The sequence below is a fragment of the Rhinolophus sinicus genome, chromosome 1 (assembly GCF_057876585.1).
Source record: "Rhinolophus sinicus isolate RSI-liver-muscle chromosome 1, RSI-T2T, whole genome shotgun sequence".
In the NCBI taxonomy this organism is placed as follows: domain Eukaryota; kingdom Metazoa; phylum Chordata; class Mammalia; order Chiroptera; family Rhinolophidae; genus Rhinolophus; species Rhinolophus sinicus.
Genome location: NC_142501.1, coordinates 159,507,329 through 159,999,866, shown reverse-complemented (window position 1 = coordinate 159,999,866; position 492,538 = coordinate 159,507,329). Strand labels below are relative to the sequence as shown.

The 492,538-nt window shown below is 38.4% G+C and overlaps 12 protein-coding genes, 2 non-coding genes and 6 pseudogenes across 25 annotated transcripts in view; 14 read left to right on the top strand and 6 right to left on the bottom strand.

Annotated features, from left to right (window-relative positions):
* Positions 1 to 500, bottom strand: part of FAM47E (family with sequence similarity 47 member E) — a 24,056-nt gene extending 23,556 nt beyond the window's left edge. The window contains 1 exon segment of the mRNA XM_019719995.3: positions 225 to 500. Within this exon segment, the coding sequence (XP_019575554.3) occupies positions 225 to 241 (17 nt within the window). The 5' untranslated portion in view covers positions 242 to 500.
* Positions 501 to 27,417: 26,917 nt separating this feature from the next.
* On the top strand, positions 27,418 to 81,629 carry SCARB2 (scavenger receptor class B member 2). Its single transcript, XM_019720445.3, has 12 exons — positions 27,418 to 28,210; positions 47,461 to 47,618; positions 59,435 to 59,582; positions 60,832 to 61,020; positions 63,582 to 63,673; positions 66,574 to 66,693; positions 69,959 to 70,128; positions 73,617 to 73,735; positions 75,307 to 75,380; positions 76,945 to 76,996; positions 79,651 to 79,809; positions 81,330 to 81,629. Exons 1-12 carry the CDS (start codon positions 28,094 to 28,096, stop codon positions 81,366 to 81,368), a joined length of 1,437 nt encoding a protein of 478 aa, XP_019576004.3. The 5' UTR covers positions 27,418 to 28,093; the 3' UTR covers positions 81,369 to 81,629.
* LOC141570232 (U6 spliceosomal RNA) lies at positions 45,301 to 45,402 on the bottom strand. The gene has a single exon (XR_012494243.1). It is a non-coding gene; the product is annotated as a U6 spliceosomal RNA (small nuclear RNA).
* A 7,032-nt stretch (positions 81,630 to 88,661) lies between the features above and the next one.
* On the top strand, positions 88,662 to 116,397 carry NUP54 (nucleoporin 54). 2 transcript variants are annotated; one of them, XM_019720455.3, is made up of 13 exons: positions 88,667 to 88,828; positions 89,516 to 89,677; positions 92,563 to 92,646; positions 92,742 to 92,891; positions 98,691 to 98,917; positions 100,461 to 100,648; positions 101,431 to 101,627; positions 102,911 to 102,965; positions 103,401 to 103,494; positions 109,202 to 109,309; positions 113,160 to 113,279; positions 113,584 to 113,694; positions 115,804 to 116,397. In XM_019720455.3, exons 1-13 carry the CDS (start codon positions 88,762 to 88,764, stop codon positions 115,930 to 115,932), a joined length of 1,692 nt encoding a protein of 563 aa, XP_019576014.2. In that variant the 5' UTR covers positions 88,667 to 88,761; the 3' UTR covers positions 115,933 to 116,397. The 2 variants fall into 2 exon arrangements, with proteins under 2 accessions (XP_019576022.2, XP_019576014.2); XM_019720463.3 differs by lacking the exon at positions 89,516 to 89,677 and having other exon boundaries at positions 88,662 to 88,828.
* A 1,934-nt stretch (positions 116,398 to 118,331) lies between these two features.
* On the bottom strand, positions 118,332 to 225,803 carry ART3 (ADP-ribosyltransferase 3 (inactive)). 4 transcript variants are annotated; one of them, XM_074324442.2, is made up of 9 exons: positions 225,743 to 225,803; positions 139,963 to 140,040; positions 135,000 to 135,711; positions 126,504 to 126,536; positions 125,555 to 125,581; positions 124,558 to 124,587; positions 122,780 to 122,812; positions 122,198 to 122,230; positions 118,332 to 118,722 (listed from the first exon to the last, which is right to left on the bottom strand). In XM_074324442.2, the coding sequence occupies exons 2-9, from the start codon at positions 140,029 to 140,031 to the stop codon at positions 118,583 to 118,585; spliced, it is 1,077 nt and encodes a 358-aa protein (XP_074180543.2). In that variant the 5' UTR covers positions 140,032 to 140,040; positions 225,743 to 225,803; the 3' UTR covers positions 118,332 to 118,582. The 4 variants fall into 4 exon arrangements, with proteins under 4 accessions (XP_074180543.2, XP_074180541.2, XP_019576033.3 ...); XM_074324440.2 differs by lacking the exon at positions 225,743 to 225,803 and adding an exon at positions 167,638 to 167,856; XM_019720474.3 differs by lacking the exon at positions 225,743 to 225,803 and adding an exon at positions 141,180 to 141,317.
* LOC109439573 (stabilizer of axonemal microtubules 2-like) lies at positions 159,345 to 160,382 on the top strand (annotated as a pseudogene).
* Positions 174,434 to 176,689, top strand: CXCL11 (C-X-C motif chemokine ligand 11). Its single transcript, XM_088801817.1, has 4 exons — positions 174,434 to 174,508; positions 175,093 to 175,220; positions 175,337 to 175,409; positions 175,633 to 176,689. Exons 1-4 carry the CDS (start codon positions 174,449 to 174,451, stop codon positions 175,672 to 175,674), a joined length of 303 nt encoding a protein of 100 aa, XP_088657943.1. The 5' UTR covers positions 174,434 to 174,448; the 3' UTR covers positions 175,675 to 176,689.
* On the top strand, positions 189,309 to 191,400 carry CXCL10 (C-X-C motif chemokine ligand 10). Its single transcript, XM_019720492.3, has 4 exons — positions 189,309 to 189,457; positions 189,995 to 190,121; positions 190,345 to 190,434; positions 190,884 to 191,400. Exons 1-4 carry the CDS (start codon positions 189,397 to 189,399, stop codon positions 190,918 to 190,920), a joined length of 315 nt encoding a protein of 104 aa, XP_019576051.1. The 5' UTR covers positions 189,309 to 189,396; the 3' UTR covers positions 190,921 to 191,400.
* Positions 207,341 to 215,789, top strand: CXCL9 (C-X-C motif chemokine ligand 9). The gene is given in 4 exon segments (XM_019719886.3): positions 207,341 to 207,504; positions 208,587 to 208,687; positions 208,689 to 208,714; positions 215,566 to 215,789. Coding segments are annotated over 4 exon segments (321 nt in total). The 5' UTR covers positions 207,341 to 207,440; the 3' UTR covers positions 215,696 to 215,789.
* Positions 225,804 to 225,939: 136 nt separating the features above from the next.
* On the top strand, positions 225,940 to 255,444 carry SDAD1 (SDA1 domain containing 1). 2 transcript variants are annotated; one of them, XM_074324443.2, is made up of 23 exons: positions 225,983 to 226,150; positions 228,050 to 228,093; positions 228,712 to 228,816; positions 229,455 to 229,553; positions 232,069 to 232,179; positions 234,084 to 234,155; positions 234,235 to 234,335; positions 235,437 to 235,494; positions 237,107 to 237,181; positions 238,506 to 238,607; positions 239,193 to 239,262; positions 240,240 to 240,343; positions 242,129 to 242,186; positions 243,876 to 243,934; positions 244,662 to 244,738; positions 245,552 to 245,649; positions 245,756 to 245,832; positions 246,456 to 246,585; positions 248,058 to 248,152; positions 248,290 to 248,480; positions 248,590 to 248,674; positions 249,482 to 249,643; positions 252,145 to 255,444. In XM_074324443.2, the coding sequence occupies exons 3-23, from the start codon at positions 228,802 to 228,804 to the stop codon at positions 252,190 to 252,192; spliced, it is 1,887 nt and encodes a 628-aa protein (XP_074180544.1). In that variant the 5' UTR covers positions 225,983 to 226,150; positions 228,050 to 228,093; positions 228,712 to 228,801; the 3' UTR covers positions 252,193 to 255,444. The 2 variants fall into 2 exon arrangements, with proteins under 2 accessions (XP_019576080.3, XP_074180544.1); XM_019720521.3 differs by lacking the exon at positions 228,050 to 228,093 and having other exon boundaries at positions 225,940 to 226,150.
* Positions 235,056 to 235,156, top strand: LOC141570328 (U4 spliceosomal RNA; annotated as a pseudogene).
* Positions 238,037 to 238,132, bottom strand: LOC141570240 (U6 spliceosomal RNA; annotated as a pseudogene).
* Positions 255,445 to 260,791: 5,347 nt separating the features above from the next.
* On the top strand, positions 260,792 to 262,150 carry LOC109439748 (homeobox protein NANOG-like; annotated as a pseudogene). The gene is made up of 2 exons (XR_016018709.1): positions 260,792 to 261,434; positions 261,575 to 262,150. The product of XR_016018709.1 is annotated as a homeobox protein NANOG-like (transcript).
* Positions 262,151 to 263,808: 1,658 nt separating this feature from the next.
* NAAA (N-acylethanolamine acid amidase) lies at positions 263,809 to 285,254 on the top strand. Of its 4 annotated transcripts, none has more exons than XM_074324444.2 (11): positions 263,809 to 264,092; positions 264,659 to 264,823; positions 267,325 to 267,451; positions 270,691 to 270,781; positions 275,005 to 275,081; positions 277,013 to 277,185; positions 277,329 to 277,391; positions 278,146 to 278,212; positions 278,590 to 278,618; positions 280,839 to 280,916; positions 282,473 to 282,766. In XM_074324444.2, the coding sequence occupies exons 1-11, from the start codon at positions 263,887 to 263,889 to the stop codon at positions 282,555 to 282,557; spliced, it is 1,161 nt and encodes a 386-aa protein (XP_074180545.2). In that variant the 5' UTR covers positions 263,809 to 263,886; the 3' UTR covers positions 282,558 to 282,766. The 4 variants fall into 4 exon arrangements, with proteins under 4 accessions (XP_074180545.2, XP_074180547.2, XP_088647580.1 ...); XM_074324446.2 differs by having other exon boundaries at positions 281,557 to 282,766; XM_074324445.2 differs by lacking the exon at positions 282,473 to 282,766 and adding an exon at positions 284,987 to 285,254 and having other exon boundaries at positions 263,810 to 264,092.
* A 9,263-nt stretch (positions 285,255 to 294,517) lies between these two features.
* On the bottom strand, positions 294,518 to 306,587 carry LOC141566981 (calcium-binding tyrosine phosphorylation-regulated protein-like; annotated as a pseudogene). Its single transcript, XR_016018704.1, has 5 exons — positions 306,421 to 306,587; positions 306,274 to 306,327; positions 297,661 to 298,318; positions 297,358 to 297,619; positions 294,518 to 294,641 (listed from the first exon to the last, which is right to left on the bottom strand). The product of XR_016018704.1 is annotated as a calcium-binding tyrosine phosphorylation-regulated protein-like (transcript).
* A 2,349-nt stretch (positions 306,588 to 308,936) lies between these two features.
* Positions 308,937 to 342,519, top strand: LOC141569998 (patched domain-containing protein 3-like; annotated as a pseudogene).
* Positions 342,520 to 344,149: 1,630 nt separating this feature from the next.
* On the top strand, positions 344,150 to 355,331 carry LOC148759289 (uncharacterized). The gene is made up of 4 exons (XM_088801782.1): positions 344,150 to 344,209; positions 349,543 to 349,608; positions 353,419 to 353,499; positions 354,900 to 355,331. The coding sequence occupies exons 1-4, from the start codon at positions 344,150 to 344,152 to the stop codon at positions 355,329 to 355,331; spliced, it is 639 nt and encodes a 212-aa protein (XP_088657908.1).
* Positions 355,332 to 376,093: 20,762 nt separating this feature from the next.
* Positions 376,094 to 448,918, bottom strand: USO1 (USO1 vesicle transport factor). Of its 2 annotated transcripts, XM_019720566.3 has the most exons (25): positions 448,573 to 448,817; positions 434,597 to 434,683; positions 434,458 to 434,522; positions 428,825 to 428,901; positions 418,781 to 418,881; positions 418,305 to 418,407; positions 418,093 to 418,148; positions 413,458 to 413,578; positions 405,190 to 405,368; positions 400,874 to 401,014; positions 399,265 to 399,353; positions 398,692 to 398,846; positions 398,052 to 398,263; positions 396,617 to 396,637; positions 391,157 to 391,267; positions 390,609 to 390,727; positions 390,287 to 390,468; positions 389,886 to 390,007; positions 386,807 to 386,945; positions 385,707 to 385,870; positions 385,044 to 385,124; positions 380,840 to 380,938; positions 379,286 to 379,384; positions 377,645 to 377,860; positions 376,094 to 377,100 (listed from the first exon to the last, which is right to left on the bottom strand). In XM_019720566.3, the coding sequence occupies exons 1-25, from the start codon at positions 448,636 to 448,638 to the stop codon at positions 377,011 to 377,013; spliced, it is 2,895 nt and encodes a 964-aa protein (XP_019576125.1). In that variant the 5' UTR covers positions 448,639 to 448,817; the 3' UTR covers positions 376,094 to 377,010. The 2 variants fall into 2 exon arrangements, with proteins under 2 accessions (XP_019576125.1, XP_019576140.1); XM_019720581.3 differs by lacking the exon at positions 396,617 to 396,637 and having other exon boundaries at positions 448,573 to 448,918.
* Positions 445,625 to 445,698, top strand: TRNAI-AAU (transfer RNA isoleucine (anticodon AAU)). Its single transcript has one exon. It is a non-coding gene; the product is annotated as a tRNA-Ile (tRNA).
* Positions 448,919 to 449,084: 166 nt separating the features above from the next.
* On the top strand, positions 449,085 to 450,234 carry LOC109440425 (galectin-10-like). The gene is given in 2 exon segments (XM_074324447.2): positions 449,085 to 449,224; positions 449,626 to 450,234. A coding segment is annotated over 1 exon segment (429 nt). The 5' UTR covers positions 449,085 to 449,224; positions 449,626 to 449,662; the 3' UTR covers positions 450,092 to 450,234.
* Positions 450,235 to 492,538: the final 42,304 nt, after the last annotated feature.

The window sequence follows — 492,538 nt, the reverse complement described above, 5'->3', positions numbered from 1 at the left end:
GTGTCATTTGCGATGAGGAGTGTCGAGTGCTCGTTATTTTATATTATAACCATTTCGATGCAGGGATCTTGAGAAGGAATGGCAGGAGGACCTCCAGCCGAGCCGTCTGTGACCACTGGCCATCCTCCTTCCCCTCCTCCCCCCTCCCAGGACAGCAAGAATGCGGTCCAGGCGCCCCCACGCGGTATCCGCGGAATATGTCTCGCCCCGCGTGGCGCGCTTACCAAGGCCTGTGGTTCATGCCTGCCCGCCCCCGGGTTAGCGCCCCCGGGCCGGAACAGCCGCCTGTGGTCCGCTAAGGTGGCCCTGGCTCCCTGGGGACCGCTGGGGCTTCGGTGGCGGGGTTCCGGTCTCTTGAGTCGCTAGGAGACCGCGTAACTGTGCTCTGCCCAGACTCGCCGGGGCGCTGGCAGCTCAGGCTCCCGCCTGCGCAACCCTGCTTTTCCCGGGAACTCGTCCCTGCGCAGCCCCGACTGCACCCCAGGCTTCTCCGATGCCCGGGGGCGGGGACCGTGGCGAGGGAAAGGGGAAGGACCAGGTCCGTGGTTTAATTATGTTTTAATCTTGTTGGAAAGGCGTCTTCATCTTTTGCCTACTGAAATTCACCATAAGCTGGGCCTCGTCTGTTTTGCTCACCACTGTTTCAAAAAAAAAGTTTGTTGAAGGAAAGAAAGCAAGATGGCATCCGGAAAGATAGCAAGAGAAAGAGAGTGGAAAGAGGGAAAGAACTAGACTGATTTCTAATGGTGGGAAGGCCTTTTAGCAAAGAATGTTTTCCTGGAGGTCTTGGAACTGCCTGGCCATCACCGCCTCCCTATGTCGTGGGCTTCACACTGGTGTCTAGTCACCAGCTGATTTCTAGTCGCTAGCTGATTTCCAGAGTCCATTCCAGCCCTTGTGTTATTTGATTCTCTTGCCTTGACCCACTTCCAGCAGTGAAGGTACCATCCAGTTGGCCCTAGTAGGCAGATGCCCATGTAAATATGGATTGCATGAGGATAGTTTTGGTTTTGCTAAGTTTTCTTGCTACTTGAGTGTTTCTGATTTAAATATTAAGCATTGCTTCCAGAGGACATAGTAGCAAAGCATTCTCCTGTCCCAAAATTATTTTAATAGTTAAATTGTATATTTTAGAGGAGTGGATAATTTTCATAGTCATTTAGAGATGTCTTCTCATTTTCAGACTCTCTGGGAATAAATTAGCTCCACCTTTGGGAAGCTGTTAAATGTCTGGATAGTATTAAAAGTGCCCTGAGTGGTACTACCGTGTTTCCCCGAAAATAAGACCAGGTCTTATATTAATTTTTGCTCCAAAAGGCACATTAGGGTGTATTTTCAGGGGATGTCTTATTTTTTCATGTACAACAATCTACATTCAAATACAGTCATGTCATCTTCTTCTGGAACATCTTCATAACGTACTAAATGCGTCCGTCTGGCTGATGATCTTAACTGGGGCTTATTTTTAGGGAAACGCGGTAGTCCCAGCGACCAGCATCTTCACGTGGGTGTGTTCAGCTGTCTTCTCTGCAAACAGTGGAGAGCCCTGGAGTCCCACCACCTGAGATGAATCTTTGCTCTGCCACTTAATGATTATGCACCCCTGGACCCAGTTACTTAAACGTTTTTAAATTTCATTGATTTCCTAGTCTGAAATTGGGGGAAACAATAGTATCTGCCTATATAGTTATTGAGGGATTCAATGAGATAATAAATGTAAAGCCCTTAACACAGTGCTGGCAACACAGAATCCTTCAACTACTGCCGAGTAGTATTATTATCTCAGCTGTGAACTGAGGATAGTGTATTTACCCTGCCTACTTCACAGAGTTGTTATAGGAGTCAATTAATGGAGAAAAGTACAAATATAATCACTATAAGGAGCCCAATTAGTTATTTTTATTATCTTTGATGTTAGTGTGTTTGATTGCAAATTCAAGCTTAATTACTTTGAAGAAGTAGGATTTCTCCATAAGACTGAGGGTAAGGGTCATGTGATCTTGCTCCTAGTGCTCTGCCTGGCACACAGTAGGTACTCATTCAACAACTATTGTCCGTTATGGCCATGCTAGGCACTGGGGATGCAATGGAGAATAAAGCAGACTTGGTCCTCGTAATCTTGGTACATAGTTTCTAGTGTTTGTTGCATGAATTAAGAAGAAAGCACCTGTTTTCATGACTTCTGCATCCTCTCAAGTTGATATTTGCTCCATGTAGTAATGTTGTCTCCATATCTTGTAGGATACAATTAACATTCTTTTTATTCCATCATATTCCATACTTTATAGTCATTACTCAGGGAATCTCTTATTTTCTCTCTCTCTCTCTCTCTCTCTCAACACAAAGGTAAAATGTGTTTGCATATAGTAATCTAATGAGTAGATATTACTTAAGACTGAAAATGATGATATTCAAGGTGTTTTTCTAAGCTTATTGCCAGGTAGCATGACCATTTCATTTCCAAATAATATTACCCGTAACAGGTTTGCCAAACACTATTACTACATCTTTCCCACTCAAGGACTAATTACTGTCCCTGTAGCATTTTACTACATAATCAGCAATTCTTAGTTCATGGTACTTTCCAGAAAAAAGTATCTTAACAACAAAAACAACAAAATTTTAAGCTGAGAAAGTATAAAGTGGTCCTGGACTGGTAGAACCCTTTGGCATCTGGATGAAGTGTTACAAATCATCCCTGCGGGACTACATTGAGCCTAGACAATTGTACCCTCAGCCCAGTTCTCACAAAATTTCTACAGGTAAATTCAAAGCAGACATAAGCTCGCCAACAAAAATAACAAAATCCATGACGAAACAAGGCACAATGACTAAGAGTCAGTAGGAACAACAAAGAACAAAATCAGATTATAAAAACTTTAGTATTGGAATGTTCATATGCAGAATATAAATAAGTGATTAGTTATGTATAAATATATATGTTTACATACATAACATAAGCGTGTTTAATATGTTTAGGAAATAATAGATGGGATTGGAAATATGAGCAAATTATTAGGTTGGTGCAAAAGTAATTGCATTTTTTGCAATTTTCAACCTTTTAAACCGCAATTACTTTTGCACAAACCTAACACAAAAAACTTTTTTAAAGATATATTTGAAAAGGAACCAAATAGAAGTTATAGAAATTAAAAATATAATCATTGCAATTAAAAACTCTGTGGACTGGTTTAACACTAGATTAGAACAGCTCAAGAGAGAATTAGTAAACCACAGATAGCTCTGAATAAATACCCAGAGAACAGCAAGAAAAGTAAAGAAATACAAAATATGGAAAAGAAGAGATATTAAGATATGGAGAGAAGAGTGAGAAGGTCTAATATACTTTAAATCAGATTTCCATAAGAAGACAGTAGAGAGAATGGGAAAGAGGCAATATTTTAAAAGACAGTGGCTGAGAATTTTTCAGACTTGATTAAATATACAAATCCTCAGTTTCAGCAAGAACAATTGACCCTGAATAAGATAAATAAGTAAATTCTCACTTACGATTTCACCATGAATACAAAAGACAAATAGCTGACATTAAAATTAGCCAAAAAGAAAAGATAGATTACTTACAAAGGAACAAATAGACTAAAAGCTAACAACTTCCAAAGCAATTATAGAAGCCAAAGTGGTAAAATAATCAAGGTTTGAGTGATTATTCATCAGTTTAGAAGGTAAACTTAGCAAAACTGTAAGTCTCAAAAACATTTTTAGACAAACCAAAGAATGGCAGAATTTGTCATCAACAGAACAACTAGAGAAAATTCTAAAGGTTGCATTTCAAATAAAGGGGATAAAATGAACATTAAGAAGTAAGATAGAATGTTGAAAAAAATTGTAAATATATAGGCATTGTTTTAAAGGTGAAGTGTATAAAGTAAAAATAAATCTAATTAGTGGAGATTAACAAAGGATTTTTTTCAAATACTGATTTTTTAAAAAATTTAATTGAGATGAAGATAAATATATAGACGAAAGAAGTATAAAGAAAGATGTACCAAGCAGATATTAACCAAAATAAACTTGATGTAACTATATTAATACCAGACAGAATAGAATTTAAAGCAAAAAAAGACCATTAGAAATATATAAACATTACTAAATATTATTCTGCATAATGATAAGAGGTTCGATTCACACACACATGCATACACATTAGATAGACAGAGACATACAATTATCACCGTATATGTACCTAATGACATAGGTTAAACTATAAAAATAAAAATTGATAGACTTACATAGAGAAATTGATTAACACACTATTCTAAAAGGAAGATTTTTTTTATAACTCTCAGTAATAAATCAAATAGACCAAAAAAAATCAGCAAGGACAAAGCATTTAGGTTGATCTAATAGATATATGTAGGACTTTGCATCCAACAATTACAGAAAACATTGTTTTAAGAACATATGGAAAATTATATTTGCAAGTTCATAAAGCAAGTTTCAACACATCTCTAAACTGGTACCTTTTAACTCATATACACTGATCATAAGGCAATTAAATTAAATGCCAATAATAAACTTATATTTTAAACCATTTATTTCAAAATAAAACAACACACATAATTCATGGATCAGGAAGATATCAAAATGGAAATTTAATATAAATGCAAAATTGTCAAAAATTGTGAGATGCTGCTAAAATGATACTTAGAATGAAATGACCTTAAACTAAAAAAGACGAAAGGTTAAGACCTAAATAAATGCAAAGACATCCCATGTTCATGGATTAGAAGACTTAATATTAAGATGACAACACTACCCAAAGTGATATACTGATTCAGCCAGTCAGTATATCAGATATACTGAAACAACCCAGTTAAAACATAGACAAAGGACTTGAATAGACATTTCTCCAAAGAAGATACATAAATGTCCAGTAAGCACATTAAAAAGCTACTCAACATCAGGGTGGCCAGATAGTTCAGTTGGTTAGAGCATGAGCTCTGAACGGCAGGGTTGCCAGTTCGATTTCCACATGGGGTGGTGGGCTGCGCCGCCTGCAACTAAAGATTGAAAAAGGCGACTGGACTTGGAGCTGAGCTGTGCCCTTTATAAATAGACTGAAGGACAACAACTTGGAGCTGACAGACCCTGGAGAAACACACTGTTCCCCAATATTCCCCAACAAAAAATTGGAAAAAAAAACTGGAAAAGAAAATAAAGGTGACACAAGATTCAAAAAAAACTAAAACAAACAAACAAAAAAGCTACTCAACATCATTAGTCATTAGGGAAATGCAAATCAAAACCACAATGAGATGCTACTTCATACCAACTAGGATCAATAAATTAATTAATTAATTAATTAATTAATTAAGAAAGAAAGGAAGAGAGAAAGAGAGAAAGAGAGAAAGAGAGAAAGAGAGAAAGAGAGAAAGAAAGAGAGAAAGAAAGAAAGAAAGAAAGAAAGAAAGAAAGAAAGAAAGAAAGAAAGAAAGAAAGAAAGAAAATAACAAGTGTTGGTGATGATATGGAGAAATTGGAACACTTGTGCATAGCTGGTGGGAATGTAAAATGGTACTATGGGAAAAAGTTTGGCAGGCCTCAAAAAATGAAACAAAGACTTAACATATGACTCAGCATCTCCACTCCTAGGTATATACCAAAAGTATTAAAAACAGAGACTCAGATATTTGTTCATCAATGTTAATATCAGCATTATTCGCAATAACCAAAAGGTGAAAACAACATGAGTGTCCATCAACAGATAAATAGATAAACAAACATATATACATACACACACACACACACACACACACACACACACACACATATATATATATATATATATATTTTTTTTTTCATTCATTTTATGGCTGAATAATGTTCCATTTTATATATATATATATAAATAATAATGTTCCATTTTATATAAATGGAACATAAAATGAATGAAAATCTGATACATGCTACAACATGAATGACTTTGAAAACATTATGTTAAGTGAAATAAGCCAAATGCAAACGGACAAATATTGTATGACTCCACTTATATGAAATATCTAGAATAGTCAAATTTATTGAGATAGAAAGTAAGTTAGAGGTTACTAGGGACTGGGGGAGGAGGAATAGGGAGATATTGCTTAATGGGCACAGATTTTACCTTTAGGATGATGAAAAATTTGGAAATAATGGTGATAGTTGCACAACATTATAAATGTATTAATGCCACTTAATTGGACACTTACAAATGGTTAAAACTTCCCATTTGGGGGGGTGGCCGGATGGCTCAGTTGGTTAGAGCATGAGCTCTTACCAACAAGGTTGCCAGTTCGATTCCCACATGGGCCAGTGAGAGACAGCGGCTTGAGCTTGGAGCTAGGCTGCCGGTGGGCAGCCCGTTGGCCCAGTGGTTAGAGTGAGGTGCTCATAGCACCAAGGTCACCAGGTCGAGTCCCACACGGGCCAGTGAGCTGCGACCTCCACAACTAGATTGAAAACAACAACTTGACTTGGAGCTGAGCTGTGCCTCCCACAACTAGATTGAAAAAAAACTGACTTGACATCCTGGAAAAACACACTGTTCCCCAATATTCCCCAAATAAATTTTTAAAAATTGCAAATTTTATGTTAGATGTATTTTCCCACAATTTTTAAAAGTTGTAAAAAATGCAAGAAGAAGGAGAAGGAGGAGGAGGAGGAGGAGGAGGAGGAGGAGGAGGAGGAGGAGGAGGAGAAGGAGAAGGAGAAGGAGAAGGAGAAGGAGAAGGAGAAGGAGAAGGAGAAGGAGAAGGAGAAGGAGAAGGAGAAGGAGAAGGAGAAGAAGAAGAAGAAGAAGAAGAAGAAGAAGAAGAAGAAGAAGAAGAAGAAGAAGAAGAAGAAGAAGAAGAAGAAGAAGAAGAAGAAGAAGAAGAAAGGCTGAAAATTAATGAGCTAAGAATCAAACTTAAAAAATTGGAAAAAGAGCCAAATAACCGAAAGGAAAGCCCTGGCACCTGCAGGCTGCATTTGGGGGTGTGTTCAGCTTGCAGAAGGCACTGATAGGAAACTGGCGGTGGGGAAAAAGAATAGTTAGGGTATTTCTCTTTCTCCAAGGGGGTATCTATATTTTTTCCTTTTCTTTCAGCTCCCATCAGGCAGCCCGGATACAATTCCAGCTTCCATTAGACTCAGGCTCCTGTTACAAGGAATTCCTGCAGTTTTGATGTGGTAGGGACTCTCCTGCTATTGTTTATTTCATATCCCCCGTTTGGCTTTCAGCTGTTCCGTCGCCTCTGGAACCTATTTCCTGCATTAAAGTCCCTCAGCTTTACACACTTAGAGTGGCTTTTGTTTTCCTGGTAGGACTCTTACTGATATATATGCTACGTAAGACTGAACATTTCCACTGCCGGGGATAGGAATCCAGAGGAATTCTCACCCATAACGGAAGATGCATGGGGATGTTTGTGGCAGCATTGTTAGTAGTACTGGTGAGTTGAAGGCAGTGTGCACGTCCATTTCTGTGATGTGCACGGGTAAAAATGGATGGATAACTAGGCATCAGTTAGAACAAGTTTAGATATATATACTCAGAAACATGGTTAGACTTTTTAAAATGTAGTGCTGAGTGAAGAAAGACACAGAATGAGATTTTGCTACAATGTGACTTACATAAAAACACATGCATACAAACAAAAATATACATTTTACAAGCACTCATACAGAGAGGAGGCTATACTTCAAACAGTTAAGAATGATGCCCTATGGAGAGGGCAGAGGAATACAAGTAAAGAAGGAAGATGAAAGGATTGCATAAATAAATGAATAAGCAAGGGTTTTGCACATTCAATTGATAATGTAGTGCCATAAATTAAAGAATACTCGTAATATTAACCAGTATGCTGTACCTGAAGTTGGGAAAAAAAAGATGACCAGAAAAATAGTTACTGCAGGGCATTGTGCAGTAATTTCAAAGAACACATTGTGGATTGTGGAATGCTGAAATACTAATGTGCTCCAGAGCCAAGTTAGTTTGCAGTACTAAGAACAAAAACATGGGAAAGATGGTGAAGCAAGGAGCCAGAGCTAGTGACAGGTACGGGCAAAGTTCTGTGGCAATTTTATGTGAACCTAGTTGAAGAGGATTCTAGGTCTCATGATTTTCTTATCAGTTGCACTCAGACATGAGCAAAGACTTTGACTTGAAGTTTCACAAGTAAATATAAGTGATACCATTAAACCCTGCTTCATGCTTTCAAGGGTCAACTATGGTCTTAAAGAGTGAGCTGCTTTCTCACGGGGCTCAAATTATGATCAACATATACACTAAAAAATAAGAAACGAGAAGCATTTGGAGTGTCTTGTGGAGGACTTGAATTCTCATCATCGTAATTACATTGAAAGATGACAATAATAGAAAAAAAAATGCTTACCCATGGCACCAGGTTTTATTTTCCCTTGCTTTTATATTTAGAGTTGTTATGAATTTCTTGGTCCAAAATCACTCAAATTCTGTAAGATTTTTTGTGTATGAGGTTGAAAGAATACACGAAAAATAATCATATGTAGAGCCCCCAATGTAATAAATATCAATTGGAAACTATATTGTATCTGTTATCCATTAAGCTTAAAGTGAGCATTGCTCTTGTCATTTTCCAAATGGAGAAGTTAAAGCGTGTTTTGTTCATTAATTCTGGTGTTATTCCAAACATAATTAACTCCCTCTCAAGAATTAACATATTTTGTTGTGTTTATTTGGGTTTTTCATCATTATACATAGTGATGCTAAAGAAACATCCATTAAGTTGAACTGAATCTTTGTTTCCATAGATTGTGAAGTCAAAGAAAGGATTCAAATAAAACAATAATGCACTATTGACTTATTAGATTTATTAGGCTCATGTCTAATGACATGAGGAGATGAAGATAGTCACTCAAGTTCATGCAAACAATTAGTGGGGGAATCACATTCTAACCCAGAGTTCTACACTTGAGTTACCCAGAAAAATGTTGACTCAGAAACCAACCTGAACAGGCAATATAATATAGTGGCTAAGACCAACCTGGATTGAATCACAACCCCACCACTGAATAATGCTGGGCGAGTCACTTGTAGTCTCGATACTCAGCAGTTTCTTCTTTAATAAAATGGAACTAAAAATAGTCTATATTATAAGGTTGTTATTAGAGTATGGAGTATTCTAAAGCTGTGGAGTACTCTAAAGTATGGAGATAATCTAAAGCTGTGCTCATCAATAGAAACATAATGCAAGCCGCAAATGTGAGCCATATATGTAATTTAAAATTTACAGTAGTCATACTTTAAAAAGTAAAAATAAACAGATAAAATTAATTTAATAACATATCATTCAACCAAATGTATCAAAAATATTATAATTTTTGACATGCAATCAACATAAAAACATTGATGAGATATTTTACATTTTTTTCATACTAAGTCTTTGAAATTTAAGCAGATCTCAATTTGGACTGGCCACATTTCAAGTGTTCATTAGCCACATGTGGCTGGTGGCTACTGTATTGGGAAGACAAATACTAAATACAAGTATGTAGCCAAGGGAGAGATCCAAGATCATGGAGTAGATAAACACCATGCCTGCTTCCTTCCATGAACACATTAAAATTACAACTAAATTATAAAACAATCAACCTGGAAAACCATCTTAAGTCTGGCTGAACAGAAGTTATATAACTAAGGATATAAAAAAGAAGCCACGTTGAGACTGGTAGTAGGGGCAGATGTGTGAACTGGGCTGGTCCCAAACCTCCATGCGGCAGTTTAAAATAGGGAGGGATACCTCAGCCATGAAGGTTCCCCCTGGAGGAACAAAGGAATGCAGCCCCACTCCAGGGGGAACCTGGGTCTCACTCCAGGCTCCCCAGCCCAGAGTTCAGGTGCCAACAAGAAGAGCCGCCACAACATCTAGCTGTGAAAAACAGTGAGGATTCCAACCATCCGGGTGGGATGAAAGGCTGCGGGGAAACCCAGACGTCCTCTTAAAGGGCCCACACACAGACTCACTCACTCGCAGGCACTCACCTTGGGCTCCAGCAGAGGGAGAGTGACTCGGGGGTGTCAGAGGCATAAGGTGAGTAGACTGCGGTGTGTGCCCTCCAGGCCAGGGCTGGAGAACAGTTGCCGTTTTCCCTATATGGTTTCCTGGTCCCGTGCAGCCAGGCAGGAGGGCGCCATCTTTAATGTGTTGAGCCCATCCCCTATGCTTACGGCCAAATCTGAATCTGATTGGTCTGGTGAGCTCCAGGACTCAGCCCTGCTAACTCACTGGGCCCCCACCCCATGAAACTCCCCCAATGCTGGAGACACCTACTCTGCAATGCCAGCCCCGCCCACATTGCTCATTTTCTTGGAAAACTATTGGAGACCATGGGCTCCAGGTGGGCAGTGACTGGCTTTGATGTACTCAAAGACTTTTGCTGAGTAGCTCCAGGCTCAACACTGGCACCAAACCAGAATCTACATTAACCTGTTGACCACAACTCTTCTCACTCTAGTGAATCCCTGAGACCCTGCCTCACCCAACTCACATACCACATGAGACTTTATCAGTGGCTGAACATTAAGGGAGCTGGCAAGTGAAGCAGTTCTTGGGGTGTCCTGGCTTTTTGCAGAGCTACCCCAGGCCTGATACTGGTGGCAGCTATCCTCTGTTCACAGCATGGCCTCTCCCACGTGCCTCTAGGTTTAGCACAGGCAGCGAAAACCCGTGGGTCACTTTGTATCTCCTACCAAATAGTCCTCAGCTGGTCACAGGCAGTGGTTGACCTGGGCCTGCACTGAAGCCCCTCCCAAGAGGCTCCAGAACCAAGACCTGAAGTTTGGCTTCAGACCACAAAGGAGCACTGCCCAATTAGCCCCACAAGCAGCATACACAAGGGGCAGTCTCTACAGGCACCAGAGCCACTGGGGTGAATCCTAATCAGTGGGGTAACCCTCTGGCACAGCATCACGTAAGCTGTGGATGTGGCCAAATCCCACTGCCAATCTGCCTGAGGGTCAGTCCCACCCACTGACATGACCATAGCAATCAAGGCTCAACTACAACAGGATGGAACACACAACCCACACAAGGGACACTCCTGGAGCACCTGGCTCAAGTCAACATGGAGATTGTGCCAGGGCATCTACTACATAAGGCCACCCGGCCAAGATTGGGAAATATAGCAGATCTACCTTATACATAGAAACAAACACAGGGAGGCAGCAAAAATGAGAAAACAAAGAAATACATCCCAAATAAAAGAATAAGAGAAAACTCCAGAAAAAGACCTAAATGAAATGGAGGCAAGCAACCTATCAGAGACAGAGTTCAAAACAATGGTTATAAGGATGCTCAAGAGACTCAGTGAGAACTTCAACAGAGAGATAGCAAGCATAAAAAAGGACACAGAAACCATTAAAAAGAGCCAGTTAGAAGTGAAGAATACAGTAACTGAAATGAAGAATGCACTAGAAGGAATCAGCAGCAGACTAGATGAAGCAGAGCATAAAATCAGTGATTTGAAAGACAAGGTAGCAGAATACACCCAATTGGAACAGCAAAAACAAAAAACAAAAAAAAAATCCCCCCAAATTAGGATAGTTTAAGAGACCTCTGGGACAACATCAAGCATAAGAATATTCGCATCTTGGGGTACCAGAAGAAGAGAGAAAACAAGGGATTGAAAATCTATTTGAAGAAATGACTGAAAACATTCCTAACTTGGCAAAGGAAATAGACATACAAGCCCAGGAAGTGCAGAGTCCCAAACAAGATGAACCCAAAGAAGCCCACACAAAGACACATTATAATTATTAATAAAATGGCAAAGGTTAAAAACAAAGAGAGAATCCTAAAAAGCAGCAAGAGAAAAACAACTAGTAATTTATGAGAGAGCCCCCAAAAGATTGTCAGCTGATTTCTCAACAGAAAATTTGCAGGCCAGAAGAGATTGGCAAGAAATACTCAAAGTGATGAAAAGCAAGGATCTACAACCAAGACTACTCTACCCAGCAAGGCTACCATTTAAAATCAAAGGACAGATAAAGAGCTTCCCAGACAAGAAAAAGCTAAAGGAGTTCATCACCACCAAACTAATATTATAAGGCATGTTAGAGGGACTTCTTTAAGACAGGGGAAAAAATTATCTAGATTATGAATAGTAAAATGGCAATAGCTACATACCTATCAACAATTACTTTCAATGTAAATGGATTAAATGCTCCAATCAAAAGACAGAAGGGCTGAATGGCTAAGAAAACAAAACCCTTACATATGCTGCCTACAACAGAATCATTTCAGATTGAAACACACACACACACACACACACACACACACACACACACAGACATAAAAAGATGGAAAAAGATATTTCATGAAAATGGAAACAAATGAAAAAGCTGGGCTATTCATACTTATAACAGACAAAATAGACTTTAAAACAAAGGCTATAAGAAGGGACAAAGAAGGACCCAGTAATCCCACTTTTGGGTATTTATCCAAAGAACCCCAAACGCTACTTTAAAGACATACTTACATCCATGTGTTCATTGCAGCATTGTCTACAATGGCTAAGATGTGGAGGCAGTCTGGGTGTCCATCAGTGGAAGAATAAAGCGGAGGTGTTACATATATACAATGGAATATTGGCCAGGGAAGGGGATGTGTTCTTGCCATCTGAGGTGGCATGGATGGACCTGGAGTGTATTATGCCGAGTGAGGCGTCAGAAAAAGACAGATGCAATGTGGTTTTGCTTATATGCGGAATAAAAAAAAAAAATCAACAAACAAATCAAAAACAAACTCATAGATAAAGAAAACATTTTGATTGTTGCCAGATGCGAGGGGGTTAGGGGTGTGGGTGAAAGAAGGGGAAGTGATTAAGAAGTACAAATTGATAGTTACAAAGTAGTCATGGGGATGTAGGGTATAGCATAAGGAATATTGTCAATAATATTGTAATAACTATGTATGGTGTCAGATGAGTACTATATTTGTTGGGGTGATAGATGGGAGCAGTTGGGGGCAGGGTGAGAAAGGTGAAGGGACTAAGAAGTACAAATTGGTAGTTAAAAAATAGTCATGGGATGTAAAGTACAGCATTTAAAATATAGTCAATAATGTGGTAATAGCTATGTATAGTGCCAGGTGGGTACTAGACTAGTTAAGGGGATCACTTCTTAAGTTATGTAAATGTCTAACCACTATGCTGTACCCCTGAAATTAATATAAAATAATATTGAACGTCAACTGTAATTGAAAAATTAAAAAGGGGGGAAAGGTGAAGGGAAATAAGAGGTCCAAATTTCCAGGTATAAAACAAATAATTCGTAGGGATATAACATACAGCATAGGGAATATAGGCAATAATATTGTGATAGCATATGGTGTCAGATGGTTGCTGAACTTTTCATGGTGATCACTCCTTTACATATATAAATGTTGAACAACTATGGTGCACCCCTGAAATGCATATAATATTGTATGTTCCATATATTTTTAAGAAAAACCTTTACAAATAATAAATAAATAAATAAATAAATAAATAGCCAAATGCTTGAACAAAGGAAGCCCTCAAGGAATATTGTTTCCAAAACATTCTCTGGGTTTATCCATTCCCTACTCTGTTGACAAGCACAGAAAATATTTGCTAGCAACACAAGCTTGAAGTCAAATATAGGTCACATACTTCCTCTATTTCAGTTATTCTTGCCCTGTGTACTCCAGGAAATAAGGTGTTGCCCTTAGTTGGAAGGATGTTGGAAATACCGCACTCAGAGTTTTTAGAATGGTAGAAACAGGTGTCCTGAGCTAGATCAAAATCTGACAGGGAAGTGCAAGTAAAGGAAACTCTGTCCTTAGTCCCTGATGGCTGAACCAGGCAGAGAAACACTAGCCTATGCTGTGTGCTGCCATGGGCTACCGTGTGCTGCCATGAGCGGCCGATGGCCAGCGTGAGTGGTCGGCAGCCATCGTGAGCAGCCAGCAGCCAGCGAGAGCTGCCTTGAGCTGCTGTGAGTTGCTGACCGACAGCTGGTGACCGACTGCCTCAGCCGAGGGGTGGGGGTGGAGGGGTGGGGGGTGGGGGAGCGCAAGGCTCATAATACCAGCATGGGCCAGGGAGCCGTGTCTTACACAACTAGACTGAGAAACAATGGCTTGAGCCAGAGTGGGGGGAGAAGGGAAGCAGAAGACGGAAAAAAAAAAAAAGAAAAAGAAACACTAGCCTACACCCAAGGTAACCTGGAAGCATTCAGCCTGACCTGAGTGAACCCTGATGCAGAAGAATCTTTAGTCTTGGCAAGCACAGACATAATAATGCCATAATCTTCCTTAAAACCTTCCGCAACTCACTCCTAGTTATTGAATATATTCAGACTCCTCTGGCTGGCATTCAAAGCCTCCAAAATCTGGCCAGTTCACATACTTGCCTTATTTCCCCCTCCTTTTCCTCTCCAGTTAAATTATTCTGCTTTCTATTCATCTCTTCCACACTCTTTCTTTATTAATGTTGTTCATGTTGTGCCCTTTGCCTAATAATCCTTTAGTAGTAGGTCTCCACTATCTTTGAAGTCCCAACTCTATCCCCACATCTTCCCCTTCCCTTTTTATCTCCAATAGAGCTCCCTTCAGAGTCTTTCTTCTATTAAGTGTCAAGGATTTAATATTTTCAGTGGACATTATAGATGTCTCTTCAGTAATTATCCTACCTCTTCCCCATTGTGTAGCAGTCATTCATTTGGAGAGAATGGCCACACCCAACTCTAATGATTGACTCAGATGAGCATAAACCACTATAATTGCATTCCACTCATGACTGGCTCAAGTACGGACAAGTAATCCAAGTCAATCAATTCATGGGATTCCCTAGGGATCTGGTTCAGATTGGCCCAGTGTTCAATGCAAGTTCAATAACTGGGGGAAAAGAAGAATTTTCTTATGCTCTCAATGGTACTTATCATTATAATTTATAATTAATTTTTTATTCACCAAAAATACTCAAGGTGGTGGACTCTATCACTGAATTTGAGCCATTGTGGGTCAAGAAATCATTTTGCATCCTTTCTACCTCCTAGCATGGTAGCTTACAAAGGGCTCTACAAATGTTAGTTGAATTTATGTTATGTCTCTGTGGACCTGGAGGACATACACCAAACTCATACATGGACCAAATTCAGAGTGGTTGGATTTTACTTTCTGTGATACTGACAATATATGGAATAGAACTGGGACAGACGGACATTGAAAGGACTAAAATTAACTGAATCACACCCACTTTTACTGTTTTCATACAGTCAAGCCAACTTTTACAGAAAATGTGTTTTTCACACATCATCTTTGATCATCTCATTACATGAAATAAATATAACATGAAAAGTTCCAGACGTGGTAAAGGTCATAAGACATCTCGGTTATTACAGAAACAAAGGAACCGCGATAATTTTGCATATCCTGGGGTGAATCATTTAATGTCTGTGTGCTTTCATTATTTTCCTTTAAATTTTTGTGATAACTTATAGAGTGACTTAAACCTGAAAAGCCAGCCTGACAGGTTTCTGTTGGTTTGGGGCAATTAATTAAAATATTCTTTAATGTCTCCAAACCACTTCATATATGTACAAAATTCAAACTGATTATTCCACTTTGTTTTGGCGTCAGAGCTTATAGAAGAGGGTAAGAGCATAAACATCGGATCTAGACAGCCTAGATTTGCATCCTGGTTCTATGACATACAAGCTGTATCACCTCAGGAAAGTCACCTGACCTCTCTGTGCCTCCGTCTCCTCATCTATAGAAATGAGAATGATAATAGCATTCACCTCATTGGATTTTGTTAGGATTAAATGAGTTATCACATATAAAGTGCTTGCAGTAGTGCTCGGCGTGTAGTTAAGCTGCCAGTAAATATTAGGGCTATAATTCAGAGAATTTCTGAAATGAGGATTCTAATTAGAATATGTCAATGAATTTCAGTGATCGGTGCATCTGGAAATTCTCAAAGCAGCTTTGTAAAACAGCAGAATATAGTGATCAACTGGTAATATGAAAATAAAAACCACTTTCTTTTCCCTCAACAGCTGACAATTTGAGTCCCTAATTGGGAATCTATATCTGTGTTAATTACTAGCTTCATGATCTTTGGCAAACTATTTAATCTCCCTGAGACCCAATTTTTTTTTCAAATGTAAAATGGGGATAATAGTCCTTCCCTCACAGGATTCCTGCAAAGGAAAAAAAAAACATGGGGCGTGCCTAACACTGCCCCCGGCGTACAACAGACGCTTCCCTCCCCAATGAGCATCTTAATTTTATCTAGGATAAGTAGCTTGAAATTATATTTTGAAAACCATTTCTCTAAAATAAAATTTACCTTTATTTAATTTTACTGTTTAAATCAGCCACAAGACAATTTTAAAGAAAGACTGACATTCCCCAAAATAAAATAGTGATGGGGCATCATCTTAAGCTGTTTATTTAAACAAATTCCAGTGGTCCATTGTATATAAATGAAAATTATTTACACATACACACACAAGAAGGTTTTAAGTATTGTTCACTGACTTTATAATTCAGCTTTTGAAAAAGAAACTTTGTAAGTTATTTCATTTTGTACATATTCAGCATTTCTTTAAATCAACATTTTAGAGAGCCATAAAAACAATTTGTCTTATCTGAGTGAGGCTTCTTGCCTTTTGTAAAGTTTGATATAAGAGCACCAGGAAGTTTTGTCCCTCCTTGTGGACCTAATTTCTGTCTATTCAGAATACTGAAGAACGGTAATATTTGTTGAACACTTATACAGTGCCAGGCACTTTATAGCCTTCATCTGATTTAATCCTAAAAATATCCCCATGTGGTAAGTACCATGTTTCCCCGAAAATAAGACCTAGCCATACCATCAGCTATAATTCATCTTTTGGAGCAAAAATTACAATATAATATAATACTGGGACTTATGTTAATTTTTGCTCCAAAAGACACATTAGAGATTATGGTCTGGTTAGGTCTTATTTTCGGGGAAACAAGGTACTATTATTATTCCCATTTCTTAGATGAAGAAATGAAGACACAGAGAGGTTAAGTAATTTGCCTAAGGTCACACAGCTACTAAGTGATGGAAGCAGGACTCAAACACAAAGGGGCTCCAGAGTCCACTGACAATGTTGAGCTTTTTATCTGAGCCCTGTGCTCCCAGAGAGCAAATGAGAAATCTCCAACCTTCTGGTGTTCCAGCTAGCCACAAAGGAGCACCCTGCCTATCAGAGATAAGACCTGTCTTCACCCTTTCTCAAGACTATTGGTTACCTGCTTCTACAAAACCCCAGACCCTCCTTATTTCTGTGTGACTTTCGGTCCTCCTTAGTGAGTGTTTTTTCCATTGCAATTACCTGAATGAAAGCATCTACTTAATTGTCTGGTGTATTTTGTGTTTACCCTACAGACTTACCTACTGAGGCAATATCTTAGAAAATATTATCCAATTCGGATTTTATTGGATTATGATTGTCAGGTTGTCTTTTTTGGTAGAGTGACCCACATGCATTTCATCCATCCTCTTATAATCATTTCAGAAATTTTTACCAACAGGGAGAGAAGGCAGATCCCTAAGAAGATGTGAAATAAGGTCAGTTCAGAGAAAACGAAGACTACTAAGCCAATGGCTGTTGCTAGAGAGAATTACAACAGACTTGAAGTTGTGTTTTTTTTAATTGGGGAATATTGGGAAACTGTGTTTTTCCAGGACCCATCAGTCGTTGTCCTTCAATGTAGTTGTGGAGGGCGCAGCTCAGCTCCATGTCCAGTTGCCGTTTTTAATCTTAGTTGCAGGGGGCCATCCGGCCACCATCCCTATGGGAATTGACTGGCAACCTAGTTGTTAAGAGCTCTGCACTCTAACCAACTGAGCCATCCGGCTGCCCCACAGACTTGCAGTTTTGAAAACACAACTTCTTTCCAAAAATCAATCAATCAATCTCTCTCTCTCCCACACCCTCCTTCCCTCCATCCCACCTTCCTTCCCGCTATCTTTCAAAATTTCAGCAAACGCAAAGGTTCTCAATAGAAAGCTTTATCAAAATTCCTAGCCAGCATTTGTGAGTATCTTCTGTGTTCCACTGTACTACTTCCTGGGGTACAGAAATAAGTAAAATCCATGTCTTGCTCTCATCGAGTTCACGCAAAAGTTGTATTCCACTGTAAAGTGCTCTGTATAGAACTGCTTACCAAAAACACACTGGACGAGGACAGGTACATATGGAGTACACTAGAACAATGAGTAATACCAAGTACAGAGGTGACCATGTCAAAAAAAGTGTCATCCCCCTGAACTAGAACCCCTAAATTCCTCTCACCTTAAGTCAAACCATTTCCAGGATGCAAATTACCTAAAACTCACTACAAATGTACCAAGAAGGAAAGACTTTCGTTACTGAAGACTTTCTCAGGCAAAGCACTGTCTGTGTTTAGGGGGACACTTGGATAAGCCATTTGTAGGTTGGGTATGAGACCCCCGAAGAGCAGCCTTCAGTTAAAATAAAGTGCTTCCAAGGAGGATAAGTTTCCTGAACAACTATAGGACCTTTTGTAACTGAATGAGTGTGCAAATATGGTCCCAGAGCTGAACTTGAAAAGAAGCTGACCTCTGCCACCAACCCCCACAAAACTTTACCTTTGATGTTTAACAAATCTATAAAAATATGGTGTTGAAGGGGTGCAAAATTACCTTTAGTCTGAAGCACCACTTGTCTAAGTCTGATCCTGCCAGAAAGTTCTTGTACGCTGACAGTCCATTTCCTGGCATCAGCCTGGACCTCTCCCCACCTGCCTTACTTCTGAGCTTGACTAAGAACTAAACCAGCTGCTTAGCTGAGGCTTTCTAGTCCTCCATGGTGGAAATATCCATGAGCCGATGGGGTTTCTTCCCTTGCTCAGTCCTTTGGAAAAGTATTAATATCCATAAAGTCCTTAGAACAGGCCCTGATATATAGCAGGTAATATTTCACTTTTGATAAGAAAGAATAGAGATAGAGAATTTGAGAGGCTTTCAACATGAACAAGGAAAAGATGGGTTTGTGCTATAGACTCTAGAGAATCTGGTGATGACACAATATTTGAGACACCCCTCCAGGACAGAGCTGGGGTGGGGGGCGGGGGAAAGGAAAAAAACTAAACAGATGATCAGAGAGACAATCCCCCGAAGTCCACAAGGTGGATGGTGTTTGGAAGAGCTGGAGTCTCAATTTGAAAAGTAATGCTTTGTACCATCTAATATTTATATTTTTTTCAAGTGAAAGATTGTGCCTGCTCAGCCTCTCAAAGTTCTATGTCAAACTTTGACAGTGTGTTTGGCTAGGACCCTCATTCTTTTTGTTTTTTTTGAAGTACTCTATTGAGGTATGATAGACATACAAAAAGCTGTGCATGTTTAATATATACAACTTGATGAGTTTGGAGATAAGTACAGCCATGATCACCATGATCTGTGCCATAAACATATCCATCTTCACAAGTTTCTTCCACCCTTTTTATTATTTTGTGTGTGTGTGTGTGTGTGTGTGTGACAAGAACACTTAACATAAGCTCTACCTTCTTAGCAAATTTTTAAGTGTACAATACAGTATTGTTACCTGTAAGCTCTATGCTGTTCAGTAGATCTCTAGGACTTACTCATCTTGTGTAATTGAAACTTTGTATCCTTTGACTAATACCTCCCTGTTTTTTCTTCCCTACAGCTCCTGGCAACCACCATTCTATTCTCTGCTTCTATGAGTTTGACAGTTTTAGACGCCTCATGTAAGTGGTACCGTGTAATATTTGTCTTTCTGTGACTGGCATATTTCACTTAGCGTAACGGCCTTCAGGCCTACCTAACTATATTTCAAATGTCAGACTTTCCTTCTTTTGCTAAGGCCGAGTAATATTATGTCCATTGTGTATATACCACAATTTCTTTGTTCATTCAGCCATCGATGGATATTTAGATTTCTTCCATGTCTTGGCTATTGTGCACAATGCTGCAATGAACATGGGAGTGCAGATGTCTCTTCTAGATCCTGGTTTCAATTCTTTTGGATAATTACCCAGAAAGCGGAATTGCTGGGTCATAAGGTAGTTCTATTTTTAATTTTTTGAGGAACCTCCATCCTGTTTTCCATAATGGCTCTAGGAATTTGCATTCTCACAAACAAGGCATAAGTGTCCCCTTTTCTCCATAGTCTTGCCAACTTTTGCTATTTTTTGTTTTTTTTGATAATAGCTCAGGACCCTTATTTTTAAATGTGCAGTTTCTTTTTTAGGTTTCACCCTTAGCTATTTGTACACCGGGTAGATCCCTTCAGGGCTGTCACCTATTGTTAAAGAGTTTGGGGCTAATTCCACAGTATCACCCAGCCTAGGTTAAGGAGTAGGCTTTACTGGTGTAAAGCGAAGCTCACAACACCAGGGTCAAGCTGCTGGACAGTGTATGGATTCTGTTTCTAGAGTAAAAAGCTTCTCCCTGCACCCTGCTCCCCAGATCTCCATTCCTGTCTGGCAAGTGTGAGAAAGTGGCCCTGGCCTTGTTTGTAAGTGAATACACAGATTGCCCAATGCCAGGCAGTTTGAATTTAGAGTGCTGACTCTTTATAGAAGTTGACAAAGAATGCCAGCTGCCCTACACCTGGGGACACTGGAGACTGTGAGATACAGTCCTCCATGGGGAGGTAAGGAATGCTGAGAGGAAGTCACCAGACCCACAGGAAGCTGAGTGTGGGTGCTGTCTCTGCTGAGAGAATGCGAGACCTCCTGGGGTCCCAGCTGATCCCAGCAAATGCCCAGAGCCATTCTTGGACAATCCTGTTTTTCATATAACAGAGAATGTACTTATGACTGATTATCTGCTTTATTTTCTCCCTGGGGCAAAAGGTGCTAGAACTTTCTAGAATTCTCTTACCATTACTGAATTTTCAAAAGATCATATTCTAAGAGTGATTATCATTCAAGTCAGAAACCGTATATGAGACACAAACAGTGCTGCTCAAGATAGCTTGCAATGCAGTTGAAGCAATCATTAGTCATGAATATTCTGAAACATTCTTCATTAAGGCTAAAAAGAAATAGCGTTTGCTATTTTTCAAAACATTCTAATAGTTGTAAAGTTAACTGACTAACAATACTCTTTGACGTTGGATGCGTACAGGACTTCCGGGTAATAATTTCAAAGAGTTTTCAGGAATGAGGTCTGAGCGGTGGCCAGGGGTCTTATGGGCACTAAGTTAGAGGTGAGATACAGATCTTATTTTTAACCTTTCCATCGTCTAATACCTTAACCCCACCCGTAACCCTCACGTCACCCTGTCCCCAGCTAAATACTTGCTCCCCACCACTCAGGGCTGATGGGACTGCCCTGACCCTCAGGCTGTCCCCTCTTAACCCCCATTGCTCCTTTCTCCCCACCAGAGGTAGGTACCGAGTAAACTTGACTTTCTCATTTAAAACAACTTCTACCCACAGAACAAATCATTGAAGAATGATTTAACTGTAAACTCTCCTGTTGTTTATTTAGCCCTGATTTCACAATGTGCAGGAATCAGACTGCCCTGATATTTCATAATATGCTGGCTTTGCCCTACTGAGTGGAACGGCTATCTGAACAAAGAACTCAAGCTTCATTGGCTTCTAGAAGGTACCACCAAACTACCTCAAGCAAGAACAGATTAGAATGCCTTTTACATCAGAGCTTATATTGGAAACTATTTTTTCTGCTACCTCAAGGCTGAGGGGAACCTGCACCTCATTCCTGGCTCGCCATGCTAGTCCCACATCAAGTCCAGGCACGCAGAAGTATTCTCTGTCTCAAACAACTGATGCCAATCCCACTGCCCTTCCTGGTTGCCCACAGCACCAAGAATGTTGGTACTGCACAGCTTTTTCATCAGTGTTCATTCCTTTTTTTCCTTTTGCTCTCAGAAAACACAAGGTCAGAAGTCCCAAGCCGTGGTTCAGAGGCTAAGAGCCTGACTTACGTGTCTGATGGGCTTGGGTTTTGGTACTAGCTTTGCTTCTTACTGGTCATGTGACTTTGGATTACTTTGTCAACGTCTCTGTGCCTCAGTTTCCTCGTCCTTAAAGTAGAGATAGAGTATGTACTTCATGGGGGCATTGTGAGGGTTAAATGAAGTAATGCAAGTCCAGTGTCCAGCACTGAGCTTGGCACACGTGCAAGCAGCAGATTATATTGCTGACATATTTTTGCCCGTTATTTCTTTTCTCCTCCTTGCCTCTCTGCCTCCCCTCACCCCCGCCCCTTATCCTGTCAGAAGAGACTATACTCGTGACTTCAGGGGAGTGAAGGGGAGGGAACCAGGAAAACAGGTTGTTTCTTCCTAGTGGTTGTGTTTCAAAATCTCTGCATCCTTAGAGGAATGAAAGAGAGAAGGATTTGCTGAGGGGGATTCTCACCTTTCTACAACCCCGAGCAGGATACAACCAAAACCAAACAAACTAGAAAAGATATATTTAGCTTGAGGTACGAAGATAATAAAGGGAAAGCCATAGGGTTTCCTGGATGCAGGAGACAGCAGACAGGGTCATGGACAATTTCACAGATTCCTTCTGCTCTGGCATGCTGTGAGTGTTATCATATACATGGCACAGAAGCTCTAATCCAGAGAGCTGGAACTGTCTCACAAAAAAGTTCTGTAAATACCATAAGTTTGGGCTGATTGGTAAGATCAGAAGGGAGGAGACAGAGATTTTTCTTATGGATCCTGCATGGCTCAGGGTTAAGGATGCTTCACAAACATTTAGAAATAACAGGCATCAAATCACTGAGGTGCGATGTTACAGTCTATCACATCACACCTTAGTGACTTGATACTTATTTGTTACATTCTATTTGTTACATGATACTTGATACTTGTTACATTCTACTACTAGTTGATGTTACCTTCAAAGAGTAGTAAGAAAGCCAAGAGTTTCAGAAACCTCCTAGAACCAGCCCGATCACAAAATAAGCAAGGCCTAGGCTCACCGCCATTCATGTTTAGGCTCCTAGAATATGAAAATAATTACTAAGTAACAAAACATGGTGTTTCAGTTCTCTATCATGGCATAACAAACCACCTTAAAACTTAGTAGTTAATACACATTCTCTCATTTTGTCACAGTTCTGCAATTTGGGCAGGGCTCAGCAGGGACAGTTCCTCATCTCTGCTCCTTGTACATATGACAGCATTCATCTGGGAATTAGATGGGCTGTGACATCCCTGATGGCCTGTCATTCTCCAGGGTCCCTCTTCATGTGGCCTCTACTCATCTGGTGGTAGAAGCCAACCTTCTAACATGGCAATTGGATCCCAAGAACATAAAGGAAGGAGCTGCCAGGTCCCTTAAGGCCTAGACCTGGCATTGGCCACTATCATGAGTTCCATCACATTCTGTCAGTCAAAGCAGGGCACAGGGCCAACCCAGGGTTAAGGGGAAAGGAATACATTCCACCTTTGATTGGAAGAGCAGCAAAAGCCTACAAAGAAAGGAAGATTTGTTGACCATCATATTTGGAGATTGTTCGCCATACGGAGTGGTAAAAATTGTGGTATATTTTAAATGTTTACATTTAGCACATTTACACTTGTAACATAAAAGTACACAATGACTATATGACTAACCTCCTTTGAGTATAATAGCAATATTCTAAATTTAAGGTGGGGCCCAAAGAGCCCTTCCAGTTTCCCTCGCATCTGAGAGTGTGTTGTCCTGGAGCCTCTCTTAGAGTCTGAGAAGGAAGCTCTTTCTGACTCCTGAGTGATTGTGTAACTCGTAACAGGCACCAACAGTCATTCATTCCTAAGGGCACTTGTCCTTCTCAAAGTTCTTGTGTTTCAGATTTTAGGTGTAAAGGCAGCAAGGTCACCAGGAAAACTCCTGCTTGTCTCCCTGCCAGGATGTCAGCCTCCCCATCATCTAACCAGTAGGAGCAGGAATCTCTTCCCCAGCATCTGACCCTCCAGAGAGCGATAGGGTGTGATTAGTCTGTATACTTGCCACGCAGCTGTCCCTCCCTGTATGGGGAGGTGGAGTCTCACTTGTAGAGTGAAATGATTCTATGGCCCAAAAAAAAAAAGACTTACTGGTGCTAATTAGCAGTGGAGGTGACATGTCCAGGAGATGAGAAATGAGGAGGGGGTACTCAGGGCCTTTGGGGAACTTGCATGAGAATTTGGGAGCTTTGGGGTAAATTCCATCGGGAGTGGAGAAGAAGATGAAACTGAACACAATGACAGCCAAGCCAGGTGCTAAAAAGTTGTGTCAGCTCCTTACAATAAGAAAGAAATTACTGTGGGATCACAGAAACTGCTATTTTGGGAACATGAGTTGTTTTTTAAAGCTGTTTGTATTTTCCATTATTAGGCCCTATTTGTTCTCTGTTAGTGTTTAGTACATTTTTAAAATGCTGGTCTGGTTAGCTGTACTAAGAGGAACCAAGAAAGAGGTTTTTGTCCAGTTTGGACCAGACTTTTAAAGGAGAAGCAGCTTACCAACCATCTGACAGTGGGAACAACAGAGTGGTGTTGCCCAAGTGAGAAAGCCTCAAAGGGAAGGGAAACCGAGGACAACTGAGTTGGAACCCCTGTTCAGAAACTCTCCCCACACAGAGATGTGTTTATCAAATCCGGGTCCCTCCCTCTAACTCCAGAGTCTGTTACTCCCTAGTGGTCCAGACAAGAGGCAAGAAGAAACCTCAGGGAACACTGAGAAGGAAGACTGAAGTAGGATGGTGGCCCAGGGCTGGAGTAGGTGGGTAACTACGGAGTTTGCTCTTTAGAATGGAGCTAACACACAGAAAATCTGGTCTTAGTTGGGACATGGGGGAGGGAGGGTTCACTATTAGGGTGAACCGCCAGGGGTAGAATAATCAGGCAGGCACGTTACCAAGCCTTTTTTCTAGTTAATGAAGGAGAGAACACACAAAGACTGCAGAAGGTCCAGCCAAGGCCTAGGAAGGGGACGGGTGGAGGTGAGTGAGCTAGCACAGCCTCTTAAGCAAAGTGGGGCACAGGGAAGAGCTTAGGTAGACAGCTGGAATCTAAAGCAGAGCTGGGACAGGACTGGGGGTCGGGAAAGGCTGCTGATCATGGTGCATGAGGACTGGAGACCACCCAGGCACCGTGGCCATGAGGCTTGGAAGACTTGAATTATTTCAGATATCACCCAGACCTGGTTCTCTGCGGCTGAACACCTTTAGTAGCTGCAGCTGGGTAGAGCTGGGAGTGGGCAGTCACTGTCACCACCAATGTCCCAGGCTCAGCCCTGCCCTCACAATCTGCTCCAGTTATCTAAAACTGAGTAACACACTAAGCCAAAACTTAGTGGTTTAATACAACAACCCATAACGTTGCACTTCAGGCAGGATAAGGAGGGACAACTTTGCACCATGTCTGGGGCCCATGACTGAAATGGCTGGGGACAGTGGGGGACCAACAGGGTATCTCTCTTCCTGTAGGCTCAAGGCATCTCTCTGCAGTCTCTCCCATGTTCTTTCCGGCATGGAAGACTCAGGGTAGCTGACTTAACAGAGGCTCAGGGCTCCAAGAGCAATGATTTCCAGAGGCCCAGGCAGAAGTTGCAAGGCGCATATCACCTAGCTTCAGGGGCTCCAGGATATGGTTATTTCCACTGTGTTCTTTGATTTAATTAATCACTAAATCCAGCCCAAATTCAAAGGGAGAAAGTTTAGACCCCACTTCTCAATGGGTATCAAAGAGTTTGCCACCATTTTTAGTGCATCATAGCATCTCACCAAGTGCTTAGCAAAGTCTCCCAGCTGAACTCCCTGTCCCCAGATTCTCATTGACAGTAGCTGGGAGGCAGCAATGCACAAGGTAGAAAAAGCAAGGGCTTGGAGGCCACTAGCCTGGCATTCTGGTCAAGGTGGGATCCACCACTTAGCACCTGGCTGAGCTTGTTAGGTTACTTAACTCTTAGGACCATGGTTTCCGTGTGTGTAAAATGGGAATACTACTGCTATAGTGGTCAAGCAAATGTATTTCTCAGATCTTCCAGTGCAGAACATAATTAACCAATGGCCCTGCCCCAGAGGCTGAGCTCTGAAATCTGTCCTCCGATATTCATCTCCAAGTTGGTGCCGAGGACAGTTTCCTAGGGCTGCTCCCAGCCCATGACTAAGCACAAGAGACCTATGCCTGGCAGTTGCTGGACCCTGGGGATAGGCCAATTTGGCTCCAGGACCCTCCAGGGCCTTGCTGAACTTCCTTAGAGTTGTGCTGTAGTACAAGAGGCTTCCTTCCACCCAACCTTCCTTGCTTGCCTCTTTCCTTCACAAGGGTCACAGAAGCATCCCAGGTCCAGCTCTCCGCCCATTTCCCTCATCAATCTTTTGCACAGCGCTCCTGTTTGGCACTGCTTTGGGGGAACGGGGGCAAACAGCCTCATCCTCACCCGGCTGCAGTGAGTATTAGATAAGTGGGTGTATGCGAGCACCTAGGCAAGGCCTGGCATATAGTTGACATTCATTCCACTAACATATATTGAGTCCCTGCTGTGTCCAGGCTTTAGCCTGGGTGCTCGGGACATAATGGTGAGCAAAGCTGATGCGAACGTCAGGGCCACCTGCTTGAAGTTTCTTGACAACTCCCATTGCTGAGAGATAAAGTCCCAACTCTTCTGTGGGACACAAAGAGCCTTTCAAAATCTGACCCCAAGAAGCTCAACACCTCCCACTCCATACTCTGCACACCTGAGCCTATAATCAAAAGGAACATCCTTCTTTCCTTCTACAATCTTGCTCTTTCAGCCCCTGTCATGCAGGGGTTTCTCAGCTCCCGCTCCCCACATAAGAATGCAGGATATGGTGAGGCCAAAAAGGAACACCCACGGAGCCATAGATAGGGAAGTCGTACCACTGTATTCTCCATGGCAGCTGGTCTAGACGCAAAAGCAAACATCTGCCAGTACCCCAACGAGGGGTCCTCCTGCAGCCCAGTCTTGCTGGCAGCCAGGGAGACACAGGAAGTATGAGCCACATGATCTGCAGTCCGCCATCGGTACTTGTTAACCCCACTTGCTAGCCGCAACCCGCCATCCGCTTCTCTGCCAACCAACCAACCCACCTTGCTAACTGCAATCCGCGCTTGGTAGCTCAGTCACCGCAGTTATATCAGTGGCCAATGGCTAACTGGTTAAGGCTGATGGCCAACTAGACCCTACCCGACCCAGCACCTTTCCACGTGAGGCTTAGAGCCTGGAAACTGCTCTCTGGGATTCTGTCCCCACATCCCCAATGTCTTAGCACACCTTTTTCTTCTCCTTGGAATGCTTCTTCCCTCCCTTGTACACACACCTCACGTGACAAACTCTTACACATCCTCCCAAACCCAGTGCAATCGTGGGATCCTAGGCCAAGGGGCTGGACGTGCTTGTTGTCATAGGTCTCAGCACGCACCTCGTGAAAGCACTTGTTACACTGTGCTATACCTGCTGTAGCAGTGTCCCTGCTAACTTGTGAGCTTGTCTAGAACAGGGGAAATATCCTATCCATCCCGAATGCTTGGCACTTTGTAGGCCCTCAGTGCGTATCTGCGGAGTGGCTGAAGGGAATGAGCCAAAGAGGACCAGCGATTTTCCGGGACAATCGCGGGGCCCACGGCGAATAGGCGGGGGCGTAGCGGGGCTTGGCCCTGGTCAGGAAGCCGCAGGCACCGTGGGGCCACCCGGGATAGGAGCAGCTAGCGCCGGCCGAATCGCGGCCTCCGCCGCGGGGCACATGACTGCGGGCTCAGCCTCCGCCCCGCCCGCCTCCCCACGCAGCTGCTGGCTGTCGCCTCCCGGGGTTGCGGCGAGACGGCCGGTGAGCGACACGGCCTGCGCGCTCCCTCTCCTGCTCCAGAGCTGCGCCAGGCGGGCGCCGCGGATGCCCTAGCGAGAGAAACCGAAACCAAAGCGGCTCGTTCCCCTCCCGGGCCGGCCGGGTGCCCAGCGGCTCGCCCGCCCCGCCGCGGAGCCCGGCGCCTTGCGCACCGCGCGCCCGGCCTGCCGGCGCCGGACGGTCTCGGGTCTTCCCTCGGCTCCTGCGGCCCCCTCCCTCCTTCCAGTGGGGACGATCGCCCGCGCCGCCCGGCCGCTGAGCCGCGCGCAGAATGGGGAGGTGCTGCTTCTACGCGGCGGGGACGCTGTCCCTGCTCCTGCTTGTGACCAGCGTCACGCTACTGGTGGCCCGGGTCTTCCAGAAGGCCGTGGACCAGACGATCGAGAAGGTAAGGCGGGGCTGTGAGGGGTGTGTGTGCGTGTGTGTGTGTGTGTGTGTGCGCGCGCGCGCGCGCGTGCGGCCCTGTGTTCGCGTTTTGGGCGGGGGGCGCTTCCAGCCCACCGCTGAACCTTGTGGCAGGAAGCTCTGCACCGCGGCAAACCCCCCGAACTACAGCCTTCCTTTCTTCCTTGTCTTCTTGGGGTTGGTAAGGGTTAAAGACGGATGGAGAGGAATGCAAAACTATGCTCCCTTTATAATCATCAATAAGACTGTGGATCTAGACTTTTACAAAGTCTTTCACTTATATTCTATCATTAGCATCTCCCCCACTTCCACCCCCGCCCCCCCCGCCCCCCCCCCCCCCCCCCCCCCGCCTTCCCTACACCCCAATCTCAGTTGGGCCCAAACTCATTTCCCTCCCACTTCGTGAAGAAACAAAACGAAATGAAAGACACCACAGAAGAGGCAGGTTTGTTTGCTGCTTGCTGTGGCCTTTGAAGTGGTGTGGAGTTCGGGGTGAGAAGCGGGTGTGTGGTCTATTGTGTTATTGCTTTTCTGGGCTGAGCAGAGCAGTTGGTAGCCAGGCCAGGCCTCGGGGGGGTGGGGGGCTCGGGGTGGGGGTAGACGACATTTCAGTCTATTAAAGTCTGTACCTACCTGCCTACCTAGCAGCTTGATATATTGTACCAACAGTCTGTTGCTTTGTGTTACCATCGATTCTTGCCCTTCTCAGACAGCCATAAGCTTCAGGCAAAGATGTATTTATTGATTCTTCAAAGAATCTGTACCTGTCTCTTCTACCTAGATAAGTGGACTAAAGGGCTAGTCATTTCAGAGGACTTCTCCATCATTTGACTTCACCGGTGGTCATTTCTTCTGCCCTTTCATCTATACCCACCAATCTGTGTGGAAAGAGGAACAAGAGAGAGTTACTGAAGTCACTTTTTCCTTTGAAAAGAAAAAGAAAGAACGAAAATCATCAGAGCAGCCTTTCTTATTAGCATCCATAACACATGCTTACTTTCTCCCATTGGTTTGCACTCACTGCTGGCTGGATAAAGTATCCCAGGCCGGTTCCAGTTTGATTAGTGCACTCTGTTAGTAAAGTTGTCTAATTCCAGGTGGCAACAGGCATATTCCTTTAATAGAGGTTTCCAAAAGTGATCAATTATTGAAGTAAAGGCAACTTAAAAACAACAACAACAACAAAAAACACCATGGGAAAGTATAATTTAATTTTTTTAAGTTTGCATTGCCAAGGGAATATGAAGCCCATTGTCTGAGCTTCTCAAAGACCATTGTTTTCCCTGAGCACCAATGTTCAAGGAAAAAAACTGAACTGAATTTTCTCCACTCCTGTCCACCTGCAAATCCATAGCAAGATTGTTTAAGGATGTAAACTTTTGTTGGGTGATTAGAGTTAAGCAATCCAATTATAGTCAGTATATGAATTTTCTTGTGTGGCTTTGAAAGGCTGTTTCAGGAGAGCCCAAGATGAGTGATCGCCCAGTGCCTCCGATATTACCAGCCCTCAGATGCTCTGTGGTCTCTACTTCATGGGGCGTAGCGGGTGGTTGTAAGGCAGCGTGGCTGGGACTTGAGGGTGGTAGCATGGGACAGTGGGAAGGAGTTAGGACTCTGCAGGTCAGCACTCCTGGGCATGAATCCTGGCTGCACCGTGTACTAGCTGGGTAGCCTTGGGCTATGCTAGGTAGGTGCTTAACCCTTATTGATTCTTGGTTACCCCATGTATAAATGGGGATAATAAAGACTCCTGTAAATAGACTATAAGAATTGTTACGGAAAATGGGTGTAATTTTCAGGGGATATAGTTAAGGCTTTGTAAATCATAACAGTTTTATTTTTATTAGTAGCCACATAAGTCAAGAAAAAAATACATGAGATTTGAAGTCAGACACCCTGTGTTCAAATCCTAGCCTGAGCATTTACAAGCTTTTTGACTTGGGGCAGTTGACTTAACTTCTCTGAGCTTCAGTTTCATTCCTTGAAAAAGCAAGGACAGTAGCTATCTTGGGCACAATGCTGCATTTATCATGAAACTCACAAAGCTTAAGTTTCTGGCCTCTCACTTGCACAGGCCCTTCCAAGGCCCTGCACCCAATTCTGTATCCAAAATTTTCTTTTTCTCAGGAAGGGCCTCCTCACGTTGTGCAAACTACACACAAACCCTCTGTGTATGTGTGGTTGGGAGACGGAGTGAGGTGATCTGTGTAAAGCACTTAGCACGGCTGTCAGGCGTGGAACAGGTGATCAGTTATGGCTGCCGCAATTATTTCCAGTTGTATTATTATGGAACAATTCATTCATAACTTGACTTTAATAAAGTTGTAATATAATCCACTCTGATACTCCCGGTTCTTAGTTGTTTTATTTGAAGATTGTCCATGCGCTGGCTTGTCTACATCAAAAAGGGAAGAGAGAAAAGGGATGAAATTCAAATAAGTAGGTTTGGCTAATTGAGAGAAGCTTAGTAACATAATTCCTACCAGGAGACTTTGCCTCAAGTGATAATTGTCCTTGAGTCCTGCAGTGACCAGAGGCGACTGAAAGGAGATTTTAATTTTGACCAGTGAATGGAGTGGAAAGAACCAAGACAAGTGGTTCCATTCTTAGCCTCACTGGTTACTGCCTTGTATTGGGCAAACCCTGTAGCTGTATCTGCTTCAGTTTTCTCAATTGCAAACGAGGCATAGTAATGCCTCCCTCCTTGTGTGTCGGTACTCACTTCCCATGGGGTGTTCTGAACGCTAAGCAGGCTTCTCTGTCCAGCATTTTGACTTCCCTGAAGCCGAGCTTTGCAGAGACCCAGCAATCTCTTTTTCTCTGTAGAGCCTAGAAGGGGAGGATTTTCTGTTACATTTCATTTCATTTGGTAACCCCACTAATTGTCCTGGCACCTAGCACAGTGCCTGGCACATGGCAGGTACATAATGAATGCCTGTTGCCTCACTATTGATCGGTTAGTTGAAAGGCAGTGTCCTGAGAATCCGTAGAACATGGTTAAAATTCCTTTTTCTATCAAATACAAATACTTGGATTAAGTTGAAGAAGTTGAGTAGCAAATTATTGAACCTCTCAAAATACCTACTTTAGGGTTGTTGCAAGAATGACATAAAATGATTAATGTAAAGCATCTGGGACAGTCCCTTCCATAATGCCTGAATATTAATGATTATTATCGTTTCTGGCTGCTCTTTTCTCCTCTAGGAACTGAAGCTTATAGAGTAGATATGGTTCCTTCTAGCTCCAAACTTCTGAGAGTCTATGACATGGGCATGTGACCTTTGCTTGAGAGCAACTCTGCAGCTCAGAATATTAAATTTGGCCTTAGCCTTGCTGACAGTTTGAACATCTCCCAGAAGTGGGGATGCAGAGCTGGCCAGAGTTGGGGCTGGCTAATAACAGATGGGCTGATGAGGGAACCAGTGAGAAGGAAAGAGACGGTTCATGTTTTGCTTCCTATTCACAGGCCAAGGACGGAGAATAGCATTAGGTCTCAGGGATGAAATGAACAGGACAAATACTTATCCTTTGCCAGAACCTGAGACTGGGCAAGTGAGTACCAGCTAGTCTCTTTTGTGGAGCTGTTCTACTGATGCCTCGAGAAATATAATAATTGATAATTTAACAAAATAACATTGATCGGTGAATATGTGCAGGTCTTCTTTTTTTAAAGTCAAATTAGTAAAATATCTTCATTGCTGTTTTTGTAAAGACTATATATATAATATATATATATATATATATATAATCTTAAAGGGCTCCCTCTTGCATATCTACCTCATCTCCCGAGTTGCCTTTTTTCAAAGTTATGAAGATGTAGAATAAGAAAAAACCTTAGGCATCACTTAATCTATTATTTTATTGTTAAGGAGACTGAGATTATGTCCATATTTAAATGGATGATGGTAGGTATCAAATTGCCTTTATATTTATATGACACTAGAAAGATTTATGGAAGTCTAAATGAAAAGGAAGGGGGCAGGGTTAGGTGTGTAAGCTGGGTCTCCTAATTCACATTTCCCTTCCCAAGGATGACCATACCTCCCATTGCCTGTGACACCTGTTGTCCTGGCGTAATTACTCGTATCCTCTTTCCTTTCCAGAGATTCCTGGTTGGGACAATAAATTCTATCCTTACACACCACACTGCTCTCCACTTCTTGGCATGAAAGAGGAGCAATGTTCTCTGAAGAGCTGAAGCCCACTAAGGCTAGCTCAAGAAAGACAGGATTTTTTCTTTTTCTAAAGCTGCATGAGGAAGCTCATAGAAATCTAAGCATGAGAACCACAGCATGATAAAGCCTCCGGAGAGTACACTAGAAACTGGCAAGTCAGCAGGGCCCAGGCATTCTCTGGTTTTCCTCTCCTGCCTCTGCTTTCCCCACCAACCAGCTTCCTCTGTTTACTTGTTGGGCCCAGGCTGTTTAGTCATCTGGGGCTTTCTCAGCCCCAGCCCTGTGTGACCCTCCAGCTGCTGAGCCTCCCATAAATATGCTTCATTGCTTAGTTTCTTTTTCCTAAATTTGTGTTGGACTAATGTGATTGGCTCAGCACAAGCAGAAATAGATGTATACACAGAGGCAGTATCCTTGCAAGATTCTTTGACTCCTAAAGCAGCAGGATCCAACGCCTCCCTGGCTTTTAGAAATCTGATCTTGTGATATCAAAATTGCGTTGTGTTTCTTTCAACATCTTACTAATTCAGAGTGACCATGAGTGCATTCATTATTAATGATTCAGACCAGGGAGTAAACCAGCAGTTCTCAATGTAGTCCTTAGGCTCTAAGAACTGCATCTAAATCATTTATGGAGATTTGAAAAGACAGACCCCGCCAGCCCTATGGATTCAGACTCCTTAGAAACAGCACTCAGGCTAAAGAGCTACCTGTGACGTCCATGATTAGTGTGGACGGGGATTGTGTTAGCCCATGTCATCACTCCTTGAGATGGCAATTCTTTTTTTGAAGACTTTGTAGTTTATTCTTTATTTTTGTTTACTTTTTTGAGAAAAGAAATGCATGCCATTATAAAAAGTCAGCTACAACAAAAATTAATAAAGCAAAGATAACTACTCTTAACATATCATTGATTATTCCACAATTTTATTTATGCACATATAATAACACATATCCTTTACAGCAATGGGGAGCTTCTATTCCCACTCTATATTTATAATTTCAGCTTGGTTGAGGTATAATTGACATAAAAGAGATGGCAATTCTAGTTGAGGATATTACTACTATTCCGCAAGTTTGCATTAAAGGTAAGATTTAGGGTGTAGGGAGGAACAGGTTCTTGCCTGTGGAAACTGTTTTTGCTTTCTTGTTCAATAAAGTGCAAGATTTCATTCTGGCAGGCCATAGCAACAGGGCCATCTGTTCTGCCAGACATTTGCTTGTTCCCAGAGAAGAATCAGCAGGTGGGATTATAAGATCATTAATGAAAACACAGGATGTTGGCCAAGTGACTAGGCATTTATGGCCTATATCATCAAGATATGTAATATATATAAATATATTTTATACACACACACACAAACACAATATGCTAATATACTAATGAAGGGACCACTTTTAATCAAAGCTAGTAACTAGTTAGAAGCAACTGAGGAAAATAAAGGCGACTTTCGGTTTTTGCTGTCTGTATCTAAAAGCACTTGTAGGGGGCCGGCCCGGTGCCTGAGGCAGTTGGAGCTCCATGCTCCTAATGCCGAAGGCACATGGGCCAGTGGGCTCTCAACCACAAGGTTGCCAGTTCAACTCCTCCACTCCTGAAACGGATGGTGGGCTCCGCCCCCTAGAACTAAGATTGAACATGGCACCTTGAGCTGTGCTGCCGCTGATCTCCCGGATGGCTCAGTTGGTTGGAACGCATCCTCTCAACCACAAGGTTGCCAGTTCAATTCCTCGAGTCCCGCAAGGGATGGTGGGCTGCGCCCCCTGCAACTAGAAATGGCAACTGGACCTGGAGCTGAGCTGCGCCCTCCACAACTAAGACTGAAAGAACAACAACTTGAAGCTGAACGGCACCCTCCACAACTAAGATTGAAAGGACAACAACTTGACAGGAAAAAAGGCCTGGAAGTACACACTGTTCCCTAATAAAGTCCTGTTCCCCTTCCCCAATAAAATCTTAAAAAACAAAAAAAATTAAAAAGTTTATAAAATAAAAGCACTTGTAGGTATATACTTGGGCAGTCATTCATTTATTTAGCAAATATTTACTGAGTGTGGACCATCTGCGTGCGGGGCAGTGTGCTACAAGCTGTGACTATAACACTACACAAGACACTGTCCCTCCTCTTACAGAACTTACAATCTAATTCAGACTTTTTGGCCTCAGGCCTCTTTACACTCTTAAAAATTATTGAGGACCCCAAAGAACTTACATTTTCTCTGGGTTATATCTATCAATGTTTACAATATTAGAAATTAAAACTGATAAATTTTTAAGACACAAGACTAGACAAGTGCATAGCCCATCAGCTGTCAGAGCAATGACATCATTACAGGTCATGTAGCCTCTAGAAAACTCTTATCTACACTCATGAAAGAAAGAGAGTGAAAAAGTCAAATGATGTCTTAGTACTATTATGAAAATAGTTTTGACCTTGTGGGCCCCCTGAGACGGTCTTGGGGATCCCCAGGGGTTCTCAGACCACACTTTGAGAACTGCCGATCTAGTTTTCATTTCATTAATTGTCATTTTTAGAATAATAAAAAAATAACGTAATTTGCCTGTTATATTTTTGTAAGACCAATTTGGACACTATTATTAATGTTTTTAAATCACCAGGATTTTGGTTAGTATGTTATAAATTTTCATGTCCTTTTAGTTTTCCCGTGAGTCCAGTGGTAAAGATAGTAGTTTGGGCCCTCAGTAACATAGGTTCAGTGAATCTTCTGCCTTTTCCTGTGTGCTAATCAAACTAGACTATAATATTCGCATCTCCATAATTGAATTACTGAATAATTCCCCTCTACCCTCAGCCCTGCCAGGGATTTTTAATCCACATGACGTAATTTAGTACTTAAGCTAGCCTGAAATCTCCCTGTGAAGGTAAGGGTCCTGCAATACTAACTTTGTATCATCTTTTACTGCAATGTCATACAAATGCAGTGTCATACAAATTTCAATGTCATATCATGTCATAGATGGTCAATAAGTGTTGCTTGGATGAATGGAAGGATGAATAGATGAAAACTTACGTCTTCAGGAATGATACTGTTGTTCTTGTTTGGCTTCACATTTTTGTTCCACTCTCTGGCCACTGGTCACATGTTTGCCTCACTAGTAGTTTATAGCTTTAGAATCTGGAAACTTCATCCCATAATCTAGATTTCCAGCTTCTCATGAAACATGTGGGTGCTCTGCAGTGCTGGCCCCACACAGTCCTGACAGGACTTCCCTCCCTGTTCCCACCATCCTGTTTCCACCCTCCTGTTGGCTTCCTGACTCTGAGGCCCAGTGAAGGTGTCCTGTGTCATGTTGCTTGCTCAGTGGCCTTTCTTAGAGTAGAGAAGTATCTGTTTGTGTCTGACCCTCTTTACCAAAAGAAGGAAAATGAAAGCCTGTGAGGGTCGGGTGTTTAATAACAATGGGCAAGGGCATATTTCTATATAGAAGTAAATACAATTGCAGTGGTTTGACACGCCAACAAATGTACAAGCTCATGCCCAATTCACTCATTTACCTTGTTCACCTGGCCCTGCCAGCATCTGAGCTTTATAGCCTGTCTAGAGAGAGAGAGAGAGAGAGACAGAATGCCATTGTTAGAGTAATGTAATCATTCTTACAAGTCCCATTTTCAGGATATTTGCTTTTATCACTGTACTTCTAATAATCAAGAGTAATGGAAGGAATGGGAGACAGATATAATGAGCAATGGAAACATCACTTATTTCATCTCTAAGAGATATAATCACAACCAAACAGGTTGTAAAATAATAAGACTGGCTCCGCAAGTTACACAGACAACCAGGCATTGTTTTGTCCATACTTCTTATTTATTCACACCTTAAAATCCTCTTTCCCATTCACTCCTTCAACCACTCCCCCCACATACACATATATTTCCCCGATTTTCACCTGGACCTTACGATTAAGGGTCCATCTGGTGACTGCTATTTCTCTCTTTAGGCCAGCAGTTCTCAACCTTGGTTTCACATTTGTAATTACCTGGAAGTTTTTCTAATGGGTGCTTTGTAGCAGAAGCTTTTTTCGGGATAGCTATTCCACCCTGTTGTTCTGTGCGTAATTTATAGACAGAGTAGCAGCTTACACGTGAACTAACATTTGAACCTCAGCTGTCAGATCACAGTAGCTGAAATTATTACAGTTGCAATAAAGCAAAATGAGTCAAACAGTAGTAACATTTAAAAAAAGTGCCAGTGCATTTGTTCCTGAGTTAAAATAAGGTCAGAGAATAAGGGTAGAATGTTAATGGCAGCTTTTTCCTTTTATCTTAACAGAAAATAAAAAAGGTAAGCCGTGCAAATTACTTACATTACTACAAGAGTTTAGTTTGGGTTTGCTTAATTTTGTGAAGAAATTTTAAAAAACAAAGGAAAACCAGCTGGTGTTTTGATATTTGGTGAGTTTTATTAATCGAGAGTCCAATAAAAATCCTCTACATGCTGTTAGGCCAGGCTCTCAAAGAGGTCTGCATTGTCTCTGGGTGAATTTAGACAGTGTAGATGGCAGCATGGATACTGAAGTCATGTTTAATTATTAAGTAGCACTCTGTTGAACTAAAAGAACAACCAGCAGTACTCTTGAGTCCTGACAGTTTTCTTAAAGAAAAGTATTACTTATTCCCATCAAAGCCTAATGCAAGTCCCTGAGTGCTTATTTTTATCATTTGGAAGTGGTTTATACCAGGACAGCTGGTTCAACAACCCTCCTACTGTTGCCTTCCGAACGAGCTCTACCAGGTTGACTTGGATGTAATGTGCCTTGTGGCTGTATCAAGTCATGTCAACTCTTGGCAGAAGCAGCTCATCCAGCCTGTACCTGGGGAACAATGGGCAGTTGAGTGTTGCTCGTGTATAAAGTACCTGTCAGGGAATGACAGATGATGACAGGTATCGGGCTGTGTCAAATCATGGCAGGGCTTAGCACAGCAGGTCAGGGACCTTGGACTTTATCCTGTGAGCAATGGGGAGTGTCTGCTCAGATAGTCACTTTAGATAGAACTCTCTGGAGGCTGAGGTAGGAAATAGATTTGAGAGGAACAAGACTGGAGAAAGGAGACCAGTTAGGACACTATCTGTAGTATTGCCACAGTCCAACCTGGGGAAGCAGTGGCCACAGGAATAGAAATGGAGAAGAAGAGGTAAAATCAGTAGGATTTAGTGATTGATTGGAGAAAATAATTTTTGGTCCATTTTTGGTCCCGTTAGCTATGAGATGTACAGATGGGGATTTTAGGAAGGATCCATACAAATGGAATGATCCAGATAATTTCAGGCATAAACCCTTCTTTTGGGCTGAATTACTGGTCCTTGCAATTAATTGTTCACTAACTGTTACATGCATGTCCATTTTGTGTCCTTAGCTGAATTTCTTCTTGAGAACACAGCCTATGCCTGTTAGGCATATAGAAAGCTCAATATATACATATTGGCGAATTAACTGAAAAGTAAGTTTTTCAGTCCAAATGATTGTTTGGGGCTGTTGGCACTGCAGATTCACCACATAACTTGATCATCTTCCAATATTTCTTTTGGTGGTAGTGCCACCATATTGCACCTGGAAAAATTCATCGCGTTCTGCTTGGCTAAAAGTAATAAGCAGTCTCCAAAATCACATTATAAAACTGATTTAGGACCTTACGTTGATTTTTAATTTAGTATAACTAGAAACCCCTGCTGACTACATGGTCTGTCTGGTGGCTGTCACCACCACAGAAGAATCCTTAGTGAGGAGGATTAGTTGTTTTCAAGCCATGGCTTTACATGTACACTGAGCAAAGGGTTCCTTGTGTACCAGGGAAACTGGCTCCTTGTATCGGGTGGAATGAATGACTTCCTGTGCCCAGCAGTCTCCAGGCTCGAGGTTAGCATTATTACTAGTTAGTCTTTCCTTGGCAAAGCAAGCCCCAGGGTGTGTATAGTTGAATGCCCTGAGGATCTGGAGCAGAAATGAGAAGTTTAAGGTCAAAATGGAGCCCCTCTTCTGGACCATCTAGTGGCAGGAGGTTGAGGTGCTGTCTGGACACATTAGCATAACCTGGGCGGAGCAGCCACCTGGAAACTCTAGAGCTCAGGTCTTCCTGTCTCAGTTCCTTGTGTGTCAGTTCCAGCCTGGGAGTTCACCATGACCTCATAGAGCTGCCCTAGTTTGTTTTCCTTCAGATGGAGGGGCTGACTCCCTAGGAAGGTCTCAGAACCCAAGTTATGGTTTCTCCACAGTTTCACAGTTTCTCTGGGGTAGGGTTGCCAGATAAAATACAGGATGCCTAGTTAAATTTGAATTTCAGATAAACAACGAATAATATCTTAGTATGTCTCATGCAGTATTTTGATTCATGCAGTATTTATCAGTTGTTAACATCCTGGCATATTTACTTCTCTCTCTGATACATGCTTTTTCTTGAATTGTTTGAATGCAAGTGGCAGACATTACAATACTCTGCCCCTGAATTCTTCAGCATGCATCTCCTAAGAATTAAAGCATTTTTGACGTAGCCCATGCAATATTTGGGACGTACTTGGGCATTCCATGTTTTTATTAGCTAAATCTGGCAGCTCTGCCCTGGGGGTAGCAGCTTCTGGAGTGGCCACGAATGGGCTTTGCAAATCCGCAGACCTGGACTTGGTCAGATTTGACATGATGTACTAACTCTGTGAGCTTGGGAAAGCCAGTGCCACAGTTTCTTATCTGTAAAATGCGATCTTGCGGGGTCGATGTAATGCTTAGAGATCACATACATAAAGCCCTCACACAGCACCTGACTCCTGGACTTGAAATGAGTAGCAGCTGGCCATGGCAGTAATGGCAGTTGTCTTTCTCTGAGCTGAATGGCAGGGGAGGGAGATAAAAATAAGGAGCAACTGTTTTAGAAATGTTGGCAGCTGTATGTATGAACTTCACCTTCACTCTGTTCTCTCCTTCCTCACTTAGTGTGTGTATACACACACACACACACACACACACACACACACACACACACCACTCTGTCTGAGATTTTCAGTGGGTTTCTTGGCAAATATCCAGCCATGGGGGGGTGGAGGAAAAGAACACATTAAAGGTGCAGGAAAAGCCAACACTCTTGAGGGCAATATTCGAATAGAATAAGAGGTGGCGTGAGACTTGCGTGGGCATTAACTCAGGTGAGGGTGGCCAGGATAAAGACTATCTATGATGGGGGTGGAGGCAGATAGTGAGAACCCCAGGTTGTAAATAGCATCTGCGATCAGTATGACTGGCAAGCTGTCAAGATTGTTTTTTACTGTTAGGTTTTTCATTTGCTTTTTTTTATTTTTTATTTTTCAGTTAAGGACTCGAGCCTACTAAGTGTTTGTGTCTATCCTGAAATTTTCCTGAGTCCATTTGAAGCTTGGAGGAACAGATTTAAGTCAGACTGTTGTGAGGACAGCCAGTTTTGCCTTCCTTTCTGGAAAGGATTTTCCCCTCCTTTCTGAAAACTCTTCCACTTGTCTGTGGATTTCTGGTTGCCTAAAAGCTGGATACAAATAAGGGAAGACAAACGTAGGCAGTTAACCATCTGTTCATTCACATTTACTGGCTCTTTCAGGGTTCATCATCCTGAGGTGATTTTCTTTATTTTCATAAATAAATGAGATTGCAAATCCTTTCTCACTCTAAAGTTCTCCACACACTGTGATGCTTGTCAGGAAAAGCGAGTGAGGAATGCAGAATGCTAAATCAACCATCCTGACAGTAATAGGAAAAGAAATACTTTAAAGCCCTGTTTGTGTGTGGTGGGGGAGGGTTGCTCTTGTGGGAGAACTGACCACAGCTGATGAGGCATCAGCCTCTCCTTTGTTGTGTAAGAACAGAAGAAAGACCTAGATGAAGTTGGTTCTCTTTGTATCTATTCCTCCTTTCTCTTAGGGTCTATTAATAACATTGTCTAGAATCTGAATTGCTTTCTTAGATTTTTACTTAAAAAAAATATTACAGGAACATTTTTTTTTTCTGCTTCCGGAAATCATTCATTTCTGTTGAAAAAAATTCAAACTACAGCAAAACATAGCAGAGAGAATGGAGGAACTCTTGCAATCCTATTCCACAGAGATAAGTGCTATTAGATGTTTAGTGTGGAGGCTTAGAGATTTTGAGGGTGACTAAAAGACTGACACTTTAAAATTTTCTATACTTCACCCCCCTAATGTTTTTATGTTTGTAATTTATCTGTTGGCTTTGTCCCCACATTCACGTATTTTGCATTGTCTGCGTTTTCCATTTAACATAGATCGTGAGCATGTTTCTTATTTCAGTGTAGTTTTTGTAATTTTAATGGTTGCTTTCTACTCCAACCTGTGAATTATCACAATTTACTAAGTCATTTTTTTCCTGTACAACATTTTGGTTATTTCCGATTTTATGCTAAATCCTTGTTGTTTCAACCTAAACTGAATAATATGTAGGGCTAGAAGAGAGGTTCATGACAAAAGCCTTTCTGTTTGTTTTTCATTTTTCTCTTTTATTGTTTAACATTTGCTTGGTTGTCTATATTTGCACAGACTAATGAGAGTGACATGATTCCTTTTTAAATTCGAACCAAGTCCTAGAACCCTCTCTCCCCCAACTTGAAGATGGCAATCACCAAAATCACAGTCACTGATTATTGAGCATTTTGAGTGTGAACTGAGATTAGCACTCTGCTGAGACCTCATTTAATCCTGACAATAATCCTAGCCAAGCCCTCCGTCCCACTTGTGTCAGTGTAACCTTTTAAAGTGCTTCTTGCCTGTGTCATTTCAAAATAGGTGGCATGGCACAATAGGAGTCGCCAATAAAAAACAAATCTGACTTAGGTAAGGAGAGACTACTTCAAAGGATTACTGCAAATTGGAAAGGACTATTGCAATAAGTGGAGAGGGACTTGCAAAAAGAACTTCTGACTATGGTATGTGGGAACCTCAAGGGTTAGCCAGAAGGGTTTTTGTTTTGCAGGAAGGAGTAAACAGGTCTGGGAAGGAGAAAAACTTAACCGATATTTGGCAAACAAGCATTTCCCCCTCCTAGCTTTATTTAAGCATGATTGACAAATAAAAAATTATATGTATTTAAGGTGTACAACATGATGTTTGACATACATATGCATTGTGACATGATTACCACAATCAAGTTAATTAACACATCCGTCACGTCACAGAGTTGCCTTTTTGTGTCTGCATGTGGTGACATCCTCTATAACAACTTTCAAATGTACAACGCAGTATTAACTATAGGCACCACACTGTACGTTAATAAACATTTTGTTCCCGTTGATTGGTGGGAACAAGCAGTTCAGGTGATCAATTATGAGGCAAAGAATGAGAGTCTGGCGGTGCCTGGCCTTGTCTTAGGTAAGACAGGAGGACTTCTGTGAATCTTATCTAAGGCATATGGGGAACGGTGTTTCTTTGCAGTAAGCCATTTCCTGGAACACAAAAGGAGGGGCTTCTGAACCATTGCTGTTTTCCGGGAACTTTGGGTTCTTGCTAGGAGCACAGGTTTGTAATGATTTCTGGGGTGGGAGGCTGGCTCCACATGCTACAGGCAAACCTCAGACATACTCCTAACCTTCTTTGAGCTTTGGTCTCCTGAAATGTAAAATTGGAAAGATGATTTTCACCTTGTAGGCTATTAAGCAAAGTAGATGAGATAAAGCGACAACATACTGCCCGGCTCTTGATAATATTCTGAAGCTCAGAAACCTTCCTTGAATCCCCATTGTGTATCAGATAAAATCTAGACTCCTGTGACCCCCCCAACCTACCTCTCGAAATAAATCTCCCTACTCCCTATAAAACTCACAGTCAGTCACACCTAACACTGTCCCACTTCTGTATCTTTTATTGTCTCATTCTCCACAGCCACTATCTTTCTGATTAAGCAGAGGGCTCCAGGAAAGATGGACATGGAGCAAGCAGGAAGGAAGGGCTTATTCTGTCCAGCCAGACAGGACAGTTCATTTGACCCTGGCTGTCCATCAGGCGCCCACCCCGTGACCTCCCTCTACTTGCCAGATTTTTGTTCATTCTTCCTGTCTCACTTTAAGCATCACCTTTCTCTATGTCAGTTCATAAAATCCATTGTCTGAACTCTATAGAGATCATTGTCTGGTATACACACATACTCCTTGGCCATTTTATCACATGCTATTTGGTTGTTGATGATCTTACATGTGTGTATTAATATTCCCCTAGAGGGTAAGCTCCTAGTGTTAAGGGAGTCTCGGTTTTTCTTGCAGATGCAGAGATAAATCAAAGGTCAGCAAGCCGATTAATATGCAAGCAGGGTTTATTAGTGATACGTTCTCAGGGAAGAGAACAGTAGGAGAGAGGGGGAGAGGGAGAGGGAGAGAAAGAGAGAGAGAGACAGAGACAGAGAGAGAGAGAGAGAGAGAGAGAGAGAGAGAGAGAGAGAGAGAGAGCCCTTGTCCCAAGGACTTACAGTTTGCTGGGTGGGGTGAGGGAGTTACATACTGATTGGCGGGAAAAGTGGTGCATGCTCTTCCACCAGAGGGTGTGACCTCCTAAGATGGGTGGAGGTCTGTTGACTCTGATCCTGATCTTGCTCCAGACCACCTCCTGCCTGTCTGGAGTCAGTTAATCAAAGATAGTTATGAGCTTTTTCTGTACGCACTATGGACCCCCTGCTACCACCCCTCCTCCTTCTCCTATATTTTCTAACTTCTACCTGACACTAGAACACAGAAACCATATCTGTGTTGCTGGGTATCTCCAACAATGCTAGCATATACATAGTGTTTCATGATTTACATGCATAGTTCTGTATTTTGCAAGAAAACCATGTATATAGCACTGCTTTAAATACAGAGAGTGCCCAAAAAATGTATACACATTTTAAGAAAGGAAAAAACTGTATTAATATATACCGATAACAAAAGAGTCACATTTGACTTCTGCAATTACTAGAGGTGCTCAAAGTGGTTCCCATCAACATCCAGACACTTCTGATGATGGCGAAGTACTGCTTGAGCAACACTGACCAAAGTGTTAACATTTCTTAAAATGTGTATACATATTTTTGGCACCCCCGGTATTTATTAGTAAAAGGGGTCATGGAAGGACACAGATTTTTCTTTACACCCACAAAAGGTACTGGCCGCACTTTGCCATTGAGGGTGCTGGATTACCGATAAAATGTACAAACTGATAGGTGTTAGATCTACGTGTTTCTGTGATTCAAATGAGCTATTGCTCTCTCCGTATCTGAAGGTAACTAAAATGGTCATTGAACAGCCACTTCCTCTGGGAACACTTTAAAAGCTACTTGGATTTGTTGCTATCAAGCTGCTGTTACAAAACCTGGCCCTGTGGCTTTGGGTTTGACCATTCGTGGCTTTCTTCTTCTTCTCTCAAAGCCTCATATCGAACTATCTCCTAACATCTTCTAAGCAAAGTCAATGGAAGCTAGTGAGTAAGTTTTCTAGTACTATATTCTGTTGCTTGAGTAGCTATACTCCAGGCACTGCATTAACCTAGACACTGTGGGGAGGACTAAAGGGAAAAAAAAACCAACTCTACTCCATTTTTGAGAAGGAAGCAGTTATCCTAATGTTACCATATTGAGTAGCTGCACTGTCCTTTTTATTTTCAGTTGCTAATATCACCTGCTTCACGTTGATGACTGCTAAATTTGTAGAAAATGTTTTCTGTCCTGACCACTTTTTTCCCCTAAGAAATTCCTACATAATGTGTTGCAGGGTAGAAAGGAAGGGATGACCCATTCATTAGAAGGGGGCTACTCAAGGAATTCATGGAGGAGGGAACATTATTGCTCTGCCCTTTTCTGGAAATTTATGGACAAGAAAAAGAGGTCCTTATTTTAATGAAATCAGACATCTTTTAAAACATCAATGGGCCTTGAGAATCCTCCAGAAGACAAATTATTATTTATATGTTGTCTTTCTCATAGTTAACATAGTTTTGGGTAGATGAACTTCATGCTACTGAGTTATTTCTGGTGCTGTAAGCATACTTTATGGTGGAGGAACTCTACCATATAATTTGTATAACTAAAATGTGTGGTATATTTATATTCGTTTATTAAACTGTTGTGAGGTAGGGCGGGAGAATGGAGAAAAGCTGCATGGGGTTCCTGACCCAGCTGTGACATTAAGTAGCTATGTGACCTTTAGCACAGTACCTCATCCTTCCTGGGCCTCTGAGTTATATCTGTTCTACCCGAGGGCCTTCACAGTGGTGTTTTCTCATTCGCTGGGCCTGACTCTCTCCCTTGCTCCTCAGATAGCTAAGACTCCAGTTTAGCAGATAAGATAAAAAAAACAGAAAGTTCTTAAAACTGCCGAAAATGACTCGTTAGGTTTAGGTGGCTCGGTGAGTGGGGCAGGGAGAGATCGAGTGCTGGGACAGGGAGGGGAGAGCTTCACCAAGGACAAAGTCTGAGCTGGATCCAGAATTGGAGGAAAGGGCTTTCATGGTTTGTCTTTAATTTTTTCCTTCTCGTCAATCTGATCTTACCTCAGTAAATCAGTTCTGATAGTCAAGTCCAAGAATATTTCAGTAACGTGTGGTTTGGATAGAAATCTGATGAATAGACATTCTGAACCGATGCCAAACCACAAGCAATGCCCAGTTCTCAGATATGGCCAAGTAGTGGACATGAATTTCCTCCCAACCCTCCAGATGATCAGCTTTGCTTTCAGAAGCTTAGGTTTTCTGCATGCATTTATTCCACAGCCTCTTTGTTTTTCCCTGCAAAGATTCTTGAGATATTTTCCATTTAATAATAGAGCAATAGCACTAAGCTCCCTTGCAACATTACTTCTGTTAAATTGGAGGTCTGGGCTACTAAAACTTGACATCCTGTTTGTGTGCTGTGTCCAGGTACGTTTTATTTATTTTTTATTTTATTTTTATGGCACACTTCACAGATTTGTGTGTCATCCTTGTGCAGGGGCCTTGCTAATCTCTGTATCATTCCAATTTTAGCTTATTGCTGCTGAAGTGAGCACTCAAGGTACATTTTAGCATGTGGTATTTAACATGCTTTGAAGCCAGTCCCTTTGTTTGTTGTCACTCAGATCCTCACTGCCAGAGGAAGGACAGCTGACGTCAGGGGATGCTTCTCTTGGAATCTAGTTATTATTTCACTAGTGCCTTATATTCTATCAGTAGATTCCATTTTCCTCTTTTGATTTTCTTTTTAAAAATGTACTGTGTTAATTTTTGTGTTCATTATAAAAATTTGGAAAATACAAAATCCCATTAAGGAGAAAACAACAAATTTCCAACATGCAGAGTTAATCACTATTCACATTTTTTTTTATTTTCAGTCTATGCTTTCTTTTATTTTTCTTGTGTACTTCAATAATTTTTACTGTAAGAATGTAATTTTTCTCTATTAACAAGTTGAGGACGGTTAGGTCTCACTATTAGATATTACTAGGTTTCTGTCAATTCACCTTGGGCGTGATATTATTCAGGCTGCCTTAGCAATGCTGGATAACAAACTCCCAGATCTCAGCGGCTTGTAACAGTAACATTTATTTCGTAGTCTGGTGTGCAGGCTGGCTGTTGTTTTAGCTTGGCTGGTTCAGCTGAACGGGGCTGAAGTTCAGGCTTCATGTCCGGTCCACACATCACCATTTTAGGGCGCTGGCTGAAGGATCAACAGCCACCTGGGGCATGTTTTTCTCTCAGCCGAGAGTGGCTGGTAGAAACTTGCTGTGCCTCTTAAGACTTTAGCTTAAAATTGGGGCATTTGCATTCCACCCACATTCTGTTGACCAAATCAAGTCACTTGGCCACGCCTGAAGTCAGTACAGTGGGGCTCTTCTTGTAGGGGGGGACCATGGCGTGTTAGTTTGGGTTTGCTGGGGCTGCCATAACAAATACCACAGACTGGGTGACTTGAACAATAGAAACTTATTGTGTCATAGTTCTGGTTACTAGAAGTCTGATGTCAAGGTGTCAGCAAGGTTGATGTCTTCTGAGGCCTCTCTCTTTGGCTTGCAGATGGCTGTCTTCTCCCTGTGTCTTTACATGTTCTTTCCTGTGTGTGTCCTAATATCCTCTTTTCATAAGGACATTAGTCATATTGGATTACAGTCCACCCTAATGATCTCATTTAACCTTTCATTTCTCTTTAAAGACTATTTCCCAATACAGTCACATGCTGAGGTACTAGGGGTTAGGACTTTAAGATACAAATTTTGGGGGGACACAGTTCAGCTTATAACACATGGTAAGGGTGGAAAACGAAGGAAGGATTGTAGACAAAGAATATCCTAAAGCACTTAACCTCAAGTGAGGCTCAGCTTCCTCATCGTTAAAACAGGGGTAAGTGTCCTGTTATAGGTTTGTTGGGGATTGAGTGAGAAAACGCTTGTAGAGCCTGGTGGTGGATGTATAGGGATGGGTGTGGTTATATCTCAAGTGAAAGGCACAAAGCTAGCCTTGGTGGGCCTGTCTCCCTGTTCTCTCATGTGGGCCAGCTGGGAATGCACCGTGCCTCTGGGAATAGCCTAACTTCTACAGCAGCTCTACTATCAGTGGAATCTTCGTAACAAAGCCAACAGGACCTTTTGGATACTTTCTTTAACAAAGTTTAAGCTAGTGTTAATTAAAAAGAGAAAGTGTTTGTCCACTTCAGCTTTGTTTTATGCTCATTTCATATTGTTGTCTGTGTTGTAATTTTGATACAATTTCTGATGTGTAAAATTGGTTGTCTTGTAAATATCTTAATGAAGAGTTAATTGTAAATGAACTGTTGTGGCTGTTAAAAAAAGACCTATGCCCTTAGTCACACCATGTTTCTACCCAGGTACTATAGCTCTAGCATCCTTCCTTTACTAGAATATTTTTGAAGACCTTTTATGGTTAAGTAGGGCCATGGGCTTCATGTTGACATAAGGCATGGCCCTGCTCTTAAGGGACTTCAGTTGAATGCCTGTGAAAAAAATAACTGAGTCAGGAGGAGGTCAGAAAAGGGAGTGTCCCTCTCTCTGCCTCTGTGTTCAAAGCCAGCTGCCTCACACTTTGTAAATCTCCTTTTGATTTTCTTCCCTAGAATATTGTGCTAAGAAATGGTTCCGAGACCTTTGACTCCTGGAAGCAGCCGCCTCTGCCAGTGTACACCCAGTTTTATTTTTTCAATGTCACCAATCCAGAGGAGATCCTCAGAGGGGAGATCCCTCGGTTAGAAGAAGTGGGGCCATACACCTACAGGTGAGTCCTGACTGCCTCCCTGCATACTGGAAATATGGAGCGACCCCACGGTGGCCTGAGTCCCTCATCTTTTCCCATGAGCATCCCCTGCGTGTTGCGTAGGGAGCGCAGGTTTTGATTACATCTGCCTGAGAATGGCTTTGTAGCCTGGAGTTGAGTCTCAGCCTGTTAATGTTAGAAACGCAGCTGCTGCTTCCTGAGTTGGCAGAATGTGGTTATTGAGCCATGGAGAGCTACTCTTCACCCCCAATCCTTTTATTCCCCCAATCCTTTTATTTTCTTTGGTGGCTTCTAGTGCTGTCCCCTAGTTCCCTCCCCCACTAGTTTTAGACCAGTTCCTAAAATTTGTTGTTGATCTGCAGACAGGCTTTTCAGCCTCTTATTCACTCCTTTCCCCCACCTTTTCTGGGCACAAAAGCAGCAGCATGGGTTAGTCTTAGGCAGTGACCACCAATTCCAAACGCTGGGGAGTTAGGAGAGTTGTTTTAATGATTTTTAAAAAGATGAGTAGAGGGAGGCACTTGGGGACCTTATGGTTAGAGCACTTTCCCTGTTGTTTAGTATTCCTCCTCCCACTGTGACAATAGCCCCTCCCTCTCCCCCACCCCACAATAATTTTTCTTATAAAGTTTCTCCTTACCAACTTTTTTTAAAAAAAGGAAGCAGAGAGGAAGATCTTTCTTCATCAGAACTACTAAATGATATAAATTCCTCACAATTCTGTCATAATCGATTGCTCAATAAATGGTTGCTGACTGATGCACTTAGTGTGTATGAGTCAGTAAGAATCTCAGCACTGGAATTCAGAGATACAAATCTTAGTCTCTGCCTCCACCACTCAGGGTCTGGGTCTGGAGTCAAAAAGCCTGTTTTGAATCCCGCCCCTCCACTTACTACTTCTCTGTGCCTGGGTTTCTTTATCTATAAAGTGGAGATAAAAATAGGACCTCCACCTTTTGATTGTTAGGAGGACTAAATGAGTCAGTGAGTATTTATAAAATGCTTAGACTAGCGCCAGCACATAATTAGTGCTAATTGTTTGTGATTATTAGTGTGGGTGGACTGTCCTGGTCTGTATAAATCAATATCCAGAACAATAAAGATGATCTCTATTGTTATATAAAAGAAAGAACTGTGAAAAAACATTCGGGTCTTCATTATAAAAAGCACCTTTTTTTTTTTTAATGCCCAAAGACACTGTACTGGATAGAGCAGGTCTGTCCTGCTCAGGGACAATAGAAGTTGAATTAGGATCTGAGTGTCCTGTTTGTTTTACTATTTGAACCATTTTTCATTGTGATAAAAACCAAAATGATATAAAACATACCATCTTAACCATGTTTAAGTGTACAGTTTAGTGTTAGGTATATTCACATTGTTGTGAAACAGAGCCCCGGAACCTTTACATCTTGCAGATCTGAAATTCTATACCCATTAAATAACTCCCCCTCTCTCTCCCCCAGCCCCCAGTAACTAGCATTCTACTTTGTTTCTATGAATTTGACTGCCAAAGCTGCCTCATATAAGTGCCACCATACAGTATTTGTCTTTTTGCTGTTTCTGTTTTTTAACTAAATTCCTTTGGGTGGGGGTGGAGACTCTGCCTCTATGCAAGAATGAACTCACCTGAGAACTAAAGAACAAACAGTTTTCCTTCTGGGTCCCCTGTGGTCATGATCTTCATCTCTTGAGAAAAAGACATGGGCTCTAGTCATAACCCAAAGAAAGCGATTAGTCTCCCATTAAAACATCTGCTGAGCCATTGTGGCCGCTGGCTTATCAATGTGCTGTTGTAGATGTGGTAATGGAAGCAAATAAACCCTAAAAGTACCATGGTGTCTCACTGTTAGGCTATGCCCTCCAGGGTCCCATTTTAGAGGGACCTACACTCACTTGTGAGGAAAGCCTAGGAACATCTTACAGGGGTTCCTAACCCAGGATCCATGGATCCCTGAGGGGCCCATGGGTAGAATTTAAGGTGGTCTGTGACTTGGGTGGGAAAAAAATTACATTCTGTTATCACTAACTACTCACTAAAATTTAGCATTTTCTTTGAGTGTAAATGTAGGAAACAAACCACAGCAGTGTTTGCAGTCCCCTTGTCTTCACCACTAATGGAGCATAAATACTCATGATATTTGTGTCTCATGATAGCGGCTGCTCGAAATATCATGCATGTTCATAAATATTTCATAATTACAGTAATTGTTAGACCTGCTGCTACATCTTATTTAAAGTGTCGATAAGGAAGCACATATATTGCCGTATCACAGATTTTAAAATGGTACCTGTATTTCAATCACTGGTTTCTTGTGTAATCCTGGGTGTTTTATTTTCTGTACGTAAAACACGGATCTGAGAAAGGCTCGTAGGCTTCATGAGACTGCCACAGGCACCTGTGGCACAGGGACGGTTACGGACCCCTGAGAGCAGATCCAAGAGCTTGGAAGGCAGATTGGTCATTACTGACTTTCATTTTTGCCGACGTGAGTTTTCCTGTCTCTGATTTTTCTCCCTTCCCTGGTCTCTCCTCCACTCCACTGCCAGAGTGATTTTTCCAAAGGGCACATCTGACACCTTCTTCCCTGCCTGCTTGGGTCCTCATGACTCCCCTGTGTGATGTCCAAGGCTTGAGCAATTTAGTTCCTTCTATATGTCTAGGCCCTTTATTTTATTTTGTTATTTAATTTTCTTTTTTTTTCTTTTTGGCATTCCTAACCTAGAATTTTATACTCTAACCAGAGCTAATTTTATATTTTAACCAGAGCTATCCAATTTAACATGAGCCACATATGTTATTTAAAATTTTTTAGGAATCACATTTTAAAAGTAAAAAGAAAGAGAAGTTAATTTTAATATTTTGTTTACCCCAATGCCATCTAAAATAGTATCATGTCCAACATGTAATCAATATTCAGAATTATTCATACACTTTACATTCTTTTTTACGTACTAAGTCTATGAAATCCTGTGTATGTGTATTTCACATGTACAACACATCCGCTTTCAGACTGGCCACATGGCGAGTGTGTACGAGCCACATGTGGCTAGCAGCTGCCGTGTTGATCTGACTGCGATCCAATTTTGTGTAAGTCACCGCGCACCACTGTGCCAGTGTGTGTGCTGTTCTCTCTGAGGATGAACTTGTCACCACTACTTGTCTCAGCTCAGATGCTGCCTCCTCATGAGACCTTGGTTGGTGTGTCTATTACGACACTGACTAGATGCATTGTAACCACTGGTATATATATATATACCACTGATATATATATATATATATATATATATATATATATATATATATATATATATATATATATATATGTAACCACTGGTATATATATATCCGTCATTCTTCCCAATGTGCTAGAAGCTATGTGAGGAGTAGGAACCAAGGCCTTTCATCTCTGAACATACAGTGTTTGATGAATATTTGTGGAATAGTGAATAAAACATTGTCAGCCATGGTTTAAATCCATAGGACACATGAGGAGAAATTGTTTAAATCCACAGGAGACAAGAAATTCAGCTAGAAGCACAGGACTGCGTCAGGGGAACCCAGAAGCCAAGAGGAGGTTCAGGAAAGAGGGAATAGGATCCTGAAAATGAATGACCTTGTTTAGGAATGGACGCTCACATGTGTAGTGCAAACTTCTGAGCATTCCTAGTGGGGTTGAGTGGGTTGTGAACTCTGGGATTTGTAGAAAAACGTGGCTTTTTAGGGAGACTTAGAGCCCCTCTAGCGAGATTTTGCAGTTATTTAGTGGATCTGATTTCTGTCAGTCATGACTAAATTATGCTATTGTTTAGCTGCATAACAAACAGAACATTCCAGTAGCTCCTGCCCCACTGTTTGATAGTTCCATGGCTTCCCTCCCAACTGCATCAGTTGACTCTGTCCATTGTGTGTAAAGAGTCCTGGGGCAAAGGAAGGGCAGCGCATGCTGGCCCCTAACTGGGTAGTGCATATTGGCCTGGATAGGAAATCTCTCAGAGGGGGAAAGGCCACACTGGGCTGTGGAGGGCCTGATTAATTTGACACACAATTTACAGGAGCATGCTTCCCGAAACTTTCACATATTGATGAATTCAGAATATTAATGTTTTTGGAAAAAGATGGTGGTACTTCCACATGTACCATGTTTCCCCAAAAATAAGACCTAGCCAGGCAATCAGCTCTAATGCGTCTTTTGGAGCAAAAATTAATATTAGACCCAGTTTTATATAATATAATATAGTATAATATAATATAATATAATATAATATAATATAATATAATATAATATAATAATACCAGGTCTTATATTAATTTTTGCTCCAAAAGACGCATTAGAGCTGATTTTCCAGCTAGGTCGTATTTTCGGGGAAACACAGTAGAGAAAAACCAGTCAATCTGGTTTAAGCAATATGTTATAACTTAAAAAATTTTTTTTAATTGAAGTATAGTTGGCATACAATATTAATTAGTTTCAGGTGTACAACATAGTGATTCGACATTTATGTACCTTACAATAGGATCATCATACTAAGTCTAGTAACCATCTATCGCTGTACTAAGTTATTACAATGTTATTGACTACATCCCCATGACTTATTTATTTTATAACTGGAAGCTTGTACCTCTTATTCCCCTTCACCTTTTTCTCCCATCCCTAAACCCCCTCCCCTCTGGCAACCATCAGTTTCTCTGCTTCTATGAGTCTGTTTTTGTTTTGTTTATTTGTCTTTTTTTTTTAATACCACATATAAGTGAAATCATACTGTATTTGTCCTTCTCTGTCTGACTTATTTCACTTAGCGTAACACCCTCTAGGTCCATCCGTGTTGTCTCCAATGGCAAAATTTCTTTTTTTTTTTTTATTGTAGAGTAATATTCCATTATATATCTGTACCACATCTTTATCCATCAGTGGACACTTAGGTTGCTTCCATATTTTGGCTATTGTACATAATGCTGCAGTGAACATAAGGGTAAATATATCTGTTTAAATTAGTGTTTTCGTTTTCTTTGGATAAATACCCAAAGGTGGAATTGCTGGGTCGAGCGAATTGTTGTGGATTGATGAGCCCTGGAATAGACCTTTGTTCACGCAAAGCCAATTTGCCTCATGATCCTGTTGCTTAGTGACATATTTGCCCAAAAATGTGTATCTAATATATGGTAATCCATGGCTTTGTAGCCTTTTTGAGATTTATTTTTCATTTTGTCAGGTTTCTTTTTTTATTTTGCCTACTATTTAACATTTCAAGAATTCTTTAAAAATAAATTTGTCTAAGGGCTCTTTCAACTAACTTTCATATTTCTAAGACGTGTTTGATAAATGTACAGTATCCCTTTAAACATCCTTTTTTGATTTTCTTAGATTTGCTGTTTGGATTGTTCATTTCTCTTTCATATTACTGCTTTGACAAAAAGGAAGAAGATGCAAGGGATAAATATTTAATTTTTTAAATTATTCATTGTGCATTAAGTAATACTGGAATATGAAATAATCAACATATATAATATCATATGTAACATTACATACCTTTAAAAGTGTAGGCTATATTTTATATTATAAATATATAAGTAGTAAAGATAAACTTGAAAATTCAGTAAAGTTAAATAAGAGCAACTACTACTATGTATGATTTCACTGTCTCAAAGATAATCGATAATATTTTAGTGGATATCTTCTCAGCCATTTTCCACAGGTGAGTTTTACTTTTTCATAGTTACCATACTATCTGTACATATTATATGTACGCATATGTACATGACATGTATATTCTAGTCCCTTAATATTACATCCTAGATATCTTCCCATGTATATCCTGATTTTATACTAATAGATTTTAGTGCTGATAATCAAGAGATAGAGGGAATATATTACTACACTTAACCATTCCCTTCTTGGGCATGTAGACCAGTTCTCCTTTTGTCCTTTGATGACCACATGGATTGAATATTCTCTTCGTGTTTGTCAACCAATTGTCTTTCCACACTCTTAGTTCTTGTCCTTTGCCCATTTGTCTGGGTTCTGGCGTGCTCATGCCATTGTGTAAACTTGTATATAATGATGTTAACCCTTTGTCACATTTGTGGCAACTGTTTTTCTATTATTTGCCTTTTTTATTTTCAAAATTTACATGCAGTCAAATCTATTCTTTTATGAACTTTCTATCATTTTTGAGCTTAGGATGTTCTATTCCCTTCACAGATTTGATATTCAAGTCTATTTTTTTGTAGTCCTGTTTTTTCACATTTAATTTCTTAAGGATCTAATTGTCTCCTTGCAATTTATAATAGTAAAGGTAGGAACTTTATTTAAACGTTCCAATTCTGTTCTTTTAGTCCTTTGGTCCTTTACTCATCTCTGAGCCGAGCTGAGTAATTTTTTTTAATATCAAAGAGATGATAGAAAATTTAGACATGTCATGGTTATTGTTTTCGTTATTATAAGAGAATGCTTGTCTCTTTTTCTAAACCTGACTCACTCTTGTCTGATACCACTTTTTTCTCATGCTAGAAAATAAAGTGTCTTCAGATAAATTTGTTTTTTAAAAAATCCTTGAACTGCTCACAAGTGAGAAAAATAGCAAAGATTCCCCTCCCTTCTCATCCTGTACAAAAGGTGGTGACTTGGGTGTCAAATGCGCATGGAGGCCCTGGGTGACTTGCCTGTGTTAGCCAGGGGGATCAGGGTAATGCTTTGAGGACGGGGGACCATGTCCATCTTCAGGAGTAGAGAGGTTTTTTGCACACCCCCAACAAATGTGGGCCTCATCCTCCCCACCCCACCCCGTGCCTTTTCTCAGGATCCTGCTTCGGGCTCTCCACGTTCAGTCTTTCACTTAGTGGACAAGGCAGGTGTACTGGAAAGTTAAGTTAGGTGTGGCTCAGCACCCTGCCTGTGGCCTGCTTCCCTTGTGCTGCCCTCTCTCCCTGGTCTGCTCATCCACCCTGTGACTTCACTTCTCCACTGACCTGTGTGCTCAGCCCAGCCTTGTCCTGAGCTGCAGGCTGTGTGCAGCTTCTGCACCACTTCTGCAGTGTGCCATCCCCTGCCATGACCAGTTTCCTCACCCCGCCACTCCACTAACACATCCTGTGCTTTCATGCTGTGCGGCCTGCCCTGGCTCAGGCCCTGTCTGGAAGCGCCTCCCCACTCCTGCTCCGGGGAAGCCTACTCCTAGCAGAACCAACACAGATGTGTTCCTGTACGACGCCTTCCTCACGACTCCCAGTAGCCACCCCGCCTCCTCTGGGTGTCTTGCCAGCACCTGGAGGTCAGCTTAGGAGCACTTTCCCGTGCAAGGTAGCCGTTCAGAAGGCTGTCTCCTGTGCTGTACCATGGATTCTTTGAGAACAGGAACCAGGTCTTAACATCTCTCCGTCGAGAGCTCAGCAGAAGCCCTCACACATCTTAGTAGGTAATGTTTCCTAAGCACTTAGTATCGGGCAAGGTAGTATCCTAACTGGATCACAAGTGTATGCGGATTTATTTCTTACAACAACCCTATAAGAAAGGTACATTATTATCTCCATATCACAGATGAGGAAACTGAGGCACAGAAGCAACAAATAACTTGTCCTTAATCACAGAGCTAGTAACGGATGAAGCCAGAATTAAATGCAAAGCTTAGCTGTCAGATCTCAACCCACACTCTGCCCAATGTGTTCAGTCACATCCAATCCTCAGCCAAGAGTATTGGATGAATGAAGAACCAAAATGATTAAAAGTTAAGGATTATATGATAGTATTATGATAGTATTAAAATCTATTGCACCGATAGATGTTAATTTTCCAACTAGTTTAAATTATTCCTTTTGTTTTGTTTTATTCAGGCTTTTGTTTGCCTTCTGTGATGGTTAAGATTTTGTTTAAACATTCAGGAGTTTAAAAAAATTTTTTTTGTTTCAAAAAGTAAGAACTTTAAAAAATAATTTAAAATGAATATCTCTAAAATCAATCATGTGTTTTCCTGCCTGATTAAATAGTTCCTGGAGCATAACCAAACCTTTTCTTAAAGACTAGGGCCATTATTATGATTAACTCATATTTACTATAATCTGAGTCCATGATGTCCCACAGCCTTCAACATCAGTAGGATTTATTAGCACCTACCAAGTATCAGGGGCCATACCAGGCACTTTCAAGTACAGTTCCTTAATTAATTGTCTACACCTAAGATTTGCTTTGCCTTTAAAACAAACAAACAAACTTTTGTCTCTCTTTCTAGAAGCTTCTTTGGTTTTCTCAGATACTGTAAAGCAATAATTGATCACTTCTTGCTCTCAGTTCTGCTGTTCACCAGGAGATCACCCTGCTTCCAGTTGACTATTGTTCATCAGCTGTGGGGGACATTTGGGTAACTAGACTTGTTGGTATTGTTACCAGAAGCCCTCTTCTTGCAGTGTGGCTTCCTCAGGGTTGCCAGAGTGACAGGAGTGCTTGGAAGGAGAAACATTTTGGGTTTCCTCTGAGTGTATGTTCCTCTGGCTGTATGACTGTATGTCGTTCTGAGAGGGAGGCCACTAGCCACCTCTCCCTTGGTTTCCTTGACCTCTGCAGAGCGGGAGGCCACTTCTGACAGCCCAGTGGCACTGTCTTCCTTCAGTTAGACCACTCTGAAAAGGCCACATGTCATGACGTAGGGTGGCTGGTAGTTGAGGGAAGTTGTGGTTAGCTGTGGGTGACCTGTCATGGTCCCTTGGCTTCTGCCAAGTGAATTTAAATTTGTTTCGTGGTTTGGGAAACCAGGGCTTTGACTTTTTGAAGTTTATTGAGAAACTAAGTCAAGTTACAGGCTTAAAGTGATTGGATCTTCCATGCTCAATTTTCCTTTTAAATATCAGATTTTTACAGGGTAAGCCATAATGAAAACATTTTAAAAGTCATCTCCAGAGTCAGTACACGTAAATAAACATAAATGATGTAGGCTCTAGGCTTGGAATTATTCAGGCCTCTAGGTTCATGACCTAGGGCTCAGTGAAAAAACAGAAAAAGGCCTTAGCAAGGTCATGGATTTTCGTCATTAGTCAGAAAAGTTGGCGCAGTTGATCCCTGGGCTTCTGGACCTACGTTGAATCATAGCTCTTTGCTTCCTGGCCCAGGTTTCTCTGAGTGCAAACTGGTGTTCACTCTGGAATCACTTTTTCTACTTCTGCTTCCTGAGTGGTCAGCGAGGTCAACTTGGGGTCCTGGGCCCTGATTATAAATAGATTCACCTAGAGAAGTCTTTCCCTCCTCACCTTGGCTGCAAGAAGGCTCTGGGACAAGAAGTCACGGGGAAGGAATGCCCCTCTGCAGGCACCAGTCCAGGTGGAAGAAGGGATTTGCCTTTGAAAATTACTCTTCTCCTCTAGTTTCTACGAAATTCTTTTGCATTAACTTCTGTGTATTGTCAAGGAAAACCTTGAATGTGAAGTCAGGGAATGGATTCTAAACGTTGTTCTGCCACCTCCTGGTTAGTCCTGGGCTCGTTACTTTATCTGAATCTCCATTTTCTCATCTCTTAAAAGACTGGGTTATGATTTCTATATGAGGGATCTTTGGTTGCAAGCGAGAGAAACCTCTGGACAATGTAAATAAAAAGAATTTGAAGACTATAAAGTGGGTTACCGAGTCCAAGGAGCCGCTGGGAAGAAAGAAGCAGGGCCCAGAGCAGCTTTAAAGGCCCCAGTCTCAGGAGCAGAAGGAGCCTGGCATCTTGTGCGTCCCCTGGAGGAAGCCATGTGTCTACCATGTTTTCCATCTTGAGGCTCTGTGCTGAGGAGTCAGAGACCCTAGGAAAGGGATTAGGTGAGCTCTGCTCCCACAGCACTGCCAGGTGCAGGAGAGGAAAAGAAATCAGGACTCTGATCAGAAGAAAGGGGAGTAAATGTCTAACAACCAAAAGTCCACTGCAAATGCCCCCTAACTGCATATGGCACAAGTGTTTTAACACGACCACACTATCAGATTTTGTACATTTTCCTGTGAACTGGAAGGGCATGTAATTTTTTTCTCTCTCATAATTATTTAGATTTCGCATTTCCTAGAGGCATTCATTAGTTTCATTCTATAAGCACCTATTAAGAGAGGCCACAGATCCAGTGGAAAGTGTACTGTATGTGAATTGGAAGACTTGGTCTCAAATTCTGATTCTTCTAATGCCCATCTGTGTCCTGTGTCCCCATTTGTAAAAGTGGGACAAAAATACTGGCTCTGTCTGTGCCACACTCAGGCTTGTTGGAAGGATTAGATGAAATCTAATGGACAGTGTGGTTATACCCTTTGAAGAGCTATGCAAGTGTCAGATATTTATATCATTGTGTATAGGTTGGTGCTTCATGCTAGAGAAGAACAAAGACTCATCTTTTCAAACAATCTGTATGTATGTATTTGCTTATCTATTTTTATTTTAAAATCTGGAAAAGATTTCATAGGTATACAAGTTTCTTAAGCTTGTTTGCAGTCTACCTGAGGCTTCAAGACAATTCCTTCACAATCTAAATGGTGCCACTAAGCAGTTTGTAATGGAGTACCAAAGACATGGTACAGAACAGCAAGCTCCACAGGTCTTCAGGAGGGAGGAAACCCCATGTGTGGCTACGGACAGGAAAAACCTCTGGAGGAGGTGGTCGGTAGCCCAGTTGCCTAATGCCTTCCTGCCTGTGTCTGAATGATAAACTCTTTGATTAGCCCCATCCAATTGAAATATAATGTGACTCACATAAGTAATTTAAGATTTTTCTAGTAGCCACATTAAAAAAAAGTAAAAAGAAACAGTTGCAGTTAGTTTTAATAATGCATTTTTATTTTGTCCATGGTATCTAAAACAGTTTCATTTCAACATGTAATCAATATTAAAAAGTTAGGAGATATTTTACTTTTTTTTTTGGTACTGTTTTTGAAATCTGGCATGTATTTTATGCTTTTAATACATCTCAATTCCAATTAGCCACAGTTCAAGGGCTCAGTAAACACGTGGCTACCAAGTGAGACAGCACAGCCCTAGATGGAACAGGGAGAAGAGAAGCAGCAGAGGGAGAGAAGGAATAGACATTGGAATTTAGTGAACATCTGCTGTGGACCAGACAGGGCCAGGATGAGTGTGTGGTTTTTAATGAACAATGTATCAGTCCTGTTCTTATTTAAAATTTTTATGTTTTGTTGTTCATCGTGATTTTATTTTTGCAGTAATTTTGGCTTTTAAAATTGCATTACAATATTTTGTATCTCGATTACTGAGTCTTTTGTCTCCTCTGACATTTTGTGCCCAAGGTGAGTGCCTCATTTCCCCACCCTAGTCCCAGGCCTGCCACGGGGCACTCTACAGACTCTCCTGATACCTCACTTGGGGGCACTAACCTGAAGCAAAATGAACTGTATACCAAACACAGGAGTGAACTCCTCTCATTTACTAAGCATTTTGTTAAATGAATTTGCTGAATTCAAGTTAGAAATAAAAAGTCACTGGTAAACAAATTGAAATTCAAACTGAAACTATGAGCTAAAAAATTTGAAAATATTTCAGAACCAAACCATAACCCAGAGTTCATTGGCTTTGATTCCCTGGTCAAAATGACCTTTGACCATTGCATTTTCCAAATTGTTGGGGGAAAGAATGAAAATGACAGTTTTTTGAGAAGACTTTATCCTAGGCCTCAATTCCTTCCACATTATAACTTTAATCTCTAGTTTGTAAGGGATCACTGTCTACAGTCTCTTCTTTATAATGGTTATATTGGGAATGTTACTTTGAAAATAACTTTGAGGTTGAAAGAAAGGGAAAATATTGTTTTTTAAAGTAGTGACTATTTTCAAACAAAATCCTCTTCTTTCTTTTAGGGAAATCAGAAACAAAGGAGATATTCAATTTGGAGATAATGGAACAACAATATCTGCTGTTAGCAACAAGGCCTACGTTTTTGTACGAAACCTATCTGTTGGAGACCCTAAAATTGACTTAATTAGAACATTAAATATTCCTGCAGTGGTAAGTAAGCACTTTAAGTATTAATACTATTATTGTGAATTTTAGCAGAAAGGAAAAAGCTAACTTAAGGCTCTTATGGCTTAACATTTAGGAACTATTAAGCTATGTTAAAGAATATACATATATAAAAAGAAAAAAAATATTTTTTCCCTTCCTTTCTTTAAAGTTCATCTTAGACACTTTTTGTTTTTTAAACTTTTATTTACTTTCAGTGTGTTTTTCCAGGACCGATCAGCTCCAAGTCAAGTAGTTGTTTCAATCTAGTTGTGCAGGGCGCAGCTCACACTGGCCCATGTGGGGATCAAACCGGCAACTTTGTTGTTAAGAGCACCCCGCTCTAACCAACTGAGCTAACCTAACCGGCCACCCCAACACTTTTTTAAAGTCTTTCAAACAAAGTCTTTTCAAATGGTGACAAAATGCAAACTTTAGGATTTCTTTCCCCCAACTTCTTGCCGTGTGTTCAGGATCAGCACATGTGCAAATAAATATGTCTCTAGGATTTTGGGGGCGTAGCTAATAATTTTAAAAATATTTATTTGCCCCTTGTTTTGGTTCAGAAACTCCAGCAATCGAATTTTCATACCACTTCTTAGTTTAGATTTATATCTTGGATTTTTGCATTCTCAAAATATGTATTGACTGTTTTTCCCCATTCCAAATAATAGAGCCTGGTCTGTTGATTACAGCCTAGAGTGATTTCACTGGGCTCTGTTTATAATGACAATATTCCATTTAATAATAACACATTTGACAACCAGAAAACTTTACTATTCACCTACCCCAAACCTTTCTGAGGCTCCCACTCTCGTAGTGACCACTGTATATGCAGCAGGACACTCATGGTGGATCCAGGTCTTAGAATTACATCCCAGATCTGGCCCTGCCCGGTTGCCTAGTGGTGTAAGGTTTATTGGGCCCAGCCTCTGGCCCCGGATCAGGAGGAAGATAGCGCCACCTTGTGGCCAAAGATGCCAACGTACTCACAAGAGCTTTTCCCTTTCTTCCAGCATTGAGATAAAAGGCTGCGTGGGGATGCTAAGCTCACACTTACAAAATGTAATACTGAGAAATGACAGTAACTGAAGAGTCTTATTCTTGCACATGCAGCCTGAGAGGAGCTCGCTGGTTGATTTTTTCAGCTACTGAATCTCAACATTTACATTTAAGTTTCCAGCCCCCTTTGCTGAAGGCTCAGTAGGAGAGTGGGGTGGGGATGCTGCTATCTGAATTTGCCTGTGCTTCTCAGACCGCCATGGAATGGACCCATCAACGCTTCCTCCGGGAGATCATCGAAGCCCTGTTAAAGACCTATCAGCAGAAGGTCTTTGTGACGCACACGGTGGACCATTTGCTCTGGGGCTACAAAGATGAGATCTTGTCCCTCATCCACACTTTCAAACCTGAGATCTCACCCTATTTTGGCTTGTACTATGGGGTAAGTGAATTTTTTCTTTGCAGAGCCTCTTTGTTCAGCTGAGGGGACCAAGCCAGATTTCATCTTCACTTTGGGTCTCTTCTAGGAGAAGACCAAAGTTGCCTGGAATTCTAGATGTCTTGTAGAATATGTGAAATATAAGAGAGTGTTTTAGTAGAGGAAGAAAAGAACTTCTCCCACAATTGCAACGTGCTACCAGCACTGACCGTGAATGAGGGAAGCTATGAAAATACATAAGGTGTGGCTGTGCCATTGATCTGTGCAACCTTTCCAAGTATCATGAATTTCAGTGTTCAATTCCAAGTCTCATTTTGATGATTTGGGGACTAAATCCATGGATCAGCCTGACAGAGACAAATAAGAAAATAAATAGGGACATGATAGTCTGTTAGAGATGGCGCTACTTGTTAGATTTTCAAACATGTCATCTGTGAAAGATGCTGGATCATCGGAAACTTTATGTCTCCCTCATCCATGAGTCCTTATGCTTATAAGTGGAATTTTATGTCATTACTTGCAGATTTTACTTGCTTTGGTTCGTAACCAAAAATATCAGCATTCAAGTAATTATGATTTAAAGCATATGTTATTGCTGCCTATTTCAAATGAATTAAAATTAAAAGCAATATAAATACTACATTACACCTTCAGAAAAAAACTTGAGTAAAATGGCTGGCTGGGAGGTTGATAAATGACAAGCTTAAACTCGAGAAGAAAGTGTTAGATTGAAGGTGAGATCTGGGATTGTGATGAATTTCCTCATCTTTAAATTTGTAGTTATTCTCTGGCTCTAATGATACAAGAATCTCACCCTCATCATGTAATCTCTTAGCATTTTAGTTCCTCTATGGCAAGTAGTGATAATACAGCCCCTGTGCTTTCAAGGCTATGCAAAACTTAGAAATTGTTCAAGCAAAATAGGAAACAAGTTTTGGCATCTGTGTAAGAGGTAGAGATGAAAGGAGTAGGGTTCTGCCAACTCTAAATCCTTCACTCTGGATTAGGAGATAGATAGATGTTCCCTAGAAGGTTCTGTCTTGTAGGAACCCAGCTTCCACAGGAGCCAAGGAAGCACTGAGTTTTTATTAAGCTGTGACTAAACCTTTCTTCTAGAATAATTCAGGAGAACGTCCTATAGAAATACAAAGTTTTCCTCAAGGCCCCTTTGGTCCCACTGGCTTCTGTCCATCTGCCAAGTAGATCCTACTCCTAATACCTCAGTATTTATCAGATAATTTTCTATTTGTTTATTTATTTTTCAAGTATAGTTGACATTCAACTTTTCTATAAGCTTTATATATGCTTCTTTATTTCCTTAGTTATAGGAATTCTGTTCAGCTAGTCTTCCAGTGGTTCCCAAAGGTGGTTGTTCTATAATTTAGTTGTAATTGTGATGTGGTTGTGGGGGGAGGTGAGCACAGCATTTGCCTACTTTGCCATCTTGACTGGACATTCCAGATAATTTTCATTGTATAGTGAGCTTTTTGTTTTTACTTTGTCATACTTATAAATAATATCCTGATACATCTTTTTAAAATGTAACCCACATTTACAGATTGATTAAGAAATTGGCATTCTTGCTTTCCCGTGGCAAGGATGTACTGTTTTATTGTAACTATTTTTCCTTTCCGTGCCCTTGCCCTTTGCAGTTCCTTGCAAGCACCACTGTATCCCCACAAAGGCCCGATTAGGGAAAAGCCCTGTACCATCACTCAGTTAGATTTGTACCTTCAGTGCATTTCCCACATCCAGGAAAAAAGCATGAGACTTAGAATCAGAGGGCCTAGATTTCCATTCTGATATCTTCATTGAATAACCATGGAACTGTTCTGAACCTCAATTTTATCATTTGTAACTAGAGACTAAAAGTACTCACACTTCAAAGGTAGTTTTGAAAAGGCTAAGTGAGAAGCCTGTAAAAGTGTTTCGCAAACTATGAACTGCAACACACATTATTCTTACTCCCCTCCATGACTTGCTTTAAAAATGACACTGAATTAATATGAATGACTGGCATATGTTTCCATTTTGGAATAAAAAAACTGTCTATAGTGCTGTTGATTAAAAAAGAATGTTTCTGGGTTTTCATCTGCTCTGGCCAAATACTAACTCTTTAGCCAGTAGCACAAATGCTCACACTTGAGCCGTCATTCATTTATTGACAGGGATACATCTCTATCTATCTATCTTTAGGGAGATTTATGTTAAGGAATTGGCATATGCCCTTGTGGGGGCTGGCAAGTGGCAAGTCTGAAATCTGTAGGATAGGCTGGCAGGCAGGAAACTCAGGCAGGATTTCTATGTTGCAGTCTTGAGAATTCTTTTTTCCTCCAGGAAACCTCAGATTTTGTTTTAAAGCCTTCGACTGATTGTATGAGTCTACCCCCATTATCGATGGTAATCTTTTTTACTTACAGTCGACTGATTGTAAATGTTAATCACATCTACAAAGTACAGTAGACTAGTGTTTAACCAAACAACCAGGCACCATTGCCCAACCAAGTTGACACATAAAATTAAGCATCACCTTACTTTAAATGATCATATTCACTTATTTTCAGAAAAATGGGACTAATGATGGAGACTATGTTTTTCTAACTGGAGAAGACAATTACCTTAACTTTTCAAAGATTGTAGAATGGAATGGAAAAACGTAAGTCTAATGATTTATCAATGTCATTATTTTTTCAATTTTCATTTAAACTAAATGTCCACTTATACATTATTTCAAAAAAAAAATTTAGCACTATCATTTTCTGGATGTGAAATCTATAAATATGTAAAATACCTTTATAATTATTATTTTATAAGTCAAGATTGGGGTCATGCACTTTCCAAGTTGAATACTAATTATTCATAGATTTGTCTGAATTATAAGCCAGTGAAAAGTTTCACTCTTTCACTTAGTCATTGCTTGATGTGTAGCTGCAACACAAATACTTTTCACACCACTACATTTTTTGAGGGGAGCGAAGAGATTCTCTTCTTAATTTAATTTGGTCAGTGTGGATGGTTCATGTGTTTTTCTCTAAAGATGATATACATTTGGGTTCAGTATTATAGTATTTCAAAAATATTTTTTATTTCAATATTTATAACATAAACAAACTACTTCCAAAAAGGAGCAGAGGCAGCTTGTGATAAACCTACATACAAAACGATATAATTTTTTAAAGTTAGAGAAATTAGAAAACTTTGAGAGAAAAGGAGGCTCAGTTTTCAGGAACTGAAGCAAGAGGAGTTCTTTTCTTGAACGTTAAATTTACTTCTAAGATTCCCGGAAATAACAGGCCAAAAACTGGTGTGGCGTACATTACAGGGAGCTCTCTGTATTGTCCTCACGACTTTTCTGTACATTTCAGACTATTTTTAAATTAAAAGTTTGTGTAAATTTTATGTTATCACTCATATTCATAAATACCTATTTGTGTACACACACACACACACACCCCTGAAAGAACATATAAGAAACTGGCAACAGTGTGACTTCTGGACAGGGGAACTGGATGACTGGGGTACTAGACTGGCAGGTAAATTTACTTGTAAACAGGGCATAGCTGGATTTTATTTTAAACCCAATCCGTTTTCTTTCCAGTCTTTTAATAGGAGAGTTTAACCCTTTTATTATAAATGTTATAATTACTGATACATTTATGATATAATGATACATTATTTAATATATTTGGACTTATTTTCTGGTTTATGTCTATTCTATCCTTAAAGTTTTGTCATTTATATTTAACAATATTTTCTTAACAAAATCTAAAGCTATCTATTGTCTCTCTTCTAAACAGGACAATAACTTTACTCATTTCTTAACACAGACACAGAGCTTCTGGGTTATTCTTGTCTACAACTTGTCTACAACCTTTTTAGGAAGCCAAATATAAGTAAAAAGTTCATTTTTAATGGTAAATATGTAATTAAGTACCAACATATTTTATTATTTCTTTTTTTTCCCCTCTCACATCTTCCCCTTGGGTTTAATCTTCTTTGCTGAAGATTATCCATTTATATAGTGGCTCTCAACCAGAGGCAGTTTTGTGCCCCCAGGAGGCATTTATTGATGTCTGGACACATTTTTGGTTCTCGCAGCTGTGGTGGGGGGGTGCTGCAACTGGCATCTACTGGGTAGAGACCGGGCATACTGCTAAACATCCTACAGTGTACCAGGCAATCCCTCCACAAAGAATGATCAGGCTCGAAACGTTAATAGGTTGAGAAACCCTGCATCAGTAGTGCTTTCAGTAGGGATTCTGTGGGTGGTAAACTTTCTTAGACTTTGCATATTTTAAAATGTCTATATTTCACTCTCAGTTTTGAATGACTTTAGTTAGGTATAGAATTCTAGGTTGACGGTTCAAAAAGATGACGACTATTACTCTGTTGACTTTTGATGTCTTAGCTTTTTCCTTGGTTTTTTGCAGTTTTGCTACAACATATCCACGTTTGAATTTATTTGTATTTATCCTGTTTGGCCCTTGGGACATACTTTAAATCCAAAGCCTCATATCTTTCTTAAATTTTGAAAAACTTCCAGAAATTATCTTTTAACTTATTGCTTTTCTGTTGTTTGCTCTATTCTTACCCCCAACTAAGAAAAAACTATTGAACATTTATTGGACCCTCTCTATTTTCTGTATCTTAAGCCTTCATTTTTTATTTTTCTGGGCTTATATTTATATAAATGCTTTAGAATCAATGGTCTCTCCAGTTATGTACAGTTAAAAGTTTTGTATATATTGAGTTTTTCTCCCAGACACTATTTTTAGTCCCATGATTTCTATTTTTTTCTTTTTTGGATCTTTCTACCCTTGTTTCATTCTTTCCTTTTAATAATTTGTCATTCATTTCTAAGGATGTTATTCTTTCCTTTATCTCTTTGAGGATACTAAACAGCATATTTATTTACGTTATTAGCCAAGTTGTTCAATTATTTTAATGTCTTCTAAAATGAATTCATCTTCTCATTGTTGATTTTGTTGCTTGTCTTTCAGTGTAAGGTTCTTTTTTTAAAAAAATGTTGATTTATAGAATTATTTTAGTTGGGAAGCCCACTGGCTAAACTATAATGTTAGTGATTGTGAAGTCAACTCAGTATTAAGCTTTCTTGACACCTACGAGAAGACCCCCATTAATTTTGGAACAGGGAACTGTTCTGAGGAGAGACAGAGTTAATGCTCTGTCATGAACACTAAAGAGATGAACATACCTATCCAGAGCTTGTCTACCAGTGGGCTGGCTTTGAACAAGGCTATTGTTACTGCCAAATTGGATCACTGTTTTAAGTAAATGGATAGTTCTAAACTTCTATGGAGGATACTCTTTTTCAAGGAAGGAAAGAGGGATTTTTGGCTATTGCCTGTATCAAAATGGATTCAGGGGTAAGGGACCTATTTCCCCCCATCTTGATCCAATCCCTAACTAATATCACCCGTGAGATTCGATGGGTAGCCAGCTCCCAGTGGAGTCTTAAAAAGTCCTGACCATTTGGAAAAAAATCTGAAGTCACATTTGATCCTGTTGACTCTTGCTTGTGCTTATCAATTACAGGACACTTGACTGGTGGACAACAGACAGGTGCAATATGATTAATGGAACAGACGGAGATACTTTTCACCCATTAATAACCAAAGATGAAGTACTTTATGTCTTTCCATCTGATTTTTGCAGGTAAGAACTTTAAAAACAAGTACTTTGATTGCCAGGCCACTAAAAGTGTGAGGAATATATGGAGCTACACGTATTAGGCATGCATATGCATGTTTAATCAATGGTAAATGCTGATGGCATATTGAGAGACAATGTAGAGTAGTGGTTCACAGCACGGACCACAGAACCTGACTGCATTGGTTTGAATACTGGCTCTGCCACTTATGGCTGTGTGACCTTGAGAAAGTTATTTAACCACTCTGTGCCTTACGTTCCTCATTTATAAAATAAGGATAAAAATAGTTGCCTACCGTGGGAATTGTTAAAAGGGCAAATGAGTTACTGTTAGTAAAATACTTAGCCCAGGGCCTGTCACACTAAATAATATTAAGTGTTGGCTCTTAGTTACTATAAAATTCTCTGTCAAGCACTAAATTTTTCTTGGTCTTTTTCCAGTGAATAGGTAATCTCTATATAGAAGATAAATAAATCATACTGTTGTTCATAGTTGAGTTTATAGGTATTTGCTTAACTATAACCTTGCCTTTGATCATATCTATTCTCACTTGCCCTGTAATCTCTCCCTCTCTCCTGTCTACTCTTTCTCTACAAACGAACATGATATACTCTTTGTGGGAAGAAGGCAGCATGCTCTACACCCTGTTTCCCATCTCGCCATCATCCACTGTGCCTTCTCTCACTCAGCACCCTTGAACTGCTTGAATGACTGGCTGACTCATGAAGCCTCCACTTCCCCTCTCACTCACTCCTGTAAGGCTTTTTATGAAACTTCTCAAAATCAGAAATGGCTCAGTCTCATTTGATACTGTTGATTAGATATTCTCAAGAATTGCTATTCTTCTGGTGTTTCATATCTCACATAATTGCTCTACCTACCCAGTCAGCCCTGCCAGAAACACTGGTGACACTGTAAATCTTCCTCCCCTTTTGCATGTAATCAGGCACCAAATCCTATCGATTCCTCCTCAGAAATAACTCTTGCATTCACTTATCCCTCCCTGACCCCACTATCTGTGCCATGGTTTAGACCCTTTCCATCTTGCATACAGAATAGCACAGTCACCTTCTAGCTGGCTGCTCCATTCAAAAAATATTTGTGAAAGGACTGAAGGAAGAGAAAATGCATTTGAGTGCAATTGAGTGAGACAAGGGAACTTAGAAGGACAGTAGGAGGTTTTTTTGTTTTGTTTTGTTTTCTAAAAATTTGGCACAGAGGAAACACATTCCTATCTGGTACAACCACTTTGAAGAACCTTTTAGAATGTTTAGTAAAACCAAAGACGTGCAAACTCCGTAATTCTGCACTTCTGTCCTATGTAGATTCCCCGACCTGAAGAACTCTTGTGGATACATGCAAGGAAACATAGAAATGTTCATTGCTACACTGTTTGTAGTAGTGAAAAACTGGAAGCAATCTAAGTGCTTATAAAAAGGAGGACATAAATAAATTCTGGTGTATTCATAAGATGGAACATCATATAGGATTTAAAGTATAAGAACCAGAGCTATGTACATTAATGTAAAAATGTCTTTAAAATATAATGTTGAATGAAGAAGCAAGTTACAGAAAGAGAATGTGGTATACTATTTATTAACATTTAAAAATAGCACACAGTGCCACATATTGTTTATGAATATGCATATATGTAAAAGAAAAAAAAAAAACCTGCTTGGGAAATATAAACCCCAAATTCAGGATCGTGGTTCCTTCTGGGACGCAGAGAGGGACCAGAATCGGGAGTGTTATACAGAGAGCTTCAGTTGTATCTATAATATATTTTTTTGTTTATCTGAGTGTATGTGTTACAAAAGGTATTTATTATATTTTCTCTATTTTTCTGTTTGCCTGAAATAGTTTGTTTAAAAAAATGCTGCAGTGGTGGGATGTGCATTGCCAGGCAATCCCGTGTTATTCACAGTCCTGTGAGACGTATCCCCCCTCTGGTTCAAAGACGAAAAAATGAGGCGCAGAAAACAATTTCTCTCGGCCTTTACATGAAGGGCTTAAGGATTAGTTAAAACAACGCACCTGTGTATGTGAAAGTGCTCTGTCGGTTACAGGTCCCCACCCCCCACTACCTGAAAGCAGAGCGTTCCCATGACACCTTTCGTAAGCCGATTTGCCATAAAGCGAAGAAGCAATTACTACCACTAATTTATATGGAAAAAATTTTGAGTATTGCCAGACACAAAAAAGAACCTACCAAATCATACCAAATACACTTAATTACGTCCAGTTTTCTACATGAAGTCTAACAGCTTACGAGCTCTCAGGCTTTTCTGATACCTTAGGACACATCTAGCTAATAGATCGAGTGAAAGCACAGATACTCACAGACATAGTTCACAGCTCTGGGCTTGAGGCTGAGATGCTGGGAGGAGTTCCCGGGGAAGGAGCTTGGCGGGGCCACTTTCCTTGCTTGGGGTGCGCACTGCCTCTAAATGGCTGGCTGCAAAACAAATGCTGAATATTATTTTCACTTTTTGCCTTCTTTCATAATAGCGAAAATCCTCTTTGGATTTCTTTTCGGTTATAAAAAAACAGGTGCTAATGTAGGTTTTTTGTAAAAGCAAGGTGGTGTAATGTGAGCTTTTGAAAAGCGGGGGATACCTGTACTCAAGGGCTACGCAAACATGGGTGGTTAGTATTTTATGCGATCACTGTTTGAAACTCCCTAATGACTGAAAGCAGAATTATGTTGACCATTGAAATAAATGACTGGGGAAAAATATGGAAACTATTTTTATTTGGGGAAAATGGGTATCACGGTATATGGTATTCTAACCAAATATCTGTCTAACAGGGCACTTTTCCAGGCCTTGGGAATCTCCAGGCCAAGCCCTTCACCACCTCTTCTGCTTCGGCTTTGCGTCTGCTTTACCCTTGCCTCCTTTTCTTTGCTTCTGCCTCATCCATGCTGACACGTGTCCCTGCTGGTCTAAACCACTCTTAATTTCTTTCAAGCTCAGTCTCCATTCTATATGTCACCCGGATGTTCTACCACACATTATGGTTTTTTCTTGGCATTGTTTGGATATTATCATACTTGCTACCTCTTAAACATCTTTCATTACAGTTCATCTTCTACTGTACTACGTATTAAATGGGCTGAGCTCCTTTCCAACTTTCTTCTGCATCTTCATTGTCCACTTACCCCCTAAGCTTTTAGCCCTGTTGTACCTGAGAACTGTTGCTAACTTCCTGATCAGGCCAGGTGGTGCTGCCGGGAGCCCACACTGACTTTTTGTTCTAACTTCCTAACAGGTCAGTATATATAACTTTCAGTGACTTTGAGAGCGTAGAGGGACTGCCTGCCTTTCGGTATACGGTGCCTGAAGAAATATTAGCCAATACCTCAGACAATGCCGGCTTCTGTATACCTGCAGGAAACTGCCTGGGCTCAGGAGTTCTGAATGTCAGCGTCTGCAAGAATGGTAAGCGACGATAGGATTAGGAGTGTTTGGAATGCAGGATTGGTGTTCTTCAACAGTGTTGTCAGCCCAACAGAAAAACGGTTCTGACCTTTCAACACCATGTTTTATAACATGGCTATTGTCACGCAGGGTGTCATGCGGGGTCTCTGCTCCCACTCCCTACATAAGAACGCAGGTCATGATGAGGCCATAAAGGAACACCCACGGAGCCATAGGTTGGGGAGTCATATCACTCTATTCTCGCTGGAGGCTGGGTTAGAGACACAGGAAGCAGGAGCCACACTGTTTGCAACCCTCACTTCTCCGCTTGCTAGCTCAGCCACCATCTTCTTGTTAGCCCCCATTTTCTGCTATCGTAGCCACGGCAGTTATATTAGTGGCCAATGGCTCACTGGTTACAGCTGACAGCCAACTAGCCACAGCCGATGGCCATCCAATCACAGTTGATGGCCATTTAGTACCTGAGCCAGCACCTCTCCATATGAGGATGAGAGGCTGGAAACTGCACTCCTGGCTCTGTCCCCACAGCTATAGAATGGTAAAAAAAGAAAAAAAAAAGAAAGAAAAGAAAATTACTGGCTTTCCTGTAATGTTTTTTATTGCTAGAATGCCATGTTGTGTTTTTTCTGGGCAGTAGTTTGAAAGTCCTAATAGTAATAATAGCTCATGTTTACCAGGACTTCCTAGTTAGAACCAATCACTGTTTTAAGGGCTTTACATATTTACATATAGTTAACACATGTAATGCATTAACTGGCTTCATATGCAAAACCATGCTAAAAAGAAAAAGCGGAGAAGTTGGTAATGAGAAAGTACAGTATCTTGGTAAAGAGTCTCAGTGATTTCGAAGCAGAGTTCGTTTTAAACCCTGATAGCACATTTCCCAGTGTTTCTTAAGGTCTGAACTACTCCGCTCCTTTGCATGAATGAGGCGGAATTACTGGTGGTACAGCCAACGTAAGCATTTTCATCTTGAGGACTAGTTTCAACAATCACGTTGCATAATTATTCACAGTAGCTTTGCTAGAGAGACATCCAGTGGCCTCTTTTTATAGTGGTGGAACCAGGGATCAGAGAGGCAACATGATTTTTATAAAATTGTGGAGACAGCCAGGAATGCAATTTCCAGGCTCTCAGCCTCACATAGAAAGGTGCTCACTCGGGTAGTAAATGGCCATCAATTGTGATTGCATGGCCATCAGCTGTGGCTAGTTGGCCATCAGTTGTAACCAGTGAGCCATTGGCCACTAATATAACTGCCATGGCTTCGCTAGCAGAAAATGGTGGCTAGCAAGAAGATGGTGACTGAGCTGGCAAGCGTGGATTGCAGCTAGCAAGTGGGGTTGGTTGGCTGGTAGAAAAGGAGACAGCAGGTTGCAGATCGTGTGGCTCCTGCTTCCTGTGTCTCCAACCCAGCCACCAGCAAGAATATACTAGTATGACTCCCCTATCCATGGCTCCGTGGGTGTTCCTTTTTGGCCTCACCATACCCTGCGTTCTTATGTGGGGAGCTGGACTAGAGACTCTGCAGGCCGCCCCACATGACAAAAATCCTAATCTTTCAGAAAGTCCCTGCTGAAACTAGCGTCTCTTCATATTCATACTGTGATTCTTTTTAGGATACAATTCCTCTTTACAGTTTCTCTTGAGAAACTTTGTAACCCCTTTCTCCTGAATAAACTTGTCCTTTTCTCCTGAATAAAGCAATGTGCTAACTTTTGCCCTCTTGTGTAATTGGTTTGAAAATCTCCCTTTGCGATAAATCTGAGGTCAGCAGTATCCGCCCTATCCAATGGAGCATTGCCTCCCAAACCCTGCCTTGCATCAGGCTTATCTAGAGACTCATTAAAAATATTTGTTCCAGGGCCCAAACTCTAGGGCCCCAGAATCTGTCTTTTTCACATGAACTCCAGGTGATTCTCATGAAGATAGTGCCTACGTATTTGGGAAGCACTGTGCCGGGGAGCATAGCACCCCTTACCTGGAGATAAGACCAAAGGTAAAGGGAAACAGGTTCCTGCTTCTGACCTCTCCTGCTGTCTTCCTGGGTGAATAGTCCTAATAGAGCCCTGCCCACCCAGCCCAGGTACCTCTGTCTCCGGACACAAATGTAGATATATTTTTCTTGTTTTGTGAACAGTTTGCTTCCTCAAGAAGTTGATGTCAGAATCAATAGAAAGATTCTACTTTGCAAGAGTCAAACCTCTTGCTACAATTTTTTTCCTCTTGCCTCTTTATGTATTCCCAAATGTGGACTGAAAGGTTAAACTCTCCAGGGTTATCCTCAAGTGTTTTAAATTCTCTAGGGGAACATTTTGGGTAGTGGGATGAATGAGTGTTCTGGAGTCAGGCAGATCTGAGTTTGAGTCCTATTCTAATTGTTAGTACATTGGTCAAGTTGATTAAGGAGGGTTCCAAACATCAGTTTTCTCATCCATAAGATGGGGCAATTCTAACTTTCTTGGAAGTTGTGTGAAGATTAGAGATCGTGGATGTATAATACTCAGAACAGTGTCTGGCCCTTATTAAACCCTCAATAGATTTTTAAACATACATTTTAGAGGTGACTGTAGGTCACAAAGAAGGAAATTATGGCTTTGTGAAACCGTTTTAGGAGTAAAGAGCAAAACCCTTGTGTATGTGACAGATGATATGTATCTTGAACCATGGGCTAGTAGATATGTAAGTTGATTTAAATTACTTGCTAATAAGCTAATTTCTCTAAAAATATATTTTCCCAGCAGCAATTATTGGGTACCTCTCTCCTCTTCAATAACAAAATCTAGACTAGATATCCTTTAATAGCTTGTTTCCCTATTTGTTTCTTAAAATGAATAGGAGAAAAAAAACCAGAATCTTCATGTGGGCAGACCTTGATCTAGTCAGAGGCTGGGCAGATATCAGGACCAGGCTAAATCTTAAAAAATTCTGCAGGAGAACAAAGCCTATTTTAGGTAAAACAAAAACAGAAAGCAAGCAACAAAAAGTCCACTTACTGGTAGAGAATGATAGTTGAAACAAGTGCTTTCAAATGAAACAGGCTTAATTCAATTAGAATTCTGCCTCCGTTACCTGATCATTGGATGTCTCTGTGGCTGAATCTTTTAACTTCTCTGAACCTCAGTTTCCTCAAACGCAAAATGAAGATAATAGTTCTAACTTAATAGGGCTGTTGGGAACATTCATTAAAATAATGTGTATCGAGCATTTACATTTTATACATTCAGTAAATGTTTGTTGAAGAATAGACAATTTAGCCAGGACTTCAGTATATATTGTGGAATAAAATAACGAGATGTCAGAAAGTGAAGTATGAATCCTGAACTAAGAGGTGTGGAATGGAACTTGAGCCTGCCCCCTCCCACCCAAGTTTACTTAATGGATGACTCCCCCACTACCTTAGGAACCAGGTTTGCAGTCAGCAACTTTACAATCATCTTAGCCTTTTTAGAACCCCATCATTCATTTCTGTTTTCCTTAAAACGCAGGTGCACCTATTATTTTGTCTTTCCCACACTTCTACCAAGCAGATGAGAAGTTTGTTTCTGCCATAGAAGGCATGCATCCAAATAAGGACAATCATGAGACGTTTGTGGACATCAATCCTGTGAGTACACGCCTCTTCCTGCACAGAGCACGTGTTTCCTTCTGTCTGTGCAGTGTTCACTGGTTTAGACCTTAGCAGTCTCAAGAAATACACTTTTTTTTATTGGGCAATATTGAGGAACAGTGTGTTTTTCCAGGACCCATCAGCTCCAAGTCAAGTCGTTGTTTTCAATCTAGTTGTGGAGGGTGCAGCTCACTGGCCCATGTAGGAATCGAACCGGTGATCTGTTATGAACACTGCGCTCTAACCAACTGAGCCAACTGGCTGCCCTAAGAAATACACTTTTTCCTTTCATATGTGATCAAGTGGAGGAAACTCAGCTCCATGCAATGTGATGCATAGTCTCATAGTCCTGTAATTAGAAGGCTGAATTCTGTGGATCTAATATACGAAACACCAGCACACCTGCTTTTACAAAAAAGCAACAGTGAAAGTTCCATCACTGAAAACAACTAAGATTGGACCCAGGTAACCTGCTCAATCTCTGTCACCAGCTTTGGACCTGAACATGCATACATGTCTCTCATTGGGGCACAAGTCAACAAAGTGGAAGACATTTCTCTGCCCGTTGCCAAAAATGTTTTGATTGAAATTTAAATACTCGTATATAGATTAGCTTCAGTCACTTTTGGCAAACCCCTTCCTACAGGTACTTTTGAAGAGTTTATTATATATTATTAGTTTAAAAGGCACCAGATATACATACACTTAAATCCTATATTCATGGAGGAGAAAAACAAAAACCATGTTAAAAAGATGTGTGTATTATTTCATAATGTGACAGTAGGAACTCTCACTGTAGGAACTGAATTTAAGGTCAGATATCTTCATTCTTGGGCTGTTGAACACATGACATAATAAAAGAAAAGCGAAAACATTCTTTTAGCACAGCAGTGTCTGGAGACTTCACGCTTAGCTACACTCACTGCATTTGTATCTGAGAAATTGTGGTCTTATTTTTTTGTGGATGAGATCAGGTGCGGTTTTTTTCCCTTTTCTCTCTTAGCCATCAGTAAGTTCTTTTTCATCAACCGGACTATTAATAGGTGCTTGTTGCCAAGGCTAAGGCCTCAGTCCTATAACCTTCGTGCAGAGGTGGAGCTGCCATGGGGAAGATGACAGTAACTGCTTTTCCTGCTGGGTGGGCTGTGACCATACTTGGGTACCATTCTCTGGCAGTGACCACTGTCCTCCTGACAGAGTATCTGTTGGATCTCCCATCAGCCCGGGTCATCTAGGGCTTTGTTTTTCAAAGTGGCAGCATCCTGGGAGTTTGTTAGAAATACCCAATCTCAGGCCCCACCCCAGACCTACTGAATCAGAATTTGCATTTTAACAAAACCTCACATGCACATTAAAGTTTGAGAAATATTGACCTACCAGGCACCTAAAATAACCCACAGTTCTCATTCTGTTCTGGGGTCAGTTTTCCTTTGTCCCGCTGTGCGTATCAAACATGGTAGCGGTCACTCTGTTTATCAAAACCACACAGAAATGAATCGTGCTCTATTGAAAAGAAAAGTGTGTTTGTGGTTTTAATAATGTTTTCTTTCCACTTCTCTGATTTGCAGTTGACTGGTGTTATCCTAAGAGCAGCCAAGAGGTTCCAAATCAACGTTTATGTCGAAAAACTAGATGACTTCATGTAAGTTTTGCTTCTTTCTTCCAAGGCAAAGGGCAGTTTTGCTACATTAACTTTCAGGGATTGGCATGACCAGCATTTTCTCAGGTTACTTTGGTCTTGGAATTTATCTGTTTTACCTTACCAAATATAGAGATAGCGCTTTCCATGGATCAGGCATTGTTCTAAGTACTTGACATACATTAACTCATTTGTTCCTTACAATGACCCTGTATTATCCTCATTTTACAAATGAGCCAAATTGAGACCCAGAGAGGTTAAATAACTTTTCACAAAGCTAGTGAGGCTACAGGATCTGCTCTTACTCACTCCACTTAGCTTTTCCCTCATCTTAAGTCTGGTTGCCTCCCTTTCTTTCTTTCCCACTGCCCAGCCACAAGCTCCACTTGGATAGTTAAAATGGTCTCTTGAGTCCCGCCTTTCCTCCCCACACACTCCATCTAAAAACCACTATTTAATTAGGATTCCTAAATACAGTCTACTGCTCAAACTTTTCAATGGGAATTGTTGGGATATGAGAAAATGCTTATGATTTAATGTTGAATGAAAAACAGGATGTAAAACTATACAGCATATGTATCTATTTTTTCTATCTATGTACGTATGTATGTATATATCTATCATCTATCCATCTATAAAACTTGGTTGATTCCCCCATTGAACTTGCCAGATTGAACCCCACATGTCATGGATCTTTCTAGGAAGCAAATGCGTTTGGCAAGAATGCATTTTGTCACTTGTGTGGCAGTATAATTTAGTAGTTAAGGTCTAGAGCTGTGGAATCAAAATGGAATTACTGTCTTGGCTCCATCACTTGCTCATGTTGGTCTTGGGCATATTATGTGAACCATAAATTCCTCGTCTTAAACCTGGGACAGTAATAACTACTGCATGGGACTACTATAGGAATTAAATGAGACGATGTCACCAAAACACCAGACCGAGCTGGTGCATGGTAAATGCTCAGTAAGTGATTGCTCTGGGCTCTTGTGAAGAGAATATTTAGCGGCCTGGTTACAAAACCTTCTGAGGACGGACAGCATTGTTCTGCCCTCCATAGCAGGGGTGTCCAAACTTTTTTCAATGGTTTTCACCAAGGGCCATATGCAGTAAAATACACAAACAGCCGGGGCCCTCACTCGAGGTGAAGTGCATATTGCCTCACCTGGTTTATTTAAGTAAACTAAATATATTTTTGGAATTTGCTGCGGGCCAATTAACAATGGATTGTGGACCGCGGGCCACAGTTTGGACACCCCTGCTCCATAGCCTCCCCGTTGATAACTCTTGGGAGGATAGTAATCACCCGGGTGAATTTGTTTTCAGCATCTTGTGTTTTGATAAAAACATTTTACATAAATGTGCAACACTTGGAATTTCTAGACTGACAGATTGGAATCTATCTTCTGATTGATATGTTTGCAAAGATAACTAAGAAGTCTGCATGAGTTTCGAGTAATTCAATGAAATAAGTGTGTTGGAATTTTCATATAAACTTGTCTCTCCAGACCAGTGTGCCATCACAATGAGGATGTCTATAAAATGATCTCATCTTTTGTCTTTGTAGCGAAACGGGAAACATTAGAACCATGGTTTTCCCGGTGATGCATGTCAATGAGGTGAGTCCTGGGAGAGAGCCACCAGTATGTTTTACTTGTGGAAGCTTGGGAATCTTTCATTATGAGATCTGCTGTTGTAGCTATGTGTCATTTAAGATGTGAGAAAGGGGGAAAGGTGATTTGCAAAAACCTGTTTATCCTCAGAAAATTTATGTGTTTGCGTGAAGCCACCTATGACTGAGATTTGAAAATGTCAGAAAGAGATTCCCTTTCCCACAAACATGTTTGGGTGAAACTCCCTTCTGGGAAGCCAGTTATGTAAGGCACAAAATGCAAAGGTCAGCGAAGCAATGTGAGACACTGCTGAAACAGAATAAATAGCCAACTCTCAGAGAGATGTCCAATTAAACCTTTCTTTGTGTCTCCTCCTTTTTGAAACCCTGCCAGTTTGTAAAATGTCATCATTTTACTGTTCCTTAGTTGAGGAGGAAAAGAGTAAAATTAAAATAACTGGCAACATTAATAAAAATTTGTTTGAGGTGGTTAAAGAAATGGTTTAAAAAAAATGTGATACATGCCCATTAATTTCAGGGATACATGGTTGCTTCAGCCTTCATAGCATAGAGTTTTTTCTACTTACTGGTAAACACACATATATCATGAATTACAGGAAACAGATCCTGTCTTACTTCAAATAAAAGGAGTTTCCCTGAAGAAATATCTCTTTCACTGTGTGCCCACAGAAATTTTATGTCTAAATATTAGGTGTAAATTGAAATTTCTTAAATAAAAGTGTATTTTGAAAGTTCAGAAAACATTCACTTTTTAAAACACCTGCGATAAGTTATTTTCTGAATCACATATCACATTTACTGTAGTTCTGTCTCCTTAGTTTCCCTGTCTCTTCCAGCCAATTTTGAGGGGAAAATTGCTGGGGTTTTCTCCCTCAATAAATTCTCAATTGGCTGGCTTTTGTTTTTAATAGCAGCATTTTTTAAAGTTTATATTATTTTTCTCTTTTCCCTAAAAATACATGTTCTTTGTATAAAATTTAGTAACAAAGATTAGCAAGAAGAAGGAACATTAAAGTCATTTTTCACAAAACCAGAGCCAGACTGACATGTTTTTAACTTGTTTTATTTTCCTCAACGTGTTGTAAAATTTTTTCTAATAGCAACTTTGTAAAAAAAAAAAAATGTCAATTTAATGGTTTACAGTTTGTAAAACTAACATGTGTTCTTTATAAAACTCTTAGGAAACTAAAAAAAATATTTAAAAAGTGAACCACTGATGAGCTTATCACTTAGAGAGAAATGCAATTGACATCTGCTTATGTTGCCTCAGTATTTTTCTGGTTTTAATATTACATAGTTGAGACCATACTGTAGACACAGCTTTATATCTTTCTCTGTTTATTTAGCATTTTATTGGTAGCCACATTTATAAACTTTTGAGGAGTTTATGATTACATTGCTAAGAGAAGGCGCTCATTGTTTCATAGGAAAAATTCAGGCAATGTTTACCAATTTACAAGACCTATATTGTAGTTGATCCTGGGTCGTCATTATTATTTGCAGGGAGGAGAATGAAAGCAGGGCTTTTTGAAAATGAGGAATGGCCCTGCTCTGCCAGCTTATGTTCATAGTTGCGGCATATTTGAAGTCCCTTTCACTCGAACTTTTGCTTTGATTTTTTTTTGTTAAAGACCCTATTGATTCCAGGGAGACCTGAAACTGGCTTTGGAGGTTGCACTCCCACTCCTTTCTTCCAGAGGAGGAGACTCTGACCTTGATGGGCTTTGGCCAGTTATTGGAAAAACCAACCCTAGGTCCCCGAGCTCTACCTCAATCCAATGCAAATTGAGCCTGAATTAAGCGCAAAGTCCCATTTGTTGCTAATAATTTTTATGTAATTAAGCTTTTTAGATACCTCACCCATGACAGTTTAAGGTGATAATACCTTTGCCCTTCATACAGAAAGTGTTATTCTAGAACATTTCCTTAGTTAGAATACCCTCTGGAACTCTGGTTAGCCTCAAGTCTTCCCCTGAACACTTTCTGTTGAGACCTCTGATTAGTATAGATGTAACCAAGAGAGAAATTGTACTTTCCCCATACCATTGTTACAGTGTTTCATTCATTAAATCTACCTACATTAATTGAGCACCCACTGTGCAGGGTGCTATACCCAGTGTTGAGGTGACTGAAATAAAATGATTGCCTTCGAAACCCTCACAGTCACAAGGAGACCAACATGTAAAGAGAGAGTTACAATGCAGAGTGAGAAGACAGTGATGGAGGATTTCGGAGAGTGAGCTGGAAGCACAGAAAAAGGGCCTTTAACCAGGCCAGAGGTGACCAGAGAAAACCGGAAGGAGGTTAGGCTGAGCTGGAGTTTGAAGAACGAATTGAAGTTGTCTGATACAAAACACAAGATGATATTATCTCAGTATTTCTGAATACTTTTTCTGTCCTCCTTCCAACCTATTTTGAGAGTAAAACTTGTCTTCAGGAGAAAAGGGGAGCTGTTAATGAATAAATGCCCCCTCTAGTTATTCTAATTTATAAATGGGTTTTCAGTATCTCTGGCTTGCTAACAGAAGAACATACCCAAATTGGGTTTAATGATTTGGAAGAAAGATACAGAAGAAAAAAAAAACTTTACACACCGGATATTTAGTAATCAAGGCAATACTATTTTCTTGCCCCTTCTAGAGTGTTCTCATTGATAAAGAGACTGCAAGTCGACTGAAGTCTGTGATTAACACTACTTTGATCGTCACCAACATACCGTACATTGTCATGGCGCTGGGTGTGTTCTTCGGTTTGGTCTTCACCTGGCTTGCATGCCGAGGACAGAGATCCGGGGATGAGGTGAGCAGTGACTGAAGGAATTTCTTTCTTAGTGGGTAACTTTGTCTGAAAAATTCAACTGGTCTTCATTGAGGGGCTGTCAGCTGGCTCATTAGGGTGGGTTCTGCGGTTTTATGCTGGGCACAGTGATTTCATGGTTAAATGACTGCTGGACCAAATGAGAAGCAAGGGAAGTTTGTCAAAGAAGGAGTGATAGAATGGTAGTGTCCAATGTTTGGGGCTCTCTTGATGAAAATGGGTCTCTGGGAGTAAGCTTAATATCTTTGAAAATAATCTGAAAGAAGAGGAAAAATGTATAACAGCCAAGCACCTGGGCTTTGGTGTCAGACTGCCTGTGTTCAAATCCAGGTTCTGTCACTTACTAGCTGTACAACCCTGGAAACTGCACCTCAGTTTCTTCATCTGTAAAATGGGATAATACTCCCCTCCCATTCCCCCCCCCCCCCAGGAGTTTTTCATGAAGATTAGATGATACAGTAAGTATAAAGCACTTGGCCCAGCGTTAGCAGTTAGCACAAACTCAAACATTAGTTACATGATAAAACAGCCATAAGATTATAGCGCAAGGCAACCAGAAACCTGCTTGGAAAGAGTCCCTGATATAGTATTGGAAGATACCTACCACTGAGTGATCATTACATAATAAATGATTAACGCAGAGTTATAGTTACTTTCCTAGAGGGATAGGAACAACCCCAAATAGATGGAATAAACAGAGTTAGCGGGACCTCCCTAAGTGACCAGCAGGCCAACCCAGGGGTCTAACTACTTTTAATGAGCCTTTTCTATAAGAGCCTTTCTTAAATTTTCAGCAGCTTCCCTTTTTGCAACAAAGATTGTTTTTGTGTTTTTGTTTGTTTTGTTTTTTTTGCTCCTAGCTGTCTCAACTAAGTATCTTCGACACATAGAAATATGAAATGAAATAGGTTAAAACCATCTGAATCATATTAGCCTAGATTTCCCTATCTTCCATTTTCTTCTGTTATGTGTCTTAACCCATGCCCATCACGTTAGCACGAATTAGATGTAAGGAAACTGCTTTGCCATTTCTACCTGTGGATCTTACCTCCAGTCTGACATTGGACAGTCACTGAGATTTTCATAAGCACAGATGAAAGCCCATGTAAATGTTGTCACTACTCCTACAATTAACCATCTTCACGTAGTCAGCAAGCAAACAATTACTGAGCACCCACCACCATTTCAAAGACATTGTTCTCTGGTGGTGTCAAGCCAAGAAGAAGCGAATTCAATAGAGTGTGATGAGGGTTATCATCTGGGTGAATATAAGGAAGGGGACTGCCCAGGATCCAGGTGGGGTGGTCAGAGCAGGCCTCCTTGAGAGGGTTAGGGCTGAATGTTAAAGGAAGAGCAAGAAGAAACAGGCCAAGGGAACACAGAGGTGAGTGGGACTTCCTATCAGCTTCTCCCTCCACCACCCCGTCCCTCCACTTTTCACATGGGCAGAAGTTTCTGACATGAACACCTAAATTCACTGTCCGCTTTCTTCTGAGTCACAGGCAACTGCAGATGAAAGAGCACCTCTCATACGAACCTAACCATGGCCTGAGTCTAATGAAGGAACCGTGTTGTGTCGTCTTGACCTGAACCACAATGTGGGGAAACCGTCCGTGTCCTCACAGGCTTGTTGTCTGTTAGGAGAGGAGGGAGAAGACCCAGAGCTGGCAAGTGATGAGAACATTCTGGCTGGAGGTGAAAGGATATGTTGGCCCTTAGGCTTTATAAAATCCTGTGGTCCCTGACCAATTGTTTTGTTTTTCATGTCTAGCAAGTATTTAAATAAACTCTTGTACAGTACATTTTTTTGGTTGTTGGATGCTGGTAGCTCCAGAATTCTGTGACCACTGTTGTGGTTATAATATCTCTGCATCACTTGTTACTGCTGCTTTGTCTAACCTTATTCAATGTGCTTCATTCACCAAACTTGGTACTCAAAATACATAAAAACCATTTTTTGTTGTATTCCTCCATTCATTTCACCCAAAACCAGGAGTAAATAAGAGTTCGGAACCCAGGGTACAATGGTAACCTCATTCGGTACATCATTCAAATACATCTAGTTTCCTCTTAAAAAGTTACATATTGCATTTCATGCTAATCGTCAGTTCATAATTCCTCCAGGAAAATAAGTCGGCCTTCCGACTACTTTCATACTGGATAGGAATCAAGTAAGGAAGGGGTTGGGTGGGGTGAGGTACCTATGGGTTAATAGTGATAAGCACTTGAGGATTTTTTACTTGTACTTTTGAGTCGAAAGAATGCATAGATAATGTTGGTGAGCACAAGTACAGATATTTCATATAGAGTAGAACTAAATGCTAGTTCTGAGATAGTTTGTTACTTTTTTAGTCGAAATGATCTTGATGTGGAAAGGTGCTCCTGGGAGAGTGTTATCAGTAACTGATATTCCCCCCAATCACCCTTGTCAAATATGATACTGTATTAATTACAATACTATTGTGATTATTTGTAAAGTTGTTTATGAATATAGGAAATCCATCCACAACCTAAGTTGCACATACATTTCAGGAAGTCTGACTACACTAAAGAGACATTTTTTTCTGAGGCAGTCTTTTTGGTAACTTTGAAATTGTTTTTATAAATTGTTCTTTCCTCAAATTCCGTTCGTTTCAATGTTTTGTGCCTCACTATCACTTATCGACTAGAGAAAAATGTATCCTTTACTTTCTGGGACTGTTATCTTGCTGACAGAATGAGTGTTTTAAAATATTGCACAGAACATGCTTTTAAGAAAGGTCCATTGGGACAAAAGTCGGGCCACCGCTCTTCAGAAGACCTCTTGGCTTTCAGTGTAAGCTAAGGTGGAGGTCTGGGAACCATCATATGTCATAGAACGCAAACATATTTAAGGGCATTTTTTTTTATTCTCAAAATTCAATACTCATTTTTGATTGAGAAACGTATCTGGCAAAGTGCACATAGAATTTCTTAACAACTGAATCATTCTACAGGACTTTTTGTTTAAAACTGGATTTCAATGTAAACTAATGAAGAAAAAAAGCCATGGATTTTCCAGATATTCCTGTGTGGGGGTAATAAATTGCTTTAGTTTACTTGCCCCAATTTTCCTTCTGTCTACTTAAGCAATATGTGATATGTTTCTCTTCTTGAAGGGGCAATTCTTTAAACTCTCAACATCTCTATAAATTAAGGTAGAACATATAGATACCCCAAATAAGCAAAATGTGAAAAGCTAAATTGAAAATATTTTGTCTTCAATAATACCAAATAGCTAGATTTTTTAAATTTATCAATATTTAACTAGGTAATTGGCATATATATCCACTTTTCCACACTGATAAAACTTATAAGCCAGAGGGTACTCATTGGTTCATCCTGTTATTGGGATATAATCATCTGTGAGGAGGAAATTTTTAATTGAATTATGACAGGTAATGATGTATACCTTTAGACTGAAGCCCACACAGGCAGGGAGACCAAAAGCATATTACTAGCATATGAATCTTAATAGTTACTTGGCTTAACATCACATTTAATATTTTCCTTCTGAGAAGCCTGTGGCAAACCCATAAACTGCAGTCAAGATTATAGATTCGTTAAGAAAAATAGTTTTAGATTGGAAATAACAAACTATTCCTCCTGTTCGCTCTCTGGGAGCCATTATCCTGGAAATGCCCCTAAAGTCTTTTGTCACAATCACAGAACACTGACATCCAGTACTGTGGTGCTCAACTTAGGGGCAAACCAGAGAGAGGTTACTTAACTTCTCTCAGGGAGTTGAAAATTGGGAGTTGAACACAGGGCAGGGCTTTGCCACTTTTAGCTCCAGGCTTTTCCCACTAGGTTTTATTTCCTCACTAATGATCAAGTGGAACAAGTACTATACAACTCACCCCTATTGGGGTTTTTACTTTAGGGAAGCTAATTTTTTATTTAAATTGCTGGAGATATGAGTTCTGCAAAAGGTGACCTTTATACTTGGCCCTCTGAGCATTATTACTGTAGTTACTTGCTTGTGGCTATTAAAATACTGACCAAAATGCTCTTCATGTAGCTTGTACAATTGGTTCATTTCATGTGATCGTTGATATGTTTATTTCTACCCTTAAAGCAATGCAGTATTTCACTAATAAAAAACACCTGTTTATATGAAATTGCACTGGCAATTGTATGTTATGTCATCGGATGCCCAGTTGTCTATGGAGTTTCATTTGAAAGATGCTCTTTACCCTCTTGTCTGACACTGGCCTGAGTCACACCCTTTGGACAACCTCTGATTTCAGCTCAGCTGTGATGGACAGTGATAGGCAGCTGGACAAGTCCCAACTCGAGCATGTCACAGGCTGTGCTTTTCTGCCTCAGGGCTTTCTCCAGAGCCCTGGAAGCCCCTCAGGAGCAAAGGGGAGTTAATACCCCCAGGTCAAGAATCAGCTGATAAATGTTCCAGTCTTTAGATGGACAGTCTTAGGCTCATTCTACAAGGTTCCTCTTTAGGATTGCCCACAGTGAAAATTGCTTTCTATTTTCATTTCTTCATTTCCTGTCTCACTCTCCACCCCCTCACTGCTGTTTCCTCCCAGACAGTCTACCTGCACTAACATCCTTATTCAGGTCTGCTTCCAGGTAAACACAAACAGAAATAGAGACAAGTCCATTGGGAAGGACTCAGCAAGATCAGAGAGCTAGTGATTGGACAGGTACTAAACTTTTGTTTCTGGGGATATTTGGACTAAAGTTATTAGTCAAAACATTTAGATCAGCTTTAAAACCTCGCCCATCCCAACAGCATTGCATTTTACTTCTGAAATCAGAGCAAATCTAGATTAGTCATGAAATATCTAGCTCAGTGTTACAAATATCCTTCTGTATGAAGGACACTTGATCCCTAGCCTATGTGCTTCCGAGGCATCCCCGATCTGATTTTAGCGGGCATGTGTCATACCGGAACTTCCTTGTACTTATTTCTGCTTACTCAAAGGTACATAGAGACACCTGGAACTTTGTAACATACCAACCCTAATTATTTCAAATCAAGAAATAAGAAAAATCCAGGAAATATGTTTAAAAGAATACTAATACGGGCTGACATGTACTGCCAGGTATTAAAACATGCCCATGAACAATATACAGCATGAGTGATATTAAAATACAAAGTCCAGAAACAAGGACACACATTTAATACAAGATGCAGGTCTCATTTCCAAGAATAACTAGTTTTTCATTTATTCAACTAATATATTTTTTTATTTTTAAAACTTTATTGAGGTGTAATTTACATACCATAAAATTTACCCATTTCAAATGTACAATACAATGATTTTTAGTAAATTTACTGAGTGTAATTTTAGAACATTACCACTGCAATAAGATCAAGCCAGTTTGCAGTCAAGCCCCCTTCTCACCCCAGCTCCAAGCAACCACTAACCTATGTTCTATCTCTACAGATTTGCCTGTTCTGGACATTTCATACACAAGTAAATATAATCATACAATATGTGTCTTTGGGGCCTGGCTCCTTTCTACATTATACTTAAAAATAATGTGTTCAACCAATTTCGTTGAGTAGCCTCTTTATGCCAGGCACTATAAACTAGGCAACTAATGACCAAAAAGAGACATATGGATCTTATGGTCTCGTGGGGAACAGACAGTAACCAAATCATCATAAATGTAAAATTTCAACTAAATTTCAAGATGCTCTTAGAACAGCACCGAAGTTACATTTGACTGAGACTGAAGAATAGGTGTTAGTTAGACAAAGCAAAGCATTTGAGAGGGAACAGGAAGTGTCCAGGAGCAGGAAAGAACAAGTTTCAAGGGACTGGGGAAATGTTTGGCTGGAGTTCATGGAGGAAAGAAGAGTGGCAGATAAGACTGGAGAGAAAGGCAGGGGCCCGAATTGGGAATTACTAAGCCATGTTAAAGATTTTGTTCCATTTTAAGACCAACGGGAAGCCATTAAAGTGTTGTAAGTTGGGTTGTATGGGGGACGGTGGGGAATGGGAGACAAGAAAGGTTTGTTTAGAAAGACCCACTCTGGCTGCAGGGTGAATAAATTGGAAGAGAATCAATGTGGATTCAGGGAGGTCAGTTAGGAGGCTGTTGAGTTACGGTGTGTCTCTTTGGGGTCCTCATTGGCATGTAAGATGGAGCCAGTCTGAGTGTCACCAGCCTCCTGTGTGAATTCCACAAAGCCACGTTGCATGGGTTAAGTAATGGGCTTTATTTTGGAAAATAAAAATGTATAGGGCCAGGACAGCTAAAAAAGGAAAGGCACAGACCCTTCATTCGCCTGTCATCCCATGGAGAGGCAAGCTGAGGGCCAGAGCAGTGTTTGGTCTCCATAAGAACATATATTCACCGTCTAGTCCCCCTTTTTATCAGGCAAGGGTGAAGAGGCAGTCTTGTCAATGGAGGAATACACAAGCTGCTGAGCAATAGACAGTTTGAATTTGGGATGCCACTAGTTTATAGGAATCTGGGAATGCCAGTTGTCCATGTCCATGGAATGTTATAATCTCCACTGTTGGGGTGACGGAGGTATCAGTTCAATGAGACTGAGCTTGGGTGCAGCCCCTTCCTCTAGGAGAAGGGGGAAAACCCAGCCACAGCTAGCTCATTCTCCAAGCAAGCCAGAATGAACTGCCAGGTCACAGTTCTGCTCATTGCACTGCAAGGGCTACTAGCATCTACTAGGTAGGGGTTGGCAAACTTTTCTGTAAAGGGCCACATAGAAAATTGTTTTGGCTTTGCGACTTTCTGTCACAGTGACTCAGCTCCGTTCTTTTAGTAGCATGAAAACAGTCATAGACAGCAGGTAAACGAATTGATGTGTCTGTGTTCCAATAAAACTGTATTTACCAAAATAGGCAGCAGCCCGTATTTGGCTCGTGGGCCGTCATTTGCTGATCCCTGGTGTAGGCAAGAGATTATGATCATTTGAATCAGGGAGATGGCAGTGGAAAGGAAGTCTTTTAGAAATGCTTAAAAGATAAAATATGTAGGACTTGGAGATGGATATGGGAAAGGCAAGGAAGAGAGACCTGTCAGAGAACGCATTCATTCATTCCACAATGTTGAATAACGGCCTATCATGGGGGCAGGCACTAGGGATACAACCAGTAAATAAAACAAAGTTCCCTGCCCTCATGGAGCTTACATTAGATTAGGGAAGCAGGGGGATAAATAAATAAAAAGTGGTGGTAAGTGCTAAGAATACTAAAGTAGCCAGTGACAGGAGTGGAATGTGCTATTTTAGAAAGGGTGGCCAGGGAAGCCTTCCTACCAAAAAAATATTCACCCATTCTTTTTCTTTCCTCCCTCCCTCCCTCCCTCCCTCCCTCCCTCCCTCCCTCCCTCCCTCCCTCCCTCCCTCCCTCCCTTTTTTATTCCCCCGTCTCCCCTTCCACCGATAACTTCTGAGATTCTGCTCTGCTGGGTCTTCTCCTATCTCTCTGGCTACTTAATACTGGTGCTCAACTGCCACCTCTTCTCACTTGATCCTCCCTCTCTGGCAATCCTTTTGACTTCCTGACTTCAGTTACAACCTAAACATGGGCCGCTGTTCAACCTCAGTCTCACATACTCGAATGACCTGCTCTATATCCTCAAATACAACAAGTAAAGAAAGGAACTCACTTTTTCTTGTCTTCTCCCCAAATTCCCATTACTGGGGAATGGCATCACAAGCTACCCAACTGCACAAGCCAGAAACCAGGGACTCTTGCCTGACTCCTCCTGTCCCTTCCCTCCACAGCCCATCAATCAAGTCATATGCTTCTCAGTCGGCTCCTGCTTCCTCACCCACGTACCAGAGCCCTCACTGGGACTCCTGCAATCACCACCAGAAGCATTACTTTTTTGAATAGGTAATTAATTTACATTTTCAAAAAGCATAAAAGGGGTTTATAGTAAAATGTCTTCCTACACCCATCTCCTAGCCATTCAATTCATCTTTCTAGAAGCAACTGTTATTCATTTGTTAAAATTTTTAATCTTTCCAGGAATATTTTATACCAGTATGTATATTTATATATTCTAGCCCTCTTTTTTCCACCCCAATTTTTTTCCCACCCATACAGTGTTCTAAATTTTTTCCTGTAATTTATCTTTGAGATTTCTTTTCAGTACATAAAGAACTTTACGGTTCCCATTTCATGTCTGAAGAGTATTCCTTTGTATAAATGTACCTATTTGAACAACCGAGTTGTTTCCAATCATTTATTTTTATAAACAATGTAATGAATAACCTTGTATTCCGTAATTTTGCCAAGTCATTTATAAGATAGCATTGCTGGGTCCAAGGACATTTGTAATTTTGACACATACAATGGCTTTTTGTTATTTGTTTTTCTTTTTATTAGTTATACAAGCACATAGATTTAAGAATCAAATAATTCTACAAGGTCTGTGATATAAAAAAAACTAAAAGAGAGACATCATTCTCAGAGGCACCAGTTTTAGCCTTTAAAAAAAAAATGTACTCCCACGACATGACACCATTCTTGGTGACTTTTCAGTTTCAGCAGTATCCATGGCTCTATTATTCATATCCTCACAATGCAAGATGAGGATTTGGCCTTCTTTCCTCCCTGTCTTCATTATAAACACGTATTCAGCCTTCTGCACACCTTTTCAAAGGGACCTCACTAAGGTAGCTTTTAAGGGCTCTCAGGTAGCACGTCACCGCAAGCCTCCCAGCATGTCCCCTCGGTTGTGACGCTCTACGCCGCAAGAAGCCACAGAGCCCCGGAAGCTAACCGGGCCCGGGCGTTCCCTCGCCATCCTCCACCCGCCCCGTTTTTCGTGAGTTTCGGCCTCATAGGCTAGGCCAGAAAAGAGGCGGGACTTCGCGATCCGGGGGCGGTGTCCCCGCCGGATCAAAAATCGGAGGGCACCCGGTATCGCGGGAGCAGCGCCTTGTGGTCCCCTGGTTCCTGCTCCTTCGCTATGGCCTTCAACTTTGGGGCTCCCTCGGGCACCTCGGGCACCGCTGCAGCCACCGCGGCCCCTGCGGGTGAGTGATCCCTTCCGGGCCTTCTTCCGGGGACGAGGGGAGGCCTCTAGTCCCGACGCTCGGTCCGAGACTCTCTGGCTCGGGGATCCTGGGGTCTCCTGTCGCCGCGGAGACTGGGGCTTCGGCAAAGGGCCGGCGGCGGCAGAGTGGGCCGAGGCGGCTCCTGAGGAGGCCGCGGGGGACTCGAGGCCCAATCGGGAGCTCGCACACTGCGCGTGGGCCCCCGCAGGGCCCTGCCCTCCTGAGGTTCGCTTCCCGCCGCGGGGGAGTCGGACTCCGGGAGACGGGGGGCTGTACCTCCGTTGCCTTGCGGGAAACCTGCCTTCCGTCCCCACCTTAGCCTCCGCGATCCGCGGCGACGCGCACGTGGCTCCCGCTGCCGGGCCAGGCGACGATAAAGCTGGGGGACCCCCGGGTGCTGCCCTGCGGCCCCTTAGGTCCCAGCCCCTGAGACGCGGGAGCGCTCGCGCGGCTCCTTGGGTCCTCGCTAAGGGACTTCACGCCCCTGCTCCTTCCTCCTGTTCCCGCCTCCTCCGCTTTCTTAACTCGTTTGGAGCAGACAAGGTTTGTCTTTGTTCACTTCTGTGAAACTTCCTGCAGACTCTTCTAATCCTTATCTCGCTTTTTCTTTTTCTTCTTCCCCTCTCTCCTTTAAAATTTTTGTTTCTTTGCCTACACGCCTAGCAGGATTTGGTGGGCTTGAGACTGCCAACTCCACCGCCGGTGGGTTTAATTTTGGGGGTTTCGGATTAACTGCTAATCCTGCAGTGAACTTTAATATTGGGAATTTCGGTGTTTCTACTACCTCGGCGACTCCGTTCAATTTTGGTAACAGTCTGGCAAGTGCAGGTAGATACTGCGGGTCGTTTGTGTAACGAATGTTGGGAGCTGGAGTCCAAGAATATATTTTGTGGTTTCTAGAGTTTGGGAAAGAACAGCGACTTGTCTAATAAGGAAAGGAAATTTATCTCCTAATGTCGAAAAGAAACATTTGTTATCAAGTTTTGACTCTTAAAATATTTAGTTTGGGAAGTCTTGCAAGTTATGTTCATTTGTTGGCATTTAACTGAACAAAATATACCAAGTGATAAGAATTTGGAATGTATTATTATTATTTTGAGTAGACTATATCTTCCAAATTATTAGCTATCTCTTCCAAAGTATAAACTTAGCAGTCAGGCCCATTTTCCTGGGATTCTTGGACTCCTGCAGTCATTTTTCATTTTTCCTGCATCTTTCATTGGAATTTCATTTTATTGTCCTTGTGTTTCCCAAGGGAACAAGTCTTATACGAACAGCAGTAACCTGTCTTGTTTTTTAACCTGTATAACAATAATAATAATGTATTTCTTTGTTCAACTCAGCCGATTAATTAGTATACCTTCTATAAGATATGTAATTATAGAAAGAATCCCCAATTCTTTGAGGGATAATTAGAGAAATGATCCGAGAGAGCAATTTAATTTATTGTCATCATTGAGTTTTAAAAGGTAGGCTAGACATCTTTGCATTCGAAAAAATAATTATGAAGATTTTACTACGTAGATGGATTGTTTGAAACTCATTGGAAATTTTGCAAAACACAACCTATAATGTGTGTATATGTATAAACTTAAAATAGGTCTACGTGTACTTTACATACAATGACACAGAAAAGTCTTGTTTCTCAGCTGCTCGTATATGAATTTATTGTCCATATTCTCTTACATTATGCCACGTATGCCCATGCCAATTCTATGCAACTGGTAAACATTATTCCCTAAAACTTATTTGGGAAGTCTGGTATTTTATGCAGTTACTTGTTACTGTAGTGTGAATATCACCTTGGCATCTGATTTGAAAATGTTTTGAAGAATACGTGAAAATTCCAAAGATAAAATAATCCATTATCATTAAGATATATTTAAAGTGATCATATATCATTGTCATTTGGTATGTTTGCTTTTCCCTATTTGCTTAAAATTGGCACTGGGTAAATCAGAAACATTATTTTGAAATTTGTGTTTCTGAACAAAGCCACCCAGCTGTACTGTAATTCACCAACAATAAGTAAACGTGTTGGTTATTTGCTTGATTTCATGTTCATATGGCGTTATCACTGTTAAGTTTTGAGTTGTGATACTATTAACTGTTTTTTAACTGCTTTAATATATGTTCAACAACAACCTTCAGCAAAGGGCTGTTAGAAATTCTTGTTTACTTTTTTATTTTATATCCTTGCAGATCCACTATTACTAATAAACATTTTTGGTATTATGGAGCATAAGATCCTGACTGATATTTTTATTATGTAGCCAATTCGGAATATATCTTAGTTTTTCTATGGAAGTGAGGAATAATGAAACATTTAAGAACCACGTTCAGTACTTTACATGATTTGTTATCAAAAATGTTCAGTTTTGTACTAGTGCAAAGAACCTACAGTAAAAAGAGTGTTTGGTTGTGCCTGCGTGCAACATGCAATCTGTCTTGAGTAATTTTCCATATCAGAATTAATGATGACTATCAGACGGCTGGGTTTTTTCCTTCTTATATCTTTTATGTTGAAATATTGATGAATCTCTGTCTCTTAGACCAGAAATATATGAGAGTAAAAGTTAGAATCCCAGAAAACTTGCGGCAGAGCTCAGAGAACACAAATGATTCGAACATTTGTCTTAAAAGTCTTTTTGGCACCACATTGGTAATCAGGTAAAGACTAACAATGAGGAGAACACATGAAACAATTTTAGATTGGCTAGTATTCCCTTCCATTCACATGTCAAGTTAGATATAGTTAAGATTAATTTTGTCTCTATACTTAACCCCAAAATGAAATTTGTGTATCTGTCAGAGTTGTCCAGCTGGTTCAGAGACCTATGATAGCTCTGCCCACCTTCCCTGCCACAGCCTTTTTCACTTGTGGTTTTTTTCCCTCATCTCCTCCTTCAAGAAACACATTCTTGTTGTACAGAGATCAGTATATTGGTATGTTTTCTTTGAAAAGTTGCTTAGTCTCAGCGGAGACTAAGTAGAAATGCAAGCTAAAGTAAAATATAAATTAACCAAAGCCAAGGTTGCAAACTAGCAACACACTCTGCCATCACGATCTGTTGGGCACACTGTTTTAGAAACATTTGAATTAGCTGCAAAAACACAATTGAATTAGGGTTTAAGATTCTGTACATTTCACGTAGAAAACCTAGCTCTATTTCTCTTGGGGGAAATGGGAATATATAACACTGCTAAATTACCATTCTCCTGCAGCAATAATCTGCTGGAATTCAGGAACTGCTGCCATTTTTAAAAACAGTTCACATGGAACAGTTCCACCAGTCAGTAAATACCAAGTCTCCTCCACTCATTAATGTTACCAGCCTAAATCTTGTAGGCATTTGAATTTGCAACCCCTACTCTAAAAGTACATACATAGTCATTTTAGAGTTTGTTAAACATAATGGCAATAGGCTTAACAGGTTTTCTCAGCTGTAACTGTTAATAATTCCTTTAGTTGAAGGGTATATATTACATTGTGGTATTTCTACTTAAAATATTTAGTCGCTTATTTCTTACAACATATTGACTTCTTGATTAGTGGTTTTTTTAAAAAAATGATGTTGAAAGTAGAGAAAGGAAAATTAGATAATATATTTTGTCTTTATATGTAATAATTACTTATAAAATAATTTGAAAGAGAAATTACCTCTTAGGTATAAAAAAGATTCTATTTTATTTATCCCCTTATAATTAATTAGGTGGGTTCGGAGGATTTGGGACAACATCTACAACAGCAGGTTCTGCATTCAGCTTTTCTGCTCCAGCTAACACAGGCACTACTGGTAAGAGGACAATTTTAAGTCATTTGTAGAAGTAAATGAGCTAGAGGTCCGATTTTTTTAAAAAACTTAACTCAATTTCAATTTTTCCTTCAAAGGACTTTTTGGTGGTACTCAGAACAAAGGTTTTGGATTTGGTACTGGTTTTGGCACAACTGGAACTAGTACTGGTTTAGGTACTGGTTTGGGAACTGGACTGGGATTTGGAGGATTTAATACACAGCAGCAGCAGCAGCAACAACCAGCTAGTAAGTATGAGATTTTCATCTTCCAACATAAAACCATAATAATATAGCTAACATTGAGTGCACTGATCAAAACCCTTTAGTGGATACCTTTTTTTTGATGAATTATATGTTATTTTACAGGATCCAAAAGCTGCTTTTCATGTTTATATATGGTGATAACAAGTGGGGAGAAGACTGATTGGCATGACTAGGATTATAAGACTTCTGTGTTTTGTATCATTTCATTTAAATTTTTTGTTGTTGCTAAATAAAAATAACACAAATATAGAGAACTGCACAGAAGTCCAGCTTAATTATATATAAGGTGAACAGCCTTGTAACCACTGCCTAAGTCAGGAGAGAGACCCTGGCCAGCCGCTTTAGCAGCCCTCCACGTTCCCCTTCCAATCCCTCCCCATCAGAGGAATTACATGTCCTGTCTTTTATGGTAACCACTTCTTTACTTTTATAGTTTTGTCATTCAAGTGTGAAAGTAAAAGGTATTGCGCTATTTGTCTTAAATCTCTGTAAGCTCCCCTTTAGCTCTCTTTCTTCTTTATTTTTCAACTTGTTGAAGAAATCAGCTCATTTGTCTTATAGAGCTTTTCAGTGAGGACTTTACTGATTGTAGTTTTGTGGTATAATATAACGTATTCCTTTGTCCTCTGTATTTCTTGTAAGTTGCGTTGGATCTAGAGATTTATTTATGTTGATAGTTCAGGTATTTGTTTGCAAGACTATAGGTAGTTGTGTTGTATTTATCAAGAGGCATATAATGTCTGGATTGTCTACTATTTACGATGTTAGCAGTAGCTGTTGGTGATCATTGCGTAGATCCATTAATTCTTTAGGGGTTGCAAAATGGCTTTGTTTCAACCCTATGATTCCTTTTTTATATATTTGTGGGAATACTTCTATAAAGAGAAACTTCACCTCATTTCTATTTGGATGATTCTTTCCCTTTATTACCAGTTTTCAAAATAAAGTATTGGTTCCCTATCATTCTCCAAAGTTGACCAGTTAATTGTTTTTTAATGTCAGGAACTCAGGTATTTAAACTATTTGATACTTTTTAATCCATTGCAGTTATTAATTACCTTTCTTCATGCTTAAATGGTTCCATCTTTGTTCCGTGCAAGCCTCTTCAGCCTCTTCTACACAGTTGTACAATTGGTTTGGTAGCTTCCTTACTAGCTGGTGTGGCTGTATGTTCCAGGGTTATCTTGTATGGAATAATTTATTTACTTCTCATAACCCTATGAAATAGTATTCTTGTTATCTCCATTGTATAGGTAAAGAGAGGAAACTGAAAGATCGTGACTTCCATATACTTCCCAAGAAGTGGTATAGGAACATAAATTCACATTCCATGACTTTCAGTGTAATACTCGTTTCACTTCTCCACAGAGAAATTTGAGATTTTAAGAGAATAAAGATTTAAAATAACTATTATATATATGTCTTAAAATCACTTTTGTTTTCATTTTTCTTAGGTAACTTGATTGGCTAAAATTCATCCCACTCAGGCATTGAAGATTAGTTTATTAAACATGAATTTCAAAAATTGTTTAATCAAAAATACTAAAATAATAGTAGTCTCAGAATTATTCTTTCTGGTGTTCCAATCATTCATCTTTTCTACTATCCTGTAAAAATACAAAGTTTAATGGAAATCCAAGTAGTTAAGGAGAAGAAAGGAAAAGTGAAGTTTTTTTCTTTATTTCTTGAAATAAAACCTCCTTATAAGTTATTGTAGTTGCACTTTTGTTAGGAAAAATGGGAATTTAAATAGAGTGTTACTCATTTTCAGAATGAAAGGGGCATTCAGTTATATAGCAGCCATTTATTGAGTGTATGTTGTATGTCAGGCGTAGGGTATATATAATATATATATATACACACACACACACACACACACACATATGTATATATGTGGTTGAAAATCACTATCCCTGCTCATAGTCTAGAAGGAGATAGAATAACAAAAACATCCAATTAGATTGAATAATAAACATCCCATTATAAAAAAATAAATGCATGAAAGCACTGAAATAGACCCATAGAGGGTGCTTTGGAATGCAGAGGAAGAACTGAATCTTCACGGAATTAGCCAGTTGAATTAAAGTCGGAAAAGCATATTCCAGGCAGAGGAAATAACATTGACAAAGGCCTGAATGTGGGGCACAGCATACTGAATTTGGGACCTACTGTTGGGAAGGAGTTTGAGTTTAATCTGCAAAGGTGATGGAGCTGTTGTGTTATTTTTAAAACCCTTGCTGTATGAAGCACGTGCAAGTCTGGCTGTGCCACCTCTGATACATCTAATCTCAGTATCTGCTGACGTCCTGGACAGTATCTCTTACTCATTGAAAACTTTGATAACTGGCTCTTAGTCTTGCTTTTCTTTCCAACGTGTGCTATGAATCTGGGTTATTTTAGCGTCCACATGACTGTGTACTCAAATAGCCATGCCATCCACTTTTCATTCCAAAGACCTTCTCTGTTTCACTTTAGCCACAATTTTTACCCTGGACTTTGGCAACATCTGAAACTGTTCTCATTCCAAAATCACTAATGTGAACATCGCACCATCTATTGCTCTTTCAGCCTGCCTTTTCAGCTAGTACTTCCAATATCGCTGTTCTTTAGACCACTGACATTTTCTGCTCTTCCATCAGCTCTTTCCTGTCTTCACTATCCTCTCCAATTAGCTTAGATTCCATGTCCTTCCGTTTCAGCCCCTCTTACCAATATGCTGAACTTCCTTGTCCTTGTATCATGTCTGAAAAAACCCAAAACCTATGTAAGCCCAATTGTCTATCCAAATACTGCTTGAGAATAATCACACAATACAAAAGACTGAACAGTACCTCTAAATTCTTAATCACCAACCTCGGTTGGGTCCTCAGCATTGCCTGGGAATCCTACACATTTCTGTCTTCAACTTATTCTCTCATTTTCTATAACAGTTATTTTAAATCTTTATTCCCTTCAAACCTCAAATTTCTCTGTTCTCACTTTTAGGAGATGGCCTTGACCTCTACTTCTGAGAGAAAACAGAATCCCTCAGTGTAATTCCTTCAGCTTCCCACTGCCAGATCTATTTACCCCCGTGCCCATCCTTTTCTCACCTGTGCTCTGGGTCTCACATCCTCCTACCTTCAGGGGACACTTGAGCTATTGAGTATTCTTTCCAGCAAACCCTCCCCCCAACCCCCCCAAAAAAAGTCTTCAACTTTCCTCTAAGGAGCTTTCTCATCCAGATTTAAACAATCTGAAGTTTCTTTCTTTTTTTTTTTTTTCCTTAAAATGGAGTAACAACAAAACAGAACTACTTTAATCTCACATCTCACTTCAGCTACCATTCTCTTCTCCCTTTCTCATAAGTTACTTGAAATAGTGATGGGAGAGTGGGATTTCCCTGCTGCTGTCTTCTGTTACCTCTTAGCCCACACTAATCTAGTTTCTGTTTTCTTTGCTCAAATAGATAAGGTCATTAATCATCCCAAATCCAATGAACACTTACTGTTCTTTAATTATGAAAAATTCTAGCACACAAAAATAGCATAGTAAAGTGATCTCATATTCTACCAAATAGATTCAACAAAAGTTAGAATTTGCCACAGAGATAAAACAAATCTATTACCTCCCCCCTCACCTGCTTTTTTTTTTTTGATTGCTGAATTACTTTAAAGCAAACAAATCCCTACCATGTCATTTCACCCTTACTTTACTATACTTCTCTCTATAAACATGGACATCATTCCAACTCACAAATATAATAATTCTTTGGTACCATCTAACATCCAGTCATTCATCAAATTTCTCCATATGTCTCAAAGGTTTCTTCACTTGGTTTGTTTGAATCATTATCCAAACAAGGTCCACACATTTTCTTATGTCTCCTAAGGTTTTTTTTCATATAGAGAATTCTCCACTTTCTTTTTCCCCCCTTATGAATTGTTGCAGAAACTGTGCCAGTTGTCGTGTCAAATGCCCCCCCATTCTAGACTTGTTTCCTGTATCATTTAATTTTATCCCCTATATTTCTGGTAAAGGAAGTTAGCTTCAGGTACGTTATTAGATTCAAGTTTGACTTTTTGGCATAAGTACTTTGCAGGTGGTGCTATGTGCTTCCTACAGCATCACATTAAGAGGCTGTTCCTCTTTTAGTGACGCTGAGATTGACCAGTGGGTGCAGGTCGTGAGAGCCAGCCTGTCTTGTAAAGTTCCCCATCAGTTTCTAATGGTTTCATTCATTGATGAACGTTGCCTCACTCAGTTATTTTATTAGGAGTTGCAAAACGGTGATTTTTCTAATTCTGCCCTCCCTTCCACATTGAAATTCTGTAAAAGGATATTTTTCTTCATTCCCATAAGACTGCTTGGTCACCGTGAAATGCAATTTATATAGGAAAGGCAGGATAAATTCATTTAACTGACAATTTTTATAAGAAGTTATTGGTGGCCTGATTATTTCCAGTGGTGTCTGAGGAATTGAGATTTTTTTAAAAATTTTTTTCAAATATTTTGTAAAATGAAATTTATTAGGGTGACATTGGTTAATGACATATATAATTTTCAGGTACACAAGGTTATGATACAATATCTGTGTACTTGTTGCATGCGCCCTATCCGAAGTCTAATTTCCTTCCATTTACCATATATTTGACCCCCTTTATCTACATTGCCCTCTCCCCACATGAGTGAAATATAAGGTTTATACTTTTCAATCTGACTTATTTCACTTAGTATAATACTCTTAGGATCCATCCATGTTGTCACAAATGGCAGTATTTCATCTATTTTCTGACTGTGAGTTGGATTCCATTTGTGTGTGCGTCCGTCCCACATCTTTACCCAGTCATCTGTCAGTGGACATTTAGGTTGTTTCCATGTCTTGGCTGTTGTGAATAATGCTGCTATGAATGACGGGCTGCATATATCTTTACAAACAAACGTCTTCATGTTTTTCGAGTAAATACCCAGAAGAGGAATTGCTGGTAGTTCTATTCTTAATTTTTTGAGAAACCTCCATACTGTCTTCCTTGGTGGCCGTACTCATTTACATTTCCACCAATGTCCTCTCCAACATTTGTTATTTCTTTTCAATAATAACCATTCTACCAGGTGTGAGGTGGCATCTCATTGTGATTTTGATTTGCATTTCCCTAATAACTAGTGATGTTGAATATCTTTTCATATGTCTGTTGGCCATCTGTTTATCTTTCTTGGGAAAGTGTCTATTCAGGTCTTCTGCCCATTTTTTAATCAGATTTTTGTTGTTGAGTTCTCTATATATTTTGGATATTAGCCCTTATTGGAGGTGTTGTTTGCAAATATTTTCTCCCATTCAGTTGGTTGCCTTTTTGTTTTGTTGCTAGTTTCTTTTGCTGTGCAGGAGCTTTTTAGTTTGTAGTCCCGTTCATTTATTTTTGCTTTTAGTTCCCTTGCCTTTGGTTAGGCTCCAGTTCACAAAAATCCTTTACCTTGCCCAGCTTCTAGAGTCTCTGTATTGCTTGTCTTGTAGCGCCTTCTCCCATTTTCAAAGGCAGCCACATAACATCTTCAAATCTCATTCTGACTCTGACCTCCCTTTTCGCTTTTAAGGACACCATTGAGCCCACTGTGATCATCCAGGATAATCTCAGCTTTATTTCTTAATCACATCTGCAAAGTCCCTTTTGCTGTAAACATATTTACAAGTTCTGGGAATTGGGATGTGGATATCTTTGTGGGGGAACTATTCTGCATACCATACCTAGGATCTCAATGGATCCTTTTTTTTTTTTAAATACTAATTTGGGGATATATTTTTAGCATTAGGTGGTCTCTTCAGTCAGCCTACACAAGCTCCTGCCCAGTCGAACCAACTGATAAATACCGCAAGTGCTCTTTCTGCTCCAACGCTGTTAGGAGATGAGAGAGATGCTATTTTAGCAAAATGGAATCAACTGCAGGCCTTTTGGGGAACAGGGAAAGGATATTTCAACAATAACATTCCACCAGTGGATTTCACGCAAGAAAATCCCTTTTGCCGATTTAAGGTACTAATACTGCTTTTCATCTTCACTTGAAGAGTGTATGTAAGAGAGAATATGGTGTTTGGATTAAAATAATACCAAGAAAGCAATTGCTTGTCTTTTTGGTGTTTTTTTTTTTTTTTGGTTTTTTTTTTTTAGTACTCTTTGAATGTGGTACAATTATACTTTTGTTTTAAAAATACAGAAATTACAATATTGAAGTCATTTCTTACATAATATGTATTATTGAAAAGGACCAGAATATAACTGAGGGAAGGTGTGACTAGAATGTAGTTTATAACTGGGGTAAAAAGTATTAACAGAAGGGGAATGGTCTGCTTGGCATCTATAGAGGGGAGACGTAAAACTAGAATTGAGTGGTATTCATCTAACATTGTCCGGGAAAGCACACCCTAACCAGCAGACAGGAGTATCTGTTCTGGGTGGCATGTATAATCCAACTGTCACTATTATAGCTGGATGCCAAAGCCATTAAAACAATGTAGTCGGATTTCTTTGTTCTGATTCCATGCCTGCCAAACAACCTTCTCATTTGAATTTGACTTCTCAGAGTCTGTTCATCAGCCAGTGAGAATATTTAAGTCAATTTGTGTATTTTTCATAAGAAATCAATGTATTGCAATCCAGTTTATACTTCAGCCTCTTTTGAGGCTGTTAGTTTTGTTGGCCTATGTCAGTCTCATAACCCTAATCAGTGTGTACCTGTGTTTGGAACTGCAAAACTGAGAATCAGACCCTTGAACATGGTTAAACAAGAAGTGACCTCCTGATCTTGTTAGAAAACATCTCTTTATCTCATCACTCTGACAAAAAGAAAGCATATTTGAAATTTTAATACTTTTGTATAGTGACTAAAAGGTATATAGTAGACATAGGTTGAATATAACAATTTAATTTTTTTAAGTTGGTAAATAACATACATAGGGTATAAATTTACTAGAGTGAATTTAAAAAAATCGTGCGTTGTAAATGGTGACAAAAGAGGAGACTTCTAAGAGTAATTCTCTAGAAAGATAGTTTTTCATATTCAATATTATGTAAAAAACTGACCTGTTTCATGATGGTTTGTATTACATAAAACCCTAAAATGATGAACATTCTTTATAGTATTTGTAAGTTGTCAGTGTTATTATTTTACTTCAAAAGTATTTAATAAATCATTTCTTTATATATCTGAAACTTGAGATTCCGTGAATCTGATAGTAAAACAACTTACATTTTGGTCCATGACTTTTGCAGTCATTTTTATATAACATTCAGAGTTGTTACAACAGTGTTCAGAAACACCTAACAGTCAAATTTTTTGGAGGAAAAAGCTACTTAGTTACTCTATTGAAAAGGAAATTTTAATTTCATTTTGTAAGTTTGTTATTCTTGGGTAAAATAATTTCTTTTTATAATTGTGTGACCTCCAGGGGCACAAGGAGTTAAGAATCATTTCCTTCACTACCAGACATTAAGCTTCCCCTGTTTTAGCTGTTAATATTAAGTATCTGATTTAAGGTCTGTACATATATTTGATACCGTTTATTTTGTCATTCCACAGGCAGTAGGTTATAGTTGTATGCCCAATAACAAAGATGAAGATGGGCTAGTGGTTTTAGTTTTCAACAAAAAAGAAACAGATATTCGAAGTCAGCAACAGCAGTTGGTAGAATCATTGCATAAAGTTTTGGGAGGACACCAGACCCTTACTGTAAATGTGGAGGGTATTAAAACATTGCCAGATGATCAGTAAGTAGACGTTAAATATACTATTTATTTCTGTGTGTCTTGGTCCAAATAGAGTGATCAAGAGTGTTTTGTTGCTAAAGCACCAATTAAATCTCAGGATGTTATTTCTCAGCTAGTGATTTTTAGTATTTATATAGAAATGTTTAAAGGCTTTTTTCTTAATCTTGGTCTTTGTAACTTATTAGACGCTAATAATTTCTTAGATTTTTTCATTTAGAAACAGGAAGAAACATTAATGGCTGTGTGCAAATCAAGGGCCACAAAGACATTAATGGAAAGTTTTAACTGATTACTATTCACGTATAACTTTGTTTAACTTCCCTTGTCCTATAATTTTCATATTTAGTGGCAAGGCATTTACTTGGTGATATTTTTAGGTTAGAAGAATTATTGTTACATTAGTGAGATATAACTGAAATCAGGTTTTACTTCTTGGTCTTGCAGTAAAGCAACCCATAAACTTCAACAGAATCTCTAAAACACTTCTCGAATCTAGAAAAAATAATAACATTTACATAGGACTTTGCAACTAAGCCTTTTACAAATATTATCTTATTTGCCTCTCTCATTTTAATTTTATCATTTAAATTGATTTGCAAGTGAATATAACATTAAGTAAGGATTCCTTATTTTCTGAGATTTAAGAAAAAATATTTTAATTCCCTTTTAAAACAACCATTTCTGAATTCAGCTAGTGCCCTTTTAAAATCACCTGCTGCGTTGATATTTGTGGCTATGAGTTATGTGCTTCATATTTTATAACTTGGTTATTTTTTTCCCAGGACAGAAGTTGTCATTTATGTTGTTGAGCGTTCTCCAAATGGTACTTCAAGAAGAGTTCCAGCTACAACACTATATGCCCATCTTGAGCAAACCAATATAAAAACACAACTGCAGCAACTTGGTGTAACCCTTTCTATGATGAGAACAGAACTTTCTCCTGCACAGGTCAAACAGCTTTTACAGAATCCTCCTGCCGGTATGTTTCTAGACTCACAGCTGAGGAAATGAAAGGCTTATAAATGTATGCTTCCTCTATTTTGGGAGGTATTGGTTGGTTATTAATGTTAATGAAACCAGTTTCAGCTTATCATGTCTGCTTATTAGGGACATAGTTTTGAATTTTTTTTATTGTATTCTTCACTCATCTAGTTTTTTTATTATATAGCTAATGTTTGTTAGAAATTTTGGGACATCATGATCTAAAGAAAAATAGTCCATAGTTCATCTACCCAAAGGTAATTTACTCTTAATATGTTAGTTTATTTTTTTCTAGCTTCTCTCTTATTTTAACTGAGTCTTCAAGTAAAACTTCAATGTGTTCTCACCATAAAAGATTCAGGTAGCATGCTATTAATAGTTGTGCTTATTAGTCCTTTATCTATGATTTTAATAGAAGCATATGTACATGGAAGTCCTTAAAAAGGATTCTGCAGCTTGCCCTTTCACTTACAGTATTTCTTAGTACTTTTCACATCAGTTCAGGAAGGTAGATCTTACTCTTTTTGAAAACTGCGTGGAATTCCACGGATGTACCTTACATCACTTAACCTGTAATTTTTTTCTACCTTTTGACTATTATAAACTATTCAACCATTAACATCCTTGTAAATACGTCTTAGGACACATAGGTATGTATTTTTTTAGAATAGATCTCTGATAATGAAATTTTTGAGTCAAGATTATATATATTTTATATATTGTTAGATACTGCCAAGTTGCTCTCCAGAGCAAGTTCTACATAACAAGAATGTGTTGTTTTTCTCATATTTTTCATTTTTCTAGTATTTTCTCATTTTGCTGTTTTGTCAGCAGTGAAGATTGTGTCTTTTAATTTTGCCGCACTGATGGCAAAAAATTAATATCTATTTTCATTTGCATTTATTTCCCTGATTACTAGTAAAGTTGAGCATCTTTTTGTATGTTTATTAGCCACATGTTTATATGTTTTTGTGAACTACCTATTCATGTCCCTTGCCCGTTTTCTATGAGGTTTTTTGGTGTTCTTTCTGATTTATTGGAGCTCTTTCTATATTCTGAAGGTTAATCTATTATCCCATAGGTTATAGGTATTTCCTTTCTATCTACACTTTTTAGTTTTATCTTAGAAAATTTTTTATTTTTGTAGTGGTCATATTTGACAGTCATTTTTCATTATAGCTTAAGGGTCTTGTGTCTCACTTGGGGAAGGCCTTTCCCATTCAGGTATTATAAAAATGGAAAATAGTTTCTTTTAGAAGAAATATTTCTTCTTTGTGGTAGGTGTCGATCCTATTATCTGGGAGCAAGCCAAGGTGGATAACCCTGATTCTGAAAAGTAAGTGTACCTTCATCTTGTTTTCATATAAGCACTAGTATTTGCTACTAGCAAAGCAAACAGATAAAGCTATTTAATTCTTACGTTTGAGGTGGGTTTAATGTTTGAGGTGGGTTTATTTTCATTTCTATTGCTTTTCATAGAATGTCGACTATGGTAAGGCAGCATAGTGTGGTGAAAACATTAAAATCTGAGCCAGTACCCTAATTATGTTTGCTTTTAATAATTAACTTCTGAGTGAAGTGTATTTCCTTATTTGTAAAATAGGGAGGTTGAATAAAATCTCTGGTGTAACACTGTTGATTTCATAGTCATAGATCTGCCTTCAAATCCTAGAAATTAATGTGAAATTATATGAATGTTATTATGAAAATCTTCTTGTATTTTGTAATAATAGACATAAGGTCTGAAAATTGACCACTTGCATTTCTTCAGGTTAATTCCTGTACCAATGGTGGGTTTCAAAGAACTTCTTCGAAGACTGAAGGTTCAAGATCAGATGACTAAGCAGCATCAGACCAGATTAGATGTAAGCATTTAGCTTCATTCTCTGGCCCTGGGAGTAGTATAATGGATCATAGACATTTCTTTTTATCATGTGTTATTATTTTATCATGTGTTATTGTAGGGAAGCAATACAGTGTCTATTGCAAATTAACAATTACGGTTTTATACAACTACTTTATTATGGTCTCCAAAATGATGTAAATCTGATTTGATATATTTTAACAATGAATTTAAAATATTTGGCTTAGCAAATTGACCTTCATTTCCAGTTCCAGCCAGAGAATGCATATTATTTGCTTTATTAAACACTTTTATTTATGGGGCCTTATGAAAACGAAGGCTGCAATTTTGATTAAGTTGTCATAGTATAATTGTAGGCTGATGAAGCAGATTTAAATTATTGAATACTTAAATCTACATAATATTTTATAAAGTAGACTTTTGTAATTGAATACCTAAAGGTTCTTAGAGGTCACCTCCAAATTCTCTAAACGGAATTTCTACTGAGATATTCATTCAAATTCTGTTTGAGTAATGCAAACTTACTATTTTATGAAGGAACCCATTTCATTGTCAGCTATCTTTAATTGATACAAATTCTCTTTCTTACATTGATCCAGTATCTGCTTTACTCTAATTTTACACCCATACTCTCTGACATTACTTTGTAGGTAATCACTGCTTCCTATGACAGCTGTACAGATATTTGAACATCATAAACGTTCTTCCTATTTAGTATTCGCTTCTCTGGCTGAAAATTCCAGCATAGGTTTGCATGTGACATGATTTCCAGACCTTTCATTAGCTTAGATTTTCATTGATTTTTCTTTAGTTTTCTGTTTATAATTTGATTAATTTCTGCTCTTAACCATTTCCTTTATTCTGTTTGCTTTATTTTTCTCTTTTTAGTTTCTTAAAGTAGCAGTTCAGGTTATTAATTTGTCTTTTCTAATATAAGCATTTAATGCTGTTAATTTCCTTCTAAGCACTGCTTTACCTGAATTCCACAAATTTTGATGATGTTGTATTTTCATTTTTGATCCATTCAAAATGTTTTCTAATTTCCCTTGAGAGTTCTATTTGACATTGGGGTTTTTGACCAATGGATTATTTAGAAGTGTGTTTCATTTCTAAGGGTTTGGAAATTTTCCTGTTATTCTATTGTTATTTCTAGTCTAATTCTGTTATAGTCAGAGAACTTTGTAAATTTCAGTTCTTTTTAACTTTGTTAAGGTTTTTAACCCACATACATGCCTTTGAAAAGAGTGTATTCTCCTGTTCTTGGGTGGAGTTTTCTGTTAGTGTGAAATCCAGTGGTATATTGTTCAGTTCTTCTATATTCTTACTGATTTTTCTGTTTAGTAGTTCTATTGTGAGAGTTGAAATTTCTAGCTATAGTTGTTGATTTGTCTTTTTCTCCTTTTCATTCTATCAGTTTTTTTGCTTCATGTATTTTGAAGGTCTGTTGAAAGGTACATATGTATCTAGGATTACATTTTACTTTTACATACTACATTTACTTAGCAAATTTATCTTTTATTATTATATAATGTCCCTCTTTATCCCTGATAATATTCTTTGCTCTGAAGTCTACGTTCTTTGATTTTTAACATAAAAACCACTGTAGCTTTCTTTGGATTAGTGTTTGCTATGTCTTTCTATCCTTTGACTTTTAACCTCCTGAACAGTCATGTGCTGCTGAAGGACAGGAATACATTCTGAGAAAGATGTCCTTAGGAGATTTCGTCATTGTGCAAACATAAAGTGCACTTACACAAACCTTGATGGTATAGCCTGCTACACACCTAGTCTATGTCTATATGGTACAGCCTGTTGCTCCTAGGCTACAAGTCTCTACAACATGTTACTGTACAAAACAACATAAGATTAAATCAAGAACAAAAGAAAATGATGTAATCAGGAGATGTGGTATACACGAGATGTATGAGGCTGCTGCCAGCGTAACTCAGCATTCTGCTTTACAGCAAACTTTTTTTTGTAAGTAAGAAGAGTAGAGTCTAAAATAATGATAAATAGTATAGTGTATTAAATACATAAACCAGTAACGTAGTTGTTGATTATCAAGTACTATGTACTGTATGTAATTTATGTGCTGTACTTTTATACGACCGGCAGCACAGTGGGTTTGTTTACAACAAACATGTGAGTAATGCATAAACTATGACCTTAGGACAATGAGGACATCATTCTGCGATAGAAATTGCTCAGCTCCATTATAATCTTAGGAGACCACCGTCATTGACCAGAACATCGTTATGCAGCCATGACGGTATCATATTTAAAGCGAGATTTTTGTAAACAGTATAAAGTGGGGGTTTAGGCCTACCATTTTATTATTTGTTCCTTGTTTTTCATTCCTGTTTCTCTTCTCTGCCTTTTTGGCTATTTGAACATTTTTTAGCATTCTATTTTTGTCATTTCAACTGTCAGTTTTTTTAAGGGTTGCTCTAGGGCAGTTCTCAGTGGGGGGTTGTGGTGGTGGTGATTTTGTCCCCCAGGGCACATTGGCAATGACTGGAGATTTGTTTGGTTGTTACAACTAGGGAGTGCTATCGGCGTCTAGTGGGTAGAAGCCAGGATGCTGATAAGCATCCTACAGCGGACAGTACAGTGCCACTGCAACAAAGCATTACCTGGCCCAGATTAGCACAGGCGTACCTCATTTTATTGCTCTTTGCTTTATTGTGCTTTGCAGAAATTGCATTTTTTACAAATTGAAGGATTGTGGCAACCTTGCTTCCCCAGTAGGTGTTAAGGCACCATTTTCCAACAGCTTTTGCTCTTCGTGTCTGTCACATTTTGGTAATTCTCACAATATTTCAAACTTTTTGATTATTATATTTGTTATGGTGATCTGAGATCAGTGATCTTTGATGTTACTATTGTAATTGTTTTGGGGCTCCATGAACCATGCCCATGTAAGATGATGAACTTAATAAATGTTGTGTGTGTTCTGATTGCTCCACCAAACAGTCATTCCCCCATCTCTTTCCCTCTTGCCCTCTCTATTCCCTGACACACAACAATATTGAAATTAGGCCATTTAATAACTCTATAATGGCCTCTAAGTGTAAAAGTGAAAGGAAGGGTTGTATGCCTCTCACTTTAAATCAACAGCTATTATAATAGAAATGATTAAACTTGGTGAGGAAGGCACGATAAAAAGCTGAGATAGGCTGAAAGATAGGCCTCTTGCCCCAGTCAGCCAAGTCGTGAATGCAAAGGAAGTTTTTGAAGGAAATTATAAGTGCTACTCCAGTGAACAAATGATAAGAAAGTGAAACAGCCTTACTGCTGATAGGGAGAAAATTATAGTGATCTGCATAGATTAAACCAGTTATAGCATTCCTTAAGCCAAAGCCTATTGCAGAATAAGGCCTTAACTCTCTTCAATTCTATGAAGGCTGAGAGAGGCGAGGAAGCCACAGAAGAAAAGTTTGAAGCTAGTAGCCGAGGTTGGTTTCGTGAGGTTTAAGGAAAGACGCTGTCTCCAAAACATAGAAGTACAAGGTGAAGGAAGCATCAAGTGCTGATACGGAAGCTGCAGCAAGTTATCCAGAAGATCCAGCTAAGATAATAAATGAAGGTGGCTACATTTTTTAAAGACATAATGCTAGTGCATACTTAATAGACTGCAGTATAGTGTAAACATGACTCTTTTCTGCACTGGAAACCAAAAAATTTGTGTGACTCTCTTTATTGCTGTATTCACTTTATTGTGGTGGTCTGGAACCGAACCCACAGTATCTCCGAGGTAAGCCTGTGCCTGTAGCGCTCAAGTTGAGAAACACATCGCTAGACATCGTAATGTATGTGCTTACGCCAGAGCTCATAGGCTTTCCTTGGAGCTGTCAGCATGATGCTCACTTGCAGGTTTGGGGCTGTGTTGAAACCAGACGAGGGGAATACCTGAGGGGGAAAAAATGGTAAACTCACTACCGGTTCCGTGGTACTTCATCCCTGGTCCTCCTGCCAGTATTTATTTTCAGAGTCAAATAGTTGTCCAGGCATTCTGTTCAAATTTTATAGCAATATTCCATCGGAGAGGACAGAGTGGCATGTCGTACTTAGTTCATCTTGTCCAGAATTGAAATCGTTCATGTCTTTTGCGAGTTTTCCTACTGGGCTTCATATCTTTCCTTTATTCAATTTCAGTTCATTTATGGTAGATTTTAATTCCTAGTCTGTTTATAGCATTGCAGATATCGCCTCCTATCTCATCTGTCTGTCTTTGGTGTCCTTAGTTGAACAGAAAACTTTAATTTTAATTAACGATATTCATCAGTTTTTTGCTTTGTGTTTTCTTTTGGGGAATTTGCTTAAGAAATGCTTTACCCCAAGATCTGAAAGTCTCCTACATTTTTTTTTTCTAATATTTTAGAGTTTAACTTTTAACATTTGGGTCTTCTGTCCTCATGGAATTCAGCTTTATATATAGTTAAGCGGTTTATGAACCCAACTTTATTTTTCTCTAAATAGTGGGCCAATTTTTCCAATGTCATCTACAAAAAATTGATATTTTTCCCAATGATTTATCAAACCAAGTTCCCATATAAATGATGTAGCCTGTTCTTAAATAAGTTTCCAGTGTGTTTTTTGTTTTTTTTTAGTGTTATGACTTTGGAAGCATATCTTAATATGTGGTAGAGTGAATCTCCAATATTCTTGTTTTCAGAATCTTTAAAGGTCTTTATGGATATTCTACAAATTTTAAAGTCAGTTTTTCGGAGTGTTAAGAGTTTTATTTGGAACTGTGTTAAATGTAAAGTTTGTAGAAAATTGAATCTTAACATTTTCATGACTGAATTATTTAATATTGTTTCTTTACTCATTGAGGTCTTTTATATCCTTTGAAACAGTTTTAAAATACTGGGATGTGGAAGGTGCCTAGGTCACATAATACAAAAAAACATGGCCTGGCATTGGAAAGTTTCCTTGAAAGGTGACATGTACAGGTGGACATGCTAAAATATATCTTGCACATCTTCTTACCTTTTATTTTAATATCTCAGTACAAGCCAATGCCATAGAATGATTACTTATGATAGGAACAATTATGGGATTAGATTCTGATTTGGAAACTTTAATGAAATGGGATTTTAACTCAGTCTGTAAGGTTAATACTTCATCAGGCAGAACAGTGGGATTTCAGGCCAAGCAAAGAGCAAGTCAGATATCCAGAGGCATAAAAACATATTCGGCTATGTAATTAATATCCTTCCTTTCCCCCCCACTCTGATCACTCCCTCCAAAGTATTCTGTTAACAGTTAAGAATTGGACTATATTTTCTAGAAGTAGTTAGATTTAATTGTCTCTTAAGGTCCCTCCTGAGTGTCACTTTATAGATCTTTTTCCATTTATAGCCTAGTTGTTGGCTCTGTTCTATAAAATTACTTCAAATTCCTTAATTATTTCTGAAGTATATGTTTTATTTTTCTATACACTTTGCCTCATCACTAAACTTCCTGGAGCTCTAAATAAATTTTTGAATGGTACATTTTAATTTTTAAATGTACATAGATGGAGAAATATAAAGGTATATTTAAAAGGAAAGGGTTTGTATTTTGAAGGATAAGTCTCAGGCTTATCTGAGAAATTAGACTTTGTATATTGGTAAATACTTGATAAATAGTTGTGATAAATAGAACCTGATAAACAGTTGTGATATCTATACTTGATTTACCTTTAAAAAAATGTTTTTAAACAGATCATATCGGAAGATATTAGTGAATTACAGAAGAATCAAACTACAACTATGGCCAAAATTGCACAATACAAGAGGAAACTCATGGACCTTTCCCATAGAACCTTACAGGTAATAATTTGGATTTTTTGTTCAACATTTATAAGACTATATGTGTGGTAGAAGTGCTAAATATGAATTTTTGCAATAGACAAACAGACCAAAAGGTACTACTAATAGTGTGAAACTGAAAGTACCAAACTTTCTCAGCAAAACCCGGAAGTTGAAGGAGTGGTCTCACAGGACTGGGTGAAGAAAGTTAAAAATATTCCAAAATTCACCTCTTACTGAGAGGGTAGGGGGAAAGCAGTAAATAAATAAATAAATCGTCTGATGTAAGGAAAGCATGCGTCAGATCAGTATCTGGTTTTCATAAAGATAAAAAAAATACATATTTGATTTTGAGTGCTAGAAAAGGGAGTGTAACTATTAACGGATTAAAAAGAACAATAGAAATTCTAAGTTAACAACAGGAAATAAAAGCATGAATAGAAAAAAAAAACAAATTATCAACTATCATGAAAACAGAAACACATACCAGAAACAGTGGGATACAGCAAAACCTGTATCCAGAGGAAAATTTATAGTCTTAAAAAAGTGTTCATTTTTAAAATACAAATACAAAAAAAATAAAGAACTTAGTATTCATTTTAAACCAAAAGAAGCCAGTGAGAAATAAAGATGATGTAAAATGAATGAAACCAAAAAAGTTAACCGTAGTAGAAAGAATAAATTGAAAAGCTGTTTTTTTGAAAAGACCATTAAAGGTTAAACATCTCAGGAATCTGAAGAAGGAAAAGAAAAATTTGTGAGAAAGGAGACATTACCACAGATATACAGAACAGAATGATACTATGTGCAGTTCAAGGCAACAAATTTGTACACTAGAGGAAAAAGATAATTTTCTAGGAAAATTGAAATTACCAAAATTAATCCACAGAGAGGTAAAAATCTTAAATAGGCAAATACCATAGAAGCAATTGGGAAAGTTATTAATTGGGAAAATGCACCAAGTCCTTATAGTTTCATTGCTGAATTTTGTTTGACTACTAAAGAGCTAATTCTAAAGTTATTTTAATTATTCCAGACTAAAGGAAAAGTATAGACAGCTTCCTCATCTTTAAAAAGTTTTATTGAGATGTAATTCACATACTATACAATTTACCCATTTAAAGTGTACAATCTGGTTTTTAGTATATTCAGTCTTGTGTAATCATCACCACAATTTTAGAATATTTTCATTACCCTAAAAAGAAACTCCATACCCATTAGCAGTCACTCTCCATTGTATCCCAAGCCCCCCAGCCCCTTCTGTCTCTATGGATTTGCCTGTTCAGGACACTTCATAAAAACAGAATCATACATGTGGTCTTTTGTGACTGGCTTCTTTCATGTAGGCTCACGTGTTGTAGCATGTAGCAGTACTTTATGCCTTTTTTTATTGCTGGATAGTATTCCATTTTATGAGTATACCACAATTTTATTTTTCATCAATTGGTGAACACTTTGGTTGCTTCCACTTTGTGGTTATTATAAATAATTTTACTGTTAACACTTGTGTGTAAGTGTTTACATGGTCGGATGCTTCCATTTCTCTGGATACATAAATCTAGGATTGGAATTGCTTGATCCTATGGTATCTTTACCTTTAACTTTTTAAAGAACTGCTAAACTGTTTTCCAAACCAGCTGTACCATTTTTCATCTCTGGTTTTAGTACCCCAGAGTAAAACCTATAAACAGACCCTTCTAATAGAGATGCAAATGATGCTAAGTTAAAGAGGCCAGGCTTAAAGGCTGTATATATCATGATTCCATTCATGATGACATACGCTAACGGCAAAACTAGGGACAGATAACAGATCAGTAGTTGCTAGCGGCAGGAGGTGAGGGGAGAGGAGTGACTTTAAGGGCAGGAGGGAACTTTTTGGGGAGATAGAAATGTTCTATATCATGACCATGGTGATGGTAACATGACTGTCAAAATTCACAGAATTGTACACCAAAAAGGGTGAATTTTGTTGTATATTGATTATACCTCAATATATCTGACCAAACAAACAGAAATGCAGTAAATAATTCTAAATGAAGTATAAGCAAAGAAAATCCAGCTATTTACCAAATTCTAAAAGAATATACTGTGACTAAGTATGGTTTATTTCAGGAATGCAGGGTTGGTTCAGGAATGCAGGGTTGGTTCTATAACAGGAAATCTATCAGTATAATTTTACACCAACACATTAGAGGAAACATAAAGGCTGTTACCAAAAATGAAGAGCAAATATTCTAAGAAGCAAAGCACTAAAAATCAATTGAGAAAATAAACCCTGATACCCAATATTATTATTCAGTGTTATCTTGGAGGTTTTCATTAATATAATGAACAAGCTAATTAAGTAACTAATGTAAACATTGGAAATGAGATTAAATTATCTTTTTGCAGGTGACAAGATTGTATAGCTAGAAAAACGAAGGGAATAAATTATAGAAAGTGGTAAGATGGCTGTATACAAGATAAATGTATAAAAGTCAGCATTTCTTTATATTATAAATGGAAACGAAAATATTCTATTCACTGAGGAATAAACTAAAATACGTAGGAATAAATTTATTACTGAAGTCTAAAATCTGAATTAAAGTCTTTACAAATAGACAGGTAAACCATATTCACCGATGAGAAGACTTCATATCCACTTTATGAAACTTCAAAATGAATTACAACTTTAAAAAATTGATTAAAATCTTTTCAGTTCATGAAGGAGGATAAGTGATTTGAGAGTAGCTGCTGGGGAACAAAAAAAATACGCCTCACACCAAATTTTACAACCTATTTTAAAGCTCTTGTAATCAAATCAATGTGGGATTGGTATAAGATTGGACATAAAGATCCATGAAATAGAATAGCGAATCCAGAAATGTAATGCAAGTATATCTTAAAATTTAATATGACAAAGGTGGCATTTCAATTCAGTGGGTGTATTGAATAAATAATGCTGGAGTACCAGGCTATCCATCTGGAAAAAAGTAAAACTGGACCGCTGTTATCATACCATACACCAAAAAAAGATGGATTAAAAACTTTAAGAAATTTATGAGGCTAGGGATTGAAGAGACTTTTGGCCAGAAAGCCAGAAACTATGAAACAAAATTGGCTACATGAGAATTAGAAAATTTTGTATAGCGAAAGATACCAGAAGCCATTTGTCAATAATTAAGTGATAGGTTTCAGAAAAAAAACATTTGAATTTGGAAACAGCACTGATTTTAGCTGTAGTGTTAAATATTCATATTATACAAAGGGATCCTATAATTTGGGGGGAAAAAACATGTATGGGCAAAGAGTGTATACAGGCAGTTCATAATATGGAAATTCAGATTAAAGATAAAATTTGAGCTCCCTTTGCCCTCATTAGGTTGGGAAAAAATGTAAACACCACAACATTTTGCTGACAAGAATGCAGGGGAAAGGATACTCTCTTATGTGGCTGATGAATTTAAATTATTAGGACCTTTTGAGGAAGCAATCTAGTAGCTTCTGTCAAGATGGAAACACATACTTTTAAACCCAGCAGTCTCATTCTTGGGGTCTATACCAGTAAATAAAGGTAATATAAAAAAATGTTTATTATAGCCTTGTTGATAGTGTCAAAACTTGAAACAAAATATATGCCCTTCAGTAGAAGAATAAATTATTGGTTAATAATGCATGAAAAATTATGCAGCCATTGAAAACAATATCAATGTACTAATGTAACTTGCCTGATAAAAATGGATAAACAAATTCAAATCTTGAACTGTTAAGATTCATACTATATTATTAGTGTATCATTCAACTGATTTCTTTCAACAACTGATTGTAATGAAATTACTTGCATAGCTGAAGAGAGATGATTTATTGGTATTGGTGGGTTGTCTTTGTATAGGTCCTAATCAAACAGGAAATTCAGAGGAAGAGTGGATATGCCATCCAAGCTGATGAAGAGCAATTGCGAGTTCAGCTAGACACAATTCAGTGTGAACTAAATGCACCTACTCAGTTTAAGGTAAGCACTTACAAGACCACAAAGCTAAAATTTGTTTCTGGTGGATCTTTAGAAAAAATGGTACTTGGTCTTCAAAAAGAGAAATTTTTGTTTTTTGAAGTATTTGTTCTCTTTAATCAAAATTTCCTTTCTAAAGTAGATTCTTAAATATGATGTTTTTGCCTTGTATTAATATTTCAAATACTGTACAGAGGGAGAATTAGACACCTTTAATAAAGTAGTACTCATCTTTTAAAGGAAAACATTCTCTTTAGAAGTGGTTGCTGTTGTTGGCAGTTGTCATTGAACTCAGTCTTATTTTTAGGGCCGACTGAATGAATTGATGTCCCAAATCAGGATGCAGAATCATTTTGGAGCAGTTAAATCTGAAGAAAGGTATTACATAGATGCAGATCTGTTACGAGAAATCAAGCAGGTAAGTGTTGCACTAGAGTGCACTTTTAAAAAGGTGAATTCACCACTTCACATCCCTTAAGATGGCTATTATTCAAAAAAAAAGAGAAAAAAAACTAAAAAGAACCTCAATAACAAATGTTGATGAGGATGTGAAGCAAATGGAACCCTCTTGCATTGCTGGTCGTAGTGTAAAGCGGTGCAGCCATTGTGGAAAACAGTTCCTTAAAAAAACACCTGGAATTACCATATGATGCAACAATTCTACTTCTGGGTATATACCTAAAAGAATTGAAAGGAACTTAAACAGATACTTGGATACCCATGTTCATGGCAGCATTATTCACAATAGCCAAAATGTGAGAGCAAGCCAAGTGTCCACAGATGGATGAATAGCTAACCAAAATATGGTGTATACATACAACGGAATGTTCTTCAACCTTAAAAAGGGAAGACATTCTGACACACACCACAACCTAGATGAACCTTGAAGACATTATGCCAAGTGAAATAAGCCAGTTTAAAAGGACAGATGTTTTATGATTCACTTACATGAGGTATGTAGTGTGTTCCAATTCACAGAGTAGGATGGTGGTTGCCAGAGGCTGAGGGGAAGGGAAATGGGGAGTTAGTGTGTAATGGGTACAGAATTTCAGATTGGGAAGATGATTGTTTCACAGTGTGAATGTACTTAATGCTACTGAATTGTACACTTAAAAATGGTTAAAATGGACATTTTTGTCATGTATATTTTACCATAATAAAAAATAAATCTGTCTCTTACCCACCTCCAAAAAAGATGAATTCAGAGGTTACAGAGGCACGGAAGTTCCCTCGACCCTGCGACTCAGTGTGTAGGCAGCGTAGTTCCGGCACCTGCCAGGTCATTAGAAATGCAGAATCTCAGTCTTTATTCCAGACCTACTTGGTCTACAGTTTATCAAGAGCGGGGAGTGATTTGTATGCAAATTTTAAGAAGTAGCTGCTCTGTATCATATCTTTCCAACTTGTATCCCACATATAAATTATAAATATGTGGATTATTGATCCCATCAGCGGGCCTGGCTGAACATCCAACCATTTGTCTAAGGTTCACATTGTATTAATAAGTTGGGAAGTACTACTGCTCTAGCTTATTTTCATTAGTATAAATACAGATTCATTTAATGAGAGCTGTCCAACCATTGACTGTGTCTAAACAATATATTCAGATGGTAAACTCGGTGGAACATATTAGGTAGGACTGTTGGCATGGTCCTGAGGATTTTCGATGGTTATAAATATCAACAATTCTGATTTTATGATGTGCTTTAGAATGGATATTGCCATTTTATGCAATTAAAAACTAGTTTGGCTTCTAGGTTCTTGGAAGGTATACACGCACTCGATTATATTCCATTGTAAATATTTGCAATAAAATTAACTGAAAGATTCTAACATAGTGGAATAAAGAACTGTATTAAAGAGTCTATGTATGCAATAAAAGTGCGAATAGTATAAACACCTACCTAAAATGGTGAAAAGCAGAATAGTTTTGGGGTTGAATCACGGCTTATCACCTAGTGTATGAGCACATTACTTACCTGTATCTCAGTTTCTTTATCTATAGAAAAGAGGTAATAATAGTACCAAAGTGTGCGCAAAAGGATTTTAAATGAGTTAAATTAGTTAATATTCATGAAGCTTTTAAAATTCCCTTAACACCTGGGAGGGACTCTTAAAAATGTTAGCAGTTACAGTTATCACCATTATCATCACTATGTACTTTGTACTGCAAAACATGAAAATTCTGTTTCCAGAAGGATTATTTTGCTGGTCATCTATATTTCCCTTTTGCGTTGTTTTAATATCATACATTTGTTTTTTTATCAAAGATTGATAAAAGGAATCTAAAAAACATCTGCATGTTCTGTAAAATTTGTTGAAGATATTTTTCATTTTATATTTGTATTGCTTTCTATAATATGTATTTTACTGTAGGTCATGTACAAATGTTAGCAAAAGATACAGTACAACATTTAAATATGCATGCCCACTATATTTAGAGCAGCTAAGTGCTGTGTTGCTAGTCCTTTTCCTATGAGTAGCTTGCAGTTTAATAAAGTATTAATATATTTTTAATTTCTTCCAGCATTTGAAACAACAACAGGAAGGCCTTAGCCACTTGATTAGCATCATAAAAGATGATCTAGAAGATATAAAGTTGGTAGAACATGGATTGAATGAAACCATCCACGTCAGAGGTGGTGTCTTTAGTTGACAGTTCACAAACTTGTGTTAAAGATTTGTGAAATGAATCTTCTTGCTGCGTCAGACCACATGGGGGAAAATAAAAAGAAAACAGTCCTCTCCTGGCTTGGTTTTGAGGTTACTGACAAATTACTGTTCTTGAAAACTGAAGTAAGTCATTTCACAGCTCTTCAAAGACAGCCTTTGAAAGATAGCAAACTGCTGTTATTTACTTTGAGAAGTACATAATTACCAAAAATATGTACAATTGTACATTTTTACAACAGCATTTCTCTTAAAAATAATCATTACTTAATGATTATTTTTCCATTGAGCCTGTACTCTGCTTTCCATAGCAAGTAAATATGAAATACCTACTTTGCACAGAAACTGTGATTACTTGGTTGTCGGAGATTCGTACTTCAGAATGTAAATGTACATCAGTTTTTATATTTGTGAATTCATCTGTGGGAGGAGTAAAGAAAATCGAAGAGTATTTAATGATTAGTGTGGTTTTCTTTTCATTTATAAAGATTTGAAAATATATTTTTATATTATTTTACTTATTTGGAATTTACAGACCACACCTAAGCAATTAGGATATAACAAAATTACATTTTATCATTTTATGCAACTTTTTGTTTAAACCTTTTTATTTCTAAAGATGAAAACAAATAAATTCTTGATTGTAATTACTTTTATATAATTCTGTCTGGTGCTTTTATTTGGCTCTGGGAGAATGACCATTCATATTCACACAAGTATTAAATCATAATCACAATTCAAGAATTTTAGTCTTTCCTTGTTTTAAGTCTGATTTTTTTCCCTTGTAAGGAAAATATATCAATGCTAATAAATTTTTATGTGGCAGATAAAACTTCAGATATGATCTAGAATAAAGAATTCCCTAATACATCATTGTATCTAAAAACACTAGAAAATCAGAATTAGACATCATAATGTAGAATAGTCTTTTACAACCAGATAATTTTAAACACTTTTTCTACCTACCAGTTGCATACCTGGGCTACATCAGGTTGGCTCCTCTTGGAAATGCTTTAACTTTGCATTTCTGTGGAGCGTTTTGGCACGAATCTTGCCACTGTTTATATGGCATAGTGAAGAGTGTGCTGCACTGGAAACCCAGAAACCATCCTGAGATCCCGCTGAAGGAATTTCTATCCACCTGTAGACTAGGTAACATTTGTATAGGAGACTGGGAACTTTAAAACTGGTTATTTCCAAGTTAGCTGCTAGAAGTTAGCAGCCACTTTTGCCACGTGTACAGCTTACAAACTTGTTATACTACTCTATATACCACCCTCTTTCATCCCCCTTTCCTACTCGTTACAGTTCCAGCAGTGTTGGGAGAGAAATTTTTCTCCTTGGACCAGAAGATAGGCACTTCCGTCCTTCTCATCCCTGTAGCCAACTGTGGAAGGAGTCTGTGGCTCTGCGTCCCTCTTACAGTAAGAAGAGTTGTTGACCTGCCTGGTGAGAACTGGTACTCACGGAGCCACATTCCCATTCCCAGCAGACAGATCACTCATGCATCCCGTGCTCCCGTCTCGAGCCTTTCATTTTTCCTGTTCTGATACTGTTATTTAGGTTCCTAATTTCACGAGATAAATACCCCTACATAGGGCCCAGGGTCTGCCTTTTAAAGGCAGGTCCAGTGGGCCTCCTAGTTTCTATCCCGCTGTTGACAGTGCGTGTGTTAAGGCAGGCCTGTGATCTTTGTTCTTGTAGCTGCTTAGGTCACAACTTGATCTGTGCTACAGGTGTGTTCCAAGCAAGTGATAACCAAGTTCTAGGTTTGGTGAGTAGGTGGAGACAGGATTCACTGTGGCCTCGGCTCTCAGTTGTGTTCTCCAGCAGTTTACAGAAGTTCGATGTTTAGTCTTCAGCTGGCTAACGGTTCTTATGGATAGCCCACTTAAAATTCTGAACATGAAGAGAGAGAAATGGTGGAATTAAAAAGCACACTGAACCCCTAACACCTAGTTTAGATTTTAGGTAGTTTTTCTGTATCTTTGAAAGTGACCTTAAAGCCTTTCTGAAACACTGGCAAAGTGTAAACAGCTATCAGTTATCAAAGCCCCATACCTAAATGAGTGTCGGTTCAACCACCACAGTACATTGGGGAAGAAGGTACTACACTGTATAACCTCATTTTCCTTTGCTGTTTAGTACACAGAGAGAGTACTGTCTACTTTCTGGATTAACATGAGATTTAAGTTAGGGACTATGTATTCGAAACACTTGGTACATAAACTCGTGTGTTTATAGAAAAATACAGTGTTCAGATATTGAGGGATGATACGATTTGAAGTCAAAGTCTAATCCTTCGAAGATGAGTAGAATAACTGTAAAATTCTAATTCAAAAATTCATGTTAAACACTGAATATTTTAATATCTGACAATTCTGAAATTAAAGTCTTTTTATTGAATTCAATCAGAAATATACAGTTTTTCTGCAATCCTAAGGTTAATATACAAATAAGTGAAAACGATTTTATAACATCTGGATCAACTTTCTGAATTTGCAAAGTGAATAACATAAACGCAGTTCTCATTTTATTAATTGACTTTGGCCAACAAGTGGAAAATACATCATTCCTTCTGATGGTTTCCTGTAGGATCCCTATAATGTATTTCAAGAAATACAGAATGTATCAGCCTACGGAGCAACAAACAGACATATAGCAGAAGCACTAATTAAACTGATGACTGTCCCCAACGGTGGAAGGAGCGCTTTGCCAGAGGATGCGGAGGGATGGGTTTTGGGACCTGGAACTGGAACTGGCACCGGACCTGGAGCTGTTAATAATGAGAACACAATCATTGACGTGTCATTGTTAATATCATTTATCCACCTATACCATATATCCTGAATATGTAAACAGACGTTCGAGTTGAGTTAGAAACTTACCTGAAATACTTCTAACCAGGAACAGTTTTCAAATAAATACTGTTCATTACTGATTTCAGGCTATATTTTCATATAGATCATTAGGATGTGCCTGATGTAGGTTTTATCTATGTAGACAAGATAATTGTTCAAGTTCTCTAGAATGCTTAGCAAATTTTATATATATATATATATATATATATATATATATATATATATATATATATATATATATATATATTACACACACATATATATGGCAAGGTAAAGTTTAATTTTCTTCTGTTTCAAGTAAGAAATATTCCATTTGCAAATTCTCAGTTACCACTACATTGAATATTGATGCATTTTAAAACACAAAGCCCTGCAAGTTCATAAAAAAATTAATCTTTTCCCTTATATATAAAACACTGCTCTGGAGAAAACTGCTTCTCTTTCATCTGAAATAGAGGAGAGGAGCAGTGCAGTCCATCCATTTCAGGATCTGCTTCACACTGCCTTTAACTCAGATACCTGACTTCTGGCTGTGTTTTGCTTACACTGTACAAGGGAGGATTAACTGGAAGTAACAAAATGGGATCACCACTCAGATTTCATAAGTGAGGCCAAAAGAAATAGTAAATTTTATAAAAGCCTTCAACTCATTTTGTCAATTTACTTGCCATAATTATAAACATGCAGTTATATGTATACAGATGGGGAAGTGGACAGACAGATGTACGCATGCATTAGTTTGTTGCTACAGAGCAGTGGTTCTTAAGGGGCAGTTGGAAATCTGTCAGGTTATTTTTTTGATTGTCACAACAGTGGGGTGGAATAGAGGGCCAGTTTTGCACCATGAAAAATTCACCCACTTTCACCCAAATTTCAAATGCATTGCTAGACATACACGTAAGTTAAAAACCTATTTATAATGCTCAACCCAGAACTTAAATCAGTTTTACATATAAACAAAATATTTTTGAATAGTTTTAATAAACATTAGTTTCTATCTAGTACCAACTATATTTCTTCACATTCATTTTATACTTAGAATAGCTTCCAGTCTTAAGTCCAATTTATTTGCGTAAGTAAATACAACCATCTGTCTACTACATTATGTCTTCTAGTATAATCTAGGCATTTATATATTAAAATGGATCTAATTTTGTTACAAATTATAGTTAGGACATTATATTGATTCTTTTATGGGTGCAGGTAGGTCTTATCTATGAATCTTATTTCAGGATAGTGTAAATAAGGGCTTTATAAAGTAACTTGTTTTGAAAGAGAACTGGGTTGACAGGATTGAGAACAATTGCTCTAAAAAGTACAGTCTCTACACACAGTTCAAAATGTTCAAGAAACAAACTCAAATTTCCCCCACCATATACACACATATAAGCACTTGGATATGACATTATATTCTGTTAGGATGCCTTAAATTCTTGTAACTGGTTCTTTTTATCAAGGAAAAAAGTTTTCTATATTGCAGATCAAACATTTGTCAACTAAGGAAATGAGATTTCTTACTAGGACTCTTGGTGTCTTTGTGACTTATATTCTAAAATGTAAACAGATTTTTAGTTAATTGCATTGTACACTTATTTATCCAGAAGAGAAAAATCTGATTAAATGATTAAGCAAACTTGGTTATTTCTGAGAGTTGGTCTAGGGGTAGGGTATTAGGTTTAGAGGTATGTTCTAAGGTTGGGGGAAAGGTTTTAATGTTTCTCATTTGCACTCTGAATTTTTTTTTTTTTTTTACCATGTATGTGTTTCCATTAAAAGAACAATTAAAATTTTGATTTCAAAAATACTTTTTTTACATACTGAATTTAGATTCCCAAGTACGACATTAATATCCACCATTTATTGAGTGTTTACTATGTGTCATGCACTGTGCAGATGCTTTATGTACATTGTCACCTTCACTTCTCACATCCTAGAAGGTAGGTGTAGGTGTCTGTACTATACAGATGTTTCTCAGGACTTAACGTAAAACCAGAGGTGATCAGTGGTAGCAATGTCTTATTTCCAAGCCTCTGCTCCTAATTCTGCTATATATCTCCAAGTGTGTGCCTAGCATTGAAATATTAATATTGCCATATTTTGACGGCTTTGAAGCCAAATGCCAATTCTAGGAGCCCAGGATAGAGGTGTATTTTTTATAACTAAATCTGGATGAAAGACAAGTGTCGTGTGACAGAATGTGAACAAAACTTGAAAAGTTTGAGTCCTGCTTGTCTCCTTGTAGCCTTTACAGATTCCTTAACCTTCCTATGTTCTATGTCCTCATCTCTGAAATGACAAAACAGTATTTATCTTGGATTAAATGAGATCCAGTGTAAATGTTTTAACAAAAAAGTGTGCTCTACACACAGCTTTCCAGGCAAGGACACAGGACACCATACAGAACAGCCCCAGCAAAACCTAGTGACCTATTTGTTGGAGGACGTGGGTAGTGTAGTGCGCAGCATGGAAATGGCTGGTCCCGTGCTGCACAGTTCACATACACACCTCTTTGATGATGTATTCCTGTGACGACAGATTCCCTACAGTAGCCAGCTCACCCTGGGAAGCCTCCCTCCTGCCCCATTCTGGAATAGACAGGTGCAGCTGGAAGCCAGCTGTTGCAGTTTCAAGCACCTTTTTCTCTGCCTGGCCCAGGGAGCCATAATAGCAGCTCACACTGAAAGTTCTCAACATGCTTTCCCTCCGGCTTGCAGACTGGGATGTCAGAAGCTATGCAGCCCAGGTGTCCTCCCCAGACCCCTTAAAACAGGTTATTGAGTGATTATGGCAAAGGGCTCAACTCCATGGTGCCTCCACCCCTAATAAAAAATGTATTACCAGGTTTTTCATCCAGTTGTACCACTTTTATCCCTAAATGAGAAAAGATTTTCAGATGATAATAAAGAGAGCTACTGTTGACTACTATTGGAAAATACTGTGTTTCTCCGAAAATAAGACCTAGCTGGACCATCAGCTCTAATGCGTCTTTTGGAGCAAAAATTAATATAAGACCCAGTCTTATTTTACTATAAGACTGGGTCTTATGTAATAATATATATCATATCATATATAATACCGGGTCTAATTAATTTTTGCTCCAAAAGACACATTACAGCTGATGGTCCGACTAGGTCTTATTTTGGGGTAAACATGGTACTATTCATTTGCCAATACTTTATCTCATTAGGACTTTAATGAGTCCTATGAGACAGAAGTTTTCTTCATTTTACAGATGTGGAAGGAGAGTGGAGTAACTGATACAAAGTTACCCAGAGGCAAATGGCAGAGGAGCGACTTCCTGAAGCTGGCTCTCTGCACAGCCCATGTTCAGTCCCCACACCTTGCTCACGTCATACTTGGGCCCAGAGAGTGAATAGAAAGCTGGCTTACCTGGTATTTGGATGGGTTCATGGCTCTTCATACCTAAAGACAGAAATGAATATTGGTTAATGTTAATCAATTATCTTGCATTGTTAATGCTTCCTTTTGTCTATACCTCCACTATCTTTGATCTTAAAAAAGAAAAAAAACAGTAACAACAAAAACATCTTTCAATGGCTCTTCATTCTCTAACTGGACTTCAAGAACTCCCATGATTTGGCCTGTATGTCTCCAGCCTTATCTTCATAGGTAGTCCTAGTACATCAGCTTTTAAATGAAACCAGGTAAGACTGCTTTGTTTAGTTCTGTAAGCTCTATGATTGGGCGGCCTTCTCAGTCCCTCTGACCTTCAATTCCTTACTTATGCAAAAGAAATACCTTGCAGGTTATTGTAATAAGTGATGATTAAAGGAGATACATCATAAAAGTGCTTAGTACTCTGCATGACACATAAGCATTCAGTAAAAGGAGTCCCTCTGTTCTGGCTTAACCCATTCCTCAAACTCTCCAGGTCGAGTAATGTCCTTAGTCCCCAAAGTGCTCAGTCTTCTAACCTTGTAGCTAGTCTCAGTAAGTAAAAAAGTCACTTACCAGGTAAGACAGTGGACTCCTGGCTTTTCTTTCCTAAACATGAGAATAGGAAGAACTATTTAGTGAAAAAATGCAATTGTCTTGAAAATTAATTTAACCTTGTATCTATATGGCTATTTACTGGGGAAAACTCTAAAAGCTTGGAGAGGTAGGGGACAGAGTAAAGGGGAGAAGATTTAACCCGCTGGAGCCTGACTGACTCATTGTGAGAATGATGGCCAGTGACTCAGAACCTCTCCTAGATTTGAGCAAAACAGCTCCTGGTGGTTTTTTTTTTTTTCTTTTTTTTTTAAGGTTCAGTCCAAACCCTCTGCCCTACATCTCTCATGATGTATTTTTTTAAATAAAATTTCTTGATTATATAAGTAATACATTATAACTACAGATAACTTGGAAAAACAGGAAATTATTAAGAATTACTCTTAGTCCCAAATCTTAGAACTACTCATTCTTGGTATATTAACATTTTTGGTATATTTCCTTTCACTCTCCTTGCTATGTATACATATATGCACATACACATTTTTAGCATTTTTTCCAGTGTTGAGTATATTGGAAACTGTATAAGTTTAAGGTGCAGAGCATAATGACTCACATATACTGTGCAATAATTACCACAGTAAGTTTAGTTAATACCGTTCATCTCATATAGATACAAAAGAGAAAGAAAATGATGTTTCTTTTTTCTTGTGATGAGAACTTTTAGGATCTACTCTCTTAGGAACTTGCCAATACACCAAACAGCAATGTTAACTATAGTGAGTGTTAACTGTATATTACATCCCTAGTACCTATTTATCTTATAACTGGAAATTTGTACCTTTTCACATTTCTTAATGAAGCTGATTATTATATTCTATATACTGTTTTATTTCCTATTTTTATTTACCACTGTATATAAGAACTTTGTCATTAAATATTTTTCAAAAATGATTTTTTAAGTTTAGTGTTTCATAATATGGATATAATTTAATTTATTTAATAAGACCCAACTGTTGGACACTAAAGTTATTTATACATTTTTGGCTACCATAACACTAAATATTTTTGTACACATTTTGTACACAAATCTTGATGATTATTTCCTTAGGACAAATACGTAAAAGTGTTATAACTGGGTTAAAAGGTATGAACATTTTTAAAGCTAGTATTACATACTATCAAACTATCTTCCAGTTATGTTCCAATTTATAATCTCACCAGTAATTTATGAGTGTTCCCGTCCCAGCACCCTTGAGGACATTTGCATAATATCATTTTTAAGAAACAACAAAAACTTGAGAATAAATTGTACTTGGGAATATACCAAGTAACCAAATAGACACAGCTAACAGCATCTGTTAGGTTGCTGGAAGCAGAAATAAATACACAAAATCATCATTTTAATTTAGAAAAAGATAATGCCATTTTTGTCATGCCCCTTCCCAACACCCTAGGTCACAAGAGTTTGTGGAATAATTAGCCGCACCTTCCTCTACCCATGTATGACTAGCGAAAAGGAGGAAACAGTACGTTCTCTAGAGCTAGTTTCTCATGTCATGTCTCTTACTGCTCCACTGGGGTGACCTAGGGATTGTTAGGAGACGCAGAGAACTGCAGTGTCATCTTTATGAGAAGTCTATCTGAACGCAGGGGGGTCTCTGAGAGAGCAAATTAGTAAGCTAAACTGGGTTCTTCCCTCTTCCCACTGCTTCTTACCATGCCATGCCCACCTGCCCCCATCCCCAAGGGAGCTGTCTTACAAATGTAAGTCCCCAGAGTTTATGAAAATGTCTTACCAGGCTCTTCAAGCTTCTGCTTTTTATCACCTAAGTTACAAAAAGAAACTTCAGTTTTAACAACAGAGTAAAATCATTGAGAGTTACTATAGTTACAGCAAAACTATTTTCAGGTAATATGGCCATAAAAACCACTTTGTATGTCCCGGAGATTAATCCTATTACATTTAAGTCTCAGCCAGAGTCTACATGCACCTCGGCTAATTGGGCTGGAACCCTCGTGTGGCCCCTCTACTAAGAAGAACCATCACATAGAGCAAGTCTCCTGGGGATCTCAGTACACTAGAAAAAGATCTGTCTTGAAGACTTAGCTGAGGTCCCCATAAAGTGACTAGTAAAAGTTGTCGCTGCAATGGGCCAATAGGAAGTGTTGCTAAGCAAGTCGTCAGGGGCGTGAAATGCTTCACATCAGGACAGGAAATTCTCTTCCAAATATCAAGTAAATTGCATACTTAGGGAAAGGCCAGATACCGTTCTCTCTTCAATAAAGAAACTCTTATTGTAGCTACATGGGCCAAACACGTAATAAGGAACTCAAATGCAAACAAGTGATTTGGGCCATGTCACCATTAAATGGAAATTCAGGGGGGAGAAAAGCATCAAATCACCCATATAGTTTAGCCAAATGGTACCAAAATTATATATGAAAGGTGCACGTGACTAACTTTTCTACTTTCACCTAAATGGTATCACACCGGCTGATCTCAATGACTGAATATACAGCCCTCAGACCTATCAAGAGCAACTAGCTCTTCAGGTCCCACTAACCTCATTCCTTAGAATGTTTCCATATTGTTCAGATCTCCAGAGAGCAAACCCTTTCATTTTTCGAGGCAAATTTCCCCAGAATAGTCTTTTCCCCCCCTCATATCTGCCAGTTACTGCTTCATATCTGCAAAGTATTCTTTTTCTTCAGCGAAGAACTGAATTTGCTAAATAAGAAAGAGCTACTTAACATCCATGCAAGGATTATTTTTCAAAATGAGAGCACACTTACCAGGACTGGAGATGGGCTGAAAATATTCTGAAATACAAACATGTTTCCATTATACATCGTACTATGTTCAGATGTGAATGTCAGGCTCAATCTATTTTTAAACGTTTATTAATGATAAAAATTTGAGTAGCTTACATTTAAGATATGTACAAAATATGGTGAGAGGAGAGATACAAAAATTCAATCTCAAAAATAAATGGATGTGGATTCATTTTAATTACATGAAGAATTCATATAAAATCAGGCCAAGAAGACAGCTAGAAATGGACCCTTTCAAATTTTTTAATAAAGAAACCTTCAAAAAAAATCCATCAAAGCATGCATCAGCCCAAGGTATTTTCTGGCAACTTTGGTTCAAATCTGTTGGGCCTATTTGATAATGCTATTCCTGAATACTCTTAGAATTCCTGTTTACCTATCCAAATCTTTCCCATGATCCTCTAAGAAAGATTTGTTACATCCTCCTATTTTCCCCAAGGAAGCTGCGACAGACCACGCGTTACCATTCTGCCCTCTAGGCTCTCACTTGGAGCCATGTTCACTCTATTCCTTCTAATGAAGGTATCTCCCAAATGTCATTTCTTAAGGTATCAAAACACAGGGTTTTAGGTCTAGCTCTGTGTATAAGAGTTCTGTGGGGTCATTCAGGAGTCCTTAGGCTCCTGTAAGGACAGACTAGGGTACGAGTGGCACAGTCCCTACTTGCCCAGTGTTTGAGAGAACGGCCACAGGCAAGGCTGGGGGTGGGGGTGGGGGAGGGATGCAACCGCCAAAGGCTCCTGGGTCCTCCACCTGAAAAGGCAGTAGCTGTAGCACAAGTCAGCCTTGAGAAAATGAAGGCTGACAGATGACAGTATGACAGTACGGTGGGTGGCTCTGCCCCAGACCTGTGAGAAATAACACTGATAAAATTCTCATTACAGAGATAATACTTTAAAGCATATCTTACCCATTTTCTCAACACAATTCTCAGTTTTCAGGCCTGAAACATAAAGACAAAGCTTTATTAGTTAGATACGATCTGCCCTAGTAAAGATGTCAAACTGACCTGTGGCTATTGGTAATTAATTTGTCAGCTCCTAGTCTATCAGACCCATAATTTACTGGGATGCAAACAAATTGCAGAACAATTACACTTTTGAATTCATGTTACAGCTACCAAAAGCAGTTTGATCTTTGATAAAACATCTAACCTTTCTGGAATTTAGCTCCCTTATCTGCATCTTTTATTGGGAAACTGCTTCAAATGACCTCCAAATACCACCCAAAGCTAACACTTAATGTTCTAGTCTATGATTAGTCTGCAAAAGTTAGGAGAAAATGTACCTGTCTGTTCAATTAATCTTCTCTTCAGATACTAAATGTCCTCAACAGCAAACCTATTCCCTTCCTATGACAATTCCTATCCACTGAAGAAAAAGAATGTCAGTCAGAGCTTCAATGCCCTTGAATACATGAGCAAAGGTCCTTCACATCCACACCAGAGAAGCAGAGTTGGTCTGCCCCAGAACCCTCATCTGTATGTAAGGAGAGCCACAATTTTTGGAGACAGTCTAGCTTTATAAGGACCCTTCTTGCTGACGATGCCCTAGAAGAAATCATTGCTGCAGTGAAACCCCTGAGCCTTGATATAAAGGGGAATCTGCCAGCCTGCCCACAGCCAGCAGTTAAGGCCAAAGGGTCAGGGACAGGGTGTTCAGATTTGGTGACAGCATGAGCCATGAAGGGTTTTCCTAGAAGGTCACACGAAGGTCTAGATGTCCTGTGGTCTCTTCTCCATGCCTGGCTAACTCACTGGTCTAATCGAGTGCAGTTATCTGAGGATGAACCTCTCCATCTAACACCCGGAGTCCCTGAGACCTGGCTTCACTATGAGAGATGTTCTCTTCCATAATCTGTTCTCCAATCCTGCTCCACTTGGGGAGCTTGAACCAAATATCCAGGTGACTTGGTCCAGTTCCTACTGGTCCAGGAAATGGTACAGATCTGTCAGAATCTGGATGGTGCCCTGAGGCTAACCTCAGGTGTTTGGCTAGACTAGAAATGTAAAAACTAGTTCTAGAAACAATTACAACATGTTGGTTGCATCAGCAGTTGAGGGGGGTAAGCCTTACCCAGAGGGCTTAGTTGAGGATAAGGTGAAGGTGAGGGGAGTTGTGGATGAGAAAGCTACAGTCATAATAGAGATTTAGCCTGGGATCTAGGCACTGGGGGATTTTAAAAGACTATCTTTTGTCTGTAGCACAAATTAGAGCATGTTTTTCAAAGTGTAGTCTTCCAATCGCTTACTTCAGAATAGGCACCTGGGTGCCTATTAAAATGCAAATTCCAGGATTTACACAGGGCTATTGATACAGAATTTGTGGGGGTAATGCCTTGCAATCTGCATTTTAAAGAAGCACGACAAGGGATTTTTATGCACAAAATTTTTGAGAGCCTCCTCAGTAGTAGAGGGTGGGTATCTTTTTTATGCTTATGTATTGTATTTGAATTTCTGATAACTAATTTTTTAAAAAGTTTAAGGCATACAGCATTACAGTTTGATTTACATATATTGTGAAACGATTACCACAATAGGTTCAGCTAACACCCAAGGATCTTTTAATGTTTAATACAGATCTATTTTCAAGACTTCATTTCTTCTCCCTATTTGACTCTAACTTTAATTTCGCATTAGCGTATTAAGCAGCAAGAAAGTAAACTATTTTGGGTTTCTAAACAAGTAGCAGGATTAAAAATAGGTAAGAGATTGACCCAGAAACAAAAGAGAGAAGGCACAAATCTAATATATACGGAATGAAAAAGGGAATATAACCACATATTCAACAGGTGTAAAAAAACATGAAGATTACTATGATTAGCTTTATGCCAATAAATTTGAAATATAAGACAATAGACAAATTCCTAGAAAAATATAACATTAAAAATAACTCAAGAATAAATAGAAAACTCAAATGGAAATGTAACTATTAAGTAGTTTACACTTTTCCACAAAGAAAATACCTGGATAATTTGGTTTTTACACAGCACTAAAGAGAAGGGAACTGTACAGAGAACCGCAGAGATCTTCACAAGGTTTCCCTTGAGTATTCATTCAACAAAGTACTGAGCAGCTGCCAGGTGTGAGGAAACTCCCCAAGGTCAGGGAAGAACTCACAGGATCAAGAATAGTGCCTATTCCCACAAGACACACAGCAAAACCTTGTAAGCTGCCATTTTAACAGGGAACTCTACAGTAAGCCTTAGAAGCAATCCAGACAATAGTGAATAAAGCTCTCCTAGGAGTTCCCTATCTCCTTCAGACCCCAAGAAATTACAGATTTCTGTGACCAAACTTAGAGCTGACTAGAATTTCTGGAAACAAGACTACAATAGTTTTTCTTGGCCACTGGGCTTTTGGACACAAGGACTTCCTTTGCAGAGCTGTTACTGCTAGCCTGTCACTGGGCCTGAGACAGACTGTCTCACTGAAATAAAAGTCCTAACTCTCCAACCCAATATCTTATCGAGCAATGGGCTCTCTCTGAACTAAATTCCCATAAGGTAGGACAAACTTCAAAAGATCCACTGTCACATACAATTTTTTACCTCCAATCAAGGTAAACCACAGAAGTCACCATAGAACTCAATTATGGAAAAAGGACAGCCAATTGGGTCCATCCCCAAGAGGAGGTAACAGACTCCGGTGGGTCAGGATTATGGAATGTGGCTTCTGACACAGCTCCCAGGGATCCTGCCTCCGGGGATTCACACCCTCCTGGAATCCTGCGGACTAAACCTACTGACTTGCGTCTAGCAAACAGAATACAGCTAAAGAGATGAGATCTCACTTCCATGATTAGGACTTGCAAGCACTCCCTGACTCTCTCTGGCTCACTCTGATGAAGCAAGTTGCCATGTTGTGAGATACTCACCCTAGGGAGAGGCCTATGTGGCTAGGAACAAGGGAGGTGTCCGGACAACAGCTGGTGGGGAACCCAGGCCTTAGTGAACAACGCACAGGAACCGGGTCCCGCCAACAGCATGTGAGCGAGCTGGGAAGCAGACCTTTTCCAGTCAAGTCTTACGATGGCTGCAGCCTTGTGAGAGGCCAGAGCCAAAAGACCCAGGTATACTGTGCCCAGATCCTGACCCACAGCAACTGGGAGATAACAAATGTGTTTAAGACGCTACATTTTAATTTGTTGTGCAGTGATGGATAACATAGGTGTGAGAGTCAGTTTTATATGTCAGCTAGTCGAGGACACAGTCCCCAGTTATTCAAACACTAATCTAGTAGTTGCCTTGAAGGCATTTTGTAGATGTGATTAAACTTTACAATCAGTTAACCTTAAGGAAGGGAAATTATCCAAGATAGTCTGGTGGGCCTGATTCAACCAGCTGAAAAGCCTTAAGAGGTGGAATTGCCCAGGCTTTCCAGCAGAAACTCGCCTGTGGGCAGCAGCTTCGGCTCATGCGGAGAGTACGGCCTGCCCTTCCTGGCAGCCTGACCTGTGGATTTCAGACTTGCCTTGCGGCTCCCACAGTCGCGTAAGCCAATTCCTTGCAGTTAAAAACAATATACATTTCCTACGGATTCTGTTTCTCTGATTGAACCCTGACCAGTACAACAGGGATGAACAAGTCTGACGGGTGCAAGTCTGGAGAAGGCTGGTGGTGAACAGCTGCCTTTTCCTATAAATGTGAACAGTCGGAACAGCCTTCCAAATTATTCTCCTCACTGACTCATACTGGGAATTTCTCATTGTGATGGACATATCAGCTCCTATCTGGCCTGTCTACATGGGATCCTACTGATGTCCAGCCCCAGACAAGAGCACAGGAACTTGGGTACTCCCGGAGAAGGCTAATAAAGTATGTCCATCAGAACCAATGAAGATACTTAATGAGCCATCAAGGGTTAGGGGCGGATTTATGAAAAGTAAATCTAGATGGCCCTGTAGGTTCATCTTCTTTCCTCCTTTTTATGGCTTCGTAAAGAGCTGGCTCAACAGGTCTGAGTAAACGCAGCAAAACAGACTAATACCAGTTACTGGAGTCCAGGGGCTCCCCTCCTATGTAACAAGGCCACTTTTCTAGCCAGGGAAACTCAATAGTCCCTGATCCCATGACTCTATTAATATGTAGAGAATATTTACACATAGATAGCCTGGCCCCCTCTGTAGAAACATTGTCCAAAACGTCAGGTGATCTATGCCCAGCCTGTCCAGTAGAATAATGAGAGTTTGGGGGATGATGTGTGCACTATTTCTCTTCTTATAAGTTTTCTTCCAATAAACCTTACATTATGTCTGTATAATGTAAGGCACAGGGAATCCCAAAGCTATGGCTTCCCATTAGGTATTTGTAATTCATCTACAGTCCTCCCCACTCCAGGGCAGTTTTCTAACGGGGTCATCTTTAACTATAAGGAATGTGGCCTAATTACACAGCTAACATTCCACCTGTATCAGCTTTTCTAGGAAAACAGTATAGAAGGTTCACCTACAGTAATTTTCCCAGGAGAAAGGATAAAGGGTTTTGGTACCATTTACTCACAGTTCACTCCCATAATCTTGGATTAATACTAAGATTAGTATCTCTGACCACCAGAAATTGTGTTAGCTAATGGGCCATTAATAGTCTCTCCACTTCCTAACCAACGGAACTACTTTTTTTCTTGGAAACCATAAGCAAATTCAAAACAATAACACATGGCTGTGTTTACACTAAATTTAGTACAGTGTAACTTTTTATCCCTTTTAGAAATATTGTCTTTTTCCATCTAGAATTATAGTCACAATGGAACAAGGTTCTGATGGCATCCCCTTGGCTTCTGCTTTTAAAAGCCCTGGTTATTATCCTTCACAGTGCTCCAAACAGCCTAGCTTTAATGGTCATCTAGCTTTGGACCCTTGGATCCCATTAGTGATCTGTAGATGGCAGCAGAGGACAACGATCGGACTCCAGCTTCGCCTGATTTTGTCAGAGCTCCAAACCAACAGTCCTCACGAGCCTCTACGAAGGTTTCCCCTGGTGGCTGGTTTGACCCTGACCAGCCGTGCAGCCTCTGCCTGACCTTGTGGGCAGGCCCTTTCCCTTCCTCACACGGGGCTCATGAGGCCCTCGCCCATGCAGGTCTGAGCCCTGGCTCATTCTCAGTCAACCCAAAGGCTCCACCTCTTTTGTTCCTCATAATCCCACTCACAACATGGACTCTGTGGGCTTTGTCGGCCACTTGCGTCAATCAACCAGATACCAGTGATCGATTTGGCTTCTAGCTACTGTAGCCAAGGTTTCTGTATGACCAATACTTTCACAAATGGCATTTGGCTGAATGCGTTAGAAACACCAAAAGTGATAGTATCATTTTATCAGCCCAGATGCAACTAGGTTTCTAGCTGTGATGTGCTGGTAAAGTGGAACAGGTTCTGTGGTGGGGAAAGGGGGTCCTGATTTGTAGTATTTGCTGATTTTCATGGTAAACTCTTAACCATGGTCAATTTCAAGCTACTGTGATGTAGGAGGAATTGGGAAGAGATGTGTGCCCACATCAGCTCCCATAAGCTGACATGAGCTGGCTCCAACTGGCTTGGTTTTTAGTCAGGTCTAATGAACGAATGGCTGGCAAGGGGAATGGGCACCTTTCCTCTCAACACAAGTTCACTCACGCCAGTCTTCATCTGCCCCTCAAGGTGAACAGTTACTCTCATTCATGTGCAACGCAGGGCCAGGGCTACGCTGAGGCAGCTGAGGTGCTTGGAGTGCAAACTTGGAGGCGCTCACTCTCAGGATCCTGCAGCTGCTGCAGTGTGTGGTCCTGAAACTAAAGGCTTCCTTAAATGCTGTGTCCAAGGCACCTCAACGGCTACACAGCTTTTGCTATGAAGTCCTAAGTGGATCAGCCCCACACCCAGGCATGAAGTCTCATCAGCACTTCCCGACCTATTCTGTTTTATCTCATAGTGCCTTGGCCACACTGAATCAAGGTCCAAACGTCTATTCCACTTCTGAGGCCCTACTGCAATACTCACTCTGCTTGACCAGCAGCCATGGCTTGGGGTTAAGTTAGACAATCACATTCATAAGACCCCAATAGTCTGTCACCTCACCAGTTTACTCAGCATTGCAGAAGAATGCAAGGCAGGGAACACAGCATACTGTTCAGCAACAGGACAGCATGAGATATACCCCTTCAATGCAAGTTGTCACAGCAACTGAGGGCTGTTCTTTAGCCCCCCAAGTGATGACTCAGTTACAAGGAAACACGTATACACAGGTAAGTGCAGGAACCATCCTAGCTTAGTAGCCTCATGCCACATAGCTATTTGTCACAGAAGACAGTATCTCTTACACCAGTCCATGAGTGTACTTCCAGGAGTCAGCAAGAACAACACCTGGGTATGTCATAACATATTCAGGAATGCCCAATACCATGGCTTCCTCCCAAGTATTGACAGTTCATTCACCATCCTCCCAGCTCAGATGCACAGTACCAATCCAGGTTTATGTTTACCATTAGGCAGTTTACTATTAGTCATTCCACCTTAGGTAGATTTCAGAGAAATGTGCCAGGAGATCAACAGGAGGCCATCTCCATAAGAGAAAGGAGAAAAGGTGCTGTTAACCCTTTACTCATATGTACCAAGGCACATCATAAAACTTCAGAATATTGGGGATAAAGAGAACATCATAAAACCTTCCACAGGAGCGGGGAAAACAGGTCTCATTCAAAGTTTTAGTAATTAGAAAGGCTTCACACATTTTAACAGCAACATCAGAAAACTAGAAGACAGTGGAGGAACATCTCCAAAATTCCAAGGAAAGTAATTTCTGAAACAGAAATACAAACCTAAACAAACTATTACTGCAGCCTAAATGTAGATTTTTCAGACATCCCAAGTCTCAGAAAATTTGCCTCAATGTCCCTTTTCTCAGAAAACTTCCAGAGAAACCTTACCCCCACTAAACAAAGGAGTAATTCAAGGAAGAGGAAATCCAAGGTGTAGGGGATTCTTCACGGGGGAGACGCAAAAGAAAGTCTCAGAATAGTTGTGAGGAGAGATTTCAGAACATTCAACAGGCCTGAAGAACATATCATAGAGCAGGATGATGAGGGAATCCAAAAGTATTATATCCAGAAAAAAAATTAGAGTATCTGTTATGTCTGAATGTATTAAGAGGAGATTTATATTTCTAAGGATTTGGGGTAAATTATTGATGGGGTATAAAAAACTAAGGGAACAAAAGTATCATACAACTAATAACTCCGGGGTCAAAGAGGTACTTAGAAAGGGACAATGGGAAGGGGGAGATGCACAAATACCGAGGATGAGGGTGGTGGTTATCAGATTCCTTTAGTTTACTGACGGAACAGCTATTTCTAATTCCCTTTTCCCTTGGCTCCCTACACTACAGAGGCTGTGAACGCTGGTTACCCACTTTCCAAGCTTTTCTTGTAGTTGTGAATGACCAAGTGGCTGTTCCGGTCAATGATATGTCATCAGAAATCTACTACGAGTTTCTGGAAGAACTTTTACTTTCCTGATTAAATAGGCAGATTTGGCTGCCATCCCTCTTCCCCTTCTTTTTGTCTTGAACACAGACTGATGCCTACAGCTGCAACAGTCACACTGCCAACACGAATCAACAAGCAAACATGCTAAGATTGTCTGAACAGAAAGAGCCTGAGTTATGGATGCCATCGTCGAGTCATTGTACCAGCTCTGGACAGCCTACCTCTAGACTTCTTATTAAGTGAGAGTGATGAGGCAGATTTTCTGTTACAGCTGAAGAATAAAGAATTTCTAACTAATGCATGGTATATGAGAGTTAAGTGCTCATTCTCTATACTGTGAAGTCAATAGATAATTTCTGAAAGTTTAAAACTCAATAAATGACATGCCGAAGCGTGATATTTAGAAACATGACAGTCAGTGCCTGAAAAAAAAAATCTAACAAAGTCAAAATCAATGCCACTGAGGAGTGGCAATTGGAGATGGATTGGGGTGGAAAGGGGGTTGCTATTTTTCAGTGTAAACTTTAAAAACTGTAGCATTTGGGGGCCTGGTATGTATTTGTTGTGGGGCGCTGACCTGTGCATTGTTTGGCAATATCCTTGGCCTCTACCCACTGGATGCCAGGAGCAACCAGGGATGGTTTTAACAACTAAAAATGTTTCCAGCCATTGCCAAATGACCCTGAGGGGTAAAACTGCTCTTGGTTGAGAACCACTGCCTTATAGCACTATTTTTTTTTTCACTTTCAATAACGCTACAAATGTATTACTGTGATAAAATTAAATTTTGGAAAAAGAAACTACCATTATGAAAGGAGCTAGACTAGAGACCACTCATGTCATTTCCCCCTTTCAAATACCTCTCAATTTCCTTCCTGACCTTTCCCTGGTCCTAAGAATCCCACTCCTTCCCTCCCAGACAAGTACGGACAGAACAGAAACACTTACCTCCTAGAAATGCACACTCGTAATGGCTGCAGGTCTTGTTTGTGCTTCGAAGGATAAGGTTATTACTAGGCCCATCCTGTGACACGTGAAAAACCTCATTCAGAGGTATTAAAATGATTCTTTCACTTCCTTTATCCAAAAAATTTTCAATGGCAACTCCAAAGCATGTGTGGATGGTTAACAGAATGTGTTGGTCATTTGCAACTTGAGGTTTGGCTGGATATGCCAAGGTGAAATGGCCAAACCTGGCCTGGTTTAGTCCTCCAAAGGTAAAGGAAGTACCTGGGCTTGTGCTGTACACCACATTTTTGTAACTGTCCTCACAAGGTCTTCTCAGCAACTGCAGGGCCTTTGTCAGGTAAAAATGAAAAGCTTTAAACTGGAAGCCATAGATATAGTCTTTTCGAGATTGGCCGGCTATCTTCACAGCTTCATTGAACAGGTGGTAAAAGGGAGTTTGCTCTTGAGCTTCAGAAATATATGCCAGCAGGGCTATTCCGTGGTTATCCTTAAAACTCCGAGGGAGAGAGATGTGAGTCTTCCGAGCTTCCCATTTGGCTTTTGCATTTTCCCACACATCCTCTAAGGGTTGATAGCTTGTTTTTTCTTCATTGAGCAGTTGGGGAACATATTTGATTTCCATCCTGTCAGTACATTTCTGGTATTCATCATCAAATGCATTATCTGCCATGTCTAACATTTCAGCCTTTGCCTTCAAAGGAAAAGGAAATTAATACTCTTGAAATAAGATATTTGGTGTATACCATTTTCTCTCACATTACTGTTCCCACACTCTCATGCCCTGCCAAGAATCTCTGCCTTGCTTACAACCAACTTTGGATATGTTTTTTTATGTAGGAAGTATATTCCACTGCTGTTGATAACTTTTCCCAGCTGTGGCCTATTTGTGTGAAAGAGCAAAAGCCAGTGGGTGAGATATAGGTATGATTATGTTTGTAACTCATTCATCTGGATCTTGTGGTGCAGAGGAAAGACCAATGAGTATGAAACTGGAGAAATGGGTGGCAATCCTGGCTTTGAAAATATTCTTAGCCAGACTTCCTCAACCCCTCAAGACTGTTGAGTGAATCTGAAATATCATGTGTGAAATACTGTACATGATAAATACATAATGGCAAATATTACCCCTTTTCCTTTGAGGACACCCTTCCCTGGTCCATGTGGTTTGGGTAGGACTGATTCTGCACCTTCAGACCCAGTGATAAGCGATGAAGCAGGCTTAAAAATGGTTCCTCTACAACCATTAGCTCTAAATATATTGTTGGCTTGGGGCAGCAAATAGTTATCCTTTGAGTTCCATGGAGCATCCTGTCTGCAAATAAAGCCAACAAAGAAAGACTTGCAAAGCTGAGAGGCAGAGAGAGTGATGAGGCCCTGATAACACCACTTAAGGCCCTGGGTCTACCTGTACCTGAAGGCTGTGTTTTTCCTTTGTCATAAGAATCAACAAATTCCTTATTTGTCTGAGCAAGTTTGGTATTGTTTCTTCCATTTACAACTGAAAAAGGTGAATGCATCTTTAAAATGTGTGTATGCGCGCACACACACACACACACACACACACACAGAGGGTGCCAAAAAAATGTATAAACATTTTAAGAAAGGAAAACTGTATTAAAATTGTAATACTCAATATATACCTAGAACAAAAGATGAATACAAGTCACGTTTGACTTCTGCGATTACAAGAGGTGCTCAAAGTGGTTACCATCAGTGTCCAGACACTTCTGATTACGGCGAACTACTGCTTGAGCAACGTTAACCAAAGTGTCCACCTGTATATATTTTTTTGGCACCCCTGGTATATATTTTAGTTGAAAATTATTTTACATTAATTTCAGGTGTACAGCATAGTGGATAGGCATTTATATAATTTATGAAGTGATCCCCCTGATACGTCTAGTACCCATCTGACACTATACATAGCTTTTACAATATTATTGACTATATTCCCCATACTGTACTTTACATCCCTGTGACTATTTTGTAACTACCAAAGTGTACTTCCTAATCCCTTCACCTTCTCACCCATCACCTCAACTCCACCCCCATATAGTAACTATCAGTTTGTTCTCTGTGTCTATAAGTATATTTTTGTTTTGTTTGTTCGTTTATTAGGAAATAATATTTTAATTGCAGGATTGTTGTGAGGATTAAATGATATAAAGAATATATGCAAAGCCCTTAGCCTCATGTCTGGCACATATCGAGTCTTCAACAAACTGTGGCTATTTTTATTATTTCATGATGAGAATATATGTATTATACTGCAATTTCCTCAAGGGCAGGATCTGCATTATATTTATCTGTTTGAAGTCCAAGCGTCGACATATTCAGAGAATTAAATAAGAACTATGAATTCTGGCCTATTGATCAAAAAACAGGATGAGCAAATCTGCCCAGGGACACCATTTAAGGGTTTCTGCAACTAAAAGGATAATGCCCTCCGTATCATTCTCTCTTTCCACTACTCGGTACCACTTGTATGGTACATGGTTCCATAAGCTGCAACCTCAGGTGGAGACGTTAGTTGGAGACTTTATAGACACAGAGAAATTGAGTAACTTGTCTGGAATTGAGATCTGATCCTAGGCAATCTGGTTCCAGAGTCTGTCCTTTTAACCAAAGTGTTCTGTTTCCAAAGATGAAAACCACTGACATTTATGTAGCACTTTTTAAAGTGTTTAATTTTGTTCTCATAACAACCCTTATGAAAGGTCGGGCAGATAATTCATGACAATTTTACAAATGAAGGAATTCTGCCAGCATCAGAAACTGTCTTGATTACCAGCCACAGAATATCTGCTGGGGAAGTCATTGAAACCCCTGCACTCCTGGGTCTGTAGGTCAGTTTCTTAAAGTGGGAATTTGAGCTTCAGGAGATCAAATCACTGCCATCTCCTAGCCAAGAAATGCACTTTCCTCTGCAGCACAAAATGTACCAGAAGATATCTTGGGCACCAATGCCTGTTTATCTTCAAGACTTCAATATATTATAAAACATCCTATCCTGAAACCACTGCCTCCTATGTTCCTCTTATCATATCAGAGTTGATCCAATATGTTCCTGTCTCTTCTATGCCTCTAACCAGTCTCCACATGTCTAATTTTAGACATCAAGTCTTCCTGGCCCAAGGCCACACTTGATTGTGTGTTCTGTACAGTGAGTGCCTTCCGCAGTGAAAATGCCACCACCATTCAAGGACAACTGGATGGACATTAAGGGACAGGTACAAAGGCTAGGTGAACACACTGATTATACTTTCTTCCTGTGATTTATCCATTGAAACAAAGCCAATACTGATGAAATTCAATTACCAAACATTTATTAAAAATGTGGAAATGACCTAAATGTTCAAGAAAAGAAATTAAACAAATTATGGAACATTCATAGAACAAATACATTAAAATGATGTTGCAAAAGAATATTAAAGTGCAAATCAAAACCACAGTGAGATGCCACTTCATACCCATTAGGATGGCTATACGAAAAAAATGGAAAGTGTTGGCAAGGATGTAGATATTGAACATTCATACACTGCTGGTGGGGATGTAAAATGGTGCAGCCATTGTAGAAACCAGTTTGGCAGTTCTTCAAAATGTTAACCACAGAGTTCTCATATGACCCACCAATTCTACTCCTAGGTATATACCCAAGAGAACTGAAAACCTACGTTCATACAGAAACTTGTACATGAAAGTTCATAGCAGCACTACTTTTTCATAAGAGCCAAAAAGTGGAAACAACCCAAATGTCCATCAATTTGTTTATCCAATGAATGGATAAACAAATATGGCATAACCATAGAATGGAATATGATTCAGCTATGAAAAAGAATGAAGTACTAATATATGCTACAACATGGATGAACCTTGAAAACGTTATGCTAAATGAAAGAAGCCACACATAAGGACAGATGTGCATGATTCTATTCAGATGAAATGTCCAGAATAGGCAAATCTGTAGAGATGGAACACTGACAGGGGGTGGCCAGGGGCTTCAGGGAAAAGACAATTGGGACTGACTGCTAATAGCTACAGGGTTTCTTTTGGGGTGATGGGAGCATTCTGTAATGAGACAGTGGCACAACTATGCACAGCATGGTGAATATACAAAAACCACTGACTGTACACATTAAAATGGTGAATTTTACATGTGAATTATACCTCAATAAAAAAATCACACTGCAGTACAGGCAAGAGACTACATAATGATTTGATAGATAATGGATCAGAATATTGAATTCAAAAAACAGATGAAATTTTAAGACTTCAAGATATTTTAAAGAAGGTATTTCAAATCTGGACAAATACTCAGTAGTAATGTGACAGCTAACAACGTTGGTGAAAAATAAAGTGGGATACTGGGCTCATATTTTACGTAAAAATATGTTAGAGCATGTTTAAAGATTCAACTGCAAAAACATTAAATCATAAAAGTTCTATCAGAAATAAAGAATACTGAATATGAAAACATGCTCATTATATAGTACTTTAACAGAAAACATGTAACCAAACACTGCAGTGCCCTCTTATTTGGAGAAAAAGACATACTTTCAGAATATTTAATGATCTAGAGACATATGTAGCACAGTGTTAAAAAGGTAAAAACAATATGTACTGTGAAACTATTTTTGTAAATTAAACATACACAAAAATAAGCCAAGAATATACACCAACAGATTAAGACTCTTTCTCTCTGAGTGGAGAGATTGTGGATGATTTTTACTTTCCTCTTTTTGTATAATCTTAATTTTTTCAACTTTCTACAGTTAACATGTATCAAATGTATAAAATGAAAAGATGAAAGCTACTTGTAAAAAACTGACTGACTTATTCTATCTTCTCTCATTTGCATTATCACCCCACGCAGATGCCTTAGGCAGCGTTATAGCAAGAGCTCCTATTCCAATGACCACGTGCTTGCCATTCCCAACATTACCTGGAAGATGTCCATTAGAATCATAGCTGACAGCAGCATGGTAACCACTTCAAAAGGTCCTGTCTTCATTTTTCTTTTCTAAATTAAAATGAAGGAATTCCAAATTAGTAGACTTAAAAAAGAGGCTTAGGGAAGTAGAGCAGGATGACACACTATGAATCTTTGCATCCTGGGTGGAAGTATCATGATGATCAGGAAGTGATTCTCAATAAATTCCAAAGGCTGAAAAGGCCATTAAATTTTGCCTGGTGCTTTAACTTTCTCATCCTATAGATGAGGAAACAAAAGCTCAGAGAACTTCAGCAATTTGCTCAAATTTAAATCTATCTATTTCCATTCTCCTGCAGATATGTCGTCTCTCCCACTTTAATCACTGGTGCTCCTATTTTCTTCCTATCACTAAACCTCCCCTCAGCACGCACAGGAAATTAACACCAACTTAAACAAAACAAAAACAATTCAAAATCCCAGTTTCCCAGAATTCTCCAGGAGTTAGTGTCCATTCATTTCATCCATTCTTCTATCCTCTTCATTAACCAAGTCAAGCCTATTTGGGCAGGTTGAAGGAGATTGTGAGGCCGTAGTGGTACAGACCAGAGGTTACCCAAAGGGGCCTCCTCACCCCAAATATTCACATTCAAGAGAAGCCCAAGGTTAAAACTTTCTGAAGGCAGGAATGAGAATAAGAAGGAACTGGGTAGACGACAACTCTAACAAGATTATACAAGTCTGCTGGCTGAATGCCCAATATTCATCCCAGTGTTTATGAGACTGACAGGGGTCAGCAGGAGGGTAAGAGGCCCTCAAGGGCTGAGCCATCAACTAATTCAATTACAGGTTGGTCTACAGTCCCTTCCACATACTTACAACAAAGATGACATTACTGGAACTGAACTGAAATCTCTATTTTATCCTACCAATCACCGTAGTCTGGCATCTGAATATGGGAATGAACAGCACAGGGGAACAGCCCTAGATTCCCACCTTTATTTAGGAGCCGTTTGGTGCATTAAAGACATTAAAGATATAAAACTTTAGTATCAAAATTCCACTTACGTGTTAAACTTTCCTTTCCAAAAAAATTTGAAATGTAAGACTTGACAGATAATGGTCACAGGCAGTATGTGCCAAGAAAGCTCAGAATCAGGTTGTTTTTTGTTTTTCCTTTTTAATTCTTCACTTCTGTAGTCTGAGTGTAAACAAGTAAAAATGTTTACCTGGCTTTTCTGCCTGTGGAGGAGGTTTAAATGATGCTAGGTCTCAAACTGTTTCCCCACTCTCTCAGTTGTGGTGAGCGTGTCTTCAGGATGGGAGGCTGTTGACAGTGAGAACTGAGAAGGGAATGCTTTTCTTTTTATAAACACCCCCAGCAGTAACTTGGCAGTGGCACATTGCCCCATTTGTGTTCTGCTATTTATATCTGGCCCCCACACTATCCCTTGGAATCACTGCTGTTTACACATGGAATCTCTAAGAGGCTTGTAAAGCCGTAGCAATTCTCTCTAACCACACAGCATGTCCAGTTCTGAGCCCTCAGTTGTGGGCTTCGCAGAGAGTGATCACTTCCCATTCCTAACCTTTTGACTCCGAGATGTCAAACTAAAGCGAGATTTTACCCTAGCTAGATGGTTCGCATAACTAAGGAGGCTTGCTGTGTTAAGCGCTGGCAACGGAGATGGCTATCAGCATTCACTCCACCAGCTTACTATATTTCAGGTACTGTGCCAGATGCTGGGAATCACAAGCAAGTAAAACAAAGCAGTCACAATCTAATAAAGACAGAAATATGTATGCCTCACCGGGATACATGTTAAGAATCGTAAGCATAGACAAAGTTCAGTGAGAACACTAAGAAGGGAAGGATTTGGTAATACCCACAACTATAACGCTCATCTGAGTAAAGCACACACAGTAAATACACTGACTACAATGCTGAAGAACACTTAAGAGTTCACTTAGACTATGGGTAAAAAACCGTGAAATGTCCTAGGAAATTCATGCATATGTACATCAAAATACATTAAATCGGATGCATCAGATAGTATCACTATTCACATTCGCCCCAAACTGTAATCCATCCATATGTCTGTCAACGATAGAATGGATAAATTGTGGTCTTTTCATATAATGGATTTGGTATAACACTGCAAATGATCAAACTAACAAATGTGGACAAATCTCACAAATAAAATTTTGAGCAAAAGAAACACAAACATGCATATACTACATGATTGAATTTACACAGAGTACAAAATGTGGCAAAACACATCTGTGGTATTAGATGTCAGAACAGCGGTTATTCAGAGCGGGAGCAGTGACTGCAGGAGCGGAGGTACAAGCAGAGCAGCGAGGATGCTGCTTCGGTTCTGGTCTGGGTCTGGGTGTCGCTTACACTGATGCATGCGGTTTGTGAAAATTCACTTACTATGTGTATTTTCCTACGTGTGTGTGTGTACATACATACATATATTACTCACGAAACATTTTAAATTATCTGAAGTGCATCCACTCATCCACTTTTACAAAACACAATGCATCTCTGCTCTTCAGACTCTTCAAAACCTCTAACCTTTTCTTACCTCACTGGCTAAGTAATTTAAGATTAAATACACTAAATACACTCCCAGAAATAGTATCATTTTTTAAAAATGGAGTTTGGATAGAAAGGAAAAAGTGTGTTTGCACATGTTTTCAGGCCTTATGCTCAGGCTGACCTGTTTTAAATCCCAGGCATGTGGGCCTACAGGGAATGCGGGATTGGGGTTTTGCTGTCTTTGTCCGTCTCAAGCCTATGAGATTCATCCCCATCTGCACAAGACAGTGCACCAGAAAGAACATAACCAACACTGCATGACGCTCCAGGCAAGTTTTTCCCAATTCCCTTGTTTATTCCCAATGTGCCTTTGCTCCATTCCTGTTTTCTTCCAGTTTTTAACTTTTAGTATCATTCATTCATTAATTCAACCAATATCTGAGTTCTCACCATGCTCTCGGAATTGTTTTAGGTACTGGGAGTATACTGGGAGTGTAACAGTGAACAAAGTAAACATTTTTCCCTTGTCAAATCTATATTCTCGTGGGAGGAGGTAGTCAAATAACAACTAAATAAATAAGTAAATTATGTAAGTATGTTAGAATACAGTAAGCACTGCTTTTGTGTGTGTGTGTGTGTGTGTGTGTGTGTGTGTGTAGTACGAGGGAGACTGGGAGTGCAGAGTTTGCGATGTAAATTGGGTGGTTAGGGGACTCACTGCAAAGGGGACATTCGAGCAAGGACTTGAAGGCGATGGGGTAGATCAGCCATGAAGACTCTGGGAGAGTTCAGGCAGAGGGAACGCAAGCAGGCCAATGTGACTGCAGCAGAGAAGTTGTAGGAAAGGGAATTAGTAGGAGGTAAGGTGGGGCGGGGGTGGGGAGCATGTCTTTGTAGGCCATTGTAAGAATGTTGAGTTTTACTCTAAGAGAAAAGGAGCAAATCACAAGGTTTGGGCAGAGGTATGACACAATCTGACTTATTTTTTAAGAGGATCAGCCTGGATGTTATGCTCAGACTAATTTGTAGGGTGAAAGAACAATTTTCAGGTCATGCAAGCAGAGAATATAGTGGCTGGAACAAGGATGATAGCAGTAAAGGTGATGAGAGTGGTGTGTGTGTGATGGTGTCCTTTCGTTGTTAGAAACAGACCATCTTTATTTATGCTTGTTAAAAATCCTACTTTTGACGATTAAATTAAGCACAGTATTCCCAGATATAAAGAAAGTATTTATGGGTTCTAAAAATCTGTATCTTCAAAAATGTGATAACTTATTAAAAAATAAATGGAAATGATCTATAGTGATACCAATTTCTTACATGATAAAAATGTGTCGACTTAAATTCAGAATATATTTTTAAGATTAAAACAGTAGGATGCACTGACAGATTGGCTGTGGGCTAAGAGAAGAGTAAAGGATAATTCCAAGATTTTTAGCTTGAATAACTGGAAGGATAAAGTTGTCAATGACTAAAACAGGGACGACTCTGTGTAACAAGTATCCTAGAAGTCAAGTGAAGAGAACATTTTCAGGAGAAAGGAAAGATCAAAAGTGTCGAATGCTTCTGATAGGTCAAGTGAGAGCAGGAGAGAGGACTGACCAGTGGATTTAGTAACGTGGATGACACTGACAGCCTGGATAAGAGCCATTGTGATGGAGCAGCGGGGCTGAAAGCCTGGCTGGAATGGTCTAAGAGGAAACGGAAAGAAAAGGAAATCAGAGAAAGTCAAAACACTCAACTCTTCCAAAAAGTTTTTTTCTGTAAAGGAGAGAAAAGAAATGAGACAGTGGCTTGAAGGTAGGGTTGGGGAAAAGGTGAAGAGGAGCCAAAAGAAATTTTTTTAAAAATAGGAAATAATAGCACGTTTGGATAATGATTCAGTAGTGTGGTGGGGGGGGGACTGATAATATAGGAGAAAGAGGAGAGAACTGATATCATAGGAGAGAGAGGGGAGAATTACTGGCTCAATGTCCAGTCAACAAGCGGGGTGGGCCCTAGCAGGACACAGACTTGTCCTCAAATGTTCACAGCAGCTTGATTCATAATAGTCAAACACTAGAAACAAACCAAATATCCATCAACTGGTCAATGGAAAAACAAATAGAATCCTAACTGAAGAAAGAAACTTCTTTCTTTAGATCAGTAGTTCTAAAACTGACTGCATGATGGTTGCATAATTCTGTGAACATACTAAAAATCATTGAATTATACACTTTAAATTGTATGGTATCTGAACTACATCTCAATAAAGCTGTTTTTAAGAAAGGAGTGAACTACAGATAACCTGCAACAACACAAATGAATCGCAAAAGCATTACGATAAAAAGTCAGTCACAATAGGCTACATACTGTAAAATATTTAAATGACATTCTAGACAAGGCAAAACTGTAGTGACAGAAAGCAGATCAGTGATTGCTATGGGTTGAGGGAGGAGACTGGTTACAAAATGCATGAAGGAACTTGATAAAATGTTTTATATCATGATTGTATGGTGGTTACATGACAATAGACATTTGTTGAAAGTTACAGAATTAGGGGCGGCCGGATGGCTCAGTTGGTTAGAGCGCGAGCTCTGAACAATAGGGTTGCTGGTTCGATACCCACATGGGCCAGTGAGCTGTGCCCTCCACAACTAGATTGAAGACAATGAGCTGCCACTGAGCCCCCCACGCCACCCCAGGGTTGGCCGGTGGCCAGCTGTTCCCTGCAACTAATGACTGAAAACGGCAACTGGACTTGGAGCTGAGCTGCGTCCTCCACAACTAGATTGAAGGACAACGACTTGGAGCTGATGGGCCCTGGAGAAACACAGTGTTCCCCATATTCCCCAATAAAATTAAAATTAAAAAAGTTATAGAATTGTACACTTAAAATTGATGAATTTTATTTTTATAAATCATACCTAAGTACATCTGATTTTTTAAAAATAACAAACGACAAACTTACCCACATACTCTTTGGAATGTCTGCATATCCTCATTGTTATTTGTATCTCAGTTTGAAGACTACTACTATAAAGCATCTGTAATGTTGCAATGGCCAGTGGAAGAGGGTGAAAGAGACCTGAAAGAACCAAAGGAGCTTATAGTTGTGATAAGGTAATGCAAAGTATACGTATCGTAGAGCTGGGCGTTCAGGTAAGACAATACAGCACTGAATACATGCATAAATTACCGACATCCAAAGACCAAGTAGGACAAGACAGCTCAGTGAAGGCCAGTGACCACTAGAGGTCAGAACCAGAACACAATACCTCTCCTCCAATGGCAGAACTTAGACTGCTCTTTGGAAGGACAGATAGGGAGAAAGGGAGAAAAGAATTCTGAATTAAACTAAATATTTACTTAAAGAAGACTGTTTCAACTCATAAGTGATTAAATTATTTTTTAAGGGTTTTATTGGGGAAGGGGAACAGGACTTTATTGGGGAACAGTGTGTACTGCCAGGCCTTTTTTCCAAGTCAAGTTGTTGTCCTTTCAGTCTTAGTTGTGGAGGGTGCTGTTCAGCTTCAAGTTGTTGTCCTTTCAGTCTTAGTTGTGGAGGGCGCAGCTCAGCTCCAGGTCCAGTTGCCATTGCTAGTTGCAGGGGGCGCAGCCCACCATCCCTTGCAGGTGTTGAACCGGCAACCTTGTGGTTGAGAGGACGGGCTCCAACCAACTGAGCCATCTGGGAGCTCAGCAGCAGCTCAGCTCAAGGTGCCGTGTTCAATCTTAGTTGCAGGGGGCGCTGCCCACCATCCCTTGTGGGACTTGAGGAATTGAACTGGCAACCTTGTGCTTGAGAGCCCACTGGCCCATGTGGGAATCGAACCGGCAGCTTTTAGAGTTAGGAGCATGGAGCTCTAACCTCCTGAGCCACCGGGCCCGTAAGTGACTAAATTTTAATTGGCAAAATTAATGTTTCTACCATTAGCTGATATGAGGATTTGTGAACTAAGTCGATTTCTCTTTTTCATGTGGTTCCCCAGCTACATTGTCATTTTGCTACTGGGGAAAATTGTAGTCTGTTTTCTGCTAGCTCTAGCTGTTAGTCTGGTGTCCAGCATGGTGATATTTAATTGCTGGTTCAGTAACTTACTATTTTCTACAGATTTTAGGTACCCAATTGGTAAATCCCTCCATTACAAGCCTCCTGGCATTGGGTATTCTAAAAAACAATTTCTATGTCCTCTCACCTTATTAGGTGGTCCTCCCACAAACCCTAGATGAGCTTCCTTGACCTTGCTGGACATCTTATAACTCATAGCTGGCTTGTGTCCCAGTTACTTTCATTAGGCCAGAAGGAACACCTGGGAATTCCATCGCAACAACCTTGATTTTGTAGAAAACTGAACAGGAGCCTTTGTCTACTGCCAACTCATTCTGCTACTATTTTATTTCCAACTTACTGTTTGGGTAGCCCCACGTTAGACATGGTGCTTTTCTAAGAGATTTTGAAAATGGCCCAGTTTGCACAAGGAGAGACAAGAAAATAATCTCCAGTGCTCAAGGATTTCCTGTAATTTATCAGGTTGTTTCTAAACTGCTACATCAGCCTTTTCCAGGGTTTCAGCCCAGAACATCCAGGACACAGCAGTTTAATCTTTTCCCCTTCTCCTTTTCTTTCTGTTCTGGAATCAATTTTTCTACTCCCAATTCCTATTTAGGGTACTTCTTATGTTATTTCCTCCCCCTCTGTCCTATGAACCGACTTGTTCTGGCATTATCTAACTTTCCTTCCTTTGGACTTAATCTTCAAGGTGATCAGCATACAAATAGAATAGACTTTACAGAGGGAATGAAAGTATATCTATTTAGTATTTTCAAAATAATTCAGATTATTCTATAACATTCCATATATAATTATTATAATGTAATATATTTGTGGACATGTTTATGTTGGTAGATTTTTAAGCCTCTAGGCTTTAATTCTCAACTTCCTTTTCTACTGCAGTGAGACATATTCTTACCAAGGACAATGGGTCTCTATGGCAATGATTTCAAAGTGTGTATGTGTATGTGTGGAGTGGGTTATATTAGAGTGTGAGCTGTATGGTATTTCAAAAGAAACTGCTTCAGAAATTTTTCACATGTCACTCATGATACAGGTCAGTGGACCTTCGCATCTCCTAGAATGCTTAGTATGTCTTTCACACTGTAGGCACTTCATAAGTGTTTATGAAATAAGGAAAGAGAGGGATGGAGAGAGGGAGGAAACAAAGTCCATCGCCTTACTAGGCTTAAGATTTCCAGGATAAACATTAACAGGAACAGCATCAGCATCGTTAGTCACTAAGGGCAACAATCAGCTTTTGCAACTAGATTTAATGTCTACTTCCTTGGGAAGCAGCTTTACTTATAGGGACTTTCCAGTGAAAGTGATGAGGTACCCTGTTACTGATCACTAGAACTTGTAATTTTGGTCTCACTGAACTTTTGGAGGAACTATGACTTGAAATCACCTTTCTGACTCAGCTCTCTCATACTATTAGACCCTGTCAAAAACAGATACAGTCATAAATTCACATACAGCATTATGTGCCAGACCATAGAGTTCAATGTCAATGCTCTAATATTTGTGAATTAACTTTATTTCTTCACCATTATGACAGGAGCACTTGCAAATGGGAAGCCCTGAATTATCAGTATCTTCCTAGGTGCTGGATAGAAACTACAGCCACGTGAATGCGATACCTCTATACCTCACTGCCTCTGAATAGGGGCACACAAGATTTACACAAAGAAGCAACTCCCATTTATTGAATGCTATGCATTCGATCAGGTGAGAGGTAGTGAAAATGTATGACCTAGTCCTTAGCCTCAAGACACTGTCTGGTGATGGCAATAGATTTAAGATGAGAAAGTTTGGGAATCATGATACTGCTAGGAAGGAACAGAGAAGTATTGATAGGAAACACATTCTTTCTTACAAATAAATAATTTGGCTTATAATTATCCTTCCTTCCGAATACATCAATTTTAAAGTATCTATTTTCTAAGGCCTCATAAAGTTAACTTTTTAAATTAAAAAATTTTATACAAGTAATACTTATGAATGGCTTAAAGATCAACTATTTCAGAGAGCTTATATTTAAAAACATCAGCTTTTAACATTATCTTTCTGGTACTCATTTTGTAACAAGAGGACATTAGCTACTCTTACCCTTCCCTTTGTCTCCTTTCTGCCTTCTACTTTCCAACTTCTGTCAGTTCTTTTATCTTTGTGTCTGAGGAAAACCAGGATAGCTCAGAGGTAAATGTGGCTGAGGGGCAGTGAGTGAATGAAGAGTATAGAAGAAGAAGAGGTCAGAGAGGTAAAGGGTCTGGTATGTAGGTCCTTAAATACCCTGTAAACCTTTCTATGATAACAACAACTGAAATTGTCAAGATGGGAGGTGGAATTAACACCTGAAACCACTACTTCTTTTGTCAGAAATTTCTAGAAAATCATTTGGCTATATTTTTGTGCCCTTAACATGCAGAGATACTATAACATGCTACAAGGTATGATGGAGGTAAGAAAGGAAAGATGGTTAAGCCTCATTCACATCTTGGCAGTGAGCAGGACTGGACAACCTTCAGAGAGCAGGCTAACCCAATCCCATGACGCCAGGCCCATACACAGAAACTCCAGCAGTGTCAAGCCAGACCCAGTGCATCATTCATTTATTTCTTCTCCACACCCTCCAGTTCATTACTTCCTTCCTTCCAAAGTTGCTTCTCCTTAAGTAGTCAAAAAAAACCCAGCTCTATTTCCTTTCTTATATGGGTAATTTAATTATCATCATTATTATCTATGCAATGGCCATACATATTTTTTAAAAATCTTAATTTAAGAGCAGTTAAAGCAATAGTTATATTTTTACCTGTATTTTTTTCTCCATGCAACACAAAATTGATTAATTAACATAGATTTAGGAAGAAAAATCATTTTTAAATGGGATGGAAAATAAGCTATTTTCATTTATTTATCAGCTCTAAGAGATGCAAACTTGCATGGATTGAAGATGGAACCTTGTGGATTGAAAACACAAAACAAGGGTAACATGATCTGATTACTAATTGGAAAGGCCTTGTGGAAGTTATGCCCTCCTAAGTAAGAGGACAATAAAAGGAAGAATAATTTTTACTTGTAGCCCTGCACATTTCCTTTTTAAATGCACAGAAGAACAGAATTAAACAGGTGAGAATTGTCTAAAACATGAAGAACAGAGCAAAACTCTGTCCCTGGGCATGACTTGTGTTATAATCATGAGTTCAGTTATTAACTCATTCCCAAAGCTGGAAACCCCCATGAAGTAACTATTGTTGGAACATCATTCAAACTTAAAAGGAAACTGAAGATAATTTAATGTGTTTTAATTTAATCTTACTCCCATCTGGAACAGGAAATCTTAGCTTTTAAAAAAAGGGAAGCAAAAGTAAAAGGGGTAGTCCCGTTTGTGGATGGGAAGAATTGATGATTACAAAATGGGTCTGGTACATTTCCTCTTTCCTAATGCTTTCGTTCGCGATCTCATTTTTTAAATTAAGATAAAATTGTCTTACAACATTGTATTAGTTTCAGGTGTACAACATAATAATTTAATATTTGTGTACTCTACAAAGTGATCACCACAATAAGTCTAGTTAACCCGTCACCATATAATAGACCCCCTTCATCCATTTTGCCCACCCTCTCAATCCTCTTCCCCTTTGGTAACCACCGATTTGTTCTATGATTCTATGAGTTTTGTTTGTTCACTTGTTTTGTTTTTTAGATTCCACAGATAGGTGGTATCATATTAATTTTTCTCTAACTTATTTCACTTATTTCCTTTGCTGTGCAGAAGCTTTTTAGTCTGATGTAGTCCCATTTGTTTATTTTTGCTTTTGTTGCCTTTGTTTTAGAGTTAGATCCAAAAATTCATCACCAAGCCAATATCAAGGAGATTGCCAACTGTTTTCTTCTAGTTTTATGGTTTCAGGTCTTACATTCAAGTCTTTAATGCATTCTGAGTTAATTTTTGTGTATGGTGTAAGATGGTGGTCTAGTTTCATTCTTTTGCATGTAGCTGTCCAGTTTTCCCAACACCATTTACTGAAGAGACTATCCTTTCCCCATTGTATGTTCTTGGCTCCTTTGTCATAAACTAATTGACCATATATGTGTGAAATTATTTCTGGGCTCTCTGTTCTCTTCCATCAATCTATGTGTCTGTTTTTATGCTAATAGTATACTGTTTTAATTACTATAGTTTCATAATATAGACCAAAATCAGGGAGCATACCTCCAGCTTTGTTCTTTCTCGGGATTGCTTTGGCTTTTGGGGTCTTTCTTGGTTCTATACAAATTTTTACATTGTTCTAGTTCTGTGAAAACTGCCATTAGAATTTTGGTAGAAATTGTATCTGTAGATTGCTGTAGATAGCACAGACATTTTAACAATATTAATTTTCCCAATCCATGAGCACAGGATATCTTTCCAATTTATTGTCTTCAATTTCTTTCATCTACACTTTATAGTTTTCAGTGTACAGGTCTTTCACTTTCTCAATTAAATTTATTCCTAGGTATTTTATTCTTTTGATGCAATTGTAAATGGGATTGTTTTCTTAATTTCTCTTGCTGATAGTTCACTAATGGTGTATATAAATGCAACAGATTTCTGTGTATTGATTTTGTATCCTGCAAGGTTACTGAATTCATGTATTAGTTCTATCAGTTTTTTTGTGGAGTCTTAAGGGTTTTCTATATATACTATCATATCACATGGAGATAATTGGTTTTATTTCTTCCTTTCCAATTTGGATGCCTTTAATTTTTCCTGCCTAATTGCTGTGGTTAAGACTTCCAATACTATGTTCAATAAAAGTAGCAAGAATAGGAATCCTTGTCTTGTTCTTGATCTTAGAGGAAAAGCTTTCAGCTTTTCACCGTTGAGTATGTTAGCTGTGGTTTTGTCATATATGGCCTTTATTAATTTGAGGTACATTGCCTCTATATCTACTTTATTGAGAATTTTTATCATAAATGGATGTTGAAATTTGTCAAATGCTTTTTCTGCATCTATTGAGATCATATGATTTTTATCCTTCATTTTGTTAGTCTAGTATTTCATGTTGATTGATCTGTGGATGTTAAACCATCCTCTCATCCCTGGAATATATCCCACTTGATTGTGGTATGTAATCCTTTTAATTTATTGTTGAATTCAGTTTGCTAATATTTTGTTGAAGATTTCTGCATCTATGTTCATCAGGGATATTGGCCTATCAGTTTTCCTTTTTTTGTGGTGTCCTGGTCTTATTTTAGTACCAGGGTAATGCTGGCCATAAAAAGAAAAAACAAAAGTCTGGAAGAATTCTCTCTTCAATTTTTTGGGAGAGTTTGAGAAGGATAGGTATTAAATCTTTTTTGAATGTCTGGTAGAATTCATCAATGAAGCTGTCTAGTCCTAGTTTTTTGTTTGTTGGGAGGTTTTGATTACTGATTCAATCTCCTTACTAGTAATTGGTCTGTTCAGATGTTCTACTTCTTCACAATTCAGTCTTGAAGATTGTATGTTTCTAGGAATGTATCCATTTCTTCTAGGTTGTCCAATCTGTTGGAGTATTATTGTTAATAATAGTCTCTTGTGATCATTTGTATTTCTGTGGTATCAGTTGTAGCTTCTCTTCTATTTCTGACTTTATTTATTTGAGCACTCTCTCTTTTTCTTAGTGAGTCTAGCTAAAGGTTTGTCAACTTTGTTTATCTTTTCAAAGAAGCAGCTCTTAATTTCATTGAGCTTTTCTATTTTTATTCTCTATTTACTTCTGCTCTGATCTTTACTATTTCCTTCCTTCTACTAACTTTGGGCTTCATTTGTTCTTTTTCTAGCTCCCTTAAATTTAAAGTTAGTTTGTTTGAAATTTTTCTTGGTTTTTTTTTTGAGGTAGTCCTGTATCACTATGAACTTCCTTCTAAGAATTGGTTTTGCAGCATCCCACAGATTTGGTATGTTGTATTTATATATACACATTTGTCTCGGTATTTTTAAATTTCCCTTTTGATTGCTACATTGGCTCATCTCCACATATTTGTGATTTCTCCAGTTTTCTTCTTGTAATTGAAGGGGTCAAATATATGGTGATGGAATGATAACTGACTCGGGGTGGTGAACACACAGTGCAATATGTAGATGATGTATTATAGAATTGTACACTTGAAACCTATATAATTTTACTAACCAATGTCACCCCAACAAATTTAATGAAAAATTTTTAAAAAGGAAATAATAAATCCTTTTAACGTTTGTTATAAGAAACAGTTCATCATAAGGTTTAGTGATAATGAACTCCTTTGGCTTTTGCTTGTCTGGAAAATTCTTTCTCTCTCCTTAAATTCTAAATGATAATCTTGTCACGTAGAGTATTCTTAGTTGAAAGATTTTTCTTTTCCAGCATTTTGAATATTTTACACCACTTCCTTTTGGTTTGCAAAGTTTCTGTTGAAAATACTTTTGAGAGGGGGTTCCTTTGTACATAACAAGTTGTTTTTCTCTTGCTTCTTTTAAGATTCTTTAACTTTTGACATTTTGCTTATAATGTGTCTTGGTGTGGCTCTCTTTGGGTTGATCTAATTTGGAACTCCCTGTGCTTTCTGGACCAGGATATCTGTTTCTTTCCCCAGGTTAGGGGAGTTTTCAGCTATTCTTTCTTCAAATAAGTTTTCTGCCCTTTCTCTCTTCTCCTTTTGGGACCCCTATACTGGGAATATTATTCTGTTTGATATTGTCCTATAGGTCCCTTAAGCTATCTTCACTTTAAATTTTGTTTTCTTTTTGCTGCTCTGGGTGAGTTCCACTGCTTTGTCTTCCAAGTTGCTGATCTGTTCTTCTGCTTCATATAGTCTGCTGTTGAACTTCTCTAGTGCACTTTTCAGTTCAGTTATTGTATTCTTCAGCTCTGTGACTTCTTTTTGGTACTTTCTTATGTTTTCTATCTCTTTGTTGAAGTGCTCAGTATGCATCCATCCATTCTTATCCTGAGTTCAGTGAGCAACTTCATGACCATTGCTTTGAACTATTATCAGATGGATTACTTATTTCCATTTCATTAACATCTTTTACTAAGGTTTTGCATTATTCTTTCATTTAAGACATATTCCTGTATTTCCTCATTTTTTCTTGACTCTATTTGTTTCTATGTATTAGGTGAAAGAACTACCTCTCTCAGTCTCGAAGGAGTGACCTTGTGTAGGAAACGGACCTTATCGTTCAACCTTGCCCTAGCTCTTGGTTGTCTAACCTTTGTGATTGTCTAATTAGCCTAATTTATTTTTGATAGGTCCCAGTTGTTGAGGGTATACCAAGACCTGTCAGTGTTCCAAAGGGAGGGATTTCAGTCAGCATCTAGTTTCAAACTGATCGGAAGCCAGATCCTGAGGCAGAAGCTTTTAAAGTATTCAAGTATATAGATTCCTGTGAGACTGCAATTATAAACACTGGTGACGCTCAGACTGGGAGATCTGGAGATGTTCCTTGGGTGACAGCTGCAAATGTTGAGGCTTCAGAGTGTGTAAGCTCCATTCTGGGAGGTACCAGTGAGCTGTCATGAAGCCAAGGGAGGGAGCCAGGATGGTGCTCTCCTCCCTGTGTTCCCCAAGAGGGCCTCTAGCCTCTAGATGTATGGCAAACCTGAAGCCTGTCCCTTAGGTTGAAGCTCCAGTACAATGGGCTTTTCCACAGCCCAGCTGGGGGTTATGTTTCAGTCTTCTGTCTGCGCAGTGCCCTCAGTATGGTAGCCTGCCCAGAACTGCCTTTCTGATTGTTACAATCCCATGGGGCCCAGGCACACAAGATCCCCTTGGCCACTAGGGTCAGATGATCAAGGGGTGCCCCCTGTATGGAGTGCACTTGCCTGCCAAATTTAACCATGTAGTGGGAGAGTCCTCCTTATAGCAGGGCACACCTGTGGCTTTAGCAAGGCAGGGGGACAGGCATGCCCACCAGGTTTAGCAAGGCAGTGGGAGAATGTTGTATCTGTGCACCTGCCTCACCAGCAACGTAAAGGGAGAGTGCAAAAATGGCACCTGCCAGAATCTCCATCTCTGGAGAAAGTACCACCTGGTCCCTGCGCCTCCAGCAGACACATTAGGATGGTAGCAAATACTCTCCTTCACATACAAACTAGGCACTTGTCAAACTGCTGCTTTTTGTGCTGGGACCCAGAACAAGTGAGTCCAAGTACAATCCTTTTAAAGAGCATCTCAAATCCCTACAGCCTTTTGGGTCCCCTGGATATGAGCCCCACTGGTTTTCAAAGACAGATGTTTTTAGGGCCTCATCTCTCCAGCGCAGGTCTCAAAAGTTGGGGTGCCTGATGTAGGGTACAAATTCCTCAGGGAGATGCTCCAGACTTGCGAGATCCCTCCCTATTGTCACTGGCTGTGAGTGAGGGTTTGGCAAGACCTCTTCTCTGCCTTTCCTACCCGGCTTGATGTGGCCCTCTTATGCTTTCTCGTAGAGGAGGCGTTCAGCTAGTTTCCAGGACTTTTACAGCAGAAATTGCTCCATATATAGAAGATTTAGTGTGACTGTGGGAGGAGGTGAGTTCAGATTCTTCCTCCACCACCATCTTGGACCACCTACCAGTCTGATAGCTTTCTTACATGTGTCTCACCATCTGTAACGGCATTCTCTTCTGAAGCAATTTTTCATTTAGCTCCTGCCTAATCCTACCCCAAGTACCAAATTAAAATGTTCTCATTAGCTTTTATATAAAACTGGAAAAGGGTTACCATTAAACTATGTTAATAGCATTGATGTCTAATATTGCCCTTAGAATATTCAGGGAAAGACACTCTAAAAATTCATGTGGAAATCCACTTCTATGGCTCACAATCTTTATGCTTTGACATTCTTCTCATTCACTTTTTAAACCAACATTTACTAAGCACTTAAGTATCAGACACTACAGGTGCTTAAGATACACACACACACACACACACACACACACACACACACACACCAATCTCCTATCCTCAAAGAACTCAGTTTAGAGGGACAGAATACCATAGAAACAAAAATTGTAATATGTGAGGTAATTGCTAATGTCAGAAATGTACATGGGTGCTACAGGTCAGTAAAGAAGGGCAACTACTTCACCTTGGGATGGGAGAGAGGTGCTGAAAGGAAGTGACAATTCAGTTGAAGATTGGAGACAAAATAAGTGTTAGTCAGGAAAAAGAAAAGAAGTCAGCAATCCAGGCAGACTTAAAAGCATATATGAAGGCATAAAAGGGTAGCACATATTCAAGAAAATGCAAGATATACAGTATAACTAGATGGTATATGTCTCACAGAGCAGAGAGGAAGGCTGGGAGGAAAGCAGGGGCGAAGATCATAGCAAAACCCTGTGTGTAATACTTAGTAACTGGGACTTTTCTGAAATTGCAATATAAAACCATGATGCAGGGGAGAAACAATCTAATTTCAGAAAGGACTTTTTTCTTCCTGGAACAAGAATATGGATTAGCAAGAAGTTTTAATTAGAGGCAAGGAAATGTACTGACAGATTTGAGAAATCCAAATGAGAAGTGGCAGGAGCCTAACCTAAATCAAACCAGTATAATAAACCTAGACTCAAAAAGGTTTGGTCACAAGTTAGATGGGGTAGGGATGGGATGTATAAGTGGGGTAGCATAAGAAAAAGGAAGAAGTCTGACCTGATTCCAGATTTCTGACTAAGGTATCTGAACGGATAGGTACAATATCAATCAAAATAATAAACAGCAGGTTTTAGGGAGAAGTTTCACTTCAAAGTAATGAATTTGAGATCCGTAGAAGATATCATAGGCAAGATATCCAATAAGCAGTTGAATTTATGGGTCTGAGAGAAATCTGAGATAGTGATTCAAATTTTAGAGTCATTATCTACATTAATTTTCTATTGTTGCTGTAACAAATCATCATAGACTTAGTGGCTTAAAACAACACAAATGTATTATCTTAAGAGTTCCAAGGTCAGAAATTCAACATAGGTCACCACAGGCTAAAATCAAGGTATTGGCAGGGTTAATTCCTTTCTAGAGGCTCTAGGGGAGAATCTATTTCTTTTCTCATTCAGGTTGTTGGCAGAATTTGGTTCCTTGAGTGTGTAGGACAGAGAGCCCATGTTTCCTTGCTGGCTGTCTGCTGAGAGCTAGTCCCAGATTCTGGAGGCCACCACATTCCTTGGTTTGTGGCCCCATTTCTGTTTCTTCAAGGCCAACAACAGAAAGTGGAGTCCCTCTAACACTTGAATCCCCCCTTCCTCTTCTTTTGTAGTGTCTAACTGTTCCTCTTTCACTCTGAAGTGCCCATGTGATTTCATTGGTTCCACTTAACGTATCCATGTATGTATTTTAAGATCCATAACCTTAACTCCCTTTGCAAGGTTCCTCTTGCCACGTAACATAACATTCATAGGTTCCAGAGATTAGGGCGTGGACATACTTGGGAGCCATTATTCTTCCTACCATATTAGCCAATACGTGTGGTGAGCCTGAATGCAGAGGATAGTACCCCAGGGAACACTGGCATTTAGGTGCAGATAGAAACGAGATCAGGAAGAAAATTAAGAAAGAGACTAAATAAAAGTTTCAAGAAGAGGGATTTTCATGAGGGAGAAAACAGCCAATTATCAAGAATCCCCAAAAATCAAGCTAGATAAGAAACAAATGGTCCTTTGAACTTGGTTATATGAGAATAACAAGTAACTTATGATACAGTTCCACAACAGAAAAAATCTGAGATCAGTACGTTAAAGAAAAAACAGGAGAATGTTAAGACTATGCAGAGAGAGTACTAAAGGGATGGGATAACGATGATAATTGCGTTAGTCTGCCAGTGCTGCCATAACAAACACTACAGATTGGGTGGCTTTCAAAAACCAGAAATTTATTTTCTCTCAGCTCTGGAGGCTGGAAATCCAAGATTAAGGTGCCAGCAGGTTTGGTTTTTCCTGAGGCCTCTCACCTTGGCTTGCAGATGGCCACCTTTTCTGTCTTCGTAGGACCTTTTTCTCTGCGCACATGCTCAGACACCACTTTTACTGGATTAGGGTTCCACTCTTATGACCTCATTTAACCGTAATTATCTCCTTAAAGGCCCTATCTCCAAATATAGTCACACTGGTGGTTAGAACTTCAACCTATGAATTATGGGGGGACACAATTCAAGTTATATCATTGATGATGACACCGATGACAACAACGACCCCTGCTAACATGTACTGAACACTAAATACGTGCCAAGCACAGTGTCAAGCACTTCACATGTATTGTCATTTGATCTTCAAAGCAACCTTATAAAGAACTATTATTTCTCTTTATCATTTATAGAGTTAAGCAAGATCATGCATCTAGAAGTGGCAAGGCTGAAACTTGAATCTTGATCTTTTAGCTTGAGTCCATGAGCTCAAAAACTATGCTACCTCTACTTTTTCAATAGCTGTAACGGAAAGGAAACGAATAAGACAGCACCCATGTACAGTACAGTGACTATAATTGATAATAATAATGTACTGCATATTTGAAAGTTGCTAAGAGAGCAGATTTTAAAAGTTGTCATCGCAAGGAAAACATCTATGTATATGATGAATGTTACCTAGACTTAGTATGGTGATCATTTCCCAATGTGCACAAATATTGAATCACACTGCATACCTGAAACTTGTATGTCATATGCTAATTACACCTCAATGAAAATATATAATTATTTGAAGGGAAAAGAAGACTTGACTTTATAAGGCAAACAGGAGGAGATACAATAGAGGATCAATCACACAAGGTTCCCACCCGGGAAAGGCCTTTCAGGTTTAACAATCACCATCATCATTTTAACATCAGAAAGTATGTTCTGATTTTCTACCCAATAAATCACAGAATTCTTGACTATCACCCCTCAACACCCCTTTTGCTGATTTTATAAATGTTAGTGCTACACGTCTACTCATATTTGGTTAGTGGTTTATTCTGTTTCATTCACCAATCTTTGCCAGACATGTATACATGTAGTAGTTCTCCAACTCATATTTATAGTCAGCCTTCTGCATCTGTGGCTTCAGCATCCAGAATTCAACCCACCACTGATCAAAAACATTCAGGGAAAAAAAAAAATTACATAAAGTTCCAAAAAGCAAAACCTGAATTTACCACATGCTGAGCACTACGCTGAATCCACACAAATGAAGTGATGTGTAGACATATCCTGCAGTTGCCTGTATGCAAATATAGGTTACATGCTAATACTACGCCATTTTAAGGGACTTGAGCAGCCCAGGATTTTGGTATCTATGGGGGTCCAGGAACCCATCCCCCTTGGATTCTAAGAGATCGCTGTATAGCATTTGCTTGTTTTTGCTCTTAGGTAAAGTCCATTGCCCTTAATTCTACTGAACTTTACTAATTCATTTCTCTAAATTGTCACAGTCACTTGGTAGTTTAATTTAGTTGTCCGCCAATTTAGGATTGCCTGAAGATGTAATGAGAGATTGCATGGCAAGTAAAAGACATTTATTTTTTCTGACATACCTACAAGGAGAAAATCAATTGAGAACTATTGAGAATGTAAGCAAAAAGCCACTTCATTCAAGTTTTTAGTTAAGAAAACAGTTTCAAAGGCGGAACTCACAATCTTTTAAATTTAAGACCAAGAAATACCCTTTTAAAAATACATTCTACAGTTATTTTTAAAAATTCAATTCCACATTAATCAATTAAAAAGTAAGCAGAGATAGGACCCTGGGGGCTGAGAGCATGAGGAACTGGTGTCTGTCTGTGTAAGATCTGTACCTGCGGCAACACCACTGTCCTCATGGAACCCTAAGGGTGTAGGAAAATTCTGGCATGTCTTACCCCACAATGGACTATTTTGAAAAATATCCTACACATGGCACTGTTCTTTCAGTTCAGAGTCTTAAACCCAAGCAAGAATTTCGAGCATGCTGTGGTAAAATGGAAGGAATAACAACATTTAAATGATTGTAGAGCTTGGGACATTCAGAAAAGTGAACCTTATAAACAGAAACAAACTTACTATCCCCCTGCTGTGAAATTTGGAAATTCAGTTACATTTCAGGATGACTATGCTCCTCAGAAGACACAGCTCAGGCAAAGTTTTAAACCCGGCTCTGTGGTCAAACATCCTACACTCCCTTTTAATGGTGATACAAGTCATCACTTTCATTATGTGCCTTATCAGCTAGAATCCAAGTCTGCAAGGCCAAAAGAAGTTTACAAGCCTGCGAGCCACCCTCTGCGTCTCTCACAACCCATTGATACGACTTTCAGGGTCTCGCTGGTGAAACTGCAAAAATCTGCAGACCTGCATACACCAGAGTGGCACAAAACGCTCAATTTGAGGGAAGCACTGACTCCATGAAAGTTTTCACCATGGAAAATCCCATCACCTGAAATCAAGAAAGTACAAGAAGCGTACGTCCCTCCTACAGGTACACGCAGTTAAACAGCACAAGCCATCTCCGCGGTGTTCCGTATCAGGCCAAACACACTGTCCCCAGCAGGCCTGTTTCTCATAGAAGAAATAACAACTTTTCTTTCCAAGGAAAACACAGCACAAAGGAAGGTTTTCCAGCATGGGAAAGTTGTCATCGAGGACTTATTAAAAAGCAGCAGCAGATAATCAACCCATGTGGAAAATTTGATGGTTTGATCACTTTTAGACTTTACTATGTGCTACATGAATTGATTCCAATGGAGAGTTGCAAACCTTTAAATGTTCATTTTCAGAACTCTATTTCACTCAATGATGTAACCACGTACTCCATAGAGTATGCACCGAAGAAACAGGAAATCTGCCCCACTAGCTATCCTTCTCCTCCAGGTTATATCTTTGAAAATACAAATTCCCTAGGTCATAAATTCTCCATAAAATCATGACCACAGTGAAAATCAGCAAATCATGTTTAAAAGGAGGCTAACTCACAGGATTGTCTAAGGGCAAAACCGGTTGCTTATAGTAGAAAAAATTTATGAGATAGCTAAAACAAATCATTTTTTAATTTTTAATCAAGAAAATTGGAAAATTTACAGGAAATCGGGATCTTAAAATCCATTTTGTATTGGTATTTTAACCAAGGGTGTTCTTTAATATGCATTTCTGAAAGCTGAATAACATACATTCCCACTGGAACTATTTTAATACTTAGCATACTGTTTAGTAGCTTGTCTCCAATCTATTATCATTTATACTTGTGTTTATAATTGTGGCAATTATATAGTTATTCACATACCAGTTATCTTTATCAAGTGCAGGAAGACTACCTAGAACACCACTGAAAGTGATACATGGATTCCTCTTCCAAGGCAACAGTATTCAGTTTCCTCAGACTTCAAGGCATCTACCTAGTGTACACTGAGTCAAGGTGGTGGGTGGTGTTAAAGACAACTGCACTGCCCCTCACCATGTTCAAGTTAGTAAGAGCCACCGTGATGTGACAAGGAGAAGCTCTGTGGGGGCATCAATTAATCTGAGTTCAAGTTCTAATGACATCAGTTTCTATCTGTGCCACCCTAGGCCAAGTGACTCATGTCTGAACCTCAATGTCTTCATTTGTAAAAGGCTATCTGCCCTGCCCACCTCCCAAAAATTGTGTTTTGCACATCAGATCATATGCTACATCGTAATCCATAAAGTCTAAGGCTAAACAAATATCAGGGATTGTTAATAAATCACTTCATCTCTTTTTGTACCTGTCTTTTCTTTTTTCAAATTAGGATAATTACCTACTCAATAGTCACTTTCTGGCTTGTAGCAAGGCTTGTAAAATAACCTAATTTGCTTCAAGCTTATGAGCAGGATGATTTCTGAGAAGTCCTGCCCTCTAACGCTTCATAAGTACCTGAGAAGTTGTTACAGAGAATGGAGAGCTTGGATTGAGGGGAATAATGTGGTTTGAATGGCAGTATTTCCAGAAAAAAAAGAAAAAAGCATCTGCTAGAGTAGTTTTAAGAATGACTAACAGCTCTGAAAGAAATCTTCAGGGTAACGCCAGGTAATTAAGCAGCTGAATGCCACGCCCAGAGTCACAGCTCAGAAGTAACAGGCTCAGGATGGGCATAATCACGTCTTCCTCCTCCAGTAGGAAGAGAAGCACTAAGGAGGGAGGAAAGGAATGATTCCAGTCTCTGAAACGGAAATAACATTGAATTTATAAATGCTGAAAATTTCCTAATGAATTAAACTCTTACTGGGTGTTTTTTTTTCTTTGATAAATTATTGCAATATGGGAGAATATGATTTATTTTATCATAAAGTTTAGTCTTTTGTAGCTTTTAGATTTGTTTTAAACTCCTATACTTAACCGAAAATAAGTCCATCAACATTTGGTTAAAATATTTTTAATTATTTGAAAGTAGTGTGTTTTTATTTATACTTGTATTTATTATACAAATGTAAATTATGATATGTAAGATTTTATATCTCTATGCAACATTAATAAAGCATCAATAAAAGTAATTTTAAAAAGGTAAGGATGGAGAAAGAAAGAGAAAAGGACTGGGGATGTGAATAAATATTGAAAAAAACAGCAAGAGGAAGAAAACTAAAAGAACTTTGGCCTTTGAGTTTCCAAAGCAAATACCTGCCTTTAGATTCTTCCCCTGCACCACGAATACAAAGGCAACAGAAAAAAAGGCACTATTGCTGTTTAGAAATTTTAAATAAAACAGAGGGGGAAATGCCCTAACTATGGAAAAAGACAAATGTTAAGTTGCTTCTGCAGCAAAGACGACATGCTTGCTGTGTTGGTAATATGTGTGGATATAAATAGGTAGGAAATTCCTGCTCTTTTTCTCACCTTTTAAGAAACTAGTTTCTTTTCTGTCTTTTTCTTTTTGCCCAAGGTGACAGAAAGACAAAAATGAATTTCTCTATGCAGATGCATCAGCAATGATTGATTCCTAGAATTATAAAGCTTACAAAGTCAGTAACTGTTAATGTATGTATTTTATCAACTTTCAATTTCACTCAAAGACGAAATCCATTTTTAGAGCAATATGGAACCCTCCACCTCTGGCAGTTCTGGGAAGCTCAGGTTCAGTCTCTGCATTATCTGGTAACTAGACTCAAGAAACTCATTCCGACTCCCAAAGGTCCTATCTACAGTATTCCCCACAATATAATCTTTTTTCAGTTTTAAAGAATACAAACCCAAATACAATTTAAACAATACAAAGCCACTGACTCTTACAATGGCTACCAAGTTGGCATTTTAAAAAATAGGTCATCTCAATATTAGGATGAAAAAGGCATTCACACTAATCAAAATACACTCATGAGAGTGACAGCAAAACTTGGCTAAATACTAAATGAAGTTCGATTCTACTAATCTTATTGTACAGACTGTACCTAGTAGTTCTGAGCAATTAGCACTTTACTAATAAAGGCTTCCTCGCTGACCAACTCAGAAGGGATTCCCTGGTTTCCAGCATAGCTGCTATTGACAATAGTCAGCATGCCACGAGACGCTTCTGAAGAGAAAGAAAACACTGCCAAAGCATAGCTTTGAATATTATGGATAAAAATCAAAGTGGGCTGTTATCAATGTTCAAAACTGAATTCCTTCTCTGAATGATTTAAAAAAAACAAAAAACTAGTAACAGATATTGCCTCAGCAGAGGGCAGACCTTTTGGTGTATCTGAATTATTTTTAAACCACATGTATATTTAGCACGCTGAAAGCCAGTATGACGCAATGGATTTCTGGATTCACAATGCCTCAGTTGAAATCCCAACTCAGCCACTTTCTAGCTGTGACCATTTAATAACCATGTGATACTGGACATGTTTCTTACTTCTCTATATCCAGTTTCCCCATCTGTCAACTGGGGATAATAATAGTTCTCCTTACAGGGTTGGTGAGAGGAATCAAAAAATTAAGAGAGGCAGGGTCTGATGCATAGTAAGTACTATGTAAGTGTTAGACATTATTATTTTTAACTTTTTATTTTGAGTTAATTTTAGACTTATAGAAAGTTGCAAAAATAGTAGAGTATCCTTATCTCCCTCATTCTTCTTCTAAGGTTAACATCTTACTACAATTATCAAGAACAGAAAATGAACATCGGTACATTCTTGTTAACTAAACTGCAGACTTTATTTCAATTTCACCAATTTTTCCACTAATGTCCCTTTTCTTGAATCCTATCCAGGACCCATACTGCATTTAGTTATTTCTCCTGAATCTCCCCAGCCTGTGACAGTGTCTCTGGGCAGACACAAACTTGACCAAATGATCAAAGTAAATATCACTAATAATAAAATATATCAACATTACAAATTCCTTAATTTGATATATTGAAAAGGACATATTTTGACAAAAATGTATAAACTCATTCTAATTATGAGAAAACATATGCTAAAACTGAAGGACATTCTATAAAATAACTGATCAGAACTCTTCAAAAGTGTCACTAGTCTTTTTTAACCTTTTAGAAATTAGGAGTAAATTATATTTTTAATGAACATCTATAAACCATGATAAAATTCCAAAGTTTGGCTAACTTTTCTTTAGTTATAATTTACAGGTTAGTTCCCCACTTATCAATGGACCCAATTCAAAAGTCCATTTAAAAACCCATTGTTTTCTACGAAGATGATTTTTTTCATATTCCAAGTTCCCTAGAAAATCTAACTAACCTAATATGTATTTTTGTCTTTTTTAGGAAGAAATGTATTAGGGGTCTCAATGTGAGATGTCAGAAATACGAGGTCTGACAACCAAGTTCGCGAACGCATCCTAGAAAAAGTACTACATACCTCATTGCTGAATATCACTATGGACACCTTCGAAGTACTCCCCTTGGGAAGCTATGTACTGACGCCAGTGCCTAGTCCACCCTTCAAAGCAATTTTGGAACTCTTTTTCTGGAATGGCATTCAGAGCTGTCGTCATATTTCCCTTGATGTCCTGAATGTCATCCAAATGTCTTCCTTTCACTATTTCCTTTATCTTTGGGTAAAGAAAGAAGTAATTGGGGACCAGATCAGGTGAGTAGGGAGGGTCCAATACAGTTATTTGTTTCCTGGCTAAAAACTCCCTCACTGACAGTGCCGTGTGAGCTGGTGCATTGTCGTGATGCAAGAGCCATGAATTGTTGGTGAAAAGTTCAGGTCGTTTTCGTCTTTTTCTTGCAGCCTTTTCAGCACTTACAAATAGTAAACTTGGTTAACTATTTGTCCAGTTGGTACAAATTCATAATGAATAACCCCGCCGATATCAAAACAGGTTAGCAACATTGTTTTGACTCTTGATTTGGACTGATGGAACTTTTTTGGTCGTGGAGAATTGGCTGACTTCCATTGTGCATTTTGACGCTTTGTTTCAGAATCGTATTGGTGCAGCCATGTTTCATCACCAGTGATAACATGGCCCAAAACATCGTCTAGCCTCTCCAAAAGGTCTTGGCAAATTTCAACTCTCCTTTGTTTTTGTTCATTGGTGAGCTCCTTCAGGACCATTTTTGCACACACCTTTCTCATGCCAAGAATTTCAGTTAAGATTTTCCCAACTGTTTCTCTATCGATGTCTACTTCATCTGCTATGCTTCTCACAGTCAGCTGATGAATTTGACTCACAATTCGAGGCATTTTTACAATGTTTTCATCTGTTCTGCTCGTTACTGGCCACCCTGACCTCTCTTCATCAGTGACGCATTTTTCTCCCCTCAGAAAAACACTTAATTCATTTATACACTGCCGTTTTCTTCATGGCATTATCCCCATAAACTTGGACTAACATGTTGCTGATTTCACTTCCACTCTTGCCAAGTTTAACAAGAAATTTAATGTTTGTTCATTGCTCTAATTCAAGCTCAGACATTCTTGCGACAGCACACAAATACACGCAACAACAATAATGAACGCTGCTCAAGACACCGCCACACGTTGACATGAACACAGCTGTGAGACACTGAAATACCAAGGTTATGAAACCATATCGAGCTGTTTGCACAGTGCTGCCAATGTAAGCGCATGGTGGAAAGTTCTCAAACTCCATTGTCACACCTCGTACTCTCGTATTCACTCTGTCCCAACCTCGCGTCTCTCTCGTATTCACTCTGTCCCAACCCGATGGACAGTAGGAACTCTGCCTCTTTCCTACTCTACCTAAACACATCCAAAACCCTACTACTCTGCTGCTGTTAAACAATAATTTTGGTTCTTAGCAATTCCCAGGCCTGTTCCCCCTTACTCTAAAACTGCTTCCCATTTCTCTTTCCCTACCTCTTGAGTCCCTGGCAATTTGAGACCTATTTCCGGAGCCCTCAGTTTTAGGAATATGTTCACATGCCTCTCTGGCTTTCCAGACTCACTCTGGACTCTACACATTCTTCAGATTTTGGGGAGACTCCACAGGTATAAGTAAAAGTCCTCTTCCACTAGTGTAACTGGTACAGAACTCCATCCACTAGCTGGGCTGAACTCTAGCATCCTTCCAAATTTGTAAATTTAAACTTCAAGAGCTCTGGAAGGGAATGTCCTGGGATGAGGAGAGAGGTAGCAACTAGAGCTACTGTTTAGAATGCAGAATGTACTGAGAACGTAGGCTAGAGCAAAAGAGAATGGGAATACGGGCGCAGCACTGTCACTAACGTCCTACAGCGGTTTCCTTTCCTCCTTCTGTAGCCTTCCCTATTTCCCCTGGGAGGATCTAAGGCCCTCACCTGGTATAAATTCCCAGAGGCAGGGATCGATCTGCTGGCTACCTATTGTACTATTAACTGTTGCCTCAGACCAGAGTTTCTGTCTACTTCACCTAATTATAGAAAGAACAGTCTTCTTTTTTTCTCCATCACTGGAGTAAGCATCGATTGTTCTGATGTTTTCTAAGGGTTGCTACTGCTAGTCATGATGGGAACTAAAGGATATCATTACTAAAGAAGAACAAGTTTTAAGAGGTCTCAGAATAATCATTCTCCTGGTGCTCAGTTAAATATAAATTAAATGGGGCTTTAGGTTTCCTCAAGCTTTCCTAATTGCCTTCTCACCAGGACCCTCGGATTCTATTTATCCCAAGTTGTCCCATACTTAGTCTTTCACTCCAATCTTCTTTTAAGTCTTCTATTTTCCAGGGTGCCTTGGGTCTGGGAGTTATAGTCAGACCTCTGAAGTTGCCTTTCACTCCCCTATTTCATCACAGAAGAAGGGAACTCGAGTGTGCTTTTTCACTGCTGCTATCCTGACTCTGCTACTTACTAAATGTGTTAAGTGATTTGGAGGAAGAGTTATATAATGTCTCGAAGCCTCATTTTAAAAAGAGGATAGTGGTGCCCTTGCTTACAGAATTATTTTGAGAACTAGTGAGACACTATATACGATACTTGACATATGGCAGGCATTCAAACAAACAATGGCAATTATTATGGTCTCCATCACCCATTTTCCTACCTCTGTATACCCAGCCCCCAACTAGTAAAGATGCAAGGTGAGAGAGAGAAAACCAGAGCTGAGGAATGAGTCCCATTTCCCCAACTATACCTCTTACTGCTCACCTAGCCACAAATTAAAAGTCAGAATAGGGAAGCAAGAAATATAGACAGTAAGCAAGGTTGTGTATGGTTTTAAGGTAGAACCAGGAAGTTAGGGAAATCTTAGAAATAGGAAAATGAGAAGAATGATTAATTGGATTTTTAAAAAGAAAAATAGTATTTAGCATAATGTACAAAATAAAATTAATATATATAGCCTATCTAAATATTTAACATATTTTATGCCCTAACAATAGGCATGTTGTTTATATGTTAAATATTTAGATAGGCTATATATATTATTTTTATTTATATCTAAATATATATATATATTTATATATCTAAAATATTATTTATATATATATCTATATATCTAAAATATTTAAAAATAATATATATAGCCTATCTAAATATTTAAAAGAGTTGTTTTCACTCCAAAAGAAAGTTATTTATTCTAAGTATCAATATAAGAAATATTCTAACAAAAAAATGTCCTTCCAATCCTTTTTCACATTTCTGACTATATCTCTAATTTAAAACATTACATTTAGTTAACCCTTAGTTCATCCTGGCAAGCCATGTGTACTGAAATGTTCCTTATAAATGGACATTTTACTTACCCTATTAAAAAAAACATACAAATAAATCCAATGCAGCTTCATACCTTACATACATAGCTCCTCTAATATTCACATGCAGGCCACATCTCTCCAGGCAAGATCCTTTCGTGCATTAATCTCTTTCTAACTAGCCCTAAAGTAGTATCAGCCAGTTCTATTTTTCCTTCTTTTCCAGCGTCTGCGTAGCAGAAGTAATAAACTAATGATAAGTGAAGCTACTGCACAACTTTCCCTCTTCGTACGGAATCAAGCCTCCCTCAATTAGTTGTTTATCAAGTTGCTCATTGCTTATCTCTAACATGTTTTTATGCCCTAACAATAGGCATGTTGTTTCCCAACTTGGAAAATTAACATTAACGTCCACATTGACCTGGCAGTTGTAGATTACAGTCATTTTCCAGCAGCCAATTTAAGGCCATGCACAGAGCTGCCTTTGTTGTGAGAAAAACGATTTCTCTGAAGTTTATGGTGATGTTGAAGCTGTTTTGTACAACCCACTGCTCCTGGCTCAAATACATGCAAATGGCAGCAAATGTTCTGTGAAGAGCATAGAGCACATTGAAAAGAGGATTAATCTATTCAATGAGGTTAACAGAACTTCATTGTTTCTTCTGTGTTCTAAATTTTGACATATGAAGTTTTAAAATTTTACCTCAAATTCTGAAGGAAAGTAATTCATTCTCACACCCATGTTCTTTTTTTCCTTCTGAATTATGTGAAAAGAAATCCAGTAGCTTCTCTTTGGCATTTGTTAATTATACTCTAATAAAATCAACTTGGCAAAAAGTAACATTCCAAGGCAAGTAAATTTGGTTCTAGATAAAACAAACAATATTGATATACTGTTTTTTGCCAGGTTAATAAAAAAAGCATACAATGATTGTTATCTGATAACTCTCCTTCCAAAAAAGTAACATTGTTTTCTTTTCAGAAGACCAATGGTAGATCGAAATCATAACTAATTTCCAAGAAAATGAAAGCGCTGTAGTTCAATAAATCACCTGTAGCTTAGCTGTTCCACAAAACCCTCTCCTTTGCAATACATTTAATTAAGACAATGGACAACTATCCAACTCCAATCAGATAGCCTGTATCTGATCAGCACAAACAGCATAGTCAGAAAGCAAAGTAAATTGATCTGTCAGTTAACTATTTTTCAAATCTTCAATCACTGGCTTATTTCTTCTGTTTGTGCTGATCTTTCAGAGTACAGACATTTGTCTCTCCTTTAACATCAGAAATTTGGAAAAGAGTTCAGTAATTTTTCATACAAGGTGTGCCAAGGTTCTGATTTCACGCCTTTTGTCATTGTCATAAGGAGAGGAAAGGTAAATGGCTGGCAGTGGCTCTCTCGATCATGGGAAAGTCAGTATGGTGATGGTGGCCACAGAAAATTGGCCCTTCTTTCGTACATGCACTTGAGACTACAATATTTATGGTAGCACATATCATAGATGAAGTCGTCCTTATGAAATGTGAGCTCTGGTACATCGCATTCTCAAATACCAGATTGCATGAGTATTAGTAGGGTACAGCTTTTGCAAATGTCTTCTTATGTCCAAGTCCCAGGAAGAGATCAAGCATAGGCTCAGAAACATCCTCATTCAAAATTTACTGTCTCATAGTTTAGTGGTTGCCAGAGGGTAAGGGGGGCGGGGGGGGGGGTGGGAGATGAGGGTAAGGGGGATCGAATATATGGTGATGGAAGGAGAACTGACTCTGGGTGATGAACACACAATGGGATTTATAGATGATGTAATACAGAATTGTACACCTGAAATCTATGTAATTTTACTAACAATTGTCACCCCAATAAATTTAATAAAAAAAAAAATCTTAAAAAAAAAAAATTTACTGTCTCTTTGGAATGCTTTCAAATAGCAATAAAATATGTACTATCCCTAATAATTTTTTAAAATTGTTTTTACAACTTTTTCCAAGTCTTTGGGAAAATATATAGCCTTGCCCAGTGCCTAATGGCTGCCTTGGATATATCCTGCAGGATTTGTCTGATTTCTGGGAAGAGCATTTAGATAATGTTATAAGACAATCACAGAAGGGAGTATTCCTTTAAGGGTTCCTGAAAAAAAATCCACTGGCAGCTCCCTAAATGCTTTAATCCCATCATAGAAGAGCATAAGGTACTATATTACTGTACTTTCAAGAGTTAAGGATTTTTCCTCAATCTTGTTTGGTCTATTCACATTATTTTAGGTGCCTTTCAAATGTGTGACAACCTCTTCCCTTCTATAAACACAAAACAATAGGATTCTGTTATGTTATACTGGTTTATAATAAACGGAAATGTTTCCATTTCTAACCCACTTTTTACCAACTAATTTAACTGGACAAAAATATCGTTGATGTTATTTTTTTCTCTTTTGCAGGCAATATATTTCTCAGAGATTTGGTGGTAGGTTGGGAATTAAATCTTTAAATGTTTTGCATTAATCTCTTCCCACTTGAAACATTTTTAAAGTCTACAATACAATAACTGGATTATTTGGGATTAAAAATAAAACTTCAGATGAATCACAGATTATGCAGTTTTTAAACTGGAAGTGTATTTGATGATTAATTACAGAAACTAGATTAGTTTCCTGGGATTCTCCTTTAAATACAAGGGGTAACTTGTTTGAGTGGGTGAGCCTGGAAGAGTCCAATTCCAGAGACAAAAAAAGGGGGAGCAAACACTACTTAAAGGGCAGAGAATCCAGTCCTTTTTCCTGCTTAATCAAAGAGAGAGCAAAATGAGATATAATGACTTAGTGAAGAGAAACAACAAAAGGACTAGGAAGACTTGGAAAAGTTTCTAAAACAAAACACAGAAAAGCACATTATCTCTCCTTCCCATCCCCATCTTTACTTAAAATTAAGTAGAGTATCCAGGCAGTATAACATGCTAAATGCCAAATGAATAATTAGATCTGCACTGTCCGATATGTTAACTAACTACGTGGCTACTGAGCATTTGAAATGTTGCTTCTCCAATCTGAAGACTTAGTACTGAAAAAAGCCATTTAATGTTTTTATAATGATTACAAATTAAAATGGTAATGTTCTCATGTTTTGGATTAAATAAAATATTTTATCAAAATTAATTTCACCTGTTTCTTTTTACTTTTTAAATGTGGCTTCTATTTATTTAAAATTAAATATGTGGCTCACAATGTATTTCTACTGGATAAAGCTAGAAAAGACAGTGAATGCTATAAAACCAGTAGCAGAAGAAATCACTATGCACTGAAGAAGGTTTCATGAAGATACCACAACTTAAAGGAAGGGAAGGATTCAGGAAAGGAGAGCAAAGTGCATCCCATGCGAGAGAAACCATCTTACATGAATAGAAAGAGGAGGGATCCCTGCAGCACTAGATGAGGGGATGTTCTGAAAGAAAGAAATCCTCCTGATATGATAGCAGAAAGTATTCAGTCCAGAACAAGTCATAGTCCTGAAGACACACATCTACGGACCTGCAGAAGTCAGGCAGGCTGTCTTCTACAATAAGTTAGAAAAACTGCAAAATTTGCAAGACACAAAAAGGAACTTGGTTGGTTTTGTTTACTGCTCTACCTTCAATATTCAAGAGTGCCAGGCATGTAAGTGACGCCTAAAGTAAATATTTGTTAAATGAATGAATGAGCAAATGAACTATTGTAGAAAGGCGTGGTGCTTTCCAGTAAACTTTAAGGCAGGGACACTGGGAGGAAGAGGCAGTAAAGAGGGAGAGAGTGTTAAAGAAGGACAGAGTATCCATCCAGAACAGCACCTGCCAGAGCCTAATCCAGCTCGCTTTTTATATTGTTCAAGAAAATGAGGGGAAAAGGTTAAAACACAAAACCTCTCCCAACTCTGCATAATTTTGGATCTATTACCTGAGGACTTGAAGTGAAGAACTAAATAAACTTTCCTCATCATCCAAACTGCAATTCAGCTCTGAGGAAAAACACACAAGGCTGCATTCACAAGGGCAGGGAGAGCCCTCTCTTCTGGGGTCATACACAAGCCAAGTGGCAGCAGCACCCCACTCCCGCCCCCCCCCCCCAGACTACTGGGTGGTCTTCCTCACAGGAAGAGAAAGGGTTTTTTCCTTCTGTCTTCTCCCCTATTTCCTCCTAGAATATTTAGAAATACACCCTGACACACAGAAAAATTGGAGACCTGACATAGTCTGATATGGAAATTGTTAGGTAAAAAATGTGTGTGTGCCATGTTTCCCCGAAAATAAGACCAGGTCTTATATTAATTTTTGCTCCAAAAGACGCATTAGAGCTTATGTTCAGGGGATGTCATCCTGAAAAATCATGCTAGGGCTTATTTTTCGGTTAGTTCTTATTTTTGGGGGAAACACAGTATATCCAAAGGGGGAAAACTAGTTTCTGATGTTTTTACAAAATTATGTACTACAGTTGTAGTAATACAAGACAATAAAACAACAAGCACGACTTCTGAAGGAGAAAATTGTGACCCACAAGTGTTCTACCCAATTGAAGAGTAATTCCACACATGAAGGCAAAAGGAAGAGACAGTTTATTTATGTTTTATGAAAAGGTGAATTATGCCTATTTGGAATAGTATGACATAGAATATTAATCAAGTCCTAGTGTATGCATAAAAAAATTTTAAGAATGTCTAGGGGGTTTTTCTTTTTAAAAAATATAATTAAGAATCACTGTTTAATAAGAGATTGTCTTATACCAAAGCTACCTGACAGCACAACTTTGGGTGGTAAACAGAAATACTCACTATTCTTTGTCTTTGTCTCTATTTTGTGAACCACACATTTAGGCATTGGACTTCTGTAAGTGATCTTCATAATTAGTAGTGTGTTACTTTTACATGCATAATTATTACAATTTACAGTATTTTTCATACCTTATAACAATATTATCCAATCTTTTATTAAGTGATTAAGCTTATGTTAATGCTGAAAAACACCCCAAAATAAGTTAGATATAGTCTGTCAATTTAGGAAAGAACACTGTAAAATATTAGAGATAATAATAAAAGCAATTAATGCTTTTTGAGTGCCAAGCGCTCTTCTAAATGATTTACATACATTAACTTTTAAAATATTTAGCTTATAATTTTCCTTGAAAAAAGCATATTATCCCCATTTATATTATCGCTATAATGTAAATATATTACAAATATATAAATTATATTATAAATAGTGTAATAGAATGTATTATCCGTAGATGAGAAAACTGAGGCTCAAAAAGTTGAGGTAACTTGCTCAGGACTACACAGCTAATAAGTAATAGAGCGTGGATGTTAACATAGGCTTAATCCAGAGCCTTCCCTGGTAACAATGCTCTACTGTGTTTCTAATACTAAGAAAATGAAAAGCAACCTTAAGGAAAAACATTAATGGACCCCTTTACTTTAACCATTTTCCTGTAGAAAAATTAGTCTTGAATTACATATGTCGAATGAATGAATGAATGAGAAACAGACAAAAGAATATTCCAGCTACTTTGAGATAAATTAAAACAAAGACTAAGAGGTTTTAAAGACTGGTAGTGATTGTTAAAAGAATTTAAATGTAGGATATGTTTAAATAAATACATGATTTCAGGATAAAATGGAAATGATAACTCTCAAAAGAGAAGTTGAATAATGTAAAATAATCATCTGAAAATAGTACACTAGCTATAAATCCCAAATTATACCAACAAAACTAGGACAAAGAAATGTTTGAAACAAAGTTATGGTGATTTTTCTCATCTTACAAAGGGATTTATGGTTGATGTAAATAATTATAAAGATTCAGCTAAAAAGTGTTTTTAAAGACTACTAGCAAAATGTAAAATTATGTACTCCTTTCAAATCACATAAGAAAAATATTAAAATATATATATTTAAAGTTAGGAAGAAACCAAAGAAAAGAAATAGCAAGAAAGCATTAAAAAGCTTTCAAATTACTAATTATACAGTAAATAAGTTTGCCCATTAAAAAACCCCTTGGGTATGATTTAAGTGTCTACAGTGACACATTTAAAATGAAGAGATTTAGAAAGCTGAAGTGGAAAAGGTAAAGATAAATAAAAAGAAAACGGGTTACATCAAAGTAGAATCCAAGGTGTAAAAACATCACATAAGAAAAGAGGATCATTTTTTAAAAATCCACAACTCATACAACTTTATATACTAAATAACAATGTTAAAAGATATATAAAGTAGAAACTGTTAAACATACAAAAAGAAATGTATATAAATTTAGAAGTATATAGGGAGACTTCTTTAGACATGCAATTATAGTTGCCAAAAATATAAATAAGGTTAAATAAAAGTCATTTGATGTCAAATAATGTAGGTCTGAATAAGTAAGAGTTTGGACTTAGAAGAAACAGTAAAATGATAAAAACTGGGGTTTTTTTAAGAATGCTCTTTTGTATAGTTATATGAAGGATGGAGGTTGAAAATACTGAAAATAGGAAGACAACCTTCCTGAAGGAAAGAATGAAGAGTAGTCAGACTTTCACTGCCCAGGGCAGTTCAATAATTAAATACATTTCCAGGAAATGCTACCTTAAGAAGGCTGGTTCCCATCTGGGTGTACCTTATTCTTATACAACCCTTTACTCTTTATAGTAAAAAGTGTTTTCTCATTAGCATTACTTTTGACACTGTAACAAATAGGAGGAGAGACAATTAGATAACAAAACAGAAACTCTTAGAAGCAAGAAAGAAGCATGACTCAAGGAGGGAAATTTCTGTTGCCATTAGAGGATCACAGGCCTATAAAATACTCTATATATTCCAATTAAGAATTCTTTTCCATGTTCAGCATTTCTACTCTCTCCAAGAAGAATGTCGAAGCTGAAGCAGCAGCAAGAGCAGCAACAGACACACATGGGTGTGAAGGGCATGGCTATAGTCTTGGCTGTGATATTCTGCACTACAATTGCTCAAGGGTGTACAGTACATTTTACTTCTCAGCCTATGAATTTCTTCTCTAATTCTTCAAATATTTTTTCTTCCACTTTTATCCTAAAACATATACTAAATGTTTATCTAACATCACACATTAGAAGTTACTACAGCTTTGGCAGAGAATGTTGGAGAGGTTTAAGGCACTAGAGATGATTACTAAAACTAAAGATGACAAACTTCATGGAATTTTTATTTGGCTACAAAATCTGGCAAGACCCTTCAGCAACAGTTTTAAATGTCTGTTAAGAAGATTTTTATGAGGTAATGTTACTAGCTTCCTGGTAAAATTCTTGAGCATAAAACAAGAGGCAAATAAGCTTGATCGCCAATAAACTTTTCATGTTTTCCTTTATTCTTTAATGGTTTGCTTACAAATTTAAAGAGAAACTCATTAACATCTTACTTAAACTCATTTCCCAATAACAGCAGCTCAAGTGCATCTGACAAATTACTATCTTTAACCTTCATGAAAACTTGGCTCACATCCTTCACCAGGATTATTAACCACGGCCATCTGATGCAATCAGATCCATTAGTAACTGATGCTATGATCTATCTGTTCTGGTTTCCCAATGTTCAAAGGGGAACGTTGTTTTTGCATAAGCCCTGGAGTAAAAGCAGTGAGAGTGGCAGATATTGAGAAAGTCTCTGTATTTTACCCAAGTAATAACTGTGACAAAACAGAAGTGATGTAAGTAATGGACTTCCTAAAAATGACAATGCTGGAGGCATTTTTGTGTATAGATATTTTTTTGCTTTTGCTTATGCTTGTCCATTTTAAGACAGTTTTGGATCTTCTCTTAACAGTATCGCCATGAAAACACATAAAAGACAACGATGCCTAAATCCCAGATCAAAGCAAGCACACATTATAATCAAGGTAGGTTACCAGATTACTTCCACTTTATAATGTTTTAACCAAGACAGATCTTTTGCAAAAACGGACGACTGCAGGTTCTATGATCCTGTGTGAAGTGTTTTGATAAGGGGTCTTTGGTTATACTCCGTTTTCTTTTCTTGCTCTATGTTTTTACATGTCAATTCTTAATCACTGAGAAACAAGAGCAGCCCAAGTTTATAAAACTCTCATTTTCTCATTACAGAATGTTGAAAGAATGAAGTTTTTAAAATATCGAAACATCTGAAATCCTGGAAAAGAGGATTTGAAAATTCAGAACAAGTTTAACTTTGACTACTGAAATAAGCATTCTGTAAGAATCCTGCCTGCTGCAATGTACATTCATGTATCTGTAGGTTAGGGAACTTTCTGGAAGATTTGATGCTTTTAACTGTTCTGCTGTGCTTATGAAAAGATTTGTCTCTATAAGTTATACATCTGTGCTTGATCTATATTACATATTATAACCTGCAGTTATAATGGAGTCATTAACATTATAGTTAAGATTTCATTAGTCAAAAGTATCCGTGTATATAATAAAAATTCCCCCCAAATTTTTTAATGCAAATCCACATTTCTTTTCCCCAAAATCATATAGCACATATATATCTAAAAAAAAAATTTTATATGCTAAGCGAAATAAGTCAGACAGAAAAAGCAGAGAACCGTATGATTTTACTGATATGTGGTATATAAACCAAAAACAACAGAAGAACAAGACAAACAAATGAGAAACAAAAACTCATAGACACAGACAATAGTTTAGTGGTTACCAGAGGGTAAGGGGGAAGGTGGGTGGTAGATGAGGGTAAAGGGGATCCAATATATGGTGATGGAAGGAGAACTGACTCTGGGTGGTGAACACACAATGGGATTTATAGATGATGTAAAACAGAATTGTTCACCTGAAATCTATGTAACTTTACTAACAATTGTCACTCCAATAAACTTTAATAAATAAAAAAATTCTTATACATCACCTTGTTTTATAAAAAGGCTAATTCATGAAATGTATTATGAAAAACAATTATACGCTAAGGGAAACCGGTAACAGTGCAAATATTTCATAACTGAATTAGCAGCTCTAGTCTTAATTTAACAACTTGTTTTTTATTGAGATGTTTTGAAGCAATTAGGATGTTTGTGTTTACTGTGCATTTTGGTTTTATATATTCTTATCAATTATAGCAATATTTTGGACACATTAAATGTAAAATGTTTTTATCTACCAAAGAAAATGCTGGAAAATAAGTATATGTGCATATCTGGCAATCACCTTTACTTTCTATGATCCTTTTTCTTACAAAAACACATAATTTAATATTTTAAGTCATGCCTATATTATACAATTTAGGGATATCTGAGATAGTTTTACTTTGAAAAGAACGAAAATCATTTTTATCTAATAAGGTACCACAACCCTTCTTAAAACAGAAACAATCATGTGTCTTCCAAAAATCATATGTCTTCCAAATCATATGTCTTTCTTTAACAATTTCACCTTGTATTTCTGGAAGCATACAGCTACTATACCTGTCATCACACATAATTGTTAAGAAATATATTTTAATGGGCAGTTGTGAAGAAAAAGCTGTCCCTTTTTCTAAGGGGCCTTTCTGAGTCCAAACCCCCTTCTTACTTGGGGCAAATCCCTTCTTATGTGAGTCTTGGTGGGAGGCCAAAAGGGAAAAGCCAAAGGAAGATCTTTCCTGGCAGCCAGAACAAGGTCTCAGCCAGGCCCCTAGACTTTGAACTCCAGCTAGCATCACACAGATGCTATCAGTAAGACAATTATTTCAAGTGGCAGCCGTAGCAGTGTAAGTCATATATTAATGGCTTCCTAACACATGCTCCTGTAGCATGACTGTGGTTAGTCCGTCCTGCCACCTAGCTCTCTTAGGTTTTTGTCCATTTTCCAAGCCTGATTCTTCAGTCTTCCTTTGGATTCTTCAAACATTGATTACATTCCTTTTCTGCTGAAGATAGCCACAGTTGGTTTCTCTGCATGTAACCAAAACCTTAGCTGACACAGTACTGTTTATATAGACATCTATAGATTTGAAAAATGAAAATATTTGTTATAGAATTACCAAAAATAAAGTATTTGGAATAAATACTGCTTATTTGGAATAAAGAACAATTTTAATGTACCTTTTGTGTATCCTTCCCATTGATATCAAAGAGCCAACCAGAAAGCAGATCAGAGAATTGATAACAGGAAAGTAAATAACACAGGAGGTGCCTGGAACCTAACAGACCCTCTTACTGACTGGCTTTTTGACTAGAGCAATGAGAAGCCAAAATGTTATCCAAGGCACTTGTATATAAATCTATACAATTTACATTACATATTTATACTATGATGCATAATACATATAGTATAAACATGATATATAATATATAGTATACATACTAAATATAGATATATAGTATAAACACATATATAATATATAGTTAAAAATATATATTTATATATCATAAATCTACATATATTTCTATATAGAAATGGGACTTCTATATAAATTCCCTGGATAGTTTCAAGACTCAGCGATTTTTTTTAAGTAACTTTAAAAATGAAAATTCATTGAGTGAGGACCATATGACAAGTTTTTTTATGTAGTATAGACCAGTACATTATTATTGAGAAGACAACATATAAATTCCTTATGACAAAATAAAAATATGCGAGTTAACATATTACTTGAGACAAGATCCTTCCTAACTCAGTACCTTTGCACATACTACTTCCTTTGTCCATTTCTTCACTAAGCGAATGCCCACTAGTTACTTAGATCTCAGCTTAAATGACATTTTCTCCAAGAGGTCATCTTTGAAACCACCTCTTAAACCTAAACTAGATTAGGTGTCCTATTTGTTTTTATAACACTCTCTACTTTTCCATCACACTATTTATTGTAATTGTCACTAAAGAATTGTGCTTAATATCTGCTCTCCCACAAGTGGAAGCTCAGCAAGAAAGCCATTTTAGTCCTAGCCCACAGTACAGTACCTGGCATATGACGGATCCTCAATAAATATTTGAGAATGGAATGGCTGAACGGCAATAGAAACTAAAAGGAAAGGAACTTACAGCAGAGGAATGGCCTGAGAACGCACAGTGGTAGGAAAGTATAGGTGAGTTAAAAAAAAAATTAGATTGGTTTGGTTTGGCGTGAAGGATGAAGGACATCAAATGTCTAGTTAAACAACCTTGAATTTTGCTCTCTATAAAACAGGGATCTATTAAATGTTCGTGACTAAGAGAATGACCCTATCCAAGTTATTCTAAATTATTCTGGGAATGGCATAGAAAGTTGACTGAAAATGAGAAAAGTTGATTGGGAATGAAAAAAGGAATATGTTGTCATAGCCCAGGTCTATATTTCCCAAACTTCAAGTCATTTTCATATCATCTTTACAAATTTTTTTTACCATATTTCTGATCAATCTTCATTGTAGTTTGTAAATCCTGTGTACCACCTTTATTTTGCACATATTTTCATAAAAAGCAAACTTTCACTACTGTATATGTGAAATCATTATCATTTGCTATAGAAAGAAAATATGACAATAAAAGGAAATACATTGAAAAACACTAAATTTTAGCTAGATATTATTGTATGCCAAAGGTTTCAAGCATCAGGCCTGCTATGCATTTATTAAAAGGGAAATTAACATAGTTGGTAAAATGTTTGAAAGACATACTGATACCAGATTGAGACTCTCCATGATTTAATCAGAGGGATTAAATTAATTGATATGAAATGTTATCAGTGAACCCCCTAGCATTGTCCCACACTTTGGGAAATACTGTTCTAAAAAGTAATAAGGGCAGTATGTTAAATAGAATTACCATATGACCCAGCAGTTCCACTCCTAGGTATATACCCCAAAGAGTTGAAAGCAGTTGTCCAAACAAAAACTTGTACACAAATGTTCATACAGCACTATTCACAATAGCCAAAAGGGAGAGACACCTAAATGTCCATGAATAGATAAATGGATAAAGAAAATGTGGTGTAGCCACACAATGGAATATTATTCAGCCTTAGAAAGTAATGAAATACCGATATATGCTACAACATGGATGAACACTGAAAACATTGCATTAAGGAAAAGAAGCCAGAGACAAAAGGCAACATATTGTATAATTCCATTTATATGAAATATCCAGAATAGGCAAACCCATAGAAACAGAAAGGAGTTTCGTGGTTGCCAGAGGCTTGGAGGAGGAGGTAATGAGGAGTGACCGCTTAATGGGTAAGGAGTTTCTGTTTGGGATGATGAAAAAATTCAGGAACTAGATAATGGTGATGACTATACAGCACTGTCAATGTACTTGAAACTGCTGAATAGTATACTTTTACATGGTAGAAATGGTCACTTTTATGTTATATGTATTTTACCACAGTATAAAAGTAGCAAGAGCCAAACTAAGATGGTAATAGTGAACACATAAATATAACGAGATTACGATGCAAAAAGAGAATCAATACGACTTAGTGACAGACTCTATGTGAAGACTGAAGCTGAGGAAAGGAATCAAGGAAAATGCTAAGGATTTAAATCTGATGTGGAGGTAGAGAAGGGAATCAAGGAAAAAGTTTTGAGGTTTAAAAGAATAGTACTGCCACTAATAGGAACAGGGAGATCGCGAGAAGATGTGGTTTAGCAGAAAAAAATCTACAGGAAACAAAGCAAAGACTAGAAACCTCTTGCCATTTATATTCAGCATCTGTCCAAATGACATAACCTGAAAGTATAATCCATATCACATTAAATTTCTTTAATTCACCCCTTTCTTTCCTCTCGCTCTGGTTAAAGCTTTACTTCAGGCTCCAGTTAGCTCTTCTCCAGACTATTCTAAGAGCCTCATTAGTCTCCCACCCTCCAGCAGTGTTCCAAAGCAACCTCTGACAAAGACTCTCTTTGACCAAGCGTTAGCTCGCTCCTCTGGACCCTGTTCTCAACTAGGCCTTGACCTTTGTGCTCTTGTGTTTGAGTTGCAGAATCCAGTTTTATCAAGAATCCTGATAATTCTCCGTATCTGGTCAAATTCCTCATCTCCCATCATCCCCGTGATATCTGATCACTCTGGCCTGCCTTCAGCAAGAATTGTTAGCTCAGTTTAGCAAAAAATACCTTACCCTCTTAGTAACTTTCCATCTACTAAGCTCTCCCCACACTCCTTGGCTATAAATCTCTACTTTTCCACACAGTATTCGGAATTGAGCCGTTCTATACTGAGGTTTCTTTTCCCCTACTGCAGTAGTTCCTGAACATTATCTGTTTTCATTGACTTAACTATTACAGAGTTATGGTTTACTCTGACACCTTCTAAAATGCAAATCTAATATTATTCCCATTTAAAAATCTCTAATAAGATCTCATTGCTTTCAGAATAAAGTCCACATTGCTCAGCCCATCTCTCTGAATGCTGTAGATTGTCATCTCCTTGAACTCTCTACTCCAGTCATATTCAATTATTTGCCATTTCCGTGCTATTTTCTATCTGAAATGCCCTTCTCCTTTATCTACTTGTCCAATACCTACTCATCTTTCAAGACTCTGTTCAAGAGTTTCCTGCCATAATCCTTTCCTGAGGTATTGTACACATACGCATATACACTATATGGATCACTCTCCCCTTACTCCCTCCACTATAACACATTATTTTTCTTAGTTGCTTACAATGTCTTCCTCTCCTAAGAAATTCCAAGATTCCTTTCAAGCCATCATGGAATGTCTTTGATGGGTCTCAGCTTCCATGGCTGGTCATCAGACAGTGATTATCTTATAATACTTGCTTTTTTAGGACTGAGACTATGTCCTAATTTCTTGTACTCCTGTAGCACCCCTGCTATTCATACCTTGCCAGGTGCTCAATAATTGCTAGTAAAATAGGACTCTTAGTGCCTAAAGCACCAGAAAACAAAGGGTTTTCACCAGATTCTTCATGAAGTGGTGTTCTGGTTATAAAGTAAGTGATCTTCACATTTGTATAGTTGGCATGTGTTGTATTGAATACTGCTCTTAGAACACTTGTAGGTACTTCAAATACTTGTAGTTTTCTAATTTATAGTAGTGATAGCCGTGTGAATCATTTATGTTTTCCATTAACTTTTTTCATTACCGTTCTGTTTTTTGTTTATTTTGCATTAAGAGTTCTAATAAATATAACCACTGAATATTATACATGTGCTTTGTGGTAGAAGTCTTAAGTGTTCAATGTGTAACAACTATGAAAGGGTTGAATGAGCACAGATTATAATAGTATAGTATAATATACATAATATATACTATATTAAATATATACTATAAAACAGTTCTCAAAGTGTGACACTGTCTTCCCCACCCCCTAAGGGTCCCTAAGACTCTTTCAGGAAGTCCATAAAGTCAAAACTATATTCATAATAATAAGATGCTAATTGTCTTTTTCATTCTCATACTCTCACAAGTTTCTCAGAGGCAACGTGGCAGGTAACATTGCAACAAATTAAATGCAGAGTTAGACATAAGAGTCTAGTTATCTTCTATTAAGCCAGATATTAAAGAGATATGCAAACATGTAAAACAATACTACTCTTTTCACTCAATTGTTTGTTCTGTAAAATACTTATCTTTCATAAAAATGTTATTTATCTTAATATATAATGGGCATATCACTAGGTTCCAGTAACATCTTTTTCTTACCTTGCCTCTTTCTGAGAGACAATAGCTTCCCACTGGATGCCCTCAACATCCCCTTGTTGGTTCCTTTAATCTTGCCCACACTTCTTTAAGTAGAACCGTTATTATGTTCTTTTCAAAATTCCAGCTGAAAGTACCCTCTGTTTCCTTCCAAGTCCCCGTCTGATACACATTCCTCTCAAATCTGGTCAGGCAGATTCAGCAAGAGAATCTGCCTCTTCCTGAAGGACAACTGATGCTACTAATTCAAGATGACCAAGTGCCCTGATTTGTTGATTGATGCCATAGATTTTGTCAATGGAGGCTGATGACAAAAGCAACTCACAAAGGTAGTAGAAGAGAGTGGTTAGAGGCTCTGAAATTAGACTGCCTAAATGCAAATCTCGCTATGGAATCCCATTTTAGCTTATTAAAAAACATACATCTTACAGAGTGGTTGTTAAGAATAAATATGATAAATTTAAAAAAACACACAGCAGAATCTAGCATTAAAAAGCATACAATAAGTATTAATTTAATTATATTAGTTTAATAAAGTAAATTCTAATACTAAGCAGTTTATGCAGACAGTTAATATGGAAACCAGCCATCCTCCAAAACTCTTTGTATTGAGAACCATGCATGACTTGAGACTCCCTTATATTGGGATTTGTCAGTACATCATTATCCACTGTTGCTCTACTGGAGACATGAAGAAAGAGATAGAGAGAAAAGGAAAAGGAAAAAGAGGAAGGGAGAGAGAAAAAAACAAGAGAGTTAAAGAAAAAAAGAGAAAGGAAGAGTGAGGGGAAAAAAGAAAAATGATGGACTGGTAGGGAAAGGAAAAGAAAAGGAAACCAATTCCCACCTCCTTCTCTATTCTCTGTCTATCCTCTGGTTTTATCACCTATTACCTCATCTATTCAATTTAATTCACTACCATAATCTTTCCATCACTCCCCCTTCAGTTCTTTTATCTCTGGATTAACAACTCAATGACCCACTCTGAGCAGTATGTGGATTTTAACTCATCCATCACTCTGTTAAGTCAAAACATTGCTATAATTTAATAGCGATTCTTGGAAACTTCCCAATATTTCTTATTAAGATAAGAAATGACTCAGAAAAGTAGTGGCATAATTATCCCACATTTCTTTGGCACCTCTCCAAAGGAGGAACTAGGAAGCTAAAACTTACTCGTACTATTTCTCCTAAATGAGAATTTTATGGTAAATTAATTTTTTTTTTACACTCTGGAAAAATTGTTTTAATTCTACCATTTCTGTTTTTCTTTTTTTAATTAAATTTTATTGGGGTGACTGACAATGGTTAGTAACGGACCTCTGGTATACAGAGTTGGATTAACCATCATTTCAGTTGATGATACATACCTTGTCATCTCTGACCCACGCATGCATATATTTATATGTTTGTAATATAATGAAGACCCATGAACTCACAACCCAAATCAAGAACTGGAACATTAACAATAACTTAAAACATAACTGTGTTCCCTCCCTATCCCATTCCCTTACTCCTCCAACCCCAGGATAATCATCCTGGATTCTGTGTCTAGTATTCCCTTGCTTTTGTAAAATACACATAACTTAACATTTTACTATCTTAACCATTTTTAACTGTACAGTTCAGTGGCATTAAGTACATTCACGTTGTTGTACAACCATCACTCCTTGCTTTTAAAAAATAGTTGTACTTATATACACATAGGTAAACAAAGTATTTAACTTCAGCTTTGCTGAGCTTTATCAAAAGGGTAATCATTCTGTATTTAATCTCAATACTATTTTACTTGACATTATTTTTAGAAAAATTCATCTACATTTTCTGCAAACAAATCTTACTTGCTTTTTGTTAGTTTTATTCCTAAGTATTTTATGTTTTTAAGTATTTATTGTTGCTACTGTAAATTATCTTTTAAAATGACATTTTAAATTATTTGTTACTGATGTAGAAAGTGTAATACATTGACCTTCTATCCATTAACTTTGATAAATTCTGTTACTATAACTAAAACAGTAAATTCTTTTGGATTTTCTATGTAATATTCTGCAAAATTTTATTTCTTCCTTTCCAATTCTTATGGCTTTAATTTCCTCTTTTTGTTTTATTTTTCAGGCTATGACTTACAGTACAATGAAAAGAAGTGAAAAAAGAGGTATTTTGGTCTTGTTTTGTAAATTCACAGTGAACTTCTATTTATTGTACATAAGCCAGGTTACTTAAGTAAGAGTAGATGCTGCATGATTCAACCCTCAGTTCTACTAGGAGAGTCATGCCTTGGCTAGTGAGTGCTGTAAACTAACAGATACATCTTACCACATGAATAACTGCATCATCCACAGAGAAAATACTATTTGTTGCACCTAGGAGATAAGCTGAAACTGGATCAGAGAGCTGGCTATATTTTTGAAATGTTGGCCAGTAAAAAATTCACTTAGAATTGTTAAAATACCTTTTTAATCTCCTGTCAACTTTAGAGCAACCTGAAAGATGGATGGGTTAAGTATCATAATGTACATTTGAAGATAAGAAAACTGAAGCATAAACAGGCCTAAAAATTTGTCCAAAATCACACAGCAGGTGAGAGACAGAACTATACACTGTATCTCTAAATTCCCAGCCCATCTCATCATTCCATTTAAGTGTGAGGAAAGTAAAGCATTGCATGATTAAAATGGATCCAAACAGAAACTTTTCTCAGCTCTCCCAAGCATGATGATTTTTAGGGTCCACCACCCACTTTGCCCTTTTGCTCAGTCTAGCTGTGAATGCTAAGACAAGTGGGCAATTCAAAAATGTGTAACCTGTATTAGGCACTGTGAGCTAAGGGAATCTTGTGGGAGCTCAATCAAAAGTATGAAAGGGAAAGCTTTCCCCTCCTCTCCAATACTTTCCAAGGAGTACTGTGCATCCGGTGAGGGGATTCCCAGTCTACAGAAGTCACTGAACTCCTCCTGCTCACTTTTTAGGAAAGTTCTTCTAAGCACATTAGTTTCTCGGAAAGCACTTTTTTTTTTCTGGGTCTATAACAAGTCTGTCAAGGCAGACTGTTTGTTTTGTCCTGAGGCCGTAATTAGTGGCTCAAAGATTAACCAACAGCATTTGAAACTGAAACTCAAGACGGGATACTTCCTTAACTAGAGATTAGCCGAAGGTTTACAGCAATCTAGAGAATATCTAAGAAACAGCTGAATCTCAATAAGAAAACTTTGTGGCATTTATCATTGTCATATTCTCATTTCCCTCTCCCCTGCTCTATAGAAGCCTTGAAAAAGAGCCTCACAATTACAGACCCCTGAAAAGCCACCTAGAAACCAATGGAGTGGCAGAATAGGTTTGGAGCCCTCCAAAAGCCCCATCTTCTGATGACTATCACTACTGACTTGCCTGAAAGCTTTCTTAAAAGCTCACAGGTCTGACCAGATTCTGAGCTCACTTGGTGCAAACTGCCCTACCTCTAGGACTTCACTGAAAACAATCAGAAGTAACTGTTTCACAATAGTTAACTATCTAAGGTGGCTATACCAGTTGGGTCTAACAGGAGGCTGAAAAGGAAAGACTGGAGAAAGAGATGTCTATAGTGTGTTTGAAAAGCTCCAACATATTCCTAGCAATCTAGAAGGCCAGCTGTATGTTCAGGGCCGTGTGCATACTCAGAAAAGACCTGGGAAGGCCCCAGTCTCTCACCTCAAACTGACCTTGAGGTTCTGCACAAACAGGAACGAAGGCTAAGGCAGAATTGTAAACTGTTTACCAGAGCATTGACAGTGTATCCCAACACATACACAAAGCTCCTCAGTAAAGGCTGGGATGCTTATTGGTCCAAGGCCTTTAAGGAAATCTTAGCCCAATCATTAGCTGACAATTAGCTAACTGAACAAAGACTTCAATGGCTATACACAATAAATAATACAGACATTACAGAATTAGTTCAGGAAAGTAACTAAACAAACAAACAGCAATAGCATCAAACAGTAACAAGAGCAAATCCTGAGGAAGGGAAGCACCTGATTTCCAGTGTTGTCACATTATTTCCAGTTTCAACAATGAAAAAAAACGACAAAACATGCAAATAAAGAGGAAAGCAGTCAATAGAAATTGTCCCTGGGATTTCTTCATTGGACTTACTAGACAAAGACTTTAAATTGGCTACTATAAATAGTTCAAAGAACTAAAGGAAACCATATCTAAAGAATTAAGACAAAATATGAGAAAACATCAATCCATGTAGAGAATATCAATAAAAATAAACTATAAAATAGAAATCTGATTTTGAAAGATAATAACTAAAATGAAAAATTTACTAGAGGGCTTCAACAGCAGATTTTAACTGTTAAAAGAAAGAATTAGCAAACTTGAAGATAAATTCATTGAAATTATTCATTCTGAGGAACAGGGAAAAAAGAATAAAGAAAAACGAACAGAGCCTCAGAGATGTATGGAACACTATCAAGTATAAGAGGAGGAGAGAAATAGCAAGAATGGGGCAGAAGGAATATTTGAAGAATGGCCAAAATCTTCTCAAATTTGATTAAAAACATTAATATGCACATCCAAGAAGTTCTATAAACTCTAGAGACTCACACCTAGACACATCATAGTGTCAAACTATCAAAAGCCAAAGCCAAAGAGAGAATCCTGAAAGCAATAAGAGAAAACTGAGTCATCACATACAAAGGAGTCTGAATAAAATTAACAACTAAGTTCTCATCAGAAACCGTGGAGGCCAGAAGGCAATGGAGTGACATATGAGGTGTGATAAAAAAAAAAAAAAAAGGGTGAAGGTTTAAATTAAAAATATGTATCACAGTAAAAGACACATTGCCATTAATCCTCCTCAAAATACTCCCCGTCACTTTGAACACACTTATCCCATCATTCTTATTAATTTCTGAAGCAGTTCTGGAAGTTCTCTTTCATGAGTATCTTCAGTTGCACTGTTGTGGCTGCCTTGATATCCTGAATCGATTCAAAACGTTTTCGTTTCATGGTCATTTTGACTTTGGGGAAGAGCCAGAAGTCACACAGTGCCAGATCTGGTGAATAAGGTGGGTGAGGACACACCATAATGTTTCTATTTGACAGAAACTGCCGTATGCCAGAAGTGATATGTGACACGGAGCATTATCATATGGAGGATGAAGTCAAGACACTCATGAAAGAGGACTTCCAGAACCTCTTGCACCCATGATGTCAGACATTTATCTGAAAATTTTTGGCATTTTACTCATAGTTCAATTTTTATTCTGCACAAACAGCTATTGGGAAGGCCCTTCCATGTCACTGTTTCTCATAAGCCTTTCCCTCATCAGAAAAAAGCCTCTTTGCTGGGTGAGTCTTTCGGGTTCTATTATTCCCTACTTCCTTTCCTTTCCTTTTGTCTTTCCAGTTTCCCACAGCTAAGTCCAGTAACTTACCCACTTGAAAATTTGGCTCTGTTCCAGTCGCTGGAACAGACTGACCTGGAATTCAGGTCAGTCTGCAACAATTTCTGCCTGCCCCAAGCAATAGTGCACTCACTGTTCTGATGGAGTTCCTGCATTTGACAAAGTCCCAAGTGTGCCCAGTTTGCAGATTTTGGCCTCTTTGCCAAGTTTTGGGCCAGTACCTGCCAGGTCATCCTACGATGGAAGCACTAGTGGACTGTCCCTGTCTATCTCTACACTGCTGCAGCCTAGCTGATTGAAAAGGCCTCTCGGATATTTCCCTAGGTTCCAAGTATCACCCGCATCAGATTTCCCATTGCAGAGTGATACCTGCATTTGGAACAGTATTTCCTCTTGGATCCCCTGTTACCCATCACTTACAGAGAACACAGCCAGAGTTGGATACTGCTGAACTTCACTCTGAGGCCCAAAACACGTTCCATGTATGGGTATACTACTGATGTTATCCACCATGAAAAATCAGCCAAGTACTAATGCTAAGATAAGACACCAAGTTTTGTCCCTATCTGTTATCCAGTTGAAATTGTGCTAATTTCAGTTATCGCTGTTATCAGTTCAACACTTTTTTTTTTTTTTTGCTTTGCATTTGACAGTCTTCTTAGAGCTGTACTCATCTTCAATCAACCTCTGTTTCTATTCTGTTCTTCCAAGGTCTGTCGCTACTCATGTCCCTCTTTTAAATTTATTTCTTCGAAAAGTTCCTTTGTTTTTACAATAAGCCTATTATAGCTATGAATCCTTTTCTTACTCCATTTTTTATGCTATCTTATGTTTTTATTCAAGGACTAACTATAATACATGAAACTTTTTTACTAACACGCCAGAAATCAGATATGCAAATGGGTAGTGTTTTGCCTCAAAATAGTTATGCTAGAGGCTATTCACTTATTCTAATGATGCTATGAATGGTCAAAACATTTCTGTAATTCTTTGAAATGTGCCAGTTCCATATCTTTAACCTTGTCCAAGAAGACCAAACTTATTACTTCATAGTATTTGATCAAAGGGCAAGGCCTGGCTAAATTACTGTTTTCAAAAATTAGATTTACCTACAAAAGATGAAAAATTGCTATTACTGAGGATTTTATTAATTACTTAGCAGAATTAAAAAAAAATTACTTAGCCTCTAAAAGTAATTACAAAACAAATGTTGAGAAAAAAACATCACAGTTAAGATAAGTGAATGGTAACCTTTGTATGACCTAACACAATTACCTAACATCTGAGATTATTCTTCTATATATAAAATGAAAATAACTTTCCTATCTTCATACAGAGCTATTGTAGGGATAAAATGAGAAGGTAAATGACATCTGTGAAACTCATAAGTGAATAAATGTAAAATAGTACTATTCACGCCTTACTGCTACAAATTAAAATGTACTCAAAACACAATACTAAGACATACTCATTTTAAAACTGTATTTAGGGCTTTGACTTTGGCATTTTTATTTTGTAGGAAGCAAAAGATGAGAATCAAAGAGCCCTTTAAAAATTATTTCTATATGCAATAAAGTTCTGTTTTTCAAGAAATAGTTCACGATTTGGAAAGTGAAATCTAACTCCCTCTTATTGAAAATAAGAGGGTGGAGGGAAATTCCATAACTCAGAAGCCACAATACAAATAATACCTTCAATTCTGCAACATGGGACTTCCCCCAAGGAACAGACAGAGGTTTTGCTGAGTTAACTGTAACGTTATCCAATCAGAGTTAGAGAGGGAAAGTGCCTTTACAAATAAATACTGCATCCTAGCCCCACGTTTTCTAAGCCATCTCTCAACTGCTTAGACGTTCTTAGCTTACTGCAGAGGAATCTCCAGTCACAGCACCATGAACCAAAGTGCTGTTCTTATTTTCTGCCTTATCATTCTGACTCTGAGTGGAACTCAAGGTAAGGAACATCAAGAGGTACTTAATTTTTAAGGTCAGCAATAGGACTGGGTATAAATTCTACAAATACAGAAATAGTGTATTTGCAAAAGTTTTACAGCCTGTCTATAAATGAAGGGTAAATGAGCAGAGATTCACTCTGATCTCTCAGTTTATAGTCAGAGAAGCAAGTGGAATAAAAAAGAGAAGGAGAAGGATGGGAGGAAAAGAGGAAAGAGAAGAGGAGGATAGAAAGAAAATGGGAAAGAATAAGGAGAGAGAAGATGACACAGATACCTCCTTAGTTAACTTAATTTATCATATAAACTGTGCTAAAGGGCATGACTGTAAAATCAGTAAATTACAATTACATTCTTTCAGATAATCAATTAATTAATCATGCAGAGCTGTATTATAATGGGCTCACCCCTTCTCAGATTAAGTGACTATATGATGACAGAGGGGTACAGGTTTTGTTAAGTACTACCTAGTCCACATTAAATGCCTAAAATGAAAACTGTGCTAACCTCCCCTGCGATACCTGTCTCTTTTTCTGCAGGAATGCCCCTCTCTAGATCTACACGCTGTCTCTGCATCACGAGGAGTGATAAACCTGTTAATCCAAGGTCCTTAGAGAAACTTGAAGTGATTCCTAGAAGTCCATCTTGTCCACATGTTGAGATCATGTGAGTAAAATACCATCTGATAATCATTTCCCTGGTTGTAATCATATAAAAATATACGATAACCACGAGGATTAGTAAAGGGTTTGTGATGATTCTAAGACTTCTGTATAGCAAAGGGAAACATGGAGAGTGAAGCTTAAAGGTCTGACTTAAAAACTATATCCTATCTCTATTATTGACCCAATGTTATTTTAAGTATTTTCACTCCTATTTACTTCTACAGTGTCACAATGAAAAAGGGCAAGAAGCAAAAGTGTCTGAATCCAGAGTCTAAGACCACCGAGAATTTACTGAAAGCACTTAGCAAGGAAAGGTAGGTTTGCTTGCAGAAAAACTGCTCTTTAAAAAATGTCAATCTTGGGAAGTTAGAAATATTTGCATTGAGCTTTCCCATAGGATACTTGGTTCAAAAGCGTGTTCCCATTATGCGCTCTCCTCTACCTCCATTTATTTATATACTAAGGTGCCATCTTCTGTGGTATCAAAAGTTACCCTGACTGTTTATACGTGGCAATAGGTCATTTCAACCTTGAGTCAGAGCTATAACTATCCAAGACAAGCTGCCAAACTTCACCAAAGTAATTCCTGGCCATAAAAAGCAGGCCCTGTAATCCACAATGATCGAATAGCAGCAAGAAAGCTCACCACACACATCACCTGAGGACGTGGGGTTATCTATGAAGTCAGTTAGCTCCAAGTAGAACCCAGACTGAAGCCAGAGTTGAAAGTATACATTTTTATACCCTCTTTCTCTTCTTACAGGTCTAAAAGATCTACCCAACTACAAAGAAAAGCATAATCACAGCACTCCTGATAAGGATGGAGCAGAGAGACGCTGCCTCTGTCATCACTTCCCTACATACAGTATTTGTCAAGCCCTAATTGTCCCTGGACTGCAGTTCTCCTAAAAGCTGACCAATCTATCACCAAATTAGGTGTTACTTCTGCAGGGAGGTGGATGGTTCATTATCCGGAGCTGTTCAGTAGTAACTCTGACCTGGCACGATACTATAAGCTATGCTCAGTGCTTCATTCTTAGTGAATGTGCCAAGTCCTAGCCCTGCTTTCCTCACCTTTCCTACCTTCTAAAGGTTATTAAGAGATCTTTTTGTCTCTAGGCTTGTCAGAATTCTCATAATCTCAAATAACTAAAGAGAATGCAATCAAAGTGATAATACAGCCTGCTTTTTAAAGAAAAATCTTCACTCCATGGGCTTCTACTGCCATCTTTCCAAGGCACTCAGATTCTTCTGGTGGAGATATATATATATATATATATTCCAAATACATAGAATAAGGCTGAAATATCTGGAAATGTGTGTGAAAATAGTATTATTTAATGAAAGACGGTACATACAAAGTAGAACTCTTAAATGTATATGTTTCTTATGTTGTTTTCAGTGCGTATGGAATGACTTGTTTAATTAAGTACTACACATAAATGTACAATGGGAGAAATGTTTTAATGTAGATGTATGCTCTGCATGTTATTTAAGACAAATATGCTGGATGTTTTTCAAGGTTGAAAATGGTGTGATTTCCTGGAAATATTAAGAAAGATTATTTTACTGTTGAGAGACCAAAAAGTAATAAAGTAATTTTAACTAAAATAAAGTGTCTGCTGGGTCACTTGACTGGGAAATTTATTTCATAAAAAGCTTAAATTGGAGAATCCATAGCCTAGAGAAGTTGGGATGGATGGAGAAAAATGAGTTTGAGAATTACCATATCCCTTGTAACTGAAGGCCCTTTATACAAGATTCCTTCAGGACTGATGTGGCATAACAGCCTGGCCCGAGCTTCAGACCCTTATAGCCAACTTTCTATGAGACATCTCCACCTGGATATCCCATAGGAACATCAAATTCCAAAAACCTTAAATTAATTCCCCTCTCCCCCAGATCTATTTCTCCTCCTTTATTGTATGTCCCAGTTTAATAGCACCATCATCCACTCAATTGCCCAAACCAGAGACCTGGGAGTAACTCTATATTCCTTTTCCCTCACCTCCCATATCTAATTTAAGATACTTAAAATGCATTTAGTTGGCAAATTATTAGTATCTAGTATATATAAAGAACTCCTATGAATAAAAAAAAGATAGACAACTAATTGAAAAATGGAAAACAGAAGTAAATAGGAATTTCACAAAAGAAAAAAAGCACACACTCTTAATATATGAAAAGATGTTCAAACTCATTAGTAATTAGGGATTATTCAAAGCATTATGGGATACCATTTCACACCACCAGACTGGCAAAATCTTTTAAGTTGGATAATACCAAGTATCAGAAAGGACTCAGAGCAATGAGGAATGACCCTTCACTGCTGGTGAAAGAGAAAATAGCTCTGATTACGGTGGGTAACAGTTTGGTATTACTTTATAAAATTTAATATGTGCACACGTTATGGCCTAGCAATTCTACTACTATGTATATACCATAGATAAATTCTTGCATAGGAAACATATGAAAGAATGCTATAGCAGCATTGTTTATAACAACAAAACTCTGGACACAATCTAAACATCCATGAATAGAATGAATAAGGAAATTAGAGGATGTTAATTCAATGGAATATTATACAGCAGTGGAAATAAATGGTACAACTATACACATCAACATGGATGAATATCAAAAACGATCTTGCACAAAAGAAGCATGTCACAGAAAAGTACATACAGCATGATTCCATTTACTATAGAGTTTTAAAACAGGCAAATTTAACACTGCACTTAGGAGTTAAGACATATATGATAAAAACAAACAAAAAACAAAGAAATGATTTCCATACAATTTAGGGTGGTGATTACTTTAGGAGGCCAGAAGGGAACGCAATCAGGAGGGGCACAGAAGGGACTTCTGGACTATGGTAAATTTCTATTTTTGCCCTAGGTAGTGGGTACATGAGAATTTCTTTAATCTGTACCTACACATATAAATTTTTTAACACATGCTTTACTTTACATTAAAAAGACAAAACAAACAAGCCAAGAAACAAAGAAGTCCTGAATATTACCAAATGTGAGATGTCTTCATGATTAGCAAGCAACTTCACATAGCAAAATGGGAGAATATGAGAGCTATCACTGGAAATGTAATGTATAGCATGTAACTTAGTTAATAATGATATTACGCGTTTAAAAGTTGCTAAGAGAGTAGATCTTAAAAGTTCTCATCACAAGGAAAAAAATTGTAACTATGCATGATGATGGATGTTAGCTACATTTATTATGGTGATCATTTCACAGTATATACAAATATCAAATCATTATGTTGTACACCTAAAATTAATATAATGTTATATGTCAATTACACCTCAATGAGAGAAATGGGAAACTTAAATAAAAATCCAGTGTATGACAAAAGAAAAAAGAGGAGGAGGAGGAGGAAGAGGAGGAGGAGGAGGAGGAGAAAGAGAAAGAGGAGGAGGAGGAGGAGAAAGAGGAAGAGGAGGAGGAGGAGGAGGGGGAGGAAGAGAGGGAGGAGGGGGAGGGGAGATAGCATGCACACACAATCACATTCTGATATATGACAAATGAATACAGTATATGACCCTTACTCTCGGAGCCTTTAACTGGATCATAGCAAAACTGTGAAATGACAGAATTTCTCCTTCCTGCTCTCTCATTTCCTTTTTCTTCATAACCCCCTAATTCTATACAAAAGTCACCTATCTTATTCTCAACTGATGGTCAACTAATTTTCAGAACGGTATTAACCAATGAAGATTTATGCTGCTCTTTGTTCAAAAGCAGGGCATTCATTTAACAAATATTTATTTATGCGCTCTATACACTAGATTATAAGAAATGACTATATTGTGAATTTATAATTTACTATTAATGACAGAAATAAAGGTAAATAAATTTGAACTGAAAACTCTGTAGACTGAAAAAACTCCAAATGTACAAAGAAAATAGAGAAAATCAGGGAAGCCTTTCCTGGGAAAGTGATGGTGATCTGGAATTTGAAAGGTACTTGTGTATCTGATAGAAGGAGAAAAATGAAATCTAGCAGAGGAAAGAGCATGTGCAAAGACATAGACGGCATAGTGTGCTCAATCTGGAAATATGTAAGTATAAAGTTAGAGGTATAAATATTGTGGGAAACAATGTTGGGCAGACAGATAGGAATTAGATCACGAAAGCCTTTCCACACTAGGCTAACTATGCCACTACTATCATTATATATTTATAAACTGTATCTGTTATAAAACAAACACAAAAACAGTGTAGATGATTGCTAGACTATGCTGTAGTAACAAATCTCCCAAAGTATTAAAGACAGAACACAATAAAAGTTTACTTCTTGCTCGCACAAAGTTCCATGTAAGTAGGCAGGGTCTCTATGCTAACTCAGGATTTTAATCTCCCTCTATCTCAAGCAAGGGATGCCACGATAGGAAAGAGAAGGATGGAAGTGGTACACTGGCTCTTAAACACTTCAGTCCACATTACCTTGTTCAAAACAAAGTACTTTCTTTTTTAATTGTAATGAGAAATAGAACCTATAAGGGAAAGTGTGTTTGTCTCTGCCACAAATAGAAAAATTATAAAATGAGATTTTAAAAAATTAAAATAAAGCCAGAAAACAAGGCTCATGTAGAAATCTAGCTCAGAAAAAGAAGTCTAGACAGATATTTTTAAAAGCTTGATAATTGACTACCCCATTCTCCCTCCATTCAGGGCTGGCTGAGAACCTCAATAGGGCAGTAAGAATACGACAGTAACTACTCTGGTGATTCTGAACAAGTCAAAGCCTGCCTGGGCCTCTTGTGCTCATCTATGAAATAGAAATAGAAACATCAATCATCCAAAAATGTTGCTAAGATAAATAACTGTCAAGAGTTAATTAAAATACTATTTCCAGATAATAGGATTATAAAAGATTTTATTTCTTTTTCTTTTATTTTCCAAATTTTCTACAAGGAAAATTTGTCCTATTTTTAATTAGAAGGAAAAAGTTTTAAGCAAACGAAAACCAATTTTTCAAAGACACTAAATTGTGTTAATGTTAAAGGATTTATGTCCTCAGTGACCTTCGTGAAATTACTCATCTCTGAGAAAGATTTTAACTGAAAACAGAGTCATATACATATCAGAACTTCTCCATGGTAGGCTAACACATTTTAATGGCTTGTGTTAAAAATCATTAAACTATTACTGGATATAGTTCAGGTGACGAGATAATAGTGTGTTTGTCATTATTAGTCTTCCTGCTTACCCTCTTGATGGCTACCATTTATTCTATACACAACAGCCAGAATAATACTTTTAAAACATAAATAAGATTATGGCTCTCCCCTGGTCTCATCCTTCCAATAGCATGCCATCACACTTTAAACGAAATCCAAAATTCTTCATCATAGTCTATAAATCTCTACAGAACTCTGCCACTTCATTCTGACTATTCTCTCCCTCCACCTTTCTACTCCAGCCATACAGCCCTCCTATTGCTTCTCAAGCACAGCAAACATATGCCCATCATTTCCATAGCTCACTCTTTCACTTTATTCAGGTCTCTGTTTAGTATCACCGTCCTCAGACAAGGCTTTCCTCACCAATCTATTGAAAATAGCACCATTTCTATCACTCTCAATCTCTTTAACCTCCTTTAATTTTGTTTATAGCCTTTAGCATTTTGTTTATAGCCTTTAGCATTATAAATATATATTTTTTTATTTCTTGATCTATATATTCTCTGTCCCCACAAAGTCCTATGAGAGCAGGGACTACACCTGTCTTACTTACCACTGTATCCTTGGTACCTACAAGGCACCAAGTACTGGATGTGCTGTAATGCTCAATGTTTGTTGGCTGAATGAATAAATGAATTACTGCCTTTTGCCATAGAGAGAATCCTTCAGAAATCGGTGTTCCCTCCAAAGACAAATCTGAGATAGTTCTTAAACCTTAGGAGAAAGTGAACTTGGAAATAAAGAGAAGCTTACTAGTTTAGTTGAATCACCAGATAGGCAATAGAAGGAATGATGACCTTTTCTCATTGCATTATCCAACATGTGTACTGGCAAACAGTTTACTGGATTATGAGAAACCCTCAATGGGAAGAGACCTAAGAGGATTAAATGGCTTTCAAAAATAAAAATGTTTCAAAACCAAGTTTAATGCTGTAATAGCAGCAATAGCTATTAAGAGGAGGGGAAATCCATACCCTCCAGGGTTTCATCAAAAGATACTTTCAAAATAAAAAAACACAAACCCTTGTCTTTTATTTTCACTTGTGATAGACACAAGAATGCTGTTTACATATTATGCAGCATTTTCCCAGGACACTCAAATCTCATTATAGCCAGCACAGCTTGGCCATCTTGTTTTCTAGTCTCTGATGTAAGGTAGAAACTCCCTCAATTAACTTTAGAATGCGAAAGGGAGTGAAAAGAAGAAGCTGAAAAGTTCAACATCAATGTGAACTTAAGGAGAGTTAAAGAGTCTTTGCAATGTCATTGTCCCCAGAGCAGATTTTTTTCTTGGGATGTGTGGTTTTGGGGGCTTAACAACTTCCCTAAAATTATAAGCAAAATGTATAAATGTACCTATCTATAGCTTTTACCGGACTCTCACAAGAGTTTTATAACCTCCAGTGGTTAAAAACCTTGACTCTATCCTAATTCATCACAGCTTAGGAACGCTCCACTGACAGGAGCTAGGGGAGAAGTTTTTATAGAGAAGACATGAAAGCAAAGCAAGGAAATTACCTGATGGCTATAGCTTAAGCACTTTTCTTATTTGGGAAAGCCCAGTTGGCTTTTTGTGATTGTTTATTAAGTTTTATCTTCTCAGATTCAAGTGCACTGACTCTGGCTTAGGTTTTGGTCTGCTTATGTATGTTACCAAGGCATTAGCATCACCTCAAGCTAATGGTCTCCTTGTTTAATTACTTTAATAACCCATAAAGCAATCTTCTATTACAGTTATAAGGAATTATACTAATGAGTTTAAGTACCTCAGTTATAGCTCCTGATGATCGGTAATCAGTATAAATAATATGCATATGGGATCCATGTTGTCTCACCTATTCTTGTTGATGCTCATCATCACTCAAAGGGGTTTGGGTAAAAGACTCAACATTGTAAATGCTAGAATAAGTGTAAGAGTTACTCAGGAAAGGGATAGATGACAGAGCTGTGGTGTGTTCAAGGAAGATTTGACAAAGGAAGCAGAATTTGAAGTAGTTGTCTGTTCAAAACAATAGAACTCTAAGTCAACTTCTTATTGATATGCAGGAGTTCAGCTTGCTGGGAAGCAAGAACCACAGAAAATGCACTGTAGACATATACCATCCACATACACACTCCAGTATAGATCTTTATAAATAGCACAACATACTTCTGGATCTAAGTAAAACAATTCTTTAGCTTGGAAAGAAAGAATGGATTGAGATAGAAAATACCACAAACATTAAATTCCCAAGTCACAGATACTCAGGTATTGGAAGTTTCATGTTGTTTTTTTAAATGTAAAAACAAAAACTAATGTGATATATAGATGATGTATTATAGAATTGCACACTTGAAACCTACATAATTTTACTAATCATTGTCACTCCAATAAATTTAAAAAAACATATACCCCCTCCCAAAAAAACTAATTAAACTGGAATTATACATTTTTTTGGAAAACAGAAGTATAAGTAATATATCTATATCTAGCTAAATCACTCAAAGGAAAAATTTACAAAGTAACAAATAAATTTTCACAAATGACATGAGAGTAACTATTAGGTTAGTGCAAAAGTAACTGAGGTTTGAAAGGTTAAAAATAATTGCAAAAACCTCAATTACTTTTGCACCAACCTAATATAAAGCCTAATTAACAAATACCACAATACCAGAGGCGTAAAGTAAAATACAAAGAACATATGCACAATGGCAGACATCAAAACATGAGCTGACAGTGTTAGAGTACAATTTTCAACTGGGAGCACTGCCATTATTTCTACCAGGAGAAGTACATTTGAATCTAGAATGAGAGGCAAACGTAGTTTGAAAAAAGCACATTCAATTTTGTAACTGAAAAACAAAACAGTAACAACCATTATTTTTGTAATAAAAACTACAAAAAATAAAGTTTTATACAATCCTCCTGGCTGGTGGGGATTTTCAGAAGATAGAATAAAAAAGCTTTTAGAGTAAGCCTTATTATTAATGCTATATATTAACATTTGTTTGCAATATGCTTAACAGTCATTTTTTTTTTTCAAGGGAAGTATACATATTATTTTAAAATCAAGTTTGAGTTCTGTGGTACTATGCTGCAATACAAAAGAGGCTGTTAGTTTCTAGAAGCTAACTTTTGTTGCATCTGCTATTTCCTCTATCTGATGACTTGAGATTCTCTTGATCTCAAGTAGAAAACAAGAGCATTTTCAAAATAACACCATTTAGATTCTGACTTGAGGTACCGAGGGGATGGTTATTAGGTTGTGGACACAGATATATTAAAAAAAAGAAAAAAGATCTTTATTTACTTCAGGCATGAATTAAGTATACATTGAAAAGGATGAGATCTAACGTCCTCATTTTGAGAGGCTATCCAAAAGTAATTTTTGGAATTCAATTTTGATTCAGGTCTTAAAGATAACTTCCTTAAATTTATTTTGAATAAATTTACCCTAACACACATGAGCAGGCTTTGTCATTCTACTTCTAATGACCTATATTTAAAGAGACATATCAGGTCATTGGCTGACCAGAGATAATGAAACAGAAACTTCAGTAACCACACACAACAAGGAATACCCACTTTGCAAAAATATTTGGAAAAGTAATAAATAGATGGTTCTAGCCATCAACAAGGAAAATCAGCAGTCCCTGAGGAGTGGGAGAATTAGATTTCCAGAGTTACATTATAATATTCAGAATGTCTAGCTTTCAACCACAAATCACAAAGTATACAGAAAACAAGCAAACAAACAAACAAACAAAAAAAACAGGAAAAATATGGTCCACTCAAAGAGAAAAAATAAATTGACAGAAAACTATTTATGAGGAAGCCCATTCATTGGACTTACTAAAAAAGATGTTATATCAACTGTCTTAAATATGCTCAAAAAGCTAAATGAAACCATGTACAAAGAATAAAAGGGAACTGGGAAAATAAGTCACACATCATTGAGACTATCAATAAAGATAAGTTATTAAAAGGAGCTAAACAGAAATTCTGGAACTGAAAAGTAAAATACTAAAATGAAAAATTCACTAGAGGGGTTCACCAGCAGTTTTGGTACAGTAGATGAAAGAATCACCAAATTTGAAGACAAGATAATTGAAATTACTGAGGAGCAGAAACAAAAACTTAATGAAGAAAAGTGAACAGAGCCTAAGGGACCTATGATATACTGTCAAGTAATACTACTCATAACGTGAGCCCCAGAAGAAGAAGAGAAAGAAAGGGGCAAAAAAACCCATCCACAAAAATAACAGGCCCAAACTTCCCAAATCTGATGGAATATATGAATCTACACATCCAAGAAGCTCAATAAACTCTAAGAAAGATAAACTCAAAAAGATCTACACTGAGATACATAATAGTCAAATTGTCAAAACTCAGAGACAAAGAGAGAATCTTGAAAGCACCAAGAGAGAACTATTTCATCACATTCAATGGATCATCAATAAGATTAACAACCAATTTCTCATCAGAAACAATGGAGGCCAGAAGGTAGAAGGATGACATAGTTAAGTTGCTGAAAGAAAAAAATCTATCAACCAAGAATTCTACATCTGACAAAACTATCCTTCAAGAATAAAGGAGAAATTAAGACGGGTTACATTGCTGAAGAAAGAGGTCACATGGAGTACTGTTCAGGGACTAATAATCTGGGCTATACTGCTGGAGAAAAAGGCTACATGGAGGAGGCCTATGATGCTATTTTGAATGTCTAGATGACTCCAGTCCCAACCCCTATCTGATTGTAACTGGAGAAAAATCACTATTTAACAAACTTTGGTTGGGAGAGTTAGATATTAATTGGGAGATCAAAGAACTTAAATTCACACTTTATACAATATCGGGCAATAGTTCACAGTGTGAAACAAGCAACTATGGAATTATCTACATTATATAAAAGTAGAAACCAGTATTGTATGTAGAAATCAGAATCCCCCCCCCACACACACACACCTTCTTCTAGTAACAAATTCCAACCAATTCTCCCTTCCAGACCTAATCCAGACAGCTGTGTTTGAGCCCATCAGCCACAGTTGCCTTCTCTGAGCCTCCATTAACTGAGTAAAATCCTTTATCTTACCACTTCTACAGTAATTGCTAATTTACATGCAGCTTTCCCCCCACTAAACTGTGGAGGCAGAGATTATCATTCATATTTGCATCCTCAGAGTCTGGAATCATAATAATAAAAATTTAATGAATGAAATAAATGAAAGATAAACACTAAAACGAAGGGTTTCAAGAACATGGTTTTTTTTTCTTGTAAAGTTACTTAGTAATTTTAACGTAAATCATTTTAATATGGCTATTTTAAACAAAGTTATTTTCTCCTTTTTCAGGATTTTTCAAGTTAGGCAGTAGCTTCTTAATGACTCTGGCTACATGTCATCAGACTGTAAGCTGACTTGCAAAAAGACACAGAGCAAAAATGTTACTGCCAGCATTTAGCCACCGCTGTCCTCTAAATGATGTCCTGCCATTACCTTTCAGTAGAGTTGATTCACAGATTTAATCCAGTGTTTAAGCTTCAGCTGAAAAATACAAACTAGTAAAGGAAGAACTTGTTCCTTTCTCTTTGCTATTTGAGATGCAGACAGGACATGAAACCCCCCACAACTATGATTTGCTTGCAGCCAGTTTACCATACTATAATAGCTTGGAAGAATGCTTATGATTTCCTGCATGGGGAGAGGAAGAAAGGAAAATCAGAATGCTACGTAGGGGCTTCTGACACTTTCAAGAAATAAACCCTTTTCAAATCAGCATCCTTCAGTACTAGCAGTAGCTGTTGAGAGGAGGGAAAATCCACACTGTAAGAAATTCAAACAGGCCTGGGGGTTTCACTATGAGAGAAACTTCTCCTTTGACAAGTAAAAAGGAACACTGTTATTTTCACTGTGACAGAGTGTGTCACGCTGTGTACATAACTAAACAGACCACACTTGGTTCCATAACCAAAAAGACGGAAGGCGGAGGCAGGGGAGCACATGTAAAAACAGAATCCTGCTCATTAAGGCTTTTGAGGTTACATCTGCATTGCTTCCTCTGGGACAGGAACTGGAATTTTTCAAGGCAAAAAAGGTTAAGACTCTGTCAAAAGGGAAATTAGTAATCGTCTGTTTATTTCAAGGCGCTGATAAACCTTGGCTCCTTTCCCAGGACTGTGAGAAATATCTGTAAAATCTCATCAGGTTTCTGTTTCTCCTAAAAGCCCTGTGGAGCCATAAACACCACTTTTATGGGATTTTCTCTGACCTTCTGCCCAGTCAGAAACGTGTTTTCTCTCAGAGTTTTCAGGACAACTTTCAAAAGGAAGCGTGGGAAATACGGGACTGAACAGGCCCAGGTGGAGGGCAGCGCCCCCCACCCCCACCCCAAATTTCTACAGGCCAAACCTTCTCGTAAGTGCGTAACAGGGCACAGCTCCGCCACTCAGCCGGGCCTCCAGAGGCTCCCTCCCATTCCGCTTGTCACCAGAGAAAATCAGCCCCTTCTGCATAGTAAGACTGGGTCTCCAGTGACGCCTAACTGACCCCCAACACCTCCTTTCTCTTGTCCAAAAAGCCTCTGACCCAGTGACCGCAGCTCTCGGACGAAGGGCCCTCCTAGGCCTCGCCTGGCGGCCTCCGCCCCAGCGACCAGGCCCTTCCAAGGCCATCGTTCCCTCCGGCCTCAAACTAAGCCTGGTGTGGAAACTGCAAAATAGGCCCCGCTCCTGAGGGATCCCCGAGGGCGCAACTACTACCTTCTCCCCCAAAGACGTGCTTCTCCCGGCAGGATTAGCGCAGGCAGCAGGGACACTAGCAGCGGCACAAGTGCGGCGTGAGGTGGGCAAGTTAAGGCTGTAGCTTCCCCACTGAAGGTTCTGGAAGCTGGCTGGCAGGGCATGCGCAGTGCGCCCACCTCAGCTCCCGGGGAGGTCACCTGATCTGCCCCCTCGAGGAGCCAGGCCGCTCTTCACAGGCTCAGTGCTGTGCCAGGCTGGGAGTCTGTTCGCTGGTTTCTTCTCTCACTCCTGTACGCCTATCCACTGAGCACCTACTGTGTGCCAGGCTCAGGTATGGACGCTCACACGCCTTCCTTCTTGTGGCAGAAAGAGATGTTAACCATAAGATTACAGCTAAACTTAATTAACATTGCCTTCAATGTGAGCTGAATGAGAACAGGAGGGAGGTGCCATGAGAGCAGATGGTGGGAGACCTGACCAAGTCTGGGGATCAGAGAAGACTTCCCATGGGAAATAAATGCCAGTCTGGATAGCTAAGATGGGTAAGATTACCAGGCAGTAGGGTAGGGAGACGGAGCAGGCACAGCATTCCATGCAGGGAAACAGCATGAGCGAAAACAGTAAGATGAAAGGAGCATTGTCCCTTTGAGGAACTGAAGAAAGGAAATGTGATGGAGCACAGTTATGCAAGAAAGGGCTGGAGCAGTGAGCAGGGGCAGACCGTGGTGGGCCTTAGTCTTTATCCTAAGAAGTTTCCATCTTCCTTTCTTTGCGAGAAAGAATGGTTACTAGTTCTGTGGTGCTTTGCAGTTGATCATGCATTTTTGCCATTAATTTTAACAACCTGTGAGGTCAGTAATAGTTTTCTCAGCTGAGGGAACTGAGGCTTAAAGAAATTAAGTATTTTGCAAGGCCATTAAGTAGCAAAGCTGGACCTGAACCCATCTCCACCCTATGCATGGTCACAGTCATTACCAAAATTAAGCACAACCAAATGAATAAGCTGTATCACCAGTTTTCTTCAAAGATTTCTGTAATGGTCGTATTTCAGCATTAATCATCCATCTAGAAACCAGTCCAAAAATGTGTACCATATAACAGAAAATGCTAATAATACCTGTTTCCCCCTTACTCTATGGCATGCACTCTCAGTTGGGAGTGGCGGGGGGGTAGGGAGTGTTGCCCTCAAGGGGATAAAAATTGGTTTTTAGGTGGGCTAAAAAAAATCTTAGGTATTACAATGATTAGTGGCACACCAAAGTTCAACCCTACCCAATAAAATCTTATTTCTTAATATAGTCATACATGGCTTAACGACTGGGATACATTCTGAGAAATGCATTATTAGGTGGTTTTGTCATGCAAACAGAGTACACTTACCCAAACCTAGATGGTATGACCAACTATATACCTAGGCTACCTCAGAGATATTGCAAGTTTGGTTTCAGACTATCAACAATCAAGCAATAATCGCAATTAAGCAAGTCACAGTCTTTTTGCTGGTGAGGGTCTTGCTTTCAGTTTGTAAAAAAAAAAATGCAACACCTGTGAAGCACAATAAAGCAAAGTGCAATAGAAGGAGGTATGCCTGTATGTCATATGGCCTATTGCTTCTAGGCTACAAACCTGTACAGCATGTTACTGTACTGAGTACTGTGGGCAATTGTAACACAATGGTATTTCTGTATCTAACCATAGTAAAGGTACAGTAAAAATACAATATAAAAAATAAAAAATAGTACACTGGTGTAGGGCACTTGCCCTGAATGGAAGTTGTTCTGGGTGAGTCAGTGAGTGAGTACTGAGTGAATGTGAAGGCTAGGATATTACTGTTCAGTACTGTAGACTTTATAAACACTGTGTACTTAGGCTACACTAAATTTATAAAAAAAAATTTCTTTCTTCAATAATAAATTAACCTTAACTTATTAACATTTTTACTTTATAAACCTTTTAATTTTTTAACTTTTCGACTCTTATAGTAAAACATAGCTTAAAACACAAATACATTGTACAGCTGTACAGAAAGTATTTTCTTTATATCCTTATTCTATAAGCTTTTTCTATTAAAATTTTTTTTCTTATTTTTCAATTTTTTTGTTAAAAACTAAAACACAAAAATACACATTAGTCTAGGCCTACACAGGGTCAGGATTATCAATATCACTGTCTTCCACCTCCACATCTTGCCCCACTGGAAGGTACTCAAGGGCAATAACACGCATAGAGTTACCATCTATGATAACAAAACCCTTTTCTGGAATACCTCCTGAAGTACCTGCCAGAGCCTCTTCTTGAGGAGGCGTCACTCTTTTCAGAAATATGTCTATAGTGGTATGCTTAGTTTGTTTCTTTTCTCATCATAGATTTGTTTGTAGGCAGATAATGTCAATGAAAAGAAGACATGTAACTCTGTACCTCTTGTCAATGAAAAGAAGACACGTACCTCTGTAGATTTAAGAAAAGAGTTTTTTATTTGGGCCCATCTGAGGATGTGCCTGAGAGCAGAGTTCCACGAAGCCTTTAAACAGTGCTCCAACTTTAGCAAATTGAGGGGATGCTTATATAGGCAGGAGGACAAAGACAAATGCAGCCATGCATCAGGAGTTTTAGTTACATACATTCAAGGGTTAACAGTTTGACATCAGGTGAAGAGAATATACAGATAAGGTAGGTTGTCAAGCACCTAGAGTCAGTAGTCATGGGGAGGAGTCTGGAAGCAATTATTTCTATAATCTTATCAGGATGTAGAAAGAACAGGCACTGCCTTCTATAATTATTTATCTTTTAATTGGAACTGTAGGAAAGTATATGTGGCTAGCCTCTCAGAAGGCCTTCGTTGGGAATTTACTGTATTCCCTTGGTTACTGATGAAGTTGGAGCAGCAGCTTAGACACCCTTTCCTTTCTCACTCTCTGCAAAAGCTTCCGCTAAACCGTTCACTGTGAATTTTTTTGAGGTTTCTTCATCAGTTTCCTTTTCTCTTGCCTCTTCTTCAGCTATGCATTCCTGTTCCAGTCCCAACAACTCCTCATTAGGCATTTCCTCAGGAACCACCTCTAGGAGTTCCTTAATGTCATCTCATCCACTCCAAGGGTAAAGTTGTATGCCATCTTACCCACAGTCTTGTTGATTTTTGTAACCTTTACACTGCAATGTTACAATGGCTACAACATCCCGAGGTTATAGGAATTTTTCAGCTCCATTATAATCTTATGGGACACCATTGTATACGCGGTCTGTCGTTGACCAAAACATTGTTTATGCAGCACATGACTGTATTTAATTTTTTTCTTTAGGGAGCAATTTAATTTCATTTAGATTTAAGTTAATTTAAATTTAATTTATCTCAAGAGAGGCACTAATGAAAACTGAAAAAAGAGTTGAGAAACATTTTTCTACAGTAATGAAACCTCCAAATTTTAGTGGATCAACCAGAGCAAAGGTCACATTATTTAACTTTCCCTGTTGCTAGATGTGGTCATGTGAATAAGTTCTGGCTCATGAGAAGTGATGGAAAGTGCTGGGTGCAATTTCCAGCATGGGTCTAAAACTGAAGGCCATGCCCTTTTCTGCCTTCCCACTACCCTGTAGTTGGAAAGAAGACATGGTTGCAAGTCCCCTTGGGCCATGTGCATGAGGGTAGCAACCTAGAGATGGCAGTAAAGCAACAAAATAGGAGGAGCTTGGGATACTTCATCAAGCAGAACCACCAAACACACTCAAATCCACTTGCTTTTGTCAGAGAGAAATACACTTCTATCTTAACCAGCCATTATTAATTTGGGTCTCCATTGCATGCCACTAATTTCTCTGTTTCATTTAATTATTGTGGTAAAAAGCATGTAACATCAAATTTACCTTCTTAATCATTTCTCAGTGTACAGTTCAGTAGTCTTAAGTATATTCACATTGTTGTACAACAGCGGTCTAGATCTTTTTCGTCTTGCAACATAAACTCTATACCGACTAAAGACTAATTTTGCCTCACCCTTTCCTCAGCCCTTGGCAACTCAATTTTCTATTTTTAAGATTGACTTTATCAGATATTTGTCCTTTTGTGACTGGCTTATTTCACTTAGCATAATCTTCTTGAGGTTTATCCACGTTGTAGCATAGGACAGGATTTCCTTTTCTAAGGCTGCATAACATTCCATTGCATGTATATACCACATTTTCTTTATCCATTCATCTGTCAGTGGACATTTGGGTCACTTTGCCTTTGTGAATAAAGCTGTTCTGAATAATGCTGCCATGAACATGAGTGTACAGATGTCTCTTTGAGATCCTTCTTTGAATATTTTTGGACATATTCCAGAATTGGGGCTGCTGGGTCAAAGGATTGTTCTATTTTTAATGTTTTGAGGAGCCTCCATATTTTTTTCCATAATGGTTGCACTATTTTACATTCCCACCAATAGTGCACAAGGGTTCCAATTTCTTCACATCCTCGTCAACACTTGTTATTTTCTGTTTTTTGATAGTGGCATCCCCATGAGTATGAGGTGATATCTCATTGTGGTTTTGATTTGCATTTCCCTAATGTTAGTGATGTTGAGCATCTTTTCATATGCTTATTGTCCATTTGTATATCTTCTTTAGAGAAATGTCTAGTCAACCAGGTTATTTGGTGATTGTTGTATTATAGAAGTTCTTTATATATTTTGGATATTAACTCCTTATCAGATATATGATTTGCAATTATCTCCCATTCGGTAGATGTTTTCACTCTGTTGATTTTATTATGCATAGAAGTTTTTAAATTTGGTGTAGTTCCATTTGTCTATTTTCAGCTGATCCCTTATTCTAATTAATCTGACTACTAAAAAAACAATCAACTGTAGCAGGAATGACATAAAAAACTAAATAAGCTTACCGCAGTAAAAAATGACCTGGTCCTGAAGGAAGTTAAGATTCTTTTTTTATTTAACCTAGATTAAGAAAAGATAAATCTAGCCATGTAAATGGTAAGGAAATTTGAAAAGTGCATTACTTATCTGGACTTTAATATTTCCCATTTGGGAACCACATCTCCAAACCTTGTTGTATGATATTATTATATTCATTATATAACCTATTCTTCACCCAGATGAGCAACTGTGAGTATGCTAAGGGCTGCCAGTGATACTTGTTTGGCACCCCTTACTATAAACCACCCATTTATGAGAAATGGCAATAAAGCACGCAGAAATTCTGTTGGATCTGAGAGTAGGGTTTCCCCCAACACAATTAAGGTTGTGTTCAGTTTAGCTAGGTTAGCTAAGGACACCAGCCAATCAGAGTTTAGGAGGGAAATGGATTTCCTAAACAAATATGATTCCCCCAAGCATGTTCGCTAAAAAATTTCTGATGGCTTGAAATCCAGTAAAGGAGTGACTTAGTAGAACTTCATTCTATCACTATGAGGAAAGGTGGTGTTCCATTCCTTTTGGTTATCATCTTCCTGACTCTGATTGGAGTTCAAGGTAAGGGGTTCTGAGTTATATTAGGTTAGTTAAGTCAGAGATGTGAATTGCTGCAAAAGCCTCTTGACTTGCCCAATAAATGTGACTGTTTTGTATGCATCAGAAAGTGATATGTCACTCATAAAAGCTTCTCAGTGATGTAGTAGATTATCCAAAGTTCATATCAGACCTGCCATGTCAAACACAAGTCTTCTCAGTCTTGGTGTGTGAATTCCTGGCATGTTGTAAATGTCCAATAAATGTTTATTGAACTGGGTGATAATGAGAGGAAAGACTCTGTCTCCTAAGTTCTTTTTGTCACCCTGATATTGTTTCTTGATAAGTATGCCTGTGGTTAACCAATTAAAGATCCAATAATCAGAGAAATTGTCACTAGTCTGTTTACTAACTACCTTTGTTACCTTGAACAAATTAGTGAACTTTTCTAGACTTCAGTTTCCTTAGCTGTAAAACGGGAATTCTGCAGTTATACTTTTTTCTACCTACCACACGATATGTGGCATTTAGTAAGCATTTAGTAAGTATGTGTTGAATGAATAAAAGAATTAAGGAGTGAAGATAGTGTATTTCAAAGAGTTGCCAAAAGTTTAAAGCACTACTGAAAAGAGGCAATGGGGAGGATGCAGATGGTGGTGGTAAGTGGTTATTATTCGTAGAACTTTCTGTCCAAACTAATACCAACTCCATTCTACTAAGGTCAGATAAAAAATGGCTTTGAGAATTGCTTAGGAAACTGTAGTCCACATAGCACACATTAATTAGGTATCTATGTGTCTGACTTGCTAGATAGACATTTTTAAATATTGTGAAAATCTCTTTTCCTAAGGTTGTATGATATGGACTCAAACCTTGCCCCTGACCCCCTAGAAAGCTAAATGACTGTTCTTTACTTCTCTGAACTTTAGCTTCTCCATCTATAAAATGGAGATAATGCCTACTTCAAAAGTTTGTGGTAATTATTAACAGACACTCTGTAAAGCATAGTAATAACCATGACTAAGGCAAACATATCATTTTGATGGATCAACTAAATTGAGACATTGCCCTAAACTGACGTGTGCTACCCCCTCTCTTTCCTTCAGGAGCCCCAATAATGAGGAATGGACGCTGTTCCTGCATCAAAACCAACAAAAGGACGATCTACTTAAAATCCTTAAAGGACCTTAAACAGTTTGCCCCAAGCCCCGTCTTGTGAGAAAATTGAAGTCATGTAAGTAAAATCTCATCCAATATGCATGTACCATATTGGCAGAAACATTAAATTTAGTGTGACTATTACCCTTGGAACACTTGCCCATACATGCACTTAAAATTCATTGTTGTTCCTCTGTACATCGGGTCTACTTCTTTCTTTTCTTTAGAAAAAAAAGGCATTTCTGGTAGGGATTAGGAACCAATGATGATATATCACCAAAGTAATACATGTCCATTATAGAAAATGTTTAATGCAGATAACCCAAAAGAAGAAAATAAAATTATTTATAATCCCACCATCCAGTGACAAATACTGTTAACCCCTTGGTGTATAAATTCTTCCACATCTCCCTCATTTGCATGTGTACGTATATAGACACAGATACATACATTTATACATGCAATATATGTACATAAAAATAAAACCATACACTACATACTGTTTTGTCATCTGCTTTTCATTAACACTATATCATGCACATTTCCTCACATCAGTAAATCTTCTATAATATCATATTTTCTAATTATTTTTCCATTTTTAATGGCCATCTATAGATGTACAGTAATATATATGACCAATGCCTAAATGTAGGGTATTTTCAATTTTTTGCTATTTAAATCAAACTGGTATTATGGCAATATTGTGTCTTTTTGGGGGAGCTATACTGGGGGAACAATGTGTTTCTCCAGGGCCCATCAGCTCCAAGTCGTCCCTCAATCTAGTCGTGGAGGGCGCAGCTCAGCTCCAAGTCCAGTTGCCGTTTTCAATCTTTAGTTGCTGGGGGCACAGCCCACCATCCCATGGGGGAATTGAACCGGCAACCTTGTTGTTGAGAGCTCGCACACTAACCAACTGAGCCATCCGGCCGCCCCTAGGGAAGCTCAGCAGCAGCTCGTTGTCTTTAATCTAGTTGTGGAGGGCGCAGCTCAATGGCCCATGTGGGAATCAAACCGGCAACCCTGTTGTTCAGAGCTCGTGCTCTAACCAACTGAGCCATCCGGCCACCCTGGCAATATTGTGTCTTTAATTCTTTCCTTTTCCTTTCTAGAGATTAGAATTGCTGGGTTTTAGGATATGCACATTTTAAATCTTTTAAAAAAATTTTTTCCAGCTGTATGAAGTATAATTGACAAATAACATTGTGTAAGTTTAAGGTATACAACATGATGAGTTGATATACATATAGATATATTGTGAAATGATTACCACACATCCATCACCTCACATAGTTACCTTTTTTTTGGCGGGAGAAGAGTGGGTAAAAACTTTTAAGATCTACTCTTCTAGCAAATTTCAAGTATATTATACAGTATTAGTAACTATAATCACCATACTATACATTATATCCACAGAACTTATTTCTCTTATAACTGAAATTTGTACATTCTTTGACCAACATTTCCTATTTCCCTCTGCCCCCAGCCCTTAGTAACCACCAATCTAGTCTCTCTGTCTATTAATGCAGTTTTTTTTAAGGTTCTATATATAAGTGAGATCGTGTAGTATTTATCTTTGTCTGACTTCTTTCACTTAGCATAATGCCCTCAGCATTCATCCATGTTATCATAAATAGCAAGATTTCCTTTTTCCTATGTCTGACTAATATTGCATTTTATATATATATATATATATATATATATATATATATATATATATATAAATATATAAATAAAATATATATATATATATTCCTATATACATATCTATCTATAGATAGGTATCTATATATCTATATACCTATATACCTAGATAGATAGATAAACAGACAGATGGACAGACAGATAGATAGATATCACCTTTTCTTCATCCATTCATCTGTCAATGAATACTTAGGGTGCTTCATGTCTTGGCTATTGTGAATAATTCCACAATGAACAGCCCCATGATATCTCTTTCACTATCTGAAAGAGATATCATTCAGATATCTCTTTCAGATAGTGATTTCATTTCCTTTGGATATATACTCAGAAGTGGGATTGCTGGATCATATGGTAATTTTAATTTCTTGAGGAACCTCCTTGCAGTTATCCATAATTGCTGTATCAAATTATATTTCCACCGACGGTGCACAAGGGTTCCCTTTTCTCCACATTTTTGTCAACACTATCACTTGTCTTTTTTCCCCCAAAACTATTTACTTATCCAGAAAAACAAGCAAATTTTATGGTTCAATATTTTTTTGCTTTAGTAATCTCAGTTAGCCTTTATTTTTAAGATTTTTATTAAAATATAGCTTACATACATTATATAGTTTCAGGTGTATATCACAGTTATTCAAATATTTATATACCTATAGAAGTGATCACCATGATAAGCCCAGCAACCATCTGTCACCGTACCATGATATCACAATATTATTGGTTATATTCCTTATGCTGTACATTACATCCCATGACTTATTTGTTTTACACCTGGAAATTTGAACCTCTTATTCCCCTTCATCTTTTTCCCCACTTTAAAATTTTTCAATTACATTTGACATTCAATATTATGTTATATTAATTTCAGATGTATAGCATAGTGGTTACACATTTATATAATTTAAGAAGTGATCCCCCTGACTAGTCCAGTACCCACCTGGCACTATAGATAGTTATTACCATGTCATTGACTATATTCTCTATACTTTACTTTACATCCTGATGATTATTTTGTAACTACCAACTTGTACTTCTTAATCACTTCACCTTTTTCACCCTGCCCCCAACCCTTCCCATCTATCACCCCAATAAATCTAGTACCCATCTGATACCATAGTTATTACAATATTATTTACTATATTCCTTATGCTATACTATACACCCATGACTACTTTGTAACAACCAATTTATATTTCTTAATCCTTCCCCACTTTTCCCCCACCTCCCAACCCCTCTCCCATCTGGCAACCATCATAATGTTCTCTGTATCTATGAGTTTGTTTCTGTTTTGTTTGTTTATTTTGTTCTTTGGATTCCTCATATAAGCTAAATCACATTGCATCTGTCTTTCTCTGTCTGACATATTCTACTCAGTACTGTACCCTCCAGGTCCATCCATGCTGCCACAGATGGGAAGAACTTATTCTCTTCCATGGCTGAGCAATATTCCATAGTATATGTGTACCACTTCCTCTTTATCCACTCATCCATGCCTCCACATCTAGGCCATTGTAAATAGTGCTGCAATGAACATATGGATGCACACATCACCTCAAAGTAGCATTTTGGGTTTCTTCAGATAAATACCCTGAAGGGGGATTACTGAATCCTTCTTTGTCTCTTGTTATAACCTTTGTTTTTTGTTTTGTTTTTTAAAGATTTTATTGGGGAACAGTGTGTACTTCCAGGACTTTTTTCCAAGTCAAGTTGTTGTCCTTTCAATCTTAGTTGTGGAGGGTGCTGTTCAGCTCTAGGTCCAGTTGCCATTACTAGTTGCAGGGGGCGCAGCCCACCATCCCTTCCAGGAGTTGAACCGGCAACCTTGTGGTTGAGAGGACACGCTCCAACCAACTGAGCCATTCTGGAGCTCAGCGGCAGCTCAGCTCAAGGTGCTGTGTTACATCTTAGTTGCAGGGGGTGGAGCCCACCATCCCTTGCGGGAACTCGCAGTCTTGTGGTTGAGAGCCTACTGGCCCATGTGGGAATCGAACTGGCAGCCTTCGGAGTTAGGAGCATGGAGCTCTAACCACCTGAGCCACCAGGCTGGCCCCTAACCTTTGTTTCAAAGTCTATTTTGTCTGGTATAAGTCTTGCTATCTATAAAGTTAAGCTTTTTTTTTCTTCACTTCCATTTTCATGAAATATCTTTTTCCATCTCTTTGCTTTCAATCTGTGTGTGTCTTTCAATCTAAAGTGAGTCTCTTATAGACAGTATTTGTAAGGGTCTTATTTTATTATCCATTCAGCCACCCTATCTTTTGATTGGAGCATTTAATCCACTTACATTTAAAGTAACTGTTGATAAATGTGTAGTTATTGCCATTTTATTATTTATATTTTCGATTTTTTTTCCTAATGTCCCTCTAACATTCCTTGTAATACTGGTTTGGTGGTGATGAACTCCTTTAGCTTTTTCTTGTGTGGGGAACTCTTTATTTGTTGATTCTAAATGATCAACAGATCATTGCTGGGTAGAGTGATCTTGGTTGTAGGTCCTAGCTTTTCATCACTTTGAATATTTTTTGCAACTCACTTCTGTCTTTCAAAGTTTCTCTTGAGAAATCATCTGACAGCCTTATGGAAGCGCCCTTGTAGGTGACTAACTACTTTGCTCTTGCTGCTTTTAAGATTCTTTCTTTGTCTTTAACCTTTGGCATTTTAATTATGCTGTATCTTGGTGTGGGCCTCTTTGGGTTCATCTTGTTTAGGACTCTCTGTGCTTGCCAGGTTTCTGTGTTTATATCCTTTGCAAAGTTAGGGAACTTTTCTATCATTATTTCTTCAACTAGGTTTTCAATTTCCTGATCTCTCTTGTTCTGGTACCCCTATGAATGTTAGTATGTTTGATGTTGTCCCAGAAGCCCCTTAAACTATTCTCATTTGACGGGATTTTTTTTTTTTACCTCTTTTGGTTGGGTGTTTTCTGCTACCTTATCTTCTAAATCACTGATTTTTTTAAATTTTATTTTTTAATAAATCACTGATTTGATCCTCTGCATCATCTAATCTACTGTTGATTCCCTGTAATATATTCATTTCCATTATTGTATTTTTTATTTCTGATTGGTTCTTTTTTTATGTTTTCTATCTCCACTTTTATGTTTCCTGTATCTTTGTTGAAGTTCTCCCTGAGATCATTGAGCATCCTTATAACTAATGTTTTGAACTCTGCATCTGGTAGATTGCTTGTCTCTATTTTATTTAGTTCTTTTTTCTGGAGCTTTATTCTGTTCTTTCATTTGGGATATGTCTGCCTCCCCATTTTGGCTGTCTCCCTGTGTTTGTTTCCATGTATTAGGTAGAGTTGCTATGTCTCCCAGTCTTAGTAGAGTAGCCTTAGTAGTGAGTGACCTGTGGGGCCCAGTGGTGCAGTTTCCCTGGTCACCAGAGCTGGGTGTTCCAGGTGTGTCCCTTGGGTGGGTTGTATGTGCCCTCCTGTTGTAGTTGAGCCTTGGTTGCTGTTTGCACATCAATGGGAGAGACTGACTCTCAAGCTCATTTGTTGTAAGGACTGGGCGTGACTATAATGGAGGAACTGTTCTGTAGAGGCTGACCCTATGGAGCAGGATTTGCTTTAGCAGGGCTCTGGTGCCTGCCCAGTCTCCTCTTTGGGTGTGCTGTCCTTCGAGGTGGCCCAGTGATGTTCTAGCTCAGTCCAAAGCTGGCCATGGGCATGGCTGCCCCAGAGCCTCCTGGAAGGGGCTCTGACACCGGCCAAGTTTAGCTGTAGCCTGTGCCCTACTGTGAGCCGCCTGGCATGAGCCACAAACAAATCCTCAGATGACCACCGCTCGTGTTGGGCTTGCAGGTGACTCAAGAGGCCAAGGCATGAACTGAGGCCAGCTGCCACTAGTACTGGACTTGGGGCTCCTCAGCAAGAGGTAAGGGACATGTCAAAGCCAGATGCAGCCTGTTTGGGTTTTGTGAACCTTTGAGAGATTTTAGGAAAGTCCAAAATAGCCAAGACGGGCTATTTGTTCGAAAAAGCCAGTGGAAACGACTAGAGTGCCTAAAAGTTGGGTGGAGCAGGGTCTCAGGAAATCACTAGGACAGGGTGGATAAAGGGTGTTAGCTAGGTTAATGAAGACTTAGTTATTATGGTCTCCTGCATCTGCATGCTGGGAGTGGGGACGGCTCAACAAAGAAACAATGGATTCTGCCAGCACTTCTGTCTGGGAAAAACCTGCTCCTCTAGCCCTTGTTCTGAAGGCAGACAATTTAGTTCCTTCCCAGATGTGCCTGGCATTTTTCGAGCTGCTGCCCCAGTGCTGGAGCTCAAAGCAAGTGAGTCTGTCAGCAAGTGAATCCATGCATGGGCCCTTTAAGAAGGACGCTTAGGACTCCAGTCACCCTCTGTCTTACCCAGCCACAAATCTCTGCTGGTTTTCACAGCTAGAAGTTATGGGTACTTCTCTCCCTGGCACTGAGACCCTGGGCTGAGGAGCCCGGTGTGGGGCTGGGATCCCTCACTGCTCCAGAGGGGGAACCTCCACAGCCAAAATATCCCTTCTTCTGTATGTTCTTAGTTATAGGACTTTGGTTCAGGTAGACTTCAGGCAATTCTTGATGATGGGTTTTCTGTGGTTATTTTGACGTGGTCGTGAGAGGAGGCAGGCACAGCATTACCTACTCCACCATCTTGACCAGAAATATCCTAATTTTAGTTTTCTGAAACTGAAATCAAGGATGATATGTAGAATGGTTACTTTTAGTCTCAGATTACACAGAAGAATTAAAGAAAACAAATCTTTAAATTATTCCTGGAGAGTTTGCTGTAAGTAATTTTAAAAATTCAACCAGTCTGTTAATCTTGTCTTAGGGTAACATTGTATTGTATTTTAAGTAATGTCATCAGAAAGCATAGCAAAATTACTAATTATTATTGTTTTTGCAAAAAAAACCGTAGGTATTTGTATTTTACTTTTTCAGTTAAACATAAATAGTGATTTTCAGCACAACAGAAGCAATATCATCTTCAGATATAAATTTCTCCCATTGCATATACCTGTTGGATTTTTTAAATCTATGGTTATGTGCTATCCTAGAAATTTATCTAAGTCCCCTCACTCACTTAGAAAATGAAAAAGCAGGAAAAAGACTGGAAGTTGCAGATACTTATAGAGAGGACAAGTCAATTTTATTTGGGGAATTGAATTCTGGGGATAGGACGAAGCATTTCAATGATTAAAAGTAAAAAAAAAAATCTTGTTGCTATTTCCCTGGCAGTGTTACAATGAAGAATGGGGACCAAACATGTCCAAACCCAGATCCAACAGATGTGAAAGAACTGATTAAACAGTGGGAGAAACAGGTTGGTGAAAAGAAGGAACAAAATGTTCTTCCTCTTAGAAATTAACTTTAGAAGACAAAGAATCTATATAGTTCCTTTAAGGTACGTTTTTTCATTATATTATTGTGCTCCTATTTTGTTCCTATAATGATGTCATCACCTTGAGGTATAATTGCCTTCTTGCATAGAGTGTCACTTGTCCATCTCCCCCACTAGAAATTGGGTTCCATGAGGGTAGGGAGCTTACCTTTCTTATTCAACACAATAAATATGTATTGAATTGAATGGTGACACTGAGGATAGAAAGGTAATAAGCTATAGTACCTCCTGGCTATAGCAAATATGCTAACAATTAATTATAGTACAATGTGATAAATATAAAATAAAAATATGTACAAGAATCTTGAAGATTATAGAGGGAGTCATTAACTTTGCCAGAGAGAGGTTTAGAGAGAAAGTGTTAAGGAAGAGTTTCACATCAGGTGACATTTGATTTGGATCATAAGTAATTCACCAGGAGGATAAGAACATCATGGAAAAAAGAGTAGAATCATGAGAGATCTTGCTGTGTTCAGGGAGCCTCAACTAATGTGTCTGGAGTTTGTGTAAGGGGAGTGGAGGGAGGTTAAAAAGGTAGACCAGAATACTCTCAGAGAGTATTCTGAGACCCATGTAAGCAAACCCCAGCTTGTCAGCAGGCTGATAAGCCAAGCAGTTTGGAAGCGAGCTGGACTTCAAGCTGCCCCGGCCATCAGCATGTGTATTTGAATGAGCCTACAGGCCTCACATACCATGTATCTGAGAGATCCATGTTGGTCATTTCTGGGGACCACCACTGGAGAGCACTAGTATGTATCTTATATGACATGCCAAGGAGTTATGTTTGAAAAAGGACACTAAATATGGAGTTGGGAGCTTGGCTCCCGGAGTCTGACAGACTAGTGGTTCTGCCACATGCTGGCTATGCAACTCTGAGCAAGTCAACCTCTCCAAGTCTGTCTCCCCACATGTAAAAAATTGATGATAATTGTACCAACCTCAGAAAGTTATAGTTGGGACAGGTGGGTCATAAACAAGGTTGGAGTGAGAGTAGTAATAAGCCAGGAGAATGGACAAAAGAAGACCAGTTAGAAGGCTGTTGCCTCCTCCTCAAAGTGAGTGAAGTACAGAGAATCAAAAGGAGCCTCTCTGAGAGTGAAGCAGCTTTAAATTGGTTTTGAGGATAAAGAAAGACTATGTTTGGAGAGTCCAAATATAATATAAGGGTGGAAAAAATAGTAAGATAAAGAAACTTGACTCTTTATTTCCCTCTCCTTGCAGATTAGCCAAAATAAAAGGCAAGAGAAAAGAATAAAATATCAAAAAAGCAGGAAAGTTCTAAAAGTTTAAAAGATCTCAACGTCCTCATCAAAAGAAGACAGCATAAGCAACCACTTTACCAACAAGTATTTTGAGTTTAAAATGTTCTTTTTAATTTTACTGAAATAATTCCAAAAAGGGATTGCATCGTAATCTATAAACTTGTTGATCTGACTAGAAAATTTAAAGCATCATTATGAAATCGTAATTAAAGCTAGAAAGTTGCTTTAAAAATCCAAATGTTAAGAATTGTTAGAGGCTATAGTTTGTCTTTTGTTCTTCCATCTACAACCAGCTGAATTTCATCATGCTTAAAAGCAGGATCTAATGCCCCCACAATCACATCCCACAAACAACAGCTGCCTGGGAGAGCAGCCCAAGGCTTCCCACACCACCCACTGCAGTCTCCAGAGAGTATTCTGAGGCCCACGTAAGCAAACCCCAGCTTCTCAGCAGGCTGATAATCCAAGCAGTTTGGAATCGAGCTGGACCTCATCAAGCTGCCCCGGCCATCAGCCTGTGCATTGGAATCAGCCTACAGGCCTCACATACAATGTATCTGAGAGACCATGCTGGTTGTTTCTGGGGACCACCACTGGAGAACACTAGCAGTTAGCTTTCAGAACCTTCTACAGCATGTGGTTTTTGAGCCATATGACTCGATCTTGCCTGTCCAGGCTGACCACTTTATTTCTTATTGTTCTCCTTTGTTTCAGTCAAGCCAGTTCCTCACTGACCTACCACAATTCAATGTCTGCCTCCTCTATTACGCAGCTCATGCTATCACTCGCCTGGGTCTACTCCTTTCTCACTTACTCCAACACCCTACAAGAATGCCTTCTTCTCCCCACTCATTTTCACTTGGTCCAGTCTTCAAGACTCAGTTCAGTCTTGCCTCTAAAATAAAACCTTCTGGACACTCAGATTATCTTAAAACTCCTATTCTACTTGTGTTGAATACCACACAGAGCATTTCATTGTTTTCTAATTGTTTTTTTGTGTGTGTGTGTGTGTTAGTTCTATCTCTAACAAGATTGTCAGCTCCCTGAGGGCAGGGGCTGAATCTGCCACGTGCCTAATATACGGTGGAACTAGGTTTTGAATCATTTTTTAATTACAGTTGTTACAGGTAAGAGGGCAACCAGACCATCTCCTCAGCAGCAGCTAGCTATTTATTGGCTACTTCATACTGAGTAACAACTGGTAACCTCTTTTTAGTCATTATCTTCAGGCCATTGTCCCTGCAGGGACCAAGGGTGATGCAACATTCTTATTATAACAGGATGTTAACTTGACCTCTCCAACAAATAAGAAGGAACTGTTTAAACATTTGTGGATATTCCGAACTGTTTTTATAAAATATATAGGATACCTAGAATCTTACAGTGGAAAGGGGCTTTAGAGATCAACCAGTGTCCCACCTTTCCCCACCCCATACAAAAATTCCTGACAAGCCTCACTTTTCTGTGATCTAACAAGAAAGCCATCAAGGACTCTTTTGAAAACTCATTTTGGATAAATATGAATGTCATTGTCAGTTAAACTTTTTTCAGGGATTGTAAAGTATTGTGATTATTGATTACCTCCCCAGGTCTCATGAAGAAAGGAGGTATTAAGAGACTAAGAGCTACAGGGAGCAGCAAATCCTGTTAGTGGAGCCATGGCTGGTTCCCACTTAGCCTCTGCAGAGCTTAGAAACTCTCTTAAAGAAGAGGTTCAGTGAATTGTGTAGGAGAGGATGTCTTTGGCCAAAATTTAAACATACCTACTTTCCAAAAATTTGTCACTCCTTACACTGACGATGATTTTCAGTGCTGCCCAGTGGAAATCTAATCATGAAACTCTTTAGCTCCTTCCATGTAACTTCCCTGAAAAATCTAAATGTTCCCTAATTTGAGGGTTTGTGACCCAGTAACCGTGCATCTCACAGGTAAAGTGGACAGTGTATAACTAATAACCAGAAACCACATGTTTTGACTAAGTAGTTATGACATATATATACATGATAATCATATAGATAGATAGATAGATAGATAGATAGATAGATAGATAGATAGATACTAAGCAAATAATTAAGTTCAAAACTGTATTGGCATATATAACTTGTACTCTGAAGTATTTTCTTTGTTAAAAGACAATGGTGTCAATAAATGGACCTTTAATCAGAAAACAAATCTTGATTTTTTAAATGTCTTGAACATACATGTCAACTATTAAATGTTTAACACTAATTCTTACATGTCTTTCTTCATTTGCTTTCATTTCAGATAAGGAGTAATTGAGATAAAGACATGGAAACCCTTTAAAGGGCTCTTTGGGGACAGAAAAAAAAACTATGGAAAATATGTCAATAATGCCTTATAATAACATTGACTTATAAGAGTTATGTGGAATGCAATTTATTTCCTAATCCTGAAGGGTAATACTATGCCAATGACATATACACCCAGGAAGCCAAAAACTATCCTAATCCTTTTCCCTATACTAAACGTATATGTTTAAATATTATAAAGCCTTAAGTAGTTATGGTGGAGATCTAAACATAGCATGAGTTATTTAAGAGTCCAGGAAATTTGGGCTGGAGGTATTATGCAGTGTGGAGTCTCTAAGAAGGTTGAGAGTGGACAGAGACTATCAGCCTGGTACCTTCAAGCTCCATTTGATGTTTGGGCAGGTAGCAGCTGCTGCTTGTGGACATGACAACCCACAAGGGCCTTAACCTGAAACACAGCAGGATGTTGTGGAAAGAGTTAAGATGCTGGATACGGAGATATCTGAATGAAGATGAGAAGCCCACCACTTTAGCTGTGTGACCTGGGTTCAAGTAGACTATTTAACCTCCCGTGCACCAGCTTTCTCATTCAGGATTGTTGTGAGGAACAGGCCGAGCACAGGTCTTGGTGCATAGAAAGTACTCAGTGTCAGTCCCACCCTTCTCTGACCACTTATCTCTACTGTACCTTCCTCGCAACAGATGGTGTTCCACATCTCATACAAAGAGCGATGTTTCCAAGACTGAAAAAAAATATGTTGGAGAAATGGGATCAAAAGCCTGACTGACCAGTTCTTCGTATTTATGTTTTTATACTCAAAGTCCAGGCCATTGTTATCTGTTTCCTAGACTACATCAATAGCTCCTATTTTCCCTGCTGCCTCTTTTTCTCAATTTTTCTCTTGCTTCCTTACTATTCACGGCAGCCAGGATGATCTTTTCAAAGCATGATGCACAGAATACCACTACCTTGCTTAAAATCCTGTAATTTAGGATTAAGTCAACCGTTCCGTGGCGTACCAAGCCCTACATGAGTTAAGCTCTGCCTGCTTCTCTGACCACGTTCCTTCCATCCTTCTCCTCATTTATTGAGCCTCAGCCTCACCTTCTTTCTCTCTCATGCACACTGAGCTCATTTCCTTCCCAGGGCCTCTGCATATGCTGTTCCCTATTCTGGGTTGTGCTGGTCAACTTGGTTAAGCTGGAAACTGTTTCCCAGAATCTACTTTCGTGCATGGTTCTAGGTTAGAGTTAGCCGAAGAAGCACTTGTGTGAGATTTGTTAAGACAGAAGTGAAGGAGTGACCATTACACTTGATTAGATATAATGATAGACACAATGGTATCCAGTAGACCGCAACTTGGCCACTTTTTATAATGATTCTCTCTATACTCCCTTAAATATGTTTATATTTTAAAATAAACTGCATGGGGAAATAGTTTAGGACTGCCAAAATGTGAGAAGTCCACTTCTCTGGCCTTAGATTATTTTTATAACAATAAGATGGAAATTAGAAGACTCCAAAAGGGTTTTATTCTTTCTTTATTTCCTGCCACATGCAATGTTGAATAATGTCCAGGTAGTTCCCACATTATTCCATTCCTTTGCATGAAGGTAAGATTCTCCAATCATCTAGTTACCCCTGTGGGTCCCTCAGGTTGAGGGGCAGACAACACTATTCCTTTTGTAACTGAGTCCCTGAGGATAATATAATCAGGAGAACATTCTAGGAGAGGGAAGAGGTGTTCTCACTACTTTTATTTATTTTCTGAAAAATAGGATCCTTGAGGACATCTCACCACAACATTCATATTATTTGCATTACAGGGGAACAGGCTTCTTCCTAATAATTTATAGAAATGAAAAATCAAGCGGGGCCGGCCCGGTGGCTCAGGCGGTTAGAGCTCCGTGCTCCTGACTCCGAAGGCTGCTGGTTCGATTCCCACGTGGGCCAGTGGGCTCTCAACCACAGGGTTGCCAGTTCAATTCTTTGAGTCCCGCAGGGGATGGTGGGCTCTGCCCCCTGCGGCTAAGATTGAGCACGGCACCTTGAGCTGGGCTGCCTCCCGGATGGCTCAGTTGTTGGTTGGAGTGCGGGCTCTCAACCGCAAGGTTGCCAGTTCAATTCCTCGACTCTCGCAAGGGATGGTGGGCAGCGCCCCCTACAACTAAAAATTGAACACGGCACCTTGAGCTGAGCTGCCTCCCGGATGGCTCAGTTGGTTGGAGCCTGTCCTCTCAACCACAAGGTTGCTGGTTCGACTCCCGCAAGGGATGGTGGGCTGTGCCCCCTGCAACTAGCAACAGCAACTGGAGCTGAGCTGCGCCCTCCACAACTAAGACTGAAAGAACAACAACTTGAAGCTGAACAGAACCCTCCACGGCTGGGATTGAAGGGACAACAACTTGACTTGGAGAGAAAATCCTGGAGGTGCACACTGTTCCCCAGTGAGGTTCTGTTCCCCTTCCCCAATAAAATCTTTAAAAAAAAAAAAAAAAAAAAGAAAGAAAGAAAGAAAGAAAGGAATACCTGCAAATGGGAGAAAATATTTAAAAAAAAAAAAAATCAAGCAAGCATGATTTATAAGCAATGAAAGAAATAGGGAATTTATACCCATTACATGTTCTCTCCCAAGTTATTATAACTTGTCTTTTGAAAAGGGACCCACAAATCCTTATACGCCTTGCTTAAAACAAAACAAACAAACAAACAAACAAAAAAACACTAGAGATGGAAAAAGTATATAGTGGTAATAGAAGATCTTGGGTCCCATGATAGGAATTTCCCTAATGTGTTCCTGTAACAGTGAAAATCAGGAGCACCCAAACTCCATCAGAATAGTAGTCTTTACATAGTCTTAATCCTGCAGTAACAATAAATCTTACAGAATAAGGCAGTGAATGGCATCAGGTTCACGTGGCACACCCAAGAAGTCTGGCAAAAGAACTAGGGAAAGCCTTTGCTTCTGTTATGCATTTGTGAGATTAAATAATGCAGTGGACTATCAACAAAGGAGCTAGTTACCCCCTCTCTATTCACAAAATTATTAAAGATCTTTCAAAGCCAACTAAAATGTTACCATGCTATCAGATTTTGAGTGTAAAGACATACAAAATAATACCATTAAATAGTTCTTGAGAAACATTTTGACTTTAAGAAGTTGGCTATGGTGGTTTAAGAGAAAAAAATCAAAGAAAGATGGTGGGGCTAGTCCCTGTTGAGCCTGGGGCTGATAGATGTGTCGGAAGGCAGACCCAAACGGCTGATAGATATGTCGGAAGGCAGACCCAAAAGTTCTCTCACTGCCCACAAAGAGGAAAGGATAGATGGATAGATTGGGGAAGAGGGGTTATCACTTCGTGAGGGGTGAAATGTCTAACTATTGCATTGTTTTGTACACCTGAAACAAAAAAAAGGGATAGATGGAATTGTTGGCAAAATTCACACAAAGTTTGAAATTGGGGGTGAGGGGAAAGAACAGTGAAAATTAAGTTAGCCTTGAAAAGAACTAAAATTTCTTCTGGTACCAGTTTCCTGTTGAGTTTGTATGTGGTCATTTTGTCAATGGGTGTAATTTTTTTTAAAAAAAGAAAAACATGAGCTCCCTCCAGTGGCTAATCTAACAGTTTTTAAAAGACAATATATATTTATTAGAAAAGTATGGAGATGCCTGGCTTTTCTGAACTGAGTCAATATCATTGGTTTCTAATGAGGAAGACAATAACTAGAATTCACATGTTACTTACTGATTTTCAGGTAAATTTTGACAAAGATATTTTAATTTCTTTCTTTAAAAATTACACAATTGAAGGATTAGAAGAGACTAGAGATCATCCATTCATTAATTCAACAAATATTAACCGTCACCTACTATTTCCCATGTGTTGCTCGAAGTGCAAAGGATAAAACAGTGGACAAAACAAAACTCTCATTAAACACATAATCCAGTGCTGAAAGAAAGACAATAAATAATTAAGCTAGTAAATACATATCATGCCCTCTAGTCTAAGCCCCTTCAATAATAACATTTTTAATCCATTTGAATCCAGTTATAATGATCATTTTATAAGTATAATAGGGTCTCTTTTGCAAAGGTATAAAGTTGATTTTATTTTCTAGAACATTCAGGTAAAAAAAAATCATTTGGGGATCAGAAAAAGATGGAAATTTCTTTTGTCAATTTAAGACAAAAATAGAAATAAATATGGAGTTTTCTTGGTGTTTTCTGGCTAATGTATTATACATTAAATTATGTACATCACATTACACATAATATAGCCATTATTTAACATTTAAAAAATACATTCAGTTAGTCACTCTAAATACATATAGTTGTCCCTCAGTATCCATGCGGGATTGGTTCCAGGACCTCCTGTAGACACCAAAAACCACAGGTGCACAAATCCCTTATATAAAAAAGCATAGTATTTATATACACATCCTCTTGTATACTTTAAATCATCTCTTTAGTACTTATAATACCTAACACAATGTAAATGCTATGTGAATCATTGTTATATTGTATTGTTTGAGGAATAATGACAAGAAAAAGTCAGTACATGTCAGTACAAATGCAACCATCGTAGGCCTAATTACATAATACACATCAGTAACAATGCAACTTCTTTTTTCCAAATATGTTCCATCTTTTTTATTCCAAGGATAAGGAACCCATGGTTATAGAAGGCTCACTGTATTAAGTTAGCCGCTGCTAACTTAATTTTGCCACTGCTACCTTAATTTAGCCACTGCTAACTTTGAATTTTTTCATCTATTGAAAAAACAAAAATCCTGCCTTCAGGGTGTTTGGTGGTAAAACGATCTGCTCTATATGCCCTCCTTAGATTAGCATGGGACTTTCATCATTAGGACTGCGTAACCCTCCCATTTTCTGTAGCTTCTCCTTCCCTGCTGAGCGCTCCCTTCCAAACCTGAGTCACATCAAACTTCTGCCCATCCCTTATATCCACCAGACTTTTTAAAGCCCTTGTACCTGAAGCCTTTTCTTCATTTAGAAACCCTTTCTTTCCCTCCTACAGAACAGCTCATCTTTCAGGGTTTCAATCAAATAGTACTGTAACTGTGAAACATTCTGATTCCTCCTCTAGACTGGGTGGTCCTCTCTATTGCTTCCAGTGCTCTACCGTAAGAACACTTGTATTCATTTTAAATGTGTTTATCTTTTTGTCTCCCTTATTAGTCTGTGAGTTTCCTGAAGGCAAATGCTCGTGTCTAATTTATTTTTTTGTATTCCCAGCATCTACCCTAGTGCCTGACATATAGATTATGAATAAAAGCTTGTGACATGGCCTGAGTGTTTCATTTACAAGTCACATTTTGGTAACTCAAGATGATTATGATTTTTGGTAATTCAAGCTTATGATTTTGACAGAAATTATATTAAATAATTTCAATATATTTGTCTTGAGAATGCTCTTTTCCTCACTAATACAACCTAACCAACATTTTTTTAAACTTAAATCTATCATGGATTGTTTTAAATAAAAGATTTATTGCTTACATATACTTCTTAATAACTTCACAAGTATTTGATTCAATGATTTAGAAGTGGAATAGGCATTCTCCAAATGAAGCTGAAAAAGTAATTGTGGTTTGCACAGTGTTTTTTATTTTGTTTGTGCTCATGTGGTTTTGTTTTTGGCTCATTCCTTCCCAGTCACAGATAACCTTGACTGAAGTTGGTGTTCCGTGAAATTGCTTTTGTTAAGCAGCACGCCACTGTCCACCAATTAATGCCAAACCAGTTACCAGCTGACAGCTGTCAGGTTACGTTTTTCTCAACTAGTTACACTTAAAACTGCCTGGATTGAAACCCCAGCTACCTCACTAGCCATGAAGTTAGGCAGTCAGCTTGTCTGAGAATTGTTTCCTCATTTGTAAAGAGCACATAATTATAGTACTTACCTTAAAGGGCTGTTTTTTGGCAGAAATGAGTTAATACAAGTGAAGTTTTTCGAACAGTGCCTGGCACAGGATGAGTAATCAGGTATATTTTGTATTAACAACACCCTATGGGATACATTCATTCACCATATATTTATTTTTGCACACTGTGAGATGGTAGAACTATATTCTCTTCTAATTACCAGGAACTGAATTTAAAACTCTGGCTAAAGAATACTTATAAAGGTTATAACAGTGGTTGACTTTTAGATACAAATTAATTTGCATTTTTAAACCAATCGTCATGACATTTTCTCCAGCGCACACATTTTTCCCTAATCTGGGTCATGTTGAGTTGAAACAACCCAAAGCAAAACAAAAAAGGTATTTAAAATTATACAATAAAAAAACTAATGTACGCCCCTCATTGCTCTTCCCCCCCCCTCTATAAAATAGGATAGTGCTATCTACTCCCCACGGATTTTTTTTTTAGCTTCTAACTTTATGCTGTGGGATTTTAAAACCTAGTAGTCCTTATCTGTTTCATAGACGGGTCGAGTTGACGGAATAAACTAACCTGTACGAAAAAGTTCTTTGCGGTTCAGATTACCTCAGAAACGCAAGGTAGTAGAAGGGGTTGGCCGAAGGGGTGGGGCGGGGTGGGATGTCGTAAAAGCACTGCAGAGCATTTCGGCCGTGAAAGTAAGTTTGACACTCTGAGGCTCCCGTAGTCCGCTTGCTAAAGAGCCAAAATGGCTCCGCCTGCTGAGCGTCCATGTGCTGTTTCCGGTCATAGGCGGAAACACGAGTCTCAGCCACAGCTGGGGCGGTACGCAGTAGCCAGCGGTGTGGGTTTTCTTCGAGTTACTCCCCGCGGAGCCAGTCAGCAGCCAGTATGTCCAACAGAAACAACAACAAGCTGCCCAGCAACCTGCCGCAGTTACAGAATTTGATCAAGCGGGACCCGCCGGCCTATGTGGAGGAGGTGGGAGCGCGGCGCGGCGACTCTAGAGGCCGATGCTCCATTGGTTGAAACATCTATGGGGTTGGGGAGGCGTGGAGTGGAGCTGGGATCCTGGCTGGCCGCGTGTTCTCTGTTAGGTCTGGGGTCTCGGGAAGAGGGAAGGGGTTGGAAAGGGACATGCCTCAGGGTTCATTCTCCATCTCTTGGAAATCTGCTGTCTCTTTGGGTCTTTTTCCTGCTGTGTAGACCCCGCTGCTGCGGGAACATCCTTGAAGACTTAACTGTACTTTAGGGTTTGTCTCCCGACCTCACAGAGGTGGAGAGACAAATGACCCGCCTCCAACCTCTAACTTCCGTGCAGGTGTCTCAGCCTGATCTTTTTAGAAACCCCTAACTTGAATCAGTTGGTGACACTTGATGAATCATGATAGGATCCTTTCAACAGACGTCTGTTTCCAAGAGCCCGCGCTCTGCGCGGTGGGCTGTGTTGGGAAGGAGCTGGTAGTCTCCAGTATGAGGGACAGACACAGGAGTAAGTGTATTTAGTTAAACCAGGACTCAGTCCCCTCGGAAGCTGGCATTACCTGGATGTCAGAATTTGCTCAGGGAAAAGATGAGGTTGAAAAATTAGATTAGGTCCAGAAAATGAGGGACTCTGTATACTGACCTTACAGGAATTGTGAACATTAAAGTGACAAAATGTAAGTGGTGATTTGCTGTATTAATCTGGCAGCTGTTTTCTTCAGACACCCATTTGTCTGACAGGCATTAAACAGGTATCTGCTAGGCATTTGCTGCAGTTGTTTGTTCTTCCTCACTAGATTGTGGTTTGTTCCATGGCTAACACAATTATTCATCTTTTGATTGCTCTTCTTATTTTCCTCCTTCCTCAGTTTTTCACGTAGAAATATTTATATGAATGCTTTTTAACAAATAGCGTTTTCAGTGGTTTAGGTCACCAGAACAGAGAACCTTTCCAAGGATCAAGGTAGGGAAAATAAAGAGTAAAGAACAAAGAAAAGAAATTAATAGAGGTGAGGTTCTAAGATGTGTAAAGCACTATACAACCGTTGCCAAAGTGACAGTTGAGAGTTAGTCTGTATAGTGCTGTATTTAAGAGCACTGGTTTCAAAACTAGCTCTAAATCCTGGCCCTGCTGTTGACCAATTGTGTGAAAAGGGAGGATTAATCACTGAGCCTGTTTTAATAAGTAAGAAGGAGATAGTTCTTACTTCAGAGAATTGTTCTTTCATTCACTTAACAAATACATGTGCAAATCCACACATACTGTACCTGTTGTGTGTCAGTGTAATTCTAGGCACGGGGAATGCAGTGATAAATAAGACATGTGAGAGTCTTCTTCCTTTGGACTTCTGGTCTAGTGGTAGTAGACATATAGTGGTAAGAACTATGAAGAAAGCGAAAGTCAATGGGAGTATGTTCTGATCATCTCAAGGCAGATCCTGGTGGCTGAGCCAGGGTGGGAAGGGGGAAAGAAGTGGGACAAGGATCTTGCCAGGAGCTCACCGGGTTCTGGGACACGCTCCTCATTCCTGTCAGTGACGCAATGCGGTTAAGAGAGATGGGGTCTTCCTGAAGCAGGTAGGGGGCTGCAGTTTTCTCTCTTGGACTCCTACTCTTGGAGAAAGCTGGACAGGCCTACCACTTGTGTTGGGGAAATCAAAAGTTAATTTTTTTTTTACCATTCTGAGTTTAAAATATCTGGTAGATAACTAAACAGATATCAGACAAGTAATTGGATATATGCATTTGGAGTTCACTAGACCAGTTAAGGCTGGTAATATCAAGAAATACTCATTCTCACAGTCTCTCTCTCTCTAGAAATAACTAATTCTCACAGTCTGTTTGTATGTCTCTCTTTCTCTCTGTCTCTGTCTCTGTTTCTCTCTCTCCTTAAAGTTGTGGTCGAGGGATAGAGAATAGATATGTGGAACTGAGACCAGGTGAGTTTCAACATTAGATTGTTGAGTTGTTAGGATTAAACATTAAATGAGATAATGTACACATTGAGCTTGGCACATTGCAAGTGTTGAATAAGTGGAAGCTATTATCATTATTTCTGTGTGCCTATTGCTTTTGGCTGTTAACACATCCTATCTGTAACTTCAGGATGAAATCTTAATTAGTATTTAAAAGAAGAGAGGAATTTTGACTGGAGTGCTTTGTGTACTTGAGATATAATACTGTACATTTTCTGACCCGGTGTTTTTCTGCTCATGTGAGTGCTCTGTATACATAGACAATGCAGAGGGAGTCGTTTGGAGAGTAAATGGCAGAATAGGGCCAGAATCTGGGTTTTTGATTCTTGCTTCACTGTTCTTTATAACACACCACCTAAATTTCTAACAAGGGAAAGGGTCTTTAGATTACCAGTGTTGTGCATAAATTTTTCAAAACTTATTTTGAAGAATGCAGATAAGGAAAAGGTAGTGTTTCTACATACTTTTGCCACATCTTTTTCTCCATGCTACCCATCAGACTTCTACTAAGTAATTTTTCATTCTGTTCTGAGCAAATCATATAATAGAAGGTGACCAGCATAAATTTTTTTCTCTCTACAGTTTCTACAGCAGTATAATCATTACAAATCCAATGTGGAGATTTTCAGATTACAACCAAATAAACCCAGCAAAGAACTGGCAGAGCTGGTAATGTTTATGGCACAGGTAAGGAGATAATTTCTGAATAAAACAAAGACCAGTTGTTGCACATAGTTTGCAGAATATTTCTCCAGTAATACCCAACCTCATTCCATTCAGGAGTGGAAGCTTCATTTATTTTTTAACTTTGCCTTTTTGCAAATTTTCTCCATATGGTGAGTTAGAAAATTTTGCTAGAACTTTTTATAGAACCATCCAGAGCAAAACTTTCAAACTATTTGTTTTCTTCAAGTTCATTATAAAATCAGATTCTAAATCATGTTACACATATTTTACTAAGACTAGAGGAAATATGAAAAGGATCATGAAATTAGCGTGTACCTCGTTTCCCTGAAAATAAGACCTAGCCGGACAATCAGTTGTAATGCATCTTTTGGAGCAAAAATTAATGTAAGACCTGGTCTTATAATATGATACAATACAATACCAGGTCTTATATTAATTTTTGCTCCAAAAGACAGATTAGAGCTGATTGTTCGGTTAGGTCTTATTTTTGGAGAAACATGGTAGAAAAAAAAGACATGATTTGGAACTAGTTACGTCTATAAAATAGCTTTTACTCACCTTTTGCAGAAAATCCTAAATATCTGCATATGAGTTATAGGAGAGAGAGAAACTTCAGAAGAGTGTTTGCTTTGTTACAGATTGGGCACTGCTACCCAGAACATTTAAGTAACTTTCCTCAAGAGCTAAAAGATCTTCTTTCCTACAATCACACTGTGTTGGATCCAGATCTTCGAATGGTAGGGCCGGTATTTGGATTGTGCTGTGTTCGTGTGTGTGGGTATAATATGTGTTTAAATGAGAACAGTCTCTCAACTAAATGTCTTTTAAAATGTAAGTCAAAATGTGTCACCCCTTCCTTAAAATCCTTCTGTGGCTTCTTATTTATACTTAGAATAAAATTCAAACTTATTATCATGGCCTGTAAGTTCCTACATGATCTGCTTCCTGCCTGGTTTTGTTTTTGTTTTTGTTGTTATCTCATCTCCTTTTCTGCTGCACTCCTCTTTCTGATCTTTCTGTTCCTCCATCATGCTAGCCCTCCCAGGGTGTTGTTTTGCCTCTTTTGAATAGGTGATTCCTTCTAGTCATTCACATCTCATATGCCTGGAGAACCTTAATTACAACATATAGTTTGTATAATGCTTAATTTATTGAACTTACCCATTAAATATCCAGTTTGAATATTGAAACATTGTCACTCTAGTGCTTGACATTGGCCGAGATGCCCTTTACCAAGCCATTGTACCTGTTTCCCCTACCTCATGGCCCCCAGCTGCCCTTTCTCTGCAGCGTTGTCCTCAGCGGAATGGGAGCCCTGGCACCTGGGAGGTTGCCCTCGCAGCGCACAGCTGGTACCTGACTAACCCAGTGGTACAAAAGCGCACCCCTTCCCTCCAGGTGGGCCCCACTTTGTGTTGCGCTTTGTGATCAGACTGAAGCTTGTCTTCAGCCAGGGACACATCCTTGCTCACCTTTTCTTTTCTCTGCCCTATCCTTCTGCCTTTCCTTCTGGAAGAGAGCACACCCCAAACAAATCACTGCAATGACTCAGGCTCTGCTCCTAGGGAACCCAGCCTTAGGCATTAGGCATACATTAGCCTTAGGCATACATCAGCTTTGAAAACATCTTTATAGCAGGTAGAACTTGCACAAATATTATGATCACAAAACACTGATAGGCTAGACTAAAACTTGTAAAAATGCTAAGTCCATAGATTCAACTTTGTTATTCCCACATTTCCAAGGCTTTCTGTAATTCCACCATTTTATACTTCTCTAAGATTTTCTTAATTTGATTAGACCCCCCCCAAAAAAAAAAAAAAGAATACTATCTCAGACAAACCAAGGGTGCAGATTCAGGATTGTGAGCTGATTAACTCTCAGCCGGGACATGGGACCTAGCATAGCAGCAGCACAGCCCAAGAGGCTTTCAATTCGAACCATTAGTCAGAAGGCTTTTTACTTATGTCTTGGAACTTCTCTGGGGCATACAGGTTTGCTGTGGCTAACAGTACCAAACCAAACTGGTCTGCAGGCATTGTTAAATTAATGTGTGTATTTGTTTCTTTATAGTGTTTTGTGATGATTAGGTTTTTATAGAATAATTCATAGACATTTCCTTTGCGAGGAACAAGGGATTGAGTCGGTGTAATTAGCATTCCTCTTTAGAGGAATCATTTAGAGCACACTGGTGGGTCCTCGTTTTAGTTGGCTATTGTGATCACCACCAATCTTTATCAACCACTGGACATCCTTTCTATCTAGTGTATTTGCTATTTTTCTGGGACTTTCTGAATCATTCCCAAATTTTTCTTCGCTCTTTTCTGTTTATACAGGTAGAAGCAGACTGTATATCTTAGTGGAAAATACTAACTACCTATGTATACTAACTTATTACTTAATCAATACAATGAATTTTTTATATTTCTCTTTCTTTGACAATTTAACTACTTTTTAATATACTTTTCGTGAATTTTTTTTTAAGCGTTATTTTTACTGTTTTAGGTTCAAATTGTGACCACCTGGCCCGTGGGAGCTTTTTAGTCCTTTCAGCAATGCTCCAGTGTTTTTAAAAGCATCCTTGCATTCTGACAGAAATAGTCCAAACCCTTTCTTATTGTTTTTCCTGCTCCAACACTTGGAATCAACTATTCTCCAAGGATGATTTGTTCTATCTAATGGAGAATATTAGAGACCAAAATTTGGGCGATAAGGGTACTCAAGTTGGTGGTAAGCAAGAGTGCTACAGCTGCTATTGGGCCATTTTAGTACTAACAACACTTCAAAAGAATTCCTTGCAAGATCATAAATTCACTTGATTATTCCAATTTAGTGTATTATGTTATTGTTTCCCCACCTTTCTTATCTTCGTAGATTCATTGATCACTGGGGTTTTGTCATATGTTCACCTCCTTGTGTAAAGTAGCCACAGTGTATCAATTACATTACCCTGTTTTACTTCCTTTTGACACTTACCATTATCTGAGATACTCTTGTTTATGATTATGTGCTTACTTGCTTGTCTATCCCCTCTTCTGCTCTACCCCTGATGTGTAAGGTCCATAAGAGCAGAGATCTGTTCTGTTCTGTTCTGTTCTGTTCTGTTCTGTTCTGTTCTGTTCTGTTCTGTTCTGAAGCCTTGAATAATGCCTACTTAGTATAAGACATTATGCTCTTTTGGGATATACATGCTCCATTTTCTCATCTTAACTTTATCATTATCTTATAGTATTTTTTCTTTTCCTTCCTGAGACATTTTGCAAAGCTTTGATCTTGCTGAGAAATAAGAATCTCATCAATCCATCAAGTTTGCTAGAACTCTTCTTTGAACTTCTGCGTTGCCATGATAAGCTTCTACGAAAGGTAAAAACCAAAATTGCTTTTTTTCATATATCTCATTTTACCTTGCAGGGACATAAAACTTGTAGAGTGAATTCTTGATGCTTCACATTATTGGAAACAGTTAAGAATAATTTTAGTAGGGAAAATAATTGACCGTTGTGTGCATGCAATATGGTGGTAATAGCTAAACTTTTATTGAGTGCTTACTTTTTGCCAGCTATCATTCACAGAGCTTTTGATGTATTTATTTGTTTACTCACAAAGTGAGATAAGGTTTATTATTATTATCATGTCGTCATTGTTATTTTACAGATGAAAAGACTGAGGCACCGAGAGGTTGGGTAACATACTCAGAGTCTGAGTGATAGGGCAGGAATATAAACCCAAGCAGTCTGGCTCCAGAGCCCAAGCCCTTTTCTAGTGCACTTACTGATGAGCTAAATCAGAGCATGGACTGGACACTCATAGCTATGACTACCCCAACCTTAGACCCAGGAAACTACCTTTTTGTTATTACTATTTCCCTATGACTTTGTATTTGCTTATATAAGACCAGAAGCTAAAGGTTTATGGAAGAAATTTGAGAAAGGAAAAAAGTTCACATTCATTAACTTAAAATTTTTTTCCAAAGTGTTCATAGACTGCTACCATTCGATTTTAGCAATTGTACTTGGTCTGACTTGTGGGATAAAAGTAGTTCATGGGAGCATATGTGGGGCACCAATGATATTTGCATTGCCTGTATTGTTTTGCATGCAATTATGGGCTTAATAAATAGAACAATTTTCCTTCTTTAAAAATAATAATTTTGCAACAATGTGGATGGATCTTGAGATTATTCTAAGAGAAATAAGTCAGACAGAAAAGGTCGAGAACCATATAACTTCACTCATATGTGGGATATAAAACTGAAAGCAACAAACAAACAAGACAAAGAAATGGAAACTCATAGACACAGACAACAGTTTAGTGGTTACCAGAGGGTAAGGGGGGAGGGGGGTGGTAGCAGAGGGTAAAGGGGGTCAAATATACGGTGATGGAAGGAGAACTGACTCTGTGTAGTGAGCACACAATGTGATATATAGATGATGTATTGGAACTGTATACTTGAAACCTATGTAATTTTACTAACTATTGCCACCCTGAGAAAATTAATTTAAAAAACAAAAAATTTACTGAGATATAATTTACATACAGTTCATCCATTTAAAGTGTACAATTCAGTGTTTTTAGTATATACACAGAGTTTGCAACCATTGCCACAACCAATTTTAGAACGATTTTTATCATCCTCAAAAGAAACCCATTCCCATTGGCAGTTATTCCCCATCCTTACTCTCTCCCAGCCCTGGGCAACCACCAGTCTACTTTTGGTTTTTATGGATTTGCCTATTCTGGGTATTTTGTATAAATGAAGTCACATAAATATGTAGTTTTTTGTGTCTGGCTTCTTTCACTTAGCGTAATGCCTTCAAGTTTTATCCACATTGTAGCATATATCAGTACTTCCTTTTTACTGCCAAATACTATTCCATTATATGGTTATTATACCACATTTTCTTTATTCATTCATCAGTTAGTGGACATTGGGTTGTTTTCACTTTTTGGCTATTATAAATAATGCTGCTATGAATGTTTGTATGAACATTGGTGTGGAAATATGTTTTCATTTCTCTTGGGTTTATAAGTAGGAGTGGAATTGTTGGGTTATATCGTAACTCCATGTTTAATCTTTTCAGGGCAACTTTCCTTTTGCATTTTAGCCTGTTGCTTTTTGCTTTGTTTTTGGTCTCTCTGTAAGAGAATGAAGAGTAGGTATAATTAAATCCTCCTGTACATTTATAAAATTAAATCCTCTTGTACATAAACTGAGCAAGGTTAGAAATGTTGGTTAATGTGTACATGTTTTTGTTTCTTTTCCTCAGACTTTATACACACATATTGTGACTGATATCAAGAATATAAATGCAAAACACAAGAACAATAAAGTGAATATAGTAAGTACCCGTTTGTCTTCCATGTTTGCAGCATTGTACCATCCGTGTATTAAGTCTTCTTTCTTCTTTTTTTCTTTAGGTATTGCAGAATTTCATGTACACCATGTTAAGAGACAGCAATGCAACTGCAGCCAAGATATCCTTGGATGTGATGATTGAACTCTACAGAAGAAACATCTGGTGATATATATGTATTTGTCTCTTGAGAAATAGCATCTTTTATTCACTTATAATTACTATAGAGCACATACACAAATATTTTTCTTGCTCTTGAGCTCTTTAATATACGTATCTCTGCCATAGATTAAGTTGTAAGTGAAAATGTACAGGTAATCCAAATAACTAATAACAACACTGGCTACCACTTCTTGAGCACCTACACTTTGTATTACCTCATTCACCCTTCAGAACAATGGAATGCAGCTTGTTTGGAATTATCCCATTTTATAGGTAATGAAACTGAAAGTTATAGAGTTGAGCAGCTAATAAAGAACAGAACTGAACTCCCTGACTAAAATGTGCTCTTTCTAATCTACTCTGAAGACGTTCAAGTCAATTTAGTATATTCAAGTCAATTTATATATATATATACACACATGCATATATATATATATATATATATATATATATATATATATATATATATGTACACACACATATATATATACACATATATATAATATCATGTTTCATAAACTTTGGTTTGTTGGTACAGTGCCCCCAACTAATGTCTTTTGCTTATTCACATTTTTTACTGTAAAAGTAATATTCATTGCAATAGAAAATTTGGAGAAGCTAGAAAAGTTTTTTAAAAAAATCATTGGTAATGCCACTACCCAGAGACAGTCACTGTTAATAGTTTATGATATTAGTTTAACATGAATTTTGAAATACAGTTGGAACTTGGCGCAATGGCAGTATCGTAGCCAATGAGGTTTATCCGAGGCATGATTGTTCTAATTGAAAGCTTAAATGCAGTTGAAATTTTGTTATATTAATAGTTTTTTATTCTGGTTTTGTTTTGTTTGTTTTACTTATATTGAGTAGATTCCTATATCATTAAAACTTCATAAAGTCCATCTTAATGGCTGTGTAATTTTGTGAAGTAAAACTGGGCTAAAATTTCATTAAATGTTCACCTGTGATTGACTTTTTAAAAATATTACAACTATGAATTTTAATGTGTCAGAAATATTTCTTATATTGTTTATTTTGTCCATTGTCTACTAGAAAATACAGTAGAATTAAAAATTTACTTTAAAACACTCGTTTGTCTTCTAGGAATGATGCAAAAACTGTCAATGTGATCACTACTGCCTGCTTCTCTAAGGTCACTAAGGTGAGTGTCGGGCTGTATGGAGACACTGTCTGTGAGTGGTCTGCTTCTCTGGATAGAGGGTGAAGAAGACGGTATGTGAGGAACAGGTAGTGTGCGCATGTGCAGTTTATGTGTACTAATGCTCTCTTTAGATCTGTGCTTTAGAGGAGTCAAGCAAATTAAGGAGTTTTTTAAATGCTTTGTTTTAAATGATAGTCTCAATGTTTATTTTGTTTTACCTGTAATTTTTGGCTGTTCTTTTATTAGGCTCAGGCAGAGTTGAAAGAAATTTAAGGACATGTTTGACTTTCTGTTAGAAGGGCTGTAACATCACTTTTCTTACGGGGGATGTAGAAATTCTTGACAGTTTACTTAAAGGGTAACAACTACCGTGTTTCTCCGAAAATAGGACCTCTCCAGACAATCAGCTCTAATGTGTCTTTTGGAGCAAAAGTTAATATAAGACCCAGTCTTACTTCCCTATACTATTAGACTGGATCTAATATAATGTAATATATGTAATATATAATATATACCGGGTCTTATTTTTCTATAATATAAGACTAGGTATTAATTTTTGCTCCAAAAGACGCATTAGAGCTGATTGTCCAGCTAGGTCTTATTTTCAGGGAAACATGGTACTATGTAGAGCCCAGCTGTTTTTATCTAAATTTTTTTTTGTTTTAATTACTGACTGCCCTCAGTAGGTTTTAAAATATTTCAAAAAATACTGGTTTCAATCCGTGGTTCGTTGAATATATGGAAGCAGAGGGCTGACTCTGCATTGACCTATGTCATTTTATCTAAGGGACTTGAACATCTGTGGGTTTTGGTATCTACCAGGGTCCTGGAACCACTCAGATACTTAGGGACGAAGATGATGTAGATATAGATATTGCTATATATACACATATACGTGTACCGGGGTTGCCAAAAAATACACATTTTAAGAGATGTTAATCTATGTATTACTTTTCGAAGTTGAATTGAATTATGGTAGCAATGTGTAGTTTGACGTTCACTCAAAAGATGGTCTTAATCGGGCGGCCAGATGGCTCAGTTGGTTAGTGTGCGAGCTCTGAGCAACAGGATTGCCGGTTCGATTCCCACATGGGCCAGTGAGCTGCGCCCTCCACAACTAGATTGAAGCCAACTGAGCTTCCAGAGGGGCAGCTGGATGGCTCAGTTGGTTAGACCGCCAGCTCTCAACAACAAGGTTGCCGATTCACTTGGAGCTGAGCTGCGCCCTCCACAACTAGATTGAAGGACAACGACTTGGAGCTGATGGGCCCTGGAGAAACACACTGTTGCGCAATATTCCCCAATTAAAAAAAAAAAAAAAAAGATGGCGTTAATCAAATGAATGCTAGCATCATTCATTGTATTACAATTTTAATACAATTTTTTTCCTTTCTTAAAATGCGTATACATTTTTTTGGCACCCTCTATGTATATATGTTTAGGGTGAATAGCATAAAAACATTATGCTTTAATTAAGAAAAAAGCCCACATCTCACCACTCTCTGATTTTTTTCTTCAGATCCTAGTTTGTACATGTGTAAAATGTAGACAAAAGCATTTATTCTTTGTTGTAAGCTGGGATGAGTAATAGACTGTTCTGATTGGTCTTTAGATATTAGTTGCTGCTTTGACATTCTTCCTGGGGAAAGATGAAGAGGAGAAACAGGACAGCGACTCAGAATCTGAGGTTAGTTTAACCATAAATGCTTCGAATTTTATAGTTTATCAGATTTCATCATTGCTGTCATGACAGATTGTAAGACCCATGACTGATCAAGTTAGAAAGAAACTCAAGTTACCTTTATTCTTTACTGAGTTCTGTCATGCTGAGATTTTATTCTATTTAGAATTTGTCACTTACATTCAGTAAGATTGATTAAATAACTAATAAAACTCAGATTCATTCAATTTTGTTCTTAGTTCAAAACACTGTCTATATCTTACTATTCAAACTTGGCATGAAAATTGCTGCGAACATGTTTTTGACGTAGAGTGACGACATCATAGAAGTTTAGAATGGGGAGAGGGAGATGAGTAATATCATGGCATCTTTAAAAGGAAAGTTCAAGGTTTCTGATGTTATGAGATTTTCTTTATTAAAAACTGTTTTTTATTAAAATAAAAAAGAAACTCTAAAGAAATTTCCCTTCCCATTTTAGCATTTTGGTAACAAGAATACCGGAATAAATAACATCTTCTAATTTGTTACTGTCTTATTAAATAACGTATGAACAATACATTCTTATTGTAAAAAATTTCAGACCCTATAGATAAAAGTTTTCTTGACCCTGTCTTATGTATTTCCACTTCCCAGTTCCTTCCTTCCTTCCAGATAACAATTTCGTCTCTCATGCATTTATATATGGATGTGTGTACACATTGTCTTATGTGGGTAATAGGTTTTTAAAATACATAAGTAATATCTGTATTATTCTGTCACTTGCTTTGTATGTATCAATATATATTAATGTACCAATGCATTTAAATCTTCTATTAGTACATATAGATCTACCTCAATATTTTTTGGTTTTTTTGTTTGTTTTTAAATATGGAACGCTTCATGTCATCCTTGCAAGGGGCCATGCTAATCTTCTCTGTATCATTCCAATTTTAGTATATGTGCTGCTGAAGCGAGCACGCTACCTCAATTCTTTTAACCTCCACATAATATTTCTGAATATGAATGTATTATAGCTTAAGCATTTCCCTATTCATAAATATTTGTTTCCAGTTTCTTTTTTCAAATAGAAACAAAATTTCGTTCTGTCTATATATTATACTTTAATAAAAATTAAAGCAAAACATAAGAACAAAAATCAGTGCAAGTGAAAAGCTGTGTGTGTGCCTATTTATGCACATGGGCAAATATATTTTATTGAATTTTAAAAGTCATGTTCATTTTAATAGCTGTGTGCAAGGAGTATATAGTACAAAGAAGTGGTTGAAAGGATTACTCTGCCTCTGTGCAGCTTTTCCTTGTTTACCGTTTTACAAAGTAGTTTCTTCTTCAGGATGAAGGACCAACAGCAAGAGATCTGCTAGTGCAGTATGCCACAGGGAAGAAAAGTTCCAAACACAAGAAAAGATTGGAAAAGGCTATGAAAGTGCTCAAGGTGAGACTTGGACCTGGGAAATGAAATAGGAATCATTAGAATGCAGAACATGTATTTTTTAAAAGCAAAAGCTTTTAAGAATTTGTAATTAAGAAATAGCATTTTTGAAAACCCTAGAAATGTGTGATGATTTTTTAAGTACTAATTTTTTAGATGAATAAATGTTTTTAGCTCTAGCAAAATCTGTAGCTCTAATAAACTAATTTGATTAAATTTACTTTTCACTTGTTCTGATCAAGATGGCCTGCAGTAGGTTATCTTTGCCAGATGTGTCTTCTCAGAAGAGTAATAATTATTCTGAAAATCATCAGTTTGGCCACTGTGTGTTTAATAATGCTTATATTTCCAATTTTTAAAAATTCTCACAGGTGCTAATTGCTGGAACATTCCCAAGGTTTAATCTTAAAAGACAAAAACCACCTTTATTTCTTCTAGTTGAAAGAAAGTTTTTTGGAACCAAGATTTTTTTTTTTTAAGTAGTATGGTGGATTTGATAACAGCCTTTAGCACATAAACACATTTAACCCCATGGGCTTCATCACTATAGTTCAGAATGTAAATATTTTTCCTCTCCCTTTCTTTCAGAAACAAAAGAAGAAGAAAAAACCAGAGGTGTTTAACTTTTCAGCTATTCACTTGATTCATGATCCCCAAGGTACTATAATTATGACTTCCCAAGTTCCTTGCTAATCTGATCTCTGTCTGTTTAGTTTCCTACCTTCTGAGTTACCAGGGAATATAAGATCCCTGGCATTTAATAGACAATCAATAAATACTTAGTTTTTTCTAGTTGGTCGTAACCTAGAAAATTACATTATAAAGCAGGGATTGCCATTCCACAGCAAAATAAGAAAAATACGGAAGAACAGCTCTCTCTGCAATTATGTCTTTAACAACACAGTAGTGATAGGGCATTGTACTTGACCAAATGAAAAATTGACCATCTTTTATTAGTTCTGTTTTTTTCAGTTGGTCTGTGTAAACCAAAAGTTTGGGAAACCCTGTTGTAGAACTCTTGTTCTCAAACTAGAGTGCATATTGGAATCACTTAGAGAATTTTTAAACTGTACTGATGCTTGGGTCCTGTTCCCAGAGGCTAATTAGTTGGTATGGGATGTGGCTGGACAGTGGGACTTTTAAATGTTTTCTGTAGTCTACTGTACAGCAGTGTTTCCTGACTCTTCCTCTAAGTCAGTGTTTCTCAAACTGGAGTGTACATATAAACCACCTGGGGATCCTGTTAAAGTACAGATTGATTCCGTAGGTCTGGGATGGGGCCTGAGGTTCTGTGTTTCTAACAAGCTGCCAGATGGACCAGCTGCTGGTGGTCTGCAGAACACACTTTGAGAAGCTGAAGTTGTAGAACTATTCAATGGAGTACCTATTAAATAATCAAGACGGTGATGCTAAAAATGTTGGAATTCTTAAGACTTAACTTTGGGCCCCACTGGAGTTATGTTTACTGTGTGTGAATCTTCACCTTCTGTTGTTTTTACCATCCTGGCTCAGCAGTGATTTCAGGCACAGCCATACCAGTCACCAATCTTAACTACTGCCTTTCTCTGCACCTGTTAGATAATGTTGTACAGACTGTGGACCCACAGTGTACTTCTCTGATATTCTCCTTTCCAGATTTTGCAGAAAAACTACTAAAACAGCTAGAGAGCTCTAAGGAGAGGTTTGAGGTGAAGATGATGCTCATGAACCTCATCTCCAGATTGGTGGGAATTCATGAGGTTTGAGTTACATTACATTTCCTTGGTGAATATTAGAAGTAGAATTGTTCTTGGTAAAAGGGAAGCAGTAGTGTAATTTATCCCCCAAGCCATTTAAATCCATACAGTTTACAGAAGAATAAAATCTTCCACTCTGAAAATAGCTGTTTTTATCATTTTGTTTTCTTATCAATAAGTATGGATGTTAAATTGTACATATATTTGGTTTTTGGACAAGCTATTTTATATTGTATTTTTCTACTTTATTTTTATTCAACTTTGCTTTACACATACATTTTTTCTAAGCCAACATAACCCACATATTTTTATTGACTATTACTACATTTTGCAGCTTCGTTTATCTCTTCATAGCTTTGCTGACTACCAGACCCTTCTGGTAGGAGATTATCATGTTTCCAAAACTGAATTCTCTGGTCATTTATTTTATATTAAATTAGATTGCAAGAGCTCCTTAGTAATGTAATATATGTGTATTGTGTATGCATATGGGAACTTCACACATACTCTTAGACCAACTGCCATTGTAGAAAAGGAGACGAGAGTTTACCAAAAATCTAGGCCATAAAGAAATGATTGCTGAGGATGTTCCCTCTCATTTTGTTCTTGCGTCTAGTGCTGCTCTGAACATCAATGAATGTATTACTTTATTAAAAAAATTTTTAAAAATGAAACAAGAAAAGTAAAGCAAGCTTATTTATTGAAAAACCATATATACTCATAGACATGTCAGGTTAAAAATGAAAGTACACATGAGTGAAAGCACTCATTCCCTTTCTCTAAGAAAAATTTAATAAATTGCTTTTTATCCATGGGCTGTAGTTCTATAAAGCAGGATTATCAAGTCAGTTCTTGATACGTTTATGCAGTAATCTTATGTCAGACCTGAATTTTAGAGTTTCATAGGAAAGCAGAAATGATTTGTAATTGATGCATGCTTTGATGGAAATGACACCAGAGTTTCACAACTGACTACAATTGAACATCCATCTTTATATTGAACCCAAGTCTTCCATTACTTCTCTGGCCCTGGTTTGCTCTGTAGCTAAAATAGAAAAAATTAATTTATTTTCACATGATGAACTTTGAATAAATCGAGTCCATCTCCAAAATTTCTCTTCTTGAAGTTAAAGATTGCAATTATTTTAATAATTGGACCCGGGTGCAACCTTTATTTAGGTAGCCTTCAGAGTGGAAGTGTTTTCTCAGTAAAGTATGGAGCTCAAAGTAATTTCTCCATTGGGGTTGGACTGGTATGCAATAATAAAACTAGAAGTGTCGGTTTTTTGAAGATCAGATTATACTAGATGTTATTGAAAATTTTTTTTAATTAAAGTTTATTGGGGTGACAATGGTTAGTAAAGTTACATGGGTTTCAAATTATTCAGATTTGAATGACTATTTTGCCCATTGCTTTGGAGCCTTAATATCAATGCTTTTCCTTCCTATAATCCTCGTTATCTTTGAAGACTAAAAAATGAGTTCAACAGCAACACCAGTTTTTAAAAGTAAAGGATGTTGCATTTTGGTTATCTTTACCCTCCCTGGTTTATTCTGCATACTCTTTCTTGTTCCTTCATATAGTGCGGATAGCAGCATAGCCTTCCTTTCCTTGATTAAAACAGCACATTGAATTATCCTGGGGCATCAATGCCTGTTGAGAAAAAACAAAAGTAAAAAGCAATTCCCAACTAGTTGAGCTTAGTGATATAAATGCATTATGGAGAAATGAAACTCTACAGCTTCAGTTACATATATACTAAAATCAGTGCATTCTGCTTTCCACAGCTTTTTCTCTTCAACTTCTATCCCTTTGTGCAAAGGTTTCTGCAGCCCCACCAAAGAGGTAAGCCAGTCACTTGCCATGTTCCTTGGGTTGTGTTGGGTTAGAATAACCATCTAGTCTTTTATTCTGGAATTATTAAAGATAAGAGGAGTGAGGTGTGTTCTGTTTCAGAGAAGAAGAGAGAAACCCTTATGCTTTCCAAAATCTGCCATGGGTTGGTTACTTGTCTGCTCGTCAACTTTAAGAAACAGTTATTTTGGGGGGGAAAAAATTGGTTTCTCAAAGCAAGTCTTTTGTACACTAGTCCCCCATTATTGAAGGTTTCATTTTCTACGGTTTCAGTTACCTGTGGTCAACCACAGTCCAAAATATTAGATGGAAAATTCCAGAAATAATTCGTCAGTTTTAAATTGCATACTGTTCTGAATAGCATGATGACATCTCTTGCTGTCCCATTTCATCCTGCCCAGGACGTGAATCATCTCTTTATCCAGCATATTTACGCGATAAATGCTCCCGGCCCATTAGTTCACTTAATAGCCATCTTGGTTATCAGATCAACTGTCAATGACATCACAGAGCTTATGTTCAAGTAGCCCTTATTTTACTTAATAATGGCCTTAGATGGCAAGAGTAGTGATGCTGGTGGTAATTTAGATATAGCCATAAAGTGCTTTCTTAAGTGAAAAGGTATGTACAGTATAATAAGATATTTTGAGAGAGAGACCTCATTCACATAACTTTTATTATTAGTGATTGTTGTAATCTCTTACTGTGCCTAATTTATGACTTAAACTTTGTTATATGTAGGTATGTATACGAAAAGATACAGTATATGTAAGGTTCGGTACTATCTGGTTTCAGGCATCCACTGGGGGTCTTGGAATGTATCCCCTGCAGATAAGGGGGCACTACTATTAGACTTAAGTACTCGTGGAAAATTCTAAAACAAGAAGTTTGAGCCTTTACTGTAACTTTATAATAGATGTCAGGATTTTTATCTTCCTCTTTTCCTTGTTATGTATATACTCAATTAAAAATAGCATAAAAGCAGGAAAGAAGAGATGGTTGTTTTGCCTTTGAACTTGAACTAAGGTAGGAAGGAAATGAACCTTTATTGAACATCTAACATGAGTGAAGGACTGTGCTGAGTGTTTTACATACATCATCTCATCTAAGTCTTACTTCAGTCTTGTGATGTGTAGAAAGAAAAAGACCAAGGTCACCCAGCAAATATATGGGAAGTTAGAATTCACCTCACTTCTTTCTTTGCCAGAGGCCTTGTTCTTTGTATATACTGCCCCTTTGAAGGGAGAGTGTGTGTATATATGTATGTATGTATTTATTCATTTATTTAGTGATTTCTAGGCTGGGCACTGCAGTAGACGCTAACAACATAAAGCGACATCTTCACCTTCATAGAGCTTACCTATGGAAGGAGATCCAAAGAGTGTTCTATATAATTTGTCTAGATGAAGATAAGTATTTTGAGGAAAAAGGCAGCAAAGAGTAAGGGCAGCAGAGAATACTGGGGCAGATTCTGTTTTAGAATACATGGTCAGGAAAGACTTTTTGATAAGGCAGCGATTAAGCAGGGACTGCAGGGAAGCCAAGCAGGTATCTGGGGCTTGGGTGTTCCAGGTGGAAGAGCAGCAATACAGCATTAAGGCCAGAATGTACTTGCCGTGTTGCATAGCTCTGAGAGGCAGAGCAATAGACTGTGACCTTTCTGATCTCTTATATTTTTAGAAGTAACAAAGATCCTTCTGTTTGCTGCGCAAGCGTCTCATCACTTAGTACCCCCCGAGGTGAGAATTCTCATTTATTTACTTTTTTCATCACCAAAAAGGATTTGTTCCCCAAAAAGAAAGCATTGCAATTTCGTACATGCAGACAAAGTGAGCCAGGAGCACACGCGAGTTGAGAACTCTTAAAACATTCTGCCTCGACCTAGTGCATGCGTAGCAGTGCCACTATTCAGTGTATCATGGGGGCTCTTCCCACATGGATTACTGTTCCTCCTGCCCTCTTTTTTTAAAAGTGAATAGAAGAGACACTAACTCTTATGGAGATATACACAGAAGTTTAATTACAGAAACAAAAAAAAAATTTACTATAGAAAGTAAATTTGTTATGGACAAATTGTTGAGAATTCTGATTTTGTTTAATTGCCACATTTTATGATGGCAAGAATATAAGTAAATTTATAGTGATTATTTTTCAAAACTGGTAATTCTTTCTTCGATTAAAACAGTATTTGGATCGGATTATCCTGGGTCAAAGCCATTTATTTATTAATCCATAATGGAAAACAGTATTAAAGGAGAGCAAAATGTAATCTGAGGATACCCAAGAAGACTGAAACCCAGAATGGAGTACTTGTATCTCTGTCTTCCTCAGTCTTGATTCCTCTAACTCCCAACCCGAAGGTGGCATGCTGTTTTGCCTACTGTGAATTATGTATTGTTCTTCATCCTCAGATGTCTGAATGGGCACAGACATTTCACCAGCGGTCTTCTCTTCTTCCCAATGCAGATCATTCAGTCCTTGCTCATGACTGTGGCCAACAATTTTGTTACTGACAAGAACTCTGGGGAAGTCATGACAGTAGGGTACGTAGAACATGGCTGGAGGCACTGGGTATGTTTATAATAAACTAGGTTTGCTTTACGTGACCAAGGTACAAGATTTCAGCTGGCAACGTGGCCTCTGGGAAAGCAGTTTAAAATATACTTCAGTCTTCTCAGGAAGTGTTTGGTATTTTGATTTTATTGGTCAGAATTTTGAGGAGGGAGCCAGAGAAAAGATATTTTGTGTCTGTAATCAACATTTTGTTACTTTACTAGCTTTAGTCTTTCAAATGAATGATTGCTTGGCAATCTAAGCTTTTTTCCTCCTGTCTCCTACCATAAATTCATCTCTTCCCCTGGAATAAATGATGTGTTACGGAATCACTCTTTAATCCTTAGGCAGTTCAGTGGCTCTTTTGATTCATTCAAAAACACTTAATGACTGTGAGCACAGGTTTCACGATTGTCTAATATGTCCCTATAGCTAAGCAGTATGTTAAGAGTTGCTTTTTATGAAATTATTGCTGGGATAATAGCCCTAAAGACCTTTAACTTTTCTTATTTGACCTAGTTCCTTTTCCCCTTAGAGTTGGGGAGTAAATGCTGCCATTATTTACTTTACAAGAAAGATACTGTTTCTTATTCCATCAGTAGAGGAAATGGTAAGCTGTCTGATACAAGAGCCCTCTAAGGCTGCCCACCCTCACATTCTTTACCAAGCTGCAGTTTTAGACACCTAAGCCCTATGAAACCCAATTGCTCATCCTTCTGATGTGGTCTTTTTAGGAAATCTTCTTAGGTTGAACCAAATGAAATTGCTGTTTGGAGTTTTGAAATTCACTTTTCCTTTTCTAGAATCAATGCAATAAAAGAGATAACAGCTCGATGTCCTCTAGCCATGACTGAAGAACTTCTCCAAGATCTGGCTCAGTATAAAACACACAAAGATAAGAGTAGGTTGCATATTATTCTTTGTAGACCAAAGAATATAAAGTGATTCATTTTTTATCTCAATAGATTCTTTGCTGTGGATTTCTAATTAAAGGTACTGTTTTACAGATGTAATGATGTCTGCTAGAACTTTGATTCAGCTCTTCCGAACACTGAATCCTCAGATGTTGCAGAAGAAATTTCGGGTAGGTAAAGCCTGCGTATGTTGATCTCAAGGTATGGTTCCAGAAGATGTGAGTAATTTTCTACAGTTTGAGTTTTAGTATTTGTGATGCTTCCATTATGAGTGTTGGAGATATGTGTAGTTTTATTCTTCAAGTTCAAACTACAATTGATTGAATACCATTGCCTTAAGTATTTTGTGGTTGGCACGTGTTCTTTGATGATGACTGAATCTTCTAGACTAGTCAGGCAGTTTCATCTTGAAAGCTTTTGACATCATTAACAGGTTGGAATCCCAAAAATCAGTCAGTATTGAACAGGCTATTCCCCAGCCAGTTACCACCTCTTTGGGAGGAAAGGGAGATGTATGTCTGTGACAGGAAGGGACATGGTGATGTCAAGACTTAAGAATTGGAACAGTTATTTTCTAATGACTGCCAGTTTCCTGATCAGAGGAGAACAAGAAAATAGTGGGCAGAGTTCTAGCTGAGGGATTTACTATGACCCAAGTGGACTGTTACTATTATTTGATTACTTCCATTTTTTTGTGATTCTCCCTTCGAAATTCATAATCATAGAGAAGCCTTTTCATGAATAATGTTTTGCAATCTAAGGACCGTATTTAAAACAATTTCCTTTCCTTTAGGGTAAACCTACAGAGGCCTCCATAGAAGCAAGAGTGCAAGAATATGGAGAATTAGATGCTAAATATTACATTCCAGGAGCAGAAATTCTGGAAGTTGAAAAAGAAGAAGAGAGTGATGAAAACGATGAAGGTTCATTTTCATTTCACCATTACTCAGGACAAAATCACTCCTGTATCTTTATTGACCTTGAAATCTTTATGCTGTTTGAACATTCATTCAACAGATTTTTATTGAACAATGACTAGTGCCAAGCACTGGTAAAAGCACTGGGGATCAAATGGGCATGGTTCCTGCTCTTAGGGAACTTACATGATAGTGTAGGAGGCGTCTTTTCACGTCCTACAGGGTAGCTGCCCCTTATCAAGTGTATGCTGGGCACTTGGGAAAGATAATGGTTTTTTGTTTGTTGTCTAGAAAAAAAATGACGAGGATTAGTCCTTAGCAATCCTCCCAAAGTCTCCTGTTGAAGGAGAACGCTTGTTAAACTTGTTGAAGAATTCTTGAGGAACTCCATTCTGATTTCTAGGGTTTGCCTTTATTACATCGGTTGCTGAAGTCCTGTCTTCCTGTTTCAACAAAGCTTTCTTAAGCATTAGCTGTGGGCTAGTCACTGTCAATGCAATGGTGAATGATACGGTTCCTGCCCTTCGGGACCTTTCATAAAGAGCTGAGCAATAAAGTGTTAACAGGATTTATGATTGGAGTGGGACATGAGGTCAGGAGAGAGGTCAGATCTACCTCAGAGGTTCAGAAAAGGCCTCAAGGAGATGGTGACCCATGAACTATATCTTGAATTGTGAGGAATGGTACAATAATGGAGACTTTCCAGGCAAACTGAGCAAAATCCTGAAGGATTTCAGGAACTATTGCAGTATAGGATACAACGTGGAATATAGCAAAATATCACACTAGAGATTGAGTTGGGGCCTTACCGTGAGTGGTTGTGTATATGCCATACGAAAGAGCTGGGACACTGTCTTGTAGAACATGGGGAACCCCTGAAATTGCAGGTATCTGTGATTTTAAAAGCTTACTGGGGTGGCTCCATTCAGAACTCTAATACCTCTTTATTGAGGTGTCTACAAGATTCTTTTATATCCAAAATCTTCCACTTCAGTTCTCTGAATGACCATTTCTAACTAGTTTCTAAAAATATGTATTAATATGCTTAGATGAGTTAGATACTTGCTGCATGGCCAAGATAAATGAACAATACAGTTTCGATGGACAGTTTGGTGGAAAGAACATGGGCTCTAGAGTCAGACACGATTTTCAGGATTTCAGTGCAGACTACATTTTCTAACAGTGCGGCTTGGGGCAGGCTACTTAACTCGAGAGTCTGTTCCTCTTCTGTTGATTTGTGAGGGTTAGAAAAAGTGTACAGTTTTGGCTCAGGGTAGATACTTGGTCAGTGTTTATTCCCCATTCTTTAATTAAATGGATGTGGCTTACTGAACATAAACATTGCTTAGTTCTTGGTCCGGAGAGCATATGTTTGAGGTTCATAACCTTACTTTCCTTTGGCTTGATTTATCTCAACTTACCGTGAGTGCTCAGCGTCAGGCGAGCATCCTGACTGTCCGTGTGTGTTTCTCATACAGATGGCTGGGAAAGTGCCAGTCTCGATGAGGAGGCAGCGGACGACGGTGAGTGGGTTGACGTGCACCACTCCTCCGACGAGGAGCAGCAAGAAATCGTAAGTGTCGAGATTTCCCTCTACCAGCACATTGTCACTCTGCTGTTGATTAAGACTTAATTTACGCTGGGCCTTCGTGGGGGTTAAGGTCCCCCTTGAGCCGGTAGCCATGTAAGCCTTTGTTGTGTGCTCTCAAGTCCAAGAGGCTGAACAGCATGCCCATGGAGGAGCGGAAAGCCAAAGCCGCAGCTGTCAGCACTAGCCGAGTTTTAACTCAGGAAGACTTCCAGAAAATCCGCCTGGCCCAAATGAGGAAAGAACTCGACGCTGCCCCCGGGAAAGCCCAAAAGAGGAAATATATTGAAATAGACAGCGATGAAGAGCCCAGGTACAACAGCACATACACCAGCTTCAGTCAGCTCACATGAATGATAATGAAAGTATTAGGGAAAGGAATTCTACCCTTGTTTCATGTTATATTTATTCCTTCACCCCAGGGGCGAATTACTTTCCCTTCGGGACATTGAACGTCTTCATAAAAAGCCAAAGTCTGACAAGGAGACAAGACTAGCAACTGCAATGGTGAGTGAGGCATGCCTTTCCCTAGTTCTTTCAACAGAAAGCAAAGGAATGAAATATGACCCAGAACTTGTGTAGACACAGAATGGCAGTATTTGACTTTAATGTTTTAAATAAAGGTATAATGAACATAGAGTAAAATGCACAGATATGAAGTATTCAGTTAGATGAGTTGTAACAACTAGATAGCCATGTAACCACCATCCAAACCTGTTGCAGAGCACAGCAAAGCACTGTTCCATGTTTGTGGTTTCAGGGAGGCTCCTTACATTGATCAAAGTGGTTAGAAAAGCAGGGGAATGTTTACAGGCATGAATGAAAAGCCAGAGATGGTTGGAGTCTGCCTCTGGCAAGGACTGTGGCTGTTTGTGATGGCACTCTGCTCATATTTCCAGCTTCATTCTCTGTACCCTTACCTCTTTAGGCACCATTTCTAGGGAAATGATGTGGAGCCACATCATTTGCTCCTCCACACCTTTGCATGTACTATCCCTACTTCCTGAAATGCTCTACCCTTCCTCTCCTACCCCTCACCATGAGTGCCGTCATCCTGCAAAAACAGCTGAGGGGTATCCCTGTCTAGGAAGTTCTTCAGACTTCACCAGACTGAATTATGACCTTTTCTTCCACTGAGCTCCCCTTGCCCCATTGTAATACACCACGGTCCGTTCTCCCCTGCGCTGAGTCACTGGAGAGCAAGGACTGCGCTCCATTCATTTGTGTCCTTGACATCCAGTAGAGCACTTGGCACAGAGGAGACGTTATATTGATTAGATAACTCCTGAAGTGTTTCTGTGTGTGTGCTGATAGGCTGGAAAGACAGACCGAAGAGAGTTTGTGAGGAAGAAAACCAAAATGAATCCATTTTCCAGTTCTACAAATAAAGAGAAGAAAAAACAGAAGAACTTTATGATGATGCGGTATAGCCATAATATCCGCTCAAAAAATAAGCGTTCCTTCCGAGAAAAGCAGGTGAGTTCAACTTGAAGCTTGATTGGCTAGAATACTACTGTCTTTCTAAGACGCCTTTACATTTGGAATGGACTTGGCCTTCTAAAGACCTAGGGTTCTGTGCATCTTGGGATAAATGGGAAGTGTCACTGGAGAGGTGGGAGGTAGGTAGGGCATGGAAATCCTGGACCTGACTTGGTTGGGATTCATCTGTGTGACCAAAGGGGAGTCTGTTTTTCTCCTCTGTAAGTAAAAGGGTGCAGCAAGCTAGATGATCTCTAAGGTCCATTCCCTTGCAAAAATTCTTGGACATTTCTTATGGGAAATATAATAGCAAAATGAACTGAATAAGAATTTTGGAGTGCTTATTATATAGCTGATACTTTTTTAAAAAAGCAATAATTGTGTGGTAATATCTCAGAAACAGTTTTAGTAAAGCAATGAAAACTTAAGTAATTCTGTTGTTTTTATCTTTCTATATGTGCCGTTTTTCAAAGTTTTTGTTTACTGGCCATTGGGATTTCATTTTATCCATTTTCAGTCTTCGATTGTTCTGTGTTGGGCTTATTTCAGTAATTCACTCTAGTGAAACTAATCTATGTTTTAATGTCTTCCTCTACTGGGGGTGTACTGGAGTCTAACTGTATTCTGAAAAATCTCCAGGGAATCAGGTCAAGGGTAAAGTTCCCACATTCCGAACCAGAGTTCAATGCTAGCCCTTCCAAGAATGGCCCTTCCAGGCCTGACTGTAGTGACCAGCCCTCCAGGGCAGTGCTCTGTGGGAACCAAGTCAGTATTAACTGAATTGAGGTGCCCTTTAAAGTTTACCTGTCTGTTTATGTAATCGCCACAGTTCTAAGCTGTGTTTAACAACATTAGGTAAGTAGTAAAGTGACAGCATTTTGAATAGAAGTTGTTGAAATTGAGGGGAAAGAAAAAGTGCCATTAAGATTTTAAATCTTGCCAATTTAAATTTATAGTTGAATTGATGAATTACATTAGTTTATCTTCACCAGCCCTTTGTAAGAGTTTATGTGTGAGGAAATAGCAGTAATAGTTTGTAGGCCTTGCTTCATTAATGAGGTTTTTATGACATTGCTACATTTTAGCTAAGGGTGTCCCTACACTTCCTACTTCCTGTTTTTTTAGCATGCCTATATTTGCATGATAGCGAAACCTGGCTTTGTTTCTTGTCAGCATATTAATTGAATCAGCATACAACAATATGAACAGGTACTGTGATCAAACCAATTTTACAGATGAGAAAATAAGACATTTATAGATGAGTGTGAGAAGTACCTCCTTAGCCATAGAAATTAGGTTAAAATGAACTGGTTAATTTTTAACTCGACCTTAAGTGTTTCAGTTACTCTGCCTGTCTATAAAGAAATACCAAGGCCTCGGTATGAGCTAAACGCAAGGAGTCAATAACTTAAAATCATAAAATTTAAACCTTTAGACGTAGAGCCAGGAAGCTCCTCTCCCCGTCCCCACTGCCCTCCAGAAAAAAGAAATGAACACACATCTTGTTAAAATTCAAAAGTCAGAGATCTTAAACAGTTCCTAGGAATCAAAGAGTGGTGTTTGGGAATTAATGGAATAGTAGCCATCACGCACTTAAGGTATATATTGACCTTAGTTGTCTTTTTTAAGGGCTTTCATAGGTTCACTTTGAACATTGGTCCTTCTGTCTTCTTTTTCTCCAGATCTTATGTTCTTCATTTTCAAATTTAGCAACCTAGCTCCTGTGGATAGGGGAGGACTCCAGGGGATTAAAGCCTGGAACCGGTTCAAGTAGAATACATAATTCACTACTGTCATCTTACATACATCCAACACAAAATTAAACAAGTTACAAATTAGCCCATAGTAGTTTTGACTTAAACCACAGTTGTCAGGTTTTGATTCTGAGTTAATTTCTTCATACTTGAGTCATTATAAATATTAAGTGTTAATATTTGCTCACTGTAAAATTTTCTTAGTTCATTTGCTGCATTAAACAAACGCATTTGAAAATCTGCAAATAAGGGAACATTTTTCTGTGTTCCCAGTTGTACATTATAGAGTTATCTTAAATCTACACAAGTGCTGAATACTGTTTAAAAATCTTTAAATGGTCCATGTGTGCTATATTTAGTAGAATACATGTGGTCTTGGAAAAGGTGCTTGTGAAAACCACAACTCTAGACTATCGAGAGCTGTATGGACCAGAGAAGTCCCATATATTATTCCTGCAGACTGCATCCTCCAGGCCCTGTATTCTGTAGCTGCTCCTGTTTTGAGCTTTTGTCCCAAGAGATGGGAACAGGAGTCAAGAGCTTTGCCTATTTTCCTTTCTAGTAGTAGGGAGGCCCCAGCCTGGTTACAGATTTGATCTGTTTTGGAACATTTCACTATTTGTAGTTTTTCAGGATGATTTGTTGACTTAGTGATTCCATTTTGGTACACTTCCATATAACCAAATTAGTATTATGGGGTACCCAAGTGTTACCATGTTTAGATATATTTTTTTTATCTTGCAGTTGGCGCTGCGAGATGCACTGTTGAAAAAGAGAAAAAGAATGAAGTAACCTGGACAAGCAAGTTTCCCATTCCAAGGAGAATGCTGAATTTGTCATTTCTCAGAAAATGAGTAAATCAAGAATATTAATTTAAAAGTCCAGAAGCACTATATTGTGAAAACCAAAGTAAATTTGGTAGCAGTTTGGTGTTTTTATTTTGGAGGTGGGTGATGGTGGGAGTGTTTGAAACGTAAGTAGTAGTGGTGTTGTAAAATCGTTTTCATTTAGCGTTCATGCAAAGAGTAAATTATTGCGTGCCTACTAATTGTCACTATAGATATAAAAATAACCATAACCCGTCACTCAAGGCATTCACGGACTATTTGGGGGATGTGTGCACAGGTGTGTATATGTGTATTTACCATGCAGTGTAAATAGTTCTCTAGTAGAGATAGGTCCCTATTTCTGTGGGGTCACAGAGGCCTTACAGACTTACTCTCCAGGGGATGGGAGTTACGTATTCTTTTAAAACAGGACAATGTTACAAGAGTAAGAGGTTCTTACTTGTAAATAGGCTTACCTGCTAAAAACAGGTCCCTGCTGTACAGATTTTGGTAGACAATTTAGCTCTTTTAGTCCATCCAAAAGTTATAAATATTTTTTTGAATGCCAGATAAAAACCTCGCTTTTTAAATTGCCTTAAGTATAATAGTAATCTTGGAGTGTCTTTAGATCATCATTTAGGCTGCTCCCTCTTCCATAGAGGAAAACGAAATGAAATTGGTTTCCTTAGCCTTTTTCACCTTGTAGTATTTTTAGCCCACTGTTGGCCTTGTGTCCTAAAAGCTTTCTGATATCTAATAGATACTCTTGTATGTGTTGAGTGGCTGTGTTGGTCTCTCTTCCCTACGTATGCTTGAGTAAACTTCAGGGGACACAAAAGCCGTGGTCTCTCTGCAAGTTGTTGCATTTGGAAAGCTTGGTGTCTTTTACCTCAGATTTCTTAGATTATATTGTGGTAGATGAGAAAATTGCTCTATATTATTTTAAAGTAAAAAGTAATTTTCTGCCCACTCAGAATTAAAAAGCAGCTTCCAAAACCACTTTTCTTATTCTCTTTCCAGTGTCTTCTGTTCACTTTCTGAGTTCAACTTCAGTTTTATTTGAATGAAACTTTGTGACTTTCCCCAAGATGCCCCAGAGCATTGGGGATTGCTTGTGAAGAACATGAGGTGTAATGATTAAATTGCACTGGCCTGGTGAGGGGAGCTCTCAGAGCCAACCCCAGCACCCCAGCACCCTCAGTGTTTCACGGAAAGTGTCTGATGCAAATTTGAATGTTTCAGACCGAAAACTGCTCTTTTTTTTCTTGTTTTTGCATTTTCGAACTGAGTAGTTCCTCATGTGTCTAGCTCAAGAGAGGTAAAGTTCAGAATGGTGTAGCAACTAAGTCCACGGCTTTGCCGCATGAATTGTGATGGTGCCTAGAAATTTCGTCCTTCGCTAGACTGCCCCATCCCACTTAGATGGCAAGAGGCCAAAGTCCAGTCTGTGTTCTGACTTGTGTTCTTCTACTGTGGCTTCACACTGCTCTTAACTGAGGTTTATATGCAAGATAGAAAAATATCTGGCTTACATGGGTGCAGTCTTAACTCTGTTTTATTTCTTTAACCCCACAGTATCTTATTTCTTATTCCTTTTATTATTTTGTGACTCTCTTGAGAATATTTTCTGTTTACTGTAAATTTGAAGATCAGATCCTCACAACGTTAGTTAGATGCTGCCAGCAAAGGCAGAGTGACCTTCCAGGGTGACTTTTACCTTGAAGAATTCACCAGGGTCTCAACTTCAGCTTTTCAGTGTCAAATTTTTGTCAACACCAAGAATGGATCCATTTCTGGGATGAACTCACACTAAGTTCATAATATATATAAAGTGATGTATAAACCTAGAACGCTGATGTACAATTATGTAGGTGATCTTAGCAAGTTCCAGTAGAAAATAAGCTGTATAACAGGCAATCTGTTCCCTGCCATATGCCCAGTGCTCAGCAAACATTTAAAACATGATTTAGTCCCTGTGTATTTTCTCTCTGTAAGTATAATACAACCTACCTCACTGATTGTTTTGAGAATTTGAGAACTAATGTTTATAAGCACTTAGCATGGTATTTGCCACAAAGTAAGCATTCAGGAAATTTCTCATCAAATATTAGATATAAAGTTTTTATTTTATCTTTTGCTTAATTTACTTGAAATGACAATTGCAGTTACTACAAGTATTTGTTTTACCCCCTCATTCATGTGGGAGGGAACTAGTTGGAAATACACAAATGTATATTGAATGCTCACTCTGTGCAAAGCTCTCTGCTAGGTATTATGTGGGTTGTTCCTTCAGGTAGAAACTATAAATCCAGCGGAGGAAATAGACTTACAAAATGACTAGAACACAAGGCCGCTCATAGAGTGATCAGAAAAGGCACAGCTTAGGGCTGGGGATATCCTGACGAAGGGGCAGTTCAGCTGGCAGGAGGGTGAAATGCCTGTTTGCTGACAAACATGCTTGGGATGAATGGGGCAGCAGTAGGGAATATATTCCTGAATCATGAAAGAAAACGTTATGGTTTAAAGGTTGGTACAGTTTTTTAAAGGTTATGGTTAACGTAAATTATTTCATTACTTCATATTCTAACTCTTTGAAAATTTGTAATCTATTAATTTGTAAAGTGTTATGTGGCATCTCTGTTCACCGGAATGTTTAATCAGTTTGAATATTCTGTTCTTCAAACTATTTTGGAGAAACACTTTAAAACTGTTCTACCAAATGACATCCTTTCATTATGTAAAAATAAAACTGAAAATTAACTATTGCTTACATAATTTCAGAATGTATTATATGAGATTTTAAAAAGATAATGAATATGAATAGGAAGGTAAGATGCTGACATGGAGCCTTTTCTCTTTTATAATGAAATAACCCTTTCTCTCCTACTACGTATAGTCTTTGGTCTGCATTTGCAAGCAAGAGGAAAGCACAGCTAATTGTGTACGATTTAAATACATGCATTTGTATAGGGCACTCCTTATGTGGTAATCTTATTTCCTTCCACAGATTCTGTTTTCATTGTTTTGTGAATTCAATCTCAATGTGGAAATGATTAATATATGATTTGTCCATATGATGGAATATTATACAGCCATTAAAATGTTTATAATAGGAAATGCTTATAAATGAAAAGAACAAAGTACAAAAGGTTATAGTATAATCAATTACCTGTGAGAAAATGGGACATAATAAAAGCCCAAGAGGAAATACACCAAATGTTAAACTTGTTTTTCTTTGATGTTGGGATCATGTGAGGCTTTTTTTCTTTCTACTTTCAAATCTTTCTACTTTCGAAAAACAGTGTACGTGTTTTTACTTATGTCATTGTATAAGAAACAGAATATTTGAGGCCAGGAAATAAAGGTGCCTTAAAATTCACTCTTGTGAAATTATTTAAATTAGAGAGGAATGTACCTAAACCAAGGCAAGGATTGGTGTGAAAATACGCCAGAGGAGTTGTGGTCTCACCTTCTTAACTATTCTTCCACTTGTTTCCTGGCAGGGTGCTAGATGGGACCCTCTTCTAGCCAGCAATGCCAGATGTTAGCAAAAGTGCTCAGTTAGCACCATTTTTAGGGAAAATAATTTGTGATGTGCACCAAGAGCCTGAAAATTCGTCGGAACCTTTGACTCAAACCTACTTCTGAGAGTCTCATCATAGAAAAGGGTCCAAAATGTGGCAAGAGATGTGTTTGTTCTGCTGCAAGTAATAGAATATGTGTCTAAAAATAGACTAAGGAAATTGGCATGAAAAGTCTGGAAGTAGCCAGTTGCTGGTTTGCCCAGTGATACCCTCAGGATCTTGGCTACTTTTCTGCTTTGTCATTCTTAGTGTGTAGAAGCCAGGCTCTGGATTCAAATGCTGATTCTGACACAGCTGCAGGGACACAGGCAAGTTAATAATGGAGATAATACCTTTACCTTCATACAATTTCTTCGGTGTTTAAGGCAATTAGAAGCGGCATTGCAACATCTATGCCTTTTACTAGGAAAGCAAAAGCTTTCACAGTAACCCTGTAACAGCCTTCCCTTAGGTTTCATTAGCCAGAAACGGGTCACAGGCCTACCCTACAAGTAGGATTATTAGCCTCTCAGCTTAGATGCACCATAAACAACCCATCAGAACTGGGTTTCTGTTAACAAGGAAGAGAAGGAAATGGATTTTGGATAGGCAGCTAGCAATGCTTACCACAAACTGTACGAAAATAGTAATTGCAATATAATTTATAGTGGCAAAAAATGAGTGCAAGAAAATAAAATATAGGAAGAGTTAAGCAACTTGGGATATAGTTACTAGATGGAATATTCCACCATTAAAACAATCTGGTAAAAAGGTAAATAATGTGGAAAAGGTTATGCTATTATTTTCAAAAGTAAAGTATAAAATGGTTTTAAGACACACATTTTTCATATTTTTAGTTGATGGGATGTGTCTAAAAAATTTTTGCAACCAAATGAGACTTGACATAGTTGTCATTGCCTGCACATTCACAAACTTCATCTGAAAATCTTAGGTTGACATTTACTAAGATCAAGCAAGGACCAGCATCAAAATTTGTAAGAGGGAAGTCAGTAGCTTGTAAGGAAATTCCAGAAAAAAAAGAGATGTATTTTGAATTTTTTACTGATGTGTAATATATACATAAAAGTACACGTACCATTAAGCTCACTGAATTTTCACAAGTTGAATACATCCCTGTTATCAGCACCCAGACCAAGAAACAAAACCTTACCAATGCCTTGGAAGCCCTCTTATGAGTGGAGAAGAAATGTTGCATCACCGAAGGTAATGGCACAGAGAGTGACGTGTGGAAAAACATGGGCATCCATGATGCCAAGTCAAACAGGACGATTCAGGAGAGTCCAATTTTGAATGCAACGAAGCTTATGTGATAACCACTTTGTTTCACTTTGAAACACATACGAGAGTAAATAATGACTTAAATATCTATGATAATAGACTTAAGAGAGGTCTTTATATATATTTTTTCAAATCCAGTAAAAAAAGTGGCAGCAAGCTTTTCTTTGAGATACATAAAATAATGGTGCTTCTTACAGCTTACAATTTTGTAAATATAGTAGGCATATGAAAACAGTTGCTTGGTTTGTGTGGTGGGTATATACTCGTAGCTGATTTGGTTTTCTTTTTCTGTACATATTAAGTATATATTACGGTTCTCCAGAGAAGTAGAACCAATAGAAGTGAGATGATAGATGATAGATTGATTGATTGATAAATAAGGAATTGGTTCATTGGTCACAAGCTGGAGAACAGGAAAGGTGGTGGTGTAATTCAGTCCGAGACTGAAGGGCTAGAACCAGGACTGTCAGTTCCCAGGAGAGAAGAAGATGGTTGTCTCAGCTCAAGGGAAAAGCGCAAATTTGTCCTTCCGCTGCCTTTTCTATTCAGGCCCTCAAGGGATCAGATGAGGCCTGCCCACACTAGTGAGAGTGATCTTCCTTAGTATACGAAAATGTCTCTTCTGGAAAGACCCTCCCAGACACACTCAGAAATAATGTGATATTTAGATGGTAATATTCCATTCTACTTAGCTATCTGGGCATCCCTTAGCCCAGTCACCTTGCCACGTAAAATTAACCATCACAAAACATTTTGTAATGCTGCTATAAAACGTCAAACATTTTAAAAAAATAATCTGAAACATTACTTCCAGTTGCATTCTTAGCAAGATCCTGTTTTGGAGTACCTGCTACTTCTAATATCTAAATTAATATCAAATCCAGGAGTGCTTTAAAAGGGAATTTGACCAAGTGGAAAGGTAAACTGTGGACAAAATGGGAACTCAGTTCTAGAAAATGTTACAAAAGGGGAAGTTTAAAAGAATTACATGAATAAATTATGATATTTCACTTCTGGTTTTAAGGATACATAAATCTTCCTCAAAAATTTTTATAAAATTTTAACATTTTAATTGTAATATTTTTGAACATACAGAAAAATGTAGAAAATAAACAGATATCAATCTCAGATTTATTCAATGTTAATTTTTACCATACTTTTTTTATTTTAAGGAGAACTAAATATAAAGCCCCACTCAGCCATTTTTCTTTCCACCCCTGAAATCGATGCCTATCATTCCTTTAGTTATTTTTGCTTTTACTACATTTGTACATGTTTATGTATATATGTGTATATATGTATATGGTAGACAGTATCATTTAGTATCTTAAAGTTTTAATAAATGGTATTATATATATTTTGTTGACTATAACAACATTAGATTCTTGATATTCTTTCATTTTAACTGTCGTATAGTTTTCCATTGTTTATTCATAAACCCACACTTTATCATTACCCTACTGAAGAACAGTTCAATGGTTCCCACTTTTTCACTACTTAAAAATCTTGCCCCAATAAATGTCTTTGTACATGTCTCCTTAGGCATATGTTTTAGAGTTTTTTTCTTTGTCCACAGTTTACATAGAAACCTAGAAATGGAATCCCTGGGTTGTAGGGTCCTCCATGTTTCTTCAACTTCACTAGGCAGTGCTAAATTGCACATTCCTACCAAACGTCATGAGTTCCTTTTTCAGCACATCCATGTCAATGCTTGGTGTTATTAGACTGAAACTTCAGACAATCTGTTCGTGATACGGTTTCATTGTTTTAGTGTGCATTTTAGTGATTAACAGTGAGGTTGCGATTGCTTCACATGGATTTTTGCTATTTGATTTTCCTCTTTTTATAGCCATTTGTTCTTTTTTCTTTTTCCTTATTGATTTGTAGAGGGTCTTTACATATTCTGGATACTAATTCTTTGTCAATTACTTATGTTGCAAGTATCTCCACAGGTAAGTAATGCCATCTCTGTGATAAACTAAGTTCCCATATATATTTTGGATCTGGGAACTTGCACAACCAGCCCTAGGTCCTTTTTATTTTTTAAATAGATTTTTTTAGAGTAGTTTTAGGTCCACAGCAAAAATGAGAAGAACATAGATAGAGTTCCAACATACAGGAGTACCCCCTGCTCCCACCACCTTTGTATAGCATCTCCCGATATCCCCCACCAACACGTGTTACAATTGATGAACCTACATTGACATTATTACCGAAAGTCCATAGTTTACATTAGGGTTTACTCTTGGTGGTGTATGTTCTAGGGGTTTGGACAAATGTGTAATGACATGTATCTATCATTGTAATATTGTACAGGATAGTTTCATTGACCTAAAATTTCTCTGCCTTACCCTCTCTTACCCCTGATAACCACTGATATTTTTACTTTTTAAAAAATTGTGCCTTTTCCAGAGTGTCACAGAGTTGGATTCCTAACAGTATGTAGCCTTTTTTTTTTTTTTTTTTAAGTTTATTGGGGAATATTGGGGAACTGTGTTTCTCCAGGGCCCATCAGCTCCAAGTTGTCCTTTAATCTAGTTGTGGAGGGCGCAGCTCAGCTCCAAGTCCAGTTGCCGTTTTCAATCTTTAGCTGCAGGGAGCACAGCCCACCATCCCATGAGGGAATTGAACTGTGGCAGTTTTCAAATGTATCCACATATTCTTGTGGATTGAACTGGCAACCTTGTTGTTGAGAGCAGTTCCCGCGCTATAATCAACTGAGCCATCCAGGGGTCCCACTATGTAGCCTTTTCAGATTGGCTTCTTTCACTTAGTAATATGCATTTAAGGTTTTTCCATGTCTTTTCATGGTGGGCTCACGCCTTTCTTTTTAGTGTTGAATAATATTCCATTGTCTAAAGTACGTCGCCTAATGCATTGCTCAGAACATCCCCAATGTTAAGAGTTCACATGACTGTATTAGCAAGAAGCCTCAGTTCCTTTCTGGCTCTTGGTAGAAGGTCTCAGTTCCTCAAGTTAGGGACCTTTTCCATAGGACTTCCTTCCTTAGTGACCTCAGAACATGACAGATGGTTCCCTTCATAATGAGCAGTCCAACAGAGTGCAAGGAGGAGGCCACAATATCTTTTGTGATCTAGTCTTGGAAGTCAGACATCATCACGTTGGCTATATTCTATTCATTAGGAGCAAGACAGTATAGCCCACAGTCGGGTGGTTGGGGGCGGTGTGCGGTGCGTAGGGAGAATTAGTCTCTACCATTGGAAGGGAGGAGTATTGAAGAATATGTGGCTACATTTGAAAACTGCCACACTGCTTTTAAGTTGAACAAAACGAGATGCCAGCAATAAAAAACGTGATACCCCATGTTTTTAATACGAATCATCTACCTTCTTGCATTCCCCTCAGAAGTATTCTTTAAACTGGAGGCTCTGGTCCATAGATAAGTCATGAAATCAATGCATAGCATCTCTGAAATATGCACAGCATAGAAGCAGCAGAAAGGAGAGGGCTCAGAGTTTTGCAGTTTCCGATCTCCCTTTTAACCTGTTTTAAATTGTCCCATAACATCTATAGTTGAGGAATAATAGATTATATAAAAATTATATTTAGCTCAGCCTAATTGTGAATAATACCTGTTTGACCACACTGTAGATTTGTTCACTCAATACATTTTATCATGGTTGTTTTAAAAATATTGTATTTGGACCCTTTGCTAGATAGGGCTGGTTGGGTCCTGTTAGTACAAAGGTGACACACTTCATTCCGTCTTTTTTATACTTTCACGTCTGGAGACACACTTCTCTAAGCTCTCTACCTACATACTTAAGCCTGGGCATTTCCTACAACCCAGCTGGTTGTTTTTTTTCTCTCTCCTTCAACTCAGCAGCATGAGTGTGGATGTGGCTTGTCCCCAAAGCCTGCCTCGCTCCGAAGCATCCAATTCTAGGGAAGCTTCCATCTCAGGGAAGCCTGAGATTTATGGGCCTGAAGAAAATTATGCATCCTTGCAAATGTCATCTGCTGAGACACTCCACACAGAGACCGTCTCTCCTCTTCCTTCCTCCATGGATCTGCTTATTCAAAACAACCCTGATTCTTACCCCAGTCCCAGCATAATACTACCCACTTCTGTAGAGAACAGCACAGGGAAGAAGGAAGAGAAGGTCCAGGTCAAGAAACAGAAGATCAGAACCGTCTTCTCACAGACCTAGCTCTGTACTCAGAGATTTCAGAGACAGAAATATCTCAGCCTCCAGCAAAGGCAAGAACTTTCCAACATCCTGAGCCTTAGCTACAGATTAAGACCTGGTTCCAGAACCAGAGAATGAAATGTGAGAGGTGGCAGAAATACAACTGGCCAAAGAATAGCAACTTTATGATTCAGGTAACAGGAAACTTATTTTTCTACTCTTTCCTTTCAATAACTTTTTAATTGTGTCCATTGCTGAAGCATACAGCCCCAGCCACAGACAATTCTGATTTCCTTGTACCCTTTCCGTTAGTTAACCCACCATTCTCTTTCAGAAGGGCTCAGCAACTGCAGAGTACTCGGGCCTTTCTTCCGGTCACCAGGGATGCCTGGTGAATGCTTCTGGAAACTTTTCAGTGTAGAGCAACCAGACCGGCAGTAACCCAACTTGGAACAACCACTCCTGGAACAGCCAATCTTGGAGCTACCATTCCTGGAACAGTCAGACCTGATGCCAACAAGCCTGGAATAACCAGTCTTGGAACAACCAGGCCTGGAACAATCAGTTCTACAGCTGTGAGGAGAAGCCCTGCCGCCCCAGATCCAGTTCCAACAAAATCGACTTGTTGGTGATTTGGAGGCCACTTTGGAAACTTCTGGGGAAAGCTACAATGTGATACAGCACACCCATAAGTATTGTATAATAGTACCCAGCAAATCATGGATTTATTCCCAACTTACTCCATGAACATACAGCCTGGTGATGTGTGACAATGGGTATATTAGTCAATCAATTTGGGCAGTGGCAGTATCACTTCTAGGATTGTTCTATGTATCTCTGCCTTGATATCCTGGTTCTTTTTTTATTATGCTATTGTGTCAATTTGGAGGGGTGGGAATGGGGTATGACTGGAGTATAATCAGAGGTTTCTGTAGCCTTACTGTAAATAAAATGATAAAAGATGTCTCTGGCTATAGACAACTAGATATAATAACATTTTGTATAGTTTTAGGACCTAGAATCTTATCTTGAGAATAGAAAGTACGTAAAAGTATAAAGACGTGTGATGAAGGATTATTCATATTATCTGGGGTTGGGAGGCTTGTTAAAAAACCTCAACTCGGGTGAGAGGTTAATGAGCTATAATGTGCTTCATTGATTTCCTCTGCCCCTTTTTCCTGTTTTACTATAACCCCTGATTTGTTTATTACTTAAGTATTTGTAAAAGATGTTTTGTACTTTGCTGTAGCATGATGATAGTAGTAGTTTGGCTGGTTGGTTTATAAGTTTAAGTACAAAAAAAAAAAAACACGTCTATTTTACCTTTAAAAAAATCTTGTATTTGTTTTTAATTTTTGTCTTTTTAATATCAGTCTTGAAGTGACTGGAAGTCACTTTTTTTTTTTAAATGCAAGTACACCTCTTTGAACTCAGCTAATCTGTTTGCTACCTTGGCGATTCTCTCAATGCACCTGTGGCTTAAGCAGGCAACTGCTGTTACTCAGGCTTTGCAAATGAACAAATTAAAACCTGGGTTTTAGATTTTATGCAACGACCAGGAAGAAGCAGAATCAGGCTTGAAACTAGTTCAGTAACATGTAGACCATAAAAATGTGGGGGGCTGGGGGAGGGGAGGAGGGGAATCAGCGATAGTGATGGTGTATTCTACTTGACAAGGGGAGAAAAAACCCTGAAAAAAATGAACTTTCCAAGTTTCCTCTACACGTGGACTCTATTTTACCTACGGACGATTGTGCTAACCATCAAGAATGTCCCAGCCTTACTAAGTCATCCTAAGACAAGTTTTCTGTCTCCCAGATATTGAGAATGCAGAGGCGAGGGGAGGGCCCTTCAGGTTAATGATTGTGAAGGTGGAATTTGGATTCTGACAGCCTGACTCAGAGAGCAGCGCACCGGCTCACCAGCGGTGCGAATTCCTTAACCTTGCGTAAATTACTTAACCTTTACAAGCCTCACATTCTTCATTTAAAAAAAAAAAAAAAAAAAAACCGAGATGGAAAGGAGAACCTGTCTTTGGGTTTGTTTCGATGGTTAAATGAGACCGAGTAGTCAAAAATATTTGGCACGTAAATGTTAGCTAACTTTTTAGCTTTTTTTTTTTTTTTTAAATTAAAAGGTGGGCGTGTTGAACAGGAAAAGCTCCCCTTTCCTTTATAATATCCTGATAACCCTTTTCAGAATTTAAATAAGAGCAAATGAGGCAGACAGGGAGGTGTAGATCCCTTTTACCACAGCAGGACTCTGCGGCTACCTCTTCGCTACTGAAAACCATTAATCCTCTGGAGGCCGCAGTTGACCCTTTCCCAGCCCACGTGGATGGCTGGGGCGGGGAGTGGAGGTGGGCAGCCTCGACCCGCAGCATTTAGTGCCATCGCAGGACGGAGAGTGCGGCGGGACGCTGGGCTGCGACCCCCGAAGGAGGGATGGAGGCGCGGGGCAAAGCGCGGAAGAACGGAGGGAGCAGCTCGTCCGGCCGTTCCGGGTTCCCGGTGACCCACAGGCCGGGCCGCCCCCCGGCTCCGCCTCCAGTCCTCCTAGCAACGCCCGACTCCTCCTCCTCCAGCGCTTCCCCGGGCGCCGGCAGTGGACGCTGCTGTCCTAACTGTGGGTGCGGGAGCCGGAGCCATGCGAGCCGCGGGCCCGGGGGCGCGCCCCGCGCTGGCGCTGCTGCTGCTGCTTTTGGCTGGGGTCGCGATGTCGGCCGCCGCCGCGCCCTCAGCCCCGCCGCTCTTCAACGTGAGCCTGGACGTGGCCCCGGAGCTGCGCTGGCTGCCGGTGCTGCAGCACTTCGATCTGGACTTCTTGCGCGCCGCCATGGCGCACATCCTCGGGTGAGCGGGGCCGCGGGACGGCATCTGCGGGGACACGGGGGCCCGGGTCCGCATGCGGGGAAATCCAGACACGCGCGGCCCAAAGTGCTTGAACTGAGACTCTTTCCCGCTCCCCTCTGGGACAGGCTTGTCCTCTAGTGTGGAGGGGTTGGCGGGGACCAGAGCTGTCATTTGCTGCTTGCTGTTCTTGGCATCGTCGAGGTTGGGGATGACCCGGCGTGGCTGGTTTGGGTTTCAGGTTCGGTGTCACCAGTGGCACGCCCGTCCTCAAGACATTCCAGATCAGGGTGGCGCGCGAGATGTTGCCCACGCCCTCCTTGCAGGTCTCGCGGGCTCCCCAAGTTTTCTTTTTCCCTCCTGGAGCCTGCGGGTTGGTGATGCAGCAACTGACTGGGCTGTCAGTTCTCTGGGGAAGGGAGACAACCAGCACGCACCCCGAGAGCCTTAGGTGTACCCCCCCAAACCCCTGACACACACACACACAGACACACACACACACACACACACACACTCCACCCCTCTGAACTCCGAGCAACTCAAATACCTTCATAGCTTTTCGTTTCTAGGGACAAGGTCCCCAAGTGGGTCCACGTGGTGATGCAAAAGGCTATGGGTGAGCTGGAGCGCTTCCTGCCCCAGCCCTTCACGGAAGAAATCCGCGGATTGTGCGCCGTCCTGAACTTCAGCCTGGCCGACTGTGTCCTGGTCAACCTGGCCTACGAGTCCACCGCGTGAGTGCCCCACGTCGCGCGATTGAATTGGGCTTTGCCAGGGACTCCTGTCACATCTGAGTGGGAGCAGACATGTTTTCAGTGTGACAAAAACAGGGTGGTGAGTGGGCTGTACAGAAACCTTCAGCGCTTCTTCTTTGCTTCTTTGGGTAAATCTGAGCAGCCGATCATGCACGGATTCCGAGAACGAAAGCAGCTTCTCTGACCTCGACACCGAACTTTTCCTCTTCCTGAAGCCCCTCTTTCTCCCGCCACCAGTCACGGTAGCATTCCACGTTTGAAACTCTGCTCAATATGTACGTATTCAGGAAGTTTTTGGAGCTAACCCCATTCTCATCTGGATCATCTAGTTAACCCAGTGACCCTCCAGCCTTACAATGCAGCACTTACTTGTACCCCGTGCATCTCACCGCACCCCCATGTGTGTCATAGCTGGTGATCCTGACACCTCTTTCCCAGTCTTTTCCCTCCAGAGCTGATATCACAGGGAACACTGTTCTGGCTAATAAGGCCCGTCAGTGTTCGGTGTGCAGCGTGGGCATGACAAAATGTGGTACACAGACGAGAAAGCAATATGGAGTGTGTGGTTGATCCCAGGCAAAGTGCAGGGGGAGCCTGAAGTCTCCATTGGCTCACTAACTGGTCCTGGGATTAAGAGAGGTTTGACTTCAGTTTTGTCTTCAGAACTTGCTGTTTGCTACCACCGACCTCATGTAGTAACAGCTTGTAGATACTTACAGCTTCTGGCTGCCAAAAGATAATGAAAAACTAGTTCTTGGGATAAAACTTTACTGCTCCTCCCCCCCACTTCACAGCATACCTAAAGCAGAATAGGTTAAGATGCACTGTGACTGCCTTTCTCTTTAAGGAACTGTGTTAAGACTCAAACTTGTTAAAGTGCTTTTCAATGCAAATAAGTTAATTTTGATATTCCTCTTCTCCTACCTTCATCTTTTTCCTATTCTGACATGTGGCTTTCTCAATGAAGAAAGTCCATTCTCATTTTCCCTCTCAACTTTCTTTTCCTGGAGTCACTCTATTCAAGCAGATCGAAGCAGAAGTTCTAATAACAATGTTCTAACTTAGTATTCTAATATTTTGATATTAAGGTATATGTTGAAGTGCCTCACTACATTAAGCACCATCAGACTCCACTAGCATTAACAAAGGAAATGTTTTATTCTCATTTCTGATGTAAGGCTTTTTGAATCAGGGTAAGCCTAGCTACCCTATATTGCGCCTTCTGTGTCCCAGGCACTGGACATGGTATTACCTGTTGTGATGTGGAAACCAAACCTCAGAGGGGACAACTTACTGAAAGTCAGGTGCACAGCGAAAGGTCACTGCTGCTGCGAAAAGCACATGTGTCTCCAGCGCACGGCAGTGCCTTTCTCAAAGCACAGCCGGCTCCCATTTGTTCCCTTGGCTTGTGGGCTAACTCATGTGAAAACATTCAGGCATGACATGGAAGTATTGTTGTCTTACCAGTTTTGAAATACTGTCTTTGAGAGACAGTCTACAAACTTTGCTTTAGACATGTGTGGTGTTTCATCAGTTCCCTCCTTGACATGAATTCTTTGAAGTTAAGATAAAAAATCTTAGAAAAAATTAAAACCAAACCAAGATTCTTTCTTTAAACAAACAAAAAATTAAGTAACATATTTTTCTCCTAATTATAAAAGTAATATGTAATCTAGAAAATTAGTAAACACAGAAAAGTATAAAGAAATTAATCACAATCCTGTTGCTTAGAAATGACAAGATGTTTCCTCTTAGTTTTGTTCGTGTGATATACATAGCTTCTCTCCCACCCCAGAATTGGACATGCTGTATGTAAATTGTTTTCTCATAACATTTCATCTCCTTGAAGAATACAGACATTTAGACATCTTAATAAACCTCTTCCTCTTTTCCTCAAACTACTTCTCTCTGGCTCAGAGTTTTAAAAGGATCCTTTTCTTTTATTAGCGCTGTGCAAGGAGCTCTAAGGGACATAGGAAAAGTGCCAAGCCCGTAAAGAGTTAACTACTTTTCCAAGGAGGCAAAACAAAACATTTGTGGAACAGAATGGTTTAGTGCCATTGTACTTGTTCTGAGAAATTCATGGATGAGAGAGGTGCGCTTGAGCTAGCTTTGAACGGTGTGCTAAATAGATTATATACTGTCACGCAGAGGAATAAGCAAAGTTCAGTTTTAGCTGAGCCCAGAATGGGCCAGTTTCAGAGTTAGATTTAGGATGAAATTCTCCTTTAGCACGTTTTTGATGCCATGTGTGCCGAGGGCAAAGGTCTAGCAATACTGAACACTGATAAGTTGTGTCCAGGTGTGTTTTCATCTTGAATTGTGAATCCCTGTTCTTGTACAACGGTTATGTAGCACATGTGTCCGTTATAAGGAAGAATAACTCTTTTACTTTAAGCATTTATTTTAAAAATGAAAAATTCATTTTCTTTATTCTTGTTTTTCTCATTCATTCCTGTTGAACCTTCCCTTTTACTCAGATTCTGCACCAGTATTGTGGCTCAAGACTCCGCAGGCCACATTTACCATGGCCGGAATCTGGATTATCCGTTTGGGGATTTCTTACGCAAGCTGACCGTGGATGTGCAATTCTTAAAGAATGGGCAGGTATGGTCCCTACAGCATAAGATTCAGAAATCAGAGACTTGCTAACCCAAGTTGGCAATCATTAGGATGGCCTGCTATTTAAGTATGTTATCAGTTTAAAATACAAAAAAATTCAAACTCCTGGAAAAACAAACTCAGAAGAGAGGTTTACATCAATTACGTGTACAGAAAGAAGCGTCACTTATTATTATTAATCATCTACTTAGAGAGGTCAATCCATTTTCCTTAAGGGACTCCCTATGGGGGTATGAGCCGTCATCCACTTATGCCAAGTCAGCTCTTTCCTCTGCTTTCCTATGTTCAGGCTGCTTCTGGAATAGAGATGAGCCGCATAGTGTAATGGCTAGGAACACCCAACTTTGGGGTCTGACTGTCCTGGGTTTGGATCCTGCTTCTGTCACTTAGTTCCTTTGTGAACCTGGGAAATCACTTAAACCCATTTTGTAGACTACAGCTCAGAGAGGTTAATAATTGCTTTATGGCAATAGTTATAAAGGTTAAATGAAGGCATCTATACAAAGCATGTGCTTGATAAATCGTGGCCAAATAATAAATGGTCCTTCGTATGATTGACCCACACCACTCTCTTATGTAAGATCTTTAAAAAAAAATTATACTTAGATCATTTTATTTTATCATAGTCCCTTTGAAAGGACAATCTAATATATACTATTGTCACATTTCTTTGTAAACATTTAGAGAGACAGAGAAACAGCACATTCAAAAGCCAGATTTTGGCTTTGGGGTCATTGTTTAAAGACAAGGAGTATATTTCGCTTGTTCTTTGCATTTAGGGGTTGAGTCACAAATACTCAATAGTCATTTACTAAATGCTCATTTGGTCATCTACTTTTACAAGCAAAAATTTTTTCTCATGAAAAGTTCAAGAAACACAGAAATATTTAAAGGGAAAAACTTTCTCCTTTCTCACTTGCATTCTTTTACTTCACCACTATTAACACTTTGATTTATAGCTGAAGAATTACTTCAGAAATGGCTTTAAATGGTAACAATGACAGAATATAAATGCACAATAAATTCTGAAAGGAAATCTGCTATAATGTTGCAATTATTACTGAATGATAGAATAATAATTATTTTCATGCACTATTTATGCTTTTCTCCATTATCTACAATGAGCAAGAATTCTTATAAATAGACAAAGGAATAAATGCAATAAAAATAAATTATTTCAACTGTTCTCTCTAGAACTCACCGTAACTACAGTAACAGTTGTTGCTTCATTGTCTCTGTTTATCCTGGAGCTCCCATGAGAAATAGCCTACGGATGTGACTTTACTCTCAGTGCTTAGGTTATTATTACCTAATTTAAGAGTTTATACTTGGGTATTGTCTTTCTGCTGAGGGCTCATAGCCAGTAAATTGTTTTGCTAAATTAAGAACAGGTTACTCACAAAATAATTAATCTCTGATTCTTGGCTAGTGTTCATAATTTTAAAAGTATTTTCACATATAGGACTTTATTTGAGCCTCACTGGCAACCTAGTGAGGCAGGCACAAAGCAACATTCTCATCCTCATTTTCCAGATAAAGAGGCCGGAAATCACATGGGGGTGGTGTGGCAGAGGCAGGACCGAACCCAGGCCTTCAACCTCTGAATAGCTATCTTCCCCAAACTCAGGCCTTGCACTGTAATTCAGTCTCCTCCTGCTGCTAAGGGTTTGTTTATATTAGCCGACCTGGCAGAGACAATTGGAAATCACATTTATAAATAAAAACAGTTTTTCAGAGCTGCAAGATAAAATATCTCATAAAGTATATCTTAGAATTATTTATAATTATGTATTATAAAATATCTTGGAAATTACAATATGATTTTGATTTTTAAAACTTTAATTTGCTCAGCCCTTCAATTGAGAGGGACACTAATATGAGGGTCATTGTATCGTAGGGTTACTTTTTAAAAAAAATATATGTAATTAACATTTTGTAAAGGCTTTAGTAACAAGGTAGAATTACTCCCATTTTACTGCCATGAATGGAGACGGGGAGAAGTCATAGAAGGCCCTTGACGAGCTTAGGGGAAAAGGTCTTTTATAAAACAAAGGCCACTGTGTTTTCCATTGTAATTTAGCCACCTTATATTATTTTTACAACTCGATGAGGTAGAAATAAATAATTAAATGAAAAAGGCAACGGACTTAAGATTCAGTTTTCTAAGGAAAAATATTAACCTAGGCCTGCTGGTTCATTTCTCAAACTATAAAAATATTAGTTAGTCTTTATTGAACAGCATGATCCAGGGACTATTCTAAGTAATATCTCTTTAACAAATGAAAGCTGGTATTTGAACTAATTGATAGAGTTTGATTTTTCTCCGCAGGGTAATACGATGGTGTGCTGCAATCATGGGAGTTCATGCCTTTCCTTTAAAGTGGGAGCGATCCCTCCTACTCATGGGCCAATCATGAGGATTCAATGAGAGAAATCTATAAAATAGTTTTTCAAACATTTAAAATTGAAATATGATTATCATGGATAAACAGCCTCACTTGTTTCCCCTTCACGGAGCTTATACGATGCATGATATTTATCTCTTACAATCAAGTGAACACAAGTTTTTTAAATTGGAGCCCATATGTTACTTCTCGGATGGAGCTTCTTAATCTTCTTTATGTGGGAACCCCTTTGGTGAAGCCTATAGATCCCTTCTCAGAATAATATTTTATAATACAAAAAATAAAATGGGATTACAAAGAAAACCCATTATACTGAAATATAGTCATTTCAATATTATATTTTTTCTTAATACATTAAATAGTAAAATTGAGCAGTGGCTCTAATAACTACCATAATTTCAGGGTAGTGATAAGTGTGCATGATATTCTAAGATATGTATGCAAAGTATGCATATCAAGACAAACATGATACCATTTTGTATGTGAAAATATCTGTGATTTCTGCTGGTGACAGTATCACAGACACTGCTATGACAACATGATTTGTTGCACGCATTCATTACAGAAGGAGTGAAATTTCAGGTAGAGGTTAGTGAAAATAAAGATGTACCTTTTTATTTTCCCATCCAAGGTCACAGATCCACTGAATTCTTCCAAGGTTAAACTTTCTAGAAGTCTACTTCAGAGTTTTTATTCTATTATGTTGGAACTTATAAGCAAGAAGAAAAAAAAATCCATGAAATTGTGGGGCAAAATAGATGATTTCAATGTATATTTTTGGTCTGAATGGTAAAAGGACACATTATCTCTTGATTTCAGATCGCATACACAGGAACCACTTTTATTGGCTATGTAGGATTATGGACTGGTCAGAGTCCACGGAAGTTTACAATTTCTGGCGACGAACGAGGTAATCAAAATGAACTTCTAAGCATTTTTAGCCATGTCCTTGTTCAGTGTTTTCAAAATACTTCATTCACTCACCCAACAGGACACAGAAGAATGCCTGCGACGCTACATGGCAGGGCCATGCATTCGTGTGGGGAGACGGGCAGTGTGCCTGTGAGCAATGAAGATAATTGCAGGAGTGATTAGTGCCACCAAGAAAGTAAACCAGGAAGGTGTGATAGAGAAGGAAGGAGGAGCGGGCGGCTACTACAGCTAGAGGGTCAGGGATCCAGGAGCCAGGTCTGCAGAAGCTGGGGGAAGACCATCCTGATGGGTTCCAGAAAGATAAGAGGATAGTGTGGTTACAGCATGGAGTAAGGAGGGAGTGACATGAGAGGTGCCGTGACGTGAGAGGCCATGGTGAGGGTCATGATGAACAGCTTGGATTTTCAGCGCAATGGAAGCCCTTAAGGATTTTTGGCCAGGAAGTAAACAGGTCTGATTTATATTTTTAACTATCACTTTGGCTGCTCTGTAGAGACTGAATTGTGTTGGGTTAAGATGGAAGCAGAAGGCTGTTAGGAAGCTATTGCAATAATCTAGAGGCTATATAAGGACATCCACAGGCAAGATCTGTAAAGCCCTTTATAGTTTACTGTGTACTTTTCAGTAAGTTTTCTCATTAGAGCCTCACAACTGTTCTGCTAGATAGGCAGGGCTGATATTACTAATCCCATTCATTTTTCGGAGGAGGAAACTGAGGCTATGTGAGGAAATGACAGCCAGTAGATGAGGGAGGTGGTTCACAAATGGATCTCCTGGGTCCTGGCCCAACTGCTCTGTTTGTTATACAACCTCACTGCCATTCCCTAAATCTCAGGGGACATCATCCAGTTCCACAATATGCTGGAAACCCAGAGATGAACAAACTCTTGTCTCTGTCTTCAGGAAATTATTGCTGAGTGAAGGAGAAGTGTTGGTCATCAGATGAACCCCTGATTGACTTCATGTTGTTGTTTCCCTTGGTTAGGTTTAGTCTTATCTTTTTATATAAATAAGACTTTGCCAGAAAGATGCTGGTTGAGTATTAGCTTGAGTCCATAGTAGTCAATTCTTGATCCTATTGTATTTCTTCAACATTTACTCAAATGTCAGCTGTGCGTGAGACTGGTTCTCAACCAATGGTACTCAGGTAACTCCATGACAGTTACTGAGCTTTTACACAGAGCATCTGTGTATTTATTTAAAAGATGGACTTTGTTTCTGTTATTTTGCGACTCAAATTGTTTAACAAACTGAGTAGAACCTAAGGTATAAGCAGTTTAAAAATAGCTGAGTTATTCTGTAACATACACACTTAACAGTGAAACTGCTTTTTAAAAACTTTTAAAGCCTTATTTTAATGAAAACCAGTTATTTTTTAGTCTGTAGAGATTGAGTTAAAATGCCTGAACAATAATGTAACATGTCTTGATTAATGGAGGTAAGATATTCAATTGAGTTTCTGGGCATTACAGAAAGTGCCAACAGCACTTCTAACTGCCCTGGGAAAGGAAAGGATATGATTTGAGGACTAACTAATGGCATAGAGTATGGGAAACTTAATTAACCACCTGGCAGTTAAGATCTCAAACTGCAGACAGCTAGCCTTGGTTTATATCTTGGTGCTATAGCTTGCTAGCGGGGTGCCCTCACCAAGGTGCTTAACCTATCTGTGCTTCAGTTTCCTCATCTGGAAAGCAGGGATGATAATCGCTGCTGTGAGAATGCAAAGAGTTCATGTATGTGACATACTCAGAGCAGGGCCTGGTACAAAGTAAGGGCTATCAAAGCATTTGTTGTTACTGTCACATTTCTAGGCTTGACCTCCTCTGAGCCCCAGATTGGAGTACTCAGCCACCTCTCAGCGTCTCCACTTTGATGTCTACTAAGTAGCCCAAATTTAACATGCTTAAGCATATCTTGTGCCTCTTTCTTTTCCCCTTTTCTTGCCCTTTTCTCAGTCTGCTTCCACGCAAATCTATTCTTCTCTTGGTTTCCCATGTCTCAGGAAATGGCACTTCTGCTCCACTGATTGTACCAGGAGGATTCTTTTGTTCCTCATTCCCTGAGTCTTGTCAGCTCTACCACCCAAACTAGACTGGCCCTGTCCATTCTGTCTGCCTGCACTGCTTGGCTAGATGCCATCTCACCTGTACTGCTGCAGTTGCTGTCCGTCTGGTCTCCCTGCCTCTCACCTGCCTATAATTTTTTCTGTACCCAGTAGCTAGCATGATCAGGTGGTTCCACTGTTTAAAACCTACAATGATTTTCCATTTTGCTATAACAAATCCAAAGTCCTGACTGTGACCTCAAAACTCTATAGGATCACCTCCTGCACCTCATTTTGTGCCTATCTCCTTCTCCCTTGCTCGACCTGCACCTCACCAGCATTCTTTCTCTTTCTGAACATCTGCCATGCTTGTGCCTGCCTTGGGTCCCTGACACCCTGCCTTCTGTCTGGAATGTTCTCCCCATCTTAGTTCAAATGTCCACAACTCAGAGGAGCTGTCCTTATGTTCCTCTATAAAGGAATCTTCCCTTATCACTCACGATTACATTCTTGTCTTATTTTCTTTATTATAGTTATCCAAATCTTGTTTGTTTAATGGTACTGTCAACTGAGCAAAGAGTCAGGAGGCTTTGCTAGAAATAAACGGCAAAGATTTTTTCAAGGGTCTTAGGGTTTGCAAACCAGATACATAACTAGGTAATACCCAGACTGTTCCGAAGAAGAAAGAAAAGCTGAGTTCTTATAGTGAAAAGCACATTCTTGAGAAGAATAAGTCCTGCATTCTCAGCCTCTGGGATGGTCTGAGCTGGGGATCTTCCAGATGTCAGGGGCCTGGATAATGGATGTCAGGCTGTCTGGACATGTGAAAATTCTTTCCTAAGTTCTTCAGAGTGTTATGTATAGGATTTGGAGATATATATATATATATATATATATATATATATATATATATATATCTCCAGGCATTGATACACTACTGAAAAGTTCAAAACTGTAAGTTCCCAGGATAGTTAATGCTAGAATAGAATCATTTCTTCATGCCTCAGTCTACCTGGTTTTAGTAATTTATCAGGTTGACTATAGTGACTCCATTTTATTTTTTCACTCTTTCTTCAGTACACTAGTTTCTTCTGTTCACTGCTAAATTCTGAGGGTCAGGACCAAGTCAATATATAGAACTGTTTCGTGAAAAGACTGTGTTAGCTAAGTGGCCCCCAAATGCCGAATGAGCCAAGAGGCCAGAGAACGAAACAAGTCCAGCTTGTCGGCTTAAAGAGTTTTAATAGGGAACTTACAGAAATGCAGTCCTGGGCGGCAGCAGGACGAAATGGATCCCCGCACTGTTTGCCCCCACCCTCCCAGACCACCTGTTTTATTTATACCCCCTAAGAAATGGACCTATGTACTCTAAAACGAATGTGGGGGTAATCGAGGGGAATAGAGGGACCAGATATTGGGAGCTCTGGTGTGAGGGCAAGTTAAAAATAGACATTGAGGGTGCCTACACATTCCAGAGTCCACCCAGGGAAAAGAGGAGGGGGTCAAGATTTCAGGTGGGTTAGTTTTAAACTAGAGTCAGCTTTTCAAGATGGAGTCAGCTCTGTCTGCACAGGCACGTAATAGATGCTCAATGCTTAGTTCTTGAATGAAAATTATTGTTTGGAAATAAATCCCCTACAGAGATTTTAAAAAAGATGTTAAAAAGTAATTTTGGGGAATGATTGAACATTTGTATTTTTTTTAAATGTAAGCCCAAATCAAACTTAAAGTTCTGAAAGATATACATTCTGTACAATTTTTCTAATACTTATTGAGCCACTTCTCCTAATAGCTACATAATTTTATTTTGCCTGGCGTAATTAATAGAGTGATTTCCTTTAATATAATTATCATTATTTCCAAACACCAGAGATTCTGTGTATCCATGTGATACACACACATACACACACAGAATCTTTGGTTCTTAGAAACAATGATTTTATGTGTATACATATATCATGTTATTATGGTTGCCATGAAATTTGGGCTTCGTCTTTGAAAACTGGATGCTAGTAAAATCACCTTTTATCCACCAACCTTTCTTCCCTGTCAGCTTGTATTATGGAAAAGAAACAAGACTCAAGGAATTTTCATGAGTGGCACTTGGGCAGCAATTTGTGTATATTCTTATTGTTCCTTCCTCAACTCGGCAGATAAAGGCTGGTGGTGGGAGAATGCGATCGCTGCGTTTTTTCAGAGACACTCTCCAATCAGCTGGCTTATCCGCACTGTGAGTATATTGACTCTGGAGCCCACTTCAACCCTGACTGCATCTTCTTAACCGTGTTCATGCTGTGATGCTCTGTGTCATTTAACAATGCTGTTTTAATGTAAGAAGCTCCTGGAAAACATAAGCATCTAAAGATTTGCAAAACGCATATCAACCTTTTTGATAGTAAGATAAAGCTGGACACTAGTTAAAGTGGTAAGCACAGATTTTAATGAGTAGTACAATATTGCAGTAGGGAAAAGTAATTGGTTTTGGGCTATCGTGAATAAGCTGCTATAGAAATTCTTGTACAAGTCCTTCTGTAAACATACGTATCCATTCCATTTCTGTGGGGTCAGTACTTAAGAGTGGAATTGCTGGGTCATAAGGTTAGAGGTATCATTAATTGAGGTATATAAGTAACTGCCGTATAATTCACATGCCATACAATTCATTTATTTAGAGGATACAACTTACTGTTTTTTAGTATAATCACAGAGTTGTACAACTATCACTACAATCAATTTTAGAACATCTTCATTTTCCTAAAAAGAAACCCTATACCACTAGCAGTCACTGTAGATTTCCTGAGATAAACAGATAAGGTACATGTCTCGCCCTGACTTTGCCGCTTGGGTGAAATACGTCAGCACGGCCTTCAGTATTTCTTACTGATGTTCTTTTGCTTTTTTTCTCATGCAGTGCTGTTAGAGGCAATAAATTCTTTGATACTGAGTGGGGGATGGTAAGTGGGCGACATAAAAATGATACTAAGTGGGTGACATAAAAAAAAATTGTGTCATCACTCCTGTTGCCTCACTTTATAATTTTGCTGAGTTTAGAACAAACTAATTCTAGTCTAAATACTAACAGCAATATGTCTAAGGCAGGGAAAGTCCACACGGTCCTGCTGTGGGTTGATGGTTTATGGTGCTGAACGATGGCACCTTTGCAGACAGTCATGTTTTGAATTGTTCTTTTGTTTGGCCTTATCCCCACCTTACCCTTGACAGCGTACCTTGGCAGTACTCAGGATGGGTGAGCAGAAAATGCACTTCTTTCACAAGGTGGTAGGAGAGTGATTGTGAAGGTACAGGTGGGAAGAGCAGGCCCTGTACTGCAGGATGTTTTTGATCAAGCAGATCAGCTTGAGGAAGGAACACATTTGGAAGCTGAGGATTTTGAAAGTGACACCTAACTATCTATGCCACAGACCTCTGGAGTCTTCATGAACCCCCAGGGCACCGGAATACCAGAAAAGCGCACTGCTCTAATGAAACACGCTCTCGTTCATCTCCAAGCCTTTGGCAAACTATTCCATCCAGCTAGCACTCTTCCTCACCCCAACTACCAACCCAAAAACCACCACTTTCACCGGTCTAACTTCTGTTTGTCTCTTTGGCTTCGGTTCATGCAATACCTCCCTGAGATGCCTCCTTAATGCCCTGGTGAGGGTGGGTCCCCTGCTATACTTTCCATGGTATCTTCTCATATATTGATACTCATTACACTGTGTCACCATTGTCTGTTGACTTTCCTGTCACCCTTAGAAGTTTGAGGAGAACAAGGCTGGGTCAGTGATGTTCACAACTCTGTCCCCATGCTAGCACAGTGCCTAGCGCACAGTAGGTACTCAAGGTACTCAAGAAATATCTTGAAATGTTGAAAGAACAAATGAATGAGGAAACATGGGAGTCCTTTGCAAGAGCACACAGCCCATGTTTGGTGAGCTGGGCCTAGAACTTGTCCACGGTTCTTCCCTTTTGTGAGAAAAATCCTGCTGCTGCTATTGGCTCCCCATTAAGGTTTCTTCCATTTTAGGACCCCTGAGGACAAGAGAATGAGGTTATTTAATATATCGGGAGAATGTGCTTTGGACCATTTGTCCATCAATTGGTGTGGATAACTGCCCTGTTATGATGATGCTGATGCAGGGTTGTCTTTCTGTTCAGACCCTGGGCGAATCAGAAAACTTTGAAGCAGCTGTTTACAAACTGGCCAAGACGCCCCTTATCGCTGATGTGTATTATATTGTTGGTGGCGTGTCTCCCTGGGAGGGAGTGGTCGTCACTAGGAACAGAGGTGGCCCGGCAGACATTTGGCCTCTGGATCCTTTAAATGGAGCGTGAGTAGAATTAAAGACTGGTCATTTTGTATCAATAACCTTTTTTAATTGGTAAAACTGGAAGTTTTTTATTTTTATGGATTTCTGCTGTAGCTATGTCCCCAGTGACATTGGATAAGACAAGATGATGTGCTCTGTTGTAGGTGGTTCCGAGTTGAGACAAATTATGACCACTGGAAGCCAGTGCCTGAGAAAGATGACAGAAGGTAGGCCGGTATACACTTTCCTATTTACAGTGTTCTCTTGTGGTCAGGAGAATGTGCCCCTCCTATTACCAGAATTAGAGACGACTACAAATGCTGGCCCCTCCCAGAAAATATACCTGTGCCCCCTTGCCAGTGCTTAGGCCTGGATGGGAGAGTGGAGTATGTGGTGGGGAGCCTTTTGGCAGTTGGTTGGGTGTTGGAAGAGTAAGGTTGGCTCTGGTCTAATGGTCAGGAGCCCTGGTTTCCACCACCAGCTATGCTAAGGCCTCATTGCGGGGGCCTTTGGGGCCTTTGGGGACCCATCTGGAAAAGGAAAGGATATAGCAATCGAGGTTCATGGTTTTCTATGTAAGACTGTATTTCCCATACTTCCATAAATGAACCAGTTGGGGGCTTTCATTGTCCCTTCTAATTTTGAAACTTCTAGAATTGTAATAAGTCAGTGCGTCCCCAACGAGCAGGTATTTCCCCCTCGCTTCACTGCCCTGTGTGTTTGGTGATAACTGTTCAGTTCTGCAGTGACACATGTTTACTTGCCCAGCTTCCTTGAGCAGTTGGGGTCAGTGGGCCGACCTTTGAATTAATTCCACCATGGGAGTCTGAGACTAAGGAGCAAACATGCTTGGGGGCCGGAATCTGTTTTGTGGGAAGGGAGATAGTGAGACTCGGCCTTGCATTGAGTCTCCCAAACGGAGAGCTGGTGGGATTCAAGATTTCCTGAAGTGCCAAGTGACATTGTCCATTGTCCTTACAGAACACCTGCCATCAAAGCCCTTAATGCCACGGGCCAGGCAAACCTCACCCTGGAGGCGCTGTTCCAGGTAACGCATATCTTGATGTCCAGGATGTTTGATGTCTTTGCCGATAGTAATTAAAAAAAAAAAAAGAAAGAAAAAATTCTCTGAAATCAAGCAAATGTGGTAGGTGAAAATGTTAGAATAAAAGTTTCACCTGATTGACAACATTCTTTTAAAAAGTCAGACATTTTCTGAACGTATTTCTGTATAGGTTAAAGTGCCCACCTCCAGCTAAGCTTTTCTGCATGTTCGAAAAAGGCACAGTTGTGATACATGTTCCATTGTTTCAAAGGAGAAAGAATTCAAAAATCTGTAACTAAGATGTTACGTGGTTTTATTCTTCTTATAGATATTCTACATGCATTTCTTTTCTGTTTTAATGGTCTTTTTTCCCTATGCAGGTTTTGTCAGTGTTTCCGGTTTATAACAAGTAAGTGACACCTGATTACATCTGTTCATCTGTCACCCCAGAACTGGGGACTCACTCACCCATGCTTTGGCTCAGCAGGGATCTGACAATCCCGTGGGGCGGGCTTTCTAGGTGCTGTGGAAACAGCAGTGAACAAAACAACGTCTCTGTTCTCATGGGACTAGCATTCTACTGGCCCAGGAGGGGCAGATAAACAGATGTATCATAAGCCAGGTGAGAAGTCCATGAAGGAAAACAAATGTAAAGAAAAACGAAAGTGACATTTTCATCCTAAGTCAGTGTGGCTGGGGGGACTGCCTTCACTGGTTGGGAGCTTCTTAATTTCACTCTGTTAGAACCTAAACTTTAGACACCTTTGGCTTTCCTTTGTCTTCCTGGGGAGTTTCTGTTATGCCACAAATAATTCATTATCTAAGTTACTGAATTAGTTACTCTTTTAGCCTGTATTCTTGGTAGTGGCATTCTGTGAGCAATAGCTTTCCCGGTCTACAGCCTGGAATTTCACCCAGAGACTTTTCTGAAGTGAAGCACTGGAATGTAGCTACCATTGCGACCCGAAACTCTTAATTAAATTTGAGAGGCAGCCACCATCAAACTTGTAGAGGAAATTCTGAAGGTCCACTATCACCACCATAGCAAAGCTACCATACAGGCCAACAGTTGGCTCATGATGGTTCTTCATCGTCCCCCTGGAGGTGTTGCCTAATGACCTCATCCACACCTAAGACTAGCTCATCGGGAGTGCTGACACCTTCTTTTGCTCAGTGCGGTAGGGCTTAACTTACTAAAATAAAAGAGGAAGCATCTGCAAATCAATACAGAGTTTTATCTCCTTTTCAATCAATTCCAAAACCCAGCATTTCCGGCTTACCCATCGTTCTCACTTCTGCTTTCTCCAAGACAGAAATATCAAAATGCTGTTCTTCAAGAAATAACCTAATGCAGATAAAACCTGTAAAGTCATTTTTTAGTTTCAAATACCCAGTTGATTTTTTCCCCTTGAAATGATCCTCTTTTACACAAACATAGAATAGTAGTGTTCCTGATGGCCTCGAGAATAATATATGTATATGTGGGTGCTTTGAGATTACTTAGGTATAATGACATTTTTAGAACTGGCGTTCTTTCTTTCACTTTGTACAATAATAGGAATATATCTTCAAAATACCTCTTTGAAAGTTTTTTCTTTAAGTATGACCTGATAGAAAGATTAATGCTAAAACGCTTATTCCATAAACAATATTCTAACAGCCAAATACAGAAAAACAAATTACCTAGTCAGTCAAATTACCTAGTCAGTCAGAGTATTTTACCACTCCACCAAATGAGCTCTTTGGGTAACAAGTGGTACCCAGTGGTATGCTAGTAAACCAGCTCTTTGTTTGGCAAAACAAACAAACAAGAGACCCCCCTGATTTGTAGCATTTATTGGCTTCCATGGTGTAAGTACTCTTACCTGGCCTATTTCAAGTTTACAATTGGCTCATAAACTTCCTCCGTATTTAACAATTGGCTCTCATCAGCCTGTAGGAGCTAGCTCCCACTGTACCTTGACTGTACTGCTTCCAATAGGGCACAATTTTGCCCTCTTAATATTCATTCTATAAATAGGGGTTAAAAACCTATTTTTGTATTATTATAGTTTTAAAAATATTTATATAAATGTCAACGTAAGAAACATCCAAACCTGTAGAGAACTTCGATGAGTTTATTTGAGCCAAACTGACGACAATTGCCGGGAAGCAATATTTCAACAGATTGAGAAAATGCTCTGGAGAATGGCAGTTTTGCAGCTTATTTTATACATTAGAATTAAAGGAGGAAATGTCAGGAGGGTTACATGAAATCCACTGGTGGTAGATTAAGGGGAAAGTGGGGAAATCTCTAGGATTGGATATAAAGTAAAACAGAGAGACACATACACTTGTGGGGTAGGGCAGAGCAAGGCGTGAGTACCAAAGCTGGCTCAGCATGGAACTCTGAGGAGTCTGAGAATTTTAAGTTTGAACTTGGCCTCCCACAGTGTTGTCAAAATAGGAAAGAATACTTTGACTGTGTTGTCACTTGAATCATAAATTTTAAATATTCTAACATATGTGGACTTCTATTTTTATTCTTGTCCTAGGTCCCAAGTGTTAGGAAAGGGCTTGGTGTTTTTTTCTCTATTTGGACTATTAGGGAAAATCACGTGTATATAAAAATTCCTCTCATTATTTTCAGCTACACAGTTTATACCACGGTAATGAGCGCCGCCAACCCAGACAAGTACATGACGAGGATCAGAAACCTGGGTGAAAAGTAAGTAAGCGGAAGAGTGCTGTGAGTTCACCTGTGCTGTGAAAGGATTTGCTACTTCATTTGTGGGCGGTGTGTGCTGGTTTCTCACAGAAGATGGTAGCATCCTTAACTTTTATACATATAGACTATTTCCAGACAGCCATCTGGCATAAGACTGTAGGTTGTGTGGGATCAATGTTACTATTAGGTATTTACTTTGAATTGTTTGTATGAGAGCTAATCTTCTGATGCAATTTGCCCCTCATTGAAACCTGTTCTCAGGGCAAGGTGTTATCTCTTCATTTACATGGAAAGGGAAATATCTGGTAGAACTTAGGTGTCCCTAGAGTAATAGTGAGGCAGGCCCAGTACCTTTGCAACATGAGAAGACAGACACTGAATGAAGGCAAAGGACACTTAAATAATTTATTCTAGGCATCAGGGAGCCCATAGATGAGAGGAAGGACCTGAGGAAAACGCAGGAGTCCTTTCTGCTGTCCCTGAAATCTAGGCAGCCACCTACTGATAGGACACCTTTCCCTATTGCAGGGATCTTCTGGAGTTTGTAAACCTGGCCTGATGTTTTGCTCATTCACTTATCATGGGAATGTTAAAAATCAGTGTTTGAATTAAGTGTATTTATGTTTTCCTTCCCTTACAGATGATTTTTTTAAAATGAAACTCTTGAAGAGCTGTTCTTTGAAAAATAAAACAAAGTGAAAGGATTGCATTATTTTATGAACAATACAGGCTCCTTCCACTTTAAACTTTTCAACCGTGTGAGGTAGGGGGCAGGAGGATCAGACACTTTGGAGCTTGTTTTGGTAAAGTGGGTAACAGGCATTCTTGCATTCGCTTCCCTCCATGGCCTGCCTTATCCCTCTCTAAGCTTTGGCTGTCCTGGCTTGAACAACTCAAAGGTAACTGGTCTCAGAGGTCAAACCATAGCCCAGCTTCTCACCATAACATAGCTATGTTGTCATACTTCACCTTGTAAAGAAATGAGCTCTTTGTTTATTATGAAGTGTTTCTGGAAGAGTCTGAGAAAAAAGTTTCTTCTAAAAGCAATGGACTTTGTTTGAATAGAGCCTCTCTCGTTTGAATAGAGCCTCTCGTTTGAATAGAGCCTCTTTGAATGTTTGTTAGTCTAACCTTTGATCATATATTTCCATGTGATGGGATTTTCATTTTTTATAATGTTTCTAATGTTTAAAGAAAACCTGATATACCCCCTTTTCCTGAACAGCTACTTTCTTACTCCTTTTTGAAAGCAATATAAGACCAAATTATTTCTGATGGTCACTTATCATTAGTTAACAAAATGTTGGTGAGGAAAGGGGCTGGCTGGTGGCTCAGGCAGTTAGAGCTCCATGCTCCTAACTCTGAAGGCTGTCAGTTCGATTCCCACATGGGCCAGTGGGCTCTCAACTACAAGGTTGCCAGTTCAACTCTTCGAGTCCCGCAAGGGATGGTGGGCTGCATCGCCTACAACTAAGATTGAACACGGCACCTTGAGCTGAACTGCTGTTGAGCTCCTGGATGGCTCAGTTGGTTGGAGCGCGTCCTCTCAACCACAGGTTGCCAGTTCAATTCCTCGACTCCCGCAAGGGATGGTGGGCTGTGCCCCCTGCAACTAGCAACGGCAACTGGACCTGGAGCTGAGCTGCGCCCTCCACAACTAAGACTGAAAGGACAACTTGAAGCTGAGCAGCACCCTCCACAACTAAGATAGAAAGGACAACAACTTGACTTGGAAAAAAGTCCTGAAAGTACACACTGTTCCCCCAGTGAAGTCCTGTACCCCTTCCTCAATAAAACATCTTAAAAAAAAAAAAATGTTGGCGAGGAAAATAAAAAAAATTTTTCCAAGATATTTAGTGCTGTGTTCTCCCTATATTTTTACCCTTGAAGTTGTGTGTTTCTGAACAGCTGTCCGTAGGTAGCAGTTCTTGTAGATGTTATGTTATTTAAGTGTCAGGATTTAAAGGATTTAAGTTGCTTTATAGAATTTGATTTTTTCCCCCCACATATATGTGAAAGAAACTTCTTTGATGACGAAGTCAGAAAAGGTTAAAAGCCTGAGAAAGGGAGTTGATTGCATGTCCTTGTTTAGTGTACCAGCAGAACGAAGGAAAATGGGGGAAATGTTGGCCAGGCACTGATCGTTCTGCCCCATCTCTCTAGTGGCCCAGAATATTCATGTTCTTGGACAATGTTGGGTCAACATTGTTAAATTTCCGTATCCAGTGCCCCTTATAAAATCAAATCTCAAGAATAGTTTACTCTCACCAAACATGTTACACTATGATTGAGACTAGAAATTTCTACTCATTAGTCACATTCCAGTCTTGTTTTCTTGAAAATATGCTATGATTTTTGGATGGAAGTTTGAGGAAAACCCTAATTTTAACCAGGTGAAGTGAAGCTCTTGAGAGCTTTTAAGCAGGGCAGTCATTAAAGTAATCTAAATCTCTGGTTGTTTTTAAGACCTTTGTTTTTTGTGCCAGGTGGTTTCACTAGGATGTGCCTAGATGTTGGTTTCTTTTTATTTAGCCTGCTTGGGATTTGTTGTGTTCTCCAAATTTCAGATTTATTTTTTAAATTCAGTTTGGGAAAATGCTCGGTTGTCATCACTCTAAGAATTGCTCTCCTACATTCTCTAGCATCTTCTCCTGAACTCCAAGTTGTGGGTGACATCTTCTCTATCCTCTGTCTCTTAGCCCCTCTGGAATTTTGGGGGGAAAAAGTGAGAGGAGTGGATTTCTCTCTCGATGTATTCCAGGTAATTTTTAAAAGATTTTTTTTCCTGTAAATTATTCTGAACAGATGTTCAGAGCTGTTCAACGGATTTATTGAGTTTTTAATATCAAGGATAATATTTTTATTTTAGATGGACTAGTTCAATGGTACTTTTTCAAACCTGCCAGGATTTTTTTTTTTTTTTGATAGCATCTTATTCTTTGTTTTGACATCTTTTGTTAAGCTTTTCACCCATACTTGTTTTATATTCTACTTCTAAATTCCATCATCAAGTCCTCAGGTGTCTGGTTTTGCTGTTTGCTTTTGTTGACTCTCCCTTATGGAAGCTTTCATAGTGTTTTGTAATTTTGGATTGTGAACTCTTGTTCCTCTGGAAAACCTGAAGTCCTGATTGGTGGTGCACTCCCCAGAGAGGATGTGTGTTTGTTAATTTCTCAGCTGTGGTTTCTTAGAAAACTCAGGTAGTATAAATGGAAGCCTCAATTTATATTGTGTGAGGGCAGACAGATGAGCCCCACCCCCTGCATAGTCTGAGACATTTTAACTCTTCATCTTGTATGCACCCAAGCCCTTCTCCCTTTCTCCTCTGCTTCCCAAGGCAATTGTCGTAGAGCTCAAGGTTCTATGTTACTGGCACCAGCAAATGCCCTTAGAGCCACATGATTTCAGTGCCAGTTTACCTCCCAGATTTCCTCCTTATTTTCTATTCTCTTTACTCCCTTTTTTCTCTCTGATTTTACTTACTTGCAAACTCAGCTGAGCATTAAGCATTTAAGAAAGATGTTGGTTTATCATTACTAGGAGTTATGTAGAAGGAATGTTTTTTTCAGGATATTTATCCCTCCAAAGTATCCAGAAATCAAAGAAGTATATGAGAGATTTTCATTTTTTAAAGTTCATTCTGTGTATGGCGTGGAGAGTGCATTGGAGGGGCCCAATAATTGAAAAGTGAAAACCAGTTTGATTGATGTTATAGTAGCACAGATATGAAATCAGATGGATTGCAGGGTGTGGAAACAATTGAAATGTCCATTGACAAATGAATGGATAAAGAAAATGTGGTGCATATATGCAATGGAATATTATTCAGCTTTGAAAAAGAAGGAACTTTGTCATCTGTGACAACATAGATGAACCTTAAGGACATTATGCAAGTGAAATAAGCCAGTCACAGAAGGACATTTACTGCATGATTCCACTTATATGAGATTGGTGGGGTTCATAACATGCTACCCCAAATTATGGCTGCTTGGCATATTTTGAATATTTTAAACAGAATTAGGAAGATCAATCTGACCTCCTCTTCCCTTTGCCTTTCTTCCCTGAAACAGGTCATAAAACCATCAGGCAAGAGATGCCCTCCCTCTACCTGGAGAAGAGGAGCATTCTTACCTCCCCAGAAGAATCTGAACAAACAGGCCTTGCAAAGTTTCTCCCAGTTTACTGCAATTACCTCATATACCTTAACCTCTCATATTCATAAAACCTAGCACAAACTACTCAGGACTAACTGTTTCCTTGGGGCTTCATTTCCTTATGAAGGCTCCTATGTCACATAAAATTTATATTAAATCAACTTGTATGCTTTTGTCCTGTTAATCTGTCTTTGTCAGTTTAATTTTCAGATCCAGCCAGGGACCCTAAGAGGGTGAAGGAAAACTTTTCCCTCCCCTGCAAGGTATCTAAAATAGTCAGATTAGTAGAAACCAGGGGCTAAGGAGAAATTGTTATTCAACAGGTACCATGTTTCCCCAAAAATAAGACCTAGCCGAACCATCACCGCTAATGCGTCTTTTGGAGCAAAAATTAAATAAGACCCGGTCTTATTTTAATATAATATATGACTGGGTCTTATATAATATAACATAATATAAGACCTGGTCATATATAATATAATAATTAATATAATATAATATAATATAATATAATATAATATAATATAATATAATATAATATACGGCCGGATCTTATATTAATTTTTGCTCCAAAAGATGCATTAGAGTTGATGGTCCGGCTAGGTCTTATTTTGGGGGAAACACGGCACTTCTAGATGACTATCTTCAGAAACACTCTCAAGGGTACAAAAACCCCATGAACAGAGATGGGCAGCATTGTTTGTAGTAGCAAAATAACTGGAATCTACTCCATAGACCACTAATGAGGGATGGGATGAATAAATTATGATCCCCCCACCACAATCCTGTGAAATACTATGTAGACATTAAATAGAATAATTTACCATTGGCTGTGGTTATTCTTGAATGTGGGTTCACTTTCTATTTATATATGATGCATCAGGAAAGTTTTGAGTGAAATTTTGGAAGCATATCTAATTGACAAGGCTACTATATTCATTATCTTTTGAGATTTTTCTCATGATTATGAGATACTTTTATAATAAAAAATGCAATAAATACATATTTAAAAACCAACTACAAATTGATTTCCCTTTTCAAAAAGGCCACTACATCTCAATAAATTATTTTTTAAAGCCAGTAGATGTCGCTCTGAGCCAACGCTTTGTGTCATATAATTTTTTTTAAACACCAGTAGATGTCACTCTGAGCAAATGCTCTGTTTCATAACAACAGCTGCTGGAAAACACTGATTTCCTCATTACCAACTATAACAGCTAGAAATAGCGATGCTATCTGGTCTCAGGGAAATGCTGACTCCCTAGAACGTCTGCAGGTGCTGGAAAGGAGGAGAGGCACAAACGCAGAGGTGGAGGCAGCATGTCTGAGGGGGCAGAGCTAAACCTGGATCTGAGTTAGGAAAGGGATCTTCCCAGTAGAGACTGGGCACACCTTGGCCAAAGTCAAGCTCCTTAATTCTCGGCCATGGATTCATGTGTGTTAGCCTTGACAATTTTGTTTCCAAAATTTCTACCTTCATGCAAAATCTGTCCAGAACCTTAGAAAGGAATTTTGAAGGTAAAAAAAAGTCAAATCCAAATCTGATCAAGCTTCTGGATCTACCTACTAAATTGGAAGAGCTAGAGGGCCTGGAGGCATGTGATAAATGTCAGCAAGATTTTGTAGTCAGCAAAATTCAGACTGGGGACTCTACAGGACAAATGACCTGGTTTCTTCAACAAATTTCAAGGAGATGAGAGATAAAAAGGCAGCCTACAGAGTAAAAGAGGCTTAAGAGCCGTATCAAGCAATTGCAATATATAGAACTTTAGATCCCTAATCAAAGAAATTATTTTTTTTAAATGACAATAAGAGATGTGTGAATACTAACTAAATATTTGATGATATTAAGGAATTACTGTTATTGTTTTAGGTATGATCATGATATTGAGCTTATTTTGTTTTTAAGTACTTAGAGAAACATAGTGATATATTACTTGGATTTGTTTCAAAATAGCAGACATGGATGAAATCACAATGGCCCTAAATTGTTCATTGTTCAAGCTGGGTGATGATTAAATGAGTTAATTATACTATTCCCTTTACTTTTTCTCTTTGGATTTTTCTATAATAAGCACTGCTTAAAATTAGACATCAGTGTTAAAATGGGAGGAATAAATGACATACTTGACAAAGCAAACAATCAAACAAACTTTCTCAGGGCACAACTAGAGCCAGATGAAAACCATCACAATCTTTAAACTTCTGAGTAAGAGTTAAACAAACACAGTTCATTCATTAGATGTTGGAATTTGGTAGGAGGAGAAATCACCTAATCACATTAAGCCTCAGTTTCCTCATCTGTAAAATGGACATCATACAACAATATTTTCAAGGGGAGTCATGAGACTTAAATGGGAGAACCGTATAGAAGAGTGTTTTGAAACCCATACAGCACTACTCAAGTGCTAATACTTGTTTATGTGATAACACTTGTTCATTTACTCACACATAGTCAGACTCTCTAGGTGTCTGTGGTGGCACAGGGAGTTTTAAAAAGCTTCACAAGTGATTGATTTCACTGTGCAGCCAGAGTTGGAGAACCGTTCATTTAATTGATATTTGATCATTGAGTAGTTCTGAGCAATCATTAAGAAGACTGGGTCTTGGTTTATGTAGTTCTCAAGCAACATTTAATGACGACAGGTACCCTCTGGGTGTTCACTCCCAAGGACAGGCCTTGTCCGGCTGTACACCCATTTTGGCCATCTGACCGCCCACTTGCTGGCACAAGAAGAGTTAGGCAATTTCAGATATTTCCCGTGGAATTTTCCATGTGTTTTCCTTCCTTATAGGAGATTTATCTTTTCTGATTATAAAAGGTTTAGGGTTTTGTAAACTTCCCAGTTTCAGATATGAGCAAGGGAGACCTGTCAGTTACTGAGTCACATTCCAAGTCAGTTCTTCCGGAGTTTGCACCCTGACTCATGCTGAGCCTTGAAACCATGGGGTCTGAGGTAGGAGAGCAGAGCCTGGCCACACCATTCTACCCAGCACAGAATTCCCCTGCGGTAACTTCCTGTTTATTCCTGAAAGTTCTGAAAAGACATATAGGATCAGTTGAAATCCCTGAGAAAGGAAATAAAATCTCAGTTAAGAGAATAAAATTTCTGGCAGGCAAAATAAAATAATGCTGTGAAAGCTGTCCCAGATTCTCCAATCTTTCTACTAGATGCACGAGGTATGTAAAACCATGAAAAGAAAGATTTATTTGTAGTGGGATCTTATTTCCCTTCTTCCCTCTACATATCCAGGCATCTTCATTTCTCCACATCTATTCTCAAATGCACATACTGGATGGGATCTTCCTGGGCACAGAGGCCATCAGCTGTAACTAGTTAGCCATTGGCCACTGATATAACTGCCGTGGCTGAGTTAGCAAGCGGATTGCACTTATCAAGTGGGATTGGTTGGCAGGCAGAAGAAGTGGACGGCGAATTGCGGATTGTGTGGCTACTACTTCCTGTGTGTCTCCCCAGCCACCAGAGAGACTGGAGTGCAGGAAGACCCTTTCGTGTGGGGTGTCATGTGGGGTCTCTTCTGGGGTCTCTAATCCCACTCCCCACGTAAGAACGCAGGATGTGGCGAGGCCAAAAGGGAACACCCACACAGCCATAGATAGGGGAGTCATACTACTATATTCTCACTGGCAGCACTACAGTCTCACTGGAGGCTGGATCCACACTGTCTGCAACCCGCCATCCTAACTGCAATCTGCGCTTGCCAGCTCAGCCACCATTTTCTTGCTAGCCCCATTTTTCTGCTAGCGTAGCCACAGCAGTTATATTAGTAGCCAATGGCTCACTGGTTATAGCTGACGGCCAACTAGCCACAGCTGATGGCCATCCCATCACAGTTGATGGCCATTTACTACCTGAGCCAGTACCTTTCCACGTGAGGCCGAGAGCCTGGAAACTGCTCTCTGGGGCTCTGTTCCCACATCCCCTTGTTGGGGTACTACTGGCTGATGTTTGCTCCCTGTGTCTCCAATCCAGCCGCCAGCAAGACCATAGTGGCATGACTCCCCTACCTATGGCTCCGTGGGTGTTCCTTTTTGGCCTCACCATATCCTGCGTTCTTATGTGGGGAGCAGGAGCTGAGACCACGCATGACACCCCGCGTGACAGAGATAAGAATGAGAAGGTCGTGGTGTCCCTGCCCTCATGCAGCTTACATTCTAGTGGTATACAATAAAGAGTGGTGATTTTCCAATTTGTAGGCATGTTCTTTTTAAAACATTGTAATTTTATTCATCTGTTGTTTCCTCTAGATGAGCACGTTTGAGGAGTCAGATGAAATGCTGTTGCCAGACTCTGAAAGTGTTTCTGTTTTCCCATAAGTGTTCTCCTGTGGCAAATAGCCCCATGGCCTCCAAATTCTGCTCAGGTGAGACAGGGCTTGCTGGATGCAGCCTCGCTGTTCCTATTCAGCTCTGATGGTGCTCTTTCCCTGGCACGAGCAGGGCCAGCCCAGGCAGAATGTGGAAGACGGCAGGTGATTGTCAAAATGCTCCTCAGCTGTCCTTCTGCTGGCTTCTGTGTGCAGCTTCCCTCCTCTCCCCAAGACCCAGTGCATTCGTGCCAGCCATCCCCTCTGGTACCTGGCTGTGTTCTGGTGGGACTTTAGGAGCTTCTTTAACAATTACTTAGGGGTAAGACTGGCTTTCATTAAATATGAGATAATGCAATGTCTTCGGTATAAACCCCCCCAGATCCAGCCAGTGATGATTTTAATGAAGAAAATAGAATGTTGATTTTTCTTATAGTTCTACTTAAATTTGACAGCAAAAGAGAATATTATTCTGAAATTTGAGACGAATAATATCCATTTGGTGAAACATTTAGATATATGGTCTGAGAAAGGCTGACTGTTGATGCCATAAAAAGGAGGTGGGGGTCACTGTCTGATCAAACCTGTTCTACCTTCAGGGGTTTTCATTTTACATTACACCTTGGTATATATGTTAACATTTGAACATTTTGCTTCTTTTCAGGTGTACAATTTTACTAGCTTGAAATGGTTTTGAATGAAGTAGCAAAGAAATGGAGAGTGTGATTCCTACCGTGTTTCCCCGAAAATAAGACCTAGCCGGACAATCAGCTCTAATGCGTCTTTTGGAGCAAAAATTAATGTAAGACCCGGTCTTATTAAGACTGGGTAGAATAGAATAGAATAGAATAGAATAGAATAGAATAGAATAGAATAGAATAGAATAGAATAGAATACTGTGTATAATATAATGCCAGGTCTTATATAATATTAGACTGGGTCTTACATTAATTTTTGCTCCAAAAGACACATGAGAGCTGATTGTCCGATTAGGTCTTATTTTTGGGGAAACATGGTAAGACAGTGCAGATTATGGCCTGACATCAGAGCCATGGAAAATGGAGAAATTTACATGTTGGGATGTAATCTTGGAATTCACGTGGAGAAAACTGAGATCCGGGAAGACTAGATTAATCTGAGTGGATTATGTGTGACATACTGTATTTGAGAAATCATGGTATGGTCTTTAAAATCAAACTTAAGTTTGATATCAGTTATTATAATAGCTTGGACAAGTTATTAAACTTCTCTAATATTCAGCTTATTTGTAAAACGGAGTTTTAAGGGCTTGGGGCACTTCACACATTACTGTAGGTATGTTGTAGAAGTTCATTGCTTTATCCTAATTTCTTATTCTTAATTGCTTTTTAAAGAATGCTTTCTATCAGAAGATGAAGAATGGGGCTTGAAGATGAACAATTAGACTAAAATATTAGTTCTAACAACCCTACTAGATAGAATATCCTACTTCTGTTAAGTAGTATTGCTGGATGCTATGGAAAATCCATAGACATTTGAGTGGTATCATTACATGTTTTGGAATATTATTCTATGTGTGTGCTCTCTAAAGAGAAAAACTATCAGTTTTTCACACTCTTTGGAAATCCCCAACTCAGAATGAATTGCTTTAGTAGGGAAATACTGCAAACTGGAAATACTGCAAAGCAGCAGGTACCCTGTGATTTCAAACAGTTTCCTCTGAAATCTTGTCCTTTCTCTTTAACAGGTGGTTCCATCAAGGTCCTAAACCCTACAATGGAACACAGGACCGGCTTTACTTGGGCAGCTACTGGGACAGAAACTACTTTATTTACCTGACAGTTATTAAAATGCAGACAAGTCAGGGCATTTGGCTAATCTACAACTAAGTCTTAAGCCTATATTATTACATTTTTTTCCTTGGTTTCTACTCGTCCTTTAAAAAAAGAGAAAACCTGCTCATAACTTGCATTTCATCCAACAAAAATGGGGCATAAGGTAATATTGGTCACGAGTCTTATGGAAAATGGATAATTTTGCTCTCCAAACAGTTATTTGGAATAGTATTTTATAGAGAGTTATGAGAAACTGCTGGAGAACTGGAGAACATGCTTTTTATGGTTGCTATCGCCATATTTACTGACAGTTCATACCTAAATGTAAATTTAGCTTTATGAAATTATGTAGTAACCCCAAATCAAGTTATTTTGAATATTTTATGCTGTCATGCTTGAATGTTTTAGATATAACTTTGAAATATTTAGAATTCTCCTATACAATGTTTATGTTCTCAAATGCAGAGAAGGTTATGTCATTTTGTAAAGACTACATTGACAAGATGGCTTTTCTTCTAACTAATCCTTTCAATTTTACACCTTCCCACCTCCCAAAAGAAAAAAATGGCTGAATATTCAGCATAGCTATTTCTGATTTGAAAATTCTAAAGAATTAAGCAAATGCTATACCTTTTCAGTTTATTTTAGTGCTCTGAATTTACTTTTACAATTCTGTGATCAATATTATTAGAATTGGGAGGTGTTTCATGATACATGTTTGAATTGAAAGTATGTATAAAAACCAAGCAATTCACAAAATGCCCTAGATTTTAATCACCATCATTACATAATGACAAACCTTTTTAAATGCTTCAACTTCCAGTGACACCAGAGAAATTAAATTGCACTCATGTATTGTAAATATCAAACTATATATAACAGGAGGTCTTGTGCACTTCAAGTTTGCAAAGCACCTGTGTACTTAAAGTATGTAAGAGATCTACTGTACGGTAGCTTTGCCCCTTTCATCTTATTTTTATCCACCCAACCCCAGACTGAGATATTGCTCCCAAGGGCCTTAGGTAGCTGTCAGTAAATGATTTTAATTGCTGTCTTGAAGCTAACAAGTGTTATAATGAAATAATCTACCTGATGCTAAATAAAGGCATTAGAATGTTCAAAAAAAAAGTGTGATTTCTTCTAAACTTTCAAATGTACTAACGTTGCCACTTCATATTATCCTAAATTATCAAGAATGTTCTTAAAAAGACGTCCTTGTGGTGCTGCCATCCCCAGGGCCAAAGAGATACCAGCTGCCTGGCATGCACAGTGGTCAGTGGGCAGTTGGCACTAGTGAGTATTCTCTGGGGAAATACGTACGGTATTATAGCAAGGTGCTACTCTTCACTGGGTGCGAATGCCAAATACAGAATTATCAAGTGGGAATACCTGGCTAGAAAAGCAAGAGTGGGAATGGTGATTGATTGCTTGCTTGCTTGCTTGCTTGATTGATTGATTTACTTTTTACAGTGTGTACAAGCATTGGAAAATGCTGTTGTCACAAATTACAAAATAAGCAAGAATACAAGGTTTTATGCTTGCATGAAGTTTACTGATACATTACGCTTGGTGGCAGACTGCCTTGAATGTCGACTCAGTCTCATTTTCAGCATCCGTTAGGAATAGTGTAAGTAGCGAATTGTTTAAATTTAGTCATAGAACCGAACATGTGAGTGGAGTAGATCAGAAATGCAAGGCCTCCCCTCCTGCTCTGTCACTAAGCTCTTAACTAATCTAATCAGTTACCTCTGCATTTGCACTAATGTATCCTGGCATTTCATGTGAAAACAGCCACTTCGACAATTCCACTAAAAGTCTAAAAAACGGGATAAGAAGTAAATGCACATAGCCTAAAGACATTTTGATAACTGAGAGTTGTCACCTGAAGTATAGTAACTGTAGTACTGAACCTGCCTGTGAATAAAATCTAGCTTTTGTCCATCAGATGTTCAGCTTGAAATCCTCACACATTGTTTTAAGTACCTGAACTTGTTGGTGTGTAGGTATTATATACTCTTAATATACTTGTATTACATAGTCTTAGATCGTCTTCTCACTACCTCCTCCTGACTTCTCCACATAGCAGCCAGCAGGATCTAACATCTTCTGGCTTCTCATTTGACCGTTCAGTCCAAATCTCTTTCCTTGGTATGCAGGGACCCTGAATTATGGTCCCCTCTTCATGTCTCTAACTTCCTCTTCCATACACCCCCCGCCCCCCAGCTCCGCCCAGCCAGTCTCATTTGGTCTACTTGCAATGTCACGAACTCCCATGCTCTCTCCTGCCCTAGGCCTCTGTCTGTGGGCTCTTTGCTCGGCTGACTCCTTTGAGACTCATATATCAGTTTACATCTGGGCCCAATAAAGGAGGGCCTGTATCAGTACCTTGTTTGTCTTCTTCCTAATACTTAACACATTGTAACCTACCGTTTTGTCCACCTCCCCCACTGAGGTGTATGTAGGCTCCATGTTTTGCTCGCTCTCCTAAACACAGGTGGGGGATGAGGGACTAGCACAGGACAACGCATTAAGTACTGGTTGAATGAAATATTTAAAAATGATTAAGTGATAAAACTGTCTTATCTACGATTAATTCCAGTTGTCTCTTTAGCTCTTTGATGTGTTTCCAGTCTGTCCATTCTGCCGTAAATATTCACTCTAAGAGGGAACAAGCTCTTACTACATTGATTGGGTATTCTATATATAATCTCTTTGCTCTTATCCTGCTCTCCAGCCATTCCCACTTCTTATGTCTTGTCTCTGCTCCCCCCATCCCATAAACATGCCACCTAGGTTGTAAATTTCCACATAAGCCTGTCTCTTTTTTTTCAAATCCATCCCCCTTCAGCATCTTCCAAGGCGAGACACAGAACTAGGTATTCAAAGGTGGTTGTTGATTGGTTCCTGTATTAGACACCAGATCCTTGGTGTGAGTCGTCATGTTGCATGCAGTGCCCTGCTGTGCATTTATTAGTGATTGGCGTTTAGGAAGCTGGAGATAGTAACCATCAAATTAGAGTATACCCCAACTCATTGTATGATGCCATTCAATTTAATTTTTTAAAATAGCTCAGACTCCAGGTCAACAAATCAAAATGCTCAAGTGTGTTAAGGCCCACTCATGATGGTAGGAAGATTTACCTGCCAGTTTTAAGTTTCTTCTCTGTGAACATGGGCAGTAGTCATGGTTATTTCTCCAGCAATACCATAACTTCCAAAGGGAGTATGTTTATCAACACCTTTTTTCTCTACATCTTCTCCCGGGAAAGCAACAGAAAGAAAATCTGGGCTTTGTGGCCTAAGTGGGACATCTTGTCCACTTACAGGGGGACTAGCATTCTGAGGCGTGGGCATTGTTTCTGGAGTTTCTGATCTGCAGGAACAGCAGTGGGTACTTGGACTGCAGTGTATCTCTTCAAGGGATCTGCCTGGGAAACAACAGCATGTTTAGGACGAGGTTTCCAATCCCGTGCTCCCTGAACATCTGAGCTACTAGAATAAAAGGCGGGGCACTGGTCTTCTTGCTGTCTGTCGTCCATCATCACATAAGTTGGAGAAGTAACTTTCGGTGGGTGCTGCAGAGACTGTGGGTCCTTAGGATTAGATAATAGAGGGTTGCTTGGGGGAAAGGCCCAGGTACAGGTGGTGGTGATGGGTGACTTTGTTATTTCATATCAGTTAGACAATAAAGGGTCCACATGTTAGAATACGGTGGTGGTTGTCCTGTTTATCTTGTTGCTATTGCTGTAAAAAATTTTTTGCAGGCATTAAAGTTTTGGCTCTGCATCAGGTGATATGCACAGAAATGTCTTCGTACATTTTTTTACATATAAATAATGAGCTGTAGTAACATTCACCATAAAGCATGGTATGGAGAGGGCTTAGTAAATCATGTTTGGTAATGGGAAAGAAAAGAGAGATGCTCTACAGTTGGAAAATGAGAACAGTGTTGCAATAGTAAGTGGCAGGGACATTAGCGTTGTGGCTAAAGAAGCAATCTCACTCTAAGTTGTTTCCAGGTACTTAAACTTTAGACATGGCTTATATAGGGTCCGCAAGAGGAAATAGGAAATCAGTACTTTTGGCTTTATCAAAAAAGTCAGTTGAAGGGCCGGCCCGGTGGCTCAGGCGGTTAGAGCTCCGTGCCCCTAACTCCGAAGGCTGCCGGTACGATTCCCACATGGGCCAGTGGGTTCTCAACTACAAGGCTGCCAGTTCAATTCCTCGACTCCTGCAAGGGATGGTGGGCTGTGCCCTCTGCAACTAGAAACGGCAACTGGACCTGGAGCTGAGCTGCGCCCTCCACAACTAAGACTGAAAGGACAACAATTTGAAGCTGAACGGCACCCTCCACAACTAAGATAGAAAGGACAACAACTTGACTTGGAAAAAAGTCCTGAAAGTACACACTGTTCCCCCAATAAAGTCCTGTTCCCCTTCCCCAATAAAAAAATCTTTAAAAAGAAAAAGTCAGTTAAAGACTGTATTAAGTTATTGAAAAAAAGGTTAATGCATCTGTACAGTGATTCACTTAATCAAATATCTTTGGCCCTTCAGTTACCATTATCTCCCACTAACTTGTCACCACACACAAAACATCACATATTCTAGGACTCAACTCCACAGAACACCGCTTTTAGGCAAGGCTTGAAATCATAGGTCTTAGGTGGCAGTAAGGGTTGGTTGGTCCCACAGGGGTCCTTTAGAACATAGAGGTCTAGGCATGCCATCCATTTAGTCACACCAAGGACTCTGTAATGTCCAGTTTGATTTTCTAGTGAAGGCAGTACTATCTTGGAGGACTGAGTCCTGGAAGATGGGACGGAGGAGAAAGGTTCCTGATTGAAGAGCTGTACTTTGTCCAAATGTGCCCAGTTCCACTGTTGAACACAGACTGGGCCGTCTATCCCCAGTATAGCTTTTTATCTTCCCCAGAAACGGTAACACTAGGCACACGATTAAGCTAGTGTGTTTTCAATAGCTTCAGATACTTTCAGTTATCTTTCTTGGAGCTAATTAAAAACTATGCATAGCCATGTCTTCAGGATTCGTTAGAATACTTGTTAGATTCTTGTTAGCGCTTCCTTGGGAAATAGTGAAGCACTGGAGAGCGGTAACTTGGTATGAAGTGCTACGTAAGCCACAAGTGTATGCCGGGCCCACACACTACACTCCCAGCACGGGCCTCCGCCTTTTCAGCTGTGCGGAATCCCTGTCACTGCCAGACAGAATCTGATCTCGAAACACCTATTTGGTAACATTCTGGCTCTAGTAAGAGTCAAAGTTCAGAGAGTTTCTGCAAAAGAAGTGCATGTCCCATCTATCCCGAAAGGGACAAGGGCTCTTGCACTTGTCTAGATGGTGGACGAGTGTGGACAGACCAAATGCCATAATTACATCGAGATGGAGGTCAAATCACATCTGTGTCATAGGAAAGCCACGGCGATAGTTCACCTGCCAGAAGGCAGCTTGATGTGGGCACCTGTGGGGGAACTAATAGAAGGAAGCCAGTCATCTCAGCTGCGTCCCTTATGGCTCAAGTGCCTGTCTGTCCTTTCAGCTGTGGCTACCTCCCTGCTTCTGTGTGACACACCTTCAGCCTGACCTGCCCTTTCTCCATCCAGCTGTGAAGCTGCTCCCTCAGCTGCGGGAAGCTCGCAGGCAGGAAATCTCCCCAAACCTGGCTTCCACGTGAAAGCAGGAACACACCACCACTTCCTCCACTTTTAAAATGCCATAGCCTATGTAAAGGCATTGCTGTACTTTGTCTTTACATTCACAAGTGAGAAATTTCAAACCACACCCAGTAATGACAGTTTTTTAGTAGGAATATTCAGATCACAGAATACATTTGTCCCTGACAACAGACTCTAATGCTTTTCACTACATAATATGTTCAAAAGAATAACATAAAAGTGCTAGAGGATCAAACTTTGAGGCCGAGTTTTGGTGATGTCACCTTAAAATCACGCATCTCAAAGGAGTAAAATCTCAAATACAACAGTGTTTAAAATAGGTTGGCATTTTTAAAACTTTTGAAAATAAAGATGTTTGAGCAATCTTCAGAGAGCCTACCTAGATGGTTATCTGAAATACAGATGTCACCTGAAATGTATTAACTTTGTAAGTGTCTAATTTTCTTACCTGGCTCCATCGAACCTTGCTCAGGTGCTGCTTCCCATTTCTGGTTCGATTTCTGGTTCAGTACAACGTTCTGGAACAGGAGGAGGGGGGCCGCTGGACAATCTTACAGATATTCCTGAGTGCACAGCTTTAGCAGCTTCCCCACAGAGCACAGGTTTGACCTCCGCCTCCTGGGATGCAGAGTTTTCCCATGACTCTTGCTGCCCAGGGAGCAGCGCAGTGACCTCCACTTCAATGTGCACTGATTTTTCACAGCCTCCTGCTCCCGTAGGCCCTCTGCATCCAGGGCCTGTGCAGGTGGACCTTTCACAGATCTGAAAGAGATCAGAAGTGTTCCCTCTCCCTTCATAGGTACCGAAGAATTATATATTGCATCCTCCAACTGTGCAAATTTGGTAGAACCTGCACATTTTTCAGACATGCCTGAGGCTGTCTTGTGTACAGGTACGACACTATCTGGTGGTAACAGCTCATTTTCTTTTAGACAAGCAACATGATCAGTTAAAGGGATGGCTATTTGTTCCGGAATTTGCTTGACATGAGTAACTCCTTCAGGCATAAGTTCATCTTTATAGAGAGATGTTTTATGAACGGTTGAGGTAACCTCAATACCAGCCTGCAAAGGGACCTCAGGAGCTTGATCATAAGCATGAAATTCTTGTTGACCCTGCAGGGGGAGTGAGGAAGCCATTGAGGAGGGTGGGGTAGTAATCTTAGGGCTGGATGGTTCTGAAGGACATGAACTGCTTCACTTGTCTCCTCAGGCTCTGGAGCAGCTCTGCATGCACTGATGGGAACTGAGTGCTTTTGCTGCTAAAAAGTGGTCAAGCTCTATTGCCTTCCTCTGTGTCTGGAGATTTTTCCATCCGTGTAGATTCTTGGGAAACTGTAGATATTTCTCTTGATTCTTTTGCACTTTCAAGTTGCTTCTCTTGTGTGGTTCTTTCTGACCACTTCTCAACTAAAATAACAGCCAGATGATTAATAAGCATATATTCCCCAAATGAAGAATTGTAAAGAAAGCAGCAATAGATTGAACATTCGAATGTCAATATACACACAGGTACAAAAGAGTTTTGCTTTGTTTTCCAATATCCATGATTTAGTGTGGGTAATGAAACTTCCCTGGCCTAGCCACTCAAAAGACACCTCAGTTCATCTCCTTAGAAACAAGTAACTCCAAGTAGCACGGTGACAAAACTTATAACCAGAGACCACTTTTGGCTGGTCAGCATCAAAGGAAAGATGCTAACTCTGCCTAGAAATGAGGAAGCTGAAAACCTCCATGGAAAAGTTTCTGATCCAAACTTCCACACACAGCTAAGGAAGGAAAATAAAAATAAAAAGACTTCAACCTTGCCGATAAACGTCTAATCTTCAGGTGGTATAATAACAGTAATGAAACATATGCTGTCATATTAATAAAGGCATTCCTCAATTTAAGTAAATTGGTATACTAAGCTTAACTTAATAAATTGGAAAACTAGAGGATGATAGGGTATTTTAACATTAGGAAACATCACATATTCCAACCTACAAATGGTAGCACCTGCTGGGAGGTATGATAATGCACCCAGAGTCATATTGTCCCAGACAAGAGCAGAAACGAGATCTCTGGGTCCATCAGTGTGGACTCCGTGCATCCTCAGCCCTGAGGAAAATTCCTTGGAAGGCTTGGGAGGTCAAGACAGCTGATGACATACAGGCACTCCTAGAGCTGGAAAACTAAAATCATTTTCTGCTTGTCACCCACACATCTGTGTAACCACCTTAGTTGTTATTCACTGAACATTTTCATATGTGCTTACTTTACTGAGGATTTTCTCTCATGGAAACATTTCCCTAATATAATAAAATATGCAGGAAAAGTAGAATTTGCTTTACAAGAATGCTTGATTCAAGTCAAAACTTGGTTTGGAGACATGTGTGTTTTCCTAGGTTCAGCTGCTTTTTGAGGAACAGTGTCTCCTTCCACCATAGCTGCTGATTTCTTGTAAACTCAAGTCAGGTGTCTATTAGGTTGGTGCAAAAGTAATTGTGGTTTAAAGGGTTAAAAATAATTGCAAAAACCGCAATTACTTTTGTAGCAACCTGTACTTTTAGACATGGACACGACACCAGAGGCTCGCGTGTAGAGAAAGAAAAGCTACCTCTACTCTTACCTCCCTGTGCTTAGAACAATTACCTAATTTTCTCAACCGTTCACTTCTTCGCGTCTCCCCTACCCACTTTTTAACAAGCGCTTTGTCCAGTAACACTCTTGACTGAGTGCTTGTGCTGTGTGTGTAAGACACTGTACCAGGCACTGTTGAGGACATAAACATTGTTAAGATGAGACCTCATAAAGCTTACATTCAGTAGGGGAGATAAGACAGATATTATAGGTAAAAAGTGTAAGTCCCTAATAATGGTCCTAATAAAGATCTATGGACATTCAGAGGAAGAAAAGAAGAACTCTGGCTGGAAGAATAAGAGAAATTTTATTTAAATAAGTTGGCCTTCCACTTAAGATATAGAAAGCTGAAAAATAGCATTCACATTATAAGGGAAAAGCCAGATAAATCACAAAATAATTTTTCTTGAGCCCATCAGAGAAGAGAGTGACAAAGCAATCAAGTAACCTGACTTCCAAAGTGCAACCTGCCCCTCCAAAGAGAAAAAGGGCCACAAGAGCTGTCTGATGTGTGCAGGGCCTGGAAAGGTGAGGCCGCCACCACGCTAGCTGGTAAGGTGTCAGCTAAAATGTAAACATACTGATAAAGGCCAAATGTGCGTCAGTGAATAGCCTGGGACTCCAGACCCAAGGAGAGTGCAACTCTCTCACAAGCACTTTTCCATGGGCCTCTCATAAAGGATGGAAGCAGAGAGAAGACCAGAGATGACTAGAGAGATGGACATACATCAACACCTACCACAGGTCTCTTACCACTGGACGGGGGCAGGAAATACAGGCTCAAGAATGACCACAGATACAAGGCAGAGTTTGGCTGCCACAAAGACAGCCAGCAGGAACAATGAAGGCCCCACCCCCAAGGCTCAGGTGCTCAGGGCCAGACGAGGCCAGAGAACCCCCCTGCACTGACCACCAGCCTCGTACCAATAACAGGAATCAACAGGCGGCCCCCCAAGTGAGGAGCAAGCATGCAGGGAGAGATGCCATCTATGGAGCAGATTGGTGGGGAAAGCTGAGGGTGAAGCCCAGGCATGGAGACACACCCTGGCAGCCCAGCCCCACCCTCAGCACAAGGTAACAGCAGCCCTAGAGGGAACTGAGGCGTGCGGTACAGTGGCGGTAATGAAAACCACCACCACAAACCCAAGCCCAGCTTCTGACTAGACCTGCTGACTGAGACACCAGTTCATGGCCTCTGTGACTGAGTTTTCCTCCTGAAGGTCTTAAATTCTCCAATGATTTATTCACCATGAGAGTTTTCCAGAACCCAACCAATCTAGGGATAGAATCCCTAGATTGCCTGCACAGGACCTCTCTGATACATCACTTACAGGATATGTTTTCAGCAACTCTGAAAGGCCCAAAGCCCTTTTAAAGGTGTCTACCTGACAGGCTTGTCATACCTGTAATTCTATCTGCAGATTAATCCCCAGGCTTCATATTTTTGCCTCTACAAGTCCCCTGTTAAACACCAACCATTCTAGGAAGGTCAAGCATTATGTAATTGTGAATCATTAACAACTCATCGGGGAATTTATGATACTGCTTTCTTCCCTGCAACTTTTTCATAGTAAAAGAGGCTATGAAAAGACCTGGGTTTCAGTCCTGACTGATTTAATAGCGGCATGACCCTGTCTCAGGCAAGAATTCTGAGCTTCTGCCTCTTCACCTGTGAAATGGGAATTATAAATCCAATTTACCAAAGTTTCTGTACAGCGGTGTGATAACTTATGAAGCCCAAGATGTTCTTCTTTCACACACTGACTCTTGTATCCTAGTGTTCCTGACTTCATCTTGGCAACCTGGTGTCCGGCTCTAGCTTTCCTGGTTTCCATACCTGCTTCCCTCCAGCCCCTTCCTCTCTTAATCCTGACCCTGTGTTTCTGTCCACAGATTGGGGTCTGACAGTCTGACCCCAATTCTTGAATATACCATTGCTAAATAATTTATTTGCCTTTTTTTAGTATGGACTATTTCTCAACTGATTAATCTTAGCAGAATGGAAAAGTGTAAAGAACGTAAGACACCCCCCCCCCCAAAAAAAAAACATCATTAGATGATCATTCAAACCCTTTTTAAACTTAATGAAATTCTTACCTTGGTAATGAAATTCTTAATGACCTTGCCTAGGCAAATATAAGACTTCAAGAAATGAAAGGATCATTTTTGCGTAACCCCCCTCCCTGCATGTACAGCCTTCCTTGAAAAACATCAGAGTAACATCAGAGCTTTAAAAAATTTAGTATGGATAGTATATAAATAAATATATTTCTTGTTTGTTTAGTAAGAGTGTATAGCTAAAAGCATGTGTAACCAACTATAAAAATAATGCATAAAAATAGAATGTGGCATAAGAAACTAAAAACATTTATTATAAATATTGAATATGAATAAATAACTCAAGACAATATTTAACGACATGTATAACTGCTATGGTGCTGCATAGGAATTCAAATTGGACCGAATGATCAGCAACGGTTCGACTAAAACTACAATTATCTATCTGGCCAAGCCAAGAACGTCCAGGATCAGTTAGAAAAGTCAACAGGGTACCTCAGTTGGGGACCCAGGTGGGTAGGCCTCCTTGATTCTTCAAAAGAGATGGTTATGCCTTCCCTCTGCTGGAAGCCAAGACAGGGCTGCCACTGGAAACTGGACTCAATTAGGCTTAGCGGAACGGAAGGTGATAATGGTGTTGAGATCTCATTTACCATCCTGACGGAGAAACCACTGCCCTTTTCACTGAGTGGTGAAAAGATCAGAAACAGTACAATCCGGGCTCCAGGCTCCACACAAGAAGGTGACAGAGGAGGAAGAAGTGAAATAGTGGGAGATAATGGGGGGAAGGGAGCTGAAATTCCTCTCCCTTCACTCTTGCACTTCCAGAATTTAAGATTTTTCCAGAGGGATCCTAGAACGTTACTGACTCGATTGTGGAAAGAGCCTGAGTCATGCTACTAGGAAGATCTAAGTTTAGATTCTAAGTTTACCAATTACTTAGTATTTAGAAGCTGGTAAGTTATTTAATCACTCCCAAGCAAAGGATTTCTCTTGAGTAAAATTGCAATGATGTCGCCTACTTATAAAGTTGTCTTAATTGAGAGAATATATTGCAAGTGCCTAGGAGAAAACAGGTACTCAATAAATTCCATTCCCTTCTTCCTTCTTTTCCTAGCATACACTAAGGGATGGAACTTAAGAAAAAACTCTTTTGCCTTAAATAGCGCCTCAGTTTCTAAAATCCCCTCAATTAATGATTTGTTTGGATAATGAAGAAACTCACCTCAGAAGACTGAGAAATGGGGGAGCTTTCATTGAGTCATATGGTAGTGAGATCTGTTTAATCAAATTGCAGAAAAACAAGAGGAGAATCCAAGAATGTGTTTCACAGCATGAACTGTTTTAGAAATGGACATACATGCGTGATATGCCACAATGAAGGCTTGGATAGAGCTAGGGACTGTCTTAAAGATACTAGGCTCTGGAAAATGGGGGAAAACATGAGAGACAACAGGAAACTGAGAAAAGTTTGCTCCTGTATCTGTTTCTTTTCCTTCTCCCTTCTCCATCACCTGTCTCTGCATAAAATTTTGAAGGCACTGGGGAGATCGATAAACACTATTGGTCCTATGGTGAGGCCTACCAAAAATGGGGCTCCTTCTAAGAAAAATCCCAGGATGAAGTGTTCAAATGAAACAAATGATATGTGTAGGGATGTATTACTTATCTCCATGCTCTCCATGCATATGGGCAGTTTGGTTATTATACTGCTCGGCAGCAAAGTAACCAGTATCCTCCAAAGTAATAACTTTGCAGGATACAGCATCCCACTGAGCGTTCTTATGAAACACATGTCTTTCATGCTCACATCTGATATGTGGGAGATGAGTGAGGACCAGTGCACTAGGGATGGCAGTTAGCTCTTGCCCACATCACCAAGTTCTAATACCTGGTGCTGTCTTTAGATACAACCTCATGCTGAAGAGTTTGATAGCCTAGAATAAGCGTCCCTTGACTTAGTCCTCAAAGCATGATTAATTTCTCCTTATTGCAAGTCATCGAAAGCCTGGGAGAGCCACAATCCTTGGGACCAATAGAGCATGTCGAGTATTATAAGTACCACCATCCATATTTAATACTGGGATCCACATAAGTTCTATTTACAGTAAGGAGAAGATTCCACCCGTTATACCTACATTTTTACTGTAGAGAACTGAACCACTATGTAGCCAAATTTACCCAGAGCTCCCACAAGAATAGCACTTGGGGAGCTAAACCAGTGAGAAGGTAGGAGGATGTCACTCAGGGGAGGAAGTACCCTGTACCAAGTGGGAAACTTATGGTGCCTGTTTATCCCTAGGTAAACAAGGACATTATCTAGGGGTTAACTAGGGATAAACAGGCACCATAGTGATGCTTTCCTGGATATAGGTGGACTCATGCCGCCTGAGTTAATGGATCCTGTTTGTTCATTTGGAATGACCATAAAAGGCAGACAGACAAATGAGCCAAACTGATATTAGACAGTAACACTGAACTCCGTATTTTCTGGTCATACCTCATATTACCTTCCCATCTCCCTGGTAAACTAAACCAGCAATGTTCATTTCTGCTCTATTGCCTAAAGAGCAATTTGTTTCTACAGTCATACCTAAGCTTACTTTTAGGATTATCTGTACGCTATGTCAATTTCCTTGATATCTGTAGTTACCAGAGGAAAAAAGCAGCAATATCTCTTCCCCCTTAACTCCATTGAAAGTATGGCTGCTCCACTAGTTCAGTATGTTAATTTTCAACCCTGAGATTCAAAGACATTAGCCTAGCTGGACCAAAATCCACATTCAGTTTACTTGCAAAGTTGAATGGTGGGTAAATTCTTCAGTAAACAAATTAGCTTCAAAGGCTACCATTTAGTTACCTTTCATCGCAAAGATTCACTGACTTCATCACCATTCTCAAACACAGCAAGCCTGCACACTCTCCTAGCTTTGAAACAGCTCCAGGTATAGAGGACACAAGTACAAAGGCCATAACAACCTTGACTGCCTGGGAAACCAGGCTTATGGGGAGGGAGAGAGGGTCAATCTTCTAGCACTTGTCTGTACACCCTGCTAGTGGAAAGCAAATCCCAGACCTGTTTCCCATGGAAAACTGAGAATGACTGAGAATGCCATCAGGACCCTGCAGGGAAGAAACCAGACTAGACAGTGAAATCCCTGAACCACTGTGATTCACTCTCCTTTCCCTTCCAATGCAGACTCTTGTTATTCTTAATCTTGCTTTCTGGTTTGGGTGTCTCTTTCACTGCAGGTTTAAACCGTCATGATTTTTACATTTTCCTAGGTCTAATCCTGATTTCTCCCTACCTTGGCAATGTTACCTATTAACATCACCAAAGTGGCAGAGTATAAAATGTGGCTGAAACTCACTGATCCTACGTTTTCTTTCTCTACGATCATTCCAAAATGTTGGTCAGCCAATGTAGCAAGAATTTAGTTATTTTCCACACTGACCATGAGTCTCCACTCTCCACAAAATTCTGCCAAAAGCTTTTTCTTATTATTCTTTTAGACATGAGTGCCTGTCCTTGGGACTCGACCAATATATATTATTTCACTTACAGTGATCTTCCCAAACTTTCATCAGGTAAACTTTGCCTTTCTCATTTCTCCCCACCTCTGACTTTTTCATCACTCCCTGGTCTACTCAGTTTCATGCTGTCATGTTCGCATAAGATAGACATTTACACATATACACAAAAAACACAATTGTTTTTCTAAGCAGATATATACAGCCTATGTCAAAGAGGCTGGAGGAGACGATTTTCTGAAAAACTTCTCTCTTTAGTATGTATAGAGACATTCAGAAAAGATGGTCAGTGGCACCTAATTGATTTCCTGTCCTCCATTCTGGACTGCAGTTAAACCATCGTGGGGAGAAAAAAAAAGGGGAGGGGGTTGATAAACTTTTTAAAATTTAATTTAATTTTTTAATATTAGTTTCAGGTGTACAAAACAACATAATGATTAGACATTTACGCCCCTCACAAAGTGATAACCCCCCAAGTCTACTATGCCTCTGACATTGTAGATAGCTGTTACAATACCATTGACTATATTGCCTATGCTGTACTTTTACTCTACATCAGCCTCAGGTGTACAGCACAGCGGTCAGGCATCTAGACAATCTGTGAAGTGATCCCCCCGATAAGTCCAGTGCCCATATGGCACCCTACATAGTCTTTACAATATTATTGATTATATTCCCCATATTGTATTGTTAAAGTTCTTTATAAAAAAATTTAAAGGAGAGTATTTATACAACTTTCTTAAGTAACGTATTTCATTATAATGTGAGTCTTTATTACTATGAAATCCAATTATCTTCAAGTTCACTGCACTTCCCTAAAGGTAGGGCACATTGGAAATGGTTTGAGTCGTAGTTTACAAACACTGTTCCAGATCTCATTGTACCAAATGGTTTTCTAAAGATGTTCCCTATTTTTTCCTTTTTAAGACTTAGTATCTTCCAAATGTCAGTCCCCACATTTTTAAAACAACAACAACAAAAAAAACTGATTCAATAATAAAAATAAAGCATCTGTTTGATTATTTAAACATAAACAGTGTGATTATCTAAACAGAAAATATTTGTGGGCATCTTTTTTATGTTTGATGTATGCTCTTAATGATGAAACAGTTTATAATTAGTATTCTTATACTATTACCACCTGTGGTACTCACCTATAGTCTGATGAAATTGTTTAATCAGATTTTTTATATCCAGAGAAGCATTACCTGAAGGAATAAATGCAGGAAATCAGATACAAAAAAATCAAATTTAAAATGCTTCCTTTTTCACAGTAACAAATATCTAAAGCGATAACAAACCTTCTCTAAACACAGTAAGTTCTTCAAAATAAAATGCTGCAAACTCGGTGACATTTTGCGGGTTGGTTTCGAAAACTGCTCTGCTGAGTCCTTGGAGCACAATGTCAAGGCCATGAGGTACGAGAAGTCTGGACTTTGAAGAAATCATTGTGGCAGGATGTCTGTAATGTCAACTATAACGAAGAAAAAAAAGTCTTCTAAATAGTGTATTAGTTTTTAATTAAAATATTTATGAGTTAACTATAGTTTCTCAGAACAAACCTATCTCCTATTAAAATTATTAGTTTTAGTTCTAATCTCTCAGTATTTATTCTAGTAAAATGAACTAATTGTTGGTGGTAGTTAAAAAAAAAAATCACGTTACCAATAGCCTTTTTTATGTGCAGGTGAGCAATCTAGTATTATTAAAGAAATCCATGGAAAAAGCCCTGCCAGGAACTCCAGGATGATATCAAAAACAAAGAGCAAAAAAACCAATGAACCAAACAAAACCTGTTTCTGTAAAATTCAGTAAATATTTTGTGCAAGAAATTTTCAAGAAAATAAATTAAGCTTATTTATCTGTGTCCAAACAACATTCTACTAAACCACATGGGCACTGGCTTTTCTGAACATTCATCAAATAGAGTTACAAAGTGGGATTTCTACAAGAAATGTCTTTTTTACTCATTTTTCTAAATATATCCCTGGACACACTGATCATCTTTAAGTATACATTTTTTTAGCTTTAGTTTTTTGTTTTTGTTTTTAACATTAATCAGAATAGGTATAAGTTACATGTGGTATTATACCACTCACCACCTTCTTTTATTATATCCTCCCTTAACCTATGCCCTAGTTTTCTCCTCTTTCTCCCTTCTCCTGCCTGTCTGGATCTTAAGTGGTACCAAGGATACTGCATAGTATAGCCTGTAATTCTCAGAGTTGCAGAGGTTGCCACTGTAAACTGTGTGTCAGTGTGTGTGTGTGTTCTTGTTTCATTCTGAAAAATGATTTAAGAAGGCTTATAAATACACGTAGAGAACAAAATAAAATATTTAAGGAAATCAGTCCAGTGATAAGGAAAGGTTATGGTAGGAAAAATAGGATGAAGCTACAGGTAAGGTTAGTATTCCAACACAAGCCATAGGTCCTACACTTGGATAAGAGATGGGGTGTCAAATCAGCCCGAGCTACCAAGCAGCCATCACACGATAGAAAACAGTTGGTTAAATGATTCAGGTTTTCTGAGATAAAAACCAAATCAGTTGCTTAAGAGAATCACAGCTATTCTGGACACCGAGACTCAGGAGAAATTTCTCCTTTGGATCCTCACATAGATGAGAATAGTGTGTGATATAATAAACAATGTCCTCAGCAACATCCCTACAGTAGACTAATGAGTTTCCTGGGGCTAAGTGGCAATTTAGTTACAGCAATTATACAAGGGGCCGACCTCTAATAGAAAAGCAAATAATGTGTCATACCAAAAGGCTGAATATTTAAAAGCACATTTCATCTTCCCAAAACATGAAAACATGAGTCTGGATTGGCCAAAGCAAACCCTTTGAGAATATAATTAAGCATACTGAATCCCTTAATAAAAACTTACTTTCAGAGTGTAATTCAACAGGAGCTTTACTGAATTAATCTATCTTTACAAAAACCAGTAGTGCAGCTTCATAGGCAGTCGTTATATGATACATATACATACATACATATTAATATATAGGTATATGTACATACATGATTTTTTTTAAAGTACATCCTTTGTATCCCAGTGTGAGCAGATAGGTCATGTTTTCAAAGTGTTTTCTCAGTAGCCATGTTGGAGTTTACAAAACTCACTTTCTGCAGGCAGTTCCCCAACTGTGGGGAAGAGTGGCCATGCAGTAACCCTAATCTTTCTCACCCCAGGCATTATGCCTCCCTTCCATCCCACCAAAGACGTTGTAAATGTGTGGGGCCATTTAGTGCCCCAGGACCAAGATGCTAAGCCTCCCACAACACAATCCCATACAAGGAATCGTGCTGAGCAAATTGAGAAATACTGTGACACCACGCATAACTACATCAACGGGTAGTCACAAATAGACACTGAGGGTTGTTTGAAAGGGAAAGCTTAATGATTGTTCTCAAATCTTTCTTTAAAGAATGTCTGTCAAAAGCTAACAAATTTTGCAACCCCATCCCTCGCGCCAAACGTGAACTTGCGGTTACCCACTACCACAGGGGTCACTCTGGCGTAGGGAAACTGTGCCTTTGGGTGAGGATGCCAGAGCTGGGGCTTCAGAGCCTCAGAAAACGTAACCGGCACACACCACTCACTCCCTAAAGACTTACACCGGGCTCCGTGGGCCGCGCTGGGTCTGGGCTTGTTTTGCCCCTTGGTTTGTTTGGTGGAGAGGGCAGTGAAATGTGGAGAGCAGGCACCCTGATTTCGCAGCAAAGTTCAGGAGAGGCGGTGATGGATCCGCCAGTCCCCGGACACACTGCCGTTGGTTGGCTTTTACCCCACTCACGGGCCTCCCACTCCGATGGCGCTCTGCCTTCCTCGACACTTGGGGAACCCTCCTCAATGCCTCCGGGGCGCCGGGGCGGGGGGACTCGCCCCACCTCCTCCTTTCCAGCTCCGTCCTAAAGAACTTCCTTGCTGGCGGTTCCTAGAGAGTCCGGCTCCCCGCAGGCCTTTTATACCACTGAGGACGTCAGTCCCAGCCAATAGGGAGCCGGGACGGACAAAGGCCGGAATTCTGTATGACATGAAACTGATCTGTGTTCAATCGCTTCATGATTGTCTTGGCAGAGTTGGTCTGGCCTTGAGGTGATGTGATGGCATTCTGCCTGTCCCCTAAGGTCGTCCAGAAGAAATCTGGGTGGTCAACAAGCTCTACGCCATCATTTTATGTTTGGGAGAACGAATGACTAGAGGGCAGAAAGTTCGTCTGAAGTCAGCGGCAGGATCTATGTAGTGATTCTACCTAGTGATCTGGATGGTTTCTGTGTGTTTGCCCAAAGTCAAGACTGCAGCGGCTTAGTAAGCACGAGTCAGAGCACGGTGCGCTATTTCTGTTCCCCATGCTGTGGGGGTTCCCTTATTTAGTCCTTGGTCTCCTCCACAGCAGTGGGGTCACTGGACTCCCTTGTCACGCCCAGTGCTGACCTGTGTTTAACCCCCAGTGTGAGTACTCTTAGTATATTCCAACTGTTATCTTGTGAGGGACAACTAATCTGACTCTTCTGCAGATGTGGAAGGGGTAGGATTTAGGAAAATTGCATTGTGACCAAAAGCTCTGCCACTTCCTTATTGTGTGGCCTTGGGCAAGTTACTTAATCTCCTTCTGTCTCCATTTGTTCATCTGTAAAATGGAGTAATAATAGCACCTGCCTTAAAAGGATGCGGTGAAGGTTATTAATGCTTGTAAAGTGCTTGGAAGAACGCCTGGCACATAGTATGAGCTCAATAAACGTCAGCCCGACACAAAACAAACAAAGCAACATATGGTTCTGCCCGCTTCTGACATTGCTGGTCTGTCTGCTAGCCCCTGCTGCCTCCGAAGGAATCAGGCAGTTGAATTCATACTAAGAACCCCGAGCAAAATTAAGGATTGCGAGGCATTGTAAAGCGTGGCCTAGTTAGAAAGTACAGTCATTCCCACATACACACACAGCTATTTTTAATAGCTGGTAAGAGCCAGAGAAAATCCAGTTTCATTTAAATCAATCGATTAAAAAGAAAGGGGCAGAAGAAAGGTAAGAACGTTGGAGAGACACAGAGCCAAATTACCGTTGGATAATAGAATTAAGGGTCTGTTGAAGGAACTGGGAGAAATAGCAAAGGGATAGGAACCAGCGACTGTTCACAGCTCTGCAATGATTTGATTCTTCCTCAGCCCCTTGACTCCAAAGAGCAGTTGGGAAGAGCCAGAACTGTATTTGGCAAATCATATTTTTGCAGAGAAATGAACCATATGTAGCCTCTGGAACAAAAGGGTTATGTTTGGGTTAAACAGATGCTCTGGTTCAGGATGAGAGCCAGGGGCAAAGATATCACTACCCTGGAAGGAGGAAGGTGAAAGCTGTTTTTTTTTTTTTTGGTTGGCAAAGATACAGCCTAACTTCATAATTTTCTGTTTCCTAAGAAATTTTGTCTTCGCTCTCAAAGAAATATCTCATTATTAAGTAGAATTTCTGCCTTGAATACAAGCACGTAAAAAAAAAAAAAATCATACATTTTTAACTTTATTTTCTATTTGGGGGGAAGGGGCGGTGAAAGGGAGGTGAGGCTGTTAACCCCGGCAACAGTCTCTACAGCTTTGTCTGTTATTGGTGGGTTCTGAAATAACATGTATTTCAATGTATTTGTGGAAAGATATCCTTAACTAGGCCACATAAAGAGCTAGTGTATCTGTAAATAAATTAAGGAGGTTGCAAGGCGTGGGCTGTTGTCCCTCTGTCTGTGCCACACAGCTGTAGTCTTTGTGCCTGGCCAGGCCTACTCCACAGTGGCTGAGATGGCCCCCAGGGGGAGGGCAGGGACGGAGCATTTGCCAAGGTGCGTCCCTGGGGAATTACACTCATGCCCAGGGTAGGCTTCTCTGCGGCTGGAGGCTGGCCTGGCTGGTCCAGGAGCCTCGGGTCCCTGCCTCTGTCAGCGTAGGTGACCAGGCATCGGTCATTTCGTGGGAGCCAGCTACATGTTGCCCAGGTTTAGGCTGTGCTGGGTTAACAGATGGTGGTGTTGTGATGGGGCAGGGAGGGCGCAGGGACAGCACAAAAAAAAAACCCCAAAAACGGCAAGAACAACAAAATAAACTTGACTATGTAAGATAATGGAGCAAAGGTGGGCAGGGGAGGCATAGAAACAAGGGGAGCTTTTTCCAGAGTTTGGGAGCCCAGTGCTTCCTTTCCACCTATGCAAAGATGAAGCAGATGCTAAATGAGCTACGTCATGAGAGTTGGAGTCTAAAGGCAGACCCAACAACCTAAGACGTGATTCACGTCCATTAGCGATATGATTTGTTTCTAAAATTAGGTTTCCATTTCCCCTAAATAGCCCCATAGCTCTTTGACAGCTGGGATTCCATTGATTTCAGGATAGTTTAGCAACAGGAATTAGGTGCACTCTCAAGTCTTGATCTGCTCATCGCACACACGTCCAGTTTCCTCCTAAGAGCCTGTACTTCCTGGAACAAATCAGAGTTGAAACATATATTCTCATTTTACAGCATCAAGTTGGTGAATCCATATCTCTGCCATAGCAATATAAAAATGCAATGGAAGGTTTGAAGATTTGGGTTGTTCAAAGTCATTTGATTGCCTAAATTCCTTCATCCAAAAAAGCAGATCAATAAACCTCTTCCAAGTTTAGTCATCTACATTAAATAAACAAAAAAAAATTCTACTTTTTTCCAAATAAATAGGTCCAAGCAAGCATGCACAAAATTCAGTCTTAATCACATCCTCTGTTAAAACCTGCAATGAACTAGACTTATAAAATTCAGAACTCTAATTGTTCTGATGTTTGGGATAATAGAAACGAGTCCACCAGCACATTTCTGTGGCTCACAATCATTTCATAAATCTTCTCTTTCACTGTAGGTTCTTCTGTAATAATTGGGCTTAGCTTGTTATCGTTCAGACCAAAAAGCTCTGATTCCTTAGAGAAAGGTAAGTTCACATGTTCTTGGTTAGCAGGTACTCTATGGTTTATAGCATCCTCCAGGTGAATGCATTTGGCCTCATGTTGACCATCCCTCCAGGGTGGTCAGATGAGTGAAGGGGAAGAACTAGCTATTGGAACTAGGATTCCTGGGAATGTCTTTGGCCCATGGTGTATGATATGAGACTTTGAGACTTGCTCCTTTATGAGCTGCAGAGGGACCCTCAGGAGAGCCAGGCCAGAGGCCATTCACAAATGGCTTTTTCCAGAGGCCTCTTCTTGTTTCTATAGCCTCTTCTCTTCATTAACACTCGACTAGCCTGGATTTTTCACCCTCTTTTGAGTTTGGATACCTGCTATCTATCGCCTGTGTTCAGATTTGGTAACTCAACCTACTTTCTCCACTTGTTTTTGGTTACTGTATGTATACTATACTTTGGTGAATGGCTTACAATCTCCTTGTGACTGAAACTGGACTGTACCCGGTTTGCTGTTTCTGGGTGTGTGGTTACCCCCAGTGGCCCATCCCTTTACTCAGGAATTGCTAATCGTCACCATAGTCTCAGGGTGAAGACATTGAGCTGGAGTGGAAGTCAAACACAGGTGAGGTCGGGCTCTGTCCACTATCTGCTGAGGAAAACCAGGTTTGTTTGTTTGCTTGTTTATTAGCTTTTCTTTTGCTACTGTCTAAAGGGTCACATTGAAACAAACACTCTGAAGTTAAATTAATTTTTCTCTACTTTTTTCTGTGTTTTTTTGTTTGTTTGTTTGTTTTTTTACCTTTTTAGTCTACCTGTATTCTCAATCAAACTTTTTCTACCTTCTACTATCCCTTGTCACATTAACTTGAGCACAGATGGGATACTACTGTAGCCAAGAATTTATTTTATTGTTTTCTATTTGTTCTTCCAAATGGCATGTCCAGGGTTTCACCTGCTCTCCTATTTCACTCACTCCTTGAAATGACTGTTTTAACACTTTTCTAGATACAAGGAAACAGGTAACTTTCTTTGATAACTTATGTGTCTTAACCAATCCTTGACTGTTTCTTTCCTCACTGAGGAAACAGGTAAAAGAAAGGGGAAATAGAAGCTATTATTTTTTCCTATTAGGTGAGGAGTGAGTTTTGATGGATCCAAGATTCCTTAATGAGAATAACAATAGCAGGATTCAGACGGCCTGGTTATGAATTCCTGCTCTGCCACTGACTAGCTCACTCCCTTGGAGGGATTACGTAATTTGCACAAGCCCCAATTGCCATATTGTAAGGTGCGGTAATAGTGCTATTTAACTTAGAGACCTGTTATGAAGGTAAACGAATTAATCCTGCATAAATACTTTATGCCTGATACTTAATAAGAACCCAGTAATATTAGGTGTTCCCAGTTGTCTCCTAGATTTTTGATAAATACTTCCTTTTCACAACAATGCACTCACAGAATTGTGCCTATTTCTTGCTTAACTGGAACCTTTGTAGAAAAACTTATTTTTTTATGCAATCTCTTAATAAGAAATTGAAGTGGTGAAATTGAAGTATAAATCTAATAAACATAAAATCAATGCCAATAAATCTTGGCGGAGTATTGGCTTGCTTCAGTTGATTTTACACCTGTATTTTATGAAGTGCATTTTATTTTTGTTAAGCATTCCATTACACTGTACTACTTACTACAGGCTGAGAGCTGTGTCATAACTAGAAATAGCAGTAAATCTGAGTAAGAAAGCTGCCAAGATGACTGTCACAGCATTTCCTTTTTGTTTGAGCTTCGGCATCTTTGGAAGAAAAGGAAAGAAAACTTTGAGGAGTATACTGGAGGGCAATTGTATTCTTTGGCATGAAATATAGGATACAAAAATGCAAGAAAAGCAGGCAGTCCAATATCCCAATGCAATTCTAGCTGTGGTCACTATACAAACTTAACATATACTATGGATATAAATTTACTGAGTGAGTAGTTGGCCCCTAATGGATGGAGAAAACATTAATGGGGACAATATACTTTCAAGAAGCTAATTCTTAGTTTTAATTTGAATATATTGAGCCCAGAGGACTTTCATTTGTTTTTTTTTGTTGAGGTTTTTTTTTTTCCCCTCCTTTATTTTCTTTCTTTGGAGGGGGCTCTATTACATATGATTTAGCACTTAAATGATTTAAACCAATTAATGATTAGATAAATGGATGGATGGATGGGTGGATGGATGGATGGATGGATGGATGGATGGATGGATGGATGGATGGGTGGGTGGGTGGATGGATGGATGGATGGATGGATGGATGGATGGATGGATGGATGGTAGATAGAATGACTAGTAGGATGGATGGATAAATGATCGGATGGGGAGGTGGATAATGGATGAATGTAAATATTCATAAAAGTGTGTTTGCTCCAAATGTTCTACAAGGCAATTACCAGACACCTGAAACACAGTAGGCACTCAATAAAATATCTTGAATAACTGAATATTATAGTTCCTTTTATCCTCCCAGACGCCCAGCATTTCCTTGTTGTAATTGGCACTTATTTAATTGCTAATAAAGGAAGAAAAAGAGGGGTCCAGAGAGCATTCAATAGTCAAACAAGGATAGGAAATGCTGTGTCTTGTTCGGATCTTAGTTAATCACGATGGAAATGCTCTGAAGATTCCCCAGTAAAGTTACGTGTTCAACTTTATTGTTGAGTCAGTTTTTCCCTATTTAATTATATTATAGAACACTCATTTTTTTTGGTATAGCATCCATTAACTGTCGGAGCCTGCCGACTAGACGAACGGTTCCTGAAGTGGGGAGTGAGGATTGAGAAAAAAATAGACAAGAGACAAAGATGGGATCGGGAGGGCGAGCAGTTCTAATTAGACTGCAGCGCCTGTTTTATTTTCCAGCTTTCTTTTATACACACAGAAACAAGAAGGTTACATAAAGCGGCTGAGGCAGCAAGTACAGATTAGTTATGTTTTCTCAAAGTTTGGCCCTGACTGTTCTTAGACCTTTTGATATTTTCCCATTCCCAGGGCAGCAGGTGTCTGTTTGTTCTTTATGCTTATCGGAGTTCCCCTTAGCGATCCTCCCAAACTCTGCTTGAAGTTACATTTTCTTAACCCTTAATGCTCCAGCTCCCTACACTAGTACTAATTGAAAATGCTGGATTCTGTATTCAAAAGTTATTGGGAATTTCAAGATAGCCCTTCTGAGCTCAGGGTCCTGGACAATCACAAAGCTCTTCCTCCTTGACCTGTTAAGGTAATTGTTTTGCCTAGGACATGGTAAGAATTCAATAAATTCCAGTCATTAATAAAGTATATATTGAGAAGTAGATATTATTTATCCTATTTTACAAATTAAAGAACCGAGAATCTGGAAAGTACAACAAGGTCAGACAGCTGAGTGGCTAAGCCATGACTCTACATGTGTCTACTCCCAAAACAAAAGAGCAGAAATCCCAGCGAGAAGGGGCGCAAGAGAGAGGAAATGGACTTGGCCCTGCCCTACTGGGGATGCTGAGAGCCAGATCCCAGGAATCCACCCACTATCCTCATTGTCATGAGGTCTGTGGCACCCGGGGATATTTACAAGGTCAGAACCTTTGACTCAGGTTGGGCTACTTGGGAGATCACAGTAGAACTTTTAGCTTATTGTGATCAGAAACTTAAGAATGATCTCCATTTCTCAGGCCTGTAGTTCTAGAGCTAGAATGACTTCAGAAATAACTTGTCAGGGAGCACCTAACTAGTAAGTGGAAGAGTTGGGTTTTGAACCTACCTAGGACTCACTGACTCTAAAGCTGATTTCACGGAAGTTCATTATTAAGAAATATATCCTAACTGGAGAAGAACATGTTTATATCCATGTTAGGACCATGTTATTCTGTTTTAGAAACATGCTCTGTTCTGTTTGAATGGGTTTTAAGAGTCATGTTTTGTAAGCCCCAAATTGTAACTGAAAGCTGATTGTACAAAAAACTAGTGAGAGTGATTGCTGGGATAAAACAGCGGGGAAGCATTTCAGTGTCAATCTTTTTATAGCTTTTAAATTAGCAGTGACTTCAAAAGCCTTTGAATTAGCTGGCAGGAAATGTCTGCACTTGGGAAACAATCACTAGAGGGTATTTTCAGCAGGCATGTGCTTTATAAATGTTCCTCCTATTTAGGCTTTGGCACAGAGAAAGTTTGGGAAAGAGGTAGAGGGACCTTAGCAGGAAGATTCTCACTGACACAGATGGCCAGGAAGACCCAATAAGCCTGTTCCTCTCGGTAGCAAAAGCCTACACAGAGGGAATAAATTATTTGAGGCAGTAGCCAAGACTGCTGACAGCTTTAGAGACCACCAGTGAGGTCTTTCCATGTCAAGCTGACTAGAAGCCCCAGGGGCTTGGTGGATTCCAACCTGAGAATAGAGCTAAGTTAAATTAAATGGTGGTTCATAACTCCTGAAAAATAAGTGTCAAGATATTTTAAAATGGGAGACTTTGCAAGTCATTTACCCCAATGTTTCCCAAGCTTTAGAAACTTTCATTCCACCTTCATGATTTTTGCTATATTTGCATGCCATCCATGTAAGCGATTAGTTCATTTTGAATCATGTGGTGATTACATACTGTCTGTACTATTTTTGCATAATGTGTTTTCAAATCAACTTTGAAAATTTCAATAAATATATTGAAAAATAAAATCTTCAATTAGGTAGTGCCTTCCATAAAAAGTGTATAAACTAAAATAAAACAAAGCTGTATAATTATTCATAGATACCATGTCAGACAAAAAAACTCTGAGCCATTGGCCTGCCCTCTTCTTTATTGAAAATGAAGAGTAGCAGCCTCAGATTGTAGCTCTTTCTTAGATGAGCCAGAAGGATTCTGAACAAAATCCTTACGTCACATGAAATAATCAAATTCAAGAAAATATATAAAATATTATAAGCAAATCTGGAAGATTATAGCTAAAAATCAAGGATAAATCAGTAATAACTTTGAAAACTTTCTTGGGATGAAACCCTTACATTATAACATAGTAAGTCTACTATTAGGTTTTAATGCTTTTAAGTTTCATACACATTTGAACCTAAATGCTCTTAACTATAATCATTCCCCCTTAATAACAATGTAAGCTTGCCATCTAGTGGAAAAAGTACCTACTGCCTTTCCAATCTATCACTTCAGAAGGAAAAAATCCGATTTTTGCTATTGTGTTTTTCTGAGTTTTCAGAAATGGATTACAGCAAAGAAAGAGCATTTCTGATGCTCTAGGAGACTACTTTGGCCCTTTTCTCACAAGCACTGAGTCCAAGATTTTTGTAGTGCTTCTGTACATTTCGTACCTCCTAAGTAGTATACTTGTAAATGATTTCCAAGTATATGAAGGCTTAGACCTTCGATATTTGGCAAGAGACAATTCCTACATTACACAATATTTTAATATAGATGAAGAGGGTTTTTTTGGTGTTTTTTTTCCAGATTATGGTCCTAGGGTTATGGTTATTGGTACTTAAACTCTTGACTACTGGGATAAACATGCTAGACAAAAATTGGAAAAACGTCTGGCAGAGTTTGAAAACAATGAGTATGAAGATAAAAATCTTACAGAGTTTTGGTTACGAGAATATGTGCAATACATGGAAGATACCAGACAAGGTGTACATGACAAGAATGCTTCTATAAACACTATTTCCACTTTTTATGGATTTTTCCATTTTATGTATGATATTAATAGTTCATTGATAAAAGTGAACTGGCATCTTAAGATGCTTAACCATAGATCTGGGAGGACTATGGGGTGGAGCTGCGCCCCCTTGTTAACTCTCTAGTCCTGACTTCCTGTTAAACTTCGTGGTAACTTCCGGGGAGGGTAATAAATAGAAGAGCCATCTCGGAATTGGGGCTTCTTCTTCACGTGGGCGCTGGGTGGAGTGCCTGTCTTTGGGGTGACTTCACTTCTTTTTCTTTTCCCGAATAAACTGTTCTTTTGGTGGATTTTCTGGAGAGTTATTTTTTGCCAGTCGACATCATCATCACATGAAATCATTTCTTCCCAGTGTTTCTTCTTCAACCAATAAGAAGATAGCATTATTCCAGTTACGAGATTGGCTGAAAAGTGTGAAATTCCCCTAATGGTGTGTAAACAGGCATTCATATATTTTGAGCAGTATATTGCAATATTAGAAAACACTATTGGAAATGTCATTGTCACATCAACAGCTACGTTCATTGTTTCCTTATTGCTAATTCCTCATCCACTGTGTTCCTTGTGGGCACCTTTTGCCATTGCTTCTGTGATTGTGGGAGTAAGGTGTTTCATGGCATTCTGGAACGCCAATCTCGATTCCATATCCATGATTAATCTTGCTAGTTTGTATAGGGTTTTCTTTCCATTTTTCTGCACATATTTCCTATGCATTTGTTTCCAGTTCTAAGCCCTCAGTAAACCAAAAAAACAACTGAGGCACTGTATATGCTAGGTTACACAGTGTAACAAAGTGCAACTTCAACAGTAACAGGGGTGTGTGTTTTATCTACAGCTGAATCATGCATATTCAGGACATTTTTTAAGGTTATGCTTCTTGTTATGGTACTTCGGGCTGTCCATAGACTAACTTTTATTCCAGTATTCTTTTTTTTTGAAGGTTTGTTTGAATATCCTCTAGCAAATCAAAGATAAATTATAGAATTCCTGATTGCCCCGATTCAAATGGATAAAAATGCATGATTAAGAATAGACTAATTGAAGGGAATCACTGCATAAATAATATAAATGTCTAATCACTATGCTGTACACCTGAAACTAATGTAAAGTAATATTGAATGTCAACTGTAACTGAAAAAAATAAATAAGTAATTAAGAAAACAAACAGTCAATAACTAAAAACAAAGGCATGTTTCCTTGGCTTCAAATTCTCATTTTAAAGTGTTATTTAAAATATCCTGAGAAAAATTAGTTTTACATTAAAATGTCTTTACTAAATTAAGAAGTGTTGTCATCTTTATTATGGTTTATACAATCAAGTATAAATTACAAGTTTCTGGTTATTTTCTCCTTCTATTTCATCATTAGAAATTTATGCCTGGAATTCAAGTATTTCATATGTTATACTATAAATGGAATATTATTTTCATTGTACGTCATATATGCATTATTATGAAAAAGTTCAACTTACTTTCAGCTTTAGGAGCTGTTCGATAAGTTTTGTCATATTGGAAATATTTTAGCCTTTATTTCTTCAAATATTTTTCTGCTACATTGTCTCTCTCCTCTCCTTCTGGTGCTCCAATGACAAAGAGGTTCTTGTTATTTTTAGTAAGTTTACAAAATGGTAATATTCTTCAAGTTTGCATTTTACCATTAATCAATTTGAATTTTTTGACACCTTCAAATGACTCTTCTTTGTAGCCCGTATTTTTTTGAAAAAATTCTCTTTCTGCCTATGGTGAAATTTCTGCTTAGGAAAATTTGTTATGTGGAGGTTATTAATTATGCTTTTATGTATGGAAATGTTTAAATATTTCAGTCCAAATACTTTGGACTGAAATTATCATCATTGTCCTTTTTATTTCATTGATGTTGTCATTTGTAGACAAATATTTTATAATATGAAACTCATCAAATAAGTTGTTTCTGTTTCTGATTATCTTGAATGTTTTGCCTAACCAAATGGAGATGTTGCAAAATAATAGGCCTTTTCTATTTCATTCTTTTAAAATACAGAATGTAAATTCATCCCCAAAATGGAAGCTCATCAAAAAATTCTTCTCAAAAGTGAAGAAATTACAAAACACAATTATAACATTTCAAAATTAAACCAGGTATACTGTTTGAGCTCTCCTTGTTTGATCTGTTCATGTCCTTCCTCACTTTTGTAGTGACACATTCAATGGCTTCCTATTTACACACTTTATTTTCAATAATTCCAATTTGCTAAAGGCTTTAAAACTTTAAGCTTCCATGGTATTCCCTTCATCGAACACTTTGATTAAAGATTCACAAATGGTTTTGAACAGATTGCAACAAAAATGAACAGAAGAGTCATTCACAAACGAGTTCAATACTACTGTAGGGCACGGGATTGATTTTCAAAGTAGTTCTTCAAAGAATTAAGCATTTGTAAAATCTGGCTGATGTCGGACAGCTTAGAGGAAAAAGTGCTTGCTGTCATGTTTGAATATCTTTTAAATCAACTCCAGCTTAATCACCAAACACTTATTGTCCACTTACTTTAGGTGTTCTATCAGCTCATAGTGCTCCTTTTTCATGTATTTCAGATGTAATCTTTAATTCTCCATTCATGTTGACAAATGATGCCTATTTTGCTTAGTGTAGGTCACTGATAAGTTTCCCATGCAGTCATTAACTCTGTCTCCAGCAGCCAAAACCAGTTTTCAACTGTTGTCCTAGTATAACACCCGAATTAAAATTTGTCCTGGATGTCTTATTTGAAATGAAGTATTATTATTAGATTAAAATAAGCCTGGATTGGTTTGATATACCTCTGCTTTTTACTTGCAGATTCTGCCATAGTAATGTGGATGACACAGGTGCACTAAACAAAATTCTCACTTGAACATGTGGTTAACACTGAAAATCACCCACTGATAAATCGCCTCCCTTCCAGATCCTTTACAGATGCTAGGTTGCTAACAATTCCTTTTCACTGGCAGTGGACAGAACACTCATTAAATAAAATGAAGTGTGCTCAGACACGAAAAGTTGGGGACAGCTATCTCTTCATTGGATTCTTTGTTGGTAAATCCATGCCAGCCACTTTAATAAATAAGCCCCACGATTTTAATGGTTTATCAAAATGGCAGTATATTTCTCATTCAAGTAACAGTCACTGTAGATGTTCCTGGTTGCTGAGTACTATCTTGCCCATAGTGATTCAGAGACCCAAGTTCCTGCCAACTTACGCTGCCACAATTTAGATGGGCTCCTCTGTTGCCTGTGTCTAGGTGGTGAATGGGACAGACAACTTCTTAAAAGTCTTGGCCTGTACGTGACACATACCATTTCCTCATGTATTCTGTCAAAAGGACTAGAAAATGTAGTCCTTGATTGGGCTGCCATGTTTCAATTTCAATGTCATATTATGGAAAAGTAACACAATTTTTGACTGACAGCAAGCACTCAATGCCATTGATTCTTAACCTCTTGTATTGCACTACAATGAATTCCAGATGGATCAATATTTAAACATAAAAATGTAGATAATTATAATTACAGAAAGGGAATGTCTGTCTATCATGACATGAAATCCATAACTATAAAAAAAAACCAGAATTAGTTAATTCAACTGAAAACATAAGCTATGGCAAGCAGTGAAATGGGTGGGTTGGGGTGGGGGCTCAGGACTCAAAACACAGGCAAAAGCAATCATTTCAATACATAAATGGTTCCTATAAATCCAGAAAAAAATTCCAACAGTCCAAAAGGAAAACTGGCAAAAGATGTAAGAAGATAGTTCACCCAAAGAGGAAATATGATGATTCTAAGAAACAAATTAAAAAGAAAACAAAAATAATACACCAATGGAACAAATCAAACATTTGACTGACATTCTGGAAAAGGCTGTGGCAAAACAGAATTTTACACACTGCTTATGAAGGTGTCAATTGATACAACTTCTGGAGTTATTAATTTATCAATAGTTCTAGAAATTTAAAAAGGGGATATCCTTTGGCCAAGTAAATCTACTAAAAAATTATCTCTCTCAGATACAGTTCTTCTCTAAATAAAAGACACTCGTTCACTGAGCATTGTTTATAACAGCACAAGTCTTTCTGTACAACACACAGATTTATCAATAAAGTTATGGTTCATTAATCTCTGTTTCACCCATGCACTGGAAAATTATAGAGAAGTTCAAAACAATTAGATAAATTTACATGTACTAATATGTTAAGATCCTTGGATGTATTAGGTAAAAAATGTAATTTATATATACAAACAATACAAAAATATCAAAAATATGTATTTGCATATTTTTGATATGCCTGCAAATGCATAGGAAAGGGTTTATAAGAATAAACACCCACTTTTTAATACTTCCTTTAAGAGGACAAATAAGATAGAAGGAAGGTTTAAGTTTGAGTTTTGGATTTTTCTTTTTCACATTTTCATTCTATATAATTACTTTTAACTTTTTACAAGAAGAATGCATGTTAAAGTCGAATGGGGCTAAAATGTAAAATAAAACAAAACCTTGCTGCCCTTGTGCATTATTCATCCAAAGAAATTAAAGTCCCAAATCCCAACTTAAAGTCGAAAACCATTCTCCCTGACTTCTCATTCTGCCCAGTTTCCATCCGATGAATTGTCCACGTCTGCATCTTTTTAGCAGCTGCAGCCTGGACAGACATCAGGTGCAGTTCAGGGCATCAAAGTTGTGTGTGTTCACTGCTAAGCAGCTCAGGAGCCTCACTTTTAAGGATTCAAACAAGTTTTGATTCAAAACAATTACACAGCAATTGTTTTCCACACTCACACATTTTAATTAATAAACCAATCCCCAACCAATCACCAACTCCTAGTACTTTATCCCAAACATAATTATGTTCCAAAACCCAGTACTTAGTGCAGTCAAAGGCCATAATAGAGACTCAGAGGTACCTAAAAAAAGAAAAAAATAATTTCAACTTTAGTAGTATGCGGGTCAAGCCATGATGCTTGTTTGGGGTCTATGATCATGACCCTGAAAACCATTAGGATTGCACACCAATGTTAATAGCACCCTCATGAGTAATAGCCCCCTCATGGAAACAACCCACGTCCATCAACTGCTGAGTGGGTAGACAAATGCTGCATATCCATACAATGGAATATTATTCAGCTATAAAATGTACTGTGTAACGCTACACACTACAATGTGGATGAAACTTGGAACCATGATGCTAAGTGAAATAAGCCAGTCACCAAAAACCACACACTGTAAGATTCCATGTATGTAAAATGTCCAGAACAGGCAAACGCGTAGAGACAAAAAGTAGATTAGGGGCTGCCGGGATATCGGGGAGGGGAGAATTGAGACTGACTGCTAACAGGTACAAGGTTTCTTTTTGGTGTGATGGAAATATTCTGGAATTAGATACTGGAGATAGTTTTACAACATAGTTAATACATGAAAAATCACTGAATTGTACACTTTCAAAAAGTGAATGTTATGTTATATCTCAATTTTTAAAAAGTAATTGAGAGAAACCTTCCATAAGAAGTTCAGTTTGACACTATGGGATTCACCATATATGTGGAAGCAGGATGTGGTAGGGGCCGGAATTCATTCATCTTCTTTCCCAGGGATTGTCATTTAAGATAGTCCTGCTTTATCTCTTTAAAATTTGCAGTGGAAGCAGTCTCAGGTATCAGGGCCTGACTGAGAAGTTCTTCCCATTCAGCATTGTCGGTCTCACAGTTTTGACTTCCCCACTGAGTGCCCTCTTTCGGTGTGGGCTCCACCTTGTGACATAGCCGCCACTCTTCCTTCCCAAGGACCAGTATTTCTGGTCCTGAGCCACAATGGCTGCTGCCATTCGCTATGGAATTGTTTGGTCGTGGGAAAACTGGTTCCCTGAGAAGTATACCGGTATGCTGCCCACTTCATCCCTAGAACTGTTTCAGCGGGAGAAATACAGAAGTTCTGAAGTGAAGGTGCTTTTCATGAAGTACACACAGAGTGGCCTGTTGTGTCTTTACAACTCAGGAGAGGCGTTTCCTCTGGGTTAGGATGTTACTGGTTCTGTATATCACTTCCATCTGCTACATCCTTTCTGTCATATGCCTTTACTGTTTTAATTTTCTCTACCAGTAGTCTCAGGAGGACTTAGCTGATTAAGTTACCTCACATATTTCTTTCCTTCTCTACCAGGTAGGGCCATGCTATTTGCCAGATCTGAGTACTTGCTTTTTTTTTTTTTCATTGCTCTTTGTCTGGACATGTTTCTAATATATTACTCTAGATTTCATTTTATTCAGTTTTCCCTAGTGTGATATGTGAAAACAGCAAGCTTGGGGTCTGCCAAAAACACCTGCTGTCATGTCCCGCTCTCCGCACAAGAATGCAGGATATGGTGAGGCCAAAAAGGAACATCCACGGAGCCATAGATAGGGGGCTCATACGACTATGTTCTCGCTGGCGGCTGGGTTGCAGACACAGGAAGCAGGAGCCACACAATCTGCAACCTGCCGTCCACTTCTCCGTCAACCAACCAACCAATGTAGCCACAGAAGTTATATCAGTGGCTCATGGCTAACAGGTAACAGCCGATGGCCAACTAGTCACAGCTGATGGCCATCTACTACCCGAGCCAGCACCTTTCCACGTGAGGCTGAGAGCCTGGAAACTGCTCTCTGGGACTCTGTCCCCACACCTGCTGTCCAAACATATTTTGTCCACATTCAACTATCCTGGGTTACATAATCACTCTCAGATGACCCTTCCATTAGGCCAACCTCTATCACAAAATCATTCAATAGTATAGTATTTCCTCCTACCCTCCCTCCAATATAGCTCATCTTTTCTGTGCCTTCCCGCAAATCCTCACCATGATTTCTCGGACATGTTTTCCCAGGGTACAGCATACAAAAAGTGATTACCTCAAAAGTCACTCACTAATTTTTTCTGTTTTTACACTGATCTGACCTGACTTCCCCTCTCAAATCTGCCCCAATATTCGGTAACCCAGTCAGACTGTTGTCCCAATATTTGATTGGAGGGTTCTCCTTGTTCTCACCAGGGAGTCTTTCTGCAGCTTTCAGACACACCCTCTCGGGTAAGGCTCATATCTTTTTGTTTGTTAATAAAATTCTACCACCCTTCTATGGTAAAAATCACATTTTAGGTCTCAGACATCTAAAACCAAGATTAGAGTATATCTAAATTAACACATCCATAGCCAACTGGAAACTACAAAATGGGGAATGACTCTTAAAAGCCTGTTTATAAACTATGTTTATCCATGGGTTGGCCCCTCCATAGATTCCCCTCTTGCCTCTGAATTCCGTTCAAAACACCACCAAAAGGGAACAGCCAGCCGATCCACACCTGTACACACAATTTAAAGCTCACTTATACATTAGTTCTTAACCTCACACGTGGAATTTATTGCACTGTCTGACCTGCAAACCTGCTGAGAATTCAGATTGTAAAAGCAGCAAATAATTATCCCTGACTAAGATGCTCTTGTCATTAGAAGCAAATCCATGCCTCAGCTGCACTTGTTACTTAGGCCCTGATGGCCTACTAGCCACAGAGATCCTGAGAAGCTTGTTAAATAGGAGTGCAGTTCAAAATAAACTGTCATCATCCAAATTCTAAAGCCAGACCCTGCTGGGCACCATGACCTTATGCCAGTAGGTAAGACCAGCACGTGTCACAGCCTCTGGCTGCATAGCAACAACCATTCCCTCCGGTCAGTGTGACCATAAGTCACAGTGGTCACCAACGTCAAAAATCATGTTGCCTACGACGTAACGTGTTTGCCAGGGTCATGGGAGGTCAGGGAGAAACAACAAGTCACAATCACAATCACACGGCACCAAATAGGCATTGCAAACTTCTAAGGGCGTGAACCCTCGTGGCTTGACCCTACAAAAGCCCCAGTCTCTGACTATTCTTTTGTTCCTGATCCACGAACCCAACACAAAGAGTAAAATCTTAAAAGCAACCAGATTTGTGGGGGACAGGGGCAGGGTGGGGAGTATAGTATGTTCGAAGGAAGAACAGTTGGAGAAACAATTGCTCATCCGTAATTATGGAAACCAACGCGCAGCAGAATGTCACCTTCCATATCATTGACACAGTTACTACCAACCTAGAATTCTCTACGTGGTGAAAGTATGTGCCTGGGGTCAGAAGAAATAACAACATTTTTAAACAGAGATTCATTGCCAGACAGTTGTCACTGATAAAAATTCCAAAGAATCAGTATATTAAAAATAATCCTATTCAAACATAAGCTACAGAGCTATGTGAAAATGGATGCCCTGTGGGGATTGCAGTAAGGAGTGTGGGGATAAGGGATTCATCCGGATTGCTAATGGGCTGCAGTTTAGGAATATCCAGGATGTACACATTGGCCACTGTTAATTCTATCTTATTTTAAATAATCAGTTAAGGGGATAGAATGGCAGGAGGTGTTTCATTAAATCCAAATTCATTATTCAGATAAATAAGAAGATATTTAAAATAAGGTTTGGATTAGTTTTATTTAATTTACTTGAATTTTAAGTAAAAGAATCACTTACATGGCTGTGTACGGAGAATTCATCATTAGAGGCAGAAAATGCACAGCCACCACTTGGGTTTCTTCAATTCCCGCCTCTACCATTCTGCATCACAATGGCACTTATCTCAGGACACAGACAACCCTTTGTTCACCAGATGGCAGTACATCTTTAGCTATCTCCTTACACAACAGCAAAAAGACAAGAAATCTTCATATCCATACCAGAAATTATAGGTACTTCTGCTAGAATAATATGCAGTGTTGAAAGACCATGTGTTCTGCAAAATCACACTGTAAATATAACAGGATTAACAGGTGAAACACAGTTGGAGCAGACTACTCACAATCTATGCAATTTGGTAACCAAGGCACTTACCATCCAAACAAAAGTATTAGCACGATTAAAAAAACACATTAAATTCTTAAATATTCTTTAAATTACTAATAAATAAAAAATGTATTTTAGAAAATAAAGGAGAGGGGTAAGTGTAGGTTGAGGCTACTTAGGGGAAAATGCACAAAAACATGGCTAGGATTGCAAGATTTCCAAGATAGACCACGTGACCAGCCCAGCCCAGAATGGGATATAGGGGAAGGGGAATGGTGCATATTGCTGAAATGCCCTGTGGTCAGCTGGGTCAGTCAACGCCACATTCTGTTGCTACTTATTTGGTAGCACAAATCATTAATGGGGTAATTTTTTTTAGCTGAGAAAATTGAGAAAGAACACAACTCCTGCATCCTCCTGCCATCATCCTCCCATCTGCCCACGTATGTATTCATGGTAGAAGTGGTCTATTCAACCACAGTTAAACAGGCACAATAGCACTGGAACCACCTGGACTCATTTTTCAGCCTCTCAGAGGAATCAAACGTAACCTTGAAATGCAGCTCTATCTTGCTGCACCAACCTATGCAAGAAGTATCTCTAGTATACAATCCTCCAGTCCTGTAGTGAGCTTCACAGCCCATCCGTAAGCTACAGATCTCTGATTCTGCTATCTTTCTCTCTGAGTGTTGTACTCGTATGTGCACTACCTGAAAACTTTTTAAAAATTATCTGTTTTCTCTTAAATATTTTCAGGGTGACATTTTGAGTAAGACAAGGCACTTTTGATTTCACAACCAGTTACACAGGATAGAAGAAAGTGATGTAGGATTCCTATAAAAACACTCCAGTTTGTCCTACAGTTGTGACATTAACCCAAGCATAGCAGTACTTCTGCAAGCCACAGGCACAGAAAAAGCAATACCGTTAGGTTCCACAGAGTGGGACAACCTCAAAAAATCTTAAAGCACTCACCAGCTCATTAATGAGTACTATCAATTCTCAAACTGTTGTAACAAGTAGAGAGAGAACCAGTCAGAAATTAAGTACTTGCTCACTCTCCATCTGCAGGTTGGTAGTGGAGCTGAGAAAGGACCCCATCTTTTAGACTGGCATTCTGGTACAGAGGAGCAGCAACGAGAATGCAAGGAGTTTTATCCCTATTGTTGTAACAGTATCTCCCATCAACGGAGCCCCTCTGTGTGGCCAAGTCCTGACCTGATTCCTCACCATTGGATGTAAACTGCTTACAACTACCGTGTTTCCCTGAAAATAAGACCCAGCCAGACAATCAGCTCTAATGCGTCTTTTGGAGAAAAAATTAATATAAAACCCGGTCTTATTTTACTATAAATTAAATAATTATATTAATTACATTACATTATATTATATTATATTAATTATATTATATTAATTATATTATATTAATTATATTATATTATATAAGACCCAGTCTTATATAATATAATTAATATAATTATAATTAATATAATATAGTATTTAAGACCAGGTCTTAAATATTATGCTATATTATATTATATTATACTAGACCGACTGGGTCTTATATAATGTACTATAATATAATATAATATAGTATAATATAATATAATTAATATAATTAATATAATACTGGGTCTTATATTAATTTTTGCTCCAAAAGACGCATTAGAGCAGACTGTCTGGCTAGGTCTTATTTTTGGGGAAACACAGTATGTATGATTTAAAACAATACTGTAATGACAAGTCTGTGAAATTTGGTCCAATTATATTTTTGAGCTATGTTAGATTTACTAATACACACATGGTATTTTAATTTGAAAAGGAGTGTTACATTTTTGGATGATGTAGTTTGGGGGAATTTTAGAATTAAAATGAATCTCTAAGTCTGCAGAATTATAAACATTCTTTGGGGATTTCCTGAGCATGGTTATTGCAAAACTGCTTTTGGAAATACTGTCTGTGGAGTTTGCCAGTCGTTGGGAGTTGTGAAATTATATTACAGTTTCATAGTAGAGGTAAATTCCTGACTCCCTCCCTTTGAGTAACGGTCAAAATTGTGTTTTGTGTCTCCCTGAGCAGCATTAGAACCTGGTAGAAAGAGAGGCAGGTGGAAGAGTGGGGGGCAGTACCAATTCTATTCATAGTTTCTAGGAGTGGCTTTTTAAATTTAATTTTAAAAAATAGACCTTAATCTGATATAAAAGGAATCTGGTTACTATATTTTAAAAACCTTGTGTACATTTGCATACATAGACCATATTTAAAAATTTATTCTGATAACAATTATTATTTCTATAATAACTCCCAAGGATTAGGAAGTCATAAGACTATGAAGATCAGCTACTGTGTTGAATGCGTTACTTCATTCAGCAACCTTGTGAAATCATTTATAGGATTAAGAAATGAAGGTCAGAAGCATGATACAATCTAAATGGTGGTAAAGCAGCAGGCTATTGTGGAGTCAATTCGGCCCGCCCATGGTCCCACAGTAATTTACCGCTTCCCAGTGCCTGACTTACCCCTGCACCCTGCCCCACCCTGTCTCAGTGACAAAGCCCAGTTCTTCAGATCTTCCCTGAGGTCCTACCCGCTGAAACAACAGGGGGGCCCTCTTCCTTAGTGGAAAGAGTATGGTTTCAGTGTTGGTTCTTCTACACACCATGGGCCTGTCACTTAACCACTCTGTGGCTCAGTTTCCCCATCTATGTAATGGGGTAAGAGTATACAGCCTGTAGCCTTTTTAAATCGGCTTCTTTCACTTAGTAACAATATGATGCAATTTTGAGTCTTCTTGGCCCTCTGAAGTTGGGTATCTTTGCCTTTCTTTGACTAAGGATATTCACTAATGAATGAGGAAAGAGCACTGTCTGAGTTTCAGGGGGCAGAATCATGAACTGAATAGTCTAAATGATGAAATATGTTTGATGATATTTAAGGAATTAGGTGAATGTATTTCCTTCTGGCTATTTTCAGTTCTCTTTAAGCTTGCCATGAAGTGGATGGTTCATCTGTCATTGGATGAAAGTATTTGCTTCTTCGTACCACATGCAAATGTCTAGGAAATTCAGGGGATGCTGTTCAGGTAAACTGTTACTGTTGATGCTATGACTAAGGAAAATAAACTGTGAAAACCTATATATCTGCTTGTGAATAAGAAAAATAAGAAAGCATTAAAGAACCAAGCCTCCCATGGCAATGTAAGCTTTATCTACTTTGATTAATGTCGTCTTCTCAAATGTTAGACATTGATGACAGTTAACACCAGTTTTTAATGTAACTTCAGATTCTTACCGTATTTCTTTACATACAGGCGTCTTCCATCTGGCACTAGCTTTGTATCAAAGATGACAGTCTGCATTGGAGGAGGAGGAAATGAGGATGCAGACAATTTTGAAGGAGGAGAGTGAAGCCTCATAGTTAGATAAATACAAAAATGATCAGGTGGGTCAGTGTATGTTCACTTTTCCTCTGTTTATCACTGTAGATGCAGTACTAGAGGTGAGGCCTGGAAAGTTGTTGGTTTAGGATAGTCTATGTACACATTGTATAAAAAAGAATCATTCATTACTTTCAAATAGAGGTGCAGGGACTTTTCTGAGCTTTCTTGTTTGGTGGTTGCTTTTTTGTAAGTATATCCCAGTATTATTTTGATCACCCTTTGAAAGAGTTCATATACAGTAATAGGAGTATTTGGCTTTTAAATCCTAGAGTGTTGATGCACTTGTATTATAATTTTAAATTATTATTTCAGTGTGGGGTTATAATAGTTATCACACAGCTCTGAATAGCTTGTTTTAGCTCATACACTTAAATATCAGCAAAATACAGAAAAGACATATGTCAAGAGATGGTTCTTGGCTTATGTGCTTTCTGTTTTAAATATTAAAGTGGGATGTTCAGATTTTGAGATGCAGATCAATGTGTTCTCAGCAGTAAAATCAGCAAAGGCTAGCATATGAACTGGAAAAATAAGTAGCATGAATTGGCTAATGGTTGGGTAGCATATTCTGGAAGAAGCTCACCAGACAAGCATATAAAGGACTTCTGAGATATGGATGAGAATGGATGGGAAGGAAGAAAGATGCAGAAAGAAGAGAAAATCTGATATAGAATACGGAAGATGAGTCCCCCTTCTTGTATCCTGAAGATGTGATGAGACTTAAGTAGGAAAATGAGACTAATTAGGGAAATCAGTTAATACCAATGACATTTGTATTACTTTCAGTTCTTTCAGCAAGCTGTTAAAGTCAGAATAACTTACATATTCAGCCATATGCTTGGCTGTCTTCTATTAGAATACAGAATAACTTACATATTCAACCATGAACTTGGCTGTCTTCTATTAGACAAACCAGAGGTAAGATCTGATATATTTTCTTAAATAATATTCATCACCAAAAATATGCAAGTGAGAAGGCACAAAGCATCCTTCATTCAAAATGATTAAGCGTAGTGTTGTTTTTATTTCCTTAAGTTCATGTAGGATGAGCCCAAGATCTACTAATTCTGTCTGTGTTTAAGGAGATAATGTCTTCTCTAAAATTAGTTTTATAAATGTAACTTTTTGGACAAAAATGTATTTGAGGGAAAATCACTGCCATTTTTAGAATGGAATGATACGACGTAGTATGGTTTATTCAGAAGGACACAGAATTGCTTTCTGATTCTCACTCTGCCATTTACTTTAGTGTATGTTACTAGCTAAGTTACTTAACTACATGCCTTCTTCCTAATCTTTAAAAGAGGATAAAAATAGCTGTCTTGTCAATTTAATAAAGATTGTAGTGACAATAAATGAGGATACTGTGGATGATTATTTTAGAATTTTAGAATACCATATAAATTTAAGTTGACAATTACTGTTAAGATGTATATTTCAGTATAATGGAGCAGATTTTTTTTTTTTAAATAGGATTTCAATAGTGCTAAATTTTCTTAGTACCTTCTTTTAGAAGCTCAGTTACATAATATTGGCTTATAAAATTCTAATTTTTAGTAACTTCAACTCAGCTTTCAAATATATGGACTTTCTAAAAGTTGAGCTATATTAACATAAATATGATTATAGCATAACCCTTAAATATGTAACTTATCTTGCCAGTAATAGGCTTTTAATTGGTAAAAATTTTAATTTGAAATTCTAATTTTACCAAAATAGAAAATGCAATTTAAATGAATTTTGGTAGAAACTTCTAACATTATAGTCTTTATTTTAAGAAAAGTTTTTACTCTTAATTCAGCCATAAGATATAACAAGACTGGTCTATTTCTTGAAAAGTGAAGTTGATGTCCTCAATCAGTAATGCCTTCAAAAGGAGATATAACTTCCTGACTTCAAATAAACCTTTTAATTACCACCAATTTTAGGTAGTTTAGTAAGATCTTAACCTAAACTATTATAACTCTTATAAGTTGTTGTCCTTTAGTTCACAGCGAGGCCACCCCCATATCCAAGAACAGCACAGGAAGCAATCAACCTCATATAGTGTGTGGCTCCTACCAGATAATCCCAGGCTGGTCACAGGCAAGGCTGAAATTGACCTGCATGGGAGCCCCTCCCAAGAGACATCAGAAACAACACACCCAGAGGCAGGCCTCAGACCACACCAGAGCACTACCTGGCTAACACCACAAGCGGCACACACAAAGAGCGGTCTCAACAGGCACAAGAGCCCACAGGTGACCACCTCTGAGGGGTCAATCCCACGCAGCAGTACACATGTTGTGGACGTAATCAAGCCTCATAGTCCATCAGTCTAGGAGTCAATCCCACCCACTGACTTGCAAAAAAGCAATTATGGTGCAACTATAACAGGAGTATACACACAATGCACACAAGGGACACTCCCAGAACACATGTGCAGGTGATCAGGGAGACTGTGCCATTGGACCACACAAGTCACCTACTACGTAAGGCCACCCAGCAAAGACTGAGAGGCATAGGAGATCTACCTAATATATAGAAGCAAACATAGAGAGGCAGCCAGAATGAGGAAACAAAGAAATATTTCCCAATAAAAGAACAGGAGAAACCTCCAGAAATAGAATTAAATGAAATGGAGGCAACCAACACACCAGAGACAGAGTTTAAAACACTGGTAATAAGAATGCTTAAGGAACTTAGTGAGAATTTCGGCAAAGAGATAGGAAACATAAAGAAGGTCATAGAAACCATAAAGAAGAAGTAGTCAGAAATAAAGATACAACAACTGAATGGAGAATACACTAAAAGGAATCACCAGCAGACTAGATGAAGCAGAGGATTGAGCCAGCAATTTAGAAGACAAGGTAGCATAAAACACCCAGTCAGATCAACAAAAAGAAAAAAAGAATAAAAAAAACCCAAAAAACCCAAAGATAGCTTAAGGGGCTTTTGAGAAAACATCAAGCATAAAAATATTCGCATCATAGGAGTGCCAGAAGGAGAAGAGAGAGAGCAAGGGATCGAGAACTTATTTGAAGAAATAATGACTGAAAACTTCCCTAACCTGGTGAAGAAAATAGACATATAAGCCCAGGAAGCTCAGAGAGTCCCAAACAGGATGAACCCAAACAGACCCACGCCAAGACACATTATAATTAGAATGGCAAAGATTAAAGACAAGGAGAGAACCCTAAAAGCAGCAAGAGAAAGACAACTAGTTACTTACAAGGGAGCTCCCATAAAACTGTCAGCTGATTTCTCAACAGAAACTTTGCAGGCCAGAAAGGAGTGGCAGGAAATACTCAACGTGATGAAAAACAAGGGCCTACAACCAAGACTACTCTACCCAGCAAGGTTATCATTTAAAATTGAAGGAGAGATCAAGAGCTTCCCAGACAAGAAAGAGCTAAAGAATTCATTGTCACCAAGCTTGTATTACAAGAAATGTTAAAAGGACTTCTTTAAGCCGAAGAAAGGAGAAAACAAACAAATGAAAATAAAAAATATGAATAATAAAATGGCAATAACTATGTACCTGTCAATAATCACTTTAAATGTAAATGGATTAAATGTTCCAATCAAAAGATATAGGGTAGCTGAATGGATAAGAAAACAATACCCATATATATGCTGTCTATGATTTTTTCAATATTCATATTTCATTCTTTTTAATGGCTTGTTTAGTATATTCCATTATATGGATTGCCATAATTTATTTAACTAGCCCTTAACTGATGGGCATTTAGATGACAAATCTTTTTGCAATTATAAATAATAATGCAATAAACATTCTTGTCTCCCTTGTATAATTATATTGGCAAGGCTAATTCCTAGAAGTGGAATTGCTGAGTGAAAGGGTATGTGCATTTTAAATGTTGTCAATTTGTCATCTATTTGTATTTCTTTCTCTGTGAACTGCTTATTCATGTTCTTAGTCTTATTTTTCTGTTGAGTTACTTACCTTTTTCTTATTTATTTTTAAGAGCTTTTTATATACAAAGAAAATTAATCACTTGACATATGAGTTGAGATTCCCACCCCTCATTTGAACATTTTTCTTTTGACTTCATTAAATTATTAAATTAGCTCTTTCCTAAAGAAGTGAGAACTTGAATGTTTTTGCTTACCTGTTCTGGCTTCGGAATTATCCAACTAGTCAGGATTCCTAGAACATCACTGTATGTGCAGACTTTTCTGCCACTTCCTGCCTCATTATCTTGTAATAGGACTGAACTATTTGTGGTTCCACAAATCTACCATATTATTTCTCACTTCCATGTTTTTGCTCAAACTGTTCCCTTTGCTTGGAATGTCTTTTCTGTCCTTCCCAATAAACCTGGGTAAATGCTGCTTGTCACTTAAGATTCAGTGAGTCATCTTTTCCTCCAGGAAGCCATCTGAGGTAGGTCTTCCTCTTTTGTGCACATAATACCCTATATACATCTATATCATTGCACTTAGCACACTGTCTTTCAAATATTCACAAATCTGTCTTTCCTGTTAGACTGTGGTTTCCACAATGGAAAGGGAATATATTTTATCCATCGTTTTATTTTCTCAGGATCTCAATAAATGTTTTTAAAGGAAGGAGGATAGGAAGGAAGAAAGGAAGGAAGGAAGGAAGGAAGGAAGGAAGGAAGGAAGGAAGGAAGGAAGGAAAGAAGGAAAGAAGGAAAGAAGGAAAGAAGGAAAGAAGGAAAGAAGGAAGGAAGGAAAGAAGGAAGGAAGGAAAGAAGTCAAGGCCAGGACAGTTGTCCTGCCTGCCCCAGTGGTCTCTACCTTCTGTTTTCTCACTTCTATGGCTTATCCTTGACTTACAGGAAAGACATTTGGAAGTCATTGCCTTCTTAGGTTCCTAAGCAGTCCTCTGAGGCCCTCTAGGTCTGTGCAATACAAATAAATAATTTGTCCTTCAATTCCCATTTATCTCTTTTAAACTCCCATATTACAGCATTTACTGCAGTAAAGTATTTCTTTAGCTCATAATTTGGACCAGACATTACATTATTATATTTTCCACTCTTGTATAGCATTTTACAATTTTGAAGTACTTGTATATATATTTTAGTTGACCTTCACACAACCTTGAGAGATAACTATCATAGAACATGTGATAGAAACCCCCTTTCATAGATGGAGAAACTGAGGCTTAGAGAAATTTTAATTACTTGCTATAGATTACACAACTATTACCTATGGAGCCAAGACTAAAACCCAATCCTCTGACTCTAAATCCAGTGCTCTTTCTACTGTTCTATTCTTCCTCTTCATATTGTAGTGAAAGTTTGATTTTGATTATATGCTTATTTTAATAATGTATTTCAGCATATCAATACAATTACATTTGCATCTATTGCATATTTAATACTCTGGGGATGACCCAATATAAAAATAGTTTCTATTTGTTACTTGTGAGCAGCAGCACCTCCCTCCCTCTAGTCTAAGAACTACATATTTCTTTGTAGCTAAGAATCTGGCCAGGTGGGAAAACTGTGGAATTGGGTAGCAGGCAAGAGAGTTGTTCCTGGTTCTTTAGTCTGCTATATTTCATTGCACTCTTTTTTCTCACTCTCATCTTTCAACCAGTAAACTATTAAGCATCTATTAAAATTAGCATTTACAAAGAGTTTGTAGTTATATAGTTACCGTATTATTTAGAAAAATAGGCAAGACTTCACTAAGATTTCAGCTACATAAATAATATGCTAAAGAAAAGACTGGAAGAAAATGCATCAAAAAGTTATTAGGGGTCTTCTCTAAGTGTTAGGATCATGAGTGGTTCTTATTTTCTTTTGTGTGTGTATGATGAGTACGTGGATGTTCACTGTAAAATTCTTTCAGCTTTGCATTATGCTTCAATTTTTCCTTAATGAAATATTGGGGAGGAGGGGGATTGGCTCAGAGGGCATCATGAGACCAGAACCACACTCGGAAGTACATATAGGTACAAATGCTTTAGCTTGAAGGAAAGATGGAAAGGAATTGGGCTTGGCAAAATGCTGCCTTGGCTGAGATGTTGGTGTCCTAAAGTGACGCTGTTTAAGACTCAATAACTCAGACTTTGGGAAAAGGCTGCAAAGACTAGGTTGATCTATCTGGACCATAGAAGCTAAATCTACAGATGTGGAGAATACAAGTCTTTTCTAAAAGAAAATAGATATATACTGTCAAACATGCTGGAGCAGGAGATGATGGATATTTGTTGAAGGAGGGAAGAATGTCCTTCTTCCTTTGGCACTGAGTTAGCTGGGACATGGATGCTGAGATAAGGAGAGCCCTGGATAGTTTCTTTGTGGGTCACGGAACTGACCTTCACCAGGCAGAGGCAGCAAAGGCAGCGACTGAATTTGGAAGGGACTCAGTGCAGGGTGGGAGGCGGCTGCTGACTCTCAGGCCCATGAACCCTCCCTTTATTCAGGTCAAAAGCCTGTTTTCCCGACAAATGAGATGGGGGAACAAGACTTACTCTGTACATGCATGACTCACGCATTTCAATGGATTTATTTTAAGTCTTTTAAGTTAAAATCCTCAAGGTGTATCTCCTAGACAAACTACTAATATATTATGGTACTTTTCTAGTTGTTGCAAGTACTAGTCCTCATTGTTCATTAGAAAACCCTAGAGTCTCCTGAAAGAATTATTCATGTCTCATGAATAACCACAGAATGTATTGTGATCACAAAAATGGATGTTAGCCCCACAAAGAATGAGGTGTTGACAGGAAATCCCTGTCTCATCCCCATGTAAATAAGGGTCATCAGAACTCATTTTTTTAATGTGCTGATATTACACGTCATTAGTATCTACTTACATAAATATCTTTTGATTATCCAGATCATTTGGAAGTGAGACTTCAGAGGAATCTCAATGATATTGGACATTTCACTCTTCCTGGCATACAAGGTAATATCCTTCTAATATAAATTCTATTACCTTGTAAAAGACATGGGCAGCTGAAAATGCTTCAAATTAAAGAATTTATTTATTGACAATAACATTTAATTCACTTTTATAGTCATAGCAATGTCTTTATTTGATCCTTTATTGTTTTGTATACTCACTTGTGTATTTATTTTAATTATGTTACTCTGATGTTTTTTCTGGGTTACATTAGGGCTTTAAAATAGTTAATGACTGAAAAAAATATATAGAAAAAGAACAGTGACAAAAATTCTACATAAATGGAATTTTTAAAGTTATTTTGCAGATGTACATTCCTCTTCCCTTCTCCATATTTTTAGTAATATGTAAGGAAAAATAAGGGAAACATCAACAGTTGTAAGAGAGAACCACTAAGGATGTAAGCCTTCTTGGTAGGCAATAATATTTACATAAACTTGATCTTTCCATCATCCTCTTGAAGTCTCTCTTCGCATTTCAAATATTGTTTAATCTTGGAGAGGGATTTTTTTAAATCAACCGGGGCAGTTTGGTTCAGAATATGTTCTCCTATGGCATTTTGCAGATCTAAGACTATTGGGTATGTGTTATTTTCTGTCTTAATTTGTTCTAAAATTACATTTATAGTCCTCTTTGTAAAAAAGTATTTCAAATGGCAGAATTAATTTTTATAATAAACATTTAACATGATTGACACTTCTTGCAAAAATGAATCAATTAATATACTCCATGAAAATTACAGTATTTTGCTGATGGAGAAATGTAACAATTATATTTATCTTTAGAATGCCTCATCTCTTTTCTTTCAAAAGAGTAAAAAAGGTATTTTGTATATCACTTAAAAGGTGTATTATTAACACTTTGGAATGTTTTTTGTTTTCATGAAAAATGTAAATGGTTGAGATAAAATAAAAGTTGCCACGATACAGTAGAAAACAAAAAACTTTTGTACCTATGATAATTTACTAGAACATCAAATAAATAACCTACATAATATAGGAGTATATACAGGAAAAATACCCACTTTTAAGTCGATATAATACTAATCATATCTACTTATCAAGGTCAGCATAAGTATCAAACTAAATAGTAAATATTTCTAAAGCTGTATTTTTATAAGTAGTTAATAGAACAGACCAATGTTCTTTTTAACAACCTGGGAAAATATTTCTAATAAACATTAAATGTTTTATACTCTACTTGAATGAGAGAGAGAGAGAGAGAGAGAGAGAGAGAGAGAGAGAGAGAGAGAGAGATTACATCCTGAGTTAGGGGCACACATCTTTCTTAAGGCATTTGAGTCATAATCTATACTCATTTTTAATATGTATACATCCTTTGGTTCCCTATAGCATGACCTTCAGCCAAGCTCTTAATAACATGCCTAAGCCAGTGTCACATAAGCCTAAGCTAGTACATAAGCAGGAAAGGGTTCCATATTTCTAAATTAAGAAATAATACTCTTGTTTTACTTGTAGACAGAGTCAAAAGATGAAAGTGGTGTTTCTGATGACTTTCCTTTTGGTCACAGCTCACTGCCTACCAGTAAGTAACCTCTTAATATCTTTTTCTGCAAATCAGCTTTGGTTAATGCAGTCCGACCTTTTAATTATACTCAATCCTCAAATAAATACATAAATAAATAAACAAATAAATAAACAAACAAATAAATATATAAAAAATCAAAGCCACAATCCCCATTTTAAGCTTCAATGGGGAAATTTCCCTGGCCTCGGAGCAGAGCAGTGGTTTTCATTCTTGGCTGCACTTTGGAATTGCTTGGGAAACTTGAAAGAGTCCTGCTGTCTGCGTCCCATCCCCCAAAGTCTGACTTAGTTGACCTGGGCTGGGACCTAGGCATCAGGGTTTTTGTAAGCTCCGCAGGTGATTACTCCACTGGGCAGCCAAGGTTGAGAGTCACTGAGTGAGGAAGTGGTGCTCAGTGGGGAGTGGTGATTGCTCTGGAGAAGCCCTTGGTAAACTTTAAGACAATCAGTAGCTCAGTGGGAGTAGGTTAAACGAGGTTACACCTCAAGTTGTTATTGTGAACAAAGAAGACAGTGATAGGCTGAGAGAATTACCTGAGATCATATTCCTGGTATTAAAAAGGATCAGTGACTAATGTTAACATATGTGAGATTTATTCACTCATTCTATAAACCAATTTTTCTTGAATATCTACAAGAGATGGGCAATCATGCTTGATGCCAGGATTGCAGATGCAAAAACACAGTTCCTCCCTTCAAGGAACTGAGTCTGAATTTCCTAATTTATTACTATTATTATCCTGACCATCAATTTCCTGTCTCCATACTTTGCCTCTCGATTTTACAGGTACGAGTACATCATTCTGGAATTGGATATCATCATGTCTTCAACCGCAAGGTAATCGCTCTTTAAGAAAACAAAAAGAAAAGAAAAAGAAACCTAAATGAGGAATGTTCACTGTGTCCTAGAAAGATCTGAATTAGGGAGAAAATATTTGACATTTCCAAGAAGTAATATTTCCAGGAACATAAAGTACAATAAGATTTTCTCCAAGGTAAAAAAGGAAAGCCTAAGGTAGGAAGCATAGGAAGTATTCAGACTGGCATAGCTGGGAATTCTGTAGACAGTCCCTGCCCGCTGAGGAAAACATCTCCAGAGAAATAGATCCTTTCTGGCCTGTGAATTTTGTTAACATCAGACCTGAGTCACCTCTTCTCTGGGTGAACAACCCCTTTCTCAATAGCTACTTCAGACACTTCTCTTTTGTAAATGAGGGGACAATAGATATAAGTCATGAAATTTCTTTTACAAGTTCAGGATGATCTGACTTAAATAGAAGTCCATTAACTAGAACCCAGAACTCACCAGAATATTTTGTTTTTGCAACTTAATATTACGTCTTTAATTTGAGAGAGCCCATCAAAGAATGATCCCATGTAGATTATTACTGCATCACATTGTAAACTTGTTAAATACATCCATTACAAGATTCAAAATTCCGCATAAAAAGTTACATGTATTAATTCCGTTTAGAGGACTTTATCTAAAGTGACAAATTTCTACTTTTTTTTTTTTTTGCCAAGCAAGCACAGAGATACATTTATACTTATTTTCAGTAATAATTGGTAGCAGAGATTTTGATCTATAGATTGTGGCCTCTTGGTTTATTTCTATTTATTTATTTAATCTTTTAACCTGCCACCAACCAGACTCCTGTGGCCTCTTGATTTATTGCTTGCTGCTTTGCATCTTCCTAAAGCTGGATGGAGTTTCTTCAAAAGTTCAGGTTTCTGCATAAAGAGAACTGCCAAAGCAAATAGCTGTTTCCCACCTTGGCTTTTGACTTCTCTTTCTTTTTGTAGTCTCAATAGAAAGGCAGAGATAAATCATGTGTTTTTTGGGCCTCTGGTTGTTTTTTCACTAGAGTTAATACCTGGAAAAATTTTCTGCTGTTACTCATTTGAGCTAACTCCTAACTCCCTTCTCTTCTATATGATTGTTCAATTTACATTACTACTAGCTTCTTACCTAATCACAGATCTTAAAGCAATTACTACAATTTTGTCTTTGAAGTGTCTTATTTTCTTCAGAACATTAAAAAATATATTTGAACTGAAACAAAGTTTCCTAACAATTAAATGTCATGTAACTGTTTTTTTTCCCTTGCAGCAATTTCAAAGGTTAATTGAACTCTTGAACACCTGTGTAAGTTTTCATTTTTGATTTTCTATCATTATCAAGACTTGAAAGAGGAGTTGAAGTTTCAGGAAAATAAACGGAAAGACATAAGAAATGTAAAATCATGTTTGAGAGTTTTTTGTCATCATACTGGCTACTTTTGTCTTTGAAAATCTTCTAAAACTAAAACTTTAAATCATTATTTATGAATTAAGAATGTTCCACATACTAATAAAATATTTTATTAATGGAAGAACTAAAGCTTGTGAATCTGAAAAGTGTTACAATTTCTTGAATTCAATTATTAAACCACCAATCCGCTTGAATTTTCACTACATGTTCCCTACTCAAAATATCTGAGAAGGAAATTTTTAAAGAAAATAATTATTTTAAAAAAACATTTTTTGATTTTGAAAACATCTCAAAACTGTTGTTGTTTTTAAATTTCTAATTTCAAAAGTCTTACTGTAATGTGTAGTTGTTTATACTTATCTTGCTTGGGATTCATGGTGCTTCTTGAATCTTTTCTCATTTTTGGAAAATTATTAGCCATTATCTGATCAAAGATTATTTCTGCACTATTCTCTTTGTATGCTTCTTAAATTCCAAAACTATAGTCAACCTTTACATTGATTCTCATATGTTCCATATGTTCTTTACTGTATTTTCCATCCTTTTGTTTTGTTCTGTCTGGACATTTTTCTCCTGATTTATCTTCGTTCACTAATTCTGTCTTCAGTTGTATTTAATCTGATGTTAAACCAATCTATTGAATTTTTCATTTCAGTTATATTTTTTCAGTACAAAAATGTCCAATTTGATGCCAAAAATCACCATCTTATGTATTAACTTCTAGAGCATTTAAAGCATAGTTTAAAGTCAGTGTCTAGCAACTCCACTTTTTGGATCTCCTGAGGATTGGCTTCTATTATCTACTTTTTCCTTTTTATTTTCAGTTGAGTCTTGTTCCCCCCACTCCGACCCCTTTTGGAATCTTTTTCTGGTCTAGTTGTTTTGGACTGAGCAGTGAACATTGTTTTTGAAAACTGTAAAGAGAACTTGAGATTCTGGATGAAGTTGTCTTCCTCCAGAGAGAATTAGCTTTTGTCTCTCTTGAGCATGTAGCCTATGAGCACTACATTCGCAGACCAACTTATTCCAATCAGAGAGGGGGATAACTAGCACAAGTACCCGTGGTTCATTCTTACTCACAGGGGGCGGTCCCTGGGGTTCCGTGTACAAGCCTGGTAATTGACCAGGTCCCCTCCTCTTTGGCAGCTCCTAAACTTGAATTTTTATCCCCCAGCCCTGTGAATCTTAAGCTCTGCTCAGCTTCTCAGTCTGTCAGCCACTACTTTTGGAATTGCTCAGTTGCCTTGAGAAAATAGTCAAATGCCTCCCTGGAAGTCTAGCCTCCCTGCAATCTTCAGTCCATAAAGCCTCACTTTCTTAGAATTCTATTACCTTCAAACAGCCGCTTTAAATTTTGGAGGATCCAATTCTTCTAGTTATTCTCCTGAGGAGGATTGGCTGGAACAAGGTTGGAAGAAGAATACTTGATTTTCTTTTTTTAAAGATCCAATAAAAACCTTTGAAATGTCATTGATTAACTGTCATACACATACAAACAAGTAGAGGAAGTTTAAATAAGTTAACGAAAAAATTTTTTAAAAAATATGGTATTAGTTGAAAATTCTTCCCTCCTTATCTATATAAACTTAAAACTATTTATGCAAGTAATAGCTATGTAATATTTATATGTTGAGTAGTTATAAATGCATTTTTGTCTTGATTTTAGTTTTGTGAGAGGAAACCACCAATGGACAGAAGAACTACCGTGGTCCCCATGACACCATTTCCACCAATAACAGACTCTGCTCCTCGTTTGACTCCTAGCCCACCAGCCCCTCTTACCACCGAGAGCCGGGGAGACTCATGATTCATGAAGTTACGCGAGAAGTTAGGAGACAAACGCAGCTTCTTCCTCCAGGCACTGTCTAATACCACAGCTGAAGATCAAAGATATGACCTCTCTGCTCCTCATATCACAGTACCTTTTTCAATATCCTGAATAAAATGACAAGGCTTTATTGAAAAATTTTGTATCACTGTATTATTCCTAAGTAGAATGTCATTTCCCAACATTAATAGCATTTGAAAGAGGGATCAGGAAAATAAACAAAGTAATCTAGGAAACGGTCTTTTTGGGGTGAGGGGAATCATATAACTCACTAAGAATCAGAGGTTCTGTAACAAAGGAAGAAAGGGAAAACAACACTGGGCAGGGGTACGCAGCCTACATCTCTGCCAAACTTGCAGAGGTTGTGGGTGACAGAAGGATTCTGTTCCCAGCCTACATCCTAGTCCTTGGAGAGATTCCTGGGATGTTTCCAGCAAGAAGAGAAGGTGTTCTGACCCTTTTAATTAGGACAGAAATTGGTGAAGCTGTGGGGAAAGGCACTTAAGCATTTCTTTTGCCTTATTTTGGAGGTAAAGTGACAAGTTTCTGCCCAACCTGTCTATACATATGTACCAAGCAAAAAGGCACACGAAAGACTGCAGATTTTGCTCATCCTCCATCTCTCTACAAATACGAGGTCTATTTTTTTCAAGAAAGAGAACGGTAATCTTTGCATCTCTTAATTAAGAAGAGTGATCACAGTCCATTAGTCCCTTCTGTTGCTCTGTGGTGGAAAAGTCACTGCATGTTACTCTTAGGGGATTTTAGCTACATTGGGGAAGTTTCCCAAAAGTCTCTCCTCACAACTGGGTGCAACAGGGACACCTAGAAGTCAAAGGGCATGGAGTCTGTGTAGGAGAGAACATGAAGCTGTTTCTTGGAAACCAGAGACTGGGGTATTTTTAAAAGGTTCCCAGATGCTTTTAAAAAAGCTCTACTGGATAAACTTCCCTTGCAGGATGTGTACACCTTCTGGCACATTTCTATGTGCCCACCAAGCATAACATTGGAGGTTTGTGTTTTCCTGGCATTTGTTGGAAGCAACAGAGGAAATGAGAAGCAAGTGTTGTTTACTTCCTGACGTGTAAAAACTTTTACAATTAACATCATACAGATTTTAAATCTCTGATTAATAAAATAATGTCTGGGACAAAGGCCAACACAAAAGAAGATGTGACATGATATAGCTTATGTTTATTTAATTAGAATTTGACATCTGCCTTATATTTTTCTCTGACAACAGCTGTAAGTTTTTAATCAGGGGATTGAAAAAAAATAAAACTGATGCCCACAACATTTCAAGCATTGCTTGTTTATAGGATTTACTTCTGTTTGTCTGAGGAGTTCTCTGCTGGTTAGGAATTCACGGATATGTGACCATAGGCTCTGCCTCCCCTGCCCCCTGAAGTGCTCCAGCCTCTGTATAATTATGTATGAAGAGGTGTAGTGTGGTTGGCGGCAAAGCCAAGGGTAAGCAATTCTCTCAAAAACAAACCCTGAAAACAGACTGCTGCTCCCTGTCTGACATCATGTTTTGTAAGGCCTCCTGTCTGAAGAACACCCAAAGCCACAGAATTCTTCACCAGAGGCAATTCGTGGGTTTAAGAGAATGCTCTGTTGCTTTCTGATGGAATCACCTGCTTGTCTTAGAACTCTCCAGTGGCAGCAGGTAAGTCTTGAGGGGTCTGGCGGGAAATGCCTACTTTCTGATTTATTAATTTATTCGATGCTTACTGAACCTTTAGGCATCAGACTGAGCTGGACCTCTTTCTGGTGGATGTGGCAACATGAGATGGTCACTAGAGTAGAGTGGTTTGTTTGTCCCCTGGAGGTGGGTAAAAAAACCCACTGGGGTAGAAAAAGAATTTAGAATATTTATATTTTAAAATGTCATACTTGTAAACTTATTTTTAGTGACTTCTATAATGTACATAATATATATGCAGTAGAACATGCTGAACATTGATAAATGATAAATTGCTTAAATGATAAATAATATATATAAGGGGTGCATGCTCAAAATTTTTTTATTGATGATATTAATGGTAAAAAACAAATAAACGAAAAACACAGAGCCCATGATTGTAAAAGTCTGTGAGGTAAGCAATCCTGTTCATGAGCCCACAAAGTTTCCCATCCTTTCTCCCTTGTAATCTCCCTTAGCAGTTTCACTGTGGCTGGGAAAAACTTTTCCTTACGTTTCTTTGTGTTTCAAACTTGAAGTAAGACTATAATCAGAAAACATATTTTTCCTTTGCTGGACCTCTAAAGGAGTGTGTTGTTTAATAGAGGAGTTGAAGTAAGAACAAAAACAACCCCATACCTACAAGATCTGTATAAAAAATTAGGATCTAGTGGACAAAGGGATATTTTCCTCAGATTGTTTGCTGTAGCTTTTCTAAAGTCATTCCAGCCAAGCTTTTAAAAAATAATTAACAGTGCAGGTAATTTAAACATTTACTGGTCACTTATTTAAAATTTACTGGTTATTAAAACCTGTTTTGTAACACTGATCAAATGAGAGCGTGTACTGCTTTGCCTGTAATGAGGACTTAGTAAGGATTCATTTCATTATTATTGTTTTATTATTACTGTTTAACATTTTTCGATAATAATAACATAGCTCCCCACTTGGTGTAACTTTCTTGAGGTGGTTCTGTAGACATCTGCAGGTTATTTGGGACTCTGGGCACTGTCTCCTCTCTGACCCTCTCTCCACCGACATGGAGCAGGTCCCTGTAACATGGCCGTGCTGGCCAGGTTGCTTTTCCTTCACAAGGGGCAAGTGTAACATTTCAGGTCTGAAAAGCCTTCACTGTAAAGGTAATTATCTTCCTTCTTTGTGTCCCTGCCACCTTGCACAGTGCTCAAATACATGTTCATTGAATATTAGGAGAGGTAGTAACGTAAATCAAAAGAATGACTCTGAAGATGGACTATCAGACACTATCATAGGGAGGAACAGAGAGAAAATCTTCAGAGGTATATATTCCTCAGATAATACTACAGAAAATCAGCTTAATCTGTCCACATAAGGTCCATCAGGCTGTCCTCCTTCATCACTACAGGAGACTGAGTGTGGGTAGGGAATGCCCAGTGTGGGGGTGCTGGTCAGAGTATGGCAGAGGAGGAAAGAGCCTAGACCTTGTAGGAAATGAAAGGAGACAGTATCAGTGTACATGGCAGGAGGCCAGATCCGGGTGCAGAGGTGCCCCAACACCTACAACTGTACCTCATACAGAACCAAGGGGCCTAAAAGGTAACTCTTGGGAGCAGTACAGCAGGCTGTGTCTTAGTCAACTTGGGCTCATATAACAAAATAACATGGACGGGGTGATTTAAACAACAGATATTTATTTCTGACCGTTCTGAAGGCTGGTAAGTCTGAGATCAAGGTGCCAGCGTGGCTGGGTTCTGGTGCGAGCTCTCTTCCTGGCTTGTAGACAGCTACCTTCTTGCTGTGTTCTCCCGGGGCAGGGAGGGAGGGAGGGAGAGCGGGAGGGGGAGAGAGAGAGAGAGAGAGAGAGAGAGAGAGAGAGAGAGAGAGAGAGAGAGAAAGAGAGAGAGAGGGAACAATCTCTCTGGTCTCTTCTTATAAGGGCACTAATCTTATTATGAGGATCCCACCCTCATCGCCTCATCTAAACCTAAATACCTCCCAAACACCCACCTGCAAATATTATCACATTGGGGTGCAGTAGGGCTTCAACACATGAATTTTGGGGGGACACAATTGCTTCCATAGCAGTCTGCGTACATTGAGTAGGAAAGGTGATCTTCATTTCATAGCTGGGATTTTGGGGAAATTATTCAACCTCACTCTGCCTCAATTTCCCCATCTGTAAAACAAAATAGAAACAGTTCCTACCTCAGGGTGCTGTTGCGAGAAGCGAACAAATAGAGTTGAAGAGTTTGGAACAGTGTCTGCAGCATATCAGGTGTGAGATATAGTGTAAGTTACTTTTATTATTAACTACTATTACCCAGAGCGGTGAGGGCAAACAAAGACACTTCATTAGGTAGAAGCCAAGATCTGCACTTAGACCTAAACTGAAGACTCACCTTAGCCAGCGCAACATTTACCAGTGGCCTCAAGAGTTGGTAGCAGATGACCTGGAACCAGCCTAGATGCCAAAGCGTGCCTATTGCCATCACATCCAGTCTCCCGTGTAGGCGGTCAGGCTTCTCTGCCACCACCTGGGCCTGCCTGGTATTTCCCGCCTCTCTCAACTGCCACCTTTTCCTTAGCCTCTCTCTCTCTCTCTCTCTCTCTCTCTCTCTCTCTCTCTCTCTCTCTCTCTCTCTCTCTCTCTCATTTTCTCACTTCTCAGGGGAAAATTTTTAATGGTTCTTGGCAGCTATTCTTTGGCAGCAAAAGAACCTGATTCTCTCCTCAGGGTGCCTGCCCAGGACTAGTGGCTGTCAAGGGGTTGACACTCACCCTGGTTCTTCCTCTGCTTCAATCCCCAAAGCAGGGATCAGCAGGGAGGCCACTGGAACAGGAAATGCTTGGGGGGAAGACCCACCCCCAAGGCAGGAAGTCCAGACAGTACTATGGTCTTTTTAAGCTCCCAGATTTTGTTTAGCTTGGTTCTTCCTCTTTTTTCCAGGCCTATCAGACCCAACACCTCCTTTTAAGTACAAATATTTTGTAATGCTCATGTGAGTCTTCAGTAATGAAATGCAGAGATAAAACCATAAACCTATACACTTACCTTCAAAAAACTAACAATGTTCCAACAGTTCTATAGAGAAGAACTAAAGAGAGAGTGATGTATTATGAAACAATAGATATTTCAATATGTAGATTCTCAGGCATGACTCTGTTAGAAGACAGGGTGTTTGTCAGCTCCTTGCACTTCTAGTAAAATCACCAGGAATACAACAGGCACAAATGCAAGTGGGAAGAATGGTCATTGGCAATGTGATTTTCCAACTCTTGAGAAAAGTCCAAATAAATCATAGTTCAATTTTGCCTGGATCTACCTGCAAACCACAGTGCTAGGCTGTTTCTAGAAAAGCACCACGTAAATGATAAAATAGTCACACGTGCCCATTATCCTGTCCAACTCCAATGGGCCAAATAAGAAACAGGCCTGGAGATCTGAATCACTCAGAAAGAATCAACTGGAGTCAAATAGACATTCAAACCCCAGCCCTGCCATCTACTTTGGTGTGACCTTGGGTAAGTTATTAACCTTTCTAAACCTTGGCTTCCTCATTTATAAAATGGGCATAAAATACCCACCGGATGCAGTTACTGTAAGGATTAAATGAAATAATTTGTATAAAGCACTTTACACAGGGATTAAACCAAAAACGCTCTCAAAAATGATTTGGGGATGACAGGTAGGCAGGAAATAGTGCAGGGGAGGAAAAAAATCTTTTTCCTCTGCCTCTAACAGGTTCTTCTGCTGGGGTCCTGTAAATTAGACCAGCGAAAGACACTAACATGGGAAAAACAAATGGAAGTCTATTAACGTGTGCATCGCACATGTACAAATGGGCGTACCCAGCGATGAGTGACCGGAAGGAATGGTTAGAACTTGGGCTCATACACCATTTTAAGCTACAACAAAGGAAAAGATGTTTGGGGTTTCTGGGATGGAGAAGGCAAGTTATGGGACGGTGACCAGGGAAAGAATGGTTTGTTTAGTAAGACTTAATTTAGTAAGACTCAGTACGCAGATTCAAGGTAATGCCTTCTCTATTAGTAAGAGTTGTTAAGAGTCTCCTCTTTCCTGGCAGGGAGAGGGAGACACCTTTCACGAATGGAAATTTCCCTTACACAAAGAAAACCTAGGCCCTGTTTTCAGAACTTTTCCTGCATCAGCTGGTTCTCAAAGGCCTTAGCTCAAATTAATTCAGCTGCTGAAGAGGCTTATCTTGGGGTGGCATATTCAGGTACCCTTCAGTAGTCAACAAATATTCACATCAGGGCTCTTCAGATGGTTCCTGCTGCCAAAGGAGTGACCTGCGGGGTCTCCCCAACACCCAGAAGGACAAGTCCAGCTGGAAAGCTGCCCTCTGTGTTCTTGGCTGCTGTGTTTGTAGCTGGTGAATTGTAGAAGCAATAGCTGACACTTGGTCAGTATGACCGAGCACTTTACACGCCACACTCAGGAACCAGGCCCACTGACTCACAGGCCTCAGTGGTCTCCAGTGGCTCCTGGAGGAGGCTGCAGAGTCACCCACCACACTGCTGCGTCCGGATCCCTGGAAAATACCACAAGGGCCTCTGTGGGTGATGAATTAAATGTATTCACCATTTCACAATGGGCTGGGGTGAGGCAGGTTAAGAAGCAGCCAGGGTGGTGTCAAGCTAACCAGAGCTGGATTTCCTAGGACCCATATGACTATTAGTTATTTCTACATCAGGCATTTTGTCTTTGATTTTAAGAGTTCCATCTTTTAACCTAGACAGCTGTGCAAGGCACTGTTCATGTCAAATTCACCTTGTGTTGCTTTCAGTTTATGGAATTGCTCAGCCAATATTTTATGAGTAACCACTGTGAGTAAGGATTAAAGCAGGGGAAGCAGAAATCTATTCCTTTTATTTAATCTCTGAAAATAGACTAAATTTTTTGACAGCCAGGCCTTTTTTTTATTTACCTCTATATCTATTTGGTGCCCAGCTCAGACTGTGGTAGCAACAAGAAATTCTAAACACACGGACGGCTACCTGTGTTCCATGCACTATTTTAAGTGTTTCATATACACTACCCCATTCAAACTTAATAACCACCCTTGAAATAGCTTTTAATATTATCCCTATTTTATAGATGAGGAAAATGAGGCAGACAAAAAAAGTTCAATAATTTGCCTCAGGTCACACAGCTAGCAAGAGTCAAACCCAGCCTGCTCTAGTAACTGTGCTCTGCTGCTTCCATGGCACACAGTTGGTGTTAAATGAATAAAGGAAGGACTGAATGACCAAGATAGCCTGTCCCTATATACATACATTTATTTATATGAATAAAAAAGTGTCACTTGTGCTTTCAGTACCTCAGTATGGCCCAGTGTGTGAGTCTGCTGGTCTTTCTCCACGGAGTTCTTACACTTCAGATGGTGAGTAATTCTGTTGCTTTCCCACTTCTTCCCCTTGTAGGATTTCTAGATTTACAGAGAGGAACAGTCACGTACTGCTGGGTCTACAGAGCATCCAGATTTCTGATACTCTGGAGAGAAGATTAATTATGTCAATCCGCCCCCTCCACCCCCACCGCCCGCCATCATTCTCACACCATTTAATATCCATTGCCTCTCTCAAGAAAGGATCTACATTCATTTTTGGTAAAATTAAGGTGACTAAAAGTAACTTAGGAGTCAGTAAATTTTCAGAAATGATGTTTAAATTATTGACTCTACTTCCTCTCAAGAGGGCGAGAGGGAGTCTAAATTGGATAAAGGCGAGGTCCTTCTGCTCAAGAATATCCACACAACACTTTCTACCTAGGAAAGTATTTAGGTTTCAGGTTTTGTTTTCTGTTGCTGAGAGAACAGCCCACAGGCACAGAGGGAGAGGAAAAGGAGAACGGTAGAGATCTAAGTTTCTGGCTCAGTCTCCACCATGCTGATGTTGTCTTTGACTGAAATATTTTTTCCTTCCATCCCTCCTCCTCCCCCACCACCCCTTAATACCTAGTCTTCCCTCAGAGTGCAGCTTAAATATTACTTCCCTGACCCCCCTTCCCGACTCCCACCTAAAGTTAAATCATCCCACATATGCTCAGGCCACCTCCTGCAGTCCTTTGTACACTTCTAACAGTCCTGAGTAATTCATAGTGGATTTAGTTGTTTGGTGTATGTTTTCCCTGCTAGCGCTGCCGTTCTCAAAGACAGGGACTCTATCTGCCTTGCTCAATACACGTGTGAGGTATGAATGTTGAGTGAACTTCCCATTTTTGATGACTGTGCCCAAGCACTTTGGGAGCGAGTGTGAATCCTCGTCCTGTGCCCTGGTCGGCCTTCGGTGGAACCTCTCCCAGAAGCGCTGGCCTTGTAAGGCACGTGAGCATAGCAGGAAGTGGGCCTTTTCTGAATCCAGAAGAACTGGCTGCAAGTCCCCACTGCATCACTCACTAGGTCCGTGTCACCTCGGGCAAACCTCCAAGTCTCATCTCATCACTTATAAAATGGGTTGTTGTGAGAATCAAATAAGTTAATAACACACATGAAAGTGACTTATGCTCTCTAAGGCACTTAGAAATGTTGCTCTTCGTGGGGGTTCTGAATGGCGTAAACCAAGGCCCACTCAAAGACTGAAGCTCCCAGGGCGGAACTTCAGGTACCCTGCAACCAGGTAGGTAAGAATTGGGTGACAAGAAAGGGTTTGCTCAGTGCCCCCCCATATCACACCGAATGGGTGGTCACTAACATACGAAGCCTATCTCAAAGAAAACATCCTGAGAACAAAGACACCATAAGAAAAAAGTATGAAAGACTTTGCAATTAATGATGTTCTGGCTGATGCATTTATCCCCCTACCTTCGTCTTTGACTATTTTAGAACTCTGGAGGGATAAAGTTAACTTATATAAAACTGATATTAAAGTAATTAAATCCTGTGCATGGAAATACACACTGTATTTGGTAAGATGCATTATCATCTCGTGGATATTGACCAGTTTTGTCAGTTTTGCACTATTTGTAAATTCATTTTGGCATTCTATATCTGAGTATAAATGTGTGGGATTTTGAGCTCTCTTTTAAAACTGTTGTAACCTCTTTCCAGTTCCCTCATTAATTAATGAGTTAAATATAATCCTTGACACTTGTTCCTTTTACGTGTGTAGAAACACGATTGTATTCTCTTATTAGAAATATTCTTTAATGATGCAGAGTAGAATAAAACACAGATCCCGTTCCTCTTTTTGGTAGATGAAGAAAGAAGGGGTAAGTGGTAGAAAAGTTGCAATTGGATAGTTCAGCATTTCCTATGTCATGGCTTCAGTCACTAAGCCCTCACTAGTGCCAGGTCTGGGCTCAGCATTTCATTCTAGTTGGACACAGGGAGGTTCAAAAGGAAGTGCTTTAGGGACACCACATAGGGTCTAAGGACGTGGTGAGGACCAGGGTTATCTGACATGCTCCATGCCACGGTCTTCAGCTCTGTTGGGGGTCATTGTGCCCCTTTCAGAATCTGTGAAAACCCTGGATCTGCCACCCACACACATACATTTTGCATACAATTTCAAATAGATCCTTTAGAAGTCTGTGCCCTTCTAGATTCAGGACTGCTGCCCTGTGGAAAGGCCAATTACTGTCCACTTCCCTACAGGTGAAAAACAAAGAAATTCTGCTCAGGTCAACACAAGTCACAGTGTCCTGGCTGACAGAACAGGCCCTGTCTTCCCGGCCTCCAGCCAGCTTCTTCCCTCTCTCTGAGTGTCAAAAGTGAGGTATCTTAGGGTAGCCTGGTCGGTAGAAATTCTGCATGAGATGCCCCTCATTCAGATTAGAGGAAGAGAGGGAGAAACAAGAGAGGCAGCAGTGGTGAATGGAGCGTCCATTGATATTCTCTTTCTTATGATGCTAAGATATCAGGGCAATGTCAGAATATCAAATATTGTTATTTTTCTCCACTCCTAGAATCCAGAAAATAGCAAACTTCAGTGTAACTCTGAATTGAAATATCTTTCCAATTTCTTGTTCTTTATACAAACCATCTACAATATCTATATCCTTTTGTCATTTATATATAATGAGCATTTTGTATTGATGAAGTAAAAGATAAATTATTAATATATATATTGTATACATGCCCTTGTGCCATCTTCTTTCCTTTTTAAAAAATCATAACTATTTAGAATGACATCCTATTCTGTTTTAATCTATGGCACTGAATATGAAGCATTTATAGTGCCAAATATATGATTTCCTCTAGGAAACAGAGCTATAGTAATTGTGTGTTTTCTCCTTGTTTGTGGTTCTGCGTCATTTTCTTCTCCCCTACATACACAGACACTTTCTTTTCTGCTTTTAAATTGTTTCCAGCTACCACTACATTCTTAGAAAAATAGCTTTTGGGGTCTTGACAACTGGGACACTCCTCGGTGAAAATACAATCATGGCCTCATAGAATATTACAGCTGGAAAGGGACTTGGAAATCATATTTTCAATGTTCTGCTACCCAGGACTCCTTCTTTTGCCTTTTAGCTACAACCAACTCTCCCTCTCCCAGAGGTTTGAGGTTTTAAGAATCCTCTCTACCAACTGCATTTTGAATCTAATATTTCATTAATTTTTTTCATTCTTCTTAATCAAATAATCTCTTATTGGACATGTTTGGTTAGATTACTGGAACTGACCTTAAAGGACTCATCAGTTACATTTCATCAATATCTGTATCAATCCATAGCCAGACTTTCTGATTGTCAAGAGATCAAATAAGCACACACAAAAAACCACAAGACAACACCTCTCCCCCTTCTTCCCACCACTGTCACAACCAAAAAAGTTGTTTAACTTCAAACTTCAACTTAGCATCACTTAGGCGGGGGCAAGTGAACCTAAGCCTGAACACCCTCGCAGGGCTGTCACAGTACTGCAGTAGGTAGATGATATTTATAGGGGCCCTAAGTTATCAATAAAATGCAAATTGTGTTTAGTATGCTCTAGTTAAGATAACCTGGAAGTGTGGAACACTTACAGATATTTCCAAACACATTAAAAAATGTCTAGACATTGGTGCGTATATGAGTCTGTAATCTAGACAAATCATTTACGATTACTTTATTTCCTAAGAGTTCAGAGACAGGTGTTTTTATACTTTACTTCGAGAGTATGACTGGAGTATGCCAACCCTTGTTTTTGGAAAGGAAACAACAGACTGGAAGAAAACTGGGATTCTAAGACAATTTCATTCTTCTTTTATAGAAAGGGGTGTTTGGTTTGTCAGATGAGAGCAGTGACAGCAGTCCTGGATACAGAAAAAGCTACTACATCTTTCAGATGCTGGTAAGTCAATAGCATATTGCCTTTCCCAAAAAAGAAATTAAGTTACCTTGGATCAGGGTTTCTCAACAGTGACACTACTGATTTGGGGGCCTGATAATTCTTTGTCCTTGGGTGGTCCTGTGCATTGTAGTATGTTTAGCAGCATCCCTGGCTGTCCCCTCCAGATGCTGACAGCCCTCCTACCCCCACGTATGACAACCAACAATGTCTCCAGACATTGCCAAATGCCCCTTGGGGGGCAAAATTGTCCCTGGTTTAGAACCCTTGCTTTAGATAATTTACAAAAGAAGTCCATATTTGAATTGTAGAAATTTAGTACAGTGATAGTATTTGCGGGACTGGTAAAATTTGATTGTGTCTGAATTCTTTAAACCTCTTGTTTACTGAACCCAAATAGAAATGTTTTGATTCAGTGAGAACAGGCTTTTTTTTTTTTTTTTTCCCCATATAAAATACCTCTGTCATACTAGAGAACTTGAGTACTGGCCTAAGTTTAGAAGACATAAAGTTGAAACTAACCACTTGAATCCAATACCATCCTGAAGGAAATCCTGAGACTAAAATAGCACCCACTACCAACAGAAAATTAGTCATTTAGGTCATAATGACTAGGATGTTTGCTGTCTCTAATTCCTGCCTAAAAAGTTCAGTGTCCCCCTTAAAACAGCCGACAGAACTTGGGCTCAAAAACAAACGCGTTCACTTACTCACATTTGTCTGTGGTACTCACCTATTCTATCAGGTATATGACCTCTGATGATAAGTAGGTCACCAGAGGCAAGAAGGACGTAAAACTAGGCCAAATGAAAGGACATTGACCAGTCCTGGGGTATATGTCATATGGTACAGTTGTGCTAAAATGAGTTTTTTGTTGAACACATCCTACCATTGTGTCACGCTGATGATAAAGAGGGGAAATAAAACAAAAGGACAGAAAATATCTAGCCTATCTGGACTGGTTAGTCAAAGCACCAGCATGGAAATGACTCAGGTGGGGGGATGGTAGTGACCAGGATACAACAGGGGTCTGAGGACACTTTAGGACCTTTCCACTTGGCTACATTGCTGTGGACCCATCCCCACAACTCATTTCCCTGTGCTGTAAGTTTGCATCTGAGAGGACAGTGGCGTTTCAAGACGTAGGCAAATCAGGCAAAAGCCAAACCTGTTTCTTAGTTTAGCCCAACTTCAACCACACCTACCTGTCACTCCAGCGTTAGGATCCCCCTTTATTTTATCTTCTGCAGGAGTCACATGTGCACAGTCTCCCCTTCCCTGCTAACCCTCACCCCCACCCCCAGCTCTTTCAGGCCCAAACTGTCAATTAGCATGGGGTCAACTGTGTATTCCAGCCAGGAAGTGCTTTCTCTAATTTGGTCTCTCCATCCTTCTACTTACAGCCAATTCAAAGACTGAAAGGGAAACCAGAGAATGCTTTTGACAGGAAGGCAGCCGACTTGCTAGCTCTGCGGACTTCCAGTGCATTTGGAGCGCCAGATATAATTAGACCCACTGTCAACACGGCGGCATGCTTCCAGCTTCCGCCAGTGCCTGTCATTCCCAGACAAAGTGCACCCGCTCTGACTCCTCCCGTCCTGGGGAACACAGCTCTGAGCAGGCCTGTCCTCACACTTGCTACCCAGCCCAAGGCATCGGACAGAAATGGAGTGACCTCTGTACCTGGGAGCCTGGGGACCTACTTTAGCGTGTCAGCCAGGTTTTCCCCGATACCCCAAGTTCTGACTACTCCAGGATTCCCCACAAAGGGAGCACTTCACAGCACCAGCTTCCCCACTTCCTCCACAACTAAGGAGCCCCGAGGAGACATGTAAGCTGAGGAGCTTAGTGCCCCCTTCTCTTGGGAGGAGACTCAGACCTACATCTGCCAGGCCCTGGAATAATCACCCCGGTGATGTATCTTGTGAATCTGACTATTTTCATTATGGGATTCATCTCAATCACCCACTCCTCTAGAAATGAAGTTCATCCATAAAGAAGCTTCACAGACTCAGAAAAGTGATGTTGGCACGTGCCCTACAACTTTCAGGCAATTTCCCACTGTTACCTAAAAATAAAACAGCACAACTTCTAAATCATCTTTGAACTATGGTTTAAAAAAAAAAAAAGCCAATTTGAGGCAAAATTGGGAAGCCATAGGAATGTGCCATCTGTTACCCTGTCCTGTCTTTTATTTTTGCATTTTTCCTGCCCTAGGGATAGGAATCTCCTATTCTCCAATTGTTTTTACCACATCTAGAAGGATTCTGATGTTGGCCAGGTACACTTTTAGTTCCTACAGTACACGCCAGACTATTGAGATAATCCTGCTGCCATTCAGTGGTTTCCAACACTTGAGCTACAGACTCCAGAGTTGACAGAGATAACCCAGAATGTAACAAACAGAGTAATTCTAACTTGGAAATTTCATAGAGGAAAACTCTCAGAAAGAGTCTGTTTTAGCAGAAAAATTTGAAAACACTCAAGTTTTCTTCACAGTTAGAAAGATTCTCCTCCAAGTGGAAATAACTGTATTGACAAAGCGTCTTCAGAGAGTGAATTGGTAGAGATGATACTGGAAGAGTGACCACGGGTTAGAAACTAAAACTATAGCCAACTAGGCAGACAACTGTTACTGAAAAACCTCAGCAACTATTCAGTCTGATACAGAACGACTGACAGAGACTGACTCCAAGATTTTAGTGGTGTCATGTGTGCAGCAAATGAAATGAAGGAATTAGAACCGACTCAAACGGAGGAGGTTAGTGGACTTAATGAAACTGATGCTAATCTACCCTTAAACAAGGTTGAAAGGACAATGCATTTGACTTGATGAGAACCTTTCTGTGAACTGGTTGCAAAAATCTTAACACCGGAAAAAAGAAGAATGATATTAAGCACAACCAAAATGAAGAATTGGTCATTAAAACTTAACTAACATATAATCTAGCAGCATTTTGTGGGCTTAGAGCAGCGGTGTGGTGGCAAATGTTTAACAACTGGCTCTGCAGGGAAAGTAAAGTCCTGATTGGTAGTTTCTGCCATGACATCACTAAACATGGGTATGGGAGGGATGTACAGTAGAATGTGCACAATTATGTAGTGTTTCCCCCATGCAGATAGATACAATGGGCATAGCTCTCCTCAAGAGCACAGATAATATTAAGATACAGTAAAATAATTAGGAAGTGATGAGATACTCTATTACCTTTGTTTTTAATATAATTTATTTAAATGTAAGTTTATGTAACCCAGTGTTTAATAATGGCCATGTTTAAAAACCAGCCCACAAAATCCCAAAGAAATTAATAAGCAGCTCCAGTGCACCACTAAGCATGAAGGTTAAATCAGAAGACAAAAAGAAGCAGACACAGGGGAATTTGCAGTATCAGAATGAGCATATTATTGTATTTCTAGACATAGCACTGAAACATTAAGTTGTGAAATGAAAGGAGAAATAAAAATCCTGGTGATTCCAATTGTAAAGTACCACAGGGACTTTTCCACACTGTACTGCACGTGGGGAAGCACGTGTATTAATAAAGAATGCAGAAGAAGAAAGGAAAAGGAAATCCTCAAACAGATGGGTTGTCATCACCAACTCATGCGCTAGCACGGATGGAGAAACAGGAGAAAAGGAAGAGAACTACAGCTGGGCAAACACAGAGCAACCCAAGAGATGTAACATGGCCCTTCTCTGGTTTGGAATAATACTTTGTTCTTCAGAGTCTTAGACATCAAAAAAGTTCTTGCTGTAAGAAAGAAAACTTAGAAATCAAGTTAGCTCGTTTGCTTTATGGACTTGCTGACTTTCAAGAGCGGTTAGAAAAAAACATTTTCAAAATCAAAGCTAAGAAGCTGAGGGAACAATGACTTTCACATTGTTCTTACACTACAATCTTTTACTCTGGAAAAAAGAAGTTTAGCATTTGAAGGGGGTCAAGATGTGGCACCAAAATATGACACTTTGGCATGAGGATTATTTTGAGCTGAAGGCAATTGAGAATCAACAGCTATAGGAAGAATTCATTGCCTAAAAACAGGGCGTAAATTTCCCTTTGGGAAGGTGTCCCCATACTGTTCCAGGAAGAGAAGAGCACACTTACCAGAGACTGAGAGCTGACACTGAAATGAGTTTGCAAAAACAGAATTTAGTAAAATTACCCTTATCGTTCATTGGTTCTCCCATAAATTTCCTAGTCACCCCTCCATAATTTACCATCCTTTGAACCCCAAATCCCCTTTCCTTTGATAAGGTGGTATATAAGCCCTCAAGTCTAGTCACTTCTTCAAGTTTCACTTTTCTGTTAACTCCCATGCACATAAAAAAGTTAATAAATCTGTATTCCTTTTTTCCTGGTAATCTATTTTTTTGTCAGTTAAATTCACAGACCACATTCACTAAGCCTAAGAGTGAGAGGAAACATTCTCCTTCTCTGCACATTAGAGGTAATTTGGCGGCTATTCAAAGGCATTTACTGTGCTTACTTGATAGCAGATGCACAGCCCATCACTAATATCCATTCTTTTTCCATGACAGACATCAATTGATCAGGATACATTTTCCCACTGAACAAAATGCGGGCTCATGATCCCAACCCAATACATCAATTTCTCATACAAGGTGAAACCTATTACCCAACCCTGGCTAAGGCAAGTCATCAAGAAGACTTGAAGAAATAAAGACCTACTTAAAAATGAAAACTAAAAAAAAATTTCACGTGGCTATAAGAAACACAAAGAAATCATCTAATCTACTACTATGGAAAGCAATCAGCTGCTTAAAGTCAAACTTACGGCTGCAGGGAATTCAAAACCAAAAGCTACTGCTGCACTAATTGCCAAAATTTTTATCTAATACCCAAGGCTTGGAAAAGATCCGAATGGTTATTTTATCTCCATTATAAGCAATTTGATGAGCAAGCAATTAGCAGTGGGCTCCGCTTCTGTGCTTGTGCCCAACAGGAAACATTTATATTTCAAGCCTTTAAGAAAAATCACCAGCATTGAGACACAGTCAATAGATAATTGGTGAGGCTAATGCAGTAATAAATGCTGAATAGATAAGCCTTCCTCATCTGTAATTCCTTAATAACAGGAATAAAGTTCAGTGTACAGATGTCTACAACACAAAAATCTTCTAAGGTCATTCTCTATTGTAATGTCCTTTTGACAATGAGTACAAATTTTTATTCATATAAACTTACTCTTTCCTCACAAGTTGATTATATTTTAATTTAATCGATTTGGGCAATTTCAGTTATACAAAATAGGAAGGATAGAAAATAGAGACCATCAAATATATGGTGATGGAAGGAGAACTGACTCTGGGTGGTGAACACAAAATGTGATATTCAGATGATGAAATACAGAATTGTACACCTGAATTCTATGTAACTTTACTAACAATTGTCATCCCAATAAACTTTAATTTAAAAAAAAGAAAAAAGAAAATAGAGGCCAAAGCCCCCAATTTTTAAGGTTTTTAAAAATATAATAAATGATAAAGAATCAGATTACTTACAAGCTGATCAGAAGTCTTATAACTAAGGACATACAGAAAAGCCACGTGGAGACTGGTAGGAGGGGCACAGACAAGGAATGGGTTTGTCTCACATGTACGTGTGACAGTTAAAAACCAGGAAAGGTGTCTTGGCTATGGAGATTCCCCCTGAGGAGTGAGGGGTCCCAGTCCCACCCTGGGCTCCCCAGCCCAGAGTTCCAGTGCCAGGAAGAGAAGTCCCCATAACTTCTGGCTATGAAAACCAGTGGACATTGTGGCTGAGTGAGACAGAGGGTGGCTGGAGTCCCAGGCACTCCTTTTAAAGGGCCTGCACATGGACTTACTCACTGATGGACTCACTCACTCTGAGGTCCAGCACTGGGGCAGCAGCTTGAAAAGTGCCAGGAACATATGGGGAGGAACTGAATTGTGTAGCTCAATGCAAAAGCTGGAGGGGCAGCTTTCTTCCAGACAGAAGTGCTGGCAGAACCCATTGTTCCCCCTCACCCAGAGTACAGATGCAGGCAGGCTCCATATCTAAGTTTCCATCAACCTGGATAACACCATTCACCTCACCTGAGACCCTGCCCTACCCAACTTGTGGGCCCACCCAAGCCACTTCCTGTGGCTTTTCCACACGAATAGCCTGTCTTGGCTCATGCTGTGGACTTTCCTAAAATCTCTTAAAGAGTCACAAACCCCAAACAAGCAACATCTGGCCTTGGCGTGCCCTGTACCTCTTGCTAAGCAGTCCCATGCCTGGCATTGCTGGCAGTCAGCTTCAGTTCACAGCTTAACGTCTCTAAGGCACCTCCAACCTCAGTGCAGGTGGTGGCCATCTGCAGATTGCTTTGTGACTTATTCCAGGTGGCCTCAGGCAGGGTACAGGCTGTGGTTGAACTTGGCCTGTGGAGAGGCCCCTCCCAGGAGGCCGTGGGTCTAGTACGCCTGGTAGCCAGCTTCAGATCAAGCCAGAGCTCTACCCAGCTGCCTCCACAGACAACACACCAAAGGGCAGGCAGACTGCGCAGGCACCAGAGCCCTGCTAAAGTGAATTCTCCTCTGTAGAGTCAACCCCTGCATGACATTTCTTCCACTATACTCACAGCTAGTCCTCAAAACCAATCAACCCAAGGGTCATTCCCTCCGATTGACATGCAAACAGCAACCAGGGCTCAACTACAACAGGACAGCACATACAACCTGCAAAAAGGACACACACGGAGAGCCAAGCTCAAGTGACCAGGGAGACTGCACCACTGGGCCCGACAGGACACCTACTACATAAGGCCAGTCTACTTAGACTGGGAGACTCAGAAGCTCTACCTGATACATAGAAATAAACACAGAGAGGCAGCCAAACTGGGGAGACAAAGAAACATGTCCCAAATAAAAGACTAGAACAAAGGTCCAGAAAAAAAGAAAAAAGAAAAAAAAAAAACTAAACCAAATGGAGACAAGCAATTTACCTGATGCAGAGTTCAAAACACTAGTTATAAGGATGCTCAATGACCTCAGGGAGAACTTCAACAAAGAGATAGGAAACATAAGAATGGAGATAGGAAAAAAAAGGTCAGAAATGGAAATTACAATAACTGAAATAAAGAATCCATTAGGTACTAGATCCAACATGGTGGAGTAGATAATCACTGTGCCTGCATCCTTCTGTGAACACATTAAAATTACAATTAAATTATATAACAATCAACTTGGAGAACCATCTGAAGTCTAGCAGAACAGAAGTCCTGTAACTGAAAATATAAAGAAGCCACATTGACACTGGTAGGAGGGCTGGAGATAAGGAACAAGCCCCAACCCCCTGTGAGGTGGTTGAGAATCAGGAGGGAAATCTTGGCTGTGGAGGTTCCCCCTGGAGGAGCAAGGATCCCAGCCCCACACCAGGTTCCCCAGCCCAGAGGACTGGTGCCAGCAAAAGAAGCCCCCACAACATCTGGCTGTGAAAAACAGTGGGTATTCCAAGAAATCAGATGGATGGAAGACTGTGGAAACCCGGTTGTAAGCAGCTTGTATACACTCACTCACTTGCAGGCACGCACCTTGGGCTCCAGCAGAGGGACGGTGACTTGGGGGACCTCAGAGTCATAGGGGGGCCAGACTGACCTCCTTCAGGAGGAAGACTGGAGGACAGTGAGCATTTTCCCAATGAGGGGTAGTCTTCCTGTGCAGCGAGCAGACAGGCGCCATCTTTCGCATGTTGAGCCCGACCCCCACAGGTGAAATCTGAATCTGACTGGCCTGGTGAGCCCGCTGCTCCACAATGCTGACTCAGCTGGAACTCTGCCCCACCCAACTTGCATACATAGCCGGAGACACTTACTCCATGAGCAGCCAGTCCCTCCAGCATTGTCGTCTTTCTTGGAAAATTATCAGAGTTCATGGGCCCCAGGGGGGTGGCAACTAGCCTCAGTGTGCTCTGAGACTTTTGTTGATTAACTCCAGGCTCAGCACTGGCACCAAACCAGAGTCTCCGTTAACCTGGTGACCACAACTCTTTCCACTGTAGTGACTCCCTGAGACCTTGCCTCACCCAACTCGCACATTGAGGCTTTATCAGGGGCTGAAACTTAAGGGAGCTGGCAGGTGGCAGCACGCCTCTGGGAGTAGCAGTTCTGGCTTTTTGCGGAGCTACCTCAGGCCTGGTGCTGGTGGCAGCCGTCCTCAGTTCTCAGTATGGCTGTCGTGCGGGAGACCTTGCTCGCTCCGCCATTTGTCGTGCGGGGCGGCCTGCGGGGTCTCTGGTCCCGCTCCCCACATAAGAACGCAGGATACGGTGAGGCCAACAAGGAACACCCACAGAGCCATAGGTAGGGGAGCCATACCACCATGGTCTCACTGGAGGCTGGGCCCACCGGACACTGACTTGCCGTCCGCTTTTCCGCCAACCGACCGACCAACGACTCTTCTCCACTCTCTCCTCTGTTCCTCTCTCTCGGCTCTCCTCTTCCGCTCTCTTCGGCTCTGCTCGGCTCTGCTCGGCTCCTCAGCAATCCTCCGCAATCCTTCGTAGTCGCAGCAGTTATACCAGCGGCCAATTGGCTAACCGGCCACAGCCCACGGCCAATCAGCCACAGCCGACGGCCATTCACCACCCGAGCCAGTACCCCTTCTCGTGAGGCCGAGAGCCTGTAAACTACTTTCTGGGGCTCTGTCCCCACAATGGCCCTCTCCCACACGCCTCCAAATTTAGTACAGGCAGTGAACAACTGTGGATCCCTTTGTAGCTCCTACCAGGTAGCCCATGGGCAGTCACAGGCAGTGGCTGACCGGGGCCTGCACTGCAGCCCCTTCCAAGGGGCTCCAGAACCAACATACTTGGAGACTGGCTTCAGACCATAGCAGAGCACCGCCAAATTAGCCCCACAAGTGGCACACACAAATGGTGGTCTCAACAGACACCAGAGCCCACTGGGGCAAATCCCTCTCAGTGGGGTAAGCCTCCAGCACAGCAGTCCATAAGCTGTGGACGTGGCCAAACCCCACAGGCAGTCAGCCTGAGGGTCAATCCCACCCACTTATGTGTCAATAGCAATCAAGGCTCAACTATAACAGAAGAGCTATACATTCCACACAAGGGACACTCCTGGAGCACCTGGAGCAGGTGACCAGGGAGACTATACCATTGGGTTTCAAAGGACACCTACTACATAATGCCACCCGGTTAAGACTGGGAGACATAACAGGTCTACATAATACAGAGAAACAAACACATAGAGGCAGCCGAACTGAGGAAACAAAGAAATGTGTCCCAAATGAAAGAACAGGAGAAAAATCCAGAAAAAGAATGAAGTGGAGGCAAGCAACCTATCAGAGACAGCATTCAAAACAATGGTTATAAGGATGCTCAAGAAACTTAGTGAGAACTTCAACAAAGAGATAGCAAGCATAAAATAGGACATAGAAACCATAAAAAAGAACCAGTCAGAAGTGAAGAATTCAATAACTGAAATGTAGAATACCATAGACGAAATCACCAGCAGACTAGATGTAAGTTAAATACAGGTCAGAAGGGCTTATAAAGTGTTGTAAAAAATCTTGCCACATCAATTGAAAATGACTTCTTTAAAAAAATAATAATTCCTTCCCAAATGGCTTATCTATATTACACACACACACGAGAGAAAACTTAAAAACTCAAAAAGAAGGAAACTCTGGGAACAGAGTTTCTATGGGAACAAATGAACTATGGGAACTATGGGAACAAATGAACATAATAAATACTCATTTAAAAAATTCAAGGATCCCTGAAGTTTATTAAGTGGCATTTTATCCCATAGGAACATTTTTTACTTAGGAAACATAAAGATAGTGGACAGCAAACAAAAATGAACAATACAGATGAATACTACTCCATAACTAAGATGGGAAATTATTTATTTCCATATTAACAAAGATTAAACACCAAACCAGAGAAAAATGCTTATTATGATCAAAACAGATTTATCATGAATAAGCACTTCCTGGATAATGCAAGAAAAATTTTAGCCTATTACTATAAATTGTACAAAATGTCATGTTAATTACCTTCTTATAAAGGGCATTCCTTTGAACATTTTGGAAGACAAGGCAATTTGAAGGAAACTTCCTTTGCATAACTAATGTTCCATATAAGTCACACATAAAACCAAGTAATTATAGTCCCTTGGCTTTTGCAGTGAAGACAGAAACAAGACATGTTTGCCCCGACCTTTTCTCAAAGGCTCATCATTATAACCCCAGGGATGGTTGGGAGAAATCATCCCAGACCACTCCTTATGACGATCCGTGAGGCTCGATCTTTATGAAGGGGTACTCTAATGTCACCCATTGCATGGATGCAGGCTCTTACCATTCTTAGTTTCAGCCTTCAAAAGTAATCACACAAGATTATTCGGTCACTATCCCTAATGCTGTTAAATTTGTAATAACTCAAAGCAGATAACAAGATCTTTGAAACAATGGGACACAATTTCTCAGATTTTTAAAATTTGATAATGAACAAGTAAATAGAATTCATTTCAGTGAGTATTTATGGAATTCCCACTATATGCCGTGCAGTGATCTAGGCACTGGGAGTCAGCGATGAACCAGACAATTGTCCTGCCCTCGTGGCACTTACATTCATTCTTCCAGGAACAGAGACACAAACAAGCAAACATCTTTTGACAGTGATTAGTGTTATGAAGTGGATAAAGCAGTGTGATAGCATGGAAGCTGTTGGGGTGTTGGGTGGTAGGGTCATCTCCCCATCCCTATCTCATTCCCACCCCATCTTGTCTCTGCTTCATTCTACTCTGCTGAGGAACCTTCTGCACCTCTTGGTTTCCCACAGTTCACATCTTCCTGGTTTAGGAAGCTGAAAAAGATTACGAATTCCTGGAGGGAGAATTTGGCCCTTGTTGGGTCAGGGGTGCAACCCCTAGTCCAATCGATTATAGCGAAGACAGAAACATGTAGAAAAGGAAAGACATAGTTTACTTACAAAGAGTACAAGGGAACAGGCTTCCCAAATTAAAAGAAAAAAAATCAACACAAGTATTTAAAAGAAAATAAACTCAAATTACAAGATTATAATGGTAACATTAGTCTGTTTATGGTGGGAAAACAGTAACTTTCCCACATAATTATCAGTTTCACAAAGGTCATGATGTGTCTTTAGATATCAGCATAGCAAAACTCAGGGATAAAATTATTTTGGTTAGAGAGTCCAGGTTTACAGGAAATATTCAAGGCTTTATTATTTTGGAGATCAGAACCAGTCAGGATAACTCCAATCTTTTTGGTTTATCTTGGGCTACAAAGCTTTGTTTGTCCTGAGTGTGATACATAAAATGCTCAGACATGCTGGAAACAGGGCCACGTGTCAGCGTTTGCTTCTAGAACTCACCAGCTACAAACACAGCAGCCAGGGCCCATCCCCACCTACAGGAGGCAGGTAAGGGGGTCGCTCTGAGCTTGGTAGACTTTCAAAAGAAAATGTTTACTTACTGTCTGGACATGCTAAGCCTGGTTAAGCCTAATTACATAGCCATAGACGTCTACACTGCAGATTCCTAAGTCGTCACACTTGACCAGTACTTTATATAAAGCACTTTCATGCCTATTCGTACAGTCAGTCCTCAAAACCCTGTGAGGAGAGAATGGAGTTAAAACTTACTAAGCACTTTCTATGTGCATCCAGTTATTGAGCATTTCCAAAGTGCCAGGTGCTGTTCTAATATCTTTAACATATTAACTATTCATTCATTTAATTCCCATAACACTTCTATGAATATACGGTATGATTATTATCTGTATTTTACAGGTAATGAAACTGAGGCACACAGGGATTAAGAAATTTGTGCAAAGCCGCACAGCTTGAAAGCGGTGTTGTTGGAATCTGATCCCAAGTAATCCAGCTCGGAGTCCATGCTTTTAAACATTGTCCTACGTGGCCTCTCTAGAAGTGAGTGCTATTCCAATTTTACAGGTGAAAAAATAATCAGTACTCAGAAATTAAGTGACTTGCCTAAGGTCACTAACAGAATAAGCTGAAATTTTAAAACACGTCTTTGGACTTTGAACCAGGTTTCTATCAATAACAACAGTAACAGCAGCAGCAACAAGAGTTATCAATTATATAGGGCTTACTATTAGGTTGGTGCAAAGGTAATTGTGGTTTTTGCAATTATTTTTAACCTTTCAAACCGCAATTACTTCTGCACCAACCTAATATATGCCATGCACTGTTCTAAACATGGTACATATAATACCTAAATCAATCCACAGCTCTATGGCATAGATACTATTATTATTAATCCTATTTTAAAGAGGAGGAAATTGAGGCACAGAGAGGTTAAATAACTTGCCCAAGGCCACACAGTGGGAAAAGAGCAGTCAGGATTCAAACTCAGGCAGTCCGCCTCCAGAATCTAGACTCCTGTCCATGACTTTACAAGGCCTCTCCAACTGTCTTCCTCAGCAGGATCAGGAAGGGAAAAGAGGGAAGGGAAGGACACTAACATTTACTGGTTACACATTTATATACTGTGATAGATTGTATGATTGCTAAAATAGTCACTGCCCCTCATTCTCAGGCCTGCTCCTACGGAAGGATTATGCTTTACATTAGTTTGGTCACGATTTACTTTGGCCATTAAAGTGTGAACGGAAGTGACGCCATTTCTAAGCAGAATTTCTGAGAGCCAGTTGTGAGGTTCTGCCATCTCTCTTTTCCCTTTGCCATGAGACTGGCCTGTCCCTGTGGAAGCTGCTTCTTCAGCGTTGGCCTTGAAATGAAGATTTGGAGCAGAGCACAGCTGAAGTGTTGAGAATATGAACATGAAAAAGAAGTACCCTTGCATGTTGTAAGCCACTGAAATTTGGGAGTCATTTGTTTCCACAGCATAACTCAGTCTAAGCAGACTTATATGTATATATTAAACAATTATTTAATCTTCAGAAAAACCCTATGAGATAGCTATAATTAGTTCCAGGAAGAAACTAAGATTTACAGAGTTTCAATTTCCTCAATGGCATGGACTGAATGTTTGTATTCCCCCAAATTCATGTTGAAGCCCTAATCCCCAAGGTGATGGTATTTGGAGATGTGGCCTGTGGGAGGTAATTAGGGTTAGATACAGTCATGAGGGCGGGGCTCCATGGGGGGATGAGTTCCCGTACAAACAGACACAAGAGAACTTCTCCGTCTCTCTCTCCACATGCAGAGGAGGTCATTAAGAGCACACAGTGAGACGGGGCAGCTGGATGGCTCAGTTGGTTAGAACGGGTGCTCTTAACAACAAGGTTGCCAGTTCAATCCCCGCATGGGCCAGTGTGAGCTGCACCCTCCACAACTAGATTGAAACAACTACTTGACTTGGAACTGATGGGTCCTGAAAAAACACACTTAAAATAAATAAAAGTTTAAAAAAAAGAAAAAGAAAAGAGCACACAGTGAGATGGCCGCTACCTACAAGCCAAGAGGACAGGCCTTAGAGGGAATCCTATGCCTCTAGCACCTTGATGTTGGACTTCCCAGCTTCCAGAACTGAGAAACACAATTCTGTTATTTAAGCTACCCAGTCTATGGTACTTTGTTATGGCAGCCTGAGCTGACTTAAAACACTCAGAAATTTAAAAGTGTAGGAGCAAGCGTTGAGACTTAGGTCTGCCTACTCTACTTCAAGTATCAAATCTATTTGCTCTTCTACATTAAATGTACCTGCAGGATAAATGGAAAAACAAGTTGACGTCAGTGCTTACCAGCTGTGGAACACAGTGTTTCTAATGAGCTCAGTCTGCAGTGAATCACTGCTTGCTGAGAAAGAAACTGTGAGTAAAAGTAGTGTTGTTTAGGAAGACACTGATGTAATACAATGATGAATTTTTAACGATTCTTCAGACATTGGTTATTTTGCAGCATTTTATACATGGCAGGTCATCACAAAAATATGTTAAGTGGAAATTATTTGATGGGTCTTAGCATTCAAAATATTTTTAAAACTATAAAATGTGCATTTCATATCAATATGAAAATTATATTAGAAAATGAGAAGACTGAGTTTGGTACTTTATCTGGTTACATATTTGGTCTGTGATGTAATTCACGTCTAACATGAAATAGTCAACTCTTAAGTTGGACTTTTTGACACCAATCCTTTTGTCACAGCAAACAGCTATAGAGACCTGAGAGAAGGTTCTGTTTTATTCTGCACATATGCCTTATATATGCACAGCAGATGCAACTGATTGCCTGCTCAATATCTTTTCCCTGCCTCCCCTCTATTTTCCCTTCTTCCTAACATAACCTTAATTTTGTTCAGGTATTTCCCATCCCCACAAAGCTATGCGCTCTAAGTGCTGCCTGGCCACCCACCACACCAGCAGGGGCAAATTGCAATTAGTCAAGGTAATCACTGTTGTCTTATTTCCTTTGATGGTAATTGTTTGCCGGTAAATGAGGCTGTGAGTGAATTCTGGTCATGAGACCGGAAGATACAAACTCAGTTAAGAATTTGAATGCCAATCCTGCTTCAAATGCCATTCTGTCCCACATCAGAAGTACTCACAGTTTTTATCAATCAAACTTGTAAGCTACAATAGACTTTATTCTAATACCTCATTTATTACTCTTACAGAGGGATACAAGACAGGAATACTGAGTGGACAGTATCATCATGTCATCAGGAGTCTCAGGGGCTATCCACAGGCATGGCTTCTTGGCCCCATGACCCACCCTGGTCATGTACAGCTGCTAAGCAAGACCGAGGTGCACAGATTCACTTGATGGGTTTCTCACCAGTGTCTATCTGGGGCCAACTTACAGCCCTCCTCGTGCAGGTGCAGTTCCACAGCTGAAGGATCTCACAGCAAACAAGGCAGATAGCTTCCAGCACAAAGTAATCCTCTGTAGCTTAACATGGTAGTTGCCAAGGAAACAGTGCTGTGGGAAGTCAGATCCAAGGTTACCTTCCCAGATAGGCCTAAATCTGTTTGGAGACCCAGGCCAGATGTTACTCCTTTCTCACGGGAAAAAATTTGCTGGGGGCTTCAAGGAGAGGTCTCCGGGACCTTAAGAAGGGAAACAGAAGATAAAGTCTCATTCCTCCAGACATTTTTGTATCTGAAGTGGATGCTTACGCTATATCTTCCTGATCCAGTTAGTTTCCCAAGCTCTACTGTAAGACATCTATTTTCACAATTTCTCCACTTTTCTCAAACCCTTTCCCTAGTTCTTACTTTTGATTTCTTGCTTCCTACTTAACTGAGAAAATAGAAGTGCTAAGAGAACTACACATTCCTACCACTTTACAAATGATTTCCTTTTTACCCATATCTGCCACCTGCCGTCTTTTTACTATGGCTACGTTGTCCATACTCCACTCTCAAGCTACCCCTGCCACTTGTGTTTTAGTTCCTATCCCCACTCATCTATTCAAGGACATCACCTTAGCAACTGTAAACCCTCCTCTTCACTAGCTCATTATCCATTAGCATACAGCCTTCAGTATTTCCTATTTTAAAAATCTCTCTCACTTGATCCCACATTCTACTCCAGCTACGGCTCACTGCTCTATTTCCCATTATAGCTACCGTGTTTCCCCGAAAATAAGACCTAGCCGCACCCTCAACTCGAATGCATCTTTTGGAGCAAAAATTAATATAAGACCCGGTCTTATTTTACTATAATATAACACCGGGTCTTAGATAAGACCGGGCCTTATATTAATTTTTGCTTCAAAAGACACATTAGAGCTGATGGTCCAGCTAGGTCTTATTTTTGGGGAAACCCGGTAAACATCTCAAAGGAGTTTTCTATGTCTGTTGTCTCCAATTCTTCTAGTTTTACTTTCCTGATTTGAGTTTTCTATTACTTGTAACCCAAGTTACCTTAAATATTATAACTTTATAAACTCAATAAAATTTTCCGTTGAATACTGGTAGTTACTATGACTCAAGATTATTAAATTTGGAGGAAGAGTGTTTCAATATGAGAAATCCATCACTGAAATAGCAGTATATTGGAATACCTTTCAAATATGACCAGATTAAAGAAATGCCCATATCCAAACTTGAACAAGGAAGTTAGTTCTTTGAATCTAATACGAGTTAGATTAGATTGTTAGATCTAATCTAATCTACATATTTTTTTCATAACTGATTTATTTACTTGTCCTAATATGGAACAATGAGAGATTATAATCCAAGACAAATTAAAATATTATCTTTGCAATCCAAATGTAAGGTTTGTCATTTCTTTGAACACTAAATGATATTTATTTTGCAATAAGAAAAATACTAATTATACAAGATTAGAAAACTTAAGTTATTTAGCCATAAGTGACATATTAGATGAAGTAGTTTACAATAAGTTTCAAAATCCTATTATCTTTATTACATATTTATTATATATCTTTATTAGATATCTGATAGCTGCCACAATTCATAAGCAATTTCAATTGTATCGTGTAATAATTTCTCTTAAATAAAAAATAAACTTGAAATTTTATGTTTTTCTGTGCATGAACATATAGAATTGTGGCATTAACTTGTTGAGGTCTGTAGGACAAAACAATTATTCTTCCTTTTTCTTTTTTTTATTTAGAGATAGGAAAAGTGAAGTGCTCATGAAAAAAATTTTTGTGCTTGGATACGTAAAAGTTCTCCCAAAGCTGCAGCAATGCAGGTGAACCTCACAAGTCTAAATTTAAATATATAAAAGATCTTGTCTTTGGGAGTCCAAAAGAACAACTGCACAAATACAAAATATCTTAATAGCACTTGCAGAAAACAAGCAAGACAATGAGTTGGCAATGTTATATTGTCTCCTAAAAAGATACTGAACTCTTAGACTGAATTGGAAACATGATTTTTGTGCTTGGCCAACATTTCCTGAGCACTGTACCTGCCTTGCTTTGCATGGAGTAAGCAGTAGTCAGACAAGGAAAGCACAAAACACGGAAGTGATTATTCTTTCCACTCAATTTCCACACGTCCATCAACAGTTTACCCAGGGAACCACTAAGGAGCACTTGAAGGAGCAGGGAAGACTGCCTGCAGAGCGGACTCAGGGGATACATGTTTGCTGTTTAAGACTGTATGACCCAAAGACTCAAATATGATCAATGAATAGGGCCACAGGAAAACAAACTTCATCCCAACACATAACCAGAAATTTGTAATGGTAAGAACTACCCGAATTAGAAAAGAGACATGAGAAAGGAAAGGGAACTAGGTACTCTGTACCATACCATGTATATGAGTTATTTATTGCTGAATAGTAGTAAATTATCACAAAAGTCAGCAGCTTAAAACAACACACATTTATCATCTTCCAGAGTCCATGGTCAGGGAGCCAGGCCTAGCTTTGCTGGGCCGTCTGCGTCAGGGTCTCTCATAAGGCTGAAGTCACGGTGTCAGCCAGGCCTGAAGTCACCTTAAGGTTCAGTTGGGGCAGGAATGGCTTTTAAGCTCACTTAGTGGTTGCTGGGCAGGATGGAGTTCTTTCTGGGCTGTAGGACCGTTCCCAGTTGGCTATGGGTTGAAGGCTGCCCTCAGTTCTTTACCAGGTGGCCGTCCCCATCAGAGCAAGCACTTGAGACCCAGGGAAAGAATATCAGCAAAATGGAAAGAAACGAGAACTTTTCAAGGATTAAAACCAAAATTGAGAGGTAGGTACTAAGGCTGAGTCCAAGATTTCTTGTTTGTGCAATTGGATAACAGGATGGTGCCAATTCATCTGAGATAAGCATACGACAGGACCTGGTTTAGGGAGGGGCGGAACATGAACTGGGTTTTAACGTGTTTGAGGAGCGTTTGCAATATCAATTGGAGACAATGAAGTAGATATGAAGCTCAAAGAAGAGAACTGGCCCAAAGATTGAAATTTGTGACACTAATGTCTAGGTTGTGGTTGGTACCTTCCTACTGTTATCTTTACTGCTGACCAATGTGACAGTTACTCTGACTTATTTTGTTGTCCATTTGCAAGGATCCCAGCCTGAAATTAAATAAGGTAGGGTTTAATACAAACATTGGCTGCTAAACTTAGTAGTACCGTCTTCCAATTGCACCCCCCGCCCCCAACACACACATATACCTTATTTTAAAAACATCTGACAGATTAATTAGGATGCCATGATTTCTACCTCTTGGTATTGATGTCTGTGGGTTATTCCTTCCCTAGTGTAGGCAGGACCCGACTTGCTTCAAACCAATAGACTATGGCAAGGTGATAAACGTCACTCCTGTGATTGTTACCTTATAGGAGACTTGACCTTGGGAGCTGGCTGGTACTACCGATTCCCCTTGTGGGCTTGATGAAGGAAGCGAGCACGTGGAGGGGTCTGTCAGCCAAGGAACAAGGGATGACCACGAGATGCTGAGGGCAGACACCAGGCAACAGCCAGTAAGGAACTGAAGTCCTCAGTTCTACAGCTAGAAGGAAATGAATTCTACGAACAACCTGAATGAGCTCTGGAAGCTGGTTCTCCCCCGGCTGAGCCTGCAGGTGAGAACACCACCTGCTGGACACCTTAATTGCAGGCTTGTGACCAAAAGCAGTGAACCTAGTTGTGTCCTGACTCCTGAACCACAGAAACTGTGAGGTAATAAATGTGTTGTTTTAAGCCGCCTTTTTTTTTTTTTTTGCTGCAAGACAGTTGCCGACTTGTTTTTACAGGCTTTACGCAACCTCATTTTGGTCAAGTACAAGCTGTTTTACAGGGGTATTAGGAACATGAAATGTCACAGAGGTGAAAGAACTTAAGTGCCACAAAATGGCCAGCTTCACCATTACAGACATCCCACTAGACTTAGATTATAATTTAAATAAATCTAGAATTAAAAGCCAGAGCTGGAAAAAGACTAGCAAACTAGGTATTAGAGACTCATATGCTATGTTCTCATAGGTGAAAAAAAAATAATTACAAAGTGGTCTCATATTTATGTAATTAGCAAAATCAAAAGTAATACATAATTGTAGCAAGGTCAATGTATACAGCTTTTTCAAACCAAAACTAGTCACTATTGCTTAGAGTGAATATAGAAAAATCCTATGTGTAGACAAAATGAGTTAATTTGCAGGAAGGGAAACCACATTTTAAGATAGATACATGTCACACTTTAATGCTTTCCCTCTGGCTTAATTTTCATTTTGAAAGGTTATAGCGAATCCTCGTTTCTGAGTTGTAGACATATAAAAATTGCAAGAATAACTTCTCTTTAGTTTCTGGCAGAGAAGCAAGTCACTAATCCACAAAACAGGTAATTTGAGAAAATGGGGCAATTTGATAAAATAACTTGCATTATAAAACTTTTGAAATGATATAATGTAATTGTAAACAAACCTTTCTTCAGATACTTATCTTCTATTTGGTTAGCAGGGCAGATTTTTCAAAAAACAGGTTTAATTAGGTTCACTAGCAAAGGACTAGCTTGCATCAATAGAATAGTTTCATTTAAAGTAGTTTAGAAAAGAATTACGTTTTCATTTTCCAAAATCGCAGTGGGAAATCAGTTTAAGTCCTAGCTTTCTCAGTTTTCCACTTAATTCCAAGGCTCAAATGTGCTCCGGGATAAAATTATTTCATTGTTCATTTAAAATTACTTAAGATTTTCCTTCCCCACCACTAAAGACAGAGTTGCCCAAAGGATTAATTCTTGGATGCCTTCTCCCTACACTCACTTCCTGTAAGAACTTATCCTGCTGGATGGACTTAAATACCATCTATATACTATTGTTTACAGCCCTAGTGAGCTCCAAATTCTACATACATCTGTCTGCATGTATAAATGTATCTACTTGGGTCTCAGATTTAGCAAGCTTTAAAAACACAACTCCAAACTGACTGTGGGTGTGAACACACAATGTGGTATATAATGTAATACAGAATTATACACCTGAAACCTATGTAACTTTACTAACCTTGTCACCCAATAAACTTTAATAATAAAAAAAGAACAAAACACCAGAAAACAACTCCAGATCACCACCCAAACCTGATCCTTCCTTCATCAACTCAGCAAAACAGCAGCACCTCTCCGCAGGAGTCACTCTTGACTTCTCTTGCTCCTACTCCCCACACACACACAATTCATCAAGTTCTCTCAGTTCTCCCTGTAAAACATATCCCAAATCCTACCACTTTATTTACCTCTACCCCTACCTTGTAGTCTGAACCACATCTGCTTTTGCTTGGACGATGGCAACAGCCTCTTACCTGGCTTTGTCAGCCTCCTCCCCGTAGGTATTCTCGATAGAGTGGGGAGGTTGAAACAGAAATCTGACGGAATCACCCTCTGGGTCCCCATCAAGCTCAGAATAAAATGCAAACTCCTTTCCAGAATCGACATAGCAAGTCCTATGGGAAGGGACTTACCTGATTCTTGTCGGATTCACTGCTGGATGCCTACTGCCTACAGCAGCACCCAGCACATTCTACACTCAGTCAATACTCATTGATTGAACTAAAGAATTTGGCGGTTACAGTAGAGTTTTGGTTTTAATGAGCATTATGAGGCCCTTACCTGGCTGCAACAAAACTTTTAATTTTCAGGGTTTTTTTAATCAGCACAATTTTAGACTAGTAACTTAAATCTTTAAAATGTGAAAATCTTTAAAAATCTTTAAAACTCTTACTTTACCTTTTATAGTAGTTTCAGATGGAGATTCTTTTCTTTTCAGAGGTGCTAGAGTTGTAAATTACTTGAATAAAATTTCAAATCATAAGGATGTTTTGTGTTTTATGACTGCTCCGCTGTTATACCGTTTCCCCGAAAATAAGACCTCGCCGCACTATCAGCTCTAATGCGTCTTTTGGAGCAAAAATTCATATAAGACCCGGTCTTATTTTACTATAAATTAGACCGGGTCTTATTTAATATAAGATTGGGTCTTATATAATTAATTTTTGCTCCAAAAGATGCATTAGAGCTGATTGTCCGGCTGGGTCTAATTTTCGGGGAAACACAGTAGCTCTTAATACATGGAAACAGTCTTTAATGAGGGGGCTGACAAATGGGTGAAGGAAAGAGCACGTGCAGAACCATGTGCGAGATGAAAAAGCAGATTGTACACCATAACAGTGAGTACCTTGGGATGGTTCTAAAATCCACGTGAAGGCAGATACAGCGAGAGCAGCAGAGCACCAAGGGTCTTACCCACCTGGCCAAGGACTCAAAAGAGGAGGCCCCTGCAATCTTTTCTATTTGCACTTTATAGAGCTTCCTGTGGTGAACATGGTGGGAGGTTGGGGTGGTGTCGTGCGGGAGACCCTGCTCGCTGCGCCATTTGTCGTGCGCAGAGGCCTTCTCGCTGCGCCATCTTTCAGGCGGGGCGGCCTGCGGGGTTTCTGCTCCCGCTCCCCACACAAGAACGCAGGATATGGTGAGGCCGAAAAGGAACACCCACGGAGCCATAGGTAGGGGAGTCATACCACTATGGTCTCACTGGAGGCTGGGCCCACCGGACGCCGACCTGCCGTCCGCTTTTCCGCCAACCGACTGACCGACGACTCTTCTCCACTCTCTCCTCTGTTCCTCTCTCGGCTCTCCTCTTCCGCTCTCCTCGGCTCTGCTCGGCTCTTCAGCAATCCTCGGCAGTCCTCCGTAGTCGCAGCAGTTATACCAGCGGCCAATTGGCTAACCAGCCACAGCCGACGGCCATTCACCACCCGAGCCAGCATGCCTTCACGTGAGGCCAAGAGCCTGTAAACTACTCTCTGGGGCTCTGTCCCCACAGGTGGAGAGTCAAGGAGCAGCCTGGAGGCAGAGGGATGTTAGAAGGCTGCAGCAGCAATCCAGGCTAAAGTTAGGAAGACACCGCTTTGGGGTCCGGGCTGGACTATGCACGTACGAGGCCTCCTCCTGTCCTCTCTACTCCAGGTCAGCCTGACTGACTGAGCTTTGGCAAACTACCTGATTTTACAGATGTTTCTTTCAGAAGATCTTTGGTATTCTATTACCATGTGGAAGTCTGATTCTTACTCCTGATCCATTTTTCTTTATCCTTATAACATTAGCCTGAAGTCACCAACCAGTTGTTCATTATGTGGTGTCAACTTTAGCAAAATTTCACATAGTCTGAGCTGGTCCAGTATGAGTCACGTGGTTCTCTGACAGCAAGGGCCATGTCAGGATGGCGGTGGTTAGGGGTGGTGGGCCAGGGGCAGGGGCAGGGTGCTGCGTTCACAGCTGCTCAGGAACATGTTGCCATCTCCCTTTTCAAGACATGCCAAGACACTTCTTTCACAAGTTTGTGCCCCTTAGTGGACTGAAGCCAGTAGGCACTTGATTTACATATATTTTCCTCCAAGTTTTGCTGTCTTGCATTTAAGTAAACCTACTCGTTTAAATGGAAATCATTCTAAAAATTCCAATGCTCAATTTAAAAACACCTAAACCCTTCTCCAACCTCTTCTGCTTCTGCTCCAATTAGCCCCCTCCAATTTATGAAATCCTAATATTAGTTCTGAAGAAGACTGCTTTTAACATTCAGTTATAGCAATGTACTTTCAGTAAGAGAACTCTTCTCACCACTTCCACTTACGTCACCTTTTATTAGGAATAAAATACTTGTCTCAAAATCTGAAAAAAAAAAGGAACCATGACCAGGGATTAAGTGAACATATCTATTTTTATTATGAAAACATTAATTTTTGACACATTGCTTCATTTGCTTTTTAAAAATCTATTATCTGACTTAAACCTATTCAGCAAAAATGCCAATAAATTATATAAATCATAGTTTGGGTCTTTTTCAAACTAGGAACATAATATGTTTCATGATAAACAACACTAAATCTGCGTTGCATGAGCTGTTAATTTGTAATTTGTTTTAATGTTTAGTTTAAAATGAAACCAAAACCAACCACATGCTAATACACTGTTGCAAAAGTTTCTCAGAAAGGCTCTCCCAATCACTGTCAGTATCCTCTGTTTCTTCACGGAGGCACAGGACACAGCCATACCGGTGTCAAGGCTCCCATTCTAAACTGTCCTATGGACTCATCTTAGGACGTTATATCATCCCCCACCACCGGCATGCCGTCTTGCCTTTAAGAAACTTCATATCTTTAAAAGGAAATCACTAGCTAAGAACTCTGATACTGAATTCAGAAACAATGATTCCGATACACATTAAATCAAATGTGTTAGTACTTAAAGTCACAAACTCTGAAAAGTGAAAATAATGGACAAATACAGAACTTACGTAAACAAACCAATGAGCTAAGGCAAATAGCACTGCCACCACATGCCTTAAAATGGTATATTTTTGGTATCTGACACTTTGTAAATTATATTTTGGGACAGTTCAGATGAATTTCAAAAAAGATATGTGTTCTGCATAGAGTTAGAGTTTCGGGGGTTTTCAACATGGGTGGCATCATTTAAAAAATACAATAGTCTTATTAGTGAATGTTTTTCACTTGGTTTCTAAATTTTATTTTCTGTGGAGGTAAACCAAAGCACTGTCTTAAAACTCTATGTTCAAAGTTACAATGTGATCTCCATCTTGCCTGGAGATTTTAAAGCTAGATATGATCTTGGTCCTTGCCATCATCTTCATCTTCATCATCCTCATCATCTTGGTCTCCGGATTCAAGTTCATCCTCTTCTTCGACCTAAAGGAAACATACACGTTTAACATGACCAAGATCTGTTCACTTCACATTCACTACACAGTGATATATACTATTGATAAATTCTTTATTCTAGTAATCATAGTAGATTACAAGCCCTCTGCTTTCCTTGACTCAATGCTCAAGGCTCCCTGTCATTTTTAATATGAGATGAGACACAACTTGCTGACAGATGGCTATACCTCTCTACACACAAACCTGAACCAAACATGGCAAAACAGAATGGCACATTTAGATGCTGAGTCTTGTTATGACAGAAGCAATCAAATCAATTCATTCTCTAGGCTCAAAGCCCCAAAGAGAACAGCTAACAAAAATGCTGGAAACTGCGCCTAATCTGTATCTTAAGTCGATTTAGTGAACATTGTGAAGGCAGCATAAATAATACCACGTCCATGTACCTACACGTCTACGTATTACAGGTGCAGACGTGCAGGCATGGCATTTCCATGCTACACCACAAGTTTTAAAAATACATTAGAATGGAAAATAACGTATATCATTTTTGGAAAGATTTCAATCTTACTGGATGACCAAGTTCCTTGAGTTTATTCTTTAAGGAAAGCATTTTCTGATCCTGATCAGCCAACAGAACCAAGAGATCGTCCTGCTCTTTCTTAGAATCTGTAATGTCCCCCTCGAGCTTGTTTCTCTCATTTTGCAAAGTGGCGATGGTACTGTTGGATGAGTCCAGCTGCTCTTTAATAGCAGTTCTCTCCTCAGACAGAGCTTTAATTTCATTCTGGAAAAAAAAGGTGAAAATCATTAATCTAAAATTACCGTGTTTCCCTGAAAATAAGACCTAGCCGGACAATGAGCTCTAATGTGTCTTTTGGAGCAAAAATTAATATAAGACCCAGTTTTATTTTACTATAAGACCGGGTCTTATATAATATAATATAAATATAATATCAGACCAGCTCCTATATTAATTTTTGCTCCAAAGGACGCCTTAGAGCTGATTGTCCAGCTAGGTCTTATTTTCGGGGAAACAGGGTAATAATCACTCTCCTAGGGTTTTTAACAAATAGGTTCTTTCTATGATAAATCACTGTACTTGTCCAAGCTGAAGAGTTTGGGGGTAAGGGAAGGGGGGATAGGAGGTTCAAAATACACACTCTCATCTAGCAACATGAGAATGTATGTTAGGCTACACATCAGACATGGTTATTGTGAAAAACAGAGTTCAACATCCAAAGAAAGTTTTAATTAGTTACCCCTCAAAAAAATCCTAAGTATGTACTTACAAGAAGCGAGTACAGCTTTAGGAATAGAGACAGTGGAAATGTAATGGCTCTGTACGATGTCAGAGGGATAGTGGATTGGGGGAGGGGGGTTCACACAGTGTGAGGGATATAAAAGATAAACGGCTAAGTATTACTTTGGTGCACCTGAAACTAATAAAAAAAAATAAAAAAATAAAAAAATAAAAGCCTACAGCCAAGGGGAAAAAAAAAAATCCTAAGAGATAATATCATTTCAGATAATCAGAGGAAAAAATAAACACACAAAACATTTTATAGCAGAAGTCTGGTTAGCATCAGAATTAGAACTCAAGTTCAAAATTAATTTTATCCCAACTTTATACATACAATTAAATGGGAAAGAAAAATAGCTTCAAATAAAACCCATGGCTTAAAAATAATTTGACCACAATCCATAAGGAACCCTCACACATTATCTTCCCTTTTCCATTTTTTCCTTCATGCCTTTTATTTTTAATAACTACTCCCCTATTCCTTTCTTCATGCTATTCATTCTGACTTCTCTGTCACACAACAGGCTGGCAGGACTTAATGTGTCTGTGTTCCTTAGCCCTATGGAATGCCTACATGTGGCTTGTGTCTTAGCCAAATCTGTATTCCTTGCTTCTTATTGTGATTAGAGAGTGACGAGAAACTACTTTCAATGACTTTTACTTACAAAGTACATTCATATACATTCTTATTTTACAAATTTAATACCATTATTTGAAAAGGCATTAAACATTTTCATTTGTGCCATCCTGAGTCATCAACCTAGAGATGGACGTTTTGTGAAATAATGTTATACCCCATTAGCTTTCTTCACAAATCTAAGGATTTGAGAAATTAAATGAAATAAAATCAAATTTCCTGGAATTCATTTCATTTAATATGCAATAAATAAACGTTTCACCAAGATCAACCTTTAATTCTATAGTCTCTTGTAATAATGCCGCCAGTCTTCCTTCTACATCAGTAGTTTTTGCAGTTTCACTCTCTCCTGGTACAGGAACTGATTTTGCCTGAAGGTAGAAATTGGGGGGGAAAAAGTTGCTTTAAAGTTATGATCAATATGAAATCCCAAAGGTGATTTAATTTTCTTGCTATTTTGAAATTTTACTTCCAGTAACAGAAAACATAATTCCCTTATATATTTACATGTAATAAAGTGCACTCCCTAGAAAGATGAGCTGCCCCTGCAGTAAAGTAGGAGGCTGAGTCAGGAGTGGTGTGGCATCCAATCTCATCAGAGGCTGAAGACTGCCGGGGTAAGCTGGATCAAGGTCAGACCCGGAGGGCAATCAATGAGACAGCTCTAAGGTAGCTATAACGTAGCATTTAATAAGCAGAGAATATTTTTAAAAGCCTTTTCCTCCTGTAAGTTAAGTTGACGCTATCATATCTCAGAGAGACAGGTAGGGAAATTGAGCTGAATGCCATTAATTGGTGAAATGCAAGTATTTCTTTAGGTACTACAGGAAGTATTCTTAAATCAGTTTTTCAGTTTTGCCCCACCTTTTTTCCCACAAAATACTGGGAAGGTGCTTATATAACAAATACTTAAAAATGTGGAAAGGGCTTCGGAATTAGCAGAGGCTAGAAGAGTTGTGAGGTGCGTGTCAGACGAAGCCTAAGTTGCCTTGCAGACTGTTGCTAGAGATATGGGTGATGAAGGCAATCCCAGAGCTCAGCATGAGGAGGGCTGTAGAGAAAATTTCCATGATTTGAGTGAAAACGTGTATTTGTCATGAACAGAATATTGGTAGAAAAAAAATGAGACAGGTGAGGTCTCAGATGGAAATGAGGAACACATTATTGCAAAGTGGAGGAGAGGTGATTCTTGTTAGAAAAGTGGCAAAGAACTGGGCTGAATTGTGTTCTAGTGCTTTGTGGAAAGTGAACTTGTAGGTGATGAACTTGGATATTTAGCTGAGGATATTCCTGGTTTCTCCTTGCTGCTTATAGTAAAACTATAATAGGAGATAAATTGAAGAAGGTATTGTTAAGCAATGGGGAATCAGAACTTGAAGTTTAGAAAATTCTCAGCCTATCCCGAGTGCAATAAATGACAAGACGTGTGCTAGTGAAACATCTAGGGTATGGCTAGACAATCATTTGTAAAGAGGTTGTTACGTTACTCATGAACCCAGTCAACCATGTGAGCAGAAGCTGGAACAGAGAAGTGGTTATCAAGGGAGGACCCAGGAGGCTTGGGGCCGTGAATTGTTTGGGTTGCCAACAAGGTTTTTGAGAATTTTATACCAACAGCAAACCTGCCAACTTGGACTGAAGGGTACAGAGATGGGATGAAATACAAAATATCACCAAAATGAACCTATGTGACTAGAATTCTGGCTAGTGAGTAACCTAAAGGGAAGGTGCTAGCTGAAAAACTTGCTTCTTTTCCATAGTGGCTGAGAAACAATATCTCAACCGAGGTTTACTACTTTTCAAAAGAAAAAGAAAAATTAACTTACAAATGCTTCTGTTTTCTGTAACAGCTCCTGCTTTTCTGTCTGTAGTTTGGTGATCTCAACAGATTGTGAGATTAACTGAGACTTCAATGTTGCCATTTCCTAAGAGACAAAAATAGTTGAGCTGTAACATTAAAAGGCATTAATTTAATCAAGAAAATGTTTATTTACAGAAGAAATAAAAAAAGTATTTCTTTTCTTGGCCCTTCTCTCTAAAATCACAACTTTCAAATTTTAAAATCTAATCCTCAAGAACTATTCTTGAACTTCAGGTTCAAGATGAAGAATTAAACACGTTCATTAAACATGTTCACCTCTGCATCCTTCTGAGATTCCATGTAAGACATTATAAAGAAGGGAGGAAGGGAAAGAGGAAGGAAGGGAGAAACCCACAGGACAAAGCGAGTAAGAGAAGAGAAAAGAACAATAAAATTGGGGAATTTCAAAAAAAGTATGAAGGTGGTAACTCAGCACACTTGAGAAAGCTGAAACCTAAGTTGACCTTTGAGAAAGCCAAGCTGCTACCTGACTTGCAATGCATCACCAACTACCAAAAGGCTTGGGAACTGGTACTGCCAGATATCTCTGGAAGTGTGGGTAGAAATGGGGTGGAAAACAGCAGAGCTGGTCAAAAGTCTGGTTAGAAACACCAGGGATCCTGTCCCAATCTCACGCATCATGCAACTGTTCCTCTTAGCCTGGCCGGAGACAGAGATTTATTATTTGGAAAGGGCAAAATAGGACATTTTGAGATTAGGGGCCACCAAACAGATGAAAGCAGGGTAAAAACAGGGAAATTAATGGAAAGTTTATATATTATTAATGCTGAAATTTCCAACCTTCTTGCCCTCTTTCCCCAAAAATAGTACAGGAAAAGAAAAGCAATTATAGAGGTTCTCAACTAGGAGTGATCTTTCCAACATTTGGCAAAGTGTGGACACACTGGGTAAGGGATGGGATGCTGTCATGTAAAAAGCTCTTTTGTTCTCTTAAAACTTTCTATCATGTACATACACATGTGGCTTTTCTTTGATTGCCTTTTTTTTTTTAAAGGAGGGCACAGCTCACAGTGGCCCATGTGGGGATCGAGCCAGCAACCTTGGTGCTACCTGCACCACATTCCAACCAACTGAGCTAACCGGCCATCCCTCTTTGTTTTGTTTTTGCTGTTATTGAAATGAGTTATGTAGATATTGAGATTATGGACCATTTTGGTTTTCTTTTTATACACTATTTGACTATATACTATAAAAACAAAACTATCATTTAAATATTATTTTTAACAATCTAAAATCAATAAAATAAATTGTAGAAAGTAAAAAATGAAAGGCAATTCTCTTCTATAAAAATATCTAATGCAAGTTTCATTGGGAAACACAAAGAGTAAAAATTTTTACTTAGGATTTACAAACTAAAGTTATATATTAATAACTTAATTCTATTTAATTTTAATACAGTTCTGGTCTGATGTAGGGAGATGTAAAACCAAAACACATATTAATCTTCTTCACAAAAACAAAACATTGTGGACAGATATTAGAGACTAGTAAATCCTTAGTGACAAATGATTAAAGAAAAACAACAATGTTTGATTGTAGAATCTCCTCGGGGTTCGTAGAAATTATCAAAACAAGTATCCCTGTGTTCATTCCTATCTCATCTCAGTGAGCTAGGACCTGTTGGCTAGTGGGGGGAAAGGAGGTCAGTCCTAGGTTAGTTAGGCTGTTCACTTCTTTTAGTATTACTCTCATTTAAAGAAACATACATTCTTTTTATAAAAAAAAAAAAAAAAAAAGGAAGGAAGAAATAAAGAAAAGAGGAAAGAAAAAAATTTAAAAAGGGAAAAAACTGACCTGCTTCGGGATAATATATTAATGAACAATTTGATACTTTTCTAGGATTTTCCTTCCAATTACTAGAATTATTTAATTCTACATATAAGTGGTTTCTTTCTCCTTTTCTGGCTCTTTTCTTGAACAAATACATTGAATTTTTGAAACAGAACAAATAATCCTAAAATTTACATGGAACTGCACAAGACCCCGAGTAGCCAAAGCAATCTTTAGAAAGTTGGAGGTATCAAGCTACCTGGTATCAAACTATACTACAAGGCTACAGTAATCAAAACAGCATGGTACTGGCATAAACATAAACACAGAAACATGGATTAATGAAACAGAACAGAGATCCCAAAAATAAACCCATGCTTATATGGTCAATTATGACAAAGGAAGCAACAATATACACTAGGGTACAGACAGTCTCTTTAATAAATGGTGTTGGGAAAACTGGACTGATACATGCAAAAGAATGAAACTGGATCATTTCCTTATACCATACATAACAATAAACTCAAAATGGATTAAAGACTTAAATGTAAGACCCCAAACCATGAAACTCCTAGAAGAAAACACAGGCAGTAAACTCTTTGACATTGCTCTTAGTAATATTTTTTTGGCTACGTCTCCTTAGGCAAGGGAAACAAACAAAAAAATAAAAAATGGGACTACATCAAACTAAAATTTTTGCACAGTACTGGGAACCATCAATAAAACAGAAAGACGACCTACTAAATGGGAGAAGATACTTGCCAATGATACATCTGATGAGGGGTTAACATCCAAAATATATAAACTCATACAACTTAATGTGAAAAAAACAAACACTCCAATTAAAAAATTGGCAGAGGACCGCAATAGACACTTCTCCAAAGAGGACATACAGACAGCCAATAGACATATGAAAAGATGCTCAATGTCACTAATTACCAGAGAAATGCAAAAAAACCCCACAATGAGATATCACCTCACACCTGTCAGAATGGCTATCATCAATAAATCAACAAACAAGTGTTGGAGAGGATCTGGAGAAAAGGGAACCCTTACACACTGTTGCTGGGATTGCAAATTGGTGCAGCCACTATGGAAAACAGTTTGGAGGTTCCTCAAAAATTTAAAAATAGAACTACCTTATGACCCAGGAATTCCACTTCTGCGTATTTATCTGAAGAAATCCAAAACACCAATTTGAAAAGATATATACACCCCTATGTTCACTGCAGTGTTATCTACAATAGCCAAGATATAGAAAAGTGTTCACTGATAGATGAGTGGATAAAGATGATGAGAAGATGTGATACACACACACACACACACACACACACACACACACGGGAATATTACTCAGTAATAAAAAAGAATTAACCCCACTATCTGCAACAACATGGATGGATCTAGAGAGTATTAATTTAAGTGAAATACTGCATGATTTCACTTATATGTGGAATCTAAAAAACAAAATAAACAAACAAACAACAGAAACAAACTCACAGATACAGAGAACAAATTGATCATTGCCAGATGGGAGGAGGGTTGGGGGTGGGTGGTCTGAGTGAAAAAGGTAAAGGGTTAAGAAGTATAATTTGCCACTTATAGAACAGTCATAGGGATTTAAAGTACAGTAAAGGGAATATAATATAGTCAATAATATCGTAATAACGATGTATGGTGTCAGGTGGGTACTAGACTTATCAGAGGCATCACTTCCTAAGGTATATAAATGTCTAATCACAATGTTGTAGACCTGAAACTAACATAATATTGTATGTCAACTGTGATTTAAAAAAACACATTCAATTCTGACTGGATAAAGAAATCTGTACTATCTAGTATAATAGGAATTTTTTATAAATATTATAAATTAACCATGTAGGAAAAGTTTATTTTGCTTTTTAGCTAGTTGTCTAATTGAGATATACTCAAGTTTACCTCCTGCTTTTTTTCTTTCCAATTCTGAAAACCAACATTCTTCTGGATAGAAAGGTTTAAACATCCAGTACATTTAACCAAGCAGTTATCATGGTCAGTAAGTATATGAAAATTAAATGTAAGAGTTTATATCTTCATATTTGCCACTTATACATATATTTATATTTTTCCTAATTATTAGTTCACTGATGATATACAAATAATCTGGGTGAGATGCTGAGATCTGTTAAAAGAATACCATTAAAAAATAAACACAATAAAAAGCAAAATACCACTACTGTATGATTAAAAAACAGCTTTTGGATTTTCAAATGGCTGTCATCACTATCAAATTTGCTTACACCTGACAAAGTAGTTCGAGATTAATGGAACTGCAGGGTGGTGATTCCATTATAATTAAAACAAGACAAAATAGAAATTGAATCAAGCTGGAAAATTACCTGTTTTAATTCTGCAATTTGTTCAGAATCTCTAGCTGAAGCTGTTGTTTCATTTGTGCCAGGGGATGTTTGGGATGATTTCTACAAATAGTATAGAAATAAACTATGAAATAAACTCAGTCTAAAGAGACAGGGAAAAAAAAAACAAAAAACAAAACAACACAGAACATATATAAGCTTTGTCTTGTAGATGTTTACTAAAAAATTTCATACCAACATTTAAATTTTGATAAAATTTCAAGATAGCACATACTGTCTACAAGTTATCCATAGCTAATAAAATTATACTCGTACCAAATAATTTATTAAATTTAAGCAGTGATCTGACATCATATGGAGAAAGAGCATAAAAGCAGGTATTTATTGAGTGACTGACATGTATTAAAAGAGCTTTATACAGAGTATCTCATTTAAGTCTCACAACAATGAAACAGATATTACAACTACCATTTTATAGATCAGGAAACAAGTTCAAAGAGGCTGATAACTAAGTTGCTTAAATTCAATTAGCTAGGAAGCACTGAAGCTTTTGACAGTCTGACACAGCTCATATTCTAAAATGTTAATATGATGCTTTGGCTTAAGGGATCCAGAAAAATAAACAAGCAGGATTATGAGAATTACTCTTGATTTCTTACTTGTAATTTTTTAACATTCACTTACCAAATTTTCAATCAAAAAGTCCTTTTCAGCCAGTTGGCTTTGTAAAAGTTCCCGATTACTTTTTAATTCTTCTATCTCTTCTCGCAACCTACCAATTTCTTCTGGTTGAATGCCGTTCATTTGAGCCCCATCACTGTAGGAGCCTTGATGCTGATTGTCTTTTCCTATTAGACAGACGTAACATTTGAGAAGCCAGCATAAAACTTAACTGTTTCATTTTTTGAATCGGAAGATTCAAATGTAAATACATAATATCCTTAATTTATTTTGACAGCACTTTTGTAAGTATATTTCATCTTTGCAAATTAGTGTAGTGATAAAAATAGTGAATTGATGATACTTTCAGGGTCTCTGGGAGGAAAAGCAGCATAATCTTATTAAGACTACATTGCATGGTTTGGTGATCTAAGGTGAACAATTACAGTAGTTTCAATTCCAATTCTGTCAATTCATATAGGAGAAAATAAAATCCCTTAAAAAAGTCTTCACAAACGAATACCTTTCTATATGGAGTAAAATAACTGACAAATTATTATCATAAAAGGAACAAATATTTTTTTTCCTGAAAATTTTAGTCACCTTGATATAAATAAACTATGCTTCTAAGTAGCTGGCATTCCAATCATAAGCACTACAGAATGATACTATTTACAAGAATGTGAGCTCTTAACACCTGCCAGGCCCTGAACTAGACTTCTATATATATATACATATTATTTCATTTAATTCTCAGATGACACAGATGTTATTATCAGCTCAATCTTGCAGATGTGGAAATAGAAAGGTTAGACCAGTCATTCTCAACTGGCTACACATTAGGATCATCTGGAGAGGAGCTTGTAATTGCTGATGCCTGGACCCAATTTAAAAAAAAAAAAAAAAAAAAAAAAAAATCTCAGGAGATTCTACTGTGCAGCCAAGGCTGTGAGAACCAATGAATCAGACAATCAAACAGGTAGCAAGGAGGTTGGACTTCAAACTCTGATTTACGCATTTGTCACAATGATTAATTTAAGGTTAGAGAAAGACTAGTTTGTAAGAATAATCTGACTTCATCCAGCTCTTGGGAACACTTCACAGTGAGGGTTAGCTACACTTACCCAGCTGTACTTTAAGGAGATTATACTGATCCTTGTGTTGCTGAATCTGAGATGCTTGCTGTGTGACTGCTGTCTGGAGCTGTTCGTTTTGACATTTTAATGTAGAAATCTGCTGCTTTAAGTCATCAAGTTGCAGATCCTGTGAATCAAAACATAATTCAAGTGTTTTAAATTCATACAAATTAGCATTAAGAAGATGAACAAATTAAAAATTAGAGATTATTTTGGGCTAGGATCTTAAAGTACTCAACACTTCCAAAAATCATTCAATAATTAAGCAGTAATACATTAGTATATACACCAAGGCCAATTAACATGCAGGAGAACTGTAGGGGTTCAAGTAAAACCCCATTCATATGTCCTATGGCACATCCTGCAATCTCATGCAGTTATTGGGGGTGGGGAGGATCAATTTGAAAAACTCCTTTTTATGGTCCACCAAACCATGTAAGAAATTTAGTATATGTGTGTATACACATACATCTATATTACTTTTAACAATAAAAGAGAATCATGTACCAAAACATTTAGAAGACTGAAAAAAGAGTTTCCAACTCTCACCACACTAATACACCTAGTTGGAATTTGATCTATTTCTGTATATATTCTAATTTTTTCTAATTCAAGTTTTATAAACTTGTCATAATCGTCCATATATCATTTTGGACATTTTACTTAATGTTCAATCATAATTTCCCCATATTGTCACATAGTTTTCACAATCATAATTTTTAATGCTCAATATCCAATCAGTAGATGCAATATATATATTCCAAAGCAACATTAGGTTGCTTTCCATTTTACTAAATTATATGGACCAAGATACATCATTACAATAAATATCTTGGTCCATATAATTGTTTTCTTGAATTATGGAGAATTTCCTTAGGATGGATTCTCAAAGTTTATATAAACATCTTATAGCTCTTGGTGCTTGTTGCCTAATTGTCAAATAGCATTTTAAATGGTGAGAAAATTTTAAATTAACATTTTTTTCTTTTTTTATTATTAGTTTTAGGTGTACAAAACAATGTAATAGTTAGACATTTATACCCCTCACAAAGTGACAACCCCCCGCCCCCAATCTGCTACCCCTCTGACATTGTACATAGCTGTTACAGTTCCACTGACTCTAGTCCTTATGCTGTACTCCACATCCTGTGACTACATGTATATTAAATTATAGTTGACATTCATTATTATTCAGCTTCAGGTGTACAGTGCAGTGGTCAGGCATCTACACTGTCCGAGAAGTGGTCTCCGTAATAAGACAAGTGTCCATCAAATAACCTACAAAATCTTTACAACTAAAATTAAAATTTCTAAAGAAGAGTCATTTTAGTAATTGTGTCAAATTACTCTTTTCTTCTTCCAGATCATCCATACTCATCAGCCCCATGTGTAGGCTGCAACATCTCACTCCAAATATTTATTTTCCATTGCTCTAAAGATAATACACTTACCATCTGGAAATGACTCTGTATTTGTGCTAAGATATAGATGGAAAATCCTAATATCCATGGGCAGTTTAATTCCAATTTGATCATTCAATGATGAGCCTAATTTACTGATTTGCTTATAAACTCATAAACTCAGACTGAATGCGAAATACGGCATTATATGTTTATTCTTGCTTAGAATTTCAATCTCAACAAACAGATTGTGGGGAAGAAAAGAACACATAAGCAGTTCTCATTTAGAGGGCCTGACCCAAACTCTGACTTGCCACACCTGCCTCATGCTGTGCACAAGCAGCAGGGGTTGGGGGTTGTGCCAGGAAGGGGGTGCAACCTGCCCCACATGGGCTGCCACCAAGGTACTGTTTTTATGACACTGGAATTTTAACATCAACAATCTCATTTTCCAGATAATAGTGCAGCACTGTCTAAGATTCCAATCAACATATATACCATGGTAAGAACTTAAATGAGAGAAAAAAACCAGGACACATTTTGAAGGAATGTAATGGTAGATTTAAGGTGCTTAAAACAATGCAAGTGTGGAGATTCCCTGGTATCCTGCAAAGAAAATGTCAATTGATGGTTTTGAAAATGTAGTTTCAACTGAATCATCATTACTCACTCTAATAAATCAGCTCCCTCTCGTTCTAACTCAATATCATCTATTCAGCTGTGCAAGACAGAGATCTAAGCATCATATTTGACCCTTTCTGTTCCCTCACACCTGCATCCAATCATTACCAGTCCTGCCACTTGCAACTTCTTTGGTTTCCACATTTCTCAGGTCTGTGCCTTTACACCACATAGCATGAGCTTTAGAGTCCCAGTGACACACAGGAGTATGTGAATTCCGTTCCACCAGTCAGTGAGTGACCCTGGATAAGTTTAAATTTTCTAAGTCTCAGAGTCCTCATTTAGTTTAGACTGAAGATATTAACTGTTGTAGAGATGTTGTGAAAGTTAAATGAGACAGTGTTTACAATGTGCTTAGTGAGCACCCAGAACACAGTAAACAAAAGCTAGCAGCCATCCTCATTATCGTCACCATCAGCTCCCAGTTTCCTCCCCTAGGCCACCCACCACAACCACCTCCTTCTTGGGCTCTTTCTCTCTAGCCTCGACTCGCAAATTTGTCCTTTATGTAGCCACCAAGTGTTCTGAGTACATGCCAGTAACACCGCCTGCCTCTCTCCTCTCTCCTTTTGCCTCGCTTACTCCTAGTCATCCTTCTAGGACTCGGCCTCTCTGTTTTCTCCAAGGCCCTGCTCCTCCTTCGCTAAATTAGGTGCCTCTCAAGTGCTGCCATAAAGCTTTGATTATCGCTAGACTTAAAATGTTATAATAGCCATACATGTATCACAACAATCCATTTATAGGTTTGTCTCCCCATGAGACTGTGATACAGGGACACGTCTGATTCATGTCTTTATCCACAATATCCTGTATAATGCTTAAAACATATTAAGCTCTCAGTTGGTTGAATACTCAGATGCTCATTATTTAGGAAAATAAATAGTGAGTTTTACTTTCTGTATCCTCTTGCATTTGAAATGCCAGGAAAAAGTCTTCCCTACAGTAGAAACGTATCAAGAGAGTGTATACAATTTATCAGTACATACTTGCTCTCGAATCACATTTTTGTAGTGAGTCACAATACTGTCATGCTGCTCTAGTGTTTTTTTCACCTCTTCTTCTTTTTTATCTTCTTCACTGGACTTATAAATAGCCTTAGTTATTACACCTATAAAAGAAAGCTTATTTAAAATGTATTTTAAACACTTAAAATACTATTTTATTAAGACTTAAGCAGGAAAAACATATGGCCTAACTTGCATGAGATAAGAAATAATCCTTCCAATCTTATCGAATGCCAAAAGCCCGTCAATGGGCTACAGACCAAGAGCTAGGAAACAACCTGACTTTAGACTTAGCATATAATCTGCAGGTGTCCAGAATATTCATATGCAATATACTCATAGGTACTTTCTAATGAATACCAAGATAAATGTTCTTGTCTTACCTTCAAGTTCTTTTACCAGCTTCGTAAACTCATGATCAAATATCATGTATTCTGGGCTGGGAAAGTTGGGCTGGGGCTTCTGAGATGCTCTGGAATACAACTCATGTTTGCTAATAAATCCTAGTTTCTCTATGAAATTCTCTTTGCCAATCCTCTTCTCTATTAGTTGTTTTAGTTTCTCTCTACAGAGACAAGTATATTGAGATGTTTAAACAAAACATGAAAGCTTGGTCTGCATTATACTTTGGCAGAAAAAAATTTATCATGATATCTTGATGACATTAGCAAGTCATTTTTACCCTAATATTTTCCCTTTACTTACTTCACGTAGTTCTCAAGTGAGTTATCATTGAAATAAATCGAAATGCCCAACAGAAGGGCACATAAGCCTTGGACCAACTGCTCTTCTTCTCCAAGGTTTTCTGCAATTTGTCCTGTAAGCTGAAATTTTTGTTAAGGAGACTAATGGTTCATTATATCTAGAGTACATTATTTTATAATTGGAATCTGACATATATTTTATGTAAAAGTTTCTGGAAGAAATTCCATATATAGTCCAAGCCAGCATAACACAAAAAATAGTACGTAACCACACACACGCACACAGCTAGCTTAAGCAAGCACCTTTACCACCTTAACAATTTATTTTTATTTTATTATTATTTTTTTAATTTTAAATTTCAGCCAGCCATGTTAAGTACCAGCTAGGATAGGATGGACTGTGCTGTGGTACCACCATAGCAGTTTAAAAAGTTCAAACACAAATAAAGAGAATTCAAATATTTGCTGCATAGAGCTATCTCTAATTGAGAGGAAGAAATAAAAAAATAATAAATACTTACATGTATCTTACTACAATACAAAGGATACAAAAGGAACATTGGCTGAATTGTGAAGAAAATGTGTTACTGCAATGGGACAGTTGCTTAGCCAGGTACAAAGCAACATCAGTAATCCAATTCTTGTCTGTATTTTGCTTCCCTGCAACAGATAAGGTGACAGAAATCTCATTTTATTTTTTTTCAAACTTAAAGTTGCCCTAAGATTCCTCCCCGTTTGCATAAAACGATATTTAACCTTTCATAAAAGACATGTCAGGGATCCAGATTTAAAAAACTGAACAAGAGAATGCATTTTTGTGTCCTCTATGGGCTGCACTTCATAAAATGAACAGAGAGCAGAAATTAGAATTGATTCATGTTCATAAGCATACATCAAGTTATCTAAAATATTATTAGTGGAAAAACCTAGTCAGCTAAGAAGGAAATGTATGATGTGGATGCTTTAAAAAATGTATCAATCCTAAACCACTTTACAATTCAATCAAAATTTTAAAAAAACAAGTTCCTGATAAAAGGACAGAGTCTATCTTCTTCAAAAAAACATCGAGACAAATACAAAGAAATAATCTCCTGAATTATTTAGTCAAATTCCATTACAGAATATATTCTCTAATACAAAAATAAACAGACCATGTTACAAACTCAGTGACAAATGGTAGATAAGGAGAAATCACAAACATAATGAAGGAAAAAAAGATTTATTTAACTTAGCTAAGTGCCCCAAATCACTAACTATACTACTGCCAATTATAGTTAAACAACATTGAAATTACAGTTTCCTAAATTTTAATACAACACATTTATATATCCTATTTGGGATATGGTCTTAGCTGATAATATTGCCACTGCCCATATTATATTATATAACCTATATTTTTGATTAAGAAAAACAAAACTTGTTTGAAACAAAATAATGGAAATTAGCATGGTAATGTATCACTTTGGTAGTAATTTCAGATATTATCAAAACATAATTATTCAAAGATCTAGACAGAAGTGGATTTAATGTAACCCTTACTGTGTTTTAAAATATTTGTATCACCCACACTGTTCTAATTTCATGAATGTTGATGTAACTATCTTGGTCTTCCTATAGTCTATTTTCAAGTATATCTAATATTTAATTAAATCCATTCAAATTGGACCTCTCCAAATGATTTACCAAGTAAGCAATAATTAGCATAAATTTAGTTTACATGATGCATTATTTTTACTTTTTCCCTGCCTCTGTGTCATTACTGAGCCTACAATATCTTCATTTACCCAAATAAACTGAAAAGTTAAAGAATATCAAGTTATTTTCAATTGATTATGTGCCGTAGAGAACTTACAACTAATTGCTCAAGTCATAAATGCAAATGTTTCATTGATTTTTCCCTGGTTATATATAAAAAAAAACTGTTATTACTTGGAATACCATTTGCAGGTACCAAATATACCTACATTGTATATACATGGGCATCTTATCAAATCACTGGCTGATGTCTGAGCAAACAAATACGGAATTAGATTCAAATTTGAATCTTCTAGAAGTATGCCGTTTGGGGTCTTACTGAAGGATAAAAGTCGAACATAACTAGTTAGAACCAGTTAGAAGATAGAATGAAACACCCCATTTACTACAGCAACAAAAGAAGATAAAGTACACAAGAATGAGACTAATCAAAACTGTATAAAATCTAAATGAGGAAATTTTAAACACTCTTAAAGAGCACAAAAGTAGACATAAATCAGTAGAAAGGCACCATGTTCTTAGAAATCTAACTCAAGACCATGGATATTAATTCTACATTTATCTATAAAATTAATGTGATCCAAATAAAAAAATACCAACAGATTTTTTTTCTGGAACTAAACAACCCGGTTCTCAAGTTCACACAGAAAAATAAACATGCAAAAATAACCAAGGAAAGGAAAACATATGAAAAAGAGCAATGAGGTGATACTAACTCATAAATATAATCAACACATAAGCATCAGTGGCTTGCAGATGGACTTATGTTGGCATAACTAGATAGGAATCTAGAAAAGATCAGGGCATGCATATCTCATACAGTTCATTGAGAAAAATGGAACAAAGATTTAAATGCAAAAACATGAAACCAGAAAGTTTGAGATGAAAATACAGGCAAATTCCTTGAAACATTGAAACGGGAAAGACCTTTCTAAGTATGACTTAAAATGCAGAAGCAATAAAAGAAAAGTCTGATTAAAAAAAAAAACCAACAACAAAAAGCAAAACAAAACACCAAGGTCAAAAGACAAATGACATATCAGGAAAAACATATTTGTAACTTATCACACAGACAAGGGTTAAAGTCCTTAATATAAAACAAGTTCCTATAAAAACAAGAACTGATTAACAACTCAATAGAAAAATGGGCAGATGACATGAAATATAGGAGAGTTCACAGAAAAACTTCAAGTGGTGTATAAACATATGGAAAGCAACTTAACTTTTTAGTAAGAGAAATGCACATTAAAACTCAAAGAGATAACATTTTTCACCTTTTATCATATGGACAAAAATATAAGTCTGACAACACGCTGTCGGTGAAGCTGTAGGGAAAGAGATAATGTAGTAGTACAGGGCAATCTTCTTTCACTTAGTGAGTAGAAGTGAAAAAACACCCAGGTGCAGAATAGTGGATACGCATAAAAAACACTTGAAGACTATAGAAGAAATGAATAATAGGAGGCGGGCAACTAGGGCAGGGCTGCAGCCAATACTTTTTAATGTATATCTTTTTATATCATTTTGATTTCTAAACCATGTGTTAAGTCATTTCAAAAGGATGTACACATATTTTTAAAGAGCTAAAGCTTTAATTCTAAGAGTGGCAGTATGGTATCAGTAAAAAGAACATTTGGTTGGGAATTAGAAGAACCAAATCTTCTACTGTCCTACCTTGTACAAGTTCAACATGCTATGTGGTCCCCAATTTCCTAATTTGGTAAACAGAGGTAGTTGGATTAAATTATCTCAAACATAGACGTTAAGAGGATACCAGGATTTTGCATCTTGCTTCAAAAACTCAAGAGCCATGAAACCTTACTTAACTTTTCTTCCACATCCTTAAACAGGAGTAATAGTTAATACTTATCTCATAGAGCTATACAGTGGATTAAATGGGTTAATACACGTGAAGAACTTAGAACAGTGCATGGTACACAGTAAGTGCTCTGTAAATGTTAGAAACTATTATCATCCTTTATAGCTCTGAAATTCTAAGACTCTCTACCTACGAGCATATTAAAAGCAGAACTAATGCCCCCCAAAATAGATGGTAGAATAAAGTTTGAACTGGGAAAAGACAAAAATAATTGCTGGGATAACTTCCTTATTACCTCAGTGAAATACAGGTGGTTCTTGCTTTCAAGCTGCATTAACAGAAATCCATGCATATTGGAAACATGCAAAGTGAGGACTATGTAATAATGCTCTTTTGTGCACATATATTATTCTGTTCAACAAACCACTATTTATAATAGAGAAAAATGGGAGATAATTACATGTTCAAAAATAAGGAGATGGTTAACTAATCTGTGGTTTATCTATTGGTGAAATATTTTACAATCGTATAAAGTAATGTTGATTTAATATTTAATAACATGGAAAATACTTATGAGAAAAAATGCAGAATATAAAATGGAATAACGTATGAGCATTGCTATGTAGATACGCAGTACAGGAAAAAAATAAAAGACTGAAATTTTACCAGCATTTATCTTTGGGTAGTAGAATGAGTAACATTATTCTCTTTCCAATTTCTATTTTTCTAAAATTTCAAAAATGAAAAGAAAAATAACTACAGTGAGCACAAAAATGCTATAGTACTTCTCCCATGTACCATAAAATGTTAAAAATAAGATCAGTCCAGCAAAAATACTGTTGAAGCTGCTCTTTCCCTCTAAAAATTGAAATGATCAGAAATTGGATATTAAAAGGCTATCAAAACATTGCTCTCTGACTTGATGGATTCTTTACAAGATAAATACGTACAACAGCCAAACAAAATTCACACCCCACTTTCTGACTAAAACTATCCATTTTGTTTATGTTCACATATTTGTATGTTTATAGTCTTAAGTCAAGAAAAAGGACATGTCTCTTCCCAACCCCTCCAGGGTGCATGAACTGTTGAGGAGATTTAGAAAAACAAATGGACATTGAAATTATAACTGCAGAGCATCCTGAGGGTTTAGTTACTAGAAATCACATATTTTATAGGATGGAAGAGAACCACAAACAAAATAATTGAAGCTGAATCATCTTATCTTTAACATAAACTATTATGTTTCCCATATTACATTTTCTAAATAAAAATCCCTTATTCCTATTTTATGGATTTCAAGTTTAGGTATTTTTCCACTGTTTATAAAAAATATGAGATGGTAACACTTTAAAGTTCTAGTGTTTAAAGTATTAAAATGAAGTTCTAGAGTATTATGATCAGATTCACTTTCTAGTGGTGGCCTCTGGGGATACAGAATAGGAAAGGGGCATGATGGAACTTTCTGGGATTATGAATATGTCTTCCATCTTGTTTTGGGTGGTTGTTACAGAGATATATTAAACCACCAAAAATCATCAGATTGAACACTTAAGTTCTGTGCATTTTACTATGTGTAAATTATACCTCCCCAAAATTCCCTTTTAAATGATTGACATGTATACTTATAAAATACTTCAAAATATTAAAAACTCTGCAGGCTAACACTGCCAAATATGCCTGTGTGTGAGATATTAACATGTGCCAGCTAAATCATGCTCATACACAAGGACACGATTCTTAACAGGACCTCAGTTATCACTACTCACACCACAACTGAACATGTGCCCAAATACGGACATTAAGATACACTCCTTTTTTTTGCCAAACACTCCACAAAACAAAACAAATAAAAAACAAATACAAATCACAATCTCCCCACGCACACATCAACAAATAACCCCCAATGGTAGTTGTAGCATATGGGTTATATCCAGAATAACCTGTAATATTTAATTTAAAATCTTTCAAGTTATAAAATTATACTTACTATTGTACATTTTAAATAACCTAATTAATATAAAAACCATCACATTCTTTAATATAACTGATTACCTAAAGGTAAAATTCTTAACCCTAGATTTTGCTACCTTTGAAATAGTTTCAGGGGGAAATTAAAGAAGCAAGCTTGGATGAAAAAGCAAAAAAACACCAAAAGGCCAAAACCAAGGAATTCCTGAAAGTGCAAGCATCCCCGAGGAAGCACAAGTATAGCTTCAGACTGTCATTCCCACAGTTCTTAGAAACACCACTACAATATCCCATGGAGAAAAACTGTACAGCCACTTATGACAGAGATACACTTGCTGGCATATAAAAGTGTGAGTAGAATATAACTTCAAACAAGCAGTTAAAAAAACCAATCAGCACACCCAAGACAAAGAAAAGCCTTGCTATAAGAGGAAAATGCCTAAGTTTACACAAGTGATACATACCCGTCTGTCGATCTTATCACCCTGCAAATTATACATTAAAAATTATTCATAAATATTACTATTTTAGAAAAATTTAAATTTAGAAAAAATCCCTCCAATACAGTCTCTCTACAAACCCAAGCCAATAATTTGGGACAGTTCTAATCTTGTATTATATACCAATGTGTATGTATTTTAGAGAAAGGATAATTTTATAGTACTGTGATGCCTTAGAGTAGGAAGACACCACTATCTTGAGGATTTTTCATTATGCATTAATTGTAATGACAATATTAGAGCAAAGTCTGTAGTGATGATGGTTGCAGAGTTAATTACTATTTGGCTTAAGAAAAATTATTTAACAGACACAACAGTATCAAGTATTAAATAAATAAGAATATTCTGGATGTAGTTTTTAAACATCACTAAGAGATAAATGATAATTCAAAGATAAAATAAACTTTCAATTGAAGTAAATCAATTTTAAACAACGGGAGTTTTTAACTCCCTTTTCACTAATTTTTTAAGCTTTCATTTATACCTTTCTAAGGACACTGCTCATGTTTCTTTCAAAGCTCACAGTAAAACACTTCAATGAATGACGTAAAATTAAAAATTCAGGAGGACACGGCACATTATCAAAGGAAAGGAATAAGATAATTCCAGTGGATAGAGCAATTTTAGACTTATCCGCAGTTTTACTCTCCCTGGGTGACTGAATGTCTACGCCTTTATAGTTCTGCTAAAGCATGAACTTGAATTGCTCAACAGCAAGTTGGCACGTGGGAGCAAATCATCTAATAACAGGTGACATTCCTAAATGCTGTAGCATCCATACTTTAATGAAGCTTTGTTGTTCTCATTAGGAGTCTAAAGGAATGCAAACATTTTCAGTTATGTTTTTCTCCATCTTACTAGGTAAATTACATGCCTCGGGATTTTGAGGATTTGAGAACTCAGTAATATCAGGGCAGTACTGTTTAACCATATAAGCGATGGACTGGTATTCTATCTTTGTTTTCTGAAAGGAAGAAGAATTGCTCTGGGAAGAGAAAGAGGGAGGTACACAGGTATGAACCACTTTATTCTTCCATTCCCTCTCATAAACTGACCTGAATTAAGCTAGTGAGCAGAGAGAAAATGACACGCAAGAACACTGGGTGATTTAAAAAGAAAACAAAAACAAAAACAAAAACCCCTTTCTGTCGAGGACATATGTGTCCATCATGATACCAACCTTATTAACTATCTGGCAAAATCATTCTTGTAAGAATATTTATTGCTGTCTCTTCACAAAACTGTTTTTGGTTACAATGAGCTAATATACAGGTAAGTCCTCGCTTCTTTCCTTTTACTTCTGCATCTACTGAAGACACACTTAAATCATTGTATCACTGACATCAACCTTATAACCCAAGCTTTTCCCCCCTCAGAGAAGTTTCACTGGCTACTTCACCTGTGAGAGGATGTTGGTGCACTGCTGCAGTAAAGAAACTGGAGGGTTGCCGATACTGGTGGCAAGTTGAACCCGGAGCAACTGTTCTTTCTGGGTGGCGTTTTCTTGCAAGGCATGGGCGAGGGCCACAGCAGCACACCAGTTTGAAAGTGAATCAGTAGAAAACAAACCTCCACATAATAACTGACCAGCTGAGACTGAATTACCTGTTGCTACAAAGATGGCAGGCAGATGATAGTATTATAAAAATTAATTATGTTGTTTTCCACACACACAAAAATAGTATAAAACATTACCTTAAATTAGTTAATTATTAATAGTAGTATACATATTAAGTAACATTTTTAAAAGTTTGTTTTTTCAAAACAAAATGAAAGATGACAAAAAAGGACCTTGGAAGAAAAGTTGCAGAACAAAGAAACATGAAAACACTTTAGGCATCAAATTGATGATGGTAATGTTCCAGAAAATCATTACCTTAATTAATAACTACATTTCTAAAGCAAATTCAAGGAAATGCCATATGTTAAATATTCTACTACAACCAGGGTCTTTTATTATTTATGATGTATTTTACTATTAAAAGCTTGAAAGACAATTATTTACTTTTCAAAATAGAAATCAGAACTATAATATTTACCATCAATGGTGGAAGGTAGAAGTGTTGATACAATTTCTCCTTGTCCTTTTTGGTTTTTATATAAGAAACACTGGAAACAATAGAGAACAGCACAGCGCAATACAAATGGCTGCCTTTCATTAACCATGGACATGAGAAGTACTACAATTGCCGGTCTGTTGCATTAAAAAACAAAAAAAAAAGAACAGAGAGAAACATTGCAACCCAAGTGCACAAGTCAGTAACTAGTTATTTTTATTGACTGAAAAACCATAACCAGAACACCAGCAGGTTAAGTATTCCCATCTCCATTTCATAGAAAAGGTAACTGCAGCCAAGAGAAGTGAACTGATTTATTTGCTTAAGGCAATACAGTTAGTAAGATAAAGAGGTGATATCTGAACCCTAATACCTATGTTCCAAAGACTACAAACTCTTTTAAACTACCAACATATTTATCTTGTCAGATTATTTCTCGTTTCAAAACACACAACTGAACTTCTTAAAAAAATAAGATGTGCATGTGAGACATACTAAAAACCCACAGTAAGCTTTCACTTCCTCAGCGGAATCTCAGTATTTTCCTTTTCCTACCTTGGTGGGTTTGAAGGTGCATTCACAGAAGCAAAATAGTCTTGATTTACTTGGCAGCCTCGAATAACTTCTGATACAGTATTAATGGTCTGTTACGGGGGAAAAATTAAAGGAAGTAAGGTAAGGAACAAAATCTGTTTTCAAAAGAAGAAAATGTTATATCCTTTTCCTCTTTGCTTTTTAATACCAAAATTCAGACAACAAAAATATCAGTGACAGCATTATAACCTTGTAACAATTTCTTGAGATAAAACATTTAAAGACATTAACTGTAGGCCTACAATTAAAAGTTAACACCTGACCATGTGCATTTAAAATCTCAAAAAACTAAAATTAATAATATCCTCTAAGAGAATCTATTTGTACAAAACAAAACAAAAAAAGATGCTTTAAAATAAAACCAGAGAACAAATTTAAAATGCAACAAGTTAAAAATTCAATTTAAGGATGAAGTTGAAAAACCTCCAAGAAAATAGAATAAAAAGATGAACTAGGTCCAGAAAGTCCATCAATAGAGTTGCAAAAACAGAAGAGAGGAAATTACCAAGGAATACAAAAAACATCCTCAGAACTGAAGGATATATCTCTGGCTTGAAAGGGCCCAGTGAGTGCCAAAAATAATTGGAGGGAAAAAATGTCTGCAGTACAGCACATCACGGGTAAATTTCAGAAAACCAGAAATACAAGGAATCCATAACTAAGGAATCCAAGTCAAGGGAGAGGCAAAAGAAAATCCTAGGAGGATGATGAAGAGGAAGTAGAGAATGACCAGTCCATATTGGAGGATGATGGAAGGCTTCCAGAAAAAGGCCTGGGATGGGGAACGATGTGTTAAGCATATCATAGTATTAATATGCACAGATACACAGAAAATCAACAAAATGAAAAAGGAACACTTATACTGCAAGAAAGGGATATTAAAATGAAAGATACAGGGCTCTGTTTGGCTTAGCAGGGAGCAGTATTAGTATAGTCATAAAACTATAAACCCTAATTACTGATTTCAATATAAATTACTGGGGTGACAGGAGGAAGTAAAGTGGGAGGTTTACACAGGGGGGTAGTGAGTGGGACTTTAGAGGGAGGACTGACGCCTAAGATACTGTTTTGTTATAAAACTTTTATTATTGCCTGTGCTTTCAATGTGCATGTATTAAGAAAAATAAAAAGATGATTTAAATAAACTGAAAGTTTTTTTTCTTCAAACTAACTTCTTCTTCTAAATAGGCAGGAAACAGGGAGAAAGAATTTACCACGCTGAGAATAAGACTACTTTAAAGACTCAAGTCTTAATTGACAAAGACTAAGTCATATTGTTCTCAAAATTAAAAATATAAATCCTACTGTGACTCCTGTTGAACACAATAAAATGACAAATCTTCTAAACTTTAACATTACTTATATATTATTAAACTTGAAAAATGAGCCCACCTTTTAGAACTGATACTGTCATCACTATGCTAATTACATTTTAGTAGAATCAATAAGGAATTTAACATCTAAAAATGGTTAACTAGTACTGTTCTTCCTTCAGCTGATATCTTAATCTTCTGAATAATCCCTAGGATTTCAACTTCCGCAGAGCAGTGTGTGCCTTCCTTTGGTTTACCTCAGTCAGGATGTCAGCAGGAACTCCAGTAGCCATTAGGATAGTGCAAAGCTGCTGTAATAAGCCACATTGGAACATAGCTTTCTGGCAGCTACTGGTAGCACCAGGGGGATTGGTGGGAGAGACTAGGACACGAACAAGCTGAGGAAGAAACAGAAAACAAAATCTATCTTTTAAAGATTTCAAAGTCTTGAGGCAAATTTGATCTATAAGAACAAGAAAATTGATGTGAAGGACTCCCTCAACTGCTTAGCCAGTACTGGGTGCTCTTTCCTTTATGCTCTCATCTCAATAGTTCTGCTCTAGTACATATTACTTATGCTTTTTTGCTTAAGTTTGTCTCCTTCAGGTGATTGTGAACTCCCAGAGAGCAGAAATTACCTTGGTCATTATTGTATCCCCCAACAAGTTCAGTATTTGTGACATAGTTCATATTCAACAAATGAATGCATGAAAAGTAACAGGGTGGTAGATTTCTTATTGAAGTAAGGATGAACTACCTAATCATAGAGCAGGTCTGAAATCAGAATGGACCAAGGTGTGATAAATTCCCCCTAAACTGTAAAAACTTAAAGACAGGCTAAAACAAACAACTGGAGACATGGTAGAAGATTCGTGCATTAGGCAAAGGGTTGGCCTCAGTGGTTGTTAATGCTAATTAAATTCCTAATTATGATCCCATGAGTAGTCTGAACTTGAACATGAAATTTCAGAAACATGAAAAATGTCATCCCAAACAAGTGTTCATCACAGTTACATATTCAAAATAATTTTATATCTTGCATTTTAAAACTAGAGTTATATGTATGTGTCTATAAAATCTTGTATCTCAAAATCAAATGGGATATTTATAATACTTTATTAAGAGGGTTGATGAATAAATTGAGGTCACTAGAGAAAGGCTTTAGGATTATACACTGGTTCCTGTACTTGGACCCTTCTAGTTAGATTTCTGTGGATTTGTTGTTGTTTTTTAAATTTATTCTCCTCCTAGCCCTACTTCAAAAAACTTTTTAAAGCAAATACCAAACTATATGTCATTTCGCCTATAAACATTTCTGTATGTATCTCTGACTGATACAGATTTTAAAAACCAGTCATCAAGTCATTTTACCTAACAAAATCAACAATAATTTCTTAATATCTAATAGCAGTTGGACATCTTTATTGATGAATAAAAAAATTATCAAATTTCTAGATGACAGAGAGGTATAAAGGATGGCTGAAGAAAGAGGGACTACTTATTACAAGGAAAAGAAAGCAGATTTTGACTCATTATATGGATTACGTTTTTAATAATTAGAACTACCTAACAATGAAAAAGATTCTCTCAAAAGGTAATGAGCTTTCTGAGAGTCATTGGCAGTATCTGCACAAAAAATGGCATAGAAGGGATTTCTGTAGAGATAGTAGGCAGAACTAGTCATTAAACTATCATTACAGAAAAACATTTAAGTGTTTTATGACCAAAAATCTTTCAAAAGGATTCTTCCCCAAAATTTAATCTGCAAAATTTGAATGAAATATCCTTAAACAGATTAATTTCAATTTTTAGGGGCTTAGAATTCCATCTTGATTATAACTATATTATGAAAAATTCGTTAGGATGTATCTATCCAAATAGGATTGTTTATCTTCATTTATGATACATTTTCATTTGGTACATAATAGAGAACTTGAAATACAAGCAACCCTGAATATGTAACTATACAGACAGAGCACTCTAATAGGCTGAAAAGCAGATAATCTGTGGACTGTGAAGTCATGAATGCATCAACTACTCAGTCTTTGAGATGGAGAATATATTAGTGAATTAAACTCAGTTTCTTTTCTCCCTTCCCTTCCCTTCCCTTCCCTTCCCTTCCCTTCCCTTCCCTTCCCTTCCCTTCCCTTCCCTTCCCTTCCCTTCCCTTCCCTTCCCTTCCCTTCCCTTCCCTTCCCTTCCCTTCCCTTCCCTTCCCTTCCCTTCCCTTCCCTTCCCTTCCCTTCCCTTCCCTTCCCTTCCCTTCCCTTCCCTTCCCTTCCCTTCCCTTCCCTTCCCTTCCCTTCCCTTCCCTTCCCTTCCCTTCCCTTCCCTTCCCTTCCCTTCCCTTATCGTTCTGTTTCTTTCCATTCCCTTCCCTTATCATTCTGTTTCTTTCCATTCCCTTCCCTTATCGTTCTGTTTCTTTCCATTCCATTCCTTTCCTTTCTTTCTTTTGACTTTAAAAACTGGTGTTTTGATTTCTCCTCTTGCAGTAGAGGAGTTCCTGGTAGGTTCCTAATTGTGGTGTGGATAGTAGAGAAAACTTTCGCCTTAAATTATGCTATTAGGGGCCAGAGGTAATACAACACTCACTTATTTAATACAGGGAGAGCACAGGAGATTTAGCCTGACTAAACCTGCAACTGCCGAAAGGATTAGGACCTACCTGTGTACAAACATAGTTTATTTTATAGCAGTTATGCTGCATTTATACCGCTCTTCACAATAAAAATAAAGCAGCTTTCTTGTTGGTTGTGTTATAAGTAATTCTTATTTCCTTGGCCAGTTATAAAGACAATGACTTATTCACCTTACATCTATACGAAAACCTCTATCTCTGATACCACAGAATCAACTTTGGAAGCTGTTCTTTGTAAAGGTGTTACATTCTTATACAATCAAAAGACAGAAGTAGGTTATTTCCATCATTCACGCAGCACTCGCTCCCCAAGGACACCAATAAAGTTTCTTTATTTTGAAGTTTAGGTTCTTTAAGATTAGTATTGAGTTAGTTTATTCACTTTTTAAAAGTAAAGAACACTTAATCAACTTATTACATAACCTGAATACTGTAGTTTTCTGTTTATAAGCAATACTCTCTTCTAATTTTTTTTCGGGGGGGGGGGAGTAAAATAGTATTTTACTTTTTAAACAGTGACGCTATCTTCAAAAACAATTCTTTATATAGTACCCTAAACTATAAAAAATTAGTAGTCTCCTCAAGCAATTTAAATTTTCACTGTTTGGCAGTAAATATGTAAGTTTTTGCATATCATCAGATCCCTTCACTTTCTCTAATCACATTTTGAAAATTACTTTTCTAGGAGAATTTCCTTTATCAAGAAAGTGGTGTTGAGCAGCAAAGGTATCAAGCTTACCACTTGGGATGTTAATTCTAAAACATCAAAAACTAATCAAGTCTTGAAATGTGTAATAAAACTGACATGTGAAAATAAAAGTGATGAAGTTGAGAATATAAATAGATTCTGCCAATGTTCTCCTGTAACATATTTTCCTAACAATTTTTAGGCATATTCTAAATAGGGTAACTATATAATTTCTTATCTAAATTGGAATACTTCTGAAGCGCAAGAGGACACTATGAGTAATTAGGAAATGAATACTGTCCTGGCGAACTGGGGCTTGCGGTCACCCTAATTGCCAATCAAACCTATGCAGGCAACTTCAGGCAACAATATTCAGACAAATTACTAGAAAGATTAACAATCTAGTTTTATGGAACACAACTTCAGAGATGCAGGCACAATTCACAGACATTCAAAGACCCACAAGAATCACTAGAGAGGAAGTTAGGAGGCTGGTTTAAACTTAAATATTTGGAGTAAGGGAATTTAGTAAAGGAATAAGTAAGTAAAATACTTCAAAAAACTTCATAATTTTCTCTGATGCAGAAATAATTTGGGATCCTACTGTCTTCACTTTTACTATCACCATAAAGCTTAAATAAAATTACAGGTGATTTGTCAATTTAACTTGTATTCGATTTAAAACTCAGACTATTAATTCCTTGGGGCAGGGACATTGTCATTCATTTCCTAGCATTCAGTGCCTGGCTCTCAGTAAAGGTTTACTGAATGAATTTGTTTGTTGAACTTAATAGTCTGAATATTAAAATTTGTATCAGAGCCTTAATTGAGAAAAACAGATTAAAAAAATTCAAATCAACAACGTAAGTTAGTATTCTCTGGTGTAAAACCCATCAGGAAATTAATTGTATGTTTGGATTTGCTATTAAAAAAAATTCAGCAGGGCAAGAGAGGGGAATAAAAGATGAAACAAAATTGCCAAGTATTAATAATTATTCAAGTTGAGTGGTGTGTGTTTGTGTGTGTGTGTGTGTGTGTGTGTGTGTGTGTGTGTGTGTATTTGGGGGTAGGGGGAATCTGAGTGCAACTGCAAAGCTCCATATTAAAAGCCCTTTTTTTTAAAGCCCATCTGAAACCAACTGAACATCTGAATATCCTGGATTTATCAAACACAAGCACTCTGCTTTTCTTTGAAAGGATCACTGTCAAAATTCTTACCACATTTATGTCTAAGTTCAGTATACCTGTAGCATTAGGTGAAGATTAGTTACTTTCTGTGCAGACCAGCCAGAATTTTCATCTCCAACTTCAAACCAAGGTTTCATACGTTGAATATATGAGCCTTCTTTAAAAAAATTTTGATTGGAATTGTTGTTTTTTAACAAGTTTTGGAGCAAAATCAGACAATCTTCCACTACTATACCTGAGGAAAGAATGTGAAATGGAAGTGTTAAGGCTAATAAGACCTGAAGGAAAATTCAATCCCTAACCATTTAACAAAAGATAAATCTCCATGCTCAGCATCTCTTCTGTAGGGCAAGGCAGAGAGCTCGTTCTGACTCCTGACAGTAACAGCTGCATTCTGCATGCTCGTTGTTCTCAGGTCCTCCAATGATCTCTTGATCCACTCACCTCAGTAACTCATATTAATTCTGCAAATCCCAGATTAAACATCATTTCTTCAGGAATGATTACCAAGACCCAATGACTAAGGTTAACATCATGAGCTACATGCTTTCATGGTCCCCTGGTCCTTTTATTATTATGTAGTTATCTGTCTGCTCCACGAGATTACAATGTGAAGATAGAAATTTGTGAATGCCCTACTAGGATATAGTGACCTACTCTGTATCCTCAGCACAGATGGAGATATCAAGTGCATACATAGGGCATTATTAAATATTTGCTGAATGACTTAATCATATCTTAATCTCTAAGAAGTACTTGATATCGTTGTCTCTATGTCTCTTCCTTGAAACTTTCTTTCCCCTTGGTTTCTAAAACACTAACTACTCTTTCCTGGTTTTCCTGAGGGATCTCTGGCCACTCCAGGCTTCCTATCATTCATGGTTCCTGTTCTCCATTTTTTCTGCCCTGCTTACAACATACCACTCTCCAGGGTAGTTTCATCCACACTACAGCTTACACTTTTATGACAGCAAAAGGTCTCCAACTGCTGATCTCCACTTTATCAAGTGCTAGTTTGGTTAAATAAATGATCGCTGTTTCCTCTGTGAAGCATATGACTAATGCTGGATACTCACAGCGGGTAGGTTCCATACTATTGCTCCTATTAAATTGTACATTTACAAGAATCAGTTGTTTTTTTCTTTGATTAATAGAGCAGCTTTAGGTTTACAGAAAAACTGAGCAACAAATAAAGGGAATTCCTGTATATTTTTTCCCTCCTAGCTTCCCCTATTATTACCATTTAGAATTAGTGTGGCACATTTGTTATGACTGATAAATGAACAATGATACATTATTCAAGTTCATAGTTCATATTAGGGTTCACTCTTTGTGTTGTACATACAGTTCCATGGATTTTGACATATGTATAATGTCATGTGTCCACCGTTACAGTATTATGGGATAGTTTCAGTTCTAAAATCCTGTGTTCTACCTATTCATTCCTTTCTTTCCATCCCCAAATCCCTAGCAACCACTGATCTTTTTACTTTCTCTATATAGACTCATCTTTTCCAGATATCATATGGTTGGAATTATAGAGTATGTAGTCTTTCAGACTGGCTAATTTCACTTAGCAATATGCATTTAAGGTCCCTCCATATCTTTTCATGGCTTGGTAACTTTTTATTGTGGAATAATATTCCACTGTATGGATGTACCAAAGTTTGTTTATTCGTTCACCTACTGAAGGACATCTTCGTTGCTTCCAAGTTTTGGCAATTACGAATACAGCTGCAATAAACATTCATGTGCAGGATTTTGTGGATATAATTTTCCCACTCATCTGGGTAAATATCAAGGAGCATGACTTGCATTGTATGGCAGGGGTATGTTTAGCTTCATAAGGAACTGCCTAACTGCATTCCAAAGTGGCATATCATTTTGCATTCCCACCAGCAATGAATGGGAGTTTCTGTCGTTCCACGTTCTTGCCTACTTTTGGTGTCGTCAGTGTTCTGGATTTTTGCCATCTTAACAGGTGTGTAGTGATAGTGCATTGTTTTAGTTTGCACTATCCTGACATATGATTTTGAGATTCTTTTTATATGCTACTTGCCATCTATCCATCTTGTTTGGTAATGTGTCTACTCACTGTTGCCCATTTTTTAACTGGGTTGTTTGTTTACTGTTGAATTTTAAGAGTTCACTGTATATTTTAGATACAAGTCCTTTTTCAGATATGTGTTTCAAAAATATTTTCTTCTTGTCTGCGGCTTATCTCTTCATTCTCCTAACAGTGTGTTTTGCAGAGAATTTTTCAATTTTAATGAAGTCCCACTTATCATTGTTCTCTTTCATGGATTATGCTTTTGGTATTGTATCTAATAAATTACTTTTGTTCACAAATCTATCATGCTACTTGCATTGACATCGATGAGAAAACTAAGTTTGTCTTTGGCAAAAAATGAAAGCAGTCATTATGAATATTGTTGTTAAGTATGGGTAATACAAGTCTAAATAAGAAAAGTAATTGAAAAAAATAATATAAGTAATTGTAAAAACCCATAAAGATCCTGTACTCCATTTTAAAGAAACCAAAATGCAAATCCTACATGATGTTATTATAGGTGTGACATACGCAAGAAAGATGATGAAAGACTCTTATCGGCAGACCCCATATTCAAAGAAACAGTTCTGGCCCTAACTCAAAAGACTGGTAAAAAAATGTATATTAAAAATGTATTATATTTAACTTAAAATAAAATGTCTAAGGTGCACATTTTAGACACTGTTTAAGAATCTTCAATTTAACCAGTCCTGATCTCTCCAGAGTGGAGGCTCCTTACCTCATGTTGCTGAACCATGTGACTGATACTCACGAGGAGGAATCTCCTCATGAGGAGGAACCACTGTATCTGTCTGTCTCTTATGTAGGACCATAAATCTCCATTAAATAAGAGCTGCCATTAGGACCATCTGAAGGCTCTGGAGGAAACAGAATGTCAAAGCCCTCACTATAACGGGCAGGCCTTCCTTCCAGTGTACAAAGTGAATTCTAGAGCCAAGGGCCACTACCAGTTACCAGGAGCTATTAGAACCTGTCTTAGCAATCCTGAAGCCTAGATAATTCCCCCTTACGTTAAAATCTATTTTTCCTCAGTCACCTCTGAAAATATGCATCTCTCTGCTCATCTATGCTTTTCCATTTTCTCAGAATGCTTTGGGTTTCCTCTCCCCTACTTAATCTCCTTTTAAACTCTTTCATGATACTACCTCAAACTTCCAAATATTGGTTAATAAAACCTACTACACCCTCAGTTACTTTATGAAATGTTCCTTTTCTTTAAACAACCTACATCGTTCTCCAGTGAAGGCAATTCATGCTTTCAATCCCATGCACGTTAAGAGTCAGGATATGGAATCTATGATCCTCCCAGTACAGTGTATTTTCTAGAAATCATAGTTCCTCTATCCCCTCATAAAAATCTCCAGTTCCCTTGAGATCAGGCCATCTGGCTGTATCATCTTTTACCACTCCTCACTGCAGTTATGTAACAAATTCGTAGTCACTATTCTTCATTCACTGAAAACATCACTGGCATCTCACTCAAAGTTTTCTTTCTCTCCCCATGTTCTCCTTTCACTCTTGATTTCAACTGCAACAGCCACTCAACCAATAAATACCTGGACCTCTCAGTACCTTGGCGTCATCTTCAGAGATAATTCTCACTCTATTACTAAACCCTGCTGTCTTTCCAGATCAAGTATTCTCAGTATCTGTTCTATAGCTCCCTGAGACTTTCAACCCATCAGCGTCTTCTTTCTCCCTTTGCAGAAACACCCTCTGTCTTTACTTCCTTCCCTATCTAGCTTAGATTATTACATAGATCTTCATTTCTTCCACTCTGCACATAGTATGTTGGACTCTCTTACCTCACTGTCTTTTCATCGCAACTTCCTGGAAAAGGCACAATCCTGTGAAAAACTGCCTGTCTGGCTTTTTTTACTACATCTGCACCTAGGCAGCTGAGAATTTGGGGTGGTGGGGAGGAGGCAAGAATCACATAATTAAACAGTCTGCACTGCTGTAAAATCACGGTGAACACCCTTAATGGGGCTTTATCCTGTCTGAAAAATCTCCTTAATTACAATAGTGAACTACCTCTCCTATTCTCCAAGACTACTTTTTAACCTTCTCCTTAATTATCAACTGTGTTCTTTCTCTCTTAGCATATGACCCTGCCTGCAATTCAACTCCTTATCAACAAATCTGACAAAGGACCTGGATCTTCACCTGTGCCTTTCCCTGTTATGATGGCAGATGTACTTATTCTCCTATCTTAAAAGCCAATTCCTACCTCTACTCTGAATTCCATTCCCTCCTCCTTTTTCAGGTATTATGTACCAAAGATTGATCCTCTCTCTCCTGTTTGTCCCCATTCTCTATTTGCTTATGTTTATTGGAGTCTCTCCCACTTTAAAGAAAAAGTTCTCATAGATTAAAGGAGAAGAACAATCTGATGCTCTCCATAGATGTTTAAACAAACATTTACTAAAATTCAAGATTCATTCATGATAAAAACTCTTAGCAAAAATGAAATTTAATGGTAAAACATCAGCATTCTCATTAAAGTCAGCAACATTCAACACTGTAAGATTCTAATTAGTGCAATAAGACAAAAAAGGAAAAGTAGTATTAGGAATTAAAAAGGAAGGAAAAAGATTACTCTTATTTATAGAATATGTGATTATTTATACAGAAAGTCCAATAAGAACTAAGAGTTTAATAAGATGATTGGATACAAGATTCAAATACAAAAATCAAGTAGTAACCAATTTGAGAATGCAATAGGAAAAGATCCTATTCAAATTGTAACAAAAACTATAAGATGCCTAGGAATGAATCTAATAAAAAAGTATAAGATTCTTTTGCTCAAAATTACAAAACATGACTGAAAGACATAAAAGACATGAGTAAATTAAGAGATATAGCTGGGTTCATGGATGGAAAAAGTCAATAGTAAAGATAACCATTCTCCTTAAATTAATCTGTAAACTCAATACATTTCCCATCAAAATTCCAATGGGGATTTTCACAGAACTTGACTAGCAAACAAGTTTCATTCAGATGAAAGAGCAAAAAGGAAAAGGCTTGTTAAGACAATTCTGAAAAGGGCCAAGATAGAAGATTTTTCTATATTATAATAGGAGATTTTGATTACAAACCTCATACCATTGTTCAAATGCAAAAATCCATGTTAATTAAATGTAAAAGACAAAATTTTAAAGTCTTTAGTAGAAGAAATAGAAACTCTATGACCTTGAGGTAGAGATAGATGTCTTAAACAAGACACAAAAACATAAACAATAAAAAAAGTAACTATATTAAAATTTTAAACTTTAATAGAGACACTATAAACTGACCGGAACATACCTGAAACATGCATAATCAACAAAGGATTAGTACCCAGAATACGTAAAGAACTAACTAACTGGAAAAGTAAACTAACTGGAAAAGAAAAAATGGTCTTACATGAAAATGGGCAAGTAAGTAATTCAGAGAAGTAAAAGGCAAAGAAAAACAAATGGTAAATATACCCATGAAAATATGCTTAATCTCATTAGTTTAAGGAATGAAATAAAATCTCAATGAGATATCATCTTACACCCATCAAATTAGTAATCAAGAGTCGACAAGGATGTGAAGAAACAGAAACTTGGAAACACTCAATGGATATATCGATGGATGAAATCACTTAAGAAAGCCCTTTGGCAACATCTGGTAAAGATGAAAAAAGTACAGTTCTATTGGTAGGTATATAACAGAAAAACTTCATATACAAGTAGACATGTAAAGACTGTTCACAAAAAATTTGTATTAGTAAAAATAGATACAACATAATTGCCAACTCAATAAAAAAAGATCATAGTACATTCATACTACAGAATAATATATAGCACTTAAAATGAATAAACTACAGCAACATGTATCAACATAAATAAATCTCAAAAAACTTGAATAAAAACAGCAAGTTGTAAAATTATATTCAGCAGGATACTTTTTTATCTAGTTTGAAAATATGCAAGAAATACTATATGTTGCTTATGAATCTATAACATGTGTATACAGAATCACACAAACAGGTATTACAAGTATAAAAACACATGGGAGAGAAAAACAACAAAATCAGAATATTATGATCTTAGAGAAGGAACGTAGAGGAACATATTAGAATGGTTATAAGTACTTAACCATCTGCTGCTTTTTTCCTTTAAAAAAGTCTAAAATATGGCAGAATGTAAGCATTTAATAGAATTGGATGGTAGATGTACAAATGTTTGTTATGCTATCTTCTATTGTTTTCTGTACGTTTGAAATATTTCATATGTCATAAAAAATTAGAAGAAAAACAAACCACCCTCGTCAATCTCCAATTCCTGTTTGCGTCTCCCCCCTGCCTTTTCCAAATTCCTGGTAAGAGTTTTATCTAGTATTCTATTTTCCCACTTATAACTCACTCCACTGACACTGCAATCTGGATTCTGAAGTAAACACTATATACAACTGCTCTCCCTCAGGTCACACTGATGACATCCATATTCTAAATCTCAGATAAATTTCTGCCCTTATCTTGTTTGATTTCAGTAACTTCTAATAGTGCTTCCCATTCCCCCTGACCCCACTAAAAATGCAGGTTTCCTCTTGTCTCAGACTGTTTCTCTCACCAATACCTGCTCCTGTACCATCCCTTAACTATTGGTATATCTTAGGTTCTGTCCTAGCACTTCCCTTCTCACTCTTCATGCACTCTAAGTGACTCATCTAATCTTTCCTGTTTATCTAATTTTGTTTCTTCTATCATCTTTTTTCTAAAGACTCTCCAATCTTTACCTCCAGGCAGGCCTTCCCCTCCAGATTCATACAGCCAATGGTAGACTACACTACTCTACTGGCTAATCCCAGTTCAGTGAATATAAATAAACCCATTTCCTCCTCTGACCCTCGTACTAGGTTTTTGGATCAATCTCTCATTAAAAACAACTAAAAATGCTGAGATGAAAAAAAAAAAAAATAGCCCTAGGAGCAATGGAGAGTTGACAGTTTAACAGGCTAAAACTGAAGAGAAAATGGATATCTGGAGAGGTAAACAAGGATAAAAGTACTTTCGGCTGTGAGTACATTTCTCAGTCTTGAAAAATCTAAAACTTTCATTTTAACAGTCTCATGGGGCAGAGGAAAAATAAATTAAAGCAAAGGGCGTACACAAGGTAGGGAAGGAATCTAATAGAAAACTCTCCACCTAATACACTGGGATTTCAAAGGGCTTATCCTCAGGGTGAGAATAACCAAAAGTTAAGTAGTTCTCAAAGATCTTGCAGGCTGGGTTTGCACTGCCTGAGTAGTCTAGGAAATCTCAAGCCTTAAATCTGGATTGTGATCCCAGAAAAACTGCACCCCCAGGCCTTGGTGGAAACAAACATGTTTTTTCTGAAAGAAATTACCTTCATCCTAGGCTTCGAATTCCCATAGATAATCTGTTAACTACAACACAACACAAAGATGAAGAGAACCATCCACAGAACCCATTTACCATGCGTAAGAATGATGAGAGCAAAAGTACCAGACCTACAAAGACTTAAAATATTGGGATTATCAGACAAAAACTATGAAATAATTGTTTCTTATGCAAAAAGAAATTAAAGATAAGTTGAAAATACCTGCAGAGAAAAGGAAATAAAAAATTACACAGAAAGTTTATCAAAGAACCGAATAGAACTTCCAGAAAAGAAACATTAAAAAGTTGACGGATGGATGTTAAGCAAATTTATTGTGGTAATCATTTCACAATATATGTGATTCAAATCATTACACTGTATACCTTAACTTACAAAGTGCTGTATGTCAACTATATCTCAATAAAACTGGGGAAAAACCCTCAATGAACACATCTAATGGCAGATTAAATATAGGTGAAGTAGAAAACAGGTCAGAAGAAATAATCCAGATTAAAGCCTGGAAAGACAAAAAGATGGACAACACAGAAGAAAAACCAGGATAGATGAAAGTTAAATCGGATGACAGAACCGAATCTGAGTTTAGAAAGAGAAAATGTTGCAGCGCGGTATTTGAGATGAAGCTGAGATACAGCTCAGAAAAAGAGCCAAGATTTTCCAGAAATTATGAAAGACACCAATCTAGATTCCAGAAGCCTAATAAATATCAAATAGGACAAATAAAAAGAAATCCATACTCAACACACCATAGTGAAAGAAAATATAAAGTATGAGTCCTCATTTCTCCCTGCAAGCATATTCTACAGAAGTCAACAATTTAGTGAGTACAAAAGGAATCTCTTCAAATCAATCTCTTTATACTGTACCTCCATCACTGTTCCCCTCCTCTGTAATAATGTCCAGTAGTCTCTCAAAAGCATTTTCGAAAGCAACGATTTTCTGGATTGCTCCATTGCTTCGTGTTAGTGCCTGTAGTAGTAAAACACCCTTATGGAGAAGAAAGATAATGTTTAGTGGAGTACAACTTTTACAATACATTTTAAAATTACTTTTAAAAAAACACAGAATTTTAGAAGCGGTAGGAATTTCACAAGTCCAACCCCTTCAATTTATAGATGAGGAAAACAAGGACAGAGAATATGAGTAATTTGCCTCCCTAAAGTTAATCTCGAAGGGAAAGGGCCTAGAATGGAATCCATGTCTACCAATTCCTAATTTAGTTCTCTTTTCAATATAAATATACAACAGTTTTTGCATACTCATCTATTATTATTCTATAGCTTTCATTGTGGTTGTGGTGTAAGAGGTGAACATGATTACATCTGTTTCAGGAATGCTCTGTACATGCTTCATAATAGTAAGGATATGAAATTGTGAATTCAAGAATATAAATCAACAATCACATTATAGCAGAGAAAGTTTGGATATTCTTTTAATTAACTGGTCCCCAAATTCCCAAAACTTAAAAGAGAATTCATATCTCATGAATGGCATGTTCAGCATGAAACAATTCACAATAGCCTTTGCCTCTGGTTTTTAGCTTTTCTCAGCTCCAGTTGGGCTGCATTTGGTTTACATATTCTGCAACCTCTTTATTATTATTCAGGAAAAACTGTTACCCATTTCTGCTTATTTCACTATCAAACAAGTATTTTATGAACCCCTAAGAGCCCAACAATACCATGATGGTCAAAGAGATGCCAATATTTTATAAAAACAGTAGATCGTACTTAAGAGGAAGAGGAACAGCAAACAGGTAGTTAAAAGGCAAATCAGCTATTGGCTGTCAATACTAAGCAGATAAGTACTCATATGAGACAAAAATGCCCATGGCGTTATTGAGCTTGTTCTACTCGTTTTCCTGTCAAGTCTTAGCATTAAGATGAGAGAGAAAGCAAAAGTAGTTATTTTTAGATGTCAAATTCTCCTACTTAATGCTGGCAACTTGAGTTTACTAACAAAGGGAGGAAGGAATACAGCAGAAAGAATACGGAGGCTCTGAGTTAGATGAAGTGGGTTTTAAAAAGGGTTGTCCTACTTAATAATTGCGTAATTTTAAGCAAATTACATAAATTCTGAGTATCAGTATATCCATGTGTAAAACAAGGATAACATCTTTGTGACAAGGTTTTTAAGAGGACAAAAGGAGATAAAGTGACTTCTATAGAACCTTATGTGTATGCTACTTATACTTTAAATTCTCTATACATATTAACTTCTTTTCCCTGACTATTAAGAAATATACTGTTCTAATCAAACACATTCACTAAAATGCTACTAAGAATAAAAGTATATTCAGTGGTCATTGAAAGTAAGTGGGTTCCAGTTCCTTAATTTAAAAACTGGTAACTAAAAGGATTCATTTATCCTGCCTTTCATGTATAAACTGTATTTCAAAATACAGTAGACTAGCTGATGAAGTAAAATTCTTTTTGTAAGATTATAGCTTAATAAATGTGAAATATTGAAAAAAAATTATAGAAATCATTTTGCAACTCTTAATAAAATAACCAATTCAGACAATAATCGTTAATGGATGAACAGATGTAATGGATGAATTTGATGCAAAGTTGACAGACAGCTTTACAATAGAGGGATCTGGCTGTCACCACATGAATCAAACCCACTGATAATTAAAAGTGAGACAGCCAGAAATTACATGTTTCTTGATATGTTGCAAAATTAAGTGCACTGATCACCTGGGAAACATCCTAGTGAAAAAATGAACTGGAACCTAATCAAACCCTTTAAATAAGTTAAGACATAACAACCAAATATAATGAGAGAATCTTGTCTGGATCTTGATTTGAAGAAACCAACTATAAAAGACATTGCTAGGACAATTGGGAAATCTGAATATGGAATGGTGACCTTATTTAAACTGAGGGCTAAAACATCACTGTTAACTTGTTATATGTGATAATGGCATTGTAGTTATATAAGAAAATGCATGTCCATTTTAGACATGTATACTGAAGTATGCAATGGTGAAATCATATTGAGTGATTGCTTTTACATACTCTAGTCAAAAATAACAGCCATATACGATGTCAGAGACGTAGTAGATTGGGGGAGGGGGATTATCTCTTTTTGAGGGGTATAAATGTCTAACTAGTACATTGTTTCGTACACCTGAAACTAATAAAAAAATACAGGAGAGCGGTGAGGGGAGGCATAGATGATGAAAGTATAACAAAATCTTGAAACTGGTTTAGGAGACGGGTTTGTTGGTGTTCTTTTTACTTTTGTTGTGTGTTTACACTTTTCATAATAAAAAATAACAGAATTAAAGAATGGAATTACAGTCTATCACTTAGAATTGAGCTGGTAGTTATTTCCTAGTTTTCTCAACCTTTCTAAATAACATAAATATGATAGTGTCAGTGCACCTGTGATAAATGACCAACTAATTCTCTAAATCCAGATCTAAATCAATGTTTCAAATATAAAACAAACTGGAGCTAAAAATTTTTACCAGTGTGCTCACAGGAGGCTAGTCAATGTTGACAACTATTGTTGAGTGCAATTAGAAAGCTGATTAAAAACAAAGAGAAGAATTTTTAAAGAAGACTAAAGAAAGCAAAAGACACAAAAAAGGAAAAAAAAATACATTGTTCCAGGTAGTCACAGAGTGTCTAATAACTGCCAGAAGTTCCAGTTAGTTGCCTCTGATTGCTGGTGTCAACTGTGGTATATTATATGGTATATAACTGTGTTACTTATATAACATTACATAATGTTATGACAGTAAGTTATTGACAAAAATATTCAAATAAACAGGTTTACTGAAATTGAAGAAAGTCGAGAACCATGATTTCATTGATATGTGAAATATAAAACTGAAAACAACAAAGGAACAAGACAGACAAATAAACAAAAACTCACAGACACGGATAATAGTTTAGTGGTTATCGGAGGTTAAGAGGATAGGGGGGTGGTAGATGAGGATAAAAGGGATCAAATATATGGTGATGGAAGAACTGACTCTGGGTGGTGAGCACACAATGTGATATATAGATGATGTATTACAGAATTGTACACCTGAAATCTATGTAACTTTACTAACCATTATCACCCCAATAAACTTTAATTTAAAAAAAAAGATGGTTATAAAACATGTAAAAACCAAGAATCTAGATGCTACAAAAATATAACTTAATCATAATTGTAAATTTAATGAAAAAATGACAGAGAATCATTTTATCTGTCTTGAATAAAAATTAAGAAACAAGGCTAGAAGCAGAAAAAAACAGAGTAGTGAGTTAAAGGAAATGGTGTATTTAAGAACCTAGATAATGCAGTTACACAAAACAATAAATATTATATATGAAAATGAAAATAAATGCTAGTGATACTAGCAGCAATCCAGGAAGAATTTCTTTATTAAATACTTTATATGGTATCATCTTATTTAAACTAAAGGCCAAAAGAAGAGTAGAAAAACAAGTTTAGGTTTAAGATATGTAGTAATAGTTTAGTTAAGGAAAGATACTCAAAATTCCTAGTAGATGGGTACTCATTTAAATAAGACAATTCTTAAAAAAAATTAAATAAAAATGCTCTTCTCATGAGTTACATTACTATGTCATTTTACCACTTACACTACTGCACTGACATACATACCACAAAATTTTAATACATAGCTAAAAAACTGTCTATATGGACTAGCAGTCAAGAGCATTTCAGGGTTTTTCTCTGCTTTGCCACTAACCAGTTGTGAGGCTAAGAGCAATCCAAATGATAATTTTAGCACTTAGGATGAGAAAGCACAGGGACAGGTACCACAGATACAAAATGAAAAAGATACCGCTAACAAAAAATCAAGTCACTTGGTTTCCACGACTCTTGGACTTCTTAGTGTAAATATTGAGACTGAATTCACTTGATGTGATCTCCTAGCTCTAGAATTTAATTTTAAAAAGATTTTTCCAATTGCTGTCTAAAGTATTACAGTTTTGATCAAGTTGTAGATAACAGAGAAAAATATTGAAGCAACGTAACAATAATGTATCAACACAAAATATTCAACTTATATGGAAATGTTAAAATAAACCAGAATAGAAAACAACTCCAGAGCAAATCATGCTCTATAGTTAAACAGAGATTACAAGGAAAATCCTTTGAAATACATATTCAATCAAATGAGGGTGAGGATTCCAAATGTGACGCTTTGTTCAGTTTACACAGTTCAATGTCTGGGAATGTTTCCTCTACTCTTTCTGGAGGTAGAGTTTCAGAAGAGAATGGAAGAAACCCTAACATTGTGGAAGGTATAAATTTGAATAGCAAAATTATTTGTCTACGTCAAAATATTGGGTAGGAAGGAAACAAAGGAAGGAAAACGTGGCTTTGTGTATAACTTAAAAAGGTCTAAAAGATTGGCATCACCTCAACTTTCCAAATGTAACTTCTTATGACTCTGATAAGGGTCAACAAATATTTCATTCACAAAGAGAAAAAAAGCTGCTTATTTTTAGGTTTCTTTTTCAAATTTAACTTACATCATTACGTATAACTTCCCTGGAATCCGCTAATAAGTCCATCAACCTTGAAACACCTAGAACATGGAACCAAGTGAAAAATATGTACAGATCAAAAATATAAATAGTAATTCAAATTATAAACAATTCACTAACACATCATTTCAGTCGCCGTCTTGAGGAATGATCCTCACTCTTAAATCAAAATGATATAAGGAAGATGAGTCACTTACCCATGGGACTGACTAAAATAATTTGCTGCACCTGAGGCCCTAGCTGTTTTAAAAGAGAAGTAAGAAGCTTCACACCAGGCCAGCGGACATGGAAATCAAACTCCTGCAATATAAGAATTTAACATATTTAACATCTGTAATTTACATTTTCAAGGAAAACATTTTTCTTTTAAACTTAATAGTGGTACCAAAAACTACAAGCAAAAATTTAGCAAACTTTAACAAATAAAAAGCAATACAAAGAAAATAAAGTTAACATAAATTGACCAAACTGATTAAACTGTTACTGACTAAACAGTATTTTGTAAAAATGGAAATAAGCAGATAGCATTATATAGTTCTTAAAACACGCATGTGAATCTCTTGTAATGATACAACGAACTTCACGACCTTAAAAAGGTATGTATGTGATGCTTCACCCAAAAGGGTAACACAAGAAGCTTACAAAGAACAACAAAAATAGCAAGGTTCTTTACCTCCAATAAAGATAACAGAAGAGTGACATTTTCTTGCTGCTTAATGAAAATTTCTGTAAACTGGCTTCCCAAATCCTCACTCTGTCTTGTGGAATTTTCTTCTGTAATATTCAAAGATAAAGTACTTCAATATGATGCTTTGTTGAGGGAGCTAAGCAGAAATGATATTTTTCTTGGAACGGTGATAGCACAATTATGCTTAAAATAACTTTCAATGTCATTTAAAATTTTTGCTCATTGTTACTATTATTAAATTTGTTGGGGGTAACACTGTTTAATAACATTTCAGGTGTACAAATTTATAATATGGCATCTGTATGCTGTATTAGTGTGCTCAACATCTGTAGTCTCCTTCAGTCAGAAGTTTTATTTGTAACAGCTAAAACCAGAAACCAAAATGCCCATCAGTAAGGGAATGGGTTAACAAATTGCTGTATATTCATACAAAAGAATACTACTCAACAATAAAAAGGAATGAACTACTGTATACAACATGAATGAAAATCAAAATAATTATGCTGAGAAAAGCCAGACCAAAAAACCAAAGGCAGTGTATACTGTATAATCTCATTTATATAAAATTCTAGAAAAATGCAAAATAGTCTACAGTGACAAAAGCAGATCTGTGATTGAATGGGGATTAGAAGGAGGGATGGATTACAAATACATAAGCACAAGGAAACTTTTAAATATATTCACTATTTTGGTGGTAATGATAACGGTTCCAGGGGTTTATACATAGGTCAAAACTCATAAAACTGTACATTTATATATATATGCAGTTATATTTCAATTATACTTCAATAAAGCTGTGTGTGGGGGAAGAAATCTAAGTGGAGATATCATGTAAATTATTTGAATATACAACTATGAATTTCAGTATAAAGGTCTGGATTGTAAATTTGAGAGTGGCAAGCATATAAGTATTTGAAGTCAGCAGACTAGATGAGATCACCAAGAGAAAGGATGGAGAAGGAAAGAAATCTGTGCCCTGGAACAGTCCAATGTTAAAATTTGGGGAGATAAAGAAAATAGCAAAGGAGACAAAGAGTAGCCCAGTGAGACCGGAAGAAAGTCAGGGGATTGTGGAGACTGAGAAATACGTGAACGAACTGTTTCAAGGAGAAAGGGGTGATTAACTGTCAAACTGATGGGTCAAGTGTCGTCTCTGAACTTAATATGATCAAGAAATGAAGTAGCATCACTAACACAGTAGAGGCAATTTCTGTTTATGTACAGAATGGCTAGGGTGTGGAGTAAGTAGTCAAATACTTTCCTGAGAGGCAATACAGTATATATAATGGAAGAAGCTAACAAAAATTTTTGAGTCAGACCAATTAAAACTGTAACCTGTATTCAACCACTTAGTAGCCACATTACTTTGGGCAGATAGCCTAACTCTATCAAGCTTCAGTTTCCTTATTTGTAAAATGGGGACAATGTCTTTCATACAGAGTTTTCTTTGAGGATTCAAAATAAGTAAAACATCCAGCACAGTGGCTTGGTAAATAATATCTGTTCAATAAATAGTAATATCATCAACATTATCATCATCATTCCTAAGACAGAATTTCTCAACCCTGGCACTGACATCGATGTTATTACGTGAGGCTCCATATGCCCCGTAGGATGTTTAGAAGCATCCCTGGCCTTTACCCACAAGACGCCAACTGAATTCCCTTACTTCTCAGCTGTGACAACCAAAAATCCAAAAATGTCTCCAGATGTTGCCAAATGTGGTAGAAGGGGCCAAATTTCCCTCAGGTGAGAAACAGAGTCCTAATATTTAAGATATGTGTATACACACACACACACACAAACACACACACACACACACACACACACACACGTGTGTGTGTGTATGTGTGTGTGTATATATATATATATATATATAAAATCAAGTTTTAAAATTAACCAGAACATAGCAATCTTCTTTTGATGATTCAGAAAAAAATTCAGATTCACGTAAGGTTACCATTAACAAGTATTATCACCATGATGCAAAAGATATAACGAAGTATTTCTATGATATTCTCAGAAACATGCCTGTAAACATGTCTGATATTGATATTTTACCTTATATTTATCTCTTTCTCATAAAAGTTGCATGCAATCTACCAAGAAAAGTAGTTATTTGAGTTTATGATTGTTTGGATGCTAAATAAAAATAAATGTGCTGCATATTTTTTTAACATTACTGAACTACTCATTTTTACCCTTTACATTTGATTTCTTAGATTAATGGTGGCTTCAGAAGAATTGTTTAGGGAAGCATTTTCACTTCAGGAAAAACCAAGGAGGGGGTAAAGGGATGAAAAGAAACTACAGTTGAAAGCAATCATAATGTTATTGCATCACCATTGACACATCAAGGGTGCAACATTAAGGTGGCAGAGTTTTGATGCTCCCCAGGCCTAATATTAACCATAAGGAAGCCTGCTACTCAAACATAACTAGAGTGGACTCAAGGGACATTCTCTATCATGGATCTACTTGAAGGATTTCCAGTTGTTCCTTTGGGAGCTGATGAAATTCTGTGCCCTAATTATTTACACACCTCTGAAAGCAAAAGTTTTCCCAGTAAATTGTGATTTTCAAAGTCAAAGGTGAATTTACCAGTGGAGCTGAAAAAAAAGTCAGGCCAGTAAGTACCAAGAACTACACACCCTCCCCATTTTACTGAAAAGTTTCCATGATGATGGAAAGGGAGATTACAAAGAAATTGGAAAAGATATGGGAATTTGGGCGCTGATAAAATCTTTTGTGAATCTCCCTCTTTGGAATCAGCTATGAACAGGAGCCCTAATTCCCACAGTATGGTAAATGACATGTATCCAACAAAATATTATATAAGATTTGGTGGGCCAATGAGCCTATCTTGTTTTAAGACACCCCAGAACCCTATGAAACCACAGCTATGCAGGAGATGGTATCAGGAACAAATATCTAGCCAAATTCTAACGAAATTCTATAGATAAAAAAGCAGATAAAGAAAACTACAAAAAGTAGCCTATGGGGAAAACATATCAAGTGAATAGTTCCAAATACATGAAAAATCTACGCATGTAACTTACTGTCTCCCCCTTAGAATTGTCTTCCTCTAGAAGTTAAGATCACAGCAATGTGATGGCCTAATTGTAGACGTTTTGTAGGGCTATTTTTTGTTTGCATATATTCATATTTGTTGCATGAGATAACACTTGGGTATATAATTAATAAAATAATGCTTCTGAAATATACTTTATCATATAATGGTTTTTATTTGAGGTTGTGAATATAGTAAAGAATATTAATTCAACTTTAGGGGCAACACAGTAATGTACAAGTGAAGCAGACTGGGTGTTAAGACAACAGGCAGCATGGAAAGTATGTGCCCTAAGGGATGCAGCAATTACTCAGCTTCAGCTGATTAGTGCCATGTGGGAATGCAGGCACAGGTGTCATCAGCCTTCAGATATTTTAAAAAGAGAAGTCTAAAATTCAAAAACTGATGTGAAAACTCCCAATTTGTAATACTCGCAACTTATTTAAATTATTGGGTCAAATAATTTTGCTTTTAAGATGGGCAATGCCCTTGGGCTGAAAGATTGCGACCTCTAGAGAAAAGCTCAAAATAAAAATCATTGACATTTGAGAATATTAAAACTTGTAAGGTAATCTAAAAAGGGGGAGGAAAAGCATATATAGACTTGATGGATTCTTCCTATGAAACATTTTAAAACGCTGAACTATTTATGTGGATAAATGCAAATAACTAAGTTGGGGGTTTAAGTCTTGTTTGGTATTTCCCAAAATGCAGAATAGTGTGGCATGTTAATAGGTATCTGAGAAAAGCAAGCTCCTGTGCACAAATGTATTTGGATTAAACAAAGACTGAAAGGATTCGTTACTGCAGGATTCTCAGCACTTACTACAATAATGTAAATTTTGTGATGCTTCGGAGGGGAATATAGTATGTTTTATTTATTTAACTATGGACCTCTTTTAATACAGAGTACTCTGGGACTTGTCCTACACGTTAAGGAATGCAGACTTAACACAAACAAAAGTTTAATTCAATGTTTGCATTGAGCACAAACTAATGATTTAGCAAGGAGTTAATACATTTCATTTATTCTGTAGCAATACTGTATGAAATACTGAAGCTTAAGAGTATATAGTTACCACTGGTTATTATTTGTCTTGTTGATGATAGCCATTCTAACTGGTGTGAGGTGGTATCTCATTGTGGTTTTTATTCACATTTCTCTGATGATTAGTGATGTTGAACATTTTTTCATGTCTACTGGCCATTTGTATGTCTTCTTTGGAGAAATGTCTATTCAGGTCCTCTGCCCATTTTTTAACTGGATTGTTTGTTCTTTTGTTGTTGTTTAGTTGTATGAGTTCCTTATATATTTTGGATATTAGCCCCATACCAGAAGTGTTGTTTGCAAAAATCTTCTCCCCTTCGATTGGTTGCCTCTTTATTTGTTGATGGTTTCTTTTGCTGTGCAGAAGCTTTTTAGTTTGATATAGTCCCATTCATTTATTTTAGCTTTTACTTTCCTTGACTTTGGGGTCAAATTCATAAAATGCTCTTTGAACCCAAGGTCCATAAGTTTAGTACCTATGTGGAGAAAAAGGAACTCTCATACACTCTTGGTGGGAATGTAGATTGGTGCAGCCACCATGGAAAGCAGTATGGAGGTTCCTCAAAAAATTAAGAATAGAATTACCACATGACATAGCAATCCCTCTCCTGAGTATCTACCCAGAAAATCTGAAAACATTTATCCGTAAAGATATATGTGCTCCAATGTTCATTGCAGCCTTATTTATAGTGGCCAAGACATGGAAACAACCAAAGTGTCCTTTGATATCCCGATGACTAGATAAAGAAGATGTGGTATATATACACAATGGAATACTATTCTGCCATAAGAAAAGATGAAATAGTACCACTTGTGACAACATGGATGGATCTTGAGATTATTATGCTGAGTGAAATAAGTCAGACAGAAAAAGTAGAGAACCATGATTTCACTGGTATGTGGTACATAAACCAAAAACAACAAAAGAACAAGACAAACAAATGAGAAACAAAAACTCATAGACACAGACAATAGTTCAGTGATTACCAGAGGGTAAGGGGGGCGGGGGGTGGTTGATGAGGATAAAGGGAATAAAATATATGGTGATGGAAGGAGAACTGACTCTGGGTGGTGAACACACAATGTGACATAGAGATGATGTATTACAGAATTATACACCTGAAATCTATGTAACTCTACTAATAATTGTCACCCCAATAAGCTTTAATTAAAAAAGAATTTAAAAAAGAAAAAAGAGTATATAGTTAAGATCTATGTTTTGAAATGAACTAGTGAGATGTGATTCTGTTCCAAGGATCTATGGTTCCTTCTGGCTTAATATTGCCAATTTTAAAAAGCTGTTAGTGAGATAAACTCTGTTTCCTTTAAGTTGTAATCATAAGACGGCACTTTTGAATTTTACGTAGAGTCCCGCAAAAATTAGCTAAGCAATTCAAGTAATGTACAAAGCTATTTTGGTGTAGCAGTAAATTAAGCTATTAATAAAACTACTAGAAATGGTTACATTGATTATATAAAACTTGTAAACCAAAACTAGACCCAACGAAAAATTATATCTATTAAGCTATTAATAAAACTACTAGAAATGGTTACATTAATTATATCTAAAAGTTGTAAACCAAAACTAGACCCAATGAAAAATTATACCTACTTTACAAGTAAGCAAAGGTATGAGCCAAGTAAACCATCCTCTTTCATCAATATACTTATTTTAAAACTCCTAGAGCTAAGTATATTTTTTACATTCTATGTTTTATATAGCACATGCTATACTTAATATAATCTGTAAAAGTAAATGACCCTTTATTGTAAGATAAATGAAAAAATAAGAACTGGCGCTTTGCTACCATAGTGAAAATACACCTAAAACAGGTATATAAAATTAAAGACTGCTTTTTAAAAAGTCCTTATATACCTCTGGCAACATTTCAGTCTTATTTATATGATTGGCTTTTAATTAAATATGTATACATTTATTTTTCAAGTGGATTTACAGTTGTATTTTTTCCATAGGTATAATCAATATCCAAAAAACTTCTCTTTTTAACTTCACTTCGTATCAAAAATCATAACCCATATTATGGAGGACAAAACTAATTTGTAGAAAGAGATATTGCAATAAAAGTAGACCTAACTCTGGGGCCGCCAGTTAGCTCAGTTGGTTAGAGCGAGGTGCTCGTAACAACAAGGTTGCCAGTTGGAGCCCCACATGGGCCCCTGTGAGCTGCGCCCTCCACAACTAGATTGAAACAACTACTTGACTTGGAGCTGATGGGTCCTGGAAAAACACATTTAAAATAAATAAAAGTTAAAAAAAATAAAAAGTTGACCTAACTCAGAGTGAGGGAATATCAAGAAATTTTTTACACTGTGGTCAATTAGTTAAAAAAGTACAGCTATACATTTTTTTTAACATTTGTCTGCATCCTCTATAAACTAGTTATATAAATTATAAGATTTAATAAAGAATCTAGTTAGTAAAATGGCCACAATTTATTAAATCAGAAACCTATGGAATAACAAAACAAAAACAAAAAAGAATGTGTCAAAAAAATACTGTTATACTACTTACTAGATGATATTATGTAAGTTAAGTGGTCTCTAGGCTTTCATTTTTAGAAAACAGAAAGATATCACCTACCTCACAGGGTGCTATGAGGATCAAATAAGATAATGGGCACAAAAGCACTGCAAAGTTTAATGCTCCACACAAGTAAGATGAAACAATAATAGAAACAACTACTAATCTGTACTACCCTACAAGGAAACAGCTTATTGTCAAAGTCAAGGCATAATATTGTGTTATGTTCTGCTTTCAAACAAGGGGTTCAAATGTCACAAAAGATAATGCTATATACAACTTAATAAGTTAATGTCTTTGTTAGTTTTTTGTTAGGTATAGGCAACTTTGTTATGTACCATTTTAAACCTCCTTTAGATAAGGATATTCCCTTCTTTATTTTAAAAAGATAAGGATCTCGGAAAAAATGGTAAAACAAATCAAGTAAAACTTGAGTACTTTAATTATGAGTTAAAGAAATAGCAATGTTAATGGAACTTGAAACAGACCACCAGAAAAAAAGACAATATTGGTGAGTTCTAAGAATATAAAAAATGTCAGTAACCAGATATTACTGCATGCATTATTTTAAAGGGACAATATCAACACATAAGTATTCTCTGAACTGGAATACTTTCCAGTTCTTATCGAATATAGGTAAAATTCATATGTATGCATACAAGTATGTATGCATAAATATTCAAATATTATTTTTATTTTTAAATAAACTGCCTCATATTTCTCCAGGAAGTACACAATAACTAAAACTAATTCAAAATTACCAGAGAAGTAGCTTCAATTCTGGTAAAAGATGCACTAGAATATTTTCTGTATTCTGGACAATAAATAGATTTAGTCATAGACAGAAAAAATAGCAATATAAAATTATCAGATATTCCTCTTAAAATAAGGAATTCTTATATTGTGAAATAAGTCTCAAGATTTTTTTACTAGCCAGAAAAAACCTAACTTGACAGTGTCCTTTTTATGTTATCAGAAATTATGCCTAAAAGCATCATGCATATGTAAATGCAATCTTTTACCTTCAACATCATCTGAAAAGGTAGATAGACAGGTAGATAGATAGATAGATAGATAGATAAATAAATAACATAAATAAAAAGTGGGTGATAAAGAAAACAGCTTTATGTGTCAGAATTCACAATAAAACAAATAAGACCTTAAAATGTCAAATAAGCAATACCATCTCTTGGAAGAAGGGACTCATATTCATTTTACTCAAATACCTGAGATATCCCAAAAGCGATATACCATATGCTATATATTCAGGATTACGAGGCAGATTTACCAATAAGTTAAAGGGCTATAAAATATCCCCAACGCAAAAAACTCTACAATGAAGTGCATTATGTCAGCTAAGAATGATCTTTTGATGAAAGTTTAAGTTCCTATCTTAATCTTCCCCTGAAAAAGTGATTCTAGTACTGTTTCTCCTAAGAATCATCTATCCTGTTTATCCGAAGGATTATTTTTGGATGCTGAATTAAAAATAAAGAAACCAGGGGCAGCCGGATGGCTCAGTTGGTTAGAGTGCCAGTTCTGAACTACAAGGTTACCAGTTTAATTCCCGCATGGGATGGTGGGCTGCAACTAAGATTGAAAACAGCGACTGGACTTGGGGCTGAGCTGTGCCCTCCACAACTAGATCAAAGGACAACGACTTGGAGCTGATGGGCCCTGGAGAAACACACTGTTCCCCAATATTCCCCAATAAAATAAAATAAAGTAAAATAAATTTAAATAAATAAAGAGTCAAATACATAAAGAGAAACAAAAAATTGGACTCTGACCATGATTATATTATAAATTTATAACAAATGAAAACCACCTACCTAAAAATTATTGCCGCTATACCAATTTTTTTAAAAAGAAATATCATCTGCAATAAACTAGGAAAACAGATAAATTTCTAATCTGAAATGGCAAAAAAAAGTCTTTTAATCTATTATAACAAGTGTGTTGCACCCAATTTTCTCATCTGAGAAATAACTAGACAAAATAAGTATCTTTTTCTTTACAGTGTGTTCTTGTGCGTATTAAAGTATTGTCATGTGACTGACAGCTTCTTTGCCCATGGGCACCAAATTATATTTACTAAAGATTTTTTCAGCTCTGAGAAATGAATAAAGTTAAGTTATAAGTTAGATGTCACAGAAATAAAAATTTAAGAAAAAGGATATTTAAATGTAAGAAATTGTGACTACTCAACACAACCCAGTTTTGAGTGTTCCCATTACTGATATTCTGTGAAGTTAATATCTACATGTTTCTGTTCTACTTTTATTTGAAAAAAAACATTGCAAATTCAGTATCATCTACATTTCTTTATGACCTGTCTACTCAGAATTTTGAAAGATCCTATAATTTCAGTCTAAATTAGACTTAATATGTCCACCCTTCTGATAGTCTAGAACAGGGGTGTCCAAACTTTTTTCAACGTTTTTTACCAAGGGCCATATGCCGTAAAATATACAAACAGCCGGGCCACTCACTCGAGGTGAAGTACGTATTGCCTCACCTGGTTTATTTAAGTAAACTAAATATATTTTTGGAATTTGCTGCGGGCCAATTAACAATGGATTGCGGGCTGCAGTTGGCCCGCGGGCCGCAGTTTGGACACCCCTGGTCTAGAATAATGAAAAACCCACTATGTCCTACTGCAATAGCCAATCTGATATAAGAAATGAACTCATCAACAGGACTGTGAAATGGTATTGAATGCATATAGAACAAAATGTATACAGACTTCCAGTCAAGTATTTCACATACTACTAACAATAAAATAAATTAAGAAAATGACAGACTACCTTATTTTAAGTACACAAGTAATTTGGAACAAAAAAGACAAAGGATACACAAAAGAAATGTGTGGATTTCAAACTGATTCATATCATTTTACACCAAACAGACTTAATGTAAAAATAATTTCTAAATTTAATAAATTGTTGCTTTTTATAAATTAACATGAGTCCTATGTTAAAAGGTTAAGTATTTATTAGGAAAAAACCCTCTAACTTCATACTGCTTACCAGATAACATATAAATAAAAGTTTAATTTTTCAGTCAATAGCCAAAAATGTTTATTTAATCCAGAGATTACTAATACTCATGATACTTAACTGAAACCAAATCCAAACAGAGCTGTAAATGTTTTTTTTAAAAAAGAAGAATCCAATTCCATCTCCAAATTATACACAAAGCAATCATCCTAAAGATACTTTTCTAAAACTAGGCTTATGTCTTCCTTTATTGATTAGAAAAAAGAAAGAAGAATACATATAAATAAATTTGTAAAATGTATTTAAAACCAGTGAAATTGGTACAATCCAGTAACTTTTATGTACAAAAACTACAATAAAAGAAACTTACCTACTTCTTCTTCTTCATCATTAGATATTATATTATAAAGTGTGTCCAAAGCATAACCTATTATTTCAGAATCCGAACTGCAAAAAGAAATTATTACATTTACACACTGCTAATTAGAGTGTGAATTATGACCATTTTTAGACAATTAGTTAGCAAGACTGTATAAAATATTAATTCCATTTCTAAAAATTTATCATAAGAAAATATCAGAGTGCAACTATGAAGAATATATAAAGATTTATTTATAATAGTGAAAAATCAGAGTCAACCTAAATTTCCAATAAAAAATATGGTAAATCCATCCATACAGCAGCAATAAAAAATGTATTTCAAAGAATGTTTAATGACATGGTAATGAAAACACCCTTGATTTAATGCCTGTAGGAAAATACTGAACATAAAAATTAATGTACAGAGTGATCCCATCTAGCAAAAAATAAGTATATATTCACGTGTGTTTATATATATTTTAATCTTATGAATAAACTTGTAAAATAAATATAACTTTAAAACCAGCAGAATTAGTAAAAAAAATAAAAAAAAACCAGCAAAAATACCCAGGAAATTTTATGGGTGTGTGTATGTTTATATATGTTCTGTGATACACACACATACACATACGTATACATATATATAAACATATATATAAAATGTTTGATATATGTTTATATAAGCATAATACTGTTACATATAGTTGGACTACTAGAGTTTGTTTCCCTGCTCCATACTTTATTTTCTAAAAAAATAAAAAAAATATCTTACAGTAAATATGTACTATTTATAGTATCAGATATGTACTATTTATAATATCAGGAAGTATGTTTTGTAGTCATTCATAAACAGACAAATTTTGAAAGCCTGATAGATGATGATGGCATTTAGAATGAAAAGCAAGAATGAGATACAGGTCACAAAGACCCAGGGAATATGAAGAAGTGATTAGGAGTGATAGATGAAAGCAAAGATGACAGACAAAGTGGATTACAATGAGAGGATGTAAATGTCAAATGAAGTGGGTTTTGAAATTATTATTTATCATTTTGTTTTTGAGAAATTTTGAGGGGCATCTTTTAAAAACACTATTGAGAGGATCAAATATATGGTCATGGAGGGAGACCTGACTCTGGGTGGTGAACACACAATGTGATATACAGATGATATATTACAGAACTGTACACTTGAAACATATGTAACTTTACTAACCAGTCATCCCAATAAACTTTAATTAAAAACAAAACAAAACCACTACTGAGAAACTAGGAATAGAAGAGAAAGTCCTCTAAATGATAAAAGGAATCTAGGAAAATGTAATGGTGAAAGACTAAATCCTCCTAAGATCAGGAACAAGATAGCAATGTTCCCTCTAGCCACCTCTACCTAACATTGAACTAGAGGTTCTAGCTAGAGCAATTAGGCAAGAAAAGGAAACAAAAGGCATATAGATTAGAAAGAGATAAAACTATACCTATTCACAGGTGACATTCTTGTATATAGAAAATCCTACAGAATTCACTAAAAAACTTTTGAACAGTACAGCAAAGTTGAAGGATACATGCTCAATATAAAAGCCCAAAATTCAAATAAGTGAAAAGACATTCTGTGTTCATGGATAGGAAGATATAATATTGTTAAGATGCTAATATACCCAGACTTGATAAACAGATTCACATATCCCCATAAACATCCTAGCTGTTATTTTTGCAGAAATTGACAAGCTGGTCATAAAATTTGTATGGAAATGCAAAGGATCCAGAGTAGCCAAAACAATTTTGAAAAAGAAAAAAAAGGTTGAAGTACTTATATTTCCCAATTTCAAAACTTACAAAATTATAATAACTAAGACTATGTGACACTGGCATAAGGATAGATATATAGGTAAACAGAATAGAGAGTCTAAAAATAAAGCCTAACTTTTATTTCACTGATTCTTGGCAAGGATGCAAAAACCATTCAATGTGGAAGGAATAGTCCTTCAACAAATGGTGCTGGGACTAGATATCTACATGCAATAGAATGAAGTGGGACCCCTACTTCAAACCATACATAAAAATTAACTCAACATGGACACAATATCTAAACATAAGAAGCAAAAGCTATTAAAACTCTTAGAAGGAAACAGAGACATAAACTTTCAAAACCTTGAATTAAGCAATGATTTCTTAGATATGACACCAAAAGTATAAGCAAGAAAAGATCAAACAGATAAACTAGACTTTGTCAAAATTAAAAACACTATCAAGAAAGTGAAAAGATAACCCAAAGAATGGGAGAAAATGTTTGCAAATCAAAAATCTGACAAGGGACTTGTATCCAGAGTATATATACAATTCAACAATAAAAAGACAAGTAACCCATTTAAAAATGGGTGAAGGATTTGAGCAGACATTTCTCAAAAAAAAAAAAAAAAAGTATATAAATGGTCAATAAGCACATGAAATTAGGGAAGTTCAAATCAAAACCACAGTGAGATACCAAGTTATACCCACTAGGATAGCCATTAAAAAAAGGACAATAACAAGTGTTGGCGAGGAGAAATTGCATCTTCATACACTGTTGGTGGGAATGTAAAATGAGTTTGGCAGTTCCTCAAAAAAGTTTAACACAGAGTTTCCACATGACCCAACAATGCATTCCTATGTATAAAACACATGTTCACACAAAAATAGTACATGAATGTTCATAGCAGCATTATTTATAATAGCCAATAAATGGAAATAGCCCAAATATCCATCAACTAATGAATGGATAAACAAAATGTGGTATATCCATACTATGGAATATTATTCAGCCATAAAAGAGGATGAAATACTAATATACATGTGAAACATGAATGAACCTTGATATATTATGCTAAGTGAAAGAAGCCAGACAAAAGCCACATATTCTATGATTCCATTTATATAAAATGTCCAAGATAATCAAATCTATAGAGACAGAAAGTAGATTAGTGTTTGCGAAGCATTGAGGGGAAGAAGGAATAGAGCATGATAGCTGATGGATACTGGATTTCTTTTTTTGAGTGATGAAAATGTTCTGGAATTAGACAGAGATGATGGTTGCAAGACGTTGTGAAGATACTAAATCCACTGATGTGTACACTTCAAAAAGATGAACTTTATGGTACACAAATTATATCTCAATTAAAAAAAACAACTACTGAGGTGTCATGGTTTAGTTCCACCAGGGAGAGACAGACAACTTTCAGGTCCTGAGTGTGGGACTTAGGAGAATGGCAGCCCTCCTCAAGGTGGCTGTAAGGGAAGCAGACCCAGCGACAGATGGAGAGCTTCAAGCCACACTAAGAAAGGGAACATAGCTTTCTGTGGTGCCGCCAGTGATGAAGGGGATCCAGTGGAAGGATTCTGATATGTTAGCTGGCCAGGCCAGGCCAGGAAAAGCATTCAACAGTAATGAAGATGAGAAGTGGAAGGAAACAGCTGCAGAACACAGATCTTTGCATTGAATTAAAAAAACAAAAAACAAAAAAAAGAACCAAACCACTCACAGAACACTCTAAAAACAGAAGACAGAGAACCCTGCCTTTTCCAGCTCTAGAAGACCAGTTAACAACAGGGAGATCTTCTCATATCACCTCATTCTGACCTCCTCTTTTGCTTCCTGTTCCACTTTTAAGGAGCGTTGGGATTAAACTGAGCCCACCTGGATAATCCAGCATAATCTCCCCATCTCGAAGTCTTTAACTTAACCACATCTGCAAAGTCTGTTTTTCCATCCAAGGTAATGTTCATAGGTTGTGGTGATTATGAGGTGAACATCATTGAGGGGGCATTATCCTGCCTACCATAGTTGCCCACTATAGTGTTAATAACACACAGTTCTGAAACATCCAGTGCATTTACTCAAGTGCACTAGAATTAGCTGGCTTTCAAAAGATAGCCCATGCGTGTTACATGGTCTGAGGAGAAAAGGAAAGGTTCTAACTGGTGTGAAAAAGCAGCTGGGCATTGCTGAAATATAACGGAAAAAGAGGCTGTCAGGTTAGAAAGACAGGCAGTACCCGGATCTCTAAAACGCTTGTATGTTTTATTTTGTTTGATAAACTTGGACTTCACACTGCACTGAGCTGGTGAAATGCATTACATAGGTAAGTGAGAGAAGATTTACATTTCAGACAGATAATTCTTGCAATGTATAGACTGAAGGGAAGGACAAAGAGATCAGAGGCAAAGAACACAGTTTGAACGTGGTGGTGGTTTTAAACTATTTCCAAAAGCTCTTTGATAACAGCTCCCTTCAAAAGACGGAAACTAATTCTCCTCCTCTTAAGTGCAGGCTGTGTTTACTAACTTGCTTCTAACAAATAGCATGTGGCGGGACTGATGGTATGTGAGTTCTGAGACGAAGTCCTACAAGGCACTGTGGCTTTCTTTTTGTTCTCTCTCTAGGACTGCTTGCTCCGGGAGAAGCGAGTTGCCGTATCATGAGGATGTTCAAGCAGCCTATAGAAAGAACAACATGGTGAGGTACTGAGGCCTCCTGCCAACAGCAGTGTGAGTGAGCCATCTTGGAATCAGATCTTCCAGTCCCAGTCGCGCCTTCAGATGTAAACTGTATTCCTGGTTGACATGCTGACTGCAACCTCATGAGAAGCCCTAAGCCAGAATCACCTCCTAAGCCACTTCTGAATTCCTGATCCACAGAAACTGTGAGATAATAAATATTTATTATTTTGAGCCACTAAGTTTTAAGGTAATTTGTTACGCAGCAAAAGGCTAGGAAAATGGTTTAAGTGATTGATTCTGAGGGCCAGAACTAAGACTGACAAAGGCAATTGAGAGAAATTCATGGATTTCAGCTGTTTTTTTTTTTTTTTTTAGTCTGGATGGGCATAATGATGAGTTCAGCACAAATCCTCCAGTTTCTTGCTTGAATGGAAAGGTGCTATCAACTGGGATGAACGTGGGTCAAAAAGCAGTTGGTTGAAGGGGATTCGGGGATGGGGTTGGGGAGGAGGCAGTTAGGAGCAGGACAACCACAGATAAATTAACTTTTGAACATTTAGAATTTGAGGTACTTGTGAGAGATCTTGATATAGTAGGAATGACCACTGAGCAGCTAACGCTTGTAAGATATATTTGATTAGAAGTACGATTTGAAAGGTACTGATACACGATTGTTAGTTAAAACCAAAGCTGCAGATTTAAAACCATCTCTTAAAGAGAAATTCAAGGAGCTAAAAATAGACTGAGTGATCTTTCTCTTAAGACATGCTCAGAATGAACACTTCACTCTATTAGTACAGTTTACTTCTCTAAAACAAGCAAGTCTGGATAACTGATATAATATGTATTATATTATAGACTAGTACATTATATTATAACTAAGTGAATATCAAAATATTCATTTGCCAGTTCAAATCCAAGATCGTAAGTCTTTAATCAGCAGTTACTTCATTTGATTTGTATAGTAGTGGAAAATTCTCAATCCCTGAGAGCTGAGATTATGTCTGCCTTTATACTTAGCATAGCGTCCACTAAACATTTGTTGAAATGACAACTAAAGTAAAAACTCAACAGCCTTACTATGTCAATCATTTCTTGAATAGTGACTCTAAAACAAATTAACTAAAATTTGAAAAAAAATTAGGGAGAAAAATCATTAAACAGACTTACCGATCTGTTTGTAAAACATGAATAAGATGTTCCATAGCTTGAATACCCACTTCCAAGCGATATTTCTGCACAAAAGAAAAATGTTAAAGTAACTAATATCCAACTTAATAAACTTAATAACTGATAAAGTGTTACAGACCTTAGATAATGATTTGAGAGCACGCACGGCATTTCTTCGATCATCCAGTAAAGTAGATGAAGCTACTCTGTCACAAAGCTTTTGAATCTGTCATGGAAAAATGAAATAGCATTAACAGAATACAAAGAACAAAAAGAAACATTAAAATTTCCCCTAAATTCATTCCATGTAATTTTGGAGGGAAAAAAAATCAACAAATGGGATGTCATGGAAAAGGTGTTTCACAAATCTAATTAACTATTTAGGTACTATTATAATCTTATTACAGAGATCAAAAATTTTTCACAAAGACTTGAGAAATAGAAGTGGTGGAAGATAACTCAAATAAAATAAGTCACATAAATTGAGGAATTAGGATAAAACATTAGTAGAACCAGAGCTTTCTAAACATGCCTATTATTTCAAACACGACTGTATGAACAAAGAGGGGAGCATAATCCACTAAGATTATGGTAGAAAATGGGAAGTTATTTTTAAAGAATTTAAATAATAATTGTTTAAATCATAACTTCACCCTATATTTGAACAAAAAAAATTAGAAATGTATATCAAAAATTTAAAGTTTTGAGTGTGCCTCACAATCTACAAAGATGAAATGTTTGTTTTATAAAAGCCTTTAACAGATTTGCAAGAATTAAATTTTTAACTGAATTTTAAAATACACCTTGAGCATTAATTACAGTAGGAAAAAATTGGAAACAACTGTCTCCAGCAAGGGAACAAAAACTAAATAAAATTATAAAATTGTGGTATAATCTTTGGTGGAATACTATGCAGCTACTCAAAAGAATTAACTGTACTGACATGAAAATACTATGATTTAATAAATACTGAAAAAGAGCGAGTTGTAAAACTATATATGTAAATTATGTGCCTACTAAAGCAAAAGTACCAAAGTGTATGTGTATGTAAACTTACATTAAAAAAGAATTTGAACACTTAAAGCAAAATTCCTAGAAGAAAGCATAGGGGAAAATCCTTGTGACCTTCAATTAGGTAAATATTTCTCAGGTAAACACTAAGAGCACAATCCATAAAAGAAAAACATAATAAATTGGACTTCATCATTTCTGCACTTCAAAAGCCTACTGTTAAGAGAATGAAAAGATAAGCCACAGATTAAATGAAAATATTTGGAAAACATCTGATAAAGAAGTTTTTAAAACCTCTACTCTCATGTCCTTTTTAATGCTGATAGTCAGTTACTATTTTATTAAGTTATTATTCATTCTTTAATGACAATTCTTACTAGGACTCTGTAAATAAGATTTTTGGCATATCACTCAAACTTTTGCATCCTATGTATTTGAATTAATAGTGCTTAAATACACATAGTGTTTTCCAAATTATGTTCTGCAGACTTCTAGTGTCCCAGAAGATATTAATAGGTTTCTTATGATCACAAAACCAGGTTACACAAAATTAAATAGGTTTCTGCACTGCAGGATTTCTAAGTCTTTATTATGCTGATTTTCATTTCTTCATACTAGAGATACAGTATGATAACCAAGCCCAGTTTTACTTTTTTTATTTTATTCATTCTAACTGCTCACATTTAGAAATCACTACCTTAAACTATTTACTTTAATGATAATTATACTGACTTTCCAAAATGAAAATATAACTTTTGCTTTATTAAACAACTGGTTGATACTTCTCTCTCTCTCTATACACGCACACACACACACACACACACACGCACATGCATGCACATACATATGTGTTTGTGTATATACATATGTATATGTATGTGTGTATATTATATATATATATATTTTTTTTTTTTTTAACCATTAGGAAAACTACATAATTATCTCTTAAAAACATGAACCTCATTATCGAGCTTAAAAAATTTGTTAGGCAAAAAAATAGTTTTCCTAATAAGCATGATGGTAATTTCCTCTACTTGGGTCTTGGGCACCTTTTTGTTCTAGCTGATCTCATGACTGGGAAATCTTTTGTAGGCATTCTCTGCTTGTTTTCTAACCCAGACCTCAAGCACTGGCTCTAGATCTGGGATTCCCAATCTCTGTTGGAATTCTTAGTCCCAGTACCATTCAGGACTTGAATTCCAGCCTCAGGCCCATCTTTGCTTGGGGTATAGAGAGACTCGTATCAAAATGTGAACTTCCATGTCTGTAAAGTTCTTCCGTTAGTATTTGCTGAATGAGGAAATGTGAAAGCTGGTGGAGAAACTTAGTTATGGGAATGACTACTGGACACAGATGATCATAATCCTATTGTTGGGGGCTCGCTTTGTTTTATTTTCAGTCTTTTATTTTGTGTGCTAACAGGCTAACATCTCAGCCTTGTTAGTTTTTTTAAAAAAGCTTTTAGATATACACAAAAATAGTGATTTCAGTCATTATGAAGATAAATACAAGTTAAAAGAGCAATGAGATTATTTTTATCTACCAGACTCACAAAAACTAAAATGAAAATATCACATTATATGATTCCCTTTTTATAAAATGAAGAAAACCAGGCAAAAGTAACGCCTGCTGTTAGAAGCCAGGATAGCGGTTGCTCATGGAGGCGGGCAGGGACTGAATGTGGCACAAAGGGGACTTCAGAGGGCTGCTCATGCTCTGTGCCTTCCTCTGGGTACTGGTTACACGCATGTGTTCAGGTTGAGTTTTACATATGACATGTGTACTTTTCTTTTCTATGTACTTCAAAAACAATGATTTTTAAACTGGAACCATCAGGATAGACAAAGATATAAATTAATGAACTTGCATTAGGGAGACCACTTCATGGACGGTGTGGATGTCTGACTGCTGGGCTGTGCACCCGAAGCTGAAGCTGAATAACAATGAATGTCAACTACAATTATATATATAGTCGCAGGATGTGGAGGACAGCGTACGGAACGAGTCAATGGAATTGTAACAGCTACATATGTCAGAGTAGTAGTGGGGGTAGAGGGATTATCACTTTGTGAGGTGCGCAAATGTCTAACTATTGCATTGTTTTGTACACCTGAAACTAATAAAAAAATAAAAGCAGAAATAAAATAAATTAATGAACTTGCTTATACTCTAGAAGGAAAGTAACCTAAAAAAGTGGTAATTTTCAAAAACTATTACAACTTAAAATGTTCATACCCTTTCAATTAGGCATTCCTACTCCTAGGAATTTATCCTTTAAAAATACTTCCACAACTACACAATGTTATATGCTAGAATGTTCTTTGTAGCAATATTTTTAATGGCTAAAAAGAAAATCTAGCTTCCGCCATGCAAGGATATAAGAAGTCTGCTACACGGAAGAGGACCCTCACCCGACTGCACTGGCACCCTGATCTCAGGCTTCCAGCCTCCAGAACTGGGAGCAACACATTTCTTCTGTTTATTGGGGAGAAGGGAAGGGAAGGGAAGGGAAGGGAAGGGAAGGGAAGGGAAGGGAAGGGAAGGGAAGGGAAGGGAAGGGAAGGGAAGGGAAAATTCAAAGGTTACCTATCAGTCGGAGAATAGGGAACTAACATACGGTACACATACACTAATGAAGTTGATGAAATGAATAAAGCATATCCATATATACTAACATGGAAAGATGTCCAAGATAGATTACGTGAAAAAAAGAAAACTATACATAGCATGCTTAACATGAGCTCACTTTGGTTTAAAACTGTATTAATAACAAACCATGTAAACGTATACAGAAAAAATTAAGACTATGCACCATACTATACTGTCTTTCAGGGGGTTGCTGGAAATGTTCATTTTCTACATTATTTCTGGTGTGTGAATTTTGGTAATAAATGGACATTACCTTTATAAGCAGAAAAGAGAAATAATGAAATAAAGTGAAATGGTTTATGTTTTATTGGAATTTCTAGGATATTTTTGAGTTACTGAACTGATTGTCTAAAGATGTTATTTCCACTCTACTGATCAAAATATAATATGAAATCAGTTCTGAATTGATAAAAATAAACTACCATTATAAAAATACCCTAAATTGGCTGCCTGCTCAGTCAATAAACACACATTGAATACATGTTTCTTTTTGTGCTAACCAAAATAAAGATACAGTGTTTGGCCACAAGGAGCTAGCACAGGCAAACAGTCCTGTAAATAAAGTATAATAAGTTAAAAGCATATAAGTATGTGCTGAGTAAAGCAGGGGCACACACACACGAAAGTAGTCAATTCTATCCGAAAGCAAAACTGTTATAGACTAAATGTTTATGTCCCCCCCAAAACACATGTTGAAATCGTAACCCTCAACATGATGGTACTAGGGGGTGGGGCCTTTGGGCAGTGATGAGGTCTGAGGATAGAGTCCTCATGAACGGGATTAGTGCCCTTATAAAAGAGGCCCTAGGCAGTTCCCTTACCCTTTTCCCATGTGAGGACACAGCGCAGAATGGCTGTGTATGAAACGGGAAGCAAGCCCTTAGCAAACACTGAATCTGCCTGTGCCCTGACCCTGGACTTTCCAGCCTCCAGAACTGTGAGAAATAAATTGCTGTTTAAGATACCCAGTCCATGGAATTTTTGTTATAGCAGACTAAAACAGATATTGTTTAAGAATGAAATAGTAAGGATTCCACTCCTGAGTCAAAAATTAACAGATGAGTATCATCAGACAATATGGAGAAGGAATTCCAGGCAAGAAAATGATTTCTTACTTTAATTTACACATATTTTAATGTAGAAAATAGCATTTCATATTCAGAATAAAAAAAATTAGTCTCATTTGATTTTTTAAATGTGTATATATCTAAGAACCTAAACAATATTTTTTATGTTACACACACACATATACTTGTTCTATTAAAACAATAAACCAAGGAGACTTTCTAAAATATGAGCTTTTCCTTTTATAGTAATTTTAAATGCCTGTTATTTCTGGGAATGATGATTGATCCAAAATAATGTGGAAAAAAATAAGAAAATATAAGATTAAACTGTTAGGGCCGGCCCGGTGGCTCAGGCGGTTAGAGCTCCGTGCTCCTAACTCCGAAGGCTGCCGGTTCGATTCCCACATGGGCCAGTGGGCTCTCAACCACAAGGTTGCCAGTTCAATTCCTCGAGTCCCGCAAGGGATGGTGGGCTCTGCCCCCTGCAACTAAGATTGAACACGGCACCTTGAGCTGAGCTGCCTCCCGGATGGCTCAGTTGTTGGTTGGAGCGCGGGCTCTCAACCACAAGGTTGCCAGTTCAATTCCTCGAGTCCCGCAAGGGATGGTGGGCAGTGCCCCCTGCAACTAAAATTGAACACGGCACCTTGAGCTGAGCTGCCGCTGAGCTCCCGGATGGCTCAGTTGGTTGGAGCCTGTCCTCTTAACCACAAGGTTGCCGGTTCGACTCCTGCAAGGGATGGTGGGCTGTGCCCCCTGCAACTAGCAATGGCAACTGGACCTGGAGCTGAGCTGCGCCCTCCACAACTAAGACTGAAAGAACAACAACTTGAAGCTGAACAGAACCCCCCACAACTAAGATTGAAAGGACAACAATTTGACCATTGTTCCCCAATAAAGTCCTGTTCCCCTTCCCCAATAAAATCTTAAAAAAAAAAAAAAAAAAAGATTAAACTGTTAGCTAAAAGTAGATTTATTTTCTAAATGATTTCAAAGTATCTATAAGACTTCAACAGGCTCTGATTAATAAGCATATCACTAGATTTTTCAGGTAATTACAAAAATGTACCGTAATCACTATTTTAAAGTGTACTATCTATACTTACAGAAATAAAATCCATTCATTCACGAGTTTGGGTACATATCAAGACTATTTTTAAGACTATAAACATGCTTTTTATCTATTAAACTTGGTTTTTATTGGATAAAATTCTTCCCAATTGGGGATTTTCTTCCCAATTGGGGATTTTAATCGGAAGTTTCTATCCAGTGACTTAAGACAAAGTCAAATAAGTCAACCATACTACAAACCAATGATAGTCAAAAGTGAATATAACAACAACTTATTTATCCATTACCATTACTGAACTATTTCAGATACTTTCTGCCAGACACCAAAGTCATTTCAGTAATTTCTGATAGTAATCTAAAACCAATTACAAGCTTCTCTGTCTTCTTAAATAAAGAACATAATTATAAGCTTTCTTAGCATTTAAACCTAAGTCCTCTCCAAAATCGTACGTAGGGATGTCTTAGGCGTTAAATCAGCAATGAATATAAAAGTCTTTGCACAGAACCTGGTACCTATAAATATTAACAAACTCTTATTACCAACATTCTTACAATTTCTTTTTGTATCCTTCTATCTTATCAGGCTTTTGGCTGTCACTTCCATCATTTATGTTTCTGAGAAACCATTCAAATTTAGCAGATTTTAATTTGCTACTGAGAAATTTGATAATTAAGATAGATGTCTACAACCAAAAATTGCAGAAGCTTGAAACTAAGGCTGAGTGCATGGACTTTGCAACTTCTGCTTTGCTATGTGAAAGACTTATTACCTCCTGGGTAATATTCCAGATGGTTGAAGTTTCTGAATAAGTGATCTCTCCATAATAAAATGCTGTGTTGCTACTCTTTACAGACAACTGAAACCCAATGAAAGGAAAACATATTACATACATTCCAAACCTTACAAAGACTTAGCTATGTTTTAGGCCAAACACTGGTCTAATATTTTTCAGTTGATATTTACCAAGCAAAAATTTTGTAGCATAAGCATGCTTAACTTATATTCAGAAATTATAGATCTCAAAGACCCTTATTCCATTTATTCCTTACTTGAAAAATCAAATCCATGCAGTACAATCGTGCCTCACTGTCCGTTTTCTCTTTTCGTTATTAGAACCCTGGGTTTTGGCTGGGCACATGCCTGTCCTCCTAGACTACTTTCCAAGCCTTTCTTGCATCTAAACAGTGACTACATTCTGAGTTGTTAGTACCTTCCAGGTCATGTCCTTAAAAAGAAGCTATATGAGGGTGGCTGGTTAGCACAGTCTGTTAGAGCGTGGTGCTAATAACACCAAGGTGGCTGGTTCGATCCCCTCATGAGCCACTGTGAGCTGCGCCCTCCTTTAAAAAAAAAAAAGAAGCTCTATGTTCTTCATTCCTCTTTCTCGTTCCCTCAGCTTGGAACCTGAACCTGAATAATGAGACACCTTTAACAATTCAAATAAGGGCAGCATCCTAGGGGATGGGAGAACAAGGTGTAATACAAAGCAGAACCTGGGTCCCTGGACCACCCTGAGAAGCAAAATTACCCTACTCTAGGGATTGCCTTCTAAGTGGACTTTCAGTGGAGAAAGACAAACTTTTATCTTGGTTAGATTTCTGTTCTGGCCTCTGTTAGAGCTGCTGATCCTATACCTAACCTAATAAACTCATTTTACAGAAGAAACTAGACTCAGAAATAAGCGATGAACCCCAAAACACACTGCCAGTTTGGTGGCACAGTTCAGATTCTAACCAAGCTATAGATATCTTACTCCAAAGTCCACACTTTTTCTACTATTCTAGGTATGTTGCCTCCTAGGCAGAGAAATGCTGGTCGTAGTACCAGCTGTAAACCACAGGGACTGCAAGATTATTTTCGTAAGTAGGGGAACATTGTAACGCAGTGTTTAAAATAATTTTTTAGCCAACATTTCAAAATCTAAAGATTGCACATAAAAATCCAGATTTCTACCTTTCTTGAAAAAAATTCAGCTTGATAGCTAACATTATTTCACACAATTTAAGAAGCCATCAATTGTAAGATCCACCATTTTTTAATGTATCACCATGAAAAAAGAAATATCAATTATAATTACAAGATGAATCCTGATTTCAAGATGTTTAAACGCTAATGTGCATCTCAAAATCGTTAATATGGCATATATAGGTAGCACATAACATGTGCCAGCTCTGTTCTAAAGTTCTTTATATTTTGAATTCTTTTAAACTTTACAAAACGCTACATGATCAGCACTATTACTATCCACGTATTAGAGAAGAGGAAACAGGCACAGTAGGTAAGTGACTTGTCCAAGTTCATACAACTAATAAGTGGAGAGATGGGATTCAAAGTCAAGCTTAACCACAAGGTTAAATTGGATCTCTGGGCCTATATTTCTGGAGGCAACAACTGGCTGGAGTTGAGCACTAGCTACACTCTTGAGTCTGGATATGCAGGCTCCAGTTTCATTCCAGACTTCTGCTCTCTTCTCTAATCCAACCTGCTTCATTGAACAATGTTACCCCACTGACACTGTTAGGATTTGAGTTTGTGACTCTTGCATTAAGCAAATAGAATGCTACATATTAACAGAAAACAGTTCCAAAGAGAAAAACACATATTTGAGTAAAATTTAGTCCAGAGTTATTTTTATTAAGAGGGACCAGAGATAATAAGGAAAAACTCAACAGAGCAGTTCTTCAACTAATTCATATTATGCTAACGAGGTATTCTGAGAGATACGAAATTGTCTGAGAGAGAAACACAAAGATGAATTAGACATGGATCCTTTTATAAAGATGCTTTTACCGTCTATTAGAAGACTATATAGTGTAATCAACAAAAGTAACTGACAATCTGGTATTTTAAACAATTTCTAATAAAGCAGCTCTATGTTTTAACATGCAAAGATGTTTAAGATATCAATCAATGAAAAAGGTTAAGCTATAGAAAACTGTAAAAAGTGTATCATTTATGAAAAAGAGATAAATATGCTCATACAAATATATAATTCTATATTGTACAAATGCATGATTATGCATTAAGGTCTAGAAGAATTTATACCAAACTAGGAATAGTGGTTATTTCTGAAAAGAGAACTGAAATTGGAGATGGTTGTCAAAGAAGACTTAAACTTTACTAGTATTTTCTGCTATTTTGTTAATTAAAAAAATGAAAAGGTGCATTATTAATAAAAGATAGGTATAACATCAGGCAGCTCATGCAGGTGATTATGTATCAAAACTCTTCATTTTCAATAATTGCCATGTGAAATTCACAATTCCACTTACCAAGAAAAATATGTAAAGGACAAATAATTCCACCAAGAATTAGTAAATTGTAATTCATGATCAAAATTACAACCTAATAACCCGACTTTAATGTTTGTTTTGCTACCCAATGGTGCCGTTTATTTTTGTATTCAGTGAGACACAAAGGAGACCAAAAAAGAAGCAATGGGAATAGGAGTGACTAGGAAATAAAAAAGTGAGATGAGGAATGTGAAAATGAAAAACCACTTAAGAGTAAAAAAAGTTAAAAAAAAAAGAATGATGCTTTCAAAAAGGACATCCTTTTATGCAAGGTATCATAATGAAACTTGTCTACCAAATAACCTATCACAAATGCTAACATCTCAAAGTCTAACACTACAAAAGTTTTCAAATTAAAGGCAACTTTTTATTTAAAACAAATGCTTACGGCCATTTATGCCTGAGGTATAAAAAATAAGCACGCCTTTTGTCCGATATCTACAACAGACAACAAAGAGACAAAACAGTATAAACAATAGGAGATAAATAGGTAAAAAGAGAAATGGTATTTGCTATCAACAAGTTTATATAAGAAATTCTTCTATTCTCTACTAAAAGATAACCAGATTCAAGAGTGATTACAATTACTTCTCAAACCATAAAGCACCAAGACTCATTTTTCCCTTTTAGGTATTCGAAGAGAAACACTTGATAAAACTCCATCATGCTAAAGATAGTGAAGGACCTATCCTCTAGGACTTTTTTTCCCCCCAAAGTTATGTCCCTCAGAACAAGGGATCCAAAAGGTTTCCTGGAGGGGAAAAAAGGGTCTGGTCAAATGAATTTGGCAAACACAACTTACTCTATATCTCCAGCTTGAAAATATCTGAAAACGTAACACAGTGCTTGCTTAATAAATCTATAAATATCAGGCTTTTTGTTTTGTTTTTGATCATCACACAGCACCCTTCTTCAGTAACAAAATTCCTTCAAGTACCTCTACTTGAAAGAATTCTCTGGAACATACTCTGGTAATGCCAGGCTATGTAAAATTTAAATGATACTAGTTTTTTACAACCACCCTAAGTAATCTAATACACTTTCAAAAAAGCCATGTAATTTTCAAAAGACGTTACTTAATAAGAATACAAAAGACATGTTTGGTTGAATATAGAAGCAATCAAATACAAATCATTATTATGTTTTTTTCTGACACTGTTATTCCAAGAGCCAAGAGAGAAAACACATACCAGTTAGGACACTGACCTGATTATTAACGTACAATACGAAACATACACCCAAACAGGAGTTTCAGACTACACATTTATAGTAACGTGTTATCAAATGTGCTTGACCAAACCAAAACTATGTCTAAATTTAAGTGCACACTCATTTTTTATTAAAAGAAAGTACAGCTGTGTCTATATTCTTAGCCGCTTTGTTTTTAAGCCAGCTGATCAAAGTTTGATCTAAAATGAGATGCCTTACAGTATGCTACTTCTGCACACTTTTTGTGGACTTTAGCCAACTTTCATGCTATGGGATACAACTTATGAAAGGAAAACCTAGACTTATCATCAAATGTAGTTAACACTTCTCTTGGGATTTTCAATAAACTAGCTTTAAAAAAGGAAAAAGGTATTAGCTGGAAGGTAGATGGAAAATTAAGCCTGTGTAAGTATCAGAAGAATGAGTAGGGTTTTTTTACTATAATTAGTGTTTATTTGCACCCAGAAAAGTATGTGAAGGGTTAAGAGACTGCAATCATCAGAAGTCAGTGCCTTTCTCTACCTAAAAGAAAAATCAAATTAAAAATTATTTGACTCTAAAATATGAAAAGTTTAATGTGGATGAAATTCTAGAATAAAATATTCAGAACTTTATAGAATTATTGACTAGCATGACACAAATGCAAATATTTAGTACTTTGTCTCTGAAGAACATCTTAATATCAGTCTAAAGTTACTGTTAACTGAGAGTATGAAAAGCTAAGTACTATACAATCAATAATATAACTCTCATATTTAGAAGATACACAGTAAATCTGAAAAATTCCTTAAGTAAAAAGTTTGACATAATAGCATTCAACCATTCCAAAACTGTGATTCCTAATCTTTAAAAAGTATTGTTGGGGTGGCCAGTTAGCTCAGTTGGTTAGAGTGTGGTGCTAATAACACCAAGGTTGCTGGTTCAATTCCAGCATGGGCCACTGTGAGCTGTGCCCTCGTTTAAAAAAAAAAAAAAAAAAAGTATTGTTTTAGCATCTAGTAATTCTAGTAATTTGTAAGCTGCTATGATTACCGATCTGTGATTTCTTTCATTTATCACTATAATGAATTCATTTAATAAATATTTACTGAGCATCTTACCATGGAAAAATAAAGATTAAAATACATATGAACAAAGACAAAAAAAAGAAAAAAAAGAGAAAAAAAAATAAATAACCAAAAGGAAATAACCAAAATAACCAAAAGGAAAAAAAAGTACATATGAAACCTGCCCTAAAGACTTAAGAGTCTAGAAGAGATGAGCCATATATAAAAGGTAGAAAGCCTAGGAAATACACAATCTAGTTTGAATGTGAAGATTGCTCAGAGGGTAACAGATTACCTACAATTTGGTGAGAGAAAGAAGTATAAGATTAGTGAATGCATTGATGCTGAATTTGAAGAACAGGTAGACTTTAGACAAAGAAAAGAGGCTTTCCACAGGAAAAAAATGAGAAAAACATGAAAAATGGAAAAAACGCAATGAAAATAATTTAATTTTGCAGAAATAAAAGCAAAAATCCTAGAAATACTAAATGACAATGCTTAAGTTAGAGGCTCCAAATTACAGCAACTTGAATATGCAGGCCAGATCAAATTACCAATTAAAACTAATATTGTACCACACACTCTGATGCTCTATAAATACTTCTAAATTAGTGAGCCATGACCCCTTATACCCAGTATACCTCCTGATGGAATGAGATGGTGAAACAAATTTTATTCATTCTGTACCTCAGAATAAACTATTAATTCTCTTCCAAAGACAAACTATTTTTCCAGTGTTGAGTGTACATACTCAAAGTTAGGCAAGAACAAGAACACTCACTTTCCTTTCTGTTTATATATACAACATACACAAGTGATATTCAAGCTTCATTTTGAAATCATGATATAAAAACTAAGTTGTTCTAATCACTACCGCAAGATCAAAGTGTTCTAGTCTCAGCTCCACAATACTGTACACATTTTAAGTGCTCTGTGCCTCAGTTTCTTAACTTGTAAAACAAGGGGGTTCAACCTGGATGAGCTGCAAAGGGCCTCCTAACTTTAAAATCCTATACTCAATTAATTGTATGCCACTTTTCTGCAGAAGTCATTGTGACAAGGCCAATTATAAGAGAAAAAAAAAGATTATTCTTTCCCTAAATACATGCAATAAAAAACCGTATTGAGCAAATACTAAGTGCTAGGTTCTTTCTATTTCTTATTTCACCTAATCCTCATTACACCCATAACAGCAGTCTCTTTAATTTATTGTTTGGGTATTAGATTAGCCATTTTTGATCTGTCCAATCCAATCAGGGGTGGAAGGCAAGGATTCAAATCAAGATCTAACTCCAAAACAAGTTCTAGTAAACCACACTTTAAAACTTGGTACTCCACACAAAAAGTTATCAGACAAAAAAACAAAACAAAACAAAAGCTGAAGAGGTGGGCTACGACTATAGTAATCTAGAGAGAGCATAGTCTTCTAATAGGGCAGCTCAGTTGCCTTGTAGCAATGTGGGAACCAACAAGAGAAGCCAAATATTAGGTGTGTTTGTGTGTAATCTCATTTTCAAATGAAGGAAAACAGATTCACCAGCTTTCAACTTCTGCTTTAAACAGTTCTAACCCAGATCTGTGAGGTTACTTTTAATATTATTTAACTCTCCAAAATTCCCAGATATATATTAAAATATGGGCATCAGCAATAAGGCTTAGGCTTTGAAGTAAGGCAAACCTTGGTGGAAATCTGGCTCTATTATAACACTAGTAGTGTGACTTCGATCAAGTTACTTTACCTCTTTCAGCCTCATTTGTAAAGTGAGGACACTATCACCTATTTTGCAGGGTGATTAGGGATTAAAGGAGAATGTGGACTACAAAGAGCTCAGCACAGCACCTAGCACAAGGTAAGAGCTTGAAAATAAAAGTTATTTCCGAAGTTCACGTTTAAAATGTCATATTTGTCACTTTTCTGTAGATCTAAAATTAGTTTCAAATAAAAAGTTTATTTAAAAAGAATCATACTCATTTCTAATAGACACTAACCACATTTCAAAGTCAGTTTATCCTCAAATTGAACCAACTACCAGACTGTTTCTGTGGCCGACAAGTTTTTTAAAGTGACGTTGCAAATCGTGTTACCAAACCAAGAGTTCAGACTTCTGAATGGCGTGAGTGGAAGTGAGAGTGGGGAATGTGTCCCTAAAGCGGTTTAAGCGCGAAACATCCCTACAACGTCCAGGTATTTCCCAAATGGCATATATTTTGAGTCCGAAACACGATGTCTGATCTAGTAACACCTGGTAGAACGACCTTCCTCCAGCTGATGGGACAGGAGCAGGTGGTTTTCTGCCCCAAACTATCATTTTATTCTTAGCCACATGCTCTCTTCAACAGCTGGGTTTTAAACCCAGTCTTCCCCAATTCCCCATTCCAGACCTCGAGAGAGGGAGCAAGGACTTCAGGTTCCTCTCGGCCAGTGGAGACACCGGCGAAAAGCAAAGAGGGAGAGGCCCGCGGCCTCGAGGGGCGTGTAAGATAGGTCGTGCCACCTCTGCCCTGGATCGATCCCTTCCCGGCGGTACCACCCACCGACCATCGTCCCGCGGCGGCTGTCCGCAGGGCCGAGCCGCCGCGGTGGGGGGCTGCGCTGGGGGCGTAAGGGAATAACTCGGGGGTTTCAGGAGAAGGGAGGCAAAAGGGGAGGTGGCATGTGGATCCCCGGCCCACCGTGGGGCGCGGGAGGTGACCTCCGGGACCCCGAGTCCTCCGTCCCCGTTCCTGCCCGGACCCTTCCCAAGTCCCAGATCCGCTGCTCCTCTCACCGTCTCGGCTTCTGTGTGCTGGGGTCCGGCACTCTGACCCCCCATCACCCCGCGAAGGAAATTCATCTTGCGGCTCCGCCACCGGCTCTACCAGCCACTTCGGAAAAGAAAACTTCCCCTGTCCTCCGCAGGGCCTGGCCCCCAGACCAGCAAGCACTCCGTGATCCCCGGGCACAGCCACCGCCGCCTCCTACTCGGCGGCCGCTCCAGCCCCCTGAGCCCGGAAACAGCCGCCACCAGCAGTCGAAATGCGCATGTGCGGGGGACGTGGCATTACGTGGCGCCTCGAAGGGCGAAGGCAAAGGGGTAAAGTAGTCGAAACAAGGCCCATAGTACGGGTCCTCCCAAGCCCCGCCCACTGCGCAGGCACCGCCTCCCCCCGCAGGCACCGCCTCCCTCCGCAGGGACACGCCTCCTACCCCCGCCCTTCGCAGGTCGCTGGGCTGGCCCCAACCACCCACGTGGTCGAAGCCCGGCCCTGCGGGCTGGAGAGCATCCCGACAGCGTACGTGTTTTGGCTTGCAGCGTGTTCAGTTGTTGCGGAGCGGGACACACTGCAAGCTATTATACCGGAGAGTCGTATTTTGTTGAGTCGAAACTGAAATTGTCCTTCGGCCGACGTGACAGATAAGGGGTCCTGACCCTTGGCAAGGTTGGTTTGATTTTGTGGTTTGGCAGTACGAGTGCTGTGGCCTTCTGATCCCCGTAAATTGCATTTCTTTACAGGGCTTTGTTTGGTAGTAAAGAGGGTGCTAGAGCCCCCTCATTCCACTGCCAAGGGAGGGCGCATTTCTCAGATCTTGCTCTTCAAACCTGAGAAAAGGAATTCCTAGATCTAAACACCAGGTACACCGCTATTTTTAAGTGCTGTGAGGAGAAAACCAATCGAACCCTGCATTTAGCTTACTAGGGAAAATACATTGTTCTGCAGTCAGTTTGACAGCTAGTAGCATAATTTTTTGTTACTAACTTTCAATCCCTGCATTTTCAGCGGGTTTTCTTAGCATGAAAAATGTCTTTTTTGTGTGTGTGGTTTTTTTTTTACCAATCTAGACACAACTTAGAAAGGCTGCCCAGAGAAGACACAACAATGTCAGAACTACATGTCCCATACCAACACCGTCTGTCCTTGTCTACTGGTTCTTCAGTGACCATCCATGGGAAACCCATCATGAGTTTCAGCATGAACCCATAACTGCAGGTGGATCTCCACACTGGAAATGATGAGAACTCAGACATCGCCTTCCATTTCCGCGTGTACTTTGGTAATTGGGTAGTGATGAACAGCCGTAATTGTGGGGAGTGGAGATTCGAGGTGAAATCCTCTGAAATGCCCTTTGAGAATGGCAAACCATTTAAACTGTGCATCTTGGTGCTACAAAATGAGTATCGGGTAATGGTAAATGACCAATACTGCTACAGCTTTCCCCATCGAGTCGACCCACGATCTGTGAAGATGATGCAGGTGTGGAGAGATATTTCCCTGACCTCAGTGTGTGTCTGTGAGAGAGAAGGGTGACCAGACTCCCATTGTCAAAGAGATCCCTCCTCTAAGTGACCATGTGATTTCCAGAGCTCACTAACAGAATGGGTTCTCCTCACCCTTCCCCCACGATTGGTCATTAAAACTCCTGAAAACTTAAAAAAAAAAAAAGAAAAATGTCATTTTTTCATATCGGTATGCCTTGTTCCTTTCAGAATGAGTTTGTCAGGTACACGTGCTTGTGGAGTAGTCTTGTAAATTTCTTGAGTCTAAAAATTGTAGGGCCCAGTTACCCAACTGATTCATACACCTCCACACTTAAATGTCCTATGGGTCTCAGATACCCCAGCCTCCCTAAAAAAAAAAAAAAAAAAAAAAAATCAGTATGCTTCCTGTGCACAGTACCGCTAGCCAAATAATTGCCTAAGCTAGAAGTAGAAAGCATAAGCTAGAAGTAGAAAGCAGCAAAGACTTTTAAACTCTGGATTTCACCCCCCGGTATGTCTACTAGTCAAGTCCTATCATGTCTATTTATAGAATATAGTATTTCTCAAATAGGTCCTCTGCTTTCCCTCCTCCGTGCCTCTGAGATAGTTTATGTTCTCATCGTTTTTCACCAAGCTTATAGTAATAGTTTCCTAACTATTAGTTTGTCAGTATTCAGGCACTGACTTCCCTCCATTCCTGTCTCCAGTCCACCCTTGGATGAGCCTTGCATCAGCAAAGCATCTGCATGACAGTCCTCTTCTTAAAATCCTTCAGTGATAAAATCCAAACTCCATAGTTTGGTATACAGGCCTGTTATGTTCTGACTCCTGACTGTCTTTCCAGCTCCTCCTTCACATAGTCTGGATATATGCTCTACCTCTCACTCTTCATCAAGGAAATACCTGCTAGTTCCTTAAGACTTAGCTCTGGCATCTTCTGAAAGCTTTCCCTGAAATACACACACACACACACACACACACACACACACACACACACACACACACACACTAGTGCTTTTCAGTTAATATTTGGTAAACTCAATAAATGCTTGTTAAGTCAAACTTAAGGGCAGGATTATGTTACTCATTTTTGTATGTCTGTTGTTTAGCACTCTCTCATAAAAGGTGGTACTGATGGATAAATGAAGAAAACATTAAAGGATATATTAACATTATGCTGTGGAGGAGGGTCCTTTTTTCATCTCTAAGGTGAAATTGTGGATAATACATACTATCACAAAGGCTATGGTGAAAGTTCCTTTCTTAGTGCCAATGTTTTAAGCCTGGGTGTCTTGGATAATGGTGGGGATCATACTGCCAAAAATACTGTGCACTAAGCATTATCCCTTGCTTTAAAACGAGACACTTGACATTTTGCATCAGACATTTTCCATGGGGGCATTTTGTTTCAGCCTAAAAAAAGTAACCAATAAATTCTCAGCTTTTTTTATCACCGAGTAATGTGTGCAAAGAACTTCACCCAGTCCCTAAGCCTCACCCCTCCCCGAGCCTCTCCTCACCTCCTCTATGTGCTTCACTCCACCCCATCATCAGGGATAAAGCTCTGAAATGCAGTGGGGCTCATGGATGTTTACATATATTATTTGGTAATAAAAAAACAGTGTCTTGATGTTTTAGCAAAATTGTTTTAACACACTGGCCTTTTTAAAATGCCCTGCTTTGTTTTCAATTTTGGTGAGTATAGTAGGTCACTGTGAGTTTTCCCTTCATTGACCTGTTTTCTTCCCTAATAGCATCCACTGGGCAGGAAGGACAATGGGCAGGCGGGATGGATAGTTGGGTGCAGAGGAGATGAAGGTTGAGCCCCCATACTTCCCCCTGACCTGGCCTGTCTTGCGTTTCTCCTGGTGTCTGGGAAAGGGTGGAGCTGCCTATTACTTCTAGGCTCAAGAGAAGTCAGAGAGGGTACAGTGGCTGATTTGTCTCTCAGTTGGGGTCTAAAAGGGGAGCAGAGGCATCCTCACTATGGAACAGCCATGAAATAGACTCCTTATTTAAGAGAAAAGGGGTTCCATGTGAATCCACTTCTGCTGATTTTATAGAGAAAAGTCAGGGACCATGTCCTGTTCCTATTTGTACTCTAATCATCTAGCGTAATTCCTTTAACATGACAGATGGTCAAGAACCATTTCTTCAATAAAGATAGAGAAACCGTGAAAAAACTGTGACTGTCTGACTTAGTCCATTGTACTTCTGACTTTCATAAATCTAAACACTTACCGTGTTCCCCCCAAAATAAGACCTAATCAGAAAATGAGCCCTAGCATGATTTTTCAGGATGACATCTCCTGAACATAAGTCCTAATGCGTCTTTTGGAGCAAAAATTAATGTGAGACCCGGTCTTATTTTCAAGGAAACACAGTAGGATAAATGCCATGAATCATTAAAATACACATAATCCAAAATTTTAACTGGGGTAAATAAAAATGATTTTTCTTTTCCTAAACCAAACCTGACAACAGAACAACTAACAAAATTCATTGGTTTGAAATCTGTTTTTAAAATTGTTTCCTTACAATCCTCTACTTCAGTGGCTCTCTTCAGTGGCCTACTTTCCCTATGCTTTCTTACTTTCTAGTGGCAAACTCAGCAATAACAATGAAAGATCATTGCACAGGATGGTTTTTGGTTGGGAGTGGGGTGGGGTTGTGGAGTTATTGTCTGTACCTGCTTAGGAGGACAAGTGGAGGTGATAATTTATGTTTAAAATACATCACAGGTTTTTAAAGACTAGTTATTGGAAAATCGGTGTCCAAAAATATCGTTGATATAATTATACGTTACTATCCATTAACCAAACAACACACAGCAAAATAAACTGATGATGATGAAGTGGCAATTGAAATTCATAACCAATCAATAATAACAATATCAAGCACATATTTGTGCTCCTTATTTGCTAGCCTTATTCTATTCAAAGGTAGTTCCCATGGTTAAAATAAAATAATTTACTTAATTCTCACAGCAACCTTGCGAGGTGGATAGTGTTATTAGCTCCATTTTACAGATGGCGAAACAGGCACAAAGAGTAACTTGCCCAATAGCGTAGCTCAGAAGCGCCAGAGCTGGGACAAAAATGGGCAATCATGCTCCAAAGCCTGTGCTCTTGTGTACTATGCTATCCAACCTCTCTAGAGTCAAGACAATGACCTTGCACTAAGTGGAAAGGTGGTCTACAAGTTCCTACATAATCTGCCCCGCCTCCCGCTCCGCGTTGTCTACCTGGCCTCATCTCCTACTATAGTCCCTCCACTCCAGCAACACTGGCTTCCTTGCATTTCTGAAGCTTGCTCTTGCCTCATAGCCTTTGCACTTATACTTTCCTGTATCTTGAATGCTTACTGTTCCACCCACATCGAATAATGGCTCACTCTCTCACCTTATTTAAGTCTGCTCAAATGTTACTTAGGTCTTTCCTGACTGTTAAGTCACAACTTCTCCCTCTGCTCTGTTTATTTTTCTCTAGAGCATGTATCAGTCTGATACATTATTCTTCCATACGTATTATTTTCCCGTGTTTCATCAGATCTAAGACACCATCAAGTGTACCTCAGAAAGAAAAAAAACCAAAACCTCTCCCAGGTTGTAAGAAGCCGTTTACCGACAGATGTCTCCCAATTTCAGGTTTCTTAAAATGTGAAAAAATGTTCATTGTAAGATTAATGGAATATAGTGTATATTTTACCTCTTTATCCTGTTTGTTGTCTATTTCCCCACCACCCCCAGAATGTAAACCCATAGGGCAGGGATTTTAGTCCTTTCGTAAATTGCTTTATTCTCAGTGCTTAGCACAGTATCTGACACATAGTAAGCACTTGGTAGCTCTTTAATGGGTGAATGAATTCCCCAAATGAAGAAATTCCCACTTTTACCTTGAGCACATGGGAGCAGAAATTCTGCACTATTGCTAAGCATTGCATGGCAGATAGACTTCCTCAATCCTGTCTGAATCAGCGTCCTCAGATTCAGATTTTATTAACTAATTCTAGTTTATGAATATTTTGTTGATCTTTACTGACCAACTTACTAATTAACATTTAGTCATATGTAAAGATAAATGAAAGGACTTATACGAGTCAGATTGCAGCCCATTGAGAGAGCCATCTTAACCTCCCATTGGGCAGTTCCCCTTGGTTTGAGATTCATTACACTAACGCAATGGTTCTTTTCTTCTCCTCCTCCTCGTCCTTCTTTTTAAGACAGTTAGTTCACATGGTTAAAATAAAAAGTACAAAAGAGTGTATAGCAAAAAGTCTCCCTGTTATTCTTTGGCCACCCAGGCAATTCACGTAAACAGTTCTTGTTTATCCTTCTAGATATACATATACGTATAAACGTAATCTCTCTTTTTTAACACAAATAAATGTAGCACATTGTACACACAGTTCTATGGCTTAATTACTTTTTCCCATTTAACATATCTTAGAAATTATTCCTTACAAGAAGAGGTAGGTGTTTCTCATCCTTTTTCATTGTGTTCCATGAAGTGCTTTTCAAAATATTTTTTAAAACCCTAGGAATTCCTTGGGAGAAGAAGGTGCAAGAAAGAGGATTGTGGCCCCCCCATCCAGCTCCATTTGATTGATTTCAGTTGTTTATACTTCCTGTATCATTTGAAAAGATTAAGAGGCTAAAATATTCAACAGCCACCTCTCTTAGGAGATAAAAAACATGACATAGGCAAGGACTCGGAATAGTCGAGTCAGTCAGTCTCACATGCTCTAAAGTCCAGGCTTCCAATTCCTCCTCTACCTGTTGTGAAAGGAACAATAATAGTACCCTTCTCAGTGGTTGTTGGTAGGACTTTATTAGATAATAGCTTTAATGTGCTTAGTCCTTTAGTACATGAAACATAGTAATAGTGAGTACACACTAGAGGTTAGAGTGGCGACCCAGATCATCTTTGTGTTTCATCAATTTCTTAACAACTGAACATTTAAAAATATTACTCTAAAAGTACTCAACTCAAACTTTATTGGCTCACGTTACTGAAAAGTCTATCACTTTAGATATAGCTTAATCGGGGGGCATGAAGACAATCTCCCCAGGATCTGGGCTTTCAGATCTGGGACTCTGCTCTTTTAATTCATTTCTTTCTCTGGCTCTTTACAAGGGCAAGGTGGCTGTCAGTACCTGCAGTCTTACATTCTCTACCGGGCCCAAATTCATCAAGAAAGACTCCTAACCTTTCAATCCTCAGAGTCCCAGCAAAAGTGTCCTTTATGACTTACAGGATCTGATTGGTTCAGGTGCCTGTGTGTTGGGCCAATTTCTGCAGTCCAGTGTGTGAGATGCTCTGATGGGCCTTGGTTCACACACCCAACCCTGAAGCGAGCAGTGCGAGTTCTCCCTTCATCCCAAAGCATACGGCAGAAGAACATGGAAACAGGGACTTTCTTCAAAGAAAATCTAGACTATTGTGCCAGCAGAAAGTTCATCTGAATATAAAAAGTAATAGATGCTTGCTATATCCCCTAATGGACTTGACTGCTTGCCAATTTTTTTTGAAAAATATTTTTCCAGCAGTGCTATGAGCATATTGCTAGCTAGTATCAGTTCTGATGCTCTGCAAAAGGCTCAAAAGATCATGTTGTATTATTTAATAAAAGTAATTTTACATTGCTTTGTATTTATATTTGCAAGCAAAGCTACATTTACACCTTTTTCTAAAAAAAAAAAAAATACAGTCCAGTTGTGTTTCCATTGTAAGAAAATACAATAAACAAAATTGCTTACTTATGAAACACCTAAATTGGGAAATCCCATTTTCAGTTCCAAAGGACTTTTTATAAAACTATTTATTGAGGGACAAATTTATCAAATTCAGGACCCCTTGTCCCCTGTGAAGAATTTGACTGTCACGTCTCTATACCCACTCTCTTCCTCCTCCCTCTCAGCTAGCTGAACAGGTAGGTCTTGAATAACTAGGATGGGATTGAAGTTTTTACTGTCCCATTCCACAGTTAGACCAGAGCCTTTGAAGTTCACATTACTGGCTGATGCCAAGATTCTGTGGAAGCTTAAGATGATTTATTATGGAGCCATTGCCACTTTCACCAGCAATTCATGACCCGGAAGCAAGTTGCAGCTGATCTATCTCATTTGCTTGAGTCTGTGGCCCAAGTGAGTATGTGTGGGGTTAGTAGGGGACTCTGTAGGCTGTCTCTTCAGATCACAGTACAGTCAGTCAATATTGATTGAACCTCCAGGCCAGCAGGATAGTAGCAGATCTGGACCTGAACTTTTCAAAGTCAGCCCAGACCCCAAGGACCCCTCACTCCCCAATTCCAGCTCTTGAAAGAAGTTGACTATAAGGTTCCAATGGCCTGTGATTGTTAACACTCTACACAGATAATAGGGGTGGACTCAGTAACTTGTAGATACTAGGTGGAGGGTCCAGAATTGGCATAGGTGGGTGGCTTGAGGAGGAAAGAAGAGGGAGTTGAGTGTGGACATGATTCTTTGCCAGCAGCTCAGGAGTCCATGGGTAGAGGAATGGAAGACGAGAGGATCATGAGCACAGAGAGGCCAAGAAATCTTGCCTTTGGCCTGACTGTTCCCTGATGCTGCCGTGCACAGGATCTCACAAATACCTCACTAGTTGTGGGTAGTATAAGAGCTGGAAGAGCTCTGGCTTGCTCTCCCACTACCCTTTCCCCAACTCCAATCCCCACATACACACATGGCCTTTCCAGGGCAGGGCCGCCATCTGTGAGACGCAAAGTGACCCAGACCCAAGTCCCCAAACTGCTCTCTCTCGTAGGTATGTGAATGGAGACTCCTTAAACAGCTTATAATCCAAGATCACAGTAGGTCATTGCCACAGTCAATCGCCCTCCTGTGAGGGTGCTGACATCTAGGTCTGCTTCTGGTTTCTGGGTCAGAACAAAATGACTATACTGGTATTTTGGTACTGATTTCATAATGTAACATCAAGATGTTTGTTTTTTAAAAGCTCAAAATTCATGCCATTCAAAACAAATCAATGATACTACATATGAAACACATTTCATTTCAATCAATAGAAATTAGTGATTCCAAACTCTGCTGTGCCCTTCAGCTTCAGAAGAGTTTCATGTCTGATGGGTTTGGTCTGGCCCAGATTCGGTGCCTTCCTGTACCTTTTGCTCTTCTGCCTGGAACTTTTAGAAACCTTGGCCTCCAGATAGCTGCACAGCTCTGGCCAGAGGTTCCGGCTCCCTTTTTTGATTTTTCCCTGCCAATCTGGGAAGGATGGTCTTTCCTATTGGCTAACTCCTGCCTTCCCCAGCAGAATGAGCCACTTTGTTCCTAGAGCCTTTGTAAGGGAATCCGTGCTCAGCCCCTCCCTCATTTTTGGAGGCAAGGGTGGGGAGAGATGGAGTTGCAAGAGCTGATGCATAAAAACAAGGTTTTAGAAGGACTTCTATGAAGGAGAGATGAGGCAAAGAAGAGGAAGGGGAGAGAGTGGCAAGAGAGATCCAAGAAACTGAATGAAACTGCTGACTAATATCTGCAGCTAGAGTATTACACACACATAAATACAGTGTTTTGTTTTTTTTTAGTACTTAAAAATAGCTCAGTATAGCAGAATATTGAGAACAGATGTGTTTGGTTTCTTGAATCACTGATTCAGCAAACATTTGAGTCTCTGTCCTCTGTGCCAGGTCCTGTTTATAGGTGCTCTCCCATGTGTAATCTCATTCTGGAGCACTAGAAATTCTTATTTCTATTTCATAGAGAGAGAAGGCTGGGCTTCAGCGTGGTATAGACCAGAAAGGCATGTTTTGTTTGCAAACTTAGACAGACCTGGGTTTTCATTCTAGTCGTGCCACTTTTGGACTGTGTAGCCTTGGGTAGATTACTTAACTTTGCTGCATCAGCTGTGATTACCATGCCTTGCAACAGAAAACCAGAGTGTCTTAAACAGATTAGGAGGTAGGCAGTGCAGGATTGCTAGAGGATCTGGGCCCTTAGCCTGACTCTCTGCTCAGCCATCCTTGGCTTGAGGCTTTCATCTTTGTGGTTACAAGCTGGCTGCTTCATCTCCAGCATTGCATACTAATTCTGGAAAGGAAGAAGGGCAAAGGTGAACGGCAAAAGTTATTTATCAACGGAGGCCCATCCCCCACTCTTTTACCCTTTTAACTTTTTTATTTTGAACTAATTTCAAAATTGCAGAAGTGATGCAAAAATTGAACAAAAAATTCCCATATACTCTTCACCTAAATCACTCAAATGTTAACATTTTTACCCCAATTACTTTATCATTTTTTCCTCTAAATATATACATGTTCCCCTGAACCACGTGGAGAAGAATTTATAGGCATGATCTCCTTTTACCTCTCAGTGTCTAATTCCTAACCACAAAAGTTTGCTTAAATAACATAGTGCAGTGATCAAACCCAGGACATTAACACTGAAAACATTCTAATTATCTAATCTATAGCCTTTATTCAAATTTTGCCAGTACCACTAATTTCCTTTTTGGGAAAAATTTTTTTTTTCTGGTCCAGTATTCAATCCAGGATTACACATTGCATTTAGATGTTATGTCTCCTCAGTCACCTTCAATCTGAAACAGTTCCACTGTCTTTATTTGTCTTTCATGATTTTGATATTTTAGAGAATATAGGATACTTTATAGAGTGCCCCTCAGTTGGGTTTTGTCTGACTTTGCTTCAGTATTAGGTTCAAATTGTGTATCTTTGACATCTTTGGCAGGAATATCATAGAAGTGCTGTCCTACTCACAGTGCATCATCTCAGGAGGTACATAACATCTATTTGTCCCATTATTAGTGACATTCATTTTGATCATTCATTTAAGGTGTTATCTGCCAAACATTTCCACTGTACAGTTAACTATCTTTCCCTTTGTAATTAATAAGTATCATTTGGGGGAACATGCTTTATTTAATACTGATAAATATCCTATTTCTCATCAAGCTTTCACCCTCCAGTTTTAGCATCTGTTGCTACTCTTGCCTGAATCATTGGGGGTTGTCAGTCTACGCTTCATATAAAAAGCTTTCCAGGAAGCTTTGTCTTTCTACTTCCACCTATTTTGTTAAGAACTCTGTCCAGCTTTAGCTGCAAGAGTGCTTGGCACATCCATTATTATGGTTTTTGTTTTGTTTTGTTATGGGCATATTGCTACCCCCAATAAAGTAAATAGGGGAGAATAAAACTGGGTAAGCAACTTGCCAATCCAGTAGCATCGATATAAGAATTAAATTAAATAATGTTTGTAAAATATGAAGGAGCCTGTAACATGGTTGATACTTCAGAATATCCCTCCCCAACCTGTGGGAACAGGGTTTTGCTTATTTGTTTTGTTTTTATTGGTCACTTGTGGTCACGTAGCTAGTAAATGGCAGAAAAGGTCTGCAAACTCTAGTGTAGTCACTACACCATAGTTTCCTTCCGCTGGTTTAAGAAATTCTGTATATTCTCTTAAATCTCTTGACACTTTTTCGGCTTTACAACTAAAACTACCTCTGTACTGTAATAATCTACACATCAGTTTGTGGAATGATCCTATGTACTAAATGAAGATAGCATATTACATGTATATACCACTGCTAAAAAAATGTATACAGTGGACACTTTGGTCAACGTTGCTCAGGCAGTAGTTCGCTGTAATCAGAAGTGTCTGGACGCTGATGGTAACCACTTTGAGCACCTCTTGTTAATTGCAGAAGTCAAACATGACTTGTATTTATCTTTTGTTATCAGTATGTATTGAGTATTACAATTCTAATACAGTTTTTTCCTTTCTTAAAATGTGTATATACATTTTTTTGTCATCCTCTGTGTGTACACACACACACACACACACACACACACACACACACTCATATATATAATAAGAACTTGATTCAAATTTCTTTATATTTGGGCATGTTCACTGCCATATAGTCCAAGGCAGTTGTTCTCTTTTGGGGCAATGGCTATTAATTCTCCTCAAGGATCATAATCTGGAAGGACCTGGGAGGGGAAAATACTTAGAGAATGATGTTGTTTGCTCAGCCTTATAAATAAACACAACTGCATGTTTTGTTGATTCTTTGCAGTTTTTAAAAATATTTAACTAAGAGAGAGAATTGTAAAAATCTTTCATCTCCTGCCAACAATAAGAACTGGAATTTAAAAATTCCCTTGTCACAGATTCAGCGTGAAAGAACATGAAATTTTAATACCAATTGGCAGCAAAATCTCACTTCATTTAACTGAGAGTTTTACTCTGAACATCATGGAATAATATTATCAGTACATGACAGAAATTAAAAATGATGGTAGAAAAGACATAAATCAGGATACAAAATTATATATACCACATGATCATAGCTAAGGTTAAAATATATACATAGGAAGAAACCTAGAAGAAATGTTTGAATTTCTTCTAAGATTGAATTCAAAGTGGTTATATTTTGGTGGAAGGATCTGGCTGATGTTTTCTTATTTCTACTGTTCCATAAATTCCACTGAATAATTTGTTTTTTAACAAGCATGCTTTAAAAAAAATAATCACAAATAATACAAACTTACAAAAGATAATTAGAAACATTTTCGGAAGAGAAGCATCTGGAGCCCTGACAAAACTATTAGTATGTGTGGGAGGACAGGCCCAGGGGCCCCATATTGCAGCTGATGCCTGAGTCTGAATTTCATTTCATCCACTTTGTTACCGTCTATTTTTCTCCCCCCTCCCATTCTTCCTGTCCTTTATTCGTTTTCTTTTCCCTTTTACTATAAGGTAGATGAAGAGATTATTTGTAAGAAAGTTTGACATAGTAGAAAGAACATTACACTTTAAAGCCAGACAGACTTGGATTTGAATCCTGCCATCATGTATTCATTCAACAAACATTAATTGAGCAGCTACTATGTCGTGCAGCGTCTTAGGCACTGGATATTCAGCAATGTTTAAGAACAGACAAACTGCTTTTGTGAAACTTATAGTCTAGTGGGGGAAGACAGTGTGATTTAGGAAGTCCTGGAAAGACCCTCGGATCAAAAATTATCTGCCAAACCACATGGTCACAATGTATAAAAGTATGCTATGAAGGACTTAGCCTTTTGCATAAAGAAACCATCTTTTAAAATACAAATATCAATGGAAAGAGTGCATCAATATTAGGATTAACAGTCATTTATACATTAGTGTGAATTCTCTCATATACGTCAAGAGCTAAATGAGAGCCATGCTTTGTAAGAATAAATATTTTAATTGAAGGGAGGAACATTAGGTACTATCCAGAAAGGGTAGTTCTGAATGGGTTTCAGAGTAGGCAATAGGAGAGTCCCATGGCAAGAGGTGACTTAAGAAGGGCAAGAAAAAAGAAAAAAGAACAGTAGTAGAATTCTGGGAACACATTTCACCCTTACATTATGAGTTTGTCTTGAGGAAAGATCCAGAAGTCTTCCCAGGTGTAGGTGCCACCCTTCCCCCGTCCCTTCATAGCCAAAGTTTTTTGAAAGGGCGCCTTAGAACTGGGACATTCTTGAGAGATACATCTGTGGACTTCTCAAATCCCTCACATTGTCAAACATTCCTAGAGGGTATCATCTCTCTCACAAAATGTATATGATATAAATAAATACATAAATGCATACATACATACATAAATAGTAAGAATTAACAACTGCCCCATTGAGGTACAAATGCAGGCCTTCTGCTGAATCCGTAGCTTGCCTCTTGCTTACATTTTTGAATAACAGTTTACTATCTGTCAGAGATCTCTGGGTCTCTGAAAATAACAAAATTGAAGATATGTAGATGCTGAGGTTTTACTGTCACTTATACTTGCACATCTACATCCTATCTCCTCCCTCTGGTTCACCCTTCACCTTAACAGCAGCGGTGCCTCTATTCCTTTTATTTTGTAATAACATCACTTAAGGTTGTGAAGAAGTTTGAGAGTCTAGGGCCCCTCCTGTTTAAAGGAACAGAAAGTCTTACAAAATCACTCTGGTAAAAAAAGGGTCTGTTGTAAGGATATAGGGGAATCTTGAAGGAAATCTTCAGGAAGTACAGCCCAACCTCATGAGAACTTAGAGTCAACATGTAGATTGTGTGTGTGTGTGTGTCCATGTGTGTGCACATGTGTATCTCTCTGTGTCAGGCTTCATAGGCTATTGTCTTTGCTTTTTTCAGTGAGTCTGTTCCATTCTGTTGCTTCTCTCTGAGACCTGCTTTCTCTGCTGACTCTGGCCTCTCTGCTGACTCTGGCCTCTCTGCTGCCAAGCTTGCAAGTGGCTTTGGCTTGTCACTGCCCAGACCCCAGCCCAAACTTGATACAACCTCACAGCTCAGCTCCCTGTAACTGACTCAGGATGACTGGAAATCTGGCTCAGCTTGGGTCAGGTGTCCATCCTGGTTCAGTTAGGAGCTGTACTTAATAAATGTTGCCTCAATAGTATTGCCTGTGTTCTCCTTTATCTTAGCATACAGAGTGTAAGGGGTGGGGTGGGTAGGAGGACAGGTGATTTGGTGAATCCTGTCGTGACAGACGACCCTTTGGAATATTCTGTTTTACCTGTGTGTAGTGGTAGTTGGTATTGTTTCCTAATAACAACAACAATTACTACCAATAATTTCTTGTGCCAAGCACTTTACATGTATCGTCTCCACTAACTCTCTCAACCTTCCTATTTGCATCCCCTCCATGCAAGAAGAAACTATGGAAGGAGAGTGGTTTTCTAACTTGCTTAAGGTCACAAAGCTCAGTGACCGGGATTTGATTTCTCAGACTGTAGAGCGGGTACCCTCTCCTGCCTTTGCACACCAACCTCTGGTCATGTCATTAGCTGCTCTGGACAGTTGCCATAGCTTTACCCTGGTACTTACTTCCCCCAGTTAGTCTCCCACTTTGAAGAAGTAGATAATTTGTGAGAAGAGGAACACCAACCAATGGATTACAGAGGCCCAACCAGTACGTTTTTCCCAGCTGTTTCCAGTCTGACAATGCTATGATCTTACCAGAACATATGGAGACAGGAGAGGCTGCCCTCTTGGTTTTTCATGTGGAGTCCTCCACCGTCCATCAAGAATTGGTCCAAACACACTACATTTTGCATTTTTATAAGCTATCATTAATGTTCAATAATAGCTTAGTGCTTAGCACCTGGCACAGTACATAGTGGGATGTTCAATAAGCTTTTCCACACCGTTAAACTGAACTAGCCAACTTTAGCTTATATTCGCTCATAAAATTGAAGCCAGTGGTCATCAGAGATATTTTATTACCCAAGTATCATCGTCCATTTGAGCCACTATAAGAGAATACCATAGACTGGGTGGTTTATAAACAGCAGAAATTTATTTCTCACAGTTCTGGAGGGTGGAGGCCGAAGATCAAGGCACAGATTCCCTGTCTGTTGAGAACCCGTTTCCTGGTTCATGCACTGCCATCTTCTTGCTGTGTCCTCATGTGGCAGAAGGGACAAGAGAGGTTTCTTGGGCCTCCTTTAGAAGGGCACTAATCCCTTTTGGAGCCCTCCTCACCTAATCACCTCCCAAAGTCTCTACCTGAAGTGCTATCACATTGGCTGTTAGGACTTCAATATATGTATTTGGGGGGACACAAATACTCAGGCTATAGCACCGACTTAGAATCGAAGGTGAGTTGATGGAGTTGAAAGTAATCCTGAGTAACAGATGAGCAACCCTTGGAATAGATGAGTCTGTTATAAAATGACACTCTTTAAATAAAAATGAGCCACTGACTTTCACACTTTAAACTTAAAGAAGATTCCAGTGGAGAGGATCATCTGGGCCTTAACATCATTCTGTTCTCCAAGATGTACCTTCTCCTTGGGGTTCTCACAAATTACTGCTGCCTCCAGCTTGTTGGCCTCTAGGAGGCACTCTTAGCCCTCCAAGGTTGCGGGCCAGTCAGTGGCGTCAATCAACTCTACAGCTGAGGCTAACTAAAGCCGGTTTCCATCTGCTACGTAGTAGGAGATACCACAGGGAAATAAACACTGAGAGTGAGAGTGACGTGAATCTAGACAATCTGGCTTATAAAGAGTTTATTGAGTCTCAGCTTGCAACTCACTGGGGGTCCTGTCTTCCTAGCTCTTGGACTATTGGTGCAGATTGGACCCTCTTTACTCCCAACATCCAGGAATCACCTTCCAGGCTTGGTGCCAGGGGCTCGGGCAGAACAAAATGTAAGGTCCCTTCTCAGAGCCAAGTCTAGTGGGGGAGAAGGGCGGTCACCTAGATTCCTCACGACGAAGCCAAGAGACAGGACAAAGGAGAGAGAGGTCCTGACAGCCTTCCTTGGAACCACTCTTCACAGTGCTTAGTTTTCTGGCTTGAAATTCAGGCTACTTCCCTTCAGACAACATCTAACGCCCCTCCGCAAGGAGTAGCATTTTCAGCAATAGCACAGTCCTGACTCATTCTGTCCATGCACATACTCGGTAATAGATGGTACATTTGTTACATATACATATGAATTTGCTATGAAATCAATTTCTATTTTCTGTATACATTGGCCAAAAAGCAGCTATTAATAGTCACAGTTTAAGAAAACCAATTATCTAATTCATTCATTTAGGATTATCTTTACATTTTTATTCTCAAGATTCAATATTTAATTTATTGAATAATAGATTCTACATTTATTAAATCCAATTCTGCTCTGACTAAATGCCATAATGTTTGAAGAAGACAAGTTTATTTTAAGTTTATAAAATTTATATTTGACAAGATTAAGACCCCATCAACATTTTTCTAAAATGATTCGTTAAACCATAGGATTATAATTATGCTAAACAATAGTGATCCTTTACAGATCAAATGTGAATGGCATCCTCATTCACCAATTTGATAATTATCTTAAATGCAGTCGTTGTGAACGTGTAGGATTTGAGGGTCAATGTGTCATGCACATACCTGTCTTTCATTATGCTCTTCTCCCATCAAACACATTTCCACGTGACTACTTGGTTATTTATGTGTTTACATTTCTCGTTTGCTGTTAAAGGTTGTTAGCTTTCAGTTCCCATCTAATCTGCTGCTTGTGATCTAATGTGGACCTTTAGTAGTGGTCAGCCTTTTTGAGCACTTACTGTGTTCCAGGCATTGTTCTAAGGACTTTGTATGTATTAGCTAATATACCTCGTTTCACCTCATAACCACCCTATCGGGTAGGCAAAGTGGAATACACCCATTCCGTGATCATTTGGCCAGGCACACAGCTAGCAAGAGGCAGAGCTTGGGATTCAAACCCAGTCTGGCTTCAGCGTCTACAACACTAGACAAAACTATACAGTACTGCCTCAATATCCAGGTTTTTTAGAATAGCTGAAATTCAATAGTAAGCAGGATCTTAGTTGAGTTTCCAAAGTACTCACATGTGAATTATATCTTATTACATAATATAACCTCTCTGAGACTGCTTCCTCCTCTATAAGATGGAAATAATAATAGTACTGACCTGAAAGGACTGCTGTGAGGATTAAATGAGAGATGTGTGTGCTTATGTATATATTATATATGTGTACATATATCTGTGTGTGTATGTGTGTGTATGTGTACACACACACACACACACACACGAGGTTGGATAATTCAGTTCTTGAATTCATCCTGGAAAAAGTGCTATCTACCTCATTGCTGAATATCACTATGGTCACCTTTGAAGTACTCCCCTTGGGAAGTTATGCATCGATGCCAGTGCCTAGGCCACCCTTCAAAGCAATTTTGGAACTCTTTTTCTGGAATGGCCATCAGAGCTGTCATCATATTACCCTTGATGTCCTGAATGTCTTCCTTTCAATATTTCCTTATCTTAGGGTAAAGAAAGAAGTCACTGGGGGCCAGATCAGGTAAGTAGGGAGGGTGTTCCAATCCAGTTATTTGTTTACTGGCTAAAAACTCCCTCACAGACAAATCTCCCTGTAAGCTGGTGCATTGTCGTGATGCAGAGACAGGAAATTGTTGGCGAAAGGTTCAGTCAGGTCATCTAACTTTTTCATGCAGCCTTTTCAGCACTTCCAAATAGTAAACTTGGTTAACTGTCCAGTTGGTACAAATTCATAATGAAAAATCCCTCTGGTATCAAAAAAGGTTTAGCAACATCGTTGCAACAAGTTCGCAAACTTAATTGTCGGATCTCGTGTATATTATATATATGGCACCCATATATATATGCCAAAAAAATATATACAAGTGGATGCTTTGGTCAATGTTGCTCAAGCAGTAGTTCTCCATAATCAGAAGTGTCTGGACGCTGATGGTAACCACTTTGATCACTTCTTGTAATTGCAGAAGTAAATTTGTGACTTCTATTCATCTTTTGTTATTGGTATATATTGAGTATTACAATTTAAATACAGTTTTCCTTTCTTAAAATGTGTATACATTTTTTGACACCCTCTGTGTGTGTTTGTGTGTGTGTGTGTGTGTGTGTGTGTGTGTATGTGTGCGTGTATATGAAGAACCTTAAACAGTGCCTGGCATCTAGCAAGTACTCATTATTCTTTTTTTTAACTATGTAGAAAATTCAGGGTCTTCTGAATTTTGTTTGTGATGCCTAAATTGGTGCACTTCTAATCTTTTTCTTTCTTTTTTAAAAAATTATCTTTTGTTTTTAAATTACAAAAATATAGTAGTTTCAGGTGTACAGCATAGTGATTAGACATTTGTAAAACTTATGAAGTGATCACCCTGATAAATCTAGTACCCATCTGGCACAAGGCATAGCTATTACAACGTTATTGACTAGATTCCGTGTGCTATACTTTACATTCCATGACTATATTGTAACTACCAATTTGTATTTCTTAATCCCTCACCCCCTTCATCCATCCTAACCCCCCTCCCATTTGGCAACCATCAAAATGTTCTCTGTACCTATGAGTTTGTTTCTGCTTTCTTTCTTTGTTTATTTTGTTATTTAGATTTCACATCTAAGTGAGATCATATGGTATTTATCTTGCTCTGTATGACTTATTTCACTTAGCATAATACCCTCTAGGTCCACTCATGTTGCAAATGGCAAGATTTCATTATTTTTTATGGTTGAGTAATATTCCACTGTATATAGTATGTACCATTCTTTATCCATTATTGATGTATACTTAGGTTGCTTCCATATCTTGACTATTATTATAAATAAGGCTACAATGAAGATATAGATGCATATGTCTTTTTGAATTAGTGTTTTGGGTTCCTTTGGATAAGTACCTAGACATTGAATTACTGAGTGCTTGTCTCTTATAATTTTGTTTTAAAGTCTATTTTGTCTGGTATAAGTATTGCTACCCCAGATTTTTTGTTGTTGTTGTTTCCATTTCCATGAAAGATTTTTTCCATCCCTCTACTTTCAGTCTGTGTGTGTTTTTCAATCTGAAGTGATTCTCTTGTAGGCATCATCTGTAAGAGGTTTTTTTTTCTTATCCATTCTGCCACCCTATCTTTTGATTGGAGCATTTAATCCATTTACGTTTAAAGTAATTGTTGACAGAGGCGTAGTTATCACCATTTTATTATTCGTATTTTTTATTTTTCTTCTTCTCCTTAAAGAAGTCCCTTTAACATTTCATGTAATAGCGGTTTGGTGGTGATGAGCTCCTTTAGCTTTTTCTTGTCTGGGAGCAAGTGATCATTATTCTAAGCACTATCCCTGTGCTCAGTGACAGCAATTACTACTATTATCCGTGAGCTTTAAGGAGAGTAACATTTTCTCATAGCTAATGGTCTGTAGATACCGAGAAGCTTTTTACTCATTCCTTCTTCCTAGCTCTCTTCCACAGAGCTTGTTCACTCGCTGCCCCCTCTTTATAAGGACCCTGCAGATGCTGTTTTGGAAGGTCCTCTAAGTGGCTATAAAAGAACCATTCCTGAGTTCTAGGTGCTTTCCACTCCTTAACCCCGGGGCCTCCTTCACCCCTCTCCTTTCTTCCCAGCCTACTTTCCGCACCATCTATGCTTTCTCAGGGGATCCCTCTCCCCAGGCCCTAGTGCTGAGTGCCAAACGCCTTCTGGCTCTCCCAACCTGACTGGCCCAACCAGCAGAGGCCTTTTGTTTTTAATTGAGCTTTACAGCTAATCACTGCAGGAAAACCGCCAAGAGACCATCCCGGAAAATGCATAAGAAAGTACACAAGTGACTTAATTTGGCTCTGGTTTACAATCCCTGACTTCTGTTGAAATGGTAAAATGGAATCCCCAGGTGGTCTCTGCCTCTGTGCTTTCACTTTTGAGAATAAAAACAATCACCTCTTGCTTTCTTTGGTTGGGCCTTTATCTCCTAGGAAGCCTGAAGGTGCAGCCCAGGCTTTTGTGAGTATTCTGTTTTCTCCAGTGGGCAATTTACATCTCTGAGGAACTCCTGGTGGGACATGAAGCAGTCAGTTAAATGTGACCCCCCTCTCCCTGGGGATTATCCCCTCTGGGCATTTCTTCAAGTTTGGCACTGAGTTTAGGTGATACCTGGTGTGGGGACAGAGCCAGGAGTGCAGTTTCCAGGCTCTTGGCCTCACGTGGAAAGGTGCTGGCTCAGGTAGTAAATGGCCATCAACTGTGATTGGATGGCCATCAGCTGTGGCTAGTTGGCCGTCAGTTGTAACCAGTGAGCCATTGGCCACTAATATAACTGCTGTGGCTACGCTAGCAAAAAATGGGGGCTGGCAAGAAGCTGGTGGCTGAGCTAGCAAGAGCGGATTGCAGTTAGAATGGCGGACAGTGTGGCTCCTGCCTCCTGTGTCTCCAACCCAGCCGCCAGCTGTAATATAGTAGTATGACTCCCCTATTTATGGCTCCGTGGGTGTTCCTTTTTGGCCTCACCATATCCTGCGTTCTTATGTGGGGAGCGGGAGCTGAAGACCCTGCAGGCCGCCCCGCATGACACCTGGGCAGGGCTAGAGGTAAAGAAGTGATAGTAATAAAAACTCACAGAAAAATTACACAAGGCTGTGCATGTTTGCCTAAGATCCAAAATTTATTAAGAGAAGCATTTACTCTGAGACTGACAACAAACGTTGCCATCAAATGAAATTATATTTAGATTAACATTATCTTTTAATTAAACTCATAATAAGAAAATGAAATGACCTTGAAAACAGCTTATGAATTAAATGAATAGCAAAAGAGGGAGGATATTATGAATGCAAAAGATAAGTCATTATGCCTGCTGCCTAAGGTATTGAAGGTGCTCCTTGCTTACTGTGTTCCTCTCGCCCCTTCCTTTGTTCTTGCTGTATAGTCTGTGTGATATTATTAAGAAAAAATCTCAACTGGTTTGTGTCTTTGCTAAAACACCTCAGCACCTCTTTATTGCGCTCAGGATAAAATTCAAAATATTGATTTACAACAGCCTTTTAGGCTTTAAATTTTGCCTTGTCCTTTCCTACCCCCAGGTCCTCTACTCTTCTCCCACTGCCTCTTTTAAACACCAGCTTCACTAAACAGCTTTCTGTTCCTAAATGTTCTTACTTCCAGGACTTTGCCTCTGCTTACCTTCCACCTGGACTGCCTCCCACCCACAAAATGGGCTGCTACTCATTCTTCAGTTTTTAATTTAGAAGATACCTCCCCCACCCACCAGAGCCTGGTGCTCCCATATGCCTCTCTCACAGATTTTATCCCACTGTGTGAACCTTGCCTGCTCATCTGTATACCCAGAGGGACAGACCTCAATCAATCTTCAGGAGGCCAACAACCCTGTTTTTGTCCATTTCACTGGCCTTTGTCCATTTCACAGTTTAGCCCTTGTAGACACTTAGTAAAAAGTTGTTGAAAGAAAGAATAGGGCAGGAGGTGGGGGACCAGTGGAAGTTATTATCGGTAAGTGTTATGGATGGGAGGACAGAGAGGTGGAGTCTTGTGGGCTGCTGTCTGCTCTCACACCATGTCTACCACGTCAGGTCACTGAGTGCTGTCAGAGCCTGGCCCTCATAGCCTCATGACTGATTCATAAATTGTTTGAAACCCTGGGAAATCAGCTTCTGGTAACTGAACCTTGCACCACCTTCCTTTCCTCATTTGTTACTGTATAAGAAGAAATGTTAACTGTAGGAGGAAGAGATTCCTTGTCAGCACTTTCTCTCCTCACAGGAAGTCACAGGGAAGCCAGATTATAATCAGAAGGTTGCCTGTGGGAGCCTTCTTCCTTCCCTTCTTCATTCAGTATGCATTTACTAATTGAGTGCCTACTCAGTGTTGGAACAAAAGAATGTGAGTAATTTAAGGACCGTCCTTCAGTTGAGGCAGTTTCAGAGACTGTTCCTCCCTGCTATGGAGACCATATTGTTCCAGTGTAGTGCCCAACTGGCCCTAGCCCTGAAAAATGCAAGAATCACACAAAAATTGTGCCCTGGGCTCCTTTTTTTTTAATCCTTTCAAAGTTGTTCAACTGGGTTTCTCACTATCTCTTCTGTAGGTATATTTACATATTCAGTCTGGTTATAGTTCAGGTTTACCTCATAGAAGCATTTGGAAGTCTCTTCCTGGTCACTTGATACATACATAGACGAGTATTACTGCTCATATAACCATACGTGCTTCCTCTCATAGCATGGCACATATGAAGCTTTAAAATTCAACATTTGCAAAGAAGTATTAGAAATAGCAGATCATAACATTGTCAAGGAGGAAAAACTTTTCCTCTGCTCATTTTTGTTCAGTTGTTGGGGCCTTTGAATTAAACTGACAAAAGATAGATTAGCAAGAGAAAAGACAAATTTTAATCATGCATTTTTATTAATCTATATACTGTACTCAAAGGGAGCAGTTATTGGGGCCTATATACTATCTTAGTGGAGAAAGGGGATGGTAAGAAGGACACTTACAGGAAAACAGAAGACTTCTTAAGAAGGGGAGGGGATGGGGAGAAGGAGCATTCATGGGAAAACAAATGAGTGTTTGGAAAGATAAATGGTCCCTTAGGAGTGTAGATGATAGTTTTTGTGACGTGTCTGTTTAGGGTATGGAGACTTCTCAACACCTCTGGTGATAAGAATCAGTCTTCCCTGGTTGATTTATGACAATTGGATTCTTTTGAGTTCTTTTTGGAAGGCTCTGCTTTTGGGTAAGTCAAAGATTTCAGGAACTCAAGTGCCTTCTGCTCAAAACAATTTTTATGCCACAGTGGGATATTCTGGACCTCTTCATGGTCTATCTTTATACTCTAGAGTATTCCAGAGGGTAGAAGATAATTGGAAGAAATTATCTTCCAAAATTATATCAGTATTGTATTTGAGCCCAAAATCTTCAAACAAGTGACTAGACTATAAAACAAATATAAACAAACACAGTGACTAGTATATTATTTACTGGATCCAGATGAGACTCTTGTTCCAAGTATAAAATACTGCTTACTCAACAGGATTCCTTTTAGCAAAGTAAAGGGGATAAGAAAAAGGTTTTATTCAAACCAAATGGTTTTTATTAACACAACTTTATTTATTCTTTCCCCATTTTAAGAGTGGTGTTAATAAACTCCAATATTATGTTTTCAGCAGCCAGAAAAGTCGGATGAAGTAGCCATCAAGAGAGAAAGGAAAACACCAGGGATTTAGGTTGTACAGCCCTAACTCCTGAAAGGGTAGAGTTGGTAAATTATGGCTGAAGCTGGAGAAAAGATTTAGATCCATCAGACAGACAAATTCAATACCTACAAAATAATGCAGCAGAACTTATATTTGTGGAAAGTAGGGCACAGAATAAATTTCCTTGGGTTCACAGAATAACCTCATCTCTTTGGAACCTAGAAATTGAAAGAGTAATGAGACTTTCTACCAGAATAGTGGTTCCAGGTTAGACAACTTTGACCTGAGCTGGAAAGGGCTGAATTGAGAGAATTCTCAATTCAGGGTTGAGGAGATAAGCTGTTGTAAAAATAATATGCTCTTTGAGCAGTTGTCATTTAATATGCTATATGCTTCCCATACATTTTCTAATTTAATTTTTACAACAATCCAATGGAGTACTAAAGTATTATTTCGATTTTACAGAAGAGGAAACAAATTATGTAATTGTGTTATTGGTAGACATTATTTCCTATTTTTTTCTAAGGTGAATTAAACATTCATATCATATGACTGTAAATACTTGTGTTTTTCTTTATGTTGATTTCATTGCATATTTGAATAGATAACAAGATTACTTTTCCATATTTGCTATGATTATGACTAGATAAAAAACACATATGAAAACCTGGAAGGAAAGAAAAGTGCTAACAGTATTTGTATTTGATGGAGTAGTTATGGTTGATATATTTTTGCTTCCCATTTTCTATATTTTTGTATTGACTAGGTTACTTAAAAAGAAAATAATAAATAAATTTATGAATAAATGATTTGGTATAAATTATAGGCATGTAGCCTAATAGCTTAGGGAAATATTCATGGAATCTTTCCTAAAAGCAGTAACTGCAAGAGAAAACATTATCTCATTGTAAGCCATGAAACAGAGGTAAAATCTGAAATTAATTATTAGTTTCAAAAATCAATGTTATGTTGTGGTTCATAAACTAATTGGAATCAAATCTTATAAACACTTTATAAGACATGTAAAGAAGTTATAGGAGGCTGGTTGGGTGGTCCAGTTTACAGGAGAAAATAAGAAAGGAAAGTTGGAGAGCCAGGCTGCAGCAATGAGTAGGAAGGGCACAGCTTTCGGAGTCTCAGCTTTTTATTGCTGTGTGGTTTTGAACAAGTTGCCCAACTTCTCTGAGACTCCGTTTCCTCTTCTGTAAATGGAAATGATTTCCACGCAGCTCTCTGCTACAGATTAACAGCCAACTGGAGTGGGTTCAGAAGGGGTAGAAGAGGAATTAGAGACAGCAAATATAGACAATGCATTTGAGGAGTTTTACCGAAAAGAGAAGCAAAGGAATGGGATGGTAGCTAGAAGGAAGTATGGTAGGAAACGATTGTTCTCGTTTTAAAGCACATTTGTGGGCTCATGGGAATGATCCAGTGGAGAGAGAAGAACTGGTGATGATGGAGGACTGCAGGAGTGATGCTCTTGAGTAGGTGAGGGAGGAGGATTGGGCTTAGTTGGGTAGGAGCACAGTATATGGGAAGTAACTGAAAGTGTCTTGATTGCTCTTAACTCTGCTGTGGAATTAAGTCCTTCCGGGCAAACAGCATGACCAAAGGGAACGCACTGGGAGGGAAAGTGGGGAGAAGTTGTTGAGAAACTTGAGAGCACAGAAGCTGTGACATATTTGTCTAGGAGAGTAAATTGATAGCAAATATTGCATAATTGCAGTGGTGATGGAGAGTCACCGAGGGCCCACTGGAAGTCAGCAAACAAGATTTTAAAGCAAGATCAGATGGCTTTGCTGTGTATTCTCCTTTAGCCCAGTGACTGAGCTAAAGTCAAGGTGTCAGCAGGGCTGCTTCCTTCTGGGGCTCTAGGGGAGAATCCGTTTCCTTGCCTATGCCAGTTTCTACAGGCCACCTGCATTTCTTGGCTCCTGGTGTCTTCTTCCACCTTCAAAGCCAGCAACACAGCCTCCTTGAATCTCCTTCACTGACTGTTTCCTTTGTCACATCACTTACTCTCTAACAACCCTCTTGCCTCTGTCTCATGAGGGCCCTTGTGATTACTTTGGGCCCACCTGCATCATCTGGGATACTCTCCCCATCCCCAAATCCTTAATCATATCTGCAAAGTCCTCTTTGACATGTAAAGTAACAATATTCACAGGTGGGCAGATTGAGGCATGGATATGCTTGCAGCGGGTGGGGGGGAGAGCATTATTCTATCTCCCATAATTAGTGAAGTTGAATATGTTTTCATATGATTATTAGCTTTTTGTATTTCTTCTTTTGTGAATTACCCATTCCTGACATTTTTTCTATTAGCTGTTAGTCTTTATAATTCATTTGTAAGGTCTTTTTCTCTCTTAAGGCTATAAACCCTAACAACACAGCATTTTGCATATTTCCCCCAGTTTATTGCTTGCCTTTCAATTTGGTTTATAAGATATTATCTAACTTACAAAAGTACGTTACTTTTTAAAACTTTATATTGTGGAAAATATCAAACAAATAAAAGTAGAGATTGAGTATGTTAAATTATTATAGACTTAAGGCTAGTCTTGTTTTAGCTATACCCTTACCCACTTCCCTAAATTATTTATTATTTTGAAGCAAATCCTGGACATCATATCATTTCATCCATAAATATACCAGCAAAATACGTTAATTTAAGAAAATTTAAATCATGAAATTATTTTCTGCAGTGTTTCTGGGTTTGGTGCCATGTACAAAAAAGTCCAATTCACTTGTCTTTTTTAAAGGGGCTGGAAATAAAGTCTGAATATAAGTTTTTGCACCTTTTTTTTTTTTTTTTGCATCTTCTAAAAGAAGTTATGTATCCTTTTTCTTTAACTTGCTTTTATTAGGAATGGCCATTTTTTGACCGCTTCCACAAGTACATGTCAGCATGCACCATGTGGAAAACGCTGTGAATTCAACTTCATGTTACCCTTGGGTTCCTATGAACAGGGAAGTGTATAAAAAGATTACCATTATAGAATCAGCCTACTGGTGTCTGCACTCCTCATTTAGTCCTCTGCCTGCAACGATGACACTAATGACAGGCAACAACTGCTAGAAAGCTGGCGATTGTCTACCATGGCTGCATCATTTACACATTTCAGGTTTTTTGTTTGTTTGTTTGTTTGTTTTTTGCCAAGGGCACTGGGAAGTAAGAACAAATATGCAAAATGAGGGGAAAGACCAGATCCCAACTGCACAGTCGGTCTGCTGCTTGCTGAGCCCTCCACGTTCTCAAAGGGATGAGCCCCACAGTCCTTTGTTTAACACAGCCCACGCTGCGTGGACTGTTGGCAACCACAGACAGAATTAGAGAGCCATGGGCTTCCATTTTGAAAAAGAAGAAATGTAACAAGCACTATATAGTGGTTAATTAGGACTAGGTAAAAATAGGGATGTCTTAGATTTCCAAACCTGAGCAGGGAAGGCAGGGCAGGAGCTCAGTGTGTGCTTGTCTTAGCCCAACAACTCCAAAGCTGAAACAAAGACCACACAAACCTTACCACCATAAATACCAATGGATTTGTTTAGCACCCTCTACCTTCCTACTCTTAACCCCTTGCAATCTGGTATCCACTGCTTTCTGTGAAAATCTTCTTTTGAAAGTTACCAGCCAGATCCTGGACATTGTTCAGGTTCTGTCCTGTGTCCTTTCTTCAGTAAGTAACTGTTAATGGCCCCATTCTTTAAACTTCTTGCTCTCTTCTTTGCTTCTGTGATGCTAAATCTGCCATGTATATGTATATGTATATGTATATGTATACATACATATATATATGTATGTATATATATATTAATTTGAGTAACTGTGTTTTTCCAGGGCCCATCAGCTCCAAGTCATTGTTCTTTCAATCTAGTTGGAGGGTGTAGCTCAGCTCCAAGTCCAGTCAGCGTTTTCAATCTTAGTTGCAGGGAGCACAACCCACCATCCCATGTAGGAATTGAACTGGCAACCTTGTTGTTGAGAGCTGGCGCTCTAACCAACTGAGCCATCTGGCTGCCCCTCCGGCAGCTCAGTGGCAGCTCGTTGTCTTCAATCTAGTTGTGGAGGGCACAGCTCACTGGCCCATGTGGGAATCAAACCGGCAACCCTGTTGCTCAGAGCTCGCGCTCCAACCAACTGAGCCATCCAGCTGCCCCCTGGTAGCTGCTTTTTAATCCTCTCATCCCTTAAATGTGGCTCCTCTGTAGGCTTTGATAGTTACCTGTGCTTCTTTCTCTCTTAGCACTCCTCAGCTTCAACTTTCTTGCTCTCAAATCTCGATTGCAAGCCTAAGTTCTTTCCTGAGCTCCTGACCCATGTTTCTGGCTAATTTCTGGGCATGTCCAGGTTGATGTTGCTCACCTCAGACTTCTTAGCCCAGCTTCTGTCTTGAACTGTAAGTCCTGGACACCAGTACCTGTCCCCTCCAGGCTGAGACACACCCAGTTCAGGAGATGGTCATGACAGCAACTGAAAAGGAGCACAGTTTGGTGAATCTTAGAATTGAGTCTGATTGCTACAAATCATGCAGGCTTGAATTGAACCTGTGGCACCTGAAAAGGGCTGCAGTCACTCCGTCTTCCTTCCTGGGGATCTGTATGCTTCTTGTCTTTTCTTCCCAAGATTCCACTGCTCCTCTAGGTCTGAAGCCTGTTTTGCTGAGGCCCTGAAATGTTGCTTAATTTTACCATGTCCCTTCCCACACAATCAAATGATGTTTGTTTGATTGTTTTCCTTCCCAGCCCCACTAGTGCTATGTCTCACCTTCACTGGCAGAATCTTCTGGGTCCTGGGACTGGAGCCATAGGACTATTCTTCTGGATATTCATTAGGTCTTGGCCATTCATTACCTCTTCTCAAAGTCCTGCCTTCTTCTGTGTCCTGCTGCCCCAACTTTCTTCATGCCTCTATTATTTCATACTCACAATAACTGGAAACCCGCCCCCCCCCAACTGGTATTTCAGGGTCTGGGGCCTCACACTCAAGCTCATCCTGCCGTCTAGTGCCGTCTTAAATTCTTCCCAGAACTTTGTGAGGTATAAAGATATACTTACCTATAAAGTAGATAGCTTTTAATGATTAATTTTGTTAGCATACTTTTCTTTTTGTGATTTATTCCTACCTGTGTATCATGTGAGAGATTGGAGGGCCTGACTTTGCTAGAGTCCCACAAAGCCAGGCAAGTACTCGTTTGACTTATGTGCGAGCTAACGTTGTACCTGAAACATCTTCGTTCACTCACCTTGATCATGATGCTGCCTGGGAAAATGGGTTCAGATACCTTTCACTCCAGGCCACTGTCCACATTTATTAGTGCTATTTGAGGCCTTTCACAGATACTCACTTTAGTATTTTTTTCATTTATTTTTTCCTGCTTTTGTTGAAATATAATCGACATACAGCAGTGTATAAATTTAAGGTATACAGTATTAATAATAAGGTACCCTCTTCCTTTCTCCCTCCCATTGTAATTCGTTCATTGACTAAATAATTACTGAACACCTACTAGAGAGGCAAACCAGTAAATGAAGAGGTGAAGCAGGTGGTGGTGGAGGCTGCATAAAACTGGAGAGAGGGTGCCCATCCAAAGGGAACAGAAACTACTGAGTCCCATGGTTTCCATGTGGAATGTGGGCCCAATGTTGTCAAAACAACTTTTTAAAGAGAAGCTGGATACCTGGTTTTGATGTGAAACCTCCTAATTTTAAATGTGAGCAACCAATTCAAAAACCTTTTAAACACCGTGAGGGCTAAGCAGAACAGCTATGAGCTGGATCTGGCCTGCAGGCTCCCAGTTTGCAACCTCTGCTCTCCAGAAATCCTTCCAAGGCCCTACATGCTCCCCAACACCTTGTACTTTCATGGCTCTTCCTTTTGTTCTGCATGTTCCATTGTCTGGACTGCCCAACCCCCTTCTGTCCATTGATCCAAATCCTAACCCCTGCCTGATTTTTAAGATTGAACTCAAAGTTTGCTGTGTGGCATGCTTGGCTTTTCATCAGCAATAAAGAGAGCAAGTAGGGAGGCCAAAATCAGAAATGAGTTGACAGGTGGTCTAGATACCAACTCCTGGGAGGTCAGCCAAAGCAGGGATCAGATTCCCAACCTACAAGTCCAGGGAACAGGGATCCAGAGGACAAGAGGTTCAGTATCTTGGGTTGGAGTGGGATCAAGTACTAGGCACAGGACACCAAAGATCAGAATGGAACTTGGTAACAGTTACAAGACAATAGCTTTAAATATATATATATATATATATATATATATATATATATATATATGTATATGTATATGTATATGTATATGTATATGTATATGTATATGTATATGTATATGTATATGTATATGTATGTATATATATGTATATATGTATATATATGTATACATACATATATAATTCTCTAGTTTTTGAAGGGAAAGAAAAGGGAAGGGTAAGTTAACATTTAAAAAAAAAGTACTGTGTTCTAGCTCTGTCTCAAATTCATACTGGAAGTTCAGAGAGGTCAAATATCTTCTTCATTTTCTTCATGTCATACAGCTAATAAATGGCAGAGTGAGAATTTAGATTTTCAATTGCGTGTGTGTGTGTGTGCATGTTTAGGCACTATGCCAGTGTGCATTTGTTCTCTGGGGAGCTTTAAAAAGATTCAGATGCCTAGGTGACACTCCATATCATTTTTAAATATTTTTAAAAGATTTTTATTAAAAATATAGCTAACATACAATATTATATTATTTTCAGATGTACACCATAGTTATTTAACATTTATATACCTAAAGAAGTGATCACCATGATAAGTACAGCCACCATCTGACACAATAAAATGCTATCACAATATTATTGACTATATTCCCTATGCTGTACATCACATCCCCCTGACTTATTTGTTTTTTACCTGGAAATTTGAACCTCTTATTCCACTTCATCCTTCCCCCCACCCCCACCGTTTTTAATTTTCAATTAAAGTTGACATTCAATGTTATTGTATATTAATTTAAGGTATACAGCATAATGGTTAGACATTTATATAATTTAAGAAGTGACTAGTCTAGTACCCTCCTGGCACTATACATGTTTATTACCATATTATTAACTATATTCTCTATGCTTTACTTTACATCTCCATGACTATTTTGTAATTACCAATTTGTACTTAATCCCTTCACCTTTTTCATCCTGCCCTCCAAGCCCCCTCCAATCTATTACCCTGATAAATCTAGTACCCATCTGACACCATACATAGTTATTACAATATTATTGATTATATTCCTTATGCTATATCCTACATCTCCATGACTACTTTGTAACAATCGATTTGTACTTCTTAATCCCTTCCCCTTTTTTACCCACACTCCCTAAGGGGGCCCCCTCCCATCTGGCAACCATCAAACTGCAGTCTGTATGTATGAGTTTGTTTTTGTTTTGTTTGTTTGTTTTGTTCTTTAGATTCCACATTTAAGTCAAGTCACATTGCATCTGTCTCTCTCTGTCTGACATACTCTACTCAGCACAATACCCTCCAGGTCAATCCATGCCACAGCAGATGGCAAGAACCTATTCCCTTCCATGGCTGAGCAATATTCCACTGTATATATGTGTCACCTCTTCTTTATCCATTCATCCGTTGAGGAATACCCAGGTTGCCTCCACATCTTGGCCATTGTAAATAATGCTGCAATGAACATATGGATGCACATGTCTCCTCGAAGTAGCCTTTGGGTTTCTTCAGATAAATACCCAGACGTGGGATTACTGGGTTCTTCTTTGTCTCTTGTTATAGCCTTTGTTTTAAGATATCTTTTGTTTGGTGTAAATATTGCTACTCCAGATGTTTGTTGATTTGTTTCCAATTTCACGAAATACCTATTTCCATCCCTTTACTTTCAGTCTGTATGTGTCTTTTGATCTGAAGTGAATGTCTTGTATGCAGCATAAGTAAGGATCTTGTTTTCTTTTCCATTCAGCCACCCTGTGTCTTTTAATTGTAGCATTTACCCCATTTACATTTAAAATAATTTTTTGATAGATATGTAGTTATTGCCATTTGATTATTCATGTCTGTGACCTTTTTTTTTTCCTTCTTAAAGAAATCCCTCTAACATTCCTTGTAATACTGGTTTTGTGTTGATGAATTCCTTTAGCTTTTCCTCGTCTGGGAAGCTCTTTATCTGTATTTCAATTTTAGATGATAGTCTTGCTGGGTAGAGTAGTCTTGGTTGTAGGTCCTTACTTTTCATTATGTTGAATATTTTGTGCCAATCCCTTCTGACCTGCAAAGTTTCTGTTGAGAAACCAACTGACAATCTTATGGGAGCTTCCTTATAAGTAACTAGTTGCCTTTCTCTTGCTGTTTTTAGGATTCTCTTTTTGTCTTTTACCTTTGGCATTTTAATTATGATGTGTCTTTATTTGACCCTGTTTGGATTCATCTTGTTTGGGACTCTCTGCACTTCCTGGACTTGTATGTCTATTTCCTTTGCCAAGTTAGGGGAGTTTTCAGTCATTATGTTTTCAAACAGGTTCTCAGTCCCCTGCTTTCTCTCTTCTCCTTCTGATACCCCTATCATATGAATGTTGTTACTCTTTATGTTGTCACAGAGGTCTCTTAAAGTATCCTCATTTTTTGGGTATTCTTTTTGCTGTTCCAATTGTGTGTTTTATGCTACCTTGTCTTCCAAATTCCTGATTTGATTCTCTGCTTCATCTAGTCTACTGGTGATTCCTTCTAGTGTGTATTCATTTCAGTTATTGTTTTCTTCACTTCTGATTTTTATGCTTGCTATCTCTATGTTTAAATTCTAACTAAGTTTCTTGAGCATCCTCGTAACCATTGTTTTGAATTCTGTATCTGATAGGTTGCTTGTCTCCATTTCATTTAGTTCTTTTTCTGGAGTTTTCTCCTGTTTTTTCATTTGGGACACATTTCTTTGTTTTCTCGTTTTAGGTGCCTCTCTGTGTTTGTTTCTATGTGTTTGGTAGATTTGCTATGTCTCCCATTTTTGGCTGGGTGGCTTTATGTGTTAGGTGTCCTGTGGGGTTCAGTGGCACAGTCTCCCTGGTTACCTGTGCTGGGTACTCCAGGAATGTCCCTTGTGTGGGTTGTGTGTACCCTCCTATAATAGTTGAGTCTTGATTGCTATTGGCATATCAGTGGGTGGGGTTGACCCTCAGGCTGACTGGCTTTGGGGTTTGGCCACATTCACAGCTTATGGATTGCTGTGGGGGGCGGGAGGCTTTTCCCACTGAGTGGGATTCACCTCAGTGGCCTGTTGGGACCACCCTTTGTGTGTGCCGCTTGTGGGGCTGGGGACCCTCACTCCTCCAGAGGGAACTCGGCAGTGAGATGCCCTCCTGATTATCTACCATCAAATTGGAGGTTTGGAACCGGCCTGTTCTGCATTTCTGCCCCTCCTACCAATCTTGTCGTGGCTTCTTCTTTATATCCTTAGTTATAAAACTTCTGTTCGGCTAAATTTCAGATAGTTCTCCAGGTTGATTGTTCTATAATTTAGTTGTAATTTTAATGTGTTCTTGGGAGGAGGCAAGCACAGCATTTATCTACTCTGCCATCTTGGATCATCTCCATTTAAATAGAATCTCTAAGGATGGGACTCAGGATCAGTAGTTTTCAAAGTTCCCTAGGTGATATCAGTGTGCAGCCAAGGTTGAGAACCCTGTATCCTTCCCACAATATTGACTCCTGCTTAACATTACTCTCAGAGAGAAGGAAGCAGTGAGTAATAAACAGAGGTCAGGGAGGGCAGTGAACTCAAGTAGTGTTATTTTAATTAGCTCTTCCTTCAAGTGGAAATGTACATCTGTAAATGTACTTCTGTAAAAAGCAGATACCCAGTCTGGGAGTCTAGAGAATAAATAAGGATCAGTCAGTGGGACTGAGCAATGAAAAGTATAAAATGAAAGTTCTCCAAATGTTGGATTTTTCTTTTCATTTTTTTTAAAGTATAGAATTCACGGGTTTTTATTATATTCTCAGTGGTGTGCTACCAATACCACAGACAATTTTAGAACATTTTCATCACCTCAAAAAGAAACTACCCTTTAGCTGTCAAGTGCCAGCCATTAGCAATCACTGGTTGACTTTACTTCTCCATAGATTTCCCTGTTCTGGACTCAGATGTTGGTTTTTAACCCAGATGCTTCATTGATGCAGGACCAATGATAATCTTTGTTATTTTTATTGAAGCATAAATATGTACAAGAAAAAGCATAAACCATAATTATATAACTCAATACAATTTTACAAACTGAACTCACCAGGGAACCAGCACCCTGGTCAAGAAACCAAAGCTTATGGGCATCTCAGAAGCTTCTCTTGTGTTCCCCTCCTTCAAGGGTAACCACTCTTCTGAATTTTATAAGCATAGATTAGTTTTGCCTCCATTTGAACTTTGTACCAATAGAATTAAGGAATATGTCCTTTTTGGGTGTCTGGCTTTTTTTACTCAACATTATGTTTGTGAGATTCACCCATATTATTGCCTATAATCATGACAATCTTTTGATGTTAAATTCACTCAGTTTCCTTTGGAATAAATTATTTGGAAAGGTTCATTGAGACTCTAAGATATTCTTTAGGTGATTTATTGAATAAGCCACCTCCATTGGTCAGTATGAAAATCTGTTACTGAAAGATTTTGGGGGGAATACAAATTCAGAACACTAGTGTTGAAGGCAAATGATAGCATCTTGGTCTTGCAGAAACTATTGGGCAAGTCATTGAACTTAAACTGAATAAACTTGAATGTTTACAAACACTTAACAAAACATAGGAGATTGAATTCCTTATCTGAGTCTTTAGTCCTGGGATCTTTTTATTTTGGCATTTCTTTGGGAATAGCTTATGATTTCCCCCCCTATTTAAAAATGTCTTTCTCTTTCACATCTATTACCTAGTAGTGTAGACTAACCCCTTTCTTCACCTAGGAATGTTTAAGACCAAACATATAGCTAGGAATGTAATGTTTTTATACCTACAAGTGTTAGAAAGTGCCATATAATTTACTCCTAGTTTCCTTAGCAATTTCTTCTCTCCCTGCACACCCAATCAAGCTAGTGGAATGCTTGCTAAACATGGCAAAGTACTTTGCAGAGAAATTTGTGCTCTGTGGAATTTCTTTTCATGAACCAACAAAGGTTTACTTTTCAGAATAAAGCACAAGGAAGGTCTTTGTGAATCAGGCCTTTCCTAATGTATTTGAATATTCAGGTGCTTTGGGGAGCCTCTGACAGGGGAGGAGGGATGCAGGTCTTGTACTGTGCTCTCTTTCCCCAAAATAAGCCTCACAGAGAAACTTGGGTATGAGTTCAGTGTCTTGAGTTGAAGCCAACCAGATGATAGGCGTTGAAAACAGAGGCTCTGTGACATTTAAAATACATACTGCAAAACGTAATAACCAATAAATGTGACTCCTTCACTGGCTACTACTTCCCTGTGCCCATAAAATTAGCAGTGATGTTTAGTCCTAGACCAGAAATCTCCAAAAATGATTTTGAAAATGTATCTGTAAGCAAATAGGCAGAAACCAATCACGTCTACAGGTTTCTAAGACTAAGAGTAGCTCCATCTTCCTCTGTACACTTCCCTTAAGATCACTTCCTCTGTACACTTACAAGAAAAGTCATCAGACACCTGTCAGTTCCAAGGAAAAAAGTACTGCTTTTAAATGCTTAAAAACTGTATTTTCTCAGTTTGCAGAAAAAAATAAAGAGGAAATGCGGTTTGTCCATGGAAATTAAGCCTAGCTTTTCCAAGATGTATGTCTTGCCGTCTTTTGTTCACCACAGAAAGAGGTATTCGGTGATGAAAGTGCTTATACAAATATTTAATTTCTAGGATTTATGTGCAGTGTGAAAGCTTGAAGAAAATTTTTCTTTAGATGCCACTTAATCCCCACCCTTCCCTTTCTGAGTTATCGTGCCTGGCTTTGAACTTGTAGTAATACCAGACTGTTTGTACTTGCCAGCGCTTGTCACTGCTGCTGCACCTTAGCTCTTGCTGTGCCTTCTGCCTGGGATAGTTGTTGTCAACCATTGCACTTTCTTCACTGGCTCATTTTCACTTCATCTGCAAGACTATTCAGCTCAGGTGTCATCTCCTCCAGGAATTCTGAACCTCTAGTTTGATGTAATTGTCCCTTCTCTCTGTACCTCATGCAAATCTGTTTTGAACCTTATGGTGTTACAGTCATATTAAAATTATTCTTTGCATGTGTCTCTCCCATTCACATATACACTCCTTGAAAGCAAATTATTAATACAAATTATTAATTGTATGATAGTCCTTTTATTTAAAAATCATAATATTAGCCCAAATTTTAGGTTTAGTTAATAATAATCCTTAATGGAAAACATTAAGTGAAAAGCACACTATCATTATTTTGTCTACTATTAAACAAACAATTTAGATGAAGAGTTTATCTAACTTTAAGGATCCTTAAGCACATTATTGGATACTGAGTGAATGTGGACTGGCCTACCCATGTGAAAAAATGGTCTCATTCTCTGCTTTTGCTCTTTCTCTCTCTCTCTCTCTCTCTCTCTCTCTCTCTCTCTCTCTCTCTCTCTCGCTTTCTCTCTCTCTCTCTCTCTCTCTCTCTCTCTCTCTCTCTCTCTCCCCCCTCTTGCTTTCCTTCCTCCCTTTATTAACCCTTTATTATTCTCTGTTGCACTACATTTTCTTCTTATTTCCAAAGGGAAGGTCCTTGTTTATAATGTTTGCTGTCATTTTATAGATTAGGGTTTCCAAGATGACCTGGAATGGGAGACCATTTATTTCCCCTTTCAGAACTACGTCCAAAAGCCATGTACGTGTCACCCAGTGAAGGGTGATGTCAGGGCTATGCCCATACAGCCTAACAGTAGTCATGATAGTTTATATGATACTTTATGAGTTAGGCCGTGTGCTGAGAACTGTCTGTATATGCAATAGTTCTATTAGGTAGGAACTGCAGTTGTGCCCATTTGCAGATGAGGAAACAGTCTCAGAGAACTTAATAACTTGCCCAGCGTCATACATGTTTTAAATGCAGAGCTGGAATTAAAAACCAAACCCTGCCAGATTCCAAAACCTATGATTTTAAATTGTTTACTTTGAAATAAACAAGTATAGATGAGTAGGAAGCTGCAAAGAAATGTACAGGGATGTCCTGAGCAACCTTCACCCCATGTCCCCCAGTTTGGCATCCTACATGATAATAGTACAATATCAAAGCCAGGAAATAGTTGGGCATCCACACATATGGTAAACTGAAGGTTTTGACTACCATAGAAGTTTAGTTAAATATGGCTTGTGAATGAAAATAGTATTCTTTATACTAAAAGCCTTCATTTTAGTAAATAACTCATTGTTGCCATGATATACATTGAGGAAGAATGTGGTTTAGATCGCTGATTCTTAACCTTTTAGGACATAGATGCAGTTTAGAAGGCAATGAAATTTGGAATTTCAGCAAAAAAAGACATCTATACACACATATATACAAAATGTTCATGGTTTCACAAACATTCTCTATCTCCACTCCCCAAAATTTACATAGACCACAGGTTAAAAACTTGGAAATAAGGGCTGATGCTGACATTTTGCTCAAGGCATTGGCTGTGTTCTGCTCTCAACTGGTTTAGAACAATATTTAAAGAAATACATTTACTTAAATAAATTTGGAAACTCTCTAGCAATTCTTATTAATGCTCTTTTATGTCTTTTCCCAACTCTGCTTATAATCCCCCTCCTCCCAAACTCTCTTATTACTCTTTTTCTTAAGGGGCTGAAAGTTCCTTGGTTTTTATACAGCTCTTAGTTGCTTGCAGAAAAAAATTGCTTCCAAAATTATTGCCCCTACGATCACACTTCATCTGGGATTGCTTTCTTGTGCGCAAAAGGCCTTTGGTCAGCACCTTTCAGTTGTCTTTCCCTTTTCAGGTCACCACCAAGAACTTGGGTAATTTGGAGTCATGGCTCTGGAGTTAGGGATCCGCCCAGCTAGATACGAGAATGTAACTGCTAGTTCCTGTCAGTTTTGAGCCAGCTTTAGGAGCCAGGAAATGTATTTCCACAGCTAGGGTTTTACCCTGAGAGTGTAAGTCACCGAGGCATAGGTCAGAGAGGCAATCTCTGGATTGGAGGAGGAAAAGATATTAAAACAACAACAACAACAACAACAACAACAAAAACGGGCTTATGATCTAACCAGAAGGGTAGAACAGATCTTGATTCTGAGGAAGGTTCTTGCCTTAGTCGTAAACTTCTCACATGCTTCCTGCTGAGGTAAAGCTCAGTGAAATATGCTGTTGCTGTGGAGCCAGAGTCCAGAGTTTGGCTAGCCTAGAACCTACAAGGAAGTGAATACACCTGGAAACGTGGGTAGACATAGGGCTGATGCTGACATTTTGCTCAAGGGATTGGCTGTGTTCTGCTCTCAACTGGCCGAGATAGAAGAAAGCCAAAACGCTTTCACTATACCAGCTATGTAATTTTTTGTGATGAGCTTTTTCCAGTCAGAAGTTTCACAACTGCTCTACCGTCTTCTAAGTTGTCTGCCCGCTGATGAATGCCTTATATTTTGCATACAGTTGGTCTTTTACAACCCTGAGTAGTTTTATAGCCTGGTTGCCAAAAGAGGCTAGTGAAAAAAATTTGCTTTCAAAGGAACTGTATCCTTTTCCACCTCCTGAATTTGACTGTTGAAAACAAAGACTTCTGCCATGGTTTCTCTGCACTGTCAAACCAAGTATTTGACTCAAGAGGAGAATGGGGAGTGGAAGGATGGAAGGTAGACCTGGACTACTGTCTATTTATGATTTTCTTTAGTGCTATGTTGGGGTCTCCTGATGTTGAAGGCCTGCCTCGGTTTTACAACAGCAATCAGACCTGTACGCCCCTATGCCGGAAACTGTGCTAAACATTATAAATAATTCTCCCAAGAACCCTAAAGTTGGCTGTTTACCCATGATGAAACTAAAGGTCAAAGAAGTGCATGAACCTGATCAGCTTCACAAATCTAGCAGTAAAGAAAATGGGACTTAATCCCAGGTATTTCGTTCTCTTATATTTAAGTGGTGAATTTGCCCCTCAGCTCTGGCTTCTTGCTGTACAACTTCCCTCCTCCTCCCTACCCCATGAGGAAATCTGGCTCAGGGCCACTGGTTGACACTAACTTAATTCCTCAGAGACTGGTCAGTGACCCACCAGATGCCATTTCACAAAGGGAGATCTGCCTTTCCGATACACTGAATATCTGACCCTCCTCTGGGTCCGAGTGCTGCTGAGCATTAAATCGAAGAGGAGAGAATTGGATAACTTTGTGACATCTCATTTCCAGACTGTAAGTAAGGCTTGAAGAATTCAATGTACCCTGTCGCCCGGTAATGGCTAGAATATTCGTGTCTGCCAAATATAGTCTACCCTGGACAGTGAGAGATAAACACTGCTGAAATTTTGACTCTTTCCAAAGTCATCATTTTCTGGACTCCGGACAACTCTGGGCAGATGAATCCTCTTTTATTTACATTATCCTTAGTTGTTATACTTTCCAGGATCACGGTATCTCTTAGATCATTTGGCCCTGAGGTGATTTTAGCTGTCATCATAGCTCTGTGAGCATTGGATAGAATCCATTAGAATTTATAAATCATTATTCAGGGTGAGTTACTTTTGTAATCCCATGACCTGATTCTTTGGGTGTTGATTTTTGATGAGTCTTTTGTCTCTAAATTCTGAAGAAGTAACTTTCTTATCCTTAGATTTTGCAACCTTTATTCTCGCAAGCTCTGGCAGCATTTGGAACCTCCTCTACTTGAACACTTTAATAGATATGATCAAAAGAAGTTGTATAGCTAAAACATGTCACCCATAGCAGTCATTCATGTCGTTATATTTTACACTTGACAACAAATGGGCAGGCCATACAAATGTTTTGTGCACCTCTCTGCATGTGTCACGTATTTCACACACAACGATCAAACGGAGATGAGGAACATCTCTTTAGACCCTAACCTGTCCCAGTCTCACAAAGGTAATGGATGGAAAGATTTCTGGAGAAATTACCGTTTGATTCTTTCTTCAGGTCCTAATAGTCTTTCTCCCCTCCTGCTCTAAAAGGAATGGATTCATCCTACTCATGGGAGCATGTTTCTCTTTGCATCAGAAAGCTTTGTAAAGTAGCCAGCTACACACAGAAAGCCCTAAAATTCTCAGAGTAACACGTTTTTAGTCAGATAGTCTTGCTCCAAGGCTGCAGAGTTTCATCATTTAGCAGTGAGATATGGTATAATGGCAAGAGCCAGGGAGGACTCTGGGGTCTCTTTTTAAAAAAAAAAAAATTTTTTAACTTTTATTTATTTTAAGTGTGTTTTTCCAGGACCCACCAGCTCCAAGTCAAGTAGTTGTTTTAATCTTGTTGTGGAGGGTGCAGCTCCCAGTGGCCCATGTGGGGATCGATCCGGCAACCTTGTTGTTAAGAGCACGGTGTTCTAACTAACTGAGCTAACCAGCAGCCTTGGGGTCTCTTTTAAATTGGCCACTTTTAGCCTTATGAAGCTTGCCTACTTTGTACGTTGTTTGTGAAACTGAAATGAGATAATATGTTTGCAAGTGTTTTGAAAACTAGAAAAGGCTATACAAATGTAAGTTGTTACTTCAAAGCAGTGAACAGTGAAAAGGGAATCAGTTTGGTGCTTTTTCAAGCACCAAATATTAAGTGCTGATGTTTATTGAGCATTTACTATGTGCCAGGCACGGTTATATTTTAATGTATTAATTCATCTAATCTTCATAGTATCCAAACAAGGTAGATATTATTGTCCCCATTTTACAGATGAGAAACACTGAAGCACAGAAAAGTTAAGCATCCTGCCTAAGGTAATATGCCTACGTAATGTACCTAAGAAGTGATGAGATGAAGCTGGATGCAAATCAGGCAGCCTAGCTCCCGAGCCCAGACTATAATGCTGGCAGCATAAATCCTTACTAACTGAATTTTAGCAGGTCCAAGACATTTGTTATGCATATCACAAAAGGTAAATGTTATGTAAGTCTTAAAAGGTTAAAATTGTGATGAGTAAGGACACTTTACAAGAAAAACAAATATCGTTAAGAATTTGGATTTAACTGCTTTACAGTGCCTACTCTTCATATTTTTGGGTCTTAACATAAACGTTTCTTATATGTGGTATGTGGCCCCTAAACATTCATGTAAAATCATCCCTTCCACACCTACTTTATCAGCAAAATGGTGGTAATGGAGTTTGATCTTTTAAGATCTACTAAGGCTGAAAATGGTGAAATGAGAGGGTGTAGAAGAAAAGCCTTGTACATTAAATGTCAAAACAAGTATTTTATGCTGAGATCTATAATAAAAACCAGGAATCAGTTAATATAATTCTAGTAATTTTACTCTTTTAATAAATTCACCCATTGATTTTTCTTTTTTTTCTGATAAAAAAACGTTTATCAGAGTCATTGCATGATATGTCTGGCAGTATCTTTTTCTTCATCAACATCAATTGGCAGATTTTTGTCTGATTTGTCTGGTTTTTCCTTTATTTATTTCATTTCCTTTGTTTTACCTTTGATGTCTTGGTTTGGTACTTCTAGTCATATGATACAAATGTTCATTTATATGTTATGAGAGAGAAGAGAGTCAGCTGAGAATGAAAAATTAAAACCTTTTCTTTCCTCAGGCACTAAGACAACACCTTAATTGTTTAATACATTTTTTTTATTGTGAAAGTATTATCTCACAATGGAAAAGTAAGAGGTACAGTAAAACTTTAAGCCCACCAAAACCATGAAACATGTTCCTACTTAATGAAAGTTGAGTACTGTATTTTTCACATAAGATTGTAGCATAAACATGTTCGACTTGATTGAAACATAAACATGCCACATAAATATGTGACATAAAAATGTATTCTTAAATAAATTTAAATTTACACCTTTAGATGTAGATGTGTCAAGAATATGTATCATAGTTTATTTAACTATTCACTATTACTGGATATTTAAGAGGCTTCCAGTTTTTAAATGATAATAAATAAATAACATCACAATGAACTTCTTGGTACATATCCTAAGAGCATAAATACCCAGAAGTGGAATTATTGGTTCAAAAAGTACAAACATTTTAAAGCTTTTGATATATCTTACCAAATTGCTTTTTTAAAAGGATTAATTTGAATTAATATTTATTTGTAACAGAATTCTACAAAGGAGGTTTTTTGCATATTGGATGATTTCATTTAAAAATATTTGCCAGTTCATGGTTTGCCATTGTTTCAGTTTAATAGCATGCCATATATGTTTAACTAATGCTATGTCATTTTTTTCTATAAATTGGACATCCCTTGTGTGTTTATTGATTTGGTTTTCATATTGATTTTTTAACAAGTTTTACTAGTCGTTTGACTCAAATTTGTGGCAGAAATGTGCAAATACATAATCTGTATTCATTTTAGTTACATCCTCATAACTTTCTTTATAATTTATTATATTGCATCTAAGCTATACTGTTAAGAGGAAAAAGTAGTATCCTGCAAAATAGTGTTTAATTATGATCCCCATCTCTCTCTCTCCCCCCCCACTCTCTCCCTTCTTTCATTCATTCTTTCTTTGTACACATGCACAGACACACACACACACACACATTTATTCACTAATTATTTTTTAATGTCTCCTTTGTGGCAGAGATACAGTATTGAACAAAACAGATAAAATCTGAGCCCTTATGGAACTTACTGTTTATTGGTGAAGCCAACCGTTTTCAAAAACCCACCGAATAATATATAATGTCAGGTAGTGATAGTGCTGTGAACAAAAGTAGAGCAGGGTAAGAGATGAAGAGTGACCAGGGCTCCTTTGGATTCAGCGGTCAAAGAAGACCTTTCTAATGTGACATTAGATAAGAAAGTATTGAATGAAGCAGCTAGTATATTATTTTATATAAGCCTATGTATAGAAAAGAAAAACATTTGGAAGAACATTCACCAAAGTTCCGTATTCCTCTTCTCAGTGAATATTACTTATGGCTCTTGTCAGCCAGACAAAACCAGCAAAACATTCTAGCCTAGACTTCTCCCACCTTGGGTTGGGAATGTGATTGGACTGCCAGAGGAAGAGCTGGGGTGTATAAGTGAAAAAGTGGTAAGAAAATAGGTGAAAGTGATGGGTAAGGACTAGATCAGGCAGACCTTATTAGGCCATAATATGGACTTGGGATTTTATGTGTTGCCTTTGGAAGGTTTTGAGAATGTCATCTGACTTATAGGTGTAAAGGATCTTGTTTTTATGAAAATAAAGCAGAATAAGAGTGGGAGCATCAAGACTAAGTAGAAGCCTGTTATAGAAGGCGGTGGTGGCCTGGAATCGATAATAGTTATAGTAATGAGAAGTATTTAATCCAGAATAAATGTTGGAAGTTAGAGGGAACAGAAATTTATTGATAATTGGCTTGTGGTGTGAGAAAGTGAAAGCTGACTTAATTTTTGGCTTGAGCCTCTGATTGAATACAATTCATATTTGTCTCCCTGCCTTATTAGGGGAGGGGCTATTTTATGGAGGTTATCTTTTTCAGGGCATGGAGATTAGTTAGGAAGCTACTGCAATCATTCGTCAAAGATGAAAGGGGCCTGGACCTGTGCAGAGGCTATAGGTACCGAGAGGCATTCAGAGGGCACAGACTTGAGAGACGTTTAGGAAGTAAAAATCACCACTTAGGAAAATGGTTTAGGGTTGGATTTTTGTTTGTTTGTTTTTTACTAAAATTGCAGTTGAAATTTTTCCCCCCAGTAAGTCCATTTATTGATATATACCCAAGAGCAAGGATTGCCTGAGGCCTTTTTTTATAGCCCTAGAGCTAAGAATATTTCTTACATTTTAAAAGGATTAAAATAAAGGGTGATATGTAACAGAGAGACCATTGGTGGTCCTCAGACCTAAAATATTAACTGTCTTTTCTTTTACAGTGAAGTTTGCCAACCCTTGATGTAGATCAGTGGTTTTTAAAGTGTGGTGTAACTGCTGCTAAAGCAGCAGCGCAGCATCACCTGGGAACTTGTTAGAAACGCATATTCTCAGGCCTCAGCATAAACTTGCTGAATTAAAAACCCTGGGAGTGGGACCCAACAATCTGCATTTTAACAAGTTGGCTAGGTGGTTCTGATGTACGTTAACTTCTGAGAACCATTGTTCTAGAGAAACTTTTGTACCTGTGCACCAGGATACATGGTGAAGTAGAACAGCCTTGTGCATAAGAGGATCAAACTGGAAATGACTGGAAGGTTAAAGTAGAGGAGATAAATAAGTTGTGGTAATTAACACAATGAGAGTATTCTATATAGCTCGTTGGTAAGGGCATGGAGTGTGAAAGCAGACTGCTTGTGTTTGAATCCTAGCTCCATCAAATACTGTGTTTCCCCGAAAATAAGATCTAGCCGGACAATCAGCTCTAATGTGTCTTTTGGAGCAAAAATTAATATAAGATCTGGTATTATATTATATCAAAGTACATTTCATAAAGGTGATGGTCTGCCCATATATTTTGCATCTCACAAAATGATCAAGCAACCTAAGGTAAAAACAGCATAGGTTTTGGAGGTTCAAATATTGGCATTGACTCTGTAGACCTGTTTTCACATGTAAAAGATACTAAAATTGCCCTTATAGGATTGTGAAGAAAACTGATGAAATGTATATGCCCCGCATTATGTTTGGTACATGAGCATTTAATAAATGTTCTTTCTTTTCCTAATTGCCCTTTCATTTCTTTCATCATTCCCTCTGCCCTTCCTTCCAAAATTCTGCTGTCTTGATGTTCTCTGTGAAACATTTGCCAGAACTAAGGTGTAAAGTGGCTTCCTTGACTGTAAGGAGATTTGGCTTTTTCCATGAATCAAGGTCACGCGAGTCGGTGTCTAGTGTTTTCCCAGCTTCACCCGGGGACAAGTCTGTGGCTAGATCTAGGACAGGGATG

What these genes read in the sequence shown, in the direction of transcription:
- USO1 (XM_019720566.3), bottom strand. Translation starts at nt 448,638, where the DNA reads ATGAATTTCCTTCGCGGGGTGATGGGGGGTCAGAGTGCCGGACCCCAG. An exon ending in GGGAAGTTATACGTAATGAT is followed by an intron (nt 413,579 to 418,092) that starts GTAAGTTAAATT and finishes CTTCTCCATAAG; the next exon opens with GGTGTTTTACTACTACAGGC. An exon ending in TCTACCTTCCACCATTGATG is followed by an intron (nt 398,264 to 398,691) that starts GTAAATATTATA and finishes CCATCTTTGTAG; the next exon opens with CAACAGGTAATTCAGTCTCA.
- SDAD1 (XM_019720521.3), top strand. Translation starts at nt 226,061, where the DNA reads ATGTCCAACAGAAACAACAACAAGCTGCCCAGCAACCTGCCGCAGTTA. An exon ending in GCTTCTCTAAGGTCACTAAG is followed by an intron (nt 235,495 to 237,106) that starts GTGAGTGTCGGG and finishes ATTGGTCTTTAG; the next exon opens with ATATTAGTTGCTGCTTTGAC. An exon ending in GACAGCGATGAAGAGCCCAG is followed by an intron (nt 248,481 to 248,589) that starts GTACAACAGCAC and finishes CCTTCACCCCAG; the next exon opens with GGGCGAATTACTTTCCCTTC.
- ART3 (XM_074324442.2), bottom strand. Translation starts at nt 140,031, where the DNA reads ATGAAGACAGGACCTTTTGAAGTGGTTACCATGCTGCTGTCAGCTATG. An exon ending in GGAGTCCACTGTCTTACCTG is followed by an intron (nt 122,231 to 122,779) that starts GTAAGTGACTTT and finishes TTCTGTCTTTAG; the next exon opens with GTATGAAGAGCCATGAACCC. An exon ending in TGAACCCATCCAAATACCAG is followed by an intron (nt 118,723 to 122,197) that starts GTAAGCCAGCTT and finishes CATTATTAACAG; the next exon opens with CTCCAGGTCCGGTGCCAGTT.
- CXCL11 (XM_088801817.1), top strand. Translation starts at nt 174,449, where the DNA reads ATGGGTGTGAAGGGCATGGCTATAGTCTTGGCTGTGATATTCTGCACT. An exon ending in TCTGCACTACAATTGCTCAA is followed by an intron (nt 174,509 to 175,092) that starts GGGTGTACAGTA and finishes TCTATCTGTTCT; the next exon opens with GGTTTCCCAATGTTCAAAGG. An exon ending in AAGCACACATTATAATCAAG is followed by an intron (nt 175,410 to 175,632) that starts GTAGGTTACCAG and finishes TTCTCATTACAG; the next exon opens with AATGTTGAAAGAATGAAGTT.
- NAAA (XM_074324444.2), top strand. Translation starts at nt 263,887, where the DNA reads ATGCGAGCCGCGGGCCCGGGGGCGCGCCCCGCGCTGGCGCTGCTGCTG. An exon ending in GCCATGGCGCACATCCTCGG is followed by an intron (nt 264,093 to 264,658) that starts GTGAGCGGGGCC and finishes TTTCGTTTCTAG; the next exon opens with GGACAAGGTCCCCAAGTGGG. An exon ending in CTGGCCTACGAGTCCACCGC is followed by an intron (nt 264,824 to 267,324) that starts GTGAGTGCCCCA and finishes CCTTTTACTCAG; the next exon opens with ATTCTGCACCAGTATTGTGG.
- SCARB2 (XM_019720445.3), top strand. Translation starts at nt 28,094, where the DNA reads ATGGGGAGGTGCTGCTTCTACGCGGCGGGGACGCTGTCCCTGCTCCTG. An exon ending in CATTAAATATTCCTGCAGTG is followed by an intron (nt 59,583 to 60,831) that starts GTAAGTAAGCAC and finishes TGTGCTTCTCAG; the next exon opens with ACCGCCATGGAATGGACCCA. An exon ending in CGTTTGTGGACATCAATCCT is followed by an intron (nt 73,736 to 75,306) that starts GTGAGTACACGC and finishes TCTGATTTGCAG; the next exon opens with TTGACTGGTGTTATCCTAAG.
- NUP54 (XM_019720455.3), top strand. Translation starts at nt 88,762, where the DNA reads ATGGCCTTCAACTTTGGGGCTCCCTCGGGCACCTCGGGCACCGCTGCA. An exon ending in ATGCACCTACTCAGTTTAAG is followed by an intron (nt 113,280 to 113,583) that starts GTAAGCACTTAC and finishes TCTTATTTTTAG; the next exon opens with GGCCGACTGAATGAATTGAT. An exon ending in TGTTACGAGAAATCAAGCAG is followed by an intron (nt 113,695 to 115,803) that starts GTAAGTGTTGCA and finishes AATTTCTTCCAG; the next exon opens with CATTTGAAACAACAACAGGA.
- CXCL10 (XM_019720492.3), top strand. Translation starts at nt 189,397, where the DNA reads ATGAACCAAAGTGCTGTTCTTATTTTCTGCCTTATCATTCTGACTCTG. An exon ending in TGTCCACATGTTGAGATCAT is followed by an intron (nt 190,122 to 190,344) that starts GTGAGTAAAATA and finishes TTACTTCTACAG; the next exon opens with TGTCACAATGAAAAAGGGCA. An exon ending in AAAGCACTTAGCAAGGAAAG is followed by an intron (nt 190,435 to 190,883) that starts GTAGGTTTGCTT and finishes CTCTTCTTACAG; the next exon opens with GTCTAAAAGATCTACCCAAC.
- LOC148759289 (XM_088801782.1), top strand. Translation starts at nt 344,150, where the DNA reads ATGCTCTGTTGCTTTCTGATGGAATCACCTGCTTGTCTTAGAACTCTC. An exon ending in GAACTCTCCAGTGGCAGCAG is followed by an intron (nt 344,210 to 349,542) that starts GTAAGTCTTGAG and finishes TTGTGCTTTCAG; the next exon opens with TACCTCAGTATGGCCCAGTG. An exon ending in GAGTTCTTACACTTCAGATG is followed by an intron (nt 349,609 to 353,418) that starts GTGAGTAATTCT and finishes CTTCTTTTATAG; the next exon opens with AAAGGGGTGTTTGGTTTGTC.